The sequence below is a fragment of the Mesoplodon mirus genome (genome assembly GCF_964341445.2).
Source record: "Mesoplodon mirus genome assembly, chromosome: 7".
Classification (NCBI taxonomy): domain Eukaryota; kingdom Metazoa; phylum Chordata; class Mammalia; order Artiodactyla; family Ziphiidae; genus Mesoplodon; species Mesoplodon mirus.
Window position 1 is genome coordinate 118,158,231 of NC_138983.1, and position 576,716 is coordinate 118,734,946.

General features: G+C 38.0%; 3 pseudogenes across 3 annotated transcripts; all 3 read left to right on the forward strand.

Moving 5' to 3' along the window:
* Nucleotides 1–104,844: 104,844 nt before the first annotated feature.
* On the forward strand, nucleotides 104,845–105,178 carry LOC309808945 (non-histone chromosomal protein HMG-14-like; annotated as a pseudogene). Its single transcript has one exon. The product of its transcript is annotated as a non-histone chromosomal protein HMG-14-like (transcript).
* A 431,980-nt stretch (nucleotides 105,179–537,158) lies between these two features.
* On the forward strand, nucleotides 537,159–538,820 carry LOC309808946 (elongation factor 1-alpha 1-like; annotated as a pseudogene). Its single transcript has 2 exons — nucleotides 537,159–538,177; nucleotides 538,546–538,820. The product of its transcript is annotated as an elongation factor 1-alpha 1-like (transcript).
* A 21,487-nt stretch (nucleotides 538,821–560,307) lies between these two features.
* Nucleotides 560,308–560,851, forward strand: LOC309808947 (mitochondrial inner membrane protease subunit 1-like; annotated as a pseudogene). The gene has a single exon. The product of its transcript is annotated as a mitochondrial inner membrane protease subunit 1-like (transcript).
* The last annotated feature ends 15,865 nt before the right edge of the window (nucleotides 560,852–576,716 follow it).

Sequence of the window (576,716 nt, forward strand, 5' to 3'; positions counted from 1 at the left end):
TGAAGATGTCATTCTACATGGATTTTGCACAGCTCTGTTGATAACAAAGATATGCCACAGAGATAATTTGACATTTTTCTTTCCAGACCTCATTCCACACTCAAGTCTGGACTCAGAGTTTAACTTATCTTGCATAATGCCTGTCAGAAGAGGAAGAAGTCTGCAACTTCAAAGTCTTAGAAGGCAGTGAAAGAGAGATGAGATATACAAAGGCATTTGGCTTTCATTGTCTTTTCACAGCATTCACCACAGGTTTAAAAGTAATTGCAATGACAAAGATTTAGATATTTAGGAGAAAACAGAAGTAGTGTGTGTGTTTTAAAGTATTTGCTGTTGTTCTTTTCAAATTAGTCATAGATGTTACCGGAATAGTTCATGAAATTACAGCTAGGATAATTTTAAAAATTCACTTGTAATAGAAGAATGGTAAAATACATTATGGTCCATTAATTCAAAGGAACATTCTGAGAGATTTACAAAATCATACATTTGTAGGATATTTATTAACTGAGAAAAGGGTAAGAGCAAACAGGAGCAGCTCATTTAAATACACACGTCTCAAAAGGTATGTATCTGCATACACATAAAGTAAGTCCAGAAAGAAACACATCAAAACATTAATAATGTGTTCTTTTAAATTTTTGGCTGACAGTATTATGGATACTTTTGATTTTTTTTATATTTACTTTTCTATGTCTCACTTTAAATTCCTATAGGATTTTCTGTTGACTTGGCCCTTATTTCTGCTGTAATAACAGAAGAAATCAGAAGACAAGATAACTTAATTTAACTTAATGTAATAGCAACATTTAGGAACTTATTATTGGTTACGTACAACTCTAAGCATTTTTCATAAATTATCTTATTTCATCTTCATAACAATTCTGCTATTATTTGTACTTTTTTCCCAGATAAGGCAATCAAGACATGAAAAGGTTAAGGAAACTGCTCATGGCAACCCAGGTAGTAAGTGGCAGAGCTCAGATTTATCATCAGTTAACTCACTCCAGAGCTGAGTTCCTAACGTTAGACCCGAGGTAACTCCCAGGATGCAGGGAGCTGAAGGAGGTATGCAGTGACATGAGCTTGTATTGTTTTAGGGAAACCTAATTCCCAGCTCAGCCTGTTGAGGTTGGTGAGAAAGACCAGGGACTGATCTTAGAATGGAGAACAGGGAGGTCTCTGAATAACAAGGCCATAAGGTTCCCTGGAAAGATGAGCTTAAACTGCAAATTATTTTCATTTAGAACAAGTTCTCAATTTTTGAGGGTCTGAGTGATGGCTATAGAATTTGAAAATCTTTGAAATTTTTTGACAGGAGAGTGGCAGTCAACTCTTTTTTTTTTTAATAAGAAAAATATGTTTAACTGGCAATGTGTCTCACAGTGAAAAGATAATATAATGTATATATAAAGCTCTTCCAAATCAATAAGAATAAAAAGTCAGTAAAAAAAATTGAAAAGTACAAGAATAGTCAATTCACAAAGGAACAGGTATGACCAGAAAGCCCATGGAAAAAATAATTAATCTCTCTCATTAAGAATTTCAAAATTAAAGAGTAGAATGTGGTGCCTATTTCATTTTTAAAATGAGATAATTGACATAGAACACTGTATTAGTTTTAGGTGTACAACAATGATTTGATATATGAATATAATGCAAAATGATTACACAGTAAGTTTAGTTAACATCCATCACCACACATAAGTTACGATTTTATTTTACTCTGTTCTATTCAACAAACATTATTTGAAAATATATTATCATAAGGACAATTCTCCACGCAAGTGGTTTTGAAGGCTGGATTGGAGTGGCAAGAGGCTGGAAGCTGTCATGACTTACTGAGATAAGGTTCTAGAGCTTAGGAGAGAGCTCAGTTCAGGCTTAGCACACAGTCAAGAATGGTAACTGGTATCTGCATGCTGCTTTACAGTTTCCAGCATGATTTCTTAAACTGTTGTATTTATTTTTATTTTATGCACCTAAGAACTCTATAGAATGGAAAGACAAGCAGCACTTACCAAGTACTCACTATATTCTAGATGCTGTGTTAGAATTTTTGCTCATGCTGGCTAAGGCAAGCTTCGTAAAAACTCTTTTCAGGGAATCTTGGTTACATATTTGGTAACTGAAGCTCAGAATAGTGAATTAGCTTCTGTATGGTCATGTATTATAAGCTATGGGGTGCCACTGAATCCATATATGGAACTCTGTCCATTGCACCATGTATATGGGTTCTAGGTCAACTAAGGCCTAAATATTGAAACAAATGCATTTCTACAAGAGAGATGTTCTTAACCAAATTGGTACCTCTTTTGCCTCCTTTGCCACCTATAAAAAGAGCTCCAGTCATATTCTCAGAAAATCTCTCCAATTCTACCCACTATTCATCATCTGGGTCAAGAGCCGCATGATACATTTATGGCCCCCTGCCTGCAAACCTTAGACCTTGGTTTTAATTTTTGCTCCTCATTAGCCTTCACTGGAATTGTGCTCAGCAAATGTCAGTGCCTAAACTGCTGCCTATTTTTTATAAATAAAATTTTATTGGACAACAGCCATGATCATTTGTTCATGTCTATCTGTGGCTTCTTGCTTTTATGCTACAATGGCAGAGTTAAATACTTGTCACAGAGACTAGTTTTCAATCCCTAGAATATTTACTATCTGACCCTTTACAAAAAAAGTTAATCATAATATGCTTTGTCATGTTGTCTACCTGGGTCTCATGTTGCCATTCCTCCTGAAATTTCTCCTCCTGAAATTTCATTTCAGTTCCATCTTTGTTCTGTGCTCATCAGCATTAAACCAGCCCTGTCCATTCTCTGCCCCACCCCATATGTTGCCTTGAACATGAGCTGAGGAAAAGACAGAAGGATAGCTCTGGCCTTGGAGAAGTCTACAATTACAAAAAAGGAGAAAAAACAGAACTGCCAGAAAACAGGGTTGCAGGGCCTACTAGAAACCAACAGACAGATCTCCCCACCCCCACCCCCCAAAAAAAACAGGCAATTAATGGTGGCTAGAGTTGCAAAAAAAAGTTGAGGAAAATGTGAAATGAGAAGTCTACTGAAACTGGTCATTAGCAGGTCACTGATGACATTTGCAACTGTAGTTATCAGTTGAGTGACAGGGGTGGAAAGCAAATTTCCAGCAGTGAAGATAATGATTTGGATTTCCAGAATGGACTTTGTATTACTGGCTGCACTTCCTTCCTGACTAATTTCTCCTGGGTAATTTTGTGATTCTGTTTCCTTATTTAACTTCTCTACACATTTAGAAGAGCTAGCAGTTATGCTCATCATTTGTAATCAAGCAGCTGTTGCATTTGGAGGATCTCTTGATAGCCATATCGACATGCTTACATCGTATCTCTAATTGACTGTTTGGTTTTGCTTATTATTTTTTTTTCCGTTTTTGAAGCTGTGGAGATATAACTTTTGCCCTAGTGTGTGCTCCCTGAATCCCTGATAGTAGAAGTTGTGGAATGTTAGTGAGGTCACGTCTTTGTTGGTAGACAGAGAGATCAATGGCTTTCAGGTGTTAATGAGATGTCTTCAAAATTTATGCCATTGTGACAGAGCTGATGGCTCCCTGCTGAACGGTTAGACATTTCTTAAATGGACAACCAAAGGTATAAATTTTCAGCCTGCATAAATTTTAGTCATCAGGCTTGGATATTCAGTAAATGTAGCAGAAATTCAGGCCTTCTCAATCATGAACTTCTTCCCCTCCACCTTCAAACTTTCATGTCTCTCACCTCAAAGAGAAATGTTCCTCTTCCCTCCCAGCTGTGCTTTTGATCCCAATTCTTATCACCTCCTCCAGGCACTCATCCATCATTTAACCCATCTCTGCAATATTTTTAACTTCTCTTCCAATGTTGCATCTCTTCAGCCTACAAATATATTTAAGCTTCTCCTATGCTAAGAAAAATTTCTTACTTGGCCCTCTTTTTCTCTCAAGTTTTTGCACTCTACTCCACCATTCCCCTTTTACTGTAAAAGTTTGTGAAAGAGAACACTACCCTCTATTTATTCCTTACCAATTTTCTCTCCTTCATCCAATTGGTTTAGGGCCCACCTTGCTGTTTAAAATACTTGGGAAATGTCATTAATGGTCTCCCAACTGCCAATCCATTGACCTCTTCTTAGTGTCATCCTACTTGGCCTCTCAAGCCTCTGACCCATTTCCTGACACTCTCATATTATGTCCCAGGGATCAAATGCTTTCTGGTTCTTCTTCCTCTCTGATTACTTGCTTCTAAGCTATTTTTATGAAATCCCATTTCTCTATTCCTTACTGCTAGTGTTCCTCAGATTTCTGTTCTAGACCTTCTTTTCATTCTAATTTCATAAATTCTTCCTGGGATCCTTTATCCTCATTAGTGAATTCACCCATATTCAAATGCTCACACAACTCCCAAACTTATATCTATACAGTCTTTCCCTCTCTCCTGAACTCTAGACTAATATTGCTTTCTGCAACGATGGAAATGTTTTTCTATGCTGTGTGATACAGTAGCCTCCTGCCATATGTGGCTATTGAGCACTTGAAAAGTGGCTAGTGTGATGGATTGAATTTTTGTTTTTTTAAGTTTATTTTCAATTTCAATAGCCACATGTGGCTAGTGACTACTGTATTTGAAAACACAGCTAAATACCTTCTGTTTAAATCTCCTATTGGATATTTCCTTTTAGCTTTTCCCCTCAATATATCACAAACCAAAGTCATTAACTAAACCCTCAAATATCTTCTCTTCTTATGTTCCACATTTTACTAAGTAGCATCATCAACTAAACGCTTACCCAAATAACAAATCTGAGAGTCAGATTTGATTTTTTTTTTCTTTTCCTCAAACTGACAATCAGTTGTTTCTGCTCTGAAGATATCTGTCAAATCTGATCTCTCCTTTTACTACTAATGACTCTGCTTTCCTTCTAGAATTCATTATTAATGACTTGCAGTGCATTGTTCAATCACTTCACACACACAGACACATACACACACACGCCTAAGTTCAGGCTTGATATTTGTCATTTTAAATGCTATGACAATTCCATTTTTTATAAATAAGGGGATCTCTATATCCAGGAAGATAATCCTGGTTCTGAAATAGAAAAGAATAAGATATTAAAAACAACTATAAAGACATGTTGAATTATTTAGACTTTTCTATGGGCAATGTTTGTAATCCAAGCTCCCTGTTATTTCACATGCCACCTGTGACACAAACTAATGTTACAATGGCAGCTGCTAATCCCTCACTTTTCCTGCCCCTTGAAGACCAACTAATAGTTTACTTCTACCCCTCCTTACCCTCTAGTGATTTGAGGAACAACTATAATGTGCAGTTAGACTGACTAACAAATATGTACCCAGAAACCATTTTGAGGGACAGCTTCCCAGTTCTACTGAAACCATGAAACTGACCCTAACAAAAGAATCATCTTAGAGTTTTCAGTGTCAGAGCCAAGAGCTCCTCATGCCACTTCACTCACAGGGCACCAGCCTCTGATGTTCTTCCCAATCCCAAGGTCCACTGTAGAATTTTAAAAGTCCATGCAGCACACAAAGGAACAGGGATGCTCAGAGAAAGCTTAAGAATCCACCTAGGTGACATGTCTCATCTTTGCTTGATATTGCTGTTCTAACTGCTTGTCTTTTTAGTTAAAAGTCAGAAATATTCTCTTGTTTAAGTGATGAGGATTAGGATTGTTACTTTTGCTTTCGGCATACCCATGAAGAGAACATCATACCTCATGGTACAGAGGACAAAGGCCAGTGTTCTCTCTTGCCTGAATAATTTTAACAATTTAATTAGTGTTCTTACCTCTGGCCTTTTCTTCTAAACTCCATCTATATACTGCCCTAGTTGTGCTAATGAAATATAATCCTTCTCTAATTTTCACTGTTTAAAAGATGAATTCCTAAATTTTTAAATAGCATACAAGATTCCCTAATAATTTGACCCTCACCTAAATGATGGCCCCAATTCATACTATCCCTCCCACCTACCCAATGTCATGAGTTTTAGGCATTTGCCAAAAATCAAAGTTCTCTGGATGATGTACATGAGCCATAAGGAGGAGATTTCAGGAGCTTAGAGGTACTTAGAAATCAATCAAAAGTTTCATTTCAAATTTAGTCACTATATCAAATAATACTGTGCAATAAATATTTAGATAATGTCAGGTTTCAGCTCTTTTCTTGTGAGATTTATCTTTTTATTTTTCATTTGTCAAATGTTGGAGCTTACTGGACCCTCCTCTCCATTCCACAAGAAGTTTTGCCTCAAACCAGACATGTGCTTTAATGAAAGGAACTATGTAGATACATGCTATATAGTATGAATTAATCTTGAAAGCATAATGCTAATTGGAAAAAGCTAGACACAAAGGTCATATATTGTATGAAATATCCAGAGTAGGAAAAGCCATAGAGACAGAAAATAGATTTGTGGTTGTCAGTGGGTGGGGGGAAGGAAAATGGACAGTGACTGCTAATGGGTATGGGGCTTATTTTTAGAGGGGATAAAAATATTCTGGAATATAATGGTAAATTCTATAGTGCTGATGGTTGTACAACCTTGTGTATATGTTAAAAAAAACACTGAATGTACTTTAAAAGGATGAATGTTATGATATGAATTATATCTCAAAAAAAAAAAGAACCTACATATGCAACTACCATATTCTAATAGCCAAGACTGAAAACAACAGAGTTGTTCTTCCATGGGTGAATGGTCAATCCATTCACTGTGGTGTTTTCATACCATGGAATATTACTAGCAATAAAAAGGACAAACTATTGATATAATCAACCACCTGGTGAAATGCCAGAGAATTATACCTAGTGAAAAAAAGAGCCAATCCCCAGAGCTTACATACTATGTAATTCCATCTATATAAAATTATTGCAATGACAAAATTATAGAAATGGGAAATAGATTAGTGATTGATTAATCACTAGGGTTAAGAATGGGGAAGGGAGGTGTGGGAGGGAAGTGGGTATGACAATATCAGGGCAACAAGTAGGACTGTTGTGGTGATGGAAGCATTCTGCATCTTGGTTTTATCAATGTCATTATCCTGGTAGTTGATATTCTACTATAGTTTTACAAAATGTTACCATTAGGGGAAACAAGGTAAAGGGCACAGGGGATCTCTCTGTATTATTTGCTACAATTGCATATAAATCTACAATTAACCTAAAATAAAATGTTTAATTAAAAATAACTTAACCTTGGAAGTTGGCCCCGGAAAGTACTTGCCAGTTAAAACTCAATGAAAGGATGAGAACACTCTACGATATAACCATGGCACTTTAACTGTAGAAGTAACTCAGCCTGAAAGAAAATGTCAATGAGATTTCCTAAATACTGAGCAGGAGCATCTGGGAATATGAGATGAAGAGAGTCAAGTCCAAGGGATCTCCCAGTGTAAAGGCCTATTTTGCTAGAATGTTTAGCTGATAAGAGAAGTTCAAAACCTCAGGGATGTTAAACTAACTTTGGAAAAGGAAACAATAGGCAGTTTTATGTGTCAAATTGGCAAGTTTACAGTCCTCACTTATCCAATTAAATACAAATTTAGGTGTTACTGTGAAAGCATTTTGTAGACATGATTAACATTCATTAGCAGTTGCCTCTAAGTAAGGAGATTATCCTAAATAATCTGGGTGGGCCTGATTCCAGTAGTTAAAGGCCTTAAAAAGCAGAACTGAGGCTTCCCTGAAGAAGAAATTCTACCTGCTGATTGCAGTTTCAGCTCATGCCCGGGAGTTCCAGACTGACCTTCCTGATGGTCTACCCTGCAGATTTTAGATTTGCCTAGCCAGCCCCTACAATTGCATAAGCCAATTCCATGCTTATGGAACCTGAATGATAGTTGGGTTTGTTGCATGTAAAAATAAAAACTCTTTTCTCATCTGAAAAATTTTTGAATACAACTCTGCAGACTCAAATTTTATTATGTTATAGCTTTAATTTATTGACTATGAGTCTATGAATTACAATAAAACTCCAACCCTGACAGTCAGTTAGAAAATGATGGTGTTAAGTTTAAAAGGACTCCCCCTAAATTTAAAGACCAAATGGGAGTGAGTTGTCTAATCTTCAGTTTTGATGAGACATTATCAGGCTAGGATATAAAGGCTGTCTTCATTGTCAAAAATAAATCTCTCTCTCTCTTCCTTGTATTCATCAAACTTCCATTGAAAATTGGCTAAGTGTCAGGCTAGGTGCTAGATACTGAGATTAACAAACACAAATAAGCTGAGTCCTATTTTCTTTCAAGGAGCTGCTCATATCTCTCATGAAAGAAACAGACATAATTGATTAGCATAAAAAGGCCTTGCTGTAAGGAAAGAGATTAGTTTCTATCATTTTTAGAGATTCATTTCTCATTTGGGGGCAGGGGAGCATTCATGATATATCATTTGTTCATGATTTTAAGGAATCTTTAAACTATTAAAACTGCATGCCCAATAACACACTTGACACCAAAGAACAAACTGTGGCAAATTCTTTTGCATTGTTAACATTCTTTACTCACTAACTATGCATTCTCTGCTGATAACATTAGAGGATTTATTTTACTAAAGTAAAATTTATGGAATTATTCCCTTCTGACACTTCATCTGTCCTTTCTCTCTGATCATACTTTCTCACACAACGCAGTGATAAGTTCATGTTTGGATGGCAATGTAGTGGGCCCTGTTACCTGCAACCTCTCTTTAGGTTTTGATTTTACCTGTATTTTAGCTGCAAAAACTCTTATCTGATGTTCAAAAATGACTTTGTGTTTTTGTTTTCATTGTATTTGTTGTATGATTTTAAACCAGCAGAAGAGTTTCTTTTTTTTTTTTCTATGCCAGTTTTGTTGATATCAAAGTTAAGACCCCATAGCTTTTATTAAGGGTCATGACTTTACTTTTTTAGTGACTTTTCAGATTGATTAAGCATGATGCTTAAGAGAATGGTTTTGGGGATAGTATGGCAGGCTTATACCACTTGAGTTTCAGTTTCCCTATCTGTGAAACAGATAATAATAATAATAAGTATGAGATGATTAAGTGAAATGACCATGTAAAGTGCTTAGAAATATACCTAGAATGCAATAAATACTCTGTGAATCTAAGCTATAGTTATATTATCCCAGCAGCATTGTAGAAGTACCTATCTTGGTTATATCATATGAGTCATATAAAGCTAACAAGTAGATGGAGTTTGTAGGAAGGCAGGCAGCTCATCATTGCTAACAAATATCTTAACTGTGTAAACTTATCTAATCTTTACAAAAATCTATAGATAAATTCCACTTATCATTTTTAAAACATTCACTTCCTTATGGTCTGCTTTACTTACCACACACATTTATATAATCTGTGAAGGCATGTCTAGCTCTGCATTGCACAAATAAGTTGTTCTCAAAGAAACAGGAATGTTCTCAAGATCAAAATCTCAAATGTGAAAGAGCTCAAACTGAAACTGTGGTCCTTTTGGTTCTCAGTTTTCTATCATATCTCATTTATTTTGTCTAAATCAAGAATTCATGTTCTTTGATAATTAAGAATTTGAGTCTAACAAAAACATCCCCATTTTTTAGTAACTTCTTTTCTAATATGCCTCCCCAATGAGTGGAGATGTCCAGTCTGTGCCCTGGTCAAACCTGCCTGAGATGCACTCCCTCTTCTGTACAAGCAGCTCAGTCACTGGTCTTTCATGACAGAATTCAACACTCTTATCTTCCATAAAGCTCTCCCTGATCACCCTAGTCTGAACATCTACTATTCTTTTGTATCCACCTTCCTGGGCATTTATCCTATGCTCTCTTTTACTGTCATTTACCTTTTATGCTCATGCTTACCTCTTCAGTTTGACTGTTAACGTCCTCATGCAGAGGCACCATAACCTTGCACAGTACCTGGCTCAAACAGGTACACAGTTGTTTGATGATGATGATGGTGATATGATGGTGGTGATGATAGCAATACTTACAATAAAATCTCTAATTAACCTCATTGGTGTTCTTTCCATGGCTGTGATCCCTGTTCTTTCCAGTTGGTCATTGATAATTCACCTGTTCAATTGTATTCACTCATTTCACTCAGAATATTTCTGGAGAGTCTTCTACAGATTACCTATCTAGGTAATAGGGTTATGAAGACAAAGAAGTTCTGAATTCCAGAACTTACATTCTAATGGAAGAGACAGACTTAAAAACAAACATGTACAATGACATATTTCAGGTGCTATAATATGAATATTATTGGGATGGCAAAAATGAGGGAAAGATTCCTAATTTATTTATGAGGGGAAATGTGGGTTCAAGAAAAACTTCAGAGAAGATGAAAGGTTTGAACCAACTCTTAAAAGATGAGTAAATGAAACCAACCTACTTACATTTGCTTTTTTCTGCTATTGGCAGCAAATATGTCCCAAGGCATGAAAAGACCACTAGTTTAAAGTGCCTGGAGCTAAATCAGAACTGGGAATTTTGACCTTCAATGACTAGAATAGGATCTAATTTGAGGAAACAAGTGATCTGTTATTTGAAGAAATTACTGTGAAATGACCTGAAATTGTGTTGAGATCATTGTGGCCTGCTCTTGCAGAAAAGAGGCCTCATCTTTGCCACTGTGTGAGATTCCAAAGAGCTCATAACAAAAAAAGACTTGCTCTGCATGCATTTGAGACGTTCAGAAAAGTGGTGTATAGCTATGTCTCATTGTACATTAGTAAGCAAAATCTCTACATAACTAATACCTTATTCAACACATTTATTGAGAACCTAATCTGTGCCAGGTACCATGACAGGAGCTGAAGGCTGTAGCAATGAACAAAACTGACACAAACCATTACCCTCCTAAAGCTTATGTTCTAGCAGGAGGAAATCAACAGTAAGCAAATAAATAGGTAAATTATATAGTACATTAGAAAGGGAAAGTTCTACGGAGAAAAATAAAACAGAAACAGAGAAGGGAGGTAGAGAGTATTGGGTGGGGGTAAGAAGTTGCATTTTTAAATAGGCTGATTAGAAAAGGTCTCACTCAGGGGCTTCCCTGGTGGCGCAGTGGTTGAGAGTCCGCCTGCCGATGCAGGGGACGCAGGTTCGTGCCCCGGTCTGGGAGGATCCTGCGTGCCGCGGAGCAGCTGGGTCCGTGGGCCATGGCCGCTGAGCCTGCGCGTCTGGAGCCTGAGCTCCGCAACGGGAGAGGCCACAACAGTGAGAGGCCCACGTACCGCAAAACAAAAACAAAAACAAACAACAATAAAAACAACAACAAAAAACAACAACAAAAAAAAAAGAAAGAAAAGGTCTCACTCAGAAGGAGGCAATCAAACCAAAATGTGAAAGAGACAAAGGCTCAAGCAATGTAAATATGCAGAAGAAGAGAATTCCACATTGAGTAAACAGCATGTACAAATGCCCGGAGGTGGGACTATGCTTGGCCCAGTTAAGGAACATCAAGGAGGCCAAAGTGGCTGGAATGAAGTAAATGAGGGGAAGAATATGAGATTAGTGAGGTAACTAGGGGACAGACTCTGTAAAGCTTTCACATTTTTGTAAGTATATTACCATTAACTCTGAGTGACATGGGGAACCATTGAAACTTTAAAGCATGATCTGTCTTACATTTCAGTGGGATAATCTAGGCTTCTGTATTGAGTATATTCTTTGGGGGAGCAAAGGTAGAATTAGAGAGAACAGTTAGGAGATAGTTTTCTGTAATCCAGGTGAAAAATGATGTGGCTTGGTCCAGGATGGTAGTGGTAGATAGTAATGAGAAGAGGTCAGAATCTGAATATAGTATGAAGAAAAAGTCAACATGATTTGCTGATGGATGAGATTTTTGACAGGAGAGAAAGGGAAAAGTAAAAGATGACTCCATGGTTTTGACCTGTCTATTTGCCATTAACTGAGACGGGGAAGACTATGGGAGAAGCAAGTTCTGAGGTAAGATCAAGTTTTGGACATGTTATATTTGAGATATTTATTGAATATTCAAGTAGGATGGGTATTAGAGACTAGAAGTTAGAGGGAGAAATCCATACTGCAGACATAAATTTTTGAGTCATCAGCATGTATCTAAAGTCATGAGACTGGATGAGATCACCAAAGAAACAAGTTTAAATAGAAAAGAGAGTCCTGGAGTTCCATGATACTTAGAGTTTGTGAATAGGAGAAGGAATTAGCGAAAGAGTCTAACAGAGAGTGGCCAGTGAGGTAGGAGGGAAACCAGGACTGTGTGGTGTTCTGGAAGCCAAGCAAAAGAGGTTACCGAAGGAGCCATCAGCTGTATCAAATACTGCAATGGATCAAGGTGAATGACTATGGAGAATTGATCATTGCACTTAGCATCATAGCAATCATTGGTGACTTGATAGGGACCATTTTCATTGTGGAACAATGGGAAAGAAAGCCTGATTAGATTGGGTTTGAGAGAGAACATGAGCAGAGAAATTGGATACAGTAAGTATACACAACTCTTCTAAAGAACTTTCTTTAAAGCAATCAGAGAAATGGAACTGAAGTTAGAGAGTATGATTTTTTTTTGTTTATTTGTAAGAAGATACAAATATTATATCCCCATAATCTGTATAACTTCATTATCTTTATTGGAGGAATAAAAACTACATGCTCATTGTAAGCATAGACTAAAATGTGGGTACCTATATTGTTGTGCTCCTCTATAAGAAGTTAAATGTTGCCAGAGATAGGATTCTTTCAGGAGAAAATTTTCCTTAATCTAACTAAGGTATCAATCAGAATAGTTTGACTTAAACCAAGCTGTAAAATCATGAGCTGGGAAACTGGAAACCAAAGTAAAGATTCAAAAGTAATATTGATTTACTCTTACAAGAACATTGCCAGTTTAATAATTAATATAGTAATTTGGTGGCCAAATTATGAAATTTTGATCATTTAAGACTTCATGTTTAATATAAGGATTATGCTTAGAAAAATCACAAAATATAGGGCTAAAATCAACTTTGAAGATGGTTTAACTTCATGTGTACATTTTATCAATTGGTAACTTCAACCAGAGATTAAAATGACATAACTGAGATCAGAAAACCAGTTAAACAAGTCCAGGACAAGAAACCAGCTATTATGGTTCCAAGTAAGGAAGGGCCCATCCTGCTATGTCTCAGGCTCATTTCAATCTGGGAGAATACCCTGCCAATGTCTAAAAAACAGACATCTGTATTAGTTTATATGTTAATTTTCCACAAAAAACAAACATTATAAGAAAAATCTGCTAATTTAGCTGGTAAATGGTGAGGTTAAAACTCTTTCCCATTCAGGCTGCAGCTGAAAGAAATAATTAATGCCCAACAACTCTGATTCATTCAGTATGTACTCAGAGAACACCTTCTGCATGTCAAGCTCCATAGAGGCATCTAAGAGGAATATGATGAACTCTAAGCTTCCCCAGGGCTTAGTGTCATTTGTAGCAAGGGGAAGGGAAAGAGACTGACAGTTTGTGGATCAGGCACCTCCAGGTACAATTTCTTCGTAAATCTCACCATAGCTATGTGGAGTAGGGATGGTCATTCCCTTTTTACAGAAAAGGAAACTGGGGTTAAGTTGCTCAAAAAGTCAGAGCTCTACAGTACAGACATTGATGAATGTAGGGATCATATTCTTTCCATGTATACCCAGTGGGGAACTGAAGCCTGTTTTATTTACAAGGTAGCGTGGGAGATTTTGTCATCTAAGAAACCACAGTCTTGAGGGACTAAAAAGAAAAAGTGAGGGAAAAAATTCTCATAGAATGCAAGAGGACCTTTCATATGTCTTGACCCAGTAGCTCAGAGAGGGGGGTGATATACTGTCCTCTTGGGTCTGTGTAGGATAAAGGAGGGGAAGAAGATATGGGAAGGTCCTATAGTTAGAGGTGGGTTGTTCCAATCCAGGAAACTAAACTAATTTCCACAATGCCACAACATTATATGGGCATTTTAAAAGAATTTGGTGATGAATTTCAGCTAAACTCTATGTTTGGAACAGTGGAACTTTAATAACTTGAGGAAAAATGGATTCAAACAAATGAATAAAAGTATAATGGTGGGAAACATACATCTAGGAATCAGAATACCTAGATTTTCGTTCTAACTCTGACACTTATAGATTTGGGAATTGTGGAAAGTCACTTAAGTAGGCTGAGCCCTAATTTCCTCTCTTTAAAATGAACAAAATGATAAGTGCTACTTTGCATAGTTCTTGAGAAGAACAAATGGGATAGTGCATATAAAAAAATAGATAGTGAATATAGTGTTTTAAAAACTCTAGAATTGGGCCTCCCTGGTGGCGCAGTGGTTGAGAGTCCGCCTGCCGATGCAGGGGATACGGGTTCGTGCCCCGGTCTGGAAGGATCCCATATGCCGCGGAGCGGCTGGGCCCGTGAGCCATGGCCGCTGGGCCTGCGCATCCGGAGCCTGTGCTCCGCAACGGGAGAGGCCACAACAGTGAGAGGCCCGCATACCGCAAAAAGAAAAAAAAAAAAAAAACTCTAGAATGCCATACATCCTAAAATACAAACCTTAGTTATCATCATTCTTATAAGTATTCTTAAATTTCTAAATGCAATATAAGATAGCTTAAATATACCAGGGTATCCAGAGTTTTTATTTACTTCCCTTGGCTTTGAGAGCCTTTGGTATTGGGTGACCTAGAATCACAAGATCTAGTTACATTCTTGGGCCACTTCAAAGAATCCCTGGCTCTCAGAAGTTCTATAGCCCTTGGAGTAAACAATAAATCTTGGGATGCTTCAAACTAAATGCAAATTCCCAGGTACTCTCCAGTGCCAGACCTAACAGGGAACGTTGGATTATATAGGCTTTAGAAAATGTGGTAGTATTTTTGGAGTACTGTGAGTCAGTCATCAAGACTACACTGAAAGTGAAAATGAAAATATGCTTATACAACTACCAATGTGTTGAGCCTCGAACATAGGTCACTGTACTTGATTATGTACCGATGGCCCCTTGAAAACGTGGAATTTTTAATGTACCAGCTAAGCAATAGATGTTCCTTGGAACTAATATGAAGGAAGTGATCAGTAGAAATATCCTTAACATGTTGAGATCTTGCATGGAATTCTAATTCATTTGCTTATTTTGCACATGAATCTCATTTAAAATCTACAGTACAGAAGATCGAAGTTTATTTTACTAGGAATGTGAGAAGATTTAATTAGAATTGTGGCTCACGATTTCTTTAAATTGAATTATTCTTTGTCTTTATTGTTTCCCACCTCATTATTGCATTCATGATTGCAATAGATGGAAAAGAAATTGTTCTGATTTAATGCATTGAAGTTACAGCAGAGGGATTTGATAGTCGGAGTTCTCCTTTAGCTTCTTGTAATTGAAATAGATTTGCACTAAATATACACCGTTAACAATTTAAATGAAATACCTTTTATTAGCTGAGAACAATTTCCATGGGACCAAGTTCAGCCTACACCTTTCTGACTTTGTGGGAAAAGAATTTGATTAAAATTGACCAGCTAGGTGGGATTGCCCTTTAGAGCTATGGAACATTCTAATGAAAAACCCATTTGCTGGGAACTATCTGCTGGTGAGCAGTAGCTGATTGGAATCGACTGTGTGGTTTCAGCTGAGGAGCTGCTCTCTGTGTGTGAAAAACAGAACGGGGAAGCAGAAACAACCTTCATGGGCTAAAGTTGGCCAAGTGAGATTGTGGTTACCTTGGTCAGGAATTGCTTAGTCACCAGTAACAGAAACCCACTGAAAGTTACTTTAATACAAATGAGGCATTAATTGCTAAGAAAGATGCTTTTCAGAGCAAGGAGGGTAGCCAGCCTCACAGGTGGCTGGAACCAGAGGTTGGACAAGAGCCAAGGCAGCATGACTGCTTGTCAGCTTGTCTCCACATCAGTCCTTGGAGTCACATAGCCTTTTATTTTTGCTTCTCTCTGTATATATGCTTCATTTTTTCTCTCTGAAGACCAGCTTTCCCTGCTCACTTTTTCATGGGCCCAATACAGCCATCCCAGATAAAAACTAGTGGAGCCAAGTCCTAGAGCCATTTTTTGTTCTGATTAAATTTTTTGGAGTTTGAGGCCCACTTAATTCCCTTTGGAACTGGTAGTATAGTCTGGCCTTAAGGATCCCTGGAATTCTGAGTGAGTCCCAGAACTCCAGTGAGCAGAGAAGCTTTGAGGACTGGGCCCTAAGGTATTGGCAAGGGCTTGGTTAGGAAGAATCCTGGGAGAAATTGAGAGGTCAACTGGTATTCTTGGCTTCCTCGCTTATCTCCATCTGGATGCTGCCCTTAGACTGTCCAAAGCTTTCTTCTCTGATCACCATCTTCTTTCTTTGTCAGCAGTAGAACTTTCTGCAGACTCATTTCAAGTATCCCCATTGCTATTTGTACCTTCCTAGCTATGAACTCTCATTTATTCAGCTATGGTCTGAATGACACCATCTAGCAAACATGGAACCCCTCACAGTCAACAAAGAGTACTTGTTTTCAAAAGGACTTTAAGGAGTGACTCAAATAATGAGAGTGCCAGATAGTAGGCAAGAGGCATTTGACGTCAGGAAGGTCTTAATGTAAAACATAATTCAGAAAGATTTGTATTTGAGTTCCAACTTCATTACTTTGGGTTGTGAGAACCTGGAAATTTGCTTGGCATCTCTGTTCTTGCATTTTTAATGGTCTCATTTCTACTTGCCCCATAGAGTTGCCATATTAAGTAAGATAAGGTATGCAAGTATGTAAAGTACCCAGAAGTCATAGGATTTCAGTGAATGATAATCCTTCAATCACCCGCCCCCACCCTTCACTCAAATCTCATGTCCTTCACTCAAATCTCATTACAAAAATGGTTGCCTTAGAGTAAAATCAACACTCTGTGGGCATCTCTAGAAATACTACCGGCTCCTCTCTCTGGGGCAGGTATTTCCCACTCTTTTATGCACAGATCAAGACAGGATATCACACTCTTCCAATAAAAGGCATACTTAATTACAACTTTCAAGACAACAAAGAGGCACTTTGGATCTAAAAGGTGTGTACTAGCATCATGGATCAAGGAAAGCATGGGGACACATTTCTAGTGGTGTAACCTTTTAACCCTGGAAGCCTCTTTTTTATATAGCTATATTAATTTATATATAATCGTGCCCCAAACGTGGCCATAATCATGAAGATAATAATCTTATTAACAACTGCTACATTTTTGCCACGGCCTTTGTATTGACCATATCAAATATTTCACATGTTATCTCACACAAAACTTTTGGAGTCATTATCCCATTTTACAGAGAAGGAAACTAAGACTCAGAGGTGTTCAGTAACCTGACGGAGATATGACTATATTGAAAGATACAAGGATTCCAACTCCAAAGATGATGCTTTTAACTACTTACACTATGTTGTGCTGGGCTCTCCTGCTTCTGTGCAGCTTTCATTGTCCCTGTTCCCTGTCACAGTGGTGACAAAGTTCCCTGGCAGTTCCAGCTTCCCATAAACCCTCGCCATGCTGGATTCCTTGGAGAATCTGCAGCCCCACAGCTGAGATCCAAGCCTCATCCATTCCATAGGTCTGGGCCCCTGCTATTTAAAGTGTGGCACCACAAAGTGTGGCAGAGAAGGGGAATTCATTCATTTAAGGTAGTAACAGAGGGGCACTGGGTCTTTAACTAAGGTAAAAGAGAGATTTCAAGTATCTCTTTAATATAATGCTCTTAAGTTGCATTGAGGTGGGTGAAAATAGGAGGGCAAGTTGTCCCTGATGCTGGTCAATCAATGGCAATAGATCACTTAATTTTTTGAGGAATTCTATGATTTAGAGATGCTGTCAATGGTCAGCAGAATAGGCAAGTTTCCCAGACCCCACTCCATCACTCCTCCCTCATCACAGCCTTGATCAGAGGCCACAGAAGAACTTCGAGCTGGGAGGCAGGCCCATGATGACCCAGGAGAATGAAGGTTGGCTCCCAGGGCTGCTGAGACTAGTGCTCACATGGCTCAGCTAGAGAAGGCTAGAAATTCAGAGAGAGTTCTGCATGATGTGACTTGACTCTCAGTGCATCACTGGGCCCTGGAATGATTAGAGTGGTTCTTGGGAGTGGGATATCCTCTGGGAAAGACAGATAAGATATAGGGTTTGGAGAGGGCTTCGTCATCATATATGTTAAGAACCATTTTTTCCTTGGTTATAAAACTAATATATGTTCTGTTATAGAAAATTTGGAAAACACGAAAAGGTCCATAGAGGAAATCAAAGTGGCCTGTAACCCCATTAGCCAGAATAATTATATATTGGGTTATATTTCCTTTCAGATATACACTTTTTTTTACACTTAATATCGTTCATGTTCATTAGTAAATATTGTAAAAAACATGATTTTTTAAAAACATCTTTATTGGAGTATGACTGCTTTACAATGGTGTGTTAGTTTCTGCTGTATAACAAAGTGAATCAGTTATATGTACACATATGTGCCCATATCCCCTCCCTCTTGCGTCTCTCTCCCACCCTCCCTATCCCACCCCTCTAGGTGGTCACAAAGCACCGAGCTGATCTCCCTGTGCTATGTGGCTGCTTCCCACTAGCTATCTATTTTACATTTGGTAATGTATATATGTCCATGCCACTCTCTCACTTTGTCCCAGCTTACCCTTCCCACTCCCCATGTCCTCAGGTCCATTCTCTACGTCTGTGTCTTTATTCCTGTCCTGTCCCTATGTTCGTCAGAACCTTTTTTGTTTGTTTGTTTTCTTTAGATTCCATATATATGTGTTAGCATACAGTATTTGTTTTTCTCTTTATGGCTTACTTCACTCTGTATGACAGACTCTAGGTAAAAACTTGATTTTAATGATTGCTCCATGTAAATATGCACAGTTGTACTTATGTAAGATTATTAAATTGATCATTTTGGTGATTTCTAATTTTTAGCTATTAAAATATCTCTCATGACTATTCTTTAACAAAAGTCTTTGACTATCTGTCATTATCTCCTTAGGATAAACTCTTAGAAGTGGAATTATAGAGTGAAAGGTGTGATTATTTTTAAGGTTTCTGATATATATATATATATATATATATATATATATATATATATATATATATATATATATATATATATATATTGCTGTTTTGCTTCTAATTTGCAACTCCAACTGCCGAGTTAGTTAGTGCCCATGGCAGCCTTATTAGATGAAGCAATCAGTATGCTTTCAGTTACAAGTAATAATAATAATAACTAGCTCAAACTGGCTTAAACAGAAAGGAGATTTATTGGCTCATGTAACTGGAGGGTCACAGCTTCATTCTTCTTTCCCCCAGTTAGTTTCATCCTCAGTCTGATTTCCTTGCAGTTAAAAGATGGCTGCTAGTGATGTGCTGGTTCTTTTACAACTAAAGAAGAAAGTCCCACAACTATTGATAAAAGACATTCTGACTGGCCATGTTGGGCTAGGAACTCCAAACAATGGGGCTGGGGACATCCTGTTACCCTGATGGGCACTATTACTCAGAGAGCAGCCCAGGAGCAGAGTGAGCATCAGACCCACCTTGCCATTTTGTTGCTCATGACAGCCAAGGTATGTAATGAGCATTGGCAAGGCAACCACTAGGTCCTTTACATCTTGTTAAATATTGTCAGTTTTAAAACTTGACCAATATGGTAGACAAAAATGGCATTCCATTGCTGTTTTTCTTTGCATTTCTTTGAATACTATTGAGGTTTAATATATTAAAAAATGTTTATTGGCCATTTCTATGTCTTCTTTAGTAAACTGCTTCTTCAGGTACTTTTCCCAATGAAATCCATTCTCTTACAGGTTGTAAAATCATACTTAGGAGCTTGAACATGCAAAACAGTGGCTTTCATCCTGGTTGTACATTAAGCTCATCTAAGGAGTTTCAAAAAATATGACATCATAATCCCACCTCCAAAGACTCTGATTTAATTCCTATGGAGTATGTTTTAAAATCTGCCCTGGAGATTTAATCTCCAAGGATTGAGACGTGCTAACCTTTTGAACTACCCTTCCTCAAACCTACCTATATCATCTTCACATTGAACTTAAATTCTGCTTCTTTTATAGATTACTCTGGAATCCTACAAGGTAACATAAGTAGCTCCAGTAAAGTGCAGCACTTATTCAAACACTGGAAGAAACAGACCGAGATGAATATTCATGACCACTTAGTATACATAAGTCAAGCAATCAGCAGCTTCTCCAGCAGGGTCATTGCAGCAGTGCTTAGACTCACTGGAATCATTATTGGTCCCTTCCTTTCTGATTAAGGGGAAAAGTTAAAGATGTCCCTAAGAAACCCAACCCAGGAACAGTATATTTGTAAAAACAAGGAGCTAAACAGAAATGTGTTCCTGTTGAAAAGCAGAAACATATTTACTTCTACCTTGGTTGTTTATGGCATTGCAGTTGTACTACAGAAACAGATGCGGTTATGCTTGGTTTATTCTCACTCCTAAAGAGCCCAAGGAAATGTGAGCAGACATTTCTTTTAACAAATGACAGTGCTTCTATTAAGCTGCTATTCTGAATGCATCTGCCTTCTCCATGTTTGGGGAATATCAGGGTACTTGTTATTCCCAGGATGTATTAAGTCAATGAAATCATATGAGAAACTTTGCTCCTTCCAACATTTTACTGACAAACTGGTTGGATTTTTCTTTTTAAATCAGAAATACCTCACTGCTTCAAATCATCAATCAGGAGAAATTGCTTTGTAAATGTTTCCTTTCTTGGCCATAAGTAAGATGTGCTTCCTCCTTCAGTGTTCAGGAGGGCTACTAAGGCTTTTGAGTATTAACAGGAAGGCTAGCATCCCATCCCAATGGTTCCTGCCTTTGCCTCTAAGTGTTTATTTGATAAATCATCATTTATGCTGTATACATCCATCACTGATTGATCATCTATAATTATCTCACTCAGTCTTCTTATAGATTTTTCCATAGTGTTTGCTAATGTTTTATTTATCAAATTATAAAAAAAATATTTAGCATTTTAAACAAACACAAAAACACCGTCTGTGCAAAATAGTTGCAACTATTAATAGACAGAAATAACCAGCACTGAGGCATGGTAGACTTGCTGGCATTTGACAAGCGCTTTTATCGTCCTCAGAAAAAGTGACAAGGCAAATGTATTTTAAGGGAAGGCGAGACAAAAATAGGGCATTTAGAAAGCCCTCTCTTGTATAAGACAGAACTTGTACTTTATACATTTTTAACTCAAACTTGTATACCTGCTTGTCCAAAAGGTATAATGGAAATGCCTAAAGGACTTTATTATTCTAGCAGCCTAATTTTACCTACCAAGCACAGAGCAGTATTCATTTAATGGAAGGAAGTCTTTTTTTTTTTGCCTTCTTGAGAGTTAATAATACAAAATGCAGATTTTTGAAAAATATAATCAGTCCCCAAGGAAGTTGTTCCCATCTTCATAATTTGCAAATCCAGCAAAATGCAGCAAACTGTGCAGTTTAGCAATGAGGGAAAAATCCCAACCCTCAAAGAGGCAACAGAATATTACTCTCTGAGAATTCAAATGTCCAAGAACTGGTAAAGATATGGCTGAGATTTTTCTTGTCTGGCAGACAAGAAGAAAAGGTCATCAGTGTCCCAGGTGATAGTCAATACAGTATTTTCCTGAAGTGGAAAGTAAGAATAAACAAAGTTCTAGAATAGGCTAGTGCAACTATGCCCCAAAAGACACTGGGTGGGCCCCAGGCTATTACTGGAGGCACTTCAACTCCTTCTCCGTCTTCCTAGATAGATGCGTCCCCCTCCTCTTACATGTCCCCTGTCCTCTTTGTAGGTAGAAAAGTATAGGAGAAAGAGCAACAGCTTATGAACCAAAATGAACATGGTACAAATCTCCATCACAAACACACCATGTAACCTAGAATAAGTTATTGCGTTTTTTTGTTGTTGTTGTTTGTGGTATGCGGGCCTGTCACTGTTGTGGCCTCTCCCATTGTGGAGCATAGGCTCCGGACGCGCAGGCTCAGTGACCATGGCTTACAGGGCCAGCTGCTCCACGGCATGTGAGATCTTCCCGGACTGGGGCACGAACCCGTGTCTCCTGCATCGGCAGGCGGACTCTCAACCACTGTGCCATCAGGGAAGCCCAGTTATTGCGTTTTTGACTCAATTTCTTCAATAGCAAAATGAACATAAATTGAAATAGGTGCTTAAACAATATAAAGGAAGGAAGGAAGGAAAGAAGGGAGGGAGGAAGGGGAAGAGAGAGAAAGAAACTGTGAGAGATGGGGGAGAGAAAGGAAATGAGAGGAGGGAGGGTAAGAGGGAGGGAGGAAGGGAAGGAGAGAGGGGTAAGATGGATGTTATCATTAGGATCAAATGAGATAATTTCTCCACCAATTTTGTTCCGTATTTGCCTATCTGTTCCCATTTCCTTCAGCCTCTCTCAGACTCTCAGCTCTGCTCCCTTTACCATCATCCCAGGGCATTGACAACACACAGTCAAAGCTCCCAACATAGGAAGGACCTCTCAGTTCTGGGACTGCTGATCGGCATGGCCAGGTAAACATTCACAGCACAGCATGGAGATGACATATGGCATTGGTCGGTTTGAACCTGATCAACTGTCTGTCTTCATTGTAGGGAAGGTTGAGCATCAAAATACGGTTAGCGAAGCCTGTTAGTAATCCACCTGTTGTAGTTAGGATTTTATTTAATCCTCCCTCCCTAACTAAAGTTTATTTTTAAGTTACCATTTTGTGCTCTACTGAGGAAGAGAAGTAAAGCATAAAACAAAAAAGACCTCAAGGTTTTTCTGGGAGGGTTGGTCTGCAGGGAAAATAGGGACAATAAAAGATAATAACTAATATTTATTCAGCACTTACTAAATACCATTTGGTTTGTTAAATTATTTATATATTTTATCTCATTTAATCATTTTAACAATTTCACAAGTAGCTATGAGGCACAGAGAGGCAATGGAGGCACAGAAAGATTAAGAAGTGTCCTCAACTAGACCTTGAGCCAGGAAATGTGGAGTTGAAATTTAAACCTAGACATTCTGATTCCAGAATTCTTGAGCTTAATCTTTATGCTGAGTGTGGGCATGGGCTTAGAGTTGAACAGACAAAGATTCAAGCATTGGCCCGGCTGTATAAAGGCTGAGTGACATTGACTATGACACAAACTTTGTGAAACTTCATTTCTGCATTTGTTAAATGGAGATACTAACAGAGATTTGCATCAGAGTTCTGGCTGAATGTTCCTACCATGCCAAGGTAGGAAACCCTTGGCATGGAACTTGATATAGAGTAACATTTCAGTAAATGTTAGCTATGAAGGATTTCATTTTATTATTCAGGTAACAGAAGTAGCAACAGTAGTTTGTTTTAATTTACTAATGTTTTCACATTCATCACAACATAGGCATGATTGACACTGGTGCAAATATTTATATATATATATATTTTTAAAATTTAGGGCCTCCCTGGTGGCGCAGTGGTTGAGAGTCCGCCTGCCGATGCAGGGGATACGGGTTTGTGCCCCGGTCTGGGAGGATCCCATATGCCGCGGAGCGGCTGGGCCCATGAGCCATGGCCGCTGGGCCTGCGCATCCGGAGCCTGTGCTCCGCAACGGGGGAGGCCACAACAGTGAGAGGCCCGCATACCGCAAAAAAAAAAAAAAAAAAAAAAAAAAAAAATTTAATTTATTTTTTTTATAGAGCAGGTTCTTATTAGTTATCTTCTTTATACATATTAGTGTATGTATGTCAATCCCAATCTCCCAACTCATCCCACCACCACCCCCTTTATATTTCATTTTAAATGTTGTCTTACTTTGGCAAAAATGAATTATATTCTGAAAACTTCGGATGCATTAGAATGAAATGTTTTCTGCTGTTATGATAAATTTATGACTGGGATTTAAAAATCATCCCGGGGGATGGAAAAAGATATTCCATGCAAATGGAAATCAAAAGAAATCTGAAAGAGCAATACTCATACAAGATAAAATACACTTTAAAAGAAAGAATGTTAGGAGAGACAAGGAAGGACACTACATAATGATTAAGGGATCAATCCAAGAAGACATAACAATTATAAATATATATGCACACAACATAGAAGCACCACAATACATAAGGTGAATGCTAACAGCTATAAAAGAGGAAATTGACAGTAACACAGTAATAATGGGGGACTTTAATACCTCATTTACACCAATGGACAGATCATCCAGACAGAAAATTAATAAGGAAACACAAGCTTTAAATGACACAATAGACCATATAGATTTAATTGATATTTATATGACATTCCATTGAAAAACAGCAGATTACACTTTCTTCTCAAGTGCACATGGAACATTCTCCAGGATAGATCACATCTTGGGTCACAAATCAAGCCTTGGTAGATTTAAGAAAATTGAAATCATATCAAGCATCTTTTCCAACCACAACACTATGAGATTAGAAATCAATAACAGGGAAAAAATGTAAAAAACACAAACACATGGAGGGTAAACAATACATTACTAAATAACCAAGAGATCACTGAAGAAATCAAAGAGGAAATCAAAAAACACCTAGAGACAAATGACAATGAAAACATGATGATCCATAACCTATGGGATGCAGCAAAAGCAGTTGTAAAAGGGAAGTTTATAGCAATACAATCCTACCTCAAGAAACAAGAAACATCTCAAATAAACAATCTAAAGTTATACCTAAAGGAACTAGAGAAAGAAGAACAAACAAAACCGAAAGTTAGTAGAAGGAAAGAAATAATAAAGATCAGAGCAGAAATAAATGAAGTAAAAACAAAGAAAGCAATAGCAAAGATCAATAAAACTAAAAGCTGGTTCTTTGAGAAGATAAACAAAACTGATAAACAAGTATTGTATATTAACTCATATATGTGGAATCTAGAAAAATGGCACTGATGAACTGCTTTGCAAGGCAGAAATAGAGACACAGGTGTAGAGAACAAACGTATGGCACCAACAGGGAAAGTGGGGAAGTGAGGTGGTTTGGTGATGGTGGGATGAATTGGGAGATTCAGATTGACATACATACACTAATATGTACAAAGTAGATAACTAATAAGAACCTTCTTTATAAAAACTAATAAAATAGAAAAACAAAATAAAAATAAAATAAAATAAAAATCATCCTGAACAGAAGTAGACTGTGTACAGTAATAAATTGCTACCCTGTTATCCTGTTCCTTAATCCAATCTAATCCTTGTTGTTTTGTCCAGGTCATTAAGAAACTGTATCTGAAAGGCTCAAAGGAAAGCAATATTGTGGAAAAAAATAAAGTTCAAAATTCATATACTAAGATTCTTTTCGCTCACAGACTTGAAGCAAATACATGCTTTGGTTCTGCATGTTGGATATACACAGCAACCCTTGAGTTTTCTTTGGAAAGGGATAAGCTACAAAATAATAGCTCCATGAGAAAACAACCTTAAGATGGTGCCAACTCTATCAAATCAAGTTTCATAACTATGTACTATTTATTGGCTTTGAGCTAGCAGGTTGAGTAAAATACAGAAAACTAGTTGAACACTTTTTCTTCCTTTTAATGATGTGTTGAAAAGCGTTCCCTGTTCTCATAAATATCCCCAATCATCATGTCTGAATAATGTTTCAACTCTGCAATTTGAACAATTTCCTAAGATGTTTCTGATCAATGTATATTGTTTTCATACCAACTGATTCTAAAGAGCTCTCAGTAGTTTTCATCTTCATCAAAAAGTCCTGTAGGTGGGAAAAACTAAGACTTCCAGGAGTGAAGTACAGGTAAAGAGAGCAGTGAAAGGAATAGAAAGCAGAGTCAGAGAGGATCCTGGGAATAGTGGCTGCCGAAGGGTCTATAGGGGAAGAAAAGTGGGGTGGTTTCCCTAATTGCTAGCCCCTTCCCAGCCTCTTTAAAGGGCCTATGACCCCAAGAAAAAGAGCAAACAACCTTTCCTTTCTTTCAGACCACGTGGAAGCTAAAAAGGCTCTTTCTTTGAAAAAGTTTTTGTGGTTTCAAGAATGCTCTGTTTTCATCTTATAATATTTAAGACAAAAAAAAGGAGGAGGTGGGGGAGATGATGATACAGGATCTCTTTCCCACTTGCCAACAAAGTAAACACTCCTAAGTTATTTTTGATACTCAACAAAAACAGAAGATAGTGACTGAAGGAAAGAGAGTGAGAATGCATATGAGAGAGAAGGTAAGAGAGGATAGAGAGAGACAGAGAAGAAACAGAGATATGGAGGGAAGGGGAGAGGGAGAGACAGGCCCAAAGGACAATCACAGTTGAAATCCTTTCCTATCCTGACTGATGGATGTTTTCAGTGGCTATTCTATCCTACACATTAAGTAAGCCTCCAAAGTAACTCCCCACACCCTGCACTGTTATGCTGGCCATAACACACCCTTTGGGCCAGCCTAGGAACTAGCTACATGCACTTTAGTGTATTGCCAAGAAAATCAGGATGACGGATTCTTTATGTGTCATTTCTGGAGCAGAAGCTCATTTTTAAAAACAAATTTAAGAGTCACTGATTATTTTACTTGCAAACAAAGCATATGCATTATGGACACTTGTATTCTGAAGCAGAATTGGTGTTACTGAGAAGGAAAGTTGTCTCTTGTGTTTATGAGACTATTCCTGATGGCAAGACACAGTTATGGGAAAAAGCATTTGGATCCTGGTCTCCTCTAGAGGAGGAAGGGAAAGAGAGAGTGAGAGGAGCCATGGAAACACTCCCCATACAAGAGACATAGGGCTTGAAGGATTCATGGATATAAATCTGTAAACACTAATTTAGGGTTGAGGAAACTACAGTCTGAATCAGAAATGACTTTTCCAAGGGCAATGTTTATTGGCTGGCATAAATAGCAAAAACCCTGGTTTCTCAGTCAGGCCAGTTCTTCCAAAATCACTCTCCACTTCTTAAAGAGTCTGGACCCAATGTATTTTTCTCCCTGAGTCTTTAATGCCTACCAGTATTAAGAACATGAGAATGTTCTGCACCCACTGCTGAGTTTTCCTAAGGTGCACACACGCACAGCACATGCACACATGTTCACACTCACACACAGAAACACACACACCTAGTTTGTTCATTTCTCTTCTGTGCAATATTTTGTCTGTAAATGTACATTTGAAGAGGGGAAAGTCTTTCATGCTAATAAGCAAAATTTTCATAACAACTATTCAACATCTTCTAGAAACTTGAATCTAGAACCCTCAAAATACTTCATCTCTAGCCTTTCAAATAGTAACAGCCACAATGTCTCCTTTATACCATCCTTAAAATCCCATCTCCTTCATATTAGGAAATGAAATGATTATTTCTTCCAGTATCCATCCTTTGAATCTGCAACCCCATAACTACCTCTTCATAAACTACCTCACTGTGTCATTGTCAAATAAATCATCTCTATTTTATTGTTTCCACTTTATATATCTGCTTGTGACACAAACTATTACCTGCCCCCCTTCACCAGAATAGAGGAAAAGCTGCGAGCAGCTCCTTACCCTCAGATTCAGAAATTGTTTCAGGTTGTTCCCCCTTGCCTGCCTAGAAGATTTCTTTCTTTGATTTTTCTGACTAATAACTTGTCTTTATAGGTTCAGGAGATTCCACAACCAGAAAATACATATGCTCCCTGTCCTCAGAGAAGTTTATGCTCAGGGGATGAGACAGATCCTTACTACTCAAATTGTGGTGTGCAGGGCTCACCACGCAGCAGCAATATCACCTGGGGTCTTGTTAGAAATGAAGAATTTCACATGCCATTTCAGACCCACTGAGTCAGATTCTGCACCTGAATGAGACTTCTGGGTAAATCAAATGCACATTAAAGTTTTGGAAGCACTGTAATCAACACCAGATAAGTAAGAATAATTCAGGGTAACCTTTACCATTATCGGGCAGTGAAAGATATTTGTTATAGGAACACACAGGTGGGCACATAACTCTGATGTGGTGGGTCAAGGAGGGCTATCAAAGCTAGAAATCTGAAGGACACATTAAGGTATTGGAGATGGGGATAGAGAGAAGTGGACATACTTGAGAAAAAGTTATTAAGTGTGGGTGGTGAAGGAGGGGTTGACTCCATAAAAAGATTCTTTCTCTGATTTGGACCACAGGGTGGATGGTGGTGTCATTTCCTGAGATAGCGAACACTCTTGAAGGAGCAGATGTGTGCGGGGAGGAAATTGGATGCGTTCCATTCCAGTCCAGTGTTTGAGCTCTTAAATAAGTTCTTGTTTTCTTTTGGTTTTGTTTTGTTTCCTTGGTCTGTTGGATTTGATAATTTTATTTAAGAGTTTGGTACATACTTTTTTTTTTATGTTCCCATATCTTTTTTTTTTTGCATCTTTATTTGAGTATGATTGCTTTACAATGGTATGCTAGTTTCTGCTTCATAACAAAGTGAATCAGTCACACACACACATATGTTCCCATATCCCTACACCCTCGCATCTCGCTCACTCCCACCCTCCCTATCCCACCCCTCCAGGGGGTCACAAAACAGCGAGCTGATCTTCCAGTGCTATGCTGCTGCTTCCCACTAGCTATCTATTTTACGTTTGGTAGTGTATATATGTCCATGCCACTCTCTCACTTTGTCATAGCATACCATTCCCCCTCCCCATATCCTCAAATCCATTCTCTAGTAGGTCTGTGTCTTTATTCCTGTCTTACCCCTGGGTAAGGGGTAGACAAGCAAGGATGTCAGAAAGAAAGAAAACTACAGATTAGATTCCATATATATGTGTTAGCATATGGTATTTGTCTTTCTCTTTCTGACATACTTCACTCTGTATGAAAGACTCTAAGTCCATCCACCTCACTACAAATAACTCAATTTCATTTCCTTTTATGGCTGAGAAATATTCCATTGTATATATGTGTGACATCTTCTTTATCCATTCATCTGATAATGGACACTTAGGTTGTTTCCATCTCCTGGCTATTGTAAATAGAGCTGCAATGAACATTTTGGTACATGTCTCTTTTTGAATTATGGTTTTCTCAGGGTATATGCCCAGTAGTGGGATTGCTGGGTCATATGGTAGTTGTATTTGTAGTTTTTTGAGGAACCTCCATGCTGTTCTCCATAGTGGTATCAATTCACATTCCCACCAGCAGTGCAAGAGTGTTCCCTTTCCTCCACACCCTCTCCAGCATTTATTGTTTCTAGATTTTGATGATGACCATTCTGACTGGTGGGAGATGATATCTCATTGAAGTTTTGATTTGCATTTCTCTAATGATTAATGATGTTGAGCATTCTTTCATGTGTTTGTTGACAGTCTGTATGTCTTCTTTGGAGAAATGTTTATTTAGGTCTTCAGCCCATTTTTTGGATTGGGTTTTTTGCTTTTTTGTTATTGAGCTGCATGAGCTGCTTGTAAATTTTGGAGATTAATCTTTTGTCAGTTGCTTCATTTGCAAATATTTTCTACCATTCTGAGGGTTATCTTTTGGGCTTGTTTATGGTTTCCTTTGCTGTGCAAAAGCTTTGAAGTTTCATTAGGTTCCATTTGTTTATTTATTTATTTAGTTTTAAATTTCCATTACGCTAGGAGTTGGGTCAAAAAGGATCTTGCAGTGATTTATGCCATAGAGTGTTCTACCTATGTTTTCCTCTAATAGTTTGATAGTTTCTGGACTTACATTTAGGTCTTTAATCCACTTTGAGCTTATTTTTGTGTATGGTGTTATGGAGTGTTCTAATCTCATACTTTTACATGCACCTGTCCAGTTTTCCCAACACCACTTAGTGAAGAGGCTGTCCTTTCTCCACTGTACATTCCTGCCTCCTTTATCAAAAATAAGGTGACCATATGTGCATGGGGTTATCTCTGGGTTTTCTATCCTGTTCCATTTATCTATATTTCTGTTTTTGTGCCAGTACCATACTCCCTTGATTACTGCAGCTTTGTAGTATAGTCTGTAGTCAGGGAACCTGATTCTTCCAGTTCCGTTTTTCTTTCTCAAGATTGCTTTGGCTATTTGGGGTCTTTTCTATTTCCATAAAATTGAGAAATGTTTTCTTCTAGTTCTGTGAAAAATGCCAGTGGTAGTTTGATAGGGATTGCATTGAATCTGTAGATTGCTTTGGGTAGTAGAGTCATTTTCACAGTGTTGATTCTTCTGATCAAAGAACATGGTATATCTCTCCATCTATTTGTATCATCCATAATTTCTTTCATCAGTGTCATAATTTTCTGCATACAGGTCTTTTGCCTCCTTAGGTAGGGTTATTCCTAGATATTTTATTCTTTTTGTTGCAATGGTAATGGGAGGGTTTTCTTCATTTCACTTTCAGATTTTTCATCATTAGTGTAAAAGAATGCCAGAGATTTCTGTGCATTAATTTTGTATCCTGTTATTTTACCAAATTCATTGATTAGTTCTAATAGTTTTCTGGTAGCATCTTTAGGATTCTCTATGTATAGTATCATCTGCAAACAGTGACAGCTTTACTTCTTCTTTTGGATTCCTTTTATTTCCTTTTTTTCTCTGATTGCTGTGGCTAAAACTTCCAAAATTATGTTGAATAAGAGTGGTGAGAGTGGGCAACCTTGTCTTGCTCCTGATCTTAGTGGAAATGGTTTCAGTTTTTCACCATTGAGGATGATGTTAGCTGTGGGTTTGTCATATATGGAATTTATTATGTTGAGGAAGGTCCCTCTATGCCTACTTTCTGTAGGGTTTTTAACATAAATGGGTGTTAAATTTTGTCAAAAGCTTTCTCTGCATCTATTGAGATAACCATATGGTTTTTCTCCTTCAATTTGTTAATATGATGTATCACATTGATTGTTTTGCATATATTGAAGAATCCTTGCATTCCTGGAATAAACTGCATTTGATCATGGTGTATGATCCTTTTAATGTGCTCTTAGATTCTGTTTGCTAGTATTTTGTTGAGGATTTTTGCATCTATGTTAGTCAGTGATATTGGCCCTGTAGTTTTCTTTCTTTCTGACATCTTTGCTGGTTTTGGTATCCGGGTGATGGTGGCCACATAGAATGAGTTTATGAGTGTTCCTCCCTCTGCTATATTTTGGAAGAGTTTGAGAAGGACAAGTGTTAGCTCTTCTCTAAATGTTTGATACAATTTGCCTGTGAAGCCATCTGGTCCTGGGCTTTTGTTTGTTGGAAGATTTTTAATCACAGTTTCAATTTCAGTGCTTGTGATTGGTCTTGTTCATATTTTCTATTTCTTCCTGATTCAGCCTTGGCAAGTTTTGCATTTCTAAGAATTTGTCTATTTCTTCCAGGTTGTCCATTTTATTGGCAAAGAGTTGTTTGTAGTAATCTCTAATGATCTTTTGTATTTTTGCAGTGTCACTTGTTACTTCTCCTTTTTCATTTCTAATTGTATTAATTTGAGTCTTCTCCCTTTTTTTTTTGATGAATCTGGCTAATGGTTTATCAATTTTGTTTATCTTCTCAAAGAATCAGGTTTTAGTTTTATGGATCTTTGCTATCGTTTCCTTCATTTCCTTTTCATTTATTTCTGATCTGATCTTTATGATTTCTTTCCTTCTGCTAATGTTGGGTTTTTTTTTTTGTTTTTCTTCTTCTAATTGCTTTAGGTGTAAGGTTCGGTTGTTTATTCAAGATGTTTCCTATTTCTTAAGGTAGGATTGTATTGTTGTAAACTTCCTTCTTAGAACTGCTTTTGTTGCATCCCATTGGTTTTGGGTCATCGTGTGTCCATTGTCATTTGTTTCTAGGTAGTTTTTGATTTCCTCTTTGATTTCTTCAGTGATCACTTCGTTATTAAGTAGTGTATTGTTTAGCCTCCATGTGTTTGTATTTTTTAAAGATCTTTTTTGGTAATTGATATCTAGTCTCAAAGCATTGTGGTCGGAAAAGATACTTGATACAATTTCAGTTTTCTTAAATTTACCAAGGCTTGATTTGTGACCCACGATATGATCTATCCTGGAGAATGTTCCTTGAGCATTTGAGAAAAATGTGTATTTTTTTGTTTTTGGATGGAATGTCCTATAAATGTCAATAAAGTCCATCTTGTTTAATGTATCATTTAAAGCTTGTGTTTCCTTATTTATTTTCATTTGGGATGATCTGTCCATTGGTGAAAGTGTGATGTTGAAGTCCCCTACTACGAATGTGTTACTGTCACTTTCTCCTTTTATGGCTGTTAGTATTTGCCTCATGTATTGAGGTGCTTCTATGTTAGGTGCATAAATATTTACAATTGTTATATCTTCTTCTTGGATCGATCCCTTGATCATTATGAAGTGTCCCTCTTTGTCTGTTTTAATAGTCTTTATTTTAAAGTCTATTTTGTCTTATATGAGAATTGCTACTCCAGCTTACTTTTGGTTTCCTTTTGCATGGAATATCTTTATCCATACCCTCACTTTCAGACTGTATGTGTCTCTAGGTCTGAAGTGGGTCTCTTGTAGACAGAATATATATGGGTCTTGTTTTTGTATCCATTCAGCCAGTCTGTGTCTTTTGGTGGGAGCCTTTAATCCATTTACGTTTAAGGTAATTATCAATATGTATGTTCCTAGTCTCATTTTCTGAATTGTTTTAGGTTTGTTATTGTAGGTCTTTTCCTTCTCTTGTGTTTCTTGCATAGAGAAGATCCTTTAGCATTTGTTGTAAAGCTGGTTTGGTGGTCCTGAACTCTCTCAGCTTCTGCTTGTCTGTAAAGGTTTTAATTTCTCCATCAAATCTCAAAGAGATCCTTGTTAGGTAGAGTAATCTTGGTTGCAGGTTTTTCTCCTTCATCACTTTACGTATGTCCTTCCACTCCCTTCTGGCTTGCAGAGTTTCTGCTGAAGGATCAGCTGTTAACCTGATGGGGATTCCCTTGTGTGTTTTTTGTTGTTTTTCCCTTGCTGCTTTTAATATGTTCTCTTTGTATTTAATTTTTGACAGTTTGATTAATATGCGTCTTGGCATGTTTCTCCTTGGATTTATACTGTATGGGACTCTCTGTGCTTCCTGGGCTTGATTAACTATTTCCTTTCCCATATTAGAGAAATTTTTAACTATAATCTCTTCAAATATATTTTCAGTCCCTTTCTTTTTCTCTTCTTCTTCTGGAACCCCTATAATTTGAATGTTGGTGCGTTTATTGTTGTCCCAGATGTCTCTGAGACTGTCCTCTGTTCTTTTCATTCTTTTTTCTTTATTCTGCTCTGCAGTAGTTATTTACAGTATTTTATCTTCCAGGTCACTTATCCGTTCTTCAGCCTCAGTTATTCTGCTATTGATCACTTCTAGAGTAGTTTTAATTTTATTTATTGTGTTGTTTATCGTTGCTTGTTTCCTCTTTAGTTCTTCTAGATCCTTGTTAAATGCTTCTTGCATTTTCTCTATTCTATTTCCAAGATTTTGGATCATCTTTACTATCATTATTCTGAATTCTTTTTCAGGTAGACTGCCCATTTCCTCTTCATTTGTTAGGTCTGATGAGTGTTTATCTTGTTCCTTCATCTACTGTGTGTTTTTCTATCTTCTCATTTTGCTTGTCGTACTGTGCTTGGGGTCTCCTTTTTGCAGGCTGCAAGTTCATAGTTCCCATTGTTTTTGGTTTCTGTCCCTAGTGGCTAAAGTTGGTTCAGTGGGTTGTGTAGGTTTCCTGGTGGAGGGAACTAGTGCCTGTGTTCTGTTAGATGAGGCTGTATCTTGTCTTTCTGGTGGGCCGGTCCACATTTGGTGATGTGTTTTGGGGTGTCTATGGACTTATGATTTTAGTCAGCCTCTGCTAATGGTTGATGTTGTGTTCCTGTCTTGCTAGTTGTTGGGCATAGGGTGTCCAGCACTGTAGCTTGCTGGTTGTTGAGTGAAGCTGGGTGTTGGTGTTGAGATGGAGGTCTCTGGGAGATGTTTGCCATTTGATATTACGTGGAGCTGGGAGATCTGTTTTGACCAGTGTCCTGAAGTTGGCACTCCCACCTCAGAGGCACAACAGTGACTCCTGGTTGTAGCACCAAGAGCCTTTCATCCACATGGCTCAGAATAAAAGGGAGAAAAAGTAGAAGAAAGAAAAAAAGAAAGAAAAAGAAAGAAAGAAGATAAAAGAAAATTAAATAAAGTAAGAAAAAATAAGATAAAGTTATTAAAATAAAAAATAATTATTGTGTAAAAAACTTTTTTTAAATTGAGAAAAAAAAAAACAAAACGGATGGATAGAACCCAGGACAAATGGTGAAAGCAGAGCTAGACAGACAAAATCTCACACAGAATCATACACATACACACTCACAAAAAGAGGAAAAGGGGACAAAATAATAAATCTTGCTCTCAAAGTCCACCTCCTCAATTTGGGATGATTCGTTGTCTATTCAGGTATTCCACAGATGCAGGTACATCAAGTTTATTGTGGAGCTTTAATCCACTGTTTCTGAGGCTGCTAGGAGAGATTTCCCTTTCTCTTATTTGTTCACAGAGCTCCCGGGACTCAGCTTTGGATTTGGCCCCGCCTCTGCGTGTAGGTCCCTGGAGGCGTCTGTTCTTTGCTCAGACAGGACGGGGTTAAAGGAGCCGCTGATTCAGGGACTCTGGCTCACTCAGGCTGGTGGGGGGGTGGGGTACGGGTTGCGGGGCAAGCCTGCGGCGTCAGAGGCCAACATGACTTTGCACCAGTCTGAGGCGCACCATGAGTTCTCCCAGGGAAGTTATCCCTGGATCCCGGGACCCTGGCAGTGGTGGGCTGCACAAGCTCCCCGGAAGGGAGGTGCAGATAGTGACCTGTGCTCACACACAGGCTTCTTTTTGGCAGCAGCAGCAGCCTTAGCGTCTTATGCCCGTCTCTGTGGTCCACGCTGTTAGCTGCGGTTCACGCCCGTCTCTGGAGTTCCTTTAAGCAGCGCTCTTAATCCCCTCTCCCCGTGCACCAGGAAACAAAGAAGGAAGAAAAAGTCTCTTGCCTCTTTGGCAGGTCCAGACTTTTCCCCGGACTCCCTCCCGGCTAGCTGTGGTGCACTAACCACCTTCAGGCTGTGTTCACGCCGCCAACCCCAGTCCTCTCCCTGTGCTCCGACCGAAGCCCGAGCCTCAGCTCCCAGCCCCAGCCCAGCCCGGCGTGTGAGTAGACAAGCCTGTCAGGCTGGTGAGTGCTGGTTGGCACCAATCCTCTGTGCGGGAATCTCTCCACTTTTACCTCCTCACCCTTGTTGCTGTGCTCTCCTCCGTGACTCCGAAGCTTCCCCCCTCCACCACCTGCATTCTCTGCCCACGAAGGGGCGTCCTAGTGTGTGGAAACATTTTCTCCTTCACAGCTCCCTCCCACTGGTGCAGGTCCCATCCCTATTCTTTTGTCTCTGTTTATTCTTTTTTCTTTTGCCCTACCCAGGTATGTGGGGAGTTTCTTGCCTTTTGGGAGGTCTGGTGTCCTCTGCCAGCGTTCAGTAGGCTTCTGTAGGAGTTTTTCCATGTGTAGATGTACTTCTGATGTATCCTTGGGGAGGGAGGTGATCTCCGTGTCTTACTCTTCTGCCATGTTCCCCCTCTCAATACATACTTTTTAGCTAACCTCCTGGATTTGGCGACTGCGCATTTGAAATATTCTCTAGCTTGAATCCTCGCACTCTCCAGACTCTGCCATTGGTAGCTCATTTTCATCTCCTCTCACAAGCTTCTGTCAAGGGGAATATGGAGAAATTTGTAAGGCACTGGCCTCACGTCACCCAGGGATGGGGAGGAGATCATTGAGATAACTTTTTCTAGTGTTCTTTCTGTTTAGAGGCTGTCATGGACTGAATGTTTGTGTACCCTAAAAATGTTTATGTTGAAATCCTAACCCCCAATGTGATGGTATAAGGAAGTGAATCCTTTGGGAGGTGACTAGGTCATCAGTATGGAGCCCTTATGAATGGCTTTTATAAGAGTCCTAGAGAGTTCTCTTGCTCTTTCTACCACGTGAGGACACAGCAAGAAAACAGGCAGCTGTGAACCAAAAAGCAGGTCCTCACCAGACATTGAATCTGCTGACACCTTTGACCTTGGACTTCCCAACTTCCAGAAGTGTGAGAAATAAATTCCTGTTGTTTATTAGTCACCCAGTCTATGGTATTTTGTTATAGCAGCCTTACCTAAGACAGAGGCCTATATGTCATCCACCTATCTTATTTGTGGGTGTTTATATTCCATTGTACATTATTAAAAGGCAAGAGCTGCAACAGCGTTTTGCAAGAGCTGCAATGTCTTTGGACATCAAATTGTTGGTGGGGTTGTGGAGCAATGGAATTTTTCTTCTGAGTTATCAGAAGTTTAAATCACATTCAGATCCTCTGACATGGTTAATCCACTCCTAGGTACGCACCCTAGAATAACTTATACTCATATGCCCAGGATCCCTGAAGAGAAATACATGTGTTACAGAATTGTAAAAAATAATATTGGAGAAATACAAATATCCAGAAAAAATAGAATATATAAATAAATTGTATAAAACTGTATACCTACAGTAGTGAACATGACCAAATTGCAACTTTGGCTAACATTGTAGACAATTCTCACAAACAAAAATAACAATGAGTGAAAGAATCAAAGAAGGAAGAAAATACAATGCTATTTTATTTAAGTAAGGTTTAAAATAGGCCAAGCCACCGTATTGTGGAGGGATGCATACATGGGTAGTAAACCATAAAAAAAGGAATATGACCACCTAGAAAGTCAGAATAGTCATTACCTCTGGAAGAAGGATTGGAGTTGGAATAAGGAAGAGCCACCTAGGTTTGAGAGCTTCTGGAGATCTGTCAGTGCTCTGTTTCTTCCATTTTTTGTTTTTTAAAGTCTTTATTGAATTTGTTACAACATTGCTTCTGTTCTGTGTTTTTGTTTTTTTGGCTGCGAAGCATGTGGGATCTAAGCTCCCTAATCAGGTATCGAGCCCACACCCCCTACATTGGAAGGTGAAGTCTTAACCGCTGGATGGCCAGGGAAGTGTGACTGCTCTGTTTCTTGAAGAAGCTAACTGTTATACATTGGGGGAGAGGAACGAACCTATATTTTGTTTTTAAAATTTGATTCTGAACTCAAAGGTTAAATATTGCCTTAATGTGGGTTCTGGAATCTCTATTTTCATCAAAAAAGAAGGTTTGTAGTAGTAAATTTTGCTGGAGAAAAGTGGACACAGGATTGGCTGCTGTTGGATTACAGTAACCGATGAGAAGACAATTCAGGGGGATCCTTTGGCCAGCTTTGTTCTGGGGGCTGGCACACTGCTGCTTCTGGAATTCAAGGGTCACATCTTTTTTTCCCCACATTCTTCCTAGATAGGACATCCTATGATTCCATTCTTTTCTTTTAATTCGGTTCTCAGTCATGGTGGCTTTCTGGAACTTTTCCTTTCATTAGAGGGTTGAACATGCCCCGGCGAAACTTTCCACATTATATTTATGTAGACTGATGGTTTCATAAATGTCCTTGACTGGATTGCACACACTTCTTTGTTTTTATTACATTCTTTTCATTGTCTGATTATTAATGTAATATGTGAGATCTGTATAGATTAATTTATAAAGGCCACTAAGGCGTAATATTGAATTTTTAAGAAGCATGTTAAAAATATGTACAGAATAACATCATTTATATTTTAATGATATATTTCTAAATGAGTTAATACGTGTGCCAATGCAGAGAAAAAAAGGCGTTGGAGGCTATACACCAGTGTTCTCAACCAGGGAGTGATTTTGTCCCCTGAGGTCATTTGATAACATCTGGAGACATTTTTGGTGGTCATGACTAAGAGATGGGTGCTACTGGCATCTAGTGGATAGGGGCCAAGGATGCTACGAATACCTTACAAGGCCCCAAATGTCCACATTGCCACTGTTGAGGTACACTGTTATTCATCAAAATTAGTAACAATGTTAATTTCTGGTGAGGGACTGAAATGGTTAAATATTTAAAGAGTATTTCAGCTCTATCTGTAGAGTTTGAGTTTTAAATAAGACACTTCTTGTATTCTATAAACTATTCATAAACATAATAAAGTATGAAAGTAATATGTATCCATTACAAAACCCAGAAAATACAGAAAAGTTTCAAAAATTAAAGCCATCTAAAATCCACCATCCTGTGGTATCTGGCATATTTCTTTCTAATAGTTTTTCCTATGTGTATATCTGTGAACATATAGAATTATATTTTGAAAATGATGCTCATTCTCTCTATAAAGTGTAATCTATTTCCCACTCATTTTATGAACAGTTTTGCATGTCAGTAAATATAGAATTTTAAGTGGCTGTGAAATATTCAGTCTACATGGACATGTCAGAGCCACATTTCTAAAATAAATTCAGAATTGTTTCTAATAGCACTGTGTTTATATGTTTAGAATATATTCAAGTGGAGACAAATTTCTGAAGCAAGAGTTCTATCAGGAGAATAAGCCATAGTACAAAATACCAACTTCAGATGTCAGTCAGATGACAACCTCTTTCCATTTTCAATAGGGAAAAAAATTAGCAGAAATTAATAGATAGCACACACATTTGAAAATAGAAATTTAAGAGCTGGATGTTAACTTAGGAAAGATATTACTTAGTAACGTTGCTACAGCAAGAAGCCCACTAAAATACAAATAATTGCCTCTTGTGGCTTAATTAATCTATTTTCTCAAGAACATAGTTTGGAGCTCAAGTATGCACATTGGGGAGCGATTAACCTTCAATAGCAATATAGAGGACACCAGACAGCTTTTTAAGCATCTCCCTTCTTGAAATGCCACTAAAATGAATTAAATTCCCATTTCTACTCACGGATTAGAGCAAATTGCTCATTACGGTCAGGAGGATGGAGACCCTATGACACGTGGCAGGGCGCTAGAGCTGGAAATTACTGGTGGCAAGGAGGTCTGTGACAGTGAAAAGGCAGGAAGGTGAAAGCTGGCAGGCTCCCTGCCTTCCCCCAAGCTCGGCTTTCCAGCCCTTTGACACGCCTGTTAATTCAGCTCTGGCTGGCTTGAAAATGCTTCGAGATCACCTTCATATTCCCATTTGCCCTACCTCTGCCCCATGCACTTGAACTTACATGCCTTTAGAATAGCAGGAGGACTCAGTGAAACAACTGCAATGAGTTTTCTAAAATACCGGTCTATTCGGAAAATATTTTTCTCCCCTCTGGCAACAAAGTGATGAGGTGACGGTTCTGAGATGAGGCAAAATTGTGAAGACAGCCACGTTTCTCTGTGGGCACTAAAGACGGAGACTTTGGGATCAGAATCCCCATTGGTTAGCTGTGTAACTTTTTATACCCTCTCTATACCTCAATTTCCTCTAACTGCCTAATGGTAAGAGCACTAATACCCATTTTTTAAATGATCACTTGAGGATTAGACAACACCGTATAAGTAAAGCTGTGTGCTGGCCATAAGGTACAGGCTTGGTCTCAAGAAGTGGCCTTATTCTCTGTTCTCATTTCACCCTCTTCAAAGGCCCAATACATCTAAGTCTGCAATGAGAAAGGGCTATGATAAATGCAGAGGAGTAGTCAGGGGGAGTGTAAAGAGAAGACTGAAGGCATTTGGGGAGGTGTCACAGAGAACAAACAGTTCCCTCAAGGCTAATTAACTTCTCTGTAAGCTGCTCAGACCAGTTTTCCTCTTGGTGGACCTGTTTCTGAGTGGTTCTACTTTTAGCATGTTGGCTAGGTGGATTTATCTTTTTCTCCTCGTGTAGGAAAGGAAATAGCTTCCTGACAGTGCTTCTAGGGGAATTGTCACTTTAAAACTGATACCTTCGTTCATTCATTCAATTGTTCAACAACTATTTATTGGATACCTGTTCTCTGGGTCACACATAAGTTAAAGAGGTGAATGAAATGCAGGCCCTATTCTGAGAAAGTTCAGGGCTTATTGAAATAGGGAAATGCTTCTACAGACCTTAGCAGAATAATGAAGGCTGTTAACAAGCAAAACAAACAAACACCCCTTTCTCTATATAGTTTTTTCCTGCTTCTTTTTAAAAAGAAATCTGCCATCACAACTGCTGCTAGAGACAGAACATTAACACCAACATGAAAAAGCTGAGGCTACTTTCAAATTGTTGAACGTGTAGCAGAAAATCCTTCTGATCTTTTATTTTTTTGAATGTTGGACCATAGTTTATTCCTGCAAGTCACACTGAAAAGAAAATCAGCTCACATGGAGGTGATGGGTGTATGTTGTTGTTAAAATCGTGCACCACAGAAGTTCTTCATGGCACAAATTATACCCTGTTTGCTGTCATAATATACATAAATTTTTAAAATTTAGAAGTGCTGTTCCTTTTTTTCTAAACATCTTTATTGGAGTATAATTTCTTTACAAAGTGGTGCTAGTTTCTGCTGTATAACTAAGTGAATCAGTTATACGTATACATTTATCCCCATATCCCTTCCCTCTTGCGTCTCCCTCCCACTCTCCCTATCCCACCGCTCTATGGCCACAAAGCACTGAGCTGACATCCCTGTGCTATGCGGTTGCTTCCCACTAGTTATATATTTGGAAGTGCATGTATATCAATGTCACTCTCTCACTTCATCCCAGCTTACCCTTCCCCTTCTCCCTCCCCATGTCCTCAAGTCCATTCTTTACCTCTGTGTCTTTATTCCTGTCCTTCCCCTAGGTTCCTCAGAACCTTTTTTTTTTTTTTTTTAGATTCCATATATATATGTGCTATAACATAAGGTATTTGTTTCTCTCTTTCTGACTTACTTCACTCTGTATGACAGACTCTAGATCCATACACCTCCCTAAAAACAACTCAATTTCGCTTCTTTTTATGGCTAATATTCTATTGTATATATGTGCCACATCTTATTTATCCATTCATCTGTCAATGGACACTTAGGATGCTTCCATGTCCTGGCTATTGTAAATAGTACTGTAATGAATATTGTGGTACATGACTTTTTGAATTATGGTTTTCTCAGGGTATATGCCCAGTAGTGGGATTGATGGGTCGTATGGTAGTTCTACTTTAAGTTTTTTAAGGAACATCCATACTGTTCTCCATAGTGACTGTATCAATTTACATTCCCACCAACAGTGCAAGAGGGTTCCCTTTTCTCCACAAGCTTTCTAGGATTTATTTTTTCTAGATTTTTTGATGATGACCATTCTGACTGGTGTGAAGTGATAACTCATTAGAGTTTTGATTTGCATTTCTCTAATGATTAGTGATGTTGAGCATCCTTTCATGTGTTTGTTGGCAATCTGTATATCTTCTTTGGAGAAATGCCTATTTAGGTCTCCTGCCCATATTTGGATTGGATTTTTTATTTTCTTGATATTGAGCTGCATGAGCTGCTTGTATATTTTGGAGATGAATCCTTTGTCAGTTGTTTCATATGCAAATATTTTCTCCCATTCTGAGGGTTGTCCTTTCGTCTTGTTTATGGTTTCCTTTGCTGTACAAAAGTGTTTAAGTTTCATTAGGTCCCATTTGTTTATTTTTGTTTTTATTTCCACTACTCTAGGAGGTGGGTCAAAAAGGATCTTGCTGTGATCTATGTCATAGAATGTTCTGTCTATGTTTTCCCCTAAGGGTTTTAACTGTCTGGACTTACATTTAGGTCTTTAATCCACTGTGAGTTTATTTTTGTGCATAGTGTTAGGGACTGTTCTAATTTCATTCTTTTACATGTAGCTGTCCAGTTTTCACAGCATCACTTATTCAAGAGACTGTCTTTTCTCCATTGTACATTCTTCCCTCCTTTAACAAAGACAAGGTGTGCGTGGGTTTATCTCTGGGCTTTCTATCCTGTTCCATTGATCTATGTCTCTGTTTTGATGACAGCACCATACTGTCTTGATTACTGTAGATTGGTAGTATAGTCTGAAATCTGGGAACATGTTTCCTCCAGCTCCGTTTTTCTTTCTCAGGATTGCTTTGGCTATTAAGGGTCTTTTGTGTTTCCATAGAAATTGTGAAATTTTTTGTTTTAGTTCTGTGAAAAATGCCATTGATAGTTTAATAAGGATGGCATTGAATCTGTACATTTCTTTGTATAGTGTAGTCATTTTCACAATGTTGATTCTTCCAAAGCAGGAACATGGTATATCTCTCCATCTGTTTGTATCATCTTTAATTTCTTTCATCAGTGTTGTATAGTTTTCTGCATACAGGTTTTTGTCTCCTTAGGTAGGTTTATTACTAGGTATTTTATTCTTTTTTTTGCATTGGTAAATGGGAGTGTTTCATTAATTTCTCTTTCAGATTTTTCATCATTAGTGTATAGGAATGCAAGAGATTTCTGTGCATTAATTTTGTATCCTGCTACTTTTCCAAATTCATTGATTAACACTAGTAGTTTTCTGGTAGCCTCTTTAGGATTCTGTATGTAAAGCGTCATGTCATTTGCAAACAGTGACAGCTTTACTACTTCTTTTCCAATTTGATTCCTTTTATTTCTTTTTCTTCTCTGATTACTGTGGCTAAAACTTCCAAAATTAGGTTGCATAATAGTGGTGAGACTAGGCATCCTTGTCTTGTTCCTGATCTTAGTGGAAATGGTTTCAGTTTTTCACCATTGAGAATGATGTTGACTGTGGGTTTGCCATATATGACCTTTATTATGTTGGGGTAAGTTTCCTCTATGCTTATTTTCTAGAGAGTTTTTATCATAAATTGGTGTTAATTTTGTCAAAACCTTTGTATGCATCTGAGATTATCATATAATTTTTATCCTTCAATTTGTTAATATGCTTTATCACATTGATTGATTTGAGTATATTGAAGAATCCCTGCATTCCTGGGATGAACTCCATTTGATCATGGTGTATGATCCTTTTAATGTGCTCTTGGATTCTGTTTTCTAGTATTTTGTTGAGGATTTTTGCATCTATGTTCATCAGTGACAATGGCCTGTAGTTTTCCTTTTTTTTTTTTTTTTTTGACATCTTTGTCTGGTTTTGGTATCAGGGTGATGGTGGCCTTATAAAATTAGTTTAGGAGTGTTCTTCCCACTGCTATATTTTAGAAGAGTTTGAGAAGGATAAGTATTAGCTATTCTCTAAATGTTTGATAGAAGTCACCCGTACAGCCATCTGGCCCTGGGCTTTAGTTTGTTGGAAGATTTTTAATCAAAGTTTCAATTTTAGTGCTTGTGGTTGGTCTGTTTAAATTTTCTATTTCTTCCTGGTTCAGTTTCAGAAGGCAGTGTTTTTCTAAGAATTTGTCCATTTCTTCCAGGTTGTCTATTTTATTGGCATAGAGTTGCTTGTAGTATTCTCCCATGAAACTTTGTATTTCTGCAGTGACATATGTGACTTCTCTTTTTTCATTTCTAATTCTGTTGATATGAGTTTTCTCCCTTTTTTTCTTGATGAGTCTGGCTAATGGTTTATCAATTTTCTTTATCTTCTCAAAGAACCAGCTTTTAGTTTTATTGATATTTGCTATTGTTTCCATCATTTCCTTTTCATTTATTTCTGATCTGATCATTATGATTTCTTTCCTTCTGCTAACTTTGGGTATTTTTTGTTCTTCTTCTCTAATTGCTTTAGGTGTAAGTTTAGGTTGTTTATTTGAGATGTTTCTTGCTTCTTGAGGTAGGATTGTAGTGCTATAAACTTCCCTCTTAAAGCTGATTTTTGTTGTTGGGGATAATGACAGACTCTGGGAGGGCTCATGCAAAGGAGTACTTCCCAGAAATTCTGCAGCCAGTGTCCTTTCCCCTTGGTGAGGCACAGCCACACCCCACCTCTGTAGGAGACCCTCCAACACTAGCAGCCGTGTGGATGAAAGGTTCTTGGTGCTCCAGCCAGGAGTCAGTGCTGTGCTTCTCAGGTGGGAGAGCCAACTTCAGGACACTGATCCACAGAGACTTCCCAGATCCATGTAAAATCAAGTGGCGAAAATCTCCCAGAGATCTTCATCTCAAAACCAAGGCCCAGTTTCACTCAACGACCAGCAAGCTACAGTGCTGGACAACATATGGAAAACAACTAGCAAGACAGGGACACAACTCCACCCATTAACAGAGAGGCTGCCTAAAATCATAAAAAGGTCACAGACACTCCAAAACACACCACCAGACATGGACCTGCCCACCAGAAAGACAAAATGCAGCCTTATCCACCAGAACACAGGCACTAGTCCCCTCCACAAGGAACCCTACACAACCCACTGAAACAACTTTAGTCACTGGGGACAGACACCAAAAACAATGGGAACTATGAACCTGCAGCCTGCAAAAAGGAGATCCCAAACACAGTAAGATAAGCAAAATGAGAAGACAGAAAAACACACTGCAGATGAAGGAGCAAGGTAAAAACCCACCAGACCTAAGAAATGAGTTTACCTGAAAAAAGAATTCAGAATAATGATAGTAAAGATGATCCAAAATCATAGAAAAAGAATAGAAAAAATGGAAGAAGCATTTAACAACGATTTAGAAGAAATAAAGAGGAAACAAGCAACGATGAACAACACAAGAAATGAAATTGAAAATACTCTAGAAAGGTTCAATAGCAGAATAACTGAGGCAGAAGATTGGATAAGTAAGTAACCTGGAAGATAAAATAATGAAAATAACTACTGCAGAGCACACACACACAAAAAAAAAATGAAAAGAAATGAGGACAGTCTCAGTGACCACTGGGACAGCATTAAACTCACCAAAATTCGAATCAGAGGGGTTCCAGAAGAAGAAGAGAAAAAGAAAGGGACTGAGAAAATATTTGAAGAGATTATAGTTGAAAACTTCCCTAATATGGGAAAGGAAATAGTTAATCAAGTCCAGGAACCACAGAGAGTCCCATACAGGATAAATCCAAGGAGAAACACGCCAAGACACATATTAATCAAACTATCAAAAATTAAATACAAAGAAAACATATTAAAAGCAGCAAGGAAAAAACAACAACACACAAGGGAATCCCCATAAGGTTAACAGCTGATCCTTCAGCAGAAACTCTGCAAGCCAGAAGGGAGTGGAAGGACATATGTAAAGTGATGAAGGAGAAAAACCTGCAACCAAGATTACTCTACCTAACAAGGATCTCTTTGAGATTTGATGGACAAATTAAAACTTTTACAGACAAGCAGAAGCTGAGAGAGTTCAGCACCACCAAACCAGCTTTATAACAAATGCTAAAGGAACTACTCTAGGCAAGAAACACAACAGAAGGAAAATAACTACAATAAAACACATTACAATTAAGAAAATGGTAATAGGAACATAAATATCGATAATTACCTTAAATGTCGATGGATTAAATGCTTCCACCAAAAGGCATAGACTGGCTGAATGGTTATAAAAACAAGACCTATATATATGCTGTCTATAAGAGGCCCAATTCAGACCTAGGGACACATACAGACTGAAAGTGAGGGGATGGAAAAAGATATTCCATACAAATGCAAATAAAAAGAAAGCTGGTGTAGCAATTCTCATATCAAACAAAATGGACTTCAAAATAAAGACTATTACAAGAGACAAAGGACACTACTTACTGATAAAGGGATCGATCCAAGAAGAAGATATAACAATTGTAAATATTTATGCACGCAACATAGGAGCACCTCAATACATAAGGCAAATACTAACAGCCATAAAAGGGGAAATCGACAGTAACACACTCATAGTAGGGAACTTTAACACCCCACTTCCACCAATGGACAGATCATCCAAAATGAAAATAAATAAGGAAACACAAGCTTTAAATGATACATTAAGCAAGATGGACTTAATTGATATTTATAGGACATTCCAACCAAAAACAATAGAATACACATTTTTGTCAAGTGCTCATGGAACATTCTCCAGGATAGATCATATCTTGGGTCATAAATCAACCCTGGTAAATTTAAGAAAATTGAAATTGTATTAAGTATCTTTTCCAACCACAACACTATGAGACTAGATATCAATTACAGGAAAAGATCTCTAAAAAATACAAACACATGGAGGCTAAACAATACACTACATAATAGCGAAGTGATCACTGTAGAAATCAAAGAGGAAATCAAAAAATACCTAGAAACAAATGACAATGGACACACGATGACCCAAAACCTATAGGATGCAGCAAATGCAGTTCTAAGAGGGAAGTTTATAGCAATACAATCCTACCTTAAGAAACAGGAAACATCTCAAATAAACAACCTAAACTTGCACCTAAAGCAATTAGAGAAAGAAGAACAAAAAAACCCCCCAACGTTAGCAGAAGGAAAGAAATCATAAAGATCAGATCAGAAATAAATGAAAAAGAAATGAAGGAAATGATAGCTAAGATCAATAAAACTAAAACCTGGTTCTTTGAGAAGATAAACAAAATTGATCAACCATCAGCCACACTCATCAAGAAAAAAAGGGAGAAGACTCAAATCAATAGAATTAGAAATGAAAAAGGACAAGTAACAACTGACACTGAAGAAATACAAAAGATCATGAGAGATTACTACAAGCAACTCTATGCCAATAAAATGGACAACCTGGAAGAAATGGACAAATTCTTAGAAATGCACAACCTGCCAAGACTGAATCAGGACGAAATAGAAAATATGAACAGACCAATCACAAGCACTGAAATTGAAACTGTGATAAAAAATCTTCCAACAAACAAAAGCCCAGGACCAGATGGCTTCACAGGCGAATTCTATCAAACATTTAGACAAGCAATAACACCTATCCTTCTCTACCTCTTCCAAAATATCACAGACGGAGGATCACTCCCAAACTAATTCTACGAGGCCACCATCACCTTGATAACAGAACCAGACAAAGATGCCAGAAAGAAAGAAAACTACAGGCCTATATCACTGATGAACATAGATGCAAACATCCTCAACAAAATACTAGCAAACAGAATCCAAGAGAACATTAAAAGTATCATACACCATGATCAAGTGGGGTTTGTTCCAGGAATGCAAGGATTCTTCAGTATACGTAAATCAATCAACGTGATACACCATATTAACAAATTGAAGGAAAAAAAAAACATATGATCATCTCAATAGATGCAGAGAAAGCTTTCGACAAAATTCAACAAGCATTTATGATAAAAACCCTGCAGAAAGTAGGCATTGAGGGAACTTTCCTCAACAAAATAAATGCCATATATGACAAAGCCACTGCCAACATCGTCCTCAATGGTGAAAAACTGAAAGCATTTCCACTAAGATCAGGAACAAGACAAGGTTTTCACTCTCACCACAATTATTCAATGTAGTTTTGGACGTTTTAGCCACAGCATTCAGAGAAGGAAAAGAAATAAAAGGAATCCAAATCAGAAAAGAAGAAGTAAAGCTGTCACTGTTTGCAGATGACATGATACTATACATAGAGAATCCTAAAGATGCTACCAGAAAACTACTCGATCTAATCAATGAATCTGGTAAAGTAGCAGGATACAAAATTAATGCACAGAAATCTCTGGCATTCCTATATACTAATGATGAAGAATCTGAAAGTGAAATCAAGGAAACACTCCCATTTGCCATTGCAACAAAAAGAATAAAATATCTAGGAATAAACCTACCTAAGGAGACAAAAACCTGTATGCAGAAAAGTATAAGACACTGATGAAAGAAATTAAAGGTGTTACAAATAGATGGAGAGATATACCATGTTGTTGGATTGGAAGAATCAACTTTGTGAAAATGAGTTTAGTACCCAAAGCAATCCACAGATTCAATGCAATCCCTATCAAACTACCACTGGCATTTTTCACAGAACTAGAACCAAAAATTTCATAATTTCTATGGAAACAGAAAAGACCCTGAATAGCCGAAGCAATCTTGAGGAAGAAAAATGGAGCTGGGGGAATCAGGCTCCCTGACTTCAGACTATACTACAAAGCTACAGTAATCAAGACAGTATGGTATTGGCACAAAAACAGAAAGAGAGATCAATGGAACAGTATAGAAAATCCAGAGATAAACCCATGCACATATGGTAAACTTCTCTTTGATAAAGGAGGCAAGAATATACAATGGAGAAAAGACAGCCTCTTCAGTAAGTGGTGCTGGGAAAACTGCACAGGGACAGGTAAAAGTATGAGATTAGAACACTCTCTGACACCATACAACAAAATAAGCTCAAAATATTTTAAAGACCTAAATGTAAGGCCAGAAACTATCAAACTCTTAGGGGAAAACATAGGCAGAACACTCTATGACATAAATCACAGCAAGATCCTTTTTGACCCACCTCCTAGAGAAATGGAAATAGAAACAAAAATAAACAAATGGGACCTAATGAAACTTAAAAGGTTTTTCACAGTGAAGGAAACCATAAACAAGACCAAAAGACAACCCTCAGAATGGGAGAAAATATTTGCAAATGAAGCATCTGGCAAAGAATTAATCTCCAAAATTTACAAGCAGCTCATGTAGCTCAATAACGAAAAAAAAAACAACCTAATCCAAAAATGGGCAGAAGACCTAAACAGACATTTCTTCAATGCAGATATACTGATTGCCAACACACACATGAAAGAATGCTCCAAATCTTTAATCTTTAGAGAAATGCAAATCAAATCTACAATGAGATATCATCTCACACTTGTCAGAATGGCCCTCATCAAATAATCTAGAAACAATAAATGCTGGAGAGGGTGTGGAGAAAAGGGAACAGTCTTGCACTGATGGTGGGAATGTGAATTGATACAGCCACTATGGAGAACAGTATGGAGGTTCCTTAAAAAACTACAAAAAGAACTACCATAGGACCCAGCAATCCCACTACTGGGCATATACCCTGAGAAAACCATAGTTCAAAAACTCATGTACCAAAATGCTCATTGCAGCTCTATTTAAAACAGCCAGGAGGTGGAAGCAACCTAAGTGTCCATCATCAGATGAACAGCTAAAGATGTGGCACATATATACAATGGAATATTACTCAGCCATAAAAAGAAACGAAATTGAGTTATTTGTAGTGAGGTGTATGGACCTAGAGTCTCTCATACAGAGTGAAGTAAGTCACAAAGAGAAAGACAAATACCGTATGCTAACACATATATATGGAATCTAAGAAAAAAGAAATGTCATGAAGATCCCAGGGGTAAAACAGGAATAAAGACACAGACCAACTAGAGAATGGATTTGAGGATATGGGGAGGGGGAAGGGTAAGCTGGGACAAAGTGAGAGAGTGGCACGGGCATATATACACTATGAAACATAAAATAGCTAGTGGGAAGCAGCCACATAACACAGGGAGATCAACTCGGTGCTTTGTGACCCCCTAGAGGGGTGGGATAGGGAGGGTGGGAGGGAGGGAGTTGCAAGAGGGAAGAGATATGGGAACATATGTGTATGTAAAACTGTTTCACTTTGTTATAAAGCAGAAACTAACACACCATTGTAAAGCAATTATTCTCCAATAAAGATGTTAAAAAAAAAACTGCTTTTGCTGCATCCCATAGGTTTTGGGTCATCCTGTTTTCATTGTCATTTGTTTCTAGCTATTTTTTTATTTCCTCTTTGATTTCTTTAGCTATCTCTTGGTTATTTAGTAGTGTATTGTTTAGCCTTCATGTGTTTGTTTTTTTTACTATTTTTTTTCCTGTAATTGATATCTAGTCTCATAGCATAGTGGTCGGAGAAGATACTTGATAGAATTTCAATTTTCTTAAATTTACCAAGGCTTGATTTGTGACTCAAAATATGATCTATCCTGGAGGATGTTCCATAAGCACTTGAGTAGAAAGTGTACTCTGTTGTTTTTGGATGGCATGTCCTATAAATATCAATTAAGTCTATCTTGTTTAATATGTCATTTAAAGCTTGTGTTTCCTTATTTATTTTCATTTTGGATGATCTGTCCACTTGTGAAAGTGGCGTGTTAAAGTCCCCTACTATTATTGTGTTACTGTCGATCTCCCCTTTTATGGCTGTTAGCATTTACCTTATGTATTGCAGTGTTCCTATATTGGGTGCATAAATATTTCTAATTGTTCTACGTTTTTCTTGGAATGATCCCTTGATCATTATGAAGTGTCCCTCTTTGTCTGTTGTAATAGTCTTAATTTTAAAGTCTATTATTTCTGATATGAGAATTGGTACTCCAGCTTTCTTTTGATTTCCATTTGCATGGAATATCTTTATCCATCCCCTCACTTTCAGTCTGTATGTGTCCCTAGGTCTGAATTGGGTCTCTTGTAGATAACATATATACGGGTCTTGTTTCTGTATCTGTTCAACCTGTGTATGTCTTTTTGTTGGAGCATTTAATCCATTTACATTTAGGTAATTACTGATATGTATGTTCCTATTACCATTTCCTTAATTCTTTTGGGTTTGTTATTGTAGGTCTTTTCCTTCTCTTGTGTTTCCTGCCTAGAGAAGTTCCTTTAGCATTTGTTGTAAAGCTGACTTGGTGGTGCTGAATTCTCTTAGCTTTTGCTTGTCTGTAAAGGTTTTAGTTTCTCCATCGAATCTAAATGAGATCCTTGTTGGGTAGCTTATTCTTGGTTGTACATTTTTCCCTTTCATCACTTTAAATATGTCCTGCCTCTCCCTTCTGGCTTACAGAGTTTCTGCTGAACGATCTGCTGTTATCCTTATGGAGTTTCCCTTGTATGTTTTTTGTTGCTTTTCCCTTTCTGCTTTTAATATTTTTTCATTATATTAATTTTTGATAGTTTGGTTAATATGTGTCTTGGCATGTTTCCCCTTGTATTTATCCTGTATGTGAGCCTCTGCTCCCTGGACTTGATTGCCTATTTCCTTTCCCATATTAGAAAAGTTTTCAACTAAAAGCTCTTTGGGCACTTTCTCAATCCCTTTCTTTTTCTCTTCTTCTTCTGGGACCCCTATAATTTGAATGTTGGTGCATTTAATGTTGTCCCAGAGGCTTCTGAGACTGTCCTCAATTCTTTTCATTCTTTTTTTCTTTGTTCTGCTCTGAGGTAGTTATTTCCACTAGTTTATCTTCCAGGTCACTTATCTGTTCTTCTGCCTCAGTTATTCTGCTATTGATTCCTTCTAGAAAACTTTTAATTTCATTTATTGTGTTATTCATCATTGTTTGTTTGCACTTTAGTTCTTCTAGGTACTTGTTAATTGTTTTCCATATTTTCTCCATTCTATTTCCAAGATTTTGGATCATCTTTACTATCATTACTCTGAATTCTTTTTCAGGTAGACTGCCTATTTCCACCTTATTTCTTTGGTCTAGTCGCTGTTTACTTTGCTATTTCATCTGCTGCTTATTTCTCTGTCTTCTCATTTTGCTTGACTTACTATGTCTGTGGTCTCCTTTTCACAGGCTGTATGTTCACATTTCTTGTTGTTTTTGGTGTCTGCCCCTAGTGGGTGAGGTTGATTTAGTGGGTTGTGTAGGCTTCCTGGTGTAGGTGACTGGTGCCTGTGTTCTGTTGGATGACACTGGATCTTGTGTTTCTGGTTGTCATGACTGTATCCAGTGGTGTGTTTTGGGGTGTCTGTGAACTTATTATGATTTTAGGCAGCCTCTCTGCTAATGGGTGGGGTTGTGTTCCCATCTTGCTAGTTGTTTGGCATGGAGTTTCCAGCACTGGAACTTGCTTGTTGTTGAGTGGAGCTGTGTCTTAGCGTTCAGAAGGAGATCTCTGGGAGATCTCTCATCAACTGTTATTACGTGGGGCTGGGAGATGGTCCCAGGACTCTGGTGCTCCAGTGTCCTGAACTTAGCTCTCCCACCTTAGAGGCTCAGGCCTGACACCCAGCCAGAACACCAAGACCCTCTTAGCCACATGCCTCAGAAGAAAAGTGAGAAAAAAAAAGAGAAAGAAAGAAAAATAAGATAAAATGAAAGCTATTAAAATAAAAAAGTATTAAAAATGTAAAAAAGTAATAAAAAAAGAAGAGAGCAGCCAAACCAATAAACAAATCTACCAATGACAACAAGTGTTTAGAACTCTACTGAGATAAACATAAAAATCAGAAACTAGTCTGTCACATACAGCAAACCCCAAGTCTATAGTTGCTCCCAATGTCCATTGCCTCAAATTTAGGTTGATTCATTTTCTTTTCACCTATTCCACAGGTGCAGGGTTAATCAAGTTGATTGTGGAGATTTAATCCACTGCTCCTGAGGCTGCTGGGAGAGATTTCCCTTTCTCAGCTCCTGGGATCCAGTTTTGTATTTGGCTCTGCCTCTGCATCTAGGTCACCCTCTGGCATCTGTTCTTCACCCATACAAGAGGGGGTTAAAAGTGCAGCTAATTATGGGGCTCTGGCTCACTCAGGCCAGGGGGAGGGAGGGGTATGGGATGCAGGGCAAGCCTGCCACAGCAGAGGTCAGCATGATGTTGCAACAACCTGATGTGTGCTGTGTGTTCTCCCAGGGAAGTTGTCTCTGGATCACGGGACCCTGGCAGTGATGGGCTGCACAGCTTCCCAGGAGGGGCAGTGTGGATAGTGACCTGTGATTGCACACAGGCTTCTTTGTGAATGTAGCAGCAGCCTTAGCATTTCATGCCCATCTCTGGTGTCCACGCTGTTAGCTGTGGCTCACGCCCATCTCTGAAGCTGTTTAGGTGGTGTTCTGAATCTCCTCTCTTCATGCACCCAAAACCATGGTCTCTTGACTCTTAGGCAGTTCCAGACTTTTTTTCTGGACTCCCTCCTGGTTAGCTGTGGTGCATTAGCTCTCTTCAGGCTGTGTTCACACAGCCAACCCCAGTCCTCTCCCTGGGATCTGCCCTCCGAAGCCCGAACCTCAGCTCCCATCCTCCACCCGCCCTGGCGGGTGAGCAGACAAGCCTCTTGGGCTGGTGAGTGCTGGTCAGCACCGATCCTCTGTGGGGGAGTCTCTCCACTTTGCCTTTTGCACCCCTGTTGCTGTGCTCTCCTCCATGGCTCTGAAGCTTCCTCCCTGCCCCCCCTCTTCTCCACCAGTGAAGGGGCTTCTTAGTGTGTGGAAACTTTTCCTCCTTCACAGCTCACTCCCAGATGTGCAGGTCCCGTCCCTGTTGTTTTGTCTCTGTTTTCTCTTTCTTCTTTTGCCCTACCCAGGTACGTGGGGAGTTTCTTGCCTTTTAGAAAGTCTGAGGTCTTCTGCCAGCATTCAGTAGGTGTTCTGTAGGAGTTGTTCCACATGTAGATGCATTTTTGATGTATTTGTGAGGAGGAAGCTGATCTCCATGTCTTACTCCTCCATCATCTTGAATGTCCTCTCTGGAATTCTTAAATCAAGAAACTCTTTGACTGTTCCAGTCTCTTAGAATGCATTGGCTCACTACTGTTGAGTCCCCTTCTTTTATTTTCAGGTTGAAAGAAAAATATGTCAACATTACAGAAAAATTTGTGAAGTTTGAATTAGATCCAATTCCAGGTCTTAAATACAACGTTAGGAAGTATTGATTTCTTGGCAAAACTCTCCATAAGGTTATCATTATGAATGCCCTAATTCTATTACATGTTTGACAATATTTTTGGTTGCTTTGTCTTATTTTTTCTTAAGGCTAATATATTTTCTACTTGGTCTGAGCTAAAATGATTCCTTTCTGGCTTATCCAGGGAGGTTTTTAGTGGAGGCTTGTCTAAAATGGTAGAGACCAGGATGGCATCTAGTGAAGTACCATGAACAAATTCTACTCCTCTGAAATTCTTTGATCATGAGATAGTTCTCCTAAAGTTGTGATGACTCAGAGTGAATTGGACATGGGATGCAACTTAAAAATATTGTTTGGCAAGAGTACCATCACACACGCCTGAGAAGGACAAAAGTTCTTTGCAACTTTGTCCTAGAATAAGTAGACAATCCTCAGAGGGAATAATAAATACAGTGCACACTGCAGACTTAGGAGTCTGTTCTTACCTGACTTCCCTTGCCAGTCTCAATGTGGATTGTTCAGTGATAGTCAGTGCGAAGCAACCACTATATGCAGTCTGGCTTTAAGTCAGTTTGGCCTTCCTGACGATTGAATTCCCTGACAGGTGTAATGAATTCCTCAGTCCTTGTCCTCAAATCCCTCAGATTATCATATCCTTTCACTTTCTTCTGCAGGCCTAGCTTTTCCCCAGGCTCTAGAACCAATTATTTTCATGAATTTTAGGAAGTACACGATTCCTAGGTTCTGTATCACTGGTCTTGTTCTAGCCATGTTCTGACCTTGTGCTGCAGGCATAATAAATGTGTTCTCACTTTGTTCTTAATGCCTGAACATTTGTGTTAAACACTAATTCCAGTAATTGGATCCTTACCTTAGCTTAGTATCTTGACCCAGACAGGTTCCTTCAGGACTAGACTTCTCTCTTGCATTGGGTAATCTTCTCGAGGACCAGAATCTGGGCTCTGAATGCTAATTCCCATATGAGGTACTTGAAACCCAAAGCCAGACCCCTGATGCAGGCGTTGCTTGTCTCAGGGACACCAACCTACAGCCCTTAGCTGGCACCACTAAAATATCTACCCAATATACACTATGCTTTGGGTCAAACTTCTACTTAGCCTTCTTTAACACTCCACCTGTCCATTTTTGTTTCTAATTCCCTAATACTGGTACCACCTCACACGATTGGAAATTTGTTCACTCAAAAAAAAAATTATTGAGTGTCTATGGTAGGCACTTTGGACAAAATATTGTATAAGATACAGGACATCATGATCACAGTATTTTTCATCTAGTGGGACATGCAGGCAAGGAGATGGCAATTACAACAGTGTGAAAGAGCTGTGGTAAGGGATATGCTGGGTACTATGGAAGAATTTAGGGAAAAACTGACATGAACTTTGGGTATGACAGAAGACATCCTGAAGGAAGTGACATTTAAACCTACACCAGAAGATTAAGCCAGACAACTGGCAAAAGATGAGAAAAGGGGTAAAGAGAGATGATATCAAGCAGAAAAACTAGATTAAAGGCCAGGGGATGAGAGAAAGAGAACATGGCACATATGAAGCTGGTTGAAAACAAGCTTGAGAAAATGAGAAATGAGAGAGAAGTGGGTTGGAGCCCAGATCACACAGGTAAGAAGTCTGATCTCTACCTATTAGCAATGGGAAAGCCTTGAATATTTTGAGAAAAGGAAGTGGCATGCCATGTGGGGGTGTAGACTTCTATCCTGCCCCCAATCTGGCTCATTCTGTTTGCAACAAAAGTCAGGATTTTGACAGCCAGTTATATAAATTACCATTGAAGACTTTGTCAAAATAGACCAGGAAAGCTTTATTCATGTCATACAGATATAGTCTCTTGATAGTTGATATGGATGGTTCCACTAAGAATGCATCTCCCTCATTTGATGACCACAGGCAACTTTGGAAGCTGGTAACTTGGCTACTCTTTTTAATGGTTGTGAGGTGTATTTTGAAATAATCCACAATAGGCCATTTTATTGTGGGAAATGTAGCCAAATTATTCTCCAAGATGCTCTCTTCAGAAAGAAAACGAAGTCTGATTAAAATGTAGCTTAGGTTATATTTCACAAGGCGTTATAATAAGTATTTCCAATAGCTAGAGAAAAAAAGACTCTTCTTATCCACACCCTTCTAGTCAGTATTATGTTTATTTTTAAAATTGAAAGAGAGAGCAAGTGAATCAAGTTATATATTCTTAAAATGCACAATATAAGCTAATTAGTTTTTATTTTATTTAGAAAAATTTTATTCAATTTATTTAGACTAAAAAAACAGTTTACCTTTTTGTTCCACCTCCCACGTCTTGCAACCACCCATCTGTTTTCTGTATCTGTGAGCTTGGATTTGTTTGTTTATATTTTGTTTTTGTTTTTTAGATTCCTTATATAAGAGAGGTCATATGATATTTGTCTTCCTCTGACTTATTTCACTTAGCATAATGCCCTCGAGGTCCATTTTTGTTGTCACAAATGCAAATTTTCATTCTTTTTTATGGATCAGTAATATTCCATTGTAAATATATATATATATATATATATATATATATATATATATATATATATATGTATATACACACACACACACCACATCTTCTTTATCCATTCATCCATTGATGGACACATGTTGTTTCCATATCTTGGCTATTATAATAATGCTGCCATGAACATGAAGGTGCATATATCTTTTTGAATTAGCATTTTGATTTTCTTTAAATAAATACCCAGAAGTGGAATTACAGATCATATAGTAGTTCCATTTCTAATTTTTTCAGGAACCTCCATACTGTTTTCCATAGTGATTGCACCAATTTACATTCCCACCATTAGTGCACAAGTGTTCATTTTCTCCACATCCTTGCCAACATTTATTATTTCTTGTCTTTTTGATAGTAGCCATTCTGACAGGTGTGAGGTGATATCTCACTGTGGTTTTGATTTGCATTTCCCTAATCATTAGTAATGTTGAGCACCTTTACATGTTTTAATTTGCTTTTCTCTGATTATTAATGATGTTGAGCATCTTTTCATGTGCGTTTTGGCCATCTGTATGTCTTCTTTGGAAAATGTCTATTTAGACCCTTGCCCAATTTTTAATCAGATTGGCTTTTTTTCTACTGAGTTGTATGAGTTCTTTATGTATTTTGGATATTAACCCCTTATCAGATATATGATTTGCAAATATTTTTCCCATTCAGTAGGTTGTCTTTTTTGTTTTGCTGATAGTTAACAAACAAAAATTTTAGGAATATTAAATAAATTAGAAACTGTACTTTTGTTCTCACTAAAAAACAAACCAAGCAGTGCACAAAAATCCCAGGTATTTACATTTCAAATCCTATTAATTTTCAATGTTTTCAACTGAAGCTCCCTGTATCATCTTATGTTGATTAGTTCTTGAGATCAGATTGGATTTTGGGTATTTGTTAATCTCAGTTATTTTTAAAGACCTAATTTAATTATTCAGGAATGCATCACACTTTGTTCCCCAAATATTTTGATCTCATTTCCACTTTAAACCTGGAATGCTTGGTCATCCCCCCTTAAAAAAAAAAAGTTAGTTTTATAACCATAATCTGAGTGTACTTTAGAATGTGACTTTTTTTCCATGAGAATTTTCAAATATGTGCCCTGAGCCATTTACATGAATGTGAGACACTGGAAGATAAAATGAATGAATTTGTATCTCAGGACTCTTGCTATAACCCCAAATATATTACTAGATATAAGTTCCATTTTCAAGCTTCAGTGCAACTCTTTTTGGCAAGGGATTTTATTTAAGTCTTTCTTTTTTCCATCTGAAAGCTTTTCTAATATAAGATTTAAGATTAAAGTAAAGCAATGGCCTTCACTACTTTTATTTCTTCCCAACCATGAGCATCCACACAGGAGATTAAGAAGTGAACTTGAAGAAGCCAGCCTGCAGCCTTTCCATTCAGCTCACCTCCCCTGCTTTTCTCTTCCTTTTCCCCTGTGCAACTTTCAAGGTGAAAGTAGGCTATGAGAAAGGCGGGTGGATTGTCCATGGATGAAGGGAAGCCAAGTGACAGCAAAGCCCAGAAGACAATGATGCATTCTTCTATTTTTGCTACAGCCAAATTTCTTTTCAGGATTTCTGTGTTACAAAAATACATGGATTTTTTAGAAAATATACTTGATTATATAATCTAATCCTCATTCCAACCCTGAAAGCTGGATGTAGGGTAAAGAAGTATCTAGCTCTTCTTGCTTTTTTTCCTGGGCCCATAAAATAAGAACTTTTGACCTCTCAGAATTCTCAGAATTGTGGGGAAATTGCTTGTCTTTTTTTTTTTTTTCTCTCCTCTCTCTCACTGACTTCTCTCTATGGGAGAAGAGTGCTCTAATTTGTGATATGACTAGAGCCTGGTGTCTAATGGTCTGGGTTTGTCCATTGTACTGAGTTTATGTGTTTATAGTTTTGCACAAAAGTGGCCTCAGAACCTTGGACTTTTAAATTCTCTCTGACTTGCTCTTTGGACTTTGTGTGCTCAGTAACTGAGAGGTAGTCCTGGTTCTCCATGTTAGTGGCTCACTTACTGTATGCACAGCAGTCCAAAATCTCACCTCAGATATTCATAAAATCTAGGATTTTTGTCCACTTGAAAACCCAATGAAAGCTTTTATTATCTCCATGTTCAGGTGTGGAAAATGTCTCAGAGAGGTTAATAACTTGTCTGAAGCCATATAGTTAGTGGATGGAAGAATGAAACTTTGAACCCGGGTGTACACACTTTATTATTCTTACTGTCCCATAACACATGTCCTGTAGTTCTTGGACCAGCACTGTGGCTGGGAAGCACAAGAATGCACTTTTCTGATTTGACAGGTCAACTTGTTTTTATACCTGGGTATGGAGATTGTAGAGAAAGCAGTGGCCAGGATATCTGCGTTCTATTTCTGCCTTCCCTCTATTCCTAACTCTGGAGAAACCTAGGATATCATTCATGTCTAGAAGTCATGTCGCATAAAAATTCCAGAAATCTCAAAGAATTTAGCCTCGTGAGGACCTTCCTGAGCTGTGCTGATTATCCATCCAAATGTCCTGCCCTACACTTGTTCTGGCTAGATAAATGAGAAAATTGAAACCATCCATGGCTTTACATAAAAAAAAGCAGATCTTACTTTTTTAAAATGGTGTAGAGGTTAGACAGTTTAGGACAGGTATAACCACTCCATTCCATGGTCTTCATGACCCAGGCACTTTCTATCTTTGTTCTCTGCCACACTTCCCATGTCTCTTAGTCATTCAGATAGGCTGCTGGAGCTGCAGCTATCATATCCATATTGAGGAAAGAAGAAGGGAGGGAGAGCAAAGGAGTTTTCCTAGATGTTCCACCAACAACTTCTGCTTATATCCCACTGACACCAAGCTACCAGGAAAATGTAACTTTTTAGCTGGGCATTCTATAACCCAGAAGGAAAAGGAGGATTCTATTAGTAGGGAAGAAAGGTGGAATGGACATTGGGTAGGCAACTTGCAGTTTCTACCACATCTGCACACACATACACCCCCCAACACACACAAGGTTACCATGTTGTACAACTCCATGTGTCATTCACACTGAATTCTGTGAGCACAGAAATTTAAATATTAGCTGCACTCACCTGGCTCAGGTACTTTCCTGAATGAGTTTATTTAAATTACACTTTCATACATTCAACATCAGAATTAGTTAAGAATTACTGATCTCATGCTTTGGAAGAATTTTTATAAAATGGGTCATTTAAATTTTCAAATACACATATGAAACAAGTATAGATAATTGTCAGATAGGACTTCAGTATGTTTCTTTATTACCTGTCATTCCTCAAGGAAATTGAAGAGACAGAATTCTGTGTCTCACTCAAAAATTTTCCCAACCCGTCATGGGCAGTAAGTGAGGCTAAAGTCTCTCCTCCTGCTTCCTTCCTAAATTTTTGTTCTTTAATCATTTATATGTATCTATTTACATATGTATCACACACTTGTGTTCATATGCATTAGGAAAATCATGGAGAAAATAGAGCGTACCTTAAAGTCCTGGTTCTTTGAAAGCCAACAGCCATACTGACAAAAAAAAAAAAAAACCCTCTGGAAAAGAATTATTCCTTTAGAGAGGCAAGAGCCCTCTCCTCTGGTTATTAGGCTTGAAAGATGAAGTCTGGTTATGTTTGTTGCCATGGGGTGTAAGGACAACCAGCCAAAGAGAATGGAGTTGATAAAGGAAGTGTGGAAGAGAGAGAATGTTCTGAGGGGATACAAGTCCCTGGAGCTCCTATTCTTCAGTGAGTCCGGATTTTCCTTAAACTAATATGAATTGTCTTTTTGTTCCTTGGAACTAAAGACCTGACTAAGGTAGCCTGGACTGTCATCATGTAATACAGTAACACCACATTCTTCTATTTCTGCATGCAAACCTCTCTCTCTGAAGACCATTTACAGGATTTGGATTTCTGTCTGGTTGAAACCACCTTGAGAAGTCCTCATGCCCCATGATCCCCAGGAGGAATAACCATGGACAATAGGCTTTTCCATCTTCAACTTGAAGTGGGAAATGTCAATTTATGTCAGAGATACTAGAGTCAGGTATGGGGAGAGCCTTGTGTCATGGAAAGGTGGTTATGTGACTCAGATCAGGCTTATAAGATCACAGGTGTGATATATAATGGAGTGTCAGCATGCATAGAGGATATTTTCACTCTTCTGGGAGAAGATGTTTTCAACTCAGAGCATAACAATGAGAAGTGAAACCTGAAATTGCAGGCCACATTCTTAACACTAATGTTTCATGAGCCTTAAGCAGCAATACCAATCTCTGAGTGTGTGGGAAGAGTGCATACAATTTGCCCAGGCATTATATCAAGGAGAAATAAAAGTCACAGATTAACTGGATCTCCTTCATAAAAACACAGCAAGTTCCAGCATCTTCCCTGACTGATTCTATTTTCACTAAAGAGTTGCATTATATTATGGCTTATGTTTCATTCCCTTTTATAGTTTCCTCCTTACCTCACAGCCAGCTACTAATAAGTAATAAAATGAGCAAGGGCAGACAATAGAAAAGAGAAGCAGAGCAGTAAATGGTATGGATAACCCCAAACAACACAAACTTTCTCTGAAAAATCAAGAGCTGCTGATTTGCAAAATTATCATGCATCCCAAACAGCCCCTTGTTTTTTCAAAGACGGCAAACTCTACAGTAATTACCTAATCCATAAGCACAATCTCCCACATTGAGGAGATTTGCAATTTGCAGGTGGAGAAATGAGAAATAGAGTCAGTAAAGGAATTGATTTATTAAGAAATCCTCATGTGTGTACTGGGTTTTATAGCTCACAATGAACTTTCACATTCATTGTCTTGTATCTGCCAGGAATGCTGTAAGATGGTTAGAAGAGACATGGTTATTCACATCCAATGGGTGGGAAAGCTCAGACTCAGAGAAGTTCTATGGTCAGTCCAAGATTACACTCATGGAATGCCTTAGAGATGAGACTTCACAAACCAGCACCTGTATTTCTACTTTAGAAGTCTTATTTATTAAATGATCTGGGGTCAGGATCAGAAGCATTGGTCCTTTAGACCAATCCATTTTTTTGTTTTTCTTTCCCCTGAATATTAATTAACCTATGACTTTTATGGGATACTTACAACACAAAATAAAATGCATACAAATCACTCAAAACAAATAACCTGGAAATTGAATGTTGAAAATATTTTAGCATGCTTTTTTTCTACCATTTTTTGTATAACTAATAGCAATAATTGTTAGCATAATAAAATTCTGGACACTGCTTATATACTTTACACATATTAATTTATTTAATCTTCATAATAATACTTTGAAGAAGGTACTGTTATTATCCTCACTTTATGAATGAAGAAACTGAGGCACAGAAGGGTAAGAAACTTGTCCATTGGTACATAGCTACTGATTGTGACTCTTGAGCTTTTGCTCTTAATTACAATCATATATAAATACTTCCCACTATTACACACATGTACACACTCACACATATATGTTTGTAAATATATATTTTAGATCAAGCTCTGCAATTCTTTGGAAATTTCCTTTTGCATTTATCTTTATTTATTGTATATTTTCACATTATTAATATATAATAAAATATGTGTCTGTATATATATTTTAGATTTAATATAATTTTCTTAACCACTTATTAATAAATATTTAATTTGCTTCTACTTTTTCATTTATAAATAAAAGTGAACATTCTTAAACGTAGCCTCCTTTATCTAGCTGGTTATTTTCTTAAGATAAATTCTTAGCCCTTGATTAAAGTTTGATACATTTTCTTCCAATAATTTTTCTTTGCATATGTACATTGTTGAGATCAATTTTTTATCCTGCTTTCTAATTTACCAGCATATTATCATAATCATTTATCCATTTTATTTAAAAATTCTATGTAAATGTTAATACAACAAAAGCTAAATCAATAAAATGACAGTAAAGGAAGCAATGAGACATGAAAAGAAGAGGTCTACGATGTTGACTTGTTTCCATTTTTGTTCCCTCAAATTGTCCTCCATGCCACAGCTAGAGTTCTCTCTCTAATATGAAAGCAACCATGCTATCCCTTTGCTTACAACTCCCAGGGGCTCCTGTTTCCTATAGGATATTATCCGAGTTCCTCTGCAAGGCACACCACATGCTCTCTGTGACCCAGCTATACTCATGCTTGGATGCCCTATAGTCACCCTGAAGAAAAATTTAAGGCTCCCTACCACACTATTTCCCATATTCTAGTTTTCTTTTTAATTGAAATTTAATTGGCATAAACATATTAGTTTCAGGTGTACAACAATGACTGAATATTTGTATATATTGCAAAATGATCATCACAATAAGTCTAATTAACATCCATCACCGTATATAGCTAAAAATAATTTTTGTGTGTGTGATGAAAACTTTTAAGATCTACTCTCTTAACAACTTTCAAATATGCAATGCAGTATTGTTAACCACAGTCACCATGCTGTACATTACATTGCCATGACATTTTGTAACTGGAAGTTTGTACCCTTTGACCCCTTTCAGCCATTTCACTCACCCCCCACCCCACCCCATACCCAGCCCCCATTCCCTTAAGCAACAGCCAATCTCTTCTATGAGCTTGTTTTTTTTTTTTTAATTCCACATATAAGTAAGATCATATGGTATTTTTCTTTCTCTGTCTGACTTATTTCACTTAAGATAATGCTCTCGAGGTTCATCCTTGCAAATGGCAGGATTTCTTTTTTTTTTTTTTTTTATGGCTGAATAGTATTCTCCTGTACCCTAGTTTTTAATAGTTCTCTTTCCTGGAATGCTTTCTCTTTCCTTTTCCCCAGATTAACCTGTTAATTATTTAAGACCCTATGCAGAAATTATTTCCTCCAGGAAGAGTTTTTTCTTGGACTCCACCACACTCTGAGCTGGGTATATGATCACCATCTGTGTCATCACATGGCACCCAGGGACAAGGAAAAAACTTGGGGACCCCTTGCATGTTGGGAATAAATCCATTCAGGGACAAGGCCAGCCTAGACATTATATTTGAATATTCCACAGGCTTGCTTTATGGAGTCTAGTTCTACTTGAGTGATCTTGTGGAATCCCATAGGAATCAATTTCCCTGGATCATGAGAGAACCCTGGGGGAGGGCAGCTTTTTTTTTTTTTTTTTTTTTTTCGGTACGCGGGCCTCTCACTGTTGTGGCCTCTCCCGTTGCGGAGCACAGGCTCTGGACGTGCAGGCTCAGCAGCCACGGCTCACTGGCCCAGCCGCTCCGCGGCATGTGGGAGTTTCCCAGACCGGGGCACAAACCCGTGTCCCCTGCATCAGCAGGCGGACTCTCAAACCCTGCGCCACCAGGGAAGCCTGGGAGGGCAGTTTTTGACTGTCTCTTTTTGCCCATCTCCCCCAGTAGACTGCCAAGTTTACTAGTGTAGAAGTCAGCCAAACTTTTATTTGTTCTCTATTCCTTAGTATGAATGAGGGTCTGAAAGAAGTATTCAGTGAAGGAAAACAACAGAGCATTCTGAAATTTCCAAAGTCCTTCCCTGACTACATCTAACCCTCAGAGTTGCAGCCACCAACCCCAGAGGAGTGAGCCTTGGGGAACCTGGGCCTGGAAACTCACCAGGATTTCTACTAGGTGACAAGGGCAATCCCTACACTTTTGCCTTCAATTTCTGTAAAAGCAGCTGGTCAGTACCCACTGGGACCTAACTTGGCTATCTAGGCCCCATTCAAAGATCACACAAGAACTACTTCTGTACCCCACACCTGGAGCTAGACACCTCCAAATGCAGTCTGAAAAATATTCATTGCTGCCTGGAGGATTTGTTGCTTATGGAGGATACAGCAGCTAAGATCATAAGGAATGTATCTGGCTCTCTATGACTCCTTTGCAGGTCATTTAAGGTCACTTATTTAAGCAATCTCTGACTCTTCATGAATGGGACAGAGTCTATCTATTACTATTGTTTACCTTACTGTCTTGTTCAAAATCAAAGTAACCTGTTGCAGACATTACTTCCAGTCCATTTAATGCAGATCTATTTTTTTCAAGTCCCTTCATGAGGCAGCTTACTGAAACCAGCATCCAAAATAGCTTAGATCTCTAAACAAATGTCATGCCATTAACGGAAAGGTCTGGGACAAGAGGCCAGGCTGGGAATTAAGGTTGCTGGGGTGATATACTTCTTTCTTATATAAGCTGTAGTGATTTGAATCAAATCATTTCACCACTGAGTTTCAATGTCTTCCTAAATTAGAAAAATGGTACCTCCCTCCTTCTTGCAGAGGCTGCTGGAGAGCAGTTGACAAATGTCCCCAAGGCATTGGAGTTACATAGTTGCTTTTTCTAGCAGCATCTTTTTCTTAGTAGAAGTTCTCAGAGGCTCAGGTAAAAATTGCCTTTCAACTATTTCTTCCTTGCTTTCCAGATAATCCGTGGCTAAAATTAGCAATGCTTAGTTCAGTAAAAAATATTGTTACAGCGGCAGCCATGGAAATGGTGTTTGAGCAGATTCCCCTTCAGGGAGCTGCCTTTTGCAGGATATGTTTTCTTGCTGATTAAATAAAACAACAACTGCTTTTGAAGCTGGGGTTTCAAATTAGTTAAGAATACAGGCAAATCTTTCAAAAGAACAATCCTCCTCATTTTTTCCCCTTTCTTTCCATCAAGGAAAGAAAATGTGTATCTCAAATTAAATGTCAGATTTTGCTTTGAATAGAATATAGGAAGATTAAACTGTTGACCCATCATCCTACATTTGAGGTGTCTTTTTGTAGAAATAGTGGATAATCATATTAGTGTCAGGGCCTTCCTCACACATCATGTTATAGTTTATACAAAAAGCTTTCCTGTGCACTGCCACTGAAGTCTTATGATCAGAGGAGAATGTAGAGAGAGCACGATGAGGAAATTCCTGATCAGAAAAGGAAACAGACCCAGCCATTCCAGCCCACTTGGCTAGTAACTAGAGGAGATGGGATGAAAGTTTTGGAAGAGTTTGAGAAGGATAGGTGTTAGCTCTTCTGAAAATGTTCGATAGAATTTGCCTGTGAAGCCATCTGGTCCTGGGCTTTTATTTGTTGGAAGATTTTTAATCACAGTTTCAGTTTCAGTGCTTGTGATTAGTCTGTTTATATTTTCTATTTCTTCCTGGTTCAGTCTCGGCAGGTTGTGTATTTCTAAGAATTTGTCCATTTCTTCCAGATTGTCCATTTTATTGGCATATAGTTGCTTGTAGTAATTTTTCATGAAACTTTGTAATTCTGCAGTGTCATATGTTACTTGTTTTTCATTTCTAATTCTGTTGATTTGAGTCTTTTCCCTTTTTTTTATTGATGAGTCTGGCTAATGGTTTATTAATTTTGTTTATCTTCTCAGAGAGCCAGCTTTTAGTTTTATTGATCTTTGCTATTGTTTCCTTCATTTCTTTTTCATTTATTTCTGATCTGATCTTTATGATTTATTTCCTTCTGCTAACTTTGGTTTTTTTTTTGTTGTTGTTCTTTCTATAATTGCTTTAGGTGTAAAGTTAGGTTGTTTATTTAAGATGCTTCTTGTTTCTTGAGGTAGGATTGTATTGCTATAAACTTCCCCCTTAGAACTGCTTTTGCTGTATCCCATAGGTTTGTACCATTCTGTTTTCATTTTCATTTGTTTCTAGGTACTTTTTGGTTTCCTCTTTGATTTCTTTAGTGATGTCTTGGTTATTTAGTTGTGTATTGTTTATCCTCCATGTGTTTGCATTTTTTATAGATTTTTTCCTGTAACTCATATCTAGTCTCAGAGAATTGTGGTAGGAAAAGATAATTGATACAATTTCAATTTTCTTAAATTTACCAAGGCTTGATTTGTGACCCAAGATATGATCTATCCTGGAGAATATTCTATGAGCATTGAGAAGAAAGTGTATTCTGTTGTTTTTAAATGGAATTTCCTATAAATATCAATTAAGTCCATCTTGTTTAATGTTTCATTTAAAGCTTGTGTTTCCTTATTTATTTCTAAACTTGGATGATCTGTCCAGTGGTGAAGGTGGGGTGTTAAAGTCCCCTACAATTATTGTGTTACTGTCATTTTCCCCTTTTATGGCTGTTAGCTTTTGCCTTATATACTGAGGTGCTCTTATGTTGGGTGCATAAATATTTCCAATTGTTCTATATTCTTCTTGGATTGATCCCTTGATCTTTATGTAGTATTCCTCTTTGTCTCTTATAATAGTCTTTATTTTAAAGTCTGTTTTGTCTGATATGAGAATTGCTATTCCAGTTTTCTTGTGATATCCATTTGCATGTAATATCTTTTTCCATCCCCTCACTTTCAGTCTGTACGTGTCCCTAGGTCTGAATTGGGTGTATTGTAGACAACATATATACAGGTCTTGTTTCTGTATCCATTCAGCTAGTCTATGTCTTTTGATTGGAGCATTTAATCCATTTACATTTAGGTAATTACTGATATGTATGTTCCTATTCCCATTTTCTTAATTGTTTTGGGTTTGGTATTGTAGGTCTTTTCCTTCTCTTGTGTTTTTTGCCTAGAGAAGTTCCTTTAGCACTTGTTGTAAAGCTGGTTTGGTGGTGCTGAACTCTCTCAGCTTTTGCTTGTCTGTAAAACTTTTAATATCTCCATCAAATCTGAATGAGATCTTTGCTGGGTAGAGTAATCTTGGTTGTACATTTTTCCCTTTCATCACTTTAAATATGTTCTGCCACTCCCTTCTGGCTTGCAGAGTTTCTGCTGAAAGATCAGCTCTTACCCTTATGGAGATTCCCTTGTATGTTATTTATTGTTTTTCCCTTGTTGCTTTTAATATTTTTTTCTTTGTATTTAATTTTTGATATTTTGATTAATATGTGTCTTGGAGTGTTTCTCCTTGTATTTAACCTGTATGGGACTCTCTGCTCTTTCTAGATTTGATTGCCTATATCCTTTCCCATGTTAGGGAAGTTTTCAACTGTAATCTCTTCAAATATTTTCTCAGTCATTTTCTTTTCCTCTTCTTTTCCTGGGACCCCTATAATTCGAATGTTGGTTCATTTAATGTTGTCCCAGAGGTCTCTGAGACTGTCCTCTATTCTTTTCATTCTTTTCTCTTTATTCTGCTCTGTGGTAGTTATTTCCACTATTTTATCTTCTGGATCACTTATCCATTCTTCTGCCTCAGTTATTCTGCTATTGATTCCTTCTAGAGAGTTTTTAATTTCATTTATTGTGTTGTTCATCATTGTTTGTTTGCTCTTTAGTTCGTCTAGGTCCTTGTTAAACGTTTCTCGTATTTTCTCCATTCTATTTCCAAGAGTTTGGATCATATTTATTGTCATTACTCTGAATTCCTTTCCAGGTAGGCTGCCTACTTCCTCGTCCTTTGTTTGTTCTGGTGGGTTTTTACTCTGCTCCTTCATCTGCTGCGTATTTCTCTGTCTTCTCATTTTGCTTACCTTACTGCATTTGGGGTCTCCATTTTGCAGGCTGCATGCTGGTAGTTCCTGTTGTTTTTGGTGTCTGCCCCCAGTGGGTGAGCTTGGTTCAGTGGGTTGTGTAGGCTTCCTGGTGGAGGGGGGATGGCACCTGTGTTCTGGTGGATGACACTGGATCTTGTGTTTCTGCTGGGTAGGACCACAGCCACTGGTGTGTTTGGGGTATCTGTGAACTTATTATGGTTTTAGGCAGCCTCTCTGCTTTTGGATGGGTTTGTGCTCCTATCTTGCTAGTTGTTTGGCATGGGGTTTCCAGAACTGGAGCTTGCTGGTCATTGAGTGAAGCTGCGTCATAGCATTGAGATGGAGATCTCTGGGAAAGCTTTCACCGTTTGATATTACATGTGGCCTGGAGGTCTCTGGTGGTCCAATGTCCTGAACTCGGCTCTCCCACCTTAGATGCTCTGGCCTGACACCCGGCCAGAGCACCCACACCCTGTCAGCCATATGGCTCAGAAGAAAAGGGAGAAAATAAAGGAAATAAAAATAAAATAAAATAATATAAAATAAAATAAAAATTTATTAAGATAAAAAATTTAAAACAATATTAAAATATAAAAAATAAGCAAAAAAAAAGAAGAAAAAAGCAACCAAACCAATAAACAAATCCACCAATTATAAAAATCATTAAAAACTATACTAAGATAAACATAACAATCAGAAATTAGTCAGTCACATACAGCAAACCCCAAGTCTGCAGTTGCTCCCCAAGTCCACCACCTCAATTTTGGGATGATTCGTTGTGTATTCAGGTATTTCACAGATGCAGGGTACATCAAGTTGATTGTGGAGATTTAATCCACTGTTTCTGAGGCAGCACAGAGAAATTTCCCTTTCTCTTCTTTGTTCGCACAGCTGCTGTGATTCAGCTTTGGATTTGGCCCCTCCTCTGCATGTAGTTTCCCCTCTGGTATCTGTTCTTTGCCCAGAGAGGCGGGGGTTAAAGAGCAGCTATTTCGGAGGCTCTGACTCACTGAGGCCGAAGGGAGGGAGGGGTATGGAATGCGGGCTGAGTGTGACAGCAGAGGCCGGCATGACATTGCAACATCCTAGGGCACACCCTGTGTTCTCCTGGGGAAGTTGTCCCTGGATCATGGGACCCTGGCAGTGGCAGGTTGCACAGGCTCCTGGGAGAGGAGGTGTGGGTAGTGACCTGTGCTTGCACACAAGATTCTTGTTGGCTGCAGTAGCATCCTTAGTGTTTCATGCTCATCTCTGGTGTCTGTGTTGATAGCTGTGGCTTGCACCCATCTCTGAAGCTGTTTAGGTGGTGTTCTGAAACTCCTCTCCTTGTGCACCCCAAAGCCATTCTCTCTTGACTCTTAGGCAGTTCCAGACTTTTTCCTGAACTTCCTGCTGGTTAACTGTGGTGCACTAGCCCCCTTATAGCTGTGTTCACACAGCCAACCCCAGCCCCAGCTCCCAGCCCCCACCTGTCCTGGCGGGTGAGCAGACAAGCTTCTTAGGCTGGTAAGTGCTGGCATGGATCCTCTGTGTGGGAATCTCTCCGCTTTGTCCTCCGCACCCCTGTGGCTGTGCTCTCCTCCGTGGCTCGCTCTGAAGCTTCCCGCCACCCCCCCACACACCCTGTTTCCACCAGTGAAGGGGATTCCTAGTGTGTGGAAACGTTTCCTCCTTCACCACTCCCTCCCAGAGGTGCAGGTCCTGTCCCTATTCTTTGTCTCTGATTTTTCTTTTTTCTTTTGCCTACCCAGGTAAGTGGGGGAGTTTCTTGCCTTTTGAGAAGTCTAAGGTCCTCTGCCAATGTTTAGTAGGTGTTCTGTAGGAGTTGTCCCACATGTAGATGTATTTCTGATGTATTTGTGGGGAGGAAGATGATCTCCAAGTCTTACTTCTCCACCATCTTGAAGTTCCCCTCCAGAGGCACTGCTTTTTAATAGACTCTAATTGCTTTGGTTCTAGTAAATGGCTCCTTCATGTAAGTTAGGCCAGCCGTGCCAAGGTCAGGAGCCAGACCCCAATGTCTTCCCTTGCGGCCACAATGGGATTGAAGGGAAATGATTTTAGGGAGAATGAGTGTAATAAACTATTCATGTGGAATTTTTTTTTCTTTTTGCCTTTTGATAGAGTATCCTTAGGAAATTGCTGTTTACATTATTTGAAGGATTTAATATTATTTTAAGCCTTACTGCCACTATGAATTATCATGTAGGTTTCTTCAGCCTCTCCATTCCACTTCTTCCCCTATCCTAAATGCTTCAGTAGCTTCCCAAGAAGCTCCGGGCCAGAGTATGGCTCCTGATCACTGCAGTCATTGAAGTCAGAGGTAGCTGGCTCTTTTCTCTCCGTCTGAAGCCAGACCAGATATTCATCACTTATTCTATGAGTCCACAAGCCACATGCCATTTTATGAGGTGGGGACAGGGATGAACTCATCATAGTGTGGTTGTTTTGACCCAGGAAGTATCCAACCCTGCACACTAATTTTTGTTTCCACTTTGTGTAAGAAAGAAAATTTTCAAGATGATGATTATTTTGCTGAGCTTTCAAAATTTGTATCATTATCACTTGAGTCCCATGGAAATTCTCTGCCCTCAGTAGTGCTGGAGGTCAGTTTGATTGTGGAGGTTCTCTCAGGCATAGTGATTCATTCATAGCTGCAAGAGAAGGTGTGTCAGTGTGGGCAATAATGCGCAACCATCACTGTCAAATTCACTGTGTAGAGTGGGTCAGAGAAAACAACCACACACATGACTTGGGTTTCTGTGTCAGAAATTGTTATCCTGAGTATATGAGCTTAATGGCTTCCTCTTCCATGAAATCTTCCCTGTGTAACTTCTGCCCTCCCCTCTGCTTTCCTCTGGGTTCCCATAGTATCCCATGCTCATCTCTAATCATCTTATCAAACTGTGTTATATTTACCCTTGTTCCTACTTTCCTCCTGAGGGAAATAACTGTTTATCTCTACAACTCCAGTATACTAATGTATCCGTTAAATGAGTTTAGACTAAAGGCTTGCATGAAAAGACAGATGACAAATAGATGTCATTTTACATATTAATTCTCATCAGCTGAAAGTGTCTGACTAGAAACAGACTGTGCAGTGCAGTGGTTGATTACTAATGCCTGACATGGGCATGGATGAGGTACTGGTGCCTCTTAGTCTAGTGTTAGAGGCATATCTAATTAAAGAATTAAGGAATGCATGACACATCAAGGACCTTTGCATGCTGTGACTTTTTCATATCTACCCTAATTTAGAAAATGTTATTTTTTAAAAGTCTGGTTGCAGAGATATAGATTTAGAAGTCCACTCTGCTTATATTTTCATCTTTTTTTCCTCTATTCTTAACTTCTTAGGTTTCTATAACCAGAGTCATATAGGCTAAATTCTTTAAAATGAGAGCACATCCATACAATACACTCTTTGAAAATTCTTTCTTCAGCTGAAGTAATGTGAAATGGGATAAAATATAAAGAAAACATTGTGAAATGTTTCACATTTCAGATATAATGAATTCTATATCCTGAGAAAAAATTATAAATGTTGTGAAGCTTTTATTTTCAATAATGTGGTAGCCCCAGTTTCTACATCTGCAAATATATTAGATTCTTGTATTACCTTATATTTGCCATTTCCATAGTAAAATAAAAATTAATATATTAATATATCATAAGTATTAATATATAATTACATATAATATATATACATTGCTGTGTGTATGTATAAACACACATATGTTGCTATTATTACTAAATAAATGATTGACTATGTGTTTGTATGTTACCACATATGAGGTAGGCATTTGCCAAAAACTGTTATTGTATGAACATCTAACACTTCTTTCAACTGAAATATATACATAAATGTATACATTTTGATATTTTAAAATTTAAATTAAAAAAATTTAATATAAAAAGTAACATGGAAGACTGAAGTTCTGAGATAAAAACAGCCTGGTTCTAATGGTGGCCTGTCTTAACCTGTGTGAGAAAATGAATAGATAAATTTACTGTCCTTGTCTTATCAATGCTCACCCTCTTCTGAACCTTTAAGACACATCCATGCTTAGTCAAATTTAATATTCGTTAATTTTATTGTCTGTGGCAGAGATAGCACGTGATCTCCCCATATCTACCCTCCCTGTCTTTTAGTAATAGAACCTCAGGCTTTTGCTTGACATTTGCATTTTCAGCTTCCCTTTTAGCTACATGTAGCCATGCAACTAAATTCTGACTAATGGATTATGAAGAGAAGTGATGTTTACAACTACCAGTTGTATCATCCACTTCTTTTTCCTCCTTTCCACTCACTCTCTGGGATAAAGGTGGGAACTCATGAAGTCATCTTAGATCAACGGTGGAAGCTGCATGTTGATGATAGTAAATCTCTACTAGAGCCTGAGTCCCTGATATCATAGAGCCTCCATGTCAGTCCTGGCCTGCCTGTGTACAGATCACTGTGTAAGAGAGACATAAACTCTCTATTTTAAGCCACCAGGATTTTGACTCTGGTTCTATCCTAACTTCTTTTTGTCAGCCTTCCTAATGATGACACTAAACTCAAAATATGTTTGTACTGGAGTAGGATTGGCTTTGGAAGACTACGCTGCAGAAACAGAGATGATATTTCCCAAATCACAAAGACCACGGAACACGTGAACACGGGTAGTTAGGCAGTTAGGGAAAATCTGTGTCTCCTCTCACAGATTGGGGTTAAGTGATGAGATTTGTTGTAAGATACATCTGGGTTTGAGTCTTGAGTCTGCCTTGGAATCTATCTTTTTGGTGTCTGACATTATTGGCTGTGGAGAGATGATTAGTGTATTAAGATCTTGGGAGAAGCAGAACCACTAGGATACATAGATAGATATAAGAGGAGATTTATTATTGGAATTGGCTCATGCAGTTATGGAGGCTTAGAAGTCCCACAGTCTGCTGTCTTCAAACTAGGGAACCAGAAAAGACAGTGATATATTTCAGTTTGAGTCTGAGGGCCCGAGAACCAGGGAAACTTAATTGTGCAACTCTCAGCCCAAGACCAAACTGAGAATCAGGAATGCCTATATTCATGTCTGAGGGCAAGAGAAGATAAATATGTCAGCTCAAGGAGTGAGAGAATTCACCTTTCCTTCAAATTTTTGTTCCATTCAGGCTCCCAGTGGATTGGATGATAACTGCTCAAATGATGAAGGCAGCTTTCTTCACTCAGTCTACTGAATCAAATGCTAATCTCGTCCAGAAACACCCTCACAGCCACACCCAGAAATGTTTTACCAGCTATCTAGACATCCCTTAGCCCAGTCAAGTTGACATGTAAAATAACTATCAGAAGACTACCCCTTGTCAACTTAACATGTATACACATCTCCAATGTATATTAGAATATTAGACCATACTTAATCTCCATATAAAGTTTGACTTTGCAGTGTCTAAGCCATCCATCCATTTAGCAACAATGTGTTGTTGAGACCCTCCTTATGTGCAAGTGCTGTCCTTAGAGCTGATATACTATGGTGAACAAGAACTTGGCATAGTCCTTATCTTCAGGGAACTTACTTCCTCTAGTACTAAGACAACTAAATAGTATATTGTGATTTAGCTTGATAATGGTTCTAATACAAGAAGTACATAACATAGACTTGCATATATAGACACAGAGAAGAAACAGAATACATGGTTGTCAGCGATAGTTAAGGTTGACATAGTACCAGAGGCCAGGTTATGAAAGACCTTCTAGCTCCATTTAGTGCTCTGGAACTTATTCTGAGGGCAGTCGAGATCCATTCAAATGTCTGAACTAGGTGAATAATGTGAGATCTCTATTGTGGGCAGGTCATTCTGGAAACATTTTGGGGAAGGATTGGAATAAGGAGACTAGAGATGGGGAGTTCAGCTAGGAGGCCAGAGGCATCTGATTGGTAAATAACTCCTAATTTATGCCCTCAGCAGTGGAAGAGTGTGCAGATACTGCCTCTTACTGGAAGGATTTATGATATTATCTAATCAAGAACATTTGTGGAGTCAAAGGGAAATTCAAAACATTCCTTTACTTTCCTTTGAATATGCAGTTCGTTTCCACCTCTACTGGGGACAGGAATAATATTTCCTTCTGGTTCCCTTCTCTCTTGCCATGTTCCCATGAGATAAATTGAGGGAATGCAAATGGCTACACCCAGGGCCGTAGGAGTGAGGTGGCCAGTGACCACAGAAGAGAGGATTCAGGAACCATGTCTTGAGGAGACACTAAAGGCAGAATCTGGAGTTTCAGGCCTAAAGTCAAGAAGGGGTCATGTGCAAAGAGAATAAAGAGATCATTGTGTAGAGGCCAGTCTCTACTCAGGTGGGAGGACTAGTGATTCCTGTGATGCTTGTATATTGTAGGGTAAGCTCCTAGAGAGCAGCTAGTTGCTGGTGCCAGCTGAGTACAGCCACCTGAACCAGACCATCCAGCCAGAAGAGAGGCTTCAATTATTGGGTGAAAGCTGAGGACAATAACAAAGACAAGGCCTGAATAGAAGGTGAGCCCACCCGAGCTCTGTGGTGAGCCAAGTGTGTATCCACCCACAAGGCTTGGATTTTTCACATACACTTGTTTTAAATCTGCTCCAGTGCAGAGACTCAGGCTGTCAAGGAACTGGACACTTAATGTTAACCTCAGAGATTCCTTCTCCCCACAGACTTCTCTTACCAACACAGTCTCCCTTGGTCTCCTGCTCACCTTCATATGCACCTCTGCCCCAGTTCTGTCCACACCTGACACCCATGCTCATTCAGTTGCTTTTTCCTTTCATTAGTTTGATTTCTACCAGACCTGTGAGGATTCTTCTGATTCCTCTGGCTGTCAGCTCCGCTTACATTAGAATGAGTTAAGAGAGAGCATGAGAGAGAGAAAAAGAACTTTGGGGATAATATGGACATTAAGGGAACTAAGTAACCTAGGTAGGGTTATGAATTTCACATACGTTGGACTGGACTTTATCACAGGAAAATAGTCACGTATCATGCAGGATTTGAAGCTACAGGGGAAATATTTGAAAATAGTTGCGCTCAGATATTTGAGCACCTATATAAGCAACTAATGGAAGGGTTTCGCTGCACCTTCTGTCTTATTCTGGAGTACAAGTGAGGTTAGGGATGTCGGCCTGGCATTCCAAAAGTTTGGCAGAACTGAATCTGGTCTACTGAATAGCAAGTAGCACTTGCCCAAAATGTTCTTAAAACTTGACTGATACAGATCTATGCCTTCTTTGTTTCCACAACAGATTTTATTGTTCACTAAATCTTAGATTGAGTGTCTTACATATGCAGGCTTGTTTGTGCAAGTTCAGTGAGTAAACACGAGTGAATCCTTCCTCTCAAGAGCATGACCAGTGCAGACCTGAACCAGCACTTCCTACATATGGATTCCTACTGGTATTGTATGTGTGGCTTTCTCCCCACCCAACCCCCCAACACACACGTACACCCATCCCATTCCCTGCCACCAATACATTCTATTGTATATTCCTCTGAGGCAAGGGCAAACATTTTTGTACCTCCATTTACCCCTTAGTACCAGCAGATTTGCAATAGAACACATCTTTAAATTGTATTTTCCAAAGATGGCTGAACCAATATATTCCGGTCCAGATGCTCTGCTTACAAAGTGATGTTGTCCCTCCTCCCATTGAGAAGTAGGGTCTTGTGTCCTCCCTTTGATTCTGAGTGGGCCTGTAACTACAAGCAAAGTGACACTATGTGACTCCTGAGGCTAAGTTGTAAAATGGCAATATGCCTTCCACCTGGTTCTCTTTGGATGCTTGCACTTGAAACTCAGCCACCATGTTGTGAGGAAACCTAAGTCACATGGAGAGGTCATAGGTAAGCATTTCCACTGACAGCCCTAGAGGAGGAATTGAGGTCCCAGTTATGAACTCACATCAACCTCCTCAGACATGTAAATGAATCACTGTTAATTGATTCCAACCCGTCCCTCTCACTCTTGAGCCACTCTACTGGTTAATGCTCATAAAACAGACTTTCTCTGCTAAACCCTGCTCAAATTGCAGATTCAGGAGCTAAATAAATCATCATTGTTGTTGTAAGACTAAGTTTTGGGTTGGTGTGTTATGCTGCAATGGATACTTAGAACAACTCCTATCTTATCTTCTCTTTTGCTATGTGAATTCACAGTCACATCTCTTCCCAGCCAGACTCTAGGTTCCTTAGTCTGGAGCTTTTTCAGTCTAAACATCCAGAACATTCTTTCATACTATGCTATATTTTAGTCAAACTAAATTTCTGCTGCTCTCTATGTTTGATCTTAGATTCCCAATCTTTGTATGCTTGATCATCCTATCTCTTTTCATCCTATCTCTTTGTTGTGCACAAGAGTGTAGAGTGTTGTGAACTCTTGTTCACATCTGTATTCTCCTAAGTCTTACTCATTTTTAAGACTGAGTCACATGCCAGGAAGAATGTCATGATTCTTCCAGTCAGAGAGATGCCTCCCTTTTCTGAACTCCCAGAGTGCTATAGATGAATTTCTCTTACCAGTCTTATCATCTTCTACCTTATATCAGTTACTTGTTTACAGATGTTTCTCCACTTCTAGACTGTCTTATTTGTCCTTACATCTATTTATACAAAAATATTTATGGAATGTCTACTACTTGCCATACAATGTTCAAGGCACAGGGTAAAGAACAGTGGACAAAGGAAGACATGATCCTGCCCTGATAGAACTTTCAGTCTAGTGTAGGAAACACAATAAATAAATACACAATGTTTGACTATCATGCCCTTTTAAGGGTCTTAACTAAGTCGATCACATCTAGGACCTAACGTGATACCCTATTTCCTTTGCAGTCTTGGAAGGCAACATGGAATAACCAGAGATCTGGGTTTGAATACTATCTCACTATCTGTGAATATGAAGCAAGGGCTTTAACTCTCTATGCTTTACTTCTCTCACAGATCAAATGAAGACAATTTTATCTGATTTATACTTTTTTGTTATTATTAATGGGAAAACTTATATGAACTCCACTTTTGTGTTGAGTACACAGCTAATTCATATATCCCTTTGCTCCCGGCTTCTCTTGCTTAGTATGGAGCTTAGCCTTAGGCTTGCACTCAACTAATGAGGCTGACCATGGCATCAGATTCTCAGGCCCCATCCTTTCCTTGTACATGAAACTCCTTTTATGGTTGAACGGTAACCAATTTTTTTCAGAAAACTTCTGCCAGCAGCACTGGAGGGAAAGGAAGGAAGACCTCAGTCTTTGTCATATGGCTGACACCTACTCATTGTACAATATTCAACCAAAATGGCATATCTTCAGAGAGACTGTAACCACCCACCCACTCCAGTCCCTACCAGGGTGTGTTGGTTCCCCCTTTTTCAGACTACACATCACCCTACACCTCTCCTTCACAATACTTGTCACAACTGGAATTGATTAATTTTTAAAAACTATCTATCACTCCCATTAGACTGTAAGCTTAATAAAGGCAGGGACCAGGTCTGTGTTGCTGCCATGATCACCAGCACCAAGTAAAGTCTTTGCCACATAGAAAGTACTCAACAAACATTTATACAACTAATGAATTGAGAAAAACTTTGCAGTTGTAGCTGGAACCCCAAGAAAGGAGTAAGCTCAACAACTGTCAACATTTTTTCTTTATTCAAAAATTCCCATCACGGGCTTCCCTGGTGGTGTAGTGGTTGAGAGTCTGTCTGCCGATGCAGGGGACATGGGTTCATGCCCTGGTCCAGGAGGATACCACATGCCGCGGAGTGGCTGGGCCTGTGAGACATGGCCGCTGAGCCTGCGTGTCCAGAGCCTGTGCTCCACAACAGGAGAGGCCACAACAGTGAGAGGCCCGTGTACCACAAAAAAAAAAAAAAGAAGAAAAGAAAAGAAATGAACATCTTAAAGTCTGATGGTTCAGTCAAACCAGCAAGCTGTTTTCAGCTGAGTCTTTAATAACAAATCAGAAAGGTAACTGACAATTTAAAAGAATTATTATTGGACTAACTACAAGTCCCGAGACAGTCATACTGTGGTACCATAAGCCTTCCAGAGATGTAAAACCCCAAGGTCTTTCGAAGCTAAGAGACTTACAGAATTTTAATTAAAAAAAAATAAGTAACAGCTGTTTTGCCCTGCCATGGGCATGTAATTGGCCATTCCCCCAACACACTCTAAAACAACCTTTTTTATTATTTGCTCAAAGCCAAAGAGTTGTAATAAAATATCTTTCTTCCTCAAAGTATGAGACCAGATATAGAAAAGTAACAACAAGAAGTAAAACTTGGAATCTTTATACAAATATTAGCATTAATTATTTCTCTAGCAATATGAGGCCAAAGCCCCTATAGGGTCTAACTAGATAAACACTATATTTATTACTACCAAAATGCAGGACATGGTTCCAGATCTGCTTCCCAGCTCATAACCAGGCTTGCTGAAGCTTCACTGTGTAAGGTAGAGTTTAGTCAAAATTAACATACCTACTGACCTCAGACCCTTATGAAAAGAAAGATTTATTAGATTAGACCATAATTTTAATTCAGGTTATATAAATACATAAAATCTCACATATCTTTTATATTTTAACACGTTGAAAGTGGCACCTTACATAGTTAGAAAAGGCTGCTAAGGTTGAGAGAAGAGATAGCATTAAAGGGAGTTGGTACTTCTTATAGGCTGACTTTCATGTATCTGAAGAATATGGTACAGAAAATGAATAAAGCCTAATCTCATTATGCTATCTTTTATACTTTTTGTGCTCTGGATCCTTGGAAAATTCATTCAGCTCTGCTTCCTTTTTTTCGAGATGTATAACTGCTATTAGCATGAAACAGGGAGGAAAAGCAAGACTAATGCATCTCATTTTCCTATAAAAATTTCCCTCAGAGGAGTAAAAGGATTTCTCCCCATATTGCATACAGAAATATTCTTTGCAAGTTTCTATGAAGTTCCCCTACCTAATGAAATCTGAATATTGCACCAGCTGGTATAAGCAATTCTTAGTTCTTGGGTCTTATTCTGAAAATTAATAGTATTTTTAGTTCCAATAGTTCCTTCTTAGTGAAATATCTCATACTGTTGACATTGGAAATAAAAAGACACTGCTTTCATCATAAACTCTTTCATTTAATAAACATTTAATCAGCGCTGCACTAGGCATTGTGGTAATAGAAAACCTAACAAATAGAGGACTTCCATTTACATCCAAGATAGAGGGACCATAAATACCCTCTTGAATAAACCAAAAATATGGACAATACAAATCACACAATGGATTGAAGACACTGGACATCAGACAATAAAGGATAGTGATCCCTTTGAGACGGGAAACATATGAGGTGAGACCTATAATTACCTCATCTTAATGCCTTGAAAGAATTTCCACGCTGCAGCATCAAGAAGGGGAAATCAGGAAGAACCTGGAATACTCTCTGAGTTGGCAAAATGAAGCTGAAAGTCCAGAAAGGCCCAGATGGTTAGAATTCATAGGACAGCATATCAGAAATCAGAGACACCTAGAGATCTACAGAAGGTCCCCTTCAAGTATTCAGTAGAGCACTTATTAATGCATACCTGTGAAAAACAATGTGTGACTGGGGAAAGAACTACCTGAAAAGAATAGGAATAACTGTGTCCAGTGCTCACATATGGCTAGGACTAGTGCCTATTACCACAGCCAGACTGGAAATCTTTATGGCTCATGGGGCATGGTATAGAATGCACAGAAGGGTCCTGCCTCAAGGGTGGAAAACTGTTAGTCCTGGTCTGAGAAATTCTATGGTTCTTCTTAATGAATCTTAAAAATATGTGAAAGGATCAAATTGTTTAAAGTAACTTAGCTGCATTTCAGAACAAATCTCAAGAATATTTATAGGAATACAAAAATATCCACCATGTAACAAGCTAAAATCCACAATGCTTGGCCTCCAATAAAAACTGACAGAAACACAAAGAAGCAGGAAATGATTCTCAATGAAAACAATCAATTCAGTGAAACTAACCCAGCAGTGACACAGAGTTTAGACTTAGCAGACAAGGACGTTATGGAATAACTTTATTGCATATATTTGAAAATTTAAGTAAAGAGAGATTATAGAACCTAAATGAAACTTTTGTAGATGAAAACTACAAAGTCAGAGATTTTAAAAATGCAGATTTTTGAAGCTGAGGCTCGGGCTTCGGTCAGAGTGCAGGGAGAGGACTGGGGAGGCGGTGAGAACTCAGCCTGAAGGGGGCTAATGCACCACAGCTAGCCGGGAGGGAGTTCGGGAAAACTCTGGAGCTGCCGAAGAGGCAAGAGACTTTTTCTTCCCTCTTGGTTTCCTGGTGCGCGAGGAGAGGGGATTAAGAGCGCTGCTTAAAGGGGCTCCACAGACGGGTGCGAGTCACGACTGAAAGCGCGGAGCCCAGTGACGGGCGTGGGATGCTGGGGCTGCTGCTGCAGCCGCCAAGAGGCCTGTGTGCGAGCGCAGGTCACTGTCCATTCCACCCTTCCAGAAGCCTGTGTAGCCCGTCACTGCCAGAGTCCCGGGATCCAGGTATGGCTTCCCTGGGAGAACGCACGGTGTGCCTCGGGCTGGTGCAACGTCACGCCAGCCTCTGCCGCTGCAGGCTCGCCCCGCATTTCGTGCCCCTCTCTCTCCCCCGGCCTGAGTGAGCCAGAGTCCCCGAAGCGGCTGCTCCTTTAACCCTGTCCTGTCTGAGCGAAGAACAGACGTCCTCTGGCGACCTACACGCAGAGGCAGGGCCAAATCCAAAGCTGAGCCCCGGGAGCTGTGAGAACAAAGAAGAGAAAGGGAAATCTCTCCCAGCAGCCTCAGAAGCAGTGGATTAAAGCTCCACAATCAACTAGATGTACCCTGCATCTGTGGAATACATGAATAGACAACAAATAATCCCAAATTGAGGAGCCAGGAGTCAGTGCTGTGCCTCTGAGGTGGGAGAGCCAACTTCAGGATACTGGTCCACAAGAGATCTCCCAGCTCCACATAATGTCAAACGGCAAAAATCATCCAGAGATCTCCATCTCAACACCAGCACCCAGCTTCACTCAACGACCAGCAAGTTACAGTGCTGGACACCCTATGCCAAACAACTAGCAAGACAGGAACACAATGCCACCCGTTAGCAGAGAGGCTGCCTAAAATCATAAAAAGTCCGCAGACACCCCAAAACACACCACCAGACGTGGAACTGTCCACCAGAAAGACAAGATCCAGCCTGATCCACCAGAACACAGGCACTAGTCCCCTCCACCAGGAAGCCTACACCACCCACTAAACCAACCTTAGCCACTGGGGACAGACACCAAAAATAATGGGAACTACAAACCTGCAGCCTGCAAAAAGGAGACCCCAAACACAGTAACATAAACAAAATGAGAAGACAGAAAAACACACAGCAGGAGAAGGAGCAAGATAAAAACCCATCAGACCTAACAAATGAAGAGGTAATAGGCAGTCTACCTGAAAAAGAATTCAGAATAATGATAGTAAAGATGATCCAAGATTGTATTTCCAAGATCCAAAATCATGGAAATAGAATAGACAAAATGCAAGAAACAGTTAACAAGGACCTAGAAGAACTAAAGATGAATCAAGCATCAATTAAAAACACAGAAAATGAAATGAAAAATACTCTAGATGGGATCAATAGCAGAATAACTGAGGCAGAAGAACGGATAAATGAGGTGGAAGATAAAATAGTGGAAATAACTGCTGCAGAGCAAAATAAAGAAAAAAGAATGAAAAGAACAGAGGACAGTCTCAGAGACCTCTGGGACAACATTAAACGCACCAACATTTGAATTATAGGGGTTCCAGAAGAAGAAGAGAAAAAAAAAGGGACTGAGAAAATATTTGAAGAGATTATAGTCGAAAACTTCCCTAATATGGGAAAGGAAATAGTTAATCAAGTCTAGGAGGCACAGAGAGTCCCATACAGAATAAATCCAAGGAGAAATATGCTGACACATATTAATCAAACTATCAAAAATTAAACACAAAGAAATCATATTAAAAGCAGCAAGGCAAAAACAACAAATAACACACAAGGGAATCCCCATCAGGATAACAGCTGATCTCTCAGCAGAAACTCTACAAGCCAGAAGGGAGTGGCAGGACATAATTAAAGTGATGAAGGAGAAAAACCTGCAACCAAGATTACTCTACTCAGCAAGGATCTCATTCAGATTTGATGGAGAAATTAAAACGTTTACAGACAAGCAAAAACTGAGAGAGTTCAGCACCACCAAACCAGCTTTAGAATGAATGCTAAAGGAACTACTCTAGGCAAGAAACACAACAGAAGGAAAAGACCTACAATAACGAACCCAAAACAATTAAGAAAATGGGAATAGGAACATACATATCGATAATTACCTTAAATGTAAATGGACTAAATGCTCCCACCAAAAGACACAGACTGGCTGAATGGATACAAAAACAAGACCCATATATATGCTGTCTACAAGAGACCCACTTCAGACCTAGAGACACATACAGATTGAAAGTAAGGGGATGGAAAAAGATATTCCATGCAAATGGAAACCAAAAGAAAGCTGGAGTAGCAATTCTCATATCAGACAAAATAGACTTTAAAATAAAGACTACTAGAAGAGACAAAGAAGGACACTACCTAATGATCAAGGGATCGATCCAAGAAGAAGATATAACAATTGTAAATATTTATGCACCCAACATAGGAGCACCTCAATACATAAGGCAAATACTAACAGCCATAAAAGGAGAAATCGACAGTAACACAATCATCATAGGGGACTTTAATACCCCACTTTCACGAATGGGAAGATCATCCAAAATGAAAATAAATAAGGAAACCCAACCTTTATATGATACATTAAACAAGATGGACTTAATTGATATTTATAGGACATTCCACCCAAAAAGAAAAAAAATACATATTTTTCTCAAGTGCTCTTGGAACATTCTCCATGATAGATCATATCTTGGGTCACAAATCAAGCCTGGTAAATTTAAGAAAATTGAAATCGTATCAAGTATCTTTTCTGACCACAATGCTATGAGACTAGATATCAATTACAGGAAAAGATCTCTAAAAAATACAAACACATGTAGGCTAAACAATACACTACTTAATAACAAAGTGATCACTGAAGAAATCAAAGAGGAAATTAAAAAATACCTAGAAACAAATGACAATGGAGACACGACGACCCAAAACCTATGGGATGCAGCAAAAGCAGTTCTAAGAGGGAAGTTTATAGCAATACAATCCTACCTTAAGAAACAGGAAACATCTCGAATAAACAACCTAACCTTGCACCTAAAGCAATTAGAGAAAGAAGAACAAAAACATCCCAAAGTTAGCAGAAGGAAAGAAATCATAAAAATCAAATCAGAAATAAATGAAAAAGAAATGAAGGAAACGATAGCAAAGATCAATCAAACTAAAATCTGGTTCTTTGAGAAGATAAACAAAGTTGACAAACCCTTAGCCAGACTCATCAAGAAAAAAAGGGAGAAGACTTAAATCAATAGAATTAGAAATGAAAAAGGAGAAGTAACAACGGACACTGCAGAAATACAAAAGATCATGAGAGATTACTATAAGCAACTCTATACCAATAAAATGGACAACCTGGAAGAAATGGACAAATTCTTAGAAATGCACAACCTGCCAAGACTGAATCAGGATGAAATAGAAAATATGAACAGACCAATCACAAGCACTGAAATTGAAACTGTGATAAAAAATCTTCCAACAAACAAAAGCCAAGGAGCAGATGGCTTCACAGGCGAATTCTATCAAACATTTAGAGAAGAGCTAACACCAATCGTTCTCAAACTCTTCCAAAACATAACAGAGGGAGGAACACTCCCACACTAATTCTACGAGGCCACCATCACCTTGATACCAAAACCAGACAAGGATGTCACAAAGAAAGAAAACTACAGGCCAATATCACTGATGAACATAGATGCAAAAATCCTCAACAAAATACTAGCAAACAGAATCCAACAGCACATTAAAAGGATCATACACCATGATCAAGTGGGGTTTATTCCAGGAATGCAAGGATTCTTCAATATACACAAATCAATCAACGTGATACACCATATTAACAAATTGAAGGAGAAAAACCATATGATAATCTCAGTAGATGCAGAGAAAGCTTTCGACAAAATTCAACAACGATTTATGATAAAAACCCTGCAGAAAGTAGGCATAGAGGGAACTTTCCTCAACATAATAAAGGCCATATATGACAAACCCACAGCCAGCATCGTCCTCAATGGTGAAAAACTGAAACCATTTCCACTAAGATCAGGAACAAGACAAGGCTGCCCACTCTCACCACTCTTATTCAACTTAGTTTTGGAAGTTTTAGCCACAGCAATCAGAGAAGAAATGGAAATAAAAGGAATCCAAATTGGAAAAGAAGTTAAGCTGTCACTGTTTGCAGAAGACATGATACTATACATCGAGAAACCTAAAGATGCTACCAGAAAACTACTAGAGCTGATCAATGAATTTGGTAAAGTAGCAGGATACAAAATTAATGCACAGAAATCTCTGGCATTCCTATATACTAATGATGAAAAATCTGAAAGTGAAATCAAGGAAACACTCCCATTTACCATTGCAACAAAAAGAATAAAATATCTAGGAATAAACCTACCTAAGGAGACAAAAGACCTGTATGCAGAAAATTATAAGACACTGATGAAAGAAATTAAAGATGATACATATAGATGGAGAGATGTACCATGTTCTTGGATTGGAAGAATCAACATTGTGAAAATGATTCTACTACCCAAAGCAATCTACAGATTCAATGCAATCCCTATCAAACTACCATTGGCATTTTTCACAGAACTAGAACAAAAAATTTCACAATTTGTATGGAAACACAAAAGACCCCGAATAGCCAAAGCAATCTTGAGAACGAAAAATGGAGCTGGAGGAATCAGGCTCCCTGACTTCAGACTATACTACAAAGCTACAGTAATCAAGACAGTATGGTACTGGCACAAAAACAGAAAGATAGATCAATGGAACAGGATGGAAAGCCCAGAGATAAACCCACGGACATATGGTCACCTTATCTTTGATAAAGGAGGCAGGAATGTACAGTGGAGAAAGGACAGTCTCTTCAATAAGTGGTGCTGGGAAAACTGCGCAGGGACATGTAAAAGTATGAGATTAGATCACTCCCTAACACCATACACAAAAATAAGCTCAAAATGGATTAAAGACCTAAATGTAAGGCCAGACACTATCAAACTCTTAGAGGAAAACATAGGCAGAACACTCTATGACATAAATCATAGCATGATCCTTTTTGACCCACCTCCTAGAGAAATGGAAATAAAGACAAAAATAAACACTTGGGACCTAATGAAACTTAAAAGCTTTTGCACAGCAAAGGAAACCATAAACAAGACCAAAAGACAACCCTCAGAATGGGAGAAAATATTTGCAAATGAAGCAACTGACAAGGGATTAATCTCCAAAATTTATAAGCAGCTCATGCAGCTCAATAACAAAAAAACAAACAACCCAATCCAAAAATGGGCAGAAGACCTAAATAGACATTTCTCCACAGAAGATATACAGACTGCCAACAAACAGATGAAAGGATGCTCAACATCTTTACTCATTAGAGAAATGCAAGTCAAAACTACGATGAGATATCATCTCACACAAGTCAGAATGGCCATCGTCAAAAAATCTAGAAACAATAAATGCTGGAGAGGGTGTGGAGAAAAGGGAACACTCTTGCACTGCTGGTGGGAATGTGAATTGGTACAGCCACTATGGAGAACGGTATGGAGGTTCCTTAAAATACTACAAATAGAACTGCCATATGACCCAGCAATCCCACTACTGGGCGTATACCCTGAGAAAACCATAATTCAAAAAGAGACATGTACCAAAATGTTCATAGCAGCCCTATTTACAATAGCCCGGAGATGGAAACAACCTAAGTGTCCATCATCGGATGAATGGATAAAGAAGATGTGGCACATATATACAATGGAATATTACTCAGCCATAAAAAGAAATGAAATTGATCTATCTGTAATGAGGTGGATAGACCTAGAGTCTGTCATACAGAGTGAAGTAAGTCAGAAAGAGAAAGACAAATACTGTATGCTGACACATATATATGGAATTTAAGAAAAAAAAATGTCATGAAGAACATAGGGGTAAGACAGGAATAAAGACACAGACCTACTAGAGAATGGACTTGAGGATATGGGGACGGGGAAGGGTACGCTGTGACAAAGCGAAAGAGCGGCATGGACATATATACACTACGAAACGTAAGGTAGATAGCTAGTGGCAAGCAGCCGCATAGCACAGGGAGATCAGCTTGGTGCTTTGTGACCGCCTGGAGGGGTGGGATTGGGAGAGTGGGAGGGAGACGCAAAAGGGAGGGGATATGGGAAGATATGTATATGTATAACTGATTAAATTCGTTATAAAGCAAAAAAAAAAAATAAAGAAAAAATAAAGAAAAAAAATAAAAATAATAAAAATGCAGATTTTACACTGCAGAAGAAAATATTAGTGAACTTGAAGACATATCAAGAGAAGGTATCCTAAATAAAACAAGAATAAAAAAAAATGTTTCTTGACAAATAGTACATTGGTGACCTGTAAAACAACTTCAATTGACCTAACATATAGGTAAGTGGAGTCTCATAGAAGAGGGGAAAGGTGGGGGATAGAAATAGTATTTGAAAAAATTTATAGAATAGCTAAAAGTTTTACAAACTTGTTGAAAACTATAAATCCACAAGCCTAATAATTCTAAAAGCAGGGAACAGGAATATATAAAATAAATAAAATAAAACTGATTGATATAATCTTGAAAAAAAAAACTGCACCAAAGCACATCATAATCAAATTGCTAAAAACTAATAATAAAGAAAAATATCTTAAAAGCAGCCCTAGGAAAAAAAAACATTATGTACTAAGGAAAAAGATTAAGATGACAGCACATTTCTCACTGCAAATAATATAAACAAGGAGGCCGTGGAGCAATATCTTTAAAATACTGAGTGAATAAAATTGATTTGAAAAAATCTGAAAGACAAAAAGAATTCTTTTACCAGCAAAAATATTATTCAGAAGTGAGAGTGACATAAAGAATTTTCCAGACATAAGAAAGTAGAAAAAAATTCATCACTGACAGAACTACACCACAAGTAATGTTAAAGGAAGTCCTTCAGACAGAAGGAAAATTATACCAAGTGGAATTATAAATCTGTATAAAGAAATAAAGAACACTGGAAATAATAACTACTAAGAAATATACACAATTTATTATTTTGTTTATATATCTTTAAAAGATAATTGACTAAAATAACATCAATGAGCATAGTGTGGGATTTATAGTATGTATAAAAATTAAATGTGTCAAATCAATAACACATAGGCTGGAAGGAAAGAATTAGAAGTATAACTATTGTAAGGATTTTACTCTGTAATGAATGTGGTATATTATCATCTGAACAAACTTCGATATGTTAAAGATGTAAACTATAAACTTTAAGAACCTAGAAAAATAAAAGCCAATTAAAACTAAATCGAAAATGGAAAATAATAAAAGTTGAGATAAAATCAATGAAATAAAAAAAGACACACCACACAAAGAAAAAAAAAATAGAGAAAGCCAACAAAACCAAAAGCTGTTTCTTTAAGAAGGAACATACATACATATATATATATGATAATTCATTGTAACCAAACAAGTTTTATCCTAGGAATGCAAGGCTGGTTTAACATTCAGAAACCAATATTATTAAGAAAACAAACAAACAAATCAGTTTCTAGTTATTCTCCCCCTCCCTGTGCCATGGTCCAGAAATTTCCTCAATGCAGAAATCCAAGGTAATCAAAAGATTCATTTTATGTATTTCCTTTCTCTCATTCACAGTTCTGCATTGCCTGATTAATGTCTGAAAATAATTGTTTTCTAGTTGTTTATGTTTAAAGGTTAAGCTTAATCCTTATTACTATATATAATATTTATAAACATAATTCTCACTTTGTCTTTAATTGTAGATGTTGTACATTTTTTTTCAGTAGACAACCAACTGATATGTGTAATTAAACTTCAGTGTAAATACTGACGTTTGGATTTAAGTGTACCAAATTTTTAGAAAAATTTTCTTAAAATTTTCCATGTTTTCCTGTGTTCTCACCTTTTCTTTTGGATCAATCAAGTATGTCTTATTCATTATTTCTCCTCTATCAAACCTTAGTCTTACATTCCTGTATAATTATTTTAATGGTTATTCTAGAAATTACAGAATACATCACTGTTTTACTGCAGTCTACCTTCTTATTACTTTTACCATTGCTCAAACAGTTAAAGAAAAATTAACTCCATTTCTTTGCTTTCAGTATTTGTGATATTGTTATCATAATTTCTACATATGTTATAAACCCAGAAGACATTATTTTTTTCTTGTAAATAGTCAACATTCTTTTATATCAACTCACAGGTTTAATTATTCTAGTAATCTTTATTTTTTTCAGTAATTCTGTAGTTCCACTTTGAATCATTTTTTGTTCAGTCTGAATAATAGATATTCTGGTGATAAAATTTCAGCTTTTTACCCTAAAAATGCTTTTACTTTCCTTTTATTCTAAAGGGATTTTTTGCTATTTATAAATTCTAGGTAAGCAGTTCTTTTTCACTTACTTTAACTATGTCTTTTTATTGTCTTTGGCTTCCATCATTTCTGTTGATAAGTCAGCTATAATATTTTTTATTGCTTACAGAAAATGTTGTCTATTGTCTTTTCAAATATACTTTTCTCCCCATTTTCTCTTCTCTGTCCTTCTGGGGCTCTAATTACACACATCTTAGACTTTTTGACTATGTCCCACATGTTTCTCAAGCTCTCTTCGATTTCTTCCATTCTAGTTCTCTCTGTGCTATGGTGTATTTTATCTATGTCTGTGTTTGAATTCATTAACCATGTCTTCAACCATGTCCAGTGTGGTTTTTAACTTAAGGCGTTTTGATTTAATATATTGTAAACTTTTAATTACTTAATGTCTATTTAATTCTTTTTTCAAAATTCTTATTCTCAGTTTAAGTATCTAGTTATTCATTTGTTGTCTTTCCCTTTTCCACTATTTTCTTGACCATATTTATCACTTCTGACTTATATGTATCGCTGCTTTTGATGTACAGTTTTACCTTGATTATCAACCACATATTTTTGGCTCGTGTATGTTTGCTAATTTTTTATTGTAGTGTAAGTCATTATTAATTAAAGAACCATAAATTGCCATATATTATGTAATCTTCTAGTAGAGATAATTTGCTTTTTCCTTCAGTAGAGTTTGATAACCTCAATCCAATCAAGAATTGACCTGAGTGGATTGAGATTTCAGTAAAACTCTGTATACTTCTGATTCATCCCTGTACTTTGTGCATGGCCATCCTGGATTTTTATTGAGGACCTTGAAGAACCATTGTTTCCTCAACCCTAAAGACTTAGAACAGTTTTCACCATTCTGTAATTTTAGTTTTTTGTACTCCTCATTACTTCCACAGTTCTTAGGTATTTTTAAAAATATGACTTTGCAAATCAAATGAATGTTTCTAGTTTTATAATTAGAGTTTTGTTCTGTTCTAATCTACTACATCCTATCTAGAAGTCTCATCTACTTATTTTATATATGTTTGTCAGGATTCAAAGTCACATGAAATATATGATGAATGTATAAATAATTTCAGCCTAAACTCTCTTTTTCTCAACGCTTAGTTACAAAACGTGAACAGAAAGTCTGTGTAATAGGTTTTGTGGTATGGAAGCCATTTCACAATAAAAAATAAAAGAAATAATAACTACATCAAATGTGAATGAGGTGGGAAACATTCAATGTTTTCTAGTTGCTACAGGTTTTTTCATTATTCAGTACATGTGTAAAGTCCTGTTCAATAACATCTACTACTGTGTCTCCAACATCTAGGAGAGTGCATGACACAAAGTCAATGTTCAAAAAATATTTACTAAATTAATAGACAAACCAATGAATTAATCTCCAAGCACTTGATAAATGTAAACATATAGGATACTAACATATATGCAAGTCATTCTATTTTCACATTTCCCTAATTCTTTTGTCTCTCCATAGCACTTCTTCCTATACACCAAACCAAAGAGAATGGTATAATGTTTTCTGTATAATACTTATTCAGTAAGTATTTATTGAGTTAAATGACCAACTCCAATCAGAAATTCTATTCCTGTCTCACTCCTTTTCCTAACATTCATTGTTTTCTAGTATCTATTATTTACACTGCAGTTTCTTCTATGTACAGATCCTTCTGTCACAACAATATTTCTGAACTTTCTTTATTAAACTGTAAAAAATGTGGTTTCACTAATTCAGAGTTACAAATAAAACTGACTATACATAGAAATTTAAAAATCTTGTTTTTTAAACAAGAATCCACAACGTGTATTCTGCTTTTAGACATGATAGAGTAACTAGCACTGGACTTACCCCTGCCATAAACCATGATAAAACTGGAAATATCTAGTTAGATAGATATGTATGCTTTCAATCATTGAACAATAAACAGTATAAGAACATGATATTTGAGAGAAGGAACATGTAAGGTTATCCCCTTATTTGCCCTAGATTTCTGCCTACAGGTAGTTCCTGACAGGAAGTTGGGTTATGGATCCCAAGCTTAAGAGGGAACACAACCCAACATATTTTATAACGTCAACATAACCCTATTATCAAAACCTGAAGAAGATATTATAGGTAAAAATAATTACAGATCAATGGCCTCCATTAACATAATTGCAATAAATGTTAACAAAATATAAAAAATCAAATGTAGCAATGTATTAAAGGATGAAAAGCCATGCCTAAAGGGGGGTTTTATATCTGTAATGCAAGTTAGTTTAACATTTATAAAGTAATCAATGTAATTGAACCCATTACTAGAATAAAGGATAAGAATCAATGATTATCAATGGATGCAGAAGCAGCATTTGACAAAATTTGTCACCCTTGCATGATAAAATGCTCAAAAATGCTCAAACAAACTAGGATGAGAAGGAAATTTCTTCAATGTGATAAAGGACATCTATGAAAAGCCCACAGCTACCCTCATGCTTAATGATGAAGCATAAACACTTTTCTCCTAAGATCAAGATCAATTATTACTTCTATTCAACATTGTAGTGAAAATCCTAGCCTGTGCAATAATACAAGGAAAAGGATGGAATACATTTTAAAAGGTAGAAGTAGGGGCTTCCCTGGTGGCGCAGTGGTTGAGAGTCTGCCTGCCAATGCAGTGGACAGGGGTTCGTGCTCCGGTCCGGGAAGGTCCCACATGCCACGGAGCGGCTGGGCCCATGAGCCATGGCCACTGAGCCTGTGCGTCCGGAGCCTGTGCTCCACAACAGGAGAGGCCACAACAGTGAGAGGCCCGCGTACCGCAAAAAAAATAAAATAAATAAATAAAAGGTAGAAGTAAAACCATGTTTATTTGTGGGCCACACGATTGCTCATGTAGATTACCCAGAAAAAGCTACTAGAAATAATAAGTAAGGTCACAAGATACAAGGTTAATATACTAATATTGACTGTATTTATAATACAAAGATAACATTTAGAAAATGAAATTTAAGGAAAAAGCAGCTTGTCACAATTTTATCAAACTTAAAATACTTAATAATCAATTTAACAAAAGATATGCAATATCTCTACACTGAAAATTACAAAGCATTGCTGAGAAAATTTAAAGTTCCAACCAGTAAGATAGATCATATTCATTGTTGGAAGACACAATAATATCAATGATATCAATTCTCCTTTTAGTGACCTGTAGAGTTGACACAATTACAATAAAAATTAAGATTTTTTCTGCAGTGTTTTTTTTTTTTGCAGAAATTATAAGCTAATTCTAAAACTGATATGGAAAAATGAAGGATGTAGAAGAGTCAAAATAATCTTGAAAAAAACAGAGTAGGGATATTTATAATAACTACTTTCAAAACAACATAAACATAATCATAAATATAACTATAAAATTACTATGATTAATACTGGCATGTCCTTATGCCATATTTGCATAAGGATAGAAAATAGATCAATGGAACAGAGTAGAGATTCCAGAATACATCTACAAGTATCTGTTCAATTGATTTTCAACAAATGAACCAAGAAATTTCAATGGGGAAGTAAATATTTTCAATTAATTTCTCATGATAAACAAAAATTAATACCTAAAAATAAAAGCTAAAACTATAGAAGAAAGCTTAGAGACAAAGATTTCTTATAGAAAACACAAAAAACAATAATAATAAAAGAAAACTTTTTTTAAACTTTTAATGCTTTCTTTTATTTTTTCTTTTTTAACATCTTTATTGGAGTATAATTGCTTTATATTGTTGTGTTAGTTTCTGCTGTATAACAAAGTGAATCAGCTGTATGTATACATATATCTCCATATCCCCTCCCTCTGGCATCTGCCTCCCACTCTCCCTATCCCACCACTCTAGGTGTTCACAAAGCACCAAGCTGAGCTCCCTGTGCTATGGGGCTGCTTCCCACCAGCCATCTACCTTACATTTGGTAGTGTTTATATGTCAATGAAAAAAAAAAAAAAGAAAAGCATTTTTTAAATTTAAAAATTAAAAATTTTAAAATTTCTGTTTTTAAGGAACACCATTCAAAAATACAAAGCAGGCACCAAGTTCAAAAGGAAAATATATGCATATGAATTTCTATCCAGAATGTATACAAGAACTTCTAGCTATTAATAACAAAAGATAAAAACTGAATAAAAATGGGCAAAAGGTTTGAACAGATAGGTCAGTAAAGAAGTTATATCCATGACAAATAAGGAATGAAAAGATGTACAGCATCACTAGTTATCAGGGAAAGTCAAATTATGATCACAATGAGATATCACTATTCACACTGTGATGGCTAAAATTAAAAATAACAACAGCACATATTTGGCAAGTATATGAGTCAACTGAAACTCATATATCTTTCGAAGATGTGTAAAACATCAAAATTACTTTGGAAAACTGGCAGTTTTTTATAATGTTAAAATTTCTCCTCCCCAGTGGCCCTGCAATTTCACTCTTAGATAGCTATCTAAGAGAAATGAAAATATATGTCCTCAAAATTATGTGTATAAATAACATAGCAGCAGTCTATTCATTATAGTCTATTCATAATAGACTACAAGAGGATATAACCTAATGTCCATGCACAGGGTAACATATTAACAATTTTAGTATAAATTGTTATAATGGAATACTACTCAGCAATAAAAACATGAACTGCTGATACATACATTAACATAGGCCAATCTCAAAAAATCATTTAATTCACATATAAAATATTATATTCTTAATGATTCTATCTATATAAAGTTCAAGGCTATGCTAAACTAATTAATGGTGGTAGCAATCAGAAGTGTAGTTGCCCATGGGTTGTGGGAGTTGCCTGGAAGTGACAAGGAGGAAAACTTCTGAGAATTATGAGAATACTCTATATCTTGAGTATGGAGGTATTGGTTATATTCGTGTATACTTTTATCAAAACATTAAATCACATGTTTAAAATTTCGATAGTTCACCTTGATTAAAAAAGCATTTATGATCTGCAGTTGGCTATGAAATCCCTGCTCTGTTTCAATTAATCATTAATATGATAAAATGAAGTTTTTCTCTTAAGTTAGTGAGTTTTTTTGAGCCAGAAAGTAAAAACCTTAGATATAAAGAATCCCACTACCATTATTTTACAGAAGAGGAAACAGAACCTGGAAAAATACCTGTCTCAAAGTCACTGAGGAAGAATGAAGCAGTGCTTAGGAAAAAAAAAAAAAAAAAGACATTCTGATCCTAATCCTAATACATTTAATACTACTTCATAGCATAATTATCCAAAATGATTTAACAGATCCAGACTAAATTTATAAAATCATAAAAAGGTAAAATAAATTATTGGAGGTAAAGTGGAACAAGGATATTAGATAACAAAATAGATATTAGATAACAAAATAGAATCCTAACATCGTCTTGGTATCTAGACTTCATGGTTTAGTCAAAAAATATATTCTATGGTTTTTGTTTTAAATAAGCTATCCTATGACATGATAATATCATTGCCTCTAATGCTAACTTAGCATTAAAGGCAATAATATGTTTTGGATGTTTGGGGTGGAAAACCTTTTTATACTCCATATGATAATGTACTATTATTAATCAATATTTACTGAGTACCCCTTATGTGACAACAGTGTCCTGGATTATTTTCTGTTGGAAATTTGAGGATTGAGTCACCATTTAGTCACTTTAAATGGCTTACCTTTTCCATCCACTTAATTATGAGTTAGCATTATAGTCAATAATATTATGATTTCATGATATACCTTAAGTTTAAAAAATCACAGAAGTACAATTTTGGACTAAGCCAAGAAGCTTAGATACCAGGCCTTGATGTTAGGAGTTTGTTTCATTATCTAATAGAGCTGGAGTTTTTAAGTTTACTTCAATTATTTTATTTTACCTTTTTAATGATTTTATAAATTTAACTTAGATTTTTGGATAAACTACAATGTAGTATTAAAAGTATTGAGTGTTGAGGATCCAAATGAATCAAATCCCCTGGGTAATTAGTGGTTACCTATTTGTGATACGTAATTGGATAGAAAATAACAACTGTTTCCCAGATAATAAATAGATACAGAGCCTGATCTCTCTGTCTCTCCCTAACTAATAACTTATTCTGAGATGTCTGAAAGGTATGAGGCCAAAGAGTAAGGAGGCTTTAGGTCTGATGTTCTAGATATAGCTGTTCATGTCCGTAGTAACTCCCAGAATGTGGCAATCCCAACTGCTCTGGGTAGAATAAGCCACTAGATGCTCTTATACATCCATGATGCTTCTTGCCTCCTCAAATATCCTCTGTATTTGGACAGCACCAAATTACTATCTTACTCAAGCTGGGCACCACCTCTAGAGGGCTGTTCATACCTGGGTGTATACTGACCCTCTGGAACAGTGTGGCTTTCAAACTTTGAGGGAAACCTACAATTAAGAATATACTTAACACTGTGACCCATTAAATACATACATTCATATATAAAACCAAAACAAACATCACAAAATAATACCCTTATTACATGTGATTTTACATTCTATTTAATTCTTAAGTGAGAATCACAACCACCTGAATATTTCATGTTTAATGTGGTACAACTTACCATCTGAAAAACATTGCTCTAGAAGAAGCAACTATATGGGGCCATTATTTTCAATAAAATATATTTTTAAAGAATTTAAAGAAAATTTAGGTTTAGAAGAGTGAAAGTTTTCAAATACTTTGAATATGAGGATTCCATATATATTGAACTAATCAGGGATTCTTGTAATGCAGAAAGTAGAGAACAACACTGTTGATGTTTCTTTTTTTCTTTTATTGGGGTATAGCTGTTTTACAATGTTGTGTTAGTTTCTACTGTACAGCGAACTGAAGATTATATACTAATGCTTTCTGCAATACCACTGGTCATTTTTGGTAACATTTTTTGTTTATTTCAGGATACATCATTATATAATCACATGTTCCACTTCCTGAAAATGTTTACTTTTTATGTTAATACATAAAAGAACATAAACTGGGTTTTAAAAGCATTTTAGAGTATATCTTCCACTTTTTCCTTTTTTTCTTGTAAGAAAAATTCACTTTACTGTAGTATTTTGGAATTACACACATCTAGGGTTGGATGGATTCAGATAAGTTTACAAATACACACACACCTCAGCTTTGTTCTCTGCTTTCAGCCACTGTCAACTCAGCTCCCCAGTTCAATGCACTGTTTCCACCTCTTATCCAAGAGTTAGATTTAGGCTCAGGGCATGATTCCAGAATTCCTTATGGAGAAAACTATCCATGAAAATTCCCTTGGGAAAGCAACTTGCACCACTTAGTAAGTCCAACACAGCAGGTTTTCCTCCAGTATCAGAACAGATTCTGCTCTCAGATGAGCACCCCAGGAAACCATGGCTTGTGTTGGGGGTCAAGCTATATGAAAAATATGAAACCTAAAGACTAGACTCACAGCAGACCAGTGAGATGCATATACTATGAAAGGCAGAGTCAGATCTGCTTCTCTCCTATCTCCTATCATGCAGAGCAAATGATCACTGAAAGGACTGGCAGGTGAAATCATCTACATGTTTCTGTTAGGATTGTGTTTGCCTCAACTTAGAACAACAACACAAGACAAAGATACTCCAGTGGCATAAGCAAATGGGAACTGACTTTCTCCATGTGATAAGAAGAGCTCCGTAGGAAGTCTAGAGATGGTTTTGTGGGGCTCAGCCACACAACCAGAGACCTGGTTTTTAACTCTTCACTGTCCTTAGCACATTGACCTTTGTCCTTATTCTTAGAGCCACGTGCACTCAAGATGACGTGGGCTCAGGCCTCACGTTCACACTTAGGCAGAAAAGGAAGAAGGACAAAAAGGTTAAGAGGAAAAAGTACCTTTTCCAGAGAGGCTATGTAGATGCCCTCCCCAAGGACTTTTTCAGAGGTCGTATTAAACAGAACACGGCCATTCCCTTGTTGCTAGAGAAAATGTGAAATCAAGTATTTTCAGTGGTGCATGTTCATGCCTTGCATTAAAAGAAGTAAAATGAAAACTGGCAAATGACAGTCTGTCTGTTTGTCTGTCTGTCTCTCCCCCTCTCATTTTTCTGAGTCCTCATAGCTGTGGTCAGTTAAATAAACTGCACATATGACATGAGTCCACTATAGTTCATTTATGGATATCTGAGAAGAGAATTTGGAAGGGAAATAAAATTTATTGAGTACCTTAAATGTGTGCTAAGCATATTGTTATGTGTTTTGCATATATATATATATATATATATACACACACACACACACACACATACATACATACATATATATACACATACATATAATGCATATTATATATATTCCTAAACATATTTTATCCTATATATTATTATTCTATATATAAACATTATTCTTTATTATCTAGTATCATATACACATCTTTTATATATAATATACATTATCCTCAAAACCTAAGAGAAAGGTGTCATAAAGATATCATTATGTCCATGTTACAGATTGAGAAAATGATGCTCAGACAGATTAAACAAGTTGCATATAGCCTTTTAGTGGCAAAACTAGAGTCAGGATTCAGCATAATTCTGTCCATAATCCATGCTGCCTTACACATAGAAGATAAAACAGTCAAGAGAAAATATGCATACAGTGTTTAGCAGTCTGCACACAATTTTAAATTGATCATTACCAAGGCACTCAAGTCATTAGGACAATATATTCAGCCAGGAAATAGTCTCCTGTGCCCAATAGTTCATACACAAGTTTTGAGTATCTTCCAAGTCCAGCTCTAATGTGACAGGGGCTTGGACAACCTGTTGCCGAGTAAGCATCAGGGCTATATTTTTGACTGGATTGACTAGCTGTTTTAGTGCCACACAGGGACAGCATAAGGGTAAATGTATCTTCTTGCTCCTGTGTTCTGAATCCCAAATGAACAGGGTTTTGTCATTGTCCCATGCCAGGCACAGCTTTGGCACAAATCCCAGAGCCACCATGTGGCCACCACAGCCTTCAAACTCTTTCCATTCTGGCATAGTGAAAGCAGGATCTGTTCTGAATTGGAAAAGGGAGTTCTACATTGTTCCCCAGAGGAAGAGATCGTGGAGAGCAAGTAAATTTCACTGATATTATCAAAATATAGCCCACAGATTTCATCACTAGGGAATTTAGGCACATTTCAGATACAGTTTCTTTAACACAGGCTCTGGGATAATTTTCACCATGCTCCACGATGACATGCATAGAATAATAGGGTTTCCTTTTATATAATGCACAATTGTTTAAAGACATGTTATCTCTGGGGAAAAAATGAGACTTTGATTCACTAAAATATACAATAAGAAATGGCTTGACCACAAATACTGAAGCCCATGAGCCTAAAGCCTGTGCTCCGCAACATGAGAAGCCAATGCAATGAGAAGCCCCTGCTCGCCACAACTCGAGAAAGCTCGCACGCAGCAATGAAGACCCAATGCAGCCAAAAAATAATTAATTAATTAATTAAAAATAAAATCTTCCTCACCAGGTCCTGATTTTTTGCCCTCAGGCCCAATTTTAAAAAAAATAAAAAGAAATGGTTTGAGTTTAAAAATGGATTGGATTCAGCACAGATATACAAAACATGTGCTTGAATATTTACATCTCACCTCCTTTAAGAAAATAACCAGGGTGGCTCTCACAGTCATTTAAAAAGCTGAGGCTGTCATCCCATTACTATTTAGTTACTGGTATGCTGCCTCTATTACCTGTAGTGACCAATTCTCATGGCAGCAACATATACTGCTTCCTCAAATGAGAGGGGAAATGACAATCATCCTTCTTCCTTGTGGCTAATGCCTGCTGAAACCAATCATGTGGGGGGAAGTAAAGAAATGAGCTACGGAAAATAATTCCTTCTGTGATTTTCTGCAGGACTGGAAAATAGCTGCAACCCAGGCCAAATAGGGCACATTACATTAATGGTCATGAATAAGAAGTGGGGACAACAATCATAGGGGACTACTAGACCCATAAACCTGCCTTTTAAGGCTCCGAAAATCATCAGAATGAGCAGAAAATCCTTAACCATGAACTTTCCCATCAAGATCAGAAATATAGGAAAAGCAAGTTTTTTTGTTTTTGTTTTTTCCCATGATGTTCTATGGGTATGCCATTTTATTCTGTGGTCCCCAAGTGGAGGAAGCAAGAATGATTTACAAAGCCCCAATTTAGTGTTTTTCAAGGCACTTAACATATTTTTCTTTATTCTCATAGGAGATAGGTTTTATTACTTCCATTTTACAGAAGAGGAAACTGAAGTTATAAGTGGTAAAGAAACGTGTACATGGTCTCAAAAAAATAGAGTTCAAATACTACCACAGATCAGACAAGCTCTAGAAGCCATTTTCTCTCCTCTATATCATGCTAACACATAAGAAAAATTAGACTCATTACTTTCTTCATTATAACCAATTGTAAGAGTTGCAATTAAAAGGTGACACTCCTGCAGCAGAGTATGTAGTGATACACTTTCTTGTATTCTACATTTGGGGGCTCAATAAATAATATTGAAGGTCATTTTGAAGAAGGGTGACCAGGATGGGGAAGAATCTGGACATTTTGACATAAGGAAAAGTCAAAGAAAGGGAGGAAATGGAGGAGTCCTGATCAAGGAGCTTGATGAGCATCTTTAATGTAAGAAGGGCTTACATAGGACAGAAAGATTGCACACATTCTGAGGATGAATAGATAACTGTTAGAAAAAGGAAAATATCAGCCCACCATAAGAAATGATTTATTGTAATTTGATAATATTTCCAAACCTAATAGGCTACATGATATGGTGTTGACACAGAGGTTTAACAATCCTGTCTGAGAGACTGAAAGGGAACTTCCGTACTGGGCAGAGAATAGGATGAGTTTAACTCATTGTAGCACCCACCATTATTCTTTGATTCTATGATTATAATTCTGTGGGAGCTAAGGTTTTTTGATTTTGGTGTAGAAGTATTATCGGTATCAGCAGTCCTGGAGCAGAAAGAGAGATGATGCAGAGAAATGAACATTAAAAAGAACATGAGTAAAACACTGATCTGGTCTGGAAGGCCAGTCAGAAATGAGATTTCTAAAGATGCTGCCTTCTTACATTAGATATTTTTGAAACCTAAGGATCAACAGTTTATAAATCTATACTTCTAGATCAAAGCGAAAAAAAGAAACAGGAGGGAGAATGACAAGATTAGACAATAAGATTGTGTAATTAGATTATAAGACTGAAATCAGTTAGGGTAGATTTTAGGGTTCCTTGAACTTAGTGATTATGTCTTACTCTTCTACTTGTCCAGTCCAGCATCTACCATGTATGCTTGGCACAGAGAAGCTATTGTTGGATCTCTCAGAAAGGAGATAATACTTAACAAAAGACAGAATTCAGATAAATAGAGAGAAATTAGAGGGAATTATGTGCATAATGTAAAAGAAAACATTTTATTCTATGCACACCCTACCCATTGTAGAGGTCAACAAATGCCTGCTTGAATATAAGCTGACTTTGTGCCTAGAAAAAAAGATGCTATGGAATCTTTGACTGATACAAACAAAGGTGAAAGAGATGGAGGGAAACCAGCATACCTGAACCTGCATATCTTCTATCTAAAAGAAGCAGCATAGAGTAGAAATATGTTTTTTGTTGAACAAAACTCAGTACTCTGGGAATTCTGTTCCCACAGACTGGCTTGACTGAGCTGAAGAATCAAGAAATTCCTTAAGTATATGTTTCCATGCATTGCCCACATGAGCCTACCATAGTGATCTAAGATGACTGTGCTAAGGATAGATTTCTAAGCCAGAGGCTGCTATCTATGTGCTAGACAGAGGTCTATCAGGTGGAATGATATTAGAAGTATTCCACAAGAGACAGTCTTAACTGGTAATTAGCCAAATAGATCTGCTTTAGGACTACTGGATTTAGCAAAAGAAAATATAGGACTCCCAATTAAATTTGAATTTCAGACAGATAACACAGTATTGTTTAGTGTAAGTACATCACAAATTTGCATGGGCCATATTTATACAAAAATATAGTTGCTGTTTATCAGAAATTCAAATTTCACTGAGTGTCCTGTATTTCATCTGGCAACTCTAGTCAGATTGGAACTCAGTACAGAAACTTACATGGTAATAGAGAAAAAACAGCAGAAGTAATAGAAGAGACAGAGATGAGAAAATGGATGGAATTCATAAATAGGAAGCTATCATCACCTATTACTGGAGGAACTAAAAGATAACCCAACCACTAGAGCTGCTGCTATGTGAAAAGGATGCTGAGGTACCCCTTATAACACCCCAGTCCCTTAGGAACTCTAACTATGCCCTGTTGAGACTGTTACCCGGGCTTTCTACTGTTTCATGATTTTGTGCAAAAAAAACCACTAACTGAAGGAACTGAGTACATTTCTATTACTGATAATCAAGTGCTACTGACACTGTTATTTAGCCACTCAATGTTAATTTCCCCTTTTTCCTTACTATTGAATCCCTGGCTTTAGTTGGGTCAGTAATGTGTTTCTATGATCCAAATCAAACACAGCAATCTGGTTCCCTATGTCACAGCCTCTCCCAGAGGAAAAGAGCAGATGCTGCTGTGTTCTCTCTCACCACAATTTTCCTGCCTCAAATAAGGTCAGATATGTCAAATGGCAGCAGCTTTCACATGACCATGATGCTGCAGACATAAACAATGAAAGCTAACATGCTAAATGACAGCACCATTGAGCAGCTGAAACAGTTCCAGCAACCACCTTCTAATGGTTATACATCTTGTTATATAAGAAAAACAAACCCTTGTTTGCTTAAGCCACTGTAAATTGAGGTTTCAGTTACTTGTAGCTATATCCAATCTAACAGATAAATCAACCAAAGGAATCATCTTAGAATCCACTGAACATACTATATTTCTTGACTTCTTTAATCTTTTTAGAATTGCTCCTACATATAATTTCCTCTCATTTCTCTCCTCTTATCTGAATTCCATCTTTTGTTAAATACTATCTCCTTTCTGAGAGATTCTATTATCTTAGTCTACATTGATCCCCTTTCTGTTTTGATGGTATTTACAGCCTAAAGTTTGAAACTTTTATCTTATACCTGGGGAATGAGACCCTCTGTTGTTCTATTGTTTGACTTTTGTGCTGTTATGTTTGCACTATATCCCTTTATTGGATGCTAAACTTCTAGAAGGCAAACACTGCACTCATATTTCTGTTTCTAGTATCTAAGGAAGTGTTTTCTAGATATAAACAGTAAATAAGTATTTGTCTTGACAATGACAACAATAATAATATTGTTAGAGGATATTTGGGAGAATCTGGTAAGACATCTGGCCATGGGTTCTAGAGTAGAGGCTAGACTAGATGGATTTGCCAAGTCATCCATAGCCTGAGGGAGAACCAAGAAGGGCAGAAATTTAGCAGGTATGTGACTTTAACAAGTTACTTAATGTCTGCGCGCTTCATTTTTTCTTCTGTAAAATGAAGATGAAGATTAAGATGAAGATTAGAAATAATATTGGTAAGCACATGCCCCAGTGCTTACCACATGATAGGCATTAGAACCATTAGAATTCAGCTTGAATCTCCTAATATATATGGCAACCAAATTATAAGATATTTTTTCAGTGTCGAGAAATGATAAATTTGCATATTTTCCTTAACAAAATGGATGCAAGGAAAGAGAGAACAATACATTTAAAATGCACTGGACTAGTAAACAGAAGATCTGGTTCTAACTCTAATTCAGTGGCAAACCTACATCTAATTCAGGTAAGTCTGAATATCGGTATTCTGTTTGTAAAATACAGATAATGAGACTTGATTTATTTGCCTTGTAGAGTTATTACAAAAATCATGTGAAATAATGTATGAAAATTTACCTTGAGAAATACAAAGCATTAATAGTGGGGATTCCCTGGTGGTGCGGTGGTTGAGAATCTGCCTGCTAATGCAGGGGACACGGGTTCGAGCCCTGGTCTGGGAGGATCCCACATGCCGCGGAGCAACTGGGCCCGTGAGCCACAACTATTGAGCCTGTGAGTCTGGAGCCTGTGCTCCGCAACAAGAGAGGCCGCGATAGTGAGAGGCCCACGCACCGCGATGAAGAGTGGCCCCCACTTGCCACAACTAGAGAAAGCCCTCACACAGAAACGAAGACCCAACACAGCAAAAATAAATAAATTAATTAATAATATTAACTTAAATATTAAGTTAAAATATTAAGAGAAGGGAATCTATAGATTTGAGAATCAGCAGCAGATGCAAATTTATTCATAACTTGAAAAATCTTACCCAAATTTCAAATTCCCACTGAGTGATTTAGCAAAACTAACACTTAAGAAAGTGTTCAATGACAAAATGAGCTAGGCTTTAAGTGGAACTGAGATGAAATTAAAACAGAAAATTCATTTCCCTTGAATGAAATGCAAATGCATTTAAACGCACAAAATGATAGTACTATTTCATTTTTTAAGGGACACTTGTGAAAAACATTAACCACATTTATAAGTACTGTGAAGACTTCATATCTACAGTGTTAGACTAGAAGAGATGGGGGCAGTAGTTCTATCTGCTATGGATGTGCCATACTATGGGTGAGCTCTCAAATTCATGCTCTGCTTGAAGAGGTATAGATTCAGGATCAAAAAATAAAAACTGTCCATCAATACTAGTTATCACTTTATTTCAAAAATGCTTAGACATATGATCAAGCATTTTTGTTTATTTGGGGATGGGGTAGGGTGAGGAAGAATGTGCAAATGATAAAAAATAATCATGCAAAACTAGATTTGTCTGAAAGGCATAAAGTGTTAACTGTGCCATACCTCTTTCCCACCTTGAGTCAGCAGGCCTTTCTGGAAGAGTCTTAACAGTGAGGGAATTCTATAATTCCAGTGCATTTGACATTTCCCTTCTGAGATGATCATTCTGCCTTCTTGATGGAATTCTCCCTCATTTTCCCAGATGGAAGGACTTGCTTGTTCTTTTAAATTACTGGAGCAGATCTAATCTGTGCTAACCTTCTGGGTGCTTTTTACCCCCTTGTAGTGAAGTATTTGTGTGCATGTCCTATGTCCCACAGTAGGTTGTGAACCCTTTAAAGATCCGTTAAATGTAATTTTTGAACCCTACTCCAAGGGTTTCCAGGACAATGTGTTTAATGAAGGAAATAAACAATAAACACATTGGCTGATGGGTAAATTATGCCACCTGAGCCTCTAGCTTTGCTAGAACTCTAACCGGTGGTTATTAGTCTGAAGCTCATTGGCTCCTACAAGGTCTATGAGTGATCTTTCATGGTATTCATGAATCCTAGTTTTGTCTATCTAACCATGTATCTCCCTGTGTTAATTTGGTCTGGTAAGATGAATAATCTATGACTTTCATCAGAATTTCAAAAAGAGTTAAGAAATCATTTCATCTTTTTATTGTAGACTTTCATCCAATAGTTCATGACTTTGGCTGCACATTAGACAGTTTTTAAAATATATGGGTACCACTTCAAAAACTATGATATAATTGATCTGGGGTGAAGTTTAAGCACAAGTACTTTTAAAAAAAAATCCCTAGAAGATTCTATTGTGCAAACACCGTTGGTCCTCAATCTCAGAACTGCTTTTAGTCGTTGGATATTGAAGCTCTCATGGGCTAACCTGCTACAGTGACCCCCATTCTGCAGATGTTCTGCTTATTCCTTCAAGTAGTAATTGTCTAGGGCATGCTCTTAATTCAGTGCTTAATCAGGGACCTTTGTGCCTCCGACTCCAAAACACTCCCTTAGGTTATTTAAAATTTCTGTCACTATTCTCAATGCCCTCTTAACCTTTTGATTCTAGCAGGCAACACAGCCTACTTTCTTAATATCAGCTGTGTACCTAGGGAAAGAAAATGCATTAACTGCAGTTTTCAAGGGAACATGTCCATACATGGTAACGTTTAAGCAAAATGAATAAATAAATAAAATAACCTTGGAACGAATAGGACTAGTGATAATTAGAACAGTCCCTCCAGACAGCTGGTGTCATAACCCAGGCAAGAGCAGCCTTTTGTCCATTGGGTTTGATTTCATGACTTACAAGGAGATTCAAAGTTTGATTTCCTTCTCGCATTTCTCCCACATTAAGAACTGGCAGCATTTGGAATGGAAACAGATTTCTGGGACATTGTCAGATATCTTCTGGGGATTTTTCATGACTACAGTGTTTTTCTCAATTTGCCATTTCCTATAATTAGGCAGCACATCGCACATCTGATTCCTTGAGACATAATTATTCAGTGTGGATCATACAGACTCTTTGCTTCTCTGCCTTTCTGAGGCAACCTCTTTGGACATTTCACTCCTTATTAGCAATTCAGCCAAACTGTGAGATGTAGAGGAATCAAAAAAGAAATTCAAATCTAAGTGTTTTTCTTTCTCACGTTTGTTCATGATCAGGTAGGTAAAGAGGTCAGATTTCACAGCTCAGGTTTAATTTATAATTGCCCACGGATGTACAGTATATTTACACCATCCCAGTCCGAACCATACAGAAATTTTTAAAAGCTTAGCTTACTTCATAAACGTCTTTTTAAGCTACATTTTTCTTCCTTTGCTGAAAGTGGCAAGTGATTTTTAACTTTTACTTTTACTGCCCCTGAATGACTCTTCTCATGCTAAAGGTCATAACACCAGTGACCGCTTGTGTGTGACCATGATGATCTGACCAACATAAAAGATGACCGGAGAGAAGAAGGAAAGTGCAAGGTCTGGGCCAGCGGGTTTTGTCAGGTCGGGTGGGCCGGGCCACCCCCTCGGCTTCAGCAGCTCTTGTCCCCGCCGGCATTCTCCGCCTAGTCGCCTGGCAGCCGCCGATATGCAGCAGGGCGGCGGCAAGTGGCAGCTTCACCGCCACCATGGTGCCCGAGAGGAAGCTCAACTCCGCCGAGGGGGCGGCGAAGGAGGAGCCCAAGAGGAGATCGGCGAGGTTGTCAGCTAAACCGGCTCCTGCAAAAGTGGAAACGAAGCCCAAAAATGTGGCAGGAAAGAATAAATCTTCAGACAAAAGTGCAAACAAAAGGGAAAAGGGGAGCAAAGGGAAAACAGGCTGAAGAGGCTAACCAAGAGACTAAAGAAGATGTACCTGCAGAAAATGGAGAAACTAAAAACGAGGAGAGCCCAGCTTCTGAGGAAGCAGGAAAGAAAGAAGCCAAGTCTGATTAATATCACGCACCTGGTCCTATCAGTGGTCCCTGTCTCTCTTCTTGCACAATCCAGAGGAATATTTTTATCAACTATTTTGTAAATGCGTTTTTTAGTAGCTCTAGAAACATTTTTAAAAAGGAGGGAATACTCCCTCATCGCAAATTTTTTACCCTTAAAAAATTTTTAAGGGTAATTTTTTTTTTTAAAGGTGAAATCATTTGCTGGTCGTTTATTTTTGGTACAACCAGAAAATAGTGGGATATTGAATATGGGAGGCTTTGATTGTCTTTGATGTCAGCTTAACATTCCACAGATGGGGGTAGCTTTTATATACTATAATACACAGCATACTAAATGGCATTTGGAGTAAGTTGTGCATTTAATGTCTTGAACACTTTTTTTTTTAAAATTTTTGTTGGAGTGTGGTTGCTTTACAGTGTTGCGTTGGTTTATACTGTGTGGCAAGGTGAATCAGCTGTACATATTCATGCATCCCCTCTTTTTTGAATTTCCTTCTAATTTAGGTCACCACGAAGCACTGGGTAGGGTTCCCTGTGCTGTGCGGTAGGTTCTCGTTAGCTATCTATTTTATGCATAGTATCAGTAATGTATATATGTCAATCCCAATCTCCCAATTCATCCCACCCTCCCACTCCCAACTTTAAATTACTTCTCTTCCCATATTGTTTTTGGTTGAATTTTTCCTAAAGCAAACCACTCACTCCTTGATCTTGGCTCTCCTGGTCAGAATTTTGTGTGTTCTGTAACATCTTTGGTCGCGGTAGTACAGTTCTAGTAACTTTGTTAATGTACAGTGAACAATTGACAATTTGAGTATGTACAGTATATGATATTCAATTGTGAGTTAGTGGGACTTATGACGGAACAGCATATCAATATTTGAAGATATTGGTACTTGCTATCCTGTTAAGGAAAATTTGCCTCCAAATTTTAAGCTGGAAATTCACTGCAATAACTGTTCAGAAAAGAACCATAACTACAGGATTTTTTAGATTTTTGGTACGTATGTTAAGAATTGTGTACAGGGACTTCCCTTGTGGTGCAGTGGTTAAGAATACCTGCCAATGCAGGGGACACGGGTTCGAGCCCTGGTCCGGGAAGATCCCACATGCCGCAGAGCAACTAAGCCCGTGCGCCACAACTACGGAGCCACATGCCGCAACTACTGAAGCCCACATGCCTAGAGACCGTGCTCTGCAACAAAGAGAAGCCACCGCAATGAGAAGCCCGGCACCGCAACGGAGAGTAACCCCCGCTCACTGCAACTAGAGAAATCCCGTGCACAGCAACGAAGACCCAGTGCAGCCAAAAATAAATTATTTAACTATTTAACTTAAAAAAAAAAAGAATTGTGTACAACTTGAAATGTCTGAGTACTGATTCTCAAAACAACCAATAAAATCTCAATTTTGAAAGAAAAATAAATAAATAAAGATATGTAGCAGAAAATAAAAATTGCAAGGTCCTATATATAAGGAGGAGTAATTATGCAAGCAGAGGCTAAGGAGTAAGTGGCTAAAATGTGACCAAAATATGTCTGTGAATAAAGAAAATCACAAAACCAATAGAAACGTCTGTATTTGTACGTCAGTTTGTAGTTCCAATAGAGCACCCACAGCATGTTGAGTGTTGAGAAATCAACCTAAATGGGATGTGTAATCATGAACAAACAATGGCAGGATACGAACAGGACTAGCAGCCTTTACACTCACTGAAAACCAGTCACCGGGAGTGCAGATGCGGTTCCAATTATGAAATATATAGATCCTCAAGAACCTTAGAAAAATAAAACTTATTTGTAAAGCATGTTTGCCTTCCCATCAGCCTTCCTTCTGAGGATGTTAATTTATACTGCTAAGGCTTTAGGGGAGTACTATGACATAGAAATTTAAGATATGGTTTTCAGAGTTAGATAGCCCAGGTTCAAGTGCAAATCCTCCCATTTATTAGCTGTGTGATTCTGATATCTTTTTTACCTCTGTAAGCTTCGCACAAATAAGTATTAATATCTATTAGCTTCTATTATTATATCATTATTATTACTATAACAGTCATCAGAAATATTATTTACTAAGCATTTAGTGTTACCTTAGGCACTGAGTTAGTTAATGGACTGAGCTCCTGACATCTGAAAACAGTCTGACATAATAAAGTAAGTTTTCATGATGTGGAGATTTTGACTTCAGTCAGAATCCTACCAATTGTTCCTTTGTGACTTGGGGCAAGTTGCCTTGCCGTTTTAAATTTTCTATTTCTTCATTATAAAAATGGAGGTAATAACACCTACCTAACAGTTCTATAAGAGTTAAATGATGATAAGATAACATTTGCTACATGGTTAGTGAGATGTCTGCTGTATAATGGGCTCACAAAATAGCAATGACCCTTTTTACCCTCTGCAATCTTCCATCCACCAAATGACAAGGTTGAAGTGGAGAGTGGCCAGGCACATTCTGACCCAAGCATAAGCACTGAGTAACTGCACAAATTAAAGTAAGATTGAATGCACATGCATCATCAGATGAGGGATCAGAGTAGAACAAGGAGTGATGAAACCACCATTGAACAGCCAGCATTGATGGCTGTTATATTAATAATAATAATATAATAATAGAAGCTAATATATATTAATACTTATTTGTGCCAAGCTTACAGAGGTATAAAAGATATCAGAATCACACAGCTAATAAGTGGGAGAATTTGCACTTGAACTCTGGGCTATCTAACTTTAGACATAGGAAGGTCAAGAAATATTAATTATTAGTGGGTGAGATTATTTTAAACAATGTCTTATAAGAAAACATAGGGAAAAGCTAATTTCTGTAGGCTTCCAAAGACCTTATAAAGACATGAGAGATAACCATCTTGTAAATATACCTCCAATTGACTGGCATATTTAGAAGATTTGTCTATTTTATAACATCTAGTACTGAAAGACTGTGCAGAGGTCCAATGGATGCAAAAGACTTATTTTGTTGCTATTGTTCTAAATATAACCATCAGAAAATTAATAAGCTGGGTCAGTTAAGTTGGCCTTTTCATGATGATGTATATCTTGCTTATTTAATTAGTGTCCATTGTCTTCATTACAATTAGCATTTCAAAATGGTATTGATTGAGAACTGAATTGGCCACAAAACACTGTATTTGTGTTTACACATTTATTCTCAAGATTAATTTTTAAAATAAAATCTCCTTTTTTGGGCTTCCCTGGTGGCGCAGTGGTTGAGAGTTCGCCCGCCGATGTAGGGGACACGGGTTCGTGCCCTGGTCCGGGAGGATCCCGCGTGCCGTGGAGCGGCTGGGCCCGTGAGCCATGGCCGCTGAGCCTGCGCGTCCGGAGCTTGTGCTCCGCAATGGGAGAGGCCACAACAGTGAGAGGCCCGCGTACTGAAAAAAAAAAAAAAAAAAAAAAAAAATCTCCTTTTTTATGGGCTGTCTCTAACAAAAATGGTTAAATAAACAAATCATTAGGCTAAGAACAGAAGTGCCTCCACAAGTCCAATAGCCCAATTTAACTCATTACTGATGGATCTTAGGCATAACATATGACATCCAACTTTCCAGAAAGCAAAACGTCTGCACAGTTTTGTCAATTATTATAACGAATGATAGCTTACAAATATGTTAAACCAAGAGAAAGAGAGCAAAGTTGTAACATGTCACTGGCTCTTGTTTTCTGAGATCCATTCTCTTCCCTCTGTCAGTAAATTAGCTTATTTCTGTTGGATTACATAAATACAGCATGCTGTAATCAGTATCTGCCCTGTATGAACATGCTTTTAGGAACAGGCAGTGGCTGTAATACTCGTTATTCAAACTTCCAATTTTTCTTCTATTGAATAATAACTTTATTTGTAACATTAGTGTTGATTTCATTCCAACCTCTTTTCTCAACATACAGGAAGATTGGGCTCCAGAGGCCCTTTTAAAAATACAGTAAAAAAGCAGGAATTATTTTCTAGTAATGTAGGCAGGAGGAGATTTCTTCCCAAGGGCAAAGTGTGAACTCCCAACACTTGCCCTCCTGGGGCCTTAACTGAGTTCTGAGTGCTCTTGCTGAGTCAACTTTGGGAAAGCAGTCAGGTCCCGTTGTATTCAATAGATGTGCCTGGCATATAAGAGAGAAGATCACACCATCAAGGGCATTGAAAATATTATTTTGCAAACCTTAGTTAAAAGGTATGACAGACATGAGACAAAGGGCCTTGGTTTATTTCTCAGAGACATTGTCTAAAGGAGACAGATTTGGAGAGTAGGGGGCAGTTGTTCCCACTCTTGGCTGCTTTGCTACCTAAAAAAAAAATTACCTTGACAAAGTGATTTCTAATTTCTCTCTTTCTGTGGAAGCAATACTCAAGAATGATCATATAGTGTCCTACATATACTCAGGGTGGGAAAGCAAAAATATTAGAATTTGGCCTGTTACAATGTATATTCTAGGAAAACACATTGGTAACCCTAGTATGGGCTATAATTAACTTTTTTTTTTCTGACATTCATAGGGTTTTTTTAAAAATAAATATTGTTTTTAACATCTTTAGTGGAGTATAATTGCTTTACAATGGTGTGTTAGTTTCTGCTGTATAACAAAGTGAATCAGCTATACATATACATATGTCCCCATATCTCCTCCCTCTTGCCTCTCCCTCTCACCCTCCCTATCCCAACCCTCTAGGTGGACACAAAGCACCGAGCTAATCTTCCTGGGCTATGTGGCTTCTTCCTACTAGTTATCTATGTTACATTTGGTAGTGTATATATGTCCATGCCACTCTCTCACTTTGTCCCAGCTTACCCTTCCCCCTCCTCATGTCTCCAAGTCCATTCTCTACATCTGGGTCTTTATTCCTGTCTTGTCCCAAGTTTCTTCAGACCATTTTTTTTTTTTTTTTAGATTCCATATATATGTGTTAGCATATGGTATTTGTTTTTCTCTTTCTGACTTACTTCACTCTGTATGACAGTCTCTAAGTCCGTCCACCTCACTAAAAACAACTCAATTTCGTTTCTTTTTATGGCTAATATTCCACTGTATATATGTACCACACCTTCTTTATCCATTAATCTGTCGATGGACACTTAGGTTGCTTCCATGTCTTAGCTATTGTAAATAAAGCTGCAATGAATATTGTGATAAATGACTCCTTTTGAATTATGGTTTTCTTAGGGTATATGCCCAGTAGTGGGATCTGTGTCATATGGTAGTTCTAGTTTAAGTTTTTAAGGAACCTCCATACTGTTCTCCATAGTGGCTGTATCAATTTACATTCCCACCAACAGTGCAAGAGGGTTCCCTTTTCTCCACAACCTCTCCAGCATTTATTGTCTGTAGATTTTTTAAGATGGCCATTCTGACCTGTGTGAGGTGAAACCTAATTGTAGTTTTGATTTGAATTTCTCTAATGATTAGTGATGTTGAGTATCGTTTCATGTGTTTGTTGGCAATCTGTATATCTTCTTTGGAGAAAAGTCTATTTAGGTCTTCTGCCCATTTTTGGATGGCATTGTTTGTTTTTCTTGATATTGAGCTGCATGAACTGCTTGTAAATTTTGGAGATTAATCCTTTGTCAGTTGCTTCATTTGCAAATATTTTCTCCCATTCTGAGTGTTGTCTTTTCATCTGGTTTATGGTTTCCTTTGCTGTGTAAAAACCTTAAGTTGTATTAGGTCCCATTTGTTTATTTTTGTTTTTATTTCTATTTCCCTAGGAGGTGATTCAAATAGGATCTTTCTATGATTTATGTCATGGAGTGTTCTGCCTATGTTTTCCTCTAAGAGTTCTATAGTGTCTGGCCTTACATTTAAGTCTTTAATCCATTTTGAGTTTATTTTTGTGTATTGTGTCAGGCAGTGTACTAATTTCATTCTTTTACATGTAGCTGTCCAGTTTTCCCAGCACCACTTATTGAAGAGGCTGTCTTTTCTCCATTGTATATTCTTGCCTCCTTTATCAAAGTCAAGGTGATCGTATGTGCATGGGTTTATCTCTGGGCTTTCTATCCTGTTCCATTTATCTAAATTTCTATTTTTGTGTCAGTACCAGACTGTCTTGATTACTGTAGCTATGTAGTATAGTCTGAAGTCTGGGAGCCGATTCCTCCTGCTCTGTTTTTCTGTCTCAAGATTGTTTTGGCTATTTGGGGTCTTTTGTGTTTCCATACAAATTGTAAAATTTTTTGCACTAGTTCTATGAAAATGCCATTGGTAGTTTGACAGGGATTGCACTGAATCTGTAGATTGCTTTGGGTAGTAGAGTCATTTTCACAATGTTGATTCTTCCAGTCCAAGGACCTGGTATATTTCTCCATCTGCTTGTATCATCATTAATATCTTTCATCACTGTCTTATAGTTTTCTGCATACAGGTCTTTTGTCTCCTTAAGTAGGTTTATTGCTAGGTATTTTATTCATTTTGTTGCAATGGTAAATGGGAGTGTTTCCTTAATTTCTTTCAGATTTTTCATCATTAGTATATAGGAATGCCAGAGATTTCTGTGCATTAATTTTGTATCCTGCTACTTTACCAAATTCATTGATTAGCTCTAGTAGTTTTCTGGTAGCATCTTTAGGATTCTCTATGTATAGTATCATGTCATCTGCAAACAGTGACAGTTGTACTTCTTCTTTTCTGATTTGGATTCTTACTTCTTTTTCTTCTCTGATTGCTGTGGCTAAAACTCCCAAAACTATGTTGAATAATAGTAGTGAGAGTGGGCCACCATTTCTTTTTTCTGATCTTAGTGGAAATGCTTTCAGTTTTTCACCATTAAGAAGGATGTTGGTTGTGGGTTTTCATATATGGCCTTTATTATGTTGAGGTAAGTTCCCTCTATGCCTACTTTCTAGAGGGCTTTTATCATAAATGGGTGTCAAATTTTTTCAAAAGCTTTTTCTGCATCTATTGAGATGATCATACTTTTTTTTCCCTTCGATTTTTAAATATGGTTTATAACATTGATTGATTTTTATATATTGAAGAATCCTTGCATTCCTGAAATAAACCCCACTTGATCATGGTGTATGATCCTTTTAATGTGCTGTTGGATTCTATTTGCTAGTGTTTTATTAAGGATTTTTGCATCTATGTTCATCAGTTATATTGGCCTGTAGTTTTCTTTTTTTGTGTGACATCTTTTTCTGGTTTTGGTATAGGAGTGAAGGTGGCCTCATAGAATGAGTTTGGGAGTGTTCCTCCCTCTGCTATATTTTGGAAGAGTTTGAGAAGGATAGGTGTTAGCTCTTCTCTAAATGTTTGATAGAATTCCCCTGAGAAGCTATCTGGGTCCTGGGCTTTTTTTGTTGGAAGATTTTTAATCACAGTTTCACTTTCAGTGCTTGTGATTGGTCTGTTTATATTTTGTATTTCTTCCTTGTTCAAACTCAGAAGTTTGTGCTTTTCTAAGAATGTGTCCATTTTTTCCAGGTTGTCCATTTTATTGGCATAGAGTTGCTTGTAGTAATCTCTCATGATCCTTTGTATTTCTGCAGTGTCACTTGTTACTTCTCCTTTTTCAGTTCTAATTCTATTAATTTGAGTCTTCTCCCTTTGTTTCTGGATGAGTCTGGCAAACGGTTTATCAATTTTTTTAATCTTCTCAAAGAACCGTCTTTTAGTTATATTGATTTTTGCTATCATATCCTTCATTTATTTTTCATTTATTTCTGATGTCTTTCCTTCTGCTAACTTTGGGGGTTTTTGTTCTCCTTTCTCTAATTGCTTTAGGTGTAAGGTTAGATTGTTTATTTGAGATGTTCCTTGTTTCTTGAAGTAGGATTTTAGTGCTATAAACTTCCCTCTTAAAACTGTTTTTGCTGCATCCCATAGGTTTTGGATCATCATGTTTTCATGGTCATTTGTCTCTTGATATTTTTTAATTTCCTCTTTGATTTCTCTGGGATCTCTTGGTTTTCTATTAGTGTAGTGTTTACCTTCCATGTGTTTGTGTTTTTTACATTTTTTTTCCTGTAATTTATTTTTAATCTCAGAGTGTTGAGGTAGGAGGAGATGTGTAGCACAATTTCAATTTTCTTAAATTTACCAAGGCTTATTTTGTGACCCAGGATTTGATCTATCCTGCAGAATGTTCCATGTACACTTGAGAAGTGTAATCTGGAGTTTTTGGATGGAATGTCCTATTAATATCAATTAAGTCCATCTTGTTTAATGTATCATTTAAAGCTTGTGTTTCCTTTTTTATTTTCCTTTTGGATGATCTGTCCATTGGTGAAAGTGGGGTGTTAAAGTCCCATACTATGTTTTTGTTACTGTTGATTTCCCCTTTTATGGCTGTTAGTATTTGCCTTATGTATTGAGGTGCTCCTGTTTTGGGTGCACAAATATTTATAATTGTTATATCTTCTTGGATTTATCCCTAGATCATTATGTAGTGTCCTTCTTTGTCTCCTTAATAGTCTTTGTTTTAAAGTCTATTTTGTCTGATATGAGAATTGCTACTCCAGCTTTCTTTTGATTTCCATTTGCATGGAATAGCTTTTTCCATCTCCTACCTTTTAGTCTGTATGTGTCCCTAGGTCTGAAGTGGGTTTCTTGTAGACAGCATATATACGGGTCTTGTTTTTGTATCCATTCAGTCAACCTATATCTTTTGGTTTGAGCATTTAATCCATTTATATTTAAGGGAGTTATCGATATGTATGTTCCTATTACCATTTTCTTAATTGTTTTGGGTTTGTTATTGTAGTTCTTTTCCTATTCTTGTGTTTCCTGCCTAGAGAAGTTCCTTTATCATTTGTTGTATAGCTGGTTTGGTGGTGCTGAATTCTCTTAGCTTTTGCTTTTCTGTAAATGTTTTAATTTCTCTGTCCAATCTGAATGAGATCCTTGCTGAATAGAGTAAACTTGGTTGTAGGTTTTTCACTTTCATTACTTTAAATATGTCCTTCCACTGAAGAGTTTGCACTTGAAGAGTTTCTGTTGAAAGGTCAGCTGTTAATCTTAAGGGGATTCCCTTGTATATTATTTGTTTATTTTCCCTTGCTGCTTTTAATATTTATTCTTTGTATTTAATTTTTGATAGTTTGATTAATATGTGTCTTGGCATGTTTCTCCTTGGATTTGTCCTGTGTGGGACTCTCTGTGCTTCCTGGACTTGCTTTACTATCTCCTTTCCCATATTAGGGAAGTTTTCAAGTATAATCTTTTCAAATATTTCTTCCATCCCTTTTCATTTCGCTTCATCTTCTGGGACCCCTATAATTTAAATGTTGGTGAATTCAATGTTGTCCCAGAAGCCTCTAAGATTGTCCTCAATTCTTTTCATTCTTTTTCTTTATTACACTCTGTGATAGTTATTTCCACTATTTTATCTTCCAGGTCACTTATGCTTTCTTCTGCCTCGGTTATTCTGCTATTGATTCCTTCTAAAGAATTTTTAATTTCATTTATTGTGTGGTTCATCATTGCTTGTTTGCTCTTTAGTTCCTCTAGGTCCTTGTTGAACGTTTCTTGTATTTTCTCCATTCTATTTCCAAGATGTTGGATCATCTTTACTATAATTATTCTGAATTCATTTTCAGGGAGACTGCCTATTTCCTCTTCATTTTTTTTGGTCTGGTGGGGTTTTACCTTGCTCCTTCATCTGCTGTGTATTTCTCTCTCTTCTTATTTTGCTTAACTTACTGTATTTGGTGTCTCCTTTTCACAGGCTGCTGGGCTGTTGTTCCCATTTTTTTTTTGGTGTCTGCTGTCAGTGGGTTAAGGTAGTTAAGTGGGTTGTGTAGGCTTCCTGGTGGATGGGACTGGTGCCTGTGTTCTTGTGGATGAAGCTGGATCTTGCCTTTTTGTTGGGCAGGACCATGACTGGTGGTATGTTTTGGGGTGTTTGTGAACTTATTATTATTTTAGGCAGCCTCTCTGCTAATGGGTGGGGTTGTGTTCCTGTCTTGCTAGTTGTTTGGCATATGGTGTCCAGCACTGTATCTTGCTGGTCGCTCAGTGGAGCTAGGTCTTAGTGTTGAATTGGAGGTGTCTGGGAGAGCTTTTGCCATTTGATATTATGTGGAGCCGGGAGGTCTCTGGTGGACCAATGTCCTGAACTCGGCTCTCCCACCTCAGAGAGACATGCCTCACATCTGGCCGGAGCACCTAAACCCTGTCAGCCACATGGCTCAGAAGCAAAGTGAAAGAAAGAAAGAAAGAAAGAAAGAAAGAAAGAAAGAAAGAAAATAAAAGAAAAGTGGTTTTTTTTTTGTTTGTTTTTTTATACTGCTAGTTCTTATTAGTCATCAATTTTATACACATCAGTGTATACATGTCAAGCCCAATAGCCCAATTCAGCACACCAACATCCCCAACCCACTGCAGTTTTCCCACCTTGGTGTCCATACCTTTGTTCTCTACATCTCTGTCTCAACTTCTGCCTTGCAAACTGGTTCATCTCTACCATTTTTTCTAGGTTCCACATACATGTGTTAATATATGATATTTGTTTTTCTCTTTATGACTGACTTCACTCTGTATGACAGTCTCTAGACCCAACCACGTCTCAAAGAATGACTTAATTTCATTCCTTTTCATGACTGAATAATATTCCATTGTATATATGTACCACAACTTTTTTATCCATTCATATGTCAGTGGGCATTTAGGTTGCTTCCATGACCTGGCTATTGTAAATAGTGCAGCAATGAACACTGGGGTGCATATCTCTTTTTGAATTATGGTTTTCTCTGGGTATATGCCCTGTAGTGGGATTGCTGGATCATATGGTAATTCTAGTTTTAGTTTTATAAGGAGCCTCCATACTGTTCTCCATAGTGGCTGTATCAATTTACATTCCCACCAACAGTGCAAGAGGGTTCCCTTTTCTCCACACCCTCTCCAACATTTGTTGTTTGTAGATTTTCTGATGATGCCCATTCTAACTGGTGTGAGGTGATACCTCATTGTAGTTTTGATCTGCATTTCTCTAGTAATTAGTGATGTTGAGCAGCTTTTCATGTGCTTCTTGGCCATCTGCATGTCTTCTTTGCAGAAATGTCTATTTAGGTCTTCTGCCAATTTTTGGATTGGGTTGTTAGTTTCTTTAATATTGAACTGCATGAGCTTTTTATATATTTTGGAGATTAATCCTTTGTCCGTTGATTCATTTGCATATATTTTCTCCAATTCTGAGGGTTGTCTTTTCATCTTGTTTATGGTTTCCTTTGTTGTGAAAAAGCTTTGAAGTTTCATTAGGTCCCATTCGTTTATTTTTGTTTTTATTTCCATTACTCTAGGAGGTGGATCAAAAAAGATCTTGCTGTAATTTATGTCAAAGAGTGTTCTTCCTATGTTCTCCTCTAAGAGTTTTATAGTGTCCGGTCTTACATTTAGGCCTATAATGTATTTTGAGTTTATTTTTGTGTATGGTGTTAGGGAGTGTTCTAATTTTATTCTTTTACATGTAGCTGTCCAGTTTTCCCAGCACCACTTATTGAAGAGACTGTCTTTTCTCCATTGTGTATCTTTGGCTTCTTTGTTAGATTAGTTGACCATAGGTGCGTGGGTTTATCTCTGGGTTTTCTATCTTTTTCCATTGATCTATATTTCTGTTTCTGTGCCAGTACCATATTGTCTTGATTACTGTAGCTTTGTAGTATAGTTTGAAGTCAGGGAGTCTGATTCCTCCAGCTCCGTTTTTTCCCTCAAGACTTCTTTGGTTATTTGGGGCCTTTTGTACCTCCATACAAATTTGAAGATGGTTTGTTCTAGTTCCATAAAACATGCCATTGGTAATTTGATAGGGATTGCATTGAATCTGTAGGTTGCTTTTGGTAGTATAGTCATTTTCACAATACTGATTCTTCCAGTCCAAGAACATGGTATATCTCTCCATCTGTTGGTATCATCTTTAATTTCTTTCATCAGTGTCTTATAGTTTCTGTATACAGGTCTTTTGTTTCCCTAGGTAGGTTTATTCCTAGGTATTTTATTCTTTGTGTTGCAATGGTAAATGGGAGTGTTTCTATAATTTCTGTTTCAGATTTTTCATCATTAGTATATAGGGATGCAAGAGATTTCTGTGCATTAGTTATGTATCCTACAACTTCACCAAATTCATTGATTAGCTCTAGTAGTTTTCTGGTGGCATTTTTAGTATTCTCTATGTATTGTATCATGTCTTCTGCAAACAGTGACAGCTTGACATCTTCTTTACCAATTTGTATTCCTTTTGTTTCTTTTTCTTTTCTGATTGCCATGGCTAGGACTTCCAAAACTATGTTGAAAAATAGTGGTGAGAGTGGACATCCTTCTCTCATTCCTTACCTTAGAGGAAATGCTTTCAGTTTTTCACCATTGAGAATGATGTTTGCTGTGGGTTTATCATATATGGCCTTTATTATATTGAGGTAGGTTCACTTTATGCCCACTTTCTGGAGAGTTTTTATCATAAATGTGTATTGAATTTTGTCAAAAGCTTTTTCTGCACCTATTGAGGTGATCATACGGTTTTTATTCTTCAATTTGTTAATATGGTGTATCATATTGATTGATTTGCATATATTGAAGAATCCTTGCGTCCCTGGGATAAATTCCACTTGATCTTGGTGTATGATCCTTTTAATGTGTTGCTGGATTCTGCTTGCTAGTTTTTTGTTGAGGATTTTTGCATCTATACTCATCACTGATATTGGTCTGTAATTTTCTTTTTTTGTAGTATCTTTGTCTGGTTTTGTTGTCAGGGTGATGGTGGCCTCATAGAATGAGTTTGGGAGTGTTCCTACTTCTGCAATTTTTTTTTTCTTTTTGTGGTACGCAGGCTCTCACTGATGTGGCCTCTCCCATTGTGGAGCACAGGCTCTGGACGTGCAGGCTCAATGGCCATGTCTCACGGGCCCAGCTGCTCCACAGCATATGGGATCTTCCCGGACTGGGGCACGAACCTGTGTCCCCTGCATCGGCAGGCAGACTCTCAACTACTGTGCCACCAGGAATGCCCCACTCCTCTGTAATTTTTTGGAAGAGTTTGAGAAGGATGGGTATTATGTCTTCTCTAAGTGTTTGATAGAATTCAACTGTGAAGCCATCTGGTCCTGGACTTTTGTTTGTTGGAAGATTTTTAGTCACCATTTCAATTTCATTACTTGTGATTGGTCTGCTCATATTTTCTGTATCTTCCTGGTTCAGTCATGGAAGGTTATACCTTTCTAAGAATTTGTCCATTTCTTCAAGGTTGTCCATTTTATTGGCATAGAGTTGCTTGTAGTACTCTTTTAGGATGCTTGTATTTCTGCGGTGTCTGTTGTAACTTCTCCTTTTTCATTTCTATTTTATTGGTTTGAGTCCTCTCCCTCTTTTTCTTGATGAGTCTGGCTAATGGTTTATCAATTTTGTTTATCTTCTCAAAGAACCAGCTTTTAGTTTTATTGCTCTTTGTTATTGTTTTCTTTGTTTCTATTTCATTTACTTCTGCTCTGATCTTTATGATTTCTTTCCTTCTGCTAACTCTGTGTTTTGTTTGTTCTTCTTTCTCTAGCTCCTTTAGGTATAAGTTTAGATTGTTTACTTGAGATTTTTCTTCTTTCTTGAGGTAGGCTTGTATAGCTATAAACTTCCCTCTTAGAACTGCTTTTTCTGCATCCCATAGGTTTTGCACCATCGTGTTTTCATTGTCATTTGTCTCTAAGCATTTTTTGGTTTCCTCTTTGATTTCTTCAAAGTGATCTCTTGGTTACTTAGTAACGTATTGTTTAGCCTCCATGTGTTTGTGTTTTTTACGTTTTTTTCCCTGTAATTCATTTCTAATCTCATAGCGTTGTGGTCAGAAAAGATGCTTGATATGATTTCAATTTTCTTATATTTACTGAGGCTTGATTTGTGACCCAACATGTGAACTACCTTAGGGAATGTTCCGTGCACACTTGAGAAGAAAGTGTAATCTGCTCTTTTCAGTTGGAATATCCTATAAATATCAACTAAATCCATCTGGTCTATTGTGTCATTTAAAGCTTCTGTTTCCTTACTTATTTTAATTTTGGATGATCTGTCCATTGGTGTAAATGAGGCGTTAAAATCCCTCACTATTATTGTGTCACTGTCGATATTCTCTTTTATAGCTGTCAGCAGTTGCCTTATATACTGAGGTGCTCCTATGTTGGGTGCATATATATTTATAATTGTTATATCTTCTTCCTGGATTGATCCATTGATCATTATGTAGCATCCTTCCTTATCTCTTATAACATTGTTAATTTTAAAGTCTATTTTATTCGATATGAGTATAGCCACTCCAGCTTTCTTTTGATTTCCATTTGCATGGAATATCTTTTTCCATATCCTCACTTTCAGTCTGTATGTGTCCCTAAGTGTGAAATGGGTTTCCTGTAGACATCTTATATAGGGTTCTTGTTTTTGTATCCATTCAGCAACGTGTGTCTTTTGATTGGAGCATTTAATCCATTCACATTTAAGGTAATTAACAATATGTATGTTCCTATGATTATTTTGTTAATTGTTTTCAGTTTGTTTTTGTAGGTCCTTTTCTTCTCTTGTGTTTCCCACTTAGAGAAGTTCCTTTAGCATTTGTTGCAGAGCTGTTTTGCTGGTGCTGAATTCTCTTAGCTTTTGCTTGTCTGTAAAGCTTTTGATTTCTCCATCGAATCTGAATGAGATCATTGTTGGGTAGAATAATCTTGGTTGTAGGTTCTTCCCTTTCATCACTTTAAATATATCATGCCACTCTCTTCTGGCTTGTAGAGTTTCTGCTGAGAAATCAGCTGTTAACCTTATGGGAGTTCCCTTGTATGTCATTTGTCATTTTTCGCTTGCTGCTTTCAATAATTTTTCTTTGTTTTTAATTTTTGCCAATTTGATTACTATGTGTCTCAGTGTGTTTCTCCTTGGGTTTATCCTGTATGGGACTCTCTGCTCTTCCTGGACTTGGGTCGCTATTTCCTTTCCCATGTTAGGGAAGTTTTTGACTCTAATCTCTTCAAATATTTTCTCTGGTCCTTTCTCTCTCTCTTCTCCTTCTGGCACCCCTATAATGCAAATGTTATTGTGTTTAATGTTGTCCTAGAGGTCTCTTAGGCTGTCTTCATTTCTTTTCATTCTTCTTTCTTTATTCTGTTCTGCAGCAGTGAATTCCACCATTCTGTCTTCCAGTTCACTTATCCGTTCTTCTGCCTCAGTTATTCTGCTATGGATTCCTTCTAGTGTAGTTTTCATTCCAGTTACTGTATTGTTCATCTCTGTTTGTTTGTTCTTTAATTCTTCTAGGTCTTTGTTAATCATTTCTTGCATCTTCTCGAACTTTGTCTCCATTCTTTTTCCGAGGTCTTGGATCATCTTCACTATCATTATTCTGAATTATTTTTCTGGAAGTTTACCTATCTCCACTCATTTAGTGTTTTTCTGGGGTTTTATCTTGTTCCTTCATCTGGTACATAGCCCTCTGCCTTTTCATCTTGTCTATCTTTCTGTGAATGTGTTTTTTTTTCACAGCCTGCAGGATTGTAGTTCTTCTTGCGTCTGCTCTCTGCCCTCTGGTGAATCATAATAAAGTTTTTAAAATAGAAAAATATTATTGAAAATAAAAATGTAATAAAAAAGGAGAGAAAGAAGAGAGCAATCAAGCCAAAAAACAAGCTACCAATGATAGTAAGCGCCAAAAAGTATACTAAAACAAACAAACAAACAAACACGAAATACCCAACAGTCAGTACCTTAGGAGAAGTGGCAAAAGCAAAGCTGTACTGACAAAATCACACAAAGAAGCATACACATACACACTCACAAAAAGAGAAAAGAAAATATATATATATATATATATATATATATATTTTAAAAAAAGGAAGACAGCATCCAAATCATTAAACAAATCTATAAATGACAATAAACTCTAAATACTAAACTAAGATAAACATAAAAACACAGACAAATTAGATGCAGAAAGCAAACCTCAAGTTTACAGTTGCTCCCAAAATCCACTGTCTCAATTTTGCGATGATTCATTGTCTATTCAGGTATTCCACAGATTCAGGGTACATGGAGTTGATTGTGGAGATTTAATCCCCTGCTCCCAAGGCTGCTGGGAGAAATTTCCATTTCTCTTATTTGTTCACACAGTTCCAGGGCTTAAGTTTTGGATTTGGCCCCGCCTCTGCATGTAGGTCACCTGAGGGTATCTGTTCCCTGCCCAGAAAGGACAGGGTTAAAGGAGCAGTTGATTAGGGGGCTCTGGCTCTCTCAGGTCGGGGGGCAGGAGGGTTATGGAATGAGGGGCAATCCTGCGGTGGCAGATGCCGGTGTGGTGTTGCACCAGCCTGAGGCATGATATGTGTTCTCCCGGGGAAGTTGTCCCTGGGTTACAGAACCTTGCAGTGGCAGGTTGTACAGGCTCCTGGTCGTGGAGATGTGGATAGTGACCTGTTCTTGCACATAGTCTTCTTGGTGCCTACAGCAACAGCCTTAGCATCTCATGCCTTTCTCTGGGGTTCATGCTGATAGCCAAGGCTTACACCCGTCTCTGGAGCTCATTTAGGTGGTGCTCTGAATCCTCTCTCATCGCACACCTCAAAACAATGGTTTCTTGCTTCTTAGGCAGGTCCAGACTTTTCCTGGACACCCTCCTGACTAGGTGCACTAGCCCCCTTCAGACTATGTTCACATAGCCATCCTCAGTTCTCTCCCTGGGATCTGACCTTTGAAGCCCTAGACTCAGCCCCCAGCCCCCACCTACCCTGGCAGCTAAGCAGACAAGCCTTTCAGGCTGGTGAGTGCTGGTCTGCACTGATCCCCTGTCCAGGAATCTCTTTGCTTTGCCCTCTGCACCCCTGTTGCTGTGCTTCCCTCCATGGCTCCAAAGCTTCTGCCCTGCCCACCCCTCCGTCTCTGCCAGTGAAGAGGCTTCCTGGTGTGTGGTAACTTTTCCTCCTTCACAGCTCCCTCCCTGAGGTGCAGGTCCCATACTTATTCTTTTGTCTCTGTTTTTCCTTTTTTCTTTTGCCCTACCCAGGCACATGGGGAGTTTCTTGCCTTTTGGGAAGTTTGAGGTCTTCTGCCAGCATTCAGTAGGTGTTCTGTGGGAGCTGTTCCACATTTAAATGTAGTTTTTATGTATTTGTGGGGAAGAAGTTGATCGCCACATCTTACTCCTCCACCATCTTGAAGGTGCCCCCCAAATCAATATTTTTAAAAGCATACAATGTCTTCTTTATATCCCAGTTCTCTTCTCAGAGGCTACTTTTTAAAAATTGAAGTATACTTAATTTATAATATGTTAGTTTCATGTGTACAGCACAGTGATTCAGTCATATATATATATATATATATATATATATATATATATATATGACTTTTTAGATTATTTTCCCTTATAGGTTTAGGTTATTACAAAATAGAGTATAGTTTCCTGTTCTGTAGAGTAGGTCCTTGTTGGTTATCTATCTTATATGCAGTAGTGTGTATATGTTAATCCCAACCTTCTAATTTATCCCTCCCCCCACTCTCCTTTCTTCTTTGTTAACCATAAATTTGTTTTCTATGTCTATGAGTCTCTTTTTGTTTTGTAAATAAATTCATTTGTATCTTGTTTTAGATTCCACATATATGTGAGATATTATGATATTTGTCTTTCTCTGTTTGGATTACTTGACTTAGTATAGTAATCTCTTTGTATAATAATCTGTAGGTCCATCCATGTTGTGGAAAATTGTATTATTTTTCATTCTTTTTTTATGACTGAGTAGTATTACATTATATATATATATATATACATATATATATATATATATATATATATACATACATACATATATATATATCACATCTTCTTTATCCATTCATCTGTTGATGTACATTTAGGTTTCTTCCATGTCTTGGCTATTGTAAATAGTGTTGTTGTGAACAATGGTGTACATGTGTCTTTTCAAATTATGGTTTTCTCTGGATATATGCCCAGAAGTGTTATTGCAAGATCTATAACTAACTCTTAGGGTGTATGTTTAACATCCCAACAGGTGTAAAAATTTGATGATGGGACAACATGGGTATAGATTTTATGCTTATTCCAGAAATAATGAGGATAATGATAATAACTATAAATTATCAAAATAGTTATTATGTGTTAATCTCAGCCTAAACAGTTCACACATGTAACTCATTTACTCCTTCCAGCTAGAGCATGAGGGAGATGGAGCCCCTTTTTTTTCAGGTGGGGAAACAACAATTCAAGTGATTTGCAGAAGTTCCCACAGTTTAAAAAGTGGTAGAGAAAAGAATTGAATCCAAGTCTCTCTGACACAAAATTTTGTAATCTAACCCTACAATAGTTAACTTTATGTGTCAACTTGACTGGACTAAGGGACTCCTAGGTAGATAGGAGTTGACTGATATGGTCAGGACTTGGCTGGGGCAGCTCAACTGGAATCCACCTGTCTCTCATCTTCCTCTTGTGACCAGTGAGGAAGAAGAACAATAACTGGGATCCAAGAAAGTAAGTCCCATCATGTAAGTAGTCTTTAAGCTTTTGCTCATGTCCAGTCCACTAACATATCTTTGGTCAAAATAAGTCACATGGCTAAATCCAAAGTCAGGGGCAAAGTAATATACTGCATAATTGAGGAATCACTAGCAAAGATCATGGCTGCAGGATGGTGAAGAATCATAGCCATTAATGCAATCCACCATGAGTATAAACTTGTTTTTGTTTCTTTGTTTTTTGTTTTTTTGCAGTAGGCGGGCCTCTCACTATTGTGGCCTCTTCCATTGCGGAGCACAGGCTCCGGATGTGCAGGCTCAGTGGCCATGGCTCACAGGCCCAGCTGCTCCATGGCATGTGGGATCTTCCCAGACCGGGGCACGAATCCATTTCCCCTGCATCGGCAGGCAGACTCTCAACCACTGCACCACCTGGGAAGCCCTAAACATGTTTTAAATACATAGGCAAATAACTCATTTTCCCCTGTAAATGGATGTAAAATTTATGTCCCAGAAGATTAGCCATCTTTACTTTATCAACCTCCTTGTCTACAATATATGGCTAATAATGATATTATTGAGAGGAGTATATTGCTTAGCCCACAGCTTGGCACATAGTAACCATTTGACAAAATTAACTGTTATCAATATTATTTCTTCTTGGGTTAGGTCGAAATAAATGCCCTCATAATACCTCCCTCAGCTTTTCAACATTGGAGTACCACTAACTTACACCCTAGGAATTAGCCATGGCTTTTGAAATGAATCTGACTTGCTTTCCACATGATACCATATTTATGTCTCCTTGAACTTTATCACGTATGTCATTTTGAGAAATCCCTCAAAGAAAGATTGTAGGAATTTTTATACTAAATTCATGAAGGAAGTGGTGAATATTACTTCTCCAGTTCTCTCCTCTAAGACTATCTTTCCAGAAACCTGCAAGTTCAGAGGCTCCTGCAACTGGATTTCCCCAGCACATTTCTCTGTCCCTCCTTAATGAATGGGCACCACTTCTAAATAAATTCTTCCCTACCCACATTAGATTTATTAACTGGAAATAAAAAGCAATTTGGACATAAGTTCATTATAAATAGATCAATAATCCCTCTGGTCCCTGCTGCAATTTCGTTACACAAGATTGTAACACATTTACTGCACTCAGCACCTAGGTCTTCAGTGGTTATATTCTGTAAATCAATGCCTCATAATATAATTCAAACTAATCCCATAATTGAATCTAATTAAGAACAGCTTCAGACAATTATTATAGAATTATTGAAAGCAGAGACTGAAGAGATTTGTTCATTTATGCTGTTTCCCCCTGCTGAGACTAGGGTTCCCTGTTGCTTTTCTTTCTAGAGAGCTGTCTGGTCTTGTTTTGAAGTCTTGTAAGAATTTGTCTATCTGATTTTTTTTTTTTTGAGACCACACTTAGAAGTATAATAGGTTTCACTGGATATTTTAGCATAATATTTATTTTCAGTGGTACTTGTCTCTCATTATTCTTTTAAGATATGTGTTTCATCTTGGGAGTTATAAGGCAATCTAGACTACAATACGTGCCCTAGAGAGGAAATGAAACCATTAAGGGAAGAATGTACAGTAACTTAAAACAAGATAATGTATTGGCTTATTTAATGGAAAGCACAGGAAGATCCAAGTACTCACACAGGACTTTATTTCTTCTTCCCTTGGCTGTTTTTATCTGATCAGTTTCCATTTCTGGGAGGTTATCCCTAAGGAGTAGCAAAGGTGGACCTTGAAAGCTCTGAGTTTCCACATATTTATTCTTTCCCAATATCTATATCAATACCCCAAAAGGATGCTGATTGGGTTATGTGCTTATCTTTGACCAATCCTATCCAAACTTTGATGGGATATTCTGATTAGCAAGCCTAGGTCACATATCTACTATTGTGGTAAGAATGGTAAGATCCGTTGATTAATAACTCCATAGAACCATAAGGAGATGAGGAAGGGGTTAGTTCCAGTAAGGAATGGATTTAGGGGCATAAAATTTAAATATATAGATATTTTCTACTTACCTTAATCTTTTTCTATTTTGAGTGAATCACTACTTCTTCGATTTTATTTTCTCATGAGTTGAAACTGTAAGGATGCCCCACCTGGGGACTTCCCTGGTGGTGCAGTGGTTAAGAATCTGCCTGCCAATGCAGGACACACGGGTTCGAGCCCTGGTCTGGGAGGATCCCACGTGCTGTGGGGCGGCTGAGCTCATGCGCCACAACTACTGAAGCCCACGTGCCTGGAGCCCATGCTCCACAACAAGGAGGGGCCACCCCCATGAGGCCCGTGCACCACAATGAAGAGTGGCCCCCACTCACAGAGACTGGAAAAAGCACATGTGTAGCAATGAAGACCCAACACAACCAAAAATAAATAAATAAATTAAAAAAAAAAAAGGATGCCCCGTCTGCTACTCTCACTATCTGGAGAGCACGATAGAAAGGCTTCATCTGCTGAATTCTGAATCCACTTTTGGGAGCCAAGTGAATAAACAGGCTACCAGTGGAAGGAACACCCTGATATTTCAAGCATCCAAGTGAGCCTGATCTGAAAAAGATATGAAAGGGAGTTTATTAAGGTAGGATGAAAGGGAAAGAGAACTGAAGGAATTACATATTCCCTTCCAAGTCTGAAAACCTACAAATGTTTTTCTTAGTACAAAAAAATGATTCCTTATTACCAGATAAAATACAAGATACTTACCATCCTAAATTATAATTCCCTTATGAATCCTCCTTCGTCCTGAGAGCTGAATTCTAATCAACAGTTGGGTCTGATTTCTGTTGGGTCAGGGGCAATTGTTGGGTAGGCATGGTTTACATAATTCATGGCAGCCTATATATATATATATATATATATAATGGTAGTGATAAACTTTCCTTGCTCTATCCTTTATTCTTTCAGTGAACTGGCATCATAGTATAGAAATAGATCTACAGACAATTAACATTATTTTTGATCTGGGATTTTGGGGAGGAAAATGGCTCTATCACAAGTGTTTTAATTGAAAGATATTTGATATAAAGCTAATGAAATGTTTCAATAAATAAATCGGATGGTCCCTGTGAGTTTATCTTGTGTATCACTTTCAAACTGTGAAATAAATAAAGGTTGCAAGAAGGATTAGTGGCTAAGAAAAGCTTCCAAGAAATACCAGAATGTGTGCACTTTAAAAATGTTGGCCAAATCTGAGATATTGATTGAAGTCAAATAAGATGGTTTGAAAATCAGAGGTCGGCATTAGGGAATGAGACTTCTCCCAGGAGGAACAGTTATCTGGCTTCTGAGCTAGCATTCACTCATATGGTTATTCCAAGATTAAAGAGGACTAGTATTATTTAAAATAGCAGGTTAGGTCTATTAAAATTGATACAATTCTTCTACTCTTTGCTATATTACGAAGCTAACTTCAAACCCCAACCCATACCTACTTACCACTTACCTGAAGAAATGAAATATTTCACTCTCAGATGATTTGGCTATGTATTGGAATTCACTGTATCTAGTTTAGATGTGGTAGAATCACATTTTTTTTTAATTGGGGTATAGTTACTTTACAGTGTTGTGTTAGTTTCTACTGTACAGTGAAGTGGAGTTCCCTGTGCTATACAGCAGGTTCTTATTAGTTATCTATTTTATACATATTTGTGTATACATGTCAATCCCAGTCTCCCAGTTCATCCCACCCCCCCGGCTGCTTTTCCCCCTTGGTGTCCATACATTTGGTCTCTATATCCGTGTCTTTATTGTTGCCTTGCAAACCGGTTCATCTGTACCATTTTTCTAAATTCCACATATATGCATTAATACATGATATTTGTTTTTCTCTTTCTGACTTACTTCACTCTGTATGACAGTCTCTAGATCCCTCCACATCCTTACAGATGACCCGAAAGAAGAATTTCATTCCTGTTTATGGCTGAGTAATATTCCATTGTATATATGTAACATATATCTCTCTGGTCTACTGTGTCATATAAAGCTTGTGTTTCCTTACTAATATTCTGTCTGGATGATCTGTCCATTGGTGTAAGTGAGGTGTTAAAGTCCCCCACTATTACTGTGTTACTGTTGATTTCCTCTTTTGTAGCTCTTATCATTTGCCTTATGTATTGAGGTGCTCCTATGTTGGGTGCATATATATTTATAATTGTTATATCTTCTTCTTGGATTGATCCCTTGATCATTTTATAGTTTCCTTCCTTGTCTCATAACATTCTTTATTTTAAAGTCTATTTTTTCTGGTATGAGTATTGCTTCTCCAGCTTTCTTTTGATTTCCATTTGCATAGAATATCTTTTTCCATCCTCTCACTTTCAGTCTGTATGTGTCCCTAGATCTGAACTGGGTCTCTTGTAGATAGCTTATATGCAGGTCTTCTTTTTGTATCCATTCAGACAGTCTGTGTCTTTTGGTTGGATGGTTTAATCCATTCACATTTAAGGTAATTATCAATATGTATGTTCCTATTACCATTTTCTTTATTGTTTGGGGTTTGTTTTTGTAGGTCATTTTCTTGTCTTGTGTTGCCTACTTAGAGAAGTTCCTTTAGCATTTGTTGTAGAGCCAGATTGGTGGTGCTGAATTCTCTTAGTTTTTGCTTGTTTGTAAAGCTTTTCATTTCTCTGTCGAATCTGAGTGTGATCCTTGCTGTGTAGAGTATGCTTTGTTGTAGGGTCTTCCCTTTCCTTACTTTAAATATGTCCTGCCACTCACTTCTGGCTTGCAGAGTTTCTGCTGAAAGATCAGCTGTTAACCTTATGGTGATTCCCTTCTATGTTATTTGTTGCTTTTCCCTTGCTGCTTTTAATATTTTTTCTTTGTATTTAATTTTTGATAGTTTGATTAATATGTGTCTTGGTATGTTTCTCCTTGGGTTTATCCTGCCTGGAACTCTCTGTGCTTCCTGCACTTGGCTGGTTATTTCCTTTCTCAAGTTAGGGAAATTTTCAACTATAATCTCTTTAAATATTTTCTTGGGTCCTTTCTATCTCTCTTCTCCTCAAACCTTTATAATGTGAACGTTTGTGTGTTTAATGTTGTCCCAGATGTCTCTTAGGCAGTCTTTGTTTCTTTTCATTCTTTTTTCTTTATTCTGTTCTGTGGCAGTGACTTCCACCATTCTGTCTTCCAGGTTACTTATCTGGTCTTCTGTCTAAGTTTTTCTGCTATTGATTCCTTCTAGTGTAGTTTTCATTTCAGTTATTGTATGTTCATCTCTGTTTGTTTGTTCTCTAATTCTTCTAGGTCTTTTTAAAACATTTCTTGCATCTTCTCCATCTTTACCTCCATCTTTATCCGAGGTCTTGGATCATCTTCACTATCATTATTCTGAATTCTTTTTCTGGAAGCTTACCTATCTCTACTTCATTTAATTGTTTTTCTGGAGTTTTATCTCGTTCCATCATCCTGGACATAGGTCTCTGCCTTTTCATTTTGTCTGTCTTTCTAGATTGTGTTTTTTGTTCTGCAGGCTGCAGGATTGTACTTCTTGTTTCTGCTGTCTGCCCTCTGGTGGATGAGCTATCTAAGGGGCTTGTGCAAGTTTCCTGATGGGAGGTACTGGTGGTGGATAGAGCAGGGTTTTGTTCTGGTGGGAAGAGATCAGTAAAACCTTAATCCACTTGTCTGCTGATGGGTGGGCTGAGTTCCCTGCCGGTTGGTTGTTTAGCCTGAGGCAACCCAGCACTGGGTCTTTGGTGGGCTAATGGCAGACTCTGGGAGGGCTCATGCCAATGAGTACTTCCCATAACTTCTGCTGCCAATATCCTTGTCCACCTCTGCAGGAGACCCTCCAACAGTAGCAGGTAGGTCTGGTTCAGTCTCCTATGGGGTCACTGCTCCTTCCCCCTGGGTCCTGATGCACACACTACTTTGTGTGTGCCCTCCAAGAGTGGAGTCCCTTCCCCAGGTTGGGAAGCCTGACATGGGGCTCAGAACCTTCACTCCAGTGGGTGGATTTCTGTGGTGTAATTGTTCTACAGTTTGTGAGTTGCCCATTCAGTGGTTATGGGATTTCATTTTTTCGTGATTGCACCCCTCCTACCAACTCATTGAAATTTCTCCTTTGTCTTTGGATGTGGGGTATCTTTTTTGGTGAGTTCCAGTGTCTTCCTGTCGATTATTCAGCAGTTAGTTGTGATTCTGGTGCTCTTTCAAGAGCAAGTGAATGCACGTCCTTCTACTCCACCATCTTGAACAAATCTCCAGAATCACAATTTATATAGTAAAATACCTTTGAATGTATATTTAAAATCTGGATAGTGATTTTATTACCTTTTCAGCCCCCACTCTCACCTCACCCCTCCTATACATACATCCTGTCTATATAGACACCCCTTGAATCTATTATATACATCCTGCATTCACAGGTTCATGATATTTGCTGAGCCTTAGAAGAATATTTAAAGCACGTGGAGCACATTTTTTCCAGTTAATCACTTAACCTTATCTTAATCAGCCCCTTTGGCTAGGGACAAATTTTTTTTCTTGCTTAATCAGCCCCTTTGGCTAGGGACACATTTTTTTTTCTTGTTTAATGTGTTAATAAGTTAATGATATCATTCTAATATGTTGTGTGTTCTTTATCTCCATTTCCATCTACATCTCTAAAATGCTTACAAAGCTAGCATTCTAACTGTATAAGATTCAGACTATTTGTTTTCCAAATAAATTATACATTGCCAGGATTTCTAAACTTGACAACACCTTAGACTTCTCTTGATCCATATGGCTAATGACAAAGACTCTATAAATAGGGTAGATTAAAGAATCTTGTTCTTGGCAAAGAGCAAAGTCTCTGCTTATTATGGTGGATGTATTACAGTGAGGGCTCATACCACAGAAGATGTTCCTTACTCTGCCTCTCCCACGTGCTCTTCTTAGATGAGTATTGCTGGATGGGCTGAAGAAGAGTAGAGGAGAGCATGCTGGATTCATGGTAAACATAGCCCCTCCTATCAGAATGACTCTTGCACTTGATGAAACAGGAACATAAATGAACATCTGGCTTCTCGATTATCATTTTATCATTTAGCACCTGTGTCTGAGAATACTTAAAGTAATTAATCTCCACTTCTTGAATGTGGATAGGTCCTATAAAACTGCCCCCAAATACTGCCAGTCTCCTTTAAACTCAGGTTATCATATTACTATTTGCTGGAGACTTATCTATTCTGGGCTAATCCTTATTCTTTCTAATCTTTTTTACTTAATGTTTATTTTTATCAGAGCTATAAATGCACACAATTTAAAAACATCAAAATTTCCATAATTATTATTATTGAAACAAAATTAAACTAAACAAAACAGCTGTCATCTGCCCAACACTTTGCCCATTTCCTGCTCCCAGGGGCAACGACTCTAAATTTGTTTGGTTGTTTATTTCAGCATTTACCTCCACATCTATAAGTAACATGATTATTGGACCACTTTTTAATTTACGAGGTTTTGGTATTAATGATTGTGGTTCTATGGAAGATGAGGATTTAGCCCTCCACTGTATTTGTGCCTCATTTTTCTGAAATGATTGTAACAAGTTATGATTAAACCAGCATTCAGTACTTACATTAGTATGACAATGTAGACATTATTCTCAGTTGAGACTTGTAGTATACTAAAATTACTTTTACTTTCTTGCATTTGTTTTGTTTCCTGGAATTAAAAATTGTGTTGTACTCTGTTTGCTTAGTTTTCTATGCACCTATCAATTCATCAACAAACTCTCTCCCAGTCAACTAAAACTTTCTCTCAGTATATGCAGCACATCAGATATCTTATCAATTTCATATCCTTGGAAACATCTTTCTCATAGTTTTCTGCTCTATTCAAATATGAAATATGGTCTCTATGTTTCATGGCTGTCATCTTGGAGTTGCCCTTAATTATTAAGCTGGGGATTCCTTTGTGTTTCCCTTGAGTTTGATCTGATCACTAGATCCTGTTTTTTCCTCTTTTCTTGGCCTTGCCCCTTGTTTTCATGGAGCACATTCTCTAGCAGCTTCCTCATAAAGAGTGTCGGTGCATGTGAGCCTGTGTGTGAGTGGGAGGGATAGACTTTCTGAGTCCTTGCATGTCTGAAAGTCTATTGTCTATCCTCACACTTAATTAATAAATTTTCTAGATATAGAATTTTATGTTGAATTTATTCCAGAATTGTGGAAGCATGGATTTATTCTGGTTCTCAGTGTTGCCTTGACAAGTTCAAAGCCATTCTGAATCATTATACTATATGTATGACATGTTTTTAATCTCTGATAGTCTATAGTATTTTTCTTAAATTCCCAGTAATGCATATAAATGTGAGTCTTTTTTATCCATTGTGCTGAATATTCAATGGAATCCTTTAATCTAAAAACTCATGGTCCTTAGTTGGTGGAGTAATTTGTCTGTTTTTTTTTTCCAGTAAAAATTCATGGCCTTGACATTTTTTGCCATTATTTCATTACTTATTTTCCCCCTGTCTTTTGTCTGTTTTCTCTTTCTGTAACTTCTATTATTGGGATATTGAACCTCCTGAATTGATTCTTTAACGTTCTTCTTTTATCTCTTATTTCCCTTTTATTCCCTCTACCTTCTGTGAAATTATCATAATTTTTCTTTTTTTAGCTTTATTGAGATATAATTGACAAATACAATTGTAAGAAATTTAAAGTGTACAATGTGATAATCTGATATACATAACCTTGTGAAAGGATTCTCACCATTGAGTTAATAATCCATCATCTCACATATTTACTTCTTTAAATTTAAGTTTAAATTTAAGTTAAGGAAAATTTAAGTTCTATTCTCCTTGAAAATTCTAATTATACAGTAGTGTTCTCAACTACAGTCACCATGTCATACATTAATTTTTCTTTCAACCTTTACACTGAAGTTTCGTTTGTTCATTTTTATTGTTTTGTTTGTTTTACTTTATGTTTCAATTATTTTTAATTTCTGGGTTCTCTTTATTGTTCACTAAAGTTCCTTTATTAATCTTGTTCTTGGTTCTTGGATATTCTTTTTTTCTCTTTTCTCTTATGTTTTGAAGTTTTCACTGTCACTCACAATATTGGTTTCTAAGATATTCTTTCTAATTAAAGAAAAATATTTCCTGATATATCTGACTATCCTTAGCCATCTGTTCATACTTAAAAATGAAATTGTTTAAAAAACTAATTGGATATATTGTGAGTATGTCAATTTTCTAGTTTTGATAATGCACTAGAATTAAGATGTAGCATTTGAGGAAGTTGGGTGATGGACACATAGGACTTCTCTATACTATATTTTGCAACTTCTTATGAATTTATAATGATCCAGGTGTTCAGAAAGGGGGTTGCTGTTTTGGGCATCACTGGATGAGTCCTTGCTAGGCACTTTCACTAGTAACTGATAGTACTGTCTTTGGGGCTTTAACACTGGGCTGCTCAGATGCACAAAGCTCCTGCCTAGTGGCCATGTTGTCCTGGCAATTGAATTGGGAAAAAATGTGCTATACATTTGATATAAATATTTACCACCCCCCTTGACCTCGTTCCCCACCCTGAACTACACCTAAGGTGACTCCCATTTGAAGGACTCTCTCTTATACTGTTTCTAGAAAATAACTTGCAGTTTTCTGTTGGTGGGAGATGGGTAATTGCCTGGCTGTACAGAATGGATGGGGGATGTAGACCTGGGTTCCTAGCTACTTAAGTTAATTCTTTTATTTTCTGTCTTACCCAACTATTGCCTCCAATTCCTAAGGTGTTCATGAATTTGGTTTGCTTACTCTGCTGCTGAGTCAATAACCACGCCGCCTTTTGCTTTTGTTATTTTGTTGCTGTTTTTTGCTTTGTTTTCTTCCTTTTTGTGTAATTTTGCAATTTAAAAAAAATTCTTACTTTCATTTTGGTGAGGTTTCCAGGATGAAGCAGAATAAATGCTGTCTACCAAGTTAATCTTAAAGTAAGAGTTTGCTGAAGCCAAAAGCTTAAACATGGTTTCATGAGATACACAACAAAAAGAAATGGATAGCAAGGGATTTACATTCAAGGAATGATCCTCACTGCATGGATTCAGAGTAGAATTTCAGACAAAGGCACTTAACCTTCTTCAGAGGGGAGTTTTCCTACATTAAACAAACAAAAAATATACCAAAGTTAGGCATTGAGAACTGATCCATATTATTGTGGATAGGGTTTTCATCCTATAGGTGCTGAAATATGTCCAGTATCAACCTGCAACACAAGAGGAAGAGCTCATCAGCCTTGACAAAAGGAGAAGAGAGCAGGAGAAATTGGGAAGATCGTACCCAAGGGAAGAAGAGTATGGAAGGAGGAAGGGATTAAGAGAAATGGGACCCAGACACTCCACTGGAAAGTGAATCTATGGTTGAAAGTTGATCAGTGGCAACTGCTAAGAAATGTTTTGTATACATCTCAGTAATCCCAATGCATTCATGAGTGGCTACTACTAAGACCTTTTTTTACTACTAAGATTTTTCTTTTCCTGTAGCAGAGGGGGTCACTGCACTATGATTCCAGACACAATGGGACCTAACACAGGACAACAGAGGCAAGGTTATTCCTGAGAATAAGATGAGAGAGAATGGTAGAATATAATGGATTTATTCAAGGTTGAAAAACTATACAATGAATTCATCAAAAATTTTATCTTCTTTTTCTAAGCATAAGTGAACCAAATGGTCAAATCCCTGAATATCAGTGAAAACTCGGCTTGAATATAGGTCATCAGCACATCAATAAGACAATGTTCCTAAGGACTTTCTGAACTCGTGGATTCTTTGTGCAATCAGAACCTTCCATTGTATGTAAAGCATTAAAAATTTGAAAACTGCTGAATAAATTATTTCATTCTTCAATTCCTGAACCTCTGCAAAATTAGGTCCTCAGTCTTTCTATATCCTTTGTTTCAAATACTTTGTTTCTAATCTAAATAGTACATAAAAACTAAAAGACCTTAAAAGCTAACAGATATATTTTCTTTGCCCCTTAAGGATTCTTTGTTTCAGCCAATAAATCATACGTGAAACAAAGCAGTTTCTTGAATATTAAAAGATAGACACCATGAATAAGTCTAAAGTTCAAGTATAAACTCTTTGTCCAATCATCCACTGTGGCCAGAAAGACTTGAGGCTGAGCCCTCTCAACTCACTCCACTACATGGAGGAGCTCTCCCAACTCAATGTAGAGGCTTAAGTTGTCTAAAAGGAGGTGGCCTCAGACATGGAGTGGAACAACTTCTGATCTCTGGTTGTTCAAGTGCTCAGTTATAGTTTGGGGAAAACAACTCCTTCTTGGAGCCATTCACTCTTTCTGGCCTTCTCCCATTCCTGGGGCCTCAGGTGACCCAGTCCATGAGGCTTAGGGGACTCTTGGGAGGATCCCACTGAGGTGTACTGCCCCAGGAAGCCTGCTCATGGCCTGTGGCAGCCAGCTTTTCACCTGTAGCAGCCAGGTTTTCACCTGTAGCACAGACAAGGCCGAGATGGCAAGATTACCTCATATTAGCTTGTGTAATAACTAGCTCTGCCTTTTTCAAGGTAACACATTTTCCAAGTCTGATGTGGCATAAATAAACCTGACTTCTTAAAGCCCAATTTCATAAGTAAAGACAGAATGGAATAAAATGCAGGGTGCAATTCTTCATGAAAACATGGGGACAGGAATAGAGAAAAGAGCAATAAGGAAAATCCCTGCTCTTCCTTTTAATCATTTGATCCTCTTCTGCCTGAATCTTTTACCAGAGCTACTTTGATAGCAATGCAATTGATAGATTCAAATTTTATTCTTACTCTCCATCTTTCAGCAGAGATGATGGCAAGCCAAGTTTGTCCAAAGACAGGTGGAAAAGATTGTGGGGAGTAAAAGAAAAGAGAAATTTGAGGTCTAAATTCCCAATTCCTGTGTAATTGCTTCATAATGTTTGTGTAATTTTATGCCAAGAGCCCAGATGGGGGTGTGGGACACACTTCAAGGGTGTACTGGACTTGTTCTTAATAATATTTTTCTTCTTGGCATGGACAGTCTAAAAATACAGAGAATGTTTTGGCTAATTAGATGCATCAGCACGTTTCCAGGAAGTGGAAGGTAAATCAGTACCTTCTGTGATTGTAGGAGGGAAAGAACCCTCCTGGATGGAGCAGAGCAACTGAGAAGCCCCACCCTTTTGTGATGGGCTGACAGATTCCAGAAGAGCTCATTCTGTGAGCTGGGAAGGCATCCAGCAGCAATGATGGGTGGTTTCAAACAGGCTCACTCTAATATGCAGACCCAATGAGCCAAAGAGAAAGGCCCATGTCAGGTAGTTGCATCCCACCCTTTTTATGAATCAGCTACAGTCTCTACTTCATAGCATCTGCCATGTGGGCTTTAGATCCAGGTAGCAACTACATGCTGGGCAGCTGCAGAGATTAAATAATTGTTGCCCTTGACTCAGAGAGGCCATATTACTTTATGGTTTTAGATGGCAGTGTTTTAAACTATAGTGAAAACCCATTCAAAATGGAGGTTGAACTCAATTACTCTGTCTTGTGAATGTGATTTTTTCCTCTCTCTCTTTCAAGAAGCAGCACAGAATTAAGTCAGTGAGAAGCCAAATGGAGTTGCTGCTCTACTATATCAGATTTAAATGGAATTTATTGGCTTTACCAACATCTCAGAGATTCCTGGAAACTTGATGTGACTATTCACATCCTTGAGGAACAACCTGGACTGGGGGTGGGGCTATATGGCAAGTGGGTGAATCAGAAGAGCAGCACCATGTGCAGAAGAAAAGTCACATTCTCTCTTTGAATGGAGAACCATTGGGAAAAAGATAAGGAAAAGGCCAAAAGGGGGTGGAAACAAACCACTATTGTTGGCAACATCCCTTGGTGTCCAGGGAAAATTGAAACTTGGGGACTAGAGGAAAGGGAGACTGTGGGACTGAGTAGGGCTGGAGGACTCTGCTCAGCACTCTGGCATACTAAAAGGAGAACAGCTACAGAGGTTGGCATCATGCTGACCTATTTTCATATCCAAGCTCAGTCATTTCTTATTCATTCAGGACCTTTGTCACCTAAAGTAAACTAGTTTTTCTCAGGAACAAAATGAATGTTATAATAAAACTTAATCTTAGAAGGTACTTGTGAGGATTAAGGGAAATAATGTTTTTAAGGTGTTTGTCACTTGCCCAGCACTCAATAGGTCACTGGTGGTGATGGTAGTGTCATAGGCGCTGGGAAGAAAAGCATCTCTCTTCTCAAGGCCATTGTAACTTTCTTCTTAAGGGAGGTAGAAAGTCCCAGAGTACAGTGGCCGTTACTCTAGGCCATCAGTCTCTCTGTCATTGCACATAATCATGACAAAAACAAACAAACTAAACTAAACAGCTTGAACTAGAAAAAGATAGAAGAAGCAATTTATTTTAAGGATCTTAGAATGTTTCAGGAAAATTCAAAGAGAAATGCAGCTGGGTCTCAGTAATAACCAGAATCAGAAGGCAGGGACCCAATTGCTTTGCTTTGTTGAGTAGGATTCTCTTTTTCTGTTCCCAAGGCAGAACAGAGCTAAGCTTGTGCTCAGAAAGTCAACGGGAGTTGCTACTAGAGCCTGGACTGTGTCCTTAAACTTTTCTTCTAAGTTTGTTTCATTGCCTCTTTTGCTGAGGTCATCACTGTGGAGCCGTGTAACAGTGGAATCCAAGCAGCAGAAGATATTTTTGGGTTTACAGTTTACAGTCTAGGTACGTAGAACCAGACTAACTTATCTTTGTGAGATCCAGTTACAAACAATCAAGGAAAGACAGTAATTGCCCAGTTTGGGCAAGGTAGCCACCCCTAGACAACAACCATGTCTGTGATGGGCACAGCTTGTATCAGGTGCCCAGGCCTGGACCAGCCACCATGGCCATGAGGGCTGAAGCAGGCCAGATTAATACTGTGGCTCCCGTGCTAACCATGTAAATGGGGATGGAGGGGACAGTTCTGAGAAGAAGTGGAATTCTTGGCAGACAGAGTTTAGGAGGACCCAGCCCAGAGCGGGAAGGGAGACATGATGGAATCAGATCCCTATTTCCATATCCTTGGATTCCTTGGGACTATCATGTTCTAACCTGATTTTTCCAGAGTGGTGAAATGAACTATGTCATCAGGATGAATTTGGAGTTCCTGTCATTTTAGAAAAGAGGTGAGGGGTTGAAGAAAACTTGGGGGGGGGAATCTTTGCACTATTTTTCTAAAATGAGTCTTTTGGAGTCTTCTGACCCAATAGAAACAATTCAGGATTTACTTGACCTCTATTTATTGATAAAATATAGAAGTTAAGATATGGGTTTGAGTCTTGGCTGTGCTACATAGTAACTGTATGACCCAGGGTAGTTTACTAAACCTTGGTTTCTTCATGTATCAAATGAGGATAAAAATGAACCAACCATCTAGTGTTGTGAGAAAATATGTATAACATGCTTAGTACAGTGTACATGACACTCAGAAAACATTAGTTATTATTGTTTATACCTCTTAAACAAGTTTTCATTCAACGGACTCATAATATACAACCTTAAATAATAGCTATTAGTGCCTTTCTCCTCCTTCAGAAGTTATACACTCTATGGGGTCAGGGATCATTTCTTACTTGTCTTTGTATCACAGGCCCTTTACAGTACTCCCACAGCAGAAGATTACTAAATATTGACCAAATCAATGATGAGTGAATGATGACTGGGCTGGGTGGCCCTATGTGTACTTTCCACTGTCTCTTGGGGGCTCTGCAAGCAGGCAGCATCCTATGGTAATATAACTGGGACATACATTGTGAGTTGACATCTTTCACAATTGCAGATGGATTAGTTCCATTAATTTGTTCATTCATTTAACAAATATTTATTGAATGTTTACTAATATTCCAGATATGAGTCAATTTCTGCCTATATGTAGAACAAACTCCTGCTGCCATGGAATTTACATGAAATACTTTATGCTGGTGCAGGATTTTCATGCCTCGGTGTGCAAACTCTTATCCCTGGATGATAACTTCTGTTTAATTCTCTGTCTGCTTCACTTGCTGGTGACCTCCTTGAGGACAAGAGTCATATATTTTATCTCTGTACCTAGCTCAGTGACTTTTACACAACAGGGTTCAATAAATGATGAACAAATGAATGAATACATGAATGAATGATTTCTTGGAATCATTTCCAGGTCCCTAGAGAACTCTGACAACCTTCACATATATTTATTCCTTACTGAATTCCCAGATCCTTTGAGTAAGACAGAAAAAGCAGTGAGTTTTACAGGTTGGGCCCTTTGAGCCTTCCAAGTCCTGCCTGAGCAACTTGAGAGATAGAAACGTCCATGGTCCCTGAAGCAAACGTAACAAAACAAAGCCAAACCCAACAATGAGAATGAAATTTAATTTTAATAAAATGCCTCTTGCTCTAATCTTTCAATATTCTCTCTACTTAGAGAAGAGATACACTTTCTTTCTCCCAACCTTAGATCTTTGCCTCTGAGCTCAAACTTATATTATTAATCATTTGAAACAATTGTTTCCATGGAGATAGCCTAGCAATTTCCCAGAGTAGAACAGCAGCTATGGAAACTTTTGCACACTTGCGTCAGAGACACGACTGCTTTGACAAATACCATGTTTTAAAGATGATTTTAAGCAGAGTTTTAAAACCAAGCTGTGAAATAAGATAAATTGAATTAGTTTTTAATTCAATTTAAAAGAAATGCTGATCTGGATAACCAATGGATTACCCTTACTCCTCCAAGAAAATAATAGACAATAGGAATTGGGTCATTAAAAAACTAACTTGTAAATAAAACATGTTGTTTTATTAGGATTTTTATGGAGTTCATGCTCACTATGTAAACTTTGGAAAACACACAGGAAGAAGAAAATTTAGGTTTCTGTTCAAGATGGTAGATTCAGCACTCACAGCCTATCTCTCTTATCCCCAAGTGCCCCCAGACAATTGAAGAAAGTAGTATTGACAGCTACCATCATTCTGTCTCCATACCGAAGTCCAAAGTTATCAGAGGTGTCTTATGGAATTTCATATTGAATAAGCCATATCGCTGATAGACACTGCATTTTAAGATTATTGATCCATGAAAGTTAAGTATATTTAGTATCTACTTCATTAACAGTTTCCTTTTCCTCTGATTTCAGAAAAAACAAAACAAAACAAAATGCCTTAGTTTTCTAAAGCCAGGAGCAACTGCATAAGATTGCCACCAAGTGATATTTTCATCATTTGTGATTTATTTATTTAGCAAACATTTATATAGCCAGGTACCATTCTAAGTGTTTTAGAAATATTAATTCATTTAATTGTTGTAACAACCTTATAAGGTTTGTACTATTGTCTGCATTTTGTAGATGAAGAAACTGGGGTCATTAAGAGATTGAGTAAATAGGAGAGCTAGTAAGTGGGTACATTTGTGACACATTTATACTGTTCAGACAGTTGCTATACTCTTCTCACCCTGAAAAACTGCTCCAGGTACAATTCTTGCCCATTCCCTTCTCACCACCACTCTTTCTACTCTTCTGTCCTATCCCAAGGATATACAACTATTATCTGAAACACTTTTTCATAAAACTTTGGAAATTATTACTTGTCTATATTTTGTCTTCAAATGCTTTGACATCTAAAGACAAGCACATTATCATTTATGTCGTAGGCAGTTTAAGATTCAGCTCTAGGGATAATCAGTTGATTGATTTGAAGATCACACTGCAGGAGTAGTCTGCTAGTTGTGCATCAAGGGTCACACTCAAGCTAAGACAACTGCATTGGATCTTTATCCAGGTCCCACTCAACACCTAAGTCTTGGCTAATTGACATAAATAATATACATGGCAATATTATTGGTGAAAATAGTGGCTTGTCAATTAATATGATAAATGTTAGAAATGGACTTTCACTAATGATATTGTAGGCATTCAATATATGTGTATTGGCTTAGGTATTTTAGAAATATTTCCTGCCCTTGCTTGAAGAGAGTATAAGACTCTTGCAAGCCTGGAGGCTGTACCCTTTGTCCTAGATTCAGCCAGTACATACAAGGATTTCTGATGGGCTGACGTCAACTGTTAAGTAACAGAAATCCTGCCTCTGGAATCTTGTCTGAATATTTCAAGTGACCCTTCATGTGAAGTGGCACACAGAGCAATGACAAAGAGCTGGGACATCACTGAACTTAAAGGACACACTTAATCAACCATACTGAGCTTGGTTATTAAAGCATGTATGTTAATAAATGTTGACCTGTATGCAAAATGTGGTCTGAGACTTGTTCCCATTAGTAATAATTTAAACCTCATGGTAGTAAGGTCGTGGGGAATAGTTACCTCTCACTTACTTCAAACTTCTTTTGAGCCTACTGTTACTATCAGAAAGAACCTCAGAGTTGTGCATGGTGAGATGATCTAAGATCAGTTCACAACAGGCAAACAGAAGGTAATTATGGAAGAAAACTGGGAACTAATCTGGACACTACTCTTCCTAAGCCCATTGGACATTTCCTGCCTCAGGGGCTCTCTTATTTCTTGTTTCTCTCCCTAAACCCAAACTAATTCCCATGTCACTAGAATCTACACTCTTCCTTATTTCTCTGCATGCTTGGCAGAAAGGATTGTCACTTTATTACAAGAGCAATGCTCCTTTCCTTAAAATGTTTTTCTACACAGGGGTTGTTTTAATGATGGTGGTCTTCCTTGTCCCTTCCTTTATAATACAAAAATATCTCTAGCTTTGAAATATCACATTTGTTTTCTTCTTTTGTTCTGCTATTAGATGATTGACCCATAATGAGACAGCCCAGGCAAATCCTTAAAGTTGACAAATTTTATCTTTGGAGCTCTAAGCTCCTGAAAGAACTCTCATCACAAGATGCCCGGGGTGCTCACTTGCCCCCTGTCCTAAACAGTTCTTGAGGAATGCTCTGATAACCTTGTTCTCACTGAGTTGTTGATTGATGGGATTTTGAGTCGGGAATAAAGGTGGGAAAACAAACATTGTTTCCACATGCCCACATCCAACAAATGTTTATTCAGCAACCCTTGCTTCTTACTACGTACATGCCAGCAGGTGAATATATAAAAATTTAAATCCCAAACCTTCCCTTGGTAGTAAACATCAGAGGGTGACTAAGTGCCATTTCTTCACAACCAATCTCTCCCTCTCTGCTGTTGACTTTGCCATGGATCCAAAGAAACAGAGGCTATTACTTCAGCAAAGCCAGCCTCCAAGCCTGGGCCAAAGAAAATTTCTAAAGAAGCATGAATTATATAAATTCTGGGAACAGAACACATTTGGTTCTGTGCATGAAAAAAAAAAAGCTTATCTTCTAAATCATCTCCTTCCTAAGTAACTGTTGGGGAATGTGCAGGATATCTAAGGAAAAGTGTTTTCTTTTAATTCTACTTTTGCTCTCTAAAATCACATATGACATCCTGCTGGCAGAGCACTGCCCCAACAGGTAAAGAGCACAGTCGGTTGTGTTGATGAAGCCATTTCTCCCTGAGTCAGTCTGCAGTGGCCCAGCTGGAAAGCTTTGGCTCCCTAGCTGATTGCAGTTAAGTGCTGAATGCAAATTCTTCTGGTAATTGACACCTCCTTGGACCTGTCCCATGTTTTGATTACAGAGACCAAAAATAGGTAAGCAACTGTGGAGTTCCAGGTAGGAGGCACTGCAGACAGAAGCCATTTGCTATAGCCCTGAGTAGAAGGCAATCTTAAGACATGTGAGTTCTAACACCAGCCCCATCACACCCTGTGATTCTGTGTTTTTGGAGTGTGGGGAAGTGGAGGGAGTTGGCATTGGAGGGGTGGGGGTGGTAACATGTGAGGCAGAGGGGTTTAGGGAGAGTTACAATGTTCCCATACCCTTCACAAGGGTTTGAAGATTATCAAGTGAGAAAAAGCTTGTGAAGTCTTCCTAAATATTTAAAATATTTTTTTGCCATTCAAATGTAAGATGTCATTGTAGCAAGAATACGTCAGCTGTTTTTGAAATCAGTGGAATTTACAGAAAAGCTCTCTAGCCACAAATGATCTTTAAATGCCTCGGTCTCTAGCTTCTATACCACCTTGAGTATTCTCCTTTTGCCTGACTTTTTTTTTTTCTCAATTTGTATAAGGTCTCTGGTTTACAGGAGCAATTCCTGGTCCTCTCTTGTCTATCACTTCCTGAGACTGGAAGGTAAAATACTATGTACAGAATGCCCTAAGTACCTGGTTGTCCTATGAACACTTCTTCACTTTTCTTCTCTTCCCCTCTTTGTTTTCTTTCCTGTTCACCTCCTGGTCCCCCAAAGAAAAAGAAAGAATAGTATAGAGAAAGCAGAGAATTTGAAATAGTTTGAATTCTAACTATGTCTCTTCTAGTTGGGTGGTTTAATCACATTATCTAATCTCTCTGAAATTCAGACTCTTCATCTGAAAAAAAATAAATTAGTATGAATGATAATACCTATCTTGCTGGTTGCTGTGAGGCATACAACACATGAAAAGCCTTTGGAGCAATGCTTGGCCCAGAGTTGGTTTGATACTACCCTACCCTGTTCCCACTCCCTCCATCTATTTGCACCCTTCTGATCTGTGAAACACATTCTTACCATTTTAGGGAGCTCTGAGATTTTCTAAATCTGACCCCTTGACCTCAGATTAAGAACATCTCTTCCAAATCTTCTTTTACAGGTGAGAGAAATCTCTATACACATAAAATTGTTGTATAGTTGGCTTCATTCAACTATAATAACAAAAATACTCCTCCAAAACCCATGTTGATCCTTTGGAAGAGTTACCTGACCAATCCGTGCCCAAGTTTCAACAACATGATTTTGTGGTGATTAAATGAATCAGTACATACAAACTACTCAAAGTATTTATTGGCATATAGTAAGCATTCAATAACTATGAAGTAGTAGTAGTAGTGATAGTAGTATTTACTGAGTGCCGAAGAACTTCCAATAAAGTGAATGTCCTATCTCTAGTTTTCTGGGATGCCTTTAAAATATATATATATATATATATATATATATATATATATATATATATATATATATATATATAAAGACTTCTTAGTTTAAAAGCTGTTATCTACATCTACATCTTACCATCTCATCTTAAAGAGTGAAGTCCTGAGAGATGGCAAGCACGAAAAGTTACAGTTGCAAGTTCATGAGGCTAAAAGTCAAGACAACCGGGTTTGAATGAGTACTCTGCCGCTATCTAGCTGTGTGACGCTAGGCAAGTAGCCTTGCCCTTTGGGGTGTTTTAATGACTTCTTCATTGTCTTATCAACTATCTCTTGAAGATGCATTCTAATTCTAACACTTCTTTAATCTATGTTCTACATCAATGACTACAGAGAGAGGGGAGGCATTTATAGAGAATCTGTCTCTTTGGTAGTGCTTCACATTTGGCTGCCTTCCTTGAAACTGACACTGGGAAAAGAAACTCAGAACATTTTAATTTATGGCCCAAACAAAAAGTACTCTTAATTAAAATTTAGAAGACAGTTCCACAGACAATTTTTGGAAGTAAGCCCAAAAGAAAAGAGAGATTATGACATAACCAAATAAACCTACAAAAGGTTTTAAAATATTTGAAGAGAAATCAATGTATATCTATGTAAACCAAGGTAAAGGTCATGTGTGCATAAAAGAGGGTATAATAAACTGACTTGGGCATGCAGCCTTGGCTCAGCCTTGACCCTCCGAGTGGTGAAAGAAACATACATAATCAACATTCACTTTTTACTTTGCAGATTTATCTCTGGACAGGAACGTATGACAAAACATAGAGGAATAGGTTTCTTAGAGAGAGTTCTACTTATGGTAGATATGATGAAACTTTTGGAACAATAGATATGTATATTATGTTAACTTCAGTGGTGATTTGCATGTCAAAGTTTATCAAACTGTACACTTTAAATCATGCAGTTTATAGTATGTTGTAACTCAATAAAGCTGTTTAAGAATATTCTAGGACAACTACTGTAATCATCTAATTCTTCATGATTCTATTCATCTGTTTTCCTGTGGGTCCTTTGAGAGACTTAGCTCTGGTCTGGAACACAACTTGAGCATCACTGGGCCCCTAGTTAAATTCCACCTCGATAACACCCCAACTTAATCTCAGGTAATAACAAGAGCAGTGTCCTTCACCTTTGCTCAAGGTGATCCTTCTTTCCCAAGAGACTGCTTTGTCCTTGCCTCCTCCTGACTCATTGTAGCATCTTGTTGAGTAGATGGGCCTCTGCTGACCTAGAGAACATACCAAAAACAAAAGGACCAACAATGGAAGCAACCAGAACATAATGGATAGACCTTGAGACCAGTACAAATAATAGAAAGAAAGGCATCAAAGGAAGACAGATATCCAAGGAAGCTATAGTGGGCTATCTAAACCTACTCAGGCTTTGTGGGTATAACTGACTATGAGAAAGCCTATAATACAGAAGTTTAGGAACTCTATTTGACAAAGCTCTGCAGAAAGTAGCAGCAAGGATGAGGAACAAGATAATTTTATTTTATAGTTATGCAAAACTGAATGTAACTCAGTGTTGGGAGAGTTCTTTGTTTAATGATTGTTGAGAAGACTTGTAAATATGTATAAAGCATATGCTTTTTGTTATGAGAGGAACTAATGAAATAATGAAAGTGAATGAGCTTTGTAAAGTATGAAACACGGATAACACTAAAAACTAAGTATCCTTTAGTACATCTCAGAAGAACTAATAGTTATGGACAAAATGTATCCTGATGATGTAGAAGGCATAAGGAGCAGAATATAGAAATCAAAAAGGGTCTGAGTGTTTCTAGAGTTTATTTCTGGGACAATTTTAAAAAAATCACATGAGCCAAAGAGCTTCCAAGGGATAATATAAACAGTCTTTGTAAACTATAAGCCATCACACAAATGTTTATTTTGAATTTTATATGTATATACATATATATAAAAATATATATGCCAATGTGTGTATCCATATAGTTATTTGTATTTATATATTTATGTTGTTATATACTTTACCATTTTGACTTCTGTATAAGGTCAGAAATCTGGCTCCATTGTGCAGCCTGAGGAGTAAGCATCAATCTATATGAACTCTGAATATTAAAGATGGTTATATGTTATGCTGATCAAGTCAGAAGCTACTCTTTTGAAAAGGGGACTGTTTGATTTGTCTTTAGACCAAATTGAAGAATTCATGTATTAGAGCAGCTCCAATTCATTTTATGCTGCAATGAATTAAAGATAAATGTATATTATGCCTTTGACTGGCCATGCTCTCTTTAAGGAACTCCTCTCTTCCCACACCTAGTAATATGATGATCCAGGCTTAGCTGATGAGGACACCATCTCCTTGACCAAAATGGTTAGTTCAGGTATGGGTACATAATCCAGGCAGGGCCAATGAGGAACATACATGAGCTTTTGATATTATTGATAATAAAATTATTTCTTTTCACTGAGGCTGCTAAGGTAATAAGCCTGAAGCTGCTGGTAGCTACCATAAAAGGAAGAATTTATTTCAGAATGAAGCCAATATACAGAAAGGCAAGCCAGTCTAGAGATGGACAGGTAGTATCTTCTTGTTAACATTTGAGCCTCTGAATCCAATCGTCCTGAAGTCAGATGCATCACTGCATTTTGCAGGTGCATAAGTCAATAATAATTCTTGTGTTTATTAAATGAACATGACCAGAGTTCTGCCACTTGCAACCAACAAATGCTTATCAATTTTATGGAAAGGATTTAAAATGCAGGTCTCTCATAAGCTGTGGATTTTACCACTGATGCCATCTCATCAAGTTCTCTTCCTACCCAAATATCAAGGAAAAACTAGTTTTCAGAACAGTAATATTTACCTTCAAGAGTTAAATGTCTTGGCCAAAAATTTAGGGCTAGAAGAGCTTGAAACTGCTTTCAACCACTCTCAAGGAGATAAGCCTAGTAGAAATTCTGGAACAACACATATTCTGAAGCCTTCTTTTGGACAGAATGCAAAATACAAGGTGGTGTATATTAGCTTAGGAGATGTTTAGTTCTGTTTATCCAGTCTAGTAAATGAAGTTACTCATCTATGTTGACCATGTCTGTCTTACCACATTTAAGAGAGAAAGTTGCTCATATTTTGGTGTAAATACTCTAAAGATTTATACACCAACCCAGTCATACTTGCAGTCACCTTAAAGAAGATTCCTGGGATCAGGCTAGGGATGACAAATGCTGGTCTATGCATGTAATAGTAGTCTGTACAGTGAGGAGGAGGAGGAAAATTAAACACTTCCTACATTTCCTTACTGTGTTAAATAAGCCTCTAAAATAGTAACATAAGGAATCATAACCTGATACAGCAAAATTTTCATCCCTCTGGAATAAATGCAAAAAAAATGGAGTCCAGTACATCATTCATCTCACAAATTCTCCAAATAAGAAGAAATTCCTTTAAATCTGTATGGTAAGTTGTCTATGTGTTAGCCAACAGTGAGTCCACAGACCTGTCATATTTGATCAAGAAGAAACATTTGAGCTAATTTATGTTACAGACATCTCACTGATATAGATTTTACTGGAATCAATTCTTCAGAGAAGAAATTAAAATAATTTTTCTAAATCAATATAAATTCTCAGACCTGAAACTTCCTTGAATTTAGAAAATGTAAACTAGTCTTTGAATACAAATTAAACTCCTTGACAGTAGGTTGTGAAATATTAACAGATAACGCCATGCATATATATGAAATACACACACACACACACACACACACACACACACAAATTTGTAAGACTAATTGACATCTACAGTCTACTTACATTTTACTTATCTGTATTTACCTCTGGGTCTTCATCAATTTCTCCCATTGTTCTCTCTCAGGAAAGAATAAAAACATGAGTACTTGCCTGCAGCCAATTCTTTATATTCCAACTATTCTGCTTATCTCAATCAACTATTTTTTTGCTGTTACAATTCAATATTCAAACATAAAGTAATTTTCTGTATTGTAATATGAGTGATGCTGTCCCACTATTTAAATGTCCAAATTAATTTGACAGTTTTTTTCTAATTATTCAGCTTTTAAAATAATGAAATACACAGTCTCCTGAGAGACTGACCAATAATTGGCATTAAGTCCACTTCCAAACATGATACATGCTGAATACAAATGCAGCCCTGAATTTCTCCCATTATAAATGCATTTTAAAAGCATGAGAGAAATAAAATGATTGGTTATAAGGTAAAATACTCAAGGAAACAGGGGGATTTACTTTGAGGTTGGTAGATGTCTACAACAAGGAGAGGTAGTAGATGACATGAATCCCAATGATGGTGGATTTCTGGAAGGAAAGAGCAAGGAAGATACCAACCCCACCTCTAAACCCAGTGGTACAAGGGTACCAAACTTGGATATTAGAACCAAACTTCAGTTCTAATTGGAAGGAACATTCAGAACAAGTTCTGATGATGAGGGAATTTTGCTGAAAACTGACCTTGAGTTTCAGAAAGTACAACTCATTAGTTTTAGGAGCTGGGAGGGATGGCATAAGGTCAGAAATGGGGATGTGAGGAGCTTGATGGGGTTGAGAATAAGAGCTGAGAAAGTCCTGGCTTTCTCCTGATGACTGATATAAACAGCACAGTGGGAATAAGTCTTTCTTAAGATGATTTCTAACTTCTATGATATGTTAGTAAAAGTATCTTATGAATTAAAGATTTCTGTGCTTTAACAAGCTTCTAAATACCTTGTTGATTTTTGTTTGGAAAATGTATACTGAAGAACAGGGATAGGATAAAAAAGTTGTGGAAAAGATGAAAAGATTCACACAAGGGTCCATAAACTTTTTGTGTAAGAAAGAAGGGAAAATAAGAAAAAATAGGTATGTGTCTTAAGTATTTTTTTATTTTTTCTGAAAATAAACATGGAGAAGACCAACCAGAAATAATAAAAATGGTTGCCTACAAGGGATGGGTAAACATGGAATGAAAGGGTTAGGGATGGGAGTGAGACTTCTCTGAGTATACTCTCCCATATAATTTTAACTTTTCAACCATGTATATGCTATACATAGTCAAAAAACAGAAAATTAAATCAAAAATATTCCTAAACACAAACTGAAGCATTAAATACAAACAAAACTAAGTGAATCTAGCTTTATATCAAATTGATAACATTAATCACAGAGAAAAAATATTAACTCAACAACTTTTGAATATGGTTCTCTGACTGTGCCTCCTTAGGAGGATGTAATCTAAAGACAAAAAGAACAGTAAAGACATCTTGGACTTCCGGGTAAGATGGCGGAAGAGTAAGACGCAGAGATCACCTTCTTCCCCATGGATACACCAGAAATACAGCTACACGTGGAACAACTCCTACAGAACACCTACTGAACGCTGGCAGAAGACCCCAGACCTCCCAAAAGGCAAGAAACTCCCCACATACCTGGGTAGGGCAAAGCGGAGAGATCCCCACACAGAGGATCGGTGCCGAGCGGCACTCACCAGCCCGAGAGGCTTGTCTGCTCGCCCGCCGGGGCGCGCAGCGCTGGAAGCTGAGGCTCGGGCTTCGGTCAGAGCGCAGGGAGAGGACTGGGGTTGGCGGCGAGAACTCAGCCTGAAGGGGGCTAATGTGCCACAGCTAGCCGGGAGGGAGTCCGGGAAAACTCTGGAGCTGCCGAAGAGGCAAGAGACTTTTCCTTCCCTCTTGGTTTCCTGGTGTGCGAGGAGAGGGGATTAAGAGCGCTGCTTAAAGGGGCTCCACAGACGGGCGCGAGTCGCGACTGAAAGCGCGGAGCCCAGTGACAGGCGTGGGACGCTGGGGCTGCTGCTGCCGCCGCCAAGAAGCCTGTGTGCGAGCGCAGGTCACTGTCCACACTGCCCTTCCGGGAGCCTGTGCAGCTCGCCACTGCCGGGGTCCCGGGATCCAGGGGCGGCTTCCCTGGGAGAACGCATGGTGAGCCTCGGGCTGGTGCAACGTCACGCTGACCTCTGCCACTGAGGGCTCGCCCCGCACTCCGTGCCCCTCCCTCCCGCCCGGCCTGAGTGAGCCAGAGTCCCCGAAGAGGCTGCTCCTTTAACCCTGTCCTGTCTGAGCGAAGAACAGACGCCCTCCGGCGACCTACACGCAGAGGCGGTGCCAAATCCACAGCTGAGACCCAGAGGCTGTGAGAACAAAGAAGAGAAAGGGAAACCTCTCCCAGCAGCCTCAGAAGCAGCGGATTAAAGCTCCACAATCAACTTGATGTACCCTGCATCTGTGGAATACATGAATAGAAAACACATCATCCCAAATTGAGGAGCCTGGAGTCAGTGCTGTGCCTCTGAGGTGGGAGAGCCAACTTCAGGACACTGGTCCACAAGAGACCTCCCAGCTCCACATAATATCAAACGGCGAAAATCTTCCAGAGATCTCCATCTCAGCACCAGCACCCAGCTTCACTCAACGACCAGCAAACTACACTGCTGGACACCCTAAGCCAAACAACGAGCAAGACAGGAACACAACGCCACCCATTAGCAGAGAGGTGGCCTAAAATCATAAAAAGTCCACAGACACCCCAAAACACACCACCAGACGTGGACCTGCCCACCAGAAAGACAAGATCCAGCCTCATCCACCAGAACACAGGCACTAGTCCCCTCCACCAGGAAGCCTACACAACCCACTAAACCAACCTTAGCCACTGGGGACAGACACCAAAAACAACGGGAACTACGAACCTGCAGCCTGCAAAAAGGAGACCCCAAACACTAACATAAGCAAAATGAGAAGACAGAAAAACACACAGCAGGAGAAGGAGCAAGATAAAAACCCACCAGACCTAACAAATGAAGAGGTAATAGGCACTCTACCTGAAAAAGAATTCAGAATAATGATGGTAAAGATGATCCAAGATTCTATTTCCAAGATCCAAAATCTTGGAAATAGAATAGACAAAATGCAAGAAACAGTTAACAAGGACCTAGAAGAAACAAAGATGAATCAAGCATCGATTAAAAACATAATAAATGAAACAAAAAATACTCTAGATGGGATCAATAGCAGAATAACTGAGGCAGAAGAACGGATAAGTGACCTGGAATATAAAATAGTGGAAATAACTGCTGCAGAGCAAAATAAAGAAAAAAGAATGAAAAGAACAGAGGACAGTCTCAGAGACCTCTGGGACAACATTAAATGCACCAACATTCGAATTATAGGGGTTCCAGAAGAAGAAGAGAAAAAGAAAGGGACTGAGAAAATATTTGAAGAGATTATAGTTGAAAACGTCCCTAATATGGGAAAGGAAATAGTTAATCAAGTCCAGGAGGCACAGAGAGTCCCATACAGAATAAATCCAAGGAGAAATACACCAAGACACATATTAATCAAACTGTCAAAAATTAAACACAAAGAAATCATATTAAAAGCAGCAAGGCAAAAACAACAAATAACACACAAGGGAATCCCCATCAGGATAACAGCTGATCTCTCAGCAGAAACTCTACAAGCCAGAAGGGAGTGGCAAGACATAATTAAAGTGATGAAGGAGAAAAACCTGCAACCAAGATTACTCTACCCAGCAAGGATCTCATTCAGATTTGATGGAGAAATTAAAACCTTTACAGACAAGCAAAAGCTGAGAGAGTTCAGCACCACCAAACCAGCTTTACAACAAATGCTAAAGGAACTTCTCTAGGCAAGAAACACAGCAGAAGGAAAAGACCTACAATAACGAACCCAAAACAATTAAGAAAATGGGAATAGGAACATACATATCGATAATTACCTTAAATGTAAATGGACTAAATGCTCCCACCAAAAGACACAGATTGGCTGAATGGATACAAAAACAAGACCCATATATATGCTGTCTACAAGAGACCCACTTCAGACCTAGAGACACATACAGATTGAAAGTAAGGGGATGGAAAAAGATATTCCATGCAAATGGAAACCAAAAGAAAGCTGGAGTAGCAATTCTCATATCAGACAAAATAGACTTTAAAATAAAGACTACTAGAAGAGACAAAGAAGGACACTACATAATGATAAAGGTATCGATCCAAGAAGAAGATATAACAATTGTAAATATTTATGCACCCAACATAGGGGCACCTCAATACATAAGGCAAATACTAACAGCCATAAAAGGGGAAATCGACAGTAACACAGTCATAGTAGGGGACTTTAACACCCCATTTTCACGAGTTGGAAGATCATCCAAAATGAAAATGAATAAGGAAACACAAGCTTTAAATGATACATTAAACAAGATGGACTTAATTGATATTTATAGGACATTCCATCCAAAAACAACAGAATACACATTTTTCTCAAGTGCTCATGGAACATTCTCCAGGATAGATCATATCTTGGGTCACAAATCAAGCCTTGGTAAATTTAAGAAAATTGAAATTGTATCAAGTATCTTTTCCGACCACAATGATATGAGACTAGATATCAATTACAGGAAAAGAGCTGTAAAAATACAAACACATGGAGGCTAAACAATACACTACTGGATAACGAAGTGATCACTGAAGAAATCAAAGAGGAAATTAAAAAATACCTAGAAACAAATGACAATGGAGACACGACGACCCAAAACCTATGGGATGCAGCAAAAGCAGTTCTAAGAGGGAAGTTTATAGCAATACAATCCCACCTTAAGAAACAGGAAACATCTCGACTAAACAACCTAACCTTGCACCTAAAGCAATTAGAGAAAGAAGAACAAAAACATCCCAAAGTTAGCAGAAGGAAAGAAATCATAAAAATCAGATCAGAAATAAATGAAAAAGAAATGAAGGAAACGATAGCAAAGATCAATAAAACTAAAAGCTGGTTCTTTGAGAAGATAAACAAAATTGATAAACCATTAGCCAGACTCATCAAGAAAAAAAGGGAGAAGACTCAAATCAATAGAATTAGAAATAAAAAAGGAGAAGTAACAACTGACACTGCAGAAATACAAAAGATCATGAGAGATTACTATAAGCAACTCTATGCCAATAAAATGGACAACCTGGAAGAAATGGACAAATTCTTAGAAATGCACAACCTGCCACGACTGAATCAGGACGAAATAGAAAATATGAACAGACCAATCACAAGCACTGAAATTGAAACTGTGATAAAAAATCTTCCAACAAACAAAAGCCCAGGACCAGATGGCTTCACAGGTGAATTCTATCAAGCATTTAGAGAAGAGCTAACACCTATCCTTCTGAAACTCTTCCAAAATATAGCAGAGGGAGGAACACTCCCAAACTCATTCTACGAGGCCACCATCACCTTGATACCAAAAACAGACAAGGATGTCACAAAGAAAGAAAACTACAGGCCAATATCACTGATGAACATAGATGAAAACATCCTCAACAAAATACTAGCAAACAGAATCCAACAGCACATTAAAAGGATCATACACCATGATCAAGTGGGGTTTATTCCAGGAATGCAAGGATTCTTCAATATACGCAAATCAATCAACGTGATACACCATATTAACAAATTGAAGGAGAAAAACCATATGATCATCTCAATAGATGCAGAGAAAGCTTTTGACAGAATTCAACACCCATTTATGATAAAAACCCTGCAGAAAGTAGGCATAGAGGGAACTTTCCTCAACATAATAAAGGCCATATATGACAAACCCACAGCCAACATTGTCCTCAATGGTGAAAAACTGAAACCATTTCCACTAAGATCAGGAACAAGACAAGGTTGCCCACTCTCACCACTCTTATTCAACCTAGTTTTGGAAGTTTTAGCCACAGCAATCAGAGAAGAAAAGGAAATAAAAGGAATCCAAATTGGAAAAGAAGAAGTAAAGCTGTCACTGTTTGCAGATGACATGATACTATACATAGAGAATCGTAAAGATGCTACCAGAAAACTACTAGAGTTAATCAATGAATTTGGTCAAGTTGCAGGATACAAAATTAATGCACAGAAATCTCTGGCATTCCTATATACTGATGATGAAAAATCTGAAAGTGAAATCAAGGAAACACTCCCATTTACCATTGCAACAAAAAGAATAAAATATCTAGGAATAAACCTACCTAAGGAGACAAAAGACCTGTATGCAGAAAATTATAAGACACTGATGAAAGAAATTAAAGATGATACAAATAGATGGAGAGATGTACCATGTTCTTGGATTGGAAGAATCAACATTGTGAAAATGACTCTACTACCCAAAGCAATCTACAGGTTCAATGCAATCCCTATCAAACTACCACTGGCATTTTTCACAGAACTAGAACAAAAAATTTCACAATTTGTATGGAAACACAAAAGACCCCGAATAGCCAAAGCAATCTTGAGAACAAAACATGGAGCTGGAGGAATCAGGCTCCCTGACTTCAGACTATATTACAAAGCTACAGTAATCAAGACAGTATGGTACTGGCACAAAAACAGAAAGATAGATCAATGGAACAGGATAGAAAGCCCAGAGTTAAACCCACGGACATATGGTCACCTTATCTTTGATAAAGGAGGCAGGAATGTACAGTGGAGAAAGGACAGTCTCTTCAATAAGTGGTGCTGGGAAAACTGGATAGGGACATGTAAAAGTATGAGATTAGATCACTCCCTAACACCATACACAAAAATAAGCTCAAAATGGATTAAAGACCTAAATGTAAGGCCAGACAATATCAAACTCTTAGAGGAGAACATAGGCAGAACACTCTATGACATAAATCACAGCAAGATCCTTTTGGACCCACCTCCTAGAGAAATGGAAATAAAGACAAAAATAAACACATGGGACCTAATGAAACTTAAAAGCTTTTGCACAGCAAAGGAAACCATAAACAAGACCAAAAGACAACCCTCAGAATGGGAGAAAATATTTGCAAATGAAGCAACTGACAAAGGATTAATCTCCAAAATTTATAAGCAGCTCATGCAGCTCAATAACAAAAAAACAAACAACCCAATCCAAAAATGGGCAGAAGACCTAAATAGACATTTCTCCACAGAAGATATACAGACTGCCAACAAACATGAAAGGATACTCAACATCTTTACTCATTAGAGAAATGCAAATCAAAACTACAATGAGATATCATCTCACACCAGTCAGAATGGCCATCATCAAGAAATCTAGAAACAATAAATGCTGGAGAGGGTGTGGAGAAAAGGCAACACTCTTGCACTGCTGGTGGGAATGTGAATTGGTACAGCCGCTATGGAGAATGGTATGGAGGTTCCTTAAAAAACTACAAATAGAACTACCATATGACCCAGCAATCCCACTACTGGGCATATACCCTGAGAAAACCATAATTCAAAAAGAGACATGTACCAAAATGTTCATAGCAGCCCTATTTACAATAGCCCGGAGATGGAAACAACCTAAGTGTCCATCATCGGATGAATGGATAAAGAAGATGTGGCACATATATACAATGGAATATTACTCAGCCATAAAAAGAAATGAAATTGAGCTATTTGTAATGAGGTGGATGGACCTAGAGTCTGTCATACAGAGTGAAGTAAGTCAGAAAGAGAAAGACAAATACTGTATGCTAACACATATATATGGAATTTAAGAAAAAAAAAGTCATGAAGAACATAGGGGTAAGACAGGAATAAAGACACAGACCTACTAGAGAATGGACTTGAGGATATGGGGAGGGGGAAGGGTAAGCTGTGACAAAGTGAAAGAGCGGCATGGACATATATACACTACCAAACGTGAGGTAGATAGCTAGTGGGAAGCAGCCGCATAGCACAGGGAGATCTGCTCGGTGCTTTGTCACCGCCTGGAGGGGTGGGATAGGGAGGGTGGGAGGGAGACGCAAAAGGGAGGGGATATGGAAACATATGTATATGTATAACTGATTAAATTTGTTATAAAGCAAAAAATAAAATAAATAAATAAATAAATAAAGACATCTTGAACTACATTTAGTTGATTTGTTGTTCATCATGGTCTTGATGTAGTAATTCTGAAAACATTTTGTGTATATTAAAAGATGGAAAAGAAATGCTTTAACATTTGATGATATGCAATTTATCTACTTTTTCTTCTATTGAGAATGCTCTTGGTGCCATAACTAAGAAATCATTGCCTAATCGAAGGTTACAACAATTTATGACTCTATGTTCTTCTAAGAGTGTTATAGTTTTAGCTCCTGCATTAAGATCTTTCATCCATTTTGAGTTAATTTTATTTTATTTTATTTTATTTTTCAGGTTTTTTTATTTTTATTAGTTTCTGCTTTATAACAAAGTGAATCAGTCATACATATACATCTGTTCCCACATCCATTCCCTCATGCAACTCCCTCCCTCCCACCCTCCCTATCCCACCCCTCCAGGCGGTCACAAAGCACAGAGCTGATCTCCCTGTGCTCTGCAGCTGCTTCCCACTATCTATCTACCTTACGTTTGGTAGTGTATATATGTCCATGCCTCTCTTTCGCTTTGTCACAGCTTACCCTTCCCCCTCCCCATATCCTCAAGTCCATTCTCTAGTAGGTCTGTGTCTTTATTCCCATTTTACCCCTAGGTTCTTCATGATATTTTTTTTTAAATTCCATACATATGTGTTAGCATACGGTATTTGTCTTTCTCTTTCTGACTTACTTCACTCTGTATGACAGACTCTAGGTCTATCCACCTCATTACAAATAGCTCAGTTCCGTTTCATTTTATGGCTAAGTAATATTCCATTGCATATATGTGCCACATCTTCTTTATCCATTCATCCGATGATGGACACTTAGGTTGTTTCCAGCTCCGGGCTATTGTGAATAGAGCTGCAATGAACATTTTGGTACATGTCTCTTTTTGAATTATGGTTTTCTCAGGGTATATGCCTAGTAGTGGGATTGCTGGGTCATATGGTAGTTCTATTTGTAGTTTTTTAAGGAACCTCCATACTGTTCTCCATAGTGGCTGTACCAATTCACATTCCCACCAGCAGTGCAAGAGTGTTGCCTTTTCTGCACACCCTCTCCAGCATTTATTGTTTCTAGATTTCTTGATGATGGCCATTCTGACTGGTCTGAGATGATATCTCATCGTAGTTTTGATTTGCATTTCTCTAATGATTAATGATGTTGAGCATTCTTTCATGTGTTTGTTGGCAGTCTGTATATCCTCTTTGGAGAAATGCCTATTTAAGTCTTCTGCCCATTTTTGGATTGGGTTGTTTGTTTTTTTGCTATTTAGCTGCATGAGCTGCTTATAAATTTTGGAGATTAATCCTTTGTCAGTTGCTTCATTTGCAAATATTTTCGCCCATTCTGAGGGTTGTCTTTTGGTCTTGTTTATGGTTTCCTTTGTTGTGCAAAAGCTTTTAAGTTTCATTAGGTCCCATTTGTTTATCTTTGTTTTTATTTCCATTTCTCTAGGAGGTGGGTCCAAAAGGATCTTCCTGTGATTTATGTCATAGAGTGTTCTGCCTATGTCTTCCTCTAAGAGTGTGATAGTTTCTGGCCTTACATTTAGGTCTTTAATCCATTTTGAGCTTATTTTTGTGTATGGTGTTAGGGAATGATCTAATCTCATACTTTTACATATCCCTGTCCAGTTTTCCCAGAACCAATTATTGAAGAGACTGTCCTTTCTCCACTGTACATTGCTGCCTCCTTTATCAAAGATAAGTTGACCATATGTGCGTGGGTTTATCTCTGGGCTTTCTATCCTGTTCCATTGATCTATCTTTCTGTTTTTATGCCAGTACCACACTGTCTTGATTACTGTAGCTTTGTAGTATAGTGTGAAGTCAGGGATCCTGATTCCTCCAGCTCCGTTTTTCGTTCTCAAGATTGCTTTGGCTTTTCGGGGTCTTTTGTTTTCCCAAACAAATTGTGAAATTTTTGTTCTAGTTCTGTGAAAAATGCCAGTGGTAGTTTGATAGGGATTGCATTGAATCTGTAGATTGCTTTGGGTAGTAGAGTCATTTTCACAATATTGATTCTTCCAATCCAGGAGCATGGTATATCTCTCCATCTATTTGTATCATCTTTAATTTCTTTCATCAGTGTCTTATAATTTTCTGCATACAGGTCTTTTGTCTCCTTAGGTAGGTTTATTCCTAGATATTTTATTCTTTTTGTTGCAATGGTAAATGGGAGTGTTTCCTTGATTTAATTTTCAGATTTTTCATCATTAGTGTACAGGAATGCCAGAGATTTCTGTGCATTAATTTTGTATCCTGCAACTTTACCAAATTCATTGATTAGCTCTAGTAGTTTTCTGGTAGCAACTTAGGATTCTCTATGTATAGTATCATGTCATCTGCAAACAGTGACAGCTTTACTTCTTCTTTTCCAATTTGGATTCCTTTTATTTCCTTTTCTTCTCTGATTGCTGTGGCTAAAACTTCCAAAACTAGGTTGAATAAGAGTGGTGAGAGTGGGCAGCCTTGTCTTGTTCCTGATCTTAGTGGAAATGGTTTCAATTTTTCACCATTGAGGACAATGTTGGCTGTGGGTTTGTCATATATGGCCTTTATTATGTTGAGGAAAGTTCCCTCTATGCCTACTTTCTGGAGGGTTTTTATCATAAATGGGTGTTGAATTTTGTCGAAAGCTTTCTCTGCATCTATTGAGATGATCATATGGTTTTTCTCCTTCAATTTGTTAATATGGTGTATCACGTTGATTGATTTGTGTATATTGAAGAATCCTTGCATTCCTAGAATAAACCCCACTTGATCATGGTGTATGATCCTTTTAATGTGCTGTTGGATTCTGTTTGCTAGTATGTTGTTGAGGATTTTTGCATCTATGTTCATCAGTGATATTGGCCTGTAGTTTTCTTTCTTTGTGACATCCTTGTCTGGTTTTGGTATCAAGGTGATGGTGGCCTCATAGAATGAGTTTGGGAGTGTTCCTTCCTCTGATATTGTTTGGAAGAGTTTGAGAAGGATGGGTGTTAGCTCTTCTCTAAATGTTTGATAGAATTCGCCTGTGAAGCTATCTGGTCCTGGGCTTTTGTTTGTTGGAAGATTTTTTATCACAGTTTCAATTTCAGTGCTTGTGATTGGTCTATTCATATTTTGTATTTCGTCCTGATTCAGTCTTGGCAGGTTGTGCATTTCTAAGAATTTGTCCATTTCTTCCAGGTTGTCCATTTTATTGGCATAGAGTTGCTTGTAGTAATCTCTCATGATCTTTTGTATTTCTTCAGTGTCAGTTGTTACTTCTCCTTTTTCATTTCTTTTTTTTTTCTTTTTTTATTTTTTGCCTTATAACAAATTTAATCAGTTATACATATACATATGTTTCCATATCCCCTCCCTTTTGCGTCTCCCTCCCACCCTCCCTATCCCACCCCTCCAGGCGGTGACAAAGCACCGAGCAGATCTCCCTGTGCTATGCGGCTGCTTCCCACTAGCTATCTACCTCACGTTTGGTAGTGTATATATGTCCATGCCGCTCTTTCACTTTGTCACAGCTTACCCTTCCCCCTCCCCATATCCTCAAGTCCATTCTCTAGTAGGTCTGTGTCTTTATTCCTGTCTTACCCCTAGGTTCTTCATGACATTTTTTTCCTTAAATTCCATATATATGTGTTAGCATACAGTATTTGTCTTTCTCTTTCTGACTTACTTCACTCTGTATGACAGACTCTAGGTCTATCCACCTCATTACAAATAGCTCAATTTCATTTCTTTTTATGGCTGAGTAATATTCCATTGTATATATGTGCCACATCTTCTTTATCCATTCATCTGATGATGGACACTTAGGTTGTTTCCATCTCCGGGCTATTGTAAATAGGGCTGCTATGAACATTTTGGTACATGTCTCTTTTTGAATTATGGTTTTCTCAGGGTATATGCCCAGTAGTGGGATTGCTGGGTCATATGGTAGTTCTATTTGTAGATTTTTAAGGAACCTCCATACCGTTCTCCATAGCGGCTGTACCAATTCACATTCCCACCAGCAGTGCAAGAGTGTTCCCTTTTTTCCACACCCTCTCCAGCATTTATTGTTTCTAGAGTTTTTGATGATGGCCATTCTGACTGGTGTGAGATGATATCTCATTGCAGTTTTGATTTGCATTTCTCTAATGAGTAAAGATGTTGAGCATCCTTTCATGTGTTTGTTGGCAGTCTGTATATCTTCTGTGGAGAAATGTCTATTTAGGTCTTCTGCCCATTTTTGGATTGGGTTGTTTGTTTTTTTGTTATTGAGCTGCATGAGCTGCTTATAAATTTTGGAGATTAATCCCTTGTCAGTTGCTTCATTTGCAAATATTTTCTCCCATTCTGAGGGCTGTCTTTTGGTCTTGTTTATGGTTTCCTTTGCTGTGCAAAAGCTTTTAAGTTTCATTAGGTCCCATGTGTTTATTTTTGTCTTTATTTCCATTTCTCTAGGAGGTGGGTCAAAAAGGATCTTGCTGTGATTTATGTCATAGAGTGTTCTGCCTATGTTTTCCTCTAAGAGTTTGATAGTGTCTGGCCTTACATTTAGGTCTTTAATCCATTTTGAGCTTATTTTTGTGTATGGTGTTAGGGAGTGATCTAATCTCATACTTTTACATGTCCCTATCCAGTTTGCCCAGCACCACTTATTGAAGAGACTGTCCTTTCTCCACTGTACATTCCTGCCTCCTTTATCAAAGATAAGGTGACCATATGTCCGTGGGTTTAACTCTGGGCTTTCTATCCTGTTCCACTAATCTATCTTTCTGTTTTTGTGCCAGTACCATACTGTCTTGATTACTGTAGCTTTGTAGTATAGTCTGAAGTCAGGGAGCCTGGTTCCTCCAGCTCCATTTTTCGTTCTCAAGATTGCTTTGGCTATTCGGGGTCTTTTGTGTTTCCATACAAATTGTGAAATTTTTTGTTCTAGTTCTGTGAAAAATGCCAGTGGTAGTTTGATAGGGATTGCATTGAATCTGTAGATTGCTTTGGGTAGTAGAGTCATTTTCACAATGTTGATTCTTCCAATCCAAGAACATGGTACATCTCTCCATCTATTTGTATCATCTTTAATTTCTTTCATCAGTGTCTTATAATTTTCTGCATACAGGTCTTTTGTCTCCTTAGGTAGGTTTATTCCTAGATATTTTATTCTTTTTGTTGCAATGGTAAATGGGAGTGTTTCCTTGATTTCACTTTCAGATTTTTCATCATTAGTATATAGGAATGCCAGAGATTTCTGTGCATTAATTTTGTATCCTGCAACTTGACCAAATTCATTGATTAACTCTAGTAGTTTTCTGGTAGCATCTTTAGGATTCTCTATGTATAGTATCATGTCATCTGCAAACAGTGACAGCTTTACTTCTTCTTTTCCGATTTGGATTCCTTTTATTTCCTTTTCTTCTCTGATTGCTGTGGCTAAAACTTCCAAAACTAGGTTGAATAAGAGTGGTGAGAGTGGGCAACCTTGTCTTGTTCCTGATCTTAGTGGAAATGGTTTCAGTTTTTCACCATTGAGGACAATGTTGGCTGTGGGTTTGTCATATATGGCCTTTATTATGTTGAGGAAAGTTCCCTCTATGCCTACTTTCTGCAGGGTTTTTATCATAAATGGGTGTTGAATTTTGTCGAAAGCTTTCTCTGCATCTATTGAGATGATCATATGGTTTTTCTCCTTCAATTTGTTAATATGGTGTATCACGTTGATTGATTTGCGTATATTGAAGAATCCTTGCATTCCTGGAATAAACCCCACTTGATCATGGTGTATGATCCTTTTAATGTGCTGTTGGATTCTGTTTGCTAGTATTTTGTTGAGGATGTTTTCATCTATGTTCATCAGTGATATTGGCCTGTAGTTTTCTTTCTTTGTGACATCCTTGTCTGGTTTTGGTATCAAGGTGATGGTGGCCTCGTAGAATGAGTTTGGGAGTGTTCCTCCCTCTGCTATATTTTGGAAGAGTTTCAGAAGGATAGGTGTTAGCTCTTCTCTAAATGCTTGATAGAATTCGCCTGTGAAGCCATCTGGTCCTGGGCTTTTGTTTGTTGGAAGATTTTTTATCACAGTTTCAATTTCAGTGCTTGTGATTGGTCTGTTCATATTTTCTATTTCTTCCTGATTCAGTCTTGGCAGGTTGTGCATTTCTAAGAATTTGTCCATTTCTTCCAGGTTGTCCATTTTATTGGCATAGAGTTGCTTATAGTAATCTCTCATGATCTTTTGTATTTCTGCAGTGTCAGTTGTTACTTCTCCTTTTTCATTTCTAATTCTATTGATTTGAGTCTTCTCCCTTCTTTTCTTGATGAGTCTCGCTAATGGTTTGTCAATTTTGTTTATCTTCTCAAAGAACCAGCTTTTAGTTTGGTTGATCTTTGCTATCGTTTCCTTCATTTCTTTTTCATTTATTTCTGATCTGATCTTTATGATTTCTTTCCTTCTGCTAACTTTGTGGGTTTTTTGTTCTTCTTTCTCTAATTGCTTTTCGTGCAGGGTCTGGTTGTTTACTCGAGCTCTTTCCTGTTTCTTAAGGTGGGATTGTATTGCTATAAACTTCCCCCTTAGAACTGCTTTTGCTGCGTCCCATAGGTTTTGGGTCGTCGTGTCTCCATTGTCATTTGTTTCTAGGTATTTTTTTATTTCCTCTTTGATTTCTTCAGTGATCACTTCGTTATTGAGTAGTGTATTGTTTAGCCTCCATGTGTTTGTATTTTTTACAGATCTTTTCCTGTAATTGATGTCTAGTCTCATAGCATTGTGGTCGGAAAAGATACTTGATAGAATTTCAATTTTCTTAAATTTACCAAGGCTTGATTTGTGACCCAAGATATGATCTATCCTGGAGAATGTTCCATGAGCACTTGAGAAAAATGTGTATTCTGTTGTTTTTGGATGGAATGTCCTATAAATATCAACTAAGTCCATCTTGTTTAATGTATCATTTAAAGCTTGTGTTTCCTTATTTATTTTCATTTTGGATGATCTGTCCATTGGTGAAAGTGGGGTGTTAAAGTCCCCTACTATGATTGTGTTACTGTCGATTTCCCCTTTTATGGCTGTTAGTATTTGCCTTATGTATTGAGGTGCTCCTATGTTGGGTGCATAAATATTTACAATTGTTATATCTTCTTCTTGGATCGATACCTTTATCATTATGTAGTGTCCTTCTTTGTCTCTTCTAATAGTCTTTATTTTAAAGCCTATTTTGTCTGATATAAGGATTGCTACTCTAGCTTTCTTTTGATTTCCATTTACATGGTATATCTTTTTCCATCCCCTTACTTTCAATCTGTATGTGTCTCTAGGTCTGAAGTGGGTCTCTTGTAGACAGCATATATATGGGTCTTGTTTTTGTATCCTTTCAGCCACTCTGTGTCTTTTGGTGGGAGCATTTAGTCCATTTACATTTAAGGTAATTATTGATATGTATGTTCCTATTCCCATTTCCTTAATTGCTTTGGGTTCGTTATTGTAGGTATATTCCTTCTGTTGTGTTTCTTGCCTAGAGAAGTTCCGTTAGCATTTGTTGTAAAGCTGGTTTGGTGGTGCTGAACTCTCTCAGTTTTTGCTTGTCTGTAAACGTTTAATTTCTCCATCAAATCTGAATGAGATCCTTGCTGGGTAGAGTAATCTTGGTTGCAGGTTTTTCTCCTTCATCACTTTAAGTATGTCCTGCCACTCCCTTCTGGCTTGTAGAGTTTCTGCTGAGAGTTCAGCTGTTATCCTGATGGGGATTCCCTTGTGTGTTATTTGTTGTTTTTGCCTTGCTGCTTTTAATATGATTTCTTTGTGTTTAATTTTTGACAGTTTGATTAATATGTGTCTTGGCATATTTCTCCTTGGATTTATTCTGTATGGGACTCTCTGTGCCTCCTGGACTTGATTAACTATTTCCTTTCCCATATTAGGGAAGTTTTCAACTATAATCTCTTCAAATATTTTCTCAGTCCCTTTCTTTCTCTCTTCTTCTTCTGGAACCCCTATAATTCGAATGTTGGTGCGTTTAATGTTGTCCCAGAGGTCTCTGAGCCTGTCCTCTGTTCTTTTCATTCTTTTTTCTTTATTTTGTTCTGCATCAGTTATTTCCACTATTTTATCTTCCACCTCACTTATCCGGTCTTCTGCCTCAGTTATTCTGCTATTGATCCCATCTAGAGTATTTTTCATTTCATTTATTGGGTTTTTAATCGATGCTTGATTCATCTTTAGTTCTTCTAGGTCCTTGTTAACTGTTTCTTGCATTTTGTCTATTCTATTTCCAAGATTTTGGATCTTAGAAATAGAATCTTGGATCATCTTTACCATCATTATTCTGAATTCTTTTTCAGGTAGACTGCCTCTTACCTCTTCATTTGTTAGGTCTGGTAGGTTTTTATCTTGCTCCTTCACCTGCTGTGTGTTTTTCTGTCTTCTCATTTTGCTTATGTTACTGTGTTTGGGGTCTCCTTTTTGCAGGCTGCAGATTCGTAGTTCCCGTTGTTTTTGGTGTCTCTTCCCAGTGGCTAAGGTTGTTTCAGTAGGTTGTGTAGGCTTCCTGGTGAGGGGGAATAATGCCTGTGTTCTGGTTGTTGAGGCTCGATCTTGTCTTTCTGGTGGACAGGTCCACGTCTGGTGGTGTGTTTTGGGGTGCCTGTGTCCTTATTATGTTTTTAGGTAGCCTCTCTGCTAATGGGTGGTGTTGTGCTCCTGCCTTGCTAGTTGCTTGCCATAGGGTGACCAACACTGTAGCTTGCTGGTCGTTGACTGAAGCTGGGTGCTGGTGTTGAGATGGAGATCTCTGGGAGATTTTCGCTGCTTGATATTATGTGGAGCTGGGAGGTCTCTTGTGGACCCGTGTCCTGAAGTTGGCTCTCCCACTTCAGAGGCACAGCACTGACTCCTGGCTGCAGCACCAAGAGCCTTTCATCCACCCGGCTCAGAATAACAGGGAGAAAAATTAGAAAGAAAGAATTAGCAGAAGAAAGAAAGAGAGAGGGAAAGAAAGGAAGAAGGGAAGAAAGGAAGGAAGGAATGAAGGAAGAAAGAAAGGAGGGAGGAAGGATGGAAAGAAAGAAAGAAAGAAAGGAGGGAGGGAGGGAGGAATGAAAGCAAAAGCAAGAGTGAATGGAAGAAGGGAGGGAGGAAGGAAAGAAAGAAAGAAAGACAGGAGGGAGGGAGGGAGGAAGGAAAGAAAAAGAAAGTGGAAAGAAGAAGGGTGGGAGGGAGGGAGGGAGGAAAGAAAAAGAAAGAAGGAAAGGAGGAGCGGAGGGAGGGAGGGAGGAAGGGAAGGTAGGAAAAAAGACAAAGAGCAGGTAAACTAAAATAGAATAAAGTATGAAATATAGTAGCGTTATTAAAATTAGAAAGTAATTATTGAGAAAAAAACGGACTGATAGAACCCTGGGACATATGGTGGAAGCAAAGCTATACAGAGAGAATCTTACACAGAAGATTACACATACACATTCACAAAAAGAGAGCAGGGGGAAAAATCAAAAATCTTGCTCTCCAAGTCCACCTCCTCAATTTGGGATAATTCGTTGTAAAAAGAGGAAAAGGGCGAGAAGTCTGAAATCTTGCTCTCTAAGTCCACCTCCTTAATTTGGAATAATTCGTTGTAAAAAGAGGAAAAGGGGGGAAAGTCTTAAATCTTGTCCTCAAAGTCCACTTCCTCAATTTGGGATGATTCACTGTCCATTTATGCACTCCACAGACGCAGGGCACATCAAATGGACCGTGGAGCTTTAATCCGCTGCCTCCGAGGCTGCACAGAGAGATTTCCCTGTCTCTGCTCTCACAGCTCCCGGGTCTCAGCCTTGGACCTGGCCCCGCCTTTGTGCGTAGGTCGCCGGAGGGCGTCCGTTCTTCGCTCAGACAGGACTGGTTTAAAGGAGCCGCTGATGCGGGGGCTGTGGCTCACTCAGGCAGAGGGGAGGGAGGGGCGTGCAGTGTGGGGCGGGCCTGCGGCGGCAGAGGCCGGCCTGACGTTGCAGCAGCCCGTGGTGCTCCATGCGCTTTCGCGGGAAAGCCGTCCCCGGGTCTCGGGACCCCGGCAGTGGCGGGGTGCACAGGCCCCCCGGAAGGCGGGGCGGACAGTGACCCGCACTCGCACACAGGCCCCGCGGCGGCAGCAGCAGCAGCAACCCCAGCGTCCCACGCCCGTCTCCGAGGTCCGCGCCTTTAGCCGCGGCTCGCGCCTGTCTCTGGCTCTTCCCCAAGTAGCCCTCTTAATGCCCTCTCCTCGCGCACCAGGAAACAAAAGGGAGAAAAGTCTCTTGCCTCTTCGGCAGCTCCAGACCCTTTCCCCGGACTCCCTCCGGGCTAGCCGTGGTGCACTAACCCCTTCAGGCTCTCTTCCTGCCGCCAGCCCCAGTCCTCTCCCTGCGCTCCGACTGAAAGCCGATACCCGAGCCTCAGCTCCCAGCCCCTCCCGCCCCGGCGGCCAAGCAGACAAGCCTCTCGGGCTGGTGTGTGCCTGAGGGCACCGATTCTCTGTGCGGGAATCTCTCCGCTTTGCCCTCCACACCCCTGTTGCTGTGCTCTCCTCCGCTACTCCGAAGCTTTCCCCCTCTGCCACCTGCAGTCTCCGCCCGCGAAGGGGCTTGTAGTGTGTGGAAACCTTCCCTCCTTCACGGCTCCCTCCCACTGGTGCAGGTCCCATCCCTATCCTATTGTCTCTGTTTATTCTTTTTTTTCTTTTGCCCTACCCAGGTATGTGGGGAGTTTCTTGCCTTTTGGGGGGTCTGAGGTCTTCTGTCAGCGTTCAGTAGGTGTTCTGTAGGGGTTGTTCCACGTGTAATTGAATTTCTGATGTATCTGTGGGGAGGAAGGTGATCTCCGCGTCTTACTCTTCCGCCATCTTCCTCCGGAGCTCGAGTTAATTTTATATATGATCTGTTGTAGGGATCCCAATTCTTTTGCAGGTGGATATCCATTTGTTTTATTACCATTTGTTGAAAAGATCAAAAAATGTTTTTAAATTTTATTTGTTTTCTGATTTATAACTCAGTTTTGCTTTAATTTTTTCCCCATATTTAGTTTATTTTTGTTGTTCTTTTTTGTGACTATGCTTAATTTATGTATTATAGCTTTGCTGTTATTCGGGTATTTAAGGTGATGAATTTCCTTTTGATTATTGTGTTAGCAATATTCCATAGTTTCTGACATGTAGCATTATTATTATGATTTTCTAAACATTCTGAAATTTGGATTTTATATCTCCTTTGGACCTACGAGTTATTTAATAGAGATATTTAAAATATTTACAGGATGAAAGGCCATTTTTTAAAATTTTGTTCTACTTTTATTGCATTTTTGTCAGAGATCATTAGCTGAATTGTGGCTACTTTTTGCTATTTATTGAAGTTTTTTTTTGTGATCATACAAAGTGTCTTTTTTTTCCCTACATGCTCTATAGGAACTTGAAAGTAAAGTCTATTTATTACTATCATTGCAACACAGTGATATATATATGTGTATTTATATATGTATATGTACATATATATACACACACACATATATTCACAGGATACCATCAAGAAAGTGAGAAGCCAACCTACAGAATGGGAGAACATTCTTACAAATCATATATCTGATAAGAGATTTTTATCTAGAATATAAAAATAACAATTACAGCTCAGTAATAGAAAGGCAACTAATCCAATTTTAAAATGAGCAAAGGATATGAATAGACATTTCTCCAAAGAAGAAATACAGATGAACAATACGCATATAAAAAATGTTCAATATCATTAACCATCATGCAAATGTGCATCAAAATCACAAGATACCACTTCACATCCTCTAGGATGGCTAGAATCAATAAGTTAGATAACAAGTGTTGTCGAGAATGTGGAGAGATTGGGACCCTAATAAACTGTTAATGTGAATGTAAAATGGTTCAGTCTCTTTAGGAAACATTCTAGAAGTTTCTCAAAAGTTTAAACAAAGAGTTTCCATATGACCCAGCAATTCTACTCTTAGGTGGAATACCCAAGAGAAATGAAAACATACATCCACACAAAAACTTGTACACGAATGTTCATAACAGCATTATTCATAATAGACCAAAACTAAAAAAGAATGAAATGACCATCAGCTGGTGAATGAATAAATAAAATGTGGCATATCCATACAATGGATTAGTATCTGTTGATAAAAAGAAGTGAAGTAATGATACATGCTACAACATGGATGGACCTTGAAAAATCATGCTAAGTGCAAGAAGCCAGACACAAAAGACAACATATTGTATCATTCAATTTATATGAAATATCCTAATAGGCAAATATATAGAGACAGAAAACAGATTAGTGGTTGCCTAAGGCTGGGAGGTATGGGCGAGTAGGGTAGGGGGGTGACTAAGGAATGTAGGGTTTCCTTTCAGGGGTGATAAAAATGTTGTAAAATTGATTGTGGTGATTATTGCACACTTCAGTAGATATTGAATATAAAAAGCCATTGAACTGTACACTTTGAATGGGTGAACTGTATTAGATGTGAATTGTATATCAATAAAGCTGATAAAACTTTTAAAAAATAAAATAGGGCTTCCCTAGTGGCGCAGTGGTTGAGAGTCCACCTGCCGATGCAGGGGATGCGAGTTCGTGCCCCGGTCTGGGAGGATCCCACATGTCGTGGAGCGGCTGGGCCCATGAGCCATGGCTGCTGGGCCTGCACATCTGGAGCCTGTGCTCTGCAACGGGAGAGGCCACAACAGTGAGAGGTCCACATACCGCAAAAAATAAATAAATAAATAAATAAATAAATAAATATAAAATGAAATAAAATAAAATAAAATAAAAAAGATAGAACTAATGACTTAAATGCATTTATGTTTGGGGGACCAGAATTTTGACTGTAGCAGTAGGAAAATAGAAACATGCAAAGGGGAAAGGTAAGGAAAAGACATGAAATTAAGGTATGAATTATCAATATCGATGTTTATTTATATTACATTTCTTCAGTTCTGTCCACTTACAAGACTTAGAGGCAATGAAACTTGGTTGCAGTGAGTATGCCTAGCAGTCAGATCTTGATTTCTAATACCATTCTTCACTCCAGAGCTCCTTGGAGAAAAAAATAGCTGATTTCAGATATAGAACAACAACAACAACAAAAATACAGCCTTGGGCTATGCCAAAAATTAAGGAAGCGCTCAATTATGGGGACATATCAAAAGGACAGGAACTGGCCTGAAGGAGCTCCCACAGACCAAATTTGTCATATGCCAATGTCATATGTCATTTAATACAATGTCATTTGATTTATGTCAATGTCATAAAAGACCTGGGTGAGAAGTGGGAGGGTAGAGGTAACTCTTCTAGAATAAGGGGAAGTAAAGAAACAGGGCAACTAATTCCATGGCACATGCTTGGTTGGAACCTGAATTTTTAAAATAATAAAAAGCAAAAGAAAGAAAAGAAAAACTCAGCTATATAGAAAATAAAGAGGAAAACTAAAGGTTTTTTTTTTTCATATGGACTGTATTTTGGATAATACTATTATATATGGTAAATTTCTTGGGTGTGCTGGAATATTATATTTTGTCATATTTGTCTCTTTTATCTGTCTCTTTCCATTTTTATTTTTGCTGGGTGATTTGAATATTCCAGCAAATATGACAAAATATTAACAATAGAGGAATCTAGCTGACATGTATATGGGTGTTCAGTATACGACTCACTAAATTGTAGGTTTGACATATTTCAAAATTAAAAAGTTAGGAAAGAAAACCTCAACTCTTCATGTTGGTAAGTCTTATATTTCAGCTCAACTAAAAAGGACTATGTGCCAGCATCCTTCACAGTTCTCTTAAGTAGATTTTGTGATTTCTCCTTAATTGGCCAATATTGTTTTCATAAACACAAGATTATTTCTGGTTAACTTTCAGAGAAGAGTCACATGAAAGAAAAATGACATCTGTGATCCAAAAGGAAAAAAAATCATCTGTTAAAATATTAGTTTATTTCATGTTTTTGTTGTGCCCAGCAAGTTATGTCACTTAGTTATTTTTAATCCCAGTTAGAGAAGTTTAAATTTGTTTTAGAAGGATAAGTGAAACCGACCCTAGCAGGGCTTGTCCATATCAATTTATATCTCTAGTCAATCTGAATTTTGTTCTGTTTAAATGCGCTTTAGAATTTTAGCATGAGGATAAAAGTCTCTTTAAAATTAAATGGAAGTTCTTGATTTTTATTATGGGAATGGATGAGGAAAGGATGAGTGAAGATGGAGTGATTTAAAAGTGGTTACCAGGAAACTCTCACTCATTTAAAAAGTATGTTCCCTGAATGTTCATTGTGTGTCTACACTTTTACTTTTTTTCACATTTCAGTTTTGCCACAAAGAGAAGAGATGAAGCAAGGGCTAGAGCATGTAATTCAGAAGGAAAAATTAACCCCTTCCTCAGCTAGATGTTTAACCTAATGGGAGTTTCTTGTAAAGACTTTTAACACAGAGATGCTCCTGACTCTAGAAGGGGAGCCAGAGGTGGAGCTACAAAGAAACCTACAAAGCCTTTACTCTGAGTGCTTGCTCCTTGTGGTATGGACCATACAACTGGCACCACTTAGGAGTTTGTGAGAAATGCAGGGTTCAGGCCTCACTTCAGAACTTGTGTACCAGAATCTACATTTTAACAAGATCCCCAAGTGATTCATATGCCTATTAAAGTTTGAGAAGCACCTTTCTGAAAGAAGTGTCTCTCTGCATTAGCTACTGAGCTGTAGAACCCCCAGGGGAAACACAACTACTAGTGCCTACTCTGATGGGCTGAATTGTGTCCCCCCAAAATATATGCTGAACTCCTAACCTCTATTACATGTGAATGTGACCTAATTTGAAATACAGTCTTTGCAGATGTCATCCAGTTAAGAAGAGATCATATTAGGTTAGACTAGGTCCTTAATCTAACTGTGGTTTTATAAGAGAAAGGAGAGGGAGATTTGGATACAGAGACACAGAGGAGACACAGGGAAGAAGGCCATGTGACAACAGATGGAGTGATGCAACTACAAAACAAAGAATGCCAAGGATCACTGGCAGCCATCAGAATATAGGGAGAAACAAGGAAGGACCCTTCCCTAGAGCCTCAAGAGAGAGCATGGCCCTGCCAACACTTTGATTTCAGACTACTGTGAGAGAATACATTTCTATTGCTTAAGTTAACAAGCTCGAGGTAATTTGTTATGACAGCCCTAAGAAATTAATATACCTGTGTCTCACATCCAGAAATTCTGATTTAATTATTCTGGGATATATCCTGGACATTAGGATTTCAAAAGCTCCATGATTCTAACATGCAATCAAGGTTGAGACTCACTACTCTAAATGTACAGAGTAGATAAGAAAGCAGTTTTCTACCTAACTCTAAGAAATAGTCAAAGGATTTAAAAAGTGATTTAAAAAGTCTTAACTTAGTGAAGAAGAAAGCTAAATGGTCCCAAGTGTTTGTATTTCTTAAAATTAGGCTCAAAATAGTACGCATATACATGATATGTAAAATTTACATATGATAATATCCACCGCTTGCTGTGCTTTAAAGACTAATAAAGTATTTTAATAGAAGAGGTAGTCCAGTGAAATCAGATTGAGGCATTTCATTATACCTGCAAGAGAGGTTTTCATTTTTAGAGATCATTCTCCACCATCCATCTACTAGCAAGAGATTGTTTTGGGGAAACAAAATAGTGTGTTATATCCTGACCTTGCAAAGTTAACCTCCAAAAGTGACAGCAAATATCCTATCTCACAGTTCTGATCTTTGCCACATTTGTGAAATTTAACTTAATCTGAGAATTTAGCTATAAACATTCTCAAGTACAATATTTATTATTTAGAGGAACTTTGTAGGAACACTGAAGAGAAACCATTAAATGTGTTATAAACAACACATTATTATTAGAAAAGAAAGAATTTTAAACAGCTAACCTGATTCACATCACACAGTAGTGAGTTATTAGTTTGCATATGTACTAAAAAGCATGTGAAAAATAAGGCTGCCACTCCCTTCTACCAAATCTTCTGAATATTTGGCAGCCAATTTGATTACACACATTTCATATTTAGGTGGTGTCCACACAGACATATGAAGCTTCCACTCACTGACCTGAATCAAGTATAAAACTATAGAAAAATATCTGAAAATATTATTATGTATTAGATAGTAAAATTATGAGTGGATTTTTAAATATTCACACTTCATTATACTTACTCATGTTTTCTACTTTTTCTATGGTAAACAATTAGAGCATTTTTTAATATAAAAAAGTTTGCATTTAATTTTTAATAAAAGGACTAAAATGACTTTTGATGGAATAGGAAAGGCTGAAACACATTTTAAACCTAGGAAATCACATTATCACTGGACCTGCTTGTAGCTACTAAGCTACTACTCTTATGAAAATCTTGTCTTGACCAGAGCTCCCAAGAGAATAAGTTTGGAAGCTGGAGATGCAAAGATAATTCCGATCTTGTTTAACACAAAGATTAAACCTGAGGTGAACAGATCTTACAAAAGGAATGTGAGAAGATGAATATTCACAATGAGTTTCTAAGTCATGCCAAAAAACCCTGGCTACAATGAGCTTATAGTTAGCCATAAGGTGTTAAAGACTAAGAATAAAATGCACCAAATGGTGATTCATTCCCAATGCAAGATTATTGCCACTTACCTATGCGAGCTATAGCTGTAGAGTACCTTCTGAAGTTTCCTGGAGAAAAGCCAAAGAAAGTTAACAGTAAGTCAGTAAATTAATGCATTTACATTCTGTCGTTATGACTCAGTAGAGAGAGAGAGATGCATAGAAGAATAAAACCCATCTTGCATATTAGTAGCTGAGAAAGGGAAGGAAGTTAAAATTTAATGGAGCACTGGATCATGCAAGGCAATGTAATAGAAACTTTGTATATGGAATCTCATTCAGTTATTACAACTACCACATGAAATAGATAATAAAAGCCAAGCTCAGAGAATCTTGATTCACCTATGATCACAAATTTAAGTGCCAGAGCCATGTCTTAACACCACACTTTCTGATTTCTAGTCCAGAAAAGTCTTGACTTTCAAGCTCAGAATGCAATAATGCACATGAAGGATGAAGGATGAAGATTTCCATAGCACTCTGTTTAATGTTAGGTTTAACAGAAACCACTGAACTGAAAAAATGTTGAGAAAAAAAAAGGTTAAAGAAAATGAGAGTATAAAAAAGTAAGACAATGAATAAAAAGTTAAAAGAATGAAAAATAGCAAATTAAAAAGGGAGTCATGACTAAGTTAGTTTTGGAAGGCAGTAAGTTATGTAAACTATGATGTATCAACAATACACTGTAGAAAAGGGGAAGAACAAAAGAGAGTCTATTGTTAGTGTGTGTTATGTGTGCTAATTGATAAAAAATTGTGATATTTTTTGAAGTCTCACATTTCCACATAAACACTACATTATATTAATAGTGACTGCCATAGGCAGGGCAGAGGAATCCACAGTCTAAAATGTATGAGGGAGAGTCTACAATTGAGAGGAGCTCCATTTGACCCATAGAATTCTAAGCACTGATAGATTTTGGTATCACCAGGTATTAGGGCAAGAATGAGATACAGTGGTAAAACCAACATCAAACTAGGAATAGAAAGGAACTTCCTCAACCTGATGAATGAGATACAGTGGTAAAACCAACATCAAACTAGGAATAGAAAGGAACTTCCTCAACCTGATGAATGACATCCATGAAAAACACACATCTAACACCATACTTAATGGTAGAAAAAACCGAAAGCATTCCTAAAATGAAGAATGAGACAAGGAGGTCCACTCTTGCCATTTCTACTCAACATTGTACTGGAGATCCTAGTCAGAACAATTTAGGCAATAAAAAGATATAAGAGGCACCCAGATTCGAAAGAAAGAAGCAAGCATTTCTCTATTTGTAGGTGACATGATCTTGTATATAGAAAACCCTAAAGAGCTTACCAAAAAATAATTAGAGATAATAAATTCAGCAAGGTGACTGGATACAAGATCAATATGCACAAATCAGTTGTGTTTCTACACACTAGTAATAAAAAATCCAAAACTGAAAAAATCCAAAACAGTTTCATTTAAGTTAGCATTAAGAAGAATAAAATACTTAGAAAAAATAACAAGAGAAGTATAAGACTTGTACACTGAAAATTACAGAACATCATTGAAAAAAATTAAAGAAGACCCAAATAAGACACTCAGTGTTCATGTATTGGAAAGCTTAATATTGTTGAAATGGCAGTAGTCCCCAAATTTATCTACAGATTCAATGAGAACCTTATCAAAATCCAAGCTGCCATTTTTTCAGAAAATGACAAGATGAACCTAAAACTCATATGGAAATGCAAGGGATCTAGGACAGCCAAAAAATCTTGAAAAAGAATAAGGTTGAAGAATTCCCACATCTCCATTTCAAAAGTTACTACAAAGCTAAAGCAATCAAGACTATGTTATGCTGGTATAAGGATAGATATTTATGTCAATAGAATAGAATTGAAAGTACAGAAATAAATCTATATACCTATGGTCAATTAACTTTTGACACGGATGCCAAGACAATTTAAGGAGGAAAGAATTAGTCTTTTCAATAAATGGTGCTGGGGCAACTGCATATCCACACATAGAAGAATGAAATTGGAATGCTACATCACACCATGTACAAAAATTAACTCAAAATGGATCAAATGTAAGATCTAAAACTATAAAATTCCTAGAAGAAATGGTTTCCTAGATATGACACAAAAAGCACAGAAACAAAATAAAAAAAATAGGTAAATATTTTTTAAATTAATTAATTTTTATTGGCGTATAGTTGCTTTACGATGTTGTGTTAGTTTCTACTGTACAGCAAAGTGAATCAGCTTTACATATACATATATTCCCTTCCTCCCCATTTAGGACATCACAGAGGAGAGTTCCCTGAACTATACAGTAGGTTCTCATTAATTAGCTATTTTATACATAGTATCAATATTGTATACATGTCAATCCCAATCTCCCAATTCATCCCACACCACTTTCCCCCCTTGGTGTCCATATGTTAGTTCTCTATGTCTGTGTCTCAATTTCTGTTTTGCAAATAAGATCATCTATACCATTTTTTTTCTAGATTCCACATATATGCATTAATATATGATATTTATTTTTCTCTTTCTGACTTACCTCACTCTTCATGACAGTCTCTAGGTCCATCCACATCTCCACAAATGACCCAATTTTGTTCCTTTTCATTGTTGAGTAATATTCCCCTGTATATATGTACCACATTTTCTTTATCTATTCCTCTGTTGATGGATATTTAGGTTGCTTCCATGTTCTGGCTATTAGGTTCATTGTAGCACTATTTACAAAAATAGGTAAACTTGACATCATCAAAATTAAAAGATTTTGTGATTCAAAGGGCACCATCAAGAAAATGAAAAGATAATGCACAGAATGGGAGAAAATTTTAATAAATTTTTATATGATAAGGACTCACAGCTAAAATATGAAAAAGACTCTTACAACTCAATAATAAAAAGGCAATTAACTTAATTTTTAAACGAGCAAGTTTTGAACAGACATTTCTCCAAAGAAGAAATAAAAATGATCAATAAGCACATGAGATGTTCTGAAAATCAGAACCATGATGAGATAACTATAATCAAAAAGACTGAAAATAAGAAATGTCAATGAGGATGTGGAGAAATTGGAACCTTCAAACATTGCAGGTGGGAATGTACAATGGTGCAGCCACTTTGGAAAAATGTTTGGCAGTTCCTCCAAACATGAAACATAGAGTTACCATGTGACCTAGAAATTCTTTCCTAGATATATTACATACCCAAAGTAACTGAAAATATATGTTCACACAAAAACTTGTACACAAATATTCATAGCAATATTATTCATAAAAGTCCAAAAGTGGAAATAACCAAATATCAACCAACTGACAAGTGGATAAACAAAATGTGGCATAGCTATATAATGGAATAAATAAATAAAATACTGATGCAGGCTATAACATGGATGAATCTTGAAAACTGAGTGAAAAGAGCTATGACACAAAATGTCATGCATTGTGTAATCCCACTTATATGAAATGCCCAGAATAGACCAATCCATACAGACAGAAAGTATACCAGTGGTCATTAGAGGCTGTCCAGAAGGCAGAATAAGGCTGACTGCTAATGGGTGCAGGGTATTTTTGTTGGGGTTGGAGGAGAGGTGATGAAAATGTTCTGAAATTAGACAGTTGTGATGGTTGTACAGTTCTGTGAATATACTAAGAATACTTCTTTGTCCACTTTAAAAGAGTGAATTTTTGGTATGTGAATTATATCTCAGTGAAGCTATTATTTTAAAAAAACACAGGAACCTAATAGTGATCCAGAAAAAGAAAATGCAATAATAATAAAAGCTGAATGAGATGCACAGTTAAAATACAGAATGTAGAAATGTACACCTACACATACTCCCCTCTTCTGACTACTCCCTCTTTGGAATGCTTGACTACAGATTCCATTCATTAGGCTGAAGATGGAGGATTCATCTCTGGAGATTAAATGCCTCAGAGAAAATCTCCTGGCATTTGCGAGTATATGATAACAATGGTCACCTCTTCATTCTATAAAGTAAAACCTTCCAGGGAACAAAACCCACAAATGTGTACATTGCTTCCAAAAACTGAGTGTCAAAAAACACTCAAGAAACATCTCCAACATGAGAGTTAAAATGCCATAATGGAGACAACATATGAGAACTAAAACAATACAAAAAAAATTATAAAACAAGGGTAGGGCTTCCCTGGTGGTGCAGAGGTTGAGAGTCCACCTGCCAATGCAGGGGACACAGGTTCGTGCCCCAGTCTGGGAAGATCCCACATGCTGCGGAGCGGCTAGGCCCATGAAGCCATGGCCACTGAGCGTGTGTGTCCGGAGCCTGTGCTTCGCAATGGGAGAGGCCACAACAGTGAGAGGCCCGCGTACTGCAAAAAAAAAAAAAAAAAAAAAAAAAAAAAAAAAAAAAAAAAAATCAATCCAAGTTATCCAATACCTAGGAAGAGAAAGCTAAGAAATTGGAAATTCAAAACAACAGTTTTGTTATAGGTCAGCTTCCTGATGAGACTGAATGAAACTGAAATTTGTGAGCAGAATGTTGACTGGGGAGGACTTTTGGGACAAACACATTTGTGGAGTGAAAGAAACTGGACTAGGCAGAGAGAGAAGTTGACTTGTCCAATGGATGCAGTTGCCGTAGAGACCTCAGGGGGTTGTTCAGCTGGTATGGCCCTTTAGAATTGTCTTAACTGAGGCAAGAGGCCAGGTACTTATAACCCACATTGACCAGTCACTGGATGCAGACAGCCCCTAAGATGGGCTATATGGCTTTCAGGAAAGCCAGCGAGGGCAACTCTTGGAGTGGGACTCTGTTGAGCGTCTTCAGCACCAACCATGGCAGATGACTGTCTCAGTCCTGATTGGGGGTCTGGGTTATAGGTTATGATCTCCCATTGGTTTAGAGGTTAAAATCAGGATCTCCCAGAAAGTAGAACAAAAAGTCAAAGACAGAATATGAGGAGAAAAAAAAAATGATGCTAACAGAAAATCAATCCAGGAGACCTAACCCAGGAATTTCAGGAAGAGAGAACTAAGAAAATGGAGATGAGGAAAGTATTTAAAAAATAATAGAGATAATTTCCCAGAACAGAAAGACAAAAAACTCTCCAGAAGCAATTCATTTTCTTGGGCACCTGGGCTTTTTCATTCTGGAGAGTCATGTCCTTTAACTCTGGGAAATCATCTATACATAAATATGTATAAAGTTCATTTTATGTACCAGGCAGTCAAAATAAATCCACACTTAGGTATACTTTCTTGGAATGTTTAGAACTACAAAAATAAACAAAAAATAAAATAAAGTAAATTCAGTGGAAAAGCAAACATCATAAGAAATAAATCTAAGACAGAAATAGAGGTAGAGTTGGAAGATCTGAGTTTTGTAGGTGGTGGGTTTTGTTTTTAATTTTGTTTTTAAATCCAGAGTTTGGATGATGATGTAAGAAATCATGTTTATTAAATGTAAGTTGCAAAACTTGAGGGAATGATAGATGATGATTTTAAAATTGGGGTGATAGTACAAAGCTAGAAAGAATACATTTAACAAAATAAAACAAAATGATCGCAGGAAGTAAATCTTATAAAAAATGAATAGTATGATAAGTTTATGTACTCTACCTTACAACTAAACAAAGAATATATTAAATAAGTAGAGATGCAATCTTCAGCTTGAAAATTACCTTTAAATTATAAAACACAATAATAGGATTATTATGAAAGTTGTAATATATAAACTTGTATATTGGCATTATTTTTTGTCCTTTTGGGAAGTGATTTGGCAAGTAATTTCAAGAACTGTAAGCAAAAAACTCATGCTTTTGACCCAAACACTAGCTTCTGTGGATTTATCTTAAGTAAAGAATTAAAAAGAAGACAAGTTATGCTCAAGAATATGTTTACTGCAGTTTTAGTTATAATAGCTACATGTCAAAACAGTCTAAAAATATCCAACAACCACTTAAGCTGTAGCGACTAAAAATGAAAATGATTTTGAGAACTAGACAGCAAGGAACACATTTGATATGATGTTTATTAAACAAAGAACACAAATTGTTTCTACTATGACTATTATGTAAAAATCAATGTATAGAGGTGAAAACTGGGAGGGAATATTTATGAATGAAAATATTTGGATTGAATTGTGAAAGTATGAGTAACAGTTTTTAGTCTATGAAAATAATTATCTTCAACTTTACTGTAAAAGTAATTACAAGAAATACATTTTTAACTTGTATATTAAACTGATCACATGTTAATGGGCCCAGAAGTCAGGCGGCTTTCCTTAGGTTTATTGTTCGCCTCTCAGTTTTCTCTTCTTTCCCAGTTGCATCAAATATCTCACATGTGAATTGGTCTTTGATTTCTCCTCTCTGTGTCACTCTGCTCTAATTACAACTCTTTAGTCTATCATTGTACCTGTTACACACACACACATACACACGTGCACACAGACACACACACACACACACACTCCCCTGAAACATGGACTGACCCAACCAGAAGTCAAGTCTAGGTTTCCATCAAGGCCTCATACAATAGGTGCTAGAATTTGAGTTCTTCTAACTTAATATTTAAGAGTAGTCTTCCCTTTGTTAAAAATATCCTCTCAATTTTTTTTTCAAATACACAGTGCAGTTTAGATTTAATATATTTATCTGTCCAAACCCAAGGTTGTGGGGGAAAAGAAACAGGAGGGCTTTTCCTCTCTGTCATCAGCTTTGGCCCATCCTACTTAATTAATACTGCCTATTCATCCTCAACTCACCAGGCCTTGTTGCTAGGAAGCAACAGAATTAGATGGTATCATATGAAATGTTTATAGGCAAGAAAGCATTTTGGAGGAATAGTAGATATTTTGAGACAATTTGAGGTTAATTCTTACAGTAAACAAATGAGGCAATACCTGTGACTCTAATTTGTGGCAAAGAAAGACAAGAATCTGAAAAGTCCACAGTGAAAAGTTCTGATAGCTGTAACTAGAGAGAAAATATGACAACTCAAGTATATTTGAAGACAACTTATGCTGTTTGAAGCTAAAGGAAAAGAGAAGAGACAAGACTAATCTTGCCTGGTACTAGCTGGTGGAAAGACAGCCTGTGAAAGCCTTTTGCTGCCATGGTAAATCATTACTGTTCAGTATATTAACTTGGGTTTAACTCAGACACACTACTGTAACACAGTCAACATAGGTGGAAACATGCTAAGAACTCTCAGACTCTGTTTATAACACCTAGGGTTAATCTTATATCGTCTCCCTGGAATTGCTAGAACCATCTGGGTGAAATCCATGGGTGAAGACAACGTGTCGTGGGCTCTGTATTTACTCACCAGGGATGAAAGAATTGTCTTAGCAACTGAGACATGCCTTTTGACTCATATCCAGCTAAAGAAGCCAGCTTTTCCTTGGGGCCTGAAAGCTTTTCAATCATTTTATTTCAGCAATTTATACCCATGAACTTTCCACTCTCTGCTATGGTTGGCCACAGGAGTAGGGCTGAACTGGGTAAGAAGCCATTTTCACAATGTCTCCAGCCAAGATTAGAGGGAAAAATAGCTTCAAAATCTAGAGGGAAAGATTTATCCTTATAAGATTTCCAGGCTGATGCATTTTATATAGATAGTAAGACGGGCTATGCATATTAAATACTTTATTTACACACACACACACACACACACACACACACATACACCGGCCAGCAATCTAAAACAAAGTTAACTTTTAGTGGCAGCTGGCAGAAAGGATGAACAAAAAGATGTTGATGCATTTGACGTTGGTCTCCTCCACACATGTTTTTAAACTCAGAATGATTGAGTTTTACAGGCCTGTGTTCTACATGCTTGTCCCATAAGGAAATGTTCAAAGTGTGTCAAAAGCAAGAGCCAACTTGTGCAATAGGGGCTCAAACATACTTGCATCTAAACCCAGGAGCTCAAATATTCTAGGATTTATGACTGAGGAGGCTTTATTCACTTAAAAGTAAAATTCAGAACTAGAAAATCTGAAGCAGTCAACAAAGGAGTGTTGTCATTTTGTCCTTAACACTCTTCTTCAGAAATTTATCAGAGTCATAAACCTTTAGAGGAGAAATCAGATATAACAGATGTAACACTATCCACTTCTCTTCTTGCCTTTGTTTATGCACCCATAAAATCATCGAATTAATTCCATTCTATATGAGGGAATAGAACGTAGTGTCTTCCAGCTGCTAATAAGCTCAGGTACTAACCCAGTATTGGACCATGGATGATTATTTTTTTAACCAGAAGCTGTACTCTTATAATTACTTAGAAATAGTATAGTGGTTAATCTAATGGGCTTTGGAGTTATGTAGATCTGAGATCAAGATTAAATCCCTTTTTTTTCAGATTAAATCTTAATTCTACCACTTACTATATCACCTTAGGCAAGCTAGCTAAACTCTCAGAAGTTTGTTATGAAGAATAGATAACATAGTAGGTTATACAATAGTTAGCTCATAGTAGGTGTTTGACTAACTGTACCTATTAGTACTATTGATAATAGAAAAGTATAATGGGATGAAGGCAATTTGCTGCATATATAGTCATTTAATATAATAAAATATCTTTGGAAACTACAACATCCCTGTGCTTGTTTTAAACATGATATAGCTGTCATGTGTAATGGGTATACAGAATATTTTATTCTCTATATCCTCTTCAGGCCCTTGGTCATATTCAGTAGATGGGTGTATTGTTGTGGTGGGTGGGAAAGGAGAAAACTAGAATATTTTTAGTCAAAAAGGCCATGGTTTACTCCAGAGGAAAAATAAGAATAAAAATGTTGGGGTGGGAGAACACAAGGGAAGCCTGACTGGTATAAGGTGAGAGGCAGTTTTGACAAGAGAAGGTGAATATTGTGGGTGGGAGAGTCTTAGAGGAAGCCCTGGGATATGAGAGGGGAAGAGCAAGATGAATAGGGAAAAGAATTTTAAGAAAAATTAAGTCTTGAGAAATTCCTCTGGAGGAAAAAAATAGCTTTTTTTAGTGCTATGTCAGTGTTGTGACTGATAATAGTGATGTTCTTTGCGAGAGTAAGTAAAGATTGGAATCACTTTTATTACTTTTAGTTGCAGGACTGTATTTCTTCTCTTGTGACACTGTGACAAATGTGGGCCACATGGAACCTGGAATATATTTGGGTTACATGTAGTCACAATCTTATATTTAAACATGTATTGAATGCTTATTGAGTTTCTCAAAATTAAGACAGAAATGGAACTTCTGAGGCCACATGGGTGAGCTGATAGCACAGATATGCAGTTCCTACAGCTTCCCAGTATTACAGTCACCAACTGAAGGTCTGAAATATCCTGGCTGAGCAAGAGCGCTCCCTCATCTAAGCTTTCCCTGCCATCTATGCACAGCCAGTAGCTGGTTTGTGATGCTGGCGGGGTGGGGGTACTGAGGTGAACCTTGAAGTTATGATCTGGATACTTTTAGGGGAAAGAATCTTTAGGAAATATCACACTTTTAATTATTAATTATTTAAAATAAAATAAAGTTGTTAACTCATAAAAAGAAGAAAACTAAACGATTCCACTAATAATTAACAACACATTCTAGACACTAGGAATAATAATTGTAATTATATTAATTATAATAGCAGTCACTTTTTCAATAAATAGTACTCAGTAGTAACTTAATAAGTAAAAATACCAACGCTCAGAGAGGGTGTATAACTTGTCCAATGTTGCAAAGCTAGTAAGTTGTAAAACTAGTTTTAAAACTCAATCAGTCTTTGCTTCCAGAGTACTTAAAAATCATCATGTTATGTTACCAAAAAATGATAGTAATAATAATAATGTACTTTTTTCTAAATTGTGTTTACAGTGCATATTTAATATAAATAATTCATAAGTAAAAAAAAAGAGGGAAACATAATTTGCCCTTCTACTCCCAGACATAACTACTGATAATATTTTGAAGTACTGTATTTTCCTTCAGTCCTATTTCTTTGCTTCTTTGTATCTTCCTAACTCAGTTTTAATTATTCTGTTTTGATTCTCTCTAAGTTTATTATCAATCAATTAGAACAAGTCCCAATATTTAAAAACCAAGAGACACTACCTTGTTATTTCTCTGAATTACCAAATGACAACACAGAGCCATGCATCTTCTTGTTCTGCCTTTTCTCAAAATCAGCCTGTCTCTTCTCTGATCTCCCTGAAACCACAAACCTCTGAATTACTCTTCCCTTCTCAGTGCTTGAGCGGCCTGTTACACTACTAGAGGCTCTTCCCTCGGATACAACTAATTAATCCCTCTAGGCTGCCAGGAGAGGTAAATGATTCAACAACCTGACCTTTTCATAAAGCTAGACCCATAGACCCCATATTCAGACATGACAAACCATGAAACAATATTACAAGCCAATCCAAATGAATTTATTTACAATTACAATAAACCACAAATCCTGATTAACAGCATAGGCAATGAATATGAGTTTTCAGGCAATGATTTAAGATCTAGGTGGATTTGAATTTTGATCCTAGCCCTACCACCTTCTACCTTGCTTAACTTCTCTAAGCCTCAAATTTCATCATCTGGAAAATGAGAGTATCCGAAAAGTAGAGATAAATGTTCAGGGCTGCTATGGGATTAAATTAAATAGCTTATGTGAAATAGCTAGAAATAATCAGGGTTTAACAGAAGTTAGTTCATTCACCTGTTAAAGAATTATATTGTTAATTAAACGTATCACCTGTTTTTCAAGAAATTAAAATGGTTTAATGATATTGAGAATAAATATATGCATGTCAAGATATACTGAAGTATCATGGAGATGTAAGGATGTATTATTACATTTTTAAAATAATTTTAATTTTTCTTAGTAAAAGTAATTAAGCATATGTAAAACTATAGAATGAACGTGGCACTTTCCAGATTCATGGTAGCTGAATATCATTCCTGGCCAATTTAATATTTCATGATTTAATTACAAAAATTTTCATAGGGGCAAGAATACTTAACATCAAATTTAACTTTGAACCACATGATCTTAGTTAATCACCATTAATTTGTCCTAACTCTTCCAATAATGATGTGCCTCTGGCTATATATTAGCTCATTTCCCATTACAGTCAAGAAAAACAGTAAAGAAAGTGAAGTGAGAGGTTCATAAAATTCTACCCAGTAAGGCAAAATAAGATGCAAGACCTGCAGCCATAGAAAATAGGAATGAAGTCATAAATAAAACACAAACAGCCATATTATTTTTAAATAGATCTTTATTGGAGTATAATTGCTTCACAATACTGTGTTAGTTTCTGTTGTACAACAAAGTGAATCAGCCATATGCATACATATATCTCCATATCCCCTCCCTCTTGCATCTCCCTCCCACCCTCTCTATCCCACCCACAGGGCTGATCTCCCTGTGCTATGCTGCTGCTTCCCACTAGCTAACTATTTTACATTCAGTAGTGTATATATGTCGATGCTACTCTCACTTCGCCCCAGCTTCCCCCTCTCCACCTTGTCCTCAAGTCCATTCTCTATGTCTACATCTTTATTCCTGCCCTGACACTAGGTTCATCAGTACCATTTTTTTTTTTTTTAGATTCCATATATATGTGTTAGCATACTGTATTTGTTTTTCTCTTTCTGACTTACTTCACTCTGTGAAGTTGGGGAGGAATTTTTTGAAAAGTGACACATTCTTCTTGTTATACACAATGAGTTATGAATGGAAATCTATAAAAAAATGAGGTGCCACAGCAGTTGCCAGGGGCTGCATGGGTGGAGTGGGATGAATAGGCAGAACACAAGGATATTTAGGGCAGTGAAAATACTCTGTGTGATATACAATGGTGAATATGTGTCATTATATATTTGTCCAAACCCATGGAATATACAACACCAAGAGTGCACTGTAATGTAAAGTATGGGCTTTGAGTGATTATGATGTCAATGTAAGTCATCAGCTATAATAAATGTACCACTCTAGTGGAAGATGTTGATAACTGGGTAGGCTATGCATGTGTGGGGACAGGAGACATATGAGAAATCTCTGAACCTTCCTCTTAATTTTGCTGTGAACCTAAAACTGCTCTAAAAAATAGTCTTCTTCAAAACAAGATGTCAGATCAGTGAACATGGACATTCTGTTGCTATATGTGTTTGGGGATATGTAACAATAGTTACTTGAGGTGAACAAAATAGGGAGGAACATGGAGTCAGAATAGATAAAAAGAAAACAAAGCTCAGCAAAAATAAAAATATAAAATAATATTTACAATAGCCAAGACATGGAAGTAACATAAGTGCCAACCAACATATGAATGGATAAAAAAGATGTGGTATATATATACAATGGAACATTACTCAGCCATAAAAAAGAATGAAACAATGCCATTTGCAGCAACATGGATAGACTTAGAGATTATCATACTAAGTGAAGTAAGTCAGACAGAGAAAGACAAATATCATATGATATCACTTACATGTGGAATCTAAAAAATAATACAAATGAATTTATTTACAAAACAGAAACAGACTCACAGACATAGAAAACAAACTTATGGTTACCAAAGGGGAAAGGGGTGGGTGAGGGATAAATTAGGAGTATGGGATTAACAGATCCCTACTATACTACACACTACTATACATAAAATAGATAAGCAACAAGGATTTACTGAATAACACAGGAACTATATTCAATATCTTCAATAAACTATAATTGAAAAAAATATATATATATAACTGGATCACTTTGCCATGCACCTGAAACTAACACAGTATTGTAAATCAACTATATTCCAATAAAATATATACATGTATAATAATAAATAGGGATAAGTAGCCTGTGGACAATTAAAACTCAGACCTCGTGTTTTTCTTTGGCCAACTTTGGCTGTCATGCCCTTTTGACCCACTTTAACAACTTTAAGAGCAGATTACTGCAAGACTAGACCAAGACTCCCAGGGAGTCACATGGGACACCTTCCTGCTGACACTGCAGCCTGCAGAGTAAATGTAAAGGCTCGTGGATCTAAGTTCCTCAGGAAGATTCAGTGACCCAAGGAAAGAGCTAGCAGAGCCTACCTCACTCACCTCAATATGCTGTTTCCCTCGCTTGCCCTTAGCTGATGTTTCCCCTTCTTGTTCTTTGTACTTCTGATGTCTGCAAGAGGGTATTTGCTCAGAAAATGGTTCTGCAGCATGATATGGGATATGACATTCATCTTTCCAGGGTCTAGGTGACAAGTGTGATAATTAAGAATGGAAGAAATACCAACAGCAAGAGCAGACTGGAATAAAAGACTGATTTCTTTCTTTTTTTTTTAAACATCTTTATTGGAGTATAATTGCTTTACAATGGTGTGTTAGTTTCTGCTTTATAACAAAGTGAGTCAGTTATACATACATATATGTTCCCATATCTCTTCCCTCTTGCGTCTGGTCTAAGCTGGTTGCTTGCCTGTCTGGTGAGAGCTTCTGCAGTGCTAGGAGCCTGGCTTGTAATCGAGTGTTGGCAGAGACCTAAGACAAATAAAGTTCTCTTTCAGGGCAGATATATGGTCCACATTGCTCACTGTGAGGCACTGTCCAGCCATGCCTGACATCCATGTGAATGGATGGCTTGTGACAGAAGCTTAGCATTTGAGTCAAGATAACAGTTTGCCAGCTCCAGAAAGGAACATTTACTATGCGACCAGAGCCTGCAATAAGCCTTAAGGTGCTTTTCTCCAAAGATACTGTAGTTTAGCACCCATGTCGAAGCACAAAACAAAATGAGAAAACTTAGGAAATAGAAATCCAAACAAAATGACCTCGCAATGTTCCTGAGATCATTCAAAGGAAAGAAAATGTTTGAAAGGATGTGGAAACTGGTTTTTCACTTGGGAAAATGGGCATACACTCAACCTTAATATTAAAGTTCCAGGGAAGAAAGGACAAAATTTTATTTTGTTTTCTTCCAATTCTCATCCTCTCTGCACCTTAGTCTAAATTCAGTGGAGGAAAAATTTACTACCCTTTAAACAGAATCTCTTTCCTCTGTCAAGTTGTAAATTGCTTCAAATAGCTTTTCATGGATTTTAATTTCACCAACATGACATTGGTAATTATTTTTGGCTTATCACACCTGAGACAAGATTTCTGGAGATACAAGCTAATTTAGATGTAAAGTAATTTCTCCTGAAATAAAAGTTTGCTTCCTAGTCACGGGAAGAATTATCTTGGCTCTTTCTAGGTCTTGCAAATAAAAGGAAAGTCCCAATGAGGCTTTCTCCATTCAAATTTAAGGAACTTAGAGCTACAAAATAGATGCAAATCACAGTAAGAAAAGCCTCAACACATATGGATTAATTTATTTATACATCACAGGCACAGTCTATGAAATATTGATTCACTCAGAAAATGTATATGTCTTTCACCTCGAAGCTGGGCTTAGCATTGCACCCAGACAGGAGGATTGAAGACCCTGGGTCTCCTGTGTATGTCACATGCTGACATGCTATGACGTGCTTTTAAACAAAACACATGCTGTATGTCATGTGTTTTGTTTAAAACAGTGATTAGTGTAAATTAAATAAGAAATAAGCCACTAAACATGAAATTTTATTTCTACCTAGCAAAGTAGCTAAATCTTATTATAAAATTAGTTATTACCGTGGACCAGAGCTGGGTAAATAAATGTCATGCACAGCACTGTGGTCCTTCCTGCTATTCAAAGGCAGCTTCCCCACAATAGGACTTGTCAATACAAACGTGAAACCTAAGAATGCCATTAAACAAACACAGAATGGTGGCAGCTTATTTATAAGTACTTAGGTATTAAAGAATTTATGGCTGAAGAGAAAATGTCTCCAAAATCAGTTTCCCTAAATATAGCAAATGTTACATTTATCCTTGCCCATTGATTTCTTTTTGGGGTCAGAAAGGATGGAAGGAGGTTTACTTCACTGGCCAAGATATTGTTCAGGATTTGTGCCTGTCCATCTAAAAAGCTTTGGGCAAATCATTATTTGCTATCACAACTCCACAAGATCTGCAGCATTGTCAAATTATGCAAATGATTTTAAATAGGAAAAGGAGATAGACTTGCCATTTAATGGTAGCTAACACTTACTGAAAACATACAATGTGCCAGGTGCTATGGTATGGGCTTCATAAGTATTATCTTACTTACTCATTAACCACTTGAGGGATCCCATACTGTTAGAATTATTATCTTTATTCTATAGATGAAAAACAAAAACCAGGGAAGTTAAGCACTTCTTACCGTCAGATAATACAGTAAGAGGCAGCACTGGGGGCTGGAATCTAGGTTGGCTATCTGTCGATGCCCTCGAGGGCAATGCAAACCACTTCTACAAGTTGATCCAATTCAGCCTGTATAGATCAAAATGATTTGCTTATTTGACTTGATTAGCCCCCATCAAGGAAATGCCTTACTTTATGTAAAAATATACGTATACCAACAGAGATATATTAATAACTTAAATGATGGTGATTTAAAATACTTAAAGAAAAATCTCTACTTGAAAAATTAATCCTAAAACCTAGGGCTCTTAACTTGAGGTCTAGGTCCATCCATGTTGCTGCAAAAGGCATTATTTCATTCTTTTTAATGACTGAGTAATATTCCATTGTATATATGTGCCATATCTTCTTTAGCACAGGAAACTCTGCTCAGTATTATGTCACAACCTAAATGGGAAAAAAATTTGAAAAAGAATAGATACATTTATATGTATAACTGAATCACTTTGCTGTATACCTGAAACTAACACAACATTGTTAATCAATATTGTGTTAAAAATATAAAATATAAAATAAAAAATATATATAAAATAAAAAGTTAAAAAAAAAACCTTGAGGTTCAGAGATGTTATTTAGAAGTTTTGTGAACTCCAAAAGTTACATGCAAAATTATGGGCCCATAGCTTTTTCACGTTGTAAGAGGTTTAGAATTCCACAACAGTAAATAGCCTCTGGTCAGGTCAACTGGGAAATTCAGAAAAGAGGGGAGAAGAAGGGTGAGAACTGTGAAAGATAGAGGGTCCTAGAAGCTGCACTGAGTGACCTCCATGAGGAGGTCAAACAACAGCTGGCCACAGTTTCCTTGTAGAGTATGTGGAGATGATACAATAGCTCACATTTGATGAGTGCTTACCAAATTCCAGGCACTACGAATTTTACATTTTTTTAGCATGATTCACCTGAGGACTCAGATGCCAGAGCCTTCACTTCATATCCACTTTGCAATACTGCCTCATGCTGAGAAGGAGTTGGTTGTGGGTGATGTGAAAGGGGTGGGAGGACTGATTTATTAGCTGATAATTAGCACACAGTTACCTACATCAGCATCCTTTGGCCTGATCATTGATTTTCCCTTCCCAGGAAGAGAAAGGCATGTGCTCCTGGCATAGGTTTGTGAGATTTATTGCCAAATGCCAGCTAAGGGACTGGCTGGGCTTATGGGAGGGCTGGAACTTACAAGGGGAGCATGGCAGCACAGGGGGGTAATAAATGGGATCTGTTAAGGAAAATGTGGGAATGGGTAGGTGGAAATAGGTCAGTTAGAGACTTAACTTCAATGAAAACCAAGGGTTAAGCAAGTCTGTTCCAAAGAAACACTGTAGATTTAAATATGAAAGTGTATGGAGATCCTGATAAATGAGGCCGATTGAAGATTTAAAGGAGGACACAATCAGATGGTGCTGAGAATGGAGTGGAGTTGAGGCAGGAGGCAGGGGAATGTCGAAGTTCAGAGCAGAGTAGTAGAAATGTTCTTGCTGGGACACTGAGGAGACTTTCTTGCTGCATATTAACCACATCGCTCCCACTAATGGGCAGTTCGTGCCACTTCTAAAGTGACAATGTGAGAGGCCAGGAAGCTTTCTACCTGGCTGCAGGGGATTCACCATCAATAGAAAGCACCTTATATTTAAGCGATTGCCCTGATTCCTGCAGCCAGCTGGGGTCTGTTTTTACCTCTTGTGAGTCGCTGTGTTACGTAAACATCGTAACCTGCCCAAGGTCACACAGACAGTATGTGGTAGTGATGCTGGGATTTGAGCTGAGATCTATCTGTCTCCAAAATTCACATTCTGCCCAGGACATAGCACTTCAAAAGAGGCCCAGATGCTATCAAATGTCAGAAGAGCAAATAGAAATATGCAGTGCTGTTTTCATCAAAATAGAATCATTATTGACCAATATTGATTAGTCATTCAGAATCTGAGCAATACCTCTTCAAGCCCCTGGGAGCTTAATAGGAGGACGTTTGGGCTAAGCTTCCCTACATACATATCTCATTTTGAATGTTTCTTGACTATTTTCTACAAATTTCATTACACTACTTCCTTCTTATTATTTTTGTCATCAGTTGTATTATTAAACACAAGATCTCTTTATATAGGGACATTTTAGTGCTATGGATTTTTGATTATACAAGTATCACACAGAAAATCCTAAAGTAGCTACTATGGAACAGGCATCCTTTTTATTATTGGTACAAATATTAAGATAAATATAATATAGGAAAAATCAAATTCCTTCCCTAGAGATGTCAGCTCCATAGCGTTCCACAAAGAGTCCTTGCATGGACAGTGGTCCAGAAAGCCCTGGAATAGTTTTTCTGACCAATTTAAAAGATTTATTAACTTTGCACTGTAGGTAGAGATTTACACAAAAGATGACACACAATGTTTATTCTGTCACTTACACTTCCTTTATTTCCTTTATTTCAAAAGTATATTAGTGGGTTTCCTTGGTGGCGCAGTGGTTGAGAATCTGCCTGCCAATGCAGGGGACATGGGTTCGAGCCCTGGTCTGGGAAGATCCCACATGCCGCGGAGCAACTAGGCCCGTGAGCCACAACTACTTAGCCTGCGCATCTGGAGCCTGTGCTCCGCAGCCACTCGATAGTGAGAGGCTCGTGCATGACGATGAAGAGTGGCCCTCGCTTGCCGCAACTAGAGAAAGCCCTCGCACAGAAACGAAGACCCAACACAGCCAAAAGTAAATAATAAATAAATTTTTAAAAATATGTATATTAGCAAAACCCACATTTATTAGCATATCAAGCAATATTAAATAATGGAGAAACAAAAACAAATCATCTGTAACCCCACCATCCTACTCTGACCACATTTAGCAGGTTACTATAGTGCCTTCTCTCTTCTTCGTCTGGACCATTTTTTTTTCTGATTTGGTTATAGTAACATTAGATATTTAATTCTTTTTTAAATTCTTTATTTATTTATTTTTATTTCTGGCTACGTTGTGTCTTCATTGCTTCGTGTGGGCTTTCTCTAGTTGTGGCAGGCAGGGGCTACTCTTCCTTGTGGTGCATGGGCTTCTCACTGTGGTGACTTCTCTTGTTTCAGAGCATGGGCTCTAGGCACACAGGCTTCAGTAGTTGTGGCACGGGGGCTCAGTAGCTGTGGCTCGCAGGCTCTAGAGCTCAGGCTCAGTAGTTGTGGTGCACAGGCTTAGTTGCTGTGCAGCACGTGGGATCTTCCTGGACCAGGGCTCGAACCCGTATCCCCTGCACTGGCTGGCACATTCTTAACCACTGCTCCACCAGGGGAGTCCTAGATATTTAATTTATATTTTGCTTTTATTTGTTAATATTATAGTCTAAGTATCCTTTACATTACTATATAATCTGCAAAATCATTATTTAAATACTATAAAAATACTATATCAATTGAATGTATCATAATTACTTATTTAATCTTCCACTTGATATCAGGTTATTTATATTTTTATACTATAAATAGTGCTATGAATATCTTTATCTATACGGATTACTTTTTCTTCTTTTAGTTTGATTTCTTTAGAGTCTGATCCTAGAAATTGAAATACAGGGTTAAAAGGCAAAACTACTTCTATACCTCTTGATATAATAGGGAGATATTGGGTGTTACAAAAAAAACTTGTAATGAATAAAAGCTCATGGGGACTAGAATAAATTGTCTGGAAGTGTGATATAACAGAGAGAAGAAATGCACTTGATAATAGGAATACAGGATGTTCAATGCTGTGCTGTATATAAAGGCTGAATTGTACTGTACTCTCTCCTGCAATATGTTAAAGTTATAAATACTGCAAAAGGATTAAAGTCTTACATAAGAATCCTAACAGATATACAATACTAAATTGCTTTCCTAAAGTGTTCTACCAATATAAAATGCTCCAGAAATGAGTATGATGATGACACTGTTTCAGCATCTTCACAAAAATTACATAGTATAAGTTTTTAAACCTTTGATGATTTAATGAGAAATACTTCATTCTCATTTGCATTGATTTTATAGGTCCACTGAGCATTAAATTATACATGGTCTGTGGAATATATATTAATTTGGCATTCTGCCATGGATTTTCTCTAGGTACATTCCTCTTAGAATCTGCTTCTGCCCAGACTCCCCCCAGATTAAAGACCCCATATTTCTACCTCTGAAGGGTTTTACTGTTGTCCATGATGATGTTTACATTTCATTTACATTGTCACCTCCTCACAGCATGGCTCTTCTCTCTGGTGTTATATGTTTTGCAAACCACTGTGTAACACTTGTGATGCTCTATAAATAATAAATAATAAAAGTCCTGTAGTCCTCTTCCAGCAGCCTTTGATCAAGGAAAGCTTTCAACTGACTTCACATGAGTAGACATAAAGTAGAAAAAGAAGGAACTTTCTTAATGGTTCGGCTGTTTATCAGCAGTGATCAACCATGTTGCTGACAGGGAGGCGCCAGAAACACACCCTACACCAGCTCCCAAAGAAATTCTGTTTCCTGGTGGAAGGTCAGTGCAGAGCTCTGCACATCCAGGACTGCTGCTGTGAGATCTCACTCGAGTGGGTTACAGAGTGGGAAGGTTCGGTACCCCTTAGTCTTTCCTCTTTATCAGGAGACCCCATAAGTGTGGATGCCCCTCATCTCAGCTACCGTGGACAGAGAGGGAGCTGGAATAGTTTCGGTTTTGATTTCAACTTTTCCACGATCAGGTTTGAGTAAGAAGCTGCAACTTCCCCATCAGGAAATTAGTCAGTTCACCTACTTTTCAAACAAGATCAAAAGCATAAAACTTTAATCCATTGTTTTCACCATTTTAAAAAGAAAACAATCTCAGTTCAGTGTCATGGCCAGTTGTTAGTGGGATCAGGAAAAAAGAGGATGTAGTAGAGAAAGAGGAAGAGAGCACAATGTAGAAGAAATAGAAAGGGAGATAGAAAAGTAGGGGAAGGACACAGTAGACAAAACAGAGAACAAAAGAATATTGCTGAAAAGAGGAAAAAGAGAAAGAGACCCTGGGAAGACAGTGGATACAGAACAGGATCTGGTAAGGGGAGAGAAACGGAGGAACTTTGTAGGTATATATGTTGCCATGCCCATCTAGCTAAAGTAGTAGCAATTTCATCTACTACCATTCTGAATATTTGTGTTTTTTTAATGTACTTTGAAAAGTTTTTTATATAGAACATTTTAAATGTACATAGAAAGAATAATGTAATGAAATTCATGAAGCTGTGATCCAGCCCCAACAATTACCAATATATGGTCCAAACTCGGTCCATCTCTTTCCTCACTCATCATTCCACTCCTGCATTATTTTCTTGCAAACTCTAGACATCATGCCATTTCAAATATTTCAGTATGAATTTCTGACATAATGTATTTTTAAAAATATAACTACAATACTATTATCACATCTAAAATATAATACTAATTTCTAATAATACCAAAGCATCAGCACTTAAATTTCTAATCATATTATAAATGTCCATGCTTATATTTTTTAAGTTTTTTATTATGGTTGTTGTTTCTTGAATATGTATCCAAATAAGACCCTTAGATATTGGTGATCTGTCTTTTAAGTCTCTTTTAACCTATGCATTCTCCTTCCAGTTCTTTATTTTTCTAGCAATTTATTGTCAAAGAAACCACTCATTTGTTGTGTAGAATATCCTACATTTTGGATTTTGCTCATTCATTCCCATGATGTTTTTTAACATGCTTCTCTCTCCTTTGTATTACTTAAATTGATAGCTGGATACAGAGATTTGATCAAATTCAGATTTGATTTTTGGCATGGCTGTTTCATAGATTATGCCTTGTTGTCCAACTTGGAAACATATTGTGAGTGATGGTCTCTACTTTGAGGTTGTTAACAGACATTAATGGTCAATGTCTAGATCCATTAATTAAGTAGAGGTTGAAAATGGTAATAAAATTTCATGATCCCTCTTTTTTATGAGCTGAAAACTTCTACAAAGAGAAATTATTTCATCAACTTTTCATTCATGTGGTGAATTAGTTCTAGTGGAAATGATAGGATAAGTGTTTTATTCTTTACCTACTTTGCCAGATTTCAAAATAATGATTTGGTCCACTACCATCTCCCAACAGTGATCAATGGGATTTTTTTTTTAATAACTTTGTGAACTCGTGATTTAACCATAAATCCATTGACAAGCTCCGATAATTTATAGTTCTTATCCTTATCGATGCTCAAATTGTCTCAAGTTTAACCAGTAGGAGTCTAAGTTTCCTCCTCAATCCTTTTGACATGACTCTGTGGTCTTTAATAGTTTTCTTGATCTACTAATGACAGAATGTTCCAAGCTCATGTGGTACATTTTCTGCCCCAAACCTGGAATCACTTTGTTATCCAAGAAGCCCTGGTTTTCTTGCAGTGGAAAGTGGTATTTTTAATACAACAATCTGGGAGCCAGGAATATTATTGCTACAGAGAAATCATTGTTTCCAGGCCTTTTGAGTAAACAGAGTTATGAAACAAAAATTATATATATATATATGTGCAAGTTAAAATAAATCATGGATTTAAACTTATACTTCTGATTAACTTGAGGATCACAGAGATTTTATGTAATTTCTTATAACTTACATTTATATCTCCTTCTTCTATGCAAAGAATTTCAATTCTTGAAAACACTGGGAATGAGAAAGGTAGGATAGTATGTAAGTACTCATATGTTTTATCCTACACTACACGGACACCAATCTCAGGATAGCAATACCAACACAACCACCAAAAATACAATCATTGTAAATACTTTAGTTGTTTTTTCAACAAATGTTGTCCTTAGGTTATATCTCACTAGGAAATACATGCAAATGACGGTGATTCAAGGTCACTTGGAATAGTTCTTCTCTGTGTGGTTATACTATACAACTCAGTACATATTTATTTTAAATCTTGAGATTTATTTTTTTAATTTAATCTTGTTTCATAATTATGCAAAATATATTATATATGTATTCCAAAGTCAAATCTATAATACAAACAAATGGGTCTAGCTTTTATCCCTGTCCCTTCTACTCTATTCCCTTTCCCTCTAGAGACAACCTCCTTTTTATTTTTTTTTAATTTTAATTTTTTTATTTTTATTTTTTTATTAGTTTCTGCTTTATAACAAAGTGAATCAGTCATACATATACATCTGTTCCCACATCCCTTCCCTCATGCATCTCCCTCCCTCCCACCCTCCCTATCCCACCCCTCCAGGCGGTCACAAAGCACCAAGTTGATCTCCCTGTGCTCTGCGGCTGCTTCCCACTATCTATCTACCTTACGTTTGGTAGTGTATATATGTCCATGCCTCTCTTTCGCTTTGTCACAGCTTACCCTTCCCCCTCCCCATATCCTCAAGTCCATTCTCAAGTAGGTCTGTGTCTTTATTCCCGTTTTACCCCTAGGTTCTTCATGACTTTTTTTTTTTTTTAAATTCCGTATATATGTGTTAGCATACGGTATTTGTCTTTCTCTTTCTGACTTACTTCACTCTGTATGACAGACTCTAGGTCTATCCACCTCATTACAAATAGCTCAGTTTCGTTTCTTTTTATGGCTGAGTAATATTCCATTGTATATATGTGCCACATCTTCCTTATCCATTCATCCGATGATGGACACTTAGGTTGATTCCAGCTCCGGGCTATTCTGAATAGAGCTGCAATGAATATTTTGGTACATGTCTTTTTTTGAATTATGGCCTTCTCAGGGTATATGCCTAGTAGTGGGATTGCTGGGTCATATGGTAGTTCTATTTTTAGTTTTTTAAGGAACCTCCATACTGTTCTCCATAGTGGCTGTACCAACTCACATTCCCACCAGCAGTGCAAGAATGTTCCCTTTTTTCCACACCCTCTCCAGCATTTATTGTTTCTAGATTTCTTGATGATGGCCATTCTGACTGGTGTGAGATGATATCTCATTGTAGTTTTGATTTGCATTTCTCTAATGATTAATGATGTTGAGCATTCTTTCATGTGTTTGTTGGCAGTCTGTATATCTTCTTTGGAGAAATGCCTATTTAAGTCTTCTGCCCATTTTTGGATTGGGTTGTTTGTTTTTTTGCTATTTAGCTGCATGAGCTGTTTATAAATTTTGGAGATTAATCCTTTGTCAGTTGCTTCATTTTCAAATATTTTCTCCCATTCTGAGGGTTGTCTTTTGGTCTTCTTTATGGTTTCCTTTGTTGTGCAAAAGCTTTTAAGTTTCATTAGGTCCCATTTGTTTATCTTTGTTTTTATTTACATTTCTCTAGGAGGTGGGTCCGAAAGGATCTTGCTGTGATTTATGTCATAGAGTGTTCTGCCTATGTTTTCCTCTAAGAGTTTGATAGTTTCTGGCCTTACATTTAAGTCTTTAATCCATTTTGAGCTTATTTTTGTGTATGGTGTTAGGGAATGATCTAATCTCAAACTTTTACATATCCCTGTCCAGTTTTCCCAGCACCACTTATTGAAGAGGTTGTCTTTCTCCACTGTACATTCCTGCCTCCTTTATCAAAGATAAGTTGGCCATATGTGCGTGAGTTTATCTCTGGGCTTTCTATCCTGATCCACTGATCTATCTTTCTGTTTTTATGCCAGTACCACACTATATTAATTACTGTAGCTTTGTAGTATAGTCAGAAGTCAGGGAGCCTGATTCCTCCAGCTCCATTTTTCGTTCTCAAGATTGCTTTGGCTATTCGGGGTCTTTTGTTTTCCCAAACAAATTTTGAAATTTTTTGTTCTAGTTCTGTGAAAAATGCCAGTGGTAGTTTGATAGGGATTGTATTGAATCTGTAGATTGCTTTGGGTAGTAGAGTCATTTTCACAATATTGATTCTTCCAATCCAGGAGCATGGTATATCTCTCCATCTATATGTATCATCTTTAATTTCTTTCATTAGTGTCTTATAATTTTCTGCATACAGGTCTTTTGTCTCCTTAGGTAGGTTTATTCCTAGATATTTTATTCTTTTTGTTGCAGTGGTAAGTGGGAGTGTTTTCTTGATTTCATTTTCAGATTTTTCATCATTAGTGTACAGGAATGCCAGAGATTTCTGTGTATTAATTTTGTATCCTGCTACTTTACCAAATTCATTGATTAGCTCTAGTAGTTTTCTGGTAGCATCTTTAGGATTCTCTATGTATAGTATCATGTCATCTGCAAACAGTGACAGCTTTACTTCTTCTTTTCCAATTTGGATTCCTTTTATTTCCTTTTCTTCTCTGATTGCTGTCGCTAAAACTTCCAAAACTAGGTTAAATAAGAATGGTGAGAGTGGGCAGCCTTGTCTTGTTCCTGATCTTAGTGGAAATGCTTTCAATTTTTTACCATTGAGGACAATGTTGGCTGTGTGTTTGTCATATATGGCCTTTATTATGTTGAGGAAAGTTCCCTCTATGCCTCCTTTCTCCAGGGTTTTTATCATAAATCGGTGTTGAATTTTGTCAAAAGCTTTCTCTGCATCTATTGAGATGATCATATGGTTTTTCTCCTTCAACTTGTTAATATGGTGTATCACATTGATTGATTTGCGTATATTGAAGAATTCTTGCATTCCTGGAATAAACCCCACTTGATCATGGTGTATGATCCTTTTAATGTGCTGTTGGATTCTGTTTGCTAGTATTTTGTTGAGGATTTTTGCATCTATGTTCATCAGTGATATTGGCCTGTAGTTTTCTTTCTTTGTGACATCCTTCCCTGGTTTTGGTATCAAGGTGATGGTGGCCTCATAGAATGAGTTTGGGAGTGTTCCTTCCTCTGATATTGTTTGGAAGAGTTTGAGAAGGATGGGTGTTAGCTCTTCTCTAAACGTTTGATAGAATTCGCCTGTGAAGCCATCTGGTCCTGGGATTTTGTTTGATGGAAGATTTTTAATCACAGTTTCGATTTCAGTGCTTGTGATTGGTCTCTTCATATTTTCTATTTCTTCCTGATTCAGTCTTGGCAGGTTGTGCATTTGTAAGAATTTGTCCATTTCTTCCAGGTTGTCCATTTTATTGGCATAGAGTTGCTTATAGTAATCTCTCATGATCTTTTGTATTTCTTCAGTGTCAGTTGTCACTTCTCCTTTTTCATTTCTAATTCTATTGATTTGAGTCTTCTCCCTTCTTTTCTTGATGAGTCTGGCTAATGGTTTGTCAATTTTGTTTATCTTCTCAAAGAACCAGCTTTTAGTTTTATTGATCTTTGCTATCGTTTCCTTCATTTCTTTTTCATTTATTTCTGATCTGATCTTTATGATTTCTTTCCTTCTGCTAACTTTGTGGGTTTTTTGTTCTTCTTTCTCTAATTGCTTTAGGTGCAGGGTCAGGTTGTTTACTCGAAATGTTTCCTGTTTCTTAAGGTGGGATTGTATTGTTATAAACTTCCCCCTTAGAACTGCTTTTGCTGCGTCCCATAGGTTTTGGGTCGTCGTGTCTCCATTGTCATTTGTTTCTAGGTATTTTTTAATTTCCTCTTTGATTTCTTCAGTGATCGCTTCGTTATTGAGTAGTGTATTGTTTAGCCTCCATGTGTTTGTATTTTTTACAGATCGTTTCCTGTAATTGATGTCTAGTCTCATAGCATTGTGGTCGGAAAAGATACTTGGTACAATTTCAATTTTCTTAAATTTACCAAGGCTTGATTTGTGACCCAAGATATGATCTATCCTGGAGAATGTTCCATGAGCACTTGAGAAAAATGTGTATTCTGTTGTTTTTGGATGGAATGTCCTATAAATATCAACTAAGTCCATCTTGTTTAATGTATCATTTAAAGCTTGTGTTTCCTTATTTATTTTCATTTTGGATGATCTGTCCATTGGTGAAAGTGGGGTGTTAAAGTCCCCTACTATGAGTGTGTTACTGTCGATTTCTCCTTTTATGGCTGTTAGTATTTGCCTTATGTATTGAGGTGTTCCTATGTTGGGTGCATAAATATTTACAATTGTTATATCTTCTTCTTGGATCGACCCCTTTATCGTTATGTAGTGTCCTTCTTTGTCTCTTCTAATAGCCTTTATTTTAAAGCCTATTTTGTCTGATATAAGAATTGCTGCTCCAGCTTTCTTTTGATTTCCATTTGCATGGAATATCTTTTTCCATCCCCTTACTTTTAATCTGTATGTGTCTCTAGGTCTGAAGTGGGTCTCTTGTAGACAGCATATATATGGGTCTTGTTTTTGTATCCATTCAGCCAATCTGTGTCTTTTGATGGGAGCATTTAGTCCATTTACATTTAAGGTAATTATTGATATGTATGTTCCTATTTCCATTTCCTTAATTGCTTTGGGTTCGTTATTGTAGGTATATTCCTTCTGTTGTGTTTCTTGCCTAGAGAAGTTCCTTTAGCATTTGTTGTAAAGCTGGTTTGGTGGTGCTGAACTCTCTCAGCTTTTGCTTGTCTGTAAAGGTTTTAATTTCTCCATCAAATCTGAATGAGATCCTTGCTGGGTAGAGTAATCTTGGTTGCAGGTTTCTCTCCTTCATCACTTTAATTATGTCCTGCCACTCCCTTCTGGCTTGTAGAGTTTCTGCTGAGAGATCAGCCGTTAACCTGATGGGGATTCCCTTGTGTGTTATTTGTTGTTTTTGCCTTGCTGCTTTTAATATGATTTCTTTGTGTTTAATTTTTGACAGTTTGATTAATATGTGTCTTGGCGTATTTCTCCTTGGATTTATTCTGTATGGGACTCTCTGTGCCTCCTGGACTTGATTAACTATTTCCTTTCCCATATTAGGGAAGTTTTCAACTATAATCTCTTCAAATATTTTCTCAGTCCCTTTCTTTTTCTCTTCTTCTTCTGGAACCCCTATAATTTGAATGTTGGTGCATTTAATGTTGTCCCAGGTGTCTCTGAGACTGTCCTCTGTCCTTTTCATTCTTTTTTCTTTCTTCTGCTCTGCAGTAGTTATTTCCACTATTTTATCTTCCAGGTCACTTATTCGTTCTTCTGCCTCAGTTATTCTGCTATTGATCCAATCTAGAGTATTTTTAATTTCATTTATTGTGTTTTTAATCGATGCTTGATTCATCTTTAGTTCTTCTAGGTCCTTGTTAACTGTTTCTTGCATTTTGTCTATTCTATTTCCAAGATTATGGATCTTGGAAATAGAATCTTGGATCTGCTTTACTATCATTATTCTCAATTCTTTTTCAGGTAGACTGCCTCTTACCTTTTCATTTGTTAGGTCTGGTAGGTTTTTATCTTGCTCCTTCACCTGCTGTGTGTTTTTCTGTCTTCTCATTTTGCTTATGTTACTGTGTTTGGTGTCTCCTTTTTGCAGGCTGCAGATTCGTAGTTCCCGTTGTTTTTGGTGTCTCTTCCCAGTGGCTAAGGTTGTTTCAGTAGGTTGTGTAGGCTTCCTGGTGGGGGGGACTAATGCCTGTGTTCTGGTGGTTGAGGCTCGATCTTGTCTTTCTGGTGGACAGGTCCACGTCTGGTGGTGTGTTTTGGGGTGCCTATGGCCTTATTATGTTTTTAGGTAGCCTCTCTGCTAATGGGTGGGGTTGTGTTCCTGCCTTGCTAGTTGCTTGCCATAGGGTGACCAGAACTGTAGCTTGCTGGTCGTTGACTGAAGCTGGGTGCTGGTGTTAGGATGGAGATCTCTGTGAGATTTTCGCTGCTTGATATTATGTGGAGCTGGGAGGTCTCTTGTGGACCCATGTCCTGAAGTTGGCTCTCCCACTTCAGAGGCGCAGCACTGACTCCTGGCTGTAGCACCAAGAGCCTTTCATCCACCCGGCTCAGAATAACAGGGAGAAAAAGTAGAAATAAAGAATTAGTAGAAGAAATAAAGAGAGAGGGAAAGAAAGGAAGAAGGGAAGAAAGGAAGGAAGGATGGAAGAAAGAAAGAAAGGAGGGAGGGAGGGAGGAAGGATGGAAAGAAAGAAGGAAAGAAAGGAGGGAGGGAGGGAGGGAGGAATGAAAGCAAAAGGAAGAGTGAATGGAAGAAGGGAGGGAGGGAGGGAGGAAGGAAAGAAAGAAAGAAAGACAGGAGGGAGAGAGGGAGGGAGGGAGGAAAGAAAAAGAAAGAAGGAAAGGAGGAGCGGAGGGAGGGAGGGAGGAAGGGAAGGTAGGAAAAAAGACAGAGCAGGTAAAGTAAAATAGAATAAAGTATGAAATATAGTAGTGTTATTAAAATTAGAATGTAATTATGGAGAAAAAAACGGACTGATAGAACCCTGGGACATATGGTGGAAGCAAAGCTATACAGAGAGAATCTTACACAGAAGATTACACATACACATTCACAAAAAGAGAGCAGGGGGAAAAATCAAAACCTTGCTCTCCAAGTCCACCTCCTCAATTTGGGATAATTCGTTGTAAAAAGAGGAAAAGGGCGAGAAGTCTGAAATCTTGCTCTCTAAGTCCACCTCCTTAATTTGGAATAATTCGTTGTAAAAAGAGGAAAACGGGGAAAGTCTTAAATCTTGTCCTCAAAGTCCACTTCCTCAATTTGGGATGATTCGCTGTCCATTCATGCACTCCACAGATGCAGGGCTCATCAAATGGACCGTGGAGCTTTAATCCACTGCCTCCGAGGCTGCACAGAGAGATTTCCCTGTCTCTGCTCTCACAGCTCCCGGGTCTCAGCCTTGGACCTGGCCCCACGTCTGCGCGTAGGTCGCCGGAGGGCGTCCGTTCTTCGCTCAGACAGGACGGGTTTAAAGGAGCCGCTGATTCGGGGGCTGTGGCTCACTCAGGCAGAGGGGAGGGAGGGGCGCGCAGTGTGGGGCGGGCGTGCGGCGGCAGAGGCCGGCGTGACGTTGCAGCAGCCCGTGGCGCTCCGTGCGCTTTCCCGGGAAAGCCGTCCCTGGGTCTCGGGACCCCGGCAGTGGCGGGGTGCACAGGCCCCCCGGAAGGCGGGGTGGACAGTGACCCACGCTCGCACACAGGCCCCGCGGCGGTGGCGGCGGCCGCTGCGGCGGCCCACGCCCGTCTCCGAGGTCCGCGCCTTACCCGCGGCTCGAGCCTGTCTCCGGCGCTTCCCCAAGCAGCCCTCTTAATGCCCTCTCCTCGCGCACCAGGAAACAAAAGGGAAAAAAGTCTCTTGCCTCTTCGGCAGCTCTAGACCCTTTCCCCGGACTCCCTCCGGGCTAGCCGTGGTGCACTAACCCCTTCAGGCTCTCTTCCTGCCGCCAGCCCCAGTCTTCTCCCTGCGCTCCGACTGAAAGCCGATACCCGAGCCTCAGCTCCCAGCCCCGCCCGCCCCGGCGGCCGAGCAGACAAGCCTCTCGGGCTGGTGTGTGCCTGAGAGCACCGATCCTCTGTGCCGGAATCTCTCCGCTTTGCCCTCCACACCCCTGTTGTTGTGCTCTCCTCCGCTACTCCGAAGCTTTCCCCCTCCGCCACCTGCAGTCTCCGCCCGCGAAGGGGCTTGTAGTGTGTGGAAACCTTTCCTCCTTCACGGCTCCCTCCCACTGGTGCAGGTCCCATCCCTATCCTATTGTCTCTGTTTATTCTTTCTTTCTTTTGCCCTACCCAGGTATGTGGGGAGTTTCTTGCCTTTTGGGGGGTCTGAGGTCTTCTGTCAGCGTTCAGTAGGTGTTCTGTAGGAGTTGTTCCACGTGTATATGAATTTCTGATATATCTGTGGGGAGGAAGGTGATCTCCGCGTCTTACTCTTCCGCCATCTTCCTCTGGGCTCGACAACCTCCTTTTTATAGTTTATCCTTTCCTTTCTTTTATTTTTAAACAAAATATATCCATGCTCCTTCCTGCATCAGATTAAGCATTCTATATAAGTATGTCCTGTTTTTTCTTTTTTCTCCACAAAACCGTATATTCTACAACATATTTCCCAGTAGTGTATGGGTTTTTCTAATTCCTTTACAGCTGCATAGAAACTCATTAGGTGGATATACCATAGTTGTTTGTCCAGTTCTGCCTTGATAGATATTTATACTGTTTCTGTCTTTCCCTATTACTAATCATTCTACAGTGACTAGTCATGGTCCTACATCTTTTCATATTTTTGCCAGTATATCTTTGGAATGAAATTCTAGAAGTTTGGTTGCTGGGCTAAAGGGTAAGTGAATTATTTATTTTGCTTGGTACTGAAAAATTTCCTACCATAGGGTTTGTTTCATCTTCTATTTCTACTACAGTGTATGAAAGTATCTATTTCCTCACAGCCTTACCAAAATATTATGTTGTCTAGCTTTTCTATATTAACCAACCTAATAGGTGATAAATGGTATCTCAGTACAGTTTTAATTTGTGTGTATATTATGATGGGTGAGGTTGATCACCTTTCATCTGGTTAAAAGAAATTTGCTTATCTTTGCTAATGGAGCTGGAGGAATAAGGCCCTCTGACTTCAGACTATACTACAAAGCTACAGTAAACAAGACAATATGGTACTGGCACAAAAAAAGAAATATAAATCAATGGAACAGGATAGAAAGCCCAGAGATAAACCCATGCACATATGGTCACCTTATCTTTGACAAAGGAGGCAAGAATAGATAGTGGAGAAAAGACAGCCTCTTCAATAAATGGTGCTGGGAAAACTGGACAGCTACATGTAAAAGAATGAACTTAGAACACTCCCTAACACCATACACAAAAATAAACTCAAAATGGCTTAAAGACCTAAATGTAGGGTCAGACACTATAAATCTCTTAGAGGAAAACATAGGCAGAACATTCTATGACATAAATCACAGCAAGATCCTTTTTGACCCGCCTCCTAGAGTAATGGAAATAAAAACAAAAATAAACAAATGTAACCTAATGAAACTTAAAATCTTTTCCACAGGAAAGGAAACAATAAACAAGACAAAAAGACAATCCTCAGAATGGGAGAAAATATTTGCAAATGAAGCAACTGAAAAAGGATTAATCTCCAAACTATGCAAGCAGCTCATGCAGCTCAATATCAGAAAACAAATAATGCAATCCAAAAATGGGCAGAAAACCTAAATAGACATTTTTCCAAAGAAGACATACAGTTTGGCAACAAACACATGAAAAGATGCTCAACGTCACTAATCATTAGATAAATGAAAATCAAATCCACAACACGGTATCACCTCACACCAGTCAGAATGGCCATCATCAAAAAATCTACAAACAATAAATGCTGGAGAGGGTGTGGAGAAAAGGGAACCCTCTTGCACCGTTGGTGGGAATGTAAATTGATACAGCCACTAGGGAGAACAGTATGGAGGTTCTGTAAAAAACTAAAAGCAGAACTACTATATAACCCAGACACCCCACTACTGGGCATATACCCCGAGAAAACCATAATTCAAAAAGATATATGTACCACTGTGTTCATTGCAGCACCATTTGCAATAGCCAGGACATGGAGACAACCTAAATGTCCATTGAGAGATGAATGGATAAAGAAGATGTGGCACATATATACAATGGAATATTACTGAGACATAGAAAGGAACAAAATTGAGTTATTTTTAATGAGGTGGATGGACCTAGAGTCTGTCACACAGAGTGAAGTAAGTCAGAAAGAGAAAAACAAATACCTTATGCTAATGCACATATATGGAATCTAAATAAACGGTACTGATGAACCTAGTGGCAGGGCAGGAATAAAGATGCAGATGTAGAGAACGGACTTGAGGACACAGTGAGGAAAGGGGAAGCTGAGACGAAGTGAGAGAGTAGCTTTGACATATATATATTACCAAATGTAATGGATGGCTAGTGGGAAACTGCCGCATAACATGGGGAGATCAGCTCAATGCTTTGTGAAGACCTAGAGAGGTGGGATACGGAGGGTGGGAGGGAGACTCAAGAGGGAGGGGATATGGGATACATGTATACATATAGCTGATTCACTTTGTTGTACAGCAGAAACTAACACAACATTGTAAAGAAATTATACTCCAATAAAGATGTAAAAAATAAATAAAAATAATAAATGGTGCTGGATTAAGAAAAAAAAAACTATTACTCTAACCTATTTTTTTCTATCTTCTCTTTTTATTTTTAGAAACTTTTTTATATTAAAAAATGTAATCCTTTCTTTGTGATATAAAATTACAAATATTTCCCCCAATTTGTTGTCTTGTTCCTTCATTTACAGTTTTTGTTTTCCATGCTAATTTTTTTATATAATTAAATTTATTTCTCTCTTTTCTTACTGCTACTGGATTTTGAATTATGGTAAATGTTGTCCCTATTTCTGGGTTATAAAGGAATTCATTCATGTTTGCGTCTAGTACTTTTATGGATTCTATTTTGTTAACTTAAATTTCAGGTCCTTTTGAACTTTTTCCTTTTTAATGATATGAAAGATGGATGTAAATTTACCTTTTTTCATATATTATATATTTCCAATTATCTCAGTATTTTAATTACATGTCTATTTTGTCCTCTTTTTCTTAAGTATATTTTTGGTATTTAGGAGTGTTTACATTTTTGTTCAAATGGTTATTTTTACGCTAATATTTTACTCACCATCTTAAGCTCTCTTTTTTTGATTATTGTCTAGTGATTCCCCACCATAAATATATTGAAATAGAGTTAAAGCCCTTCTTTTCCTTCCCGTTTTTCTTTCCTAGCATCTGATTTGAAATAATATCTTTTTACACTTATATTAACAACTGTAAGCCAATCAGCAACTTCAAATTCTCTCCCTATTTGCCTTCCCTGCTCCGTTTTTGATAGTTGTTCTTTACCTATGTTGTTTCTTCTAGCACCTCTGTCTACTTTTACAGGTGAATTTAGAGAGACTCAAAAGTGATGCTGCTCCTACTGCCATCTTCCCAGGATTCTCCTCTGCTTATTCTTTTTTGACTAATTTAATTTTTTGCTTCTTTAAATTAGTAGTTCTCAAAGGAATAAGTTTTGAAAATTTATGGAGATGTTTTGGCTATCACAGTTATTAAGAAGTCCTAAAGGCTTTTAGTGCACTGAGACTAATGGTACTAGACAGTCTGCAAGGCATAGTACGGTCCTATACAACAAGGAATTATCCCATTTTCCATTTTTGTCCCATGTCCATGACTTTTGAATGCCCTTTTCAATATTCATGTAAGTAAGGAAAACCACTGATGATTTTCCAAGCCTAGAATCTAACTCTGTATTATGTATAAATTCAAAGTATGTTTTTGCAGATTCATTTCAATATATGCTGAATTTCCAGGAATGCAACTACCATGTAACCTGAAAGAAGACTATACTTTGTTTTATTTGGACCTGTACCAAGAGTTTTTCATCATTTGAGAAAATTGTTACTGACAACATCACTCACACTATTTGTGTAACCAATGCAACAAACTTGTGTCAAAGTACATTTGTAGCTGTCACATTCACAGCAATTCTTCATGCAAATGCAACTGACTACCTCATTTCGTTTTCTAGTGTAATCATTTCCTCACATTTACATATTTAAATTTGTACTATTTTATAATAAATTTGTTTAATTGTATTTACTTTTATTTCTCCTCAGTTCTTTTTAAACTAGAGAACATTATTGATTTTTTTTAAAATTATGGGTGAAATTTCATTTCAGGAAATATTATAACATATGTGTTTCAACGTATTGCAGGCAATAAGTATCATAGTGTTGAGAACTAGGGATCTGGATGGTCCTGAAAGCCAAAGAATAAGGAAGGAAGTTGTATCTTTGGACCACAGCAGCAACATCCGCAGAGGTGATGACCCAGATGTAAGAACCTCACAAAACCCTGAGGGGATGTTTCCTGTCCATAGTCTTGGCAGAAGCAGAGCCCTTTAAAGAGCAATGATAATGGGGAAGCTTGTTCTCAACCCATCATCTGTGGAAGAATGAAGAAAAATGAAATAATGACACAGAAAATATTAAGGAACAATTGTGAACTAGGTAAACATAGATTACACACCAGTTGGATAATGAGATTGTATATTGGTCAAATTATGTGATCTAAGTCATATCTTTATTTAAGGAATGCCATAAACCAGACTTCATTCACCCAATGAGGCTAATGGTCTTTATCAAGCACCTGGTTTTACAAGGCACTGTGTTGGATACTGCACAAGAAAAATGAAATGGACAATATTACCTTTGCACTGGCTCTTAAACAGCCACATTTCTGCAAGGTTTGAATGTGACAGTGTTTAGCTAATAAAATGACTGCTTCTTGCTCTGTAATTCTAGACTTCATGAGAGTAAGTCTTAGCAACACAAAGTTAACCTAATTTGAACTCCTCTGGTTGGGATTCCAGGCTGATGTTGCTCTGTGTCAGTCATTATCTCTGGGTCACAGACAAAAAGAGTATTCAGCCAGTCCAGTGAGATAAAGGAAAGATTCAACTGAGTAAGAAAAATGCTGTAAGCTTCAGTCACAAGTGGCTATATTAGTAGAGTGTGATGTTATTTGTAAGTAGAGACACCAGTGATGGATTATCAGTTTGTATTTACTGTGTGATCCACTTGGTAGATCCCAAAGGGCAACCATTTTCAATAGGATTTTGCCCTTGGTAGCAGCACAGTCCATTCATTTTATGTTCTCCTCCTAGTTTTCTGACAGCTAAAATTTATATAACAAAAACTCCTTGAAATACATGTCTAACTCACTTTCAGAAAACAACTTCCAATATTTTAGTGGTTTGCAATGGAATAGTCCTCCATTTGGGGTGTGATGTGTTTTTAGCTATAATATGTGGAATATCATGATATTGGTTTACATATGTATGTATATATACATCGGGTTATATATATATATACATATTCAGAAAAATTAGCCTCCTCCAGGAAGGAGCTGATGCTTATTTCTGTATCTCTAACACTGAGTATTGTAGACATTCACTATATGTGTGTAGAACTGAATAGAACAAAGAATTAAGTTGTAAGCTGAAGAAGATACATAAAGTCTATAGAAAACATCTAACAATGTGGGCAGAGATAGTATCTTGAGCCAATTATCCATTTAACAAATATCTATTCAAGACTGTCTTGTATCTTGGTTAATTCATTTTTTTGTAGCTGCCAAAATGTACTCTAACTAATACAGATTTATATGTCAAACATTATGTTCATATGCATTATTTATTTCAACTATCACAATTACTCTAAGATGAGCAATTTATATATTATCCCCAAATTGTTTGGAAAGAGTAAGAGATTTACCTAAGTTGCTAGTGACTGGGAGAGCTTGGATAAATCCAGTTTCCCTGATTCCTTCCCTGGGATATACAAATGCTACCTCCTTCTTCTACCCTTTCTGGCGCCAAGATCCCTTACGTTTTCAACTCTGCATCCAGATTTCTGGCTTATCCAGACATCTCATTCTGCTGCCAGTGCCCACTCTCTGAAGAGAAGCACTTATATAAGCTCTAGAGAGTTGCATCTGCTTCTTTGCAATACAAACTAAAGGGTCTGGTTAAAAGTGGACCTTTTTAAAATCTAGAGGTCTGAACACATATGAGGAGCCAAACTATTAAGGGGGAAGATCAGTGAAGCAGCCATAATCACTGGAGTCTGTAGGGGAAAGGAACCTACAAACACTACACCAGACACATTATAAAGGGCATCCCATTTTGTCCTCAGCTCAAATCCATGAAGAGGGTATTAAAGCTGCCATATTACAAATGAGAAAACCAATGGATTAAGATCCTTGCTAAAGATCACAGAATTTGTCCCCGGGTTTTGCTCCATTTCAGTGTGCTGCCTGCTGTTCTGTAACATAAATAATGAGAAGGGCTACTTCTAGACATAGTCAAAGTCTTATTTCTTTACTCTTTTATTGCTTTCTTTTTATTCAATTTTAATTTTTAATATATTTATCTTTTTTAATCTTTAAAATATCTGTGAATTTGTCAAGGGGAAGTGACCCAATAAAATATTTAATAGAATTGGAAATAATGTGGATAAACAAGAGAATATTATACTTCTCCCTTCTCCCTGGGTTATAATATCATCTCTAGGCATAGTAACCGTGAAAGGCCCTAAATCTGCACAGAGGTATTATTTTTAGGGCCTGCTCCTATCCCACCCTCCAACTTCTTGATTTAGAATACCTCTGCCATTGCCTTGTCATCTTTCTTATCTATAACATTCTGATAAGGACTAAGCCTCTCCTCATATATACAATTTAGGTAACCCGACTGTTACAAAGAAGAATCCAGAAAGTCTACAACTTAATTTTGTGGAGCTGTGAAGCATAATTATAAAAAAATAAAGGTAGGGCTTCCCTGGTGGTGCAGTGGTTGAGAGTCCACCTGCTGATGCAGGGGACACGGGTTCGTGCCCCAGTCCGGGAAGATCCCACATGCCGTGGAGCGGCTGGGCCCGTGAGCCATGGCCGCTGAGCCGGCACGTCCGGAACCTGTGCTCCACAACAGGAGAGGCCACAACAGTGAGAGGCCTGTGTACCTCAAAAAATAATAATAATAATAATAAATAAAGGTAACTTCCCAAAGAAAGGTTTTAAAAACATCCCTTATTATATTTCATTTATGAGTAAAGGAAAACAGTGGAAAGATAGGAAGTGTAGTGGTGGTAACTGAGAGACCAGCCCAGTCCAAGATCTGCAAGATCTGCGATTAGATGGCAAACAGTGTGTGAGAAACTAAATCAGAACTAAATCTGAGGTCCTGGGGGACCTCAGAAGGGACTTTATTAGTTATTCAGTATATAACATTTGAGTGTGCACAGCAGTTGCTGTCAACTTTAGTGTCCATATAAAGAGCTCATTAAGATTTCAGACCCCCCGAGTCTCCCTTCTTGGGGTCTACTTACTCCCTGAGAGGTTCCTCTTCACAGCTGATTTGCCCAAACATGTCTGCTTTCAAAGGTCATGGCTTTATGATCTCAATATGACTACTAGATATGAGTATAATATCCAACTAACCTGATACCACATGAAATTCAATTCAAAGTTGCCAAGTGTTTCTAGCCTTTTATAATTGCCTTACCTTCAATAACAAATGTAGTAAACGGCTAAATCTCCCATCTCACATAGAAGGGGAGAACTAGTGTCCGCCTATCACTCCCCCTAATATTGACAGGATTGTTTTTCTTGAGGTGCCTGGATTTCAATTAGTCACCTCTCAGGCTGATTTCTTGTTTCCCTTTAATTCATCATCTCACTCACATCTCACTTCTATGAGAATCTTCTCTTACTTGCTTACTGTGACCCAAATGTAGACCAAAGTCTTTTTCTTTGATTTCCCTAAATGCCACTATTACAAGGCAGATGTGCACTGGAGAAATTTGGGGAATTACAAGACAACATCTTTATCAGGCAATAGTGTTCTTAACTATCTAGAGGGTACCTTTTCTCATTGGACCATGCCTGTAACCAGTGCAGTGCCAAGGTATATTGGAGCCTGAGGCAAAAGGGAAAAAGTCAATAATACTGATCCTGTCTTTATTAAATTTTTGATATTTTGTTCACAATAGACTGTTCTGCATTAATTTTTATTTTTAAAATTTCATTAAAATATTATTTACCTTGATTACTTTTTTTGGTAATCCTTCTAATTTTGTATCAGAGGAAAATGCCTCACTTGCCTCATCCTTATCCTGATCCATCATCCCAGCTCTTCATTGTTTTCTTAGACTAGCATTCATAAACTTTACGGTATATTGAAGTCACATGGAAAGCTGCATCGGAAATGGCAGGGGACCATGAGTTGAAATGTATTCTACAAAAACTTATGTTGAAGTCCTATCTCCTGCTACCTGTGAATGTGATCATACTTGGAAATAGGGTCTTTGCAGAAGTAATTAAGGACAAGGTAATACTGGAGTAAGGTGGACCTTTAATCCAATATTACTAGTATCCTTACAAGTTGAGAAGAGACACAGAGATAAACACACATACTGAGAAGAACACCACTGACACACAGAGATGAAGGCCATGTGGCTTTGAAAGAAGAGATTGGAATATGCAGCTGCCAGCCAAGGAATACCAACAATTCCTGGCAACCACAAGAAGTTAGAAGAGAGAGCATGGCCCCTCTGACACCTTGATATCAGACTTCTAGACTCCAGACTGTGAGAAAATAAATTTCTATTGTTTTAAGACACTCAGTTTGTGGTACTGTGTTATGGCAGCCTTAGGAAGCTAATACAATCACCTACCTCCCTCAGTAATTCTGATGTGAATGGTCCATAGGATGGGGTCTGATCTTACTCAAAAATTTTGTCAGTCCATCTCTGGAAATTTATGATTCTCCTTGTTTTATTAATTAAACAGAGAGATTTAATGTTCCTTGTCTTATTTCTATAGCTATCAGAGCATAACCCAGAACCTATTTTTCTCAGCAAAATTGATTCAGGAAGGTCTGTATATTGGCTGGGTTGAGATTTGAACATGGGTCCTCCAGTATCTTTAGCTTGTTTTCTTTCTGCTATGCCAAGCTGTACCACTTTTCCTAGTCTATTCAGGAGACCTCCTTAAAAGCATACCAAATGGATTTGTCCTTTTTAAAAATAATTTTCATAATCTATTCATAGCTTTCTGTAGTTTCCTTGTGTTAAACTGCCATGGGGTAAAGAAATTATTCTTTTCATAACTTTTAAAACATTTTATGTTGCATTATGAATCTGTTTTTCTGTTTCTATTGATGACTTCATTGGAATAAAAACAGTCAAGGATTATGCTCTCTCAAAGCACACAAACATAATTTTATAGTCCCAGAGATTGTGACTCCTACAAAATTGCTCATATTAACCACACAATTAAACCTTTTTCTTTTACAAAATTTCTAGGATATGAGGCATTTGCAGAGGTTAATTGGTATCATGTACATATATGTCTTTCACCTGAAAATCTATATAAGTTAGGCTGCAGAACGTTGGATAAGGCAGAAGTTAAGGCACATCAATACAGGGAAGTGGGTTGAAGGAATAATTAGTTAGCATCACCAGTTCCACCTCCACATTCACCTGTCAGAAATCAGGGAAGACTTACAGGCTGCAATAAATTCAAGTCCCCTGAGCCCAGCACACTTTACGAACTCAGATTCATAAAGGGGTCAGAAAGCTGGGCTCCTGCTTTTTCAACCTTCCATGAAAAGGTTAGGTAACATTCTCTTTCCTACTCTAGAGGAATGAAGAAGAAAAATAAAATTAAGTTCAGGGAGCTTTGTCTTTAATCCCAAACCGTTCATTCATCCAAAAATCATCACTATAGTTCAGGAACTGTGATGAGGATATAAAGATGAGAACATAAAGTCCCTTCTCTCATGTTTCTAAATAACCACATCAATAAGAGAATTGATATGCACTGTAGCAGAAGTATAAGAAAAATGCAGTGGGAAATAGCTTATAGGGAGGCATCAAAGAAGGCTTCACAAACAGGGTCACTTTTTAGTGGAAACCTGAAAATGAGTAAGACTCTGAAGGATTCAGAAGTTGAGGGTTGGTAAGAAATCAAGGTACTTTAAAGCAAGGGTGTCCCTTAAAAATTTCTATGATGACGAAAATGTTCTGTATCTGCACTATCCAATACATGTGGCTATTGGGCACTTAAAAATGTGCATAGGGTGACCAAGGAACTGCATGTTTCATGTTATCAATCTTAACTAGTTTATAATTAAATTTAAATCATTAGCGGCTACCTTACTGGACAGCATAGCTTTAGATAAAAGAAACAGTTTGTTCAAAAGAACAGAAATCTAAAAGCATGGTTTCCTGTCACAAATTAGCAAGTGTTTAAAGGGATAAGGTATGGGATTTTGACAGGAATGGTGGAAAGCGGGAGGTGATGGGGCTAGAGATGTTGGTTGGGCTTGAATTACACATGGTCTTATATACCAGTAATATATCAAAGACATTGTACTTGATATTTCAGGTCATTAGTGCCATAGAAACATTTTGAATGAGTGCTATGATATGATTTCATTTCAGATAATTACACTGGCTTTTGTTGGCTTTTATAAGTATTTAGCACAGTGTTTAGTATTTGGAGTCATATTAATTACATAGTTTAAGGTAAGGGGGTCAGGGCCCACTTGGGTTGTGGGCATTTCTCACTCCCCAGTTACAGCCCTGGGATTTCAAAATGGAGAATACTGAAGTTTATAAGTAATATTTTGGCTGCTTGATATTTCTCCCAAGTTTCTTTCAGGCTCTTAAACAATCATAGTATGTGACAAAAACTTCATTCAACTGTTTTCCTACACTATAAGCTCATTAAGCACATGGTAGGTACAGATGTCTTAATACAGGGAACTGATCTCCTATTGGTTTTATCTCTAACCTTTAGGTAGCCTCTGGCACCAAGGTATTCATGATGTCTTAATAGTGAATACGGTTTGTTTTGTGGGTTATGAAAAGAATGCTTTAGATTAATGACCATTCTTTTCCTTCCAAAATCAGTCTCTTACTTTTCTTGGACATATTTTCTAGCTCTGTTTTTAAAAGAAAAATTCATGGATATGAAATGAAGTAACAACATTGTTTGGAATAAATTTGTCATTTAAAGAAGTTTTATAGCAGTGCCCAAGGCAGAGACTCCAGAACCAGACTGCTCCAGACTGCTCTAAACTGTTTCAGACCCCGGGGTGCCATTTTGCAGTGGTATGCACATTGCTAGGTTACATGAACATTCTGTGTCCTAGTTTTCGTAGATGGAAATAATTGTACTTATATCATTGTTCCAAGAATTACAGGAGTTATATGAAGAATTAGCTCAGTTCCTGGTTCATGGTAAGTACTTAATACATGTTAACCATTGCTATTATAAACCCAAGCTTTCTTTGGTCCCCTCTCTTATCAATCATGGCCTCTAAGGATTCTAAGAGAAATTCTGGTTTTGTATTACAATAAAAAAAAGTTAATTTGGACAATCCTCTCTCTCCATTACAAAGAACATGAGTGTAAAGTACATTAAGAACACCTCAGATTAGATTTAAGGAAAATCCTCTTGACACTGATGATTTTTACATAAAAAAAATTACTTTCTGAGAAACAGCATGATACTACTTCCTACAATGAATTTTTAACATGAAATGAAATTTCACAGGTCAGAATCTGCTGGAATCAGGCACCATATGATCTTCTGGATTTTTCTTTAGGAACCAACTGGAGCTAGAGACAGGCTGCAAATGGCAAGAAAGACCTACATCAGTATTGGCCTCCTGCTCTACTGTGGGTTGAATTTGACAAATCACGTAACAAACAAGTAGAGCAAGCTTAACATGTTTTACTAATTCATTAGAAAGTAAAATCAGTGAACTGATAACTGATTTGATGTGTTCTGAAAGTAAAGGAGATGAAGGAGTCGAAATTGAAACTGAATTTCCTGCCTCGGCAACTATATGATGTCATTCACAGAGATAAAGTTGTTGTTTATTCATTCAACAAAGAGTTAACAAGTGCCCACTCAATTCCTGGCACTCTTCTAATGAAAATAAAATAGCAGTGAGTGTTTCAAAGGCCTCACTGTCATTAAGCTTGCATTCAAGATGGGAAAACAGATCATAAATTAGTTCAGTTTGTGACATATTGAGTTAAAGGTACCCATTAAATCTCAAAGTGGAAATGTCCAGATGGCAACTGGTTACATGGTTAAAGTCAAAAGAGAGCTCTAGGTTGTAGACAGAGATCAGGAGCCATCAGGACATAAATGGTTGTTGAGGTGATGGGAGAAAATGAGATCCCCCAGAGAGAGACTATAAGGATAGAATCCTGAGAAACACCAAATGTAAAGGAAGAGAAATCTTGTAAGGAAACAAAAGAGGAAGCCAAAGAAATGGATGCAAAGTCAGGAATGCAGGATACCATGGAGACGCAGTGAATAGAGGGTTTTAGAAGAAGGGACCAGGCAATGGCATTGAATGTGCCAAGAAGTCAAGGACTGGGAGGCCTTCACTGAATGAAACATCAGGAGACAGTGGGCTCACCTAGCTCGTAAGGGAGGAAGTCAGGTTGAATTGGGAGGACGGATGGTTGGGAAGTAAGTTGGAGGAAACCATACATGAAGACATCTCTCTCAGAAAATAGGATTTCAAAGAGGAGAAAGCATAGGACTATAAGTGAAGGTTAGATACATGATAACATTTAAATGTTCTGAGGAGAATAAGTGAGAAGAGAGAGAAATTACAGATACATGAGAGAAGGGAAATAGTTGATGGGCAGAGATTCAGAGGAATAAGAGTAAGGGATGAGCCCTGAACATGGAAAAGAAACACCTTCATTGTAAGAGATCGGAGGGAGGAAGGATGTGGGTTTTGTGTATGGCAGGGAATGAGTGAAGACAAACCTGTAGAGGTAGGAAGAGGACCTTATAATCTGTGTTCTGTTGTACTTTATCTTATAGGAGATGTAGATCCTTTAAGGTTTTAAGTAAAGAAATGCATGCTCAGGTTTGTCTTTCACTTATATTAATCTGGCAGCAGAGTCAAGAATGCATCTGAGGGGAACAAGGCTTAAAATAAGCAGACCAGTTTGGAAGACTCTGGAGTAATCTGACAGTTGCAAAGATAGTGAGTCCATGTGGTCATAAAAAAGGATGGAAAAGAGGGTTCAGATCAGATTCAAAGTTAAGCTGGTCAAAGTTAATGATTGGTTAGGTGTGGTGAATGAAAGAGAAGGAAATCAAAAATGATCCTCAGATGACTGGCAAGTTCATGAGAGAGTCATTAACTGATGACAGAGAAGACATGAGGAGGAAGTTTAGGGAGAGAATGTTAACTGTGGGAATGACCAGTGATGTGTGTATAAATTATCCGGGGGAGATGTCCAGCAGACAGTTGGATATGTAAATCTAAGGCTGAGGAGCTGGATCCCGGGACCCCGGCAGTGAGGGGCTGCACAGGCTCCCCGGAAGGGGGTCGTGGACAGTGACCTGTGCTCGCACACAGGCCTCGCGGCGGTGGCAGCAGCCCCACCGTCCCACGCCCGTCTCTGGGGTCAGCGCTTTCAGCCACATTTGCACCCGTCTCTGGAGATCCTCCAAGCAGCACTCTTAATACCCTCTCCTCGCACACCAAGAAACAAAGAGGGAAGAAAAAGTCTCTTGCCTCTTCGGCAGGTCCAAACATTTTCCCGGACTCCCTCTGGGTTAGCTGTGGCGCATTAGCCCATTCAGGCTGTGTTCACTCTGGTAATCCCAGTCCTCTCCCTGCACTCCAACTGAAGCCCGAGCCTCAGCTCACAGAGCCGCCCGCCCCGGCGGGCGAGCAGACAAGCCGCTCGGGCTGGTGAGTGCCGGTTGGCACCAATCCTCTGTGCGGGAATCTCTCCGCTTTGCCCTACACACAAGCAGCAGAATAAAGCTCCACAATCAAGTTGATGTACCTTGCATCTGTGGAATACATGAATAGACAACGAATCATCCCAAATTGAGGAGCCAGGAGTCAGTGCTGTGCCTCTGAGGTGGGAGAGCCAACTTCAGGACACTGGTCCACAAGAGACCTCGCAGCTCCACATAATATCAAATGGCGAAAATCTTCCAGAGATCTTCATCTCAACACCAGCACCCAGCTTCACTCAATGACCAGCAAGCTACAGTGCTGGACACCCTATGCCAAACAACTAGCAAGAAAGGAACAGAATGCCACCCATTAGCAGAGAGGCTGCCTAAAATCATAAAAAGTCGACAGACACCCCAAAATACACCACCAGATGTGGACGTGTCCACCAGAAAGACAAGATCGAGCCTCATCCACCAGAACACAGGAACTAGTCCCCTCCACCATGACGCCTAAACAACCCACTGAACCAACCTTAGCCACTGGGGACAGACACCAAAAACAATGGGAACTACGAACCTGCAGCCTGCAAAAAGGAGACCCCAAACACAGTAACATAAGCAAAATGAGAAGACAGAAAAACACACAGTAGGACAAGGAGCAAGATAAAAACCCACCAGACCTAACAAATGAAGAGGAAATAGGCAGGCTACCTGAAAAAGAAGTCAGAATAATGATAGTAAAGATGATCCAAGATTCTATTTCCAAGATCCAAAATCTTGGAAATAGAATAGACAAAATGCAAGAAACAATTAACAAGAACCTAGAAGAACTAAAGATGAATCAAGCATCGATTAAAAACACAATAAATGAAATGAAAAATACTCTAGATGGGATCAATAGCAGAATAACTGAGGCAGAAGAACGGATAACTGAGGTGAAAGATAAAATAGTGGAAATAACTGATGCAGAGCAAAATAAAGAAAGAAGAATGAAAAGAACAGAGGACAGTCTCAGAGACCTCTGGGACAACATTAAATGGGCCAACATTCGAATTATAGGGGTTCCAGAAGAAGAAGAGAAAAAGAAAGGGACTGAGAAAATATTTGAAGAGATTATAGTTGAAAACTTCCCTAATATGGGAAAGGAAATAGTTAATCAAGTCCAGGAGGCACAGAGAGTCCCATACAGAATAAATCCAAGGAGAAATACGCCAAGACACATATTAATCAAACTATCAAAAATTAAACACAAAGAAATTTTATTAAAAGCAGCAAGGCAAAAACAACAAATAACACACAAGGGAATCCCCATCAGGTTAACAGCTGATCTCTCAGCAGAAACTCTACAAGCCAGAAGGGAGTGGCAGGACATAATTAAAGTGATGAAGGAGAGAAACCTGCAACCAAGATTACTCTACCCAGCAAGGATCTCATTCAGATTTGATGGAGAAATTAAAACCTTTACAGACAAGCAAAAGCTGAGAGAGTTCAGCACCACCAAACCAGCTTTACAACAAATACTAAAGGAACTTCTCTAGGCAAGAAACACAACAGAAGGAATATACCTACAATAACGAACCCAAAGCAATTAAGGAAATGGGAATAGGAACATACATATCAATAATTACCTTAAATGTAAATGGACTAAATGCTCCCACCAAAAGACACAGATTGGCTGAATGGATACAAAAACAAGGCCCATATATATGCTGTCTACAAGAGACCCACTTCAGACCTAGAGACACATACAGATTAAAAGTAAGGGGATGGAAAAAGATATTCCATGCAAATGGAAATCAAAAGAAAGCTGGAGTAGCAATTCTTATATCAGACCAAATAGGCTTTAAAATAAAGACTATTAGAAGAGACAAAGAAGGACACTACATAACGATAAAGGGATCAATCCAAGAAGAAGATATAACAATTGTAAATATTTATGCACCCAACATAGGAGCACCTCAATACATAAGGCTAATACTAACAGCCATAAAAGGGGAAATCGACAGTAACACAATCATAGTAGGGGACTTTAACACCCCACTTTCACCAATGGACAGATCATCCAAAATGAAAATAAATAAGGAAACACAAGCTTTAAATGATACATTAAACAAGATGGACTTACTTGATATTTATAGGACATTCCATCCAAAAACAACAGAATACATATTTTTATCAAGTGCTCATGGAACATTCTTCAGGATAGATCATATCTTGGGTCACAAATCAAGCCTTGGTAAATTTAAGAAAATTGAAATTGTATCAAGTATCTTTTCTGACCACAATGCTATGAGACTAGACATCAATTACAGGAAAAGATCTGTAAAAAATACAAACACATGGAGGCTAAACAATACACTACTCAATAACGAAGCGATCACAGAAGAAATGAAAGAGGAAATAAAAAAATACCTAGAAACAAATGACAATGGAGACACGACGACCCAAAACCTATGGGACGCAGCAAAAGCAGTTCTAAGGGGGAAGTTTATAGCAATATAATCCCACCTTAAGAAACAGGAAACATCTCAAGTAAACAACCTGACCTTTACCTAAAGCAATCAGATAAAGAAGAACAAAACCCCCCCAATGTTAGCAGAAGGAAAGAAATCATAAAAATCAGATCAGAAATAAATGAAAAAGAAATGAAGGAAACGATAGCAAAGATCAATAAAACTAAAAGCTGGTTCTTTGAGAAGATAAACAAAATTGATAAACCCTTAGTCAGACTCATCAAGAAAAAAAGGGAGAAGACTCAAATCAATACAATTAGAAATGAAAAAGGAGAAGTAACAAATGACACTGCAGAAATACAAAAGATCATGAGAGATTACTACAAGCAACTCTATGCCAATAAAATGGACAACCTGGAAGAAATGGACAAATTCTTAGAAATGCACAACCTGCCAAGACTGAATCAGGAAGAAATAGAAAATATGAAGAGAGCAATCACAAGCACTGAAATTGAAACTGTGATTAAAAATCTTCCAACAAACAAAAGCCCAGGACCAGATGCCTTCACAGGCGAATTCTATCAAACATTTAGAGAAGAGCTAACACCTATCCTTCTCAAATTCTTCCAAAATATAGCAGAGGGAGGAGCACTCCCAAACTCATTCTATGAGGCCACCATCACCTTGATACCAAAACCAGGCAAGGATGTCACAAAGAAAGAAAACTACAGGCCAATATCACTGATGAACAAAGATGCAAAAATCTTCAACAAAATACTAGCAAACAGAATCCAAAAGCACATTAAAAGGATCATACACCATGGTCAAGTGGCGTTTATTCCAGGGACGCAAGGATTCTTCAATATACGCAAATCAATCAATGTGATACACCATATTAACAAGTTGAAGGAGAAAAACCATATGATCATGTCAATAGATGCAGAGAAAGCTTTCGACAAAATTCAACACCCATTTATGATAAAAACCCTGCAGAAAGTAGGCATAGAGGGAACTTTCCTCAACATAATAAAGGCCATATATGACAAACCTACAGCCAACATCATCCTCAATGGTGAAAAACTGAAACCATTTCCACTAAGATCAGGAACAAGACAAGGCTGCCCACTCTCACCACTCTTCTTCAACTTAGTTTTGGAAGTTTTAGCCACAGCAATCAGAGAAGAAAAGGAAATAATAGGAATCCAATTTGGAAAAGAAGAAGTAAAGCTGTCACTGTTTGCAGATGACATGATTCTACACATAGAGAATCCTAAAGATGCTACCAGAAAACTACTAGAGCTAATCAATGAATTTGGTAAAGTAGCAGGATACAAAATTAATGCACTGAAATCTCTGGCATTCCTCTACACTAATGATGAAAAATCTGAAATTAAAATCAAGAAAACACTCCCATTTACCATTGCAACAAAAAGGATAAAATATGTAGGAATAAACCTACCTAAGGAGACAAAAGACCTGTATGCAGAAAATTATAAGACACTGATGAAAGAAATTAAAGATGATACAAATAGATGGAGAGATATACCATGCTCCTGGATTGGAAGAATCAATATTGTGAAAATGACTCTACTACCCAAAGCAATCTACAGATTCAATGCAATCCCTATCAAACTACCACTGGCATTTTTCACAGAACTAGAACAAAAAATTTCAAAATTTGTTTGGAAAAACCAAAGAGCCCGAATAGCCAAAGCAATCTTGAGAATGAAATATGGAGCTGGAGGAATCAGGCTCCCTGACTTCAGACTATACTACAAAGCTACAGTAATCAAGACAGTGTGGTACTGGCACTTAAACAGAAAGATAGATCAATGAAACAGGATAGAAAGCCCAGAGATAAACCCACACACATATGGTCAACTTGTCTTTGATAAAGGAGGCCGGAATGTACAGTGGAGGAAGGACAGCCTCTTCAATAAGTGGTTCTGGGAAAACTGGACAGGGATATGTAAAAGCATGAGATTAGATCACTCCCTAACACCATACACAGAAATGAGCTCAAAATGGATTAAAGACCTAAATGTAAGGCCAGAAACTATCAAACTCTTAGAGGAAAACGTAGGCAGAACACTCTATGACATAAAGCACAGCAAGATCCTTTTGGACCCACCTCCTAGAGAAATGGAAATAAAGACAAAAATAAACACATGGGACCTAATGAAACTTAAAAGCTTTTGCACAGCAAAGGAAACCATAAACAAGACCAAAAGACAACCCTCAGAATGGGAGAAAATATTTGAAAATGAAGCAACTGACAAAGGATTAATCTCCAAAATTTATAAGCAGCTCAATAGCAAAAAAACAAACCCAATCCAAAAATGGGCAGAAGACTTAAATAAGCATTTCTCCAAAGAAGATATACAGACTGCCAACAAACACATGAAAGAATGCTCAACATCATTAATCATTAGAGAAATGTAAATCAAAACTACAATGAGATATCATCTCACACCAGTCAGAATGGCCATCATCAAGAAATCTAGAAACAATAAATGCTGGAGAGGCTGTGGAGAAAAGGGAACACTCTTGCACTGCTGGTGGGAATGTGAATTGGTACAGCCACTATGGAGAACAGTATGGAGGTTCCTTAAAAAACTAAAAATAGAACTACCATATGACCCAGCAATCCCACTACTGGGCATATACCCTGAGAAAACCATAATTCCAAAAGGAACATGTACCAAATGTTCATTGCAGCTCTATTCACAATAGCCCAGAGCTGGAAACAACCTAAGTGTCCATCATCGGATGAATGGATAAAGAAGATGTGGCACATATATACAATAGAATATTACTCAGCCATAAAAAGAAACGAAACTGAGCTATTTGTAATGAGGTGGATAGACCTAGAGTCTGTCATACAGAGTGAAGTAAGTCAGAAAGAGAAAGACAAATACCGTATGCTAACACATATATACGGAATTAAAAAAAAATGTCATGAAGAACCTAGGGGTAAAACAGGAATAAAGACACAGACCTACTAGAGAATGGACTTGAGGTTATGGCGAGGGGTAAGGGTAAGCTGTGACAAAGCGAAAGAGGGGCATGGACATATATACACTGCCAAATGTAAGGTAGATAGATAGTGAGAAGCAGTCGCAGAGCACAGGGAGATCAGCTCGGTGCTTTGTGACCGCCTGGAGGGGTGGGATAGGGAGGGTGGGAGGGAGGGAGGCGCAAGAGGGAAGGGATGGGGGAACAGATGTATATGTATGACTGATTCACTTTGTTATAAAGCAGAAACTAATTTTTAAAAAAGGCTGAGGAACTGAGCTAGAGGCATATTCACCTATAGTAATACTCATATTTATTTACACTTGACTGCATGCAGGTACTTTACTTACACTACTTTATTCTCACATCAACTCTGCAAAACAGATATCATAATTCCCACTTTATACAGAAAGTAGCTTTTCCTTAATCACTGAGGTAATAAGTGGTAGGATCATGACTCAAGACCTGTGAGAAATCATCAGTGCCTATGTGCTAAATGAAGCCACAGGTAAAGCTACACTACTCCAAGGATATTGCGTAGGAACAAGAAGGGGGTAAGCATTCCTAAGTGAATAATATATTTTAAAGAATGAGCAAATGAAGAGACTAAGCCAGCAACAGAGGAAGATTATCTATTCACTGGAATATGGCAGACAATTTCATACCCTCTCTACGCTTGCTACAGAACCATCCTATCTCAATGTTTTAATGTACAGGCATTCTGTACATATCTAAACTGTACATATCCTTGGTTGCAGCAAAAGTAAATTTTACACATTAATTAAAATTTGGCTACGCAACTTTGAAGGCCTTGGAAGACCATTTGATAACTATGGCTAGTCTCTGCCTGGTTTTCCACCTTAGAATTGGCATCTGGCCTCATTTAGTTGTGGCACATTGCCAGGCTTCAAATTCTAGGTGCAAACTTCCATCCCAAGACTGCTCCACTGGACCCAAAATTTCATTTGGCTGGACACTCTTTCCCTCCAATTCAAGCTCCCTAAGAGTTCTCTCTCTCTGCACAGAGTCTCATATTCTGCACAAGGTCTACTCTCTTACTGAGCAACTACAGCCTCAAGGAAGAGCTCAGCCCTTCTTTCTAGTGATTTTCTCAGTCAATGCATTAGTCTTCCTTGTAATTAGAAAGGTTATTGCTGTTATTTCTTATGCTGCATAAGAATCTTCACTGCCATCCCTGAATTATAAGCAGTTTTTGAAAAGAGCACTATAAGGAGCTCCCTGCTGCTGCCACCTCGCCAGAAAACTGCAGTGAATATGAATGAGTTTAAGCTTTGATAAATTTCTTTGGCAAAGTAGGGCCTCATGCTAAGTGACAGCTCAAAAATTGCTGGGAATGTTTCAGAATTCCAGTTTGGTCCTACCTGAGCATGATCATAGTGGGGGTGATTGATAGTCTGGCCTGAGAAGCAGCTTAGCACTGTCTCATAAAATGTGCTGGAAAGACCATCTAACTATGTTAAACCTCGTGACTTTGTGTTCTGTGGACCTGGAATGGCCTCATAAATCAGACATGCCTGATTTCAATAACTCCAAGCAAAAGGAAAAAGAAAGAAAAAGACACTATATTTGTGTAAGGCTGTCCTATGAGTGTCTTAGAATAGTAAGAGTGTCTTTTTGAAATGTATACACTCATGTGCACACACTCCCAACACATAAAATCAAAGACTGGGTCATTTTCTTTTCTTTTTTCTTTCTTTCTTTCTTTTTTTTTTTTTTTTGTCTGATCAAGATGAACTTTCTATTTCAATGCAATCTATCTCCTCCATTCTGTTGTGATTGAGCACAGAAAAAAGATAACTTTTTCTTCTTCTCATTATCCCGCAATCTGAGCACAGTGGTCTTCATGGGGTGGGTAACCAAGCCAGTGAGAGTACCCTTGACAAAGATCCTGAAAGGCATATGGTGTAATCACCCGGCTGGGGCTGGGCCGTAGCTGGATGATTCTTCCTGGTCGACCTGTGTGAAACTGCAGGCAGCCATCATTTAAATTGTGTTTGACTGATTGGCAAGTTGAAAATCCTTTAGGACAAGACGGAATTTATGACAAGATAGGTATTTGATTATAGTTTCACATTGTTGGTCCATCAAATGCAGCGTCACTAACGCAGACATATTTAAATCAGGAAAACTTTGAAGATCCTCTCTCCTCTTTTTATTGATGTCAATTTAAACTATTAAAGTGAGAAAGATTGAAAAATTGGACATGACTGAGCCTTCCACTCTAGACACTCCCTACCTGTTCTCCTCTGAACATTCAAATGACCACCCATGTGTCCCTCAGAAATCCATTTTTGAACTTTTAAATCTCAGCCTATCTGTCACTCTTACCTGAATATAAAACATCTAAGAAGTTTACATTTTCTTTTGCTGTGGTTTGTTTTTATTTGTATTATATCAATGTATGTACTATTTTCAAGAGAAATTGTGTAGCAGATTGTATTAGGGGGCAAATAGATATATATAAATTGTATATGCACATGTGTGTGTGTATATATATATATATATATATATATATATATATATATAGTCAACACATATGCACTTACAGAAAAATACATTTAACTTAAAAAGACAGTACAGCTTACTGATACTGTTCATTCTGCAGCTGTAATTTTAGAATGGTAATGTCATCTAGAATTAGCTGATTGGAGAGTGTTTAGACTACATCTAAATTATATGAAAATAGTCGATCAATTCCAAAAGAAAAAAAAATATATATATATATGTATATATTCAGCTAGCTATCTTTGTTGTGTAGAACAAAAAAAGTTTGATTACATTTTCACATTTCAATTGACTGTGCAATACCTTATAGTAATTTAAAATAAATATTAACTCTATTGTGATTCAAGACTTTATAAACCTGTCTAAGGAGAATACCAGTTCCCCATGGACCCACACAAAGGGGCTGGTGACACACTATGTAATAAGTTACCCAGCTTGTTGACACATCTCTCTGAGAAGTTTATCTCCCCAAAAGACTGAAAGAGACAAATGATGGATTTTTTTTAGAATGCTTAAAGCAGACATATTTCCCCACACGGAGGGGAAAAATCAGGATGAACAACATTTTTTTTTTTTTTTTTTTTTTTTTTGCGGTAAGCGGGCCTCTCACTGTTGTGGCCTCTCCCCTTGCAGAGCACAGGCTCCGGACGCGCAGGCTCAGCAGCCATGGCTCACGGGCCCAGCCGCTCTGCGGCATGTGGGATCTTCCCAGACCGGGGCACGAACCCGTGTCCCCTGCATCGGCAGGCGGACTCTCAACCACTGCGCCACCAGGGAAGCCCAACAACATTTTTAAAATGCTAAATTATATCTGTTTCTTAGTTTATTTAATAATTATTTATTGAGCTCCTACTATATGCTAAACACTATAGAGAGTACAGACAAGACAATGCCTCTGCCTTCATGGAGCCACACTAGCAAACTCTGTGTATAGCTAGTTGTAAACTAAATCGAAATATACAGTAGGCTGTGAGACCCCCAGAAACTCTAACTATGATTAAGCAATATAACAAGTCCTTGAAAGACTCAATGTCAAAGAACACTGGTGTGAACCATAAGTGTTAAGAGAAGGTTAGAGAAAGCTCAGGTTGGTGGGAAATGGAACAGTGAGGAAGACCTCATTGGGAGATGTGGCTTGATCTGGACTTGGAAGAGTGAGCATCACTTGGACAGAGAAGAGAGGGAAGGTCATTTAAGACAAGAAGGCAACAGTAAGGACACTGCGTGAGGAATTAACATTGTTTGGAGGACAGGAAGGAAATGAGGTAGCTGAAATGTAGGGTGGAGTATTAGATGAGGGTGGATGAGCAAGACGGTACCCAAAAAAGAGAGGCCTTAGTGCTGTGCTCACACATGTAGACTTACTTGGTCATTGGCAATGGGAAACCACTGAGTTTTAATCACAAATGGAGTCTTTAAATATACTCTATATTTTTCCCTGCTTTGTGAAAACGACATTTTTTTTTTATTTCTAAGTAATGACTTCAGACTAAAGTAGAGAAAGTAGTAAAAATTTAAATCAACCATACTTACTTTGGTATGAAAAATGTAAGGAAGAAGTCTGGAAACAATGGCTAAATTGACGTGGATTTTAATGAAATTCTCTCTCTCTTGTGTTCATTAATATGTGTTTTTATAAATAGGTGGGCACAATTCAACCAGAGAATAGCTATGAGCTTCTATAGAAATACAGTAGAGAGCAATTTGATTAAATTTCCACCCACCACAACTCCTCACTCTTCTAATAATGAATTCTGGGCTCCTCCATACTGGTGTTTCTTAGTTCAAAAAGAAAACAGAAATGAAATACTAGAGCTTGAACAAAAAAGAATTGAACTTCCTGAAATTAGTCTAGGTAAGTCCAAGAAGGTAAGTTAAAGCACTTCATTTTATTATCAAGACTGACAATGTGATTTGTTTAAGAGTGAGTATCTTGGAGGGGAGGCAGGTTCCTGATGGCTAGAAAAATATTTACTTTTTTACTAATTCATTGTTATGTTTTCTCATTTAATTCTGATATTTTGCATGAGTTATTTGGCTTAAACAATAAAAGTTTCATTAAACTCAACTTGGTAGAATTATGCCATATTGCTTTACCTGTTGGTTGATAGTAATGATATTAACATTAATAATAGCTACCTTTTATTGAAACTTTACCAAATTCCAGCTGCTCCAAGCACTTTATATGCATTATCTCATTTAACTCTCACAATATTCATGAGTTAACCTCTTTCGTTTCACAGACAGAGAAACTAAAGTTTAAAGAAGTTAAGAATAGGCAGTTGCCACTTTGCACACTAGTTTGGGGTCATAAAAATGACCATACAAGCAATCTTGCAAACCAATCTTAATAATCAATCAATCAATCAATATCACTCTTATTTTGTGACCTTTAAAAATGTTTTTCAAAACATTAAGAACTCTATCTGTTATAAATGTATAGCAAAATGAAAAAGAGTAAAACAATATTTATTTAGGACACTGTAATTTAAGAGAATTAAAGTGTTTAGTTTCTTCAAAAAAATGTATCAAGAGTAGTTTGAACTGTGCTTACCCTCTTGTTATATAACTTATGATACAGAGTGAACATCTTTTCTATTCTTTGTAAATTGTCATACTCTGTCTCTTTTTGGATGACCTTCTAACATTTCACCTTTTCCTCGTTTCATGTTGTGAAATATCTCCAAGAACTCCTTTAATGTAAAGTTTATTGCTGACATCATGTCCTCTGGGATATCTTTATCCTTTTCATCACCACCAATTTCTTCATTTTTGTATGTAAGCTCATCTTCACTAAGTTCCTTGGACTGTATGTCTGGAGTCTCTTGAATAGTGGCAGTGTCAGTATTCTCAAGGTCAGCTGTTTCTTTAATAAATCCATTTATGCTCAGTTCAATTCTAGAAATATCATTTTATTTCTTTGCTGCACTTTCATCTTTCTTGGTCAGTTTCCTCTTTTGCTTATTCATTTTTGTAAAAACTCATCTTGGTTTATCACTAGAACACAAGAAGTCAACACAACTACTTGATTTGTAGTCTGAGAAGCTAGTAGTGAATTTTATAAGTTATGCAATTACTCACAGTCAATATACTGAAGTAACTTAAATTTGAACCATGTTGTTGAAGGACTAGTATTATTAAACTAAACTGTGGGAATTTAAATTTATGCATATCAGAACTGAGCAATGTAAGGACTTCCTGCAATTGCTTAGATTGATACAACTGGTAGAGACAAGGCCAAGATTTGAATTCTAGTTGGCTTAGCTCCTAAGACCATGCTTTGACTAATGCCTTACCATTGATTTAGAAATGCATGTCTCTCCAGAGAGAGACAAAATTTATTTTTTCTGGAGGAGGCATGGGTGAAGGAGAGGTAGAGGGAGGGAGTTTGGAGGAAGAAAGCAGTGCTGACGGAGGTGGAAGGAAGAAGGATAAAGAGGGAGGGAAAGAAAAAAAAAGCAGGAAGGAGGGGAAAAGGGAAAGAGTGAGAAAGACAAAGCAAGCCAAAGAGCATGTAAGAGCAGGAGAACAAAAAGAACAGGCAAGAGCAAATGAGAGTGACAAAAAGAAAAGGAAATAGAAATCAGAGGAGAGCAGAGTTCAGTTTCCCATCATAGTGACTCAGTGGTCAGTGTGAAATACCAGAAAATTGTTATGTAGAAACTGTTCCCTGACCTCCTTCCTCACCTAAACTCTGAGCTCCTTAATGACCAAAATGAGACCATTTTCATTTCTTTGTGCCTAGAACACTACCTAACTCAACAGTGCATATTATCAAATAAGCTTCAAAAATATAATACTGCCAACAGGGCATTTTAAATGATCCTTTGTTATGTAATAATTGATGTAAGGATAAAAGTACATAATATGAAGTGATCACCTCACCCCTTTACCACATAAATTCTACATGATAAGACAACTATAAAATTTTAATCAAAGAAAATCAACAGACCATAGGATTAAAAATATTATGTCCAACTTTAGAGAAATGACAATTGTAAACAATAAATAATCTACAGATTCAATTGCATAAATATTTAAATCCTTGGTACAATAAAGAATACCATAACTAAAATATGAAAGAAAACAAAAGACTAAGATAATATTTGAAGCAAACATGAATGCTCATAAAATTTGACACAAAAAGTACCTACACCCAATGAATAAACAAAGGATATGAAAAGACAGTTCACACAAGAGGAAAGACAATTGCTAAACCAACTTTTAATAGTCTCTGAAACCACCAAAAATACCAAGAGAAACAGGGTATTGTTTTTCACATGGTACATTAACAAATATTTTAAGTAAAAATCCATAATCCTGACCAACATATTTTTAACTATATACACCAATAGGGGCAATTTAATTTGTTCAACCCTCTTGAAAAGTAATTTGGAAATGTACTTTATGAGGTTAAAAAAAGTCATACAATTTAACCCAGTAAAATTACTCATAGGAATATCTTAATAAAAGAATAAATTATGTGAAAAACATAGGCATAAATATTTCCATTGCAATATTATTTACAAGATGAAAAATGGAAGGGACAACTATAGAGTTGTATGAAATATTATACTGTCATAAAATTAATATAAAAACAAGAAAATGTGATAAAATGATAAAAGAATAAAACAAAATACATTTTATGAATGTCATTCTAAATATGTATTCTAAACACATATGATATCCTAAATATGAAGACATAGAATATGTACACATAGAAATAAAATCCAGAAAACAATATGGCAAAATTGATTGGAGATCAGTGGAATTTAGATCTTTTTTAACTCATAATTTTTTATAATTATTTTGCTCAATTCATTAGAAAATAGTATATTTTGACATCATACATCTTGGTGAGCTCATTCTTGCCAGAAGCTGACAGTAGCCACTTATTGAGTAATATGAACTGAGAAAATGATCAAAAAAGTATTTCTTAAGGTAAAAGTGTAGCCACAAAGACAAATCCATGATAAAAAGTTCTATTTTCCTATGTCTTATTATAATAATCTGAATACCAAAAGACAAGAACTTAAGTTAGATTCCCTCCCCACCAAAAAAGGGATACTCTGTTTTTGAAACTTCCTAAGAGGACACAATATTAAAAATATCCCCAAAGAACATTATTTTCAACGACCATATTTAAGCCATTTAAAACCCAAGCTCCATATTTTTAATCAGTGAGTTAGTCATTTCAAACAGATTTTCTTCATTTTGCCTCAAATTAAACTCTGTTGTTAACCGATCAAACTATTTATTCTGGATAATCATGTAAATACTAAATAAAGATTGTTATATGGCTTGATGAGGTGATGCCCAAATCACCTACTTGCTGGCTTAGTTATGAATGGGAATGAAATGCATGGAACTACCACATAAAAATATTCTGAAACACGTTATGTTTCCAATCAATTGTTGTATTATCCCCAGTGCCTTAGAGTTTCCTGTTATTAATACCAATATATTTTCATCAGTTGAATCAATAAGGCTGTTGTATAATGAATGTTTCATGCTCAGTCTTGAGGATAATAGAAAAACTGACAGACTGAAAAACGACTGGAATTTCCTTCTGCTCTAATCTAAGTCATTATGGTAACTACAGGGTTGTTATCCAGTCAGCTCTTCCATCCCTTCACAGCTCAGTGGCATTTATTGCTTCTTACAACTTCACAGGCTCTCACATGACAGTCACTGCAAGATAGTAGACAAAACTCAGCTTTTCTGGGGGATTGGATGGCTGATCCCTGACAGAGTCCCTGTAAAGGAGCTCCTTGCCACAGAAGAAGAAGGCATCTCTCCCTGTCCTGTGGGAAGAAGACATTGTCTCCTCCTATCTGCAGAGAAATGGAGCTCTTCTCATGGACTCTTCCTGGGGAAATGGTTCAGAGACAAGTGTAGCCAAGCACCAGAAAGCCTGTCTGTGTGTTGCTCAGCTGGAGAAACAGAAAACTGCTGTACAATGTAGTGAGTGCCATGATAAGGATTGGAAATGGTGTTTCATGAACCCATAGAAAACATACCTAGAGAAGATTTCCCAAAAGATGTGAATAATAAATTAACTGACTTATTAAGAATGAGAAGGAATTAGGCAGAAGAAAAAGAGAAAGGAAAGATCTAGGGAGAGATGAAACTCTGTGCAAATTATTCATATAGTGGTAGATAAAGCATACAAATTCTCTACCTATTTGGATACTAGTTAAGAGTGTCTGTGGGAAGGAAGATATATAGAAATATATACATATATATCTACAATGTATATTTAAGAAATATGTGCTTGAAAGGTCATTTTGTACCAACTACATGTCAGGACTCTGGCACCAAACTGTTCATTTATTCAACAAGTAGTTATCAAGAATTTTAGTGGTCATTTTAAATAAGTTAATACACAGAAAAAGCTTAAATAATAATAGCTTAGCTATTATTATTACAGTCAGGAAGTACTAAGGTATTGGGAGGTTAGTAAAAAGGCCCACCAGGGCACCTGACACCACCCCTCCCTGAAAAGTCATTGACCCACTCAAAACATAATAACCAAATATTCCCCTTAAAGCTTATATTTTGGTTAAGACTGCCAGGAAACTACATTTAGTGCAAAAACTCAAAACTACTGCTGAAACCTGGGATTGAACCAGGGACCTTTAGATCTTCAGTCTAAAGCTCTCCCAACTGAGCTATTTCAGCTTGTTCATGTGACTTCTCCTAAATAACTATAATGGAATCATACTTACTTTATAATATAAAAAAATAAATAAATACCCAGAGTCAGCTGAAGGTAGGCATTTACCAAATCTTCAGAGATGATGAGGTAAGATCCCTGTTTACAAGCTAGATGTAATAAATAATTTCACTTTTCTCAGTTCTGTGTTTAACTGCCCTGCAATCTGTTTTTCCATTTAAAAATAAATCATGGACTTTTTTCACATCCAAAAAAAGAAATATATGCTTGATAAACAATAAAGCAGAGTAGAGGAATGAGAAGATTGAGGAAGGATATTTCTGACAAAATCACCATGGAAGACAGCTCTGAGGAGGTGGCATTTGAAAAAATAACATTTGAATTAATTGAGGGGATAAAATGTGAATTGGCTTGGGAATTAATGGAAATGAAATGAAATGCATAGAACTACTACATTAAAATATTTGGTGTGAACAAGGGAAGAAACAAAAAGAAGAAGAAAAGAAGAGAGAAGAATAATGAAAACAACTGGAAAATAAGTAATGAAATGACTATAAGTAAATACTTATCAATAATTACATTAAATGTTAATGGACTAAAATCTCCAATCAAAAGACATAGGGTGGCTGATTGAATAAAATAAAAAGACCCTTTAATATGCTGGTTACAAGAGACTCCATTCAGGGCCAAGACATACAAACTGAAAGTGAGGGGATGGAGAAACATACTTCATGCAAATGGATGTGACAAGAAAGTGAGGGTGACAATACACATATCACACAAAATAGACTTTAAAAGTCTATAACAAAAGACAAAGAAGGGTATAATAGAATGATAAAGGGATCAATACAAGATGAGGATGTTACAATTATTAACATATATTCACCCAATACAGGAACACCTAAACCTATAAAGTAAATATTAACAGACATAAAGGGAGAAATTGACAATAATGTAATAACAGTAGGAGACTTCAACACTGCACTTACATCAATGGATAGATCAGCCAGACAGAAAATTAGTAAAGCAACAGTGTTCTTAAATGACACAATAAACAGTTGGATTTAATAGATATCTACAGAACTTTCCACCCAAAAAACAGCAAAATACACATTCTTTTAAAGTGCACATGGAACATTTTCCAGGATAGAATGCATGTGAGGTCACAAAACAAGCCTCAATCAATTTAAGAGGATAGAAATTATATCAAGCACTTTTCCAAACATAATGGTATGAAACTAGAAATCAATTACAGAAAGAGAAATGGGAAAAGTGCAAACATGAGAAGACTAAATAACTTGCTACTAAAGAGCCAATGGGTCAATGAAGAATTCAAAGAGGAAACCAGAAAATACCTCGAGAGAAATGAAAATGGAAACACAACTTTTGGACATTGATGGGATGCAGCAAAAGAAGTTCTCAGAGGTTTGTTTATAGTGATATAGGCCTTCCTCAAGAAGAAGAAGAAAAAAAAAATCAAACAAACAACCTAACATATCATCTACAGAAATTAGTAAAATGAGAACAAACAAAGCCTAATCAGGAAAAGGAAGGAAATAATAATAAAAAAAAAACAGAGGGGAAATGAAAAAAATAGAGATTTAAAACAATAGAAAATATCAAAGAAACAGCTGGTTTGTTTGAAAAGAGAAACAGGATGGACAAACTCCTAGCCAGGCTTACCAAGAAGAAAAAAGAGAGGACCCAATTAACAAAATAAAAATGAAAGGGGAAAAATAAAAACGCAGATACAAAAAAATCATAAGAGAATACTTCAAATAGTTATATGCCAACAAATTGGACAACCTAGAAGAAATGGACAAATTTCTAGAAATATTCAACCTCCCAAGACTGATTCATGAAGAAACAGACAATCTGAACAGACTGATCACTAGTAGTGAAACTGAATTTTTAATTTAAAAAGCTCCCAGCAAACAAAAGTCCAAGACTGGACTACTTCACAGGGAAATTCTACCACACATATAAAGGAGAAATAATACCTATCCTTCTCAAACTATTCCAAAAAACTGAAGACAACAGAACACTCCCAAATTCATTCTACAAGGCCATCATTACCTTGATACCAAATCCAGACAAAAACACTACACAAAAAAAGAGAAAATTACAAGTCAATATCTTTGATGAATATAGATGGAAAAATTCTAAACATAATATTAGCAAACCAAAACCAAAAATAAATAAAAATGGTCATACATCATGAGCAAGTTTAATTTATTCCAGGGAGGTAAAAAGTGGTTAAATATTCACAAATCAAGCAATGTGATACACCACTTTAACAAAAGGAAGGGTAAAAATTACATGATCATCTCAACAGTTACAGAAAAAAAGCATTTAACAAAATTAAACATCCATTCATGATAAAAACTCTCAACAGGAGACCTTCAAGATGGCAGAGGAGTGAGATGTGGAGATCACATTCCTCCCCACAAACACATGAGAAATACATCTACATGTGGAACAACTCTTACAGAACACCTACTGAACGCTGACAGAAGACCTCAGACTTCCCAAAAGGCAAGAAACTCCCCATGTACCTGGGTAGGGCAAAAGAAAAAAGAAAAAAACAGAGACAAATGAATAGGGACAGGACCTGCACCTCGGGGAGGGAGCTGTGAAGGAGGAAAGGATTCCACACACTAGGAAGCCCTTCACTGGTGGAGACAGGAGGGTGGGTGGGGGGAAGCATTGGAGCCATGGAGGAGAGCACAGCAACAGGGGTGCAGAGGGCAGAGTGGAGAGATTCCTGCACAGAGTATTGGTGCCAACCAGCACTAACCAGCCTGAGAGGTTTGTCTGTTCACCTGCCAGGGCGTGTGGGGGCTAGGAACTGAGGCTCCAGCTTGGTAGGTCAGATCCCAGGGAGAAGACTGGGGTTGGCTGCGTGAAAACAGTCTAAAGCCTGAAGGGGTCTAGTGCACTACAGCTAGCTGGGAGGGAGTCTGGGAAAAAGTCTGGACCTGCATAAGAGGCAAGAACCATTGTTTCAGGGTGCATGAAGAGAGGGGATTCAGAGCACCACCTAAATGAGCTCCAGAGATGGGAGCGAGTGGTGGCTATCAGCGCAGATACCAGAGATAGGCATGAAATGCTAAGGCTGCTGCTGCAGCCACCAAGAATCCTGTGTGCAAGCACAGGTCACTATCCACACCTTCCCTCCTGGAAGACTGTGCAGCCCACCACTGCCAGGATCCCGTGATCCAAGGACAATTTTCCCAGAGGGAACACATGGTGGGAATCAGGTTTTTGAAACATCATGCTGGCCTCTGCCTCTGCAGGCTTACCCTGCATTCCGTACCCCTCCCTCCCACCAGACTGAGAGAGCCACAGCCACCTAGTCAGTTGATACTTTAACCCCATCCTGTCTGAGCAAAGAACAAATGCCCTCAGGTGACCTACATGCAGAGGTGGGACCAAATCCAAAGCTGGACTCCAGGAACAGTGCGAACAAATAAGAGAAAGGGAAACTTCTCCTAGCAGTCTCAGGAGCAGCGGATTAAATCTCCACAGTCAACCTGATGTACCCTGAATCTGTGGAATACCTGAATAGACAGCAAATCATCCCAAAATTGAGACGGTGGGCTTTGGGAGCAACTATAGACTTGGGGTTTGCTATCTGCATCTAATTTGTTTCTGGTTTTATACTTATCTTAGTTTAGTATTTAGAGTTCATTATCATTGTAGGTTAGTCTATTGATTTGGTTGCTTTCTTTTTTATATATATAAATAGATATATATTTTTTTCCCTTTTTCTCTTTTTGTGAGTGGGTATGTGTATGCTTCTTTTTGTGATTTTGTCTATATAGCATTGCTTTTACCATTTGTAGTAGGGTTCTCTCTGTCCCTTTATTTATTTTTTCTTTTTTTAATTTTAATAACAATTTTTTATTTTAATAACTCTATTTTATTTTCTTCTTTCTTTTATTTTTTGCTCCCTTTTATTTATTTATTTATTTATCTATTTATTTATTTATTTATTTTTGCAGTATGCCTCTCACTGTTGTGGCCTCTCCCATTGCGGAGCACAGGCTCCAGACATGCAGGCTCAGTGGCCATGGCTCACAGGCCTAGCCACTCCGTGGCATGTGGGATCTTCCCGGACCGGGGCACAAACCCATGTCCCCTGCATCGGCAGGCAGACTCCCAACCTCTGAGCCACCAGAGAAACCCTGCTCCCTTTTCTTTTGAGCCATGTGCCTGAAAGGGTCTTGGTGCTCCAGCTGGGTGTCAGCTCTGAGCCTCTAGGTTGGAGAGCTGAGTTCAGAACATTGTTCCAACAGAGACCTTCCTGTTCTACATAATATCAAATGGTGAAAGCTCTCTCAGACATGTCCATCTCAGCACTAAGACTCAGCTCCAGTCAATAACCAACAAGCTACAGTACTGGACACCATATGCCAAACAACTAACAAGACAGGAACTCAACTCCACCCATTAGAGGAGAGGCTGCCTAAAATCATAATAAGGTCACAGACACCCCAAAACATACCACAGGACACGTTCCTGCCCACCAGAAAGACAAAATCCAGCCTCATCCACAGGAAAACAGGCACCAGTCCCCTACACGGGAAGTCTACACAATGCACTAAACCAAACTTACTCACTGGGGGCAGACACCAAAAACAATGGGAACTACAAGCCTGCAGCCTGTGAAAAGGAGACTCCAAACACAGCAAGTTAAGCAAAATGAGAAGACAGAGAAACACACAGCAGAGGAAGGAGCAAGGGAAAAAACCATCAGACCAAACAACTGAAGAGGAAATAGGCAGTTTACCTGAAAAAGAATTCAGAACAATGATAGAAAAGATGATCCAAAATCTTGGAAATAGAATGGAGAAAATACAAGAAACAATTAACAAGGACATAGAAGAACTAAAGACCAAAAAAACAATGATGAACAGCACAATAAATGACACTAAAAATTCTCTAGAAGGAATCAATAACAGAATAACTGAGGCAGAAGAACGGACAGGTGACCTGGAAGACAAAATAGTGGAAATGACTGCTGCAGAGCAGAATAAAGACAAAAAATTGAAAGAATTAAGGACAGTCTCAGAGACCTCTGGGGAAACATTAAATGCACATACATTCGAATTATAGGGGGGACAACATTAAATGCACCAACATTCGAATTATAGGGGTTCCAGAAGAAGAAGAGAAAAAGAAAGGGACTGAGAAAATATTTGAAGAGATTATAGTTGAAAAAATCCCTAACATGGGAAAGGAATTAGTCACTCAAGTAAAGTAAAGGCAGAGAATCCCATACAGCATAAATCCAAGGAGAAACATGCCAAGACATATATTAATCCAACTATCAAAAATTAAATACAAAGAAAACATATTAAAAGCAGTAAGGGAAAAAAAACAAATAACATGCAAGGGAATCCCCATAAGGTTAACAGTTGATCTTTCAGCAGAAACTCTGCAATCCAGAAGGGAGTGGCATGACATATTTAAAGTGATGAAAGGGAAAAATCTACAAACAAGATTACTCTACACAGCAAGAATCTCATTCAGATTTGACAGAGAAATTAAAATCTTTACAGACAAGCAAAAGTTAAGAGAATTCAGCACCACCAACCCAGCTTTACAATAATTGCTAAAGGAACTTCTCTAGGCAGGAAACACAAGAGAAGGAAAAGACCTACAAAATCAAACCTAAAATAATTAAGAAAATGGTAATAGGAACATGCATATTGATAATTACTTTAATTGTGGATGGATTAAATGATCCAACCAAAAGACATAAACAAGTTAAATAGATATTTTAAAAAAGACCAATATATATGCTGTCTACAAGAGACGTAATTCAGACCTAGAGACACATACAGACTGAAAGTGAGGGGATGGAAAAAGATATCCCATGAAAATGGAAACCAAAAGAGAGCTGGAGTAGCAATACTCATATCAGACAAAATAGATTTTCAAACAAGACTATTACAAGAGACAAAGAAGGACATTACATAATGATCAAGGGATCTATCCAAGAAGAAGATATAACAATTGTAAATATTTATGCACCCAATATCGGAGCACCTCAAAGCATAAGAAAAATGCTAACAACCATAAAAGGGGAAATCGACAGTAACACAATCATAGTAATGGACTTTAACACCCCACTTTCACCAATGGACAGATCATCCAAATTTAAAAAGAAATAAGGAAACACAAGCTCTAAATGTTATTTTAAACAAATGGACTTAACTGATATTATTAGGACATTCCACCCCAAAAAAACAGAATAGACTTTCTTCTAAAGTGCTCATGGAACATTCTCCAGGTTAGATCATATCTTGAGTCACAAATCAAGCCTTGGTAAATTTAAGAAACAGGAAATTGTATCAAGTATCTTTTCCAACCACAATGCTATGAGACTAGATATCAATTACAGGGAAAAAATCTGTAAAAAAAACAAACACATGGAGGCTAAACAATACACAACTAAATAACCAAGAGGTCATTGAAGAAATCAAAGAGGACATCAAAAAATACCTAGAAACAAATGACAATGAAAACACGATGACCCAAAACCTATGGGATGCAGCAAAAGCAGTTCTAAGAGGGAAGTTTATAACAATACAATCCTACCTTAAGAAACAAGAAACATGTCAAATAAAGAACATAACCTTACACGTAAAGCAATTAGAGAAAGAAGAACAAAAAACTCCTAAAGTTAGCAGAAGGAAAGACATCACAAAAATCAGATAAGAAATAAATGAAAAAGAAATGAAGGAAATGAAAACAAAGATCAATAAAACTAAAAACTGGTTCTTTAAGAAAAAAATTGATAAATCATTAGCCAGACTCATCAAGAAAAAAAGGGAGAAAACTCAAATCAATAGAATTAGAAATGAAGAGGGAGAGGTAACAACTGACACTGCAGAAATACAAAGGATCATGTGAGATTATTTCAAGCAAGTATATGCCAATAAAATGGACAACCTGGAAGAAATGGACAAATTCTTAGAAAAGCACAACCTGCCAAGACTGAACCAGGAAGAAATAGAAAATATAAATAGACCAATCACAAGCACTGGAATTGAGATCATGATTAAAAATTTTCCAACAAACGAAAGCCCAGGACGAGATGACATCACAGGCAAATTCTATCAAACATTTAGAGAAGAGCTAACACCTATCCTTCCCAAACTCTTCCAAAATAGAGCAGAGGAAAGAACACTCCCAAACTCATTCTACAAGGCCACCATCACCCTGAAACAAAAACCAGACAGAGAGGTCACAAAGAAAGAAAACTACAGGACAATATCACTGATGAACATAGATGCAAAAATCCATAACAAAATACTAGCAAACAGAATCCAACAGCACATTAATAAGATCATACACCATGATCAAGTGGGGTTTATCCCAGGAATGGAAGGATTCTTCAATATACACATATCAGTCAATGTGCTAAACCATATTAACAAACTGAAGGAGAAAAAACATGATCCTCTCAATAGATGCAGAAAAAGCTTTTGAACAAAATTCAACACCCATTTATGATAAACCCTCCAGAAAATAGGCATAGAGGGAACTTACCTCAACATAATAAAGGCCATATATGAGAAACCCACAGCCAACATCATTCTCAATGGTGAAAAACTGAAAACATTTCCTCTAAGATCAGAAACAAGACAAGGTTGTCTACTCTCACCACTATTTTTCAATATAGTTTTGGAAATTTTACCCAGAGCAGTCAGAGAAGTGAAAAAATAAACAGCTTCCAAAACAGATAAGAAGTGGTCACTGTTTGCATATGACATGATACTATACATGAAGAATCCTAAAGATGCTACCAGAAAAGTACTAGAGCTAGTCAATGAATTTGGTAAAGCTGCAGGATACAAAATTGAGGCACAGAAATCTCCTGCAGTCCTGTACACGAGTGATGAAAAATCTGAAAGAAAAATTAAGGCAACACTCAGTTACCATTGTAACAAAAAGAATAAAATACCTAGGAATAAAGCTACCTAAGGAGACAAAGGACCTGTATGCAGAAAACTATAAGACACAGATGAAAGAAATTAAAGATGATACAAACAGATGGAGAGATATACCATGTTATTGGATTAGAAGAATCAACATTGTGAAAATGACTATACTACCCAAAGCAATCTACAGATTCAGTGCAATCTGTATCAAACTACCAATGGCATTTTTCACAAAACTAGAACAAAAAATTTCACAATTTGTATGGAAACACAAAAAACCTTGAATAGTCAAAGCAATCTTGAGAATGAAAAATGGAGCTGGAGGAATCAGGCTCCCAGATTTCAGACTATACTACTAAGCTAAAGTAATAAAGAGAGTATGGTCCTGGCACAAAAACAGAAATATAGATCCATGGAACAGGATATAAAGCACAGAGATAAACCCACGCACATATGGTCACCTTATTTTTGATAAAGGAGGCAAGAGTATACAATGGAGAAAAGACAGCCTCTTCAATAAACAGCACTGCGAAAACTGGACAGCTACATGTAAAAGAATGAAATTAGAACACTCCCTAACACCATACACAAAAATAAATTCAAAATGGCTTAAAGACCTAAATGTAAGTGCAGATACTATAAAACTCTTAGAGGAAAACATAGGCAGAACACTCAATGACATAAATCACAGCAAAATCCTTTTTGTCCCACCTCCTAGAGTAATGGAAATAAAAACAAAAATAAACAAATGGGACCGAATGAAACTTAAAACCTTTTGCACAGCAAAGGAAAGCATAAACAAGATGAAAAGGCAACCTTCAGAATGGGAGAAAATATTTGCAAATGAAGCAACTGACAAAGGATTAATCTCCAAAATTTGCAAGCAACTCATGCAGCTCAATATCAAAAAATCAAACAACCCAATCCGAAAATGGGCAGAAGCCCTAAATAAACATTTCTACAAGGAAGATATACAGATTGCCAACAAACACATGAAAGCATGCTCAACATCATTAATCATTAGAGAAATGCAAATCAAAACTACAATGAGGTATCACCTCACACCAGTCAGAATGGCCATCATCAAAGTATCTACAAACAGTAAATGCTGGAGAGGGTGTGGAGGAAAGGGAGCCCTCCTGCACTGTTGGTGGGAATGTAAATTGATACAGCCCTATGGAGAACAGTATGGATGTTCCTTAAGAAAATAAAAATGGAACTACCATACAACCCAGCAATCCAACTACTGGGCATATACCCTGAGGAAACCATAATTTGAAAAGAGTCATGTACCACAATATTCATTGCAGCTCTATTTACAATAGCCAGGACATGGAAGCAACCTAAGTGTCCATTGACAGATGAATGGATAAAGAAGATGTGGCACATGTATACAATGGAATATTACTCAACCATATAAAGAAATAACATTAAGTTATTTGTAGTGCAGTGGATGGACCTAGAGTCTGTCATACCAAGTGAAGTAAGTCAGAAAGTGAAAAACAAACACAGTATGCTAACACATATATATGGAATCTAAAAAAAATAAATAAATAAAGTTCTGAAGAACCTAGGGGCAGCACAGGAGTAAAGACACAGATGTAGAGAAAAGGCTTGAGGACATGGGGATTGGGAATGGTAAGCTGTGATCAAGTGAGAGAGTGGCATTGACATATATACACTACCAAATGTAAAATAGATAGCTAGTGGGAAGCAGGTTCATTGCACAGGGAGATTAGCTCGGTGATTTGTGACCACCTAGAGGGGTGGGATAGGGAGTATAGGAGGGAGACACAAGAGGGAGGAGATATGGGGATATATGTATATGTATACATGATTCACTTTGTTATAAAGCAGAAACTAGCACACCATGGTAAAGCAATTTTAGTCCAATAAAGATGTTAAGAAAAAAGAACTCTCATCAAAGTTGGTATAGAGGGAACATATTTCAATATAATAAAGGACATTTATGACAAACTCATGGTTAACATCATACTCAGTGGTGAAAGCTGAAAGCTTTTTTGCTAAAATCAGGAATAAGACTTGTATGCCCACTCTCACCACTTCTAGTTAACATAGTATTGGAAGTCCTAGCCACAGCAATAAGACGACAAGAAAAAAATAAAAGGCATCCAAGTGGGTAATGAAGAGGTTAAACTGTCACTATTTGCAGATGACATGATAATATATATAGAAAACCCTTAAATCTCCACAAAAAGCTATTAGAACCAAGAAATGAATTCAGTAAATTTGCAGGATACAAGATTAATATACAGAAACCTCTTGCTTTTGTATACATTAATAATGAACCATTAGAAAGAGAAAAAAAGAAATTTAAAATTGTGTCAAAAAGAATAAAATACCTTGGAATAAACTTAAGCGAAGTGGTGAAATACCATTTCATTAAAAACTATAAAACATTGATGAAGGAATTTGAAAATGATACAAAGAAGTGGAAAGATATGCTGTGTTCTTTGATTGGAAGAATTAATATTGTTAAAATGTCCATGCTACACAAAGTGTACTACAGATGTAATGCAATCCCTATCAAAAGACCCATGACATTTTTCACAAAACTAAAACTAATAACCCTAAAAATTTTATGGAACTACCTTAGTAGCCAGAAGAATCATGAGCAAGAAGAACAAAACTTGAGGTATCATGCGCCCTGATTTCAAACTATACTACAAAACTACAGTAATCAAAACAGAATGGTATTGGCACAAAATCAGACACATAGATCAATGGAACATAATAGAGAGCTGAGAAATAAACCCACACACCTATGGTCAATTAATTTATGACAAAGGAGGCAAGAATATATCAACACAATGGAGAAAAGACAGTCTCTTCAGTGAGTGGTGCTGGGAAAACTGGATGGCTATATGTAAAACAATGAGATTAGAATTTTTTCTCACACCAAATACAAAAATAAACTCAAAATGGATTGAAGACTAAATGTAAGACCTGAAAAGCTAAGACTCTAGAAGAAAACATAAGCAGAACACTCTTTGACATAAATCATAGCAATATTTTTTTGGATCTATCTCCTGGACAAAATAAATAAAAGCAAAATTAAACAAATGGGACTTAATTAAACTTAAAAGCTTTTGCACAGCAAAGGAAACCACTGACAAAATGAAAAGACAACCTACTGAATGGAGAAAATATTTGCAAATGATGTGACCAATAAGGAGTTAATATCCAAAATATATAAACAGCTCATAAAACTGAATATCAAAAAATCAACCCAATTTAAAACATAGGCAGAAGCGCTGAAGAGACATGTTTTCCAAAGACGAAATGCAGATGACCAAAAGGCACATGAAAAGATGTTCAATATCTCTAATTATTAGAGAAATGCAAACGAAAAGCACAGTGAGATATCACCTCACACTTGGCAGAATGGGTACAGGAAGCCTACAAATAACAAATGTTGGCAAGTACACGGAGAAAAGAGAACCTTTGTATACTGTTGGTGGGAATGTAAATTCTATATATTCACACATGTAATGGAATATTACTCAACCATAAAAGAGAATGAAATGCTGCCATTTACAATAACATGGATGGACCTAGAGAGTATTATGCTTAGTGAGGTAAGTCCAACAGATAAAGAAAAATACTCTGTGTTAACACTCATAGGTGGAACCTAAAATAAAACAAATGAATGTATATAACAAAACAGAAACAGACTCACAGATATAAAGAACAAACTGATGGTTACCAACAGGGAGAGGGACAAGATAGGGATATGGGATTAAGAAATACAAACTACTATGTATAAAATAGATAAGCAACAAGGATATATTTTACAACACAGGGAAATATAGCCATTGTTTTTTAGTAACTTTAGATGGAATATAATTTATAAAAATATTGAATCACTATGTTGCACACTTGAAACTAATATCATATTGTAAATTAACTATACTTCTATTAAAAATACAATAACATAAAAAAAAAAATAAAATAAAATAATATAAAATATTGTGAGTGAATTGTTTTCCAGGCTGAGGGAACAGAAAGTACTGTTCTGAGGCAGGAGCATACTTGATGTGTTGGAGGAATAGCATGAAGACCAATGTGGTTGAAATGGGGGTAGGAAAGGTAGCCTGGATCTGGATCACATAGGGTTTTATAGACATTGGTAAAAACTTGAAAAAGATAGATTTTGTTGCTGTGTAAAGCAAAGAATGTGGTGCCCAGGACATATAAGAAGATGAGAAGGCAAGGTTGGAAGTATCAAAGCATCATGAAAGAGAGAGGATGGTGGCTTGGATTAAGGTTGCAACAGAGGGGTCAGATTCTGGATATATCTTGAAGGTGCAAATGCCTGGATTTACTGATGAGCTGAAAGTGAGATGTGAAAGGATGATGATGACAATATCAATGTTAGTAACCTAATCAACTGAGTGAATGGTGATATTATTACTGAGATAAACAAGAAAGAAGAAACAGGATTGGGAGCACTGGGGAGGAGGACTGGGAATCATGAGTTCAGTATTAGAGAAGTGAAGTTGGAGATTCTGATTGAACATTCAATGTTTGACTACTTTTTAGTATATACAACATTGGAATTCAGGAGAAGAGTCAAGGCTAAAAGTACACACTGAGAAGCCATCACAGTAAGAGAGTATTTAGAGAACTAGGTCTGGATGTTATCACTTAGGAAGTAAGAGTAGATAAAGAGAGATCTAAGAACTGAGTCCTAGCCCACCCAAACCACAAGTAGAGACTGGGAAGAGGAGAGAGTTTTAACAAAGGCACTTGAAAATAAGTGGAAACCAAAAAAAGTATGACCTAGAAACCAACTGAAGAAAGTGTTTCTGAAAAGAGGGAATTTATCAATTGTGTCACATATCTCTAAGATGGGGATTGAGGATTGACCATTGGGTTTAGCAACATGGAGGTCTTTGCAGATGTGGTAAGGTGGTAGGGGCAAAAGCTTGACTAGACTGGAAAAATGGGAGGAAAGAAAGTGGACACTGTGGATAAAATAATTTGGTAAGAATTTTTGTAACAAAGAAAAGCAGAGAAATAATGTATTCACTAGAGGGGAATGTTTGGTCCAGAAAGATGTTTTTTTAAGATAGGAAATATCACAAAATACTTTATTGCTAATAGAAAAGAATAAGTAGTCAAGGGAAATTGATGGTTGAAGAAGCAAAGCCTTTGAGAAAATGAGAAGTGCTGGGATCTGGGGCACAAGAAGATAGGCTGATCCTAGATGTGAGCAAGGCTCTTTCTTCCACAGTATTGTAGAAAAAGCAGCATATACAGGCACAGATGCATGGAGCTGTGTAGAGCAAAAGTCAGTGCATTGAAGGAATGGGAAGTAGTTTAGATAGGCTGGAGTCTAGCATGTAAGGAAGACAGTTGTCAAGTGGATGAATGACACCTTCAGTTAATCAATTCAAAAGGTATTGTGAGATGCTGATCTTATATGATTATGACTTGGTTTTGAAAGACTACGTGGAGGAATTTCCCAATGAGCTTCACGCCAAAGTAGCAGAAGTGGAATAATTGTACAGCCTCCCATCATGCCTGTTTTAAATAATAACAATAACACAAAACCCATGCCATGTGTCAGGCTTTACTTTAAGTATTTTGCATATATTAGCACACTTAATCCTTACAACAAATCTGGGCTTAAGCGCTGTTATTATTCTCATTTTAAAAATGAGAAAGTGAGACGCACAGAAGTTAAATAACTTGCCTGAGTTCACTTAGCTGACAAATAGCAGAGCTGAGACTTTAACCCAAGGATAACAATACAAGAGCCCATGTTCTCAATCGTTTGCTATATTTCCCTCTGATCCACAACCATTTCAAAGTATAAATTCTGTTAAACTTCTTTTTAAAAGCCATGTACCTTAATAGTCATTCCTTTACTGCATGACCCTCACAAGGTTTGTCTGGAAAGTGTGACTGGGAGATGGGCAAGTGAGGGGTGATCTGGGAGGGTGTATCAGACGTCTGGAGGTGCAGCTTCCCAGGCCTGGGGAAGAAGGGTCTGATCAAGCTGGTCTGTGGCCTGGCTCCTTGAGAGGTCATGCTTTTACCTGCTAGGCCTTGCATTCTCCCCTGCTGTCTTCTTGAACAGCTGTACTGTCTGCAGCACACTGCAGTAACCCAGAACAAGGCTCACCCTCCAAGCTTCCCCACAGCCAGTTATCAGGGCACCCAACTAAGCCATTGGATGTAGTAGGCAAACATGAGTACAGCATAAACAGCTGGGATTCACCCAGAGTTCTGTGTGCCCCCTTATGCTTCCCACATGGTCGTAGAGTTAAGGTGATTCTGGACAATGGCCTGTGCTTAGAGTCACCAGTGGCATATGTCAATCCCTACACAAGTCAATTCAGAGTTATTCTGCCTCCTCCATCTCTCTCTTTTCCCACCTTGGCAACCACAGAGGCACTGTGTTCCAGATGATGTAGTTATTGGATGGAGGAGGGCCTCCCAACTCACACCAGATGTTAGGTGAATGAGAAATATACTTTTTGCACCTTTGGGGGATTGTCTGTTGAGGCAGTTATCATTAATTTCTTCGATTAACAAAGTGGGCAAGTGATTCTCAGTCACAAGCATTGTCCCTAGGGCAATGCTGCCACCTCAAATAGAGCAGGTGATGAGGAGAAAGGCTGAGCCCTAGAAGACACTCAGGCAGCAAGGCAGGATGGCAGAAAGGAGAAAGTGACTTGGTTAAAGGATATTTTGTTAAAAGAAACAGAAATTATCTCAAGGTAACTTAAGTAAAAGGGGAAGTTAATTAAAGATAATATTTCTCAGAACTATCAAAAGACAAAATGAAGTATGTCTGGCCAAGACAAGGACAGACTGAATTCCAAAAATGGCAGAAGTCACCATGTTCTCGGAAAGCATGTGGTTTCTCCCGTCTTCTCTCCAATTCTCTTCCTTCTTTCCTAGTCTGGCTTCATCTCCTTTGCATAACCCCACTTGGGGTTACAGCTGTGACTTTACCTGGTCTTGTATGAATGTCTGCCACCATCCAACTGGCTCAATTTTTGGGTCACAATTCTAAATACCTGTGAAAGAGAATCACATTGGTTCATCCAACCTACCTGTGGTTCCCCAAAATCAGGTGGTTATGACCTTCACTCTATTCAGTTAGTCCTGGCCAGAAACAGGGGTCTTGTGGCCTCAGAAGTGGCTTATGGGCAGGGCAACTTCAAATCAGGAATTGGACAGAGACCTTAACGTAGGTTTATCACAGAAGAGAATTTCTATGAGCCTTAAAACAGAATTGTCAAAATATCCAAGAGGATAATGGAGGCACTGTGAATTATGGAGGGGAAAAGACAAAGTACAAGTAGAAAGAAAAAATGTCAGGCCAGAAGGAGGAATGAATACAGAAATGAGCCCCAGGATGAAGTTAGGGCTGGATTCAAGAGGCAAGCCAACTGCAAAGTGTGCCGATCCACCACAGACACTAAAGCGTCATTGAAATAGGTTGGAAACATGGGACCAGTTAATTCACACATGACATCCACACAGGACAACCCACAAAACTAGGGAAATGTAAATTGGTTCCACTGCAGCTGATTTGAGCAGTGTCCATTAATGAAGATAAAAAAATAAAATTCCTCACCAAGGATACATGTCTCTTTTGAGCATTTTTGCAAGTTGCATAGAGCAGCTATGACCCCCAAACCAGCCCACTGACAGTTGCCTGAGATCATTCCTCAGAATCAGCAACATCTGAAAACTATCATGGATGACATAGAACTATTTAACAAAAACAAATGGCACACATTTTAATACACATTTCAAAACCTTAATATGTCTCCCAAAGAAGGCACATCTGCTTCAGGAAATCACAAATAAGAGCTGAAAAGAGAACAGAACTATAGGAAAATGTTTTTTATAGAATTGTTTTCACAGCATTGACTTGTTTCTGCCAGGGGAAATGACGTAGTAAGTGAATTTGTTTCAGGATATAATACATGTTAATAGAAAATCAGTTTATCCTCAGGTCCATTAAATGTTTAGAGAATATCAGTTTGAAAGAATGCCAAATTATTAGCCTATCTGGGTATGTATCTTGGTCCACCTGTGGCTGGGGCTGTGCCGAAACAGGAGCTAGTCGATGTCTAGTCCTCAGTGATCACACAGGTAATGAAGAGAAACCAACCAACCCAAGAAAACTGTGACAAGAAAAAATGCTAGATTGCAACTGTGAAACTGTGCAGTGTAAAATGTCAACCTGCCCAGAAAACTCCTGAAGAGGAAAAGGGTACACTGTTATTAAGAGATGCTTTCTACACAGTTAATAATTTAATCTTGGAGTCATGCTTAGTTTAGACTTAAAGAAAAATTTTTTGAATGAGGAAAAAATACCAACTTTTTGTGACATATTTAATCTGTCTTCATCCTCACATCCTCACATGATAAACACAGATCCAAAAACATCTCCACACTATACGAACAAACTAACTTCCAGAGGCATTTAAGTGACATTTTCTTATCAAATTTATTTTTTCCCACTCTCTTTCTTTCTAGAATCTTGTATATACACTACTTAATGTTATCCTGGTGTGGTGAATGATAACTTCAATTTGTTGAGTATTTGTTACTTAAATTGAACTATTAATGGAAAATCTACTATGTGCAAGACAGTGTACTAGGTTATAGAGACTGCAGTGTTGAAAGAGAAGGTACCATCTGATAGAGGATATCACCTCTCAGACGTGGCTAGGAGGGGGAACAGGAGGAGGCATGACTTGGAATTAGACAAATGCACACAGTGGGAGAGCCCCATCTCAGGCTTGGAATAAAGTCCAGTGCAGCAAGAAAGCACCAGACAACAGATGCTGGCCAGGTCATCTTCAGGATCGGGAAGGGCCAGCAAAATAACATGTCCAGCAAGACAGAAGGAAGGGAGCACAAAGGAATTCCAGAGCAGATGAATGTCAGACACTGGGAAAGTCAGGAGCAGAGTCTGAGAAGTAGGGGGTCTGACCCCCAGGGCAAAGGCCCACGGTAACCATAGGCAGGGATGCTCTAGGCTGTGGGAGTCTACGTGCTAGCCAGAGGGCGGAGTATGTCCAGAGAAGCCCAAGAAGCCTGAGACAGAGCCTTGGAGAATGCTATCATTTTGGAGGTGTAAGAACAAAGAAGTTGTAATGCAGAGCCAATGAAATTAGTGCAGAGTCACAGAAACCAACTGAAAGAGATAGGTTTAGGGAGGATGTGTTTGTCACCAGAAAGATCAGGGAGATCAGAGAGACAACCCGCCATTGGGAACCAATTAAGATGTTGGGACCTGGAAAGCCTGGGTGAGGGTTGACTGAAACAGCTGCCTCAGCAGTTCTTTGTGCCTCTGCTTGACGATCCTGGCAGGTCTGCATGACGGGCACCTCATGGCAAAAGCCACACTCATACAAGATGAATCATGTTTTCTTCCTGAGAGGTAGCTCACATGCACTCCCAAACAGTACAGATGTAGGTCATTTTTAATTTCAATAGGAACTGGAGTTTGTTTCCAAACAGAATGGGGATTTTTTCTAACCTTGTTATTGTGAGAGCTCAAATTCACCCAATGAATTTAGTTCTTTTCTGTGACCAATTATTTATGACAGGGAGATGTCTAACTTCCCATTTGGATCAACTACAGAAATCAGGCATACAGCAACAGAGGCAGCTGGGGGTCTGCATGCGATCAGAGACAGGGCAGTGGGTTGACCCCTGAAGTGTGTGCACAGTACAGCTGTGCTGTTATTCAGTCTCAGCTCGTAGTGCCTGTAGACACAGCTCAAGGGCAGACTGTCTGGGTAAATAATGGGGGACAGAGAGTGCAGCCAAGTCCCAGGACACACCCACGTGATGGAGAGTCAACACGCTCCCTCCTTGGGCCTTTTGGTGTGGGAGTTCTAAGATATCTTTCAAGAGGCCCAGCTCTTGCCAATCTTGCAACATATCATACCTGTACTTCTTTAAAATTACAGTTTAAAACTTTGCCCCATTTCTTGAAGCTGTGTGATTCTAGGCAAATCTATTAGCCTGTTTTGGTGAGGCTGTTGCCTCATCTATAAACAGGAATAAGAAAATCCCATCTTGCAAGTAAAATATCCTCCACAAGCAGATGCTTGAGAAATGGAAGTAGTATCATTATTATTAAAAAGCAGCTCTTCATCCCTCCAGCCTTAGCAAACAAACATTCCAATAAAGGAGAGTGCACAGACTGTACAAAGGGAGATTTAACACTTGGATGTTTGATACATTTCCTACAAAAGAGCAGTAAAATGAGTGGAAAGAGGCTGGCTGTTGAGCCCCCTGCATCATTTACAGAAAATGCCTAGGGAGGATGATTGCCCAGGGACCCACCAGAGTTTCAGTTTCCAAAGTGCCAAATCAAGAAGTCAGTCTTTGTTTTGATATAGTGTTCCTAGTGGATTTAAAATTTTTAAAGAAAGAAAGAACAAAAGCCTTAAACTACTAAATCATTAGGGGGGAACAGGGAGGGAAGATGAATCCCACATAAACTAAAGAAACTTGAAATTAAAGAAGCAGTTGAAGTATGAAATCCAACCATGCAGAATGAAATCTCAGGCACCTTTTAGGGTCAAATGTGTCCAGTTACTGTATGAAAGTCAGGGACAAAACTTGCTGAAAAAGTAAAAGAAAGTTATGGTTTCTGAAAGCTGATTGTTCACCCAATCTAGTGACATTTGCTCCAGGCTTTTATATACCACCATCTGAGAACCATGAGTATTTCTCACTATACAGACCTGAGTGGATGTCCTGTGTCTCCTGCCTTTGGGCCAGCAAGTCAGATTAGATTACCCAGGGTTTAGCCTGGAGCCAGGGTAGAGAATAAGAACCAGCTGAATTTAAAATGTCTAGCTTGGAGTTTACAATCCCTTTAGCCTTAAGGGATGTTGGCTAAAACAGTCCTGAGCAAAACTGGTGGATGCCTTTGCCAGCAGAGAATAAATCTGAGAAGAAAAATGCATTGGAGAAGAGGAAAGTGAGAAAGAGAATACAGACAACATTAGTCAAGTGATTTGGTTGCAAGTAAAAAAAACCACCTCTTTGAGCTGAACTAAATCAAGAAAAGTGTGAGAAGTACTGGAGGGAACTGAATACACGAACTGCCACTTGAGGGTCACCATACCTCAGGATGGGGAGCCTTGCAACGGGTGTTTGTGGACCTTCCTACTGGACAGGACCCAGCTATCAATGCCCAGTGTCTGTGTATTTTAGTGTTGACCAGCCAAAGTCAAGTGTTGATTTTGCTGGAGAGTGGGGGTGGGGCAGGAGGTACCCTGAGAAGATGCCTGGGTTACCAGGGACCTTCCCTGAGGGTAAGCAGTTCCCAGAGAACAGGAGTCAAACTGCTTCCCAGTGCTTGTCTACCACTTAGAAAAATGGAGAAAGAGATGGGCCAGAGAAGGAATCCTCTGTTGACAAAGTGTCTCCAACAACTGATGATTACTTATGGCATAAACTTTTTTTATCTAAAAATAACATTTAAGAGATAAGGAAGGTGGGAAGGACCCAAATGTTCATGAATACATGAGTGCATCAACAAAATGTGTATACAAAAACATGGAATATTATTCAGTCTTTAAAAGGAAGGAGGGCTTCCCTGGTGGCGCAGTGGTTGAGAATCTGCCTGCTAATGCAGGGGACACGGGTTCGAGCCCTGGTCTGGGAAGATCCCACATGCCGTGGAGCAACTAGGCCTGTGAGCCACAACTACTGAGCCTGCGCATCTGGAGCCTGTGCTCCACAACAAGAGAGGCCGCGATAGTGAGAGACCCGTGCACCACGATGAAGAGTGACCCCCCCTTGCCACAACTAGAGAAAGCCCTCGCACAGAAACAAAGACCCAACACAGCAAAATAAATTAATTAATTAATAAACTCCTACCCCCAACATTTAAAAAAGAAAAGAAAAGACAGCTGGCTTTGATTCACCGTGGGTCCTTGCTACTCAAAAATGTGATATGTAAAAAAAAATAATAATAATACAAAAATAAAAGGAAGGAAATTCTGATACATGTTACAACATAATGGACCTTGCAAACATTATGCTAAGCAAAATAAGTCAAATACAAAAGGACAAATACTGTATGTTTCCACTTCTATGAGGTACTTAGAGCAGTGAAATTCATAGAGGCAGTAGAATGGTGCTGATTAGGGGCTGAGGGAGAGGGAAGAAGGAGGAGTTGTTGGTTCATGGGTGCAGAGCCTTAGTTTGGGAAGATACAAAAAGTCCTGGAAATGGACGGCGGTGATGGCTGCACAACGATGTGAGTGTACTTAATGCTGCTGAACTGTACACCTAAAGCTGCTTAACATGGCAAATTTTATGTTGTGTATATCTTGCCACAACACAAAAGAAAGAGACAAGGAAACTACTATGTATGTTATGGCGGAGGGAACTGTCAAATAAAGAGAAAGCAAATATACATCCATATCTCTGAAATAGTCCATAAGAGTGTTTTCTGTAAAGAGCAGGCAAGTGTTCTGCCTAGGTCTGCACAAACCTGTCATCACAAGCTTTGCTTAAATCCAGGCGCCAGTCATTTAGGGTTTACATAAGCCATCATTTCCTGTTTCCCTGTGTTTTCTTTGGTACCCTGGAGGGTCTGCAAAAGCTCTCCGCAAAAGACAACACCAGCTCTTGAGTGTCTATCACACAGGGAGCCCAGAGCTAGATAAGTAAGTAAAACTTTTCCTTTTTCCTTCTCCCATTACAGTCCTGAAGAATTCAGAAGCCCCAGAGCCTTGCAGGAGGAGTCAGGCAGATTTCTAAAGACTGGTCAGGCCTGATCCAGAGGAGAGCAATGCTTCAAATTGTAGGAGAAAAGAAAGCTTGATGTAAGGTTGGGGCATATTTCTTTTTTTTTTTTTTTTTTAATTTAATTTTATTTTATTTTTTTGCTTTATAACAAATTTAATCAGTTATACATATACATATGTTTCCATATCCCCTCCCTTTTGCGTCTCCCTCCCACCCTCCCTATCCCACCCCTCCAGGCGGTCACAAAGTACCGAGCTGATCTCCCTGTGCTATGCGGCTGCTTCCCACTAGCTATCTACCTCACGTTTGGTAGTGTATATATGTCCATGCCGCTCTTTCACTTTGTCACAGCTTACCCTTCCCCCTCCCCATATCCTCAAGTCCATTCTCTAGTAGGTCTGTGTCTTTATTCCTGTCTTACCCCTATGTTCTTCATGACATTTTTTTTTCTTAAATTCCATATATATGTGTTAGCATACAGTATTTGTCTTTCTCTTTCTGACTTACTTCACTCTGTATGACAGACTCTAGGTCTATCCACCTCATTACAAATAGCTCAATTTCATTTCTTTTTATGGCTGAGTAATATTCCATTGTATATATGTGCCACATCTTCTTTATCCATTCATCCGATGATGGACACTTAGGTTGTTTCCATCTCCGGGCTATTGTAAATAGGGCTGCTATGAACATTTTGGTACATGACTCTTTTTGAATTATGGTTTTCTCAGGGTATATGCCCAGTAGTGGGATTGCTGGGTCATATGGTAGTTCTATTTGTAGTTTTTTAAGGAACCTCCATACCGTTCTCCATAGCGGCTGTACCAATTCACATTCCCACCAGCAGTGCAAGAGTGTTCCCTTTTTTCCACACCCTCTCCAGCATTTATTGTTTCTAGAGTTTTTGATGATGGCCATTCTGACTGGTGTGAGATGATATCTCATTGTAGTTTTGATTTGCATTTCTCTAATGAGTAAAGATGTTGAGCATCCTTTCATGTGTTTGTTGGCAGTCTGTATATCTTCTGTGGAGAAATGTCTATTTAGGTCTTCTGCCCATTTTTGGATTGGGTTGTTTGTTTTTTTGTTATTGAGCTGCATGAGCTGCTTATAAATTTTGGAGATTAATCCTTTGTCAGTTGCTTCATTTGCAAATATTTTCTCCCATTCTGAGGGTTGTCTTTTGGTCTTGTTTATGGTTTCCTTTGCTGTGCAAAAGCTTTTAAGTTTCATTAGGTCCCATGTGTTTATTTTTGTCTTTATTTCCATTTCTCTAGGAGGTGGGTCAAAAAGGATCTTGCTGTGATTTATGTCATAGAGTGTTCTGCCTATGTTTTCCTCTAAGAGTTTGATAGTGTCTGGCCTTACATTTAGGTCTTTAATCCATTTTGAGCTTATTTTTGTGTATGGTGTTAGGGAGTGATCTAATCTCATACTTTTACATGTCCCTATCCAGTTTGCCCAGCACCACTTATTGAAGAGACTGTCCTTTCTCCACTGTACATTCCTGCCTCCTTTATCAAAGATAAGGTGACCATATGTCCGTGGGTTTAACTCTGGGCTTTCTATCCTGTTCCATTGATCTATCTTTCTGTTTTTGTGCCAGTACCACACTGTCTTGATTACTGTAGCTTTGTAGTATAGTCTGAAGTCAGGGAGCCTGATTCCTCCAGCTCCATTTTTCGTTCTCAAGATTGCTTTGGCTATTCGGGGTCTTTTGTGTTTCCATACAAATTGTGAAATTCTTTGTTCTAGTTCTGTGAAAAATGCCAGTGGTAGTTTGATAGGGATTGCATTGAACCTGTAGATTGCTTTGGGTAGTAGAGTCATTTTCACAATGTTGATTCTTCCAATCCAAGAACATGGTACATCTCTCCATCTATTTGTATCATCTTTAATTTCTTTCATCAGTGTCTTATAATTTTCTGCATACAGGTCTTTTGTCTCCTTAGGTAGGTTTATTCCTAGATATTTTATTCTTTTTGTTGCAATGGTAAATGGGAGTGTTTCCTTGATTTCACTTTCAGATTTTTCATCATCAGTATATAGGAATGCCAGAGATTTCTGTGCATTAATTTTGTATCCTGCTACTTTACCAAATTCGTTGATTAACTCTAGTAGTTTTCTGGTAGCATCTTTAGGATTCTCTATGTATACTATCATGTCATCTGCAAACAGTGACAGCTTTACTTCTTCTTTTCCAATTTGGATTCCTTTTATTTCCTTTTCTTCTCTGATTGCTGTGGCTAGAACTTCCAAAACTAGGTTGAATAAGAGTGGTGAAAGTGGGCAACCTTGTCTAGTTCCTGATCTTAGTGGAAATGGTTTCAGTTTTTCACCATTGAGGACGATGCTGGCTGTGGGTTTGTCATATATGGCCTTTATTATGTTGAGGAAAGTTCCCTCTATGCCTACTTTCTGCAGGGTTTTTATCATAAATGGGTGTTGAATTTTGTCAAAAGCTTTCTCTGCATCTATTGAGATGATCATATGGTTTTTCTCCTTCAATTTGTTAATATGGTGTATCACGTTGATTGATTTGCGTATATTGAAGAATCCTTGCATTCCTGGAATAAACCCCACTTGATCATGGTGTATGATCCTTTTAATGTGCTGCTGGATTCTGTTTGCTAGTATTTTGTTGAGGATTTTTGCATCTATGTTCATCAGTGATATTGGCCTGTAGTTTTCTTTCTTTGTGACATCCTTGCCTGGTTTTGGTATCAAGGTGATGGTGGCCTCGTAGAATGAGTTTGGGCGTGTTCCTCCCTCTGCTATATTTTGGAAGAGTTTCAGAAGGATAGGTGTTAGCTCTTCTCTAAATGCTTGATAGAATTCGCCTGTGAAGCCATCTGGTCCTGGGCTTTTGTTTGTTGGAAGATTTTTTATCACAGTTTCAATTTCAGTGCTTGTGATTGGTCTGTTCATATTTTCTATTTCTTCCTGATTCAGTCTTGGCAGGTTGTGCATTTCTAAGAATTTGTCCATTTCTTCCAGGTTGTCCATTTTATTGGCATAGAGTTGCTTATAGTAATCTCTCATGATCTTTTGTATTTCTGTAGTGTCAGTTGTTACTTCTCCTTTTTCATTTCTAATTCTATTGATTTGAGTCTTCTCCCTTTTTTTCTTGATGAGTCTGGCTAATGGTTTATCAATTTTGTTTATCTTCTCAAAGAACCAGCTTTTAGTTTTATTGATCTTTGCTATCGTTTCCTTCATTTCTTTTTCATTTATTTCTGATCTGATTTTTATGATTTCTTTCCTTCTGCTAACTTTGGGATGTTTTTGTTCTTCTTTCTCTAATTGCTTTAGGTGCAAGGTTAGGTTGTTTATTCGAGATGTTTCCTGTTTCTTAAGGTGGGATTGTATTGCTATAAACTTCCCTCTTAGAACTGCTTTTGCTGCATCCCATAGGTTTTGGGTCGTCGTGTCTCCATTGTCATTTGTTTCTAGGTATTTTTTAATTTCCTCTTTGATTTCTTCAGTGATCACTTCATTATTAAGTAGTGTATTGTTTAGCCTCCATGTGTTTGTATTTTTTACAGATCTTTTCCTGTAATTGATATCTAGTCTCATAGCATTGTGGTCGGAAAAGATACTTGATACAATTTCAATTTTCTTAAATTTACCAAGGCTTGATTTGTGACCCAAGATATGATCTATCCTGGAGAATGTTCCATGAGCACTTGAGAAAAATGTGTATTCTGTTGTTTTTGGATGGAATGTCCTATAAATATCAATTAAGTCCATCTTGTTTAATGTATCATTTAAAGCTTGTGTTTCCTTATTTATTTTCATTTTGGATGATCTGTCCATTGGTGAAAGTGGGGTGTTAAAGTCCCCTACTATGAGTGTGTTACTGTCGATTTCTCCTTTTATGGCTGTTAGTATTTGCCTTATGTATTCAGGTGCTCCTATGTTTGGTGCATAAATATTTACAATTGTTATATCTTCTTCCTGGATCGATCCCTTGATCATTATGTAGTGTCCTTCTTTGTCTCTTCTAGTAGTCCTTATTTTAAAGTCTATTTTGTCTGATATGAGAATTGCTACTCCAGCTTTCTTTTGGTTTCCATTTGCATGTAATATCTTTTTCCATCCCCTTACTTTCAGTCTGTATGTGTCTCTAGGTCTGAAGTGGGTCTCTTGTAGACAGCATATAGATGGGTCTTGTTTTTGTATCCATTCAGCCACTCTGTGTCTTTTGGTGGGAGCATTTAGTCCATTTACATTTAAGGTAATTATCGATATGTATGTTCCTATTCCCATTTTCTTAATTGTTTTGGGTTCATTATTGTAGGTCTTTTCCTTCTGTTGTGTTTCTTGCCTAGAGAAGTTCCTTTAGCATTTGTTGTAAAGCTGGTTTGGTGGTGCTGAACTCTCTCAGCTTTTGCTTGTCTGTAAACGTTTTAATTTCTCCATCAAATCTGAATGAGATCCTTGCTGGGTAGAGTAATCTTGGTTGCAGGTTTTTCTCCTTCATCACTTTAAGTATGTCCTGCCACTCCCTTCTGGCTTGTAGAGTTTCTGCTGAGAGATCAGCTGTTATCCTGATGGGGATTCCCTTGTGTGTTATTTGTTGTTTTTGCCTTGCTGCTTTTAATATGATTTCTTTGTGTTTAATTTTTGACAGTTTGATTAATATGTGTCTTGGCGTATTTCTCCTTGGATTTATTCTGTATGGGACTCTCTGTGCCTCCTGGACTTGATTAACTATTTCCTTTCCCATATTAGGGAAGTTTTCAACTATAATCTCTTCAAATATTTTCTCAGTCCCTTTCTTTTTCTCTTCTTCTTCTGGAACCCCTATAATTCGAATGTTGGTGCGTTTAATGTTGTCCCAGAGGTCTCTGAGACTGTCCTCTGTTCTTTTCATTCTTTTTTCTTTATTTTGCTCTGCAGCAGTTATTTCCACTATTTTATCTTCCACCTCACTTATCCGTTCTTCTGCCTCAGTTATTCTGCTATTGATCCCATCTAGAGTATTTTTTATTTCATGTATTGTGTTTTTAATCGATGCTTGATTCATCTTTAGTTCTTCTAGGTCCTTGTTAACTGTTTCTTGCATTTTGTCTATTCTATTTCCAAGATTTTGGATCTGGGAAATAGAATCTTGGATCATCTTTACCATCATTATTCTGAATTCTTTTTCAGGTAGAGTGCCTATTACCTCTTCATTTGTTAGGTCTGGTGGGTTTTTATCTTGCTCCTTCTCCTGCTGTGTGTTTTTCTGTCTTCTCATTTTGCTTATGTTACTGTGGTTGGGGTCTCCTTTTTGCAGGCTGCAGGTTCGTAGTTCCTGTTGTTTTTGGTGTCTGTCCCCAGTGGCTAAGGTTGGTTTAGTGGGTTGTGTAGGCTTCCTGGTGGAGGGGACTAGTGCCTGTGTTCTGGTGGATAAGGCTGGATCTTGTCTTTCTGGTGGGCAGGTCCACGTCTGGTGGTGTGTTTTGGGGTGTCTGTGGACTTTTTATGATTTTAGGCCACCTCTCTGCTAATGGGTGGCGTTGTGTTCCTGTCTTGCTCGTTGTTTGGCTTAGGGTGTCCAGCACTGTAGCCTGCTGGTCGTTGAGTGAAGCTGGGTGCTGGTGTTGAGATGGAGATCTCTGGAAGATTTTCGCCGTTTGATATTATGTGAAGCTGGGAGGTCTCTTGTGGACCAGTGTCCTGAAGTTGGCTCTCCCACCTCAGAGGCACAGCAGTGACTCCTGGCTCCTCAATTTGGGATGATGTGTTGTCTATTCATGTATTCCACAGATGCAGGGTACATCAAGTTGATTGTGGAGCTTTAATCCACTGCTTCTGAGGCTGCTGGGAGAGGTTTCCCTTTCTCTTCTTTGTTCTCACAGCTCCTGGGTCTCAGCTTTGGATTTGGCCCCGCCTCTGCGTGTAGGTCGCCGGAGGGCGTCTGTTCTTCGCTCAGATAGGACAGGGTTAAAGGAGCAGCCTCTTCGGGGACTCTGGCTCACTCAGGCCGGGAGGGAGGGAGGGGCACGGAGTGCGGGGCGAGCCTGCAGTGGCAGAGGTCGGCGTGACGTTGCACCAGCCTGAGGCGCGCCGTGCGTTCTCCCAGGGAAGCCGCCCCTGGATCCCGGGACCCCGGCAGTGGCGGGCTGCACAGGCTCCCGGAAGGGCGGTGTGGGCAGTGACCTGCGCTCGCACACAGGCTTCTTGGCGGCGGCAGCAGCAGCCCCAGCGTCCCACGCCTGTCACTGGGCTCCGCGCTTTCAGTCGCGACTCGCGCCCGTCCGTGGAGCCCCTTTAAGCAGCGCTCTTAATCCCCTCTCCTCGCGCACCAGGAAACCAAGAGGGAAAAAAAAGTCTCTTGCCTCTTCGGCAGCTCCAGAGTTTTCCCGGACTCCCTCCCGGCTGGCTGTGGCACATTAGCCCCCTTCAGGCTGAGTTCTCGCCGCCAGCCCCAGTCCTCTCCCTGCGCTCTGACCGAAGCCCGAGCCTCAGCTTCCAGCGCTGCGCGCCCCGGCGGGCCAGCAGACAAGCCTCTCGGGCTGGTGAGTGCCGCTCGGCACCGATCCTCTGTGTGCGGATCTCTCCGCTTCGCCCTACCCAGGTATGTGGGGAGTTTCTTGCCTTTTGGGAGGTCTGGGGTCTTCTGCCAGCGTTCAGTAGGTGTTCTGTAGGAGTTGTTCCACGTGTAGCTGTATTTCTGGTGTATCCGTGGGGAGGAAGGTGATCTCCGCGTCGGGGCATATTTCTTAAGTTGATTTTTTAATGCCAGGAAGTGACAAGAATGGAGTGGGAAAGGAAGCCTCAGCAGACCAGATTGAAAGGCAATGTTGACAAAAAGCAAAGTTGCTTCTTACTTGCACCCTACTAAATGCAGCTTGCTCAACAGCTGTGGTCAGCTCACATCTAATCTTTACAGTAATCCTAGAGATAGAGATTATTAAACCTTTTTACAAAGAAACCAAGGTTCAAAAAAGTAAATTAATTTACCCAAGATCTCATTAACAAGTTAAAGGGCCAATGTCTAAAGCTTGGATTTTCCCCATTATGCTCTGCTACCTATTAATTACCTATTAATACACTCGAGTGTGTTAAATACTTGTAATAAGCCAGTAGATGAGTATGCAAGGGACAAGAATCCTACAACAACTCCTTTGGGGGTGTTTGCCAGGAAGGAAACTTGGCAGTGACTGTGGGCAACACAGTGCTGCAAAGGAGATCAGTTTGGCCTCCAAAATGAATTTTTCTGGCATGTAGGGTCTGAGGGGTTATTAGTATTAAGCAGAGGCTCCAACTGCGCTACAAGTGTTTATAAGGTTTATCTTTCTATTCCTTCCTCATTTAGTAGGTGAGTTGAATAATGGTTGGTGCTTCGCGAGCTTGTATGGCTAGAGGGATGGATGGCCTGAACAACTGGAGGTCTGCTGCATCCATTCGTTAACTCTGAACTACATATTTTCCAGGCTCAACTCTGAACTTAGGTATTTTCAATAGATGGCAGATCCCCCTTGTTCTACATACTGCCATATTTATAGCCCTCGTCTCCCAAATCCTCACTTTTCCTTCTGATATCAATGATAGCTCCATTATCCCCAGAAAACTACCGTGGAGGAGGAGGGGGAATGATGAGAGTATTATGACTTTTTTTTGCCTTCAACTGCCTGCTCTGTGTCACTCTGCCTGTGCAGTGGGGTAACATCCCATCTACCAATTCACTTGTTAAATTCAGATTTCTTAAAGCCTCAGGTTCCAAACAGCCTGTAGGTGTTCCTTCCCCCCATACATCACCTATCTCTTAGTAACTCTGTTCAGTTCTATTTCCTTTCCCTGAATGGCTAATAAAAGATCCAAGAAGCAAGAAGTTTTTCCAAAGACAAGCTCCTCCACTTATGTCAGCTATACTTATCTCTCAATACTTTGCCAAAGATCAGCATTAATAATTCACGTCTCCCAGTCCTGCTACAACTGAGGCTAGTAGTTCTTGATCCTGACTGCACACTAGAATCACCAGGGGTAATGCTAAAACATACTGGATACCACCCCGAACTCACTGAAACAGAATCTCTGGATAAGTTCATTGTGTATTGGTAAATATATTGTAAAGCCTCCCAGGTGCTTCTAATATATGGCCAGCATTGCACACCACTTTTCAAGGCCTTGACTGCTCAAAGGGCAGTTAGAGACTAGTGCTAGACAGTGAACTTGTTAGCCATTTGAGACAAGATAAGAAGTTTATGCCAGCATCAACTATGTCATTACACACTTTGGTTCAGCTGCCATTTTCTTTGTATACCAAGACTGCCTCAGTGAAAGAAGCAGTTCATCAATCTACTCTCTGGTGAAAGCTCCTCATCTTGTCATTCATCTGTAACAGAGAATGTGGAGGTTTGTTTCTTTGAGTAGCACTGCCATAAGCCTTTACAGCATATCCAAAAATCTTTGGAATTCTTCCTTTTCTGTAGCCTCTTTTGAGCCTGGGCATGTAATCTAAACATTTATTGTTATAGTTCTGAGCAGTACATACCAAGTGTATTATCAATGTCCACTGAGCTGTCTAGCATCACTTTACTAGGTTGAAATTCTTCTGCCATTTAATGGATATTGTCATCATACCATTACAATGTGCAGATGACCAAAATGCTGGGTGGCTGGGGCACTGTGAGTGGGAAGGGGGTTTGAAGCATTGAGGACTTCAGGGATTCCAGATAGATAACATAGATGGGTTCTGTTTGCTCCTCCCCTCTCCCAATCTCTCTTATTCTTTCACCTCTCCTCTTTTACTCATGGATGGCTTTAGGAGTAGACATGAAAGTCACTGACCAATATAGAAAAGTACAGGCAATCTCAAGACAGACCCTTCCCATACATCCCCAAACCAGGGCCATTGCTCTAAAATATGTTCTTTCTTGCTTTATTGGGGTGAAGGAGGTGTGTTTCAATTGTTCCAGGTAAAGATGAAAATATTCCTGAAACATGTTAAACCTAATGAACCACCAGTTTAATGAAAGGTAGAAGAGAGTATAATGCTGTAGGAATTGGAGTCAAGATAAGCATTTTGTAGGGAAAGGAGAGAGTGCAAATAGACATTTAGGAGGTCCTTAGAAGGTGGCATGAGAAAAGGAACTCTGCATTTGGAAAAAGACCTCATTTTATGTCCTGGATCTCTCTCTCTCTCTCTCTTTATATTCGTTTGACAATGTTTCTTTACATATTCATTCCTTAGTTTCCACATTTGTAAATGGATCACAGACCTTCTGCCACCAGATTGTTGTGAAGTTTAAATAAGATAATATATGTAAAAGCACATAGCACAGTGCCTGACACCAAGTTATTCTCTGTTCATTCATTCATTCATTCAATAAATATTCATTGTCAGGCACTGAGCAAGGGACCAAGCATGCGCTGGAGGATACCACAATGTCCCTTCATGGGGCTTAGAGGCATGTGGAGAAGACAGAGAAGAATCATGTAATCATAGACATGAAAGCATAAGTAAATATATAATTACAAATGGAAATAAGCAGTATAAGCAAACATAAAATAGATACCTTATCTTGTTTTGAGGGTTAAGAAGCACTTTCCTAAAGAAGTAATATTTAAGCTAAACTCTGAAGAAATTAACTTAGTGTGAGGTGAGGAGGAGATATGGATGTAGAACAAAGAATAAGATTCCCTCTTATGAAGGAAACTTTTAGTTATGATATTAACTCAATTTAAATTAGCATAGATCAAAAGAGTGTACTGACTCATGTAATTGAGAAGCCCAAGTACTGATAATAGCTTTCAGCAATGTCCCGAAAACAGGTTCCCAGTCATCTGTTTCTTTTCCTTATCTCTTGACTTACTTCTTCTCTGCATTAGCTCCATCTCAGGTAGGCTTTCTCTGCATGGTAGAAAAGACTTGCCCCAGAGGCAGACCTAAGAGCTCTGTTCTCAGAAGATAAGAAGTCTTTCTTCTCCTAGGTTTCACATTAAATGTCTGAATAGGGCTCTCACTGACTCACACTTTGGATATAGTGCCCAACTTTGAACCAGTCACTGGAGTGCTCTGATGTGCCAGGTTGGGTCGCTTGTTCCTCCTATGTAGAAAAGGTGGAGCTAAGTGATAGATAACACACCAGATCAGAGAGAGGCATTTCTGAAAGCAAAGAGTGGATAGAGGGAAGGAGGAGGGAACCTAATAAATATTCACTGCAGGTAGATTTACAGGATGTTAAACATTTTGGTCTTTACCATAAGAGCAATGGGAAACAATGCAAGGATTTTAAAGGATGAAGTCAAATAATCATATTTGTGCTTTGATAGAAATCACCCTAGCTGCAATGCAGATGATAAATTGGAGGAGACATAGTAGATGTGGAGAGACTAGTTAAGCTCTTTCAGGCTGGAGATGATGATAAACTAGAGTGGTGAAAACATAGCTATAAATAAGGAAATAGAATAAAAATATTTAGGGATAAAAACCAACAAGCAGCTGAAGATGAATTGGGAGTAGGAAAGTGAAAGGGGAAAAAGAGAACCTGCTTATGAGGCAGACCAAGAATGTGATCTTGAACATGTTGAGGTTGGGGTACCTTGGAGACATCCAAGTGGAAATGATGAAGAGGAAGTTGGATGTATATGTATAGAGTTCATAGAAGCAATACAGGCCAGAGATGTAATTTTGGAAGGTATTTATCAGTTGCTGGTAGTCAAAGCCATGAGTATAGATGAGATTGACTAGAGTGATACAAGGCCTATAACTGAGCCTAGAGGAAATGCAGTGCAATAAGTAAGTGTTTGCACAGTTTGGGCCAGGGTCAGATTGGTCCTACTCATTTACTCAGATTCCCATTTTTCTCTTCTTAGTTGCACGTCTTTCTGTTTTATACACTCACCTGCAGCATGCATACTAATTTGACCCTTTTAATGGGAATGTTTTCACAGGTTACTTTAAATTGCTCTATGAACAACAAATTACAAAGATTGAATATACACATAGAGAGGTTATTGTTATAATCAAACAAAGTTTGCAATGGAGTTAATCAGGTGCATATTTTAATGCTATGCATAATTTTTATTATGCTGCATACAAATTAGTCTTAAATGGCAGGCAGTTCACAAAAATTATTATAATCAGCATTACTATTACAGCCAAAGCACATTAAATTTTTATTTTTTTTCTTTTTACTTCATTTGTTCTCAATATTTGTCATCTTTGTTACTGTTGACCTTTTTTTCATGTGTATTTTTCTACCACACACAGGTATATATGCACACACACACACACACACCCTAAATATTATTCATCAGTGACTAGAATTACCTTGTTACTGGCACTCTCTTATAACAGTATAATAGGTTAGGCTAAGTTGAAATAAGATAACAAACAACCCAAATCATTGTGGCTTACAAAATAAGTTTATTCATTGGTAAATAGATAGATAGAGACCCAGGCTAATGAAGAAGTCTCTGTTCTGGATCAGTACTGGTCTTTGTGGCAGAAGAAACAGAGAAAGAACATAGATTACCATATGCTAGCCTCTCGAGATTATTTTCAGAAATGACACCAACCACTTCCACTCATTTCATTTACCAACACAAGTTGAAGCGGGGCAAGGAAGGTAATGCTTTCCCAGGAAAAGCAGCAAATGTTGTGAAAAATAGTACAGTCTATTATCACCCCACTTCTGTAACTAATCCTTTGAGCCCTCACTCTGAGCATATTTTGCTCTTTCTCTTACTGTCATCTCACCAGTCCTAATACCAGATACTCTCTAACTCTGCTCATTGTCCTGGCCACCAGGTGGTTTATGGCAGCAGAGATCCTGGGCCATGAGGCTCTGGATTGTCTGTCCAGCAGTCACCAAGATGTGGAGCTGGAGGCAGTGGTGGTGGTGGCAGTGACTGACAGTGGTGAATCAGAGGAAAAGTATAGAGCTGTGAAGATACAGGGAGGGAGTACATGGAGAGAGATGTCATGGTTAAAATATGGAGTCCGTGCTCAGTGACAACAAGTAGATTATCTCTTTGGCTAGCCTAAAATAACTATACTCTATATTTTTAGAGAATCCCTAGGTATAGGATGAATTTAGGGTCAAGCACAATATTTCATCTATTTTTTAGCAGGCATTGGAGCTTCTATTCAAATCCACATTAGCCCATATTACCTAATCTTGGGTTTGCTACCCGCCTCCTACGTACTCAACCTCCTCAATCCTTGCTATGCCTGTTGGATTCCATGCCCACCTGGCAAACTATTTTATTTGCACTGCATCCCTTTTCCCCATGCCTGCCTTCCCCAAGAGGAAGTTCCAGTTCTCTAGGTCCTGGACCTCCGAGCTTGCTCTGAAAGTCTATAGATAACCATCCCATGGAATAAAGCATCTTTCACAAAGAAAGGTGTGCTGGCTATGGGGAAGGGCATGGTTCACATCTCTTCTCAGACCGGTGAATGAATTTATGTCAAAGGCTAAGAGTGATATAGATCAATGCTTGCTTTTCTTGGAAGAAGGCTCATAAAGCAGTGAGGTCTTGGTACCCAAGAGTGGAAGAGAACACTCATGAAGATAAAAAGAGTCAGAGAGAGAGGCCAAGCAAACAATTATGTTACTGATATGACCATTTCCCTGACAGAGGTTGGTTATTTTCTGTGTGTGTGTGTGTGTGTGTGTGTGTGTGTGTGTGTGTAGGGGAGGGAGGTGTTCTATGAGTATGTGGGGGGGGCGGGGGGCAGTGTAGCATGTAACAGATTAGGGTGCAAAGCAAGAGCTTTAAGCCTCACAGAGGAGGATTAGCAGAACCTTGAAGGTCACAGAGCTTCAGACATTCTGTTCTATGGACAATTTCTTGTGAGGTTGTCCAGTCCAGTGTTTGACCTTAATTCTAAAATCTCTTAGCAATTTCTGTTCATGCCAGTGCAGCTTGCTTGGAGTTCCTGCCTGAGCCTGTTAGGACTTTTTCAAGGGCTCTCTGCTCCCTGTAGATCCCAGTGTGTTTGGTGTATACAGGTTTATTATCAAAGGGGACTGGCTTTTGACAGCCCAATTTGTGGCTTCAGTATGTATGATGCTGACGAGTCTCAGATTTGTCTGGCATTTCTGTCTGAATCTGTTAGACACCCAACGAATTGTCTCTTTCATGCACATAGTTAGATGACCTGAGTTTTCATGTAATTGGATCCCTGGGACACTGAAATTTTATAGATCAATTTTAGACATTTGTTGCATATGTCTCCTCTAGAGATTAGTTTATAAAAATACTTTTTAGTTTTAAAAAATACAGTTCAGCCACCTTCAAATTAGGAAACCATGGAATTACTGTGTCAAAATACTCCCATCTGTTAAAGCAGTTTCCATCAATATCAAGTTCCATTTCTTGTCATTCTGTAATATTGTCTAGTTAAGAACAATGTGAAACAAGAAGTGCCCAGAGATGCTGATTCTCATTTTCATCAGTCACAAAGGTCAGTGCTCATTTCATCTAATTCCTCTTCTCTGGTCTGAAACCTAATGCTGCTCTGCAATTGAGCAATCGAGTTATACAAATGCAGTGCCTTGTATAAAAATCTAAAATGATCGATGGTGAATTTCACATTAATTTTTAAAGTGCTTTGGTGGCTCTAAGTTATTACAACATTGTGTCAAGTCATCTTTTTTGAGATAGACATTATCCTAATTTCCCACTGATTCTTTAATCTCTTGATCAGCTGATCTGTTGGTTCATCTTAGAAAATCACTAGGTAGAGCAGAGGCATTTCACAATTGTCTGTCAATTTTACTTTACATTGCTATTCAAATGGTCAAACCTGTTTAAACCTGTTTCTCCTTCTGAATCTGATAGAGATTAGCCTGGGTCTAATCTCGCCATTTCCCCAAAGTCAATGCTGAGGCCTGTAAGGCCAGGGTCACTCAGCTAGCTAATTCCAGATCCAGGTCAAAATAAGGTAAAGAATAAACGACCAGTTCCAACATCACAAACAGGTTAATTCAAATCCCAACTTTCCACTTATTAGTTGTATAACATTTGATAAATTGATTGACCACTTTGAACGTGCTCTCTAGTTTTTAATTATTATGAGGAGCTTATGTGAAACATCTGGCACATAAGAGGAGCTTAATGTGTTATTTCTTTTCATTTTCTTCTCTGTCCTAAGTACCACAGGAAAGATATAAAAGAACATCCTTATTTTCTTTGAGCTCAAAATCTTATACTTCTGTTTCAACTTTCTATCTCTACCCTATTTCGTATTCTTGTTTAAAGAAGTGGATCAAGAATAAGAAAAATAATAAGAAAATCTAAATGAGATTAATTAATTATAGCCCAAACATTTATTTTCTTAGGAACTGTTCTATTAAATTTTAAACCTACTAGAAGAGGAAGGTGGTGTTACTACCTGAAGGACAATGTGAATGGATATCTCTTTGTTCTCCTTGTCCCTCCTAATGCCCCTGAGATAAAACAAGAGAGAATTAAGGAGGCAGCAGAGATAGGGGCTATAAATTTCAAGAGTTTGGGGAAATCTCTGAGTGGGATGCTTTAAACTCCAAGTGGCTATATGTTGCTGGGTGGGGATGGGCAGGGCAAGCGTGATATTGTCAACTATAATAGGAAAAGACAGGACTAGAGAGCAGCAAATCTTGGAATAATAGACTTTAAATAGGGTCTAGGAGCCTGGCTCTGGGACAAGAGAAAGGGAAAATGATGCATTCCTGGGGCAGAGCCCAAAAAGCTAGCAAACGACCTGCAAGAACAGCAGTGTGCCGTCAGAGTCCTAAGGGGTGGCATGAAGTCCAGCAGGAAAAAACATGTTCCTTGAATAATTAAAAAGGGTTTGAAGGAAGTAGCTCAGCCTGGAATTAGAAGGCATAAGTTCCTTAAAGTCAGGGACCAGTTGCTATTTATTTTTGTATCTTCAGACCTGCCACAAAATAGCTATTCAATAATTGTTTGTTAAATGGATGAATGAAGGAATGAATGAATGAGAAAACAGCTCTGAGGTCCAGGGAACAAGGTCTGGAAAGATCCTTATGCTCTGGGTCAAACCAAGCAAATAATATGTTTGCTAAAAAACGTTTGCATCCTACAGTAAAATTGGTCAGATAATTAACCCATGTTATGTGGGTAACAAAGGTAACATAGTGGCCATTTCCACTCTGAACAGCCAACTTTATCCCCAGCCCTTGATAAGCCTAGAAACTGTACTTCCTCTCTGATACTCTCCCATTATTCCCACACCTCAGTTTTTTATAGAATGCTCCAAACTAGAGCTGATCCTTCTGGGATTCAGCTGGTTCTTTTATCTCATCCTGCCTGACTCCACTGACCACCCATCCAACATTTCCAGTGCACCTGGCACACCTGTGAGACAGACATACAAGCCTTAAGTAATCACAGATATCAGCCTTTGGCTTAGGAACTGTCCCCAGTTCACCACCCCCTTACTCCATGCCCTGTGAGTCTATATCAACACTCCTCTCACGGGCTTCCCCTCACGCTGGCTCCTCTTGCAGTTGGATCTGTTAAATCTCACAGCCAGCTTTAGGACTGCCTAAACAGCTCAGACTTTGGCCCCATCAGGACAATGTTTCTGGAATCTCTTTTTTGTTTCAGCACTAAAATCTTGCCTTACCTCCCATGCTTATTCCCTTACCCTCAACCTAGACAATAATTTAGCCAACTCATCTGAGCTGATGCCAGTGACACAGCACCCCAAGGCAAGCACATGTCCACTTCAAGCCTCTGCACTTGTGTTCTCTATGCCCCCAAATATTCATGTAGCTTATATCTTTTCTAATTCATCTCAATTTACATACTTAATGTAATCATATAGATTATGTCATTTAAAGTTTCTGCTCAAAGGGCAACTCCTCAGAGAGGCCTTTTAAAACAACACCCCCTTCCCTCACACTCTATCTCCTTACTCTGCTTCATTTGCTTCATAGCACTCATCCTGAGCTGGAAACGTGGGACATATACACATTTCCTTCTTTCTTGTTTATCATAAAGACTAGAGAGTAAGTTCTGTGAGAGCAGCAGCTTTGTCCATTTGGCTCATCATCATGTCCCCGGCACCTAGAACAGCCTGTCACATAATGAACATCAAATAACTAATAATAATTATAATTAATGAACAACCCTAAAGCCCATATAGAAGTGATCCATGACTATTCAAGTGGAGAAGAAAATCGGTGAGTTCACTGACCTGATTTGATGATGGTCAGAGTAAACAAGGTAGTTATACAATTTGAAGACAGATAGTTAACATCAAGCATACATAAGATACAGTAGGCTATTTTAAATTATTCTTATAAAAATATTAGAAAATATACTGCTAGCCTTTTTCCCAATTTACCCTTCCTCGGTTGAGAAACCCTGGTGACAAAATTAATTAAATCAGTTCTTTTCTACTACTTACCTGGCATAAATCATCATTTGCTACAGGCAAGTAGAAATCTGGCTACTTTCCAGGAGGCATTAAATGTGATTCTGGCTCATGTGTTTGAATGAGTAATGATAAGCATGTATACTTGTTGTATGGAATATCAAGATTTATAGTTTCTTTGAGCCAGTATTGATTTCCACTTCCCTTGAATCTAATTTATTTTCTTTGTTCAGTGTATTTTGAAAGTTGTCTTACCAGTCACCGACCCCTGCTTTAATTAGGAACTATGGATCTGTCTTCCCATAGCTCCTGGACATTATAAGGGGGATGCATTCCATTACGGTGGAGGCTCCTACCTTGAAGGAAAACACTGGCCTGGCATGGGCACATAAGAAGGCTCACAGAGGCCCATACACAGATGCATAAATCCTTCATCTTTGGAGGCATTTGCTTCCTTACATAAATTGTCTTCATCTGCTCAAAAAACATGTAATTCAGTTAATCATTGCAATTGGAGAACAGCAGCAAATGACACAGAGTATAAATTGTAAATTTAAGACATAACATCAGGTAAGTTTTCCAACATATAAACAACCAGCAAATCTATAAATTGGGACTCTGGATGCACATCTTTTCTGAAAAGAATCTGTGATTGATTGAAGTCAGGTATATAAAAATTAGAAGTGTCAGCATGCAAACAAAGGCTAAGTGGATTCTCTATTTTGGTTATATAGTCTCCTTTACTCACCATAGTTATTTCTCTGGGTAAAAACTTCTGACTTGAAACAACCAATTGGTTGCAGCCATCAAAAATACAATGTGAAATTAATTAGACATCGCTCCATGAAAAATGGGAGGAGAGAAGATTATTCAGTGAAGCATGGCATTCTAAACAGCTATTCCACACATTAACTGCAGAATCTAGGATTCTGGAAGATACATACATCAAGGGAAAAAAATCACAGTGACCCTTCAGAAGGGAACCCAGCATTTAGCATTCTTTTTCTGGCAAAGACACAAAATATGCTTCAAGGACTTAGAAAGCAGATATCTTACTTTCCCCCCCCACCACACACACACACCTCAAGACTTGGGAAAGAAATCTCCTTTAAAAGGAGCATTTACTCTTGGGAAGACACTTTACAAAATTTGACCAGGTGATTGGTTTAAGGAAGCCATTCTGGGAGGACTGATATGCATAAACAAATTATTGAAGCAATTATTTAAATTGTATATTGACTGGAATTAACTATTTGCATATAGAAAAGTTAATGAATTATAAGAGTTTCCTGTATTGTCATATTTGCAGTTTGAAATGTACAGAGGTGGGAAGAATCTTTATTACTTGTGAGAGTAAGTTTAAAATGTATTAAACTGGTTCCTCTTTCTGTGGCCCATGTGGAGACTGTCCCTAAGCAATAGAATGTCACTTATTGACTCCAAACCAGAGGATGTCTGTCCTGAAGAGCAGATGCTTTAAAACAACTTTGCATTCCAGGAGTGATCATCATCTGGAGGTGCTCCCACTGGCAGGACCGCTGTCTCCCCACTTAGAAGTAGGAAACACAGGATCTAGAGAGCCTTCTGATGTCAGCATCTGAGCGCCCCAATCTCCACCTGCTGGGCTGTTATCAGAAAGGTAAAAATATGTTATGTTGTGTTTGTGCTATAAACCTCCACAACCCCTACTGAAGAACTGAGACTCAGGGGTGGTTGGAGTGCTCCCTGCTATGTCTGGAACAGAGGTTCCCTTCAGATCTTGCTGCTGTTGTACCCACCCCTACCTCCTTGGCTTCTTGAGACCCCCCCAGGAGGTTAGCTCTCCTCAGGGTGAGGGGACTGACATGGAATATAAGAGCCTGGCCTGCTGGCCTCCAAGTGGGACACCTCTGCACGTGATTTAGACTCAGAACCCTCAGGGATCAGGCCTGAGACCACACCTTTCCTGGGCTCTCACCCCATCCCTTTCCAGACCCTGTTTGCTCCCTTCCTTAGGTGTTTTCAAAGAGCACTTTGTCCCAGGGTCTGTTTCTAGAGAACCTGACCTGAGACAAAACTATTCCCTCCCAATGCCAGGGCAGACAAGAGCAGGTGGCAGGGTTCAGCTGAGAGGAACGTTCCTTTGGGAGGAATCCCTAAAATACCCCAGAAGAGAAGGAACTCACCGCTGACTGCACAGTTTCCAGAGTCATATCTGGCCAATGAGATTCAACCCCACTGGAACCCAAGTGAGCAGGGGCACCCAGATCTGTACTCCCACGTTCTGCCTCTGGCTCTTCCCAAAGGAATGACACAATCAGGCAGGTAAAAAAGACTGGGAATCAGAATTCTAGATGTGCCTCTGTTCTCTTGCACACCTAAGAAGCTCAAAATGGCATAAAAATCAAGTAGACAAACCAGCTAAAAGGATATACTTTTTATCCAGTAGACATTTAAGGCACAGAAGATGATAATATGCACACTGACATGGTATTTTCTTCTTCTCGAACTGATAATCAGTGTACACTCTAAAATATGAGTTGGGATGGGAGGGATGAACCTGAATTTCCTAACTCATTCTATTTGTACACATAAGCTGGTCCCTAAAGCTGTGGACAGAAGCAGAATGATGTAGGGCGTAGAGCATGGGTTTGGTCAAGGGCCCCTGTGAAATGCCCTGACAGCATCCTGCACTTCTCTTTCTCAGCCCCATATACCTCTATAAACATCTAATTAACTATTTGAAATACTTTGTCTATCTTCGCTGCTTGAGCATAAACTCCATGTTGGCAAGAAATATGTCTTCTGGTATTTTTTTTAAATCTGTTTTACCCCCACACCCCAAATAATATGATTCATTATCAGCACAGCGTTTAATTAAGACCTCCCATCATTAGAGTCTGAAAACCAAGCTGTACTGTCAACAGGCTGTGTGACCTTGAGTGAGTTACTCAACCCCTCTGAGCCTCAGTTTCCTAATAAGTAAAATGTGGATTATAATAGTGCCTATTTTAGTGAAAATTAAATGAAATGAAGCCTGTGGGACCCTTAGCACAGTGCCTGGTACATCATAAGCACTCAATAAATGGTTATTATTATTATTTTAATTATTATAATATTACTACATCTAGGTTCTGTTATTCACAGTACAAACAGCTCCTGTATATAACCATAGAGTCACACATATACGTGAATTCTTCTTCACACCCCTCCATAACCTCTTCCTTCCCTTTCAATAATGCTTTTACTACATCACACCAGAATCTTCCCCACTTAATTTGGATGATTAATTTTTCCTTCCAAATACAACACTTATTTCTCCAGTGCACTCCGCTCCAAGTAACAAGATTTGTGGAGGTCATCTGAGTGGGCAGCTCTCAGTGCAATATATAAGAGCACATTAGGGACCCAGTGGCCCCGAGGCCACCGTGGCTGTGATTTACAAGGTGCAGTGTGGAAGGCAGGGACTGCGGCTCTGAGCCCAGACACTCCCCCAGGGGAATATTAAACGACAGCAAAGCTTGGAGCAGAACGTGGATCTCTGCTCCTGACCCCTCAGCCCAGATGGCGCCTCTAGGCAGTGTCCCCTCCCCGCTCCTGACCATGCTCCTCCTTCATCTCCCAACCAGCCTCCACATCTCTGCCCAGTGCTAAGAGGAGACTGCGTCATGTGATTGGCAGACTCAGAAGCTCCCTGCTCACCTGTGAACACATTAATGCCAGCAGCCTCAGAGTGAGCACGTTCCTCTTTCCATCCTGCTCACCGAGCCCAGTTGCGGTATTTTGGGTTGTGAACTTGCTACACTGCAGGCTCCATTGTCCTTTGCATTATCAGTGAAGATTTCCTGAGAAGATTTATTAAATACTGAGCTAGAGGTCTGCTATTAATTTGGTGTCACAAGAATACAAACAAAGCAGAGAAATGTCTAGGCTGATCTGATTATTATTAGTGCTCTGAAAATATACCATAATTGAGTATATTTACCTAGCATATGTGGGGCGAATTATATAGCCATTAATTTTACATTATTCAGGATACCCTTTCTGAGGCACAACTTGTTCTTTATCAAGTCTCTGATTGGGAATGTGCCGTACAATGGCTGCAAAAGATTACGGGGGATGAATATTTAACAGAGCATAGACCTTATTTCTTAGGTTATGGTATTTTTCAATGAAGTTTTTGAGAATATCAAGGCTCTTGGAATTTAAGCCTTCTGAAATACAAAGTAGTATATGATATGTCAATCACTAGATAACTTTTCTTTTCATTCAGTGCCTCGTATTTGGAAAACTCTTCCATAAATCAGCTACTTTTTCCTTCACATGACTTGAAGGACTAAATAGAAACATGAAGGAAGCCAGAACAATATCTGCTACATATATGGAAGTTTTGATGAAAAAAATCAAAACTGAGGTACTATTCTCATTTACACATGGAGCAAGTGCCAGTAAAGAACTCTTCATGGTCTTAAATAGAGCATAGAGATTTAACTAAACTCAACCATTTGTACAGTGCTAAATTGTGTGATTTTGTCCCAATTATTCCTAAAGTACTGCACAGTGACCTTTTCCAAAAGGGGTATCTGAAAAACACTAGTCCAAAATATACCCTTGCTCCCTCTTCCCCTAAATGCTTCAGACTAAAAGCACTCCTTAGGGGCTTCCCTGGTGGCGCAGTGGTTGAGAGTCCGCCTGCCGATGTAGGGGACACGGGTTCGTGCCCCGGTCCGGGAAGATCCCACATGCCGCGGCGCAGAGCGGCTGGGCCCGTGAGCCATGGCCGCCGAGCCTGCGCGTCCCGAGCCTGCGCGTCCCGAGCCTGCGCGTCCGGAGTCTGCGCGTCCGGAGCCTGTGCTCCGCAACGAGAGAGGCCTCAACAGTGAGAGGCCCGCGTATGGCAGAAAAAACAAAAACAAACAAACAAAAATAAAAGGCGCTTGCTATAGTTTCTCTCAAAAAAAAAAAAAAAAAAAAGAAAAAAAAAAAAGAAAAGCACTCCTTAGTCAAATAAGCTTTGAGAATACTGTACTCACATATCCATAATGCATATCATAAATTAAAGACTATAAAGTCTTTTAGTGAAGAGACCTGTTTAATTTTGGATTCCTTGTCAAATTTATTTGACAAGGAAACTTTTATTGAGTTACACTTATAATGCACTATGAAACCAACTTTAGAGAAAGCACTTTTAGGACATATGCTCATCATTTACTTAAATGTGAAATAATTCTCAGCATTCTTGGGAAACACTTGAAGAATCACTAAACTAAGTAAGATCAACAAGTGAGTACTTTTCCTTTGACAAAGGGATTAAAAAATGAAGGTCTTTTTTTTATTATTCAGTCTCGTGATGAAGGTAAAGTGTTCATATCCATATTGTCTGCACAGACTACAGAAACCATCTGCTGGGCTTGGTGGTAGTCACTTCTAGCCTCACACTTCCTTTCCCAAGTGATGTGTGGTCCAGGATATGTTTCTCAGAGTTGGTTATAGTTAACACGTCTACTCCTGAACAGGCCCTATAAGACTGGTGGACCGGGCAATGCACCTGGTACTGATCCATGGCTCCACAGCCAGCCCCATAGGCCACAAATGTCTTAGATGGTTCTTCCCCTCCAGTGATATAATTGGATCCATTGCTCATCGGTCATGCCAAAAGTAAAAACAGATGACAGGCCATCTGTTCCACCTCTCCAAGTTCTTCCTCAGCATGAGGCACCATCTCTGCTGTTCATTGTTACCATGGTAAGGTGCACCCATGGTAACAATGAACTGTGTGGCCTCAGAGCTGCCCACTTAGCTGCCTGAGTGACACTCTGACTCAGCTTCAACTGCTTCATTAGTTAGAGGGGCTGTTCCTACCCAGATCTAGGAGTAAAGACCTAATGTACTTTCCATTGTCTGGAGGCTCTTTCCTTGGGCTCATTTAATGCATTTTATGGCCCATGTGTCCTTGCAAGTGGCTGGATTTGTTTTGCCCAAGTGTGAAGAATAATTAAGATCATTCTAATTCAATGAAGTGTTGAAACACATTGTCAGAGGACCTCAACACTGTAAATGTCTTGTTACCTCTGACACGTTGTAATGGGGTGTGTAGCTGCTCTGTTCATTTCCACTGAAATGCCCTTTTCCTTCCACACCACCTCTCCCTCCCTGTGTGTCAGGAACTCCCCCCAAAAACACATACACATCTGTGATCCAGGCATCATAAAAATACATCAGGCTGATGAGACAGAGACTGGTGCTTTGATGGTGCTCAGCAAAGCCATGAAGCACTTTTTGTTGACTCATCCATGAGCAAAGGTGAGGGACAGCAGCTGTTGAGAGAAGACTCACCTCCACAGTAGCAAGACAAATAGAAAATGTGTCTCCTCCACCCAGGTAGTGTGCATCCTCCTTCACATGATGACAGGTGGCCTGTTGATCTGGCTGAGCTATCTTCCCTTTCCTCCTCTCTAAGAGGATTTGTGTGATCCTAAACAGCGAAAGTGACCCTCTCCACACAGCTGAAAACAATTGATTCTGATTTGAAAATAGCTCTCCTAAAATATATATGAGCTAAGAATTAATGAGCACTCCCTACTTGTCAGGAACTGTGCTAATGCCTTCCATACACTGTCTAAGTTTGTCTTAACAATGACGCCTTCAGAAGGTTGCTATTGTCTCATTTTACATTTGAGAAACTTGAAGCTTAAAAAGAGACTTTCATGTATCCCAAATCATACAGCTTTTGGCTGGTAAAACTGAAACTCAAATCTACATCTCTGTGACCCCACGGGCCAAGTTCATAACCTCTATGCTGCCTGATCCTATACTGTCTGTCCCCATAGTCTATGTATTTCCCTATACCCCATTGGTCAGTTTCTATACACATGGATTTTGTGTTCTATATGTCAAAATATTTCCCTGACTTGTTTCCCTCACTTCTGTGGCTTCCCCACCCTCAGGGACAGATCTTTCTCCAGGCCTCAGCCCTTCCTGTCTGCCCCAACCTGCTCTTGTCAACCAGAACACATCTAGTCAAACCCCAAGGTTTGACACCTCCATTTACCAAAAAGACATGCTTGAGATTAAAAAAAGTATGGTGCATAAGAAATTACACACAGAATACTGTGGGCCACTGCCCATAAGAATGACTGGTAATGCTTACTTTTGCGTAGCACTTTAGAGGGGCAAAGCAATTTAACATAATACCTTATTTAATTTGAATGAATAGCTCAATGTTCAAATAGCAAAATGATTCTCTGCAAGAGAACAGTCCGTTTACAAACTGGCACTTGAGACATTCTCCAATCAAGGAGGTAAATATTTGCACCAACAATAAAGTACATTAAAAATATATTTAAAAGTAATTAGTAGGCTTTTTTAAATTCAAAGCTTATTTTTATTTATTGACTGATTACATAGAGACATACAAATTCAAATATTCAGTAAGAACAATTGGCAAATTCATTAAACCTGATGATGTTTCTACTTCTCTTTCCCAAAAGTAACCAATTTTGAGAAAATAGCAACCTTGATTACTGCCAGTTGTTAGCTGCAAATACATTTGCACTTTCACAAACATGGCATGTTTGCATTTCACAAATCTTCTGTTTTATAACCTGGAGCAAATCTCCATTAACTTTTTCTGAACAGAATAATTAGAAAAGGCAGTGGTTTAGCAAATAAACAAATAGTTACCTTTGGTTAAAAATACTCTTTTAGACCCAGTTTGGAGATGTGCTGTTATTCTTTCCCATAGTGGACATTAACATCCAAATAACCTTCAGCTACCTCATTGGTAAACTATTTATTCTGATGTTTATCTGTGTCGACATTAATGTGCATCCAAATGTCCTCTGTTAAATCCCAGAGCAGCCTGTCTTGGCCTCTTATAAGTTGTGTCAGGTTGGCAGTCAATCTGTTGCCTCTACTCCCAGCATCTCTTAGCATCCTTTCTGTTTTACTTGGCTGGTTTCAAAGGATTCATCTGTGGAATTACTTCTAATGCCTCTTCTTAACACTTGGAAGCTTTGTTGGGGGTCCCTAAGACCACCTTCAAGTTCAATGATTGCATCCCCTGAAATTTTTTTTGATCAATGCAATGTGAGGGGAAGTGACATGTGCCACTTCCGATAGATGTTTCAAGAGCTACTATGTTATTTGCTGTGCATCATACCCTCTGCTGTTGTGGTCATAGAAGCATCTTTTAAAATGTAGAACCCATCATCCCAGTACACTGATGAGCACAGTTTCCTCCCAAGCCATGTTGGATATATGGCCCAAACACAAAATAAACCTTTGTTGTTATAAATGACGAAGATTTGGGGCTGTTTGTTGCCACAACATAACATAAAATTTAACCTATCCTCATTGATATATCTCTTCGTCCATAATGGTCAAACAACCATCTTAATTCAACCTTGTTATCCATTCTCACCCCAACCCTCTGAAACCCAGTAGGATCCTGCCAAAAATTTTAAAAGTTTATAGTTGGTTTTTATCCCCATTAAATAGTTTTGAGTCCTCCATACTAAAGGGCTAAAGTCCTCAAGAGCTGCCTCATGTATCAATCTACCAAACTCCCATTCTCACATTCTTTTCAGATTTATTGGTGTCCCATTCCTTACCCCAAAACAGTGATTCTTAGGATGCAAGAGCCTTGACTTGTACCCTATTCAGTTGGCCCTCATTGCTGCCAGTCCTATTGTTTGAGTTTCCTAGGTTGACACAAAAAACACCATAGACTAGGCAGCTTAAATGACAGCAATCTATTGTCTCAGTTCTGGAAGCCCAAAGTCCAAGATCAAGATGTTGGCAGGATTGGTTCCTTCTAAAGACTGTGAGGGAGAATCTGCTCTCCTAGCTTCTGGTGAGTTGCTGGCAATCTTTAGATTCTTTGGCTTGTGGAAGTATCACTTCATCTCTGTCTTCACGTTCACATCACGTTCTCCCAGTATGCCTGCCTTTGGGTCCAAATTTCCCCCTTTAATAAGGACACCAGTCATATTGGATACTCTTCTCCAGTATGACTCATCCTCACTGATTCCATATTCACTGACCTTATTTTCATAGTCATATTCTGAGGTAAAGGGGGTTAGGACTTCAACATATGAATTTGGGGGGATACTATTCAACCCATACTACTGATTCTTTCCTAGATCCACTGGGAACACATTTTCCTGAAAGACCCAGCTCTGTATCTGATAATCCTGTCATTACAACCTTCCACTTCCAAAGTCATACCTTTAGCCTGTTCCCAGGTTTATATTCCTCCTTGGATCTTATACCTTGTTGAAACTAGATTATTTTAGAATTTAAAACAAAGTATAATGCTTTTTATCATAGAATTGATTTGTTTACTCAACAAACATTTATTTTAGTGCCTACTTTTAACCACTGGGAGTTGAATGCATTCCCTGTTCCCTAGGAGTTCACAATTTAAATAGGGAGCAAACCCATTTATATACAATTAAGAGAAAGAGTCTTTCCACAGTTAATTTTATGTAGCCCTCAACAACCCCTGGAGAAGGTCATTATTTTCACTATTTTGTTTTGTTTATTTATTTTTAAATATTTATTTGGCTGTGCTGGGTCTTAGTTGCGACACGTGGGATCTTTTTTGACACAGGAGAGATCTTTGTTGCAGTATGTGGAATCTTTAGTTGTGCCATGTGGGATCTAGTTTCCTGACCAGGAGTCAAACCCAGGCCCCATGCACTGGGAGTGTGCAGTTTTAACCACTGGTCTACCAGGGATGTTCCTATTTCCATTATTTTTAAAATGTGGAAAAGGAGGTCCCAGTAAAAAAGTTCTCAGATGTCATTATGATCTAAAGAATCAGAAGGCACAAAAGAAAGAGTTGGAAAGCTGGACCTTACACCAGATGGGGAAAATGGAGGAAAACACTTAGTACCAAAACTATTGTCAGAAATGCAATCCCCAGTTATAACACTGTTTTTATTGAAAAAAAAGGATCCACCTTAAGACACTGGTGATATTGTGATAATTTCCAGAAACACAGCATGGTCTGTACTTGCAATCATTTTTTCTACATACTCTGCTAATGCCACTGAAAGAAAAACCTCCCCATGAAATCTCTTATTTTTCAGGATAGAAGTAAATCTACCGAACAATTTTTACTTTGTATGGTGTTATGAACTGAACTATGCCCCTGTTCCCAAATTCACATGTTGAAGTTCTAACCTCCAATATCTCAGAATGTCACTATATTTGGAGGCAGGGTCTTGACAGAGGTAATTAAGTGAAAATTAGGTTATTAGGGTGGGCTTTAATCCAATATGCCTGGTCTCCTCATAAAAAGAGGGAATCTGGACACAGAGACACAGAGAGAGAAGGTGATAATGAAGACATAGAGCGAAGATGGCCACCTACAAACCAAGGAGAGGAACTGTAACAGATCCTTTCCTCATGGCCCTCAGAAGAAACTAATCCTGGTGACACCTTGACAGCAGACATCCAGCCTCCAGAACTGTAAGGAAATAAATTTGTTTAAGCCAGCCATTCTATGCTACTATGTTATAGCAGCCCTAGCAAGCAAATTCATGTGGTTAATTACTTTCAATTTAAAAAAATTAGTAATAGATCAGGATTTAAAGGCAATGCAACCCGCTTCTTTTTTCATTTTAAGAAAATTTCCACTAGTATGGTCACTAGTTTGTATATCTACACTATAGCAAAAAAATTATAGACGTGTCATATTGTGATTTATAATAAATGTATATTTTGTCTTCTTCCCGTTCTTGGAACCCTTGGAATTTCCTAAGTGATGAGAGCCAAAAAGTGTCTTTTGTTATGTTAATGAAGTGACTTTTGGAAAACCCCTAGGTTACCTAAGGATGGGGGTTGGTTGCCAGGGGAACCAACCCTCTGACTAGGGGGTTGACACTTTCAACCCCACTCCCAACCTCTGGGGAGCAGAGAGGAGCTGGAAATTCAGTTCAAGCACCAATGGCCAATGATTTAATCAATCATGCCTATGGAATTCAGCCTCTATAAAAACCCAAAAAGATTGGGCTGGGAGACCTTCCAGGTTGGTGAACCACAACACATCAATGTGCTGCCATGCTGGCCCCCAAATTCTGCAACTCCATGCCACAAGGTCAGACACTCCTGCATTCAGGACCTCACCATATGTATCTCTTCACCTAGTTTACATCCTTTAATATCCTTTGTAATAAACTGATAATCTGGCAAGTAAACTGGTGTCCTGAGTTTAGTGAATCACTCTAGAAAATTAATCAAACCCAAGGAGGGGTTCTTGGGAATTTCTGATTTATAGCCAGTCAGTCAGGAGCACAGGTAACAACCTGGACTTTCAATTGACATCTGAAGTAGGGGGTAGCAGGTAGCAGTCTCATGGGACTGAGCCCTTAACCTGTGGGATCTGATGTGAACTCCAGGTAGATAGCTTCAGAACTGAGTTGAATTGTAGGACACCCAGGTGGTGTTGAAGAATTGTTTGGTGTGGAGAAAGAACCCGCACATAGAAGCTGGTGTCAGATAGGTTTAAATGTTGTTGATACATTTGACACACACCCCAAGGATAGTAGAATGATTCCTAAAGAGTTAATTTGTTGCTTATTTCTAGGAAGAAGGTTAATATGTGGTACAGCACAATAACAATAGGATGACAAGTTGACAGGGAGAACAACAACAACAAAAAAATTAGAGGAAAGAATACAAAAAAAGAAAGAAATCTGAGGAGCTATGAGGAAAGGAAGAAATTACCTAGAAGGCAAAGAAACTTAAAAGGCCAGGAACACAAGATGGAGTCCATCATTCCAATAAAGGGCCTTAGCCTCTCCATGACATGAGCTAAAATAATCTTAGAGACTGGAAATATTCTGACATCCAGTTTGTCTTCCAATCTTGTGGAATTTTAATTGAAATCATTATGGAGATTTTTGTTAAAACAATTATGGAGGTGATTGTTACTCTTAATTTAGGTGATGTTTGCATGTTAGCAACACAAAACCACAAGAACAAAAAGTAGGTTATCATAGAATTGTGGTTAAAGATATACAGTTGACAGAAAATATGGGTTTGAATCCTAACTCCATAGCTTCCTAACTACGTGACCTTGACCACATTGTTTAACCTCCTTCCCTATGGATCAGTTTCCTCATCTGAAAAATAGAGTAATAATATTAGTTAATTACTAGGGTTAAGATCAAATGAGATAGGAAAATGTAAAGTCCTGAGAACATTGCCTGGAGTATAGTGAGTACTGTATAAATGTTCTTGTTGTTGTTGTTGTTTTGGGGTTTTTCTTTGTTTTTAACTTAATTATTTTTTAACATCTTTATTGGAGTATAATTGCTTTACAATGTTGTGTTAGTTTCTGCTGTATAACAAAGTGAATCAGATATATGTATGCATATATCCCCATATCCCCTCCCTCTTACATCTCCCTCCCACCCTCCCTATCCCACCCCTCTAGGTGGTCACAAAGCACCGAGCTGATCTCCCTATGTGATGCAGCTGCTTCCCACTAACTATTTATTTTACATTTGGTAGTGTATATATGTCATTGCTACTCTGTCACTTCTTCCCAGCTTACCCTTCTCCCTCCCCATGTCCTCAAGTCCATTCTCTACGTCTGCATCTTTTTTCCTGTTCTTCCCCTAGGCTCATCAGGACCATTTTTTTTTTTTTTTTTTTTTTTTTTTTAGATTCCATATATGTGTGTTAGCATACGGTAATTGTTTTTTTCTTTCTGGCTTACATCACTCTGTATGACAGACTCTAAGTCCATCTACAAATAACTCAATTTCGTTTCTTTTTATGGCTGAGTAATATTCCATTGTATAAATGTGCCCCATCTTCTTTATCCATTCATCTTTTGATGGACATTTACATTGCTTCTGTGTCTTGGCTATTGTAAATAGTGCTGCTATGAACACTGGGGTGCGTGTATCTTTTTGAGTTATGGTTTTCTCTGGATATATGCCCAGGAGTGTGATTGATGGATCATATGGTAGCTCTATTTTTAGATTTTTTAAGGAACCTCCATACTGTTCTCCATAGTGGCCATACCAATTTACATTCCCACCAACAGTGCAGGAGGACTCCCTTTTCTCCACACCAGAAATGCAGATCAAAACTACAATGAGGTATCACCTCACGCCAGTCAGAATGGCCTTCATCAAAAAATTCTACAAACAATAAATGCTGCCTTTCTTTCTAACAGGTAGGGAAATACATCTTCTTCTCCTGTCCTGTGGGGATGGTTTTTGTGTGTGATGCCCTAGTGTGGTTATTTGGTCACCCAAGGTCAGGGTTCTTTCAGTTCTCTCTACCCCAGGATGCCTGGATATTCTCTAGAAGGGTGAATACAAAGTAAGTTCAAGAACAGCTCACATTGCTCCTAGAAACATGGCCACTCTTCCCCTCACTGTGATGGCTGACTAGGGTCCTCCTGCCTGACTCCCTCACAAATGGGGATTTCCCATTCTGAGGAGCTTTGTTTCTTCCTGAAAGTTGGATTCTTTTACATAATTCCCCAAATCCATTAAACTTGTGTATATGTGCCTAAGCCTTTATTGATGTCAGGGCTTGAGCTGTTTTTACCAGTGAGGTTCCTGTGTTCCGGCCGAATTGGATTTCAAGGATGTGCATCAGTGGAGTGTCTCCAACAGCACATGTGGACATAACTGACCTCAGCTGTGACCTACCTGGATACCTGCAACCTTACTGAGTACTTTCACATCTACAGCATTGCTAAAAAGAAGTGCAAAATTCTGTGTCTGATATGGGATCAAAACCTAGTTTTGCACTGGGTCTCTGCTTATTCCTATTCCACTGTATCAATGAAAAAAGGAATCTCTGATGCTATGGGCTCCTTTATCTCACAACTACCTTTCCCTGCATTATGTTCTGGGGTAAGGAATCCTGGAAGAATCATCATAACTTCCATCTTTCGAAGCTCCTGCTGGTTTACTGTCTTGAATTAGACTGTTTTTTGTTTGTTTTTTGCTTTGTTAACTTTCTCTCCAAGGACCACTGGAGACAGGCACTGGCAAAGACAGCACTGGAAACTTCTTGGGGGCATCACAGCATCCAGTCATGCTTTGTTTTCTATTTTTTAATTCAAGCATTCTTTTCTCTGATTCTGATTCACATGGGTGCTCTATTTGTTATTTTAAGCTACAAATATAAGCTCTTCCAGAATAAAGATACTTACTATATGTGGCTCACAAATAAATGAATAACTCTGACACCCATTGGCAGAAGCTCTGGGGTCAATAAACATAGAGGCCTTGCTTCCTAGCTTCAGAGTCGACCATAATATTCTGTGAGAAGAATTGCAGCATATACTTTCACTTATAATTGTGTGAAATATAGTGTTCACCAATTCTTTTGTGTTCCAAAATTCCCTGTGGTTTAACTTGAGGCAGTTTATCTGAGTCAGCAGCATCTTATAAATAAGCTAAAGCTCTGTATAACTAAGTGAGAATCACAGTCATAAGAGTAGCGTTGGAAAAGACATTTAGGGGTTGTATTTATGGTAGCTTTAATGATTATACAATTCATTTTTAGAGACTGACCTCCTTGGTGACGTTACCATCACCATCTTTCTTGTAATTCAGAAGCTAATTCTTAGCATTTCCCGAGGTCAAATTAATTTTTATTTTGGTCCCATCTTTATTGCAAAAGTCCTCTTATATCACAAATGGATCAGACCACCCCTTGGTTCAAAATCCAACCTCCACGTCCATCCTTGTGTCTATTGATTTCCAGTGATCTCAAGCTAATTTGGTCCTCTCATAGCAGTGTTTCTTGACCTTTCTTTATTAGTGGTGCTCAGTCTTAGTGTCTACCTTTCATTTTCCTAGGTTAGGAAAGGAAAGGGACTGAATTCTTTCATGTATTGTTTAGGAAAATGCTAGTCACTGTAACAATAAACTCCAAAATTACAGTAACTTACAATAAAATTGTATTTCTCACTCTCCTAAGTCTTATGCAATTCTCTACCACATGGTGATTCAGGGACCCACCTTGTGTCTCCTTCTTCCTTTAGGGTCTCAGCACTCTCTTGCTATATCTGGCAAATGGTGAAAGAGAGGCTGGAGAAGGCACATTTGCTTCTTAGCTGCCTTGATGCAAAAGCAATATATGTTATTCCTACACACATTCCACTGGTGAGAGCTATTCATAAGGCCCACCAGGATGCAAGGGGATCTGGGAATGTCATTACTGGCTGGATACCTGTTCCCCAATGATAACTCTACAGTATGGAAGAAGAAACATATTTTTTTTATTGTGGTAGAATATACATAACATAAAAGTTATCATTTTAAACAGTTTTAAGTGTACAGTTCAGTGGAATTAATTCCATCCACATTGTGGTATAACCATCACCACCACCCATCTTCAGAACTTGTTCCATCTTCCTAAATTGCTTTGTACCCATCAAACAATAATTTCCCATTTCCTCCCAACCCCAGACCCTGGAAATCACTATTTTACTTTCTGTCTTTATGAATTTGGCTACTCTAGGTACTGCATATAAGTGGAATCATACAAATATTTGTCATTTTGTGCCTGGCTTATTTCACTTAGCATAATGTTTTCAAGGTTCATCCATGTTGTAGCATGTGTCAGAATTTCATTCCTTTTTAAGGCTGAATAACATTCCATTGTGTGTATACACATTTTGTTCATCCATTCATCTGTCAAAGGATGCTTGGATTGCTTTCATCTTTTGGCTATTGTGATTAATGATACTATAAACATGGGTAGACAAATATCTCTTGGAGTCCTTACTTTCAATTTTTTTTTCAGTATATAGCCAGAAGTTCTGGATCATATGGTAATTCTATTTTTAATTTTTGAGGAACTATCACACTGTTTTCCATAGTGGCTACACTATTTTACACTGGGAGAGCACATTATTGATGTGATTAATGTGTAACTTTTTTCCTTTCTCCTAATCTCCTCATATATACAACATCACCATATCTTATTTTTCCTCCATTCATTTCCCTCAGATATTTAATTTGTGAAAGTTAACTACTCATGAATTAGTGGATTATCCAGTCTAGCCACATCAAATCTGGGACAGGGGGTTTTAGGAGGAGGATCTCAAGTGCTCAGAGGTTGAGAGTTCCTTGGTTGGGGAAAAGATTCTCAACAGAACAGCCTTCAGCTCCACCCCTATTATACTAGGCAATGCTGCCCCTAGTTAATTAGCACTGGGTCTCTAGGGAAAAAAATAGTTACTTGTCAACAACTCAGAGTCTAAATCATACTTCTTAAACCTCTCCACTTTAAAGTTTTAATTAGTATTATTTGTCCTGTTTGAATAGTTTTCAAATTCACATCTCACTTTGTTTCTTATTATTTCAGACCAGTCATGCCGATTTAAACAATTAATGGAGAGTAATAGTTGATACCCATACGAAATGTCAATTCACAATCCCCGGGAATGTTGGAGTCAGGAAAATAATGGTGCCCTCAGTCACAATCAATCCTGGTTTCTCTTCATTCTGCCCTGTCCCTTAAGTTCACACTGGCCTGTGGGAGAGTTAAAAGCCCTTTTGTCCACAGGATCAGCCAGAGGCAAGACCACCCTGGTCTTCCAGTTATCAGTTGGAGCAGACTTTTGATTCTGGCACTGATGCTACTACCCACCATTACCTAAGGAGGTGATCACTTCCCCTCTGGGAATCAGCTTTTTCACTTGCAAGTTGAAAGAGGTAAATTAGACTGGGGATTGAATTAGATTATCTTGCAGGCTTCTCCAAGCTCCAAAAAGTCTACGACCCACTGCTTTCCTTGGCAATTTGTGGTTCTGTGTAATGTCTTCCATACCTTTTATCAAAGCTAAGGAGACATTAACCAGCAGGAAGACATTTTTCCTCACCCACGGATTTATTTGTGATCAAAATGTTTGAGGATTATTGTGTTCTTACATGGCAATACACAATCAAACACCAGATGCTCAGCTTTCAAAATGAAAAAGGCAGCTGAACAATTTGATCTCTTCCATCTGATAAACTCTGATAACTAAGGGGCTGATACAGATCCCTCAACCGTGGCTCAGCCTGGGCTGCCCTCTAACAGGCTGCCTTGGCACCATGCAGGGAGCCATCTCTGAAGTTGTGAAAGCAGTTGGTGAGCTGCTTGCACACCCTTGCAGCAGCATTTGAGGTGTGGAAGTCTGAGTAGTGGGGACAGGAGTGACAGCAGTTTTGTTTACTTAACTACAAACGTCAGGCACTGAAGCAGGAGCAACAAAAGCCCAAAGAACAAGAACAAAGAGAAACAGATGATTCCAGAGAGGCCTGTGAGACAGTATCAGATGTTTCCTCTAATGCTTTTAAGTGGAATTATCCAAATCAGATTGAAACTGTTCTATAGAAGCCCCCAAATGACAATATGTTTACAAAGAAGAGGAATGTCATAAAATCATCACCATATATATGGGAAAAAAGTATATATTTCTTCTGCCACAAAAGTGCAGCTATGTTTCTTGACACTTTTAGCAAGTGTAATTTGTGTATGAGTAAACACTATATATTGTTAACCTCATCTTTAGGACTCTGTCCAGGAGTTAGAAAATGGGTGTCCTCTGATGTGATAAACAGCCACATGAAAAATTACCCCATTTTTGTCTTCCTCTCCCTCACTTCTTTCAGATCCCCTACTCTCCAGGGTGTCCAGTGCTTCATAGGGCGCTTAAGGTCCTCTAACAACAAACAAAAACATTTCCTATAATGATTCACACTAGTATTTTACTGACTTCCTGCTTTCCACCTGCAGGAGCGCTTGCATTTTAAAAGAGAATGTTGTTTATAGGGACAATGCCTGAACTATAGAAATAGGTCTCAAATCATAGCATTTCAGGTATAAAGTCACCTGTCTTATTTAGGTTTGAGCGCAGAGGAAGCTGACAGTCACATCACTTATACTGACTATTTTAGTAGAATAGGTGACTATTCTACTTAAAATTCAGGCATCTTATACTGTACACAGAGCATTATCTTTTTGATTAACTTCATTATTCCTATCAGCTGGGTTCAAGACTAAATTAGGCTGATATCATAAATCTCAGCTGGTGGTTGTCTGTAGTGCACAATTTGTAGATTCATCCCCTAATGAGTGAGATCTGGTGTGATTTGTCTGGAAATATGACTTTGTGCACTTCTTCCATTAGCCTTCATTTTCCTACTCATCAGATTTGACAGAGAATTTAGCAGTCTGTTTTAATCATTTTAGGGTGAACTCTCAGCACTGAGCAATGCCTTCACACCTTAACAGCTGCAGGATTCCATGGCCCACAGAGATACGTGTGAGGGAAGTCTGACTCGGTTTATTTGAAAAATAACCTTTCTGATATACAAAATTGATGTAACTCTACTCACACCAGGAACTAGAGGCAAAATTAATGACAAATTGCCTCTCAACTTTTATTTCTATTTGCCTATTCCTGAATATTCAGAGTCATTTAACAATTGTTTTGAGCTGAATAGATCAGGGGGAAGTTGAGGATGCCCTGTACTTTTCAAGGGGATAAGAAAATCTGGTTTGGAAGAGTAGTCACAGGACTTTTGCTAGATGAATTACCTCTGGGGCTGGTGATGGGGTGTGAGGTACCAGAAGGGGTAAGATGAAGATGGGGTAGTTAGAATTGCCTTGGGGATCAACTTTCCCTGTGAGCTGTGCCTTCAGCCAACTGTCACCAGCCCTGAGCCATGTGAATAAGAGTCAGATCCTTAGTCACTCTATGCATCAGTTTTTTTTCTTTTTTTTCTTTTCTACTAGAGTTTATTAGAAGATATTGAATATAATTGCCTGTGCTATACAGTAAGACCTTGTTTATTTTATATACAGACTTGTCTTTCTCTGTCTGTCTTTTTCTATCTGACTTCCTTCATTTAGTATGATAATCTCTAGGTCCATCCATGTTGCTGAAAATGGCATTGTTTCATTCTTTTTTGTGGCTGAATAGTATTCCATTGTGTGTGTGTGTATATATATATATATATATATATATATATATATATATATATATATGCCACATCTTCTGTATCTATTCATTGTGGGTGGACGTTTAGGTTGTTTCTGTGTCTTGGCTATTGTAAATAGTGCTGCTGTGAATATTGGGTTTCATTTATCTTTTTGAACTAGACTTTTCTCTGGATGTATGCCCAGGGATGGGATTGATGGATCATAAGGTAACTATACTTTTAGTTTTTTAAGAAACCTCCATACTGTTCTGCACAGTGGCTGCACCAATTTACATTCCCACCAACAGTGTAGAGGGTTCCCTTTTCTCCACACCCTCTCCAGCATTTATTATTGGTAGAATTTTTGATGATGGCCATTCTGACTGGTGTGAGGTGACACCTCTTTGTAGTTTGATTTGCATTTTTCTAATAATTAGCAATGTTGAGCATCTTTTCATGTGCTTATTGGCCATTTGTATGTCTTCTTTGGAGAAATGCCTATTTAAGTCTTCTGCCTATTTTTTGATTGGGTTGTTTGCTTTTTATATTTTTGAGTTATAAGATCTGTTTGTATATTTTAGAAATTAAGTCCCTGTTGGTTGCATCATTTGCAAATATTTCCTCCCAGTTTGTTAAGTTATCTTTTCATTTTGTTTATGGTTTCCTTTGCTGTGCAAAAGCTTGTAAGTTTGATTAGGTTCTATGTGTTTATTTTTGCTTTTCTGTCTTTTGCCTTTGGAGACCGACCTAAGAAAACATTTATATATGATTTATGTCATAGAATGTTTTGCCTATGTTCTCTTCTAGGAGTTTTATGGGGTCATGTCTTATATTTAAGTCTTTAAGCCATTTTGAATTTTTTTGTGTACAGTGTGAGGGAGTGTTATAACTTCATTGATTTACATGTGGCTGTCCAGCTTGCCTAACACCACTTGCTGAAGAGACTGTCTTCTCTCCATTGTATAGTTTTGCCTCCTTTGTCAAAGATTATTTGACCATAGGTGTGTGGGTTTATTTCTTGGCTCTCTATTCTGTTTCATTTGTCCTATCCATATGTCTGTTTCTGTGCCAATACCACACTCTTGATTACTGTAGTTTTATAGTATTGTCTGAAGTATGGGAGTGTTATGCCCCCAGCTTAATTCTTTTTCCTCAGGATTGCTTTGGCAATTCTGGTTGTTTTATGGTTCTATATAAATTTTAGGCTTATTTGTTCTAGTTCTGTGATAAATGTCATGGGTAATTTGATAGGAATCATATTAAATCGCTAGATTGCTTTGGGTAGTATGGCAATTTTAACAATATTAATTCTTCCAATCTAAGAGCATGGAGTTATCTTTCCATCTCTTCTTAAATCTTCTTCAATTTCCTTTATCAATGTTTTATAGTTCTCAGCATATAAGTCTTTCACCTCCTTGGTCAGGTATATTCATAAGTATTTTATTCTTTTTTATGTAATAGTAAATGTGATTGTTTCCTTAATTTCTCTTTCTGATAGTTCATTGTTAGTGTATAGAAATGCAACAAATTATTGTATATTAATTTTATATCCTCAAATTTAGTGAATTAATTGATGAGCTCTAGTCATTTTCTGGTGGTGTCTTTAGGATTTTCTACATACAGTATCATGTCATTTGCAAACAGTGACAGTTTTACTTCTTCCTTTCCAATTTGTATTCCTTTTGTTTCCTTTTCTTGTCTGATTGCTATAGCTAGGACTTCCAATACGATGCTGAATGAAAGTGGTGAGAGTGGGAATCCTTGTCTTGTTCCTGATCTAGAGGAAATGCTTTCAGCTTTTCATTATTGAGTATGATGTTAGTTGTGGGTTTGTCATATATGGCCTTTATTATGTTGAGTTATGTTCCCCCTATTCTCACTTTTTGGAGAGTTTTTATCATGAATGGATGACAAATTTTGTCAAAAGCTTTTTTTTTTTTTTGCCTTTATTGAGAAGATCCTATGGTTTTTATTCTTCAGTTTGTTAATGTGGTGTATCACATTGATTGATTTATGAATATTGAAAAATCCTTGCATCCCTGGCATAAATCACACTTGATCATGGTGTATGATCTTTTTTATGCATTATTGGATTCTCTTTGCTGATATTGTATGGGGGTTTTTGCATCTATGTTCATCAGTGATATTGGCCTGTAATATTCCTTTTTCCGTGGTATCACTGCCTGGTTTTGGTGTCAGGGTGATGCTGGCCTTGCAGAATGAGTTCAGGAGTATATTTCCTCTGCAATATTTTGGAATATTTTGGAAGAATAGGTGTTAACTCTTCTCTAAATATTTGGTAGAATTCACCTGTGAAGCCATCTGGTAATGGACTTTTGTTTATTGGGAGTTTTAAAAAATATATTGATTCAATTTCTTTCCTGGTAATTGGTCTCTTCATATTTTCTATTTCTTCCTGGTTCAATCTTGGGAGGTTGTACATTTCTAGGAATTTGTCCATTTCTTCTAGGTTGTGCATTTTATTGACATATAGTTGTTTGTAGCAGTCTTATGGAATACATTTTTCCATTCCCTCACTTTCATTCTGTGTGTGTTTTTAGATCTGAATTGAGTCTCTTGTAAGCAGCATATTTGCAGGTCTTGTTCTTGTATCCATTCGTGTGCCTCAGGTTTCTTATCCTAAAAGGGGACTTTCTCTTAAGATTAATGTTAAAGAGAAAAATAAGGATTCAGAACTCTCCAGAATGTGTCACTTTTGTATGAGGATTATTTTGTGCTAAAGGCAATTGAGACCCTGTGGGTTCAAGAGAAACTACTGCCCTACCCTTAACTACTTAGGAGAATTTAAATTGGGGATTTTTCCCTGAACAGGCTTATTATTGGAGATAAGTTTTATCTAAGTGGTCCCATCTATATGGCAGGGCAGATATCTAAGTACCAAACATCTGCTCTTCTTATCATCCTATGAATGACCCTCCTGTCCTTGGAAGCCCCAGGCCCCTATCTCATTCCTTAGCTCAGATGGCTTATATTCTTCATTTTATCTTTCTGTTTCTGAACCTCTCACGTATGTGGTGTTTTGGTATATATGAAATTAAATTTGATTTTCTTCTGTTAATATTTCTTATGTTGATTTAATTCTTAGACCAACCAGGAGAACCTACAAGGGTAGAGGAAAGTCTTCCTGACAGAAGCATTCATTCCATGAGTGTGAAGGTTCAGCACACTGAACACCAGACACAAGGAGATGTTGACATTATTTCTATCTCTGTCTATAAATCCTCTTCCTTCTTTTCCAGTTTGTGTCCTTTTCAGTCAAATTTATATCCTGAGTTATCTTTAAACTGGGATTTGCATAACTCACTGTTCTTTGAAATACTCACTAAATAATAGACACTCTGGAGCATCTCTTGATGTTTAATAGATGTCATATACTGGTAATATGCTGTTATTAAAAATGTTAGTTTCCTGAAGTGACTCAGAGTTGACTTATTTTTCCTTCTGTACAGTGAAATCTATTTGCCTGTACAATGGCACCCTAGAAAGATGTGGAGTGGTGAATAATTTAATAATTGTACAAAAGCATTTTGCTCTTCAACAAAGCATATAAAAATGGAATAACCTTTTAGTTCAAAATAAACTTTATCTTATCATTAATTTTTCCCATTTGTTCTTACACTTTCAAAAGTCAGAAAGAAAAGTGAAATTATCTTGACCAATGTGTAAAAACCAGAGTTTATTAAAAAAAAAAAAATCTATCCTATCTACCTACCTGTATCCAGTTTGCTCCACAGAACAATAGCTGGCTTTACCTAGAGTTGAGCTCTGAATTTTACTCATGGCTATGTTAAGGACACCTGATAATCTGTTCTTATCAGGTATTAACATTGGAGTGACTCCTGGTGAAAAATTGCTATAATTGGTTATCTGAATTGCTGAAAAGAAAATCACAGTCCCCTAGTGGCATCACTCATGCTAGAAGCCCATGATACCAAACCTAGATTTAATACCTGATCTAACTGCAGTTTCAACCTCTCACAGAAATTTAATCTTAATCAACCAGTCTGGAATTTTCTGGTCAAGCATCAGTAAGGTAGCCTGTCACAGGGACCCTCTCCACCCCCAAGAGGAAGAAGAGGCATCAGTATGAGAAAACCCTTGCTCTTCCCTCCCTTCACAAAAGATATCCTGGCTAAAAAGAATAAATTCTTTTGTTTTGCTAGTAGCTCCCTTACCCCACCATTTTTCCTATAAAAGCCTTCCATTTTGTACAAATCCTCTGATCACTGTTCTAGTTGCTAGATAGGATGCTGCCCTATTCATGAATAGTTGATAAAGCAATTCAATTTTCAAATTTACTTGGCTGAATTTTGTTTTTTAATAGAACCAATTAAAGGTATTTCTACGAGGAGGGGTATTATAAGGTTAAACCTGAAGAATACATATGGCTTTATGATTATTGTGGTAGTATGGAATTCTACATTTAGAACATATATAATAGTTAATTGAAAGATTTAAGATTTGGTTTTTCTCACTCTCTCCAAAAGCAATTTGGAGAACTGAGGAAAGCTCAGAATTAATGTCAGTGAATCTATATATGAGTCTTGGTACTATGATTTACTCACTGTATAAATGAGAACAGAATAGGTTTTGTCCTCTGTAACTTGAGATAAAATGCGTTTATTCTATCCTTATCTTTCAGGGCTATTGTGATGTTCAAAAAAGATAACATGATATTCTTTGTAAATTGCAAAGGATTTTGCGAATGACAGATTCTATTTATCAATGGTATAAGTGTAAGAAAATAATAGGCTTATGATAGAAATAAAACAATAAGGAATGAGGGTAAACAAAATGTATTTTTGAGTAGCCACTGCGTAACAGACATTTTAGAATTTTTTAGCACATTTAATTCTCCCTACACTGTAAATGAAATGATAAGTAGTCCCTCAGTTTCCAAATGAGAAAACCAGTCAGAGAGTTTAAGTAACTTGCTTAAGATGACACAGCTAGTAAGCACTTGAGTTAGTACTTCTTTCATTAAACAATCTGTTTTTCTGGACAGAACATTTTTCCTCTTTCAAACATAGCTCCATGATGGAAAGGCTGATATGCACATTTGTTTACTCATTTGTTTGTTCAATAAATATTTATTCTCTGTTAAAACTAATAAGTCATTGACCTGGTTCCTTCGAGGAAACAGAAATGAATAAAACACAGTCCTTGTGCATATGGAGTCAAAGTCCATGGTCTCCAGTCAATTCTTGGCTTTCTTGCTAATGGTAAGATGAAGAATAATTAAAAACACTGGGAAATAGAAGCTCTGTAAGTGGATTCTTGGAGGAGGTTGAAGTTCTTGAATTTGCTTCAGTTTCTAGTCAGTTAAGAGCCAAGCAGAAACCTTTGTTGTTGTCTTCCTGAAAATGGAAAATAAATCGCCATATTCTCTTTGTTTGGTAACTGGAGTATTAAGACTGTAAACAGAGCTGTTGAGAGTGCTGGCTGTGGATTCAGAAAGCTCCGTGTTCAACTCCAAGCTCCACTTACCAATTGTACACTTGGAAATTCACTTCTCTTCTCCAAGCTTCAACTTCATTAAGCATAAAATGTACTTTTAACTGTAAAATAAGAATAAATCCATGTCCCCAAAGTTGTTAAGATGATTAAATGAATGAGTGTGTGTGTGTTTGTGTGTGTGTGCATGCACGCCTGTGTCTGCATGGTGTATAATGTATGTTAAGTACTCAGCATGATGCCTGTTGTTTGGCAAGCAGTCCTCAAATGATAGCAATTATAATTATTTTGTCTTTGAGGACACAAATCATTACACTGAATGTCAGTTTTGATTGCAAAGGGCAGCTGATCCAGATAACCTGCTTAGCAGATTGGGCTAAATATAGGTATATTTTAGGTTTATTTATATTGGATTGTTTGCTTTATTATTTTTAATGAAATTTCTGATAAGAGTTTTCTTTGCTTTGTTTTCATAAGAAGGTGAGACAGAAAGGAAATTGAGGCTAATTAAGAGTTTGAATTACTTGACCTACAGGAAATTCTGTTTTATGCCTTTGCCTTTAAAATACTCCCTTTTTCCTGACAACTTCATTTTAATTACAGATGTTACACTCATGGAATGCTTACAGTTCATCAGACCATATTCTAAGTGATTTTCATGAATTAATCTATTCTTCTAAAACCTAATGTGGTAGGTACAACTCTTGGGCATCTATTTGGCCTCCTTGTACCCAAAGGAACATGAACCAGAAAAACGACAAATGCTAAGTGGGGTTGTTGCTTTAGAAGAGCTGGAGGAGGATCCATTTTACAGATGAGGACACTGAGGCACAAAAATATTAACTCACCTGTCCAAGCATGTAAGTGGTAAGGCTTAGAATGAACATAGCCAGCCTGGCTCCCAAGCCCATATTCGCAACACCTCCAGCACAAGCCTCCCATAAAGCCAACTAATTCTATATGTTTTCTGGAATACTGAAGTCATGACTTGTTCCAGTAAGGAAACACACAGGCACAGTGATTAGTGAGCCTCACTGGGCCTGTGACAAACCATACATTTTCTTCACTGCATTACAATGAAGGAAGAAGATAACTAGACTGGGAATTAGCATCCATGAACTCTGGCTTAGGGTCTAATACCAGTTTGCTGTGTGACCTACATAAGTGACTCTCTAATCCTCCGTTTCCTCATCTATAAAATGAGATATTGAGCAAGATGATCTCAAGGGACTCTCCCAGCTCTAAAAATCAGTGTTGTTTAAATCTGTGATGTGTAAAATTAGGCAAAATTCCATGTTAGAACTACTGTAGGTTAAGGTGATTATTATAAATGGCCACTGATAAAATAGCTTATCAAAGTAGGAGGGGGAGCCAGGTAATTGTTTTGTTTTGTTTTTCCCCTTCATAGTCTAGCCCAGATCAATTCACTGTTAGCTGCTCTCTTAGAAAGCAAAGAGTTGGGTCCTTGCTCTTTGTGGCATAGAGCAGGCAAGTTTTTATGGTGGCATAGAGCAGGCAAGTTTTGATGGTGCTGGAATGAAGGTGGGAGGGCACAGAAGAATGGGGGTTTAGAGAGCTTCCAGGGAGAGATGGCAGGGGCAGGTGCCCAGGGGTTGATGGTGAGAAAAGTGGTGGTGATGCTCTGCTCTTCACCTCTTCTCAGAATATCATTCTTTTGGTGGAGCTTTTCTTTCTCCAATGACTCTGATGTCTGGGAGCTGACATGTCACTTAAATTGGCCAATCAGAATATTTACTTGGGATTGTTTTTAAAAAAACATATTACTAAGAGGTAGAAGGGGTAACTCCTCTCTGGTGGGGTGTGAGGCACAGGACCTATCAGCAAGCTTATTCTCCAATTTGTGGAGGAAGTGAGTTTGAGAGATTAGTACTGATCTGCAGATAGAAGCATATCTTGAAAATGTTAGAATCTCTTGTTCAATTTGTTCCACAAGCCAAGCTCACACATCTGTTTTGTTTTTTTTTTAATGTAACCATTTCTTGGACGCTCTAGGCTAAAAAAAACCTCTCTCTGTCTAAGCTGGCTTAAGTTGGATTTCTATAACTTGAAAAACGGAAATAAGAACAATTCAATTCACCGATAATTGAATTCAAATCAGTTAGACTCTGAACCCAGAATCCATGAGCCAACAAGAAGGATGTAAAATTTTATTGGTTGTTGCATTTTTCTGTTGTAAAGATGCATGGCTTTCATCAGCTTGTCCAAGGGGGGTGTGAATCAAGAAAGGATAAGAACAATTGCTCAAGGGAGTTTACAGGCAGGAGTGAGATCACTTCTGCAGGAGTTCAATAAACAGACATTGAATGAATTCAGTACACATCAAGTAAGTGCCTGCTGAGCTTCAGATATGTCACTAGGTTCATGAAGGACACAAAATGAATGGCATGGCCTCAAACAGAGCACATCTTGTAGGCGAGACACATGGCTATAGTGAAACAGAGTGGAGTAATTTTTGTAACAGAGGCACAGAGTGTGGGCCCCTGCGGGAAGCAGGAGCTGATGCCTGATTCTCACTAGGGGATCAGGAAGGCTGAGCAAAGTGCTTTGCACACACGTGAGTCTCCAAAGCTTTGGCACGGCATCATTCACCTGCATAACGTAGTGGCTGGGAACTCAGACCCTGGTGTCAGCCAACTGGGTTCAAATCCTCCCCAGTCTACTCACTAGCTGTGGGACCTTGAACCTGACATTGATGAGCTTGAATAATAATAGTAGCTACCTCACAGTGTAAAAGGCTGGTTACAACAGTTGGTACAGAGTGAGGAGGACATTTTGGTGGTAGTGGTTTAACTAGGGGAGATGATGGAGCAGAGTCCAGGCTGAGAGGGCTGTGGGACAAGGGCAGAGAGGCAGGGAATTGTGCGTTATGATCAGGAGCAGCAGTGTGGTTCGCTTAGAACCCAGTGTCCATCAGATGACCTTGGAGAGGCAAATTGGAATGCCCTGGAGGCCAGGATCAGGAGCTTGAGAGGAAGTGGGGCCATCAGAATGTTCTATGCAAAGGAATAATATGATTGGAGCTGAGAATTCGGATAAAAGCTGACTGCAGTGTAGAGGAAGGACAACCCAGGGGAGATATGGTGGGTGACATAGGGGAATAAGGGTAGGGTTGCCCAGTGGATAAGAGCTTAGGCTTTGGCGTCAGACAGACAAGGATTCAATTCTTGCCTCTGTCCCTATTTATATCACTTTGGAAAACTTACTCCCATTTTCCAAGAGTTATTCTTTAAAATGATGATGGAAATAGTACTTACTTCATGGGATTTTTGTGAGGCATAAATGAGGTGGTGCTTGTTAAAGAGTTAAATTTTTAACTGGCACATAGCAAAACACTTCATTTTTAGTTATTATTATTATAATAATCATGGATAACAATGAAGAGGTATTTCTTCCAAGCCTGGATCTTTCCTGGTCCCCAGCCCACTTTCATCTCAGATCCAACAGGTAGGGCTTGTCCAGTAAAGATCTCCCAGACAAAGGTGTCCAGCACTCATAGGGTCTAGAATTAGGCCCTGGCAGCTCTGAGGCAGGCTGAGACCTGGGACCTGGGATGCTTTGCTGTACTGCTTGAATCTGGACAAACATCTCTGAGCAACAGAATACAAAGAGACTATATGGGACTAAAAATAACTTCGTGCATGAACAGTTGGGGCAAATTAATGACAAGATACAAAAGACCAAAACCCAACTGCCGCTTCTGAGGTGTTGGGAGCAAAAGCAGGGTACTGCACATGATCCCTGCACATGACACCACCAAGGGGGTGGGCTGACCACCTCAGCCTCCCCTCTGGCTGGACCCATGGGTCTGCTCCTACCCTCACCCCATGTAAGACACCTGCTCACCCCCCTCAGGAAGCGAGCAAGGGAAACTGTTACTTGTTTTCACTCTGTGCGGAACAAGTGCCAATAAAGCCTTGCCTGAATTCCTCGTCTGGCCTCTTATCAATTTCTACTGATTAAAGAGTCCAAGGACCTGGGTCAGCAACAGCTCTACCTGCTTTCCTGCCAGCATCTTTCCCCACTAAGTAGCACCCCCCACTTTACATTTGTTGTTCTTTTTGGTTTATGTTACTCTGGGTGTCCACAGGCCCACAGCAAATGGATGCCTGAACTTGGCTGTGAATATGGCTCAGAAGTGGTCATAATTACCTCAATGCCTGTTTCCATTTGAGCACATGAACTGAGCAGCAATCAGTTCTCTCTATGAACAAAGGCTAAATACCTGGGCTTGTTGCTTAAAATGAGCAAAATCTCTGTGATATTTGTAATGTAATTCCAGACAGAGAAAAAAGCATTTCAAATGGAAAGTGAATTGTAAGCTAAAACACGAGAACTCGCTTCTTCCTTTTTGAAATCCAGGTTCACATGGTTGACTTTCATTTGAAAATACTAAAGAAACAGGAAGAAAAATAATTTTAATGAGGTATTTCAGAGCATGGAGCAGGTATGTAAGGCCAGGCCATTCATTCTACTATTTGTTAACTTTATTCTATTGATCTGAGGAAAATTTTCCTTCAATTATACTGTTCTTTCAATTTAATCTTTGAAATTAATAAAAAAAGCTCCTGCTCTGCCTGCAATCTGATCCCCTCAAGCCCTTTGGACATTAACAAGACACAGGGTAACGTCTCCCCAAAATTGACACACATGATGGTTGTCTAATGGCTACTAATTTCTTTAAAATTCATGTTGGTAATGATGATTATAATAAATATTTGGTGGGAATGTAAATTGATAGAGCCACTATGGAGAACAGTATGGAGATTCCTTAAAAAAACTAAAAATAGAGCTACCATATGATCCATCAATTGCACTCCTGGGCATATATCCAGAGAAAACCATAACTCAAAAAGATACATGCACCCCAGTGTTCATAGCAACACTATTTACAATAGCAAAGACATAGAAGCAACGTAAATGTCCACTGATAGTGGAATGGATAAGGAAGATGTGGTACATATATACAATGGAATATTACTCAGCCATTAAGAAGAATAATGCCATTTGCAGCAACTTGGATGGACCTAGGGATTGTTATACTGAGTGAAGTAAGTCAGACAGAGAAAGACAAATATCATATGATATCGCTTATATGTGGAATCTAAAAAATGGTACAAATGAACTTATTTACAAAACAGAAATAGATTCACAGATGTGGAAATCAAATTTATGGTTACCAGGGGAGAAAGGGGGAGACAGATAAATTGGGAGATCGGGATTGACATATACATGCCACTTTATATATAATAGATAACTAATAAAGACCTACTGTATACCACAGGGAATTCTACTGAATTCTCTGTAATGAACTATATGGGAAAAGAATCTAAAAAAGAGTGGATATATGTATATGTATAACTGATTCACTTTGTTGTACACCTGAAAGTAACACAACATTTTAAATTAATTATACTCCAATAAAAAATAAAATTTAAAAAAAGAAAAAAAAAGAAAGAGGCACCAACAGTATCATAAAAAGACAAATATCTTTATTCCCTCTCTTTTTCAGATTTTTGGTTTTCCTTAGTTGACTACAAAAAAAATGTGCACTGAATTAAGTAGCCTGTATTGCCACTGTTACCCATGAAACAATTGTATCTTCTTTAGATCCCATTTTTCTTAGAACATAGGGGAAGGGTGAATTACAAATATTTTATAATTTAATGCTGATACTTTTTTACATAACACTATGGTTTTCAACAGAAGATTCAAGTAAAATTATTTGTGCTATTCAGAATAGAATACATAATACCTGTATTATGTAAAGTACTTCTTCATTGTCAGTTATGAATGTTGGAAGCATTATTCTTTTTTCTTGCTGTGTAAGCCTATGGGTTTCACACTTACAATTTATGTTGGTCCCCATTCAACCTACATGTCAGACAATTAAGTTTTATACAAATTAAAAACTGAAACTCGAAAGAAGAAAGAAAGAAAGAAGAAAGAAAGAAAGAAAGAAAGAGAGAAAGAAAGAAGAAAGAAAGAAAGAAAGAAGAAAGAAAGAAAGAAAGAAAGAAAGAAAGAAAGAATGAATGAATGAATGAAAGAAAGAAAGGAGAAAGAAAAAAAGGAAGAAAGGCAAACACCTATTAGCGAGTGGAAGTCAGGAAAGTGAGGGGGTTAGAGGTGGTACCTCAGGAATGTTTGAGAATGTCACTGGATCAAGACCACCAAATGGATGCCTGGAGTTCGTCCAGTAAGCAGCATAGACTCAATCCTGGATAGGAGCCATAGGTCACAGGGAAAATTAAGAGTCAAGAAGCACAGAATGACCTAGGCAAGCAATTCACAAACTTTGAGGTTTCAGGGCCCGTTTCAGTCTTAATTATGGAGCACCCTAAAGAAAGTATGTTTATGTGGATTACACCTATTGATATTTACTATGTTAGAAGCTAAAACTGGTCTTTTAAAAATATTTATTTATTCACTTAAAATAATAATAATTAAATCCATTACATGTTAACATTTTTATAAAAAATAGCTATATTATCCCTAACAAAATAATTATTGAGAAAAGTGATCTTATGTTTCATTTTGCAAATATTTTTACTCTCTGACTTAAAAGAAGAAGACATCCAGATCCTTTAGTCTGCTTCTATATTCAATTTTTAGGATATACTGTTCTAGTTGAAAGATATGAAGAAAAACTGTCTTACACAAATGTGTAGTTGGAAAATGGAGTAATTAATACTTTTTTCGGAGAACTGTGGATAGGTCTTCTTTGATACTATACCAAAACTCAACAAGTAATGGTGTCTTACAGGTTAATTGCAATGTGGAATCTGAAACATATCATTGAACTTATCCTACTCTATTCCATTAAAAGCTATTAGTTTGTCTTGCACAATGAATGGATCTTTTGCACACACATGATTTTGTAGCATCATGTATTGGTCATTTGGAAAATGTCTGTACGCTGAGTTATGCCACTTTTCCAAATGTTGACTACATTTTATTATTCACTATCCAAAAAATTACTTTTTAAATGTCTCCCCTCATCCTTTCAGAAAAGTTTTTAAGTATAAAGAAGCAGCTAAACTCACAGTAGCAGATGAAAGTTTTCTACAATTTTAATTTTCATGTAAAAGCTGACATTTTGTCACTGGCAACAAACAAAATTATTTGTCAGTTGTCTTCCTTGAAGGGAAAGACTTAAAGACTTACTTTGTTCATTTTTGAAAAAATATCTGTCAAATAACCAAGTCTAAATAACCATAATTTGCCTGGCAGTCACACTTTCAAGAACAAATATGTTGTTACACACACACACACACACACACACACACAATCTAGTTAGGTCACAACTCAAACAATTGCACAAGTGCTTTTTCTCAAAATGAGCACTGTACTTCAATACATAGCAGAGTGCTTTATGTATACATCCCCTTTCATCACCCAGAATATTAAAAATAATGGCACTCAAAGTTCAAGATTTAATAAAATTAATACTTTATACTGCTTCATTGAGAACATTCTTCAGTAAAACAGATTTTTTAATGTGAATTTGTGGCAGTGAAAAAATATCTCTAAAATTTTGTGTCACTGCCTTGATTCATGCTAAGCCACCAGTGCTTTTATCCACCTTTAATTTTGTATCATCAATGCAAATGTCAATACAGTGGGAAAAAAAAAACAAAACAGCTCATACAACTCAATATCAAAAAAGTAAACAACCCAATTTAAAAATGGGCAGAACATGTGAATAGACATTTTTCCAAAGAGGACATGCATATGACCAACGGGTGCATGAAAAGATGCTCAACGTCACTAATCATCAGAGAAGTGCAAATCAAAATCACAATGAGGTATCACCTCACACCTATCATCAAAAAGAACACAAATAACAAATGTTGGTGAGGGTGTTGGTGGGAATGTAAATTGGTGCAGACACTGTGGAAAACAGGATGGGGGTTCCTCAAAAAACTAAAAATAGAACTACAATATGACCCAGAAATTCCACTCCTGGGTATATATTCCAAGAAAATAAAGACACTAATTTGAAAAGATACATGAACCCCAATGTTCATAGCAGCTTTATTTGCAATAGCTAAGATATGGAAGAAACCTAAGTGTCCATCAACAGATGAGTGGATAAAGAAGATGTGATATATATCTATACACACACACACACAAAAGCACACACAATGGAATATTACTCAGCCATATTGGATGGACCTAGAGAGTATCATGGATGGACCTAGAGAGTATTATGCTTAGTGAAATAAGTCAGAGAGAGGAAAACAAATATCCTATGTTATGACATATGTGGAAGCTAAAAAATAAAACAATTAAATGCATGTAACAAAACAGAAACAGACTCAGATGAAGAGAGCAAGCTATTGGTTAACAGTGGGGAGAGGGAATTGGGGAGGGAAACATAGGAATATAGATTAAGAGATACCAACTACTGTGTATAAAATAGATAGGCAACAAAGATATATTGTACAGCAGAGGGAAATATAGCCATTGTTTTGTAATAACTTTAAATGGAGTATAATCTATAAAATCTATTAAAATATTGAATCACTATGTTGAACTAATATAATATTGTAAATCAAGTATACTTCAATTTAAAAAATAACCAAAAATAGATAAGAAGATCAAGTGTATTTGCTATGTTTTTCTCAAATTTTAGAAACTACTTTGAATCTAAATTTCCTATACAATTGTGTTTCTACCACTACCTATTGCCAGCTCACCAAACCAGACCTTCCTTTCTTACTCATACTGTGCACTCTACCTGAAAGGCTCTCCTTTCCCTTTCTTCCTACCCAATCTCTGTGTTTTCTCCCAAAGCCCAGGTCCCGTCCTAGCTCCTCCGTAAAACTCACATATATTTCCTCTTTCCTCAGCTCCTACTGCTCTATGTCTGATAAGATATATTTATTTGTACATTGTCATATTCTTTGCTGATTGTTTTTGACTCTACACTGAATTCTCACAGGGCATGGATTGTCTTAATTTATTTTCGAAATGAAATGTCTTATTGTACAATTTGTAGTAAAACTTATAAATAAAATAAAATATGAAGAAGGGATTAAATTCAAACAATGTCTCATCAACCAGATAAATAACCATACTAACATTTTAATATGTTTATAGACAACTCACCCTTTACACACACGCATACATATGTACGCCTATATAAAATTTTAAATAAATTGGTTCACATAATAAAAGCTGTTTTTAACCTTCTTTTTATTTTGTTTGAATCTTCATTTAGTAATTATTATGGATATCTTTTCATATTGATAAATATAGCATTATATCATCATTTATAATAACTGTGAAGTTTACAATTGTATGGATAGGCAATGATTTATTTAGCCAGTCTCCCATTGATGGGCATTCAATTGCTTCTAACTTTGTTATTAGAAACAATGCTGAGATAAACAACTTTATACAGATGTCTTTTCATATTTTTCTAATACTCTCATTAGAATAAATTCCTAGAATTATAACTGTTTGATGAGGTTATTTTGTTTTCTTCATTTCATTCCCTATAACACTTGATATAGAACTAAGCACAAAGAAAATGCAAGCCAGAGAGTCTAGGGGTAAATTCATCCTGACAGATAAAGGATGTCTCCAACATATAAACATTGAATACCAAAGAGAAATGTAGATAAATTTCTCTGAGAAAGACCTACTCAGTCTAAATCCAAGCACCCTGTGTCTTCTCAAGAAAATGTCTTTTTTTTTCACTCAAGGTAGAGTTTTTTAATGTTGATTAAGAAATAGAGCGAGTTAACAATTTGCTGTTAAAAATAAAATGCTTGAATGGCACTTCTATCAACTAAAACCACTGACAGAGCTTACAGGAACCAGAAAGGACAGATGATGGCTTTGTATTCTGATTTAGAACCCAAATGCATTTTTCTCTAGTAGCATCAGTGACTGATTCAAATATCCGTTTACAAAAACCTGTTTAACCTAAAGTGTGCCTGTCTGTGTTCATAATACAATGTTAACAATATAGACTCAAATTCACTGCATTGTTTCTATGGAAAATATATCCTGCCTCACAACCACTTAAATTAAAAATTAAATATAACCCAATCATAAACTGGGCCTGCTAGTACAATATACCTATCATTTACTTTGGCCAGATGCCTGCTACTGATGTTTTTTGTCAAAGCATCTCTGCAGTATTGGCCTCAGTATCATCATCATAAAATAAGACTGGCCAAAAACAAATTCAAATGAACCTTCTAGTAATAAAATGCTATGATCCTATGAATCCTTAAGAAGCAGATTTCCTGGAGAAAACTGTTCATTGAAGAATGTTTACTCTTTTTTGGGAACCAATTAGACTAAATGAAATTAGATTTTAAGTGACTTGGGAGGAGCCCTGTGTAACATTAATTGCTAAGTACATTTTTATGCTAGTTATAATTATTAGAATGTAGAAAGGAAGAATCACTTGTCTGTAGTGGAATTGAATATAAAAAGACAATGTATGTAAATATTTTCTTAAATAAAATTGTTTGACAAGACTCCCACCATCAACCAAGATAGAGAAACAGGGACTAAGCTTACCCTACCAAAAGAAATAATTTTAAAACTGGGAAAAAATATGAAAAGACAGTTTTCAAGATATTGGACATAAAGAAACAAAGTATAATGATCTCTGAGAGTTAGGGAATCAAATAAGTGAGCCCTATGATTACACCAACTTACTGCCTGGAGAGAATTCACATGCAGTAGCACAGGGAGCAGAAAACTAAGATTCCAGCAAGCTCTCTGAGTTGAAAAGACAGAGCTGGGAAGTTGGGAAATAGAGGCTAGACTTCACAAAACATCATATTGAAGTGAAGAGAGCTTCACAGAGAGAGAACTCCAGAGATCTATAGAGAATCTTCTTTGAATCTTCAGCTGAGTACTTATCGGCACATGTGTGCAAAGAGACTACCCAAGACTTGAGAATAAAACACCCAAAATAATTTATTATAGGAATTGGCTTACACAATTATGGAATCTGAGAAGTCCCAAGATCTGCAATCTGCAAGCTGGGGAATCAAGAAAGCCAGTGGTATAATTCAGTCTAAGTCCAAAGACTGGAGAATTAGAGGGCAAATAGTGTAAGTCGTGGTCCAAGTCTGAAGGCCCAAGAACCAGGAACACTGATGTCCTAGCATGGGAGAAGATGGATGTACCAGCTCAAGCAAAAAGAGCAAATTTGCCCTTCTTCTACCTTTTTGTTTTATTCATGTCCTCAATGGAACATGGTGATACCCACTCACATTGGTGAGAGTGATCTTCTTTATTCAGTCTACCAATTCAAATGCTAATCTCTTTCAGAAACATCCTCACAGACACACCCAGAAATCATGTTTTACCAGCTACCTGGATATCCCTAATCAAGTTGACACATATAATTAACCATCACATACAGAGTAAGCGAAAAAGATTTTGCATCAGTGGGAGAGGAAAATTAACCCTAGCTTAAATGAGCTCTGCTCCACATTTAAAATCATTACCAGAAAGGATTGAACTGTTTCAGGGAAAATTAACTGCATCATGGAACTACAACAAGGACATTTATAAGAACAAAGAGTATCCAATATCTAAAATGCATAATGTCTAGCATCAAATAAAAAATTACTTAGCCATGAAAAGAAGCAGAAAAATGTAAATCAAAGTGAGAAGATCAGTAAATTGAAACCAACCAGAAATGACAAAGATGACATAATTAGTATGCAAGGACATCAAAACACTTATTAGAACTGTGCTACATATGTTCACAAAGCTGGAAGGAAGATTAAGCATGTTAATTTGAGATATGGAAGACATAAAAAATACCCAAATTGAACCTCTAGAATTCAAAAATATAATGTCTTCACTGAAAAATACACTCAGATAGATTAACACTAGATTTTGCCTCACAGAGGAAAAGACTGGGAAACTTACGGACATAGCAATATAAACTAGGCAAACTGAAACACAGACAGGAAAGACACTGGAAAAAAAAAGTAGCAAACACTCAGTGAGCTGTGAGACAACTTCAAGTGGCCTAATGAAGTGCAACTGGAACCTCTGAAGGAGAGAAAGCAGAGGGAAGAAATAAATATTTGAGAAAGTAATGGCTAAAAAAACTCTTTGATAAAAATCATAAATACTTAGATTAAAATCTGAACAAAACCCAAGCACAATAAATGTGAAGAAAACTTTATTAAGATACATCATCATCAAATTACCGACAACCAGTGATTAAAGAGAAACACACATGAAGCAAGCAAACAAACAAAAAGCCCCCTCCTCCCAAAAAAACATGTTATATAAAAAGGAACAGAGAGAAGGATGGCAGCAGATTTCTTATGCATTGAAACTGCAACTTTCCTCCATCCCACAAGCACTTCTCTTTACACTTACCATGTTCTAGTTCTTTTCTCCTTAGCACTTAACACCTTCTAATATACTGTTTAATTTATTGTAGGTATGTTTATGTATTTACTTTCTCTGTCACCAGAATGTAAACTCCATCAAGGCAGGAATTATTTTCTGTTTTGATCATGTGTATATCAACTGTCCAGAAGAATATCTGGCACATAGTAGGCACTTATTATACGTTTGATGAATTAATACATATACATCAAAAACTTTATTTTTTCCCACCTGAAACCCCACACTTTATGTCTTAGAAGCTTTATCACTAGGAAGTAACCAAAAATGAGTACAAACTTACATGCTAGGCTATATAGTGAAACATTATTTTTAGTAGTAAAAAATATTAAACAACATAAATGTCATTAGGAAAATATTGATAAGATAAATCTTGCATATATGATAGGGATACTATAGTATATTCTTTAAAGTACCTGATGTTGAATAGCATGTTCAGTATTAGTTGAAGAAAAATGTTTTAAAAAGAAGTATATAGGATTTTCGCATGTGAATAAAATGTAGATTATGGCATATCACCATTTCTATGCAAGAAATAAAAGACGATCCAGACTATTTGAAAAAGAAAAGGTATTTTTAAAGACATTCAAGAGCAATAGCAACAAAAAATATTCAATAAACTAAAATTCCTAAGAGAGAAGAGTCCTTTTAATGTGAACAGTCCTTCATCAGCCATTTCCTTCCATTAGTAGATTTGCTGACTCTGGGTATCAGCTGAGGATCAGCTTTAGTCCATGAAAAGGAAATCTACTAGAAGGAAAATAAATCAGTAAACCCTTTTAGTAGTCATGGATTTGGAAGCTTCAGGAACCATAAGTACCCAACTTGTTTATCCAGAGTATGTTAACTAAGTTTTGGGCCTATTTGGAATGTTTTCAGGATCTGTAAGGAAGGCATATTCAAATCTCCTGCAGTCTCACAGTCTTTAGGAAACAAAGTTTCACTTAAGGAACGATTCCTTCTTCAAACATACTGCTGTCTTCTCCTCAAGAATTTTGCTGAAGTTGGTAGTGGCATTGGGCAGGGAGTCAAAGGACATAGATCAAACCTTCTGAAGGACAGAGTCATCTCTCCCACTGCTTTCACATCTAGAGAATTGCCAGTTTCTCAATCCCCCACCTGCAACACCCAAAAAAGAGGGACACATTTGGTAGAACAGGGAAGAACCAGAGTTAGAGGCAATCTTTTTCAACCTGCAAACAAGGCTTATCACAACTCAATCACTGATTAGACTGAGGAAATCAGCCTCTAGCCTCTACTCCATAATGGGGGAAAGGAGCAACTATCCCAGTGGAAAAATGCCATCTGACACCTCTACAGTTTCTTTATATATGAAATACAACATAAAGTTTAGTAGACATAGGACAAAACAGGAAAGTGTAATTAATATTCATGAGGAAAAAAATTAGAAACAGACTCATGGCTATTTCTGATAACAAAGTTAGTAGATAAGGATTTCAGCCTAATTATATCCAATTTCTTAAAGAAATTAGAAGAAAATATGGACAAATTTGATGAAAAGATGAAGAGTTTCAACAAAGAATGAAAATCTATAAAATGGGACAAATGGATGTTTTAGAATTGCAAAATATAATATCTGAAATTAAGACTCATTTGATAGGTTTATAAGCAGAATATACAATAAGTGAACTTAAAGACAGGTCAATCCAAACTGAAGCACAGAGAAGGAAAAGAATGGGAATAAAGAATATAAGAGATACATGAGACGACATGGGAAAAAAATCCAACATATAAGCAAATGAAGTCCCAGAAAGAGAGGAAAGAAAATTAAGAGTTGGTGGGAGAGCAATATTTGCATAGATAATGATGATTTTTTTCCCCAACAATTAATGAAAAACTTCAACCCACAAATTTAAGAATCTCAGGGAATTTCAAGCTAAACGCAGTTGATCCTTGAACAATGAGGGTTTGAACTGCATGGATCCACTTATATGCCGATATTTTTCGATAGCAAACACTACAGTACTACACAATTCATGGTTGGTTGAATCTGTGGATGTGGAGGAACCGTGGACACAGAGGGCTGACTATAAGTTATTTGAAGATTAACCCTCATGTTGTTCAATGTTCAATTGTAAATGCAAAAAGAACCATACCTAAGCATATAGTAGTCATGCTGCTAAATTCAAAGCAAAGAGACAAAGTTTTAAGAGAAAAAAAGACATTAGTCCTCAAAGCAGCAACAATAAGATTTATTTTGACTATGAAACAGAAACCATGGAATGCAAAAGACAATTCTATATCTAGTAAAGAAAAATCTTTAAAAATGAAAAAAATCAAGATATTTTCAGATGAACAAGAGCTGAAAGAAATCTTTGAATATCCACATTACAAGAAATACCAAGGGAAATTCTCCAGGTTGAAGAAAAATGAAACATATGGAAGCTCAGAGCTGCAGGAAAGAATTAAAGGCACTAGAAAGGGTAATTATGTGGTAATTATAAAGTAATATTGATTGTTTACAACAAAATATCATATTTATAACTTTGTAATAAAAAACAGGACAAATGGAGTTAAATTGTTGCAAGATTATTGGATTGCTCAGGAAATGATTAAAGTGTTAATTTAAGGTAGATAGTAAAAAGTAAAACAGAATAACTATTAAAAGAAGTAGTTACTAAGGAGTTAATAAAAGAAAAGTATACAATAATACAAATATTTGATTAGTCCATAAAATGCCAAAGAAAGAATTATAAGAAGGAAAATAAATGAGGCAAACAAAAAAAAACAAATAGCAGGGTGGTAGACTTAAACCCAATTATACAAGGAATTATATTAAATGTAGAAAACTACACACTTTAATTAAAAGACTATTGTTAGACTGACATTAAAAAATACAACCATATGCTACTTTATAAGTTATACACCTTAAACCTAAGGACACAAAAAAGTTGATAATAAAAGTAAAACGATACACCATGCAAACACTCATCTAAGTTGATGGAAGTATATTAATAACAACAAAAATAGACTTTAAGTAAGAAGTATTATGAGAAATAAAGTAGTATATTTCATAATGATTAACAGATCAAGTCATTAGCAATATATAGTATCAGTAAATTTGTACTTTTCTGATGACATAGTTTCAAAATTTACAAAGCAAAATTGACAGAGTAAAATAAGAAATAGAAAAATACACAGTCATTTTTGTAGGTTTTACCACACTTCTCTCAGTTATTGATAGAAAAAGCAGACAAAAAAATCAATAAGGATATAAAAGATCTGAAGAGCTCAGCTGAGTATAATAACAGTCCTCTCAAGTGGTTATGAAACATTTATCAAAATAATTTATGTCTTAAGTCATGAAACAAGTATTGACTATAGTTTTAAAACGATAAACTACAAATTTTTTAGAAAAAAAAACATAGAAAATCTTCAAGGTATAGGACTTGGTTAAGAGTTCTTAGACTTGACATCAAATACACAGTTTTTAAAGGAAAAATCATCAAATTGTACCTCACCAAAATTAAAAATTTTTGCTCTGCAATATATCCAGTTATGAGAAAGAAAAGATGAGCTATAGACTGGGAGAAAATATTTTCAAATCACATATCTGACAAAGAACTTGTGTCTAGAATATATCAAGAACTGTAAAACTTAATGGCAAAAAAAAAAAAACAACCCAAAACAATTAGAAAATGAAGAAAGACAGGAACAGACATCTTAATGAAGAGAATATGCCGAAGACAAATAATCACACTAAGATATTCAACATCATTAGCTATTAGGAAATGCAAATTAAAACCATGAGATATCACTACAAAAGTGTCATAACAGATAAGATAAAAAATAATTATAACACCAAGTGCTGGCAAACATGTACAAAAAGTGGATCCCTCATACATTGCTGGTGGGAGTACAAAATGGTACAGCCACTCTGGAAAATAGTTTGTGAACAAGTGCCTCTTAGGCATTTATCCCAGTGAAAAGAAAACTTATGTTCATAAAAAAAAAAAACCTGTAAATGAATGTTTTTAACAGCTCTATTCATAATAACTAAAACTCAGAAGCAACCTAAATGGCCTTCGGTGGATAAGTGGTTAAAATAATTGTGGTAAACCCATATCTTGGAATATCATTCAACAACAAAAAAGAATGAACTATTGATACATAGAACTTGGATGGACTTCTAGGAAATAATGCTAAATGAAAAAAGAAATGCTCAAAAGGTTATATACTACATGATTCAATTTATTTAATATCCTTGAAATAACATAATTATAGAGGTAAAAGAGAGGTTAGTGTTGCCAGAGGTCAGGGATTAGGAGGGAGAGGGTAGTGTGGCTATAAAGAACCATAGAGCCCCGTGGTGATCATATAGTTCTCTATCTCAATTGTAAAGGTAGTTACACAAAGCTGCACGTGATAACATTACATAGAATTTACAAAGAACATGGTCCCATTCCAAATAAGTGGTGGTAGGAGATGTGAAGTGTTTAAAACATGTCTGAAAATTATTTGATACCCCTCCCATCCAAAAGATGAAATCTAATTTTCTTCCCCTTGAATCTATAGGCCAAAATAATGACCACTTCTAACAGACATTACAGTGGAAGTGGTGCTGCATAACTACAGCAGAGTGTGTGTGTGTGTTTGTGTGTGTGTGTATACAAGTATATAACTTACAACAAGTTAGAAAATGTGATACAGCCCCCTCCCCGCCCCAGATATTACCTATTAGCCTCCCATGGGAAATAGAATTGAGGGTGCCTCAACAATGAATTGATAATACCATGTGTTTATACTTTCAAAATTGTTTAGAATTTTAATTTTAGTTTATTAGAAACATGAATTAGTTTTCTTTGTCTGCATAACAAATTACTACAGACTTAGTGACTTAAAACAATACCTATTTATTATCTTACAATATCTGTATGTCAGAAGTCCAGGCACAGCATAAATAGATTCTTTGTTCAGGGTCTCACATGGCTGAAATCAGGTTGTCAAATTGGCTAAATACCCACCTGGAGCTCAAAGTCTTTTTCCAAATGCAGCCAGGTTTCTGGCAGAATCAATTTCCTTGTAGTTTTAGGACTAAAGTCCCCCCTTTTTTGATGGCTGTCAGCCAGGGGTCGCTTTCAGTAACTAGAGATCCCTCTTGGACTTCCCTGGTGGTCCAATGGTTAAGACTCCATGCTTCCACTGCAGGGGGTGTGGGTTTGATCCCTGGTCAGGGAAGTTCCCCATGCTATGTGGTGCAGAAAAAAAGAAGAAAGAAAAAAAAAAAAAAAAAGAGATCACTCTCATGTCCCAGCCACATGGGCCCTGTGATAAGAAGTTTGCAATATGCTGTTTGCTTTCTTCCCTGAGGTTAGCAGGACACTGACACTTCCCTTTATTTTAAAGGTTTCACCTATTCAAGTCAGGCCTGCCCAGGTTAACTCCCCTTTTGATTAAGTAAGAGCCAACTGATTACAAACCTGATCATGGAGAGAGAAATCCCAGTATTTTCACACATTCCACTTACTCAAGGGGGGGAAATTATACAGAGCAAGTATATCTATGGAGTGGGGGTTGTATTTTAGGGATCATCTTAGAATTCTCCCTACCACAGTTCACCTTTCTCTAAATGCAGTTCCATCACTGTTAATGTAAACATTGATGTGTGGTTAAAGGCTGATAAGATGTTTTTTCTGTGACTAATACATTCATTTATTTGTTTATTTAGAAATTGATTCTGTAGGATTTCAAAAAGCTATTTGAGACAGATTATAATTAGATTAATATCATTAAAAATGAAAAGATAAAAGGCAAATAACAGAAAGAGGAAAGATAATAGTAAGAAAGTTCTGTCTGAACATAAAACCCAGCTCTATATCTCTTAGTTTCTAAAGCAGAGATGGAAAAACGATGAGTTCTGTTCAAGTATATCTTACTTGCTAGAAGGAAACATCAGATTTCATAGGAAAGACAAACTCTTTTCTGTTTTGAGATGTGAAAGATTTTTCCCTACCATTCTTAACAAAAGGAAATTTGAGTAACAATGTTCTCATTGGCAGTTTCCATTTTACAAAATTCAGAATTTTTCAAATACAGCTTTCAATTCTTTATGAAAGCCTAGAGCAAAGAGAACTGGTTTCACAAATGTAAATCTATTTGAGGCATTGCAAGCATTTATGTGGGTTAACTCATTGAACCTTCACAATAACCATATAAGGTAGGTATTATGATTATCCTTATGAATAGAAGAAGAACCTGAGAGGTTCTTCTTGCTTGATTTCCCCTTGCTTGATTGGATAAAGGGAGGAATTTTGGAAAATAAGAAAGAGCTAATATTTCATCAATCTCTTGGACATTGTCAAATATCTCTGCTTCCATCAAGCTTTTGACAGGAGTTGAATGTCAGTCAATTTGTAATTGAGATCAATAGCACTTCTTAAAGAGCTGATGGTCTCTGCTGTTGATTGAATGGAAATCCATGTGGTCTGTCATGAAGAGGTAAGATGTAAGGTACTTAAATGGGCAAAGATGTTTAGTTGGAAGAATTGAAAAGCTAGACTTACATTATTGCCTTATTGGAAAAGAACCCCATTTCTAGATGGAGATAAAGAGGTGGGAAAACTGCCAAATGAAAGTAGAGATGGAGGAAAACATAAATTTATTCATGTTTGTGTGCATTGAGGTATGGAAAAGGTATAAGAGTAACCCAAGGCCTCTTTTCAGAGAGTGACTTGATAGAAAATGAGGCAGAAAAAAAGAGAAGAGGATCACTGAAGAGAAATGAAGCAAAGGTGTAAAAGCAACAAAAACCATAAAAGTTGTGGTGTTAGTTTGTCCCCTACTCCTACCAGACTAGGAGACAAATATTCAGGTCCTGATTTTGTCACTAAGTGGGGAGAGTTCTTGAGCAGACCCATCCAACCTGCCCAAGGTTCATTTTTCTCTTCACTGAAATGAAGCTTTTACTAATCCTGACTGTTACTTCACAGAGTTTTATTGATATTGTTCATTCATTCATAAAACTTTACCTGACACGTTTTATGTATCAGGAGCTGTTCTAGTGGTGGAAATATAGAATCTAAAAAATAAAAATAAAAAAATGGTCGTGAAGAACCTAGGGGCAAGATGGGAATAAAGATGCATACCTACCTAGAGAATGGACTTGAGGATATGGGGAGGGGGAAGCATAAGCTGTGACAAAGTGAGAGAGTGACATGGACATATATACACTACCAAACGTAAAATAGATAGCTAGTGGGAAGCAACCACATAGCACAGGGAGATCAGCTTGGGGCTGTGTGACTACCTAAAGAGGTGGGATAGGGAGGGTGGGAGGAAGGGAGATGCAAGAGGGAATAGATATGGGGACATATGTATATGTACAACTGATTCACTTTGGTATAAAGCAGAAAGTAACACACCACTGTAAAGCAGTTACACTCCAATAAAGATGTTTAAAAAAATAAAATAAATTTAAAAAAAAGATAAATGACTCAATATTTACCCTGATTGTCTTAAATCCCTTTCAGAAGAAGGCAGATATGGATAGAGAGGATTAAAAAAAAATGACATATATGGACAGTCTCTAACTTCATGGTATTCACAGTCTTGGAGGGTAACAGGGAATGGAATGAAAGTCTAAAAGTGGCACATAAAATAGATTGTGACATGTTGAATGTGTATTCAAAAAGGGTGGCTTGGAGAAGCTGACTCCCAACTAAAATACTGAAAATGAGAAGGAATTGATGAAAAATAGGAGGCAGAGTGAATGGTTGAGGGTGTGGAGAAAATGCTGGAAGAATAACAGTAAAAGAGCTAAGCTTTGGAATTAGCAACCCCGGGATGCAAATATAAGATGTATTGTTTACTGCCTGAATAACAACAGGTACTTTGCAGGATTATTATGAGGATTGAAGACAATTTATGGAAAATAGTAAAATCTCAATAAACGATAGTTGGTAAAATGATGCTTATTTCAGTGGGTGAGAGCCTGTGCAAAGCATGAGGTCATAAGAAAACATTATCATGGATTGGAGAGGTGGAAACAAAGGTGAGATTACCAGGATTCCAGGTAAGAAATGGGAAGGGCTCACCTTAGGTAGTGGCAATAAGATTGGTGACATGGAGGAAGACATGAAAAGGTAACATCTCTAGGACTCAATGAGAGTGACATCCGCTTAGGTGTGGCCTCCTGGTTATATGTTGGTGCTTTCATAGAGGTGGAAAGTAAGACAAAAGAAACAGGTTTGCTTGGGAGGTACAGGTAGAGGGCAGGAGCAAGGGAGAGAAATAGAATTTGCATTTGTACCTGTTGGATTTGAAGTGGCTCTGGGACATCTAGGAGGAGATGTTCAGGAATGAGCATCTGAACTGGGGATTGAGTTTTAAGAGTCATCAACATGCAAGTAATAATGGAAGACACAGGTATGGATAAGATTACCTTGGGAAAGCATTTAGAGGGAGATGAGAATAGGATCAAGAACAGAGCACTGAATAAGAACAGTCAATGGTGGGTTGATAAAGAGAAGCTTCCCCAAGGAGAAAAGACAGTCCATATGTGAGGACTTGGTATAGTCCCAGGAACTGATGCTTAGCAACTTTCTCTTTTCCCTTTCTGGATCCTTGTCTCCTATCTTAGAGTCTTAGTTTTCTTTGATTGTTCTACCATACCTCTCCCAAGGGCAACATCTCATTTACCAACAATCCCACCTTACTTTCTTTTCTCCCTCGACACTCCCATTTCCTCCATGTGCAGGTTTTGGGTTACATGGTAAGTTAAGTCACAAGAGAACCCCAAAGGAACACTAACCAATGGTGTAATACAGGCCCCCATGATTAACAGGGCTGATAGCAATCTGTGCTTGGCAGACTTTCCTTCCCAGGACACTTAAAATCACATCATTTAGTTCTCCCGTGTGCACCTCCAGTCCTTGATAAAAGCATATGGAGAAGCAGAGATGACAAGAACAGAAAGCAGCAAATAGACCAAAAAATATTGCTACAACCCCCACTCCACCCCCTCTTCCAGCAGGAATAAAGAACCCGAGGGGAAATTGAGGAGGTGGGAAAATACGTTTAGGCAGAAGGTGATTCTTCAGACATACAGAGCCTGGCATTCCATTGTTCCCACCTGGTATGCAATGCCATGCTGTTTTTCATGCAAAGCAGTAAGATTATTTAATGTTATCACAGAAGGACCTAGCAAACCATCTGGGCATGTAGGATATTCAAGATTCTCAGGTAGAACCACACTGACATGAAAAAAATCTAAATATTCATAAGTACCAGCATTTGAAAAGTAGACACCAGATTACACCAGGGATTCTGGCTACTGAATTAGAAAATTTGTTCCATGTCTTATTTGGAAAATATTGGAACAGAACCTCACCATTAGAAGTCCCAGTAGATGGCTTGCTCCCCCACTCAAATGAGTGTCCATAATGTTTCTTGCAGCTAACTCGTGTTCTTCAAGACTGTCCATATGAGAGAGAGAGGACTGAAGTTACAGACTTCACTGTGTACATGTGACCTTTGTACTCTTTCATTTGGGGCCTCTTTTATCTGTAGCAGCTGCTGGTCCTCCTTGTGAATGTGATTTCGAATCACTGCCTGGGTGAGATAAGAACTGTGTGGACTCTTCTTTCTCCAAGTCCTTCTCTAGTCCTCTAAGCCTCAGAGTGTATGTTAGGAAGCTGGCTCAGAGCTGGCACATATTAGGCACTTGATAGATGGTAACTGTCGTGATGTATTCCTGCAGCATATATTCTATACACAGGATTCTTTTTTTTTCCTATTTTCAGAAACCTTGCATAGATGTAGGACATATAAAGTCTCAATAAACTATATGGACTATTGAGGTGTTTCAGTAATACCAGGTCTGATGTTTGAACTTGACCAAGATTTGCTGATAGTTCCTGCTTCTCCCAATGATCATAGAGATCCTGGCTTCCACCCATGAAGACTTCTGCTGAAAATGTCACTAAAACAGTTAGGTGCCAGCTCTAAAAAAGGAGCAAACTAAGACTATGGAGATATTGGCATACAGATTCCATTGGTTCCCAGTTCCCGGGAGGAGCAAGGTTAACTGCACCAGCAGACAGATGAGCACATATCTGGAAAACTGGGGATGGGAAGAGATTATCAACTACTTGTTACCTTCCTATACATTCTCCTTCCTTCTTCCTTTCTTTCTGTCTTCCTTCATTCCAACAGTAATTACTGTGTGCCTGATATGTACCAGCTACTCACTATTGTAGGCCTTAGGGATATGAGATTGGACAGCACAAACCAGACCCCACTGTCATGGAACTTACATTCTGGGGTTTGGGGAGATAGACAACAAACAGATGTACCAGTAAACAAATGAATTTCAGATAGCAGTAGGTGCTACGAGAACAATAAAACTGATACCATGGTGGAGGGTGACTAGAGCAGACAGGGTGAGAAGGAGAGCTTCTCTGAAGATTTGACATCTGCACTAAGGCCTGAATAACAAGAAGGAACTCGCTTGGAGGTTTGAGGAAATGAGCCTTCCACACAAGGAAACAGCAAGTTCAAAGGCCTGAGGTGGGAATATATTTGGTGAGTTCAAGGAGCAGAAAGGAGGCCTGCGTGGCTGACGTGTGTTGGGGGTGGTGGAAAGGAGCTGCATTGCTGTGAAAGTCTTGACAAGAACTTTGGATTTAGTTCTAAAGGAAAGCCACTGAAGGGTCCTAAGGAAAGGAATTATGCAATCCAATTTATGTACTTTTAAGATAATTCTAGCAGGTCGATGGAGAATGTAGTGAAACAAACCAGTCTCACCATGTCATAATCATTCCTATTATTGGATTTAAAAATAATTCAGTGGCACCTCCATCCAGGCACATGGCTATTGCCAAGGCTCATCACCAACTTCCACGCACAAGGTGTGGTCCCCACGGCAGAGGTTTAAGAGAAAGTGAAGTAGGCCCTAAAGACAATTCCAAGAGAGAAGTGCTGATTTGAATGTGCACATTCTGGCATATGATTTATTTTATAGTTCTCCTACTTTAGCCTCACCTACATTTTAATTCCCACAATACAAACAGTCTGAACCCTACACCTCCCATGCCGCTTAACCTTGGTTGTATGTTAGAATTATCCAGGGAGCCCAGGCTACACTGTGCTGTGACCCATTAAATCAGAATCTCTGGGGTGGGTCTCAGGCCTTGTTGTGTTTTAAAGCTTCTCCAGGTGACTCCCTTGGGCAGCAAAGGCAGCCACTGCCTCACAAGAGCAGGCATTTCAGAGCATCTGGTGGTGATGACAAGTGGTATGAAACCACAAGAAATGTGTTCTCCTGCTGCTGTGTCCCTGGAGAGCCCAAGAAAAGGCAATGATGAGCTTGCAGCTGCCGGGTGGCACATTGCAAAGCCTGAACAAATGAACACAAGATCACATGGGAGACCATGCTGCAGTCAGCATCACGTTGCTCTGAAGTGGAGCGCCCAGATCTACACGTGAAACTAGCAGACATACTGCCTCTTTAGAAGGAACTTTGGGAACCTTGGGGACCTTAAAAATAATAAATGAAACAAAGGATGATTACATCCAAATAGAATGTCTGTGCAAGTAGCACCATAAAGATAGATGCCACCCAGGCTCTAAAGTGCCTGACATCCTACAGAGCTCAAAATGTAAAAGCTAACACATCTTTGTCAAGCTCTAAAATAGGGAGGCAGCTTTCCCACTTTCCTATTTAGTTTTTTTTTTTTTTTTACATTTGTTATGCTTAGATGCTAGGTTAAAAAAAATAGAGAGAAGATAGTTTAAAAAAAAAAAAAGCTCTAGCAGGGATGGTGTGTGTCATAATCCAATCAGCAAGTTTTCATTGTTTTAGTGGTGGTATTTGTTTTGGTTTACTTTTTGATGGACAGAGGGAAGACAATGCTATGGAATCCCAAAACACTTTATTGTATAGTCTTTTCCACATATTTTAACACTTAATTATATTCTGCTGTATACAGTTTGCTATTATTTCAGATGTGCTAATCTTGGCAAATCTGGTAAATTTCTTGAGAACATGTTTCTTCTGTGTTTTAAACAGCATCTGTTCACATGTTGCCTAGTGATCAGATTTCATATTGAACAGACCAGGTAATACTTGTACCTATTTTTATTTTACTTGTTTCCTCCCAGCACCCAATCCCCAACCCTTCACCTTTTCTGTGTGTGTGTGAGTGCACACGCATGCCCACATATGTGCCTATGATTCTCTAAAGGAAACACAAGGCTCTATACGTCACCCTTGTAATTATGGAACTTCAGTGTAGGATACCAGGGGTCTTAGTAAGGACACTGTGTGTTTACAAGTGACACACTAATCTAGCTTAGAGCTAGGTTCCTTGTGTTAAAGGGGAATGGATCCTACACTGAGGGAAGCTTAGTGAGTCAGTATCCCAACACACAATGGACCATAAAGTTTCTGGTAAAACAAGTTGTAGAGTCAAGGATGAATTCCCCCCCACAGATCTAGTTCACTACTCAAAGTAATCTAAAGTAGTGATCTACTTTGAGTAGTGATCTAGATCCCTCAACAAGAGTAACCTGTTATATTATGTATTATATTATAACCTGAAAGAGCAAGGCAAGCTTCAGATGGCAAAGCCTATTGTAACTCTTAGCAGCCTAGGGGTGGGGAGTGGGAACAGCAATCATCATTAGGTAAAATGAAGAGATGTTTTTAAAGTTCTCAAAAGACAGCACATTTAGTGACTTATGAGTGGTGCCCTTGGAATTGTCCAACCTGGAAGGACCTCCTGAGAAGGGATGGGATCATGAAATTACCTCCTTTCTGATTACACAAATGTGTGTGGAAGACAAAAATCAATATCTATCGCTAACTGCAGAACTCATCAGACCCAAGAACCTGGAATCCTGCTGAGTCCTGGAGCTTGGAAGTCTATACGCCTTGATTTTCCACTATGCCTGTGGTCTAAGAAAACAAAAATCAAGGTCACTGTCCTGACTAGAAGTTAGAGAAGGAGAAAATTTAAAGAGTGTGAAGATTAAATGTCTCGATAATTATATCATCCCCCAAAACTTTAGTGATTCATCTCATCAGGATGATTATCAAAATCAACTGAGGGACTTATAACAATGATACAGAGTTTCTGGACCCACTCTGTGCCCATCAGAATCTCCAAATGAGGGACCTTCGAACCCTTGTGGCAGGTTTGGAAAGCAACCAGTTTATATTCACCAAAAAGTGAGTTTTACCCAGCCAACTGGCCCTTGACTACTTAATAACTAATAAGAAAGTCATTAATCAGTTTCCTCAGTCATTAATCAGAAGGTCTTGGTATAATTGTCAGGAAAAACAGAGCTAATAATTAATCATCTCCAATTTTGCTGCAGAACAGGAGCTCCTTGGTGAGGAAGGAGTAGAGATCATGCATTGCTTTCTTTCCCACTGAATGTGGCAGCCTGGATCCCACACTGATAGTGTGCCTGAGATTAACATAATAAAAATAATCTACTCTTGTCTCAGACAGGTAATAAAATAATAGGCTCTTCGGCTAACTTCTAAATTATTTCTTCTTTAAACCACCTCTGTATGGGACAAAACTCCAGTGCAATCTTCCAAACATTCTGCAAACTTTAGTGGTGATCTCAACTTCTGTAAACCTCATGGAAAGAGGAGTTAGGTTTGGGGCTAAAAGTAAGGAAAGGAGCCTGGTAAGAAGTTTTCTACCATCAAGGCCACAGAAGTTAGAAATAATTTATTTAAAAGTAGGGGGGTTATGAGGGAGTGGGAACATGGGGATGACAATGTATGGCCCGGGAAAAAGAGGCCAGAAGTAATGATACCGACAAGGCATGTGGAATATGGCGTGCTTTGGTTGAGTGGGAGCAGAACTCCAAGTTGAGGCTTGGCTGTACCTCTTTAGATAGCAACTTGTCCACTGTTCTGTTATGGCACTTCTGAAGCTGAGTTGTGTTTCATGTCTCTCTTCCTCTCCTGGGCTGTGAACTTGTTGAGCTCAGGGAACATGCATATTCACCTTTGGATCCTTAGTCTTTAACAGGATTCCTGACACATAGTCAGCTCTCAATAAATGAATGAATAAAGCAGCTGCAGCCTTGAGGACATTATCCATGGAATGGTCTTGCATGTGTTCTATGAGTTAAAAAAGTGAAGAAAATACCAAAATTGTGTCTCTAAAATAAGGTCAGAGTCTTGAGCAGTCTCTCTAGAATAAAATGTATGGGTTTTATCCATAAGAATTTATTAGGCTATGTGTTGTCCTTGTTTTTTATTAAAGCTGTATTTTTAAGCATTTAAGACACTATAGCTTGTCCATTGCAGTCATATTTCCTGGGTTTAGGCTTTACTGACCAACTCATTGCACTACACTTATAAGATGTAGGGTAAAAGGATGGGTGTCTGTGACTGGTTCTGTTAATAATTGTTTTCCTTTTCTCATTATAGGTTGACTTTTAGAAGCCAAACACTGTTGTACACTCTATTAGCCTCTTGTACTGGACTGGCACTGAGGTTTAGAACTGAGAGAGAGTAAAAATGGAAAAACATATAAGACTGAAATGGCACAACTAGGATGACAACTTTAACTCATTCACCTGCTGAAAATTAAGGGACAGTCACTTACCCAGAGGGATAAAAAGAATGGTGCAAAGAGTCAAGGATAGAGCAGGCCTGCCACAGATACATTGTATTTTTCACAATGGGTAGGTTTTCCTTTGTCACTAGTATTGTCAGTTTTCACTGTATCAATCAGCTACTGCTGCATAATAAACAACCACTAAATTTCATTGGCATACAGCATTAGGGTGTTAATTTCAATCGCATATGACTGATATAGGCTGGACTTTGCTGGGCGGCTCTGAGCTGCCACTGGGCCATGGTCTGCCTACGTCTCACCCTCCTTGCACTAAAGGCTACTCAGGAGATGCTTTACTGTGGCAATGGCAGAGGGACAAGAGGGCCCACACAATAAGGCAAGAACAATTCAAGCTACTGCTCATGAAACTGCTGACATCTCGTTGGCCAAAGAAGATCACACGGCCAAGCCCAAACTCAAAGGGTGGTGAAGTGTATTCTTTCCATGGATGTGACAGAGGAGGAAGTAAATATTTTTTAATGACAATTAAATGTTCACAGGCAGAGCTGCAAGCTGATGCATTTCAAGAGTAATGGAGATAATTATTTTAAGGAAGACAAGGGTAGGTGATTTTTGTATCATTAAGTCCCAGATGTCTTTACTCTCATACATTGCTGATAGAACAATGAATTCATACAATCTTTCTACAATATAAATTAGCAAATTCTTACCTATTGACTTCTAAGGATTTTTCCTAGATGCATAGAAATATTTTTATATAATTGATGGATTATTACATCCATCTTACTTTTATATTAGTGAGATACTGGACACAACTAAAAGGGGTTGGATGATAAAATTTGGCACATCTGGGTGATGGAATATCTGTTCCATATAACAGTGATGTTATAGCAGAATATTTAATGGCATAATTGTCAACGTACTTACTTAATGAAAAAAGCATATTAGAAAACAGTAGGTATAATATAATCCTAATTTTATTTTTAAATCATATGGGTATAAGTATCTTATTAAGAGTCTATAGACATATAAATTAAAATATAATAATAGTTATTTTGGGTGTATACAGTTTTCATCTGAAATCCATTCTGCCCTGTCTCCTTAACACTAGAAGAGTGTCTAGGAGGGACCATGTGACTTAGATCTTGAAAACAATGTGAATATAAGTAGTTTGCCTATAAATTCTTGCACAACGGTTCTTCCCTCTCTTCTTTTTTTCTTAATCAGTTATACAATATACATATGTTCCCATATCCCCTCCCTCGTGTGTCTCCCTCCCACCCTCCCTATCCCACCCCTACAGGCGGTCACAAAGCACCAGCTGATCTCCCTGTGCTATGCGGCTGCTTCCCACTAGCTATCTACCTTACATTTCGTAGTGTATATATGTCCATGCCTTTCTTTCGCTTTGTCACAGCTTACCCTTCCCCCTCCCCATATCCTCAAGTCCATTCTCCAGTAGGTCTGTGTCTTTATTCCTGTCTTACCCCTAGGTTTTTCATGACATTTTTTTTCTTCTTAAATTCCATATATATGTGTTAGCATACGGTATTTGTCTTTCTCTTTCTGACTTACTTCACTCTGTATGACAGACTCTAGGTCTATCCACCTCATTACAAATAGCTCAATTTCGTTTCTTTTTATGGCTGAGTAATATTCCATTGTATATATATGCCACATCTTCTTTATCCATTCAACCGATGATGGACACTTCAGTTGTTTCCATCTCTGGGCTATTGTAAATAGGGCTGCTATGAACATTTTGGTACGTCTCTTTTTGAATTATGGTTTTTCTCAGGGTATATGCCTAGTAGTGGGATTGCTGGGTCATATGGTAGTTCTATTTGTAGATTTTTCAGGAACCTCCATACTGTTCTCCATAGTGGCTGTACCAATTCACATTCCCACCAGCAGAGCAAGAGTGTTCCCTTTGTTCCACACCCTCTCCAGCATTTATTGTTTCTAGATTTTTTGATGATGGCCATTCTGACTTGTGTGAGATGATATCTCATTGTAGTTTTGATTTGCATTTCTCTAATGAGTAAAGATGTTGAGCATCCTTTCATGTGTTTGTTGGCAGTCTGTATGTCTTCTGTGGAGAAATGTCTATTTAGGTCTTCTGCCCATTTTTGGATTGGGTTTTTTGTTTTTTTGTTATTGAGCTGCCTGAGCTGCTTATAAATTTTGGAGATTAATCCTTTGTCAGTTGCTTCATTTGCAAATATTTTCTCCCATTCTGAGGGTTGTCTTTTGGTCTTGTGTATGGTTTCCTTTGCTGTGCAAAAGCTTTGAAGTTTCATTAGGTCCCATTTGTTTATTTTTGTCTTTATTTCCATTTCTCTAGAAGGTGGGTCAAAAAGCATCTTGCTGTGATTTATGTCATAGAGTGTTCTACCTATGTTTTCCTCTAAGAGTTTGATAGTTTCTGGCCTTACATTAAGGTCTTTAATCCATTTTGAGCTTATTTTTGTGTATGGTGTTAGGGAGTGATCTAATCTCATGCTTTTACATATCCCTGTCCAGTTCTCCCAGCACCACTTATTAAAGAGGTTGTCCTTTCTCCACTGTATATTCCGGCCTCCTTTATCAAAGATAAGGTGACCACATGTGTGTGGGTTTATCTCTGGGCATTCCATCCTGTTTCATTGATCTATCTTTCTGTTTAAGTGCCAGTACCACACTGTCTTGATTACTGTAGCTTTGTAGTATAGTCTGAAGTCAGGGAGCCTGATTCCTCCAGCTCCGTATTTCGTTCTCAAGATTGCTTTGGCTATTCGGGGTCTTTTGTTTCTCCAAACAAATTTTGAAATTTTTTGTTCTAGTTCTGTGAAAAATGCCAGTGATAGTTTGATAGGGATTGCATTGAATCTGTAGATTGCTTTGGGTAGTAGAGTCATTTTCACATTATTGATTCTTCCAATCCAGGAGCATGGTATATCTCTCCATCTATTTGTATCATCTTTAATTTCTTTCATCAGTGTCATAATTTTCTGCATACAGGTCTTTTGTCTCCTTAGGTAGGTTTATTCCTAGATATTTTATTCTTTTTGTTGCAATGTTAAATGGGAGTGTTTTCTTGATTTCATTTTCAGATTTTTCATCATTAGTGTACAGGAATGCCAGAGATTTCTGTGCATTAATGTTGTATCCTGCTACTTTACCAAATTCATTGATTAGCTCTAGCAGTTTTCTGGTAGCATCTTTAGGATTCTCTATGTATAGAATCATGTCATCTGCAAACAGTGATAGCTTTATTCTTCTTTTCCAATTTGGATTCCTTTTATTTCCTTTTCTTCTCTGATTGCTGTGGCTAAAACTTCCAAAACTAGGTTGAATAAGAGTGGTGAGAGTGGGCAGCCTTGTCTTGTTCCTGATCTTAGTGGAAATGGTTTCAGTTTTTCACCATTGAGGACAATGTTGGCTGTGGGTTTGTCATATATGGCCTTTATTATGTTGAGGAAAGTTCCCTCTATGCCTACTTTCTGCAGGGTTTTTAATCATAAATCGTTGTTGAATTTTGTCGAAAGCTTCCTCTGCATCTATTGAGATGATCATATGGTTTTTCTCCTTCAACTTGTTAATATGGTGGATCACATTGATTGATTTGCGTATATTGAAGAATCCTTGCATTCCTGGAATAAACCCCACTTGATCATGGTGTATGATCCTTTTAATGTGCTGTTGGATTCTGTTTGCTAGTATTTTGTTGAGGATTTTTGCATCTATGTTCATCAGTGATATTGGCCTGTAGTTTTCTTTCTTTGTGACATCCTTGTCTGGTTTTGGTATCAAGGTGATGGTGGCCTCATAGAATGAGTTTGGGAGTGTTCCTTCCTCTGAAATTGTTTGGAAGAGTTTGAGAAGGATGGGTGTTAGCTCTTCTCTAAATGTTTGATAGAATTCGCCTGTGAAGCCATCTGGTCCTGGGCTTTTGTTTGTTGGAAGATTTTTAATCACAGTTTCAATTTCAGTGCTTGGGATTGGTCTATTCATATTTTCTATTTCTTCCTGATTCAGTCTTGGCAGGTTGTGCATTTGTAAGAATTTGTCCATTTCTTCCAGGTTGTCCATTTTATTGGCATAGAGTTGCTTGTAGTAATCTCTCATAATCTTTTGTATTTCTGCAGTGTCAGTTGTTACTTCTCCTTTTTCATCTCTAATTCTATTGATTTGAGTCTTCTCCCTTTTTTTCTTGATGAGTCTAGCTAATGGTTTGTCAATTTTGTTTATCTTCTCAAGAACCAGCTTTTAGTTTTATTGATCTTTGCTATCATTTCCTTCATTTCTTTTTCATTTATTTCTGATCTGATTTTTATAATTTCTTTCCTTCTTCTAACATTGGGGGTTTTTTGTTCTTCTTTCTCTGATTGCTTTAGGTACAGGGTCAGGTTGTTTACTGGAGATGTTTCCTGTTTCTTAAGGTGGGATTATATTGCCATAAACTTCCCCCTTAGAACTGCTTTTGCTGCATCCCATAGGTTTTGGGTCGTCGTGTCTCCATTGTCATTTGTTTCTAGGTATTTTTTTATTTCCTCTTTGATTTCTTCTGTGAACACTTCGTTATTGAGTAGTGTATTGTTTAGCCTCCATGTGTTTGCATTTTTTACAGAGCTTTTCCTGTAATTGATGTCTAGTCTCATAACATTGTGGTCGGAAAAGATACTTGATACAATTTCAATTTTCTTAAATTTACCAAGGCTTCATTTGTGACACAAGATATGATCTATCCTGAAGAATGTTCCATGAGCACTTGAGAAAAACGTGTATTCTGTTGTTTTTGGATGGAATGTCCTGTAAATATCAATTAAGTCCATCTTCTTTAATGTATCATTTAAAGCTTGTGTTTCCTTATTTATTTTCATTTTGGATGATCTGTCCATTGGTGAAAGTGGGGTGGTAAAGTCCCCTACTATGAGTGTGTTACTGTCGATTTCCCCTTTTATGGCTGTTAGTATTTGCATTATGTATTGAGGTGCTCCTATTTTGGGTGCATAAATATTTACAATTGTTATATCTTCTTCTTGGATCGGTCCCTTGATCATTATGGAGTGTCCTTCTTTGTCTCTTCTAATAGTCTTTATTTTAAAGTCTATTTGGTCTGATATAAGAATTGCTACTCCAGCTTTCTTTTGATTTCCATTTGCATGGAATATCTTTTTCCATCCCCTTACTTTCAATCTGTATGTGTCTCTAGGTCTGAAGTGGGTCTCTTGTAGACAGCATATATATGGGTCTTGTTTTTGAATCCATTCAGCCACTCTGTGTCTTTTGGTGGGAGCATTTAGTCCATTTACATTTAAGGTAATTATTGATATGTATGTTCCTATTCCCATTTTCTTAATTGCTTTGGGTTCGTTATTGTAGGTATATTCCTTCTGTTGTGTTTCTTGCCTAGAGAAGTTCCTTTAGCATTTGTTGTAAAGCTGGTTTGTTAGTGCTGAACTCTCTCAGCTTTTGCTTGTCTGTAAAGGTTTTAATTTCTCCATCAAATCTGAATGAGATCCTTGCTGGGTAGAGTAATCTTGGTTGCAGGTTTCTCTCCTTCATCACTTTAATTATGTCCTGCCACTCCCTTCTGGCTTGTAGAGTTTCTGCTGAGAGATCAGCTGTTAACCTGATGGGGATTCCCTTGTGTGTTATTTGTTTTTTTTTTCCCTTGCTGCTTTTAATATGATTTCTTTGTGTTTAATTTTTGACAGTTTGATTTATATGTGTCTTGGCGTATTTCTCCTTGGATTTATTCTGTATGGGACTCTCTTTGCCTCCTGGACTTGATTAACTATTTCCTTTCCCATATTAGGGAAGTTTTCAGCTATAATCTCTTCAAATATTTTCTCAGTCCCTTTCTTTTTCTCTTCTTCTTCTGGAACCCCTATAATTCGAATGTTGGTGCGTTTAATGTTGTCCCAGAGGTCTCTGAGACTGTCCTCTGTTCTTTTCATTCTCTTTTCTTTATTTTGCTCTGCATCAGTTATTTCCACTATTTTATCTTCCACCTCAGTTATCCGTTCTTCTGCCTCAGTTATTCTGCTATTGATCCCATCTAGAGTATTTTTCATTTCATTTATTGTGTTTTTAATCGATGCTTGATTCATCTTTAGTTCTTCTAGGTCCTTGTTAACTGTTTCTTGCATTTTGTCTATTCTATTTCCAAGATTTTGGATCTTGGAAATAGAATCTTGGATCATCTTTACTATCATTATTCTGAATTCTTTTTCAGGTAGACTGCCTCTTACCTCTTCATTTGTTAGGTCTGGTAGGTTTTTATCTTGCTCCTTCACCTGCTGTGTGTTTTTCTGTCTTCTCATTTTGCTTATGTTACTGTGTTTGGGGTCTCCTTTTTGCAGGCTGCAGGTTCGTAGTTCCTGTTGTTTTTGGTGTCTGTCCCCAGTGGCCAAGGTTGTTTCAGTAGGGTGTGTAGGCTTCCTGGTGGGGGGGACTAATGCCTGTGTTCTGGTGGTTGAGGCTCGATCTTGTCTTTCTGGTGGACAGGTCCACGTCTGGTGGTTTGTTTTGGGGTGCCTGTGGTCTCATTATATTTTTAGGCAGCCTCTTTGTTAATGGGTGGGGTTGTGTTCCTGCCTTGTTAGTTGCTTGGCATAGGGTGACCAGCACTGTAGTTTGCTGGTCGTTGACTGAAGCTGGGTGCTGGTGTTGAGATGGAGATCTCTGGGAGATTTTCGCTGCTTGATATTATGTGGAGCTGGGAGGTCTCTTGTGGACCCGTGTCCTGAAGTTGACTCTCCTACTTCAGAGGCACAGCACTGACTCCTGGCTGCAGCACCAAGAGCCTTTCATCTACCCGGCTCAGAATAAAAGGGAGAAAAAGTAGAAAGAAAGAATTAGTAGAAGGAAGAAAGAGAGAGAGAAACAAAGGAAGAAGGAAAGAAAGGAAGGAAGGAAGGAAGAAAGGAGGGAGAGAGGGAGGAATGAAAGAAAAAGGAAGAGTGAATGGAAGAAGGGAGGGAGGGAGGGAGGAAGGAAAGAAAGAAAGAAAGACAGGAGTGAGGGTGGGAGGAAGGAAAGAAAAAGAAAGTGAAAGGAAGAGGGGTGGGAGGGAGGGAGGAAGGAAAGAAAGACGGGAGGGAGGGAGGAAGGAAAGGATGACAGGAGGGAGGGAGGAAGGAAAGAAAGAGAGAAAGAAGGAAAGGAGGGGCGGAGGGAGGGAGGGAGGGAGGAAGGGAAGGTAGGAAAAAAAGAAAAAGCAGGTAAAATAAAATAGAATAAAGTATGAAATATAGTAGTGTTATTAAAATTTAAAAGTAATTATTGAAAAAAAAACGGACTGATAGAACCCTGGGACATATGGTGGAAGCAAAGCTATATAGAGAGAATCTTACACAGAAGAATACACATACACATTCACAAAAAGAGAGCAGGGGGAAAAATCAAAAACCTTGCTCTCCAAGTCCACCTCCTCAATTTAGGGTACTTCGTTGTAAAAAGAGGAAAAGGGCGAGAAGTCTGAAATCTTGCTAAGTCCACCTCCTTAATTTGGGATAATTCGTTGTAAAAAGAGGAAAAGGGCGGGGGGAAAGTCTTAAATCTTGTCCTCAAAGTCCACTTCCTCAATTTGGGATGATTCACTGTCTATTCATGCACTCCACAGACGCAGGGCCCATCAAGTGGACCGTGGAGCTTTAATCCGCTGCCTCCGAGGCTGCACAGAGTGATTTCCCTGTCTCTTCTCTGCTCTCCAGCTCCCGGGTCTCAGCCTTGGACCGGCCCCACCTCTGCGCGTAGGTCGCCGGAGGGCGTCCGTTCTTTGCTCAGACAGGACGGGTTTAAAGGAACCGCTGTTGTGGGGGCTCTGGCTCACTCAGGCAGAGGGGAGGGAGGGGTGCGCAGAGTGGGGCGGGCCTGCGGCGGCAGAGGCCAGCGTGACGTTGCACCAGACCGAGGCACTCCGTGCGCTTTCCTGGGAAAGCCGTCCCCGGGTTCCGGGACCCCGGCAGTGGCGGGGTGCACAGGCCCCCTGGAAGGCGGGGCGGACAGTGACCCGTGCTCGCACACAGGCCCCGCGGCGGCGGCAGCAGCAGCAGCTCCAGCGTCTCACGCCCGTCTCCGGGGTCCGCGCCTTTAGCCGCGGCTCGCACCCGTCTCCGGCGCTTCCCAAAGCAGCCCTCTTAATGCCTTCTCCTCACGCACCAGGAAACAAAAGGGAAGAAAAAGCCTCTTGCCTCTTCGGCAGCTCCAGACCCTTTCCCCCCGGACTCCTCCGGGCTTGCCGTGGTGCACTAACCCCCTCAGGCTCTCTTCCTGCCGCCAGCCCCAGTCTTCTCCCTGCTCTCTGACTGAAAGCCAATACCCGAGCCTCAGCTCCCAGCCCCGCCCGCCCCGGCGGCCGAGCAGACAAGCCTCTCGGGCTGGTGTGTGCCTGAGGGCACCGATCCTCTGTGCCGGAATCTCTCCGCTTTGCCCTCCACACCCGTTGCTGTGCTCTCCTCCGCTACTCCGAAGCTTTCCCCCTCCGCCACCTGCAGTCTCCGCCCGCGAAGGGGCTTGTAGTGTGTGGAAACCTTTCCTCCTTCACGGCTCCCTCCCACTGGTGCAGGTCCCGTCCCTATCCTTTTGTCTCTGTTTTTTCTTTTTTCTTTTGCCCTATCCAGGTATGTGGGGAGTTTCTTGCTTTTTGCGGGCTCTGAGGTCTTCTGTCAGCGTTCAGTAGGTGTTCTGTAGGAGTTGTTCCACGTGTAGATGAATTTCTGATGTATCTGTGGGGAGGAAGGTGATCTCCGCATCTTACTCTTCCGCCATCTTCCCAGGGTCGCCCCTTAGGTAGGTTTATTCCTAGATATTTTATTCTTTTTGTTGCAATGGTAAATGGGAGTGTTTCCTTAATTTCACTTTCAGATTTTTCATCATTAGTATATAGGAATGCCAGAGATTTCTGTGCATTAATTTTGTATCCTGCTACTTTACCAAATTCATTGATTAGCTCTAGCAGTTTTCTGGTAGCATCTTTAGGATTCTCTATGTATAGTATCATGTCATCTGCAAACAGTGACAGCTTTACTTCTTCTTTTCCAATTTGGATTCCTTTTATTTCCTTTTCTTCTCTGATTGCTGTGGCTAAAACTTCCAAAACTATGTTGAATAAGAGCGGTGAGAGTGGACAACCTTGTCTTGTTCCTGATCTTAGTGGAAATGGTTTCAGTTTTTCACCATTGAGGACGTTGTGGGCTGTGGGTTTGTCATATATGGCCTTTATTATGTTGCGGAAAGTTCCCTCTATGCCTACTTTCTGCAGGGTTTTTATCATAAATCGTTGTTGAATTTTGTCAAAAGCTTTCTCTGCATCTATTGGGATGATCATATGGTTTTTCTCCTTCAGTTTGTTAATATGGTGTATCACATTGATTGATTTGCATATATTGAAGAATCCTTGCATTCCTGGAATAAACCCCACTTGATCATGGTGTATGATCCTTTTAATGTGCTTTTGGATTCTGTTTGCTAGTATTTTGTTGAGGATTTTTACATCTATGTTCATCAGTGATATTGGCCTGTAGTTTTATTTCTTTGTGACATCCTTGTCTGGTTTTGGTGTCAAGGTGATGGTGCCTCATAGAATGAGTTTGGGTGTGTTCCTCCCTCTGCTATATTTTGGAAATTTTGAGAAGGATAGGTGTTAGCTCTTCTCTAAAAGTTTGATAGAATTCACCTGTGAAGCCATCTGGTCCTGGGCTTTTGTTTGTTGGAAGATTTTTTATCACAGTTTCAATTTCAGTGCTTGTGATTGGTCTGTTCATATTTTCTATTTCTTCCTGATTCAGTCTTGGCAGGTGCACTTCTAAGAATTTGTTCATTTCTTCCAGGTTGTCCATTTTATTGGCATATAATTGCTTCTAGTAATCTCTCATGATCTTTTGTATTTTTGCAGTGTCAGTTGTCACTTCTCCTTTTTCATTTCTAATTCTATTGATTTGAGTCTTCTCCCTTTTTTTCTTGATGAGTCTGGCTAATGGTTTGTCAATTTTGTTTATCTTCTCAAAGAACCAGCTTTTAGTTTTATTGATCTTTGCTATCTTTTCCTTCATTTCTTTTTCATTTATTTGTGATCTGATTTTTATGATTTCTTTCATTCTGCTAACTTTGGGGTGTTTTTGTTCTTCTTTCTCTAATTTCTTTAGGTGCAAGGTTAGGTTGTTTATTCGAGATGTTTCCTGTATCTTAAGGTATGTTTGTATTGCTATAAACTTCCCTCTTAGAACTGCTTTTGCTGCATCCCATAGGTTTTGGGTCGTCGTGTCTCCATTTTCATTTGTTTCTAGGTAGTTTTTTATTTCGTCTTTGATTTCTTCAGTGATTACTTCGTTATTACATAGTGTATTGTTTAGCCTCCATGTGTTTGCATTTTTTACAGCTTTTTTCCTGTAATGGATATCTAGCCTCATAGTGCTGTGATCGAAAAGATACTTGATACAATTTCCATTTTCTTAAATTTACCAAGGCTTCATTTGTGACACAAGATATGATCTATCCTGGAGAATGTTCCATGAGCACTTGAGAAAAATGTGTATTCTTTTCTTTTTGGATGGAATGTCCTGTAAATATCAATTAAGTCCATCTTGTTTAATGTATCATTTAAAGCTTGTGTTTCCTTATTTATTTTCATTTTGGATGATCTGTCCATTGGTGAAAGTGGGGTGGTAAAGTCCCCTACTATGAATGTGTTACTGTCGATTTCCCCTTTTATGACTGTTAGTATTTGCCTTATGTATTGAGGTGCTCCTATGTTGGGTACATAAATATTTACAATTGTTATATCTTCTTCTTGGATCGATCCCTTGATCATTATGGAGTGTCCTTCTTTGTCTCTTCTAGTAGTCTTTATTTTAAAGTCTATTTTTTCTGATATGGGAATTGCTACTCCAGCTTTCTTTTGATTTCCATCTGCATGGAATATCGTTTTCCATCCCCTTACTTTCAGTCTGTATGTGTCTCTAGGTCTGAAGTGGGTCTCTTGTAGACAGCATATATATGGGTCTTGTTTTTGTATCCATTCAGCCAATCTGTGTCTTTTGGTGGGAGCATTTAATGCATTTACTTTTAAGGTAATTATCGATATGTATGTTCCAATAACCATTTTCTTAATTGTTTTGGGTTCGTTATTGTAGGTATATTCCTTCTTTTGTGTTTCTTGCCTAGAGAAGTTCCTTTAGCATTTGTTGTAAAGCTGGTTTGGTGGTGCTGAACTCTCTCAGCTTTTGCTTGTTTGTCAACATTTTAATTTCTCCGTCAAATCTACATGAGATCCTTGCTGTGTAGAGTAATCTTGGTTGCAGGTTTTTCTCCTTCCTCACTTTAAATATGTCCTGCCAGTCCCTTCTGGCTTGCAGAGCTTCTGCTGAAAGATCAGCTGTTAACCTTATGGGGATTCCCTTGTGTGTTATTTGTTGGTTTTCCCTTGCTGCTTTTAATATGTTTTCTTTGTATTTAATTTTTGACAGTTTGATTAATATGTGTTTTGGCGTATTTCTCCTTGGATTTATCCTGTATGGGACTCTCTGTGCCTCCTGGACTTGATTAACTATTCCCTTTCCCATATTAGCGAAGTTTTCAACTATAATCTCTTCAAATATTTTCTCAGTCCCTTTCTTTTTCTCTTCTTCTTCTGGAACCCCTAATATTCGAATGTTGGTACATTTAATGTTGTCCCAGAAGTCTCTGAGACTGTCCTCAGTTCTTTTCATTCTTTTTTCTTTTTTCTGCTCTGCAGTAGTTATTTCCACTATTTTATCTTCCACGTCACTTCTCCGTTCTTCTGCCTCAGTTATCCTGCTATTGATCCCATCTAGAGTATTTTTTTGTTTTGTTTTGCGGTATGCGGGCCTCTCACTGTTGTGGCCTCTCCCGTTGCGGAGCACAGGCTCCGGACGCACAAGCTCAGCAGCCATGGCTCATGGACACTGCCGCTCCGTGGCATGTGGGATCTTCCCGGACCGGAGCCCAAACCCGTGTCTCCTGCATTGGCAGGCGGACTCTCAACCACTGCACCCTGAGGGAAGCCCCCATCTAGAGTATTTTTAATTTCATTTATTGTGTTTGTAATCATTGCTTGATTCATCTTTAGTTCTTCTAGGTCCTTGTTAACTGTTTCTTGCATTTTGTCTATTCTATTTCCAAAATTTTGGATCATGTTTACTATCATTATTCTGAATTCTTTTTCAAGTAGACTGCCTATTTCCTCTTCATTTGTTAGGTCTGGAGGGTTTTTATCTTGCTCCTTCATCTGCTGTGTGTTTTTCTGTCTTCTCATTTTGCTTATCTTAATGTGTTTGGGGTCTCCTTTTTGCAGGCTGCAGGTTCGTAGTTCCCTTTGTTTTTGGTGTCTGTCCCCATTGGCTAAGGTTGTTTCAGTGGGTTGTGTAGGTTTCCTGATGGAGGGGACTAGTGCCTGTGTTCTGGTGGATGAGGCTGGATCTTGTCTTTCAGGTGGGCAGGTCCACGTCTGGTATTGTTTTTTAGGGTGTCTGTGGACGTTTTATGATTTTAGGCAGCCTATCTGCTAATGTGTGGTGTTGTGTTCCTATGTTGCTAGTTTTTTTTGGCATAAGTTGTCCAGCACTGTAGCTTGCTGGTCGTTGGGTGAAGCTGGGTGCTGGTGTTGAGATGGAGATCTCTGGAAGAGTTTCGCCGTTTGATATTATGTGGAGCGGGGAGGTCTCTTGTGGACCAGTTTCCTGAAGTTGGCTCTCCCACCTCAGAGGCACAGCACTGACTCCTGACTGCAGCACCAAGAACCTTTCATCCACATGGCTCCTCAATTTGGGATGATTCGTTGTCTACTCATGTATTCCACAGATGCAGCGTACATCAAGTTGATTGTGGAGCTTTAATCTGCTGCTTCTGAGGCTGCTGTGGGAGATTTCCCTTTCTCTTCTTTGTTCTCACAGCTCCCAGGTCTCAGCTTTGGATTTGGCCCCATCTCTGCATGTAGGTTGCCGGAGGGCATCTGTTCTTTGCTCAGACAGGACAGGGTTAAAGGAGCAGACGCTTTGGGGACTCTGGCTCATTCAGGCCGCAGGGGAGGGAGGGGCATGGAGTGCGGGTCGAGCCTGTGGCGGCAGTGGCCAGCATGACGTTGCACCAACCTGAGGCTTGCTGTGCGGTCTCCCAGAGAAGCCGTCCCTGTATCCCGGGACCCCAGCAGTGATGGGCTGCACTGGCTCCCCTAAAGGGTGGCGTGGACAGTGACCTGCGCTTGCACACAGGCCTCTTGTCGGCGGCAGCAGCAGCTCCAGCATCCCATGGCCGTCTCTGGGGTCCGCGCCTTCAGCCGCAGCTCACGCCCATCTCTGGAGCTCCTTTAAGCAGCACATTTCCTCTCTTCTTAATGGCTGGAGTGATGATGGCTATCATAAACTTGGATGCCACACTGCAGATGACAGAACTACCACCATATCTGAAATGTTCTCCTCAGAATTCTTACATGGGAGGGGAATTAATTTTTATAATTTACTCAATTTTAGGATGATTTTATTACAGCAACTAGCATAAACTCTAACACAGTGTGGTTACTAATGATTTTTATTCTCTTGTATATGGTTTACTACATTTTCCAAATTTCTATTTTGGATAAATAGTAATGTGTAATTAATGCAAGAAAGAACAAATATTATTTTTCAAACCTAGACATGTTACTCCAATACTTCCTCAAAATAATGAATTACAAGTGTTTTGAGCAGGCAGTATTTTTCTCTCTTTCATTAAGATTAAATTGATGGGGCAGGAAAGCAACAGAAATTTCTAGACCCTGTCATTTCTGATGTCTTCCTATATTTTGAGGTCCTTTTTTAACTATGAAAATTTGGATGTAGAATGTAGAGTTTGGGGCTAAAGCCAAACTGAGTGTGAAATTCCTTCTGAGATTCGGATAAGTTACCTAACCTCTCTGAGTCTCAGTTTTCCTCATCTTCATACTTTGCAAGATTATTGTGAGGATTAAATAAGTGTGTGAGGGAATAAAAACCACCTCAGGGAGTAGCACACCATTTTGAATGCTCTTATGAGATGTAAGTTTCCTTTGTTTCCTTCACTTACAAAAATTTGACCACTTAGACCAAACACTTGTTATTGAGAACTATGTGAAACATACAATTTTGTCTTCTTAAGCTTGTAATTTGACCAAAATTTCACACTTCTCTGGAAAGGAGAATTATAGCATTACATGACTAAATATGTCACTGAATTTCTCTTCCCTGTTCATTTTCCCTTTAGGCATCTGGCCAGTCGAGTTAAGGAGGGAGTGTGCTGACAGGCTTTCAAGGTTAGCACAATAGGCCTCCACCCCTACTGTAGCTTATATTTTGCAAAAAACAGCTGAGGCAGAGAACTGTGTTGTTCTCTCAGCAGAAATTAGAGCCTACTTTGTGTAAACACAATTAAAACTAAGGTGGAGGGTGAGATGCAAACAGAAAAAGCCGCAGTCTGCAAAAGCACTGTATGGGAATTTCATTGCATATGTTTTCTGAAAAGATTAGAAATAACAACATGAATAATCATGAAGCTCAAATTAAACTCACTAACACCTACAGCCACCCATAACCTTTCCTTTATGCTGTACCTCCTCTCTCTCATTAAATTAGAATTTTAAATCTTATATTTGACATCCATGGCAAAAAAAAATACACATACACAAAATACTTTAATGAAATATTTAAAGACTTCATTCCCTCTCCCTCTTTTTCTCCTTCCTTTTCAGTAGGATATATGATCTCTCTCTCTCTCTCTCTCTCTCTCTCTCTCTCTCTCTCTCTCTCTCTCTCTTCCTCCATCCCAAATCTAGCCCTTCCATAATCTCTCTTGACCTCATCCTTTCCCAACTACTAAGATTCTTATGTCTTGTCTTCTTCTCCTTAATATGTTCCTGTCTTGTATAGCCTACATTTTGTATCAAGCACATTCTTGATCTTATCGATTCAAGGTGAATGTGATGAGGTTGTCAGAACAGATGTGTTCACTTACTGTTCTCTTAAGCTGCCACATTGCATTTTAAATCACTTGTATGAATATGAGGCTTAAGTAAACTCTTCAATAATAGCTCTCGATGAAGGAACCAAATAAGGATCTAAAGAGTAGATAGTTTGCATATATATATAGTTACTGAGACCTGGTTTCTGACAGTAATTATAAGTTTGCATGAGATCTTTTTCTCTCTGGGAGCATTTGAGTTATTGTGCCAGCTAGAAGACAGTGAAACCAGTATAATGAATACTGGTTCATACCCTCTCTTCCATGGCTTTGGACTTGATTTGATTCACTGCAGTACTTACAAAGCTGAAATTCCTTGGAGCAAATGGAGTAGTTGGAGAAGAAATCTGGGAACCAGATGTCAGGTCAGGGCTTCACCAGGGTTCAAAGTGAGGAAATACAAAATTCATCCACACAAAGACACCCAATTGTTGTTCTGAGGAAGAACAGCTAAGGGAAATGGATCACAGGACAGTTATGAGAGATGAGCAGGCGGGAAGAGAGGCAACTCACATAAATGTTGAAGACCGTGGCACCTCGGTAGGTGCCTGGGGTTCTGAGGAGCAATCCACATGAAGCTGTGAGTAGCTGTACAAAATCTGTCACTTGCAGAGATGTGGTCGGAAAGAATCAGGTAAATAAGGCTGCTCCAAAAAAGAAGCAAAGCCCTTCAAAATGGATGGTAATAATAATTAATGGCATCTCTACCAATATAGGGAGATTACTTCGAGCTATGTATTATTTTAAATGTATTTCATACATTATCTCATTTAAATAGGGCAAGGATGGCCTATCCAACAGAGGAAAGCAATGAGGGTTAAAAATTAGAATTCTAGAAAATCCTGGGAGAAATAAGACCAAGGAGTCTCAGCCATGAATTACAGAAAAGCACTTTTAGTAGCTAAAAGTAAACCATTAGATAAATAGATGCTTTTTCTTTGGGCCAATTCTTTCTTGAATAAATACATACACAAGTTGCAAATTACAGCATACTTTTATTGTATCAGCATTGGACTTAGCAGTATACATACATCATCTCTTTCAGTCTTCACAGGAAGTCTGAAATGTAGATATCTTACAAAGAAACTGGGGATCTGAGAATTTTAAGAACTTCCCAAGATTATAGAGCTAGGAAATCTCCAAGCCAGAATTTGAACCCAGAATGACTTTTCCCCTAGATTCTGACCTTTAATTACTGCAGTACAGGATCTCTGGTCTTGTCTTTTCTAGTCCTATCTGGAGCTTCACTGTTGGAGATAATTCTCCTCCACCTTCAGCAACAAATCTAACCTTGTTTCCAAATATTACTGTAATAGAAACCATGAAATAAATATTCAATTATTTTCATCAGGACAGAACTCGCTCAATTTTTCTCTTCCTAAGGCATAATTTGACCCCACTTTAACCACAGAAAAAGTACATAACACTCTTTTGCCAAACTTATCCACACTTCAGATAAGATCAAATTCTTGATGGCAAATGCTTAACACTAAATCATAAAGCTCAGCTTTTTGTCATAATATCAACTTGCATTTCTTTAGCACCTGTCATCCCCATGGATACCAAAGTAAATTACAACCATGGACCAATATGCATCTATATATAGGTGTCTCTTCACCCCCCTAGGGACACAGCTTCTCAGAATTTTGAAAAATTGTCTGACTGTTCTAAAGAAGAATGAAGAAAACAGAATATATTCATTTAAGTCAGAATATCCATTATACTGTATATCCATTTAAAACAGAATAAGTTAAGCTAGAAAATATTATAACTGTATATAAATCTTTAATGTTATGGGGGTTAAATGTTGAGTCTGAAAAATAATTATTTGAAAAGTAGCACTGTGCTAACAACCTGTCTCTCTAATTTTATTTTCTGTATTAAAAAATCAAATGCTCATTTGCTTAATGAGAATTGTGACTCTCTACTGTCGTGAATGACACATGTTCCATTTGAATAATGACAATGTTCTTCATCACAGACTCAGAGAAAAAGTCTTTCCACCCATGACACTCAATTTTTAAAATTACAAATATGGAATAATTCAACATATATTGAGCACCAATTATTTTAAACACTCTTCTAGGTGATGGGATGTAAGGAGCAGGGGTAAGAGCATAAAAGATGGATAAGCTACAATACTTGCTCTCAAGAATCTCACAATATAGCAGGAGAAACAGATACAGACCACCTTTACACATATTACACATGATATATTTACAATAGATACAAAGGTTTGTGGGTCACAGAGGAGGAAACAATGAATTCCCCCTGGAGGAATAGGGAATAGCTAACAGAAGAGATGACATAATATTTTCTGAAAATAATAGTGTGGGGAGAAAGTTTCCCCTAGGAGTCTCTCATATTTCTACACATCTTGTGAGTAAGGAACTGCCCTTTTTTTCTGGATTATCTTTTCAAATATGTTTATATAGTAAGCACCCTTGGAAGATAGAGCTAGTGTCTCTGTCCTGAGCAAAGGGCAGATTTTCTTGCTTCTCAATAAAATAAAGTTAATATCTCTCTTGAAGACAAAGAGCAGGTCTGCTTACAGCCCATTATAAAGGGACATCTTACCAAAGCTTGGGATTCTTCAGTTTTGATATAAAAGCTGAGTAACATCCACCTGGGCCCCTCCACATCAGCCCCATAGAACTTGGAGAGGAAGTGATACAAACAGGACACTCATGGTCTTTGTTCTGTCATGAGTATTAAAGTTCTTTGTCTCTCACCAGGAGTCTTGTGTCTCTGACATCATCCATGAAACAGTAGCAGGCTAACTTGTTAACTGGTAAGTAAGGTCAGTCTCAGACCCTTCACAGTTCCTTACAAATAGCTTTCACTACAGGCTGGATACTTGTCTAAGCACTTTATGCTTATTAACTCATGGTCAAAATAGTGCTCTGATATAGGTACCATTCTTATCATAATCCCTATATTAGAAGTGAAGAAACTGAGATACTAGAAGATTACATAAGCAGCAGAGATGTGATGTGAATCTGAGCAGTCTGGATCCAGAGCCTGCAAACCTCAATATCCCACTGCAGTACCTCCATGGTTGAGAGCACAGTGCACTCCATCCATCGCTGATGGCTGTAAGTTGTGTCATGACTTGCAGTGTGGCTCCTTCATGGAAAGATTCTGTTCAAATTGCAAGGAATTTTGAAGAGCCTCTTGGGAGAGTAGGAACTACTGCCCAGAGTGTTCACAGGGCTATGGAAATGGGATAGGATTATCTGGGAGATTTCGGGAGGAGGGGAGGAGCCAATAAAGGAAATTGACAAGGCATAGCCTTTGGGTAGGAGGAAACCAGATTAGTGTGATTCTAGAATAGTAAGATAGGCAAATGTTTCAAGATGCAGTGTTTTATGATTCTAGAAAATCATCCTTTGCATTTGACAACATAAAGATTGTTATAATGTTTATTAAATTCATTTTGGTGGAATGATAATGACAGTAGCTAGACTAGAAAAGAGAAAGGAAAATTAGTTGTATAGGGAATTTTTCTAGACATTTGAGTTGAAGGGATTTTAACTAGAGGGATATGAGGACATAGTAAGGTTTCACTTTATTTTTTAATTAAGATGGGAAAAACCAGAACAGATGGGAATGACGCCATGGAGGTAGAAAGATTTATTATGTTTGAGAGAAAAGATAACCAAAGTAGGAAAATTCTTGAAAAAATTCTTGAAAAAAAACATTTACTTGAGGATATGATGAAAAAATTGGCTAAAAAAGAGACTCACCCAAGATCTCCATCTAGTTAATGGCAGTAAAGAGATTAGAACTCAGGTCTGTACTTTTTTCCCTTCAACCATGACTTTTTTCAAATACCTTTTGATATTACTTTTTCATCTCAACAATCATAAAAGAGGCAAAGAAAAAGAAGCAGTAATGTTTCTGTAACAATTCAACTGCTCAAATTTGATTTTACTAGTAAGACACAGTTTTTCAGAGATCGCTTTTGAAAATATAAATCTAATTAAAGGAAGAGATTCAGTACATGCAGGGGTCACTACAGTTTAACATTGGTATTTTCATTCCTGTATTTGCGTGTTTCAATGATTGAAGTGAGCTGAGCCGAGTAACTTTACAGTGAGACCCAGGCCTCCTTTACCTTCATTTACAATAAATCAACCCCCCAGGAAGCTGGAACCCTCAGTTATTTTGCATTATTTTCTCTGGTCACCCCTCCCCATTTGTGGGACCTTTAGTAGCCTGGTGTCTACTTTCTCCAGCTTCTGCCTCCAACATCTACTTAAATTAAGAGACCACCACCAGGAAACAGAGATTGAGGTACAGTGCCTATCTCATCCAGAGACATTGATAAAGCATCAGGCATACTGGCTTTTGTTTTATTTTGTCCATCAAGTATGTTTTCATTCAATAAACCTTTATTGAATGTGAATTCTGTGTCACAAACTAAGCTTGTTTGTCTTCACTCTAGATTGTGAAATTATGTTTTAATGAAAGTGCAAAAACAATATACAAAGTTAAAAACAAAAGCTCGTACAGAAGGGAGAATGAACTCTGCTCATTTATTCTGACAAATGTGATGGAGTTTTAATTGCAAAAATACTTAACTGTAAAAGATAAACTCACTGTTGTACATCATGTAAAATTAATGAAATAATTACAGTGAGAGCTCTCACTGAGACAGTTGGCAGCTTAATTCTTGTAATTTTTGTACAGAGATAGACACCATAGGGTAGGAGTGTGTGTGTGTGTGTACATGTAATACCATAAAATTTTGTTCTGGCTTCTAAAAATGGAGTTTGCTCTTCATCTTCATACTTATCTGTATACATTCATCTAAGCTTGCAGTTTTTGATGTAACACATATATATGTGGTTTTGCAGGTAGTAAGGTAGTAAGTATATTTTGTTACTACCTTAAGAAGGTAGCAATTGCTTGATGGCAGGAAATCTGGTCTTCTTGATGAATTATTCCCCTCATAACTGCTGGAGGTGGAGTCGGGGTCTGGGATGGGATTAGAGGTAAAGACAGAGGAGGGAGCCAGAGTTGACATGAGGACAAATCAGGAGTATAACACAAAGGGTTAATGGGTGGAGCAGGCCTCATGGACCAATGGGGAAGGACTAAGTGCATTTAGATGTGGGGGTGTAGGGAGGATTAAGACCTGGACTTAGTGTATAGAGTTTGTCCAAAAAGACTGAAAAAATTAAATATGGATTCTTGGGGTTTTTTCCCTACCATCTCCAGAAAGTTTTTTGGAAAGTAAACTCTGAAATATATTTTTAGACTAGTTATTGAATAATGGTGCACTTTAAAGTTTTTGGCATTAGCTTAGTATGACTTTCCCCAGAGACATAAGAAATTGGGATGATTAATCCGTAAGAACAGACATAACCTTGGCAAGTAAAAATTATCCTAAAAAGAAAGTGAAATTACATATTGCCTCATACAAACACAAAGTTTTGTCCGGAGCAAAATAAAAATTCAATAAGATTGCAGTGATCCTAGAATTTGGAGACCAGATTTAAATTATATTATAAATATTGACTATATTAATCTGTGACTCAGAGGTTAGTGGTTTTGATTCTTTACTCTCTCCATTTGTCCAGCATCATCTGTTCAGCCATTGGAACCAGGATAATTGCATTCAGATACTCATCATTCAGAATAAAACCCTACATTTTAAAATTATCAAATATTAAAAGTGAGGGGAAAATTATACATGATCAGCACCTTATCTTGCTATTTTAATAAAATCAGCTCCAATTATGGCATTTAGCAATATCATCTCCATTTTGTGGAAGATGGCTATGCCTGCTCTCCATTACTGATTTCTGCATGCTACTTTGTCTAGTAAAGATTTTCTTAATTCACTTATTCCAACAAGAGACAATAAACAGATATGTAACCTGGGTTTAAGGAGAACCTCACCACATTACTCCAGAGGAAATTTCTCTAGTCTAGAAACTGAGCAGGAATTAAACCCCAGGTTCTACCTAGGTTTGACCTTTAACCCAACCCAGTAGTTTTAAAGTTTGGAAGAAAAATAAAGCAGATATAATTAAATATGTATACCTGGCCACACATTATTTTTCAGAAGGCCTCTGGAAAAGCTCTCCAAAATTCTGGACCTCCTGGAGTTTATTTCTGATGCAATACACAGATTTTATTCTCTCAAAAGGAAAAAAAATAAGACATTTGTGTTCTAGTGACTTTGCTATTAAATTTAAGATAATTTTTCAAAAGTCACTAAAATACCAACAAATTAGTGTCTATTCACAAATCCTTTTGGCTTGTTCTAATTGATTTGACATCTCATAACACATGCAGCACTACATTGGCATTCTGTAAGGAGGTCATTCATAAAATTGAAAAATAGAAAATGTCTAGGCATTGATCATAATATATCCCATGAGGAGCGATTTGCAAGCAAGATATTACTTCCTCTCTCACAGAATAAGTGAATAACTTGTAGGCTGCCATCTGCTCACAATTATATTTAAATATTTGTGATAATTAGATATTCATAATATTTTTATTATGAATATATTAATTAAATAATTAAATATAAATAAATATAATTATAAATAATTAAATATTCAAAGAATCTTAGTTTAAATAAAAATACAAGAATATTTTGTGTTTTGCCAGAGACTGCAAATAAGTTTCATCTCTTATACAAATGTCAATCAATTGACAGTGGCAGATTCAAGTGTTGTGTTGAGGAAGATTCTGAGGTCACGTCTAGGTTCAATAGGAAAGAATGCTTTGAAGGAATAGTGACATCTGCAATGAACATGGATCGGCCATGTGTCAGGAATTTACTATCCCTGGCATAGACCCTTGAGGGAGATTACAATAGCTTGTGTTAAGTGATAATGGGTAGTTTCCATGCCACCAAAGCAAAACCGAAAGAGGAACTATTGGCAGTTTTCCAAATAAGCAATCAAGTGAAGGTCAATTATCAATATCAATACTAACTATTAGACTAGATCTAAATTTACCTGGGAATTTACAAACTTCCAATATACTGCTTAAGCAAGTAATAGAAAAAGTAATAAATCACAATGTTTGTAATCTTTTGTCCTTGGGATTTACATGATATTTTGCTTAGTCCATCAGTTGTGTTTGATCTAAAAGTTAAATAAATCTTGTCTTCAAAAATTTGCTATAAGGTCTATAAGACAGGCCTCTATATGCCATGGATAGGTAAGCTCCAAATGGAGAAATTACTGCAAGTTTGTGAGTGTGTGTGTGTCCCAAGTAGCACATGGAAGAAACCACCCTGAAATTTATGAAATTAACATTATTTCTTAAGTTTTCTATTTCTTGGGGAAAAGCCAGAGCATGACAGATCTTAATGGACAGATGCAAACTTGGGAATAATATTTTTAATAAATGTAAATACATTTCTTTTTAAAATGTGGAATGTAGGTTTCCATTGATGTATAAGAGTTATTTCTCATGAAAATTTATCTGAATCTTTCAGCTTTTACCTTTATTCCAGAGAGTATTATTCTTTCTACTACATGAGATTTGATGAAAGATTACAAGATAAAGTATTTTATTCCAGAATATGTGCTGCCTTCCTTGTTAAACTGTATATTCTGATTAATTCTCAAGTATAGCTACTCCTATATGGGTAAAAGTATCTATAAACTCATTAGACTCACAGATACTCCATTAAAAATAGACACTGTTATTTTCTTAGTAAATTGCCAACCTTGCTCTCTCCATACAGTATCCTACATCAGGAACATGCAAATATTGCTTTACTCTTCCTTACCTTGAGAGAAAAGATCTGAAGATTAATAGGATTTGAGGACATTAACAATCTATCATTAACATCTGATTCTATGAACTCTGCAAGAATCAAAGTGTACTTTCAGGATTTCCTAATTTATCATATTCCAGTCTCAATTCCTATGAATCAGGACCATGGTTTAGTCTTTTTTTAGTTTTTTTGACATTTCAAATATTATGGCATATGACATACATGATTAGGAAAACAAAGCCAGTTGTCTGTTGCCAAAGTTTTCATAGGATGCCATTTCAACAGTTTGGTGAAGCCAAATTTTTTAGGCTCACTGAGAATGGATCCATTAGTTAAACAACTCTGTGTATGTATGTATATGAGTATCTTTTCGAAGTCTTTCTCTAAATAAGATAAAATGTTATTTATTTGCATTCTACTTATTAAATTATAACTCCAGACTCTACATCTTTACAGAGTATTTCTCCTTCAGATGGATAAAGTTATCAATTGTGTATGAATATTGTTAACTTGATTTTCAAAGGATATTATTTTCCTCACCTCCATATATCTAAATAGCTTCTTGCATTTCTTGGGTTAACACGATGCACACTGATTCATCTTGACAAACAAGAAAAGAAAATCCTTCTCTGTACAGACAATATGTTTTATCTTTCCAAAGCTACTTCTAATAAGATGAAAATAGCCAACACATGAAAATTTTCTTTCAGGCAGCCAAACAGAATCCCAGCCTGCCATCCTTGCCAGAAACTTTAACCTTGAATTGACTGCTCTCCAGTTCCTGTCAAAGGCCAGACTGACAGGCACAATCTCCTACAAGCAAATGGATCATGTACTCCATTGCACGGAGCAAAACATTCTTGTCCCATAGGCAACATTGCATTGGTTATAACTGGGAACTCAAGGCCCACTGGATCAGCTATGAAATTAAGTTGAAGTAAAAATGACACACATTTTCCTCCTAGGATTCTGACACCAAAGCTCGAGGGAAAATGATGTATACGAGGAGAGGAGAGGAGAAATTTGAGCTCACCTCTAATCCACACAATGTTTTTCATCTCTGGGACATGTTAACTTCAGAGGTGTAGAAGAAATCGCAAAAAATATGTGGCCCAGTTCCCTGCTTTCAATAACCACAAGCCAAAGAGACTGTGATTTTCCCACTGTACACTGTCAAAGGGATGGCAGAGGAAGGCCTAGAATGAGATGACCAGAGTCCTAGTCTATGCACTGAGTGTCCCTCAAGAGCATGGCAGGTAAGCCAGAGATTCTGAGCTAACTCAGTAATTACTCAACAAAGTACTAGAGCCAAGCTCAATGTGGGGCGCCCTAGGGGATCAGATGGTACATAAGACATTGTCAATTCCTCCATGGCACTTGCTGAGTATTTAACAAGAGATTGATGCATGAAACAATCAAAATAGAACTTCTATCCTTTTGTAATGTTCTCCTCAGCTCATCCTACCCATCTCCCACGGGTTCCCTGAGATTATATGGTGCCCTGTATATACCTGGAGGTAGGGCCGGAAAGCACTGATGCCTCAAATGCTCCCTCTTCCTCTTTCCTTAGAATGTCCTCCAGATACTGTTTCATTTCTGGTCTTCTGTGAATTGAATGCCAAATAGTTTTTTTTTTTAATATTTATTAACCTTTGACCCTTATAAGAAACCTGTGAAATGCCATATTGTCCCTATTTGGAAATGGAAATAATCTTTGGCTGAGAAATATTAATTACCATAATCATGTAGCTAGTAAATAGCAAAGCAAGCCCACATCTTTCTGACTCCAGTCTTCCAAACTATAATCACATTTGATCTTCACAACCACTCTGCCACAGAGGATGAGAAGGACCAAACATCTCTACTCTGCTGTGAGGAAGTATATATACTTCATTCTTGGTTCTGGTTCAACCAAATCTGGTTTTCTTTCTGTATCCTAATGACATAGTAATACTATCTGTGTGGTCTCTGATGTTGTACAAAGGGCTTATGTGTATTTAGCTTGTTCATGTACAACACCAAAGTTGAAATGCTTTGTCATTTCTACCAGCACTGGAAGAGCAACCTGCTATAGTCTTCTCATGCCATGAGACTGAAAGTAGCTGGCTAGAGCTGTGCCTCCCTAGGTAATTTCTGAGAATTAATTAGGATTTGATATTCTTTGTACAGTTAAGACAAGGATCCCCATGAGACAGGTAATACCACAGGCCTACTTGTGAATATGGCATTGTGTGTATGTGTGTGCACGCTATCCAAGAGGTACTCAGATGCTTTGGCCACAATGCTGTGGTCTAATGAAAAATTAACGTTTACTATTTTTGTAATCTTGGACAAAGTCACTTAATCTTGCTTCGCCTCAACTGCTCCATGATAAATTGAAGATAAAAATAGCTCATGGAATTATCATGAGAATTAAGTAAGTGAATTTACATAAACAACTCTATAAAGGTGTCTTGCAAATAATAGGCACTCATTAAACCTTTCTTCATTTCCTCTACAAATATTAAGCACCTAAGTCTACAGTGTTCCAGACTCAGGGATATAAAGATGAATAAGACACAAAAACTAGTTGGATGAAGAACAAGTGATTTAATGCTGGTGCTTCATTACCAGGGACTCCATGCTGAATGAGGCCTTGTTTAAAACTCATATACACATGTTGTTTTCAACTATGATATTACTATTTATTACTGAGAATATACCGTGGCACATTTACATTGTTTTAAAAATTGTATTTAAGGAGATTGGTTCAAAATGGTGGAGTAGAAGGGCGTGCTCTTACCTCCTCTTGCAAGAGCACCAGAATCACAATTAACTGCTGAACAATCATCGACAGGAAGACATTGGAACTCACCAGAAAAGATACTCCACGTGCAAAGACAAATGAGAGACCACAATCAGACCATAGGAGGGGTGCAATCATAATAAAATCAAATCCCATCACTGCTGGGTGGATGACTCATAAACTGGAGAACACTTATACCACAGAAGTCCACCCACAGGAGTGAAGGTTCTGAGCCCCACATCAGGCTTACCAAACTGGGGGTCCAGCAACAGGAGGAGGAATTCCTAGAGAATCAGACCTTGAAGGCTAGCAGTATATGATTGCAGGACATTGACAGGACTGCGGTAAACAGAGACTCTACTCTTGGAGGGCACACACAAAGTAGTGTGCACATTGGGACCCAGGGGAAGGAGCAGTGACCTCATAGGAGACAGAATCAGACTTACCTACTAGTGTTGGAGGGTCTTCTGCAGAGGTGGGCAGTGGCTGTGTCTCACCATGAAGACAAGGACACAGGCAGCAGAAGTTCTGGGAAGTACTCCTTGGCGTGAGCCCTCCCAGAGTCCACCACTAGCACCACCAAAGAGCCTGGGTAGGCTCCAGTGTTGGATCCCCTCAGGCCAAACAACCAACAGGGAGGGAACACATCCCCACCCATCAGCAGACAATTGGATTAAAGGTTTACTGAGCTCTGCTCACCAGAACAACAGCCAGCTCTACCCACCACCAGTCCCTCCCATCAGGAAACTTGCAAAAGCCTCTTAGATAGCCTCATCCACCAGAGGGCAGATAGCAGAAGCAAGAAGAATTACAATCCTGTAGCCTGTGGAAAAAAAAAAACACATTCACAGAAAGATAGACAAGATGAAAAGGCAGAGGACTATGTACCAGATGAAGGAACAAGGTAAGACCCCAGGAAAACAACTAAATGAAGTGGAGATGGGCAACCTTCCAGAAAAAGAATTGAAAATAATGATAGTGAAGATGATCCAGGACCTCAGAAAATGAATAGAGGCAAAGATCGAGAAGATGCAAGAAATGTTTAACAAAGACCTAGAAGAATTAAAGAACAAACACCTAAACAGAGATGAACAGTACAATAACTGAAATGAAAAATACACTAGAAGGAGTCAATAGCAGAATAACTGAGGAAGAAGAACGGATAAGTAACCCGGAAGACAGAATGGTGGATTCACTGCTGTGGAAGAGAATAAAGAACAAAGAATGAAGAGAAATGAAGACAGCCTAAGAGACATTTGGGACAACATTAAATGCAACAACATTTGCATTATAGGGGTCCCAGAAGGAGAAGAGAGAGAGGAAGGACCTGAGAAAATATTTAAAGAGATTATAGTGGAAAACTTCCCTAACATGGGAAAGGAAATAGCCACCCAAGTCCAAGAAGCATAAAGAGTCCCAGGCAGGATAAACCAAAGGAGAAACACGCCAAGACACATAGTAATCAAATTGGCAAAAATTAAAGACAAAGAAAAATTATTGAAAGCAACAAGGGAAAAATGACAAATAATATAAAAGGGAATTCCCATAAGGTTAACAGCTGATTTCTCAGCAGAAACTCTTCAAGCCAGAAGGGAGTGCCATGATATATTTAAGTGATGAAAGGGAAGAAACTACAACCAAAATTGCTTTACCCAGCAAGGATCTCATTCAGATTTTTTTTCTTTCTTTTTTTTTTAACATCGTTTTTGGAGTATAATTGCTTTACAATGGTGTGTTAGTTTCTGCTTTATAACAAACTGAATCAGTTATACATATACATATGTTCCCATATCTCTTCCCTCTTGCATCTCCCTCCCTCCCACGCTCCCTATCCCACCCCTCTAGGTGGTCACAAACCACCGAGCTGATCTCCCTGTGTATTGTGTCTGCTTCCCACTAGCTATCTGTTTTACGTTTGGTAGTGTATATATGTCCATGCCACTCTCTCACTTTGTCACAGCTTACCCTTCCCCCTCCCCATATCCTCAAGTCCATTCTCTAGTAGGTCTGTGTCTTTATTCCCGTCTTACCCTTAGGTTATTATGACTTTTTTTTTCTTAGATTCCATATATATGTGTTGGCATACAGTATTTGTTTTTTCTCTTTCTGACTTACTTCACTCTGTATGACAGACTCTAAGTCCATCCACCTCACTACAAATAACTCAATTTCATTTCTTTTTATGGCTGAGTAATATTCCATTGTATATATGTGCCACATCTTATTTATCCATTCTCCAATGATGGACACTTAGGTTGCTTCCATGTCCTAGCTATTGTAAATAGAGCTGCAATGGACATTTTCATACATGACTCTTTTTGAATTATGGTTTTCTCTGGGTATATGCCCAGTAGTGGGATTGCTGGGTCATATGGTAGCTCTATTTGTAGTTTTTTAAGGAAACTCCATACTGTTCTCCATAGTGGTTTCATAATTTATATTCCCACCAACAGTGCAAGAGGGTTCCCTTTTCTCCACACCATCTCCAGCATTTATTGTTTCTAGATTTTTTGATGATGGCCATTCTGACTGGTGTGAGATTGTATGTCATTGTAGATTTGATTTGCATTTTTCTAATGATTAATGACGTTGAGCATTCTTTCATGTGTTTGTTGGCAATCTGTATATCTTCTTTGGAGAAATGTCTCTTTAGGTCTTCTGCCCATTTTTGGATTAGGTTTTTTGTTTTATTGTTATTGAGCTGCTTCTAAACTTTGGAGATTAGTCCTTTGTCAGTTCCTTCATTTGCAAATATTTTTCCCATTGTTTTTTGGTCTTGTTTATGGTTTCCTTTGCTGTGCAAAAGCTTTTAAGTTTCATTTGGTCCCATTTGTTTATTTTTTTATTTCTCTTTCTCTAGGAGGTGGGTCAAAAAGGATCTTGCTGTGATTTATGTCATAGAGTGTTCTGCCTATGTTTTCCTCTACGGGTTAGAAGGCCAGGCACTATCTCTTTCAGATTTGATGGAGAAATCAAAAGGTTTACAGACAAGCAGAGGTTAAGAAAATTCAGCACCACCAAACCAGCTTTACAACAAATGTTTAAGGAACTTCTCTAAGTGGGAAACACAAAAGAAGAAAAGGGCCTACAAAAACAAACCCATAACAATTAAGAAAATAGTCATAGGAACATACATATTGAGAATTACCTTAAACATGAAGGGATTAAATGCTCCAAACAAAAGACACAGGCTCACTGAATGAATACAAAAACAAGACCATTATATATGCTGTTTACCAGAGACCCACTTCAGACCTAGGGACACATACAGACTGAGAGTGAGGGGATGGAAATAGATATTCCATGCAAATGGAAATCATAACAAAGCAGGAGTAGCAATACTCATGTCAGACAAAATAGACTTTAAAATAAAGAATGTTACAAGAGATAAGGAGGACACTACATAATGATCAAGGGATCAATCCAGGAAGAAGATATAACAATTATAAATATATATGCACCTAACAAAGGAGCCCCTCAATACATAAGGCAACTGCTAATGGCTATAAAAGAGACAATCAACCGTAACACAATAATAGTGGGGGACTTTAATACCTCACTTATACCAATGGACAGATCACCTAAGCAGAAAATTAATAAGGAAACAAAGGTTTATTTTTATTTTTGTTTTGTTTTGGGTTTTTTTTTTTTTTTACACTCGTGCTTCTCACAGTTGTGGCCTCTCCCGCTGAGGAGCACAGGCTCCGGATGTGCAGGCTCAGTGGTAATGGCTCATGGGTCCAACCACTCTGTGGCAGGGGTGATCCTCCCAGACTGGGGCACAAACCCGTGTCTCCTGCATTGACAGGTGGACTCTCAACCACTGCACCACTAGGGAAGCCCAAAACACAGGTTATAATTGACACAATAGATCAGATAGATTTAATTGATATTTATAGGACATTCCATCCAAAAACAGCAGCTTACACTTTCTTCTCAAGTGCACACGGAAAATTCTCCGGGATAGATCACATCTTGGGTCATAAATCAAACCTCAGAAATTAAAGAAAATCAAAATCACATCAAGCATCTTTTCTGACGACAATGCCATGAGATTAGAAATGAATTACAGGGAAAAAGTCATAAAGAACACAAACGTATGGAGGCTAAACAATGCCTTACTGACTAACCAAGATATCACTGAAGAAATCAAACAGGAGATCAAAAAACACCTAGAGACAAATGAAAAGGATGATCCAAAACCTATGGGATGCAGCAAAAGCAGTTCTAAGAGAGAAGTTTATAGCAATACAAGCCTACCTCAAGAAACAAGAAAAATCTCAAATAAACAATCTAACCTTACACCTAAATGAACTAGAGAAAGAAGAACAAACAAAACCCAAAGTTAGTATAAGGAAAGAAATCATAAAGATCAGAGCAGAAATAAATAGAAACAAAGAAAGCAATAACAAAGATCAATAAAAGTGAAAGCTGGTTCTTTGAGAAGAAAAATAAAATTGATAAAAGCAGTTCTAAGAGAGAAGTTTATAGCAATACAAGCCTACCTCAAGAAACAAGAAAAATCTCAAATAAACAATCTAACCTTACACCTAAATGAACTAGAGAAAGAAGAACAAACAAAACCCAAAGTTAGTATAAGGAAAGAAATCATAAAGATCAGAGCAGAAATAAATAGAAACAAAGAAAGCAATAACAAAGATCAATAAAAGTGAAAGCTGGTTCTTTGAGAAGAAAAATAAAATTGATAAACCTTTAGCCACACTGATCAAGAAAAAGAGGGAGAGGACTCAAATCAATAAACTTAGATATGAAAAAGGAGAAGTTACAACAGACACTGCAGAAATACAAAGCATCCTAAGAGACTACTACAAGCAACTCTATGCCAATAAAATGGAAAACCTGGAAAAAATGGACAAGTTCTTAGAAAGGTATAACCTTCCAAGACTGAGACAGGAAGAAATAGAAAATATGAACAGACCAATCACAAGTAATGAAATTGAAACTTTGATTAAAAATATTCCAACAAACAAAAGTCAAGAACCAGATGGTTTCAAAGGCAAATTCTTTCAAACATTTAGAGAAGAGCTAACACCCATCCTTCTCAAACTCTTCCAGAAAATGCAGAGGAAGGAACACTCTCAAACTCATTGTATGAGGTCACTATCACACTGATATGAAAACCAGACAAGGATACTACAAAAAAATGAAAATTAAAGACCAATATCGCTGATGAATATAGATGCAAAAATCCTCAGCAGAATACTAGAAAACAGAATCCGACAACACATTAAAAGGAACATACACCATGATCAAGTGAGATTTATCCCAGGGATGCAAGTCTTCTTCAATATATGCAAATCAATCAATGTGATACAGCACATTAAAAAATTGAAGAAGAAAAACCATATGATCATCTCAGTAGATGCAGAAAAAGCTTTTGACAAAATTCAACACAAATTTATTATAGAAACTCTCCAGAAAGTGGGCATAGAGGGACCCTACCTCAACATAATGAAGGCTGTATATGACAAACCCACAGCAAACATCATTCTCAATGGTGAAAAACTGAAAGCATTTCCTCTAAGATCAGGAAAAAGACAAGGATGTCCACTCTCACCACTCTTATTCAGCATAGTTTTGGAAGTTCTAGCCATCGCAATCAGAGAAGAAAAAGAAATAAAAGGTATACAAATTGGAAAAGAAGAGATAAAACTGTCACTGTTTGCAGATGACATGATGCTATACATTGAGAATCCTAAAGATGCCACCAGAAAACTACTAGAGTTAATTAATGAATTTGGTAATGTTGCAGGATACAAAATTAATGCACAGAAGTCTCTTGCATTCCTGTACATCTATGATGAAAAATCTGAAGGAGAAATTAAGGAAACCCTCCCATTTACCACTGCAACAAAAAGAATAAAATACCTAGGAATAAACCTACCTAGGGATACAAAAGACCTGTATGCAGAAAACTATGACACTGATGAAAGAAATTAAAGATGATACAAACAGATGGAGAGATATGCCATGTTCTTGGACTACAAAAATCAATATTGTGAAAATAACTATACTACCAAAAGCAATCTACAGATTCAATGCAATCCCTATCAAATTTTCAATGGCATATTTTACAGAACTAGAACAAAAAATCTTAAAATTTGTATGGGGACACAAAAGACCCGGAATAGCCAAAGCAGGCTTGAGGGAAAAAAAAACAGACCTGGAGGAATCAGACTCCCTGACTTCAGACTATACTACAAAGCTACAGTAATCAAGAATATATGGTACTGGCACAAAAATAGAAATATAGATCAATGGAACAAGATAGAAGCCCAGAGGTAAACCCACACACCTATGGTCAACTAATCTATGACAAAGGAGGCAAGGATATACAATGGAGAAAAGACAGTCTCTTCAATAAGTAGTGCTGGGAAAACTGGACAGCTACATGTAAAAGAATGAAATTAGAACACTCCCTAACACCATACACAAAAATAAACTCAAAATGGATTAGAGACCTACCTAAATATAAGACTGGACACTGTAAAACTCTTAGTGGAAAACATAGGTAGAACACTCTTTGACATAAATCATAGCAAGATCTTTTTGATCCACCTCCTAGAGAAATGGAAATAAAAACAAAAATAAACACATGGAACCTAATGAAACTTAAAAGCTTTTGCAAAACAAAGGAAACTACAAACAAGATGAAAAGAAAACCCTCAGAATGGGAGAAAATATTTGCAAATGAATCAATGGACAAAGGATTAATCTCCAAAATATATAAACAGCTCATGCAGCTCAATATAAAAAAAAACAAACAACCCAATCCAAAAATGGGCAGAAGACCTAAGTAGACATTTCACCAAAGAAGACATACAGATGGCCAAGAAGCACATGAAAACTGCTAACATCACTAATTATTAGAGAAATACAAATAAAAACTACAATGAGGTATCACCTCACAGTGTTAGAATAGGCATCATCAGAAAACCTGCAAACAACAAATATTGGAGAGGTTGAGGAGAAAAGGGGACCCTCTTGCACCATTGGCAGGAATGTAAATTGATACAGCTACTATGGAGAACACTATGGAGGTTCCTTAAAAAAACTAAAAATAGAATTACCATATGATCCAGCAGTCCCATTACTGGACATATACCCAGAGAAAACCATAATTCAAAAAGACACATGCACCCCAATGTTCATTGAAACACTATTTACAATAGCCAGGTCATGGAAGCAACATAAATGCCCATCTACAGATGAATGGATAAAGAAGATGTGGTACATATTCACAATGGAGTATTACTCAGCCATAAAAAGGAAAGAAATTGGGTCATTTTTAGAGATGTGGACGTATCTAGAGACTGTCATATAGTGTGAAGTAAGGCAGAAAGAGAAAAACAAATATCATATACTAACGCATATATGTGGAACCTAGAAAAATGGTACAGATGAACCAGTTTGCAGGGCAGAAATTGAGACACAGATGTAGAGAACAAACGTATGGACAGCAGGGGGGAAAGTGGTGGTGGGGGAGAGAGGTGGGTGGTATGATAAATTGGGAGATTGGGATTGACATATATACACTAATATGTGTAAAACTGATAACTAATAAGAACCTGCTGTATATAAAAAATTTAATTTAATTTACAAATTAAAAAAATAAAAAAATTTAAAATTTTTACTTATAATTTATTCTCATTTAATTACCTTTGTAGTTTCTATCTTTCAATTTATCTAATTTTTATTTTTATGTCATGACATGTTTTCATTTTTTATGTTTAACTGATTTTAATCTTTGTATTCCACAGTTTAAAATCTGATTAAAGTTATCCTTCACATATTTTCTTTATTTCCGTAGTATTAATTATTTTAAATTTTACTTTTTTTATTTAGCTTTTTTCATTTCACAATTTAGTTGCCTAGGAACAAGTAGGAATGGTAGCAATAGTGGAGGAAGCCCACAATACAAGTAAGAGTAGTTGAAAGCCTCTCCCCGATGTTTTCTCTAAAAACACCTTTCCAGCTACCCTCAAGCTGAGTGAATTGCCCAAGAACAGCACTGTGCTGCTGTGATGCATAAGCTACTGTGCCCACAGGGCCCATGAATGACAGAGATGGGGTTCACTTAGGTCTCTATGACCCCAAGTGCTTCCCACTCTCCACCTGACTCATTTCAACCACACTTCCCCAACTCCCAGATGCTTATACTCTTTAAGTGACAGAAACTTAAATGTATTCTATGTTAGTCATTATTACCTAAAGGTAAATTTTGCAATTACAGTTACTTGAGAAGTTCATCAGGGGTTCTATTGGTGGTGGGGGAGTTCTCTTGAGCTTTTTTTTAATTACTAGGCTAGGAAATTAGTAATGCCTACTTTGCAATATTTCTCATATAAGAGTGTTACGGTATGAAACTTTAAGACCCTGATAATGTATTTGTTTGTGTTTAGAGGCAGATCCAGACTCTTTCTGGGAGAAACTTGGGTCTTTTCTGCAGGTATTCCATCAGCCCACTTCCCTCAGCTGATACTAGTTGTTCAGAAATAAGTTAGGCTCCCTAATATTTATAACTCAACCCAAAGTTTCTGTGGATTGTTAAAATATTATTAACTGGTAATACTGAGAGTCTTTTTAATGATTATTTCACTTGCAAGTGACAGAAGCCCAATTTGAACTAATTTAAAGAAGAGGGGTATTTATGGAAGAATATTGTACCAAACTGTGTTTTAGAATATTGTGGCCATCTTTATGGCCACACTGATATATTTAGCCATTCTCACATGCTCATCTTACAACGTGATTGACACTCATCCCACCAAATGGTGAGGAGTCTATATTCTATTCCTTTGAACCTGCCTGGAGTTTATGATTGACCCAACCAATGGAGAACAGCAGAAGTGATCTATTTGACATTCATGAGTAGGTTAAGAAAAAATAAATACAGCTTCCATCTGACATACTGTTTATCTATCTCTCAGGAACTGCCATTGGAACCCAGATATCAAGTAGGAAGCATAACTCATCCTGGGTTAGCTGGAGTTTCCCCACTGAATGTCACATGCCCTGGGAAACCAACCAGTCCCAGCAAACTGTGATGGCTGGTCACCCTACACGACCATGTTATGAGTAAGCCCAGGTCACATGGAGAGGTCATGTGAGAGTGTTCCAACTAACTGTCCTAGCTAACTAAGGTCTCACCTGGAAGTTATCAACCACCAGATGTGTGAATGAATGAGCTTTAGAAAATTTCATGTCCCACCCTTTTTTTCCATCTTAGGCACTAGATGTCATGGAACAGTGACAAGCCACACCCACTGCTATGTATAAATTCCTGACCTATGGATATCTTCAGAGATAATAAATGAATATTGTTGTTTTAAATCATGAAGCATTGGCATAATTTGTTGCACAGCAACTGCTAACTAATACAGATACTGAGGTACAGTATAGGAATGTAACTTGATTTCAAGAATAATTAGAACCAGAACACAAATACTATCAGGACTATTTTCATATTGTCCCTGCCTTCCTTTCTTTGTGGGCTTAATTCTTATCTATTACCAATGATCAGCTCTCTCCAATGTACTGAAAAACATTCCCACATTTTCTATCTTATGGCATCAACCAGGATGCTTGAATCTCTGTTCTTGAGGAAGAGCTCTGATTAGCCTGACTTAGATCAGGACAACACTTCTGGATCAATCAACCATAACTGAGACTAGAGAAAGAGGTAGAAATAAGGGAGTATTATGGAAAATGACTGTCCTTCCATAGCCCTGTCATGGGAGAAGGAGAAAAGAGCAATTTCCAGAAAAGTGCAGATTCTGAGTATGTTTCACAATGCTGAGAATATAAACAGATGAACTTCATGATCTTATTTAAACATATATAATCAAACTTTTAGCAAAAGCCTACTTTTGAGAAAAACTTCACAGACAATTATCTAAAATATGAGCAGATTATTCACTTCTGTAAATCAAGTTAAAAATATAGGTGCTTGGACCTCACTTGAAGTTTATGATTTCAAATCTCTGGAGATTGAACTCGGGAACCTGCATTTTAGAACAGATGTTCATATTTTCCCACAATTTGATATTAGAAAAACATATCTGCTTAATAATTTTTGTGTTTTCAGCAAAAAAAAAAAACCTCAGAATTATTTTCTTTCTTCCAAATTTTTTCCTTGAAGATCTCTCATAAAATCAACTCTTGAAAAACCTATACAATTGACACTTAACAGCCCTGTCTTACAAACAATACTTGCCTACATACTCTGGGTAAGTAACAATTTGTGCCCAGTGTGTATTTAAAAAGGAAGATTTCTTTTATTTTATTGCCTTCCTCTTTCTTCAAGGAGGGCAGAGGGATCTAGTTTTTAAGACATTGTAGATTTTATTTTAGTACTTACTTGCCCAGCTGAATTATAGCAATGTGGAGTTTTTCTAAGGCTATCATGTCTGTAGCAATAAATCAAACATATGTGACCTGTCTTCGAAGATCTGCTGTTTCTACTTTACTGGTATGTTTCTAACAATGGTGTAAGGATCCCAGAAACTACAAATCCCTGACTCTAGTCGTCCCGTGAGGTTTTCTGTCCCCATCCCCAACAAATCTATACTCCACACAGCAGTAACAGGGATCCTTTAAAAACCCAAGTCAGATCATGTCATTGTCCTGCATAAGACCCACTAACAGCACATTTAAATTATATCATATTTTATACCCTAGCAAAGCCAGGCCCCCTTCTTACCTTCTGATCCCACCTCCTACTTTTTTCATTCTTCTGTTCTCTTTGCTATTTCTCAAACGTCTCAACAAAATATCAAATTTTGCATCCTCAAACGTTGCCTCAGGACAATTTTACCTGCTGTTTCCTCTATCTGAAACGTATCACTTTCATATTCCCGTGACTTACTTCCTCAGTTCACTCAGGTCTCTGCTAGAATGACATCTCACCAAAGGGTCCTTCTATATTTAAAATAACACACACACCCCACCCAAATGTCCTGTTACTGTATTATTTTCTTTATAGTCTTTCTCAGTACCCCAGTGCATCTCATGTGGAAGAAACTTACCAAATATTTCTTGAATGAATGAATGAATGAATGAATAGCTATGTTAATGAATGTGTGGATTAATCAGTTAATGACCAGTTTGTTCTGTTCTGTAGAACTCAGAATTGTATCTTTTCCTAAAGTACCTAATGTGTTCTCTGAAAGGCAAAACAGCCTTCTGCAATAGCAGAGGTTGCTGTTATCAAGTTCAGTTTCCAAATGTTCTGGCAATGTGTGGTTGATGGAGTATGTGAGATTTTATAGTATTTCTACAAATCAGAATTTTTAGACCAGTTTTCTCTAATGAAGTGTGGAACACTCCCTCAAGGAAGGGATTTTATGGAAGACTTAGGCTTAAACAGTTGGAATTATTTCATGTCTGTGACGACAATGAGGCAAGGACATTGACTTCCAAAACTGTAAGATGAAGGTGAATTATGCAACACAGCTGTTCAGAGACTGTGTCGCTTACATATTGGAGTCTGCCTGGTCATTATGCCAAACTTTACTCTTCAAAAGTTCCCAGAATGTGCATATGCTTTGTTAATAATGCATCTGGCATCAGCACTTGTGATGATTATCAGGAAAAATTGTGCACATTCCAGGAAGGACCTATAGTTAGTGTCTCAGGAGAATGTTTCTAACTTAATATTTACCACTTAAAAACAGTACCTAGATTTTCAAGGACAGAGAGTTAATTCACTTCTTATCCTGTGGTTCCCACTAGATGGCTAAGCAAGGTAAATCCTTGCCATTTGCACACCTTGAACATTTCCTGATATGGCGGAAATATAATTAGGCAAAACAAGCTAATGGGGAGACAGGTGGTGCTAATGATGATTTGCACAGCATACCGTGTTCAAAGCTACTTCTAACCAAAACAGGAAATTTGGCAAATATTGCTATAATATAGGTGAATATAAGCAATTGAGTCAATCCCATGTAACTGACTTCTCAAAAGATACTGTTAACTCTTATCTCAGTTCAGTGAACCCAACAATATGCATACCATGTCTGAGGTTCACATGTTCAGGTCCAGTTATAATCCAGTCATTGTTAACAAGCCTCAGGTCAGTGAATTAGTGCTGGTTGACAGATGAGATCATGGGATATTATGACTGATGTGTAGTACCAGACAGAAATCCAGGACAGCAACACTTCAGTGTGATCTGACAGTTAAATAATGATGAAGATGTTATCATAGTTACAACTACATACTTCTTCTTAAATGACGAGCTGGAAGGCAGTTATTCCCAAACTGCAGAAGACCAGCTGAGTCAGAATGGTCCACTGAATGTTTTAAAAATACTTTCTGTAAGATTCCAGACTAGAGATTCAAATTAAGAAGACCCAAGCTAAATCCCCAAAGTATATATTCTTATAAAACTTTCTAGGTGATCTGATATCCAGGCAGGTTTGATTTCAAACTCCAATAAAAAGGAATATTATTTTCAAAGAAAATTTTAATTTGTTACACTCTGTGGCTTAACTGTAAACAGTATTTACATTAATATAAAACATTTTATATTTAACCAAAAATTGTGACATACCTAAATTACAAGGTGGGGATGGGGAGGAAGGTATGCAGGATGGGGAATAGGAAGCCAAAGCTTAAAACTGAAAAATTAAAAAAAAAAGCAATATAAGCATGCAAGTAGAAATATGGAGTTAATTTCCAGAAGGAATAGCTCAAACATCTAGAATGACTGATTCCAGGGGACATATATTGGGGATGTGGAAGGTAGCAACTATTATTTTTTCATTGTAAACATATCTGACTAATCAATGTGCACATAACTTCTTGATTAAGAGCTAACAGGGACCAGATTTACTCTCTTGCTTGAAACAATTTTTCAAAAAGACAATATATATGAGACAACATATTGCAAAACACTGTACATCAGGCACTGAAGGGCCATAATCCCTGAGTAGATGGGAAAAAAATGAGGTGAACCTTAAAATTGTCCAAGCCTACTTCCTTGAGAGAGTTTACAGATAGCTGTGCAGGGAGGAAGAACAAATCAGAAGCCAGCAGAATCCTTGAGGTGAGGATAGACATGAGAGTCTGGGGAAACCAAAGCTAGAGATCTCAAAACAAAATACTGACAACAAGACCTGCAGAGAGAAGAGCTCTGTATATTTACAGAACATCCCCCATGAGTGCCCCACTGAACTCAGATCAGTACATACAAGTGAAGAAGCTATCCACAGCTGGAGGAAGAACCACCTGAAGAATGAAAGGAAACAGTGTTCTCACCACTTCTAGTCAACATTATACTGGAGGTTCTCACAGAAAGAAAGAAATAGATACAGACAGACAGACAGAGAGGGAGATGGAGAGGAAGAGCGAGAGAAAAAGAGGGAAAGAGAAGGAAGGAAGGAAGGAAAGGAAAGAAAGAAAGAATTAAGGAAGGAGGGAGGAAGGGAGGGAAGACAGGAGCAAGAAGGAAGAAACAAAGAGCATCCAAATTGGAAATGAAGAGTTAAAACTGTCTTTATTCACAGACAAAATGATAATCTATGTAGTAGATCCAATACAATCTACAAAGAAGCTCCTAGAACTTATAATTGAGAGTACTTAGACTTCAAGATAAAATGTCAATGTACAAAAATCAGTTGCATTTCTATAGTAACAACAAATGAATACAAATTGGTATTTTTAAACACACTATTTATAAATATATATAATACAAATAAATATTTAAAATAGCACTAAAATATGAAATTCTTAGCAATAAATCTAACAAAAGAAGTGACATAGCTATACACTGAAAAATACAAGACTTTGCTGAGAGAAATTAAATTCTAAACACATATTAGGTTCATGGGTCAGAAGACACAATTGTCAATTGCAAGTTCTCCCAAAATTGATCTGTAATTCAAAGTTCCAGCAGGCTTTTTTTGTAGAAATTATGAACTTATTCAAAACTTCACATTGAAATGCAAAGGGACTAGATTAGCCAAAAATCTTTGAGAAGGAAAAACAAAGTTTCAGAACTACACTAACACTACTATTTATAATAAAGCAACAGTAATCCAAACAGTGTGGTATTGGCCGCACAGATGGAAAAACAGCCCAACGTAACAATAGAGAATCCAGGTATAAGCCCACACACACTGACAACTGATTTTCAACAAAGGTAATTCAATGGGGGCTTCCCTGGTGGCGCAGTGGTTGGGAGTCTGCCTGCCAATGCAGGTGACATGGGTTCGTGCCCTGGTCCGGGGGGATCCCGCATGCCATGAAGTGGCTGGGCACGTGGGCTGTGGCCGCTGGGCCTGTGCATCCGGAGCCTGAGCTCTGCAGCGGGAGAGGCCACAGTGGTGAGAGGCCTGCGTACCACAAAAAAAAAAAAAAAAAAAGGTAATTCAATGGAGAAAGGACAGTCTTTTCAACAAATGGCACAAGAACAATGAGATTTTCTTATGCAAAAAACAGAATAAAATAGAACTTTGATCACATCTTGAACCATGAAGAAATATTAATCCAAATGGATCACAGAATCTAAAACTATAAATCTTACAGAAGAAAATATTTTTTTTGTAATTTGGGGTTAGACAAATATTTCTTTGAGTAACAGCAAATTCATAATCCATAAAAGAACAAATTGATAAATTGGACTTTATCAAATCAAAAATGTCTCCTCTTGAAACGACACTGAAGAGAATAGCTGAAAGCCCATAGACTGTGAGAAAATGTTTTCAAGTGATATATCTGATAAAATACTTGTACTAGAACATGTAAATAACTCTCAAAAAACAATAATAAAATAAACAGTCAAAAATATTGCCCAAAATTTTTGAATAGACACTTTCACCAAAGAATATATATGGATGAAAATAACATAAAAAGATGCTCAATACCCTTAGTCATTAGGAAAACAAAAAGTAAAACTGGAATGAGATATGACTATACACCTATTAGAATGGATAAAATTAAAGACTGGCCATACTAAGTGTTCACAAGGTTCTGGAAGAACTGGAACTCTCATACACTGCTGGTAGGAATATAAAATGATACACCCACTTTGGAAAAGAGTGTGACATGTTTTTATCTTTCTTTCTTTTTTTTTAACATCTTTATTGGAGTATAATTGTTTTACAAAGGTGTGTGAGTTTCTGCTTTATAAGAAAGTGAATGTTATATACATATACATATATCCCCATATCTCTTCCCTCTTGTGTCTCCCTCCCTCCCACACTCCCTATCCCATCACTCTAACTGGTCACAAACCACTGAGCTGATCTCCGTGTGCTGTGCAGCTGCTTCTCACTAGCTATCTATTTTACATTTGGTAGTGTATATATGTCCATGCCACTCTCTCACTTTATCCCAGCTTAGCATTCCCCCTCCCCATATCCTCAAGTCCATTCCATAGTAAGTCTGTGTCTTTATTCCTGTCTTGCCCCTAGGTCCCTCATGACAATTTTTTTGTTTGTTTTTTAGATTCCATATATATGTGTTAGCATACAGTATTTGTTTTTCTCTTTCTGACTTACTTCACTGTGTATGACAGACTCTAGGTCCATTCATCTCACTACAAATAACTAAATTTCATTTTTTAATGCTGAGTAATATTCCATTGTATATATGTGCCACATCTTCTTTATCCATTCATCTGTTGATGGACACTTAGGTTGCTTCCATGTCCTGGTTGTTGTAAATAGAGCTGTAATGAACATCGTGGTATATGACTCTTTTTGAATTATGGTTTTCTCAGTATGCCCAGTAGTGGGATTGCTGGGTCATATGGTAGTTCTATTTTTAGTTTTTTAAGGAAACTCCATACTGTTCTCCATAGTGGCTGTGCCAATTTACATTCCCACCAACAGTGCAAAAAGTTCCCTTTTCTCCACACCCTCTCTAGCATTTATTGTTTGTAGATTTTTTGATGATGGCTATTCTGACCAGTGTGAGATGATATCTCATTGTAATTTTCATTTGCATTTCTCTAATGAGTAAAGATGTTGAGCATCCTTTCATGTGTTTGTTGGCAGTCTGTATATCTTCTGTGGAGAAATGTCTATTTAGGTCTTCTGCCCATTTTTGGATTGGGTTTTTTGTTTTTTTGATATTGAGCTGAATGTGCTGCTTGTAAATTTTGAAGATTAATCCTTTGTCAGTGGTTTCATTTGCAAAATTTTGTCCCATTTTGAGGGTTGTCTTTTCGTGTTGTTTATGGTTATCTTTGCCGTGCAAAAGCTTTGAAATTTCATTAGGTACCATTTGTTTATTTTTGTTTTTATTTCCATTTCCCTAGTAGGTGTGTAAAAAGGATCTTGCTGTGATTTATGTCATAGAGTGTTCTGCCTATGTTTTTCTCTAGGAGACTGATATTGTCTGACTTCACATTTAGGTCTTTAATCCATCTTGAGTTTATTTTTGTGTATGGTGTTAAGGAGTGTTCTAATTTCATTCTTTTACATGTAGCTGTCAAGTTTTCCCAAAACCACTTATTGAAGAGGCTGTCTTTTCTCCACTGTATATTCTTGCCTCCTTTATCAAAGATAAGGTGACCATATGTGCGTGGGTTTATCTCTGGGCTTTCTATCCTGTCCCATTTATCTATATTTCTGGTTTTGTGCCAGTACCATACTGTATTAATTATTGTGGCTTTTTAGTATAGTCTGAAGTCTGGGAGGCTGATTCCTTCAGCTGCGTCTTTCTTTCTCAAGGTTGCTTTGGCTACTCGAGTTCTTTTGTGTTTCCATAGTAATTGTGAAAATTTTTGTTTTAGTTCTGTGTAAAATGCCAGTGGTAGTTTGATAGGGATTGCATTGAATCTGTAGATTGCTTTGGGTAGTACAGTCATTTTCACAATGTTGGTTCTTCCAATCCAAGAACATGGTATATGTCTCCATCATTTTTTTTGTATCATCTTTAATTTCTTTTATCAGTGTCATAATTTTCTGCATACAGGCCTTTTGTCTCCTCAGGTATGTTTATTCACAGATACTTTATTCTTTTTGTTGCAATGGTAAATGGGAGTATTTCCTTAACTTCACTTTGAGATTTTTCATCATTAGTGTATAGGAATGCAAGATATTTCTGTACATTAATTTTGTATCCTGCTACTTTGAAAAATTCATTGATTAGCTCTGTAAGTTTTCTGGTACGATCTTTAGGATTCTCTATGTGTATTATCATGTCATCTGTGAAGAGTGACAGCTTTACTTCATCTTTTCTGTTTTGGACTCCTTTTATTTCCTTTTCTCCTTTGATTGCTGTGGGTAAAACTTCCAAAACGATGTTGTTTAATAGTGGTGAGAGTGGGCAACCTTGTCTTGTTCCTGACCTTACTGGAAATGGTTTCAGTTTTTGACCATTGAGAACGATGTTGGCTGTGGGTTTCTTATATATGGCCTTTAGTATGTTGAAGATAGTTCCCTGTACGCCAACTTTTTGGAGGGTTTTTATCACAAATGGGTGTTGAATTTTTTTGAAAACGTTCTCTGCATTTATTGAGATGATCATGTGGTTTTTCTCCTTCAGTTTGTTAATATGGTGTATCACATTGATTGATTTGTGTATATTGAAGAATCCTTGCATTACTGGCATAAACCCCACTTGATTATGGTGCATGACCCCTTTAATGTGCTGTTGGATTCTGTTTACTAGTATTTTGTTGAGGATATTTTTTTCTTTTTTTTTTTTTTTTTGTGGTACGCGGGCCGCTCACTTTTGTGGCCTCTCCCATTGCAGAGCACAGGCTCAGTGGCCATGGCTCATTTGCCTAGCCACTCCATGGCATGTGGGCTCTTCCCGGACTGGGGCACGAACCCATGTCCCCTGCATTATCAGGCAGACTCTCAACTACTGCACCACCAGGGAAGCCCCTGTTGAGGATTTTTGCATCTATGTCCATCAGTGTTATTGACCTGTAGTTTTTTTCTTTGTGACATCATTTTCTGCTTTTGGTATCAGGGTGATGGTGGCCTTGTAGAATGAGTTTGGGAGTGTTCCTCCCTCTGTTATATGTTGGAAGAGTTTGAGAAGGATAGGTGTTAGCTCTTCTCTAAATGTTTGATAAAATTTGCCTGTGAAGCCATCTGGTCCTTGGCTTTTGTTTGTGGGAAGATTTTAATCATATTTCAATTTCAGTGCTTGTGATTGGTCTGTTAATATTTTCTATTTCTTCCTGGTTCAGTCTCAGAAGGTTGTGCGTTTCTAAGAATTTGTCAATTTCTTCCACGTTGTCCATTTTATTGGCATATAGTTGCTTGTTGTAATCTCTCATGATTCCTTGTATTTCTGCAGTGTCAGTTGTTACTTCTTTTTCATTTCTACTTCTATTGATTTGAGTCTTCTCCCTTTTTTTCTTGATGAGTCTGGCTAATGGATTATCAGTTCTGTTTATCTTATCAAAGAAACAGCTTTTAGTTTTATTGACCTTTGTTATCGTTTCCTTCATTTCTTTTTCATTTATTTCTGACCTGATCTTTATGATTCCTTTGCTTCTGCTAACTTCGGGGGTTTTTTGTTCTTCTTTCTCTAATTGCTTTAGGTGTAAGATTAGGTTCTTTATTTGAGATGATTCTTGTTTCTTAAGACAGTTTTGTTTTTTTTTTTTTTTTTTTGCTATAAACTTCCCTCTTAGAACTGCTTTGGCTGCATCCCATAGGTTTTGGGTTGTCGTGTTTTCACTGTCTTTGTTACTAGGTATTTTTTTATTTCATCTTTGATTTCTTCAGTGATCTCTTCATTATTAAGTAATGTATTGTTTAGCCTCCATGTGTTTGTATTTTTTACCATTTTTTTCCTGAAATTGATATCTACTCTCATAGCATTGTGGTCGGAAAAGATACTTGATGCAATTTCAATTTTCTTAAATTTACCAAGGCTTGATTTGGGACCCAAGATATGATCTATCCTGGAGGATGTTCCATGAGCACTTGAGAAGAAAGTTTATTCTGTTGTTTTTGGATGGAGTGTCCTATAATTATCAACTAAGTCCATCTTGTTTAATATATTTAAAGCTTGTGTTTCCTTATTTATATTCATTTTGGATGATCTGTCCATTGGTGAAAGTGGGGTGGTAAAGTCCCCTACTATAATTGTGTTACTGTTGATTTCCCCTTTTATGGCTGTTAGCATTTGCCTTATGTATTGAGGTGCTCCTATGTTGGGTATATAAATATTTACAATTGTTATATCCTCTTCTTGGATTTATCCCTTGTTCACTATGTAGTGTCCTTCTTTGTCTCTTGTAATAATCTTTATTTTAAACTCTATTTTCTCTGATATGAGAATTGTTACTCCAGCTTTCTCTTGATTTCCATTTGCATGGAATAGCTTTTTCTCTCCCTTCACTTTCAGTCTGTATGTGTTCCTAGGTCTGATGTGGGTATCTTGTAGAGAGCATATATGTGAGTCCTGTTTTTGTATCCACTCAGCCAGTCTATGTCTTTTGGTTGGAGCATTTAATCCTTTTACATTTAAGGGAATTATCTATAAGCATGTTCCTATTCCCATTTTCTTAATTGTTTTGGGTTTATTTTTGTAGGTCTTTTCCTCCTCTTGTGTTTCCTGCCTAGAGAAGTTCCTTTAGTATTTATTGTAAAGCTGGTTTGGTGGTGCTGAATTCTCTTAGCTTTTGCTTGTCTGTAAAGGTTTTAATTTCTCCTTCAAATCTGAATGAGATCCTTGCTGGGTACAGTAACCTTGGTTGTAGGTTTTTCCCTTTCATCACTTTAAATGTGTGTTGTCACTCCCTTCTGACTTGCAGAGTTTCTGCTGAAAGATCAACTGTTAACCTTATGGGTATTCCCTTGTATGTTATTTGTTCTCTTCCCTTGCTGATCTTAATATTTTTTCTTTGTGTTTAATTTTTGATACTTTGATTAATATGTGTCTTGGCGTGTTTCTCCTTGGATTTATCCTGTATGGTACTCTCTGTGCTTCCTGAACTTTATTAACTATTTCCTTTCCCATATTAGGGAAGTTTTCAACTATAATCTCTTCAAATATTTTCTCAGTCCCTTTCCTTTTCTCTTCTTCTTCTGGAACCCCTATAATTCGAATGTTGGTGTGTTTTATGTTGTCCCAGAGGTCTCTGAGACTTTCAATTCTTTTCATTCTTTTTTCTTTATTTTGCTCTGCAGTAGTTATTTCTACTATTTTATCTTCCAGGTCACTAACTATTCTTCTGCCTTAGTTATTCTGCTATTGATCGCTTCAAGAATATTTTTAATTTCATTTATTGTGTTGTTCTTCACTGTTGGTTTGTTCTTTAGTTCTTCTAGGTCCTTGTTAAACGTTTCTTGTATTTTCTCCATTATATTTCTGAGATTTTGTGTCATCTTTACTATCATTGCTCTGAAATCTTTATCACGTAGACTGCTTATTTCCTCTTCATTTGTTAGGTCTAGTGGATTTTTACCTTGCTGCTTTATCTGCTGCATATTTCTCTGTCTTCTCATTTTGTTTAACTTACTGTGTTTGTGGTCTCCTTTTTGCAGGCTACAGGTTTGTAGTTCCCATTGTTTTTGGTGACTGTCCCCAGTGGTTAAAGTTGGTTCAGTGGGTTGTGTAGGCTTCTGGGTGGAGGGGACTAGTGCCTGTGTTCTGGTGGATGAGGCTGGATCTTGTCTTTCTGGTGGGCAGATCCAGGTCTGTTGGTGTGTTTTAGGGTGTCTGTGTCCTTATGATTTTAGGCAACCTCTCTGCTAATGGTTTGTGTTTTGTTCCTGTCTTGCTAGTTGTTTGGCATAGGGTGTCCATCACTGGAGCTTGCTGGTCGTTGAGTGGAGCTGGGCCTTGGCATTGAGAGGGCGATCTCTAGGAGATTTTCACCATTTGATATTACTTGGAGCTGAGAGGACTTTTGTGGGCCAGTTTCCTGAACTTTGCTCTCTCACTTCAAAGGCACAGCTCTGACACCTGGCTGGAGGACCAAGTGCCTGTCATCCACACAGCTCACAATAAAATGGAGGAAAAAAAGAAAGAAGGAAGGAATATAAAATAAAATTAATTTATTAAATAAAAAAGTAGTTATTAAAAAAATTTTAAGTAATAAAAAAAGAAAGAAAGAAAGAAGAGCAACCAAACTGAAAAATAAATCCACCAATGATAACAAGCACTAAAAACTGTACTAAAAAAAAAAAATGGACAGACAGAACCCTAGGACAAATGGTAAAAGCAGAGCTATACAGACAAAATCACCCAGAGAAGCATACACATACTCACTCACAAAAAGAGAAAAATGAAAAAAAAAATATATATATATATATAGTTGTTCCCAATGTCCACCTCCTCAAATGGGGCGATTCATTGTCTATTCATGTATTCCACAGATGCAGAGTACATCAAGTTGATTATGGAGATTTAATCCACTGCTCCTGAGGTTTCTGAGATAAATTTCTCTTTCTCTTCTTTGTTCACACAGCCCCTGGTGTTCAGCTTTGGATTTGGTCCCGCCTCTATGTATAGGTTGCTTGAGGGCATCTGTTTTTTGCTCTGGCAGGATGGGGTTAAAGGAGCAGCTGATTTGTGGTGTCCAACTCACTCAGGCCGGGGGGACAGAGGGGTGTGGAGTGCAGGACAACCCTCGGTGGCAGAGGCCAGCATGACGTTGCAACAGCCTGAGGCGCACTGTGTGTTCTCCCAAGGAAGTTGTCCCTGGATCATGAGATCCTGGCAGTGGAAATCTGCAGTTTCCTGATAAGGGAGGTGTGTGTAGTGACTTGTGCTTGCACACAGGCTTCTAGGTGGCTACAGCAGCAGCTTTTTCAAATCATGCCCATCTCTGGGGTCAGTGCTGAGAGCCACAGCTCGTGTCTGTATCTGGAGATCCTTTAAGTGGCGCTCTTAATCCCCTCTCCTCATGCACCAGGAAACAAAGAGGCAAGAAAAATGCTCTTGCCTCTTCAGCAGCTCCAGACATTTTCTTGGACTCACTCCCAGCTAGCTGTGGTGCACTAGCCCCCCTCTGGCTGTGTTCACACAACCAACCCCAGTCCTCTCCCTGGGATCCAACTTCTGAAGCCCGAGCCTCAGCTCCCAGTCCTCACACATCTCAGCAGGTCAGCAGACAAGCCTCTTGGGCTGTTGAGTGCTGGTCGGCACCGATCCTCTGTGTGGGAGTCTCTCTGCTTTGCCTTCTGCATCCCTGTTGCTGCACTCACCTTCGTGGCTCTGAAGCTTCCCCACTCTGTAACCCACAGTCTCCGTCCACGAAGGGGCTTCCTAGTGTGTGGAAATCTTTCCTCCTTCACAGCTCCCTCCCACTGGTGCACGTCCCATTCTTATTCTTTTGTCTCTGTTTTTTCTTTTTTCTTTTGCCCTACCCAGGTACGTGAGGACTTTCTTGACTTTTGGGAAGTCTGAAGTCTTCTGCCAGGGTTCAGTAGGTGTTCTGTAGGAGTTGTTCCACATGCAGATGTATTTCTGGTATATTTGTGGGGAGGAAGGTGATCTCCACATCTTACTCTTCTGCCATCTTGAAGCTCCTCTCCACACTTTTTTTTTTTAAGTTCAACATACACCTACCATGTGATCCATCCATTCCACTTCTAGGTATTTACCCAAGAGAAATAAAAGTATTGATATATTTCCACACAAAGGCTTGTATGTGAACACTCATAGCAACTTTATTTGTAATTGTTAAAAACTGTAGACAGCCCATATATCTATCAACAGATGAATAGATAAATAAACTGTGATACATCTATACAACATAAAACTATTCAGCAATAAAAAGGAATGAACTATTCATAAGTGCAAAAGTGTCAGTGAAATACTTATGTTGAATGAAAAAAATCAGAACAAAAAGTGTACAATACATACTGTTTGATTTTATTTATATAATATTCTAAGGAATGCAAACTAATGTATGGTGACAGAAAAAGATCAATAGTTGTTGCCTGGGTAGATGGACAAGGAAAAGAGTTGTGATGGTCAATTTTATCTGTCAACTTGACTGGGCCACAGAGTGCCTTGACATTTGTTCAAACTTTATTCTGGGTGTGTCTGTAAGAGTGTTTCTGGATAAGAATTATATTTGACTAGGAAGACTGAGTAAAGCAGATTGCCCTCCCTACTGTGGATGGGTCTCATCAATCAACTGAACAAAATAGAATCAGTAGAACTAAAAAGCTGAGTAAGAGGAAACTCCTCCTGCCTGACTGTTTGAGCTGGGACATTAATTTTTTCCTGCCTTTGAACTCAAACAGAAAAATCAGCTCTTCTTTGAATGGAGCCTACAGCCTTCAGACTAGAGCTTAACCATTGGGTCTCCTGGTTCTCAGGCCTTTGGACTCAGACTGGAACCACACCATTGAATCTCCTGGCTCTCCAGCTTGCCAACTAGGGGTCTTGGGACTTCTCAGTCTCCATAACTGCAGAAGCCAATTCCTTATAATATATAACCTGTTGGTTCTGTTTCTCTGGAGAACTCTGACTGATACAAGTAAAACAACACATTATAAAAGGGGCACCAAGAAACTTTTGGAGGTGACGATTGTGGTGATGGTTTCACAGGCATATATACTAGTCAAACTTATCAAATTGTACATTTTAAATATGTGAAGTTTATTGTATGTGAATAAAGTTGTTAAAAATTAATTTTTTAAGTCAGTATGTAATAAAGAACAAATCAGACTATGAAAGTGTTATAACGGGGTTATATGCAAGGTACTATGGGATCCCAGAAGAGAAAAGACTGATTGCAACTGTAGGTACTGAGAACACATCACAGCAAAGATGGAGCTGTAGTGTGTGTACCTCTGATCCCAACAATCCATATTCCAAGATGCTTATCAATTTTGCTTTTTCTTCCCTCCTGCCTGTATCTTAATCCCTCTCAATAGAATGCAGTGGTTTCAAGTTTGGGATCTAAAGTCATATGGCCTCTGACCAATTAGATAGCCATCATCCAACAGACAAGACTAACTTTTACTCTTTGCTTCTGGAAATAGGCACATTACATGACATCTCTCAACAACAATATCCTTATTTATAAAATCAGGATTATAGTGGTACCTTGTTCCTAGGTCTTCGGTAATGGTTCAGTGAGATAACACATGTAAAGGGCTTGACACAGTCCCAGACATGGCACTGAATAATGTTAGCTGCTTTTATTAACCTTAGCCTTGCTCCAACCATCAACCTAGATGAACTTCTCCATTCAAATTAGTATGATCACCTAGCTCTCTAATTATCCATTTACTTTCTTATTAACTTGGAGTTGTTAATTCACTTCTTGCTCTTTTTTCTCCTGGGCTCTATGATGACTTTCTCTCTAACTCCTACTCCCCACCCTCAGCCTTTGTATTGAGAACTAGTTAAAAGCCATCTGAATTATTCAGTATTTGACAAATATATACATTGTGGAATCCTAATCGAGCTTTAAAATAAAAAGTGTCTGTAAGTAATTTATTGCTAAACTCAGCATTGGCCATAGCTTGAATAGATAAACGTAAAATTACACTTGGTGATTCTTATGAAGACATATGTAGATACAGAAATGGGCATAGCACAGTTATTGAATATTTAAAATAATTTTACCCATTACTAATGAATGACTGGCCAGAATCAATTGTATACTCAAAACCAATAAACAGGATATTTCACTCTGAATTACAAAATAGATAGAGGATTTATTTCCCCACATTTCATGGTATACCATCAGGAAACTGTTAAAGGATTGAGCAATATTGAATCTGAAAACTAATTGTAGAGAATAAGGAGAGAACAGCACATTCTGCCAGGCTTGGCCTCAGGTCCTTGCCCAGATGGCGATATCAACCCTGCAGAACTGCAGAGTTGACAAAGTCTAAGTTAGGGGTTTCCAGCATTTTTTTTGTTGTTGTTACATCCTCATCTCTGTAGTTCTTTCTTATTCCCTTCCTTCTCCCTCCAGAGCTTGGGAGTTTATAAGCTATTAACTTGTCTTAAGGAGTAAAATCTTATATTAGCCCCTTAAATTTCAGTGTGAGCAAAGCTTCATGCCCAATCCCTCCTAAGAGAATTTGAACTTTAACAAGAAAAAATTTTAAATGTGAAATTTCAGAAAAAGACTCATTGGCTAGCAGGCCCTTCAAGATGGCAGAGGAGTAAGATATGGAGAGATCAACTTCTTCCCCACAAATACATCAAAAATACATCTACATGTGGAACAACTCCTACAGAACACCTACTGAACATTGGCAGAAGACCTCAGACTTCCCAAAAACAAGTAAGTCCCCAATACCTGGGTAAGGCAAAAGAAAAAAGAGAAAACAGAGACCAAACAATAGGAACAGGACCTGCACCTTTGGGATGGAGCTGTGAGGAGGAAAATTTTCTACACACTAGGGAGCCCCTTAACTGGCAGGACAAGGGGTGGGCAGGGGGGAAACTTCAGAGCCTTAGAGAAGAGTGCAGCAACAGGGGTGCAGAGGGCAAAGCAGAGAGATACCAGCCCAGAGGATCAATGCTGACCAGCACTCACCAACCTCAGATGCTTGTCTGCTCACCCACTGGGACAGGTGGGGGCTGGGAGCCGAGGCTTGGGCTTAGAAGACCAGATGCCAGGGAGAGGACCAGGGTTGCCTGCATGAAAACAGCCTGAATGGGGCTAATGTGCCACAGCTAGCTGGGAGGGAGTGTGGGAAACAGTCTGGACCTGCCAAAGAGTCAAGAGACCATTTTTTCAGGGTGCACAAGGAGAGGGGATTCCCACTCCATGTGTGCACAGAAGGCAGAGCACCATCTAAGTGAGCTCCAGAGACGGGTGTGAGCCATGGCTATCAGCTCAGACCCCAGAGATGGGCATAAACTGCTAACACCACCACTGCTGCCACCAAGAATTCTGTGTGCAAGCACAGGTCACTTCCTACACTGCCCCAGGAGCGTGTGCAGCAAGCCACTGCCAGGGTCCCACAATCCATGGACACCTTCCCTGGGAGAACACATGGCATGCCTCAGGCTGTTGCAATGTCACGCCAATCTCTGCCGCCACAAGCTTGCCCTATATTCCACTTATGACTACCAAACCCCTCCCTCTCCCTGGCCTGAGTGAGCAAGAAAGTCCTAATCAGCTGCTGCTTTAACCCCCTTTTTCCTGGGAGGGGAACAGATGCCTGAGTGTGACCTACATGCAAAGGCAGGGCCAAAACCAAAGCTGAACCCCAGGAGCTGTGAAAACAAAGAAAAGAAAGGGAAATTTCTCCATGAAGCCTCAGAAGCAGCAGATTAAATCCCCACAATCAACTTGAAAAACCCTGCATTTGAAGAATACCTGATTAGACAATGGGTGTTTCCAAAGTTCAGGCGGTGGACTTTGGGAGCAACTGTAGACTTGGGGTTTGCTTTCTGCATCTGATTCATTTCTGGTTTTATATATATCTTAGTTTAGTCTTCAGTGCTTTTTATCATTGGTGGATTTCTTTATTATTTTGGTTACTCTCTTTTTTTTTTTTTTTTTTTGTGGTACATGGGCCTCTCACTTTTGTGGCCTCTCCCATTGCAGAGCACAGGCTCCGGATGCACAGGCTCAGCCGCCATGGCTCATGGGCCTAGCCACTCCATGGCATGTGGGATCTTCCCAGACAGGGGCACGAACCTGTGTCCCCTGCATCGGCAGGCAGACTCTCAACCACTGTGCCACCAGGGAAACCCTCTCTTTTTTTTTTTAAGTTTTTATTATTTTTTATTTATTATTTTTTAATCTCATTATTTTTACTTTTTATTTTATTTATTTTATTACATTGTTTAAGTTTTTTTTTCTTTTTCTCTTTTTGCGAGTGTGTATGTGTGCATTTTTTGTGTGATCTTGTCTGTTTAGGTTTGCTTTCATCATTTGTCCTAGTGTACTGTCTGTTCTTGTTTTTTTTTTTTTTTAGTTGTTTACTTCTTATTTTCTTTTATGAGTGTGAGTGTGAGTTTCTTTGTGTGATTTTGTCTGTTTAGTATTGCTATTACCATTTGGTTTGGGATTGTATATGTTCATTTTTTGTTTGTTTGTTTTTCCCCAAAGCCACTGAACCAACCTCACCCCCTGAGTGTAGACACCAAAAACAACAGGAACAACAAGCCTGCAGCAAACAAAAAGGAGACCACAAACACAGTAAGTTAAAAAAAAAGAATGAGAAGACAGAAAAATATACAGCAGATGTAGGAGCAAGGTAAAAACCCACCAGACCGAACAAATGATGAGAAAATAGACAGTCTACCTGAAAAAAAATCAGAGTAATGGTAGTAAATATGATCCAAAATCTCAGAAATAGAATGGAGAAAATACAAGAAATGTTTAACAAGGACCTAGAAGAACTGAAGAGCAAACAAGCAAAGATGAACAACACAATAAATGAAATTAAAAATTCTCTAAAAGGAATCAATAGCAAATAACGGAGGCAGAAGAACAGATAAGTGACCTGGAAGATAAAATAGTGGAAATAACTACCACAGAGCAGAATAAGGAAAAAGAATGAAGGGAATTGAGGACAGTCTCAGAGACCTCTGGGACAACATTAAACTCACCAACATTTGAATTATAGGTGTCCCAGAAGAAGAAAAAGAAAGAGACTGAGAAAATATTTGAAGAGATTATAGTTGAAAACTTCTCTAATATGGGAAAGGAAATAGTCAAGTCCAGGAAGCACAGAGTGTCACATATGGGATAAATCCAAGGAAAAACATACAAAGACACAAATTAATCAAACTATCAAAAATTAAATAAAAAGAAAAAATATTAAAAGCAGCAAGGGTAAAACAACAAATAACATACAAGGGAATCCCCATAAGGTTAAGAGCTGATCTTTCACCGGAAACTTTGCAAGCCAGAAGGGAGTGACAGGACACATTTAAAGTGCTGAAACAGAAAAAAAACATAAGCAACATTAGTCTACCCAGCAAGGATCTCATTCAGATTCAACAGAGAAATTAAAAACTTTACAGACAAGCAAAAGTTAAGTGAATTCAGCACCACCAAACCAGCTTTACAACAAATGCTAAAGGACTTCTCTAGGTAGGAAACATAAGAGACAGAAAAGACCTATGAAAACAAACACTAAATAATTAAGAAAATGGTAATAGGAACATACATATTGATAATTACCTTAAAATGTAAATGGATTAAATGCTCCAACCAAAAGACACAGACTGGCTGAATGGATAAAAAACAAGAGCCATATATCTGCTTTGTACAAGAGACCCACTTCAGACCTAGAGCCACATACAGACTGAAAGTGAGGTGATGGAAAAAGATATTCCATGCAAATGGAAATCAGAAGAAAGCTGGAGTAGCAATTCTCATATCAGACAAAATAGACTTTAAAATTAAGACTATTACAACAGACAAAGAAGGACACTACATAATGATGAAGGGATCATTCCAAGAAGAAGATATAACAATTGTAAATATTTATGCACCCGACATAGGAGCACCTCAATACATAAGGCAAATACTAACAGCCTTAAAAGGGAAATTGACAGTAACACAATCATAATAGGGGACTTTAACACCCCACTTTCACCAATGGAAAGATCATCCAAAATGAAAATAAATAAGAAACAGAAGCTTTAAATGACACAATACACCACAAAGATTTAATTGATATTTATAGGACATTCCATCCAAAAACAGAAGATTACACGTTCTTCTCAAGTGCTCATGGAACATTCTCCAGGATAGATCACATCTTGGGTCACAGATCAAGCCTCAGTAAATTTAAGAAAACTTAGATCATATCAAGCATCTTTTCTGACCACAACACCATCAGATTAGAAATGAATAACAGGGAAAAAATCATAAAAAACACAAACACATGTAGGCTAAACAATACGTTACTAAATAACCAAGAGATCACTGAAGGAATCAAAGAGGAATACAGAAAATACTTAGAGACAAATGACAATGAAAACACAACGATCCAAAACATATGGGATGCACAAAAGCAGTTTAAGAGGGAAGTTTATAGCTATACAAGCCCACCTCAAGAAACAAGAAACATCTCAAATAAACAATCTAACCTTACACCTAAAGGAACTAGAGAAAGAAGAACAAACAAAACCCAAAGTTACCAGAAAGAAAGAAATCATCAAGATCAGAGCAGAAATAAATGAAGTAGAAACAAAGAAAACAATAGCAAAGATCAATAAAACTAACAGCTGCTTCTTTGAGAAGATAAACAAAATTGATGAACCATTAGCCAGACTCATCAAGAAAAAGAGGGAGGGGACTCAAATCAATAAAATTAGAAATGAAAAAGGAGAAGTTACAACAGAAATGGCACAAATACAAAGCATCCTAAGAGACTACTACAGGGAACACTATGCTAATAACATGGACAACCTGGAAGAAATGGACAAAGGTATAACCTTCCAAGACTGAACTAGGAAGAAATAGAAAATATGAACAGACAAAGCACAAGTAATGAAATTGAAACTGTGATTTAAAATATTCCAACAAACAAAAATCCAGGACCAGATGGCTTCACAGGCAAATTCTATCAAACGTTTAGAGAAGAGCTAATACTCATCCCTCTCAAACTCTCCAAAAAATTGTGGAGGAAGGAACACTCCCAAACTCATTCTATGAGGTCACCATCACACTGATAGGAAAACCAGACAAAGATATTACAAAAATAGAAAATTACAGACCAATATCACTGATGAATATAGATGCAAAAATCCACAACAAAATACTAGCAAACAGAATCCAACAACACATTAAAAGCATCATACCCCATGATCAAGTGGGATTTATCCCAGGTATGCAAGGATTCTTCAATATACGGAAATCGATCAATGTGATACACCACATTAACAAATTGAAGATAAAAACCATATGATCATGTCAATAGATGCAGAAAGAGCTTTTGACAAAATTCAACACCCATTTATGATAAGAACTCTCCAGGAAGTGGGCATAGAGGGAACCTACCTCAACATAATAAAGGCCATATAAGACAAACCTACAGCAAACACCATTCTCCATGGTGAAAAATTGAAAGCATGTCCTCTAAGATAAGGAACAAGACAAGGATGTCCATTCTCACCACTATTATTCATCATAGCTTTGGAAATCCTAACCATGGCAATCAGAGAAGAAAAAGAAATAAAAGGAGTACAAATTGGAAAAGAAGAAGTAAAACTGTCACTGTTTTCAGATGACATGATACTATGCATAGAGAATCCTAAAGATGCCACGAGAAAACTAGTAGAGCTAATCAATTAATTTGGTAAAGTTGCAGAATACAACATTAATGCACAGAAATCTTTTGCATTCCTATACACTAATAATGAAAAATCTGAAAGAGAAATTAAGGAAACACTCCCATTTACCACTGCAATGAAAAGAATAAAATAGCTAGGAATAAACCTACCTAGGGAGACAAAAGACCTGTATGTAGAAAACTATAAGACACTGATGAAAGAAATTAAAGATGTTACAAACTGGTGGAGAGATATACCATGTTCTTGGATTGGAAGAATCAATATTGTGAAAATGACTATACTACACAGAGCAATCTACAGATTCAATGCAATCCTTATCAAATTACCTATGGCATTTTTTACGGAACTAGAAGAAAAAATCTTAAAATTTATATGGAGACAATAAAGACCCCGTATAGCTAAAGCAGTCTTGAGGGAAATAAACGGAGCTGGAGGAATCAGACTCCCTGACTTAAGACTATACTATAGTATCTATAGTATACTATAGTGTACTATAGTTATCAAGACAATATGTTAGTGGCACAAAAACAGAAACATAGATCAATGGAACAAGATAGAAAGCCCAGAGATAAACCCAGGCACATATGGTCACCTTATCTTTGATAAAGGAGGCAAGCATATACAATGGAGAAAAGACAGTCTCTTCAATTAGTGTTGCTGGGAAAACTGGGCAGCTACATGTAAAGGAATAAAATTAGGGTCTTCCCTGGTGGTGCAGTGGTTGAGAGTCTGCCTGCCGATGCAGGGGACAAGGGTTCGTGCCCCAGTCTGGGAAGATCCCACATGCCACAGAGTGGCTGGGCCCGTGAGCCATGGCCACTGAGCCTGCATGTCCAGAGCCTGTGCTCTGCAATGAGAGAGGCCACAACAGTGAGAGGCCCACGTACCACAAAAATAAATAAATAAATAAATAACAAAACTAAAATAAATAAATAAATAAAATTAGAACACTCCCTAACACCATACACAAAAATAAACTCAAAATGGATTAGAGACCTACCTAAATGTAAGACCGGACACTAAAAACTCTTAGAGGAAAACATAGGAAGATCACTCTTTGACATATTTCACAGCAAGATCTTTTTTGATCCACCTCCTAGAGTAATGGAAATAAAAACAACAATAAACAAATGGGACCTGATGAAACTTCAAAGCTTTTGTACAGCAGAGGAAACCATAAACAAGACAAAAGACTACCCTCAGAATGGGAGAAAATATTTGCAAATGAAGCAACTGACAAATGATTAATCTCCAAAATATACAAGCAGCTCATACAGCTCAGTATCAAAAACACAAACAACCCAATCTGAAAATGGGTGGAAGACCTAAATAGACATTTCTCTAAAGAAGATATACAGATTGCCAACAAACCATGAAAGGATGCTCAACATCACTAATCATTAGAGAAATGCAAATCAAAACCACAATGAGGTATCACCTCACACCAGTTAGAATGGCCATCATCAAAAACTCTATAAACAATAAATGTTGGAGAGGGTGTGGAGAAAAGGGAACCCTCTTGCACTATTGCTGGGAATGTAGATTGATACAGCCACTATGGAGAACAGTATGGAGCTTCCTTAAAAAACTAAAAATAGAACTAACATATGACCCAGTAATACCACTACTGGACATATACCCTCAGAAAACCATAATTCAAAAAGAGTCATGTACTACAGTGTTCATTGCAGCACTATTTACAATCGCCAGGACATGGAAGCAACCTAAGTGTCTATTGACAGATGAATGGATAAAGAAGATGTGGCACATATATACAATGGAATATTAGCAATAAAAAGACAAGAAATTGAGATTTTTGTAGTGAGGGATATGGACCTAGAATCTGTCATACAGAGTGAAGTAAGTCAGAAAGAGAAAAACAAATACCATATGCTAACACATATATATGGAATCTAAAAACAAACCAAAAAATGGTCATGAGGAACCTAGAGGCAAGGCAGGAATAAAGACACAGACGTAGAGAATGGACTTGAAGACCTGGGGAGGGGGAAGGGTAAGCTGGGACATAATGAGAGAGTAGCCTTGACATATATACACTACCAAATGTAAAATAGATAGCTAGTGGGAAGCAGCTGCATAGCACAGAAAGATCAGCTCTATGCTTTGTGACCACCTAGAGGGGTGGGATAGGGAGGGTGCGAGGGATGTGCAAGAGGGAGGGGATATGGGGATATATGTATACATATAGCTGATTCACTTTGTTATACAGCAGAAAGTAACACACTATTGTAAAGCAGTTATACTCCAATAAGGATTAAAAAATAATAATACATTGGCTAGAAGAGAATTTGGGGAGAGGCATGGGAGCTCTCCCTCTTTCCCCAAATCATATTACTTATTTTATCACTTTTACTTGTAAGACTGTCCCTGTATCCGAGTTTTAAGCCAAGCTTAAAACTTCCAAGTCTTCCTGGAAAAGTATGATTTCTTCTTATGTCAAAGAAGAATGGTTGAAAAACTCTCGAGAGGTTTCTTGTTGAACCAATGCACATAAATGATAGGAAAAAATATTAAATACTTTGGTTTTCTAAAGTGAAAAATCAATAATTTATAGTCACATGTTAAAAACTGAGCAAAATATATACCAGAGGTAAATTAGGGATGTATTGATCTTGTGCCACAAATACCCCACTGAATTTTATATTGCCCAGTAAGACTGCTTGCTGAAAGCCATTTTAAGTAGAGTGGAATTAAATTTAAATTGCAAAATGTACCGTACTTCTAATAAAGTGAAAATATAGCCACATGAAATTATAACCAAAAGTGGGGTCCAGCTGCTCACTGCTCAAAAGCCATTAAAGAGGAAAGGTTGGTAGAAAAGAAAGTTTGCTATATTTTGGATGCCGGCAGCCCAGGGCGGACGAGGGGAGAGGAAGGTGGGAGTGGAGGGTGGACTCTTCTTGTCCAAAGGCCGACTCCCCCCAACTGACAACCAGTGGGCAAGAGCTTTTATAGATGGGGAGAGGGGGTTACATGTAGAAACATCACACTCAGCTCTGACAGTCATCTTGAAATTGGTCATGCAGTGATCTGACCAGGGTCATCTTGATTGGTTTAACTACAGTTAATCTTCAGTTCCAGGGTCAATTTGTTTTCATTTCCTTGAGGCCAGTTCTCAGATTTGTGGCAGCTTATGTCATAGCTACAGTCTGGCTACCAAGTAGTTAACTTCTTCCATCTGGTGGGGGTTTCATTATCTACAATACAGCTCACAGGATACAGCTCAGGATATTACCTATAGCCCTTGAGAATTAACTAAAAGTCCTTGACTTTGCTTAATGACTCAACTGTTATTATTTAGTCTTGTTGGACTGCTTTTCTTTGCTTCTGCATTTTCTCACTTCTCTGATTAAACTTATTCTTTGGCTAAAGTTTTTCCACAGACAAAAGCCAGGTTGAGGACATGGAGAGCTAGACCATAGGGTCCTGCTCTGTTTCAAAATGACTCTTAGTAGTTAAAGTCATCAGGAAAACTGTTAAAAATATGTGGCATGTGACTCAGCCAAATGAGGTAAAGTGAAAAATCTGAATCTAAAGCCACTTAATAACTCCTTATCTACTCATCTCAAGTGTCTAAAGACCTAGCATGTGTCAGGTATTGTACTAGGTGATGGGTTGTCAATTGAGGATTTAGCCCCAGCTTTCAAAGAACTCACTGTCTGGTGGGGACAATGGTCATATAAATGACAACAACAAAGCATAACCAGTTCTATGAGAAAGGAAAGCATAGGGCACTATGGTGATACAGAATAAAACCTGCTGGGTGCTAATCAGAGGAACAAGCCAGGGGTGTGTTTCTCTAAAGAGGAGGATTTGGAGGTATACGTCTTAAAGGAGACCTGAAGCAGGAATTCAATCCACAAGGCCTGGGTAAGAGAGATTTACAAATACCATAAATAAAATATCCAAACTAACTACAAATCTAAAGAGTCCATTGAAAATGAGATAGGGCAAATACCTGGCTGAGGTCCAAGTGAGTAGAGAAAACTTGGGGGTACAGAGCCATAGAGGCCAAGGACTCAGTCTCAGGAAGATTTGGATAGGAGAACATGAGACTTCCCATTCCCTTTGCCAGGAACATTCTTTCCTCAGAACTGGACAACATTGGCTTCTTCTCATTGGTCAAATATGAAGAGCACACCTCCATGTCACTCACTACTTACCATGTTTTATTTTCTTTGCAGCATTTGTTAATAACTACAACTATCTCACTTATTTTCTGATGTACTTCTTTATTTTCTGTTTCTTACTCATAGAATGTACGTTTTATAAAGGCCCATTTCACAAAAAGCATCTAATAAACATGTGTTGAATGGTTGTTAAATGAAGAATGCTAGGGCTCAGCGGCAAGGCAGGCAGATGCCCGATACCAACAGCAGGTTGGTAGGACTTGTGGGACAGAGAATTTTCAACTCCAAGGTAATTGAAGACTGAATTATGCTAGCATGGGGTCACATGGTCAAGCATTGGTCAGTTTAAAAGTAAATTTATTCAGATCTTCCTCACACAAAGCTGGATATTTTTTAATGTTCATCTGAATTTGCTGTAGATCTTGAGCTTGACTTATTTTACCAATGACTAGTAAATTCTAAGACCTCAGCAGACTAATAAAAAATTGGTCGGAAGTCAGGTTCTCTCATAGGCCATCAGTCTGAGATGTTGCTATTGCACATTATATCTGATGAGTTTCTTTTATCTTCCTCCAAGGTACACATTTCATGCTCTTTGTTTTAATGAACACCTCAGGAAAAATAAAAATCTCGTGGTGGTGGCTGTCTTTTCTTATAATTTCAAGAGAAAGCTTATGTTCTCATGGTGTCTGAGATAATTGCTCAGTCTAGAGGGCGACAGACTAGATTGAATTAAAATTGGTTCTTTCATCACTAATTAGGTGGCAAAGAAGACCTGCCTCAGGGCACACAAACATAGACTCTGTTCCCATAATTAGCCTAATGAAGGGGTGGTAGACCTGGCAAGAGCTGTCCTTGCATGATCTCCAAACCCAGAATTCTCATTAGACAGGGGGCTTCTCAAGGAAAAGAAGGTGTCTCATTGTCTGTGTATTCCATGTGTCTAACTCAGGGTAGTTTCCAACACATGACGGGTTTCCAGCACACATTTGTTGAACTTAATGTTGTTTATATGAGGGGAGTTTCCAGAAATATATTACTGTATTCCACCTTTAGCCCTGTTATATTCACTATTTTTATCAGTGTCTTAATAAAGAGAGATATGCTCATCCATTTTTCAAAGGATACAAGCTGGGAGAGAGAAATAATGTGACAGTTGATGAAATAAACCTTCAAAATATCCCAGCAGAGTAGAAAGACTGGCTCCAACTGATAGGATGAAATTTAATAATGACGTGTATATTCTCATACGTAGGTGTAAAATATCAATTACACCGTTATGAGAAGAAGCAAACCTGATTAACAATGGTTTATGTGAAAAAGATCTGGGTCTTATCCTTGGCCATAAGTTTAGGAGGTATTAACTGTGTAAGGCATTTGCTGAAAAACAAATTAAATTAAAAGTAAAATAAAGCATTGACAGAAGATTTAATGCAAATGTAATGCACAGAGCCCAGTAAATAATCTCACAATATTTTGTGGTCCTCAGACCACACTGGAAGGATTTATGTAATTTGGGTTGCTGTATATTAGCAGACAGTCCAACAAACTAGCACAGTGCTTCTCAAACTTTAATGCTCATATAAACCATAGTTTAGTGAGTAGATCTGGATTGAGGTCTAATAGTCTGCATTTATGACCAGCTCCCAGGTGATGCTGAAGCTGCTGAGACACAGAGCACTTTTTGAATAGCAAGGAACTAGTGTCTTTTCAGAGAAGAGTCCACTTCTGGAGGATTTTGGAATCTGAAAATCAAACTATGATAGTTGTTGACAGAAATGAACTATTTAGCATGGAGAAGATTTGAATAGTGAGGACATATTTCTAGTCCTTTAGTTTTGAATAACTTGCTATGAATAAAGAACAGACTTGTGACCAAAAGCAAATGCAGAAGTGGAAAGAGTTACAGGAGGCAGATTTTGGCTAAATACAAGGAAGTGATTCTAGCGGATGGATCCATTCAATGACGGGTACAACTGCCTCAGAACCCAGATGCCTCCCTGCATTAGGAATGTTTAAGCAAAAGCCGGTCGATTACCAGTTAGGTGTATGAAGAGAATGTCCATGTGGAAGAGAGGACAGACTTGATAAAATTTACGATTCCTTTCAAGGTTAAGATGCTGTGAATCAGTACTTTCTCTCTCTTTATTTTCTCCTCCTTAATGGTTTCCCCTCAGCCCATTGTTCCAGGCCCATGGACTCTGCTGCAGATTTTCTTATGAGAAACTGGATGTGAAAATGTTCTGCAAAATATATAGCACTATATAAAATACAAGTTCTTATTGAAAATTTTATATTACCCCATTAATTTTCTTTCATTTCTACGTATTTGATTTTCAACTTAACATGGAAGTTTCTTGGATCAAGACAATATTAGGCAAGTGGGTGATATTCAGTTAAGAATGAGTTGTATTTCATTCTAATGAGGATAGTGAAGGTTGTTAGATAGTTGGATGTGTTACAAAGTGGCTGTGGCACTTCCAGCATTTAGAAATTTAGAGTAGATTCTGACTCCCAGGACAGTTCCGTCAAAATCCACTGTGGAATCTAAGGGATAAACTAGTTGTTATCTCAAGGTCACTTTCAAACCCAGCTTTGGAGAAAATGTAAGCATATCTTCTAATAAAATACCTATGTAACTTTTTCTTGTTTTCTATTGTGTCTGTAAATTGACTGGGTGTGCCAATATACATTTCTGGACAACTTTTAGAGAACTGGCACCCTGAATCATGGTGAAGGTACTTCATTAGGCTTATTACAGGAACTCAATCAATGCTTTTGTTCCCTGAGGCTGGCCTGCTATACCTTCTAATTAGTGATGGAAGAACCAAAACTAATTCAATCTGGACTGTCGCTCCTGGGGCTGAAAGATTGCCCTGGGCATCCTGGAGCACAAGCTCTCTCTGAGGATTTCAACATCAGCACCAGTCCAAGAGGGGTAATGACATCAAACCATCAAGGCCCTTCCAGTTCCCCTGCAAAAGCCCCTTTCATTCAGCATATTTGATAGGAATGCATGTCACAACCAGGAACCTTCCAAAGAAACATACAATGGAAGAAATATATCCAAAATAATCTGTCACTTTCTCTTGATATAAGGTATCTACCAGAGTCACTGTTCTTCTGGATTTGAGGCTCAAAATTTGGCAAAGGAAATCCCATTTCCTCACATGGGAACCCAAGAAATAATGCTGTGGAGGGATAGATTTCTGTAATAATACACACAGAAAAAAAAATACATTTCACATCCAGAAATCAATTTGTCTTCATAACAACATAGATAGGAATTAATGAAGGTAGATAGATAGGAAGTAATGATAGTAGATAACCTCATTTCATTGATGAAGACACTGAATTTCGAAAAATCGAAGTGGCTTCCTTGATGTCACAGAGATGCTAAATAATAGAGCCAGGACTCCTTTTAGCTCCTAACTTAATTTTCTTTCCATTATGGGAGGAACAATTAAATGTCTTATTTTCTTTGAGAACCAAAATATGCCATTGAAGTATTCCCGTATATGGCCACAGTAGAGATATGTTTAATTATATCTGCCATGAGTGTTCTTGGTGGAGTTTTAAAAAAATTTTCCCCATTAAAATATAATTCTGTCAGGCAACTCAGAAAATATGCTTTATAAATATCCATGGTAATTGAGTTCCTACTATGTACAAAGTACTTCATAAAGTCATTTGCATGAGCTATTATTTAATCCTTGCATGAGTTATTATTTAATTCTTACTTAAAATAGGCATTACTAGGTTCTTTTCAAAAATGGGAAAATTATTAGGAAAGATTGACCTGCAAGAGGGTTTCACAGCTGGCAAGTGATACATTTGATCCCCCATCACATCCTGCCTCTTCATTTAGTATTGTGGAGTCAATAATTAATTAATTTGATGAATATTCATTAAATATGTGTATCTTATAATAGATTGAGAGCTCAAAAATGTCATTGATGATAACCTGAATCAATTCAAAGAAGTTTGAAATTATTGTCTTCATATTTAGCTTAGAATTTGTGTCTTGTTGGATGTCCTTATTATTGTTCACAAAATGTTTTTTCAGCGTACAGCAAGTATTAAGTTAACACATAGTGTCTTTCTGTGTTAAAACTTGGAGAGTCTAGACCTGAGGATGAGAAAGATGCCAGTGGTAAAATCCACTGTGGTTCCGTTTGTATTGTCATCCTGCTTTGTGTCTAGCACTGAAAGCCCATGATGAGGTTTGAAGGATGGGAACTGGAGAGGAAAGTGGTATGACAACTACCTTCTCCTTTGGGGCATAAAGAACTCACATATCAAAAGGAGTTCAGTGGTCTTGGGGGAGACTAATCTCTCCAAGCCTCAGTCTCCTGACCTGTAAAAAGAGAAAATCACTATTAGCTCTGTGTTCCTCTTTAATTGCTATGAGGAGCAAATGGAATAATGTCTATAAAAGCATTTGTAAACTGATGGGCATGACAAAGAGAAAACATTACACACTGTTATAAGGTATTCATATATTTTCATTTTTATTAAGCATTTTCATTGACTTGACTCTGAATCACCTCCTTAACTGGCTTTGCCACTTGCAAGTGTTGGTCTCACCAGGTCTTTGTCACTAAAATGAAGGATGTGGCTATAAACAAAGCAGTGGGAAAGACAAAACTTTGAAGCAAATCCAACCACGTCCACATTTTAATAGGTATGTGACCTTAGGCAAGTTACTTAGGTATCTTTTTTGCCCTTTCTGTAAATTGGGAAAATAACACCTGTTTTTTTCAAAAGCAGGTTGTATATTTAAAGCACCTAACCAAGTTTAGGACTCTTAGGACATTAACCAGTTGTTAGTTCCTGTCCCATAGCTATCCAATAAATCAATTACATTTTTAAAACTTTTGTGACTTCTTAGTTCTCCCTTCCTACATACAGAGTAAGATGCCCTTTTAAAACAATCTAAGTTTGTTTTTGGGTTACTATACATAACTAATAGGGCAAAAACTTTGCATGCTATTTCCAACTCAACCCTTTATACCCAAAGAGGTCATGGGTGATTCTAAGACAGACAAATCCTCATCTCTATTTCTAAATGAAGAGGCAGGTAATATGTTAATTTATGCTTTTACCAGGGATTAAAAGGAAAAGATCCATACAAGCAACAAAGGTCAGAATATACTAACTACAACCAAAATTAATTAAACTGTAATCAATGTTGTTACAGTTTTCAGTTAGGTTAATCATGTATGTGAATGATTTGAATCCATGAAAAGTTTTGAAAAAATTTATTTCTGATTTATTCCTCCCACCTCAACCCCCTTCCCTTGAATTGATATTAATAACGTTTCAGATGAAGTTTAGCCTTTACACTAGCAAATGAAGCAAAATTTTTTGAAAATTGCAACAGCCCTTTAAGAGAATATTATTGTTGCTTCCCAATCAATGTTCCTAATAGTGTCTGCAGGAAAGCAGTATAGCTCTCTACAAGGAAAAATTCAATATGTCCTAAGTAATTCACTGCAGTAGGAAAGATAACTTCAGGAAACTGCATATTTTATTGTTTTTGTTGGGTTTGTTTGTTGGTTGATTAGTTGGTTTCCTATCATTAGTTGAATGATTTTTATAGCTGGATGTAATCATTCTACCCAAGTGGCCCTTGTCAATTTACTGTTATTCCATTACCTCCCACCAGGCGGAGACATAGCTCCAGAAATGAGAAAGTTGGCCCAAGAAGCCATCTTAATGTATAATTTTCTTAGTGACTTCCCACACAAGTAGTTCTTTTATTCAGTTATGGATATTTAAGTCTCCTCAGGTAGAGCATTGAAAACATACATCCTTTGAATGACAAACACTGACAATACATGTGTCTTGAAGAGGCTCAGGCCATGAGGTGCCTCAATACAAGACCTAACTTTTCTGTAGCTCAGTATTCATTTTTATTATCCTTGTCAGCCAAGGCTCAAAATATTGCTTCTTATAGAATGGCTGGGTCTCCTTAGAGAAAATACAATATGTAAGTATACACTTGCCCTTTATCCTCTTTTCCACCTATCTAAATCCTACCTTTTATTTAGGGTCATAACAAATCTTACTTCCAATAAAATCTTCCCTGATTACATTCACCACGTTTGCTCTCTCCCTACTTTGGCATTTTATGAAAGGTATTGCTTATGTAGGGGATGACATAGCAGATCAATTAAAAAATTCATTTTTGAAGTAAGACATACGTACATTAGAACGCTAACTCTGACAGTTACTCATCATGTGACTTTGGACAAATTATTTAGCCTCTGTAAGCCTCAATTTCCTCATTTTTAAAAGGAAGATAATGATGTCTACTTAATGAGATTGTTGTGAAAATTTTAAAATTAAATGCAGATGGAGCATTTAGCTGAGTGCTTTAAAAAACATACAAACAATAAGTATATAGAAATTAGTATTATATAATACAAATTTGATTATATGACAGAGTGCACTTTTTCTCTATATATAATATATCTGCTAAAGAGAAAGGAAAAAAATATTACTGGATGTATGACTGCTACAAAGCTATGTGTTATTAATATATTAGATAAGACCTTGAAAAAGCCCATCTTTGGATGGCTCTGAACTAACCTGATATAAAGTCCTGTGGTTAGGTTTTAAAAAGCAATTGAATGATTATCGAATAGGAGGAAATATGATGTGGCATTTCTTTTGAAAATAACTGGAAACATTTATTGACTATTACTTCAATGAGTTAACAGTATGGCATAGCATCCCAAAACATTGTGATGCTACGTCTTCTTCCTGTCTGTACTTGTCTTTAAATTTTGTTTAAGGTATCTTCTGTCATCCAGACAGTTTAAATCCGGATCTCATTGACAGGTGGATTCATGATGTCAGAAGAAATAGTCAGGACACATTATACACTATAGCAGTACAGACTGGCTAGCTGTCCCACAAACCCAATTTCTCTCATTCCTAGGTACACTTCTTTACAGTAGCCATGTGGTTTTATAACTGGAGTGTTGCACACTGCTTCAGGCTAAGTCCAGAAAAATGCCCATATGCTCTTTTTTTTTTGACTTTATGCAGATGAACTCAATGACCCTGGTGGTTCTGTTTTAAAGACAGCAGGACTATAGAGGCAAAAGCCTGGCACCCTCATCAGTGTTTGGAAGAGAGCCACACACCAATCAGAAAAGTCTACTTTAAATTCACAGAAGCAAGAAACAAACTTCCATTGTGTTTGAACCACCACCACTTCTTGATTTGTTTGTTATAACAGTTAGCAAACTCTAACTAATTCAACTAGTCCACATATATCTGCAGTATTCATTTGGATTAGAGAGTCATATTTTAAGAGAGATATTAACAAATTTTAAAAGTTTTAGAGATGATTAAGATATTAAGATACTTAAGAATTTTAAAATCAGCTGGTGAGATTTGTCAAAATGCACACATCTTTTAAACTCCTAGGTGATTCTGATATGTACCTTATCTTAAAAATTACTTGGGGAAATTTTACCTGGCATGGCATGGGGAAAATTATTGAATGAGCTGGGGATGGTTTTCCTGGAAAATAAAAACATGATGATAGATATATTCAAACGTCTGAAGGACTGACATAAGAAAGAAAAATCTACACTTCCACTGTGAAGAAATGAAGATGTATACTTACACTGCAAGATACTGACCAGAACAAATGGGTGAAATTACAGGAGGAAAGATTTGGGTTCATTCAAAGGAAAATGTTATAATAATTACAGTTTTTCAAAAAATGAACCATCTGATTTTAAAGTGATGGGTTCTCCCTTTCCTATAATATCCAAGCAGGGATGACATAAAAGTATCATTATTATAAGGCTCTCCACAACCATTATTTCATCTGAACCTTGTAACCACCCTGTGGGACAGGCCCACTTCCTTGTAGACAAGGAAACCAAGACCCAGTCATAAGATGGCCTGTGCATTGTCACAGAGCCAGAAAACGACACAGGCAAAACGTTCATCCCTGTCTTCAGACTCAGAGACTAGTTCTTTCTTCCACTGATCACGTATGTGGGTAATTCCTCTCAGATGTAAAATTCCATGAAAAAGATTGGGAGCACCTCAATGTCAGGAACATTAATTTATCCTTCTTTATATTTTCACATTGCTGAGCACACAGTATGTGGTTATTAAATACATATTTAACTGCATTTAATTGACACTATCCTTCTGAAATAAAAATGCTATAAAAAGTAGACATTTCCTCTCTACACTATTTTCACACAAAACTACTTCCCTCACACATAATGTTGTGCACTAGGGAAGAAGTACAAGGTATGTGGCCCGTGCCTTCTAAACAGAGGACACCCAGAAGCAAGAGTTAGATACTTGAGTGTGTAGTGAGTAAAAATATTTGAACTACATTCAGAAATTACTGTTCAGTTTTCAATGCCGGTCTGAAGTATAAAGTGCACTGGAGTAGACCGCATGAGACCCCGGCTCTGCCTTGAGCACTTTGTCAAATCACTTAACCTCTGCCTGCTTCCATATCCTCATCCAGGAGCCAGGCAATAATTTTCAGTGGCTGGTGACCCCACAGAAGGAGCAGCCAGACTTTCTATGCCTCCTGAGTCTGATTTAGCCTCTACCCTGAACCAGCAATGTGCAGGAAATGCTGGAGACAGCACATATCTAAAGAAACATTAAGGGACGCAACTGGCAAAATCAGACTTCAGGAGATTCTATGGGATTAACATCTCAGCTACTTTTCAAAAAAAATTCAAAGAAAAGAGATGGAGAGAATTCATAAAAAAGACATAAATAACGTAATGACCAATTGCAAACTTATTTGGATCACAATTTCAAGTAGTAGTGAAAAATAATTTAAGCAAAGGAGTATAAATGGTGTGGTTACCATTTATATAATGTTCCAAAATAGATAAATCTAATCTGTGCTCCTAGAAGTCACTATAATATTATGTTTCTTCATCTCTGCTCTGGTTCCATGGGTGTGTTGAGATGAGAAGATTTAGTGAGCTATAGAGTCTGGTATGTGCATTTTTCCATATACTATTAATCAATAAAAAGTATTTTAAATGACAGAATTCTGGGTACTATGTCAATAAATGTAAATCCTAAAAGAGTTAAATGAAAAAATATTATCAATTCCTTTTATGTTTGTCAAGGAAGCCTTCATGGAATGATAGAATTGTTTAAAAACATACTGAAAAACAGAAGAATCTTGCTCAGTGAAACTAGATACAAAAGGCATAACATAAGATTTGTATCATCTGAGAGCAGACATAAATGCCAGAAAGATGGAAAACAAAAGAAAAAGTGAATTTTGAGAGACATATGTATTAAAGAGGGAGGAATAAAAAATATGGTCTGTAGCAACATGGAAACTGAAAGCAAAAACAAATTTTCTATAATCATGTCTGTATCCATATAGACATTATGCCAAATAAGCTTATTTACAAGGGTGCCATAGCTGCTGTGGACACCAGCTCTATTTTAAAGATATGGTGACTTTAAGTGTCTATCACAAGGATATTGGGTAGACTGCAGCATTAAACAACTGTGGTGTTCTGACTCTGGATCTGTGTTTGTTTCATAAACTGGGCTTGTCGAGGTGAACGATGTCAGGCCATCCACAACCTGAAGAGGAATGTCTGGGAAAGGACAACAGGGACAGAGGCCCTAACGTCCACCAATGACCCTCTATATTCTCACTATATATACAAATGGATTATTTTAGTACTTCTAACCAGATTGTTTCGTCAACTCTATCCATTACTGAGCTATGAATGATGCTGAAATTTTCCACCCAGAATAGAGATTCTCCCTCACCCAGCAAGTCAGCACACAGTTTACAGTAGATAATAATTACAGCAGTTTCCTTTTGTCTTTGTAGCTTTCTTTGACGCAAGTAAAGCTGGTGACTCAGAACTCTGGGCCCACATCATGGGGATGTGGAGGCGATAAAAGAAAAATGAACAAGCCCTGAAATGGGAAAATGTGCAAAGGGTCTGATTCAGACAGGAGATGATATCTGTCACCAAAGATCTTTCTGACCCTGGGCCTGCTAGTATCAGATGGAAAGTAGGAAGGTCACAAGACCCCAGGGCCAAGCTGAGTAAGATAATCATTAGGGTGCAGAATTTGCAAAGGCCTGTATAGTAGAAGTTCTCAGACTAGTCCTCAAGAATTAAAATGGTCAAATACATACCTTAAAAGAAACCATATTTACAGACCGGGAAGGAGGAGGGAAGTGGGGAGTTATTGTTAAGTGGGGACGGAGTTTCAGTTTGTGTTGATGAAAAAGTTCTGAGATGGACGGTGAAGATGGTTGCATAACAATGTGAGTGGACTTAATGTCACTGAACTGTGCACTAAAAAATGGTTAAAATAGTAAACTTTATGTCATGTATATTTTGCCACTATATATATATATATATATATATATATATATATATATTTGCAGAAAAATTTAGTAGCAAACAGTTGTCAAACAAGAAGTTAAAAGATGGTCAAGCAATCTAGTGCCGATTTTTAAGAAATCAAGAGTTCAGGCTACAGAGTCTGACTACAAGCTCCAAATCAGGGCTTCTAAACACTACCTCTTCTTAGCTGCATGGCAATAGGCAGGTTACAGAATTTCTCCAAGGCTCAGCTTCCTCATCTATCGAATGGGTTAATTATAGTATGTAACTTGTAGGATTGTTGAGAGGTGTAAATGAGATAACCCACATAAACTGTCTAGTACAAAGTAAGAAAGTCCACAGAAACTCTTAACCATTATGTTATTATCACTATTCTGTCGTTCTTGTTATTGACAGCTAAATTCAGACACATTAGTGCCTGGCACTAACATGAAAGGCTTCAAGAAAGCCCTCGGGAGCAGAGAAGGCTGAGAGTACACATTTAATCAACAAGATATTTATTAAGTGTCTGTTATGATGCAACACTCTCCTAGGTACTGGGAAAAAAGGAACAAACCAAAAACAAAGACACACCAGATGCTCTGAAGAAGTTTAGAGCTTCACTGAGGAGATGAGGTGCACACATGAAGCAGTTCAATAGGGCTGAGCATGTAACAATGTCCAGACCTTTCACTGGTGTCACACTGGAGAGGTCAGAAAGCCCAGCCGTTGAGTCACCCGAGGTGGTCACAGGCACGTGCCTTGGTACCTGCCACACTCAGGCTCAGACCCCACCCTCACTCCTGCAAGTGCCTGAACCTTGCTGAACCTCAGTTTCCACACAACAGGGATAATAACAGTAACTATCAATACATCACAGGACTATTTTGAGCTTTACATGAGATGATTGCATGTGAAGAATTTAGGACAGGACCTAGCACAGATTAAGCCTTCAATAAAAATTACCTTGTTTAATCAACAATCTAATGAGGTAGGCACTTCATATTCCCTATCTTATGTAAGAAATTGGGGTTCAAAAGGTTAAATGACTCACTCAAAGTCTAGCTGGTACATGGCAGAGCCAAGAAAGCACCCCAGATCATAGGACCCTAACCCATGCCCTTTCTGTTGTATCATAAAGACCTGTGTGGTGTTAGTGTCAAATGAGGGCTGAGAGTAATTCCTGAAGCAGTAGAGAAGATGCTTAAAGCAACGTCAGTGTAATAGTAGAAAAAACATGAATGAACTGAAACATCAGGAGAAAAGAGGTAGGATATTATTCAAATCAGTAGGTTATTGAGGACTTACCTGCCACACTCTATCTTAAACACTTACTTCATCACATTTCATCTTTACAACAGCTCTTTTGAGACGTGTTATTAACCCTATTTTCCACATGGAAAAATGGAATCTCAGAGAAGTTTAAAAACTTGTAGAATATCATAAGGTTAGTAAGAGGTGAAGTTGGGATCTGAACCAGGTCTATCTGATTTTAAAATCATTGCCTTTAAGCAAAGAGAAGAGCTCTCTAGAGGACGGGGAAAATGTGGGTTTCTTACAGATTGATTGGATGAATAGCAAAGATTGGGCCTGAAATAAGCAGAGCAAATTGAGGAATATGGGTGGAGTACAGATGGAGTACAGATGGGGAGACCAGGCAAACAGGAGAGAAATGGAAAGTAGAATTTCGGGCAGATGGAGACGGCAGGTGGGACAGCCTAGAGATGAGAGTTTTGCTTTGTTTGGTTTCAAGGAGACTCTATCACAGGTCCCTTTTCCCCACGAGTTGGGCTATAATTTTCCTCTTTTTAGACCCTATTTTTTTCTAAGAATTTGATGATAACTTCTCTAATTTCTGACAGATCATTAATACCTGGGGGATACAGGAAGAGTTCATTCACCTCATCACAGGAAATGGCTTACTCCTAAATCAAAACTGAAACTGACTCACTGATGAATCAATAATGGTGATGGCCAAGACCGTAACAGTCTCCTTGAAGGCCAGAATCCCTGACACTGCCGATTAATGAGACACTGGAATACAAGTTCAGGGATGTTACTAAGAACCACTCTGAGAATATGCATAAATAAAAGGCTCTGTGGGTGATGAGCTCATCGTTATAGACATTAGGCCTTTGAGAGAAAGGAGTGGCCTTTGAATACCTTGAATTCTGTTAAATTAAATTGAACTACCTAAATACAATTTATTGTATAGAAGATATATTTATTTACATGGAAATATTTATAGATTTCTATTTTTTGCAGGGACAAGTTATTACCCATGTATCTGTGAGTGCTTCAAAGAACGATCTTACTTCTGGCCAAGCTGTTTTAAAGACTGGGCTCTGAACACACTAGAGAAGGAAACCACATCTAGTCCCCTCATCCATGGCCCTGAGAAATAAGGCTGGCTCCCTCCAGGGGCTGTTGGGCCTTATACCTCAGAGGTAAACTCTATTCTTCATGAGAATTCAAAAGGGAGCAGTGAGCACCAGACTACTTTTACTTTTTCCCAGCTTTGGTCTCATTCCCTTGCAATAACGACATCAGAAAAATCCCCGATCTCAGGAAGACATCTACCTCTTGCAAATATCCGATCCATAAATGGTAAAAAGCTGCCTGGGCAGACCCCTCCACTCTTGATGAGAAATGATCAGGATGGATATGAGTTAGAGTTGATTTCTGAGGATATGCAAGCTGACAAATAACTTCTCAGCAATCCCGGTGGTTAAGTATCATCAGATAAACAGCCCTTTCTGTTCTAGCACATAAAAGACTGCTCCTTGAATAGAGGACAAGGGATTCAAATACAATTACTAGCACTGACTAAAGTCAAAGTTTCCTTTGCCCACTCACATGATGGTCTCCAAAGTGATAAAGAGTATTTCTACCTCTGTTTCTCAGTTACCTCCTCTGATCAGTAAATTAGAACAATCTACTTCCTGATAAAGTCAAATCCTGCAGATTTGAATTGTGGATCCAGAGATTTCTAAGTCTATTTGGTGTGATAATCACATGACTTCAGGTCGGTAAAACCAGGCAAGATCAAGTCAGAGTTTTAGGTTCTGAATCTAGAATTTGTTGGGAAAATCTGATTGGTTCCACATTATGATAACAAGGCAAACCATTGTAAGTTAAATGAAACCCTTTTTCTTAACATTGTAAAGTTATATTATTCCACTCTTGGAATCTTGAATATGCTTCTTTTTTTTCAACTATTTTAGGATATAGTTGACAGTTAAATTTTAAGATATTTAAAGTATACAATGTGATGATTCGATATAGGTATACATTGTGAAAGGATTACTCCCATTGAGTTAATTAACACACTCATTATCTCACATATTTTCCTTTTTTGAAGGGGGGTAGGGTGGTAAGAACATTTAAGCTCTAGTCTCTTAGCAAATTTCAATTATACAGCACAGAGTTATCAACTATACTCACCATGTAATACATTAGATCCTCAGACTTTATTCTTCTATAACTTAAACTTTGTACCCTTTTACGAACCTCTCCCTACTAACCCCCAGCCCCTGACAACAAGTTTTCTACTCTCTCTTTCTATTTTTTGACTTTTTATATACAAAAGTTTCAAGTGTACAGCGTTATAATTGGACATCTGTATACACTACAGTGTGATCACCAAGTCCAGTTGCCACCCATCCCTGCACAGTTGAGCCCTTTCTCCCATTTAGCCCACCCCCAACAACTCCCTTCTCCTCTGGTAACCACTAATCTGATTTCTGTATCTATGAGTTTGTTTTTGTTTTATTTTGTTTGTCCATTTGTTTTGTTTTGTTTTTTAGATTCCTCATATAGTGAAATCCTATGGTATTTGTCTTTCTCCATCTGACTTATTTCACTTAGAATAATACCCTCAAGGTCCAACCATGTTGTCACAAATGACAAGATTTCATCTTTTTATGGCTAATATTTCATTGTGTATATATACTGCATCTTCTTTATCCATTCATCTATTGATGGGCACTTATGTTGCTTCCATATTTTGGCTATTATAAATAATGCTGCAATAAACATAGCAGTGCATATATCTTTTCAAATTAGTGTTTTCATGTTCTTCAGATAAATACTCAGAAGTGAAATACCTGGATCAAGTTCTATTTTTTGGAAGAGTTTGAGAATAATACCTTTTAGATATTAAACCTTTGAATGTTTTGTAGAATTCACCAGTGAAGCCATCTGGTCCTGGGCTTTGTTTGTTGGGAGATTTTCAATTACTGTTTCAATCTCCTTACTAGTCTATTCAGTCTTACAGTCTATTTAGATTTTCTATTTCTTCATGATTCAGTCTTGCAAGATTGTATGTGTCTAAGAACTTATCCATTTCTTCTAGGTTGCCCAATTTTTTGGTGTATTATTATTTGTAGTAGTCTCTTATGATCCTTTGTATTTCTCTGGTATCAGTTGTAACTTCTCCCCTTTCATTTATAATTTTATTTATTTGAGTTCTCTCTTTTTTTGGTTAGTTTTTCATATTTTGTTTGTTTTGTTTATTTAAAAAACAGTTCTTAGTTTAATTGATCTTTTTTATTATTTTTCCTTTTAATCTCTATTTTATTTATTTCCACTCTGATCTTTATTATTTCCTTCCTTATATTAATTTTGGGCTTTTTTTTGTGCCACTTTTTCTAGTTCCTTTAGGTGTAAAGTTAGATTGTCTATTTGGGACTTTCTTGTTTTGTGAGGTAGGCCTAAATTGCTCTGAACTTCCCTCTTAGAACCACTTTTTCTACATTCTATAGGTTTCAGTATGTAGTATTCATGTTTTCACTTGTCTCTAGGTTTTTAAAAATTTCATCTTTGATTTCTTTGATACTCTATTTGTTGTTCAGTAGTACAGTGTTTAATCTCCATACTTTTGTGGTTTTGTTTATTTGTATCTTGTGATTGATTTCTAGTTTCATATCATTGTGGCTGGAGAAGACGCTTGATATGGTTTTAATCTTCTTGAATTTACTGAGACTTGTTTTGTGACCTAACATGTGATCTACCCTGGAGAATGTTGCACTTAAAACAATGAGGAAAATGTGTATTCTGCTGCTTTTGGACAGAATATTTTGTTTATATATATTAAGTCTATCTGATCTATGCCATTTAAGACCACTGTTTCTTTACTTATTTTCTGTCTGGATGATCTATCCATTGATATAAATGTAAAGTGTAAAGTCCCCTGCTATTATTACATTGCTTTCAATTTTTCCCTTTAGGTCCATTAATATTTGCTTTATATATCTTAGTGTGCCCCTGTTGGGTGCATATACATTATAAATGTTTTATCTTCTTACTGGATTAATCCTTTTATCATTAGGTAATTACCTTCTTTGTCTTTTATTACAGTCTTTGTTTTAGAGTCCATCTTGCCTGATGTCAGTAAAGCTACTCCAGCTTTCTTTTCATTTCCATCTGCATGAATATCTTTTTCCATATTTCATTTTCAGTTTCTGTGTGTCCTTTCTTCTGAAGTGACTCTCTTGTAGGCAGCATATAAATGAGTCTTGATTTTTTATTCAGTCAGCCGCTCTATGCCTTTTAATTGGCAAATTTAGTCCATTTATATTTAAAGTAATTATTGATAGGTACGTATTTGTTTTCATTCTGTTAATTGTTTTCTGGCTGTTTTTGTAGTCCTTCTGTTTATTCCTTCTCTTTCTCTTCCTTTGTGTTTTGGTGGTTTTCTTTAGTGTTATGTTTAGATGCCTTTCTCATTTTCTTTTGTGTATTTACTATAAATGTTTTCCTGTGGTTACCATGAGGTTCACATACAATATTCTACGTAAATAGTAGCCTGTTTTAAGTTGGTAGCAACTTAAATTGGAAGACATTCCAAAGCTTTATTTTTTTTCTCCCATCCTCCATGTTTTATACTTTTGATGACACATTTTACATCTTTTTATTTTATACATCCCTTAACTGTTATTTTAATTTTAGTTAATTTTAATACTTTTGTATTTTAATTTTAATACTTTTAACCTTCATTCTTGCTTTATAAGTGACTCACTACCTTTACTGTATATTTATCTATTCCTGTGAGGTTTTTACTTTCAAATATTTTATTATTAACTAGTGTCATTTCTTTTCAGCTTAAAGCAGTCCTTTTCTATTTCTTGCAGGGCTGGTTTAGTGGGGATGAACTCCTTTAGTTTTTGCTTATCTGGAAAATTCTTGATGTCTCTTTCTATTTTGAATGAGAGAATTCTTGGTTGGAGATTTTTTTTCCTTTTAACACTTTGAATATGTCATGCACTCCCTTCTGGCTCTTAAGTCTCTGCTGAAAAATCTGCTCATAACCTTATGGGATTTCCCTTTTCTCTTGCTGCTTTTATGATTCTCTCTCTATCCTTAACTTTTGCAATTTTAATTATAATACATCGTGGTGTGCTTCTCTTTGCATTCATTTTATTTGGAAGTCTCTGGGCTTCCTGGACCTGGATGTCTGTTTCCTTCCCCAGATTGAGAAAGTTTTCTGCCACTATTTCTTCAAATAATTTTTCTGGTTCTTTCTCTCTCTTCTTCTTCTTCTTGGACTCCTATAATGTAAATATTATTCCACTTGATATTGTACCAAAGGTCCCTTAAGGTATCTTCACTTTTTAAATTCTTTCTTCATTTTGCTGCTGTCTGGGTAAGTCCCATTGTTTTACCTTCCAGCTGCCTGTTTCATTCTTCTATCTCATCCAGTTTATTGTTGAATATATACTATATATTCTTCTACTATATTTTTCAGATCACTTATAACTTGTTTGGTTTTCTATTTTCTATTTCTTTGTTAAAGTTCTCAGTGTGTTCATCTAGTCTTCTGAGTTCAGTGAGCCTCTTTATTACAATTACCATACTTTGAACTCTTTGTCAGATCAGCTGCTTATCTCCATTTTGTTCTCTTTTTTTCTGTGGTTTTGTCTTGTTCTTTAGATAGAAACATATTCTTCTCTCTCTTCATTTTGCCTAGTTCTCTGTGTTTTTTTTATATGTATCAAGTTAGCTATCTCTCTGCATCTTCAAGGAGTGACCTTATTTAGGAAATGTCTTATGGAGCTCAGAAATCCAATCCTGTATGGCCACAAGAGCCAAGCACTCAAGGGGAGACCCTATGTGGGCTGTGTGTGCTCTCCTGTTGTGGTGAGACTATGTCTGCTACTAAAGGATGCTGGTGGATGGGGCTGGCCTCTGGTTTGGCTTCAAGGCCTGCCTATGACTTCTGGCACTCTGGTGGGTAGGACTATTGTTTGGTTGGCTGTGAGGCCTGGCCAAGGCTCAGGGATGGACAAGACTCTCCATGGGTCTGGTCCCATGTTATCACCCACCCACCAATATGATCAGGTTAGAAGGAAAATTCCAAAGTGACACCCACCAACCCTGGCATTAGCAAGGTAACCTTAGATTGCAAAAATTGCTTCCACCAGTGTCTAAGTCCCAGGGAGTGTCCCACCTTGTTTCTGCCCCTCCAGCAGATGCCTCAAGATTAGTAAGTGTGTTCCCTTCACCTTTGGGCCATGCACTTCTCAGTCTGGTGTGTTTGTGCTGATTTTCAGATCAAGTGAGTCTGTGAGTGAGCCTTTAAGAGTGGGATTTTTTTGTTCCCTCCTCCTCAGGGAAAAAAATCTATACCTTTGTGATCCCTCCTGATTGTGGATTTCTCTGGTTGGGGTGTGTTTTTTTCCATATCATGTCTCTGCCTCTCCTATACATCTTGATGCTGTTCCTCTAGCCTTGTTGTGGAAGCTCTGTTCTTCCTGTTGTCAGGTCCCCTTTCAAGGGAATTATTTCATATGTAGTTGTAGATTTCTTGTGTCCATAGGATAAGGGGAGTACAGGATCTTCCTATACCACCATCTTGAATCCTCTACCAATATGCTTCTTTATATGTATTTATTAAGCACATAAAGCTAAATAAAATAAATCTAAAATACAAATGTTCTTTTCAAGAGATTTTTCTGTATATGATGAATTGGCTGAGACTTTTTATTTTATTTATTTATTTTTTTGCAGTACACAGGCCTCTCACTGTTGTGGCCTCTCCCATTATGGAGCACAGGCTCTGGATGTGCAGGCTCAGTGGCCATGACTCACAGGCCTAGCCGCTCTGAGGCATGTAGGATCTTCCTGGACTGGGGCACGAACCTGTGTCCCCTGCATCGGCAGGCGTACTCTCAACCACTGCACCACCAGGGAAGCCCCGAGACATCTTTAAATGTAATTTCAATGATGTTTGGACTAAAGAAGGTTTTATTTTCTTAGTTAATATCCCTGAGGCAAACATGAGCATTCCTCATATGTCCAAGAACCTCTTAACTGTGCTCAAAATTGGGTCATCTTAAAATTTGTAAAGACAAAAAAAACACTATATATCATACCCTGAATCTATTCTGTACTTACATAACTGTTCTCAAAAAAGAAGCCACACTGAACTGGGCATGTATTGTGTATAAGAGAGTGTTGATTTGGATGTGCAGTTAGTCCCTAGGACACAAACACAAAGACTGACCAATTAGGTTAGGAAAATGAATTTGGACTTCAATACTGTCCTAATCAATGTCAACAACAACCAAAACTATATATGAAATATATACATATGTGTGTGTATATATGTAAGTCTGTGCATATGGTATGGAATCCAAATGGTAACCAAACTGTCAGTACAACAACTCATTTTTAATAATGAGTCTTAGAAACTTTGAAGAAACCCACTTTCTCAAAATTAAGCAGTGTTTTGTTTAAAAGGTATTTGAAAACTATGCAGAGGAAAAAAAATGATAAAATTAGGAACATTAATTTGATTATTTCTTCATTCATTTCATGCCTATTATTTACCAAGAACTACATGCTGGGAATATAAGATAAAATGTTCTGTCCCTATTTTTGAGGAGCTCCAAGAATAAACACACACACATACCACAGAATAATAGGTCTTAATACACAGGTCTGGATGAGCTATTCACTTGGAATGCAGAAGAGGAAGAAAAGGAGTAAACCACAGTGGGTTAGAAAGACATCTCAAACTTATAAAGAGTCATCAAAGTATAGAAATAAGGGAATTATATCCTAATCAGAGGACAGGCCTGAAAACCTGAGAATGTGGTGCATTGGCCAGAATGGTGGAGGGAGCCTTGGAAATGTTTAAGACCAACACTCTCATGACAGTGCTCAGGCATGAAGAGGTTAACTGATTCATTCAAAGTTATATGGGTTAGCAATTTGGAACATGTAGATGAGGTTCATCAATAAATACAAGCAAATGCATTTAACTGCATTAACAAGAGCCTTCACATCCTTAAGGATATTTTGTAAATACAAGCAAATGCATTTAACTAAGTTTACAAGACCCTTCACCTCATTAAGGATATTAGATCAATCTACTACAGAGGAATCAAATGCAAAAGAGGAGTAAATAAGATATTATCCAACTAAAGAGATCTTGAGTCCAAAAGTACCAAAATCGAGGGCTGAGGTTTGGCTCTGTGTCATCATCTGTATCTGTGATGAGTTCAGGGTCTCATGGACTTCACAGAGGAAACTAAATTAGCTAGTTTGTTAAATTATTAACAGTACACATCTAGCCAAGAAAGTGTATGTAGGGACTTCCGGGTAAGATGGCGGAAGAGTAAGACGCGGAGATCACCTTCCTCCCCACGGATACACCAGAAATACAGCTACATGTGGAACAACTCCTACAGAACACCTACTGAACGCTGGCAGAAGACCCCAGACCTCCCAAAAGGCAAGAAACTCCCCACATACCTGGGTAGGGCAAAGCAGAGAGATTCCCGCACAGAGGATCGGTGCCGAGCGGCACTCAAAAGCCCGAGGGGCTTGTCTGCTCGCCCGCCGGGGCGGGCGGCGCTGGAAGCTGAGGCTCGGGCTTCGGTCAGAGCGCAGGGAGAGGACTGGGGCTGGTGGCAAGAACTCAGTCTGAAGGGGGCTAATGTGCCACAGCTAGCTGGCAGGGAGTCCGGGAAAACTCTGGAGCTGCCGAAGAGGCAAGAGACTTTTTCTTCCCTCTTGGTTTCCTGGTGCGCGAGGAGAGGGGATTAAGAGTGCTGCTTAAAGGGGCTCCACAGACGGGCGCGAGTCACGACTGAAAGTGCGGAGCCCAGTGACGGGCGTGGGACGCTGGGGCTGCTGCTGCCGCCACCAAGAAGCCTGTGTGCGAGCGCAGGTCACTGCCCACACCGCCCTTCCGGGAGCCTGTGCAGCCCGCCACTGCCAGGGTCCCGGAATCCAGGGGCGGCTTCCCTGGGAGAACGCACGGCACGCCTCGGGCTAGTGCAACGTCACGCCGAACTCTGCCGCTGCAGGCTCGCCCCGCACTCTGTGCCCCTCCCTCCCGCCCGGCCTGAGTGAGCCAGAGTCCCCGAAGAGGCTGCTCCTTTAACCCTGTCCTGTCTGAGCGAAGAACAGACGCCCTCCAGCGACCTACATGCAGAGGCGGGGCCAAATCCAAAGCTGAGACCCAGGAGCTGTGAGAACAAAGAAGAGAAAGGGAAACCTCTCCCAGCAGCCTCAGAAGCAGCGGATTAAAGCTCCACAATCAACTTGATGTACCCTGCATCTGTGGAATACATGAATAGACAACACATCATCCCAAATTGAGGAGCCAGGAGTCACTGCTGTGCCTCTGAGGTGGGAGAGCCAACTTCAGGACACTGGTCCACAAGAGACCTCCCAGCTTCACATAATATCAAACGGCGGAAATCTTCCAGAGATCTCCATCTCAACACCAGCACCCAGCTTCACTCAACGACCAGCAAGCTACAGTGCTGGACAACCTATGCCAAACAACTAGCAAGACAGGAACACAATGCCACCCATTAGCAGACAGGTGGCCTAAAATCATAAGAAGTCCGCAGACACCCCAAAACACACCACCAGACGTGGACCTGCCCACCAGAAAGACAAGATCCAGCCTCATCCACCAGAACACAGGCACTAGTCCCCTCCACCAGGAAGCCTACACAACCCATTAAACCAACCTTAGCCACTGGGGACAGACACCAAAAACAACGGGAACTACGAAACTGCAGCCTGCAAAAAGGAGACCCCAAACACAGTAACATAAGCAAAATGAGAAGACAGAAAAACACACAGCAGGAGAAGGAGCAAGATAAAAACCCACCAGACCTAACAAATGAAGAGGTAATAGGCAATCTACCTGAAAAAGAATTCGGAATAATGATGGTAAAGATGATCCAAGATTCTATTTCCCAGATCCAAAATCTTGGAAATAGAATAGACAAAATGCAAGAAACAGTTAACAAGGACCTAGAAGAACTAAAGATGAATCAAGCATCGATTAAAAACACAATAAATGAAATAAAAACTACTCTAGATGGGATCAATAGCAGAATAACTGAGGCAGAAGAACGGATAAGTGAGGTGGAAGATAAAATAGTGGAAATAATTGATGCAGAGCAAAATAAAGAAAGAAGAATGAAAAGAACAGAGGACAGTCTCAGAGACCTCTGGGACAACATTAAACGCACCAACATTCGAATTATAGGGGTTCCAGAAGAAGAAGAGAAAAAGAAAGGGACTGAGAAAATATTTGAAGAGATTATAGTTGAAAACTTCCTTAATATGGGAAAGGAAATAGTTAATCAAGTCCAGGAGGCACAGAGAGTCCCATACAGAATAAATCCAAGGAGAAATACGACAAGACACATATTAATCAAACTGTCAAAAATTAAACACAAAGAAATCATATTAAAAGCAGCAAGGCAAAAACAACAAATAACACACAAGGGAATCCCAATCAGGATAACAGCTGATCTCTCAGCAGAAACTCTACAAGCCAGAAGGGAGTGGCATGACATAATTAAAGTGATGAAGGAGAAAAACCTGCAACCAAGATTACTCTACCCAGCAAGGATCTCATTCAGATTTGATGGAGAAATTAAAACGTTTACAGACAAGCAAAAGCTGAGAGAGTTCAGCACCACCAAACCAGCTTTACAACAAATGCTAAAGGAACTTCTCTAGGCAAGAAACACAACAGAAGGAAAATACCTACAATAACAAACCCAAAACAATTAAGAAAATGGGAATAGGAACATACATATCGATAATTACCTTAAATGTAAATGGACTAAATGCTCCCACCAAAAGACACAGATTGGCTGAATGGATACAAAAACAAGACCCATATATATGCTGTCTACAAGAGGCCCACTTCAGACCTAGAGACACATACAGACTGAAAGTAAGGGGGTGGAAAAAGATATTCCATGCAAATGGAAACCAAAAGAAAGCTGGAGTAGCAATTCTTATATCAGACAAAATAGACTTTAAAATAAAGACTACTAGAAGAGACAAAGAAGGACACTACATAATGATCAAGGGATCGATCCAAGAAGAAGATATAACAATTGTAAATATTTATGCACCCAATATAGGAGCACCTCAATACATAAGGCAGATACTAACAGCCATAAAAGGAGAAATCGACAGTAACACACTCATAGTAGGGGACTTTAACACCCCACTTTCACCAATGGACAGATCATCCAAAATGAAAATAAATAAGGAAACACAAGCTTTAAATGATACATTAAACAAGATGGACTTAATTGATATTTATAGGACATTCCATCCAAAAACAACAGAATACACATTTTTCTCAAGTGCTCATGGAACATTCTCCAGGATAGATCATATCTTGGGTCACAAATCAAGCCTTGGTAAATTTAAGAAAATTGAAATTGTATCAAGTATCTTTTCCGACCACAATGATATGAGACTAGATATCAATTACAGGAAAAGAGCTGTAAAAAATACAAACACATGGAGGCTAAACAATACACTAGTTAATAACAAAGTGATCACTGAAGAAATCAAAGAGGAAATTAAAAAATACCTAGAAACAAATGACAATGGAGACACGACGACCCAAAACCTATGGGATGCAGCAAAAGCAGTTCTAAGAGGGAAGTTTATAGCAATACAATCCCACCTTAAGAAACAGGAAACATCTCGAATAAACAACCTAACCTTGCACCTGAAGCAATTAGAGAAAGAAGAACAAAAACATCCCAAAGTTAGCAGAAGGAAAGAAATCATAAAAATCAGATCAGAAATAAATGAAAAAGAAATGAAGGAAATGATAGCTAAGATCAATAAAACTAAAAGCTGGTTCGTTGAGAAGATAAACAAAATTGATAAACCATTAGCCAGACTCATCAAGAAAAAAAGGGTGAAGACTCCAATCAATAGAATTAGAAATGAAAAAGGAGAAGTAACAACTGACACTGCAGAAATACAAAAGATCATGAGAGATTACTATAAGCAACTCTATGCCAATAAAATGGACAACCTGGAAGAAATGGACAAATTCTTAGAAATGCACAACCTGCCAAGACTGAATCAGGAAGAAATAGAAAATATGAACAGACCAATCACAAGCACTGAAATTGAAACTGTGATTAAAAATCTTCCAAAAAACAAAAGCCCAGGACCAGATGCGTTCACAGGTGAATTCTATCAAGCATTTAGAGAAGAGCTAACACCTATCCTTCTCAAACTCTTCCAAAATATAGCAGAGGGAGGAACACTCCCAAACTCATTCTACGAGGCCACCATCACCTTGATACCAAAACCAGACAAGGATGTTACAAAGAAAGAAAACTACAGGCCAATATCACTGATGCACATAGATGCAAAAATCCTCAACAAAATACTAGCAAACAGAATCCAACAGCACATTAAAAGGATCATACACCATGATCAAGTGGGGTTTATTCCAGGAATGCAAGGATTCTTCAATATACGCAAATCAATCAACGTGATGCATCATATTAACAAATTGAAGGAGAAAAACCATATGATCATCTCAATAGATGCAGAGAAAGCTTTCGAAAAAATTCAACATCCATTTATGATAAAAACCCTGCAGAAAGTAGGCATAGAGGGAACTTTCCTCAACATAATAAAGGCCATATATGACAAACCCACAGCCAGCATCGTCCTCAATGGTGAAAAACTGAAACCATTTCCACTAAGATCAGGAACAAGACAAGGTTGCCCACTCTCACCACTCTTATTCAACATAGTTTTGGAAGTTTTAGCCACAGCAATCAGAGAAGAAAAGGAAATAAAAGGAATCCAAATCGGAAAAGAAGAAGTAAAGCTGTCACTGTTTGCAGATGACATGATACTATACATAGAGAATCCTAAAGATGCTACCAGAAAACTACTAGAGCTAATCAATTAATTTGGTAAAGTTGCAGGATACAAAGTAATGCACAGAAATCTCTGGCATTCCTATATACTAATGATGAAAAATCTGAAAGTGAAATCAAGAAAACACTCCCATTTACCATTGCAACAAAAAGAATAAAATATCTAGGAATAAACCTACCTAAGGAGACAAAAGACCTGTATGCAGAAAATTATAAGACATTGCTGAAAGAAATTAAAGATGATACAAATAGATGGAGAGATGTACCATGTTCTTGGATTGGAAGAATCAACATTGTGAAAATGACTCTACTACCCAAAGCAATCTACAGATTCAATGCAATCCCTATCAAACTACCCCTGGCATTTTTCACAGAACTAGAGCAAAAAAATTCACAATTTGTATGGAAACACAAAAGACCCCGGATAGCCAAAGCAATCTTGAGAACGAAAAATGGAGCTGGAGGAATCAGGCTCCCTGACTTCAGACTATACTACAAAGCTACAGTAATCAAGACAGTATGGTACTGGCACAAAAACAGAAAGATAGATCAATGGAACAGGATAGAAAGCCCAGAGATAAACCCACGGACATATGGTCACCTTATCTTTGATAAAGGAGGCAGGAATGTACAGTGGGGAAAGGACAGTCTCTTCAATAAGTGGTGCTGGGAAAACTGGATAGGGATATGTAAAAGTATGAGATTAGATCACTCCCTAACACCATACACAAAAATAAGCTCAAAATGGATTAAAGACCTAAATGTAAGGCCAGAATCTATCAAACTCTTAGAGGAAAACATAGGCAGAACACTCTATGACATAAATCACAGCAAGATCCTTTTTGACCCACCTCCTAGAGAAATGGAAATAAAGACAAAAATAAACACATGGGACCTAATGAAACTTAAAAGCTTTTGCACAGCAAAGGAAACCATAAACAAGACCAAAAGACAGCCCTCAGAATGGGAGAAAATATTTGTAAATGAAGCAACTGACAAAGGATTAATCTCCAAAATTTATAAGCAGCTCATGCAGCTCAATAACAAAAAAACAAACAACCCAATCCAAAAATGGGCAGAAGACCTAAATAGACATTTCTCCACAGAAGATATACAGACTGCCAACAAACACATGAAAGGATGCTCAACATCTTTACTCATTAGAGAAATGCAAATCAAAACTACAATGAGATATCATCTCGCACCAGTCAGAATGGCCATCATCAAAAAATCTACAAACAACAAATGCTGGAGAGGGTGTGGAAAAAAAGGAACATTCTTGCACTGCTGGTGGGAATGTGAATTGGTACAGCCACTATGGAGAACGGTATGGAGGTTCCTTAAAAAACTACAAATAGAACTACCATATGACCCAGCAATCCCACTACTGGGCATATACCCTGAGAAAACCATAATTCAGAAAGAGACATGTACCAAAATGTTCATAGCAGCCCTATTTACAATAGCCCGGAGATGGAAACAACCTAAGTGTCCATCATCGGATGAATGGGTAAAGAAGATGTGGCACATATATACAATGGAATATTACTCAGCCATAAAAAGAAATGAAATTGAGCTATTTGTAATGAGGTGGATGGACCTAGAGTCTGTCATACAGAGTGAAGTAAGTCAGAAAGAGAAAGACAAATACTCTATGCTGACACATATATATGGAATTTAAGGGAAAAAAATGTCATGAAGAACATAGGGGTAAGACAGGAATACAGACACAGACCTACTTGAGAATGGACTTGAGGATATGGGGAGGGGGAAGGGTAAGCTGTGACAAAGTGAAAGAGCGGCATGGACATATATACACTACCAAATGTAAGGTAGATAGCTAGTGGGAAGCAGCCGCATAGCACAGGGAGATCAGCTCGGTGCTTTGTGACCGCCTGGAGGGGTGGGATAGGGAGGGTGGGAGGGAGACGCAAAAGGGAGGGGATATGGGAACATATGTATATGTATAACTGATTAAATTTGTTATACAGCAAAAAATAAAAACAATAAAAAAAGAAAAGAAAAGTGTATGTAGATCATTAGATTTTGTCCCCAATTATATAATCTGTAAAACATATTAATCAAAATTAGTAATTAGGTTAGTTAATAAAATGGCTTTTAAAAAATATTATTTAGTCACATAATTGTGTTCTTTCATCACATGTTAGGTTGTTGTTTTTTTTTTAATTTTTATTGGAGTATAATTGTTTTACAATGTAGTGTTAGTTTCTGCTGTTTAACAAATTGAATCAGCTATATGCATACATATATCCACATATCCCCTCCCTACTGCACCTCCCTCCCACTCTCCCTACCTCAACTCACTAGGTGGTCACAAAGTACCGAAGTGATCTCCCTGTGCTATGCAGCTGCTTCCCACTAGCTACCTATTTTACATTTGGTAGTGTATATATGTGCACACTACTCAATCATTTTGTCCCAGCTTACCCTTCCCCCTCCCTGTGTCTTCAACTCCATTCTCTACATCTGTGACTTTATTCCTGTCCTGTCTCTAGGTTCATCAGTACCATTTTTTTTTTTAGATTCCATATATATGTGTTAGCATATGGTATTTGTTTTTCTCTTTCTAACTTACTTCACTCTGTATGACAGTCTCTATGTCCATCCACCTCACTACAAATAGCTCAATTTTGTTTCATTATATGGCTGAGTAATATTCCATTGTGTATATGTGCCACATCTTCTTTAACCATTCATCTGTCAATGGACACTTAGGTTGCTTCCATGTCCTGGTGATTATAAATAGTGCTGCAATGAACATTCTGGTACATGACTCTTTTTAAATTATGGTTTTCTCAGGCTATATGCTCAGCAGCGGTATTGCTGGGTCTTATGGTAGTTCTATTTTTAGTTTTTAAGGAACCTCCATACTCTTCTCCATAGTGGCTGTATCAATGTACATTCCCACCAACAGTGCAAGAGGGACCCCATTTCTCCACATCTTCTCCAGCTTTTACTGTTTGTAGATTTTTTGAGGATGGCGATTCTGACTGGTGTGAAGATATACCCCACTGTGATTTTGATTTGAATTTATCTAATGATTAGTGATGTTGAGCATCCTTTCATGTGTTTTCTGGCAATCTGTGTATCTTCTTTGGAGAAATGTCTGTTTAGGTCTTCCACCCATTTTTGGATTGGGTTGTTTGATTTTTTTATATTGAGCTGCATGAGCTGCTTGTATATTTTGGATATTACTCCTGTGTCATTTGTTTCATTTGAAACTATTTTCTTCCATTCTGAAGGTTGTCTTTTCGTCTCGTTTATGGTTTCCTTTGTTGTGCAAAAGCTTTGAAGTTTCATTAGATCCCATTTGTTTATTTTTGTTTTTATTTCCGTTTCTCTAGGAGGTGGGTCAAAAAAGATATTGCTGTGATTTATGCCATAGAGTGTTATGCCTATGTTTTCCTCTAAGAGTTTGATAGTGTCTGGCCTTACATTCAGGCCTTTAATCCATCTTGAGTTTATTTTTCTGTAAAGTGTTAGGAAGCATTCTAATTTCATTCCTTTACACGTACCTGTCCAGTTTTCCCAGCATCACTGATTGAGGAGTCAGTCTTTTCTACATTGTATACTCTTGCCTCCTTTATCAAAGATAAGGTGACCATATGTTTGTGGGTTTACCACTGGGCTGTCTATCATGTTCCTTTGATCTATATTTCTGTTTTTGTGCCAGAACCATACTGTCTTGACTACTGTATCTTTATACTATAGTCTGAAATCAGGGAGCCTGATTCTTCAAGCTCCATTTTTCTTTCTCAAGATAGCTTTGGCTATTCGGTGTCTTTTTTGTTTCCATACAAATTGAAATTTTTTGTTCCAGTTCTGTGAAAAATGCCATTAGTAGTTTCATAAGGATTGCATTGAATCTGTAGATTGCTTTGGGTAGTAGAATCATTTTCTCAATGTTGATTCTTCCAATCCAAAAATATGGTATATCTGTCCATCTGTTTGTATCATCTTTAATTTCTTTCATCAGTCTCTTATGGTTTTCTGCATACAGGGCTTTTGCCACCTTAGGTATGTTTATTCCTAGATATTTTATTCTTTTTGTTGCAGTGGTAAATGGGAGTGTTTCCTTCATTTCTCTTTCAGATTTTTCATCACTGGTGTATAGGAATGCAAGAGATTTCTGTGCCTTAATGTTCTATCCTGCTACTTTACCAAATTAATTGATGAGCTCTAGTAGTTTTCTGGTAGAATCTTTAGGATACTCTATGTATAGTATCATGTCATCTGCAAACAGTGACGGTTTTACTTCTTCTTCTCTAATTTGGATTCCTTTTCTTTCTTTTTCTTCTCTGATTGCTGTGGCTAAAACTTCCAAAACTGTGCTGTATAATAATGGTGAGAGTAGGCAACCTTCTCTTTTTCCTTATTTAGAGGAAATGCTTTCAGTTTTTCACCATTGAGAATGATGCTGGCTGTGGGTTTGTTGTATGTGGCCTTTATTATATTGAGGTAGGTTCCCTCTATGCCTAATTTTAGAGAGTTTTTATCATAAATGAGTGTTGAATTTTGTCAAAAGTTAATTCTGCATCTATGAATATGATCATATGGTTTTGGCCTTCAATTTGTTAGTATGGTGTATAACATTGATTGGTTTGCATATATTGAAGAATCCTTGAATTCCTGGGATAAACCCCACTTGATCATGGTGTATGAGCCTTTTAATGTGCTGTTGGCTTCTGTCTGTTAGTATTTTTTTGAGGATTTTTGCATCTATGTTCATCAGTGATATTGGCCTGTAGTTTTCTTTTTTTGTGACATCTTTTTCTGCTTTTGCTATAAGGGTGATGGTGGCCTTGTAGAATGAGTTTGGGAGTGTTCTTCCCTCTGCTGTACTTTGGAAGAGTTTGAGAAGGATAGATTTTAGCTCTTCTTCAAATGTTTGATAGAATTCACCTGTGAAGCCATTTGGTCCTGTGCTTTTGCTTGTTGGAAAATTTTTAATCACAGTTTCAATATCAGTGCTTGTGATTGATCTGTTGATATTTTCTATTTCTTCCTGGTTCAGTCTTGGAAGGTTGTGCTTTTATAAGAATTTGTCCATTTTCCAAGTTGTCCATTATATTGGCGTGTAGTTGCTTGTAGTAATCTCTCATGACCATTTGTATTTCTACAGTGTCAGTTGTTACTTCTCCTTTTTCATTTCTAATTCTGTTGATTTTGTGTCTTCTCCCATTTTTTCTTGATGAGTCTGGTTAATGGTTTATCACTTCTGTTTATCATCTCAGAGAACCAGCTTTTAGTTTTATTGATCTTTGTTATTTTTTCTTCATTCCTTTTTCATTCGTTTCTGATCTGATCTTTATGATTTCTTTTCTTCCACTAGCTTTGGGGTTTCTTTTCTTTTTTCTCTAATTGCTTTAGGTGTAAGGTTAGGTTGTTTATTTGAGATGTTTCTTATTTTTTAAGGTAGGATTGTATTGCTGTAAACTTCCATCTTAGAACTACTTTTGCTGCAACCCATAGGTTTTGGGCCATCAGTTTTCATTGTCATTTGTTTCTAGGTATTTTTTGATTTCCTCTTTGATTTCTTCAGTGATCTCTTGGTTATTAAGTAGCGTATTCTTCAGCCCCCATGTGTTTGTATGTTTTACAGATTTTTCCCTCTAATTGATATCTAGTCTCATAGCATCGTGGTCAGAAAAGATACTTGATATGATTTCAGTTTTCTTAAATTTATGGAGGCTTAATTTTTGACTCAAGATATGATCTATCCTGGAGAATGTTCCATGAGCACTTGAGAAAAATGTGTATTCTGTTGTTTTTGGATGGAATGTCCTATAAATATCAAGTAAGTCCATCTTGTTTAATGTATCATTTAAAGCTTGTGTTTCCTTATTTATTTTGATTTTGGATGATCTGTCCATTGGTGAAAGTGTGGTTTTAAAGTCCCTTACTGTGATTGTTACTGTCAATTTCCCCTTTTATGGCTGTTAGTATTTGCCTTATGTATTGAGGTGCTACAATGTTGGGTGTATAAATATGTACAATAGTTCTATCTTCTTCTTGGATTGATCCCTTGATCATTATGTGGTGTCCTCCTTTGTGTCTTGTAATGGTCTGTTTTAAAGTCTATTTTGTGTGATATGAGAATTGCTACCCCACCTTTCTTTTGATTTCCATTTGCATGGAATATCTTTTTCCATTCTCTCACTTTCAGTCTGTGTGTGTCCCTAGGTCTGAAGTGGGTCTCTTATAGACAGCATACGTACGGGTCTTGTTTTTGTATCCATTCAGCCAGTCTATGTCTTTTGGTTGGAGCATTTAATCCATTTACATTTAAGGTAGTTATCGACATATATGTTCCTTTTACCATTTTCTTAATTGTTTTGGGTTTGTTATTGTAGGTCTTTTCCTTCTCTTGTGTTTCCTGCTTACAGAAATTCCTTTAGCATTTGTTGTACAGCTAGTTTTGTGGTGCTGAATTCTCTTAGCTTTTGCTTGTCTGTAAAAGTTTTAATTTCTCCATCAAATCTGAATGAGATCCTTGCTGGGTACAGTAATTTTAGTTATAGGTTTTTCCCTTCATCACTTTTAATATGTCCTACCACTCCCTTCTGCCTTGCAGAATTTCTGCTGAAAGATCAGCTGTTAACCTTAGGGGGATTCCCTTGTATGTTATTTGTTGTTATTCCCTTGCTGCTTTTAATACATTTTCTTTGTATTTAATTTTTGATAGTTTGATTAATATGTGTCTTGGCATGCTTCTCCTTGGATTTATCCTGTATGGGACTCTCTGTGCTTCCTGGACTTGATTAACCATTTTCTTTCTGATGTTAGGGAACTTTTCAACTGCAATCTCTTAAAATATTTTCTAAGTCCCTTTCTTTTCTCTTCTTCTTCTGGGACCCTTATAATTCAAATGCTGGTGTGTTTAATGTTGTCTCAGAGGTCTCTGAGACTGGCCTCAATTCTTTTCTTTTCTTTTCTTTTCTTTTCTTTTCTTTTTGTTTATTTTGCTCTGCAGTAGTTATTTCCACTATTTTATCTCCTGGTCATATCCATTCTTCTGCTTCAGTTGTTCTGCTATTGATCCCTTCTAGAGAACTTTTAATTGCATTTATTGTTTCGTTCATCACTGTCTGTTTGTTCTTTAGTTCTTCTAGGTGCTTGTTATACGTGTCTTGTATTTTCTCCATTCTATTTCCAAGATTTTGGGTCACCTTACTATCATTATTCTGAATTATTTTTCAGGTAGACTGCCTATTTCCTCTACATTTGTTAGGTCTATTCAGTTTTTACCTGCTCCTTCATCTGCTGTGTGTTTTTCTGTCTTCTCATTTTGCTTAACTTACTGTGTTTGGGGTATCCTTTTCACAGGCTGCAGGTTCATAGTTCCCGTTGTTTTTTGCTGTCTGCCCCCAGTGGCTAAGTTTGGTTTAGTGGGTTGTGTAGGCTTCCTGGTGGAGGGGACTAGTGCTTGTGTTCTGGTGGATGAGGCTGGATCTTGTCTTTCTGGAGGGCATATCCACGTCTGATGGTGTGTTTTGGGGCTTCTGTGGCCTTATTATGATTTTAGGCAGCCTCTCTGCTAATGGGTGGGGTTGTGTCACTGTCTTGCTAGTTGTTTGGCATGGGGTGTCCAGCACTGTAATTTGCTGGGTGCTGGAGCTGGGTCTTGGTGTTGAGAAGGAGATCTCTGGGAGATTTTCACCATTTCATATTACATGGAGCTGGAGGTGTCTCTTGTGGATCAGTGTCCTGAATTTGGCTCTCCCACCCCAGAGGCACAGCCCTGATGACTGGCTGGAGCCCCAAGAGGCTGTCATTCACACGGCTCAGAATAAAAGGGAGAAAAAAAAGAAAGAAAAAGATAAAATAAAATGAAGTTTAAAAGTTATTAAAATAATAATTATTAAAACAAATTTTTAAGTAATTAAAAAAAGATAAAAAGAAAGAAAGAAGAGAGCAACCAAACCAAAAAAACAAATCCACCAATGTTAAGAAGTATTAAAAACTATACAAAAAAAAAAAAGAAAAAAATGGACAGAAAGCACCCTAGGACAAACAGTGCAAGCAAATCTATACAGAAAAAAAATCACACACAGACATAAACATACACATGCACAAAAAGAGAAAAAGGGAAAAATATATATATATCACTGCTCCCAAAGTCCACCTCCTCAATTTGGGTTGATTCGTTGTCTATTCAGGTATTCCACAGATGCAGGGTACAAGTTGACTGTGAAGATTTAATCTGCTGCTCCTGAGGCTGCTGGGAGATATTTCCCTTTCTCTTCTTTGTTCGCACAGCTCCTGGGTTCAGCTTTGTATTTGGCCCTGCCTCTACGTTTAGTTCACCTGAGGGCATCTCTTATTTGTTCAGATAGGACGGGGTTAAAGGAGCAGCTGGTTCCGGGGCTCTGGCTCACTCATGCTGGGGGGAGGGAGGGGTACAGAGTGCGGTGAGAGCCTGAGGTGACAGAGGCTGGCGTGCGGTTGCACCAGTGTGAGACATGCCATGTGTTCTCCCAGAGAAGTTGTCCCTGGATCACAGGACCCTGGCAGTAGTGGACTGCACAGGCTCCTGGGAGGGGAGGTGTGGATAGTGACCTGTGCTTGCACACAGGCTTCTTAGTGGCTGCAGCAGCTACCATAGCATCTCATGGCTGACTCTGGTGTTCGTGCTGATAGCCACGGCTCATGCCCGTCTCTGGAGCTCCTTTAAGCAGCGCTCTTAATCCCATCCCCTCACACACCAGGAAACAAACAGGCAAGAAAACATCTCTTGCCTCTTCGGCAGCTCCAGACATTTTCCCAGACTCTCTCTTGGCTAGCTGTGGCACACTAGCTCCTTCAGACTGTGTTCCTGCAGCCAACCCCAGTCCTCTCCTTGGTGTCTGAAATCCGAAGCTGAAGCCTCAGCTCCCAGCCCCCACCCACCCAGGAGGGTGAGCAGACAAGCCTCTCAGGCTGGTGAGTGCTGGTCGGCACCTATCCTCTGTGCGGGAATCTCTATGCTTTGCCCTCTGTACCCCTGTTGCTGCACTCTCCTCTGCAGTTCCAAAGCTTCCCCTCTCTGCCACTCACAGTCTCCTCCCATGAAGGGGCTTCCTAGTGTGTGAAAACTTTTCCTCCTTCACAGCTTCCTCCCACTGGTGCAGGTCCTGTCCCTGATCTTTTATCTCTGTTTTTTTCTTTTGCCCTACCCAAGTACGTGCGGAGTTTCTTGCCTTTTGGGAGGTTTGAAGTCTTCTGCCAGGTTTCAGTAGGTGTTCGGTAGGAGTTGTTCCACATGTAGATGTTTTTTTTTTGATGTACTCGGAGAGCAAGGTGATCTCCATATCTTACTCTTCCGCCATCTTGAAGCACCTCTCTCAAAAGTGGAGTTTTAAAGTCCCGTTCTATGATTGTGTTACGTTGGTTTCCCCTTTTATGGCTGTTAGTATTTGCCTTATGTATTGAGGTGCTCCTATGTTGGGTACATAAGTATTTACAATTGTTATATCTTCTTCTTGGATTGATCCCTTGATCATTATGTAGTGTCCTTCTTTGTCTCTTGTAATAGTCTTAATTTTAAAGTCTATTTCGTCTGATATGGGAATTGCTACTCCAGCTTTCTTTTGATTTCCATTTGCATGGAATACCTTTTTCCATCCCCTCACTTTCAGTCTGTATGTGTCCCTAGGTCTGAAGTGGGTTTCTTGTAGACAGCATATATATGGGTCTTGTTTTTGTATCCATTCAGCCAGTCTATATCTTTTGGTTGGAGCATTTAATCCATTTACATTTAAGGTAGTTATCAACATATATGTTCCTTTTACCATTTTCTTAATTATTTTGGGTTTGTTTTTGTAGGTCTTTTCCTTTTCTTGTTTTTTCCTGCCTAGAGAAGTTCTTTCAGCATTTGTTGTAAAGCTGGTTTGGTGGTGCTGAATTCTCTTAACTTTTGCTTGTCTGTAAAGTTTTTAATTTTTCTGTCAAATCTGAATGAGATCCTTTCTGGGTAGAGTAATCTTGGTTGTAGTTTTTTGCCTTTCATCACTTTAAATATGTCCTGCCACTACCTTCTGTCTTGCAGTGTTTCTGCTGAAAGTTCAGCTGGTAACCTTATGGGGATTCCCTTGTATGTTATTTCTTGCTTTGCCCTTGCTGCTTTTAACATTTTTTCTTTGTATTTAATTTTTGATAGTTTGTTTAATATGTGTCTTAGGATGTTTTTCCTTGGATTTATCCTATATGGTACTATCTGCACTTCCTGAACTTGATTGACTATTTATTTTACTATGTTATGGAAGTTTTCAACTATAATCTCTTCAAATATTTTCTCAGTTCCTTTCTCTTTCTCTTCTTCTGGGACTCCTATAATTCAATGATAGTGTGTTTAATGTTGTCCCAGAGGTCTCTGAGATTGTCCTCAATTCTTTTCATTCCTTTTTGTTTATTCTGCTCTGTGGTATTTATTTCCAATATTTTATCTTCCAGGTCACTTATCTGTTCTTCTGCCTCAGTTATTCTGGTATTGATTCTTTCTAGAGAATTTTTAATTTCATTTACTTTGTTGTTCATCATTTTTTGTTTGCTCTTTAGTTCTTCTAGGTACTTGTTAACCTTTTCTTGTATTTTTTTCATTCTATTTCCAAGATTTTAGATCATCTTTACTATCATTACTCTGAGTTCTTTTTCAGGTAGACTGCCTATTTCCTCTTCATTTTTTTGGTCTGGTGGGTTTTTACCTTGCTCCTTCATCTGCTGCATATTTCTCTGTCTTCTCATTTTGTTTAATTTACTGTGTTTGTGGTCTCCTTTTTGAAGGCTGCTGGTTTGTAGTTCTTGTTTTTCGTGTCTGCCCCCAGTGGGTGAGGTTGTTTCAGTGGCTTGTGTAGGTTTCCTGATGGAGGGGACTGGTTCCTGTGTTCTGTTGATTGGGGGTTGTGGATCTTGTCTTTCTGGTGGGCAGGAACACATCCAGTGGTGTGGTTTGCAGTGTCTGTGAACTTAGTATGATTTTACGCAGCCTCTCTGCTATTGGGTGTGATCGTGTTCCTGTCTTGCTAGCTGTTTGGCATGGGATGTCCAGGCCTGGAGCTTGCTGGCCGTTGGGTGGAGCTGGCTCTTAGTGTTGAGACAGAGATCTCTGGGAGATCTCTTGCCGATTGATATGTGGGACCAGGAGGTCTCTGGTGGGCCAATGTCCTGGACTCAGCTCTCCCACCTCGGAGGCTCTGGCCTGACCCCCTGCTGGAGCACCAAGAAACTGCACACAGCTCAGAAGAAAAGGAAGAAAAAATAGGAGGAAAAATTAAATAAATTAATAAAAATTTTAAAAAAAGAAGAGAGCAACCAAACCAATAAACAAATCCACCAGTGATAACAAGCACTAAAAACTAAACTGAGGTAAATATAAAAATCAGAAACAAATCAGTCACAGACAGCAAACCCCAAGTCTACAGTTGCTCCCGAAGTCCACTGGCCCAATATTGGGAATATTCATTGTCTCTTCATCTATTCCACAGATGCAGGGTTCATCAAGTTGATTGTGGTGATTTAATCCACTGCTCCTGAGGCTTCATGGAGAAGTTTCCCTTTCTCTTCTTTGTTCACACAGCTCCTGGGGTTCAGCTTTTATTTTCGCCCCACCTCTGCATGTAGGTCACCCTCAGGCATCTGTCCCCTGCCCAGAAAGGAGGGGGTTAAAGCAGCAGCTGATTAGGGTTCTCTTGCTCTCTCATGCGGGAGCGAGGGTGGGCTACGGTGGTCATAATTGGAATGCAGGGTGAGCATGTGGTGGCAGAGGCCAAAGTGACATTGCAACAGCCTGAGGCATGCCGTGTGTTCTCCCGGGGAAGTTGTCCCTGGATCTCAGGACCCAGGTAGTGTTGTGCTGAACAGCCTCCTTGGGGTGGGAGTTGTAATGCTTGCACACAGGATTCTTGGTGGTAGAAGCAGCAGCGTTAGCATTTCATGCCTGTCTCTGTGGTCTGAGCTGATAGCCACAGCTCATGCTTACCTCTGGAGTTTACTTAGGTGGTACTCTGCCTTCCGTGGGCACAGAGGAAAGGAATCCCCTCTCCTCACACACCCCAAAACAATGGTCTCTTGTCTCTTTGGCAGTTCCTGACTTTTTCCCTGACTCCCTCCCAGCTAGCTGTGGTCCACTAGCTCCCTTCAGGCTGTGTTCATGCAGCCAAACCCAGTCCTCTCCCTGGGGTCTGACCTCCAAAACCCAAGCCTCAGCTTGCCTGCTCACCCAGTGGGTGAGCAGACAAGCATCTCAGGCTGGTGAGCGCTGGTCAGCACCAATCCTCTGTGAGGGAATCTCTCCACCTTGCCCTCTGCACCCCTTTTGATGTGCTCTCCTCCATGGCTCCGAAGCTTCCCCCCTCTGCCCACTCCCTGCCTCCACCAGTGAAGGGGCTTCCTAGTGTGTGGAAACCTTTCCTCTTTCACAGCTACTTCCCAGAGATGCAGGTCCTTTCCCTCTTCTTTTGTCTCTGTTTTTTCTTTTTTCTTTTGCCCTACCCAGGTATGTGGGGATTTTCTTGCCCTTTGGAAAATCTGAGGTCTTCTGCCAGCGTTCAGTAGGTGTTCTGTAAGAGTTGTTCCACATGTAGATGTATTTTTGATGTATCTGTGGAGAGGAAAGTGATCTCCATGTCTTACTCCTCTGCCATCTTGAAGGTCCCCCCTACCTCATTAGGTTGTTTTTAAGAAAGTTTGTCTTGTTTAAAAAAAAAAAAGTACAATCAAATAAATAATGTGCTATTCCCTCTCCCTCAACCACCCTCAGGGAAAAATTGGATTATTGACTCATATAGCTAAATGTCCAACACAATCATTTCCCTGGTGATAACTGTTTGGAATGCAGAGCTAATATCTAAGGTTAGATAAAGCAGTCTGTCAAAGTCTAGGTCAAGGGTGTAGGAACTTCCTCATGCAAATCCAGGCTTGTGGCTTCTCTTGAAGAGGTAAGAGCTCTGACAAGGTCATATCTACATTTCCAAATGGTAACAACCAGCAAGAGCTGAGGACCAGCTGCCCCTTCTAGATAACATGAGTATACTCTGCATTTCGCCTCAGTTCTCACAAGCCAAAATTAATATTATTGGCTTGGCCTTGTAGACTTTTAAGTTTATGATCCCTGGTGTAGTCTTATAGTCTCATATCCATAGGTCCAGTAAGCATCACAGATACTTAATATTCTTATTCTTTAGAGAAAGGTTTTTGTATTACCTTGGAATAGACTCCATTGCCTTTTAAAAATATTTTAGTTCTTTGAATTTTGACCAGAAATTGGAATGCTGACCATCTTCATTTGTATTAGCAAGCTACCTTGTCCCATCAATTTTACTTTGAGTGTATTTTAAAAAGTAAATTAGACACTATCTAGATTCTAAAGTCTAACTACTAATAACATATCCACAAATTTCTGCTCTATCTCCTAGCATAATCAAGAAGGAAAATTCACTGTGGTTTATTGAAGAGGTTGAAGAATAACTCCCTATAAAATAACAATAAACACCTGATGTACCTGCTTTCTCATCAAAGCAAGATATCCCATAATATTCAGTAATTAATTGTATGACCTATACATTATTGGGAAAATTAGTGGAGTACATATTTCAAATAAAATCCATTTAGTAAATGAAAAATGTTTTAGTTCTGCACCATTATCCTCAAATAGAGATAAGCCAAAATATATGAATTGATAGAGTCAAGAAGAGGAATAAGAATCACATAACTAAAAGTATGGAGGCTGTTAGAGTCACTGCCAAAACATTAGTGACCCCCTCCCATATCAGCTGAGGCTCTCAATACATTTAGGGTTCAGTAAAATTGAGATAATTGGACAAAAGAAATCCCTAATGTAGGTAAAAGCTTTCAGGATTAAGAACTTCAGACTCTCCATCATTTCTCTTCTTACTTCCACTTCAGAAAATAAAGCAAAACAAAGATCTTTGCATTGTAAGCATTCTAGCTTAAAGGTTAAGAAAATTTTTTTGGTTTTCCTCCTTTGGAAATGTGCTCACCTCTCTGGGGTGTGCTGTGAGGCATCAATAACACAAATGTATAATCAAGTGAGTCTTATTTAGAAATCCTAAAGGCAAATCAAGAAAAAATATGCCAAAATATAAGAGGATTTGGAATATTTGAATATTCTCATATGAAAGCATTGCAAAATGGAAATGTTCCTCTTTTGAGATAATTCCTGTATCATTTTGATGCCTGGCCTAGACACCTCCTACATAAGTTTTTCTTAACCAAGAGGAACTTAGAAGTTTACTCCAGCATTTTAATGACCCCAAGTTAGATAGCAAGACACTGGGGGCTTTTTCTGAGACAAAAGAAAACTGCTGTAGGGTGACAGCCAAAACCCTACGGAATTATCAAGTGTGAGATGAAGGCAACACCAAATGAAGTTCTCACTGTTTTCTGAGGTGTTGGCCTTTTATCTTCTCCACTTCAGAAGTTCACTTTGTGACTAACAATGCCAATGAATTATAGGGGTCATTTAAACTCTGAAGAGAAATAAAGAATTACACTTTGCTAAGAAATCCCCAGGCCCAGAGCTGTGATCACACTTCAGAAAAGAACATCTCTCACTAAGGACATCCTCACTTTTATTGAAGGTGCCAGAGTGATCTTCCAACAAGGACAATTGCATGCTCCAAGGCATCTCCAAAGGACTCCACCTCCATCAGTCCAAGTGACTTGTTTCTCCCTCCGTTCCTTCAGCTGGGATATGAAGGAGCAGATCAGAAAATTTTCATTTCACTCTAAAAGAGTGAGTTGAAATAAGAATAGTCTAAAAGGTAAAGAAGACACTAACTTAAACACACCCCCAGAAACAAAAGTATGGGAGGATTTTTTTTGGTAGGTGAATGGTTTGGGTAGCAGTCGGTCTGGGAATAACCAATAATGTATGTATCTCTCACTAGTCATGAACCCAAACATTCCATATTTATTCACTTACTAAAGAGTAAATGTAGTCATTGGAAAGATTTCAAGCTTTAAAGTCTGAAAGACCTTAGTTTAAACCCTGACTTTGTTGCACAAGGCTTTATGCTTTGAGTTACTTTACTTCTCTACCTCTTGGGCTTCTCATCTCTACATTTCTGTTAATAATGTTTGCTTTCAGGACTCTTAGTAAGGGTCGAGTGAAATAATATACCTAAAAGTCAGACATATATTAGTTGCCTAACTGATAACTATTATCTTGATTATTTTTATTATTAATTAATAAATCAGTGATCTCTTCAGAGTTTCCTTTTTTTTGTTGTTGTTGTTGTTGTTTCCCCAATAGCATTGTCCTTATAGTTAAAGTACTCCTTTTGGGTTGCCTTTTCCATCAAAGTCAAGCTTTGTCAAATCCTACGACATGGGCAGGAACAAAAGCTAGGAAGTATCAGGCAATCTAAAAAGGACACGTTGCCAGTTCGGTGAGGCAAGTACCTGGAACACGGGCCTAACTGTATGTGTAATAAGATGACATTTTGTCTAAAAGAAATGTCATTCGTCTGAGATACAAAATGAGGTGGCTTTGAGTCAAGGAAAGTGAAGGGTTTCTTGCACTCTCAGGATCAGAACTTGGGGTAAGGGGAGAGCCTGATCCAGGCAGCACAGGTGGCTGATGAAAACCTCTTAGGAACTCACCCCTTTGACACGCCTGGGGTGGAGTGTGCATGGATGTTTATATGTGTTTGTACATGAACTAGTGAGCCAGCTACCCCAGAAGCAATAATGCTGGGATCCCAGGCCCACACTGGCACGGAATGACAGCAGTTCAGGATAATACTTGAGGGCAGGACTTCCTCATCCAGACCTTCACCCCGAGCTGGCAGCCACAGCCCCCAGGCACTGAAGCATCTTTGTTCAGTGTACAACAGAATCAGCCGAGGCTCCTGAATTTCCAGATATCAGTAGTAACATGACACTTAGCACCAGGTAACTGTGGCTTTCTTGCCAGCAGGCTAGGGCAACACCAACATTCAGGCTGCCACCAGGTGGCAGTAACAACAACCCTGAACTTCCCAATGGACAGTAGATTTCTAGTTTTCTTCTTTGATGAGAGTCTTTGGATTGAGTAAGACCCTGAGAATTTTGTTATCATGGGATGAAGTACCCCAGAAGTGAAAGAAACATCTTTTCATCATAGGGAGGATGGGGACTCTGTCATTACTTTGAATATGAAAAGAAAATGTGGCCATATAGGTGATGATGGGCTCACAGTGTTGCAGGACAGTACCTGGGTAACATGGTGATGGAAAACAGACTGTACTTTCTTCAGTCATCAATGAAGTGTGGTAAACAGTAACAGCAGGTGAGGACAAGAGGAACCCTAAGAACGATCATATAAGTGACTCTGGCAGGTAGACCAGCCCCAGGGAGTGCTGGTAGGAGGTGGTACACCTCATTTCACAAGACTGGGGCTCAAGAAGAGACTGCTATGTTGGGTGGAGTAGAAGGGCAATGACGGCAAGGGAAAAACAAGACCAAGTCATCAAGGACCAGGGCAGGGTAAGCTATTAAGACGAGGACCTCAGACACAGTCTGAATCAGGATGACACTTAGAACAAGGCCAGGTCCTGGTCCCAGAAATAGGAAATAAGAGCCATTCATTCATTTATTCACCCAACAAACATGTACTGAGTCCTACAATATGTCAGGTGATATTCAAGGCACTAGGGATATAGCAGCATAAAAAAATCCCTGCTCCCAATGAATTTACATGTTATCAGAGGAGATAGACTTATAAATAAAATAAATACGAAAATATATAGCAGAGGGTGATTAATGCAATGGAGAATAATAAAGCAGAGAAGAGAGACAGGACATAATGGGTGTGGGAGAAGGTTTTAAATGGGATGGCCAAGGAGGGATGGCCTCTCTAGGAAGGAGGTATGTAAGCAAAGACCAAAGAGATGAGGAAGTGAGTCATAGGAGTATTAGGGCAAAGAGGGCTCCAGACAGAGGGAATAGAGTCAGAAAAGGCACAGAGGCGCGAGCAGTGGGCATATCTGTGTAACTGCAAGAATGCCACAGGGTGGGGATGAAGAGTAGGAGACAAGGCCCAAGAGCTGAGGTGTCAAACTGTGTGGGACCTTGTGGGCCAGATTAGGACTTGGGCTTTCACACTGAGTGGGTTGGGGGCCACTGGAAGGCTTTGGGCAGAGGGTTTGAGACTACTGGGCACATGGGCAGAAGTGGGAGACAGCTTAGAAGTGACTGGGATCGGCATGTCCACCAGGAAGGTGGTGTTCTCAGTAGCTGGATTCTGGATGTATTTCAAAGGAGGAGCCGACACAATTTCCTGCCACACAAGGTGTGAAGGTGGAAAACAGAAACAAAGTCAAATCATTGCAAAACCTCTCTTTCAGATCCTTTAAGGTCAATGGAGCTCTGTCCCCCGGGTCACACCTCCTATTTGGGGTGGCACCAATGTCCTCTGAGTCTAGCAGCACAAACGGAGTCAAGTTGTACTGTTCTGCTTCCCTCTTACTTATCACCAGAGGAGTAAATCATTCTAAACACATAGTGTGAAAACAAGCTTTGTGAGGGGACGTGAGCATAAGACAAGGACAACCCTTCCTTATTTACCTTCTCCGATTAACCATAAATCAGCAATCTTAAGCTGTCAACAAACCGATCCCTTTGATAACCCTTCAGACATATTTATATAACTGATGACTTCTACTTAATGCAGTCATTCTTATAGAGCCCACTCAAAACCTTTGTCCTATATCCCATAAGTCGATCAAGTCATTTTTAGTGTTTTCATCCTACAGAGCTTTACCTCACCCCATCTTCACTCTTACTCCCACCATCTCATCTTTCCTTGAAGTGAACAACCCAGTACAACTGAAATTCCTGGAATCTCTTTTTCAAGACCCTATTGCTTGCTTCTCTTTTCATGCTTTTAAAGGCCCACTACTCTCTTCCTCCCTGTCTTTCCACTGGTGTTTCCATTAATGGATGTCTGCTTCAAAATAGTCTAACAGCATAACTCTTTATACGGTATCATTGTAGATAATACCCCGGCAGTTTTCACAGTAAAGCTGCCTAAACTCTCTTTCCATTACCCTAACACACACACACACACACACACACACACACACACACACACACACACACACACCATACATCCTTCATGTCTGTTTAGCTTGTGAAATCAGAGCTCCCACCTCCCAATTCATTTTGACAATTCCTTTTTTTTTTTTTTTTTTTTTTTTTTTTTGCTGTACGCGGGCCTCTCACTGTTGTGGCCTCTCCCGTTGCAGAGCACAGGCTCCGGACGTGCAGGCTTAGCGGCCATGGCTCACGGGCCCAGCCGCTCTGCTGCATGTGGGATCCTCCCAGTCTGGGGCACGAACCCATGTCCCCTGCATCAGCAGGCGGACCCTCAACCACTGCGCCACCAGGGAAGCCCTGAGAGCTACATTTTAGCTACAAGTCCCTCTCAGGAATGGTCACCTCTGAGATATATGAAATTCTCCCTGTTGTGCCTTTGCAGATGCTGAGAAGGTGAATCATTCACAGAGATGCTTTGCTCTTGAACTCTTGGGAACATTCTTGCAAATATATTGGTGCTCTCTGTGCTTTGGGGCATGGTAAAGTAGTCACCCTCTTATCTCCAGCAGTTTATTTTTAATGAAATGCTGACAGTTTAGCATTTCCTTGAATAACTGCATTCCAGAGTATCTGTCAAGAATGACAGCTATTCAAGAAAGCATGGAAAATAAGCCACCAGTTATCAGTCCTGTCTTCAGTTTTCCTACAAACTGCTATACTCTTGAAACTAATTTTAGTTGGTAATGGAAAATCAATACAAATAACAAGAGATTGTTTAATCTCCTTAGGTATGTTGTAACTCATATCACTGCATACATATTCATTCCCCGAAAACACACTGGAGATAGAAGTTCCAGAAAGAAATGCAGAGCATGAAAGAAAGAGTATCAGTGTGTAGATAAAGGGCAAGATTTGGATGATTCATCTTATTAAATTGTCCATGTGACAAACATGCTTTTCTCAGCTGGTGAAGAAAATTAACAGCGTGAGTCAGACTGAGTTCTGAAGATTGGTTCCCAGCACAGTTTCAGTATGGGCAGGCTGGTACCAGTGTTGTTTGAAGGGCACTGCACCAGATTTCATAGCACTTTCTTCCCCACTCTAACAATATGTGCTTCTCTGCTGTAATGACCCCAGTAAGAGAAAGTTGTGGCACAGTCACCTTTCCTGGATTCTGGAAAATTCAGCAGCCATTTTTCCTTATGAATATAATGCATTTTTTTTCTGGTACCACCAGATTTTATATGGATTAAGATACGTTAAATTCACATTTTTCATGACTTTCAGGTCCTGCCATTGGCCAAAGAAGGCTTCAGAAACTTGTCAAAGATAACCTGAAGATAAGTGGAACAAGTCAGACATGAAGGGACAAATATTGTGTGATTCCACTTATATGGGGTACCTAGAATGGGCAAATTCATAGAGACAGAAAGCGGAATATAATTTACCAGGGGCTGGGGGTGAGAGAATTGGGAGTCCTTGCTTAATGGGAACAGAATTCCTGTTTGAGGTGATTCAAAATTTTGGAAATAGGTAGAGGTGATGATTGCACAACATTGTGAGTATAATTAATGCCACTGAATTTTACACTTAATAATGGCTAAAATGGCAAATTTTGTTATATATATTTGCCACAATAAAAAATAGTTTAAAGATATGAGTCTGAAGAAATTGAGGTGAGATTTTCACCCCCCACTTCAGTAAATAAAGGTGTTTTCTCCCGCCCCCCCAAACTAAATTAGTAAAGGATTTGTGTCATTATACAGAAAAGGTTCCTATACTCATGCCATCAGATGATGGAGGCATCATCTGTGCCCCTCCTTAAGGACTGGAGGGAAAGATGGTTCAGAAATTTCTTCAGGATACAAACTTTATATACATAAATTACTTAGCACGACAGCTTATAATGGAAAACACCAGTTATTTGGTCCACTCATCCCCCTCTGTGACATCTCTCCTTAGGGGGAACCATTTTTAATTATTTTTCTGGTGGTTACCTATAACTCTCTAAACAGTATGCTTAAATCACTATTTCATAGTGTATCATCTTTAATGATTAGCTGCAATTGATGAAGGTTGTAATAGATAAAGTTTAGTTCACTTGTACCACCTTTCACTTCCTCTACCCTCTGCCTCCAAATATAGTTATATCACTCTTCTCAGTTCATGTCTGAAACTTCAGACTTAAACCTCCACCATTCAGACAGCCAATTTTTCTTGTCTCCCCATTTTGGAGCTGGGGTTATTGGTGGATTCCTTCTTCTCTTCACTTTCTATTCCCCCTTTACCTCCTAACTCCTGTCAACTCTAACTTTACTTTCATAGTCAAAGATGATGGTAGTTATGATGGTTAAGTCTTTCATCATTCCTTTACAAATTGATTGCAAATGTTGCACACCAGTAAATGATGTTTACATTATTGTAATCATGTAAATATTATCTGCAGAGACACCCTGTATACTATGAGTATTCTTCCTTCTCCAAGACTCTGATGCCATTTGAATTGCCATTAAAGTGTCAATTCTCTGACACTTGAAGAATAATTCTCACATTTAGTTTAAATGGACACTCCTGCTCTGCACTCACCAACTGCTAATAGTCTTGTCCCATTTAGTTTACTGCAGTTTGGGGTCAAAACCATTTTTTTGAAGTTTTCACCTGTTCTCACATTTACCTCTAATTCGTCTTAGATTATTTGTTTCTGGTTTTGTTTTTCTTCTTTAGAGGGTAGGGAGAGGTCTTTTACTTTATGTTTCTATATATCCCAAATATGTCTAGACTCTTGATGTCTATTTATATTTTAAAATGAAGCAACAGGGCCACAGTGTACATGGGTGAGGCTGTTGCTTCACAAGATTCACTTTAAGGTAAGTGAGTAAGAGAACCCCCAAAAGCCAGATGGGGAATGAATGTATATATCCACAGTGGTACCTTGTTTCTCCCTAAATATTTCATTCAGTCATTTAAAGAAAAATTGATCCTTTGCTGTACGGGGCTATGAAGTCTGTCTGTGACTACCCTGTGTAAAACAGTCTCCACACTCAGTGACTATTTCATTAACCTGTTGTATTTCCTTTATAATTCTTTATTATCCTCAAAACCATGTTTTCTGCTTGCTCATAGTTTATTTCTCCCACTGGATGATAAAGTCCATGAAGAACAGCTCCTGATATTTAATTCACTCTTGTAGCCTCAGTGCCTGGAACACTATCTGACACAATAAGTACAGAATAAGTATTGCTTGAATTAATGAATTAATTATCTAATGAATACAAATGTTATGTCTAGACCACTACAGTCCCAAGAAATTATTCATACAAGTTACAATAATGGGGGGAGTTGCATGATGTCATAGAAAATTGAACATGCTCACTACATTGTGTGTTTCATTTTGAAACCAGAAAAAACCCAATCCTTGGGGCCCAAATAAAAAATGAAAACTTTTAGTTGGATGTCATCACTGCCAATCATCTCAAGGAAGCAGGTCATCATTCTTCTAGGTAAGTGGGGCTCAGAAGCAGTGGCCAGCTCATCCTCAGAGCTTGCCCTTGAAGTAACTTCTCTTTGTCTACCCCACTTAAGGCACTATTTGGACATTTGAAACAATTCAAGAAGGGAAAATGTCATCAGCAGAGGCCTGAGAAATAGGTACAGATATATCAGATTATTGATTAGGATTCTCTTGAGTAGAAAATCAATGTAATTTTGTAGAAATTTCTTTTGATTTAAGAGCGCCTGTTAGAATCCGAATTTTTCACTCACTACATTGTAAAAAATAATTGTTTCACTAAAAACCAGGCATGAGGAAAGAACTTTTCTCTGATCACTTGTCAAGTATTCCCCTAAAACATTGGCTGGCCAATTTAATAATTTAAGATTGAGCCCCGAGAACACTGAGTCACTAACAGGCAACTGTCTTCTGAAAAATGACATGAGAAGTAGTATAGTTAATTGTGGCCCACATTTCCTTTACTCCCTGCATGCAAGTCTTATGCCAGAGAGAGCCCTCTTTATGTTCAGTTGAACAAACATTTATTGTTTGCCCACTTTGTATTGCAATGCAATTAGGCAATCTCTTTTCCATTTCCACAACTGAGTGTCTTAGGTCTTTAATTTCCTCTTTCCACTTTAAGTGGCTTATTCCATACTTGATTACCTTCTAATCACCCCCAAAGAATAACATTTTAAAAAATTCCCCAGGGCTTCCCTGGTGGCGCAGTTGTTGAGAGTCTGCCTGCTAATGCAGGGGACACGGGTTCAAGCCCTGGTCTGGGAGGATCCCACATGCTATGGAGCAACTAGGCCCGTGAGCCACAACTACTGAGCCTGCACGTCTGGAGCCTGTGCTCCACAACAAGAGAGGCCGCGATAGTGAGAGGCCCGCACAACGTGATGAAGAGTGGCACCCGCTTGCTACAACTAGAGAAAGCCCTTGCACAGAAACGAAGACCCAACACAACAAAAATAAATAAATAATTTAAAAAAAATTTCCCCAGTTAAGCCATGGTACATCCAGACACAGACAGTGGAATATTCTTCAGTGCTAAAACAAAATGAGCCATGAAAAAACATGGTGGAACATTAAATGCGTATGACTAAGTGAAAGAAACCAATCTGAAAATGCTACATATTGTGTGATTCCAACTATATGATGTTCAGGAAAAAGGGAAAACTATGCAGACAGTCAAAGGACCAATGGTCTCCAGGGTTTAGGGAGGAGGAAGGGGGAATAGATGGAGCACAGGGGGTTTTTAGGACAGTGAAAAATACTCTGTATGGTACCATAATGACAGATACATGCCATTATACATTTGTCTAAACCTATAGAATGTACAACACGAAGAGTGAACCCTAATGTAACCTATGTACTTTGGGTGATATGAGTTGTCAATGTACAATAGGTCCATGGATTGTAACAAATGTACAACTCTGGTGTGGGATGTTGATAGGAGGGGAGGCTGTTGGGGGTGGGGGACAAGAATATATAAGAAATCTCTGAATCTTCCATTTAATTTTTCTGTGAACCTAAAACTGCTTTAAAAATAAAGTTTATCAAAAAAATTCCCCATTCTCTCTGAATAAGTAATCTCACAGTATGACTATGTGGATGTTTAGAACACAGCAGTGAAGAAAAATGTAGCCTATAATTCAATCTTTATTTTTTTCTAATTCATCTTCCTTCTATATGCACGAATACATTGCAAATGTGCACCTGAACATGCAAAAGTTTGTACTGCCCGGTGTTCATTGCTGAGAGCCAGAACATGGAATGTATGTTTGTGATTACATTTGTAATTCTAAACTCTGGGCCAATGAACCTATAAGTATCAAACCTATTGTAAACCACTGACCTCCGATTAGTTACTGTGTAGACACAACTTTTCAAATATGAAAGGCCTTTGAGCTCTTCTCCCAACTAGAAAAAAAAATTGCTGCTTAAGGCAGTAATTAATCAATAAGCCAATTAACCCAAAGGGCACTATATTACTAGGTAAATAAATAAGCACTAGAACTTAGAAAATGGTGTAGCTATTTTCACCTTGTGAACCTGAGACACAGCCAAGAATCAATAGTTGAAAAGTCACGAAGTGCTCAGTTCAAACACCATTCTTGGCATGCACTAAAAGCAGAAGCCATGTTTATACAGTACAGTACTACATTTGCTTAACAGAGGAAGAAATTTCCCCAAATTTCATAGAGCCAGAAATTGGCATTGCAAGTTGGATATTGCTGCATTTCCATAACTGATTCTGCATGTGGAGTGTGATACTGGACTCCCACATGCATTTCCTCTGTTTCTCTGACTTACCATCTCATTGTCTCCTGAATGGGTGGTGTGGAGCATAGCACCAAGTTGTGAGACACACGGCCAGGGTTTGTTGGGTTTACAACAAAGTAATTCCATAATATCCTTGGAGGGCACTGGAAGTTAGACTCATTTCTTCCAAATAAATGTGGAAGTCCAGGCCCCCAAATCGTATGAGAGATTAAGGAAGAACCTCTAGGTTTCTTTCCTGGCATAGTATCCACTGTATCCACAGACACTTACAATTCAGGAGACGTTCTTAGGTTCTCAGTTGTAAAGAAGTAAAGACTCACTCATTACGTCAAGTAATTGGGAATGGGAATGGGACAGGGACATTGGTACAGAGAAAAACTCCTGTAAAAGCTCAGAAATTCAGGAAATTATGAAGAACTATGCCTCAGAAATAACAAAATCTGGAGCATCTAGAGACTTCTGATGCAGGGATATTTGATTTTCATTATAGAACAACTAGAAGAAGAAAACACAAATCCTCTTTGGAGAATCTCTTATTCAAAACAGATCTCAAAGAATTCCTATAAACAAGATTCCAGGAAATGAACTCGAAGTAAGAAAAAAAAAATCACGAACATGAAAAGTAAAGTATCATTAGTGACATTAGCAAAATTGTCGAGGAACTGGACATTTCATACAATGCTGATTGGAATCTAGCAATGGTACAGCTACATTGGAAAACTTCTTGGCCTCTTCTTATAAACTTAAACATGCTTTACTGTACATTCAGGCAATTCCACTCTCAGGAATTTACCCATAAGAAAAGAAAACATGTGTCCACCAAAAAACTTGGACAAAAATGTTCACTGCAGCTTTAGTAGACCCAAACTGGAAACAGCTCAAATGTCGACCAAACAGGTGAATGGATAAAAAAATTTCAGCATGAATTTACAATGGAATACTACTTACCAATAAGAAAGGAATAAACTACTGATAAATGTAATATGCTTAGTGAGAAAAGCAAGAATAAAAGAGTACATCTTGTATGATTCCCTTTATACGAAATTCCGGAGCAGGCAAAACCAATCTATTCTTTCATAAAGTGGAACAGAGATTGCATCCAGCAGGGAGTGGGTGGGGAATTAGCTGCAAATAGACAGACATTTCAGAGGAATGGAAATAGGCTTTATCTAGGTCGTGGTGTTACTTACATACGTAAATGCATTTGTCAAAACTTATGGTTGCATTTTATTGTATGTAAATATACTGCAATAATATTATTTTTAAAAAAGAACATCATAAAAGTAATAAAAATTCATTATTTTATCCTTTCATAAATAAGGTATTGACGGGCCCTTTGTTTACTCAGACTTATCACATGTTACTATATTTGAAGTCAGAAGACTGTCTTTGTTTTAAATTAAGTGTTTATTTTCTTTAATATTTAATGTTGGGATTAGTGGACTTTAGTGTAAATTATTCTCCTGGAAGGAATAAGCCATTCCCTCAATCAACTAGACATTAACCTCTTTGCCCTCAAATTTTTTCCCTATTAATTTTTACCTTTGGGGTAGAAAAACAGCAAAACATAGATTATGAGTACAGTTCCCTGAATAAAGAGCAATAATATATTTTCCAATCAAAAATAAGTATGATGGAGTCATTCAGACTTCATCGTGGGTTTGGAAGGAGGTTGCAATCTTTGCCCCCTAATATGTTAGGCAATCAGTGTTCAAAAGACTTAACAGGTCTGCTGTAGCACTGATAGAAACACATGAAGAATTTTTAAATTTCTATGAATTGAAGTTGAATGTTTCATTATTTATAGACATTTATTCAGACTTTCAGCAATAAAATTGCATGCTTTAAACAAAGGAACCAATTTCCATGCTGTCTTAGTTTTGTTTTGTTTTTTAACATCTTTATTGGAGTATAATTGCTTTACAATGCTGTGTTAGTTTCTGCTTTATAACAAAGTGAATCAGTTATACATATACACATGTTCCCATATATCTTCCCTCTTTCGTCTCCCTCCCTCTCACCCTCCCTATCCCACCCCTCTAGGTGGTCACAAAGCACTGAGTTGATCTCCCTGTGCTATGAGGCTCCTTCCCACTAACTATCTGTTTTACGTTTGGTAGTCTATATATGTCCATGCCTCTCTCTCACTTTATCCCACCTTACCCTTCCCCCTCCCTGTATTCTCAAGTCCATTATCTAGTAGGTCTGTGTCTTTATACCTGTCTTGACCCTAGGTACTTCATGACCTTTTTTTTTTCTTCTTTAGACTCCATATATATGAGTTAGCATATAGTATTTGTTTTTCTCTTTCTGACATACTTCACTCTGTATGACAGTATCTAGGTAGATCCACCTCACTACAAATAATTCAATTTTGTTTCTTTATATGGCTGAGTAATATTCCATTGTATATATGTGCCACATCTTCTTTATCCATTCATCTGTTGATGGACACTTAGGTTGCTTCCATGTCCTGGAAGCAATAGAGCTGTAATGTAAATACAGCTGTAAATAGAGCTGTAATGAATATTTTGGTACATGACTCATTTTAGATTATGGTTTTCTCAGGGTATACACTCAGTAGTGGGATTGTTGGGTTGCATGGTAGTTATATTTCTAATTTTTAAGGAACCTCCATACTGTTCTCCCTAGTGGCTGTATCAATTTACATTCCCACCAACAGTGAAAGAGTGTTCCCTTTTCTCTACACCCTCCCCAGCATTTATTGTTTCTAGATTTTTTGATGATGGCCATTCTGACCAGTGTGAGATAATATATCATGGTAGTTTTGATTTGCATTTCTCTAAGGATTAATGATGTTGAGCATTCTTTCATGTGTTTGTTGGCAATCTGTATATCTTCTTTTAAGAAATGTCTATTTACGTCTTCTGCCCATTTTTGGATTGTTTGTTTGTTTTTTTTAATATTGAGCTACATGAGTTGCTTGTAAATTTTGGAGATTAATCCTTTGTCAGTTGCTTCATTTGCAAACATATTCTCATATTCTGAGGGTTGTCTTTTGGTCTTGTTTATGGTTTCCTCTGCTGTGCAAAAGCTTTGAAGTTTCATTAGGTCCCATTTGTTTTTATTTCCATTTCTCTTGGAGGTGGGTCAAAAAGGATCTTGCTGTGATTTACGTAAAGAGTGTTCTGCCTATGTTTTTCTCTAAGAGTTTCATAGTGTCTGGCCTTATATTTAGGTCTTTAATCCATTTCAAATTTATATTTATGTTTGGTGTTAGGGAGTGTTCTAATTTCATGCTTTTACATGTAGCTGTCCAGTTTTCCCAGCACCACATATTGAAGAGGCTGTCTTTTCTCCATGGTATATTCTTGCCTCCTTTATCAAACATACCATGACCATAGGTGCATGGGTTTATCTCTGGGTTTTCGATCCTGTTCCATTGACCTATATTTCTGGTTTTGTGCCAGTACCATACTGTCTTGATTACTGTAGCTTTGTAGTATAGACTGAAGTCCAGGAGCCTGATTCCTCCAGCTCCATTTTTCTTTCTCAAGATTGCTTTGGCTTTTCAGAGTCTTTTGTGTTTCCATATAAAGTGTGAAATTTTTTGTTCCAGTTCTGTGAAAAATTCCAGTGGTAGTTTGTTAAAGATTGCATTGAATCTGTCGATTGCTTTGGGTATTAGAGTCATTTTCACAATGTTGATTCTTCCAATCCAAGAACATGGTATATCTCTCAATCTATTTATATCATCTTTAATTTCTTTCATCAGTGTCTTTTTTTTTTTTTTTTTTTTTTTTTTTTGCGGTACACAGGCCTCTCACTGTTGTGGCCTCTCCCGTTGTGGAGCACAGGCTCCAGACGCGCAGGCTCAGTGGCCATGGCTCACGGGCCCAGCTGCTCCGTGGCATGTGGGATCTTCCCGGACCGGGGCACGAACCCGTGTCCCCTGCATCGGCAGGCGGACTCTGAACCACTGCGCCACCAGGGAAGCCCCCTCATCAGTGTCTTATAATTCTCTGAATACAGGTCTTTTTTCCCTTAGGTAACTTTATTCCTAGATATTTTATTATTTTTATTGCAATGGTAAATGGGAGTGTTTTCTTAATTTCACTTTCAGAGTTTTCATCAGTCGTGTATAGGAATGCAAGAGATTTCTGTGCATTAATTTTGTATCCTGTTACTTTGCCAAATTCATTGATAAGCTCTACTAGTTTTCTGGTAGCATCTTTAGGATTCTCTATGTATAGAATCATGTCAGCTGCAAACAGTGACTGTTTTACTTCTTCTTTTCTGATTTGGATTCATTAATTTATTTTTCTTGTCTGTTTGCCATGGCTAAAAATTCCAAATTTATGTTGAATAATAGTGGTGAGAGTGGGCAACCTTGTCTTGTTCCTGATCTTAGTGGAAATGGTTTCAGTTTTTCACCACTGAGGACGATGTTGGCTGTGGATTTGTCATGTATGTCTTTTATTATGTTGAGAAAAGTTCCCTCTATGCCTACTTTATGGAGGATTTTTATCATAAATGGGTGTTGAATTTTGTTGAAAACTTTCCCTGCATCTATTGAGATGATCATTTGGTTTTTATTCTTCAATTTGTTAATATGGTGTATCACCTTGATTTATTTGTGTATAGTAAATAATCCTTGCATTCCTGGGATAAACCCCACTCGATCATGGTGTATGATCCTTTTAATGTGCTGTTGGATTCTGTTGCTAGTATTTTGTTGAGGATTTTTGCATCTATGTTCATCAGTAATATTGGCCTGTAGTTTTCTTTCTTTGTGACATTTTTGTCTGGTTTTGGCATCAGGGTGATGATAGCTTCGTAGAATGAGTTAGGGGGTGTTCCTCCCTCTGTTATATTTTAGAAGAGTTTGAGAAGGATAGGTGTCAGCTCTTCTCTAAATGTTTGATAGAATTCGCCTGTGAAGCCATCTGGTCCTGGGCTTTTGTGTGTTGGACGATTTTTAATCACAGTTTCAATTTCAGTGCTTGTGATTGGTCTATTCATATTTTCTATTTCTTCCTGGTTCAGTCTTGGAAGGTTGTGCATTTCTAAGAATTTGTCCATTTCTTCCATGTTGTCCATTTTATTGGCATATAGTTGCTTGTTGTAATCTCTCATGATACTTTGTATTTCTGCAGTGTCAGTTGTTACTTCTCCTTTTTCATTTCTAATTCTTTTCATTTGAGTGTTCTCCCTTTTTTTCTTAATGAGTCTGGCTAATGGTTTATCAATTTTGTTTATCTTCTCAAAGAACCAGCTTTTAGTTTTATTGATATTTGCTATCATTTCCTTCATTTATGTTTCATTTATTTCTTATCTGATCTTTATGATTTCTTTCCTTCTGCTAACTTTGTGGGGTTTTTGTTCTTCTTTCTCTAATTGCTTTGGGTGTAAGGTTAGGTTGTTTATTTGAGATGTTTCTTATTTCTTAAGGTAGGAATTTATTGCTATAAACTTCCCTGTTAGAACTGCTTTTGCTGCATCCCATAGGTTTTGGTTTGTCGTGTTTTCATTGTCATTTGTTTCTAGGTATTTGTTGATTTCCTCTTTGATTTCTTCAGAGATCTCTTGGTTATTAAGTAGTGTATTCCTTGGCCTCCATGTGTTTGTATTTTTTCCTGTAATAGATATCTAGTCTCATAGCGTTGTGATTGGAAAAGATGCTTGATACGATTTCAATTTTCTTAAATTTACCAAGGCTTGATTTGTGACCCAAGATATGATCTATCCTGGAGAATGTTCCATGAGCACTTGAGAAGAATGTGTATTCTGTTGTTGTTGGATGGAATGTCCTTTAAATACCAACTTAGTCCATCTTGTTTAATGTATAATTTAAAGCTTATGTTTCCTTATTTATTTTCATTTTGGATGATCTCTCCATTGGTGAAACTGGGTTGTTAAAGTCCCCCACTATTATTGTGTTACTGCCGATTTCCTCTTTTATAGTTGTTAACAGTTGTGTTATGTATTGAGGTGCTCCTATGTTGGGTGCATATATATTTATAATTGTTATATCTTCTTCTTGGATTAATCCCTTGATCATTCCATATTGTCTTTCCTTCTCTCTTGTAACATTCTTTATTTTAAAGTCTATTTTATGTGATATGACTATTGTTACTCCAGCTTTCTTTTGATTTCCATTTGCATGGAATATCTTTTTCCATCCCCTCACTTTCAGTCTGTATGTGTCCCTAGGTCTGAAGTGAGTCTCTTGTAGACAGCATATATATGGGTCTTGTTTTTGTATCCATTCTGTAAGCCTCTGTCTTTTGGTTGGAGCATTTCATCCATTCACGTTTAAGGTAATTATCAATATATATCTTCCTATGACCATTTTCTTATTTGTTTTGGGTTTGTTTTTGTAGGTCCTTTACTTCTCTTGTGTTTCCCACTTAGAAAAGTTTCTTTAGCCTTTGTTGTGGAGCTGGTTTTGTGGTGCTGAATTCTCTTAGCTTTTGCTTGTTGGTAAACATTTTAATTTCTCCATTAAATCTGAATGATATCCTTGCTGGGTTGAATAAACTTGGTTGTAGGTTTTTCTCCTTCATCACTTTAAATATGTCCTGCCACTCCCTTCTGGCTTGCAGAGTTTCTGCTGAAAGATTATCTGTTAACCTTATGGGGATTCCCTTGTGTGCTATTGTTGTTTTTCCCTTGCTGCTTTTAATATTTTTCTTTTTATTTAATAATTGATAGTTTAATAAATATGTGTCTTGACATGTTTCTCTTTGGATTTATCCTGTATGGTACTCTCTGTGCATCCTGGACTTGATTAATTATTTCCTCTCCCATATTAGGGAACTTTTCAACTATAATCTCTTCAAATATTTTCTCAGACCCTTTATTTTTGTCTTCTTCTTCTGGGACCCCTATAATTCCAATGTTGGTGCATTTAATATTTTCGCAGATGTCTCTGAGACTGTTCTCAATTCTTTTCATTCTTTTTTCTTTATTCTGCTCTGTGGTAGTTATTTCCACTATTTTATCTTCCACGTCACTTATCCATTCTTCTGCCTCAGTAATTCTGCTATTGATCCCTTCTAGAGAATTTTTAATTTCATTTATTGTGTTGTTCATCAATGTTTGTTTGCTCTTTAGTTCTCCTAGGTCCTTGTTGAACGTTTCTTGTATTTTCTCCATTCTTTTTTCAAGATTTTGTACCATCTTTACTACCATTATTCTGAATTCTTTTTCTGGTCGACTGCCTAATTCATCTTCATTTTTTAGGTGTGGTGGGTTTTTTCCTTGCTCCTTCATCTGCTATGTGTTTCTCTGTCTTCTTATTTTCCTTAACTTACTGTGTTTGGGTATACTTTTTGCAGGCTGCATATTCGTAGTTGCCATTGTTTTTTGTCTCTTCCCAGTGGCTAAGGTTGGTTCAGTGGGTTGTGTAGGCTTCCTGGTGGAGGGGTCTAGTGCCTGTTTTCCGGTGGATGAGGCTCGATCTTGTCTTTCTGGTGGCCAGATCCACGTCTTGTGGTATGTTTTGGGGGTGTCTGTGGCCTTACTATGATTTTAGGTGGCTTCTCTGTTAAGGAATGGGGTTGTGTTCCTGTCTTGGTAGTTGTTTGGCATAGAGTGTCCAGCACGGTAACTTTCTGTTCTTTGAGTGTAGCTGGGTCTTGGTGTTGAGATGGAGATCTCTGGGAGATTTTTGCCATTTGATATTACGTGGAGTTGGGAGGTCTCTTGTGGTCCAGTGTCCTGAATTTGGGTCTCCCACCTCAGATGCACAGCCCTGACACCTTGCTGGAGCACCAAGAGCCTGTCATTCACACTGCTCAGAATAAAAGGGAGAAAAGAAAGAAAGAAGAAGGTAAAATAAAATAAAGTAAAATAAGATAAAGTTATTAAAATAAAATATGATTATTAAAAAAAATTTTTAGTAATCAAAAACAAAGAGAGAGAAAGAAGAGAGCAATGAAATCAAAAAACAAATCCACCAATGATAACAAGTGCTAAAAACTATAAGAAAAAAAAAAACCAAAAAATGGACTGACAGAACCCTAGGACACATGGTAAAAGCAAAGCTATACAGACAAAATCACACACAGAAGTGTTCACATATATACTCAGAAAAAGGGAAAAAGGGGAAAAAACATATATATAGTTGCTCCCAAAGTGCACTTCCTCAATTTGAGATCATTCGTTGTTTATTCAGGTATTCCACAGATGCAGGGTACATCAACTTGATTGTGGAGATTTAATCCACTGCTCCTGAGGCTGCTGGGAGAATATTCCCTTTCTCTTCTTTGTTCACACAGCTCCTTGTGTTCAGCTTTGGATTTGGACCCACCTCTGTGTGTAGGTCGCCTGAGGGCATCTCTTCTTCACTCAGACAGGACGAGGTTAAAGGAACAGCTGATTTGGGGGCTCTGGCTCACTCAGGCCAGGGGGAGGGAGGGGTATGGATGCAGGGCAAGCCTGCAGCAGCAGAGGCCAGCGGGACATTGCTCCAACCTGAGGCACACCGTGTGTTCTCCCGGGGAAGTTGTCCCTGGATCACAGGACCCTGGCAGTGGCGGGCTACACAGGCTCCCGGGAGGGGAGGTGTGGATAGTGACCTGTGCTTGCACACAGGCTTCTTGATGGCGGCAGCAGCAGCCTTAGTGTCTCATGCCAGTCTCTGTGGTCTGTGCTGATAGCCGTGCCTCACGCCCATCTCTGGAGCTCCTTTAAGTGGTGGTCTGAATCCCCTCTCCTCACGCACCAGGAAACAAAGAGGCAAGAAAAAGTCTCTTGTCTCTTCGGCAGCTCCAGACATTTTTCTTGACTCCCTCCCGGCTAGCCGTGGTGCACTAGCCCCTTCAGGCTGTGTTCACACTGCCAACCCCAGTCCTCTCCCTGGTGTGTGTTAACCAAAGCTGGAGCCTCAGCTCCCAGCCCCCGCCCACCCAAGAGGGTGAGCAGACAAGCCTCTCGGGCTGGTGAATGCTGGTCTGCACCGATCCTCTGTGAGGGAATCTTTCTGCTTTGCCTTCTGCACCCCTGTTGCTGTGCTCTCCTCCATGGCTCCAAAACATCCCCCCTCCGCCATCCTCAGTCTCCACCCGCGAAGGGGCTTCATAGTGTATCGAAACCTTTCCTCCTTCACGGCTCCCTCCCACAGGTGCAGGTCCCATCCCTATCCTTTTGTCTCTGTTTTTTCTTGTTTCTTTTGCCCTACCCAGGTATGTGGGGAGTTTCTTGCCTTTTGGGAAGTCTGAGGTCTTCTGCCGGCGTTCAGTAAGTGTTCTGTAGGAGTTGTTCCACGTGTAGATGTATTTCTGATGTATCTTTGGGGAGGGAGGTGATCTCCGTGTCTTACTCTTCTGCCATCTTGATGCTCCTCCTCCCTGCCTTAGTTTTATAACATCTGCTTCTCAGGTATATTAATGGAGGTCTTATTTAATGTTAGGCTAATTTGTTCATGGCAGCAGACAAGAAGCGAATGTGATCTGATCGCTGGTTCTTTTCAGAGGTATCCAGAAATCCTACACCCCTGGGTCAGGATTGCTGCATTGTAAAGGCCACTTTTTACAAGTCTCTCTCAGAACTGCCATTCTCAGCCAGGTCTGTCCTAAGCCCAAAGCCTGTCCTCCTAACTTAGCTCTGTGCTGCTCCATCTCCACATGTTTGCAGTCAAGCTCAGGACACTGGACCAACTGATGTGAAACAACACACACTCTGGCTTCACGTTCTTCCCTATCCTGATTGATCCCAATGCATCTCACTCTGCCTGACCTTCTGCCAAGCCTCGCATGTTAATCCCCAACCCAGGGCACTCCCTTTGTCTGCTTTCACTCTGGCTTCCCAGCTACTGAGTAGGGCCAGAAAAAGTCAAGAAACTAGAGTCATCTGTGACACCACAATTCCATATTCTCTTAGGTCAGCTATTCCTCACTGCTACTTGGGAATTATTTTACTCTTTTTGCTACGGAATATTTAGCTATGGCTATTCTGCTTCTTCCCATTCCTTCAAGTTTCTAATACTACAGTTCCTTACTCTCTTTATAAAAGAATAAATCTTACAAAGAAAATAAATATCATTATTTTTATATTATGATATTATTATTATTTACATTGTTAACCTTTTTCTCCATCTAAGAATTTCTGTGCATCTTGATTCTTTCCCTACTCTCCCACTCCCTCCTCGACTTTATTTCTTCAACTCTCTCCCTCCCTCTCATCTTTGTATTCCCCTCTCTCCTGTCTTTTCCTGTATACTTCCCTTTGGCACTCTCAAGTGGGCTGTCACCACTACACCTCTCCTCTGTGTAGACAACACTCCCTTTTCTGTAGTATTCTCAGCTGGGTACCTCCTCAGTTCCTTTAAATGTGGCTTCCTTCAACCACTCTTTTAAAATGGCTTTCTTTGAGGTCTTGAGTAAAGTACTAATCTCAAATCCAATGTCCTCTTCTTGGACCACATGCTTTTCAGTCTCTCTCAATATTGCACACACTGTTGACTGCCATTTCCTTCTGGTACTTTAGCTTCCATGATGTTACTCTCTCATGATTCTCTCCCACCCTGATATCTTCTCAGTCCACTACCATTGCCCCTAATCTTTCTCCCTCCTTTATAATGTGCTCACCCCCAATCATCTTCCTCCCCTTCTCTTCCCTCCCTCACACATTCTCCCTCACAAATTTCATAAGCTTTACTCTGCCTTCTTTTAGATCCTATAAACCTGTCTTGGTGCTTGGCTGAGCCACCACTGACCACTGACTTTCAGCACTGCTGTCACCCTCACCTCCTCTTTCTACTTCACCCGTTTTGGTAACCGTCACTGACTCACCCTGAAGAATAAAGCCTCATGTCATGTCTGGGTATGTCGCTTCTCAAGTCCTGTAAGAGAAAATTAAAACCAGGGTCTTATTGCTTTCTAAGCAGCAAGAGAACCTCTATTGTACCTATAGTGAAAGGGTTAATTAATACTATTCTTTTGAGGTTATAGACAATAGTTAATTATCAAAAAACTAATTATTTTATACCTATGGGATCAAATTCAATTCCTTCCATAAAACCTATACTAACAATACAATATCCTCTACTGTGTCTTACACCTATTAAACCATCACATTTTTCTGGTCTCCTTCCCTACCTCACAGTTCTCTGGCATATTTAGTCCTGAAACCTACATATACCTTTACACTGAAAGTCTTTCCCAAGAATAATGTGCAACTTAGGGTTCTATTCCTATTTGAACTGGACTATTGCTACAGATTTTTAAATTTATTTTTCTCCCTTCTAAGTGGCATTTTAAGATAGTCTATGACCCAAACACCCAATAATTTACTCTGCTATTTCCCACTGCTCCCCAAATCCATGGTACAAATATGTCCCATGCTTTCCTTCTCCACATTTACTTAAGGCTGCTATTCCTGTTCAGAATATTCTTCCCTGTACTGTACCTGGTGAAATCCCATTTGCTATTCAAAGGCCAGTTCAATACTACTTCTTCATGGAGTCTTAATCTCTTTGGCTTTTTCTTTAAGAATGTGTTTATGCCTGCTCTATGGTATCTTCCCAATCTTCCTTGTTTTGCTCTTGTTTGTATAAATTTCTTAATTCTGCTGTAAGATTGTATTACCCTGAAGTAGCCACATGCTTTGTTCACATTTGTTGTCCCCATAGCATTAAGCATAGTGCCTTAAACATAGTAGGAGCTTGCTATAGGTTTTTAAAAATATTACTATTAACAATATAAAACATTGAAGAAAGTCCTATGAGAAATAAGCACACTAATTATCTTAACTGACATTTATTTCTGTGACTTTAAACTCTGTTAGCTCACAGAGTTTTTGACAGTCCATTGAAAGCTATTGATTTACATGGAGTTTTCAGATCCCATTAAGCCATTCATGAACTCAAGCTTAAGAGCTACTATTTTTGACAACCTGTGGTCAATTAATCTTCTACAATGGAGACAAGAATATACAATGGAGAAAAGACAGTTTCTTCAGCAAATGGTGTTGGGAAAACTGGGCAGCCACATGTAAATCAATGAAGTTAGAATGCACCCTCACACCATACACAAAAGTAAACTCAAAATGGCATAAAGACTTAAATATAAGACATGACACCATAAAACTCCTAGAAGAGTACATGGGCAAAACATTCTCTAACAAAAATTGTACTAATGTTTTCTTATGTCAGTCTCCCAAGGCAATAGAAATAAAAGCAATAATAAATAAATGGGACCTAATCAAACTTACAAGCTTTTGTACAACAAAGGAAACAGTAAACAAAACAAAAAGACAGCTATGGACTCAGAGAAAATATTTGCAAATGATGCAACTGACAAGGGCTTAATTTCCAAAATATACAAACAATTCATACAACTCAATAACAACAACAAAAAAAAACCCAACACAATCAAAAAATGGGCAGGTGACCTAAATAGACATTTCTTCAAAGAAGACATACAGATGGCCAAAAGGCACATGAAAAGATACTCAATTATTAGAGAAATGCAAATCAAAACTACGGGTTATCATTTTACACCTGTCAGAATGGCCATCATCAAAACGTCTACAAATAACAAATGCTAGAAAGGGTCTGGAGAAAAGGGAACCGTACACCGTTGGTGAGAAAGTAAATCAGTGCAGCCATAATGGCAAACAGTATGGAGGTTCCTCCAAAAACTGAAAATAGAGTTGTCATATGACCCAGCAATCCCATTCCTGGTCATATACCCAGACAAAACTATAATTTGAAAAGATGCATGCATCCCAGTGTTCACAACAGCACTATTTACAACAACCAAGACATGGAAAAAACTTAAATGTCCATGGACAGATGAATGGATAAAGATGTGATATGATATATATATATATTTTTTAATTTTATGTATTTATTTATTTTTGGCTGTGTTAGGTCTTCATTGCTGCATGTGGGCTTTCTGTAGTTGCAGTGAGTGGGAGCTACTCTTCATTCTGGTGCACAGAATATATATATATATATATATATATATATATATATATATATATAACAATGGAATATTACTCAGCTCTAAAAAGAATGAAATAATGCCATTTGCAGCAACATGGATGGACTTAGAGATGATCATATTAAGTGAAGTAAGTCAGAAAGTGAAAGACAAATACCATATGCTATCACTCAAATGAACCTAAAATATGACACAAGTGAACTTATTTACAAAACAGAAACAGAATAACAGACATAAAAAACAAACTAATGTTTACCAAAGGGGAAAGGGAATAAGGGAGGGATAAATAAGAGGTTGAAATTAGCAATACAAGCTACTATATATAAAATAGATAAACAACAAGATCCTACTGTATAGCACAGGGGACTATATTCAATATCCTGTAATAAACCATAATGGAAAAGAATATGAAAAAGAATATATATATATATATATATATATATATATATATATATGAATCACTTTGCTATAGACCAGAAATTAACACAACATTGTAAATCAACTATACTGCAGTAAAATAAAGAACTGTTGTTTTATACGGTTTATTGATTTTATTGTTGTTGTTATTACTATTATAAATATGGTCAGTTATCTGTACAGAATGAGAGATTGAGAATGTCCCATGCCTGTGGAAGAATTATCCCCTTGGGTTCCAGTGGTGAGGGAGACCCTTCCTTTGAGAATAATATCTGTCCCCTATTACCATACTGACTAACACAGAAACAGGAAGGAAATCAATCTGAGTACAGTTTTGCAAAAGCAGCTCATGTCTTGGGTGATCACCAATGACAGTTGCTGAAGACACTGTGGTGAAACAGCTCTAAAAATAGCTGACATCCCAAAGAAGCAAAGCTAGAAGTTCTAACCATCTTTCAAAACTATGTTCTTGAATTTGAATTGTTTGATCTTCTGATTAAATTGTAAGTCTTCATGCTGATATAATATTTTTTTCTTATTTTACACAGCATTGGTTATATTGTCAGTACCCCAAAATAGTAAATAATAATTAGGGAGATTAAAATGGCAAAGCTTTAATTTTTTGATGTTATTTACATAAATCACGAACTTAATGCATTGTGAAAGGTTTTCAAATGTGTTGACTAAGGTTATTAGTGATATTTAACTGTTATTAGGATAGTAATTTGATGTGGAATGCAGTTTAGAGGGGGTGCAGGATGTAATTGTTAGGTATTGAAGCTAACTGCTTAGAAAAAAATACATATTTCATTATCTATTAAAATAATTGCACATTCATTTACATAGTCTATTTTAGGACACAGCTGTCCCAGTTTGCCTAGACTGAGGTAGATAGTTAAGGGATTTTCCAAATGTCTGTATACAGCTCAGAAATCAGAATTATATTGGCCTTTCTAATTATTGAGTATTCCTTCAATATTATTGTTTTCAATAACAAATATCCTCCATTTTTATAGGACTTTACAATGTGCAAAGAACTGTCATATACATTGAACATTTCATGTGATCTTTACCCTCTGAGCTACATACATTGGGTATTATTAAGCATATTTAGGTTAAGAAACTAAGATATAAAGTGCTATGAACTGAAATGGGCCTGCCCACCACCCCATTCATATGTTGAATCTTTAATTCCCAATGTGACTGAATTTGGAGATAGGGCTTTTAGGAAGTAATTATGGTTAAATGGGTCATAAGGTTGGAGTCCTAACCTGATAAGATTGGTGGCTTCATGAGAAGAGGAAGAGAGAGAGAGAAAAGTCTCAAGTCTCTCTCCACCTTGTGAGCACATAGCAAGAAGTTGGTCTCTACAAGCCACGAGAGAGATTTCACCGGAACCTAAGCCTGCTGGCATCCTGATCTCAGACTTCCTAGTCTTCAGAACTGTGAGAAAATTAATTTCTGTTGTTTAAGCCACACAGTCCGTGTCATTTTGTTATGGCAACCAGAGCAGATTAATGCACCGGGGAATTTGCCCAAAAATCTCATAAGTAGTGGCACTGAATTGAGAACCTTGAGCCCTCTCTTATTCCAGGGCTGTTCCCACTAAAAAATATCACTCCTGATAAGCTAAGAATGATTTTTCGCTCAAATTGTTATATAAAGGGCAAGAAAGAAATTTGTACTAGCAGGAAAATGAAGAAATCAATGCACAGGAACGAAAATAATAAATATTTAACTTGATGAAATCCCATGGCCTCTGAAAGACGTTAATCTTCTATTGTGCTTTTCCTTCATCTTAGTTTGTGGTCAGGGGAGGGAGATTATCAAGTGAAACATTCTTGTTGCCCTGAGATCTCCTGTGGGACCCTTTCATCCTGAGACCCCACCCAAGGTGGGCTTCCTGCATGAGACATCAGCAGTTTCAAACTAATAATAAAAACGGTCTGGGGAACCATACGGGAACCTCTATTTCTCCTACAAATCACAAGACACATATTTTTGGGTCAAAAATGATAAGGCATGTTGGATTTAGTAGAGGAATTTCACAGCATGCAGGCCTATTTTGCCTTTTTGAGAAATGGTAAACTGAGCTATTTGAAATATATCAGCCAAAACATAGCTTGAGAGACTATAAAACTATTCACTTATTTTTAAAATGGCCCTGTTTTCCTTCTGAAAAAGAGGCTGCAAACGAAACGTGCAAAGGAGGAAGGAAAAGAGAGAAAAAGTTAGGAAAAGCAGAAAGGCAAAGAAACTCTAGATCTTTCAGAAACAAAGTAAAAGTGCAACTTGACACATAAAAAGTGGATTTATGTAGAATTGGATGCACTGTTTTATCCATATTCATTCAGTATGCTTTTTCTTTTAATTGACAACTTTAACAAGTATTTTGATAGATTAATAATTATAATTTATTTCATTCTATTATAATGTTAAATCATTTCTCTGGGCTAATTCAAACTGGCAATATGGTCTGAAATCGATTTAGAAAAATTTCACAATGTCCAGATGATCTGAGAGAAAGATTGTTTCTTTCATTATTTCTGGCTTCAACTGTTGTAAATCCCTATTCTCAGAATGCCATTGAACAGACTAAGAAGCTTGGTACAATACCTGAATACAGAACTCCAACTCTCCCCCCTCCTATACCTACCTGATTCTGCCAATGTCAGAAGTGTGCAGAAGCTACCAGAATCTCTTTAAAGAAGTAATGGTAGCAATGGAAATGGAAGTACTGGAAACAACACAGAGTTGGGAATATTTAAACCTGGTGGGCAAAGGAGAAGGAGGAATAACTAAATGGAAACCACTGTGGGTGAATGGAGTAATTCCAGAGTAATTCTTTCATACAATCTCCATGTCTACTTTTAGAGTATCTCCATCTCTGCACACTTCCCATGATCACTCTAGACATTTTTATGGTCCCTACTTAGCGTTTCCCAGCACTTTGTGCCCATTTCATTTTGGCATTCAGATATTTAGAACATACACAAGTTTGAATCCAGGTTTCACCACTTAGTAGTTATTTGATCTTGAGCAAACTACCTAACCTATCTAAAATGTCATTGCTTCATCTGTAAAATATGAAGGGTATCTATGTCACAGGCTGCTTTGAGAATACAGTTACATAATGCATGAAAAGTGATTAACAAAGTGTCTGAAACATATGTCCCCTGTAAATGTTAAGCTACTATTTTTTTAGCACTTTCTTCATTGTGTTTTAGTTGTTGGTTTATGCACATGTCCTACTCTACTTTGAGATCCTCTAAGGCAGAGATGATGTTTTATTCATTTTTACCTACCTGTCTCTAGCATACATAGTTCCTGCCACTTAGTAGTACATTAATAAATCAACCATCAAATGTTCACTGAGGACTACATGGATAAATAAATCAGTTTTTCTAGGTTCTGAGCTTCATCTGAGGGGCTAATCCAGATCTATGATCAAAGGTGTCATAATATGTTCATTTAATCATTTATTTATTCAACAGACTTCCTTGTTGTACTTATAACTAGGCATTGGGGCAAGGGTCTGGCCAGTCAGGTAAAGGTGGTGTCTGCCCTGCTCTGGTTATTTGATCCTGTAGACAGTTCTCCAGGTTGAGGAATCTTTACCCATCCTGACATCCTCAGTTCTGCAACACCACTGGATACTTAGGTCAATATCCTACTTATGACATTTGGAAGATCCAGGCTCTTGCAATTTGATATTCTTCCACATTTTTTTCAAAGCTGTTATCTTTACCAGGGGCTTCAAGACTCAAGGCTGAGTACTAAATCATATCTTCCCTTCTAAATTTTTATAGTAAGGGGGTGCATGTGGCTTGCCCAGCTAATCACCATGGCAAGGTTAGAACGAATTGTGAGGATAACACTGGAGAACAATTAGCAATCAACATATTATCCTGTCTCACATGTATATTTTGAGAATAAAATGATCTCATTCTCTCCTTACCTAGCATCCTCCTCCAAACACACAAACACACACACACACACACACACACACACACACACACACCTTAGATGCTACTAAAAAGATTTTTTAAGCATACTTTGACCTTGTCGAGAAGGAAAAGGAAATGAACTAATATTTATTAAATGCCTGCTCCATATGCCAGGCTCTTTATTAGTTGCTTTCATATAAGTTATCTCTTTTATTTTTGCCAAGAAAGAAAGAGAACTTGTTGGTACCTTGTCCCTAAGTGCACAATTGTTAGTCTTCCCTACTCAAGCTCTGCCTCATGAAGAAATTCTAACATTTCCCAGAGAGTCCCTGTGAAAAATATCTTCATAACTCACCTTCCATGCTTTCATTTCCACTGACCTTGTTAAGTTTATCACTGGAATTGAGAGCAGACAGAAGTTATTCCAAGAGGGCCCCTTGGTCAAGTGATCTGGAAGAGACCACCACACAACTAACATCACACCAGAGCTGACCCTGAGGTCAATTTGAATTCAGGTTAGATTCTGAAACTACCTCAGAGAAAAACTGGTATGAACAGAAACCTTAATTACAAAGTTAATGCAATTACTGATTGCCTTTTAACCCATGTGCTTTTCATTCACTCAAAAATATTTAGGTGCCTAGGCTACTATAAGCAAGAATGCAAACATCAACACATATGCAATACCTACCTTTCTGGAGTTCTTAGACTTTTGGTATTGTCCCTGGGGTGTCTGTTTCATATAAAAATAAACAAAAACTTTAACCTACCAAATAATTGTTTTCATGTAAACAATGCTCCCTGCAACAGCTACACCAAAAAAAAAAATTGCCATTTTTCTCCTACTGAATTAATTAGTTTTCTGATTAAATCTTGGATGAATTGTTAGTGATTTTGATGTGGTGTGAAAAAAATCTCCTGACACTATCTCACTCTTTGTCCACTCTAGAAAGACCTAGGAATGGCCAAACCCACAGCACACACTAGGGATAAGAAAGCAAGCGTGTCTGTTCCACTCTGTTTTAATCAGCACAAGTTAGAAGGACATTGTCTTTGCTGGAGATTCCATGAGACTTTCCAGAACCTCTTATTTAGATACCCCCAATTAATTTCCCTAAGAGCTTCATAAGTTAATAAATAAATAAGCACTAACATTAGTGAAAATGAAGGACAGGACTGATGTTTATTAATGCCACTGATGGCATTTTAATTTGGAGTTTGTAATTACAGACATTTCCTTTTACTTAAAACAAATGTCAGTCAACAGGGTTGTTGCTCTTCTTGGAGAATCTTGTGGATTCATTAATCATGTTTAATGATTTATATCTTTCTTAATGGTCCAGGGAAAATAATTTAGAAACCCATACCATAATTAAAATACTCTCTTGAGTATTTATGCTAAACATCTCCTAAAAAAATGTCTTCCTACTTTTTAACCACTATTACAACTGATGTTCTGTTTTCACTATTGTTTTACTATGGAAATCCTAAGGTATAAGTGTTGTCTTGCCAACTACAAACTGACACTTTCCATCTACCTCTACAAGGATTTAATCATAAGCTGCAGCAGCTATTGACTTTCAACACCCCTTGAAAAGACTTCAGGGTGGAGATCAGGAATGAGACACTGTGCTCTGGGAAAAACTGGCAGAACAGGTCTTCAGATAGTTAAATATATTCAGGAGATTTTATGAGCCCAATTCTTGCATCTCCTCATATATAGAAAAGCACTAAAATCCTTCATGGTGACGTCTGCTCCTCATGACTAGCAGTAATGTTCACAAGACTAGCAGCAACCTTCTGCAAAAAAATATGTGCTTCATTGCATGTAATCCCCCTTCACCAAAAAGACCTTACCCCCTAACTCTCTGGAAGAGTTTCTCAGAGCTATGTGAAATGCTGTCTCTAGGGCTATAGTCCTCATTTTGCCCCAAATAAAACTTAACAAGGGAGTCAAGATGATGGTGTGGGAAGATGCAAAGTTAGCATCTCCCCACTACTAGAGCACCTGCTGGCTGCTTGTGGGGGACTCTGACGCCCAAGGAGACGGGAGGAACACCAGAGTGAACCGGTAGGACATAGGGGGGCATAGCGGGGAGGAGAAATGGAGGCCAGACAGGATCGGCACCTCTGAGGATGGGGAGATCAGGGGACGCAGGCGTGAGGGACTCTCCAGGAAGAGGAGGAGAGGTGCAGAGGGCGAAAACCTGGCCTATTAGGGCCGGGGGGACCTGCTGAGCTCCCAAGCCGGTTTCCCCCCTCCAAAGCCACATCCGGGCCGCATGGGTCCTGGGGGCATAGGAGGGAGACCAGGGAGATCAGGAGAGGCAGTCAGGAGGGGCCCTAAAGGAGGAGCAGGTGAGGAGCAGAGGATGTTTGCCTTGCTCAATCAAGCCCAGGAAGCCTGCTGGGCTTCCAGGTGAGGTCCCCCACCCTCTGAGACTGAGGTGGGGGGCAAGACTAGGCCCCTTCTCTTCCATTAAGCCTAAGTCCCACCACTGCCCCACAGCCTCCAGGGTCTTTTCCAGCCCTCTGGGTCCTGAGCATTGGCCTCGCCCACCACCCAAACCTTACCCTTGTTTAGGACCCATCCTCCACAGCCAAGGCCTTCCCCCTTACTTTTTTTTAAAATTTTCCCTCCTCCTCTTTTTTACTATTGTGGTACTGATGTACTTTCTGTTTGTTGACTCATCTCTATTTTTATTTTTATATTCTATTTAACACATCTGTTAGTTTCCTAATCTAATTTTATTATTTACTTTGTTATTGTTTTCTTTTATATTTTATTATTATTTTTCTGCCACTTCATTTGGCTTGCAGGATCTTTGTTCATGAGCCACAGGTTGGGCCAAAGCTCCTGCAGGGGGAGCTCTAAGTCCAAACCACTGGACTAAAAGAGAAGCTCAGACCCCAGGGAATATTCTTCAGAGTGAGGTCTCATGGAGTTCCGCATCTCAGCACCAAGACCCAGCGCTACCAAATAGATTAAAAATTCCAGTGTTGGAAGCCTCAGGCCAAACAATAAGTAAGACAGGAACACAATCCCACTCATTAAAAAAAAAAAAAATGAGACAGCAAAAAAATATGTCACAGCAAGGTAAAAACCTACAAGACCAAACAAGTGAAGAGGAATTAGGCAATCTACCTGAGAAAGAATTGAGAGTAATGATAGTAAAGATGATCCAGAATCTTGGAAATACAATAGAGGCACAGATTGAGAAAATACAAGAAAGATCTAGAAGAACTAAAGAATAAACAAACAAAGATGAACAACAAAATAACTGAAATGAAAAATACACTAGAAGGAATCAATAACAGAATAACTGAGGCAGAAGAACAAATAAGTGAGCTGGAAGACAAAATGGTGGAAATAACTGCCAAAGAGCAGATAAAGAAAAAAAAAATGAAAAGAATTGAAGACAATCTCAGAGACCTCTGGGACAACACTAAATGCACCAACATTTGAATTATAGGGGTCATAGAAAAAAAAGAGAAATAGATAGCACCTGAGAAAATATTTGAAGAGATCATCGTCAAAAACTACCCTAACATGGGAAAGGAAATAGTCACTCAAGTCCAGGAGCCATAGAGTGTCCCATAAAGGATAAACCCTAGGAAAAACAAACCAAGACACATATTAATCAAACTAACAATAATTAAATTCAAAGAAAAAATATTAAAAGCACCAAGGGAAAAACAAAATATAATATACAAAGGAACCCCTATAGGTTATAAGCTGATTTTTCAGTGGAAACTCTGCAGGCCAGAAGGGAGTGGCAGGGTATATTTAAAGTGATGAAAGAGAAAAACTTACAAACAAGATTACTCTACCTAGCAGGAATCTCATTCAGATTCCATGGAGAAGTCAAACGCTTTTCAGACAAGCAAAAGCTAAAAGAATTCAGCACCACAAAACCAGCTTTACAACAAATGCTAAAGACAATTCTGTAAGTGGGAAACACAAGAGAAGAAAAAACCCCACAAAAACAAACCCAAAACAATTAAGAAAATGGTAATAGGAACATACATATTGATAATAACCTTGACTGTAAATGGATTAAATGCCCCAACCAAAAGACAAAGACTGGCTGAATGGATACAAAAACAATACCCCTATATTTGCTGTCCACAAGAGACCCACTTCAGACCTAGGAACACATACAGACTGATAGTGAAGGTGTAGAAAAAGATATTCCATGCAGATGGAAATCAAAAGAAAGCTGGAGTAGCAATACTCACATTAGATAAAATAGACTTTAAAATAAAGACTGTTACAAGGGATAAGAAGGGACACTACATAATGATCAAATGATCAATCCAAGAAGAAGATATAACAATTATAAATGTTTATGCACCCAACATAGGAGCACCTCAATACATAAGGCAAATGCTAACAACCATGAAAGGAGAAATCAACAGTAACACAGTAATAGTAGGGGATTTTAACACACCACTTACACCAATGGACAGATCATCCAAACAGAAAATAAATAAGGAAACACAAGCTTTAAATGATACAATAGACCAAATAGACTAAATTGACATTTACACAACATTCCACCCAAAATGTCAGAATACACTTTCTTCTCAGGTGCTCACAGAACATTCTCCAGGAGAGATCACATCTTGGGTCAGAAAACAAGGCCTCAGAAAATTTAAGAAAATTGAAATCTTATCAAGCATCTTTTCTGACAACAATGCTATGAGACTGGAAATCAGTTACAGGAAAAAAAAAACTGTAAAACACACAAATACATGGAGGCTAAACAGTGCACTACTAAATAACCAAGAAATCAATGAAGAAATTTAAAAAATACATAGAAACAAATGACAATGAAAACAGGATGACCCAAAACTTATGGGATGCAGCAAAAGCAGTTCTAAGAGGGATGTTTATAGCAATTCAATCTCACCTCAAGAAACAAGAAAAATCTGAAATAAACAATCTAACCCTACACTTAAAACAACTACAGAAAGAAGAAGTAAGAAAACTCAAAGTCAGTAAAAGGAAAGAAATCATAAAGATCAGAGCAGAAATAAATAGAAACAAAGAAAACAATAGCAAATCTCAATAAAACTAAAAGCTGGTTCTCTGAGAAGATAAACAAAATTGATAAACCCTTAGACTCATTAAGAAAAAAAGGGAGAGGACACAAATCAATAAAATTAGAAAAGAAATAGGAGAAATCACAACTGCTACTGCAGAAATACAAAGGATTATAAGAGACTACTACAAACAACTATATGCCAATAAAGTGGACAATCACAAAGAAATGGACAAATTCTTGGAAACGTGAAATTTCCCAAGACTAAACTAGGAAGAAATAGAAAATATAAACAGAAGAGTCTCAAGTAATGAAATTGAAACTGTAATTAAAAATCTTCCAACAAACAAAAGTCCAGGACCAGATGGCTTCACAGTCAATTCTATCAAACATTTAGAGAAGAGCTAACAACGGTCCTTCTCAAACTCTTCCAAAAAATTGCAGAGGGAGAAACACTCCCAAATTCATTCTACAAAGCCATCAACACCCTGATATGAAAACCAGAAAAAGATATCACAAAAAAAGAAAATTATAGACTAATACCACTGATGAACATAGACACAAAAATCTTGAGCAAAATACTAGCAAACAGAATCCCACAGCACATTAAAAGGATCATACACCATGATAAGTAAGTTTTATCCCAGGAATGCAAAGATTCTTCAATATACACAAATCAATCAATGTGATACATCACATTAACAAATTAAGGAATAAAAACCATATGAACTTCTCAATAGATGCAGAAAAAGCTTTTGACAAAATTCAACACCCATTTATGATAAAAACTCTCCAAAATGGGCATAGAGGGAAGCTACCTCAACATAATAAAGGCTATATATGACAAACCCACAGCAAACATCATACTCAATGCTGAAAAACTGAAAGCATTTCCACTATGATCAGGAACAAGACAAAGATGTCCACTCTCACCACTGTTATTCAACATAGTTTTGGAAGTCCTAGCCACAGCAATCAGATAAGGAAAAGAAATAAAAGGAATACAAATTGGAAAAGAAGAAGTAAAACTGTCACTGTTTGCAGATGACATGATAGTATACATAGAAAATCCTAAAGATGCCACCAGAAAACAATGAATTAGGTAAGATTGAAGGATACAAAATTAATGTACAGAAACCTCTGGCATTCCTCTACACCAACAATGAAAAATCAGGAAGAGAAATTCAGGAAACACTCCCACTTACCATCACAACAAAAAGAATAAAATACCTAGGAATAAACCTGCCTAAGGCGGCAAAATACTTGTACTCAGAAAACTATAAAACACTGATGAAAGAAATCAAAGATGACATAAACAGATGGAGAAATATACCATGTTATTGGATTGGAAGAATAAATATTGTGGAAATGACTATACTACCCAAAACATTCTACAGATTCAATGCAACCACTATCAAAGTACCAATGGCATTCTTCACAGAATTAGAACAAAAAATCTTACAATTTATATGGAAACACAAAAGACCCCAAATACCCAAAGCAATCTTGAGAAAGAAAAACGCAGTTGGAGGAATCAGGCTCCCCAACTTCAAACTATACCACAAAGCTACACTAATCAAGACAGCATGGTACTGGCACAGAAACAGAAATATAGATCAATGGTACAGGATAGAATGCCCAGAGATAAAGCCACACACATATGGGCACCTAATTTATGACAAAGGAGGCAAGAACATACAATGCAGAAAGAACAGCTGCTTCAATAAGTGGTGCTGGGAAAATTGGACAGCTACATGTAAGAGAACGAAATTAGAACACCCTCTAACACCATACACAAAAATAAACTCCAAATGGATTAAAGACTTAAATGTAAGACCAGACACTATAAAACTCTTAGAGGAAAACAGGAAAAACACTCTTTGACATAAACCACAGCAAGAACTTTTTGGACCCGCCTCCTAGAGTAATAGAAATAAAAACAAAAATAAACAAATGGGACTTAAATAAACTCAAAAGCTTTTACACAGCAAAGGAAACCATAAACAAGACAAAAAGACAACTCTCAGAATGGGAGAAAATATTTGCAAATGAAACAACAGACAAAGGATTAATCTCCAAAATATACAAACAGCTCATGGAGCTCAATATCAAAAAAACAAACAACCCAATCCAAAAATGGGTGGAAGACCTAGGTAGACATTTCACCCAGGATGACATATGGATGGCTAGGAGGCACATGAAAAGAAGCTCAACATCACTAATTATTAGAGAAATGCAAATCAAAACTACAATGAGGTATCACCTCACGCCTGTCAGAATGGCCATTATCAAGAAATCTAGAAACAATAAATGCTGGAAAGGGTGTGGTGAAAAGGGAACCCTTCTGCACTGTTGGTGGGAATGTAAACTGATACAACCACTATGGAGAACAGTATGGAGGTTCCTTAAAAACTTAAAAATAGAACTGTCATATGACCCAGCAATCCCACTACTGGGCATATACCCTGAGAAAACCATAATTCAAAAAGACACATGTACCACAATGTTCATTGCAGTGCTATTTACAATAACCAGGACATGGAACCAAACTAAATGTCCATTGACAGACAGATGAATGGATAAAGAAAATGTGGCACATATATACAATGGAATATTACTCAGGCATAAAAAGAAAAGAAATTGAATTATTTATAGTGAGGTGGATGGACCTAGAGTCTGTCATACAGAGTGAAGTGAGTCAGAAAGACAAAAACAAATACCGTATGCTAACACATATACATGGAATCTAAAAAAAAAAAAAAAGAAAGGTACAGATGAACCTAGTTGCAAGGCAGGAATAAATAGGTAGACATAGAGAATGGACTTGGACTTGAGGACATGCGGTGGGAAGGGGAAGCTGGAGCAAAGTGACAGTAACATCAACATATATATGCTACTGAATGTAAAATAGTTGGCTGGTGGGAAGCAGCAGCATAGCACAGGGAGATAAGCCCAGTGATTTGTGATGGCCTAGAGGGGTGGGGATAGGGAGAATGGGAGGGAGGCTCAAGAGGGAGGTGATATGGGGAAGTGTGTATGTATATTGCTGATTTGCTTTGTTGTGCAACAGAAGCTAACACAGTATTGTGAAGCAATTATATTCCAATAAAAATCTATTTAAAAAAATAGGTCCTGATGCTAATAGGGGAAGTCCTCCCTCCCTGTTCTTTGGAAGTGTCCGTGTTATTTCTGGCCCAAAGGAATTCTGTATTACTTTTAGAAAATCTCATTAAAGTCAATGAAAAAAAAAAAAGAATAAATGAGACAAAATATTCCAAAAGAAAAAAAAAGCTTAACTCACATCTCTCATGGGGTGCATGTTTTTTTCAGTTGACAGGTTCATCATCATCAAAACTTTCAATAGGAGTTGAGTTGTGACTGAAATAATGAGACTGACTTTCCATTTTGCCTCTTATAATGAAATTTTCTGAATTGTTTTCATTCTCTTTAATTTAATAATGGACATCAAATAACTTGGAACTGAGAAGCAGTGAGATGCAAAATAAGAAACCTAAATTGGTCCAGCTGGCAGCTTGCAGCCTGGTGTGTGAAGACCATAGAGATTTAGAAGCAAAGGACCCATGTTTGATTCCTGGTTCAACCCCTTCATAATTGGGTCAAGTTACTCATTTGGTGTTTTCTTAACCTGTGAGATGGAAACAATAGCTATTTCACAGAATTCCTGTGAGAGTAAGAGTTCATTGAGGGTATGTGACAGTGCCTACCACCTTTCAGTGCACTAAAAAGTACATAATGAATGTTAATTTCCTTCCTTTCTCCTTCCATTTCTATCTTTTCTTCCTTCTTTGAGCCACGTGCAGAGTTCAAGAGATACAGCAATTTTTAAAAATTTCAATCTAGAGAAAGAAATATTCTGAACAGAATAACCAAGTTTCCAGCAAGTAGTTGCAGTACAGGAATCAGACATCTGGGATGAGTGCCAGCATTCATCTATGAGGGAGGTCAGGAGCAGGGCCCCAGAAACACAACTGTCATTCAGGAATGAGCTCCAATTCCTAGGAGGTGACCTGGCAGAAAACAAAACAGAGTCTCTCAGTCTAGGAGGACACTGGGATACTGTATAGAAACCAGGTTAGATGTATAAAAATCAAGGCAGAATGCCAGGAACATGTCTTAGAGTACTCAAAGTGAATTTTAAGAACAAAGAGAAACCCAGTTGCCAGGATTCAAACACATGGAGGAGGAACTGGGGCTTGGGAATGATGGAGGAACCCAACTATGAGTACCTAAATATCCCATTAGGGTCAGACTAATGGTGACCGGGTGGCTTGCTGTTGAGTCTCACAGTTCAAGCAAGATGGAGCATGCCCATGGGAATTCAATGGCCCTACCTCTGGAGCAGAACTAGAAAATAAGCTAGGCCTGAAAACTATTTGCTCAGACCTTACCAGAATCCTTAAAGACAGATTTAAATGAAGGTATGTAATACCTTCTAAGACTTTATAGTGAAAAATAAAGGACAAGAAAAATGGCAGTACTGCCCTAGGGAAGATTTATTAGTCAGATGCTAAAAAAATAAGAAAAGAAAAACTTAACTTTTCATGCAAGGAGGGGATAAGTTCCATAGTACAGTGGTGATATTGGAGAGGCAGCAGTGAGCGGTGGCATGAAGCGAGATCTTAGTTCCCTGCCCAGGAATTGAACCTGGGTAGCACTGGATGAAAACCAGGAATCCTAGCCACTGGACCAGCAAGGGCTAGAGGCTAGAAGCAAAGTTCCCCTGGCTCTTGCCGCCGCTGAAGAATGCATTTCTCAGTGAGGCAAAAACTGTAAAAACAGGTGCAGAGTTGATTATTAGAGACACAGCACAACAACAAGTGGGAGAGCACACAGAGAAACAGTTTGTTTAGTTAAGACAGAAGCAAGGCAGAGATGTACACCTGGAGAGCAAGGATGTGGGTGTCCTCCCTAATGAGGAGGAACACAGTAAAGAGGCGGTTAAGTCATTTACACAGGGCAGTTCTTCCAGGTGTTTGTTTACCTTTGGCCAATTATCTGGTTTCTTTTTCCACACCTGCCCTGCCCTAGGACCCTCCTCAACATCCGTTTGCAACTTTTTTTCCAAGATGGATTCCAGCCCAGCACCTTGGGGGGGTGGGGGGGGCTTTGGCATCACATATTATGGGGTGGTGCCCCCTCTTTTTTGACCCCCAAGGAGCCTTTCTGTGCATGTGCAATATCTCCCTTGCCCAAAGGATGGGAAATATGTGACCTCTTGATTTTTTACTCAGACAGGGTTTAGCCCCTCTCTCTTCTGGCCATGACTGTTATCTTAAAGTGTCCTCAGGGCTATTTACCCTGTTTCTGTTGTTATTTCTATTTTGAAGTGCAAACAGGAGGCTGGAGCCTACCTATCTCCTGTCTCAGGAAATGTAAACAGGAGGCCAGTTGTAAATGCCTAGCCTGGAGCCCATCTATCTTCTGCCTCAGTGGTAGAGAAAGAGGGATTCTTGGAGGAAGTGGGGTCTTAGAGCTACTTAGGCAGCATGAGAAAAAGTATGAGTGAGCACTATTTTCTAAATATGACTTGTTGAGAGAAAAAAGTACTGGAAGAAGATTAAGTGAAAAAAACTTAAGCTAATTTTTAGAAGAGGGAGAGAAGATATGAAATAGGAAGGAAAAGATTTAAGAATCAAAGTAAGCCAGACAACAAAAGGCATGGGATCTGTAAATCCAAGGTAGCACAATCAGAAAGGAATTCAACTTTAATTTTTTGTAGGACTGATAGCAACCCTACATTTTTACCGTACCTATCATCCTCAGATTCTTTGTAATAACTCTTTAAAAGGCAGCATATTAGCAGAGAGATGAAAATCACAAATAATATATTCTGCAAGTATCTGGTGTCGAGAAGATTAGCTCAAATTATATTCTAGGCTAACCTAGGATATACTATGCTCTATTCATTCCTATAAAAATAGATGTAACAGCTACATTATGTACTCATTTGTCAGTTCAGAAAAAAAAGGTATTCATGAGAATGGTAATCCACCTTATAGTAGGTCTGTGGTGGAAAATGACCTCTTTAGCAGTGCCTTACAGTAGCTCTTCAAGAAAGAGCTTGGTTAAAGGCATGGAATTTTTATATTTTAGCCAAGTATGTGAAATAAATTATTTTCAATCTGGCTGAGGCCTACCTACTGGGACTTCTTAAATAATTGTGTAAGGAGAATGCTTACCTGGGTCAAGAAGAAAAGAACTAAACTAGAAATTTGAAAACAAAGGTCTTAAATCCAAGCCCCATACACATAGAAACCTTTTTGTTAACTCAGTTAAACTTTCCTTTGTCCTGTTTTTTCATCTGTAAAGCGATATACCTCTCTGGTTTTCCACAAGCCCTCTAAGCTAAAACACTTAATGTCTTAATCAGCCATTTGACTCCTAGGATATAACTTCTACCTTGAATCTCTTCTCCTATGTCCTCAGAGATTATTAAACTTTCCAGAAAATCCATCACACATCTTATCCTTGAAACTATAAATTCCATAAAATAAGAGACGAATTTATTAACTCTTTTACACTCTGTAGAGACAAAACTAATGACTGATTTTTTAAAATTTTTAATTCTAATTTTGTTTGTTTTTTTATACAGCAGGTTCATATTAGTCATCAATTTTATACATATCAGTGCGTACATGTCAATCCCAACTGCCCAATTCATCACACCACCACCCTCAACCTTCCATGGCTTTCCCCCCTTGGGGTCCATATGCTCGTTCTCTACATCTGTGCCTCAGTCTCTGCACCACAAGCCAGTTCATCTGCACCATTTTTCTAGGTTCCACATATTTGCGTTAATATACGATATTTGTTTTTCTCTTTCTGACTTACTTCACTCTGTATGACAGGCTCTAGATCTATCCACGTCTCAACACATGACCCAATTTCATTCCTTGTTAGGGCTGAGTAATATTCCATTGTATATACATACCACATCTTCTTTATCCATTCATCTGTTGATGGGCATTTAGGTTGCTTCCATGTCCTGGCTATTGTAAATACTGCTTCAATGAACAATGGGGTGCATGTCCTTTTGAATTATGGTTTTCTCTGGGTATATGCCCAGTAGTGGGATTGCTGGATTATATGGTAATTCTATTTTTACTTTTTTAAGGAACCTCCATACTGTTCTCCATAGTGGCTGTATCAATTTACATTCCCACCAACAGTGCAAGAGGGTACCCTTTTCTCCAAATCCTCTCCAGCATTTGTTGTTTGTAGATTTTCTGATGATGCCCATTCTAACTGGTGTGAGGTGATACCTCACTGTAGTTTTGATTTTCATTTCTCTAATAATTAGTGATGTTGAGCAGCTTTTCATGAGCTTCCTGGCCATCTGTATGTCTTCTTTGGAGAAATGTCTTTTTAGGTTTTCTGCCCATTTTTTGGATTGGGTTATTTGTTTATTTAATATTGAACTGCTTGAGCTGATTATATATTTTGGAGATTAATCCTTTGTCCGTAGATTCATTTGCAAATATTTTCTCCCATTCTGAGGGTTGTCTTTTCGTCTTGTTTATGGTTTCCTTTGCTGTGCAAAAGCTTTGAAATTTCATTAGGTCCCATTTGTTTATTTTTGTTTTTATTTCCATTACTCTAGGAGGTGGATCAAAAAAGATCTTGCTGTGATTTATGTCAAAGAGTGTTCTTCCTATGTTTTCCTCTAAGAGTTTTATAGTATCCAGGCTTACATTTAGGTAGGTCTCTAATCCATTTTGAGTTGATTTTTTTATATGGTGTTAGGGAGTGTTCTAATTTCATTCTTTTACATGTAGCTGTCCAGTTTTCCCAGCACCACTTATTGAAGAGACTGCCGTTTCTCCATTGTGTATCCTTGTCTCCTTTGTCATAGATTAGTTGACCATAGGTGTGTGGGTTTATCTCTGGGTTTCTATCTTGTTCCATTGATCTATGTTTCTGTTTTTGTGCCAGTACCATACTGTCTTGATTACTGTAGCTTTGTAGTATAGTCTGAAGTCAGGGAGTCTGATTCCTCCAGCTCCATTTTTTTCCCTCAAGACTGCTTTGGCTATTCAGGGTCTTTTAGTCTCCATACAAATTTTAAGATTTTTTGTTCTAGTTCCATAAAAATGCCATTGGTAATTTAATAGGGATTGCACTGAATCTGTAGATTGCTTTGGGTAGTATAGTCATTTTCACAATATCGATTCTTCCAATCCAAGAACATGGTATATCTCTCCCTCTGTTGGTATCATCTTTAATTCCTTTCATTAGTGTCTTATAGTTTTCTGCATACAGGTCTTTTGTCTCCCTAGGTAGGTTTATTCCTAAGTATTTTATTCTTTTTGTTGCAATGGTAAATGGGAGTGTTCCCTAATTTCTCTTTCATATTTTTCATCATTAGTGTATAGGAATGCAAGAGATTTCTGTACATTAATTTTGTATCCTGAAACTTCACCAAGTTCATTGATTAGCTCTAGTAGTTTTCTGGTGGCATCTTTAGGATTCTCTATGCATAGTATCATGTCATCTGAAAACAGTGACAGTTTTACTTCTCCTTTTCCAATTTGTATTCCTTTTATTTCTTTTTCTTTTCTGATTGCCATGACTAGGACTTCCAAAGCTCTGTTGAATAATAGTGGTGAGTGTGGACATCCTTGTCTCATTCCTGATGTTAGAGGAAATTCTTTCAGTTTTTCACCATTGAGAATAATGTGTGCTGTGAGTTTGTCGTATATGGCCTTTATTATGTTGAGGTAGGTTCCATCTATGCCCACTTTCCTGAGAGTTTTTATCATAAATGGGTGTTGAATTTTTTCAAAAGATTTTCTGCATCTATTGAGATGGTAATATGGTTTTTATTCTTCAATTTGTTAATATGCTGTATCACATTGATTGACTTGCGTATACTGAAGTATCCTTGCATCCCTGGGATAAAAACCACTTGATCATGGTATATGATCCCTTTAATGTGTTGTTGTATTCTGTTTGCTAGTATTTAGTTGAGGATTTTTCCATCTATATTCATCAGTGGTATCAGTCTGCAATTTTTTTTTGTAGTATCTTTGTCTGGTTTTGGTATCAGGGTGATGGTGGCCTCATAGAATGAGTTTGGGAGTGTTCCCTCCTCCACAATTTTTTGGAAGAGTTTGAGAAGGATGGGTGTTAGCTCTTCTCTAAATGTTTGATAGAACTCACCTGTGAAGCCATCTGGTCCTGGACTTTCGTTTCTTGGAAGATTTTTAATCAGAGTTTCAATTTTATTACTTGTGATTATTCTGTTCATATTTTCTATTTCTTCCTGGTTCAGTCTTGGAATGTTATACCTTTCTAAGGAATTGTCCGTTTCTTCCTGGTTGTCCATTTTATTTGCATAGAGTTGCCTGTAGTAGTGTCTCATGATCCTTTGTATTTCTGCAGTATCAGTAGTTACTTCTTTTTCATTTCTAAAACTGTGGATTTGAGCCTTCTCCTTTTCTTCTTGATGAGTCTGGCTAATGGTTTATCAATTTTATCTTCTCAAAGAACCAGGGATTAGTTTTATTGATCTTTGCTATTGTTTCCTTCATTTCTTTTTCATTTATTTCTGATCTGATCTTTATTTCTTTCCTTCTGCTAACTTTGGAGTTTTTTTGTTCTTCTTTCTCTAATTCCTTTAGGTGTAGTGTTAGACTGTTTATTTGAGATTTTTCTTCTTTCTTCATGTACACTTGTATAGCTATAAACTTCCCTCTTAGAAGTGCTTTTGCTGCATTCTATGGGTTTTGGATCATCGTGTTTTCATTGTCATTTGTCTTTAGGTATTTTTAAATTTCCTCTATGATTTCTTGAGTGATCTCTTGGTTTAGTAATGTATTGTTTACCCTCCATGTGTTTGTGTTTTTTACGTTTTTTTCCCTGTAATTCATTTGTAATCTCATAGTGTTGTGCTCAGAAAAAATGCTCAATATGACTTCAGTTTTCTAAGATTTACTGAGCCTTGATTTGTGACCCAAGATGTGATCTATCCTGGAGAATGTACCATGCGCATTTGAGAAGAAAGTGTAATCTGCTCTTTTTGGATGGAATGTCCCATAAATATCAATTAAATCTATCTGGTCTACTGTTTCATTTAAAGCTTGTTTCCTTATTTATTTTCATTTTGGATGATCTGTCCATTGGTGTTAGTGAGGTGTTAAAGTCCCCTACTATTATTGTGTTACTGTCAATTTCCTCTTTTATAGCTGTTAGCAGTTGCGTTATGTATTGAGGTGCTCCTATGTTGGGTGCACATATATTTATAATTGTTATATCTTCTTCTTGGATTGATCCCTTGATCATTATGTAATGTCCTTCCTGGTCTCTTGTAACATTCTTTATTTTAAAGTCTATTTTATCTGATATGAGTATTGTTACTCCAGCTTTCTTTTGATTTCCATTTGCATGGAATATCTTTTTCCATCCCCTCACTTTCAGTCTGTATGTGTCCCTAGGTCTGAAGTGGGTCTCTTGTAGACAGCACATATATGGTTCTTGTTTTTGTATCCATTCAACAAGCCTGTGTCTTTTGGTTGGAGCATTTAATCCATTCACGTTTAAGGTAATTATCAATATGTATGTTCCTATGATCATTTTCCTTACTGTTTTGGGTTTGTTATTGTAGGTCCTTTACTTCTCTTGTGTTTCCCACTTAGAGAAGTTCCTTTCGCCTTTGTTGTGGAGCTGGTTTGGTGGTGCTGAATTCTCTTAGCTTTTGCTTGTCTGTAAAGCTTTTGATTTCTCCATCCAGTCTGAATGAGGTCCTTGCCAGGTAGAGTAATCATGGTTGTAGGTTCTTCCCTTTCATCACTTTAAGTATATCATGACACTCCCTTCTGGCTTGCAGAGTTTCTGCTGAGAAATCAGCTGTTAACATTATGGAAGTTCCCTTGTGTGGTATTTGTCATTTTTCCCTTGCTGCTTTCAATAATTTTTCTTTGTCTTTAATTTTTGCCTGTTTGATTACTATGTGTCTCGGCGTGTTTCTCCTTGGGTTTATCCTGTATGGGACTTGTTGCTTATACTGAACTTGGGTCGGTATTCCCTTTCCCTTGTTAGGGAAATTTTCAACTATAATCTCTTCAAATAATTTCTCAGGTTCTTTCTCTCTATCTTCTCCTTCTGGGACCCCTATAATGCAAATATTGTTGCATTTAATGTTGTCCCAGTGGTCTCTTAGGCTGTCTTCATTTCTTTTCATTCTTTTTTCTTTATTCTGTTCCACAGCAGTGAATTCCACCATTCTGTCTTCCAGGTCACTTTTCCGTTCTTCTCCCTCAGTTATTCTGCTATTGATTCCTTCTAATGTAGTTTTCATTTTAGTTATTATATTGTTCATCTCTGTTTGTTTTTTCTTTAATTCTTCTAGGTCTTTGTTAAACATTTCTTGCATCTTCTCGATCTTTGCCTCCAGTCTTTTCCGAGGTCCTGGATCATCTTCACTATCACTATTGTGAATTATTTTTCTGGAAGTTTGCCTATCTCCACTTCATTTAGTTGTTTTTCTGGGGTTTTATCTTGTTCCTTCATCTGGTACATAACCTTGTGCCTTTTCATCTTGTCTATCTTTCTGTGAATGTGGTTTTTGTTCCACAGACTGCTGGATTGTAGTTCTTCTTGCTTCTGCTGCCTGCCCTCTCGTGTATGAGGGTATCTAAGAGGTTTTTGCAAGTTTCCTAATGGGAGTGGTTGGTGGTGGGTAGTGCTGGCTCTTGCTCTGGGCAACAGTTTTACTGGGCATAGCTCAGTAAAACTTTAATCTGCTTGACTGCTGATGGGTGTGGCTGGGTTCCCTCCCTGTTGGTTGTGTGGCCTGAGGCAACTCAACACTGGAGCCTACCTGGGCTCTTTGTTGGGGCTAATAGCAAACCCTGGGAGGGCTCACGCCAACGAGTACTTCCCAGAACCTCTGCTGCCAGTGTCCTTGTCCCCATGGTGAGCCACAGCCACACCCCGCCTCTACAGGAGACCCTCCAACACTAACAGGTAGGTGTGGTTCAGTCTCTCCTGGGGTCACTGCTCCTTCCCCTGAGTCCCAATGCACACACTACTTTGTGTGTGCCCTCCAAGAGTGGAGTCTCTGTTTCCCCAGTCTTTTTGAAGTCCTTCCATCAAATCCCACTAGGCTTCAAAGGCTGATCCTCTAGGAATTTCTCCTCCCATTGCTGGACCCCCAGGTTGAGAAGCCTGACGTGGGGCTCAGAACCTTCACTCCAGTGAGTGGACTTCTGTGGTATAAGTGTTCTCTAGTCTGTGAGTCACCCACTCAGCAGTTATGGGATTTGATTTCACTGTGATTGCGCCCCTCCTACACTCTCACTGTGGCTCCTCCTTTGTCTTTGGATGTGGGATATCTTTTTTGGTGAGTTCCAGTGTCTTCCTGTTGATGATTGTCCAGCAGCTAGTTGTGATTCTGCTTTTCTCACAAGAGGGAGTGAGAGCACGTCCTTCTACTCCGCCATCTTGGTCACAAGACATGACTGATTTTTGTTATATAGTAATTCAAAATTCTGTAAACAGATTATGGCCAGAATAAATGCTGGATTCTAAGATACAGTAAATAAGGATTCTGACTTCAAACATAAAGTTCAATGGGAAAACCTATAAAGTGCATGAACAGATTTTTTAGATTGTTTTGAAAGCATGATAAACTTGCAGCTGACTGTGAATACACATTTACCTCTGTTCTTTCTGAAAAAGGAAGTTTTTTTAAGTTTACATCCTCATATATACAAAAAAGGACGGAGGGGATCTCAGACATATCAATGACATTTCCAAATGACTGGCATCGTGGAATGAATGGTAACTGAGAGTGAAACAGGGAATGCTGAAACCTAAGGGCCTGTAGAGTGTAATCCAAAATGATAAAGAGCCTCAAGAAAGGAGAAATTGGGACTGGAAATAGAAAGAATGATTACAAGTCCAGGGAAGAAGTAAATCCCTTGATCCCCAGCCCTAGTTCATATAATTAAACAGTTCCCTTCCCTGATTCCAGTAAAATGCAGTATAGTGACTCTCTGGAGAATTTGAAAGAGGAAGGCTCTATTCCAGAGAGCCAGATGTGGGTGAAGGTGGAGGTAAAAACAGAGATTTAGATGGAAGTCTTCATCCTCTACTCTGCTCTCAGAATGCCGGCAGATAGGTTTGTAACCTCCAGGGAAGAGATTGGACGATTCCTCTCAGCCAGCCAGGAGAGAAGCTCTACAGATACTGGCAGGTACAGACCTATTGCCCCCAATGAGCCCCACCAATTTACACATCGTGCCAGTCCAGTTTTTAATGTCTCAGTCCCATTATTGACAGTCAAGGATCACCAGACATTTGAGAAAAAGTTCTAAAAATTATATTTTTTAAAAAGAGGAACTTAGAGAAAGATGTAAGGCAAGCAGCAGGAAAAAAATTAACTAAAAATATATAATTAAAATATCCAAAGATATTACTCCTGGAAATTAAAGAATACAATAACTAAAATGAAAACACAGGAGCTGGAATATAATATTGAGGGTCTCACAGAAAGTAGAACAAAAAAACAAAAACAAAAAGGTAGAAACTCGGGAGTGAAATGTAAGAAAGAGGATTCAACCAGAAGACCACGTATCTGAATGACAGTTCCAGAAAGAAAATAAAGGAAATGGAAGAGAAGAAATGCTCACATTATAAATACAAGAAAATTCACAGAAAGAAATGACATGACTTTTTGAAGATTCAAAGAACCTATAAGTGCCCAGTACAATGAACTGGAAATAAGGAAAGAATCCTAGAAGCTTCAAGCAACAAAAAATGAAGCAGATGAAAAGAACTGGGAATCAAAATTTTACCAAATATTGTTCCAGTAACCTGGAGGTGAAAAGCAAGAAAGAAATGCCTTAAAATAATGAAGAAAATTATTTCCAACTGAGAATTCTACATTTATCTAAGTACTTTATAAGTATGCAGGTAGAAAACAATTTGTTAGACTTGTTTGAACACAAAACATGAACACATATTAAAAAAAATTTTAATATTGAATGTGGTTTCTTCTGGGGAGTGAAAAGGGGGTAGGACAACAAGGGACTGCTATTTGCACATAAGCTATGTAATATTTTTTAATTAAATGCATTGAAAGTGATGTTGATTTTTAGAATAGAAATCTATCTTGTATTATAATACAGATGAATTCCTTCAGATTGTTTTGTAACATTATTTGCAACAATTTTTAACCTCTTGACAAATAGTTTTGGGTTTTTTTGTTTGTTTGTTTTATCGAAATATAGTTGGTTTACAACATTGTGTTAGTTTCAGATGTACAGCAAAGTGATTCAGTTATATGTAATACATATAAATGTACATATATTATTTTTTTACATTCCATTCCATTATAGGTTATTACAAGATATTGAGTATAGTTCCCTGTGCTATACAGTAGGTCCTTGTTGATTATCTATTTTATATATAATAGTGTCCATCTGTTAATCCCAAATTCTTAATTTGTCCCTCCCCCTACCCTTTTCCCTTTAGTAAGCATAAATTTGTTTTCTATGTCTGTGAGTCTATTTCATAAATAAGTTCAAATAGGTTTAGTATTTATAATTTGTCATTTTGTCCTTCTTAACAACACTGTTCCCACATTTGATTTATTTTTGATTTATTTTTCAACATTCTGAGTAACATCAAGTAACTTCTTTGAGAAAGGTAACTGGGTTGCATACTCTTTGAGAACTTGCATACAAAAGAACATACATTTGTTTAACAAATATGTTTTACTAAGTGCCTGGAGTGCACCAGGAATTTGTTTTTCTGTTCCCTTCACACCTGAAAGCACATTTTTTCTGATAATAAACCTGATTTGTTTTTCCTTTGTAGAGAACCCGTTTTTGTCTTATTGTTAAGGGTTTTGTCTCTTTATACTTGGATGCCTGTAACATTTCACTAGTCTATATATAAGTATGGATTTATTTTCTTATGATTTTCTTGATACCTCACTATCTTCACAACAAAAAAGTATAGTTAAAAATTACTGAATTCACATAATGAATGTCCTACATGGAATTTGTTCAAAGATTGCTGTCATGATCCTCAGCTTCCCCTTCTTCTCTCTCTAGTGGCACGAACATGGCAGATCCTCAACCCCAAATAAAAGTCTCCTGGCTGATGTAGATTTCTCACCTATTCATGTCTGTAATTCAAGCTGTTTCTATATCTGAAGGACTTACAACTTCAGCAGACCCACTATACTTCATGGTGTACTCCAAGAAATGCTGTATCAGAAGCAGTGGTCAGACTTGGTTGGTTTCTTTCTTTCTTTCTTAATCTCTCTCATTGACCATCACCTTGTCTAATGCCTGCCAAACATTATGTTAATAATATTTTTTTTAGATTGGAGAATAAACCAACACACATTATTAAGCATTACTTTTGAAAGTAGTCCCCTGAAATTTTACTATTTAACAGTGTCCATTTCTGCTTTCTAGAATCTCTGCTTACTGTGAAGAAATCTCTGAAGAAATATCAACTAAGATTTTTTTCATGGTTCTTTAGGTGAATGGATAATATATCATAGATTGGAATCTAATTTTTATGAGTTAATTCAGGAAGCCATCAGTATAAATCAAGAAACAGCATTGTAGTTAAGAGTTCCAACACTAAGATGAATACAAATTATATCTCTGCCACTCATTGTATGACATGGGACAAATTATTTAACTACTCCAGCCTCAATGTAATCATTTATAAATGGGGATAATAACATTATTTACTTCAAAGAGTTATTGAGAGCAGGGCAGTGCTAGGGTGAAGCAAGTGAGTCATCTGGGGTGCAAAGTCTAAGGAGTTACACTGGAATAAACTCCAATGGATCATACACCTAAATGTAAGAGCTAAAGCTATAAAATTCTTAGAAGAAAATGTGAGAGTGAATTCATGACCTTTGGTTAGGCAAAGACTTCTAAGATATGCATCCAAAGCACAAATGACAAAAGAAAAAATAGATGAACTGAACTTCATAAAAATGAAAAACTTTTGTGCTTCAAAGGACACTATCCAATGAAAAGACGCCTATAGAATGGAAGAAAATATTTGCAAATCATATATCTGACAAGGGACTTGTATCCAAAATATATAAAGAACTCTTACAACTCAGTTATAAAAAGACAACTCAATTTAAAAATGAGCAGATATTTAAATAAACATTTCTCCAAAAAAGATACACAAATGACCAATTATTACATGAAAAAATGCTCAACATCATTTACCATTAGGGAAATGCAAGTTAAAACCCAGTTGAGATAGCAATACACACCAACTAGGGTGACTATAATCAAAAAGAAGGAAAATGACAAGTGTGGTACCAGTTTTGGAACCTTGCTAGTGGGAATGTAAAATAGTATAGCCACTTCAGAAAATAGTCTGGCAGTTCCTCAGTGTGTTGAAGAAAGAATTACCTTTTGACCCATCAATCCCACTCCTAAGTACATATCCAAGAGAAATGAAAATGCATGTCCACATAGAAATGAAAATATATTCATATCAGCATTATTCGTAAGAGTCAAAAGGTGGAATCAACCCATTCAACTGATGAATGGATAAATAAAATGTGATATATCCAAGCAATAGAATATAGAATGTGCTGATAGATGCTACAGTATGGATTTACCTTGAAAACATTATATTAGGAAAAGAAACCAGTCAGAAAAAGCCACATACTATATGATTCCATTTCTATAAAATTTCTGGAATAGGCAAGTCTACAGAGACAGAAAGTAAACCAGCAGTTGCCTAGAGCTCAAGGAGCTTGAGGGGTGGTGGGGAGTGAGGAGTGACTGCTAAGGGGTATGGGATTTGGGAGCTGATGAAAATGTTCTAAAATTGGTTGTGATGGTCACCCAACCCTGTCAATATACTGAAAAATGACTGAATTGTACACTTGAGTGAATTGTATAGTATGTGAGTTTTATCTCAACAAAGCTGTTTAATTTAAGGAGGCGCTCATTCTCAGGGCCGTGTAGGTGCAGAGTCACAGGGGGCACCTGCAAACCCTGAGAGTCAGGACTCCCTTAAGTTTTGTGTCCCAGCTGCCTTGTTAGCCTCACCTTAGTCTTGGCCTTGGTTGTATGAATTAATGAGACGTTACATGAGAGGTTTTAACACTAGTATAGTATGTCAAGTGACAAAAATAATACAATTTATTAACAAGATTGATGCCTTTTATTCAAGGGAAAACAAATGTATTGGTGGTACAGTACCTCACAAGCAGTGGGGCACTGTTCCCCGGGGATTTGGGGCAAGAAAAAGTTTTATAGAATGTTAAAAGAGGCAATGCAGAAACAGGGCATGATTGGCTAGAAGGTAGGGGATTTCCTGATAAGGGGATCAGGCCCTATTTTCTAGGGTAAGGTGAGCTCTCTAAGCTGGCTTAGAGAGTTGTGACTGGTGTATATTAGGTCTCCTTGACAGGTGTTTCCCGTAAGTACACGCTGCCTTCAGTTTAGGTTTGTGATGTGGGCTGGGCCACAGTGGTGGCCTCCATTTTGAGGGTCCCAATATACAAATTAAGTTTATCAATACCAAGAGGAAGTATTTATTGTTGCAGAGAAGAAAAAATAATTTTATCTCTACCCTTCTAAGTTCTTGGCTGAGACCCCTGTAATAAAACACAGATTATCAAAAGAAAGACATGTAGAAGTTTGTTACAGGTATACCTCATGTACACATGGGAGATCCTGGGGAAAATGATGACTCCCTGAGGTGCCCTAAGCCACTGGCTTAAATACCATCTCCAGCTAAAGACAAAAGATGATGGAGCAGTTACCAGGAAGGACACACTAAACAAGAGTGAGGTTTAATTATACAGAATAAAGTTGGTCCCTTCTCCATTGATAAGGTTCTTTTGTGATTTAGTGTTAACTTTCCCTTCCAAGTACAAAGAGGGAAACACCCTTACAAGTAGATATTTCTTTTATAAATGTAAAGTTCCCTCACAAAAGTGAACTTCCCTGTTTTCAGAGATTTCACTATGTTTCCTGTTTCTCAAAATAATAAACTCAAAATAATCCCTATGCCAAAAGGCATATTTGGGGGCAGCATATTCTGCTGTTCTTTATTGTTATGATTATTAAATATCAGGAACTTAGGCTCTGAGCATATAAAGACAACAATAATTGCTAAACTATATTAGGTACATGGATCAGGTCTCATTTCAAACACTTTCTGTGAAGTTTAGGTAATTTGCCCAAGTTTACACACTAGTAGGGGCACAGCTTGTAGAAAATGACAGGCAGCCCAGCTCCAGAACCTCTATACTAAACCACCTCATCAATAAGTGTGTCAAGATGGACAAGATATTGTTCCTTTTAATTGATAATCCAACATGAGCCATAAAGAGGTTCATCAAAACTATAATATGGTAAATAGAAAAAATTCCATTGGTGCACAGAGAAAAATAATTCTATCTGTTAATGTAGGCAAGACTTCAGAAAGGGTTAAATTCCCTACCCCAACACCACTGCCCCCAGGTCTTAAGAGGAAAAGGAGGATGCTGGATGGAGAAGGTGAAAGGGAACCTTCCAGGCAGAATGAAAATGAGCAAGGCAAAGGGCTGGAACCAGCCAGGTGGTCCTGGGAACTGAAAGTTTTCTTGTGGAGCATCTGGAGTGGGAAGGGCCAAGCCTACAGTCATCCTAAGGTGGAGCTGGGTGTGAAGGCTTCCTAGACCACACAGGAGGCTGCGCTTCTTCTGAAAGACAAGTGCAAGCCAGCAGAGGCCCGTAAGCAAGGGTGCAATAGAATCAGACAGGAGGTGGAGAGATCTTGCCAAAATAGAGTTGTTTTCACAGCAAAAGTAGACAACAGGGAGTTCTTCAACCCAAAGTTTACATTCCTTAAGTTTCTTCTTCAGGGCTGTTCACTGACTCTTAACTTCCCTCACAGAGGACCCTGGAATAAGATCAAGTTTTCCCTTTGTATACTCATAACAACTGCTTTCATGATTTCTTTTTTGTAGCTAACATAATATTGAATGTTTTTAAATTTTTAAAATGTCATGGAAACTCAAGTTGGAAAGTTTATCTTTTCATGTGTCACTTGGTTAAGTGTTCCATTTTGACTCCTCTCCCTTACCCCACATCTTAGTTTCAAGTATCTTTTAAATAAAACGAGTTCAGTGTCAACAACACTCCAGGATTTTATTAATCTTAAACCTTGCAGATGAAAGATGGTGGCTGAGTCAACAGGCTTCCTGAAGAGTGCCCTGGGGAAGGGGGGCACCCTGTGTATCTGTTTGGAATTTCTGACCCACACACTTGGCCTCATGTCAGGCAGGAAAGGAATAACTACTTCTGTCAAAGCCACTCACAGATCACAATTCAGTCCCCACGATGTGAAACACCATCTCCTAACAGCACATGACCTTCTTCCACCAGTCTCCTACACTGTCACCCATAGTGGCGTCTATTAGCTCTGACACTGCTCTCTCCCTCTGGGCAGCTGATGCAGAGGTTCAGTACAGAACTGGACTGTTTGCATCAAGTGTTGAAAGCAAATTTGAGCTACTTGTTCTCCTGCTGCTATGGCAGCTAGTATCACCCAGGCTGATGTTCTTTTTTTGGTTTCACTGTTAAGCCTTCAAGCTCTTTACTTGAAACGTGTAACATGGTTTCCTCTTATAGTGTATCTGAGATACAGAAGGGGCTATGCAAGACACAGTGATGTTTTTCAACCTTATTCATAATGGCTGTTTTTTCATCACTGAAAGATTTAAAATATTCTTTGGAGCAGGGAATATGATGCATTTTATGGATTCATAGGTCATTGGGTTTAAAGAATACCTGGCATTTCCTCTATAGCATCCCCTCTGTGACAAGTTTGGCTGGAGGCCAATAGTCCAGTCTTTGCTACACCATCTCTAGTAATGAGTCACTCCCAAGGTGGCTGTGCCATTTTTAGGATCTAATTATTAAAAACATATTCCTCACTCTCTTTGTTGTAATTAAATCTATCCTTCCATATACTGCCCTTAAAATTTCAAAAGACTTTATATTATCTCCCTCTTTCCTTTTTACAGGCTAAACTAGGGTCTTGGTTGAATCTATACTCTCTGTGGGATTGCTATTTTCTTATCGTTAAAGTACTGACACTTCACTCTCGGTAAACTATCGAATTTCTTAGCTTAAAAAGAAATGAGATAATAATAATATCTACCATACTGTGTTATGAAGGTAATATAAAATAATAAGATGAAGTTTATATAAAGAAAATATAGTGTTCTACAAGTGTCATATATATGGTATTAGTATTATTAAAAATACAGATATCTCTGTAGGATCCTAGAACAGACATCCTATTACTTAGAGTAAAATACTAACCAAATAGTTATCCAAAAGAAACTGAATTTAAGAACTCAGTCTTTAACGTTAGAAAAGAAAGAAGCCAAGGAATGTTTCATGAGCCCCTACTCTGTGCCAGGCATTGTTCTAGGAATTAAGGATGTAGAAATAAGCAGAGTAGACAAAGGCATGGCCTTCTCTCAAGGGATTTATATTTTAATGTGGGCAGCCTGGCAATGTATAATCTGATGTTGATGAATACTATGGGGAAAAATGAAGGAGGGCACGAGTTTCTATGGATAAGGAGAGGTATATTATTTTCTACAAATTAGAGACAGGCCTCATTGACATTCGAGGTGAAAGAAGAAGTAAATGAAAGAATTAGCCATGTGGGTAGCTGGGAAAAGCATATTCAGGAAGAGGAGGTAGCACCCATAAATGCCCTGACATAGGCAGAAAAGGGCAGCAGCCAACGTGGCTGAGAGCAGTAGGAGATCTAGAGCAATTGCAAGGACTCTGGATTTTATTCTAAGTGAATTAGAAGCCATTGGAGGGTTTGAGCCAAGGAGTGATAGGACCTGACTTAGGTTTTCAGAGAATCACCATCCTATTCTATGATATATAGACAACAGAGATACCAGGTACAAAGTATTCCAATAAACCATACAAGAGATAGTGATAAATTGTACCAGGGTGGTATCATTGTGTGAGCCAGACATGGTTTGATTTTGTATATATTTTGAAGGTAGAGCCATCAGCGTTTGTTGATGAATTGGATATGGAATATAAGAGAAATCAAGGAGCCAAGGATGCTCCAAGTTTTCGGGCCTGAGCAACAGGTTGACTGGAAATTGCAGAACACTTGGAAGCACAGAGAGGAGAGGAGAGGAGAGAAGAGAAGAAAAGGAGAAAGGAAAGGAGAGGAGAGGGGAGGGGAGAGGAGAAGAGGGGAGGGGAGAGGAGAAGAGGGGAGAGGAGGGAAGGAAGAAAACGTTGAAAAGGTAGGCCATGGTTAAATTGGGAAGGACCTTGTACCTCATGCTAAAGAACTTGGACTTTAGCCTGTGGGTGCTAGGCTTTAGGCATAGAACATTATGTGACAAGCTTTGTATTTTGTAAAAACCACTCCCGAGGCACATGCAGGATAGAATAAAATGGGATGAAACTGGAAGTTGAGAGATGATTTAGAACAATATTGTAATAGTCCAGGCAAAACATAATGAGAGAACAGAGGGTGGGTGGCAGGCTCATCTTAGTGTCTGCTGGCCTAAAGGTGAGGTTACCATAGACTCACTGAGGAAAGGAGATAAACGACTTTAAGAACTATTTTCACCAAGTAATTGTGAGTGGACTCCAGTATATTCTAATTTTCACCTGATCAATTCATTTTTGCCTAGACAGCTCTAGAGAAATGTTGATGCATTCAAACTCTTCTAACTCATCCAGCATTTCTCCAGGAAGTATTTATTGAGTACCTACCACTAACTAGGCCAATACATTGTCTAGAATTATGGTTTTAAAAAAGGGAAAGGGCTTCCCTGGTGGCGCAGTGATTGCAAGTCCACCTGCCGATGCAGGGGACGCGGGTTCGTGCCCCGGTCTGGGAAGATCCCACATGCCATGGAGTGGCTGGGCCCGTGAGCCATGGCCGCTGAGCCTGCGCATCCGGAGCCTGTGCTCCACAACGGGAGAGGCCACGGCAGTGAGAAGCCCGTGTACCGCAAAAAAATAAATAAATAAATAAATAAATAAATAAAATAAATAAATAAAAAAGGGAAAAAATTTAGTTGGGACTAGGAATCAAAATACCTGAGTGCTAGTCCTTGTTGTGTTTCTGGCTAAATTACTTCACTATTTTTGACCCTGGTGTCCACATCTCAAAATGAGGAAATTTGTTTACATGACCCCTCCCTACCAAGCACCTGAATTATCCAACACCCAACTGTGCAGAATAAAAAGTTTCATTGAAATATTTATTGGTTGCCATTCATATCCATTACATTCTCACATACAGATTTCTATTCAGTGAGCATTTTCAGGCATATGGTAGATGTCAAGATCAAACACACCTTGATTTGAACCTTTTGTTTAAGGGTGATGAGGTGGTAAATTGCTTTCATGTTGCAACTCAGTCAGAGATTTTTTTCTCTTACTATTTGCTGAACAAGAAAAATATAAACTAATCATGCAGCTAACCCTTAACATTTTGTCAGCTGTCTTGTATTAACAGGTAAAGTCACTGATGAGTATTTTGAAGCAGCAAGAATTCTTGGTATGTTTACAGTTTATGTGTACTGACAACACTACCTCTTCTTTCCTGCTAAAGTCTAAGCAAAAACTTCCTTTAACTTTTTTTTAATTGGATGTTAGACCGTTGCTTTTTTTTTTTTAATAGAATTTACTTTTGGAGTAGTTTTAGGGTGACAGCAAAATTAAGCAGAAGATACAGAGATTTCCTGTATACCTCCTTTCAAATATACACAGAGCCTCCTAGACTATCAACATCCCACACCAGAGTGGTACATTTATTATTGTACAGTCAATAAACCTACACTGACACATCATTATCACCCAAATTCCATAGTTTACATTAGGGTCACTATTGGTGTTATATTACATTCAGTAGATTTTGACAAATGTATAATGACATGTATCCACCATTATAGTATCATGCAGAGTAGTTTCACTGTTAAAATTTTTCCAGAATGTAATATAGTTGGGATCATACAGTAGTTTTTCAAAGCAGAAGTACTTTTTTTTTATTTTAATGAAATCCAGCTTACTGATTATTTCTTTCATGGACGGTGCCTTTGGTGTTGTATCTAAAAAGTTATCACCATAGCCAAGGTCACCTGGATTTTCTACTATGTTGTCTTCTAGGATTTCTATAGCTTTGCATGTCATATTTAGGTGTATGATCCATTTTTAGTTATTTTTGTGAAGGGTGTGAAGTTTGTGTTGCTGTTGTTGTTTTTTTTGGCTGGGTTGCCTGTGGATGTCCAAATTTTCCAACATATTTGTTAAAAATACTATCTTTGCTCCATTGTATTGACTTTCCTCCTTTGTCAAAGATCAATTGACTATATTTATTTGGGTCTATTTCTGGACTGTCTATTCTGCTTCATTGATCGATTTGTCTATTTTTTTCACCAATTCCACACTATATTGATGACTGTAGCTTTATAGTAAATCTTGAAGTTGGGTAGTGTCAGTCTTCCTGCTTTGTTCGTCTCCTTCAATATTGTATTGACAATTCTGGGTCTTTTGCCTCTACATACAACCTTTAGAATAGTTTGTTGATATCCACAAAATAACTTCCTGGGATTTTGATTAGAACTACACTGAATCTGTAGATCAAGTTGGGAGAACTGACATCTTACCGATATTGAGTCTTTCTATACATAAACATGAAATATATCTCCAGTTACCTCCAGTTCTTTGATTTCTTTCATTAGAGTTTTGTGGTTTTACTCATATAAATCCTGTACATATTTTGTTACATTTATAGCTAAGTGTTTCATACTTTTGGGTTCTAATGAAAATGATGTGTTTTAAATTTCAAATTCCACTTTTTCATTACTGGTATATAGGAAAGTTATTAACTTTCATATATTAATCTTGTATTCTGCAGCATTGCTTTAATGGCTTATTAATTTGAGGAGTTCTGTTGTTTTTGTTGTTGATGATGATGATGATGATGATTCTTTTGGATTTTCTATATAGGCAATCATGTCATCTGTGAACAAAGAGCTTTATTTCTTTCTACTGAATCAGTATTCTTTTTTTTCTTATTTGTTTATTGCATTAGCTAGAACTTCCAATACAATGTCAAAAATGAGTGGTGAGAGGGACCATCCTTGCCTTTTTCATGATCTTAGCAGGAAAGCTTCTAGTTTCTTACCACTAAATATTTTGTTAGCTGTAGGTGTTTTGTAGATATTTTTTAATTAAGTTAAAGAAGTTCCCCTCTATTCTTAGTTTTCTGAGGGTTTTTATCATAAATGAGTGTTGGATTTTGTCAAATGCTCTTTCTGCATCTATTTATATAATCACGTGGTTTTTCTTCTTTAGCCTGTTAATATTATGGATTACATTAATTGATTTTTGAATGTTGGACCAGCCTTGCATACCTGGAATAAATATCACTTGGTCATGGTGTACAATTCTTTTTATACATTGTTGCATTTGATTTGCTAATACTTTGTTGAGGACTTTTGTGTCTACGTTTATGAGAGATATTGGTCTGTAGTTTTCTTATAATGTCTTTGTATGGTTTTGGTATTAGGATAATGATAGCCTCAAAGAATGAGTTAGGAAGTATTATCTACTATCTTCTGAAAGAGAATTTGGAGTATTGGCACAATTTCTTCCTTAAACCTTTTGTAGAACTCACTATTGAACCCATCTGGGCATGGTTTTCTATTTTGGAAGGTTATTAATTTTTAATTCAATTTCTTTCATATATATAGTCTATCTTAGTCTGTGCAGGCTGCTACAACAAAAATACTATAGACTAGGTTGCTAATAAAGAACAGAAATTTATTTCTCACAGTTTTGGAGGCTGAGAAGTCCAAGATCAAGGTGCCAGCAGATTCAGCATCATGCAAGGACCAACTTCCTGGTTAATAGACTGTCATTTTCTCCCTGTAATCTTAACCTCACATGGCAGAAGGGGCAAGGGAGCTCACTGAGGTCTCTTTATAAGGGCACTAATCCTATTCATGAGGACTTTTTTCTCAGGACCTAATCTCTTCCCCAGGGCCCACCTCCTACCATTACATTTGGGGTTAAGACTTCAACATATGAATTTAGGGGAGGGATACATAAATATTCAGTCTATAGCATAAGCATATTCAGATAGTCTATTTCTTCTTGTGTGACTCTGGCAGATTGTGTCTTTCAAGGAATATGTCTGTTGTACTTAGTTATCAAATTTGTGAGCAAATAATTGTTAATAATATTTTTATTACCCTTTAAATGTCGATGGGATCTATAGTGATGTCCCTTCTTTAATTTCTGATACTAACAATTTTCATCTTCTCTCTTTTTTTCTTAGCCTGGCTAGAGGCTTATTGATTTTATTGATCTTTTCAAAGAATCACTTTTGTTTAAAATTGTTGATTTTTTCTATTGATTTCCTCTTTTCAATTTCATTTATCTATGCTCTGATTATTATTACACTTTTCTTCTGGTTACTTTGAATTTAATTTGCTCTTCTTTCTCTAGTTTCCTAAAATGGAAGCTCAGGGAATTGATTTCATATCTACCTTTTATAATATATGCATTCAGTACTATAAATTTCCATCTAAGCCCTACTTTCACTGAATTCCACAAAATTTAGGAATTTTCCTTTTCATTTTCACTTATTTCAAAATATTTTTAATTTCTCGTGAGATGTATTCTTTACCTATGTGTTATTTAGAAGTGTGTTGTACAATCTCCAAGTATTCAGGGCTTTTCCAGGTATCTTTCCATTATTGGTTTAATTTTATTTTGGTCTGAGAGTGAACAATGTACAATTTATATTCTTTTATATTCATTATGGTGTGTTTCATGGCCCAGAATGTGAACTATCTTGGTGAATGTTCCATATAAACTTGAGAAGAATGTATATTCTGCTTTATTGGATGAAGTAATTGATTATGTCACTTATATCCAATTGATGGATGGTGCTCTTGTATTGAATTATGTCCTTACTGATTTTCTGCCAGCTGAATCAGTCCATTTCTGACAGATGAGTGTTGAAGTCTCTGATTCTAATAGTGGATTTATCTATTCTCGTTTCATCAATTGTTGCCTCCCATTTGTGATGCTCTGCTGTTAGGTGCATAAATATTCAGAACTATGATGTATTCTCGTAGAATTGACCCTTTTAGTATTATGTAGTGCCCATCTTTACCACTGGTAACTTTCCTTACTCCAAAGCCTGCTCTGTCTGAAATACCTACTCCAGATTTATTTTGATTAGTATTATCATGATATATCTTTCTCCATCTATTTACTTTTAATCTATGTGCCTTTAAAGACATATAGATTTAAAGTGGATTTCTTTTAGACAATGTATAGCTGGGATTTTTGATCCACTCTGACAATCTGTCTTTTAATTGGTGCATTTAGGCTAATGACATCCAAAATGATTATTGATACAGTTGGACTAATATCTACCATTATTTTTGTTAGTTTTTTTCTCTTCATTGCCCTTGTTCCTTGTTCCTATTTTTATCTTCCACTCTTTTTCTGCCTTTTGTAGTTTTAATTGAGCATGTCATACGAGTCTATTTTCTCTCCTTTCTTAGCATGCCAGTCATACTTCTTCTTTTACTTTTTCTAGTGGTTGCCTTAGAGTTTGCTATATACATTTACAACTACTTCAAGTCCATTTTCTTTTTTCTTTCTTTTTTTTTTTTTTTTTTTTTTTGCGGTACAGGGCCCCTCACTGTTGTGGCCTCTCCCGTTGTGGAGCACAGGCTCCAGATGCACAGGCTCAGTGGCCATGGCTCACGGGCCCAGCTGCTCCACAGCATATGGGATCTTCCCAGACTGGGGCACGAACCCGTGTCCCCTGCATCAGCAGGCAGACTCTCAACAACTGTGCCACTAGGGAAGCCCTCAGGTCCACTTTCAAATAACACTGTACTCCTTCATGTGTAGTGCAAGTGTCTTATAAAAATAATCCTAATTTCTCTTTCTTGTCCCTTGTATCATTGCTGACATTTATTACACTTATACATAAATATACCAAAGTATGTATACATATACATGTGTACATACTTATTGAACACATTGTTGCTATTATTTTTTTGAACAAACTATTATCTGTTAGATTAATTAAGAATAAAAAAATAAAAGTTTTTATTTTACCTTCAATTATTCCTTCTCCAATGCTCTTCTTTTCTTTATGTAGGTCAGAGTTTCTGACCTATATCATTTTGCTACTCTCTAAAGAACTTCTTTTAACATTTCTTGTAGATAAATCAATGGAACAGAATAGAGATCCCAGAAGTAAACCAATGAACCTATGGTCAATTAACCTATAACCAAGGAGGCAAGAATATATAATGGAGAAAAGAGTCTCTTCAACAAGTAGTGCTGGGAAAACTGGACAGCTACATGCAAAACAGTGAGATTACAACATTCCCTCACACCATATTCAAAAATAAATTCAAAATGGTTAAAAGACCTAAACATAAGACCTGAAACCAAAAAACTAGAAGAGAACATAGGCAGAACACTCTTTGAGCATAAATCGTAGCAATGTTTTATTGGATCAGTCTCCTAAGGCAAAGAAATAAAAGCAAAATTAAGCAAATGGGACCTAATTAAACTTAATATGTTTTGCACAGCAAAAGAAACCATCAAACTGAAAAGACAACCTATGGAATGGGAAAAAATATTTGCAAATGATGTGACTGACAGGGGTTAATATCCCAAATATATAAACAGCTCATACAACTCAATATCCAAGAAAGCAAACAACCCAACCAGAACATGGGCAGAAGACCTGAATAGACATTTCTCCAAAGAAAACACACAGATGGCTCACAGGCACATGAAAAGATGCTCAACATCACTAATTATTAGAGAAATACAAATCAAAATCACAATATGATACCACCTCAGTCCTGTCAGAATGGCCATCATCAAAACTCTACAAATAACAAATGTTGGAGAGGATGTGGAGAAAATGGAACCCTCATACACTGTTGGTGAGAATGTAAATTGGTGCAGCCACTATGTAAAACAGTGTGGAGTTCCCTTAAAAAGGTAAAAATAAAGCTTACCATATGATCCAGCAATTACACTCCTGGGTATATATCTGGAAAAAATGAAAACACTAGTTAGAAAAGATACATGCACCTCAGTGTTCATAGCAGCACTATTCACAATAGGCAAAACATAGAAGTAACCCAAGTGCCCATCAAAAAATGATTGGATTAAGAAGATGTGGGGGCTTCCCTGGTGGCACAGTGGTTGAGAGTCCGCCTGCCGATGCAGGGGACATGGGTTCGTGCCCCGGTCTGGGAAGATCCCACATGCCGCAGAGCGGCTGGGCCCGTGAGCCATGGTCGCTGGGCCTGCGCGTCCGGAGCCTGTGCTCCGCAACGGGAGAAGCCACAACAGTGAGAGGCCCGCGTACCACAAAAAAAAAAGAAAAGAAAAGAAAAAAAGATGTGATTATATATAATATTACTCAGCCATATAAAAGAATGAAATTCTACCATTTGCAGCAATGTGGATGGACCAACAGAATACCATGCTAAGTGAAAAGTACTTACTGTATAATATCACTTATATGTGGAATCTAAAAATAATACAAGTGAATGTATATGCAAAACAGAAACATATATAGGAAATAAACTTGTGGTTACCAATGGGAGAAGGTGATGGAGAGGTACAAATAAAGGGTATAAGATTAACAGATACAAACTATCACATATAAAATAGATAAGCAGCATGGATATACAGTATAGCACAGGGAATCATATCCATTCATCTTATAATAACCTATAATGAAGTATAATCTGCAAGAATGTGGAATCACTGTGCCATACACCTGAAACTAACAGAATATTTTAAATGAACTATACTTCAATTTAAAAAGAAAATTCTTATAAGGAGCCCTGATGGCAATAAATTCCTTCAGTTTTTGTTTGTCTGAAAAAGTATTTTGCAAAGGAAAATTTTGCAGGGTACAAAATTCTAGGTTAGTGATTTTTTTTCTCTCAACACTTTAAATATTTCACTCCACCCTCTTTTTGCTTTCATGGTTTTCTGAGGAGAAGTTGGATGTAATTTTTATCTTTGCTTCCCCATAAGTAAGCTGTTTTTCCTCTGGTTTCTTTCAAGAATTTTTTCTTTAACTGTGATTGTTTGACTATGATATGCCTAGATATATACAAACGTTTGTCTTGCTTGATGTTCTCTAATATGTGGTTTAGTGTCTGATATTAATTTGGGGAAATTCTCAGTCATTGTTTCTTCAAATATTTCTTCATTTCCTTTCTCTCTTTCTTCTCCTTTTGGTATTCCCATTATGCACATGTTTTATCTTTTGTAGTTGTCCCACAGGTTTTGGATATTCTATTCTATTTTTCTCTGTCTTTCTTCTCTTGCCTTTTCTGTTTTAGAGGTTTCCTTTTATATAATCTCAATCTCAGAGTTTCTTTCCTCAGTCCATTAAGGGCATTCTTCATTTCTCTTATATTTGTTCTTGATTTCTAGCATTTCTGTTTGATTTTTCCTTAGGATTTCCATCTTTCTGCTTACATTGCCCGTCTGTTCTTGCATGCTGTCTACTTTACACATTAGTGTCCTCAGCACATTAATCATAGTCATTTTGAATTCCTGATCTGGTAATTCCAAAAGCCTTGCCAAATCTGTGTCTGATTCTGATGCTTGTTCTGTCACTTCAAGCTCTGTGTTTTGCTTTTTAGTATGCCGTAAATATTTTCTTGGCAGCCAGACATGATGTACTGGATAAAAAGGACTGAGGTAAATGAGGCTTTAGTAATGTGATGGTGAGGTGTAGGGGTAAGACAAGCACTCAGGAATCCTATGAGTAGGTTTCAGTCCATTAGTGATCCTTTGCCTCTGGACTGGGGCTTCACAAGTGCTTCTCCCTTTCCCCTGCCTTAGGTGAGAAATAATGACTAGAGTGAACTAGAGTTGGATATTTCCCTTCTTGCGTATGTCAAAAGATAGAGGGGGCTGTAGGTTGGTGTTTTCTATCTCCCATGTGGAATGCTATAGGGGTTAGGTTTTCCCTTCCCCCAGTCAGTTGGCTCTGATAAAGCTCCAATAGTTTAGTCTCTGGTAAAATAGTTTTTCTTGAGGGTAAGCCTTGTATGGACAGACTATTCTGGCATATATCAAAATGGTTCCTTTTCCCTTTCCCTGCCAGAAGCATGAGGGATTTTTTTCCTATGTTCACTGTGAGAACCTGGCCCAGCTTCTGGTGTTAAAACCCATAAAAGTGTGGGGCTCCCCTGTGGCTGGCTCTCCCAGGAGTTTTTAACTCTCAGGCTCTTCTACTCTGAGCCCTCCAGGAATTCTTCAATTACAGTTCAGGTTTTCTTACCCTGGTACTGACTCCCATGGAGGTTTCTGCTTATGGATTTCTGCTCCAGTAAGTTGTGATTCTCTGTATTCTCTTTTCTCTCTCTCTAATTTGGGGAGTGATGGCTTGCCTTGTGACCTCAGTTTTTTGACAGATCTAAGAAGAGTTGTTGACTTTCAGCTTGTTCAGGGTTTTACTTGTCAGGATGGAGTGATGACTTCCAAGCAACTTACATGCTAGACTGGAATCCAGAAGTCCTAAGTTTTTTCTTTTATTTTCTTTAGTAAAATTTAAAAGGCTCATTCCCAAATAAGCCATCATATTTTTTAAATGATATTCCAACAAGCCCCTTACTCTAAAACTTCTTAAGTTTTTTTTTTGTTTGTTTTGTTTTGTTTTGTTTTTTGGCCGCACTGGGTCTTCATTGCTACACGTGGGTTTCCTCTAGTTGTGGCAAGCAGGGACTACTCTTCATTGCAGTGCTCAGGCTTCTCATTGCAGTGCTTCTCATTGTAGGGCATGGGCTCTAGGCGTGCAGGCTTCAGTAGTTGCAGCACCAAGGCTCAGTGGTTGTGGGATGGAGGCTCAGTAGTTGCAGCACACGGGCCCTAGAGCACACAGGCTTCAGTAGTTGTGTCATGAAGGCTCTAAAGTGGAGGCTAAGTATTTGTGGCGCATGGGCTTAGTTACTCCGCGGCATGCAGGATCATCCCGGACCAGGGATTGAACCCTTGTCCCCTGCATTGGCAGGCAGATTCTTAACCACCGCACCCAGGGAAGTCCCAAACTTCTCATGTATTGATACCTACAGTTCACAGGAATAGGACCAATGACATGAGAGAGTGGAATAGAATTCTCTTGACTAGGTTGTGGTCCTGATTCTAACTCTACTTTAGTGTATAATCCTGAACAAGTCAATGCACACTTCCACATTTTGGAGTCTCATTCACCTTTAATTCAACAATATAGCAAATATTTACTAAGCATTCACTCTATGTTAAGTACTAGACTAGGCAAACAAGGTAGACATAATCCCTGCCCTTGGAGCTTTAAGTATAGTCAAGAAAGTAAACAATAACCAAGAAATGGCAATTCAATAAGCATTCAAGTAGGAGTATAGTATAAGGTGCTTCAGGAGCACATGGCAAGGGGATCTAGCCTATAGTCAGGTTTCCTTGAAGGATTAACCAGGTAATCTGTAAGATTCCCTTTAAAGAAAATAATGCAATGGGAATTCCCTGGCATTTCAGTAGTTAGGACTCTGTGTTTTCATCACCATGGGCCCAGGTTGGATCCCTGGTCAGGGAGCCAAGATCCTGCAAGCCACATGGTCAAAAAAAAAGAAAAAGAAAGAAAAGTGCCTTAAAGTATACAAGATTTTTCTGACTTTAATCTAGTAAAATGGACCAGATCAACTGATTTTCCACAAGGGTGCCAAGACCTGTGTAACACAGGAAAGAATAGTGTTTTCATCAAACCTCATTGTATACAATGGATACAAACAACTGGATAGCCTGCATGCAAGAGAATGAAGTTGAGCTCTTTCCTCACACTATACACAAAAATTAACTAAAAGTTGATTATAGACGTGTATGTAAGAGCTTAAAATATAAAACATAAGAGTAAATATTCTTGACCTTGAGTCAGGCAAGGATTTCTTAAATACTGCACCAAAAGCACAGCAACAAAAATAAATATATAAATTATTAGACTTTTAAATAAACTGAATGTTTTATGCTGCAAAAATACTTCAAAAAAGTGAAATGGCAACCCACAAAATGGAAAAAAAATATATTTACAAATCACATACCTGGTAAAGGACTTGTATCCAGAATATATAAAGAACTCTTACAAATGAATAAGAAAAAGACAAATAACCTACCTTCTTAAGTGAGCAAAGGATCTGAATGCACAGTTTTCTAAAAAGGATACAGAAATGATCAATAATAACATGAAAAGATGCTCAAAATTGTTCACCATTATGGAAATGCAAAACAAAACCATAATGAGATATCACTTCACACACACACTAGAAGGACCACAATAAAAAAGACAGCCAATAACATATGTTGGCTAGGATGTGGAGGAACTAGAACACTCATACAGTGCTGGTGATAATGTAAAATTGTGCAGCTATTTTGGAAAATAGTCTGGCAGTTCCTCAAAATGTTGAATGTAGATGTACCATGCCTAAGATAAATGAAAACCTATGCCCACATAAAAACTTGTACATGAGTGTTCATAGCAACGTTATTCATAATAGCCCACAGAACAACCTAAATATCCCATTAACTGCTGAAAGGGTAAATAAATGTGATATATTCACCAATGGAATATTATTTGGCAATAAAAAAGGAATGAAATATTGTTACATGCTATGACATGAGTGAACTTTAAAAACGTTGAATAAAAGAAGTCAGTTACAAGAGACCACATATTGTATGATCCCATTTATATAAAATGAACAGGTAAATCTATGGAGACAGAAAGTAGACTAGTAGTTCCCTGGGACTGGGCAGGGGACAGGAATGGGAAATAACTGCTAATAGGTACAGACGTGTTTTTCGGAGGTGATGGAAGTATTCTAAAATTGATTATGATGTTGTTTGCACAACTCAGTAAATAAAAGGCATTGAGTGGTACACTCCAAGTGAGTAGATTGTATAGCATGTGCATAATATCTCTACAAACCTCTTTTCTAAAAGACAGAAAGATATTTTACATCACAACACAGCCTCTCTCTCTCTCTCTCTCTCTCTCTCTCTTTATTTCACTCTCTTTTTCTGACTCATACAAACAGTATAAAAATCTGTATAAAGCAACATTTTTCTTTTATATCTCTCTATTATTTTCTATTTTTTTATTCTATCTTACTAAAAAATTATCTTGACCTGTGTTCTGGTTATCTTCTGCTACATAACAAAACACATCAAAACTTAGGGCTTAAAAATAACATTATCTCAAGGGGGTCTATGGGTTGAATGGGCTCCACTGAGTGTTTCCTACTGGGTGGGAGGTTTATACAATTGCAGTCAGGCAACCAACTGTAGGCTAGAGCTACAGACTTCTAGACGTTCAGCTGTGCTGGACTCACTCATATGGCTGACAGTAATGCTGGCTGTTAGCTGGAACTCAGCTGATTTTCGAGTAAGCAGCTACACTTGTCTTCTTCATGTAGTATGGTTTCTCATAGGTCAGCACCTGGGTTCTTAGAGAGAGTACCCCAAGAATGAGCATTCCAAGAGACCTGAGTGGAAACTGCAAAGTTGCTTATGACCTAGCCTCCCACGTCCTAGAATGGCTCTTCTGATGCCTTCTATTAGTCAACCCAGATCCAAAAGGAGAAGGTGCAGACTCTTTTTCTTAGTGATAGCAGAGTCAGAGAATTTGTGACATATTTAATCAATCACAATCAATTAGACTGATTTTACCACTCTCTAATGGTTCACAGCCTGTAGTTTGAAAAAATATTGCTCTAATCTAATGAGGTAATGTCCCTTCCAGTACTAACATTTCTTGAACCTACGAATTCATTAGATCTCATGTCAGGCTATAAAGGCTACTAATTTCTTCCACTTGAAAATAGGCAGGGGGGAAAGCAAGAGTACAAAGCAAAAGGTATGGTAAGGTCTGATATCTCTGGTCAGGTTTCTATCTAGAAGGACCTCACAGGATCTATTCTCCAGCCTCCCATTGCTCCTATTTGAGTCCAGGTAAATTTAGTGTAAATATCAATAATTTACTAACAGGCCACACCCACTGTGATGGGCATGTGTGACAGTTAGCAGTGACCAACCTTGGCAGTACTGCAGGTGTAGTAGAATTGAGTTTACAGATCAATGCAGCTATGAGATTAGGAGATTTACAGAGAGAGGCCCACATTTTTTAATGGACTTAGATGGCTGTGGAAATGACATTCTTAGTAAAATGTGCTTATTGAAAAGAAGCATTTCTTACACTCCCTGTGCCATAGTATCAATGTGTATATTATCTTAATTTTCAGAGTAGTCTTTTTCTATTAAAATCTGAGTACTTTCTATGAACAGATGTTTCCTATTCCCTTGGTTTATCAATGCAAGACTAATAGAAGGCAACAGGGTCATTAGGGAAAATAAAGGGGTAGGCACGAACAGTGTGAATTTATGAACCAACTGGAATTTTGCCGAGCCAAAATCTCTGGGGAAAGAAAGGAGAAAAATGTTCTCTGTCTGTGATTTTATTCTAATGGGTGTTATAAGATGTTTCTAAACGGACAGTCAGACTCCTAAATGACCATGTAATTCCCCATGTCTGCATGGCACGAAGAAGAGTATAAATATGCAAAAGCTGTTCTATTTCATGGTTGCATGGATACCAAGCAGATGGGTGGATGAGCATGAAGCTGTTCTTTACAAGCAGAGAGAACCTCTGTCAATCCAGGCTGCATCCATCTGCCTATACAATTACAACCCTGCTTTATCCAAGAGAGACAGAGTGGAAGAGAGAGAGAGATTGAGAGAATATATTATTAAGAGAGAAAGTTGTTTGGGCTTTCGAATCTAATTAATATTAAAATAATAAACTAGCTCTCAATTATATAAAAGTTGGGATATAAACTCCTGTGGATGCACCTTGGAGACTGAAGATCTTTGGATAAGGTATTTAAGTGGCCTGTTTAATAATCCCAACACTACTTACTAGAAAGCTATTTAATCTCTCAAAGACTCCATTTTCTTATCTATAACACGAGGGATGACATTGATAGGACCACTTAGGGTTTTTGTGAGGGTTAACTGAAACAATGTTTGCAAAGCTTTTTGCACCAAATCTGGCACATAATAAATGTTCAATAATTATAAAAATAATATGAGTAACTTTATCATGATTGTTGTCTTCACAACTACCTGCTCTTCCTGGGAAAGAACTTCCATCCCTTTTTACTCCTTTCTCCTCCAGTTTTTTACAAGCATTGTGTGCTCTTCATTGCTCTTTGCTTTTCAATCATTAAAAATGCATGTTTATTCCATGAAATCTCACTGTTGCCTGGTAGACTCAAAAAGAAAACTCAGATGGCAAAGGAGACGGAAGGCTGCCTTCTCACTCTTCTCTCCTCCAATCTATTAGACGTTGCTGTGGCCTCAGAAGTCCTTTGGCCATTTCCTTTTTCTGAATAGTTTTATTTCAGTTATTTACATAATTAAGACTTGGTGATATCTAATTATGTGGTATTACATGCTTTCAGAATTTAAGATAACTTAGAGTTCAAATGACTCATTCCTCCTCCATCTCCCTCTCATCCATCACCTGCTCCCGGTCCAGCCTCCCAGCTTCCATGCAGAATTCCCTTCTGCAGAACTTCTGACAGATGGTGTCCAGCTTTTGTCTGAATGTCTCTTTGCCTTGTGAGCCAGGCCAGCCTTCTTCAGACAGTTGTAATAGTTCTACGTTTCTTTTATAAGCTGACCCAAAATCTGACTCCTACCCAATGGTCTTCTTTCTGACATCTGGAGTATGAGAGAATAAATGCTAGCCTTTCAAATATTTGAAAACCTTAATTCTGTCCTCTGTTAGTTCACCTCAAGCAATACCATGCTCTGATCCTTCCTTTTACATACTGAAATAATTCTGCAGCGTTTTCCTGTCCTATCTCCCTTCTCCTAAATGCCGTTTAACTTTCACTACACGTTATTTAAACAGGGCACCTAAGGTTTCAGGCAGCATTCTATTATGACTCAACAAGAGAACAGCAGTGTGGGGCTACATTTTCCTGAGGAAACACTGTACTTATCTTCACTCAAACACAAAGGGCTTTCAGAGTTGAGGCAGCTACTTCATTTGTCTGTATACATTAGTATACAGGCCTCCAGGTTCCCAAATATGACCTGCTTCAGGTCAGGTGAACCTCACTTATCCTGAATTTAAATATGTCTGTTCGCAGAGATGTCCATCTAAGCTTTCACAGAACAATTAACAATTTTTATGTAACTAAGTCTTCATCATTTCTTGCTTGGAGGCTTACAACCCCCTCCTAATCATTTTCTCCTCTTTCATTTGTTGATTCTCTCTTAACTCATGCTCTACAATTCTGTCAAAGTTATCTCTTTTTAAAGTATAAGTCTTATTATGGCATTGTATCAGTTAAATTCTCCTTTTACTCCCCATGGCCTGAACCCGTGAATGTTCTATGGATGGACTCCAGGAGAAAGTCTGTGACCATCTTGAAGATACATGTGCAGAATGTTGTGTGGGAAGAAAACCCCATAGCTTTCAACAGGTTAAGTCTAAGAACTTATAACATAAAATCCAAATAATTTATGGCTGGAGCAACTGAGGGGGGGGTGGAACCTGTTTTAAAAGAAAATCAGGGGAAGAAGATCCCAGGAAAAGCATTGATTAAAAATCTTTACACTGAATTCTTTCTGACAGTTGGGCCCTAAATCTGCTAAGTCTGGTCATTTTTATCTGCTTCTCCTCTTATCATGGTCCAGAACCTCACTACCTTTCCAGTATCATCCTCTTCTCCTTCACAATGGACCCTTGTTACACCCACATTGATCTTAAAAATGCCTATCCCTTCAAGATTCTACCAGAGGTCACCTCCTCTGTGAGTCAGAGCATTGGTTGTAGATAGTTGATGGCGTATGACCTTGGGACCAAGAAAGACTTCAGTTTCTTGTTCTATCTACCACTTCCTAGCTTTGGAGACACACGAACATTTTTTGGCCTCTTAAATCTTTAATTTCCTCATCTTAAAAATGGAGACTATGTAATACCTCATGAGGTGGTCATAAGGATTAAATGATATAACATGTGTACAGTGGATAACTGTCAGGCTTTCTGGTTACCAAGCCTGTTTGGAATATTCTTGCTACATATGGAAATCATCTAGGCTTATGAGTCCTGTCTACTCAAGACAGAAGCCCAGAACTCTCCAGCTGTGTTACAGCTAAGAGGATGGCATGTGACCTGGGCTCCACCAAACACAATTACTCACCAACCCAAGGCCCCAATCCCAAAGAGGGAGGCCTTGTGTGACAATCATTGTGCTGACTGTGCTGGGTGCAGAGACATAGAATTTCAGGGGCTGGGTAGTAGCAAGTTTGAGTCCTGATGCAGCAGGACCAGCCATGGTGATGTGATTGCTCTACTTCTCATTGGAGCCCATAGCACATCAAGGTTTCATATATTGTTCCCAGAAACTGTCTCGAACCTGGTTCTCCAGGCTAACAACTATACATCTTTCAAATAAAACTCCTTTTCTGAGTAATCAGCCAGAGTTGGCCTCTGTTGCTTGCAACAGTGACTCCTGACTCATACTCCTGACTCAAAGTAAAGCACTTAGAATGGTGCTTACCCTAAAGTAAGTGGACATAAAACTTCCTCTGTGACGTTGCCCCGAGGCCAGTCATTCTTCAATATTACTGCCACATCTGCAATGGATGTATGTCACTGTGGAACTGTGATTATTTGCACTCATGCTCGTTCTTCCCTGAACTAAGTGTCTCTGAAGGCAGAAACCCTGTATTATTCACTTTACACCCTCAGGGCCCAGCAGAGTCATGAGTGTTCAATAAATATTTGTAACTGAGTGAACTGCTCAAGCAACTGTGACTCTCCCTAACTGTATTTCACCCAGCCTGTGGTCCATTATTTTTGTAATAAAATACCATGAGAAATTTTGTCAATCATTGAATTGAAATAAGATGGTAGAATCACAGCATTTCCACTAACTTACATATCAAAAAAACAAAATGAAGTGTTTGGCAAGACATACTTTAAACACACAAACATTTTTTTCTCAACATAAAAACCATATGCCCATCTTGCTAAAAGCTTGAGAAACTCAGAAAAGCATAAAGATAAAACTAAAGTTAGTCATAATCTTACTATCCAGATATCAAAGCTATTTTCATTTTCATGAAAACATTTGTAATTCATTTATTATTTTTTTTCTTTTTTCCAGATATATTTCATATAGCTGAGATTATAAAATATGTTACAACTTTGTATTCTATATTTTAAAATTTTTCTCATACCTCCAAATAATCTTTGAAAATATCATAACATACCATTGTATAGAGAATAGTAACTTGTTTAATGGAGTGAGTTTCAAACTGTGCTCTCAAAATTATAGGGTTCTTCCAAAGTGTCTCTGAAGAATCCAGTGCAAAGAGCCAAAAAGAGGTGGGGTAGGTAGACACCATCCCCAGAACAGATCTGCTATTATGTGTCTTGATTATTGAGGTTCTAAGTAAGATTTTGTTTAATTGAAAAAACTTCCATTAGATTTTCTCAAAAGTCTAAAAATCATTAATTTAACATTCCTGTATTACTTGACATTTAGGCTATTTTTAGGGTTTTGAAAATACATATAATGCTGGAGTCAATTTATTTTGCTTAAAGTTTTATCTACATTTTTGAGAATTTCCTTAACATAGAGTTCTAAAATTAAGATTAATGGAGCAAAGTATGGAAATCTTAAGGTTCACAGTATATATTTACAATTTGCTTTTCACACAGTTATATGATTCATGTTCCTGCCAACAGTGAAACAACACCAAATTCTTTCTAGCACTATTATAATATTTTTCAATCTTTTGCTTTGAAAATATTTTAATCATTGCTATGAAAAAACTTTTAATCATTTTAATTAGCATTTATTTGATTGCTTGACAGCTTGAATATTTTTAAAAAATTTTTAAAACATCTTTAACTTGAATATTTTTATAATTCTATTACTCATTTGTATTTCATCTTCTGTGAATGCATTTCTTCTACATGACCTTTCACAACTCATCTGTTGAGTCTCAAAGTTTTTCTTATTTATTTATTTGATTTTATGTAGAAAGTCAGAATAACCCTTTGTCTCAAAGTTGTGCCAAATATGTTTCCCATTTACATAGGTGCCTTTAGTAAATAAACTTTATTAAGGTACAATTTTCATACAACAAAATGCACTGATTTTGAGGGCATAATTTGATGAGTTTTGAAAAATATACACAACAGTATAATCAATAAAGATAAAATATTTACATCACCACAAAAGTTCTCTCACTGCAAAATCCCACTTCATCCCCATATTCAGGAAAAATTTTTACCTGCTTTCTGTCATTATTGACTCTATGGAATTATACAACATGTGCTTTTCTGTGTCTGGCTTCTGATACTCAGCATAATATTTTTGATATTCATCCATGTTGTTGCATGTTTTGATATTGCATCCATGTTGCATGTTGTGTTCATCACTCATGTGTTCATTGCTGAGTAGTATCACATTGTGCAAATATATCAAAATATATCCATTTGCCTGTTTGATGATATTTTTAATTTTAGTCATTCTAATATGTATAGTGGCATCAGATTACAGTTTTAATTCACACTTCCCTGATGACTAATAATGTTGAATTCCTTTTCATGTGCATAATCACCATTTGTATACTTTCTTTTATGAAGTATCTGTCTAAATCTTTTGCCTGTTTTTATTGATTATTTTTCCTTACTAGGATGTAAGTCTTCTTTATGCATTCTGTATACAAGTCTTTTATCAGCTATATTGCAAATATTATCTTCCCATCTGTGGCTTGCCTTTTTGTTTTCTTAAAGTTGTCTTTCAAATAACAGAAGTTTTTTTTTTCATTTTTGTAAACTCTAATTTTCTATTTTTTCCTTTTATGGTTTATGCATATTGTATACTCTCTAAAAAATCTACAACTACTCCAAGGTGTGAAGACTTTCTTTTATGTTTTTTGGGGGAAGTCCTATAGTTTTAGTTTTCATATTTAACTCTATGATTCATTTTGAATTAATTTATGGTGAATGGAATGAGATAAGAGTCAGGGTTCATTTTTTATGAAGATAAACAATTGTTCCAGCAAGATTTTTTATAAGGCTATATTTTGCTTATGGAATTACCATGACACTTTTACAGAAAATCAAATAACCATATATGGATGGGTGTATTTCTGAGCTCACTATTCTGTCCATTGACCTATATGTTAATACTTAGACAAAACCACACTGTCTTGATTACTGCAGCTTCAGTTAAGTTGGAAGTTCTCCAACTTTGTTATTCTTTGTTAAAAGTTTTTAAATACTCGGGTCCTCTGCATTTCCATATAAATTTGGGAACCAAGTTGTCCATTTCTACCAAAAAAAGAAAAGTCAAGTGCAATTTTTATTGGAATTGAATTGTATGTAAGGATTATTTGTGGAGAATTTATATTTCAACAATACTGAAGCTTCCAATCCATAAACATGGCATCTCTCTATACTGACCTCATAAAAATGAACTATGAACTATCTCTACCAATTTTTCATCTGAAAGAATTCACATAAGATTGGTATTTTTCATTCCTTAAATATTTGGTAGACTTGACCAGTGAAACCACATTGACTGGACATTCTTTTGTGGGAAGATTTTTAAGTATAAATTCAATTTTTAAAGTAGATATAAAAGCCATTAATGTTTTTAACTTCTTCTTGAGTCCTTTTCGTTAATTTGTGTCTTTCAAGGAGTTGTCCATTTTACCTAAGTTGATGAATTTATTGTCATAAATTTATTCATAATATTGTCTTACTATTATTTTAATATCTATAGAATCCGTAATAATATCTCCCCTTTTGTTTCTTATATTGATAATTTGTGACTTTCTCCTTTTTTTTCTTTTGTTTTTTTTGACCGCACCACGTGGCATGCAGGATCCTAGCTCCCCAACCAAGGATCCAACTCGGGTCCCCCACGCAGTGAAAACGTGAAGTCCTAACCACTGGACTACCAGGGAAGTCCCTCCTCTTTTAATTTTGACCAGAAGAACTACAGATTTATCAATTTTATTGATTTTTCTCTATTGCCTATCTTTATTATCTCTGGTAATATTCCTTTTCCTAAAGTCTACATTGTCTGATATTAATATAGCCACTCCTAGTTTCCTTTTATTAGTTTTTTTGCATGGTGTATTTTTTTCAATTCTTTTACTTGTATAGTATCCTTATCTTCATATTTAAAATATGCTTCTTGTAGAAAGCATAAATTTGGGTCTTCCTTTTTATACAATCCAACGTTCTCTGTCCTTTCATTGGCATGTCTTTATGAAGTCCAGTGTGGCTCAAATTTTCTCCAAATAGAGTAGAACAAGGTATATTTACGAAGTCAAGAATATGGCTTGTTCTGGATTAACAATGTTTATCCAAAATGATTCATATTTTTATTTTCTTTTTTCACTGAAATATAGTTGATTTATAATATTGTGTTAATTTCAGGTGTCCAGCAAAGTGATTTAGTTATATTTTTTCAGATTATTTTCCATTATAGGTTATTACAAGATATTGAATATAGTTCCCTATGCTATACAGTAAATCATTTGTTGCTTATCTTTTTTATGTTAATAACTTGTATCTATTATTCCACACTCCTAATTTACCCCTCCCTCACTCTTTTCCCCTTTGGTAACAATAAGTTTGTATTCTATGTCTGTGACTCTATTTCTATTTTGTACATAGATTCGTTTGTATTATTTTTTAGATTTCACATATAAGTGATACAATATTTGTCTTCTTCTGTCTGACTTACTTCACTTAGTATGATACTCTCTAAGTCCATCCATGTTGCTGCAAATGATACTATTTCATTCTTTTTTATGGCTGAGTAATATTCCATTGTGTGTGTGTGTGTGTGTGTGTGTGTGTGTATACCACATCTTCTTTATCCATTCATCTGCCGATGAACATTTAGGTTGTTTCCATGTATTGGCTATTGTAAATAGTGCTGCTATGAATATTGGGGTGCATGTATCTTTTTGAATTGGAGTTTTCATCTTTTCCAAATATATACCCAAGAGTGGGATTGCTGGATCATACGGTAGCTCTAGTTTTAGTTTTTTAAAGTAACCTCTATACTATTTTCCATAGTGGCTTTACCAATTTACATTCCCACCAACAGTGTAGGAGGGTTCCCTTTTCTCCACACCCTCCCCAGTACTTATTATTTGTAAATTTTTGATTATGGCCATTCTGACTGATGTGAGGTGATACTTCCTTGTGGTTTTGATTTGCATTTCTCTAATAATTAGTAATTTTTTTTGTTTTTTGTTTTTTGGGTTTTTTTGTGTGTGTGTTACGTGGGCCTCTCACTGTTGTGACCTCTTCCCTTGTGGAGCACAGGCTCCAGGAGTGAAGGCTCAGCAGCCATGGTTCACGGGCCCAGCCACTCTGCAGCATGTGGGATATTCCCAGACCGGGGCACGAACCCATGTCCCCTGCATCGACAGGTGGACTCTCAACCACTGTGCCACCAGGGAAGCCCATTAGTGATGTTTAAGGATGCATATTTTTTAATTGGCACATTGCATATAAGTATTTACATAATTGCATTTCAATAAGTTAGGATAGTGTCTGCTAAAACATACATCACAAATTGTACATTCCATAAAATTACCAACCAGTTTTTTCCAACTCCACAATTCATAGATTGTATACTACAAGTCTTTGTTCAGTAATTACAATAGCATTATTTTAAAATCAATAATCACACTTATAATTGTCTTTTCTATGAATTCTTCTGGTGTTTAGAAGCTTGGGTAAATGATCTTCTATTCCAGCTAACAAACTTTGCCAGTATCATTTATAGAATAAACCATTTTTTTCACATTAATTTTCCATGACATCATATTTATACATTAAAGTTTATTTCTGAGTTCTTTATGACATGCCAATGATATTTGTGTACAATTTTGTTTTGATATCATATTATTTCAATCATTATAGCTTTGCAATATCTTTTGATATCAAAAAAGAGAAAAGTTTCTCATTAGTCTTTTTTTTAAACAAAATTGAATTTGGATATTTTTATCTTACTACTCCTCCAGAAGAAACTTGAATTTGTAATTGTTCCTGCATAGAAAAAAAGTGTTATTGAGATTTTTATTAAAATAGCATTAAAATACTAAATAAGTTGCAAGAATTGATATCTCTTATATGTTGTGCTCCCATCCAGTAACATGGCATGTTTTTCCAAATATTCAAGTCATCTTTCATCTTTTATATCATTTATTAATGTTTTGTGTTTTACTCCTCTAGGTTCCAATTCATTTTTTATAAGCTTACACATATGTAGTTTTTGTTTTGTTGCTATTGAAAAGGACATTTTTTCCATTATAGCTTCCAGCCTTCCTTTCTGGCATGTAGAAAGGCTATTGGTTTTTATATATTTATTTTATATCATAAATATTTATAAATATTTTTTCATTTTAAAACTTCTTTATGAATCTAAATTTACTCATTCAATATCTATTGATCATCCCTCTGTGCCAGACACTGTGGGTTCTCACATCCTAATTCCTACTCATTACTACATTTTTTTTCCTGCACATCTGTAAACCATGTGATTTTTCAAATGAGCTCTAAAATTTTCTATACAGTCAGGCACCAATTTTTTATTATGGCTCCTAAGCTAGGTTCTCTCTCTCTCAGTTCTAACCTGCCTTTCTGGGATTATCCCATGACATTTTCTCTCATACATCCTCTGTTACACCTGCTCAGAGAGGCGTTGTAATTCTTTCATAACTTGATTATTCATTTTGCATGCCTGTGATGCTCTTTCCTATTTGATTACTGGGGAATTCCAATTTATTATTTAAAGAGTAATGCAAATGTCACTTTTTATCTTCAGCTATCCCTGACCACATACTCAGGCAGAATTAATTTCTCATTTGTATTACCATACATACATACATATCTCTATTATAATACAGGTCACATCATGTTACATTTATTTTTTCATGCCTCTGTCTCCTCTAAGAGGCTATGGCTTCCTTCTTCCTTATTTTTGTATGCTCAGTAGTCAATATATTTTACAGAATAAATAAATTGGATAATTAATTAATTACTTTATTACTTGTGTGATTTAAATAAAAATTAATGATTTTTGTTTCTGGAGCTTACCATTCTTTCCTAATAAGAATTGTGGCATTATCCCATTCATTTGAGGCTACTGACATTCTCTATGATTTCTAAAAGATTATCACTCATAGTTCTAAGATCACATCTAAAGCCTTTTCAGTGGTATATAAGGTAGTGTGTCTGGAGCTAACCCAGAGATAAACCCACACACTTATGGTGACCTAATCTATGACAAAAGAGGCATGACTGTACAATGGAGAAAACATAGTCTCTTCGGTAAGTGGTGCTGAGGAAACTGGATAACTACATGTAAAAGAATGAAATTAGAACACTCCCTAACACCATACACAAAAATAAACCCAAAATGGATTAAAGACCTGAATGTAAGGCCGGACTCTATAAAACTCTTAGAGGAGAACGTAGGCAGAACACTCTTTGACATAAATCTCAGCAAGATTTTTTTTTTGACCCACCTCCTAGAGTAATGAAAATAAAAGCAAAAATAAACAAATGGGGCCTAATGAAACTTAAAAGGTTTTGCATAGCAAAGGAAACCATAAAAAAGACAAAAAGATAACCCTCAGAATGGGAGAAAATATCTGCAAATGAAGAAATGGACAAAGGATTAATCTTTACATTATTTTAGAGTTCTAAGGGTCTACTAATCTCCTGTCCCCATCTTTGACTTAAGTTTCTTGTTTATGATGTTGAACTCTCCTTTTTTAAATAGGAATACCATCTTACTTGTAAAACAGAAAATAAAGTAAGAGTTCAAATATATTAATTCAAGTATTTATTCAGCCGATATTTATTCAGGTATAACTCAAAAGAATTACAGTCTGGTTGAGGCAATAGATATAAGCACCACAGTAAAGGCAGACTGTGACAACAACTAAGCCAGAGGTGTGGACGTGGTGCCATAGGAGAACAGAGAGTTTTCCAGCTGTGAAAACTGAAAAGGATTTCTTGGAGGAGACAGATTAAGCTTATGTTTGTAGGATGGGGAAAGATAAGAAGAAGAACACTCCAGGCAAAACAGCATAGCCTTTCTGAATTGCAAGTTAAAACTATAAAAAAAAATGTTAACAAGGATTTTTGTTGATTAATTAGATAGTTGACAAATAACATTTCAGAAAAAATCGCCTTTATCCACCTGTTTGTCCATCATAAAATTCATGCTTGATACGCCCCTTTCCTTTATCCTCAGTCTACACTCAATCATCTAGGCTTGTTCATTTAAACTACTGAACATCTCTCAAATCTGCCCATTTTTCACAGTGCCCATTGCCACCACCCAAAGCCACTTCTTTCTCCTGAACACTGACACAGCCACCTCCCCAACCTCCCCACAGCCACTCTTGCTGCCTCCAAACCACTTCTGCACTGTAACCAGAGTTGTCTTTTATAACATGCAAACTGTGTTGTGCCTTGACTCTGGACACTTAAGTGGCTCCCCATTGTCCTTGACAGAAAGTTTCTATTCCAAGGGTTACAAAGCCTTTCACCATCCAGCCCTTATCTATTGTCAATGGGCCACCCACAGTGGGCCATTGTTTTTTCTTCTTTATATGCCTCTGTTTTGTTTTTGGTTTTGGTAAATTAACGTAATTTTTAAAATATGCTACTTGCTTGGGAGTCAGTGAGTAGTAGTGGGAAGATCCCAAGATTTAGAGTCAAAACTTAGGTTTATGTCAAAATTCTGTCACTTAAAATGTGTGTGTGTGACCTTAGATAAGTTATTTAGCCTTTATGACCTCATTTTTTTCTCATCTGTAAAACAGGGATAAAAACAATCCCTAAATAACCATATAGTTGTGAAGATTAAATGAGATAATGCGTGTGAAAAAAACATTTTGTAAACTATAGTACATGATGTAAATGTTAGTAATAACATCACCTAATATGGAACATCTACCATTAGGTAAATAAATAAACACTGCTTGGCCATTAAAGAGTCAGCATGAGCTAATACCTGGAAAGAGCTCAAGTTCTCATACAGAAAATAACTTTTTAAATAAATTACATTTAATATACAGTTTAAAAGGGGATATGGCAGTTCAAGACAATGGAAAAATTGAATCAAGCTACTAAAGATTTAAGGAGTGACTAGCATGCAAGTTTGATCCTTTACTTCTAAAGAACCTGATATATTTTCTTTCTTAATATTTTCTATTTTCTGACTTATTTGGAATATAGCACAATGTTACTGATACTTTAGAAATATTTCTAAATATTTTAATACTATTGCCAGTGTTTTTAGCAGATGGTTATTTTCCTTTAAATGAGTTATTTCAAAATATTTGCTGCATTCCTATGATTTAATAATATTCATGACCATTTTTTTTCTAAAGGACTATATCCCCAATTTAATAATGAAATCCAGTGAGGAAAAATGGGGTTTATTTAATGGAAATTAATTTTATGGCTTAAAAAGAAAACAGAAATGCAGTTACTTCATTAAACAAGAGACAAGTGTACTTGAAAACATTTTCTCCCATGTGACATGAATACCAAGCAGGTTGAATTGATGAAGCAGCATTTAGCTAACTGTGCTACTTTCCTCTTTTATTTTCTCTCTGCCTTCAGTTCAGGTAACAGTGGGAAGCTGGAACTTGACTGTTTTCATACACATTCTCCTTGCACAGCAGGGATTTTTCAACCACAGGGAAGGCGTTCCTCTACTGCCACCTAGTGCATTTTATAAAGGGATTCATGGTTTAGTCAGATGAGTTGGTTTATATTTAGTTCAAACAATTGATACAGCCACTATGGAGAACAGTATGGAGGTTCCTTAAAAAACTACAAATAGAACTACCATACGACCCAGCAGTCCCACTACTGGGCATATACACTGAGAAAACCATAATTCAAAAAGAGTCATGTGGCTTCCCTGGTGGCGCAGTGGTTGAGAGTCCACCTGCCGATGAAGGAGACACAGGTTCATGCCCCAGTCCCGGAAGATCCCACATGCCGTGGAGTGGCTAGGCCCGTGAGCCATGGCCGCTGAGCCTGCATGTCCGGAGCCTGAGCTCCGCAACTGGAGAGGCCACAACAGTGAGAGGACCGCGTACCACCAAAAAAAAAAAAAAAAAAAAAATTCATGTACCAAAATATTCCTTGCAGCTCTATTTACAATAGCCAGGACATGGAAGCAACCTAAATGTCCATCATCGGATGAATGTGTAAAGATGTGGCACATATATACAATGGAATATTACTCAGCCATAAACAGAAATGAAATTGAGTTATTTGTAGTGAGGTGGATGGATCTAGAATCTGTCATACAGAGTGAAGTAAGTCAGAAAGAGAAAAACAAGTACCATATGTTAACACATATATATGGAATCTAAGAAAAAAAAGGTCATGAAGAACCTAGGGGTAAGATGGAAATAAAGACACAGACCTACTAGAGAATGGACTTGAGGATATGGGGAGGGGGAAGGGTAAGCTGTGACAAAGTGAGAGAGTGGCATGGACATATATACACTACCAAATGTAAAATAGATAGCTAGTGGGAAGAAGTCGCATAGCACAGGGAGATCAGCTCGGTGGTTTGTGACCACATAGAGTGGTGGGATAGGGATGGTGAGAGGGAGGGAGATGCAAGAGGGAAGAGATATGGGAACATTATACGTATAACTGATTCACTTTGTCATAAAGCAGAAACTAACACACCATTGTAAAGCAATTATACTCCAATAAAGATGTTAAAAAAATCAAAAAAAAATCCAAAAAAAAAAACTTGGTTAGACTATGAAAAAAAAAATGTGGGTGGAGGGAAATGAAGGTCAGGGAGCACAAAAAGCTAAAACTTTTTGAGACAGTTTCTAAAATGTATTACATTAATTAGTAAGAGGTGCTGAGTCACGGAAACATTATGAGCTTATGAGCTAGATATCTCAGGGAAAGTTGCAGGAAATCAGGGAATCAGGTATGGGGGACAGAGCTCAACTAGATTAAGTTTGTGAAAGAAGATTGTCATAATGGTGAAGAGCTCAGCTGAAAGCAAAGGGGAGGGGATTTCAATAGCAGTTACACATCTGCAGCATCTGTTTCTCTGCAGACACTATTATATATTCCTTTTAGAACCTTCCCATTCTCCAGCAAAATTCTTTCATTTGCCAACAAGTAAGTCCCGTTTCCAAGGCCCCTCTCTTTTTTCCAGTCCTCCATTTCCTGTCTCACCACCTACTCTAAGAGCCCCTCTCAGACAAGCCTTGTGCACTCAAGGCTCATTCTTTGCTAGCAGTTAGTGTCCCAACAATCTCTACTAAAAATGATTTAAAAGGTTACCTATCAACCCCCATCATCGGGATCTTTTGCCTTTTTATAGGAGACACTTGGATACTCTATAAAGACCCAATGGGGTTTTAGGTTCAAAAGATTGGTGAGGGAGGTTGGGGTTGACAACCTTTCATTTCTTAAATTTTTCCACATAAGCACATAAAACATGCTATCATTCACAACGTTGCTCAATTAAGAAACCTGAGAGTCACCTTTGACATTTTCTTCTCTCTCATGCTTCTCATTCAACACAAAATACCAAATACACACACACACACACACACACATGCAAATCCAACTGACCTCTAAATATTGTGGATTCCAGCTTCTAAAAGTCTCTCAAATCCATCCACTTTTCTCTATTCCCACTTACATCACACTAGTATAAGTTACAATCATCATTCACCTAACTTATCCCCCCATATCCAGTATTCATCTGACAGCTAGAATAAGCTTTTTTTAATATTAAATTCAGTCATGGTACAATCCTGTTTCATATTCTTGAATGATTTTCTTTTGGTTTTAAAATAAATTCCAGACATTTTAATGTGACCTAAAAGTCCCTACATGATCTGGCCTCTGCCCAGCTCCCCAAATTGATCTATTGCCAGTCTCTTCCTTCTATTCCTGTATCAATGACATCAATCTTCTCTCATTTTCTTGAAAGGACCAAGCTTCTTATCACCTCAGGGCTTCTCTCTTTTTTTTTTTTTTTAAAGCAGAGGTCTTCTTAGAAGCCCATATGATTTAAATGTATTTATTTATTTATTTATGTCTGTGTTGGGTCTTCGTTTCTGTGCGAGGGCTTTCTCTAGTTGTGGCAAGCGGGGGCCACTCTTCATCGCCGTGCACGGGCCTCTCACTATCATGGCCTCTCTTGTTGCGGAGCACAGGCTCCAGACGCACAGGCTCAGTAATTGTGGCTCACGGGCTCAGTTGCTCTGCGGCATGAGGGATCTTCCCAGACCAAGGCTCGCACCCGTGTCCCCTGCATTGGCAGGCAGATTCTCAACCACTGCACCACCAGGGAAGCCCCACGTCAGGGCTTTTGAACATGCTGTTCCTGTGCCTATTCTTCATTCTCCTGGCATGCAGTACTTCTTTATTGTTGCACTAATTACAAATCACTTGTATAATTCATTATTTAATATCTACCTCTAAGCCCAAACTTTAAATTCTATGAAATCAGTACCAAGCCTATCTTATTTACTTTTTTAACCAGGCCAAAATAGGCAATTAATAAAAATCTGTTGAATAAATTAATGAATTAATTATTGCCTCCTATGATTTTTCGTTATTTTAAATATGCTTCCTGCTTGACAGCAAGTTCCTCAAAGATAATGAAATCTTTAATGAGACCTTATGTTGGATATGGTTGCAGAGATGATGCAGACATGATCTTGCAACCCAGTAGAGATAGAGCATGGCAACAAAGTATCATACAACATGTAAAATGTCATAATGTACAAAATGAACACACTTCCTGGGAAACACAGAGGAGGAAGGGCTTAAGTCAGTTTGGCTGAATCTGGGTAGATGTGTCAGAGAAGATGAAATTCAAGTTGAAGTTTTGAAGGACAAATAAGAGTTCATAAGTAGCAAATAGAGGAAGGGTGATCAATGGAATGAGGTCAGAGAATTGAGAAAGAATGCAATGGTTTTAATGTAAGAAAAGAATGGGTTGTTACCTATTTCTTTACCAGAACCTCCATCACAGTTATTAAATGCATACAGTAGACATTTAATTAACACTTGTGATTTGACTTTTGAAGAATGGTGAGAAATGTGGAAATAGCAATAAATATGGTATCTTGGTAAAGTCAGAATAAGAGACTAAATAAAATGAGTTTTCTTCCACTTTTAATATCAACAACATTGAAACAACTATATTTGATGCTACTTCAAAAAAACTCTGATAAGAATGCCATTTCTGGGACTCCCACATGTTTGGTCAAATCAGCTTGCCTTTGAAACCTCTCTGAAAAAGGATTCTGAGTTTCAGGTGAAGGTTTACATGTGAAATTAAACCTAAATTTTCCCTCATAGAACACTATTCTCCAGGAGTATCTTCAAGTCCAGAGGATATTTTCCCCCAGAATTTCCTGTATTTCTGGCCTGAGAGAATGAGAGGGTGACATTCTTTTAGCCCCATGTTAACACTTTTAAACAAATCCTTAATCATTCTCCTTTGAAAGTCAAGAGGTGTTTACAACACCTTCTACTGATCCTTGGCATGTTTTTATCCAAGAATAATAAACATCAGATTTCTCTGCTTTTAACTATGTTTTCCTAAATCAAAACATAAAATATAGATGTAATCAATTAATTGTACCTTAAGAAATCTTGCCCCATCCTAAATCTCTTCTGTTGCTTAGAATTAAGTTTCAGGAAGCCAATCCTCCACTGCTTCCTCAATTTCTGAAGAATTGAAAATGTTATCAAAAGAAGTCAAGTTATTTATATTTCAAGAAGAAGAGAAATGTTTAATACTACATGTGAATTCTCAATTGTCTAAATGAGATATAAGGGAAATTACTGAATTGTTGCTTGTGAAAAAAAAAATGGAAGAAGGAAGCATGTTTACAGAAAAGTTCTCTCTCAGGAACAAATTATAGAAGTTTGATGCTTTGCTTATATAATGATTTTAAGTAATCAGAAAATAATAGGAAACCTTAATTTTGGGCATCTTAGATAAATAACTTTTACTGTTTTCGTATTGAGACTCACTATACTTTTCTATCCAAAGTTTCCTATTAATATTAGTACAATTTATTATAGAAAGCATAGTATATTCTGTACTGAGAACTAGATTATCACATTAATGTTTTGTTTATGTCTACGTTTGAGAAGTATATTTCTGTGCCTTAGAACCCTAGGTTAAGGACTTCCCTGGTGGCGCAGTGGGTAGGACTCCGAGCTCCCAACGCAGGAGGTCCGGGTTCAGTCTCTGGTTGGAGAACTGGAGCCTGCATGCATGCCACAACTAAGGAGCCCACCTGCTGCAACTAAGACCTGGTGCAACTAAGACCTGGCACAACCAAATAAATAAATAAATAAATAAAATGTTTTAAAAATAAATAAATAAAATAAATAAAGAACCCTAAGGTAGTATTCATCATTCCTGCTCTGATACTGAAGAACACGCCCTTTCAACAGAAATGTGTCTTTTACATCATTGAATGGATCTCAAAGGAAAAGTTCGGGAAGTCTGGAGTCTCTAGGACTGAGGGAACGACTTAGCACAGAGGTTGTCTTGAGTGTCACAGTCAGGGATTCTAGGTCCAGCTCCACCCCATTTGGCTATGGGACTTGAAGCAAGTCCCTTGAAAAATGGAGGCTAGACCTGGAAGGAGAGAATGGCTCCAAGGGTCCTGCTAGCCTCAAACTACCAGGTGATGCTTCCAGCATTTACACTGAAAAATACTTATTTATTCAAGATTTACAACTTAGCTGAAACCACTGACTAAAGTGAAGGAACACTTTAATGATTTAAGAAGCTATTAAGTTGCCATAAAAAAGTAATTTTGTTTCTTCCAAACCTCCAGACAATTACGGAGATTTTTCTGCTGAGTCTTATTTTAAAAAGGCATTATGCACATCAAGATTGACATAGCCATAAGGAATTGTAGAAGTTTTAATATCTGTTGATACGGATAAGAAACTAAAATTTCCATATTTGAAACTGTCAGATGGGTTTTAAATGGATAATATTAAATTACTGTCACAAATGTTCAATACTTTATCATCTATATACAATTGTTTCTTGGTAGAGGAAAACTGAAATCTAATTTCTTAGGCTAAATGGCCATTTTTCCACTTTGTCCCCAAGCTTGCTACCAAGCATGTCCCAAATGCAAGGGGATTAAGTTAAATTATTTGGGGTGTGTGTGTGTGTGTGTGTGTGTGTGTGTGTGTGTGTGTGTGTGTGTGAGAGAGAGAGAGAGAGAGAGAGAAGCAAAATGGTAAGAAGATAATTCTGAATGGCATTTTTTTAATAAATTTTTTTTCTCAAAAACTATACAAGGTTTTTTAATGACACATATAAGGAGGGTATTTGGAATGAGAAGCCCATTCCAAAACAGACTTTTGTTCAAAGACTTTTCAAAATCTTTTGTTCAAAGACAGTTGCATTTTTGGTGTATTTATAGTGTTAACAGTTGAGAGTCCAAACATCAGGATTGATTTTAGTTTTTACATCCAACAGTATGAGAAAAAAATGAGAATTACAAAATCCTGCCTTAGCCTCTAAGGGCAAAAGAAAGAAGACAATTGGGACATTATTATGAAATGAAAGTTACAACCTTTGCAATTTCTGTTCAGAATGCAGTATTCTGTGAAAGGGATGCAGGACTTGGGGGAGGGGGACCATAGAGATCATGTGTAAAACAAACCAGCTGCTACTTACACTTTCTCTCTTACATTTTTTTGTTATCATTTTTCCCCAACAGATCTAAGTACATATTAAGTCTAAATATTTCTTGATTGAGGACTTGCTAAAAGTAATAAATTGCCAAGTTTGATCAGCAATAACTAGTTTATCTAAATAGGTTCTAAATTGTACCCAGCTAGAGAGAAAAGTAGAGGTGGGTGGTAATTCTTGCAAGAGACGCACAGGTAGGAAGGAAGAAAAGGAGAGAGGGAGGGAAGGAATGAGGGAGGAAGAAGGAAAAATATCTTCATCTAGTTTGGGAACAATAAACCAAGGCAGCTTCTGTGTTCTTAGTTTCAAAAAGGAGACTGGTAATAAGGGAAATAATTGTTTATTAAATATCTATCATGTGCCAGATACTCTGCTAAATTGGTGGGATTTTTAAATTTAATCTGTAGTTATTTCTATCTTCTTCCTGATATAAGGGTACCTAAAAAATAAATATCAGAGAATAAAAAGAAAACAATTCTTTAAGTTAATCACAGAGCATACAAATGTCTTACCACTCAGTGTGACTGAGACCTCAAAGTCATGTACAATTTCCCAGAGATTTTTGACACCAAAGTAAACTTTAGATGAGCGATAAAACATTAGTTAATTAATTAAGCTGTGAAGTTAAATAATACTAAGTACGGCATATACATTTTTCTTAAGGCATTTAATTCTTAAAAAGCTGAGCTTTGCTAGTAACTTTTAATGTTTAATTATATTAATAGTGTTTTGAAAAATACAAAAAGTGGAAAAAAGTTTACCTCTTCTTTAATCAACCTACTAATTTGACAATCTTCCATCATCTAGTGGTAGGATATATGAATTGCAAGGGAAACAACAAAGGAAAAGTCTGTTACAGAGACATTAAAATGTTGATAATGCTTAATTATCTTTGCATGGTAGGATATTAGGTAATTTAAGTTTATTTTATTTTGTTCACTGTGTTTTATATTAATTATATATTTCTTGGGTAAATAAAGAAGAAAAACATAAGAATTAAAAGAAAATGGTATAGAGAGCCAATGGAAAGAGAACAATGACATCCAGTCTTATTCCTTCAGTGGCGTAGGGTTTTAACAAAAAGCCTGAAAGAAACTGCAGGAATATCCCTGAAATAAAAGAAAGGAGGGAAGGTTGAGTTCAGGAGAACAGGAAAGAAGAAAACACAGAAAGATAAATCCAAATGTTTCAAAAACTATTCTGTTACACTAACAAATGGGCAGGAGCAAAGATGTCTCTGCCCATTGATGGGCATGGAGGGAAAAGAAAGGAGCGACTGGACTATTTAAACCACTTCTTCTCATGAAAAATGGGAAATGAGGTTTGGTTTCCACTGACCTAAGTGTACCAAATGTATCAGTGTTTTTGTTTCAGGGTATTTTAACTCCCTAACTTCGATAGTTCTTTTCACACCTTTATGTACAATAATTTCATTGATGGCATCATACTGGTCTCAGTTTCTGCTCGTATAGCTAGCCCCTTTTTATCACTTGGCTTTTTCACATACCATTTCATCTGGAACAATCTATTCTTCCATCTTCTCCAGTGTTTCCCCATGGCTAACTCTCTGTGGGTCTCCAGGTCTCTACTACTATATCACCTTCTCTGAACTTTTGCTGATTACCCTAGTCTCCCATCTAAAGGAGCTGTAATCACATCATTAAATGACCTCCACTGTCCCCCAACTTTGGTCCTCTATCTCAGTCCCTGCATCATTGCCTTCAGAGATGTTAGCACAATTTGTAATGATTGCATTTATTTCTTTGTTCATCTGTTCTCTGTCTCCCTCATTAGAGTATGAAGTGCATGAGGGCAAGAACATATCTGTCATTACAGTTGTGTTTCCAGTCGACATACGGTTGACACTCAACAAATATGTGGGAAATAAATGAATGGTCTTGTGGCATCCTAGTGCAGCACACAGAGCAGAATTATTATCCTCATTTCATAGGTAAGAAAATCTCAGAGGTACTCCAATGACTTGTCCTAAATCATACAATCAGGACTATAATAGGTCTCTTTATTCAAGTCCAAGATTTGAGTCAGGCTGCCTTATATTAGGTGACATTTATTAGGCACTTTACAGAATCACTATGTCTCCATTTTTCCATCTGTAAAATAGGGAATATAATAGTAACCTATCTCACTATTGTTATGGGGACTAAATAAATCAGTATATAAAACACTTAGAACAGCACCTGACACAGCAATCACAATGTGGATTAGCTATTGTCATTATTGCACTGTTCTCTTTAGCTCAGAACTGTGTTGAAGTTTTTTGGGGCTCATTGCCTCATTTTTGAAAGCATAAGTGTCTTTTAAAGCATAAATTAATGGTATTTAAAACTTTAAAATAAAAAAATGTGCTAAAGTGTACATTAAAGCAATGGTAATTTTAAAATGTACTTTATCAAACTATTATACAATAAAGAGGTGGGTAGCCACCTCTTTTCCACATCCTTCTCATTCCTGTGTCACCACCTGAAAACACCACCCTCCTTAAGGAAACAAGGAGCCTTTACCAGATGGAGTGAATTCCAAAATGTCAGAGCCATGCCCCCCTCCCCCCCAAATAGCATGATAACCTATATAAATTATCCACTTAAGAATAAATAGCAAAAGAAAGAAACTTTTGAAGATGATAAACGGTATTTTAGGAGAGGAAGTTCTGGGCAAAGGAACCATTGTGATAAAGGACTTCAAGAGCTGGTAGAGAGTTTAGGAGCCTCAGTCAAATGCTAAAAGTTGTGACTCAGCTGCCTCCCCAAGACCCCAGAACAATCCAGAAACAAGGATTCTAAGACTTGAGCTGAGCTAGGCTGAGCTGGTCTGGATTGGGCTAAGCTTACTGCCCTAACCAATGTTTACTTCTTCCTGATGCTTGTAATTTAACGGCCTTCAATTTCACATTTAGAACAGGGCTTAGAATGTATTTCCATTGGAAATGGGAATCTACTGACTTAATTTCACAGAAAAAATGTAAGAGTGTGACACTAGATCACAGATCTTGATCAAGGCAATAGCACTGAATTCTTAATGTGTATGTGATGGGCTGCGCTCAGAGGAGCTGGGAGGTTTCACAGCCTTGGGGATAAAGAAGTGCTGAAGGGGGTCTCAAAGGCAAACAGGAATCTTACGGTTCTGCGTCTGGTTAACCGTTTGCCAGTCATAACCCAGGTTCCCCTCTAGGTGCCTGTGGAGTCTGGCTTGTTTTATAAACCTTGAAAATGCATTTATGAACGTGAGATGTTGCTAGTGGCTGAATTAAGGCTCTATTTTCTTTCACCTTAATTTCTGAGTTAGTGCAAGATGCCCTTTTGCTTCACTCAGCAGCGCAGGCTCCGACCACGAGAGGGAGCCGCTCCATCAGCTGTGTGATAAATTGACTTCAGGCCCTACATTCCCGTGGCTGTGACTATGCCAGTTCCCTCAGAAGCACAAATTGATCATTGATCTGATCATCTCTACTTCGTGACCTTCAAAATGTATTCTCCCAGCACCAGAGTTGTAAGGGTGGAAACACTCCTGTTGACCAGAATGAGTTCTCGGAGACCCAGTTTCCTTTCGGTGGAAATGTAACTCCCCCAGGCAACTGAGAATATTCCCCTACTTAGGGTGAGGGGTAAACTGAGAGTGTCCTCCCAGGGAATTCCAACGGTAAACAGCCAAAAGCATAATCTCCCTTCTCTCTCTGAAAACACTCATTTCCAAAAACCTCACTGGGTGCTGGATTACATAATGCAGGACCTCAGGGAGGATACTGGTCCAGTAATTAAGAGTGGGGCCTCTGCCAGCTAAGACCTAGATATCAAGTACATGCAATGTAGGAAGAAATGCATGAAACTGGTAACCCCAGTGAGTCAGAAGAAACAAAACTGAATAGAAGTTCTTTGGAAAAATGAAAATTTTTTCAACCGGCTTCTGTGGGAAGTTTGCTTGTGCTCTCAAGCATATTCTGATTCCAACAATCCTTCAAAGGTCCACAAACTTAAAAGAATAAACCAGTATTACAGGGGGAGGGGAACAGACTGTAAAACATCTGTAGATAATGCAAGAGAAAGAGTTCCTATCTCTCCTGGAAGTTTTAAGATTTATGAATCTTAAATAAAAACAATTTATGAATCATTTTCTTGTTTCAAATTCATGTCTTATTCATTTAACAAAATGAATTATCTTCTATTGGCCAGGAACTGTTCTAGGTACCAGAAAGTGTGTATGGGACACAGGTACTAAATATAAGATAATATTTGCTTTATTTTTAATACATATACTTTTTAAATTCCCTATTTTGAGATAACTGTGGATTCATATTTAGTTATAAGAAATAATAGAAAGATCCCATAGACCCTTTATCCATTTTCCTCTAATGGTAACATCTTAGAAAACTAAAGTACAATATCACAACCAGGATATTGACATTAATACAGCTAAGATACAGTATTTACATCACCACTAGGATCCCTCATGCTCTCCTTTTACAGCCACACCCACCTCCCCTGACACCACCTACAGCCCCACCCCTTAACCCCTGGTAACCACTAGTCTGTTCTCCATTTTTATAATTTTGTCACCTTGAAATTGCTGTATAAATGGAAGCATACAGTATGAAATTTTTTGAAATTGGCTTTTTTCACTCAGCATAATTCTCTGGAGACCAAGCTGTTCGTAGTTCATTACTTTTTATTGCTGAGTAATAGTCCATGTTACGGATATACCATAGTTTGTTTATTCATCCATTGAAGGACCTCTGGAATGTTTCTAGTATTTGCGTATTACAAATAAAGCTGCCATGAACATTAGTGTATAGGATTTTGTGTGAACATAAATTTTTATTTCTCTGGAATAAATGTCCAGGAGTGCAGTTGCTGAGTTGTGTGGTAGTTACTTGTTTAGTTTCTTAAGAAACTGCCAACTGTTTTCCAGAGAAGCTGTACCATTTTTATTCTAACTAGCAGTGTATGAGTGATCCAGTTTCTCTACATCCTTGCCAGTTTTTGGTATTGCCACAATATTTTTTTTTAATTTTAGCCATTCTGATAGGTACATAGTGAGATCTCATTGTAGATTTATATTACATTTACCTGATGACTAATAATGGTGTTGAACATCTTTTCTTATGCTTATTTGCCATCTGTATATCTTCTTTAATGAGATATCTCTTTGTGTCTTTTGCCCATTTCCTAATTGGATGCTTTGGTTAATTTGTCATTAAGTTTTGAGAGTTCATTCTTTTTTTAATATATTCTAGATACTAGTACTTTATCAGATATGTGGTTTGCAAATATCTTCTCTCAGTCTGTAGCTTGTCATTTCATCCTCTTAACAGGGTGTTTTCCAGGGCAAAAGTGCTTAATTTTAATGGTGTATAATAATTTATCAAATTTTTATAGATCTTGATTTTATTGTCAAGTCTAAGAATTCTTTGCCCAGCTCTAGATACTGAAGATTTTCTCCTGTTTTTATTGTTGTTTTACAGGAAGCTTATAGTTTCATATTTTATCTTTGAGTCCATAATCCATTTTGAATTAATTTTTATGTAAGATGTGAGGTTTAGGTTGAGATACACTGGGGGTTTTTTGCCTACGAATGTTCAATTGTTTCAGCATCATTCGTTGAAAGGCAATCTTTCTTCCACTGAATTGCTTTTGCACCTTTGTCAAAATCAGTTGGGCATATTTGTGTGAGTCTATTTATAGGTTCTCTAATCTGTTCAACAGATCTCTGTGTCTATCTCTCCACTGTAGCTAAATAACATCTTGAAACCAGGTAGACTGATTCCTCCCATTTTGTTCTACTTTTTCAAAATTGTTTAACTATTTTACTTCTTTTCCATATAAATTTTAGAATAATCATGTCTTTACAAAAAAAATCTTGCTAGGGTTTTGGTAAGAATTTCATCAAAGTTCTATATCAATTTGGGAATTATAACCATCTTTACTATGTTGTCTTCAGACTCATGAATGTAACATGTCTCTCCATCTACTTCAATCATCTTTGACTTTTTTCATCAGCATTTTGTAGTTTTCAGCATATACTTCCTAAATATGTTTTGTTAGATTTACACCTAAGTATTTCATTGTGTTTCAAGGTATTCACAATCATTAAGCAATTGTAAATAGTATTTTCTTTCTAATTTTGGTGTCCATATGTTCATTTATAGTAAACGGTACATATAGTATACATATAATATACAATTGATTTCATAGGTTTAATGTATATCATGCAACAATACTGAATTTACTAATTAGTTCTACAGTGTAATTCTTTTTAGATTCCTTAGGATTTTCTGTATGGATACTCAGGTCATTTGCAAATAGAGACAGTTTTATTTGTCCATTCTGATTTGTATTTCTTTTGGTTAGAGAGAGCAGGCTTTTGTTTTAGCTTTTTACTTTTTTTTTTTTTTTTTTGTCTGTCCTTGTTGGTGTTTCCTGATTGCCCGTTATTCAGCTCCAAGTCTGGGATATATGAGGCAAAAAGAAAAAAAAATCAGTCAAATCATTGCAGTGTTGTTGCCTGGGCCTCAAGGTCCCTAGCCAATCTGCTTTCTCTCCACTTTTCAGAGCATGCTTATGTTTGTTTTATATATAATCTCCAGGGGGTGTTGCTCTTCGCAAGAGAAATAGGGAAAAGCCTGTCTACTTCGTACTCCCAGAAGTAAAACCCAGTGCTATTTTTAAATAATATATTGAGATATTAGCTTGTATCATTTTTATTCTTTTTTTTTTTTTTTTTTTTTTTTTTTTTTTTTTTTTTTTTTGCGGTACGTGGGCCTCTCACTGTTGTGGCTTCTCCCGTTGTGGAACACAGGCTCTGGACGTGCAGGCTCAGCAGCCATGGCTTATGGGCCCAGCCGCTCCACGGCATGTGGAATCTTCCCGGACCGGGGCACGAACCCGCGTCCCCTGCATCGGCAGGCAGACTCTCAACCACTGCGCCACCAGGGAACCCCATTTTTATTCTTGTTAATTCTTGCTACCCATTTTGTCCTCTGCCCATAGAAGTCTTGGAATCTCTTGCCTACACGCAAGGAAGAGAGTAGTCAGATTTCAGCTTCTAACTTCTTAAGTAAGCTGATCACGCACATTTTGAAGATAAGAATACCAGATTTTTATTTCTAATTTGCAAGAGCCAAACTTTGTTAACCAGGGGAGAAATACTTTTGCTGACTTCAAAGTAGTAAAGTGTAGAGGACATGAGTATAGAATGCTTAGTGTGAAACATAGAAAGATAGGATATGCGATATGATCAGGATTTGATATCCTAACAAAAAAAATAAAGGGTTTCTCCCAGCCAGGAGGCAGAAAAGAGAGATAGTAAGACATAGGTGAGTATACTCTCTCCTAGGATTGAGACTGGCTTGGTGCAAAATGGAAACCCCTAAGTGGGTTTAAGAATCTAAGGAAAGAAGAGTCTGATTTACACCAGAGAGAGAGCGTGCGCACGCAAGAGAGAGAACTGCTGTGTGCCCTAAGCCCTCATAGTTCAGATTCAGGGGAGTAGAAATGTAACACAGCATATTTAGGTAAAGAGCCTTAGAGTTCCTGACCCTCATAGTTGGCTCTCATCCAACAGTTCCAGCATGCTGCATCAGGGGTGGGGGACAGGATAAGCAGGACACAAAGTCCATGGGCCTGAATATCAGATGGCATGACTACAACAAAGGGCACCAGCTTAGATGTTGGTACATGTCAGAAGGATGAGCAGGAACTGGTGGCATGAGATACTCAGGTGGAGACCACCCTAGGCCAGAAACCCCACTTCTACCCCACACTATCATACAGGTGTCCCCTGTACCCAGAAGCCATCATAAGGAGGAGAAGCAGTACAAGAGGAGGAAGATGAGGGCTTCCCTGGTGGTGCAGTGGTTGAGAGTCTGCCTGCTGATGCAAGGGACACGGGTTCATGCCCCAGTCCGGGAAGATCCCACATGCCGCGGAGAGGCTGGGCCCGTGAGCCATGGCCGCTGAGCCTGCGTGTCCGGAGCCTGTGCTCTGCAACGGGAGAGGCCACAACAGTGAGAGGCCCGCGTACCGCAAAAAAAAAAAAAAAAAAAAAAGAGGAGGAAGACTAGGAGGGGGGGATCAGGAGGACAAGGCAAGAAAAAGCGAGCCCAGTAGAACCCTAGAGAGAAAAAGACAACCTTAACAGAGATCTTGAGTTTTTAATCAACTAAATTTAAATTCTGAGTAACCACACCAAAAGACTAATTCTAAACTAGAAGAAAATAAGGTACTTTGAAGTGGCTAAATACAACTGTTTGCTCTCCCTCTCTCTCTCTCTCTCTCCGAGAGATTAGAATAGGGACTATGAGAATTTAGTTTGGCTATAGAGAGGTAAAAAAAATATTACATGCTTACACATGCAGGGAAGATGTTACTGCCCTGCTTAAACTTCGGGTCCTGGAATGGACTTTAAAGGTATCTAGTCCAATTCACATTGGGCTGAGAGGAAACAGACGGGGAATAGGGAAGTAATTATCTCAGGGTCACTGAGCTAGTTAGCAACAGAACTAGGACAACATTCCACATCTCCAAAGCACCCTGCTAAATGTGAGTGTTCAAAATCAAGAGCCTTTTTCACCCACAGCAGTTGATGGTGGAAATCACTGGGTTCACTGGACATTGCTATCTCAGACTTATAAGCAACACACAACTCTTCTACCTTTGGGGCAAACCCGTCAGCTATTGGTGAGGACTTCTCTTAGTGCTTTGCTTTCACTGATAATTCCCTTTGTTGGTGACTATCAGTTTTTTGCAGTGCCAGCTGGTCATGACTGGTTGTAGTACATTGGATTTTGTTTTAAAGTCCCATGGTTGCATTTCAAAGCTAAAAATAAAATTATGTTGTATCGTCTGATATTTTCAGATGATCAACTACACCACTCCCCTCCTTTCTGAGAATAACAGAGGTAAGTGGATTTTAAAGTTCTGTTCTTTGAACAGCCCAATTCAGAGAACAATTGCATTGTACCATAAACACATCTAATTTCAGAGAATTCAGCTGAACAGATTCAGCCTCAATCCCAAAATAAGAGAGAGAAAAAGAGAAGTAGAGACAGCAACAGAGACCAAGAAAGACGGAAACACACAGAGAAAGACAGTTTCATTATCTCCTCTTGCCTCATTGTGGAGAATACTTAGACTCTGGCTAACTGACTCCCTTTATCTTCAAGAGATTCTCATCAGAGGTTATTTTCCCTCATTTCATGAGGTGCTTAAAAATATAGAATTAAATGTGTGTGTCCCAACCCTATGGAGTATGCATCCCAGTGAGCCTGAATTGTATGTGTTACTCAACAAACCTGCTTGTGTGTGCTACAAAAGTAGGGTGCATTTTAAGTGTGACCTCACACTCGGTCTCATTTTACTTTTCTCTGTCCATATTCCTTTACCCTGAATTCTACACCTGTTTTTAAATTTTATTTTACATAATTAAATGTTTTTGTAACCTAGTCTACAAAGATCAGGATATTAATCAATTTGTTTGTTCTCAGAAGCTTCAACCGACCTTTTTCTCACCCATCTTTAAATTGTTTACCCAAATTATATCTACAAGTCAAAATGAAGTGGAGGGAAAACAAATAAGGAAAAAAATCCTGCTCTTGAGGATGAAAAGCATGTTTCATATAATAACTAGTAAGTTTTGCAGACTGTGAACACAGATAACGACAGCAAATAGATGTTTCAGTAGGGCTTTCACTCCACCCATAGGGATCTAATCTCAATTTAATGTTGTAACTAAACTTGAGTGAAACAAGAGTGAGATTTAACTGTTTTTAAGATCAGGGAGCACACTTTCTTTTAATACGTAATTCGACTCTCTTTTTGGGTAGACTCACCCAAGGTATGTGTTACATACTCTGCAAAAACAAGGAAGAAACTTAAGAACCTAAATAATAACAGTCACTTGAAATACAAATAGTTACTTGAAAACCTATAGCAATGCAAGGTTAAATTTAAGATTTGAGTTGAGAAAGCCCTTTTGCTCTTGGCAAATTGTAAATGAAATAAATAGGGACTTCCCTGGTGGTGCAGTGGTTAAGAATCCTCCTGCCAATGCAGGGGACACGGGTTCGATCCCTAATCTGGGAAGATCCCACATGCCACAGAGCAACTAAGCCTGTGCGCCACAACTGAGCCTGAGGGCTGCAACTACCGAAGCCCGCAGGTCTAGAGCCTGTGCTCCACAACAAGAGAAGCAACTGCAATGAGAAGCCCGCGCACCACAATAAAGAGTAGCCCCCGCTCACCGCAACTAGATAAAGCCCTCATGCAGCAACAGACTCAACACAACCAAAAAAAATCTTTTTAATTAAAAATAAATAATAAAATAAATAGGTCCCCTTCCTTTGTGCCATACACACAGTGTAGGGGCTCACAAGTACAGTGTTTGTACTAAGATAAATAAGATCATCAAGAATATGTCAGAGTACCCAACAATTTCTCTCTTTTGTGATTCTTCACTTTAAAATTACAAGTTCCAATTCAATGTAGATTACAACTGATATTCACTTTATCTCTTTTTTTTAAAACCCTTATATTTTTTAGCTTTTTCTAATCAAGGAAGTGAATAGGTATCTCGGCAAGAGAGGTCCTGAGGAAGATTGCAAGCATTATACTATGCTTTGCTGAGTGGGTTCAGAAGAGCTTATAATACATTATCATAAAAGCAGATTGTCATCAATAGCATAATTGCTGCATGAATAATCTTAGAACATGTGAGACCTTTCAAGACTTTTTATTGTAAGCAATCATTATGCTCACCACATTAAAAAAATGCCTTCTGGGAATTTTTTTTTTTACAAGACACAGCTTTCTCTAGTTTATATTTCTTGGTTTCAACATGAGATATTTAAAAGATGAAATAAGCTTTCTGTTCTGGCTATAGGGATAATACTGTATATAGCCATTGATGACTTATGCAGTAAATTAATGGGAAAAAAGTTGCAAATGTAATGAAATATTAGTGAGCTAGTCCTCATTACCATCATAATATTTGGTGATGAAATTTAATAACTTTCTGCACATAGATGTCAAAGAGCATTTTAACATTAATTAAAACCCCATGATGGTGTTGGATGAAAGGGATACTGTCAATGCAATTTTACATATAAGAAACAGAGTTATAGAGACCAGGACAGATTTTTTTAAATTATTCATAATGCCACAATATGTCACTGGTAAAAATGGAAATAGGCGTCGACTCCCACAAACCACTGCTGTGCTCAGCGTTGCCCTATAATGGAATAGAAGCCTGGTAATTAGGGCCTCTTATTTCTACAGATGTCCTCACTCACTCTTCTGCCCTGCATGCCTTCAGCACTAATGAATTCAGGATTAATTTGAAATATAGTACATGATTGAAGAAATAAAACACTTTCTTCAACCCCTTTAGGACAGAAACCAGTTCTTTGATTTTCTCTGAATTTCTTCATATTTTTTAGGCTCAGCTTCATAAAATGTGCAAGTAAAAGAAGAGTTCCTGGTCTGGGCAAAGTTAAAAGCCTCCTTCAAGAATTCTCTGAGACTTTACTATGCTGATGAACATTGCAAAATCCAAGAAGGAAATATTATTTGCAGATTTATGTGACCGCCAAATCTCTATTTCATGGGTATGGAAGGCAGACTATTGACCGCCTAAAGATGTCCATGTTCTAATCCCTGGAATTTTACATGGCAAAGGAGAATTAAGGTTGTTAATCAGCTGACTTTAAAGTAGGGAGGTTATTCTGGATTGTCTGGGTGGACCCAACGTAATCACCAAGGTCCTTAAAAGTGGACTTGGGAGGCAGAAGAGAGTCAGTAAGGCAGCATGAGAAGCACTCAACTGGCCATTGCTGGCTTTGGAGATGGAAGGGGGCAAAGCAATGCAGGTAGCCTGTAGAAGCTGGAAAAAGGCAAGGGAATGATTCCCCCTAGAGCCTCTAGAAGGAAAACAGCCTTGCTCACAACTTGATTTTAGCCCAGTGAGACCCTTATCAGACTTTTTACCACCAGAACTGTAAGATAATAAATTTGTGTTGTATTAAGTCACCAAGTTTGCAAGTCATCTATTACAGCTGTAGTAACATACCGGGGGACACCTATTAACATCCAACTAACACCTCCCAGAATTATAGTTCTTTGTTACAATTTGGCGGGGAAATGTTGTCCTACCTGGAACAGGGGCCCACATCAAACTTGTAATCAATAAGACTATAGGTTGTATAATTAATTTTTATTGTGTGAAAATTCTTGGTACTTGTTCATTGGGCCAGTCAATATGTTCACCTATCCCACTATCTGCCTGTTTTTAATTTTAAAATAATGATAACTATCAACCATTTTGAATTATGAAGTAAAAATGTGTTTAATTTAAATGTTATAATAAACAGTTTACATCTCAAAGTTTAATATGCATGCAAACCACCTGAAGAAGTATGTATTTCTAACAAGTGCCCAGGTGATGCCAATGTTGGGGATCTGTGCACCACACTTTCAATAGCAAAAAAAAGAGGGTGACCCATGCCAGACCCTTCATGGTTCTCTGCTGTAGAAGCCTGTCTGTTCTCACAGGTGGAAACAGCAGCACCTCTCCTTGCCCATGCTTTTAGGACCATTACTGATCTTAAGCAGAAGATATTCAAGCAATTTTAGTTTAATACTTAGAAGATTCAGCTTCTAGATAATACTGTACATTTTAAATTTTAAAATAAATATATTCTCATGAAAAACAATTGGTAAAATCAAGGAAGAAAGAATAATTTTAATCATCCACAGTCTTAGCACCCAAAAATATACCCTATTAATATTTTAATGTATTTCCTTCAAGACTTCTTTCTCTGCATAGATTAGGTTTTATATATTTGAAATCGTATTGCCTATCTCAGTTTTGGCAAATTGAATTATTAGTCCCAATTCTTCACTTTAATTCCTCTAATAGAATTAGACATCCACATGCTTACCACTCCTGTAAACAGTGTCCGATTCTTCACTCCTTTCTAACAGAAGCATGCATTCATTCTGCCAAAGCTGGTGAGCAGAGATTACTTCCTCACACCTTGACTTTGGGCTTGGCCAAGTGACTTAAATTGGTCAAAAGGATATTAGTGGGCAGGTGTTTTAAAATGTAGGCTTTATTATTCAGGTATAGCAAAGTCAACACATCAGGAGATAAGTGCTATTGAAAAGATAGTTTGTTCATTCACAGATCTCAAGAAAAGGAAGCATGTCATACCACAGGGTCAGTCAGGAGGCAGAGGGAACAAGGGGAAAATGTGGGCAAGAGCTTTACTGAGGTATCTGTGGGAAGGAACAGGCAAAGCAGCATAGCAAGATTGGCTATTTTTAATAGTTTCAATGGGCTCTGTGGAGTTCCTAGTTGCCTGGTACCTGGCCCTGGGGTGATTAGGGAAGGGGAATATTGGCCAGGAATATAAAAGCTCCATAAAGGAGATGGTTGTGGGTATGGACTCTGTATTGGTTTGCATATGAAAGGCATACTGGAAAACTTAGTTATTTGCTATATCTGGGAATTAGCTAACCCTGGGAGGGGCAATCCCTCCAGGGTCAGCAAGGCCCTAATAATGTCAGAGCATCAAAAATACAGAATAAAAGGACAATACAACATGATGCAAGCACAGGCTTGGAATATGCTGATGTGGCTGGGCTTGTTCTCTTGCAGTGTGGTTGTCCATAATGAGAAGAGCTCATGCAGCCATGGCTACAGAACAACCACAAGTAGAGTAGACCTGAATCCAAGGCAAGGCCAAGACCTAAGCCTATTTGCCACTGAGATGGAAGCTGAGCCAAACCCCAGCCAACCCACATAAGTAAGTGAGAAATTAATGTTTATTGCTGCATGCCTCTAAGATTTTGTGGTTATTTGTTACCTAGCATTATTGTGGCAATAGCTAAATAAAACTAAAATAAGTACTAGAAATAGGGTGCTGCCATAATAAATCCCAAAATATATGCCATCAGCTTTGGGACTAGGGAGCAGGCAACAAGGATATTGTCGTGCGAGGCTGGAAAAATGTTGATCCCTGTTATTTAGTTCCCTGTTATTTAGTAGTGAAACATTTGTTAGAGCTGTTACTTGCAATACACTGAAAGTCAGAAAATGGACTTGATAAAGTTGGCATGATGGACGAGCACAATGCCCAATGTTGACAGGGTAAGTGGGTTGTTGCTAATTGCATTTGAAAAGGTACCGTAAGAGATGGGGGCAGAGAAAACATGGCTGGTTTTCAAACAGAATTGAGAGTGAACAGAGCTCAGATATCCTAGGATTTGCAGGGATGAAAAATTAAATTGTATTGAGAAAAATTTGTCAGATTGAACTAAAAGTGATCATGACTCTTTGAGATATGAAAATATCTCTAGACTCCTATTCTCCCAACTTTCTTCAGGTAGGGAGCAAGCTGAGAAGGCTGCTCCGCTAGCTAATTGGGCATATTCTCCATTGCTGTCTTCAGATGTGGCCAAGGGGGAATTTTGGCAAAGAAGGACCTCCCAAAGAGTAGTACCAAGAGCTTGAGGGGAAACCAGACTGGGGTCTGGGAAGTTATTCCCAGAGTGCAGTAATGGAATCTAATCCAAGAACATTCCCTTCAGCCGGGTAGGGGAGCCTGGCAACATTCGCCTACCAGGATTTCACAATTACTATAAACCCATGACTACTATATGCTTCTCACTCTTCCCCTATTAGAATGGGGATGTTTACTGTAGTCATCTTGTTCCTGTTCCTTCCACTTTTGTATGTTGGATGTGGGAGGGGGAGATAACTTGTCTAAAATTTTCAAAGGGCAACAACCCACTTACCCTGTCAATGTTGTGCATTGTGCTTGTCCATCATGCCAACTTTATCAAGTCCATTTTCTGACTTTCAAGAAGAATCACATCTGGAGTTGACATAGATCCAGAGATGCTATCTTTCTAGCCTGGTGTCATCATGGAATGAGATTTGGGGGGATGTTCAGATGGGGGTGAGTGTATGTGGCAGGGATGTGAATAACAGTGTTGGAAACCAGACTGTGGTAGATTGAATTATTGGTGCCAATTCTTTATTCTCCTGTAATAGAATTATGCATACACATTCCTGCCACTTTCTCAGGGCAGGAAGAGGGTACTTTTCCACTCCTCAGCTTTAGGCTTGGCCATGTGACTTTCTTTAGCCAATGGGAAGTTAGCAAACATGAAGCAAGCAGATGCTTAAAATATGCTGTGCAGTTACTCTTGTCCTTGTGCCCTCATGCCTTCTTGCACTCCAGGGGTAGCAGATGTCCTTCAACTCAAGCTCTAAAGTGAATACAGTGCATCGTACCTGAGCCTGCAACCAAAGCCAGCTTATCTGAAGCCAAAAGCAGAGCCACATTCCAGCTAATCTGCAAACACATACATGAGAAATAAATGCTTATTGATGTATGCCACCCAGACTTAGTGCTTCTGTTATGGAGCTTTATTGAGACAATATCAGACTAAGACATGTATTTTCCATCTTTAAGAACACTTTAGTAAAAACATCAATTCCACTGAGTAGTTTCACTTAAGTAACCATTCCTTGATTTTGAATCGTTTAAGTTTTTTCTCAGGTTTTTTTTTTTTCTAGTGGGCAGGGGGAGCTTCTTTTTTTGCTCCTTTTAGCAATGTTACAATAACACAGTGATATATAAATTTTTCCATACTTTGTTTTATTGTCATGGAGTTAAAACTGGATAATAATAACTACTTCATAGGGCTGGTATGAGAATTAAAAGACTTAAAACATATGCTAAGGATATTATCTGTTATATAAGAAGCATTCGATAAATGATCACTTTTATTGTTTTTTGTTGTAGAGTCTTAGAAGTTAAAAAAAATTAAAAACCCTTGTCATGAAATGTAAAGCTGTTTTCCAAAACAGTTATACTAATTTACACTGCTAATAACAGCATAGGTACCTCAAACAACTGTAATTATTTTAAACTTTGGCTATTTTGACAGGTGGGAAACAGTATCTCACTGATATTTTAATTTTTATAGCTTTCACCACAAATGAGACGGAAAATTTTTAATGAATTTTCTAATGTGTTTTTTCTCTTCTGTGAATTAACAGCTAACAAAAGGCTTCCCATCAGCCCTCATTAGGCTAGGCTTCCTCCGGACTGGCAGACTTCTCTGGTGCCCAAGACTGACTGATTTCTGCACTGTCGTAGTCACATGTGGCTACTGAGCACTGGAAGTAGCTAGTGCCTCCTGCTGACAGGATGTACTGGGTACAATAACATATATTATTAAAATTTAGTTCACCTTTTTCTATTTACTTTTAAAAAGGTAGCTGCTAGAAAATATTAATTACATGTTCCTGTTGGGCAGTGCTGGTAAGACCCTTAAACATTGTTTGCTCTGAAATTCTCTGTGGTTAAAACACTCATTGCCCTCACACTCACGTGGGGTCTCCTGATGCTGCCTGTTGCACAGCCATCACCTGTGGTCTGTTGTCAGACCTTGTAGATAGTGCTGTGCTCAGTCCAAATCCCTCACCTGCAATCTCTCTTCCATTTTATTCCCCAAGTCCCACCTCCTCCTAATTCAGTTCCCTCCTTCTGTGGTTGACCCTCCCATGTCTGGCAGCACATTTCAGTTAGGATCTCTTACGTTTTCCCGGGTGAAATGGCAAACTTGATAAGGATTTTCAACCTTATAATGTGTTTTAAACAGACTGTATTCTCTTTTATCTGTATGTTCATATCCTATTCATACTACCATTGAGAATATGATTTTGCAAACTTCTTTTCATATTTTTTCATTGAAATGTCACAAATGTACAAAGCTAATAAAAAATTTCATATGTTTTCCAAATTCCCTGCCTCTGCCCACAGTTTCCAACACAACCCTGCATCCTCTCAAACCACATTAGTGAAGACAACCAAAGGTTATGCCTGTAGCCGCTAACGGTCAAAAGGTTCACCAACACCAACTCCAATTAACCGAAATGTCACAGACATTTACTCATCATTCCTGGTGGTTTTTAGTCTACAGAGCAGGGGGGGTATGTGTTAACCTACCTGGCTATAATAGGAAAAATCTTAAAAAGCCAGTTATGAAGAATTCAAGAAAAAAAAGTCATTGCTAATGCAAGGTAGAATTCTTAATGTGTTGAGGGATTATCATATGTCACTTGGAAATTCAGCCTCATTTTTTAGATTCACAGCTCTTGCCTGGTTGTCTGGATTTTCATGATTGTAGGGCTTCTTCACCTGAGGGAAATGTCTGTAGCACATTTTTAATGCCAGAGCAGCTTCCTCTGAGGCCCCTGCCCCTACCCAGCATGCTTCTCTTCCACCTCCCCCGACAACCCACCCCCACCCCCCATGGTGCTGAGGGAATCAAAACCAATTTACATATGTAATCATGTGGAATGGAAAACTCAAGTGTACTCTCTGGGGTGCACTCGCTACCACTCAGCTCCCTGCAACTAGTTTCATAAGTACCTCTGAGAGATGCTGCGAACACCATGTTGGCCGTTGACCTTTTAATGGTTTGGCCGTTCTCTGCTCCCACTGGCTAGAAGCCCAGCTCCGAGAAGGCACAGGAAGTGGGGCAAAGGAAGAGTTTCCTTCCTTCTAAGACTCACTGGGCCACACTCTCCATAGCCAGAGCAGGAGAACCAGACAGGCTTTGAATCAATGTAGTTTTAAAGCCTTCATTATTCTGACAATGTAGTTCCATGCAACTAGCTTTTATTCCTTTTACACAAGTCACATAGAGATTTCCCAAAACATATAATAATACCAGAAAGTCAATAACTATAGCCTTGTTTTATGAATATGAGAAATTTCTGTGAAGATGCCTAAATATTTTGATTAATCTGAAAGTAGATGAGGTGATGTGTGGATATTTACAACATCAAAGGACTGTTCTGATCAAATCAGTTTCAAAAATGCAACATAAAAGGTAGGACACTTATCTTAAATAGCAGTTTTTTAAATGGGTGCTTTGGTAGTCTGAGGCTCTCAGAATCTGATTAAACACCAGAGTGATCAGTTTGGAGGGAAGGTCCTCACTCTGGATTTAGTAGTCAGATCAGAATGTAAAAGTGTCTGCTGTACCTCTTGAATATAAAATAATAATGACCAATCCCAGTAAATATTTAAATGGCCACCTGTGTTCTTTCAGCTATCTCATCTTTTTCATCTTCGAAGCAGAGCCAGAGATAGATATTATTAGTCTTAATTGCTGGTGTTGCTGAGGTTGAGACTTCCTTCTCAGTTGCTTATAAGGTCTAAGAATCATTCATCCTTCCTGAGCTCAGGCATACCCACTCAGGGCAGAATTTCTACAGATCGAGCTTGAGTTATTTATTTTTAGGTGGGCCTCCAAAAAAGCAGCTGCAACGCAAGTGGCACAAGTGCACGCCTTTTTGACTCAGCAGCTGAGAGTTCTGCTTCATGCTCCTCTCCTTCTCCAAACTCCTACAGTAATGGCACAGAGGGCATTTCGGATGGGCTGTGCTGGATTATGCACGTACTCCATCTCTCTAACGTGATTGGAAGCCCCTTGAGGTTTAGAATGTGTGAAAACTTATCACAGGGCTCTGAACACCCCACATTGGTAAATGTTCATTCATAATGAAGTTCTATAAAATTTCAGAGGCCACCATGTCCTGACCCCAAGGCAGAAGAGTGAGAGTCCCCAGAGACTGAGACATCTTGTCAAGACACAGTGAGGGGATTGGAACTGAGGAAATGGCAGGGCCTAGCCTGGCAGAGAAGTGAAAAACTCCATTTAACGGCTAGAGGTTTTGAGAGAGGAGGCAAAGTCAACCATCAGGCATCAGAGAAGAGTTTTCAGTTTTGTTCACTATTATTTCTTAAGAATCTTGCACTTTCGAACCTAGTGAGCCAGAGCACTTTCTCAGCGTCCGACCCACTGCTGCCATCTGCCTCAAAAGATGCCCATGGCTTTTCCTGTCCTTTCTGGCAGCACAAGCCAACTGGCCTCACCTTGCTTTAGTAGAACTACAGAATTTTAGATTTGGGAGGACCCTTTCTTGCAACAGTCTAAGACCCTACCAATTAGTTATCTAATGTTGTTGCTTCAAGAACAATGTTGTTGCGGGTGTGGTGATATAGTTATTTTGGCACATTTTTCTCCTAGTATTTCCCCTTTTCCAAGTATATGGGCAAGCCTGAGCTCATTGCCACGGGGAAAGGATGCAGCTAGTCAAAAAGTAGAAATAGCCAATGGGCATTTTTTGTCTCTGTGTTTTAAAGAGGGCATCTTAGAGTTTGGGGGATGAGGTATAGACAAAATGTGTGGGAGAAGTAGGGGTCAGAGAGCCATAATTCCTCCACTCCCTGCCTAGAATAGGGTTTTCCATGGGCTGAGGGAGGGAAAGTAAAGAGGAGGCAGTTAGAACAGACAGAATGATGAGTCTGGGAACCAAGTTCCCTTCTTTCTAGTCACTGCCCCTGGCGAGTCAGTCAGACCCCAAAGAGGAAATGGCTTCTTGCAGAATGTCCTCAGCACAAATGATGCATTGTCTCTTAAAGTTTCCCTGTCCTTAAGTGATTTAGAAACCCTAACGGCTTGTGAGCCTCCAACCCTAAAGGGCTGTGCTGCAGGCCATATGCCATCTCAGGGTAACTCAACTTCAACAGATGACTCCCCACTTCCCCAACTTACTGGACAAGGTACTGTGTAAATCCTTCCAAGGACTTTGTCTCAACCCTATGGATGAAGGGAGAAACAAAAATTACCTGAGATTATTACTCTTAGCCTGGCAGTAGGAGGGTTAATGTAGAATTGAGTTAGAAGAAATATTTAAGTTATTTTTCTGGATTAACTGAGTCTGTGGACTGAGATTTGTATATCTACAGTATGTATAAAATATCCACAACTACCTACTACATAATAAATGCTCAAAATATTATCTATGCTATTAATAATATTTTTATTAGTGAATTCAAAGTCAACTATAAAATCTGAAAGGTATTTTTCATTTGTACGACTGTCAGCTGAATTCTACATGGTTTTTGTGTCTGCATGGAAAAATCTTGATTCAGTTCATTGCTCTCTTAAAATCCATTCTTAAAAAAAGAAAAATGTTAATTAAAGATTTATTGTCACTTTACGGGAAAGAAAAAAAGCAAGAGTGTGCAGTGTATACCTTCATTCCACAGGAATTTGTCCTGGTCTCTGTTTCATTCAGCACTTTGCCAATTCCTTGGACAAGTGGAAGAACAGACATGTCCTATGAGATTTTTTCACTCTGCTAGATTTGACCATTTGTTCCAACAATGCTATTGTGAGTCTCAATTATGCTAACCAGTATTTTGGCTGCCGCTCAATATCACATGATTTTAATTAATCACAGTATGGACCTACTTCTTCAACAACTTCTTTCCCTTGCTCCTTGTTCTTTCATTTTACCATTTCTGCAGACCTCTCATTCTTAGACCATTCCGTCCATCTCCCTCTTCCTCTCCTATATCCTGAGGTGAGGGTGTAGTTCTACAGCTGAGGACTGTTGCACAAAAGTCACACATCAATGCCAGTTTGTGTCACAACAAAGCATGTCTCTCAAACCACCTGAGCCCTCAACACTGCGTAGCAGTATCCTCCTCCCTGTGCCAAGGTAACACCACTCTCTTCTGGTTCTCCTCCCATCTCCCTGACCTTCTTTTCTTAAATATTAGTGTTGCCTGCATTCTAGCCTTTGCCCTGAAGTCTTGCTCTCTTCTCACTCAACACACCTGAGAAATCTCAGCCACTGTGAAAATTTGACAGCCATGCAAGTTAATTAATCCCAGATCTGTGTCTCCAGTCCAGAGCCCTCTGAGCTCCATATCTGTATGTTAATAGACATCTCAACATCACTGACATATTTTAAGTCTAAAATGTAACTTGTTTTCTATTACCCCATTCAGCACCTACTGATTTCCAATTTTGGTAAAGACTGTCACCATTCTTTTTTGTGTACCTGGTCAGATCTCTGTCTCATCCCTTCCTAGAATACTTGATTCTATCCATGTTTATTAATACATGAACATATTGCCTATTTCTCCAATAAAACTGTGACAGACAATATTCCTGCACCTAGTGTTTCAATAACTATTCACTGGGTGAGTGAATAATTTCCATGATCTACTAGCTTAATAATCGTACCAGAAAGGAAAATGATGAAATTCACATTTAAGAACCAACATCAACTCTTGATGATCATCCTTTTCCTTTCCTAAATGCTTACAAACAATCCATATAATATGTCACTTGGGTTAAACATAAGGCTTATTGGTTTATAATACACGAAGTTATGAGAATGAGTAGACTCTTCCTCTTCTCTCTTTTGGAAATCAGGATAAACTCTGTCTCTGTGTCATTGTCTGGACACATGCTCATGCTCTGTGATTCCTCATGGATTGCCATTTGTTGTTCCACAGTCTTGCCTACCCTTTTCCCAGTAGCCTATGACATGGTTAATATGAGCTCATTTTGATAGCTCTCTTTCTGTCTCTAAGAACTTAGATTCCTCTTACCAATTTTTATTCTTCCTTTTCTGACTGAAAATTCTTCTCTCTGACCAAGAAGAAAAAAATTAAAACACTAGTTCATTAGTTCTGCTTTTTTCTGTTGTCTGTTAACATTACACAATTAAAGTAGTAGGTACTCCTTCCTTATTTTTCCTTCCCTAAAAACGACTGAGGCTGTACTTTTGTTGTCCTGTGTCCTCATTTACAAACCTCTACTCAGTCTGAGTTTTAACCTTCCTGATCCAGCCTTTCCAGGTTCCTGATGCTTTCCATTTCTGCTTAGATTCTTTCCTCTCCTTCCAGCTTATGGTTATATCATTTTAAAATTTGTATTAAAATCTCAACAATAACATTGGCAGATAGCAGTTATTGAGCACTTATTGTGGACCAGACACCTCACCTTCAATCTTTTAATTTCACAATAACCCAATGGATCAGGTGTCAAAAGTTTATAAATAACAGAAGTAAATCCAATGAATCACCAAAGTAGTAAGTAGTAAAAGTTTACTACACACACACCAAAAAGACACTGTGCAAACTGAGAATGCTCAAACCAAAATATGGAAGGAAGCTCCAGGGTATATTTTTGTAAACCAGTTTATATAATGAGAAAGCAGTGAAGAGACTATTTATTCTTCACAGTGATTGGTTATAGTATTAGAATTTTCTTAAGTGATAGGGAATTGGTTAGTGGTTATCTCAACAATTTTGGATAACAGTTTAAGTTTTCCTTATGATTTCCAGAGGCATGAGCAAGAAATGACCCAGGTCAAGCTTAATCTTGCAAAATAAGCTAAATTAAGCTTTGCTGGTTTTGACTGCTTAGGGAATTTTCAAGGCTGGTTTCCATTTGTTTTTTATTTTAACATACATATCAATAAAAATCCCTATGTTATAGATGAGGAAATGAGTCTTAATAAGATTCAGAAGCTTTCCAAGGTCACAAAGCTGGTAAATGGCAGAGACAGGAGCTCAAACCCAGTTGTGAATGACTGAAAGCCTAAGTCCTACTGCCCAGGTTTACTGGCAAAATCTTCTTGTGTGTGAAAGTTGCCACGGAACTGAGCTCACAAAGTCAAATCTGAGTGGAAAGGCCTAAGTGTTTGCATTTTAAACATGTTGGAATATTCTTTACTTCCACAAAGACATAAGTTTCTCCTGTTTTTGTTTTTGTTTTAATTTTCCCACTTTCTGGAGAGATACATAGGGAAAAATATTTCTCTAAATAGACCAAAGATAATGATGTGAGCTTGGTGAAAAATGGCAGGGATACCCAGGATAGGGGAACCAATAAGAAGTGAAAGGACCATGCTTTGCTAGAAAGCACGTTTCCTACCTCAGTGGTTCTCAACGTGTGGACCCTGGACCTGCAGCATCAGCATCACCTGGGAGATTGTTAGAAATGCACATTTTTTGGATCCTGCCTGGCTGAAATGAAAACTCCCTGGTGGGGCCTGCAATTTGTCACTTAACAAGGCCTTGCAGTGATTCTAATTCACAGCATGCTCACCTAAAATGTTTGAGAACCACTGATCTCCTTAAAAGGAACATCTGCCACTCTGCTCCAGCTGCTTGTTACCAGGAGGGGACTATGACTCTGAGGTCATCACACTCTCCCAGGTTTAAGAAAGCTGGAAGTCTCAATTATTTTCATTCTCCCAATTTTAAAATACTGCCTGAAATATTTTTAATACTGTATAGGCTAAACAAAAGATGTTTATAGGCTGGTTCTGACACACAGACCACCAGTTAATGACCTCTGAATAGAATCTGAGCTACAGATAAATATTGGAGTTATTTTATCAATAACTATGTATTGAAATGTCAGTTAATTGGCAAAATGAATTGTAGTCTCCTTTTCATTACAGCCACTTGTTGCTGGGGAAAGTGATTGCCTACCTTACAACAGCACTGAATGGAGTTTAAATGTTTTGATCATTAAACATTTGGGGCCATATTGTAAGGACAATGGAAAATTACTGACAGATTCAAATACAGCCAGGATTCTCTAAAAGTTGAGCCTTTAAAAGATCAGTTTGATTGTATTATGGAAACTTGATGGGAAAGTGTAGATGTGGAGCATATTAGTTAGAAAGTTATTCCAGGAGTCTTAGCGGCAGGTGGTGTTGGGGTGGTGGTAATAAAAATAAGGAGAATTATACTGATTTAATAAGCACTTAGGAAGTTGAATAGAAATGGCTTTGTGGTTACTGGTCAGACTTCAATAAGTCAGAAGACCCCGGTGCAAAGGGCCATAGCTGGAACTAGACTGCAGCATGCATGATCCAGGCTACTCTGACTACTTGCTCCAGGCTACTCTGACTACTCACTCCAGTGCTCCAGAGAAACCCAATATTGTTCCAGCTCCCTGCACCTGCTGCCTCCCTCACCCCACACCTATGCCATGCTCTGAACTCCTAGGCCTCATACTCCACATTTGCAAATGCATATACTGCCTTGAGAAAACAACCACCATTTACTAATCTTATGTGAAATTGTGTTGAGTTGCAAAACAACTCCTGGAAAGTAGCTTATTTTAAAGTTAGATATTCCTTACTCTTTGTTCACTATGGGATTCCCATATTTAGAGCCCCCAAACTACATTCTCAGTTATTAATTCTAATACAGTTCTGAACACCTAAAACTATTTTTCTATGTCTCATTTTCCTTTATTAGAGCAAGATACATTAGCACAATTTCATCATGCTGACCTGACAAAGACATTCCTGCACTTCAATAAAAATCTAAGACATAAGAGACCTTCAAGATGGTGGAGGAGTAAGACGTGGAGATCAACTTTCTCCCAACAAATACATCAGAAATACATCTACACGTGGAACTGCTCCTATAGAACACCTTCTGAACGCTGGCAGAAGAACTCAGACCTCCCCAAAGGCAAGAAACTCCCCCACGTAGCTGGGTAGGGCAAAAGAAAAAAGAAAAAACAGAGACAAAAGAATAGGGACGGGACCTGCACCTCTGGGAGGAAGCTGTGAAGGAGGAAAGATTTCCATACACTAGGAAGACCCTTCGTGGGCGGAGACAGTGGGTGGCAGACGGGGGAAGCTTCAGAGCCAGGCAGGAAATCGCAGCAACAGGGGTGTGGAGGGCAAAGCAGAGAGATTCCCACAAGGAGGATCAGTGCCGACCGGCACTCACAAGCCCGAGAGTCTTGTCTGCTCACCGACTGGGACGGGCGGGGGCTGGGAGCTGAGGCTCGGGCTTCGGAGATCGGATCCCAGGGAAAGGACTGGGGTTGGTTGCGTGAACACAGCCTGGAGGGGATTAGTGTGCCACAGCTAGCTGGGAGTGTGTCCAGGAAAAGGCCTGGAACTGCCGAAGAGGCAGGAGATATTTTCTTGCCTCTTTGTTTCCTTGTGTGAGAGGAAAGAGGATTAAGAGTGCTGCTTAAAGGAGCTCCAGAGACGGGCGCAAGCCACAGCTATCAGCGCAGACCCCAGAGACGGGCATGAGACACTAAGGCTGCTGCTGCAACCACCAAGAAGCCTGTGAGCAAGCACAGGTCACTATCCACACCTCCCCTCCTGGGAGCCTGTGCAGCCGCCACTGCCAGGGTCCCGTGATCCAGGGACAACTTCCCTGGGAGAACACATGGTGCACCTAAGGCTGATGCAACGTCATGCTGGCCTCTGCTGCCGCAGGCTCACCCCACATCTGTATCCCTCCCTTCCCCCAGCCTGAGTGAGCCAGGGCCCCCAAATCAGCTGCTCCTTTAACCCCGTCCTGTCTGAGCGAATAACACTCTCCCTAAGGCGACCTACACGCAAAGGTGCAGCCAAATGCAAAACTGAACCCCAGGAGCTGTGCGAACAAAGAAGAAAAAGGGAAATCTCTCCCAGCAACCTCAGGAGCAGCGGACTAAATCTCCACAATCAACCTGATGTACCTTGCGTCTGTGGAATACCTGAATAGACAACGAATCATCCCAAAATTGAGGCGGTAGACTTTGGGAGCAACTGTAGACTTGGGGTTTGCTTTCTGCATCTAATTTGTTTCTGGTTTAAGGTTTATCTTAATTTGGTATGTACAGTTTATTACCACTGGTAGATTTGTTTATTGATTTGGTTGCTTTCTTCCTTTTTTTTTTATATATACACAACTTTTTTCCTTCTCTTTTTGTTAGTATGTATGTGTATGCTTCTTTGTGTAATTTTGTCTATATAGCTTTGCTTTTATCATTTACCCTAGGATTCTCTCTGTCCTTTTTTTTTTTTTAGTATACTTTTTAGTGTTTGTTATCATTGGTGGATTTATTATTTGGTCTGGTTGCTCTCTTATTTCTTTATTCCTTTTTTTTTTGCTCTTTTTTATGACTTTCTAATTTTTTAATTTTTAATTTTTTAGTTTTTTTATTTTAATTATATTATTTTATTATTTTTTCTCTTTCTTTTTTCTCCCCTTTCTTCAAAGCCATATGTCTGACAGGGTCTTGGTGTTCCGGCTGGGTGTCAGGTCTGTGCCTCTGAGGTGGGAGAGACAAGTTCAAGGTATTGGTCCAACAGAGAGCTCCTGGCTCCATGTAATATCAAATGGTGAAAGCTCCCCCAGAAATCTCCATCTCAATGATAAGTAAGATCCAGCTCCAATCAACAACCAGCAAGCTACATTGCTGGACACCTTATGCTACACAACTAGCAAGACAGGAACACAACTCCACCCATTAGCAGAGAGGCTCCCTAATATCATAATAAGTCCACAGACACCCCAAAACACAACACCAGACGTGGACCTCTCCACCAGAAAGACAAGATCCAGCCTCATCCACCAGAACACAGGCACTAGTCCCCTCCACCAGGAAGCCTACACAACCCACTGAACTAACCTTAGCCACTGGGGACAGACACCAAAAACAACGGGAATTACGAACCTGCAGCCTGCAAAAAAGACCCCAAACATAGTAAGATAAGCAAAATGAGAAGACAGAAAAACACACAGCAGATGAAGGAGCAAGATAAAAACCCACCAGACCTAACAAATGAATAGGAAATAGGCAGTCTACCAGAAAAAGAATTCAGAATAAGGATAGTAAAGATGATCCAAAATCTTGGAAATAGAATAGAGAAAATGCAAGAAACAGTTAACAAGGACCTAGAAGAACTAAAGATGAAACAGGCAATGATGAACAACACAATAAATGAAATTAATAATACTCTAGATGGAATCAATAGCAGTATAACTGAGCCAGAAGAACAGATAAGTGACCTGGAAGATAAACTGGTGGAAATAACTACTGCAGAGCAGACTAAAGAAAAAAGAATGAAAAGAACAGAGGACAGTCTCAGAGACCTCTGGGACAACATTAAATGCACCAACATTCAAATTATAGGGGTTCCAGAAGAAGAAGAGGAAAAGAAAGGGACTGAGAAAATATTTGAAGAGATTATAGTTGAAAACTTCCCTAGTATGGGAAAGGAAATAATTAATCAAGTTTACGAAGCACAGAGAGTCCCATACAAGATAAATCCAAGGAGAAACATGCCAAGACACATATTAATCAAACTGTCAAAAATTAAATACAAAGAAAACATATTAAAAGCAGCAAGGGAAAAACAACAAGTAACACACAAGGGAATCCCCATAAGATTAACAGCTGATCTTTCAGCAGAAACTCTGCAAGCCAGAAGGGACTGGCAGGACATATTTAAAGTGATGAAAAAGAAAAACCTACAACCAAGATTACTCTACCCAGCAAGGATCTCATTCAGACTTGATGGAGAAATTAAAACCTTTACAGAAAAGCAAAATCTGAGAGAGTTCAGCACCAACAAACCAGCTTTACAACAAATGCTAAGGGATCTTCTCTAGGCAAGAAACACAAGGAAAGAAAAGGCCTATAATAACAAACCCAAAACAATTAAGTAAATGGGAATAGGAACATACATATCGATAATTACCTTAAAGGTAAATGGATTAAATGATCCCACCAAAAGACACAGACTGTCTGAATGGATACAAAAGCAAGACACATATATATGCTGTATACAAGAGACTCATTTCAGACCTAGAGACACATACAGACTGAAAGTGAGGGGATGAAAAATGATATTCCATGCAAATGGAAATCAGAAGAAAGCTGGAGTAGCAATTCTCATATCAGACAAAATAGACTTTAAAATAAAGACTATTACAAGAGACAAAGAAGGACACTACACCATGATCAAGGGATTGATCCAAGAAGAAGATATAACAATTGTAAATATTTATGTGCCCAACATAGGAGCACCTCAATACATAAGGCAAGTACTAACAGCCTTAAAAGGGGAAATTGACAGTAACACATTCATAGTAGGGGACCTTAAAACCCCGTTTTCACCAAAGGACAGACTATCAAAAATGAAAATAAATAAGGAAACACAAGCTTTACATGATACATTAAACAAGATGGACTTAATTGATATTTATAGGACGTTCCATCCAAAAACAACAGAATACACATTTTTCTCAATACTGCCCTTCCCAGCCAACTCGTGGGTCTGTCCTGCCCCAGGCTTTCTATAGGCCAGGGTTGCAGCTGCTCGGGGCCGGTCCCTGCGACCCCGCTAAACTCAGGGCCAATCAGCTCCCCTCTCCCCGCCACCCTGCACCCGCCACCTCCCCAGCTCCCGGACCCTCCACCCACGGGCGCTCACATTTTTTTTTTTGAAGATGATCAGAAGGCTTTTATTTGTTACTGTTCTTGCTTTCCACACATGCTTTATTTATTTTTATTTTTTTATTAGTTTCTGCTTTATAACAAAGTGAATCAGTCATACATATACATCTGTTCCCACATCCCTTCCCTCTTGCATCTCCCTCCCTCCCACCCTCCCTATCCCACCCCTCCAGGCGGTCACAAAGCACCGAGCTGATCTCCCTGTGCTATGTGGCCGCTTCCCACTAGCTATCTACCTTACGTTTGGTAGTGTATATATGTCCATGCCTCTCTTTCGCTTTGTCACAGCTTACCCTTCCCCCTTCCCATATCCTCAAGTACATTCTCAAGTAGGTCTGTGTCTTTTTTTTTTTTTTTTTTTTGCGGTATGTGGGCCTCTCACTGTTGTGGCCTCTCCCACGGCGGAGCACAGGCTCCGGACACGCAGGCTCAACGGCCATGGCTCACTGGCCAAGCCGCTCCGCGGCATGTGGGATCCTCCCAGACCGGGGCACGAACCCGTGTCCCCTGCATCGGCAGGCGGACTCTCAACCACTGCGCCACCAGGGAAGCCCAGGTCTGTGTCTTTATTCCTATTTTACCCCTAGGTTCTTCATGACATTGTTTTTTCTCTCCATCTATATGTGTTAGCATACGGTATTTGTCTTTCTCTTTCTGACTTACTTCACTCTGTATGACAGACTCTAGGTCTATCCACCTCATTACAAATAGCTCAGTTTCGTTTCTTTGTATGGCTGAGTAATATTCCATTGTATATATGTGCCACATCTTCTTTATCCATTCATCCGATGATGGACACTTAGGTTGTTTCCAGCTCCTGGCTATTGTGAATAGAGCTGCAATGAACATTTTGGTACATGTCTCTTTTTGAATTATGGTTTTCTCAGGGTATATGCCTAGTAGTGGGGTTGCTGGGTCATATGGTAGTTCTATTTTTAGTTTTTTAAGGAACCTCCATAATGTTCTCCATAGTGGCTGTACCAATTCACATTCCCACCAGCAGTGCAAGAGTGTTCCCTTTTCTCCACACCCTCTCCAGCATTTATTGTTTCTAGATTTCTTGATGATGGCCATTCTGACTGGTGTGAGATGATATCTCATTGTAGTTTTGATTTGCATTTCTCTAATGATTAATGATGTTGAGCATTCTTTCATGTGTTTGTTGGCAGTCTGTATATCTTCTTTGGAGAAATGCCTATTTAAGTCTTCTGCCCATTTTTGGATTGGGTTGTTTTTTTTTTTGCTATTGAGCTGCCTGAGCTGCTTATAAATTTTGGAGATTAATCCTTTGTCAGTTGCTTCACTTGCAAATATTTTCTCCCATTCTGAGGGTTGTCTTTTGGTCTTGTTTATAGTTTCCTTTGCTGTGCAAAAGCTTTGAAGTTTCATTAGGTCCCATTGTTTATCTTTGTTTTTATTTCCATTTCTCTAGGAGGTGGGTCCAAAAGGATCTTGCTGTCATTTATGTCATAGAGTGTTCTGCCTATGTTTTCCTCTAAGAGTTTGATAGTTTCTGGCCTTACATTTAGGTCTTTAATCCATTTAATCCACATATGAAAAACCCACATCCAACATCGTCCTCAATGGTGAAAAACTGAAAGCATTTCCAATAAGATCAGGAACAAGACAAGGTTGCCCACTCTCACCACTCTTATTCAACATAGTTTTGGAAGTTTTAGCCACAGCAGTCAGAGAAGAAAAGGAAATAAAAGGAATCCAAATCGGAAAAGAAGAAGTAAAGCTGTCACTGTTTGCAGATGACATAATGCTATACATAGATAATCCTAAAGATGGTACCAGAATACTCCTAGAGCTAAACAATGAATTTGGTAAAGTAGCAGGATACCAAATTAATGCACAGAAATCTCTGGCATTCCTATACACTAATGATGAAAAATCTGAAAGTGAAAACAAGAAATCACTCCCATTTACCATTGCAACAAAAAGAATAAAATACCTAGGAATAAACCTACCTAAGGAGACAAAAGACCTGTATACAGAAAATTATAAGACACTAATGAAAGAAATTAAAGATGATACAAATAGATGGAGAGATATTCCATGTTCTTGGATTGGAAGAATCAACACTGTGAAAATGACTCTACTACCCAAAGCAATCTACAGATTCAGTGCAACCCCTGTCAAACGACCACTGACAGTTTTCACAGAACTAGAACAAAAATTTCACAATTTGTATGGAAACACAAAAGACCCTGAATAGCCAAAGCAATCTTGAGAACGAAAAACGGAGTTGGAGGAATCAGGTTCCCTGACTTCAGACTATACTACAAAGCTACAGTAATCAAGACAGTATGGTACTGGCACAAAAACAGAAAGATAGATCAATGGAACAGGATCGAAAGCCCAGAGATAAACCCACGCACATATGGTCACCTTTTCTTTCACAAAGGAGGCAAGGATGTAAAGTGGAGAAAGGACAGCCTCTTCAATAAGTGCTGCTGGGAAAACTGGACAGGTACATGTTAAAGTATGAGATTAGATCACTCCCTCATACCATACACAAAAATAAGTTCAAAATGGATTAAAGACCTAAATGTAAGGCCAGAAACTATCAAACTCTTAGAGGAAATCATAGGCAGAACACTCTATAACATAAATCACAGCAAGATCCTTTTTGACCTACCTCCTAGAGAAATGGAAATAAAAACAAATGGGACCTAATGAAACTTCAAAGCTTTTGCACAGCAAAGGAAACCATAAACAAGACCAAAAGACAACCCTCAGAATGGGAGAAAATATTTGCAAATGAAGCAACTAACAAAGGATTAATCTCCAAAATTTATAAACAGGTCATGCAGCCCAATAACAACAACAACAACAACAAAAAAAAAATCCAAAAATGGGCAGAAGACATAAATAGACATTTCTTCAAAGAAGATATACAGACTGCCAACAAATATATGAAAGAATGCTCAACATCATTAATCATTAGAGAAATGCAAATCAAAACTACAATGAGATATCATCTCACACCAGTCAGAATGGCCATCATCAAGAAATCTAGAAACAATAAATGCTGGAGAGGGCGTGGAGAAAAGGGAACACTCTTGCACTGCTGGTGGGAATGTGAATTGGTACAGCCACTATGGAGAACAGTATGGAGGTTCCTTAAAAAACTAAAAATAGAACTACCATATGACCCAGCAATCCCACTACTAGGCATATACCCTGAGAAAACCATAATTCAAAAAGATACATGTACCAAAATGTTCATTGCAGCTCTATTCACAATTGCCCGGAGATGGAAACAACCTAAGTGTCCATCATCGGATGAATGGATAAAGAAGATGTGGCACATATATACAATGGAATATTACTCAGCCATAAAAAGAAACGAAACTGAGCTATTTGTAATGAGGTGGATAGACCTAGAGTCTGTCATACAGAGTGAAGTAAGTCAGAAAGAGAAAGACAAATACCGTATGCTAACACATATATATGGAATTTTTAAAAGGGAATGTCATGAAGAACCTGGGGGTGGGATGGGAATGGAGCCGCAGACCTGCTTGAGAATGGACTTGAGGATATGGGGAGGGGGAGGGTTAAGCTGTGACAAAGCGAGGGAGAGACATGGACATATATACACTGCCAAACGTAGGGTAGATGGATGGTGGGGGGCAGCCGCAGAGCACAGGGGGATCAGCTCGGTGCTTTGTGACCGCCTGGAGGGGTGGGATGGGGAGGGTGGGAGGGAGGGAGATGCATGAGGGAGGGGATGTGGGAACAGATGTATATGTATGACTGATTCACTTTGTTATAAAGCAGAAACTAATAAAAAAAAAAAGCAAAAAAAAAAAAACCAGAATTCAAAAAGAGACATGTACCAAAATGTTCATTGCAGCTCTATTTACAATAGCCAGGAAATGGAAGCAACTTAAGTGTTCATCAACAGATGAATGAATAAAGGAGATGTGGCACATATATACAATGGAATATTACTCAGCCATAAACAGAAATGAAATTGAGTTATTTGTAGTGAGGTGGATGGACCTAGAGTCTGTCATAGAGAGCGAAGTAAGTCAGAAAGATAAAAACAAATACCGTATACTAACACATATATATGGAATCTAAGAAAAAAAAAAGGGTCATGAAGAACCTAGAGGTAAGACGGGAATAAAGACACAGACCTACTAGAGAATGGACCTGAGGATATGGGGAGGGGGAAGGGTAAGCTGTGACAAAGTGAGAGAGTGGCATGGACATATACACACTACGAAACATATAATAGATAGCTAGTGAGAAGCAGCCTCATAACACAGGGCGATCAGCTCGGTGGTTTGTGACCATCTAGAGAGGTGGGATAGGGAGGGTGGGAGGGAGGGAGATGCAAGAGGGAAGAGATATGGGAACATATGTTTATGTATAACTGATTAACTTTGTTATAAAGCAGAAACTAACACAACATTGTAAAGCAATTATACTCCAATAAAGATGTTAAAAAAAATGTGTCATGAACCACAATGTTCATTGCAGCTCTACAATAGCCAGGAGATGGAAGCAACCTAAGTGTCCATCATCTGATGAATGGATAAGGAAGACGTGGCACATGTATACAATGGAATATTACTCAGCCATAAAAAGAAATGAAATTGAGTTATTTGTAGTGAGGTGGATTGACCTAGAGTCTGTCATACAGAGTGAAGTAAGTCAGAAAGAAAAAACAAATACCGTATGCTAACACATATATGGAATCTAAAAAAAAAGAAAAAAAATGGTTCTGACAAACCTAGGGGCAGGACAGGAATAAAGATGCAGACATAGAGAATGGATTTGAGGACATGGGGAGGGGGAAGGGTAAGCTGGGACGAAGTGAGAGATTGGCATGGACATATCAGCACTACCAAATGAAAATTAGATAGCTAGTGGGAAGCAGCCACATAGCCCATGGAGATCAGCTTGGTGCTTTGTGACCACCTAGAGGGGTGGGATAGGGAGGGTGGGAGGGAGGCACAAGAGGGAGGAGATGGGAATATATATATATATATGTATAGCTGATTCACTTTGTTATAAAACAGAGACTAAGACACCATTTTAAAGCAATTATACTCCAATAAAGATGTTTTTAAAAAATCTAAGACATAGTGTCGATGTTATATCTACACTGAAGCACTGAACCTCTCAGTTTAAGGTATATTTATAATTTAGGGCATTGTGTATTTCCAAGGCAAAATAAATTGGATCAGTACCAACAATCTTTGTACTCCATTACCATCTTAATGACAACATGGTAGAGAAACTTTCATAATCTGCTCATCTCTTTTAGGAATTTAGAATTTAGAATCGTTAATACTTATCACAGAAAGATTATGGGCCATACAAATAAAAATAAATATTAGGTCAGAAATATAGGCAGCACATATTAACACAATGCCTAGAAGAGCATCTTCTGAAATACAATAATCATTTGGAAATTCTTCATCAGCTTAGCACTATCATTTCAACCTAAGAGTGATTATAAAGGGGTTGGGTCAATGCAGTATATACTCCTCCCATTAAGATAACAGTTGAAAATGTGAACCAAAATTAAGAATAATATACTTGTACATCACTTTCCACCCATTCTCAGACCCACTCCCCTAAATCTAACTTTCTTTGGTAGGTAAAGCTCAGATACACACTGTGGGTGAAATTGATACATCATAAGTCCAATAGGAAATACAAGATTTAGGACAGAAAAAGTAGCCCATCAACACTTCTTAGGTATTGGGAAAAGCTCCCTTTCCCCTTTCATGATACTAGGATCCTAGGGAGACAGAAAGTGTAGGCACCCAAGAAATATGAACAGACAGACTTGTGCCCTTGCTCTTGCTGTTATTCAACAATACTGCAAAAGCAGTATTTAGTGAGATAAAGTTTTGTCCAAGGCATCCTTATGATGGTTGGGTATTTAGTGAGAAGAAACGTTAGGACAAGGTCCAGATCAAGAAATGGACTTCCCATTTGCATAGGAAAACTGAGGGTTTCATACCTTCTTTGCTGTGGGCACCCTTTTGCTATAAACCTAAATGGAGTTACTCCTAGCTTATTGGGGTTAGGAGTGAGGTGGGTGATGGCTACAGCCTCCAATTATTCCCAGGGGAAAATAAAAGTGAACAAGAGTTCCACTATCACTGTGTCTTCCAGGATTATTAATACAAAGAGACTTGGGACTTCGAACTGACACAGGGAAAATATTATCTTTACAGCAGATATAGAAGCTACATAGTAGTGAAAGAATCTGTAGGCAAAATTTACCACCTCTCTGGATGCCATTCTTAAATAGAGCTTTCTCGGGTAATACTTAATACACTATACCAGTAACCATAGCAGCATACAGATTTGAATATTGCTGTTAAATTCCATATAATTGACAAGTGCAAAGATGAATTAACATTATTTCCTTTTCTGTTCCACAGAGGTGAGTTGGTATGAAGTTGGGCCATCCTGCAAAACAGAGCCAGAAATTTTTCTCTTTCATGGCCATGAAGAAGGAAACTGAGCAAAGAAATTGAATTTAAATCTGAAAGAGATGGGCCTAATATTTATCAAGCATCTCTACCTAGGCCAAAATATTTAATCCTTTCAGAGCCATCTGAGGCATAGGTGTTATTATTACTACTTTATAGATGAAGAAACCAAGGCTTAGGAATTTAAGTAGCTAACTGAAGGTCACACAGCCAGAGAGTGGCAGGAGCAGGATGCAAACATAGGTATATTTCTTCTGATTCCAAATTCTGTGCTCCTTCCTAAGGCATCTTAGTTACCATTGGAGCCATTTTACAGATAAAAGAACCAATAATTAATTTCTTCTATCCTTTGACAGGTAAGAAAACTGCAGCTCAGAGTAATTAAGCATCTTCCCAAAGTCACATCATTACTTAATGCCACAGAATTCAAACCTACTTTTTCACAACAGATTTACCACCAGATCACAAGTATCACAACTAAATCTAAGCCAAAATGGGAAAGAAAATGATTCATATCAATATTGTTGTCACCAGACACATAGATTAGAGCAAGTCTACCACCACTGGCCATCTGGTCTACAAATGTGGTGGGATCAACAAAAGAACCAAAGAAAAAACTTGAGAATGAGGCTGCTGATATGAGAAAGGACTCCTTCAAGTATGCCTGGGTATTGGGCAAACTGAAAGCTGAACATAGGCTTGGTATCACCACTGATATCCCCCTGTAGAAATTCAAGACCAGCAGGTAGTATCATTGATGCCCCAGGACACAGAGACTACCCAAAACATGCCTATAGGCACACCCTAGGTTGACTGTGCTGTGCTGACTGCTGCTGCTGGCATTGGTGAAGTTGAAGCAGGGATCTCCAAGAATGAGCAGACCTGTGAGCATGTACTTCTGACTTATAGACTGTGGGTGAGACAACTAACTGTTGGTGTTAAAATGGGTTCCACTGAGCCACCCGGCAGCCAGAAGAGATATGAGGAAATCATTAAGAAAGTCAGCATTTACATTAAGAAAATTGGCTACAACCCCAACACAGTGGCATTTGTGCCAGTTTCTGGTTGGAATGGTGACAACATGCTGCAGCCAAGTACAAACATGTTTTGACTCAAAGGATGGAAAGTCACTCATAAAGATGGCAATCAATGCCAGTGAAACCACCATGCTTGAAGCTCTGGATTGCATCCTGCCACCAAGTCTTCCAACTGACAAACCCTTGGGTCTGCCCCTGCAGGGTGTCTACAAAATTGGTAGTATTGTCACTGTCCCTGTGGAGACTGGTGTTCTCAAACCCAGCATAATGGTCACCTTTGCTCTAGTCACCATTACAATTGAAGTCAAGTCTGTTGAAATGCATCCTAAAGCTTTTAGTGAAGCTCTATCTTGGGACAAGGTGGGCCTCAATGTCAAGAACATTTCTGTCAGTGATGTTTGCTGTGACACTGTGGCTGGTGACAGCAAAAATGACCCACCAGGGACTTCCCTGGTTGCACAGTGGTTAAGAATCTGTCTGCCAATGCAGGGGACACGGGTTCAATCCCTGGTCCTGGAAGATCCCACATGCCGCAGAGTAACTAAGCCCATGCACCACAACTACTGAGCCTGGTCTCTAGAGCCCACAAGCCACAACTATTGAACCCACATGCCACAACTGCTGAAGCCCATGTGCCTAGAGCCCGTGCTCCGCAGCCAGAGAAGCCACCACAATGAGAAGCCCACTCACCGCAACAAAGAGTAGCCCCCACTCTCTGCAACTAGAGAAAGCCTGCACACAACGACCAAGACCCAGCACAGCCAAAAATAAATAAATAAATAAATGACCTACCAATGGAAGCAGCTGCCTTCACAGCTCAGGTGATTATCCTGTACCATCCAGGCCAAATCAGTGCTGGCTATGCACTTGTGCAGGATTATCAAATAGTTCATGTTGCTTGCAAGTTTGCTGGGCTGAAGAGGAATGTTGACTGCTATTCTGGGAAGAAGCTGGAAGATGGCTCCCAATTCTGTAAAGCTGGTGATGCTGGCATGGTTCATATGGTTGCTGGAAAGCTCATGTATTTTGAGCACTTTTCTGACAATCCTCCTCAGGGTCATTTTGCTGTTTGTGACATGAAACAGACATGTCTTGGGTGCCATCAAAACAGTGGATGACCCAGAAAGTTCAGAAGGTTAAGTGAATAATACCCCTAATACCTGACACCCCATTTTTAATCAGTTGTGGAAGAACATTCTCAGGACTGTTTGTTTCTGTTGTCCATTTAAGTTTAACGGTAAAAAACTGGTTAATGATAATGCATCGTAAAACTTTCAGAAAAAAAGGAAAATGTGTTGTGAACCACTTGTTTTTGTGTGCATACGACAGTTTTAAGTTATTAGTTTTTAAAATCAGTAAATTTTTTTTTTTTTTTTTTTTTTTTTTTTTTTGGTGATACGCAGGCCTCTCACTGTTGTGGCCTCTCCCGTTGCGGAGCACAGGCTTTGGACGTGCAGGCTCAGCGGCCATGGCTCACAGGCCCAGCCACTCCACAGCATGTGAGATCCTCCCGGACCGGGGCACGAACCCGTGTCCTCTGCATCGGCAGGCGGACTCTCAACCACTGTTCCACCAGGGAAGCCCCAAATCAGTAATTTTTAATAGAAACAATTTGACCAAAAATCTGTCACAGAATTTTGAGACCCATTAAAATAAAGTTTAATGAGAAACCTGTGTCCTCTTCTGGTCAAGACTGTAAATTCCTATAGTACTACTTAGGTAAAAGATTTAAGTAAGCGTTTCCTATAATCTATTTTTGGTGTTTTATCTGCCGAAACCAAAATTTGATAATTCTGGGTTAACATTTTTTTCTGGGTCAGAATTTTGGATTTCTTCCCCCTTGTCTAAGAGGAAGAATCTTCTATGTTTTTTAGGGACACAGTGAAAAGCTGTGGGAGGGAGTCTGTTGGTTGCAACCCTTCATAGGTTAGGACAGACAAGCAAAAAGTATTTTTGTTTATAGCTAAGTTCTTGTAAGAAGGCCAAATTCATATATCCAGAAAAGATGAAAATTCTAATTTGAAAAGATAGATGCACCCCAATTCTCACAGCAGCATTATTTACAATAGCCAAGACATGGAAGGAACCTAAATGCCCATTGACAGATGAATGGATAAAGAAGATGGGGTATATATATATACAATGGAATATTATTCAGCCATTAAAAAGAATGAAATATTAACATTTGCAGCAACATGGCTGGACCTAGAAGTTATCATACTAAGTGAAGTCAGTCTGACAAAGACCAATATCATATGATATCACTTATATGTGGAATCTTAAAAAAAATGATACAAATGAACTTATTTACAAAACAAAAATAGACTCACACACATAGAAAAATGTTATGGTTACTGAAGGGGAAGGGGGAGGGGGAGAGATAAATTAGGGGTTTGAAATGAACAGATACACACTACAATATATAAAATAGATAAACAACAAGGATTTACTGTATAGGACAGGAAACTGTATTCGATATCTTATGATAACCTATAATGGAAAAGAATCTGAAAAAGAATAGATATATGTATGCATATATAACTGAATCACTTTGCTGTACACCTGAAACAATTGCAACATTGTAAATCAACTATACTTCAATTTTAAAAAAAGGCCAAATTCTGCAATACTAAAGTCCATGTGTTGCACACAAAATTTTGTGTAGTCACATCAACATTGAGTAAATTTTTTGGTATAATCTCAAATTTTAGTTTTGCGGTTATTGGAATGTGCATTCTCAGATTTACAAATTTTGAAGTAGTTTAAAGAATCTAAAGTGTAAGGCTTAAATAGTAATAACTGCCCTGCTAGAGTTCATTGTATCTAGATTCTAGGAAAAATAAAGATGCTGGGAGTTGAAGAAAAAAAAAAAAGAATTCAAACCCAGGACTTCTAATTTCTTCTCCAGGACTCTTTGCATTTTACAGATAATTGTAACATTCTACTAAGTCCAGTGTTTATCATTTTGTAATGTCATTTGTAACCTTTGTAGAGCATTTATTACTTAATTTAGATGACATCCAGGGTCAAATTGACTCTTAAAATCTAGACAAGAATGGTCTCCAGCATACCTCATGTTGAAAGTCCAAGTCCCTGTCCAAGATTTCTGTACATTCCTGGGGGACTTATGTTCTCATAACTGTCTCCTGCTTCAGCTGACTTCTTGTTCTCCACTTGGTATCTTGCAACTTGCTCGTTACTGCATGGGTTTTTCAGCTACCTTTCTTAGTTTTACATACACACACACACAAACAAAATTATGCACACAAAGCCTTTGTGTAGCAGATGTTACAAAAAGTTTAGAGAAATTAAGAAATAGATGGGGTTTGCACTGCAGACTCATCACAACTGGAATTAATAGTCATTCTGTTCTAGAGAGTCTTTTGGCTTATTTTCCATGTTGCTCAGCCATTCTCTCTCCTAACTGTCCCCTCCTACCACCATCAATTTTTTTTTTAATGCAAAGTAATTCTAGCCTCCATTTGTTCTGCCCCACACTCTGAATCCTACGGTGGGCCTATTTTTTCATACCCAAATGCTCCAAGGTATTTTCTTCTTTTAAGACCACTTATTTCCAAAAGAAATTGTACTATCAACTATTATTAAGAAAACAATAGGATTTTTTAAACCACCCATGAACTATACCACATGATCTAAGGGGCACACAGGGAAGAAAATCTGCTCTTAAAGAGTAGCTAGGGGCTTCCCTGGTGGTGCAGTGGTTGAGAGTCTGCCTGCCGATGCATGGGACGTAGGTTCGTGCCCAGGTCCGGGAGGATCCCACATGCTGCAGAGCGGCTGGGCCTGTGAGCCATGGCCACTGAGCCTGCACGTCCAGACCCTGTGCTCCACAACGGGAGAAGCCACAACAGTGAGAGGCCCACGTACCGCAAAAAAAAAAAAAAAAAAGAGTAGCTAATCTAATAGGGAAATAGATACACATAACTCAGAGTTCTCTTGGGCCTTACCAGCCTGTGAAAACGACGAGGTCACATGATATTTAACAGTTCAGTCTCCACAACATGCCCACCTCCCGCCGCCCTGACACCCCCAGCCCCAAGTCCTGACAGATATGAGGAAGGCCAATATAACAGAAATTCCGCTAATACAACTATGAAGACTAAATAATGTAAAATTAGAGTGGAGAAAGACATCTGAAGGCTGAAGAGAGTTACTAAGATGACCATGGGTGAAATGGCCCACCTAAGGTTTAAGTCAGCTATTTCATTTTCTGAGCTTGAGTCACAAGGGTTCAATGGTAACAGCTTCTAAAGGTCTGTTTGTTTAATCTATTTTAGTTTTATTCTCCCCCAACAAAAAAAATCTGGGGTTATCTGAGGTTTCCATTGCTGACCAAATGGAAAGTATTAACACTCAAAGCAACTGACAATGGAAATCTGTTTAACTTCATGTTACAATGTTTCTGTTATAAGCAATGAGAAAAACCAGTAAAGTCAGTGAAAAGGCAATCTTGCAAAACAAGTTTTAAATAATGCAGCTACCACAGGTCCTCCATTCCTAAAGTTTTTTTATTCATAAAGTTCTAGCAATATCATTTGGTGGCAAAACTTGAACTGAATAGACATGAGACTGTTTGTAGTCATTGCTCATCCCAATTCATAGGAGTAGTCCTGTGTTTCCTGAAGAAACATGCAAGTGCCTGATTACAGGGTGCTCCTCCAGCCACACTAAGGGAAGTATGTAAGATGTGGAATGCAGAATCTACCTTTCCAAAGTCTAAGACATGCTGAATTCCAGTACCCACGTGGACCCAAGGGTTGCAGATAAAGTGTTGTACACCTATGTGTTGACATCTGCTAGAGGAAACTGAGAGCAAAGTGAAGGGAAGTAATAGCAGATGGGGGAAGCTGGTATGGCTCCAGGGGCCCAATTTTCAGAAGGCCTGGTTAGAACATGTGGTCTGTCAAAGGCAGAGAATACTAGATAGAGGACCGTTGTAGACATCTGGAGTCGTACAGAGGTTGTGGTGAGTGAGAATATTTGGAAAACCCTAACAAGTCCTCCAGCCAAAGTCAGACTCACCTATGGGGACCTGTGGCCCAGCTACTCATCACCACCTACAAAGCAGGGTGTTGAGGGCAGGACAGTAAGATCACAAACATTCTAGTGGAAGTTTCTAAGCTCCTCCTTTTTATTTTAAGAAATCTGATCATTTAAGTTTGGGGTTTATTTCAATGCTCATTTAATTTTCAGAAAAGGAATTATTTTAAAAAGAAAAAAGAAAGAATAGATAAACAAAGACTTACTTACTAAAATAGGTCTTAAACTTGGCAGCACATCAGAATCACTTGGGAAGATTTTTAAACTACTGATCCCTGAACCCGTCCCAGACACACTGATAAGGAGGTCCTGAAGTGCTTCCAAGGCACATGGAATTTTCAAAGTGACCCAAGGTAATCTTGATGTGTAGACAAGGTGGAGAACTACTGCCTTAGGAAATTTTTTTTTCATTTTTAAAAAGAGAAAGACTTTTCCCCTATTTCTGTACAAGGAATGAAAGTGCCAAAGGTCCAGAAAAGCCCAAACAGGGTGGCAAGTACACTTTGCAGTTCTTGTTTAATCACATGTACTAACCACACAAAGGAAGTTTCATTTCTGCAAAACCTATCAGTTTCTCTTTCATACTTATTGTTTGCAATCCTAGACGTATAAAACAATTTTCAGCCAATGACTTCATCTTCCCCAACCTTGAGGCCATGGATGTGCCCAACATTTATGTACCATCAAGGATTAAGGGAAGGTCTGCTATATGTCAGAAGGAAAAACATCTTCCCAGAAATTCCCTTGTATGTTGGATGGAATGTAGCAGAATCAGTGTCTTGACAGGTACCTAACTTCTTTTCTTTCTTCTGATGGCGTATCTGCATAATACACTCCACATTTTTTATATGTATGCTTAAGCAATTTGGCTTTCTCTCCTTTTTCTCTGAATTACCTCAAAATGAAGAAAATGTTGCAAGCTAGTCTCTCTCTTGTCTGCTTTAAAATATGGCTCCAGAATACTTTCTCTTTGACTGTATCCTATGTATCCCCACAACTCTTTGGTTTATTTGTGATAGCTGACAATTCCTCCTCTTCATCTGCTGCTTTGCGGAAATGATCAAGCCAAACAGGATTCATATTCTTCACATGTTAGCCAACCAAACATATTTTCCAAGCTATTATTTATTTTCCTCTCTCCATTTGGACTTTTTCTCCCTTCTCCTCCTTCAAGTCTCTTCCTCAGAGGTTCTGCCTTTATCCTCAATTCAAATTGGGTACCCTGTTACTGTTTCTCAGAACATCATGTGCTTCACTGTTCATAGCACTCATCACAATTTAATTAAATGTTTATCTCTGTACCTATTTATTTAATGTCTATTTTCTTACTAGATGATAGAATATTTGAGGTCAGGAACCAAGTTTGTTTCGTAGTTTAGTCTGTTGTTTAGTTGTTTACTTTGTCATTTGGTTTGATTTTATTTTTATTTTTATCTTTTGTTTCCTGTGTGTGTCTGTGTTTAGGGATTTTCTTGGGTGGGTTTTTGTTCGTTTGTTTGTTTGGTTTTTGGAGGGGGGGGTCCTTTCTTTTTTTTTTTATTACCATGTGTCACTTCAGTGCCTAACACTAACACAGAGTGGATGATAAATAAATACTAATTGAATCAATGGATTAAAAGCCTCAAAGATTAAAGTAACCTGGGACATTGGATATGTTCATCAGAAGGTCACTAGAGGCTTTATGAAAAGGTGTCAGTTAAAGCAGAGATAATTGGAAACCAGAAAACAGTAGACTGAAGATGGGCTGCGAGCCCAGAGAAAGGAGGTGTAGTACACTCACCTTTGCATAGCAAGACTTGCAATTGTCATGTAAAAACAAGGTCCAAAATGTAAAACTTTAACCAATGAGTCACACCTAACCTAATAAATGAACATTTATTTCAGTTGCACATTCCATTTTTATATAATTGTGATTCAGAGCAAATACCTTGATGATGTTTTATTTGCTATGGCAAGTGCTTAACTGCAGCTTGTTTCGTTGGCATTTATTTAAATGTCAGTAAAACTCTCTCCCACAAATATTAAATTTTATAATTAATCATTCATGAAGCCTTCTTTAATCAACTTTTCCTTAAGTATTTCAAATTCTTGTCAGTCCCATTCATTTCCACTGTGATGATCTAAGAATTGGTTTTAGGTGATAAACTGACTATGTTCTCCCAAAGCACATTTTTCTTAAGAGTTTGAAAACATTCATCTTTACTCATCTAAGTTACCATGCAGTGGGGCCTGAGCTACAGTAAACACAACATAATGAGTAGCATCTGTTAACCCAATGGCAAGTGATATCAAGCATTTTCAAGTTTCTTGCATTTTTATGATAAGTAATATAATTTGACCCATATATTCAGTGAATCAGTCAACTAACATGTGTAAGTGCCAACCATGAGTCATATCCGGGAATAGAATTATATACACACTATGGTATGTAATATGAAAAGATATATAACACTATGCCTGCCCTCATGGAGTTTGTAATCCAAGTGGAAAGACAGACATGAAAGCAAGTAGGAGAAGTAAAGAGTTAAGCAGCTATTATGGAGGCAAGTATAATTGATAGAGGAAAAGATTGGAGTCTGGGATAATAGGGTGGTGAGAATGGCTTCCTGACCTGAGCTGTATCTTAAAAACTGAGTAAATAAGGGGGTTGGAGTGAGAGGAGTAATGGGGAGAAAGGACAGTCCAGACTTGAAAAAGTGGATCAAAGACCCAGGAACGTGAAAGAGCATGACATCTTGGACATGCTGGTCATTAGGCGTCTTGCAGGTCACTGGGCAGAGTGAGGTTCAGTAAGAAATGAGATGGGAGAGGCAAGGAGAGACCAGATTTTGTGGTGTCTTGTGTGCTGTACTGAGCAGTTTGGATTGTATTCTCTTGGCAATGTGGCATCTCTGGAATGTTTCAAGTAGGGAATGACTTGGTGAGACAGATGTTTGAAGAGCTCACTTTGGCAGCTGTTTAGAGATTGAATTAGAAAGTTTGAGGTCTGGAGACATTTTGTTCATCCATTCAAACATTTTTAAAGTACCTTTTAAGTACCAGATACTGTCTACCTCTAGGAATATGGGAATGAACCAAAGAGACAGTATCTCTGGTCTCACAGAGCATCCTAGTAGAGTCAGATAGATAATTACCAGACAAGTAAAGAGACAAACAAGAAAAACAGAAGATAACATTAAGCACTGTGCAAAAATGAAAATAGGTTGACATAAGAGAGACTGGTCAATGGCTACTTGAAATTGCATGGAAAGAAAGACCTCTCTGAGCAGAATCTGAATGACAAGAAAAATCAGTCATTCTATGATTGGGGGGTAAGCATTCCAGGCTAAGGGACAGCTGGTGCTAAGAAGTCAAAAGTTTAGCCAGCTCAAGAAATGGAAACAAGGCCAGTGAACAGCGTTAAAATGGTGAGGGGTAAGCGATTAAGTCGAATAGGTAGACCCAGACTAGATTTCAAAGGCCATGTGACCTGAGGCAACATACTTTGGTTTTATTTTAAGTGCCATAGGAAGTCACTGCATGGTTTTAGGCAGGCAAGTGATAGGGGTTGGTGTATATTTTTAGATGATCATGGGCTTCTTTGTGGAAGGTGGACAGGAGCAGAAGTAGAAAGAAGTTGGCAAGCTATTGCAGTCGTCCTCATGGGAGGGATCAGGGGGACTAGGGTGATGGCAGTAGAGATGGAGAGAAGCAGAGGGAACTGGGACGTGTGTGTAGAGTTAAAAAGGACTTGGTGGTAGATTAAACGTGGGGAACAAGAGGAAAAGTGGAATCAAAGAACACTGCTGAATGTTTGGCATGTGCAATGTGTGGATGTTGGAAATATTTGTTGAGAAAGGAACAGATTGGAGAGAGGAAAATGGGAATTTCTATGGGACCATGTTAAATGTGAGATAACTATTGAATCCAAGAAGAGATGTCAAGTTGGCAAATGGGTGTACATGTCTGGAGCTCCAAGGAGAGGTCAGAGCTGTAGATAAAGATTTGAAAGTCACCCCTGTGTAGTGTTTCAAAAGCCCTGGGACTGGGTGGGACACCAAGGAGATGGTGTAATGGGAGGAGAGGAGGATACCCAAAAACAAGCTCTGAATGCTGAGAAGAAGATGTAAATATGGTTTTAAAAAGATACTGTGGTATCACAGAAGCCAAGAAAATAATGAATGGCTTTAGAATATGATTATAAGTTTAAAAAAAAGTATGATTTATCATTATAATAGGCAGAGCTTCTTTTGCAGCTACTTAGCTTGTCCATGTCTCTCTTATTCAGCTCTGAAAATGTAGTGTTGTAAGAGTGTCTGGCACAGAGGAGTAATAAAATAAATCTTGCAAGGGGCCTGGGTTGGAGTTTATATAGATGTGGGAAACTTCAAAACTGAGGTCATGGGAGTGGGTGAGTGAGATTACCAAAGATGGGTGTAGAATAGGATAAAAGCCAAGGGCAGAAAGAACCCAACAAATAATAACATTTAGAGAATGTTTAGCAATAGAACATTTAGCAACACTTAACAGTAGAGACAAAGAAGGAGCATTCAGTAAGACAGGAGTGAAGCCAGGAGAGTTATTACTGTGGTGGAGGTGGGGGATGGGGGGGAGGAGTGGGAATGTGAAATGCTACCAAAAAATAGAGTCTGCTAGCAGACCTTGGAGAAAAGTAAACAAAGAGGACCTTGATTGTAGTGGGTGAGGAAGAGGTAAGAAAGCCAGGAAAGTAAGTTTGAACTATTACTTCAGGATATGGGAGTTATTGCTTAATGAGTATAGAATTTCAGTTTTGCCAGATGAAAAGACTTCTGTGAATATACTTAACACTACTGAGCTGTACGTTCAAAAGTGGTTAAGATGGTAAGTTTTATGTTATGTGTATTTTACCACAATGTAAAAAAAGAATTTTTTTTCAAACCTAGATGAACAGTAAATGTAGAACAATCACGAGACTGATGAAAAGAGATCATGTTCCTCTGAGGCTGGAGAAAAGGACGTGAAGCTGATGCCGATGAGGAGTTAGGAGACATCAGCACAGAAAACACAGAAGAGTGTACATTAACCTGACTTTTCTAAAATATAAGGTGTGGTTGTCAGTGAGAACGGGAGGGCAGGCAGGAGTGACTCCCACCTCAGTGATCCTTGACGTCTGAGGAAGATAGCTTAGTGAGATCATTTCACAGTGGAACCAAACCTTGTTTTTGCCTGTTTCTCTCCTGCTAGAGAGTTTTCCCCCAAAGTGTATAACGTGTTATTATAGTCAGTCAATGAGATCAATACACAGATAAATACAATATCTTGTATTTGAGTGTATTCGTATTTATATCAAAGTTAGCATCCACATTATTTCTTTTGTTCTAGTTGTACAGAAGCAATAAGATCATGACTTCCACAGACCAGTAGTTTTGAAAATGTATTTATTTGTTGACAGCTCACCTTGCAATCTTAGGACAGTCTAAAATTAAACAAATCTAGAGGCTTAAAAGAGGAATAGTGGTAATTTTTATTTTAAATATGAATTACAATATCTAAGAGTTGCTTGCATTTATTTCATAATGTCAGAAAAGAAGCACTCATGATATTAAAAATAAACACCAAAAATACCTACAGTGAAATATCACAGCACAATGTTACTCTTTCCCACTTGATTATTAATACCAGTGAGAGTAGAAACGGAGCAGATGTGCCTGAACCTTGCCTGGCATTTAATCTATCCCAGTGCACATGTGCAGGAATATTTTATTTGCTTGCAAAATTTTATTTGTATCTATATAGACAAGCTTGAATTTTAAAAAGAGCAGTGTATAGGTACAATCTTTTATTGTGGAAGTGTTTATAAGCAAATTTTGTTTTATTCATAAAAATTTAAGTATGTATTTCTAAAAGCTAGGAACTTATTTTTTTAAACATAACAATACCACGATCACATCTTAAAAAGTTAATAACTCCTTAATATCATCAAATGTCTACTCATCATTTAAACTTCCCAATATATTTCCCAGTCGTTCAAATAAGGACCCCAATAAGCTCCATATATTGCAGTTAATTGATGTGTCCTCTAAGTCTCTTTCAATCTATAGGTTCCCTTTTCATCTTTCTTTTTTTCCCCCAGCCTCTTCCTTTTATATTGAAATTGAATAATAAATGGGCCAGGAACTATGCTAGACACTTAATGGATATCATCGTATTTATTCATCACCAGAACCCTTTACAAGTAGATATTATAGTTACCTAGATACAAGATCAGGAAATGAAGGCTTAGAAAAATGAATACACTAGCAGTGACAGAGTTTACATCTGCAAACCTCCGTGACTCCAAAGCCCATGTTCTTTCTATCGATGGCCTCCCAAGTCACCATGCACTTGGGTCTCCAAAGCTCAAGATGACCTCTGTTTTCTTTTGAAATGCTATCCAAGCAAATTTGAGCCCAGGCATCCCAGAAATCTGGGTTTCTGTAATGAATGCAGGAATGAGTGTCAAACCTTCTAACCACTTAGATATTTCCAATTAATTCCCACAAAAACAACAGAAATTACTGAAATATCAGCTGAGCAATCATCCCCCCATCCCCAACACCTGGTATCAGCTTTTAGCCTTTCAGAGGTCAGAAGGAGATGAAGAAGTTGTTGAGAGTGACCAGAGAGTGCCTTAAGGAGAGAGAGATTCAAAACGGCATCTGTCATACTTGCCTCCTTGACCTCAAGCTTTGCAGAGTTGGTAACTACTGAATGGTGACTCAACATAATGAAAGTCAAGCAGACTCCGTTTTTCTTAAAAAAAAAAAAAAAAACAGCGCCTTAAAACCTTGTAATAAAACAAGTTTAAAGCAGTTGCAGTCTCTCAGAGAGGTAATATTTTGATCAGGGATTACATTCTTGACCAAAAAACCATCTCAAAAAAAAAAAAATTAAGACATATCCAACAATATGTTAAAAAAAACCTACAATTTTTGCAATTATTTAAAATAATAAAATAATATTCCAAGTGCTATAAATGAACATAAATTTACCTTGTATATTGATGTTTAAACCAGTCCCAATTTACTATAATTGCACATAGAGCTTACAAATGATATGATCCTACTGAATCTCCATATTAACTATTGTTACACTTGTCTTCAGTCTCCCAGACTTGGGTCTATCATTTTCATGTTACTTTTTCAGATATATGGTGAATGCCAACTTTATGCCTAAGTAAAAGTTTAGTTTATTCCTGTAGTCATTCAATACACATTTAATGAGCCAATCTTAGGTGACAGGTCCAGTGTTAGATGCTAGATACTAGAGAGCTAATGACTAATAAGACAAGGTTACTGTCAGTAAGTAGCTCAGCCCCATAGAGAACCGACATGAAAAGGAACAAAGACGATATAATGCAATGAGAACTGGGTGTATAATGTGCTACAAGGATGCATGAAAGGGAATAGCTAATGCTGCCCAGAGTCTAGGAGGCTTTCACAGAGGAGAGCATCTATGAACTGACTGTTGAAGGATGACGATGATGGTGAAAATGGTGGTTCTGGTGGTGGTGATAGAAGCTATCATTACTGAGCACTAACTAAAGGCCTATAATTGTGCCATGTTTATATAATATCTCACTAAATCTTCACACTAGTCCATCGAGATCAGCTTTACCCACATTTTACAAAGGAAATAGCTGAGATCTAGGAAGTTAAGAATTGTAGCTAATCACACAAGAGATAGGTGAAATCAAAACCACCTACCAAAACTTTTGGTTAAACCAACACCTCCGGTTGCAACAATAGCTTCTTATGCTAAAACCCTCAGCCTCTCTGCCCAGGAGTTTTTCAGGTGGACGGGTAGAGGAAGGACATCCCAGGCAGAGGGGTGGGTGTCTACAAAGGCTTTGAAGTGAGAGACAGCAGTCCACACTCACAGAAAGCAGGTCCTGGTAGAGAGTAGAAAATGATTACAGTCTCTGCTAGAAGCTTTTCACTAAACATTCAAAAAAAAGATAATTTGAGTAAAAGTGTTGAGAGTGGAATTGGAGTGGATGATCAATAGAGTTTATTTACAGTGAAGCTGAAAACTTAATATATTACCTTTCCATCTTCTCAACTACAAGCTACTTTCAGGCAGAAATTGACAACCAGGTTATATAGTTTATTAATTACATAATATATTTATTCATCTGACAAATATTTCTTGGATGCCTCTATATCTAGGCAGACACTGTGCTGGGCACTGCAGAGAAGGAGGTAAAGAAGGCACAAAGCCTCCTCAACAAGGGAATCACCTGGAGGAGGAGGCTGGCATCTCGGCAAGCAGACAGCAAGCACGAGGGACCCGTGTGACCTTGTCCTCACTTCCCTCAAATGATTCTCAGTTGGTCACAGTGGTGCTTCTGCCCACAGTGACTTCAGCCAGATGCACAAAATGTACCATGGTTTGAATTTAGAAGCTGCTAAATTAAGAATTAGATTCACAGAGAGACTGAATAATCAGAATAACAGCAGACAAGAGCCAGTGGGAGATGATTTTTCAGAATCTAATAGTCTTTCTCTTTCATGAAGACTCAAACAATTGTACTATCATGCCACAGTTGGAATACTTCAACTTTATGTCCACCAGGAATCTATTTTTGCCTGATATTACAGATAATACTGAAAAAGAAATGTTTGCTTTGGAAAAAATAAAAGGAAAAAGAGAATTAAACCTTGTAATTATTTGTGTTTAAAGGTTTCCAATTTTTAATGTTCTTAAGGCAAAAGCTACCTGACAGGGTCTTGATTTCTAAGTGGAATAACTAGAGGATTAAACAATTGTTAACAATGTAATATTTAGTTAAAGTAGACTAATAGATAATGTGATAGAAAAAATAGAAAATGAATGAACATCAAGGATACTAAAAGGCAGATGACCACAGTGAAGATCAGGGAACAGCTGGCCTAAGGCTCTATAGTGGTGCTTTAAATGGAAGATAGAAACTGTCGTCTCTCCCAGTGAAACACCATGTACATATTCAGGGGCAAGATTAATATATATGAAGGTGGAGGACATGAGCAACATGCTATGAGAAATGGAACCAAATATTCCCTAGGTCTTAAAATTCAGTGATTGTCACCTCCTAGCCACCTCCTTCTGTCTGAAGTCATGGTAAATGGCATTCTCAGAGTGCATACTGTGAAGTTCCAAGTATAAAGTGGGTTTGCACTGATGTAAACATAAGTCTAAGAATGGAGGTTCCTCTCCATAGTGGCTCATAAGAACACATGACTCTTACAAAGATTTGACAATGAAGACCTAGCAGGGGAAAAAAGAAGAGTGGGAAATTAGAGTAAATCTCTGTGGTTTAGAGCTTATGCTTTGATTCACATTTGTAATTAAACAGCCTTTGACCTATTCAAATGCATTACTCCAGGAAAGTCCCCTTCTCTGTCCTATATCATCAATTTTTCCTTGTCTATTTATTGGATCATTTCCAACACATGTAAACATGTTTTTTTCTTTTTCATCTTATAAAAATGTCCTCTCTGGACTGTACTTCCCCCTTCAGCTGCTGCCCATTTCTCTGTTCTCCTTTTTAGCAAAACTTCTTGAAAGATTTGACTACTCACTACTCACTATCTATTCCTCCAATTTTGTTACCACACTCTAATTAAGCTTTTCCACCACCACTCCCCAAAAGCTCATTAATGAACTCCATGTTGCTGAATCCAATGGTCAATGTTCAGTCATCCCTCTTGGCATTATCAGCAATATCTGATACAATTGATAGCATTCAATTTCTTGGAAATACTTCCTTCACTTGGAATTCATGGACACACATTCACTGCCTCTCTTACTGGTTTATCCTCTTCTCCAAGCCCAGTGCTTGGTTCTTGAACCTCTCTCTTTTCTCCACACCCTCACTTGAGGGTGCCTCATGGCATTAAATACCATCTCTATGTTAATGACTGCCAGATTTATACTTCCATGCTGGACCTCTCCTCTGAAATCTTGTCTTATCTATCCAACCATCTACTCAGTAACTGTATTTGGATGTCTAAAAAATATCTCAAAGTTAATATGCCCCAAACCAAACTCATCATCTCCTTGCCACCATCAAATTTGGATCACCCATAATCTTTCTCATCTCAGTAAATAACATCCCTCCTTCCACTTGTTCAAGCCCAAAATCTCTGAATTTGTGTCTAATTTCCTTAAAGTAAGAGCTTTTTTTTTCTTTTCCCAAGAGAGGTCCTACTAAAATGTCATAGATCCCTTTGAGGAAGGACCCAGTGCCACAAGTATCACAAATCTTCCTTTCAGTCTTCCCCAAAAGGAATGTGGTAATTTACCAGGGTGACTGTGCACTATGGAAATGGAAATACCCAAACTTTTCTGGGATTACTGAAGACTGGCTCTGAGTTGACGCTCATTCCTAAGAACCCAAAATGCTACTGTGGCCTACAAGACCAAATGGGGACCTATGGAAGTCAGGTGATAAATGTAATTTTGGCCTAAGTCTTTCATGGACCCAGTGGATGCAGAGACCCATTCTGTGATTATTTCCCTAGTGGCTTAAGGTCCAGTTGGAATTGACATTCTCAGGAACTGTCAGAATCCCCACAAGAAGGGTAGAATAATGATGGTTAAGATTATAGGCTCTGGGGCTGCCCTGGTGGCGCAGTGGTTGAGAGTCCACCTGCCGATGCAGGGGACACAGGTTCGTGCCCCGGTCCGGGAAGATCCCACATGCCACGGAGCGGCTGGGCCCATGAGCCATGGCCACTGAGCCTGCGCATCCAGAGCCTGTGCTCCACAACGGTAGAGGCCACAACAGTGAGGCCCACGTACTGCAAAAAAAAAAAGAGAGAGAGAGATAATAATATCCCTTAAGGGTGCTATGAGGATTAAATGAGTTAATATTTGTCAAATGCCTATACATAGTAAGTGCTACATAAATGTTGCTTAAATAAATAAATTCCTTAATCCCTTTCTTTACTTCACAATGCCCCTCAAATCAGTCAGGAACTCCTTTTTGCTTTACCTGCAAGTCATATTTAAAGTCTGACTGCTTTACACTACACTCCCTCCTCCCAGCCCCACTGCCACCACCACAGAGCTAGCCACAACCCTTACTGGATTATTGCAGTAACCTCTTAACTGATCAGGCCCTCCATTACCTCCCTAACCCCATCTCTTAATAGTCTCCATACTCATCCTACTGCACTCCCCCCACACCAGCTGCTCCCCAAGGACTCCAGACTTGTTCTCACTTTAGTGCTTTTGCACTGGCTGTCTCCTTGGCCTCGGATGTTCTCGCTCTGGTTATCCTCATGTGTCAACACTCTGACGTTTTTTCGCAAATGTCAACTTCCTAATAAAGCCCACTCTGATCATTCCTATTTAAACATTATTATGCCCCCATACATATTCCCAATACATCCATACACACTCCTTATCCTGCTTTATTTTAATAGCACTCATCACTTTCTAAAATGTACAGAATTTACCGTATTTACTAGATCCCACAGAAGATCCTGAAAAGGTCTCAAGTGATTAAAGATCCACTAGATAGAAGGTACATAAATCCCCGAGTCACTGCTTAGAGCAGAGTTGTCCAGGAGAACCTCCTGAGCAGCAACATACGCACTGAACTTTCCATGAGCAAGGGCTGACTGCTTGCCAGGAGGTCCATCACCAGTTCGATGGAGCACAGATTACTGCCTCTACCTGGCCTTGCCATCATTCAAGAGACTCCTTAACTGCCCAGCTAATATCCCAGGGGTGAATGGAGCCACCCATGCATAGGAAAAAGAAAATAACAATACACCTACAGCACCCAGCAACCAGAGAGACGAAAACAAGCAGAATGCCTAAAACTGGCAGCTTCTTATATACCAGAACTGCTGGAGAAGAAAGATGATAGCTTTAATTTTTGAATGAGATTTAAAAAATGATAATAACAATGGTGTTCAAAGAAATTCGCTTCTAATATATGAAGATTAAAAAAAAAACAGACTCTGGAATTCAAAGAGTTTTTCCTTGTTTTGTTTTCTTTTTTAACTTTACAAATTCCACAGATGGAAAAGAAGGAGCTTCTATTTTCTGTTCGGGATTGAATTTGGACCTGTATGATCAAGCAAAACATATCTCAACATAGAAAGTAAAAACACAAAGAGATGGAAATAAGAGAAATTTTTAAAAAGGGCTTGGAGGACAGATGCATAGACCCAACATGTGAATAATGAAATTTCCAAGGGAGGGAAAGGGAACAGATGTAGGAATGCATTAATTAAGGAAATAACAGAAGAAATTTTCCCTTTTTTGAAGAAAGACTCAAGTCTACAAATTTAAAGTGTTCACTGAGTTCCAGGCATAATTGATGAGGAAAAAAATTTTTTTAACACAATTGGGCATATCCAGGCAGAATTCAAGCATAAGAAAATGTATAGGCTGTCACACATAAAAACTGTGTTACATACAAAGGAAAGGGCCAACACAAATAGGACTGAGGCACTAGACAGAAGAATTACCCCCATAGAGCACTGAGAGAGGAGGATGCCAACCCCAAATCCTATCCCCACTGAGAAAGCCAGCTGTCAGGGTGAGAGAGGGAGTGGGCAAATATGCGGGAATCCAGGATTTACATCACCCACATGTTCCGTCTAAGGTAATGCTTCAGGAAGCATGTCAAGACAACAAGATAATCAAAACAGAGTCCCCAGTAGGGCACAAAGAGGTGAGGAAATAACATGAACATGAGTCTCTGTCTCTCTGCATATGTGTGTGTGTGTACAATTTTCCACTTAGATATACTTAATTTTCCACTTAAATCTAAATTGAAAATGGTAGAATGCCTGGGAATTTGTAATATATGTGCTAAACAATGATCATATAAAGAGAAGAAACAACCTACAGGGGAAAACCTAAAAAAGTCTAAAAGTATTAAATGATCTCATAAATCCTTGGGAAGGGAGGAAGGAGCCAGTAGAGAAGGGAAGTGGGAGTTTTCTTAAGGTTTCACCTGAGAAACAAGTAAGGAAATGAAAACATTATAAAGGTGAAAGAGGACAGCAAGAAAATAAAACACTTCCATGGAGAGATATGATCGGTACCTTATTTTCATATTGATAGCAGAGAAATAAGTGGTTCAATAGAAATAAACAAAATGGGAGAGTAATACCTAGAAGAGTGGGGAAATGTGATAGAACCTCTAAATTTAATAAGGAAAAGATAGACAATTAATAGTACTTTGATCAACCCACCAAAACTAAAGGGGGGGGAGGAAGGGAAAACAACATAATATAAATAATATGCATGAGGTAAAATGAAAGAAATAAAATCAAAAGTATCTGTTTTCAGTTAAATGTGAATGGATTGGATTCATCTTTCAAAGACTGTCAGATTGGATTAAAAAAAAAAGTAGATGTGTCTATTTTCAAAACTCACTGAAAACAAAAGGTTTTTTTTAATGTTGGAAAGAAAGAAGTAGGCAAACAGATATCAGGAAAATACATTTTTTTTTAGAAAAGGAAAGGAGGAATAGCAGCATACAATTATAATTAGCAAAGCAGCATTTAAGATTAAAAGCATTAATCAGGGCAAGAGGAAGGTTGCAAAACATAAAGGCACCATTTATTAAAAGGATGTAACAGTCACAAATCTGTAGGTACCAAATATCTAAAAAGCTAAATATATGAAGCAAACACCATTAGAAATCTTCTTTAAAAATGATACATAAACCTTAACTTTATAGTAGGTTATTTTAATAATTACTTTTATTATATCACTTTTATATTTTTGTTCCTGTGTTTAGTGTAGGTGGCCATGTTTATGCTTTGGTAGATCCCCTCAGGTGCAGTTAATCTTAGAAGAAGGGTGCCTGTAGGTATTAAGTTTACTTATAAAGATTCCAACAGGGTCTTGTTTTGAAAGCTGGTGATCCCTTTACCACACTGCACACTCTCCCTTAGGCCAAAGTGAGCCCAGCAAGAAGCATCACAGGGCCCACCAGGCAGAGAGCAGAATGGAGGGCCCCTGGGGCCCCTCTGAGGATATGTTCCATCCTTACTGGTGCAGCACGGCCTTAGGCCATCCTTCCACCCTGGGCCTCCACCAGGACCATCTGAGCCTCACACTGCATCCCCACCCTTAATGCTTTACCCCAGTGGGGTAAAAGGCGTGGGTGTCCTGAAGGGAGACCAGAGTCCTCTCTGTCCTCTGCTAGCCACTCCCTAGATTTAATCCTGGCACTTGGCAAACATTCATCCCTCTTCAGTTTCAACAACAAAAGAGTTATGAGTGCACAGTATGTATAAGACCCTGTTCTGGGCTTCTTTATTTAGGGCACTTTTTTCCCCAAGATTTCCCTCAGGTCTGGTGAGTGAGCCAGAGTTCTAGGACTCATGTGGCTTCCAAATGCTCCACATTTTAGGGTTGTCTGGCAATGGTCCATAGGCAGTTCTGACCCATGACTTAATTTCCATCAGGCTGAGGGAAAATTATTGTATTAAGATTAATACAGGGACTTCCCTGGTGGCACAGCAGTTAAGAATCCTCCTGTCAATGCAGAGGACACAGGTTCAATCCCTGGTCCGGGAAGATCCTACATGCCATGGAGCAACTGAGCCTGTGCTCTAGAGCCCACGAGCCACAACTACTGAGCCCGTGTGCCACAACTACTGAAGCCCACATGCCTAGAGCCCGTGCTCCAGAACAAGAGAAGCCACTGCAATGAGAATCCCCTGCCCTGAAACAAAGAGTAGCCCCCGCTCGCTGCAACTGGAGAAAGCCCATGCACAGCAAAGAAGACCCAACACAGCCAAAAATAAATAAATTAATTAATTTTTAAAAAAGATTAATACAATAAAGTGAGTTTTTAGTGAAGCTAAATCTATTCCATTTAGACTATTTTTCTTTATCCTGATACTATGTCCTTCCTCTTTATAGCTTAAAGTAGCCTTTCTCTTATGAAATGATAGCAGATGGCAGAGAATTTTTAATATTCTTACTTGAAAAATAAAACGTTGACAACCCTATGAACCCCCTCAAAATAATCTAATGTATGATGAATATAAGATGTATAACTCTATGAATTCAAATATGTGGGGACCTCTGTTCTCTATGGCTTCCTCTCTGTACTTTTTGTGTGTGTGTGTGGCCACGCTGCAGGGCATGCGGGATCTTAGTTCCCCAAACAGGAATCGACCCCATGCCCTTTGCAGTGGAAGCACGGAGTCTTAACCACAGGACCACCAGGGAAGCCTCCCCACCCCCATACTACTAAGAACTATCCATGCTGAAAGTATACATTTCTGCCATCACCTCTCACTCTTCAAATACATCTTGACCAGCAATGGAAATGGTCCAGTCATTCAAGGAACCAGATTTCATCTGGAGGGATGGGGGTTACATAATACAGAATCCAGTCCTGGGAGGCTGGAAGAACACACTGCATTGCCAAGCATTGCTGAGCCTGATGGATCTGTCCCCACATTGCCAACTGATGTCATATGTTGGTCCCCCACATATTCTACTGGGGAAACTCATCATAATCCAATGTCATTCTAAAAGAAAAATTCTCAGATACACTCATAGCAACCATCACAAATATGACAAAGTTGCCCTGAATCTGTCTTTAAAATTCAAAAGAAAAAAGAATGAAAATTGAAGGTCATAATTTTACCGATATCAAACCAAAGACAGAGAAGTGTTGTCTTCATTTACATCATGCTCTTACCTTCCAAAATTTCAAAATGATTTCTGATGTTCTCTCCATTATTCAGTGATTGAAATTTTAGGAAGTTTACTTTTAACCCAGGTTGAATTTGGCAGTTTGGCTCATTTGACATTGTGCTTCACTTCTTTCCTGCACAGGAGACAGCATGGTATAGGGAACTTTGGTCTGTCTGAGAGCAAGTATCTGAGTTTGAATCTTGACTGAAAATGTTTTATTAGCTATATTACTTTCAGCAATCTTTTAACATCTCTAAGCCTCAGTTTCATCATTTGTAAAATAGGTATTAGAAGACAAACAGCATAGTTGTAATACAGTTGGTATAGAGTATCCAAGAAATGCTAGTAGTATTTTTTAATATAATTAGACCCAAATTTTACTTTCAAATAAACTTACACAAGATATCTTTTTTCTGTTTGTATTATTTTTCAAAAAGCAACTGGGAGGAAGAGTTTAAATTTGCTTCTCAAGTTTGTAAAGAATTACACAGATGAACCTGGAGTGAAAAGGGTCTTGGGCCAAATGTTTTGCCTGCTTGTAATGCCACATATCCACAAATAAGAACTACAAGTGGTCTCAGCTTTAATTTCACACCACTGTCTCTTTAACCAAGCAGCGTCCTCAGAACTGTGCTTTAGTGCTGAATCATTACTGACTCAGAGCTTTATAAATACTGCTACATGAATCACTTGGAGTTTTCTTTAGTGGTCCCCTACTTCCCTCTCGAAGATTCGATTAAACCTGACCCCGCAAAGGGAGTGATATCTGACTTCCCACATTAGTGGGGCTGTTAAGTCTCTATGACGTACATGATACATTTATAAGAAGGAACATTCTAAAATTAAGCTTAATGTATTCTCATTCAATTCACTAAATAACTGATGTAACTTGAAGACAGTAAGCTATGCTCATCAGTTTTCTGTAACAGCTTACTAAATGTCAGAAAGAAATAGAAATGTTCTAAACTAGGACCCCACTCCTAATTCCTTACAAAGTAAGTTAGAATGCATACATTTTATAGAAAAAGCTTTAAAATGATGTAAATATAAAAACATTCAAAATCTAAGTTTCATTTGGTAGGAATGGTTAAAAGATAACACTCAGAAAGACAGCTAAGGTGCCATGTTGAAAGCAGCTGAAATGTTACTGCCAGTACATGAAATCATTTCAGTAAGGAATTTCCTTTAGAAATAGGGGCAAAGAATTATAGAATAATGCACAAGTCAACACTGTTAGAGCCAACACATCATCTATGCTAACAGTGATGTACAGCAGCATAGATAATCCAAAAATCTTTTATATTTGCTTTGGTATTATATTATTATTTGCAGTAGATATATCTTCCCAATTGTATTTCAGATTTCTTTTCCTTTTTGGATATTCATTGCCTGATGGATGGGGGAACATACCCAATGGCAATCTCAAGGGCACAGGGAAGCCAGGGAGATAAAATTTTGCCAGAGATAATCTACAAAACAAATTGTGTCTGTAAGTGAGTAGGAGGTGTGGCCTGGAGCCCTGAGAGTATGGAGGGGATTGAGGCCAAACACGTTATTGATGGCTCTGCCATCCTTAGCCCCAACAAGTGGTCCAGGGAGAAGCATGGTTGCAAACGTGTCTACTCACTGTAATCTCTCTCCTTTCCCTCAGGCACACAACTAACCTCTTCAGAGCTATCATGGTTAGATCATTGTGGAGGACCAGCCTTCTGAGAAAGGACCACCTGAGTCCTGGATGAGAGCTTCCTGGGCTTCTTTGGGGCCAGAGAAATCCTGAAACTACACATCACCCATATATGTTTTGAGACATGCTTTAGATGTTTATTTTTAGAAGCCCTGAAACTACTTGAAAAATTGAATGTATTGCAGAATAGAGTTATGGCCAATGGTGGCAGAGTCTACATGAAGTCTCTGCTTCATGGTCTTCTGGGAAAAACCCTTCAACTTGTTGGCTATACTGTTCAGTATAACTGTGTAGCTCACTGTGTTTTTGAACATGTTGGTGGTGCTGTCATGTATTCTGGACTATCAATGGAGCCTACAATTCAAAATTCAGAGGTTAAAATATTTGCAAATTTGCAGAGAATCTTAATTGACATTTTTATGACATCTAAAAAGGTGACACTGTGATTGCAAAAAGCCCAAGTGATCCAAAATCAAATATTTGTAAAAGAGTAATTGGTTTGAAAGGAGACAAAATCCTCAGCAATAGTCCGTCAGGTTTCTTTAAAAGCTATAATTATGTGCCAATGGATCATGTTTGCTTAGAAGGTGGAAATCTACACAATTCTACAGATTGCAGGCACTTTGGACCTCTTCCATGTGGACTAATAAGAGGATGTGTCTTCTTTAAGATTTGGCCTCTGAGTGATTTGGATTTCTACCTGAAGGCCTTAATGGCCACAGATTTTACAATGATTAGCAAGCATTTATTCTTTGACTTGCTTATTGTCTCCTGTTCAAGTGAATTTATTATTGTCACTGAAATCATATACTTACCAATAAAATACTATTCAAAAAAATAAAAACCAAGTACTCCCAAATTGGGGAAGGAGGGCAAGTCTAAAGAAAGCTAATATAAATCAATTGAAAATGAATGTGCTAAGCCACATGCTGAGAAGAATTTGCAAAGAAATCTTTCTTATTCTTAAGAAGGAGATGAACTGCAATTTATGTAAAAATTCTTCTTAATCTTTTAAATTCTAGGGAAGGTAACAGTGGAACAACTAGTTTCAAATCTCTTCCCAGACACAGACAAAATCATAAAAGTAAAATATAGGAAACTATTCTTCAGTACTGAAAGTAAGGCATGTTGTCAACAAACAAGGAAGATTATCTGACCTATAAGGTAAAAAAAGGATAAACAGGATCAGAAGATCTCACTAAAAACCAATTCAGTTCTCCCTGGAAGTGTATGGTTACAGGAAGAGAGTAAAGCAAATCTTGACAAGTTTCACCAGCAATCCCTAATAATGAGGGATGAGGGCAAAAGGTGAGTGTGGCATTGGATGAATCTGTGGATTCAGAGGCTGGGGCAGGTGGGAAAAGCAAGCCCTGGGTACAGCAGAAAACTGTGCAGCAACTCAGCTTGCTGCACCTGGATTCTCGATAGCAGAGCCGACGCATTTTGACCTGGAGAAACATTTCCTGAAATGGGGAAGGAGGCAGGACCCTCAATCCCACTCTGACAGAGCAGGAAGGATGGTGAGAAAGATGGAGGCCACTTGTTGTGGAGGCACATTTGTACGGGCCCCAACTGCAGCAAATATGGAGCAGGGAGGCCCATGAAGCTCGCTCCAAGTTTTCTCTCATCCAAAATTTTACCTTCCTGGCCATTTCCTCCTGATACATTAAAATGCATTCCCAAATTACAATAGAAATAATTGGGAACACTGTAGAGGGACAGCCCTCCAAAATGACAAGTCACTCTCCCAGTCTGGAGGGTAAAGTCTCTGGGGAAGATCCTAGAGAAAGCTATACCTACCTTGTGTACTTGGAGTTAATGGTCGGGCTAAACAAAATGCCAAATGTAAAATATCTGGCCTCAGGTACAATAATTTCAGCAAAGAGTGGAAACACAACTTCTGAGACAAACGTATAGATTTCCCACCTTCCTGACCCACATGTGACCCCATTCCCTCCCTACCCTATTCAGGCTACTGAATGATTGAATTGATAACATTATCCAACAACATCCAGTCCTCCAGATTATCTATGAGGAAAAATTATTTTAAAAAACAGACTAGGGCTTCCCTGGTGGCGCAGTGGTTGAGAGTCCGCCTGCCGATGCAGGGGACACGGGTTCGTGCCCCAATCCCGGAAGATCCCACATGCCGCGGAGCGGCTGGGCCCGCGAGCCATGGCCGCGGAGCCTGTGTGTCCGGAGCCTGTGCTCCGCAACGGGAGAGGCCACAGCAGTGAGAGGCCCGCGTACAGCAAAAAAAATAAAATAAAATAAAAAACAGACTAGAGTCAGACAGCTTCTTTGCAATATTAAGTGCCAAAAGAAAAGGGAATCATTAATTTTTAAGAGAAATAACTATAACACTGAGTCAGTAATGAACATAACACAGTATAGAACACAATACTGAGTTCTATAACTCAGTAAAGTGTCCGTTCATATAGAGATAAGAGGAAAATCAAATATTCAAATCTTCAGACGGTGTACAACCCATATACTCTACTCAGAAAAATGACTTGAGGTTATGTACTAGTGGCCAAGAGGAGATGCAAATAAAGACGTAACAGATGGAGATTCAATGGTATGAAAGGACCAGATACATGAATTAAAACACAACCAGGAGGAGGAGCTTCAAGATGGCGGAAGAGTAAGACGTGGAGATCACCTTCCTCCCCACAAATACAACAGAAATACATCTACATGAGGAACAACTCCTACAGAACACCTACTGAACACTGGCAGAAGACCTCAGACCTCCCAAAAGGGAAGAAACTCCCCACATACCTGGGTAGGGCAAAGGAAAAAAGAACATCAGAGACAAAACAATAGGAACGGGACCTGCACCAGTGGGAGGGAGCTGTGAAGGAGGAAAGGTTTCCACACACTAGGAAGCCCTTTTGCGGGCGGAGACTGTGGGTGTCAGAGGGGGAAGCTTTGGAGCCTCGGAGGAGAGCACAGCAAAAGGGGAGCGGAGGGCAAAGCGGAGAGATTCCTGCACAGAGGATCGGTACTGACCAGCACTCACCAGCCCGAGAGGCTTGTCTGCTCACCCACTGGGGCAGGCGGGGGCTGGGAGCTGAGGCTTGGGCTTCGGAGGTGGGATCCCAGGGAAAGGACTGGGGTTGGTTGCGTGAACACAGCCTGAAAGGGGTTAGTGCGCCACGGCTAGACGGGAGGGAGTCCGGGAAAAAGTCTGGACCTGCCGAAGAGGCAAGAGACATTTTCTTGCCTCTTTGTTTCCTGGTGCAGGAGGAAAGAGGATTAAGAGCACCGTTTAAAGGAGCTCCAGAGACGGGTATGAGCCGCGGCTATCAGCACAAACCCCAGAGACGGGCCTGAGACGCTAAGGCTGCTGCTGCAGCCACCAAGAAGCCTGTGTGCAAGCACAGGTCACTATCCACACATCCCCTCCCAGGAGCCTGTGCAGCCCGCAGCTGCCAGGGTCCCGTGATTCAGGGACAACATCCCTGGGAGAACACACGGTGTGCCTCAGGCTGGTGCATTGTCATGCCGGCCTCGGCCGCATTAGGCTCGCCCCGCATTCCATACCCTTCCCTCCCCCTGGCCTGACTGAGCCAGAGCCCCCAAATCAGCTGCTCCTTTAACCCCGTCCTGTCTGAGCGAAGAACACATGCCCTCAGGCGACCTACATGCAGAGGCAGAACCAAATCCAAAGATGAATCCCAGGAGCTGTGTCAACAAAGAAGAGAAAGGGAAATATCTCCCAGAAGCCTCAGTAGCAGCAGATTAAATCTTCACAGTCAACCTGATGTACGCTGCATCTCTGGAATACCTGAATAGACAACGAATCATCCCAAATTGAGGAGGTGGATTTTGGGGGCAAGGATATTTTTTTTTCCATTTTACTCTTTTTGTGAGTGTGTATGTGTATGCTTATGTGTGTGATTTTATCTGTTTAGCTTTACTTTTACCATTTGTCTTAGGGTTGTATCTGTCCATTGTATTTTTTTTTTTTTTTTAGTATACTCTTTAGTGCTTGTTATCATTGGTGGGTTTCTTTTTTGGTTTGGTTGTTCTCTTCTTTCTTATTTTTAATTACTTAAATTTTTTTTAATAATTATTTTTTTGTTTTTTATATTAATAGTGTTTTTATTTTATTTTATCTCCTTTCTTTCTTTCTTTCTTTTTTTCTCCCTTTTATGCTGAGCCATGTAGATGACAGGCGGTTGGTACTCCAGCAAGGTGTCAGGGCTGTGCCTCTGAGGTGGGAGAGCAAAGTTCAGGACATTGGTCCACAAGAGACCTCCCAGCTCCACGTAATATCCAATGGTGACAAATCCCAGAGATCTCCATCTCAATGCCAAGACCCAGCTCCACTCAATGACAAGCAAGCTACTGTGCTGGACACCCCATGACAAACAACTAGCAAGACAGGAACACAACCCCACCCATTAGCAGAGAGGCTGTCTAAACTCATAATAAGGTCACAGACAGCCAAAACACACTGCCAGACGTGGACCTGCCCACCACAAAGGCAGGATACAGCCTCATCCAACAGAACACAGGCATTAGTCCCCTCCACCAGGAAGCCTATACAACCCCAACCCATTGAATCAAACTTAGCCACTGGGGCAGACACCAAAAACAATGGGAACTACGAAAGAGCAGCCTGTGAAAAGGAGAACCCAAACACAGTAAGTTAAGCAAAATGAGAAGACAAAGAAACACACAGTTGATGAAGGAGCAAGGTAAAAACCCACCAGACCTAACAAATGAAGAGGAAATAAGCAGACTACCTGAAAAAGAATTCAGAATAATGATAGTAAAGATGATCCAAAATCTTGGAAATAGAATGGAGAAAATAAAAGAAACTTTTAACAAGGACCTAGAGGAAGTAAAGAGCAAACAAACAATCAAGAACAACACAATAAATGAAATTTAAAATACTCTAGAAGGGATCAAAAAAAGAATAACTGAGGCAGAAAACGGATAAGTGACCTGGAAGACAAAATAGTGGAAATAACTACTGCAGAGCAGAATAAAGAAAAAAGAATGAAAATAACTGAGGACAGTCTCAGAGACGTCTGGGACAACATTAAACAACCAACATTCAAATTATAGGGGTCCCAGAAGAAGAAGAGAAAAAGAAAGGGACAGAGAAAATATTTCAAGAGATTATAGTTGAAAACTACCCTAATGTGGAAAAGGAAATAGGTAATCAAGTCCAGGAAGTACAGAGAGTCCCATACAGGGTAAATCCAAGGAGAAACTCACCATGACACATATTAATCAAACTATAAAAAATTAAATACAAATAAAAAATATTAAAAGCAGCAAGGGAAAAACAACAAAAAACATACAAGGGAATCCCCCTAAGGTTAACATCTGATCTTTCAACACAAACTATACAAGCCAGAAGGGAGTGGCAGGACATACTTAAAGCAATGAAAGGGAAAAACCTGCAACCAAGACTACTCTACCAAGCAAGGATCTCATTCATTTGACAAAGAAATTAAAACTTTTACAGACAAGCAAAAGGTAGGAGAATCAGCACCACCAAACCAGCTTTACAACAAATGTTAAAGGAACTACTCTAGGCAGGAAACACAAGAGAAGGAAAAGACCTACAATAACAAACCCAAAACAATTAAGAAAATGGTTATTGGAACATACATATCGATAATTACCTTAAATGTAAATGGATTAAGTGATCCAAACAAAAGACATACACTGGCTGAATGGATACAAAAACAAGACCCATATAAATGCTGTCTACAAGAGGCCCACTGCAGACCTAGGGACACATACAGACTGAAAGTGAGGGAATGAAAAAAGATATTCCATGCAAATGGAAATCAAAAGAAAGCTGGAATAGCAACTCTCACATCAGACAAAATAGACTTTAAATCAAAGACTATTAAAAGAGACCAAGAAGGACATTACATAATGATCAAGGGATCAATCCAAGAAGAAGATATAACAATTGTAAACACTTATGCACACAACATAGGAGCAACTCAATACCTAAGGCAAACACTAACAGCCATAAAAGGGGAAATAAACAGTAACACAATCATAGTAGGGGACTTTAACACCCCACTTTCACCAATGGACAGACCATCCAAAATGAAAATAAATAAGGAAACACAAGCTTTAAATGACACATTAAACAAGATGGACTTAGTTGATATTTATAGGACATTCAATCCAAAAACCACATAATACACGTTCTTTTCAAGTGCTCATGGAACATTCTCCAGGATAGATCATATCTTGGGCCATAAATCAAGCCTTGGTAAATTTAAGAAAATTGAAATCGTATCAAGTATCTTCTGAACACAATGCTATGAGACTACATATCAATTAAAGGAAAAACTTTAAAAAATACAGACACATGGAGGCTAAACAATATACTGCTTAATAACCAAGAGATCACTGAAGAAATCAAGGAGGAAATAAAAAAATACCTAGAAACAAATGAAAATGAAAACATGATGACCCAAAACCTATGGGATGCAGCAAAAGCAGTTCTAAGAGGGAAGTTTATAGTAATACAAGCCTACCTTAAGAAACAAGAAACATCTCAAATAAACAACATAACCTTACATCCAAAGCAATTAGAAAAAGAAAAAAAAAAACCCAAAGTTAGCAGAAGGAAAGAAATCATAAAGATCAGATCAGAAATAAATAAAAAAGAAATGAAGGAAACAACAGCAAAGATCAATAAAACTAAAAGCCGATTCTTTGATAAGATAAACAAAAGTGATAAACCATTAGCCAGACTCATCAAGTAAAGAAGGGAGAAGACTCAAATCAACAGAATTAGAAATGAAAAAGGAGAAGTAACAACTGAGACTGCAGAAATACAAAGGATCATGAGAGATTACTACAAACAACTCTATGCCAATAAAATGGACACCCTGGAAGAAATGGACAAATTCTTAGAAATGCACAACCTTCCAAGTGTGAACAAGGAAGAAATAGAAAATATGAACAGACAAACCACTAGCACTGAAATTGAAACTGTGATTAAAAATCTTCCAAGGGCTTCATTGATGGCGCAGTTGTTGAGAGTCTGCCTGCTGATGCAGGGGACATGGGTTCATGCCCCAGTCCGGGAAGATCCTACATGCCTCGGAGTGGCTGGGCCCGTGAGCCATGGCCACTGAGCCTGCGCCTCCAGAACCTGTGCTCTGCAACGGGAAAGGCCAGAACAGTGAGAGGCCTGCATACCGCAAACAAAACAAAACAAGAAAAAACTTCCAAGAAACAAAAGCCCAGGACCAGATGGCTTCACAGGCGAATTCTATCAAACACTTACAGAAGAGCTAACACCTATCCATCTCAAATTCTTCCAAAAGACAGCAGAGGGAGGAACACTCCCAAACTCATTCTACGAATCCACCATCACCCTAATCCCAAAACCAGATAAATATGTCAAAAAAAAAAGAAAACTACAGAGCAATATCACTGATGAACATAGATGCAGACATCCTCAACAAAATACTAGCAAAAAGAATTGAACAGCACATTAAAAGGATCATACACTATTACCAAGTGGGGTTTATCTTAGGAATGCAAGGATTCTTCAATACACGTAAATCAATCAATGTGATACACCATATTAACAAATTGAAGGAGAAAAACCATATGATCATCTCAACAGATGCAGAGAAAGCTTTCAACAAAATTCAACACCCATTTATGATAAAAACCCTCCAGAAAGTAGGCATAGCATGAACTTACCTAAACATAATTAAGGCCAAATATGACAAAAGCCACAGCCAACATTGTTCTTAATGGTGAATTCTGAAACCATTTCCTCTAAGATCAGGAACAAGACAAGGTTGTCCACTCTCACCACTATTATTCAATACAGTTTTGGAAGTTTTAACCACAGCAATCAGAGAAGAAACAGAAATAAAAGGAATCCAAATTGGAAAAGAAGAAGTAAAACTGTCACTGTTTGCAGATGACATGATACTATACATCAAGAATCCTAAAGATGATACTAGAAAACTACTGCGGCTAATAAATGAATTTGGTAAAGTAGCAGGATACAAAATTAATGTACAGCAATCTCTTGCATTCCTATACATTAATGATGAAAAATCTGAAAGAGGAATTAAAGAAACACTCCCATTTAACACTGCAACAAAAAGAATAAAATGTCGAGGAATAAACCTACCTAATGAGAAAAAAGACCTGTATGCAGAAAAGTATAAGACACTGATGAAAGAAATTAAAGATGATACAAATAGATGGAGAGATATACCATGTTCTTGGATTGGAAGAATCAACATTGTGAAAATGACTCTACTACCCAAAGCAATCTACAGATTCAATGCAATCCCTATCAAATTACCAGTGGCATTTTGCACAGAACTAGAACAAAATATTTCACAATTTATATGAAAACACAAAAGACCCCAAATAGCCAAAGCAATCTTGAGAAAGAAACATGGAGCTGGAGAAATCAGGCTCCCTGACTTCAGACTGTACTACAAAGCTACAGTAATCAAGAGAGTATGGCATTGGCACAAAAACAGAAATATAGATCAATGGAACAGGATAGAAAGCTCAGAGATAAACCCATGCACATATGGTCACCTTATCTTTGATAAAGGAGGCAAGATTATACAGTGGAGAAAAGACAGTCTCTTCAATAAGTGGTGCCAGGAAAACTGGACAGCTACATGTAAATGAATGAAATTAGAACACTCTCTAACACCATACACAAAAATAAACTCAAAATGGATTAAAAACGTAAATATTAAGGCTAGACACTATCAAACTCTTAGAGGAAAACATAGGCAGAACACTCTATAACATAAATCACAGCAAGATCCTTTTTGACCCACCTCCTAGAGAAATGGAAATAAAAACAAAAATAAACAAATGGGACCTAATGAAACTTCAAAGCTTTTGCACAGAAAAGGAAACCATAAACAAGACTAAAAGACAACCCTCAGAATGGGAGAAAATATTTGCAAATGAAGCAACTAACAAAGGATTAGTCTCCAAAATTTATAAGCAGCTCATGCAGCTCAATATTAAAAAAACAAACAACCCAATCCAAAAATGAGCAGAAGACCTAAATAGACATTTCTCCAAAGAAGATATACAGATTGCCAACAAACACATGAAAGAATTCCCAACATCATTAATCATTAGAGAAATGCAAATCAAAACTACAATGAGATATCATCTCACACTGGTCAGAATGACCATCACCAAAGAAACTACAAACAATAAATGCTGGAGAGGGTGTGGAGAAAAGGGAACCCTCATACACTCTTTGTGGGAATGTAAATTGATACAGCCACTATGGAGAACAGTATGGAGGTTCCTTAAAAAACTAAAAATAGAACCATGTGACTCAGGAATCCCACTACTGGGCATATAGCCTGAGAAAACCATATTTCAAAAAGAGTCATGTACCACAATGTTCATTGCAGCTCTATTTACAATAGTCAGGACATAGAAGCAACCTAAGTGTCCATCAACAGATGAATGGATAAAGAAGATGTGGTACATATATACAATGGAATATTACTCAGCCATAAAAAGAAAGGAAATTGAGTTATTTGTAGTGAGGTGGATGGACCTAGAGTCTGTCATACAGAGTGAAGTAAGTCAGAAAGAGTAAAACAAATACTGTATGCTAACACATATATATGTAATCTAAAGAAAAAAAAAGATTGTAATGAAGAACCTAGGGGCAAGATGGGAATAAAGACACAGCACCACTAGAGAATGGACTTGAGGACACCGGGAGGGGGAAGGGTAGGCTGGGACAAAGTGAGAGAGTGGTAGTCTATATATGGACAAGTATACACTACCAAATATAAAATAGATAGCTAGTGGGAAGCAGTTGCATAGCACAGGGAGATCAGCTCAGTGCTTTGTGACCAGCTAGAAGGGTGGGATAGGGAGGGTGGGAAGGAGGGAGATGCAAGAGGGAAGAGATATGGGGATATATGTATATGTATAACTGATTCACTTTGTTATGAACAGAAACTAACACACCATTGTAAAGCAATTATACACCAATAAAAAATGTAAAAAAAAAACAGATCTAAATGACTGGGCAAATAAAGTTATAAGGCAAGGTACAAATATAACTCTTGAAAGAAAAGATAATCAATTTAAAAAGAATAATATTTTAGCAATTCAGTAGTTATCTAAGGAAAGTTCCCAAAGTATACCATCAAAAACCTGAGAAACGGAAAGAAATGTTACCCCAATAAATTCTTCATCTTAATAGATGACTTTCTTTATGTACTATTTCATATTAATAACCTGAGAAAGTTTGTACTTAAAGATTTCAAATAAATCATTAGTGAAATTAAATGTTGCCCTTAATTCACATTACTGAATCATATATTTACTTACATTTAAGAAAATGAAAAAAGAAAAATCACAGACACTATATCAAGATAGAGAATAAATGAAACAGAGAAAAGGCAGAAAACATGAAATGAGATAAGAAAAATAATAAACATATTTTATAAAAATAAATGTAAAGGAAATCTCATCTATTAAAAGGAAAGTTTCTTAATCAGGTCAAAACACAAAATCCAACTCTATACTGTCATTAAGAGATATACTCAGAACAAAATGACTCAGAAAAGCTAAGAAAAGGACAAAGAAAATGGGCTACACTATAAACATCAAAGTAGAAATCAAGGAAAAAACAACATGAGATATTATACAGTCACTTCTGTTAAGAACTGAAAATTCAGAATGTATATTATCTATCATGAACGTATGTGTCAAATAACATACCCTAATATATATAGTTTAAAAGTTAAAAAATAAATGTCTGTTGACATGAAGAAATTAACACAATGATTGCATTCTTAAAAGATTAGGTAGATTAAAAATAAATAATCAATAAATGATAAATTATTTTAATATATTTTAAAATGCCAAATTTAGAGAGTTTGCCTCCCTTTGAGGTTGCCATGGAATTTAATTATAATGGAACATTATATGTGAAAACTTATGGGATATAATTCTAAGTTCATTCTCAGAGAAACACACCCCCACTCCCACACCCACCCTTGCCAGTCTTTTCTCTTTGTTTCATTTTGGATGGATTTTTGCTACATTATCAAGTTCACTACTCTTTCCTTCCACAGTGTCTAATCTGATGCTAATCCTATACAGTGGAATTTCTATTTTAGATATTTTATTTTTCATTTCTAGACGTTCTGTGGGGTTCTTTTTCAAATCCTCCATTTCTCCCCTCATATGTTCATGTCTTCGTTTAGATCTTAAGCATATTGAAAATGTTTATAATAGCTGTTTTAGTGTTCTTCCCTGCTAATTTCATCATCCCTGTCATCTCTGAGTATATTTCTATTAACTTCTTCTATCCTCATTGTGAATCACATTTTCCTGCTCCTTCTTATGTTTATTCTAGTTATTTATTTGGATGATGAACATAGTGAATTTTATATTATTGAGGACTAGATTTTGTTGTATTTATTTAAAGGTTGTTGGTCTTCGTTCTAGCATATATTTAAGTTACATGCAGATTAATCAAGGCTTGTTTTTAAACTCATCAATGATAAAAGTCTAGAGTAGTCTTTTTTCTATGATTAATTTTGTCCCTCTACAAGGTGTGAACTTTCTGGGATCTCAACTGAAGATCCTGTGTAGTCATCAGCATCTCTTAACTTTGGCTGTTGGGACCTTGAAAGATTCCTAGTCTTACGTGAGCTCTGGAACTTGTCCTGCAATTATCTGCCTGGCAATTACCCTTTCCCCAGAAGTTAATTTTTCCTGGCCTTGTGGAGTTTCATCCTATGCATGTGAATAATGGTATTCAGTCCACAGTTCAAGAAGATCCCTAGGTGGATTTCTGGTGCTCTTTCTTTGTGCCTCTGCCTCCTGTCCAGTGCCCTGCCCTGTAAATTCCTACCATCCCAGTCTCCCCAAACTTCAATATTTCTCCTCTATTCAACAATACTTGTGGGCTCCGCTTGGGTTCCCCCTCTCTATGCTGTCCTCTAGAAATTGTCTCCAGGCTAAAAGCTAAGGTAACTGTAGGGCTCACCTCATTTCTTTGCCTTCTCTGAGAGACCACAATGCTGTGCTTCATGTTGGTCAATATCTGAAAATATTTTTTCATTCCACCATTCTAGTTGTTTATGGTGGAAAGATAATCCTGGAGCCTGTTACTATCTCGTGACCAGAAGTGGAATTTCCAACCAAAATGTTTTTATTAAGAAAATCTTTTTTTTTATTTTATTGGAGTATGGTTGATTTACAATGTTGTGTTAGCTTTAGCTGCACAGCAAATTGAATCAGATATATATATGTATATAGATATAGATATATAGAGATAGAGATAGAGATATATCTCCACCCTTTTTTTAGATTCTTTTCCCATATAGGCCATTACAGAGTATTGAGTAGAGTTCCCTGTTTTATACAGTAGGTTCTTATTAGTTATCTAATTTATATATAGTAGTGTGTATATGTCAATCCCAATCTCACAATTTATCCCTCACCCCCTTATCCCCTGGTAAGCATAAGTTTGTTTTCTATATCTGTGACTCTACTTCTGTTTTGTAAATAAGTGTATTTGTACACTTTTTTTAGATTTCACATATAAGCAATATCATATGATATTTATCTTTCTCTGTCTGACTTACTTCACTCAGTATGACAATCTCTAGTTGCATCCATGTTGCTGCAAATGGCATTATTTTGTTCTTTTTTTATGTCTGAGTAATATTCCATTGTATATATGTACCACATCTTCTTTATCCATGCCTCTGCTGATGGACATTTAAGTTGCTTCCATGTCCTGGTTATTGTAAATAGTGCTGCAATGAACACTGGGATGCATGTATCTTTTGAATTATGGTTTTCTCCAAGCATATGCCTAGGAGTGGGATTACTGGGTCATATGGCAGCTCTATTTTTAGTTTTTTAAGGAACCTCCCATACTGTTCTCTACAGTGGCTATACCAATTTACATTCCCACCAACAGTGTTGGAGGGTTCCCTTTTCTCCACACCCTCTCCAGCATTTCTTGTTTGTAGATTTTTTTTGATGATGGCCATTCTGACTGGTGTGAGATGATACCTCATTGTGGTTTTGATTTGCATTTCTCTAATAATTAGTGAGGTTAAGCATATTTTCATGTGCTTCTTGACCATCTATATGTCTTCTTTGGAGAAATGTCTATTTAGATACTCTGTCCATTTTTTGATTGGGTTATTCGTTTTCTTGATATTGAGCTGCAAGAGCTGTTAGTATATTTTGGAGATTAATCCCTTGTCGGTTTCTTGGTTTGCAAATATATTCTCCCATTCTGAGGGTTGTCTTTTAGTCTTGTTTATGGTTTCCTTTGCTGTGCAAAAGCTTTGAAGTTTCATTAGGTCCCATTTGTTTATTTTTGTTTTTATTTCCATTTCTCTAGGAGGTGGGTCATAAAGGATCTTGCTGTGATTTATGTCATACAGTATTTTGCTTATGTTTTCCTCTAAGAGTTTGATAGTGTCTGGCCTTACATTTAGGTTTTTAATCCATTTTGAGTTTATTTTTGTGTATGGTGTTAGGGAGTGTTCTAATTTCATTCTTTTACATGTAGCTGTCCAGTTTTCCCAGCACCACTTACTGAAAAGATTGTCTTTTCTCCATTTTATATGCTTGCCCCCTTGTCATAGATTAGGTGACCATAGGTGTATGGGTTTACCTCTGGACTTTCTATCCTGTTCCACTGATCTATATTTCTGTTTTTGTACCAGTACCATACTGTTTTGATTACTATAGCTATGTAGTATAGTCTGCTTCTTGCAGCTCCGTTTTTCTTTCTCAAGATTGCTTTGGCTATTCTTGGTCTTTGTGTTTCCATACAAATTGCAAATTTTTTTTGTTCTAAATCTGTGAAAAATGCCATTGATAATTTGGTAAGAATTGCATTGAATCTGTAGATTGCTTTGGGTAATACAGTCATTTTCACAATATTGATTCTTCCAGTCCAAGATCATGGTATATCTCTCCATCTGTTTGTATCATATTTGATTTCTCTCATCAGTATCTTATAGTTTTCAGAGAACAGATCTTTTGCCTCCTTAGGTAGGTTTATTCCTAGGTATTTTATTCTTTTTGATGCAAAGGTAAACGGGATTGTTTCCTTAATTTCTCTTTCTGATCTTTTGCTGTTAGTGTATAGGAATGCAAGAGATTTCTGTGCATTAATTTTGTATCCTGCAACTTTACCAAATTCATTGATGCGCTCTAGTAGTTGTCTGGTAGCAGCTTTAGGATTTTCTATGTATAGTATCATGTCATCTGCAAACAGTGACAGTTTTACTTCTTTTCCAGTTTGGATTCCTTTTATTTCTTTTTCTTCCCTGATTGCCGCATCTAGGACTTCCAAAACTACATTTAATAATAGTGGCAAGAGTGGACATCCTGGTCTTCTTCCTGATCTAAGAGGAAATTCATTCAGTTTTTCACCATTGAGAATAATGTTTCCTGTGGATTTGTCATATATGGCCTTTCTTATGTTGAGGTAGGTTCTCTCTTTGCCCGTTTTCTGGAGAATTTTGATCATAAATGGGTGTTGAATTTTGTCAAAAGCTTTTTCTGCATCTATTGAGATGATCATATGGTTTTTATTCTTTAATATGTTAATATGGTGTGTCACATTGATTGATTTGCATATGTTGAGGAATCCTTGCATCCCTGGGATATATCCCACTTGATCATGTTGTATGATCCTCTGAATGTGTTGTTGGATTCAGTTTGCTACTATTTTGTTGAGGATTTTTGCATCTATGTTCATCAGTGATATTGGCCTATAATTTTCTTCTTTTGTGATATCTTTGGTTTTAGTGTCAGCATGATGGTGACCTCACAGAATGAGCTTGGGAGTGCTCCTTCCTCTGCAATTATTTGGAAGAGTTTGAGGGTAGGTGTTAGCTCTTCTCTAAATGTTTGATAGAATTTGCCTGTGAAGCCATCTGGTTCTGGTCTTTTGTTTGTTGGGAGTTTTTTCATCACAGTTTCAATTTCATTGTTTGTGACTGGTCTTTTCATATTTCCTATTTCTTCCTGGATCACAAAGGATCATACAAGACTACTACAAGAAGATGTATGCGAATAAAATGGACAACCTGGAAGAAATGGACAAATTCTTAGAAAGGTACAACCTTCCAAGACTGAACCAAGAAAATCTTAAGAATACATCATTTCTTTCATAGTGTTTTTACTCTCCTATGCTAACAAATAAATTTAATCATTTCAATTATTGTATTTGCAAAATTTTCTGGAAAAAGCCTATTTACCATAGGTCCCACAAAGACACCACATTTCTGGTGTAGAAGAAGACCAGTTAGATATATTTAAAATTGATGCACACTGCCTGTCTTATGGTCAGTCCTCCCACCATGCTTGTGGGCTCCACGTCTTATTTCCAGAGGACAGATAGTCCAGATCCTTTGGTTAATTAAGACTTTTAGGTTCTAGGGGTATGATTTCATGGTCTACATTCAATCCAGGGTTACTTTCTCTCTTATTAAGGATAAGATATTGTGTCTTTTGTGTTTTACTACACTTAGAGTCTATTTCAATTTGATTTTGCCCTTGACACAGTGACAGTGCTGCATATTTCTTACTGTTCTTACTATAGGAAAAGAAAGCCTTGGCAGCAACATAAAGATAGTGCCTAGTTTGGATGCAATCATTCTGAGACTGGAAGATGACTCTTTGCATAATAATAATATAAATAATAACAACAACCAGTAAAAATGAATAATAATATTAATAGCCAGTAATACAATATAATAACTAGTTTACTAACAACAGAAATAAATATTAGAAATAATAATAAAGGATGTATGTTGAATGAATGTACTAACAAATTTTATTACTGATATTCAGTGGATAGTGGAGTATGAAGGACTATATGCTCCTTTTCTGTCTCTAAATGTCCCCTCAGTAGTCTAGTAGCGTCCTTCATCTTGGATCCACTTCACTGTCTGACAAGATGTGCTAGTGTTGGCTTGTTGAGCACCTGAACAGTATGTGCATTTTCAACTTCTGTTAGGAACATTCCCCCCTCATCTCTAGCTGGTAAAACTTATATCATGGTAGCTCTTCCCAGACACAATAAGGGATAATGTAGTTGGATGAACCAATAGATTTTGATTTCTTATTTTTTTATCAACCTGAGATTTTTTTTTCCCTTTCTTTTTGTAGTTATGCATTATGTAGTCGCAGAGGAATTTCCTGTTTGGGGGAAAAATTTCCCAGAAGATTAGCTCACTCACAAAGCTGAAAGGCTATTTTCCTTTAAGCATTATTCAAAAGAAACTAATTATCTTTAGAGAGCTAGGAGAATTTGCAATGACCTCTCAGGCTGAATTTGTAGAGGCTTCATAGGAAGATTTTTGATTCTTAACTATACTTGTCTAATTTTTAATTTTAATAATTTTCTGTAACATAATAAAATAAGATTTATTTCAAAATATCATTGCAGCTGCTCCTTGGTTAGCTGCAATTGTGTATCAGACCTGGATGCTACATTTAATATCCATTGGCTCTGTTTATTTAGTTTTGCAATCCATACATGTAGAGTTAAAAAGAAAATGTTCTACTATTTGGACATATTAAGACTCTA